At 35.7% G+C, this 576,716-nt stretch overlaps 4 protein-coding genes across 10 annotated transcripts in view; 3 read left to right on the top strand and 1 right to left on the bottom strand.

The window, feature by feature from the left end:
• The window catches only part of LOC145662179 (uncharacterized), a 369,228-nt gene extending 270,330 nt beyond the window's left edge, over window positions 1-98,898 (top strand). The window contains exons 2-3 of the mRNA XM_081727512.1: window positions 11,197-11,342; window positions 98,256-98,898. Coding sequence (XP_081583638.1) covers window positions 11,197-11,342; window positions 98,256-98,324 — 215 coding nt within the window. The 3' untranslated portion in view covers window positions 98,325-98,898. The remainder of the gene's footprint in view (window positions 1-11,196; window positions 11,343-98,255) is intronic.
• Window positions 98,899-118,458: 19,560 nt separating this feature from the next.
• Window positions 118,459-119,267, top strand: LOC145661785 (histone-lysine N-methyltransferase SETMAR-like). The gene has a single exon (XM_081727124.1). It carries the CDS (start codon window positions 118,575-118,577, stop codon window positions 119,265-119,267), a length of 693 nt encoding a protein of 230 aa, XP_081583250.1. The 5' UTR covers window positions 118,459-118,574.
• Window positions 119,268-205,347: 86,080 nt separating this feature from the next.
• Window positions 205,348-470,274, bottom strand: jar (Myosin heavy chain 95F jaguar). 4 transcript variants are annotated; one of them, XM_081729111.1, is made up of 25 exons: window positions 470,039-470,269; window positions 287,019-287,215; window positions 281,072-281,145; window positions 275,319-275,448; window positions 270,639-270,803; window positions 268,185-268,447; window positions 266,680-266,829; window positions 265,046-265,160; window positions 263,427-263,571; window positions 262,083-262,240; window positions 260,116-260,280; window positions 256,971-257,194; window positions 255,289-255,486; window positions 251,816-252,040; window positions 247,396-247,603; window positions 245,198-245,322; window positions 240,000-240,116; window positions 235,273-235,493; window positions 233,414-233,504; window positions 231,432-231,571; window positions 226,579-226,623; window positions 215,276-215,396; window positions 210,702-210,819; window positions 208,163-208,381; window positions 205,348-206,322 (listed from the first exon to the last, which is right to left on the bottom strand). In XM_081729111.1, the coding sequence occupies exons 2-25, from the start codon at window positions 287,200-287,202 to the stop codon at window positions 206,171-206,173; spliced, it is 3,753 nt and encodes a 1,250-aa protein (XP_081585237.1). In that variant the 5' UTR covers window positions 287,203-287,215; window positions 470,039-470,269; the 3' UTR covers window positions 205,348-206,170. The 4 variants fall into 4 exon arrangements, with proteins under 4 accessions (XP_081585237.1, XP_081585236.1, XP_081585238.1 ...); XM_081729110.1 differs by having other exon boundaries at window positions 226,579-226,626; window positions 470,039-470,268; XM_081729112.1 differs by lacking the exon at window positions 226,579-226,623.
• A 79,553-nt stretch (window positions 470,275-549,827) lies between these two features.
• The window catches only part of LOC145662999 (2-acylglycerol O-acyltransferase 2-A-like), a 46,039-nt gene continuing 19,150 nt past the window's right edge, over window positions 549,828-576,716 (top strand). Inside the window, exons 1-3 of one of the 4 annotated variants that reach the window (XM_081729114.1) lie at window positions 549,828-550,422; window positions 565,501-565,757; window positions 573,050-573,315. In XM_081729114.1, the coding sequence (XP_081585240.1) occupies window positions 565,507-565,757; window positions 573,050-573,315 (517 nt within the window). In that variant the 5' untranslated portion in view covers window positions 549,828-550,422; window positions 565,501-565,506. The other 3 variants (XM_081729116.1, XM_081729115.1, XM_081729117.1) reach the window with 3 other exon arrangements.

A 576,716-nucleotide genomic window follows, 5' to 3' on the forward strand; every position in this document is an offset into this window, starting at 1 on the left:
TTTACCGGAAGTTCGGTTTTTGACCACCTCGTTCGGTGTCCGGTACGACCTCAAACCCGGACGTTAAATGTCCGGTATTTTTCCTCTTCCAGGTCCTATTCTCTTGTTCTATTCAAACTGTTTTGGAATAAAGAAAGAAATCGTCTGTCGATGAACATGGTTAAAGCAAAGCATTACCGTGTCGTCGGGAAGGCGAGCGGAGCGACGGTCCCGGACGCCGAAGTAAGGGACGCACAAAATTTGGGGAAAAATGAAAGTTTTGAGTTTTACGTCCCAAGTTTATGCTAAAGGAAACGGTGATTATGAGAAATAAATGAAATGGTGGAATGAAGAAAGTGGAGAACCCCGAGAAAACCCACGAGCACCGTGTTTGTCTACACGGCGCGAGCTGAGATCTAACCAGGTCCCCAAGCACCGGAGGCGAGCGCTCTACCACTGAGCCACGGCGCTCCCCGGAAAATTCGGGAGAAAAAAAGGAAAGAAAAGAGGAAAAATTACTTGGAATATATGTATGAGTGCGCCGTCGTATATTCTCGCCCCGGGCGCTGATTTTCCGCGTCACGATACTGAAGCAGAGCTTACAATTCGCTTTGATACCGACCTGTCGAGCACGGAATTTGCTGAAGAGTTGAAGGCAGGAAAATTTACTGAACTTATCAAAGCTGCTAAAGGTCAACAAAAGTACATTTTCAAGAGCACTGCTAGCACTGCTTCTTTCAATTAAACAATGTTTCCAGATCCAGTAAAAGTATGTAGACATTATGAGACATTACTACCAGCCCCAGCAAAGCTGGTAAGACATTTTTCAAGTATAGTTTGTGCATCTCATAATTAGGACCTATATTGCCATTTATATTTATTTTTCTGCTTTAAATACGATGTATTATTGATGGCAGAGTACAAAAATTACATATGCCGACTCAACCAAAACTGGAATAAGCAAGTTCAATAAATGCTTGAAAAGTAACTAAAGTTATTAAATTCGAACTCCGAATCGTTGAATTTTATGTGAAATAACCATTTTTGGGTACTTCACTTTTTTGACGAGTGATGATGGCACAATCTTAAGAGTATATGTACTCCAGGAGGGTGACCGGTATTTCCTTTTTCAAAAGTTGGCAACCCCAGTTTCGCCTCGAAAGACTCAAGACAAGAAATACATTTTCAAACTCGAGACGAGAACGGAATCAACAATTGTCATATATTTTTGTGCGACGAGAATCGAAACAAGACTAGAAATTTCTCAAAAAAAAAAAAAAAAAAAAAAAATTAAATGATACAAGGATAGTATAAATAGAGGATCTGCCCATATGTATCTTCATCCTATTAAATCGATGAAGCCAAAAAACAACCGAGCATCGGCACGTTTGATTGGCTACTCTCGTTTCGGCCATCGTCTGATTGACTACTTTCATTTCCGCCATGATAGTTGGCTCAAAACATTGCGATCCTATTGGGCGGAGTGGGCAGAGTAGGAGTGGCGAAACTGTGACGTATGGCTTGAAGATTTTGTTGTAAGGGCAGATCCTCTATTTTATAAGATCCTTGGTACTAGTTGCTTTTCTTTCTTGTTTGAAGCGTCCATATTTACAGTTACAAATTTAGCCTTGATTAACTCTTCACGAAGTTCATCAACCGGTGCACTGGCATTTAAAACCAAAGATTCACACTTAGTTTTCCCCAGAGTGAGCTTGGAATCAAAGAATTTTAATATCAATTTAGACGAGTACCCGTTTGAGTGAAAGCTTAAATTATGATTTGCGGTATAGTAAGCAAATGTCGCTTCTTTGCTGCTAAATCCAACTTCTTGCTAACAAGATCAGCATTTCTGAAAGACGATGTTACTTTTCAGGAACTATAGTGATCGCGACGAATCGTGAAGCTGAACCTAGATTTACCAACTTCACCATCCAATAGAACGCGAGAGTGTGTTCCGCTCGTGAACCCTTAATCATGAAATTTTGCTAGTGACGTCTGTCGTGCCAGACGGAGAACATTTCCTGAGTATGGAGTATTGTCGGATTGCTGCAAAGTTTTGTTTTGTTGTTATTGTGGTTGTAGTTATTTTATATTTTTGGTACTATTTTATAAGATCCATGAAATGAAATATTTCATTTCAACGTTCCATGATTGGGCCCCTTTAGGCTGAGAGAGACGATGATTAAGGTTCTTCACTACAGCGAAAATAACCTACCGCTAATTTTAGAGTCTTTCTGTAATATCTTCAAAACAAATAAAAATATTCGAAAAGCAGAAACGTAGTGAACTAGACAATACGAGTTTGCATGTGATACCTTTACCACAATTCACCTATCTGCTTTTGGATGCTGCTATTTACAGAACTCCCCCCCCCAAAAAAAAAACAGTTGTAAATCAAAAGCAGATGGATAAGTTGTAATAACGGTATCACATGCAAAAAATCGTATTGTCTAGTTCACTACGTTTCTGGTGTTCGAATATGTTTATTTGTTTTGAAGATATTGCAGAAAAATTCTAAAATTAGCGGTAGTTCAATTTTGCTGTAGTGAAGACCCTTAAGGCAATTTAATAATGATGGAATAATTGGTGGAATGGGGAAGTGGGAGGAAACGGGAGTATCCAGAGAAAACCCACAGACACATTTTTGTCTATTACAAACTTACTTGACCAGGAGTCGAACCAGGGACATCACGCACCAGAGGTAAGCACTGTACCACTAAGCCACCTTGAAATTCACGTCTTACCTACAGTCTAGGTTACAAAAAGAACATTTACTCGTATACAACATTTTAAGGCTCTATGCCTCATTGGATTAGAGTTCAACGTCCCTTTCAGTGCAGAGGCTATATGAGACTTGTATCTATAGTGTAGACTCCAAACAACCGTAAAACGTTCAAATTTCAATGTTCTTCCACCGGAAATAAAACCCGGGAACGTATACACCAAACGCGCAGGCGCTATCTCCTAAACCAATACGAGGACCCAGTCGGGTGTTTACGATTTTGTTTCGGGGGAGGGGTTTTGCATGAAAATTTGAAAATTCTGCAAGATATTTCATATACTTTACTATAGTAAGTAAGATTTCGGGTGGGGGCTTAAGCCCGGAAGCACCCTAAATACGCCACTCAGAGGACCTAATAGTTTTCGAGTCCTATTGATGAACGAATCAGTAAGTGAACCAGTGGATTTACTCTTTTGTGTTGTTTTTGTATTACTGTTTTTGATAACCATCTGTATAAGCATTATTCTAAAATTCTAAAATCTTTTCCGTTTTTTTTATTATCCGTGAAGCTGGAAACTTCTTTCTCTGACGTAAGCCGGGAAGTGTATTCTCCTTTCGTCTTATGAGTGTTTGAACTGAGTGTCAGTGGCTGTGGGCGTTGACACCGAACTTTTCTTTCATTGTGAAAGAATTTCATTGCTATCTTCCGCGACGGGAGTAGAATAGAATATCCTCTTCTTTTATGATTCAATGACTCAAAAAGAAAGGAGGGAAAGTGAGTTGAATATATATGTGTGTGTGATTGTTTTGGTTTTATTTTTCAACAGATCACAGTACTCACATGGGTGAGTGCTCTTTCTATAATCGCGTTGTTTGAGGACAACAAAATAGTAAACATACACAATAAAAGATAGAGCAAAGCTATTCTTAAAACCTTGACCGATCTCAACCTCAAGCAATGGATGGGTCAAGTAATTTCATTACTTCAACAACTGAGGACAATGAAACATTCCAAAAACTATATTTTCAGTTTCTGGAAACATGACTGTTAGGTATAGAACAGATGAGCCGGTTTACGTTATACTTTATTTTCATTAAGTCTCTTCATCCCGGCGAAATTAAAATACCGCTAATTTTACAGTAATTATGTGATATCTTCAAATAGATAAAATATAATTGAAATATGGAACAAGAGCGCCCTAGACAATATTATTTTGCGTGAGGTACCGTTATCACAAGTCACCTAGTGGCTTTCCGTTTTCAGCTGTTTAGAAACGCGAAAATAAATGTCGATTTTCAAAATGGCTCGAAATCGAAAGCAGATAAGTGAGTCATGATAACGGTTTCGCATGTAAAGTAATATTGTCTAAGGTGCTCTTGTTCCACGTTTCGATTATCTTTTAACTATTTGAAGACATCACATAATTACTGTAAAATTAGCGGTATTTTAATTTCGCCGGGTTCTTTCTTGCGGGCACGGTTGCTTACTGGTAGAGCACTTATCTCTGGTGCGTGAGGACAGTGGTTCGATCCTCTCCCAAGTAAGTTTGTGGTGGACAATAACGTAGCTGTAGGTTTTCTCGGAGTGCTCCCGTCTCCTCTCATATTCTCATTCCACCAAATCTTCCATCATCATTCACTTGCCTTAATTACCCATCTCTCTTTGCCTAACAGACATAATCGTGCAACGTTAAACTGAAAGATTTCATTTTTATTTATTTCTTATCTTTGATGTGATGTGATGTGATTTTAGTTTAGCGTCCCGTTCAGCAGCGAGGCTATATGAGACGTGGACCTACTGATTAACGTGGAATCCGAACCACATGAGCTCCCGCCGGGAATTGAACCCGGGTCTCCCACGCCAAAGGTGCGTACGTTTCTTATCTTTGAACAACTTATTATGGGAGAAAAACTAAAAGGAAATTTTTCAGTTTAACGTCACACGATTATACCTGTTAGGCTAAGAGAAATGTATAATTAAGGCAAGTGAATGATGATGGAAGAATCTATGGAATAATATGTGGGAGGAAACAGGAGTACCCCGAGAAAGCCCAGGGACACGATATTGTCCGCCACAAACCTACTTCGTCAGGAACCCCACGCACCAGAGGTAAGACCTCTACCACTAAGCTACCATGCTCCATCAAATTTATTAATGAGTTTGATATTCAAAACGACTTTATATAATTAATCTATCAGAACGTGTGTCCGTCCGTACGGGAGACAAAGAAGTCTCAAGAACTACTTGAAGAGTCACCATTAATTTTGACCAAGATGTAGGTGGTCAAAAGTTGGGAATCAACTTCGTGATAGAGTTGATCCGTTCACCGGAAGTGATATAAATCAGTCATATTCGGTTTTTATGTTGATCACTATAGAGCAAAGATGATAATAGCGAAAAGATGTTTTCTGAATTAGGTTAAGTGTTCCAAGAATATATTTCAACTCCACTCTAATCTCTTCACTAAAACCGGAAGTGGTAGAATACTACTTCTATTTTCGGTTTCAATATTAATTGGGAAAATTTCAGGTCATACAAACAAAATGTCTTCACGTGGTGTACATCTGACATGGTTGCCCCTTATTTAAAGGTAGTTGTATCGGATATTTAAACAGAAATTACAATTCTTTCGTTCACAGTAATATTTGAGTACATCATCATCATTATCATCATAGGTATTCTGCCATCATTGGCAGGCCGCAACTGAGAAGCTTCCATGCTCCACGGTCTTCCACTAACATCTTCGTCTTCACATATGGTTTCTCTATTTTAATCTCGTCCATCAATTGTAACCTCCTTCGCCCCCTCCCTCTCTTTCCTGCGACCATACCCTCTAGCACATCTCTCATAACACAGCTCCTTCTTAGCCAATGTCCTAACTCGTTTCTCTTCCATTTCTTAATAATATCTAAAACTATTTTCCCCACTATATCTAACTCTCTGATTCGTTATTTGCCTAACCTAATTCTCTCCATTCTTCTCCACACCCACATTTCGAATGCTTTCTGTCGTTTGTTATCATTTTTGTGTAATGTTCATGTTTCTACCAGTGGAGGGCACCAAAACAGTTTTTTCGGTTTTCGGTTTTTAGAAAAGTTGAAACCGATTTTTGAAAGTTTTCAATAAAACGGTTTCTGTTTTCTCCAATAACGTTCGGTTTTTCACCGAAACCGGTTTCGGTTTTCCACCGGGTCCGTTTTCGGTTTCCTTCAAAAACCGGTTTCGTTTTTTCCAAAATTTATTCTATTTCTTGCCAAATAGTGTTTTGTTGTTCTCCGGAAATCGATTCCGCTTCCACAGAAATAGTTTTGTGTGTTTCCCAAACGTTTCCACCGAAACCAGTTTCGGTGAAAACTGAACCGGTTTTGAAGAAAACCGAAATGTCGGTTTTTCGGGTTTCGGTTTTTCTAGAAATCTGTTTCCGAATTTTATAAAAAAAAAAAATGGTTTTGCCTATCCCTAGTTTCTACCCCGTACGGTACAATACTCAACACGAAGCATTTTATGGGTCTTATTCTTAACTCTTTAGCTATTTAAAGTCCCACAAAATAGACTTTTCTTCCTCCTAAAGGCTTCTTTCGCCATTCCTTCTCTTGCTTTTAATTCACGCACGTCGTATTATCACTAACAATACTATTCTGGTATCGAAAACTAGTCACCTATTTTATTTTCTTTCCTGCTATATTTGACACCGACCACTTAGTTCCAATCACTATGGCTTTTGTATTTATTTTCAACTCATATTTTTCACAGCTCTTCTCCAAGTATACTTGTGCAGCTTGCTATCAAAATAATGGAAACACCTGTAGTTTGCAGCACGAATGATGTGTGAGATGGTAATATTGAATATGTAATGTCCAGCGCCTTGCCGTTATTACTGGTGACTTCCGTGATTATCTGTAGTACGTGTCAGCGGGATAGAACGGAGATATGTTTAATCGGACAGACGATGATGATTTAAAATTAGATACCCTCTCTGAATTTTACAGAAACCAAATTGTGGGTGTGCGGTTAGTTGGTTCAAGTATACCTAAGGTGTCCAATGTTGCAGGTGTGTCGCAAGAAACACAGAGCCCATGGCCAAACAATATCGACATAGAGTAGTAGGTCTAATCAACTGAAGAGAAATCACTCTGACAGGGTCCGCCGAGCATTGAAGAGAATTGTCACCAAGAACCATAGTATAGAGAGAATGTGGGAAATGTGACTGCGGAGTGAACTGAAGAGAAATCACGGTGACAGCGTTCGCCAAGCATTGAAGAGAAATGAAATGAAATGAAATGAAATCTTTGAGTTTTACGTCCCACGGTTATGCCGGTTAGGCTAAAGGAGACGGTGATGATGAGTAATGAATGAAATGGTGGAATTAAGAAAGTGGGAGGAAACGGGAGAACCCCGAGAAAACCCATGCACACGGTGTTTGTCCACCATAAAGTTCACTTGGCGGGGGCTGGAATTGAACCCGGGACCCCAAGCACCAGAGGTGAACGCTCTACCACTGAGCCACCGCGGCCCCCAAGCATTGAAGGGAATTATCACCAACAACCATAGATAGAATGTGGGAAATGTGACTGCGGAGTGAACTGAGATCACGGTGACAGCGTTCGCCGAGCATTGAAGAGAATTGTCACCAACAACCATAGAGAGAATGTGGGAAATGTGACTGCGGAGTGAACTGAAGAGAAATCACGGTGACAGCGTTCGCCGAGCATTGAAGAGAATTGTCACCAACGATCGTAGATCGAATGTGGCAACTATAACTCCGAAAATCAATCAGCACCTGGTATAATCTATTGTGACAAACACTATCCGGCACGAGTTGCCTAACATAAATATTCACAAACGGGTTGCAATTAAACATTTACGAGACGAGACGAGAACTCTATTTCTTTTCTCGCCCCTCGTGGACAATAAATATTCACGTGTCCGATTCCCGACGTAAGGATCTACTGTATGTCTAAAACATTTCAAATATAAATTCATATTTGTTCATCTTTCCACTCTGAAAAATATTGCAATTGTTTAAAAGACAGATTGTACAAAACAAATTTAACAAAATGTTGTTTAGTCTCACATTCACCAGCGTGATTCACATTCTACGCAACAAGTTTTCTTTCAGTAATTTTAGACCCACTTCATTAGACGTTGACATCCCTAATAAGAAAATATAACTTTTATTTTCTGTAATTATCATGCTCTTATACTCTGATAGCTCTTGTAGTTTTCTTTTAGCGTAGTGCTTTGACACACACACACACACACAAGAAAGAAAATGGAATAGATTAGGATTAGGGATTAGATTTCTGGGCTTTTAGCATCCATGATCATGTTAGTCAGTCACATATGAAGGATGACGTCCCTCGGTGATTACACTATCAAAGGAAAGGGAAGGAAGAAAGGGTTGGGAAAGGAAGGAAGCTCCGTAGGACCTATGTCAAATACCATCCCAGGATTTGCCTGGTGTGAATGAGGTAAACCTCACTCAAGATAGCGGACCTGGAAAAGTTTTTACACGAATCGGATCGAATCTAGGACCGGAAAATTGAATAGAGAGAGTGAATCGAGTTCGTTAGAATTGTGTTAGCACAATTGATATTCGAGATGCGTATTATGAAGTTTCGTGGTTTCCCCGTCACTTTGGGACTCGGGTCAGTCTTGGTCTAGATTACCTGGTATGAGTTTTCCTGGTGATGAATCACTACACTGCAGTATATTTCGTGCTTTCCCACCGAAAACCGAACCTGAGACCTTGTACACCAGAGACACACGAGCTGGCAATCACACCATTGAGAAGTGCTCCCAAATTTAATAGGAAGTTCGAAACTTGGTTTTCCATTGATTCTTACACGTGTAGGCGTCTATCTGTAAATATTATGTTATATATATATTGATTTGTTAAGCCTTGTTTTAAGTGCAGTATTTCTCTCAATATTCTTTTCCTTCTTTGAAAGATTATCCACTTTTCTTTTTCCTTCTTTCTTTTTGTTGTATCACGGCCTCGACGCACAAAAGGTGTGGGTGAAGGACATATTTCTCAGCAAAGAATGTTCTTTCAAAACATTGATAGGATCAGAAATAAGAAAAAATATATTAAATCTGCCACATTACATTTACAAACGAAGAGAAACTTAAAAAGAGCAATCTCTTTGATGCGTATGTTTCGTTCCTTACAGGTATAGACGTTCAAAGTGTGTCACATAACGTTTTTCGTAAGTAAACTTTATTTTCAAGCGAATCTGCCATTTAAATCCTTACAGTATTCAATCTCTCAAATTTAATAAATTTTACTTAAATTTATAGAAGAAAAAAAATAAGTATGTGCATCACATGAAGAAGTTTACTTAATATGGTTTGATGTTTTATCAATTAATTTTGAAACTGGAAGTAGTAGATTTCTGCCAGTACCGGTTTAAGTAGAGGAATTGGAGTACAGTTGTTTCTATTCTTACAACTCTAAATTGATTCAAAAAAAAAACAGCTTCTCACTATCTATTACCGTTTTTACACTATAATAATCGAAATTAAAACCGGAAGTGGTTGGTTTTCTCTTCCGGTTTCAGTAAAGGGTTAATAGACAAAATGGTTCCTATTCTTAGAATGCTAAATCGATCTCCCCCCTCAAAAAAAAAAAAAACTTTTCTCACTATCTCTATCATTTTTGCTCTATGAAGATTAATATTAAAACCGGAAGTTATAGAGGATTTGTACCAGTTTTAGTAGAGCGTTAAGGATGGAGACGCAATGTGTTCTTGGAATGCTTAATGGATTGCAGGAACCGCTTGTCACTATATATAAAGAATGAATCGCTTTACACTTGTAATAAGTTTCCACTATGAAACACACTATCCCGTCGTGAAGCGTTTCATTTCTACCCGTACAGAAAACAGACGACGATCACGCGCTATTTAGCGCTACTTGATTACTAACCACAAAGACAGGTGAAAATCTTGCAACGTTCAGTGTTGTCAACTTACTAGAACAGAAATGGCGGACAATCCAAAAGTTGCATTCTATATGGAATATCCTTTAAAAGGACGAGGACAGGTATGGAACCTATTGTTTTGTTACTGAATCTATATCGGAAAACCATTGTCGCCATCTCTTATCGCTTTAGCTATGATACTAGTCGACAAGTGAATGCACTGAAGTTATACGATGCATCCTTACTGATAATAAAACAATACGTATGTCTGTGTATCTGTCTGTCTGTCATCAGCTTTTCGCATGAACAATGGCCTAGAGACATCAAATTTGGTACACGGACAGACCTTCAACCAATCTAATTATGTATGAATTCATTTTTTTTTAAATTTTGACACGGGGGTCATTATGGGACGACTTGAATGTACGGTACGCATAAACGAGATGATAAATTCCCCCGGACGCTAGATATTTGTGCCAAATTCATAATTTTCGGGATGAGATGAATAGTAACACTCCCGAAGTTGTTCAAGTCCAATTTTAGCCCACATCGTCTTGAGAGGTTCTGGGGGAAGGGGGAGTGAAAAATAACATTCCAAATGAACGATATTAGTGTCAAATTCATAGTCTTAAGGATCGCTGGGATCAATAGTAACACTTCCGATGCCGTTCAAGTCTAACTTTAGCTCCCATCCTCATGGGTGATTAGTAAGCGTGAAAAAAAGCATGTCCAAAATTTGCAATTAGTGTCAAATTCATCGTTCTCAGATTGCTGAGATGAATATGTAACACTTCCGATGCCGTTGAAGTATGACTTGAGGTTCGGGGGCATGGAAAAACAATATGTCCAAAATGACCGATATTAGTATGAAATTCATAGTTTTTGGGGTTGCTGAGATAGATAGTAACACTTCTGATGCCGCTGAAGTCGAATTTTAGTCTGATCGTCATAGGTTTACGGGAGTGTGAAAAAATAACACGTTCAAAGGAACTGATATTAGTGTCGAATCTATAGTTTTTAGGATCACGAAGTCGATTGCTGCCCCTCCCAATGACATTTGAGCCCAAGTTTAAGCAAGAAGTGTCATGGAAGTCGGTCTAGGAACTGACATGGTAACACCGAAGGCGTTACTTTTCGGTATCTATTTATTTCACTAATATTGAGAGGAGCAAGGGCGAAGGTGTTGCTATTCATTATTTATTTATTACACTCATATTGACAGGGGTGACACCAGAGGCGTTAGTTTTTTTTTGTTTGTTTGTTTTTTTTTTTTTCGTTTCACTGATATTAACACCTTATCTTCCATATTAATATATTAAACTGAAAAATATCGTTTATTTCTTCCTTCTTTATTTATTTCACTGATTTTCTTTACCTTTAAATGTGATATATATTGCATAAACCCTACCGTCCCCATACGAAGAACGTAATATATATATATATATATATATATATATATATATATATATATATATATATATATATATATATATATATATATATATATATATAACCAAGTAAGAAAATAAATAATAACTTTAAAATGTATCATGTTTTCATCTTGTTTTCCAGAATGTCCGCCTGAAGAATTTTACTGTCCGTCCCCTGACTCAACGGAAACTTGGTTGTGCATAAATGATTACCAGCTTTGTGATGGAATGAAACACTGCCCCAATGGAGAAGATGAAGACCTTACACAATGCCTCTTCTATCAAGTTGTAAGTATTATTCTTTAACTTTCCAAATAGTAGATGTTTTGGCAATATCAAAGGGCAGGCGTTAAAGGTTGCAATCTAAGGACCATGTATGAAATAATAGAGCATGGAAGTTTCTCCTTCGGAGGAAAATGCAAAATGGCAAGTAAAAACTGAGATAAGAAACTTTAAGCTTGTAATATTCAGAAACACCTGACTCGGTTCAGCATTTGAAATATAAAAAGAAAACGTAATCGAGTTTATTGAACACTATAAATGTAAGTAAATTATCCATAGTGTAACTGAGATTAGAACACTTTAATCGCTTTCTAGCACCGGAGAAAAAAGTAATTAATTCAGACTGTAGGATTAAAAAAATACACGTCTCCGGACCTGTAACCCTTAGAGACCGTCAAACTCCTTCTTGTATGATTATTGTAAGGTATATTTTATAAGATTTTCGAGAGTGTTCTGTTTGAGTTTTTCTAAAGTAGCTTTGTATAAGTATTCTAAAGTTACTGTTTGAGCCCCTTCAAAGTCTATCTGTATCAGTCTTCCAAAGTTGTCTTGAATGAGTCTTTCCACAGTCTTTCTGTATATGAGATTATCCAAAGTTGATCTATATGAGGTTTATGAATCTTTCCAAATTCTCTCTGTATGAGTATTCGAAAAGTGCTCTATATGCTTCTTCCAAAGGCGAAGAATATGAGGTTTTTTTTTTTTTTTGTTTTTTTTTTTAAGTGAGTGTATGATTCCCAGCGCATGAACGTTTCCAAAGTCTGTCTGCATAGGTATTCCCACAGTCGTTCTGTATAAGCTTATTTTGTTGGGGCTCTTCCAAGATAGCTCAGTATAAGTCTTCTAAAGTTGTTCTGAACGAACCTTTGATTTTTTTATGTGAATCTTTACAAAGTCCTTCTGTATGTCTTCCAAATGTGCTCTGTATGTCTCTTCCAAAGACGCTTAGTATGAGTCTTTTTTTTTTTTTTTTTTTGAGAGAGAGAGAGAGAGAGAGAGAGAGTCTACCTAAGCCATTGCGCATGAGCTTGTCCAAAGTCTGTCTGCAAGGGTATTTCCTCAGTCATCCTATATAAGCTTCCTAAAATCCTTTTGTAGGAGCCCTTCCAAGCTCGGTCAGTTTAGTCTTCCAAATATTGTTCTGAATAAACTATTAAAATGTTGTTTTGTGTGAGCCTTTTCAAAGTCCCTCTGTATGAGTCTTCTTCCAAAGTCGCTCTGTACTAGTCGTGTTAAAATTCGAACAATTCGATATTCAAATAGTCGATTTTTTCGATTATCCAAGCAAAATTCGTTATTCGAATAACGAATGATTGTTCGAATTTGAAAAAAAAATATTCGGATAACAGAAGAGAGATCATTCGAATACTTGTTTGAATAGAGAAAATTCGAATAATTTTAACAGCACTACTCTGTACGAACCTTTCGAAAGTCGTTCTGAATGAACTTTCCCAAAGTCTTCCAGACTTGTCCTATATGATCCTTTCCAAAGTTCTGTATTAACCTTTCCAAGCTCGTTCTGTATTAGCCCTTCCAAAGTCGTTCTCTGTGAATTATTCAAAGTCGCCTTCTATAGCTTTCCAAAGTCTTTAAAAAGGTACTCTGTGTAAGTCTTCCATAGTGGTTCGCAAATTAAATACGCGTTGAAATTAGCTATGGAAATAGGGAGTTTCCAAAAATCCCGTTTCTCCCACCCATACTTCCTTTGTGTTATTTATATTGGATTTCTGCGAGTGAATTGCCGATGTGCTAACGTGAAAAACCCCATGGTATACCAAATTTCGTGCCTTCACGTCCAGCGGTTCAAAAAAAGCCTAATTCCTACGCATAGTATTGCGTCAAAATGAAACAAGAAACCGAGTGCCTGTTATTTAGGATTTAAGGTAAAATATCTTTGTTAAGAGTCTTCATCCCGGCGAAATTAAAATACCGCTAATTTTACAGTAATTATGTGATATCTTCAAATAGATAAAAGATAATTGAAATATGGAACAAGAGCGCTCTAGACAATATTATTTTGCGTGAGGTACCGTTATCACAAGTCACGTAGTGGCTTTATGTTTTCAGCTGTTTAGAAACGCGAAAATAAATGCCGATTTTCAAAATGGCTCGAAATCGAAAGCAGATAAGTGAGTCGTGATAACGGTTTCTCATGTAAAATGATATTGTCTCGGGCTCTCTTGTTCCACTCTTTTATCTATTTGAAGATATCACATAATTAATGTAAAATTAGCGGTATTTTAATTTCGCTGGGATGAAGACTCTTAATTAGGTTGTTGCTTGAAATACATTTTCTGAACTAGAGCTATGAAAACGGGACTTGCAACTTCAAGTGGGAAAAGAAACACTAGTTACGTTTATGTCCGAGGCAAATACCTGAGAACAAGCGCACAAAAATCACTTGGGCTATGGTTGACAACCAGGTTTAAGAAGCTATGCAGAACTTCCAAAAGTATCTACTGCTTCATTTAATTTGAAAATTGTAACCGATAGTGATAGCTGTAGGACAAAAATAATGTATATAAGTAGAGGTAAACACTATTCGTGATTTTGATGTTCATCAGTTCAGATTCATTTAAAGTTTTTCCCATATGAGTGCGTTTCAGGGCAGGAAAAACCAGTGTTAAGATGTCAGTTTGATAAAGCTGTCAAATAATGTGTTTTTATTTAAGTAACTCTTCTATATGTGATAGATTATGCACCTATCATGATTTCATTCCTATATTAAAGTTTATAAACATGGCAGACAATTTGAGTGGAATGTACACTCTCAACATTTACACACTTTTGTATATGTAATGTCTACGTTATAATCATTTTCTAGCGCGTACTGTTTAAGCCAGTTCTGACTTTTGGAATACCCTGTTTGTCTTCGTACTTTGATTTAGCCGACTATAATTTGGCTATCTCAAGATTCTTAATACGGAATCTTCTATTTTCTGTTTTATTATGGTATCTCACTTCTAAATTACACCATATGTTATCAGCACAAGGTGACCTGTAAAAGTAGCGGTTGCGATTATCAGAGGCAGGTGTGCAAAGTAGGATGTATTTAATTTTAATTTCAATGTTTAGAAACACCTACTGTATACTGTTCCTTCCTCTCTATTTTCATACGCACATTTATGAATTTAAGTTTACATTTATTATTAGGGCCATGCAAGTGAAACTTATAAGATTTTTTTGTTAGTCGTCTATCCGCTAGTACACACAATAACTCTTCAACAAAAGCCAATTTTTGTATTCTGTTTTTCTTTCTTTTCTTTTCTTTTCTTTTCTTTCTTTTTTTCTTTTTTCTTTTCTTTTTTCTTTTCTTTTTTTTTGCAATAGGTAGCTGGAGTGATTACCTTGGCCGAGTTCGTGAATGCAATCAATCTATTAATATCTTCACGGGCAACGGCGGCTTTAACGGTAGCTATCCATAACCTACTTTCTCTATTGAAAGAAAGGTAATAGAAGTTACACATCACGCCGTAAGATAGCACCAACATCCTCCAATGGTTGACATCTACCGGATTAAATTGAAACTTATGGAGTTGATCCTTTTCATTGCCTATTAGAGTTTACTATTGCTATAATTTTCAATTACTGCTCACCTTCAAACATTACAAACAATTACTCGTACTAAACTTTTAAAAATTTATTAAAAGCACACTCGGAACTTTTTAAATGAAAATTCCTCAGCCCTCGTGAAAATATAATATAAAATATAACTCCAATTTAATTTTTGCACCACGTTTATTGGTTTGCTTCTGTGATGCATATTTATGTTTTGTCAACTATTTATTCTCCTGTTTCTCCCAAATTTTTGAGGCCCACCCTTCTATCACTTGTCCTCAAGGGAATAAGAGTCATTATAAAGCTTCAGTTCAAAACAATCTTAACCGATATTATACATGTAACTCGCTTGTTTAAAATATTATATAGTGATCCGAGACGTTGCATTGTAACCCCTGTACTGTTATGCAACCATATTCACGCTAAAGAATGTATGGTTGCCTATAAGCATGTTACTTTGCCCTAATTAACCCAGCAACCGTTTGAGATGTTTCAATATATATATATATATATATATATATATATATATATATATATATATATATATATATATATATATATATATAAGTGTGTTGAGTTAAAAACCTCCTCATTTCTCAGATCATTGCAGCAACTTCTCGACAATAAGAGAAGACAGGAGGTACGTAGGAACGTAGGCCAGCCCAGACTTACCAGCTCATAGTATTACAGATCTGGCAACAATAGCAATGTGAAATGGAGCACTGTCATGTAGTATGCAAACTCATTCCCCAGTGACTAATTCAAATGATTGGTAGGGCCGCGGTGGCTCAGTGGTAGAGCGTTCACCTCTGGTGCATGAGGTCCCGGGTTCAGTCCCAGCTCACATCAAGTGGGCTTTGTGGTGGACAAACGCCGTGAGCGCGGCTTTAATCAGGGTTCTCCCGTTTCCTCCCACTTTCTTCATTCCACCATTTCATTTATTGCTCATTATCACCGTCTCCTTTATCGTAGCCGGCTTAACCGTGGGACGTAAAACTCAAAAATTTCATTTCATTTTAAAATGATAGGCTCCAATGAAATGATCAGCTAGACAGTTGAAATTGATACATTACTTATTCCATATGACACTATGTGACACGAATGACTTATTATTTATTTCATAGATGATATTGTGTGACACAAACGACTTGTTACTTATTCCATAGATGATACTTTATGACACGAATGACATTACTAAAGCAACCCAAAAGCATAAAAAGCGTAAAAAGCATAACAGCAATTTACACATATGTTTGGTACCTTGAACATGGTTGTGGTTGTCTAAAGGTCCAGAAGAAACTAATTTTAAAAGCACAATAAAGCTTAGTTTTAGAAAATAAAGCATAATTTAAAATATATAGCACAATTCTTGGAAAATTCTGTTTAACTGCAATTCTGTTTAATTGATATTTTTTAAAACCAATATTCGCAATAGAAAATCATTGAGAACATAACAATGCAACAATGAAAAGCTTATTTTTATTTCTGTAAACTTTTTGTGTAATCCGTTGATGTGGAGAAAAGGAAAAAGGAGAAGAAGAAGAAAACTTAGGCCAACAATGAATAGTACACAAAAACTCCACACTATATTGTTAAGTGCACCTCTTGAACTTGAGCAGTTTCTGTACTTTTTGGTGGCATCTTTTACTTTCTCTTTCTGTATATATGCACCTCTAAGGCGCACAGAAGTTATAAAAAAAACTGACTCGAGTAAGCATCTCTCTTTACAGTGCATTAAATAGAAAGTTCATTAAATATGAGAGAAACTGGTTGCATAAAATATTAATAAATAGATCAAGATATTTAAAATATTTAATGTATAGTAAATATTATCTATTATACACGATCAGGCCCGTATCCACGGGGGGGGGAAGGGAGGCCGGCCCCCCCAAACTTTTTCTTGGCCCCCCTACAATTTTCATGTAAAGCTTGAAAAAAATCGATTAATTCTATTTGCAAACACTAAGAATAAAATGCAATATAAAAGAGATTATTCCAAAAAAAATTCCACTTTAACTATTTGACTAACACTTCTAAACATATTTTAAAGGAGTTAAAGTAAAGTTTATCAGCCTTCTCGAATATCGATATGAAATGACACAATACATATTGAAGCAAGTTTTTACGAAAAGAAGAAATATGTTCATACATAACACTTCATGCCATAGTTGTAATAGCGATCTGGGAGGTAGGAGACGAAGTGTGAAGTGCTTGCTGCAAGCCAAATCATAAAAACAGGAGCAGGAACAAAGCGTTCATTTTTGTCGATTGCAGTAACGGCCGTAGGTTATTGTTATTCTATTGTGTAGTAGTACATACATGCATTACAAAATCCTCGTCAACAGCAAACCTTAGATTAACTGTGGAACAATTAGTTGGAACAATTAGTTGTGAATTGAATTAAGAGCTCCGAGTTCCGTTAAAGGCGATTGATTCTAGTAGGGTCCAAATTACTGTGGGTGTGATATGTAAAAAAAAGAACTGTGGTGGAACATCAGCGAAAATGTAATGGTTGCATAGACTTTCATATGTTTGTTCTCGTAGAAGAATAAAGTTAAGCTAAATTACATTAATTAGATGAGTAACTGAGCAAGTAAACATATTTAACGTTTAAGTTTAAAGATTAAATTCCGGGTTGTGGAGCCAGGACTAGTAAAAATTTGCAAGATTTAGAGGAGAAATTAAGTAGAAAAATGTTTTGTATTGTACTTGGGGTGGGGGATCCCGTGGAAGTAGCTAGTTTTCATATAAAAACGTTGTAAATTGGAACTATTTCTTAGTCGCATACGCATAATGTAATTCAACATGAAAGAAGCAGTGATGATTTTACTCGATACTAGATGGATGTAACGTTTTAATTACATTGAGAAAAGTCCGTTCTCCGTACTTTGGTATATTGAGTTGAGTTGAGTTTGGGTTTAACGTCCCGTTCAGCAGCGAGGCTATATGAGACGTGGACCTACTGATTAACGTGGAATCCGAACCACAAGAGCTCCCGCCAGGAATCGAACCCGGATCTCCCACTCCAAAGGCGCGTACGCTAACCGCTTAGCCACGGAGGAGCTCACTTTGGTATATTGTACAAATATACGGAATCCTCTTGCTTACTACAAAAATCAGAACAAAGCATACGTTATCCGTATACTACATAGGCATTGCCCTTAGGTGTTACATCATGGCGTTGCAGGATGTCTGATGTCTAACAGTCTTCCTTATATTAAATACATATATGTATGTTACCTTTGTCAACTATATGTTATATACATCCATTTGTATGTGAGATCCTGACCGCCTATATTGTTTCATACGGAAAGTATGTATAGATGGAACACTTATTCAGAAAGTATTATAAAACATGAGTTTTCAGTTATACGCTTGCTGTACGTTAAATCCAAAAACTACAGGATTTACAAATGTAACATACGATATTGCGTATGCCGCATACATTTTTTTCTCAGTGTAGCTTTGAATAACATTATAGTTTTTTAAGCTGTGTTGGTATGTGTCTTCTTGGTATAGTGTGCAGGTGGTTCATTTATATAAAACGAGTTTAATTTAAGATTTTAAACAAGAACTTAGTATAAATATTAAATAAAAAATACAACTGTAATTGTAAACAAGGGAATTACTTCAAAGTTACCCGTCCACCTAATTTTCAACAAAAAAACATAATAAAATCTACAATCATGAATTTCTATTAAACTTTACTCATTTTATGTTCTGTTACTTGACCTTGAGGGTGTGAGTACGGGGGAGAAACCACAATTACATATGGAAATCCATTATTAACCTAAAGGGGAGACTGGCGGGCCGCGCAGAGTAGGTTTGCGGGTAGTTAATGGGGAATGTGGAGTTGAGAGAGAAGAACAAGCGAAGCGAGAAGCCGAAGTAAGGTGGCATAATGCACTACTAGGTTACTTAGGTTGGGTTTTGTCTACTTCGCACTTACCTTAGTACTACTTAGGTTTGTAGAGCTTTCCTATCTCAAGCAGAAACTCGTGAGCGATTGTTCGTGGTCTTTGTTCTTTCATTCATTAAGCAATGAATATTCAAAAGATTAACCTCATTATCAACATCATGTTTTACAAATGTTAGTACTGTCAATTCACATCCAGCGCAAAGACCCTGTACACTTGCAGGCATGTTTACTCGAAAATTATACACAATCCAACCGTCCTGAACCTAGAGCCAAGTAGTTCCCTCTACTTCCGCATTAGTCCCGTCTTTATAACCGCTAATCAAAATATATTACACATACATTACGCTTTACTTACATGTTATCAAGCACACAAGGAATCAATTTATCAATTTCTTCTAGGTAAATTTTCAAAATTTTGATAAAAACGGAAGGACAACTTCGCAACCCTAAACAAGAGCCTAAGTAAAGTTGAATTTCCTTATTTCACAGTAGATCATCTCTCGTTCTTGTCTTAATGTTAGTATTACATGTGGGACTATTAAAACGTTTATATTTTAATTCTAATTCGTGTAGTTAGTAATACCTAATTAATAAAATTCACTTTTTCTGCATGTAGATTACAGAATGTTAACTTAATGTGTGTGTGTAGAGGGGGATAATAGAATTAAGTAGAAGCAAAATACTTAAATATTCAAGAGCAGATATGATGAATTGCTGATGTTACTATTTGATGAACTATAATATGGTTGGCTCGGACCCCCCTAACATCTACCCTCTACATTTTTGGGCTGGCTACGGGCCTGTACACGATTAATATAAAACAATGATTGAAATTAATAATAAAGCATAATTTGAGAAAAATAAAGCATAATTAAACAAAAAATAAACCATAATGTGGATTGCTCTACTTATTACTTATTCCAGAGGTGATACTATATGACACGAACGACTTATTACTTATTCCATAAATGATACTTTGTGACACGAACGACTTATTACTTATTCCATAGATGATACTATGTGACACGAACGACTTATTACTTATTCCGTTGATGATACTTTATGACACGTACGATTTATTACTTATTCCATAGATGACACTTTGTGACACGAACGACTTATTACTTATTCCATATATGATACTATGTGACATGTACGACTTATTTCCAGTGGCGCAATAGTTTAGTGTCAGGCCAGAAACTTTTGGAAATACATTCTGTTACGATTAACGTGTCTCTATGACCAATAGTTTTTGTTTTAATACATCAATGAATTTTTCACTCCATCTCCTCTTTCCCTCCCGTAGAGGATGCATTTTGAATATCTTAGTTATATTGAAATTTACTGCAAGCAATGACCTGTCATCATACCAAAAATTATCAGAATAGGTAAAAGTATGAGCATTTGTGAAAGGATGCGGTTTGTACATAGATGTACGCTTTAATGTCATAGAAAAGGGAGAGATGGTTCTATAATATATATGTCAATGTCAAGAAAAGGAAGGGAGAAAAGAAAAATAAAATATAATTTGAACATTTTTCCACGAAGAGAAAGTACAAAAATATATATAAATTATACATAGTATACAAAGCACCAATGGCATAGGCAAAATTCCGTCAATGGAGGGAGTTCAAGCATTCAATTTAATTTGCTTTTAGGGCATGCATGATGTATGTATATACGTTGTATATAATAATGTAAATATTCGTTTTCCAACAAAGTTTTGCTCAAGTGGGGGAAATTAAACCCCGAAGTCACTTGTACACACTGCGGAGAACGTCTATAAATTGGGTTTCGTTTGCAATTTATGGCGCAGGTGGACTGTAACCACAAAAGTGCGAATGTAGGCCGAGAAGTCGGATCCGTTTGTGAGCCGAGATACGAGAGTTAGACAGAAATACAGACTCTTCGTAGAGACTTACAATAATGCGCAAGAAATTTTAAACATACGCCTACTGTAAATCACGCATAGTCACACAATTTTTGAGTGAATCTAATGCGTCAGCAACTGAAATTAATCGTCGAATTAGTGAAATGTACGGTGAAGAGATCATAGTAAGCGTTAATGGTACGGAATGGGGTGCGTCAATTTAACGAAACACGGAAGAATGTGCATGATGTGGAATCCTTACAGATTTTATCTCAGAAACATTTCCTCATCATGCAAATAACCAAACCCTCACGCAGTCTGACTAGTGAGTTTCGGGAATGTCGATATAGTCAAACAAGCTGGTTCAAACGTTATCAACACAGGCGGTATCGTATTATTCTATGTGTGAGTGCAATACTATGAGAAGTGTCTTAATAAGGATGCTAAATATGTTGAAACATAGTCCAAAGCCTATAATTTAGTGCAAGACAAAGTTTTTATATAACACTTAAAAAAAATTGGCCAATGGAATTTACTTTCAGGATGACCCTTGTATTTAAAGTATGGAGAAAAAGAGTCGACTCTGCATCCCCAGTTCCACAGACCTTCGTTTAAGCATTTCCTTTAGATTTTGTTCCAGCTCTACTGCACTGTCCGAATGCATCGTATACACTGTGTTTTTTCCTGTCATTACGTAGTGTGATCAGAACAAAACTAAATGTTCCTCCTCGTCTGCCAGAAAAAGATCTTGTATTTATGAAAATAAGTAACTATGTCATTGAATTTTCTTTTCCTGTAGAGCTTTGTGTACTCCATGTATAATTGAGAGTTAGGTACAAATAAGCTTAAATTTTATTTTCTAAAAAAAAAAAGAAAAAAAAGAAAAAGAAAAAAGAATATTTATATTGGTTTGCTTTTTCTCTGTCAAGGTCAGCTAAATATCATCTACATTTTCATCAAAGGATCTTTTTTTCTTTTTACATTCACTAGTTTGTTTGCGATTCCAAAGCCACTTTTAAAAATAGATGAATAAAATTTACAAAAAAAAAAAAAAAAAAAGACTATGGTTCTACTTTTATTTCTATGAAAAATCAGATTTGTTTGCATTCAAAACCGTCTTTTTCTCCTGTACTCTGTGAGATTTGTAGGATATAGAGCATTATGTTCTTTTGGTAGTTCTAATTAATCTTAAATTAACACACTACAAAGAGAGAAAGAAAAAGAATATTCTACAATATTATGTATGTTAGCCTTTAATTGGGGAAAAATGTTACCCCAAATGAGACATAAATCAATCAATAGAAATTATCAAGCTGAACATAGACAAGTGTAAACCCTCAGGCATAATTGTCGATCAGAGAAACGAATTTGTTTGTAAATCAAAATGTACGAGGACGTTATACTCCAGTCATTTTAGACAAAGTTGCGGTCAAACTGTGCAAAAAAATTGTCTAAAGCTGAAAATTGGAAGATTTGTTCTATTGAATGTCCTGAACAACATATCAAAAGTCCCCTAATCTCCCATGATCTTTTCCTGGAATTCCAGGCGGTTAAGGTCTGGAGTCCTGAAAAAGCAGAAGTTATCACTGGAATGACGGTTATATACAAACAGCTAAACGCACAAAGCTAAAATAGGTCAAAATAAAATATAAATAATCGGACTTCAGTTCAAGCTGTATATCATTTTAGTTACATACCATCCAGGTCCACACGAAACGACTGAACCCCTCAAAAGTCGAAATGAAACAAACTCGCCTTTTCTTTGCTTGGTTATGGACATTTTGTAAAACTACCCGAATGAAAAACGTTTCAGCAAACTTTCATCTTTCCATCGGAATGTTTGTAGTGCATGTACGACTAGTAGTTACGGAGCTACGTGCGTTTAAGTGATGACACGCGCTGCACTATTGCTCGCCATTCACGAGACCATTACGTGAGCACCTGTATGTAGGCCACATACTTTAAATACATACGTAATATTACAAATAATTTTATGAAGCTGATAATTGGTACATTTGCCCTATTTGATGTCCTGAACAACATTTCAAAAGTCTCCTAATCTCCCGTGATCGATTCATGGAATTCCAGGTGGGTGAAGTACTGGAACACTGGAGAAACGCAAGGAATCGCTCTTAAGTCCAAACGAATAGGCCTACGAAGTTCAAGTAGGGTTCGAATGAAAGATAAAAGAATAGGCTTTATTGTGAAGTGTTTATTTCACACCATGTACTATCACACAAAGAAATAAACTTTAAAAGCAACTAAAATAACCCCTCTGCTGGAAACCTTAGTATCGCAGATATTGCAAAAACTCGATATAATTCTTTTGAAGCAAACTCTTAGCTTTCCAATGATTTCCATATTGTTTATATAGGACTACTAGTTGCAGAACTACATTTTAGCGATGCACTGCACCTACACTGACCTGTGTCCAGCTTTACGTGATAGTGTTTCCGTTATTTGTCCACTGTGATTGTTGTTGCAGCGGAGAGGATTTGCGTTTGGGAGGATTTCATCTTCTTATGTTTTTATGGGAGCGATGGGATATATCATGGATGGCAGTGGCTTAGCTGATCTGTGGAACGAGGTATATGCTAAAGCTTCAGTATTTCATATGCTGACTGGACACGCATACGCGCAAGATTTAAGAGAACATTTTCTTACTCAAAAAGCCTTACTCCAGCTCCTGTTTTCTCGTCTAAAGGATCTTTGTCATGCTGATACGCGGAAGAGGTACAAACTATGCACGCAGAATTCATGAAAAATGAAGTTTCTTATAATGACGTCTGCAAATCCAACACTCTCGCGACACTTTCATCTCTTTTGAAAAACGCATGCAATGACCTATCATCTGACAGCCGCACTTCAGCAATTTGAATACAGTATGTTAGGCAGGTGGATTTGATTCTTCAGTTTATTAGAGCAGAAAGAATTGAAGATTGGGAATTGCACCTTCACAGCGTAAAAAATATGTTGCCTCATCTACGTGCTGCAGATAACCTAAATTATGCTAAATATGAGCATTTGTACGTTCAGGAGATGCGAACTTTGGAGTCCAAAATATCTGTAGAAAAATATGAGAAGTTCGCCATTCAAGGTTATTTCACGATAACAAATATCTAATTCTGAAGTGGAGTATGGGGTGATATAATTGTAGAACAACAATTAACGCAAGCAATTAAAAACTCTAGAGGACTCACGAAAGGCCGAGGTATAACGGACAGTGTCTTGGTTCAGTGGGTGCTTTCCCTGCCTGGAATTTTGTGGATGTGTGAAGCCTTCGAAAACTTCATTAGCATCTCCTCATCGTCGTCCGAACAACATCTCGATCTCCGAGAGTATCAGCAACAACGCGACTACAAGGATCTTGAGAAGTTTGTTCTGTGGCTCAATGACCATAGTCCATTTGACGTGGACACTAACAATTTAATCTCTATCGCGACCAGAGTTGTTTCTGATCCTTCACTTAACTGCGATTCCGCGGAAACTTTGGAGAAAGCCTGTGTAGAGAGAATGGTTGGGAAGGATTTTGGAAATTTAAAATTGAAGAGATCTGACCAAGTAAAATCTATTATTTCGTATACAGGTATAATATTACGGTGCATGAAAATGTGGTCCCGGTAGATACGAATCAATTGTTTATGCGGATAGTATGTGTCATGAAAACAAAAGAAGATCTAAACAGGTATATAAAGTACGAGTTAGCCCCGTATCCACCGATGCTATTCTGAAGCACGTAATTAAGAAAAACAAACAAATCTTCAATCTGTGATCTTTTTTCAGCAGAGCACTTCTAGTGATGATGATATCAAAGAAATGTTGTCCCATAAATATGAAATGATAGTGGATGGAAGTATACTGCTTCGAAAATTGTTTGCCAAGTTCAGCTATAGGTCAGTTAATAAAGGATTATTTAGGGTTGAATAAGGAAAAATGGTGTGAAGCTGGAACAAATTTTATTTTCTTTATAAGTATCCGTAGCAACATACTAATTTTGCACCACTCTACCACCCCGAAAAATATCTTCTGAGTAATTTTCTTTCAGTTTAGTTCTTATTGTTTTTCAGTTGGCAGTATATCATTATAATCTTGAAAAATTTCAGTGAATGGAAACTGGTACTCTTCTTTGTGAGCTTCAAGGTAGTTGAAACCATAAGCCATGGCATCTGAAACAATATTATCTTTCGGACGACCATGTTTCATTCCAGAAGAAATCTTGTAGAACTTTTTCATGTATGAGGAATGGTATCTGGCTTCAGCAGCAACTAAATCATGAACATTGCCAATCCTAATACTAACTTCTTTGCCCCAGTCGTCATTTCTTCTGTCGGCTGCTTCTATAATAGAATCTTTAACTTGAATGGTTTCGACACGATGTACACTCTTACGCTCACTCACAATTTTTTTTATACTGTCCCTTTAAAAATTCATGTGATTAACATTGTCTACAAAACAGATAGGCTTCTTGAAAATTAAATCTTAGTACTTCTGACCTAAGGGTTATCGGCGTAGGTGATGAAGTACGTTGTGATAGCAATGCTTTGCTACTTCTTGTTTTTGTGTTAACCTTTCTACTCTTTTCATGAAGTATAACACTTCTCAATCCCTTAAGTTTACAGTCGTTTCCATCTTTCACTTTAATACTGCAGTGTACTAATGTTCTTTTACTATACATATAACATCATCATCGAGAAGATTCTCACAGATAAAACATTTTTTAGCTGACATCTTGAACATAGATGATCTAATAGACCTGATTACTTATCCTTAGTCACACCTGCAATGAATGAAAAATATATCAATTTATATTTTATATAAGAAAAATCATTAAAACAAAATAGTATCAGAAAATTTTTCGTTAAGGTTCTGCTATAAAGCGATGCTGAAAGAAAAATGCGTAATTTGCCACGCCTATAACATCTAAATGGTGCATCCTAGAGAAAAAATGAAGAGAACATTTCTTGTAGAGAATTTAATGTAGTTTTTGTAATAACATGTTTTGCTCTTAAATGCTTTCCATGCGAGATTAGGGATGGTACCGAGACCGAGACGGCCTTTTATCTACCGAGACGAGACCGAGACCAAGACGGCCTTTTATCTACCGAGACGAGACCGAGACCGAGACGGAGCTCTATAAATCGAGACGAGACCGAGACGAGACTTAGGTCAGTCTCGAAAGTCTCGGTCTCGTCTCGAATATTGATATAGACAACTATTAAGATTGACTTTTACTCAAAATTTCTTTCGTTGCTGTATTAGATAATATGGGAACAGTTGACTAATGTTCAGTGGCGTATTTAGGGGATGGCTATCGGACTGAACCTCCTCCCGAAATAGATTTGTGATCATTTTTTCGCATTGCACGTACAACACAAATATTTCTTACTCGTTCTCAAGCCTCTCCCGAAACAAAATCCACTGCAGATGTGTATAGTCATCTCTGTCTCTCTCTCCCTCTCTCAACATATATACCAGCGGATCCAGGATATGATCGAGGGAGGGGCTAAACCATAGTTTGACATTTTATCCAGTGTAAAGAAAGGAGTAGGATTGAAGCCCATTGTATACAGTGTATAGCTTAGCGTCAAGGGGAGGTATAACCCCTTTAACACTCCCCTTGGATCCTCGCCTATATATCATATCTAATATAAGTAAAAGGAAGAGTTTGTTTGTCTGTGTGTCAGCAAGCCTGTCTTTCTGATTGCTTGTGTGCGGCCTGGGGACCAGACGAGAGTCCAAGAGATACGAAATTTGGGTGACAAGTATCATGTCCCAGGCCTCAGACCAAGAAGAAGCGGTTTTTTTTTTTTAAATCAGGAGGGGCGTTTACCGGGACATGTAAAAGTAGTAGAAAATGACCGATATTAGTGCCGAATACATAGTTTTCGCAGTCGCTGAGATCATACTTCCATTAGCGATGACTTTCAAAGTCAGCTACCAGTGCATGTTGGCCCTGGTTCACTTGCGGGGGAGGGGAGTACCGAGACGTAAAAATAATACAAAATGACCGATATTTGTGTCAAATAGTTTTCGCGTTTTCTGAGATCAATGGTGAAACTCCGATCGCATTAACCTCCAAATTCACCCCATTCAGCTGCGGGCCGGAGTTCACAGGAGGGATACCGAGACATGTAAAAGTAATCCAAAATGGCCGATATTAGTGTCAAATGTATAGTTTTTGCGGTCGCTGAGATCAATGGTGTCACTTCCATTAGCGATGACTTTCAAATTCAGCTACCAGTGCATGCGGGCCGGGGTTCACCTGCTGGGAAGGGAGTACCGAAACATGTAAAAATAATGCAAAATGACCGATATTAGTGTCAAATACATAGTTTTTGCCGTTGCTGAGATAGTGATACTCCCACAGGCCTTGACTTCCAAATACTTTTCCCATGCGAAAAATTGGTATTTCATCTAGTTATATATAATAGTCATATATGTTAAAAATGCTGAATTTTTTTAACATGCTGTGTGAAATATGGAAGGGGAAATTCTTCTAGATACTCCGCAATACCATTAGATAAACAAGCAATGTTGCCAACGCAACACAAAGTTGTAATTTATCAAATTGCACTACGTTTGATATTACATATTTCTGTTCAGTTAATTTAGCTTAGTGCGTGGGTTTTCTCGGGGTTCTCCCGTTTCCTCCCACTTTCTTCATTCCACCATTTCATTCATCACAGTCTCCTTTAGCTTAACCGGCATAACCGTGGGACGTAAAACTCAAAAATTTCATTTCATTTTTAATTGAGTTTAACGCCTCTTTCAGCAGCGTGGTTATATGAGACTGAACCTACTGATTAACGTTGAATCTAAACCACATGAGCTCCCGCCGGGAATCTAACTCGGGTCCCTCACGCCATACGCTAACTGCTTAGCCACGAAAGAGTTCTACATATTTCTAATTTAGATATTAAATTAAACCACAAAAGCACATATATTATTCAGTGTAACAAAGGACAATACATATCACTAACATCAACATTTTGGAGATCCCTAATAACTCAAATGGCAGGAACATTATAACATTAGTGTTCAGTAGTTTTAATTACAACAAGTCGCAGTTACATTATTTCAAGCAGTGTTGCGAACTTAAATAAATTGCTAAATATTATTATAAATATAGTGCAAATAACGTAGCTAAAGTGCAAAATTATTTAAAATTACTCGTAATTTGTTTTATGGTGCAAGAATGTTTTCAAAACACGATGTTTTTCATAGTCTTTGGGCTACTTATAATGTTAATGTCAAAGTTTTCGTTGCAGCAATACATGTAAAAGCAAACTGTAACTGAAATTAAACGTAACTGCCAACTTTTCAGTAGCACTAGTTGTTCTCCCTAAGCCTTAGGCCTGGTGTATTATTTTTAGATTAAAACACTAACTGCATTTCATTTGTTATAGTTTGACCACCGACCACCTCAAACTCGATCCATACCATATAACTATATGCAATTATTCAAAGACTTACAGTTAGTAATACACATTGTGTTGATTTTTGGTGTGTTTTGTTTTAGTTTAACGTCTCACGATTATGCTAGGGCGGCTAAAGGAGACGTGGAATTACTGATCATAGTGAAATCCGAAAAACTTCGGTCGTTGAACATTACCGCCACCGGGAATCGAACTCGGGACCATGCGAACCAAAATCAAGCGTACAAGCCATTACAGCAAATGGGGGTTCTTACATTGTGTTGATTTAAATAATTGAGTCAGTGTTGCCAGATCCGAAGATCAAAAAGTAGCGTGTCTTTGCTCCAAAATTAGAGGATATGAACTATTTGTAGCCCACACTGAGAAAAAAAATGTAGGTGGCATACTTAAAAACGTAGGTTACATTCGTAATTCCTGTAATTTCTGGACTTAAAGTACAACCGTATATAACATCCTGCAGCAAACGTATAGCTGAAAAAGTGTGTATTATACGTACTGTCTGCATAAGTGCAATGACGTCATTCTTGTGACGTCATCTGCAGTAACAAGTATATACGGAGGTGATATCTAGCTTTGTGACGTCAGGACCGTATGTAGCATGTGGGTTAACAATGACGACACACACTGACTATCAGGACGGAGCATAATTTCAAGAAGTATGAAATATACGTTCTGTACGTATGTTTCCTGCGTTCAACCCCGAGATAGCATCTATATTGTACTTGTGCCCCGTACGTACGACTAGATACAGTATACGTATTGTATGTATGTATTATACAGATTTTCCTTATGTCGCACACAGCTTGTCCAAATACAGCATACAGAATATCCGTATGCACCATACAGAGTGCAAATATGTAGCTTACAGACTGTCTGCATGCAGCATATAGATTATACGTATGTCGCGTACAGGTTGGCCATATATAATGTATGGATTGGATGTATATAGCTAATAGGTTGTCCATATGAAATATACGGATTTTACCTGTATCGCATACGTATTGCCTTCTTGTTAAATATGGATTGGACATATGCAGGATCTAGATTGTACGTATAGTGCACCATTATTAAAGTGCTGCAACATACTGCAAAGTGTATGATACATTCTTACTGTAATGTTGTCAAATATTGTTTTACTCTGTATGAAAACAAAAATATAAATAGCTTAAAATATGGTTGATCTCCTTTGTGCCAATAATAATAAAATTAACAATACTACACTTTTCAAATCTTAGTTTGGAGCAGTGAAATTGTCCAAAGAAATGTATTTACCTGCAGGGTGTCCTATAAGTTTGGGCTTCCTGCTAATTCGTTGGAAAGCTACTGCAAAACCAAGTGTTGAAAAGTGACACAAGCGTTAATTTTAAAATTATGGGCACAAAGGAGGTTAACCATATGTTAATCTATTTTCGTTTTCATACAGAGTAAATCAATATGTGATATATTACTGTAAGAATTTATCATATGGTTTGCAGTTAGTTAGTTGCAGCACTTCAGTAATAATGCAAAATGCACAGCCGTATACAATCCTATATTCAAACTCAAACAAGATTTACGTACAATCATTTATTAAGCTGTTATCATCCATTGCTTGTACGATATAAAGATTATTTTACCTCATTCTTTTCCTTAATAGTATCTTCTTCTAAAGTGCAGTTGTTACCACAAGAGGCCCGAATAGAATTTTCCAGAAATATCTTCTCTGTACATTTTAATTAACAGGTATGTTTTTTTTTTTTTTTTTTTTTTTTTTTTAATGTCGCAACAATTAAAAGTATGGTGTCAGCCGAAAACGTGTTCGCTCACAAGATGATTCCTACTCAGTACCCGCCATTAAAAATGCAACACCAAGAAGGAGACTGGGTAGCTGCGCCAAAGTTCCCAGGCCGATACCTAATAGTAAGTGCAGAATACTCTTAAACGTCCGCCGTATTCGCTGTGTGACAACGTGGTGACAGCGGAGGCGTTGTGCAGCCATCGACTAAATATATTTATCCTTCCCTGCTTTAGACATTCTGCAAATTTGGATTTTCCTGGATGCATCCTTCTTAGTGCAACATTTTAAGCAACGAGCGGTTTAACAGTCTCATACATTGCTTAAAGAAAGAGCAACGATTCTCAGAATTACTCGGGATATATATATATATATATATATATATATATATATATATATATATATATATATATATATATATATATATATATATATAATTTAAAACGGTTATTTCAAACTTTGCAATTCAGAGCACGAAAAGAACTATAGCTAAAGGAACACTGATTTTAGCCAGATAGTAACTAGTAAACTCAATCACACTCAGTACCATTAGTTCATGGTGTTATCCGTAAGTCAGAGATCATGGTCTCATTTCGTGTAGATTTTTGCATTTGTTTAATGCTAAAAATGTATTTTATCGCTAATTGAACCCAGTACCATATATATATACCGACAGGACGTACCTTAGTCACAAGGTGACATGAGTGAAATACTAAACTATTCGATTGACACCTGCGGCCTTGTCAACACTAGAGAAAGTTACAAAGTGATTAAGTAAATACGGAACATAGTTCATACAAAGTATAGCGATGTATGAAGTCTCCGTTTCATACGACTTGGATAAAGGATACATCTGAAATTGCAACAAAAAATATATAATGATTTCTCTGGATAATTTGGATTAGTCCAGAATTCGAACACATATACGTTGGTAAGTCCAACTTTTTTTTTAACTTCTTTCTTCGGATTCCCAATAAAGTTGACTACTGAAAAGCTGAGTTATAGATTCTGTATTAAAACAACACCTTCGCTAGACATGTTTAGTATACACATTGTCTTACATACAGAACAATACATTAGTTATTAATGCATGTCTGAAATAATAGTGCTTCGTATAGAATTTTACTTCATACAATCGTAATAGCACAAAGATAAAAAATATTGCGAGGGATAATGTTCTTATTACAGAGAAAAAGAGTTGAAATGACTTAACACTAACAAACATTTTCTTTAAACAGAGACAATATTTTATTCTAATTTATAGAAGAAAGAAATAATTTGTAGTAAAGTATCTTTATTAGGGTTATATATTCGTTCAAAAGAATGTAAGTACAATTGGGTCTGTCTTCAGAAAGGACGTAGTTTTAGCCACAACCTACACTGCTTCTTTTGTCTGTCTTTCAAGCAGAATCCTGGTTTGATGCACGAAATACCTGCAACAAAAATCAGAAAATATTTAAAATGGTACATTCAGTGTGGTTAATTTGGTTGCACTTAACAATACAAGTATCTTAACATTTTTTAGATTAAATGGACAAAATCTGTTCGGTCAAGTATGGACTTCTGGGTGGCACGTAGAAAAACTATGAAGTGTTTATTGATGCTGAACAACAACTCAAAATTTATTACTATTCAAAAGTAAGTGGGTACCCCAATGGTGTTCGGGGTACCATGGGTATCTAATGTCTGTATTTTTTTTTTTTTTAGATATATGGAAATGTATGTCTCTAAAATGTAAGGAACTGACATCTGTTTACCGAAAACCTCAACTCGGTAAGCCTTATGGATATTGAGATATGGGAAAATAAAGAGCGACACCATAGAAGTGTGGGGTTTGCGTACTAGACGGTGCAGTTTCGGAAACGTAATATGGCTTACAACAACCTCAAAAGTATCTAATTTCAATTAAATACACTACACACACGCCCCTATGAGGCTTTTCGGGTACCATGATATTCGCAGAACTCTTATTTCTAAATATTCTAAAATATGTCTTAATAACGTTTTAAAGAACGTTAGAGGGTGTGTTTACCGAAACCGCAAGTCGGTACGCCTAACAGTTACCGAACTATAGTGAAATAAAAAGCGACACAATAGGTACGTGGAGCTTGCATATTAGACAGTACAATTTAGAAAATTAATTAAAATATGACTATCAAGATATTGTCAAATAAAGGGAGGATCCATACAGTTTTGAGGTTTTCGTGTTAGGTGGTAAAATTTCCGAAACCGGTCATGGAAAGTTAATAAGCATCAGTAGCAATTTCATCTTAAAGTAATTAGGTATTTCCATGGAGTTTAAGAACATCATGGGGTCTACCAAGATTAAATTTTAAAAGCTTTGGAAAATATATTTTGACATTTGTAAAGAGTATTAGAAATATGTATTTACCTAAAACTTCCAGCTAGTACATCTAGCAGCTAGAAAGACACCATACAATAAAAGCGTATTAGATCTTGAAATTTCAGAAAACAATTATTGATCCTAACAAACGTTAAATAAGATGGTACTTCTATGGGTTAAGTGAGTACCTCAGACTCGTCAGTACAATTTCGATCGAAAGATTAATTCAGCTCTAAATTTTCTTTGGACAATTCCAAGCGTTCATCGGGCTCTGAAATAAAGTAAACATTTTTTGTCAATATCTAATATAGCAAGCGAGATATAAGAAATTATTTTATGACGTCGTAAAAATAGAGACCCACATGGATTTGTACTTTTGAGTCTTTGCTGTAAGAAGAAGAAATTTCAGAACACAACCGTATATACCTTAATAGACAATTAAATGGGCGGGGGCACGGTGGCTTAGTGGTAGAGTGCTTATCTCTGGTGTATTGGGTTCTTGGTTCGATCCACGGCCAAGTCAGTTTGTAGTGGACATTGTATTCGTGGGTTTTCTAGGGGTACTACCTCTCCTCCCACCTTTGCATTCCATCAATTCTGTCAACAACATTCACTTGCTTTAATCATAATCTCCCTGAGACTAAAATGCATAATCGTGGTCGCTACACTGAAATATTTCCTTTTATTTAATTTTAAAATTAAATAGGGAGTTAAGTATGATCGTATCTCTATGGGATAAGTGAAAACTCCAATAGTTTCTGCAAAAAAAGACTAGTTAAACACCCTACCACTAAGCTACTGTGTCCCCGTCCATTGAATTGTCTATTAAGGTATATACAGTAGTTTCCTAAATTTTTTTCTTATAGGAAAGACCCAAAAGTACAAATCCATAAAGATCTATTTTTACGTCATAAAATATATAATTCCTTATATCTTGGTTACTATCTTAGATATTGACAGCGACTTTTCATTCTTTTGCACAGCTCGATGAACCTTTGGAATTGCCTGAAGAAAACCTAGGACTGAACTAAATTTTCGATCGAAATTGTACTGAGGTACTCATTTAACCCATAGAAGTACCCATCTGATTTAATTTTGTTGCGACCAATAATTGTTTCCGAAATTTCAAGATCTCATACGCTTTTATTTCACAGTGTTTCTCCAGATGTTAGATGTACTAGCTTGAAGTTTTGGGTAAACACATATTTCAAATACTGTTTACAAATGTCAGATTATATTTTCAAAATCTTTTAAAATTTAATTTTGGTAGACTCCATGATGTTCTAACACCCCATGAAGATATCTAATTACTTTAAGATGAAATTGCTACTGGTGTTTATTAACTTTCTATGACCGATTTCGGAAATTTTAGCATCTAACACGAAAACCCCTTAACTGTGTTGGTCCTCCCTTTATTTGACAACATCTAGATAGCCGTTAGTCATATATTAATTCAATTTCCGAATTATAGCGTCAAGTATGCAAGCCCCACATACCTATAATATCGCTCTTTATTTTCCCATATCTCGGTATCCATAAGGCTTACCGAGTTGCAGTTTTCAGTTAAAAAGAAACAGTTCTTTACTTTTTAGAGACATGTATTTCCATATATCTAAAATGCAGAAATTAGGTACCGCATTGGAACTCCATTGGAGTACTCACTTACTTTTGTATAGCAGGGTAAAAACGCCAATGGTTCTCACTTTAAGGTTTAAAACATACTATTTTGTCTCTTCTCTGAGCATCGTGAATCTGTCGGAGCTGTACCATAGTTGGAAAAACTCACTGATCCTTCCTATAATGACCATATAGTAAGAATTCAAAAAGGAGTAGCCGTTGAAGGAAAAACAATATTTTAAAATCCTTGCACCAGTAGTCGTCACCTTAAAATCAAAATGTTCCAGTAATAGTCAGGATTTTCTACCAGTATTCGTCACTCAAATAACTTGATATAATTTATTCAAAAACGCACTGTGTATCAGTTTAGGGTTAAGAATACAATATAAAGTAGTAAGCTTAATAACTTTGCGTCACTTTTAGCACTCAAGAAAGAAAATAGAAACGTTTTTACATACTTTTTAAAGCAATTTCAGAAAGAAAAATGTTAACTGAATTCAAAAGTTACCTGTATATCACTTTCACGTTAAGAGTACAATATTAAATACTATGTTTAATAACTATACATCACTTTAAACACTCAAGAATGAAAATAAATGTTTGTACATTCATTTTAAAAACAATCTGAGAAATAAAATAAGTTAACTGAATTCAAAACTTAATTATACATCACCTTAAGCTTAAGAATACACTATAAAATACTGAGATTAATAAAAAATGAAATCTTTAAGTTTAACGTCCCACGATTATGCCGGTTAGGCTAAAGGAGACGGTGATAATGAGAAATGACTGAAATGGTGGAATAAAGAAAGTGGCAGGAAACGGGAGAACCCCGAGAAAACCCACGAGCACGGTGTTTGTCCACCACAAAGTCCACACGGCGCGAGCTGGGATCAAACCAGGGACCCCATGCACCGGAGGTGAACGCTCTACCACTGAGCCACCGAAGAGTAGACGACTGAAGGCGCAAGTAGCATACAAATTTATGATGCTGAAGGCGTTATTTTTCACAGCTATGGAGGAAAGAGATAGAAAAAAAAAACAGGAAATGTTTGTTTTACGTCCTACGAATATGCTATGTAGATTGACGGTCAAAATTGAGTAATGAAAATTGATGATCTTGGAATACGATTTGGTCGAATAACGAGGGAGAAAATAATCATTGATTAAATATTAAATTGAAAAGAATTAAGAGCATGGCGCTCAAATACTTATCTATCCGGCACCCATCTTGATCCCCATAAAATATCATGAAGTGCTTGATTGATTCTAAACCCAATAATAGTAATAGTAATTTAACAATAAACACAGAATATATAATTTACGCACCTTGAAATGTAGAAATTAATGATTGTAATCCCCAGCTTTCCAATAGACCTTTGATTTCTTCAAATGAAGATTCGGATATCTTGTTTCTTCTCAAGCAATAATGGGTTACAATAATCAGTTGCAATCCAAAGCCAAGTTACTAAGTGAAGCATGAATATAAAAGAATTCATTAGTTAGATGCATACAAAATCCTACGCATGTAAATCCGAATCTACTTATATTAAATTGTAAATTTAAACAAACTAAATTATACTACAGCTATAGTGACATAAAACATACATTAAATAAGGTATACAGGGTGTCTCAAAAGCCCCTTACATAGGGTAACTCTGTTATTATCAGAGTTACAACAAAATGTAGGAGAGGAAAGCATCTCCAAATATGATGTTTTCAATCTAAAGTGAAGGAATTTTTTAAAATCGAACTAGCCGTTTGGGCTGTACACTCTTTATGTACCCAATGTTAAATGAAAATGCAACATTGCCATTTACCTGGACCTACAACATAAGTGAATGAAGTTACTGTCTTTTACGCTAACATTTCGATGGCCAGCCCCCGTGTCAAACAGTAACTTCATTCACTTATGTTGTGGGTCCATGTAAATGACAGCGTTGCATTTTCATTTAAATTTGGGTGCATAAAGAGTATACAGCACAAATATCTCGTCCGAATTTTTTTTTTTTTTTTTTTTGAAAAAAAGTGTTCACTTTAGATTGAAAACGTCATATTTCGATATGATTTTTCCTCTTACATTTTGCTGTAACTCTGATAATAACAGAGTTACCCTATGTCAGGGAACTTTTGAGACATACTGTATACATCATAAGAAGTTCCTTTCTAAATTCTACACGGATGTGGTTTCATTGAATGTGAGGTGGGTGATACACATTAGGTCTTTTGGGAGTACGTCACACGGACGATCGTAATTTTGTGTTCAAAATTTTTATTATGAACTGGTGGGATATGTGATACATATGGCCACGGGCTAGAATTTTCTCAGTATGTCAAAAATGCAATCAGATTTCATGCAGCTTAATTTGGTGAAAAGCTATTGCCAATTGAACGTTACATTTACCTCTTTCTTGCAGATGTTGAACCATGCCGTTAGCACGTGAGGAATGGATCATAATTATCAAACTGTGGGGCTGGAGGAGTATATGTGCAATGGTTGCCGATTGCAGAGTCATCCACAACGTGACTCTGTGTCACATGTTTCAGTGCTACAGTAATTAACTAAATTTGAGAAGACGGGCACATTCGTGAACGTACATCGTAACGGTTCAAACTCGCGGGCCCTTTTTCCTTCCCCATTTTGAACCGGTACATGAAAATGCAATTTTCTCTATGTTTGCCTGTGCCGATTTTGAAAATTCCTTCACTAATCGATTTCCTCCTCGAGTACTACAAGATTCAGTTAAAATCTCGCGGCCCTTTTTTCTTCCCCATTTTGAATCCGAACATGAAAATGATATTTTCTCCATGTTTGCCTGCGCCGATTTTGAAAATTTCTTCACTAGTCGATTTCTCTCATTGAGTAATACAAGAATTAGTTAAAATCTCGCGGCCCTTTTTCTTCCCCATTTTGAACCGGTACATGAAAATGCGTTATTATTCATGCTTGCCTGCGCCGATTTTGAAAATTTCTTCACTAGTCGATTTCTCTCGTTGAGTACTACAAGAATCAGTTAAAATCTCGCGGCCCTTTTTTTCTTCCCCATTTTGAACAGGTACATGAAAGTGCGATTTTCTTCATGCTTGCCTGCGCCGAGTTTGAAAATTCCTTCACTAGTCGATTTCTCTCGTCGAGCATTACACGAATCAGTTAGAATCTCGCGGCCCTTTTCTCTTCCCCATTTTGAACCGGAAAATGAAAATATTTTCTCCATGTTTGCCTGCGCCGATTTTGAAAATTTCTTCACTAATCGATTTCTCTTGACGAGTACTACAAGAATCAGTTAAAATTTCGCGTCCCTTTTTTCTTCCCCATTTTGATCCGGTACATGAAAATGCGATTTTCTTCATGCTTGCCTGCGGCGATTTTGAAAATTCTTTCAGTAATCGATTTCTCTCGTTGAGTACTACAAGAATAAGTTAAAATCTCGCGGCCCTTTTTTCTTCCCCATTTTGAATCCGAACATGAAAATGATATTTTCTCCATGTTTGCCTGCGCCGATTTTGAAAATTTCCTCACTAGTCGATTTCTCTCATTGAGTAATACAAGAATTAGTTAAAATCTCGCGGCCCTTTTTCTTCCCCATTTTGAACCGGTACATGAAAATGCGTTATTCTTCATGCTTGCCTGCGCCGATTTTGAAAATTTCTTCACTAGTCGATTTCTCTCTTTGAGTACTACAAGAATCAGTTAAAATCTCGCGGCCCTTTTTTTCTTCCCCATTTTGAACAGGTACACGAAAATGCGATTTTCTTCATGCTTGCCTGCGCCGATTTTGAAAATTTCTTCATTAGTCGATTTCCCTCGTTGAGTATTACCAGAATCAGTTAAAATCTCGCGGCCCTTTTTTCTTCCCCATTTTGAACCGGAAGATGAAAATGATATTTTCTCCATGTTTGCCTGCGCCGATTTTGAAAATTTCTTCACTAATCGATTTCTCTCATTGAGTAATACAAGAATTAGTTAAAATCTCGCGGCCCTTTTTTCTTCCCCATTTTGAACCGGAAAATGAAAATATTTTCTCCATGTTTGCCTGCGCCGATTTTGAAAATTTCTTCACTAATCGATTTCTCTTGACGAGTACTACAAGAATCAGTTAAAATCTCGCGTGCCCTTTTTTCTTTCCCATTTTGAACCGGTACATGAAAATGCGTTTTTCTTCATGCTTGCCTGCGCCGATTTTGAAAATTTCTTCACTAGTCGATTTCTCTCATTGAGTAATACAAGAATTAGTTAAAATCTCACGGCCCTTTTTTCTTCCCCATTTTGAACCGGTACATGAAGATGCGATTTTCTTCATGCTTGCCTGCGCCGATTTTGAAAATTCCTTCACTAATCGATTTCCCTCGTTGAGTACTACAAGAATCAGTTAAAATTTCGCGTCCCTTTTGTCTTTCCCATTTTGATCCGGTACATGAAAATGCGATTTTCTTCATGCTTGCCTGCGCCGATTTTGAAAATTCTTTCAGTAATCGATTTCTCTCGTTGAGTACTACAAGAATAAGTTAAAATCTCGCGACCCTTTTTTCTTCCCCATTTTGAACAGGTACATGAAAATATGATTTTCTCCATGTTTGCCTGTGCCGATTTTGAAAATTCTTTCAGTAATCGATTTCTGTCGTCGAGTACTAGAAGAATCAGTTAAAATCTCGCGGGCCCTTTTTTCTTCCCCCAACCCAATATTTTTGTATATTTTGAATGTATTCAAGTATGGAACAAAAGTAATTAATTCCCTTAGTAGGCTTCTCAACTTAATATTTTTCAACTTAAATTTTATTTATTTTGATCATTTATTTTCTTGTGACTCAATATTTAATTGCAATCGTTCATTGGGGAGAAGGGTGGCCATTCTCAAATATATAAATATAGTATTCTTAAAATTTATGTCTTCTCGTACTATTAGTTTCTTCCACTAGACCTGGAAATTGCAAAATTAATACCTGGAAAACCTGGAAAATTCAGGGAAATTGAGTTCCATATTTATGTTTGAACCCTGCTATTTACAATTTTTTTCGAATAGGGAGAACTATACAAAAGGGTGTTTTGGGAATGGTATAACAGTAGGTTTCTGGGGGTGTTCGAAATGAAATGAAATCTTTAAGTTTTACGTCCCACTATTATGCTTGCTAGGCTACAGATGACTTGGTGTTGTTCGGTGGGGGTCAATGTTGCCAATTTTGGGAAAAGTCGCTAAATCAGGGGAATTCGACCTCAACGATAGCGTAGGGTGACCATAAAATTTTCAGTTAAAAACGGGATAGGTTCTGGCAACCCTAGGCTTTTAGATCTACCTTTGTTCTTATCAGTGCCTTGATATCAGAGTTCCCCCCTCTCTCTCTTTGTTACTGAGCGGGTACTTATGAAAAAGGAAAGACACGTTGAAATTTGTTCAACACACAACCAACTGCTAAATCTCTGCTGTCTTTCGAGCAGTACTACGAACTATAGAGTATGTTTAATATAGGGAATTTCAGTTCAATTTTTGCCTCTTTGTTTTTATTAATTATTAATACTTTTAAAAGGAGTAAAGGTACTGGGTTTGTTATTTACTTCTTTCATTTACATAAAACGGGACGAATACTACTTTTTTTCCATCTACTGACGGGAAGGCCGGGAAACGCCCCTAAAACGGGACTGTCTTAGGGGCGTGTCCCGGTCAAAACGGGACGTATGGTCGCTCTACGATAGCGACAAAAAATAATTTTTCCGATTGGAGACTTTTATGGGTGATTTTTAAATGACGATTCAGCTACTTATACATTTAGCGACTTTTTGCTGCAAACAAAATTTTCATCTGTAGAGAAGCATTATTAGTTCAAAACAGTTTTTGAACTAATAATGCTTCTGTTTGTTCTTTTTTCTGTTTGTTTTAATCATCGCAAGTGATGAAGAGTTTGGAAATACAGCGTACCCACTGCCCCACAATCCTGCATTGTTATGTTGCCCTTGTCCTCTAACGAAGAAGAACTACAAACTTGATGTCCTTTAGTTCGCAGTTTCCGTTGAGAGACACACGTAATATATCTTTACCGATAGCAAAAAGATTAGCTATAGATGCGTGAATAAAGGCGAAGTGGGTGTTTGTTATATTTGTTCTTTGGGTCTTTTAATTATTCTGCACGTTTTCTTTTACAAAAAATTGCTTAACGTAAGTACTGTAGTGTTAATTATTTCGGAACTATTTTGACTCCACAATATGAACAAAAGTACCCGAAACAATCAGAAATGATTCCTGAATTAAAGGATTGGTTGCGCCCTGTTTACAAAGATGTGAGTAGAACCAGCGGCGCAAATCTGTCTTCAACATTGGGGGGGGGGGGGTAAGACCGTTACCATACTTTTTATTTTGCGATGTCCAAAATAGTTATGAAGTTGAAAAACAATGTTGTGGAGGATCAGAGTTGTCTTCAGCGTTGGGAAGCTGAAGATTTGAGGCTTATTCTGGGAGACGTCTATTTTATCTCACGTTCCTTTGTAGCAATCGGACAAAAATCATCAAATTTCTCCCAAAAAACACATTTCAAATCGGATTATTGGGGAGAACTCCCCCTCAGTTCCAAGATTGGAGGGGACATGTATCGGTCATCCCCCCCCCCGGATTTGCGCCAGTGAGTAGAACACATTGTTTAGTTTACATCTACAACTTTAAAACAATCCTTATAGACAATGAATTTCTCGATTATTTTTTATAGCGACTTTTCACCCAAAATTGGAGTCGCCACCTCTCGTTTCGCAAACTTATTGTCAACATTTTGGCAACACTGGTTGCGGGGAGAGCTACAATGGAAATGAAAATGAAATGAAATCTTTGAGTTTTATGTCTCACGGTTATGCCGGTTAGGCTAAAGGAGGCGGTGACGATGAGCAATGAATGAAATGGTGGAATGAAGAAAGTGGGAGGAAACGGGAGAACCCCGGGAAAACCCACGCACAGGGTGTTTGTCCACCACTAAGTTCACTTGGCGGGGCTGGGATTGAACCCGGGACCCCAAGCACCAGAGTTGAACGCTCTACCACTGAGCCACCGCGGCCTCGAGAGCTACAATGGATGAGTCAAGTTATTTCGTCACTTCCGCTGTGAACCTAAGTACAAGATTCCAAAAGTCACATTTTTTTGTTCCAAACAATATGTCTGCTGGGTGAAAGCATACACTGGAATGTGTTTCACTTCATTTGCATGAAAATGTGTTGCCTTTCCTACCTTATATTTAATCCCATAGTAGCTTCTTTCCGAAAGTTAAAAAAAAATGCAATTCTTCCTTTCTTAATAGTATTTATAAGTCAAAGTATTACGTAAGCATTGTATGTTGCTTATGTAGTTCACAGAGCCGCAGCTATGGACGAGCAAGCAAAGCACGTGCCCCGGGCGCGTGGTTGGAGGAACGCCTAAAAGAGAGGTTATATATTAGTGCTTTTCCTGGCGGTATTTAATACTTTTCATCAGAGTGCGAAATCATGAAATCAAAGTGAGAGAAGACTGGAGGAGTGAAGAAAGAAAGAAAGAAAGAAAGAAAAAAGAGAGAGAGAGAGAGAGAAGAAAATGCTCGCACTTTTACACTTCAAAGTAAATTAAGTCTTATTTATTTTTTCTGTCCCCTCCTCCCCCACCCCTAAGTTCTACTGTCAAAGGAAATAGTTAAAAACACTCCCAGGCCAGAACCGAATCTACGTTGGAAATTTGATCGAGATCGGGATCGGCCGTTCAAGAGATTAAGAAAAAATGAAATGAAACCTTAGAGTTTTACGTCCCACGGTTATACCGGTTACTCTAAAGGAAACGGTGATGATGAGCAATGAATGAAATGGTGAAATGAAGAAAGTGGGAGGAAACGGGAGAATCCCGAGGAAACCCACGCACGCGGTGTTTGTTCACCACAAAGTTCATTTGGTGGAGGCTGGGGTCGAACCCGGGACCCCAAGCACCAGAGGTGAACGCTCTACCATTGAGCCACCGCGGCCCTAAAAGATTGAGAGTCATAAACTTAGTCACTTTCAATTTTGTAATATATATATATACTGTATATATATTACAGTATATATTACTGTATATATATTACATCACTGACTGATAACTAAAATGCTTGGATTGTATATATAAAAGTCGCCCCCTGCCCGTAAAAAGCTTCATTCGAACTCGGAATCGAACAATTGCATCTGTAAAGCAGTGCTGAGTTGATTTTAACGTTCCTTTCAGCAGCAAGGCTGTATGAGACGTGGATCTACAGATTAACGTGGAATCCGAATCACATAAGCTCCGGCCGGGAATCGAACCCGGGTGGCCTACGCCAAAGGCGTGTACACTAACCACTTAGCCACGAGGGAACTCATCTGTAAGGCAGTGTAAACAACAACAACAAAAAAAAACGCACACTGGATGTTTGCGCAACTGAGGATCAAAATATTCTCAATGGAGTATGAGAAATCGTAAACGTCAATCAAAGTGTGTTTTTGCTTATTCATTACTTCGTTAATACTTAATTCCTTCTAGAAATAGTGAAACAATACTATGAAGAAACACTAATTAAACTAATTACTATTACGTTGTATTTCTTACCACACCACGAAAGTAATATACCGTTTTTACCAGCCATAGAATTTGAATTTAGTACTATACTGCATTAGTCACGCCGGAACGAAAGGTGAAATTCAAACGCCTGGCACTCGCAGCTGTCGAAGCTGTGTTGTAGTTATATCACGCGGCCTGCGTTGGTACTCCTCAACATAAATACGTCACTGCCCAAAACCAGGAAACATCACAGACAGAAGACAGGGGGCACAAGCAGTGCCTGACACTTCACGAACTCAAACCCGCCAAGACTCAACTCAATATGACCTTCAATTACGTTCTAGAAACCAAACCAATGCTAAGGCACAAACTTACCAACTTCCTATATGAAAACACAAGAAAAAAAATTCTAACTTTTTGGTTCCAAAGTGATGACATAACAATAATACTAAAAAGGTTTTAATTCTCAGTAACCCAAACATTAATTAACTAGGGAATATAACAAGCAAAAATAAATAAATAAAAATCAAATCAAATTAAATTTAAAAAATAAAAACCTGACAAGTAAGCTCTCCCTGACTCTTTTTTTTAAAAAAATTCAGTGAAGCTGTAAAATATATCAATATCTTCGTCAAATATATATATTTCAATGTAAACAAGTTATTTAAACAAAAGAAAGCTCTGTAGTAGAGCGCTTACCTCTGACCCGTTAGGTCCCTGGTTCGATTCCTGCTCCCGATAAATAGGCTTTTGGTGAACACTGTAGGTGGTGGTTATTCTTAAGACTTTCCAGTTTCCTTACATTTTCTTGATTCCACCATTATCATGTATCTCATCGTCACCTTCTCACATTTATGTACAATCATGGGGCGTTAAACTAAAAGCAAAAAAAAGAAAATCTTGCAAATATCCTAATAAAAATGAGTTTTCTAGACTACACAAGTGGCCCCGCGTAGCGTAGTTGCTAACGCTCTCGCCTTCGGTGCTAACGGTCCCGGGTTCGATCCCGTTGGGGATCGATTCCCTCAGTCGAAAAAGTATCAAAAGATTTTAAGTCCAGCCATCCTGAATGAGGTTTCCTTGGGTTTTCCTCATTCACAGCAGGAAAATGCCGGAGTGGTACCTAACATATAGGTCCCAGGCTGTTTTCTTCCTTCCCCAATCCTTTCTTCCCTTTCTTTCCCCAGATAGTGTGCTCACCGAGGGACGTCATCCCTCATAAGTGACGGGCTAACAAGGCCATTGATGCCGAAAGCCCAGAAATCTAAATCCTAAATCTTCACTACACAAGATAATTTTCGCGCTGAAAACGGTTTCTTAGCAATTATGTTAAGCAGTCCTGTAGTAACTCTGCACCAGGTAATAAATCGTCACGTATAAAACGGAATGAATAAACACATAACATTCATTTTGCTACCTTGTAACGTAAAATGTTTCAAAACATTAATATTCAAAGATTTCTCAAAATTCAGATTCACCCATTCCATTTTCCTCAATCATTAACGAGTTACAATAGTAAGAATTGTAATCATAAACTACATTACTTACTTAGTACTATATTAAAACAAGTTACACTAAAAGAATATATAGTTAATGGAATATTTAACTAAAGTAATAGTTAACTATTGTACTTACCCAGGCTTTTGTTTCCTTCCTCTCTTCTGTTCCGTTTGTAAACAATCTCGTTTCGCAAGCAAAAGACGGTAGTTCAATGACGTCAGCCATGGAGAAAGAAAGAGTGTCTATAGGCGGTCTGGATCTCACACACAGATGGACGTATATAGCATATAGCTGAAGTATTTAACATACGTATACGTATGTAAAATACAGAAGATTGTTAGATGTCAGACATCCTGCAGCGACATGATGTAATATCTAAGCGGGTAAAAGGTAGTACCTATGTAGTATATGGATAAAGTACGCTCCGTACAGATTTCCTTAGTAAACATAACGAATCCTTGTATTTGTACAATATACCGCTGTCCGGATAATGGATTTTTCTCAGTGCAAATATATAGAAATGAATTATTTGGCAACTAATGACTGGTACTAATGAAATAATGTTTAAAATAGACCGGAAAATATGATGGACATATTGCAAGACGAAATTATGATCGATAGACGAAAACAATTTTAGATTGGATACCACGTGACAAAAACAGCCTAGGAAATGTCCGCATACAAGAAATTGTGACAAAATCAGGGACCACTGGGGAGTAACCTGGAAAAGAATTACCTAAAATAGATAGTTGTAGAGAAAACTTGGGAAAACTTCATCCAGCAGTGGATTGATAATACTTGATTATGATGATGGTGATGATTTTATATCGAGACTTCAGAGGTAAAATAAACCAAGTCATAATTTCGTAATTTTACAGGAGAAGCGAAAAACCGGTTCCTTAACTAAGATCTATAATACTGTTTTTCAAACTATACTAAGTAGTTACAAAGTATAAGATGGCTTTAGACTTACTTTATTACACCACTCGAAAGAACATAGTCTATTAAAAAAAGTATTCTAACTCAATTTTACCAAAATGTGACTTAACATAGTCTACCAGTAATGTTCAGATATATATATATATATATATATATATATATATATATATATATATATATATATATATATATATATATATATATATATATATATATATATATATATATATATATATATATATATATAAAAGAGAACGTACAATTTTTTGTCCGCTCATCACGCTAATACGGCTGAACCAATTTCTTTCATTTTTGGGGGGTTATTAGGATTTGGACCCTAGATGGTTTTTATCATATCACTTTAATTTTTAATTACCAGTGTCTTGAGATAATTGACCATTCAGGTGTCCATAACGTACAAATCCTTTGTTATTAGTTCATCATAGGTAAAAATAAACGTATTTATATGCAACCCGCATGACCGTGTCACTCGGCGGGTTAACATAAATGACAGGCGATATACAGCGGAAAATAGCTTGAATCTTCTGTTTAAAATTTTTTAATTGATTTGCTTATTTTTACAGACACTTTTACAATATGCCAGCACCGGGATGACCGCAGCGAAGCGGGGCGGGTTAACATAAATGACAGGCGATATAATGTTAAGATTTACTGCAATCTTCTATGGTTTTTATCATATCACTTGAAAGCGAAAAAGTAAAAATTATCTAAGTAACAAAGTTTATTGCGTTCCGGGGTGACCGCAGCGAAGCGGGGTGAACGCTGCTAGTACTGTATAAATTTACTAGGTAAGGTAGGGTAAAATTGGATCCAAATTTAACGAAAGTCATACATCGGAATTTTTTTTTTTTTTTTTTTTTTTACTATTTAATACTTCATGTTTCTGCAAAACTACGAAAATGAATACAAAGAAAACTAGAAAGTTAAAAATCACATGTTTTGGCGAGAGAGAGAAAATAGATACAGCTAGTTCGAATTACCTATATATTTATATAATAAATATGTTCATGTTTCGCAAGTAATTTTCAATCATATAAAATTTCAACGTAATGAACGCACGATTGGTTTTCTCGAATAAAGATCACATGCACCGCTAAGAGCTCAGGAATAAGCTTAATCTATGTTACGGCAGTGGATATACGTATGCGTATGTAATGCATTACAACTTTAGGAACTTGTATAAGAAACAGAATGTACTTAAATTTAGACGCGAACTATGCGAAACATCTGACTTTGAATCTAACTTGTTTCGTGATGCAACCCGAGGCAAAACATAGCAAAGATGAGTGCCGTAGCTCCCACCACAAAGTTCAGGAATTTCGTGTTATAAGGTGTCAATTAAACACGTAGATGTGAAACGGTAATAAAGCATTTGATCAATTTGAAACAAAATATATTGTAGTAATAATTTACCCTATTTGTTCAGATAATGAACGTTATATTATGTTTTTAAAATGACAGTCAAAACAGAATGTATTGGATAATAAATGAGAAATTGTAAAATTTCAATTTTGGTACGATTAAATACATTCATGCTGCTATATGTTGCGTTATCCGTTAGAATGTATTGAACAATTCTTATTCTAATAAACTACTGTATAGTACTGAAGTTAATTTAATAGAGTTTAGTTGTATAGACAGTACTGAGGCCATATGAGAAAGTCTTTTGCTGAAAGTAAAATATGGGTTACCATTAGAATTTTATCCCAGATATGATATACCCACTGATGATTGAAACTCGAACACACGCATGTAAGGCATCAGCGCTAGCAAATTAGCTCTGAAGAAGTACAACATACTATAATTCTAAGTCAAGAATAAGGCCAAAAATATGACGCAGAAACGACACACTTTACAATAAAAATACTTTTACAATTTTAATTTCACCTATTTATTTCGAGACTTTCGAGACGAGACCGAGATTTGGCCCTCGAGACCGAGACCGAGATCGAGACAAGCATTTGTTGACCGAGACGAGACCGAGACCGAGACGGCGATTTTTGACTCGAGACGAGACCGAGACCGAGACAGCTATTTTTAAACCGAGACGAGACCGAGACTGTACAAAGTCTCGTCTCGTCTCGTCTCGATACCATCCCTATGCGAGATATTTACAAAAAATTAATTTTTGACGCCATTTTTCCAAGATGGCGGCCAAATCCGGGTTGGTAGAGTGGTGCAAAATTAGTATGTTGTTACGGACACTTATATAAAGAAAATAAAATTTGTTTTAGCTTTACACCATTTTTTTTACTTATTCGACCCTTCATTGACTGGCCTACTACGTACGAATAAGTTTTTGAATCCTATGAGAGCTATATGAAAACTCACTACACCAAATTATCAACTCTAGTTTTCGATGGTTTTTGTCAGTGGCAGATCTAGACCAGGGCCGGGATAGCTAGACCCCCCAGCTTTTTGAGTGACAAAAATAATTTAAGCTATTATTTATATATTTTCGAAAGTTTATAGTAAACATGATATACTTGTCATATTCTGGGTTCTGATCGGCTCCCCCAGTTTTTATTTTCTAGATCCGCCTCTGGTTTGGGTGGTGCTACCACAAAAGAGCAAGAACAAATCTGAAGGGCAAGAAAACACCAAATTCATATGTATTCTGGCGATATCTTAGATAGGCCTTCTTAACGACGGTCTGTTACGTGTCCAAAGTAGCCATTCTAAAGTATTAACTTTGCAAAGAGTTGCTTCTCTAATACAATGAAAAGTCCATTAATAGAGGTTCGAGTGTGTGTGTGTGTGTGTTGTGTGTGTGTGTTGTGTGTGTGTGTGTGTGTGTGTGTGTGTGTGTGTGTGTGTGTGTGTGTGTGTGTGTGTGTGTGTGTGTGTGTGTGTGTGTGTGTGTGTGGTTGGTTGGTTTTAGGTACGTTTTTTTTTTAAATCCCGTTGGTATCCACAAACGAGCATAGTTGTAGAAAAAAATACAATGAAAGACCATATGCCTTTAAAAAAAGTAGATTAAATAGATCATTTAACATTTTTGTATATCCAATAAACGAATATAATTAATGCGTAGCAGAGTAAGTGTTGCATTTCCAGCTTTTTTCAAAAATAAAATAAAATAACAGAAGAAAGCAAATTTTTCATTTTCGGAATGAAAGTATGAAGTGAAATTGACTAATTTTGTAATCAAGTGTTAGGTTAATTTTGCAATTATTCGGATATGGCTAAATGCATTATGCTAGTTAATAAAATAAGAAAACAACGACTAAACGAATAACAACATGAAAACTTTCTAAATTTAAATCCTGCTTTCATAGAATTACGTTACCCATGTTTTAGTAAGTCTTCTCGGACTATCAGCCAGGGGATGGTACTCAACTGAATTGACTAATAATAATAATAATAATAATAATAATAATAATAATAATAATAATAATAATAATAATAATAATAATAATAATAATAATAATTAGGGGCGTAAAATGAGGAGGATGCTTGAGTACGGAGTTCCCCTACTTCCAAAAATATCTATGCCGTCCCTCGACTTGCTAAGAATTTACAATGGGCAAAGATAGGCACGGGGCACGGCGTGACGTCATGCGTTTCAAAAACTTTTTCAGATTCACTTTTACCTCCGATAATAATAATAATTACAGGTTAATTGTGTTGGCGGTTTCTAGTTAAAACAACACTGAAAAAGAGGGAAAAAGATAGATAGAAAGAAAAAAAAGCTTAATAGACTAAGGAAAACATAGTCTCGAAAACAGTACGTGTAAAATCATATTAAAGGCACTATTGAACGGTCAGTGGAGGCGTATAATTAAGGTTAGTAATTTTGGGGATGCACATTATTCGTTAAGTTTCTATTTCTTGTTTTTATTTCAGTTTCATCTCGCATTTTGACCTAAAACCTTCTAATATGAACATTCCAGCGCCAGAGAGTCTAATAATGTTCTAATAGCATCAAAGAATCTAAGCGAGTATAATCATGTGTTATTAAAATCCAGGAAATGTTGTTACTCGATAACCTTCTACTTAGGTAGTCATTAATTTGTGAACTACTAATTAAATAGGAGGCCGACTTTCCATTGACATATTCTGTTAGTGTTTTCTAATTACATTGTTTCTGTAGGAAATTACTAACATAAGTATTGTTTGCATGTTACATAAAATTTCGGACAACCATCTTTCTTCATGTAAAGTACAGGGATATAAACATACTGGTAATCAAAACGCTGATTGTGTGTAAGTAGGACTAGTAGCTCCATATAAAGAAGATACGAGTGTTTTTGTCTTTTTAAGTTCCAGTTAACTTCTCTCTTATTAGACTTCTAAATTATACTATGACGTAAGTATGAGAAGTTTTCATAAAACGTCTATGTCTGTTCATCAGTCTGTCTATCTGTTGACTGATGTTAGAATAAAAACAGCGATAACGAATCCCTGGTCAGTGGTTGAACGCTCACTTCTGGTGGAAGGATTCCCCGATTGATGTATGGGGACAGAGCTTTTACTAGGTACTTTCTATTATTAGTAACCAGCGTCAATTACCCATTTCGTTGGGTTAAAGTTAGGGATGGGAAAACCGTTTTTTATGAAAACCGGAAACCGGTTTCTAGAAACGCCGAAACCCGAAAAACCGACATTTCGGTTTTCTCCAAAACCGGTTTCGTTTTTTTTCAAAATGTGTTATATTTCTGACCTCCGGAAAGCGAATCCGTTTCTACAGAAATAGTTTTATGTGTTTCCAGAAGTTTTCCCCGAAACTAATTTCGGTGAAAACCGAACCGGTTTTGAAGAAAACCAAAACCGGATCCGGTGAAAAACCGAACCGGTTTTATGAAAACTGGAAACCGGTTTCTAGAAATACCGAAACCCGAAAAACCGGCATTTCGGTTTTATCCAAAACCGGTTCGGCTTGTCACCAGATCCGGTTTTCTTCAAAACCAGTTCGGTTTTCACCGAAACTGGTTTCGGTGAAAACTTCTGGAAAACACATAAAACTATTTCTGTAGAAACGGATTCGGTTTCCGGACGTCAGAAATATAACAAATTTGGAAAAGAAAACCGGAACCGGTTTTTGAAGAAATCCGAAAACCGTTTCGGCGAAAAACCAAACCGCTTTTTGGAGAAAATCGAAAAAGGTTCTTTGAAAATTTTCAAAACCCGGTTTCGGTTTTCCTATAAACCGGTTTTTGTGCCCACCACTAATTAAAATAAAAAACAAGAATTTTAGGAATGATCAAGAAAATGGATCAAAAGATTGCGATCTTGGCCAATAATTAGTTTTTGGATCAGGGGCCACATAATTTCTAAACGGCCTCTAAATCGAGTTTTTTTTTTTTTTTTTTTTTTTTTTTTTACGGAAAAAGCATATCACACTGAATTAAGTGATAGTTTGTGTTTGGCTAAACTATATGTAGTTCTCCAGACATAAGGCGTACAAGAAAATTTTTGATTGAAATATATTGGGTGTTTTGATCCAAGAATTCGTAATATGTTCCGTTAGTCAATCACTTTTTACTATTACTGACATCGGTCATTTTCGATCATTTTTATGCATTTCCACCTCCTCCAAGTTGTGGGGCTGAATTTGGACTTAAACAGAGTCGGAAATGTCAATGTTCATCTCACGTCAGTGACCCCAAAAAGCTATGGATTCGACACTAATATCGGTCATTTTCGATCATTTTTATATACCTCCCCTGTCCCAAGTTGTGGGGCTGAATTTGGACTTAAAGACATCGGAAATATCACTGCTCATCTCAGCGACCCCGAAAAGTATGGATTCAGCACTAACACCCGTCATTTTCGATCTTATATATATATATATATATATATATATATATATATATATATATATATATATATATATATATATATATATATATATATATATATATATATATATATATATACCCTCCCCATCCCTAAGTTGCATCGTCAAAGTGAAATGATATAACTATCCCAGGCCCGCATCTCATCTATGTTGAAAATTTGATCAAGATCAGTCGGGTGATTCAAAGGGTATGAAGTCACAGACATAGTCACTTTTATTTTTATTTATATAGAAGAAAGATTTTTCTCGAATCGGTTCCTCCAAGTGCCACAAATTTCATACTATTCTGCTTTAAAAAATATTTTATCACATTTTCTATAGATTGTAAATCAGAGGAGTTTCATTTCTTTTATTTTATTTATTTATTTATTTTTGCATGAAAGAAAATTATAAGTAGGTAGTATTTGATAGAGAAATTACCTCCCTAAGTTAAAAATGTACACATATTTTATTTAAGTTATATCTTTAAACTTCCTTTTTAGATTTTCTGCACTATGGTATGCTCCAGATCAGTGTATTTTTCACACCACTCGATACAGATAAAGTTATTTGTTTCTATATATAGATTTACAGTAGATATAAATAAGATTTTATAAAACTATTATTGATAGTTATTTGAAATTTAATGGCAGCATGTTAGCCTACGGACCTCTTCTATTGTGAAGGGTCCCTGGTTCGATCCCAGGTCAGGTCTTATGAGTTCCTGGTAGACAACATCGTGTAAGTATAATTTTTCGAGATTTTCCCATTAACTACTTATTGCACTTTAACCCTTTTAGGATTTCCACTTTTTGAGGTAAATTTAAGACACACTCAAAAAACTACTGTTTCCCTACTACTTATCGTAGGATCATGGTTCATACGGTTTTTTTTTTTTTTTTTTTTTTTTTTTTCAGGGCAGATCATACTTTCCAATAGTACCACTCGCTTGTCCGTATTATACACCAAGAGCGAGAAAATCGAAAAAAAAAAAAAAAATTTCGAAAAAATCGAAACTTTTGTGTTCCTCTTGTTCGGACCTGGGTTCACGTAAAGATCTGAATTTTTAACAAAAAAAAAAGGTTGTTATCTACACTCATGTCCAAAATTATTGTCGCACGTCCATAAATATGTTGTTGCAGGAATATAATTTGATAACGAATTCGCCCGATATTTCTTATAATGTTAGTGTGTGTGTAATCGGCAAGGACATGTATGTGGCAAATTTCATGCCAAAAGAGCAGTAAATAAGAACAATAAAACGAAAATAAAACTTTCTTGTCCATTTAGCAACATTTTATTTTACTAAGTATAATTTTCGTATTTATAATTCTTTTCCTATGAAATTTACCACAAATATACATTTCCTGATTATACACATAGTAGCAGTATTAAAAGTACCCTGCAAAATCATTATCAAATTAGATTCTTACAAGAAGACAGTTATAGATATGCGACAATAATTTTGGACATGACTGTACATAATGCGTGTGCAAAATTTCATTTTTGTATCTTAAAAAACTGAGGTCGGGAGAAATTTTTGAAAGTCTAAAGGTGGCCCAAAATGCTAAATTTCAATAGTAAAGTGATCGAGGACTTACGGAAAGAGTTGGTACAAAGAAACAAGCAAATAAGTGATCTGCAGGAAAATATAGATGAGTCAGAACAATATCAGCGTAGAAACAGCTTAAGGATCTTCGGTGTACCTGAGAAGGTAAATGGAAACACAGACAACCTCGCACTGGAAATCTTTGAAGAGAGACTGGGCATGATTACAAGGGACATTTGCCGTTCTCATAGAGTAAGGCAGAAGAAGTCTGAAAGTAAACGGCCAATTATTGTTTTACTTGTTAGTTATCGCTCGCGGGCTGAAGTGTTGAAAATCAGAAAGGGAAGCTAAAGAACTCTGGAATCGTGATAAGAGAAGACTTGTGTAGCTCACGATTGCAACTACTGCAAAAAGCACTTAAGAATGTATATACAAGGGATGGAAAAATTGTTGTTGTCATCAATGGCAAAAAGAACTTAAGTTACGAACTCTTCTCAATTACAGGAGCTTGTAAAGTTTGCACTCTTCAGAGTGTGTGAATGATGACCTTGTGAGTAGTGCAAAAGTGTATTTATGTTACAGTTATCTGTTCTGTTCTGCGATAGGAATACATTTTTTTTTTTTTAACTTTAAAGGACAACTATGGTAAGTCGACATCAATTTTTGCTCTTTTGTTACCTGCATGCCATGAGTTGACAAATTTGTAATATAACAGTGAATACATATAGAAGTTAACTTGGGAAGTTATGACAGGGGTCCTTTGGACGCGGGGCAATTTTGACTCAGGCCTTCCTGCCTTTGCCCCTTTGTCCGATCCCTTCTGACGTGACACCCTATATATATATATATATATATATATATATATATATATATATATATATATATATATATATATAATAAAAATTACTGCATTATTACTATTTGGCCAAGAGTCATGGTTCAAACGTTATCCTAAAAACTAAAGGCGTGAAAATTTTTTGAAATTTGCCTTAAGAAAAAATAAAAATGTCACCCACACCCACTTGGCGCCACCAAGGTGACCATCCGGTTCCAAAACGCATTTGGGGTGTCCTTTGGTCCAGCCTTGACTTGACCAATAAAAATTCCGGCTTAAATACCTGTTATAGAACCTAAATAAGCGGTCAAAGAAGATACTACGCCATGGTAACAAAAGTTACCAAAAATCCCAAAAATTGTTAATCAAGTCTAACGTGTAACTCCCGTGTGACATCGAACTTAAGATTATTAACAGCAAGTTTTCACTTTGATCATTTCATTCAATGAATCGTTTAATAAATCGATTCGCAGGGAACTAGTTCCTAGGAATAATTCATTAAATATCACTAGGAACCAGTTCCTCACCTAACCTAATAGCCATCAACAGTAAGTCATCACGTGACTCGATATCGGTAACGAATCTAGAAGAACAGATACGTCTTCAAAACCGGAACCAAAAGATCCAATTCACTGAATCGAATAAAATGAATAAAATGATCAAAGTAAAAACTTGACTTATTAACTATTGTAAGTACAGACTTATTTTTTTATGAAAATTCTTGTTTTACGTCGCACGATTACATCCTTTAGGCTAAAGGAGACTGATTGTTAATGAACGTGAATAATAATTAAAAAGTTGTAGTATTAGAATGTGGAAGGAAAGGGAGAATCCCGAAAAAAATCATGAACAATGATATCCACCACAGTCACTTAGACTGGAATCGAACCAGGGACCCCGAGCATCAGAAGTGCCACTGAGCCACCGTACCTTCACACTTATTTTTATTTTTATTTTATTTATTTTTGACACACGAAGTACACACTGGGATCTGCCAGATCCCAGAATACTTGGACGAGTTTCTAAAGTAAGTTGGGTGACTGGAATGTCTTAATGTAGGAAAATAATAAGTAGTTTTAAAAAATAATAAGTCAATCCAATTTCAAGCATCAAGCATCGAGAAGTACGCCCATCATTGGTGCGCGATTCCAAATAAACCCAACTGTGCTGCAAAAAATCACAAACACTCCATTCCAAACATTAAAACATAGAGTTTGAAACGATTTAACCATACAGAAATTGTGAATAATATTTTCGGAAGCTGAGACTGCGAACTGAATTCGTATATTAAGTCTCGGTCCCTCATTCTGTTCGAGTTAATTCGCAATAGCTGTAAACGTAAAGTATGGTTGGAGTCCTACAAACTTTTCAGTGTATGCTTGTAGAGTTAATGATAGATCGACTTTAAGAAGTAAAAGTGTGAGTGAATGAGTGTGTGTGTGTCGAGGGGGGTGTAGGTGTGTATAAAGAAGGAGGTGGAACGGCGAAGTTGTTTCAGTGACGATCAGTATTCGAAGTGGAAAAAAAGCAGAGGCGGTATCTTTTATTATGATTTTGACTTGACATACCAGCTACCTAAATGTTGAAATGCAGTGAGGGTATGTTGTCTAAAAGATTGCATTTATATTTACATAATGATTCAAAACAATTGGAGAGCTTTTCTGTAGTAACATGGTAGGCATGGAGAGACTTTGATCCCCTCCAACTTTTACAAAATATATATATATATATATATATATATATATATATATATATATATATATATATATATATATATATATATATATATATATATATATATATATATATATATATATATATATATATCCCCTTTAGTTATATTATAGAGAATTATACACGAAAATGCTCAAAAACCGAATGAGGATATCAATAATTTCCTGCGGGAAAACTCACGGTCTCCCACTCGACTGTGGGATATTCCAAACACCCGGAAGGTCCGCTCCCACAGCAGACAAATAAACCCGCCCATGCTCAAAACACGGCATTTATATGCATTAAGGCAAGAGGACACACTCATACACACATACATACCAAAGAAACAATTCAGTATGGCACATCACATCTAATATACACTAGGTGAAATTCTTTGCAGACAACTTATTTTAAAAACGAAAGGTAGGAAAAAGATAAGAAAAATGCTGTTGTTGTCAACTTTGAAATTATTTCTACATAAGAAATAAAACCTTGTACGTGGAAAACTATTCGTCAATTACTGTGTATAAAAATGGATTTATTAAAGGTATTTAGCATCTACTTTCCAGTGACAGTATGTTTTAGCCATTGAAAAACTACAGACAATATGCCTTCATCACTAAAAACCCAGAGGCGGTATGGCATACCACCGCATACCGTCTCACTTCGACCACTGGTGACGGCTCTTGAAGAAATTTACATCAGTAAAAAATAAATTTTTATCGTTTCGTACTAAGGAAAGAAAGCTTTCCTAATGTTCTAATCTGATTCTTAGTATTACCGGTATTAAGTAGTTTTTTGCCTGTAGTTTGAAGCGAGAACTTTAATATTTACAGACGTGACTTTCCTCAAAAGCTACGACTGATGACAAAAGAAATTTATATTTCAAGATTCAAAAATTTGTAGCCACTATCTCCAATCCATATTTCCAACTCAGTTCATTACCATTTTTCTAAGAAGGCCCCTATTATAATATACTAAGGAAGGAAAACATGTATAAATTCTTCTTATGTTACAAAGTCCGCTAAAACCTTATGACCTTGTGATACAAATCTTGCGTTCTTAATTCACCGCCAGGAGGTGCTCTTCTTCGTTCCTACCGGAAATTGAGCAGTATCGATTCTCTGAGGGGAAGTCAAGGGGGGGAAGAGTTCCTTCAGTACCAACTTTAATAGACATACAAAGCTCACGATTAATTACAATCCGCTAACGTCATTTTCATGTGTCCAAGAGTCAACAGATTTTCTTTTAAAAAAAAGAAAAAGAAAAAGAAATACGCCAACGCACTTCAAACAGTTTTTTTTTTCTGGTTCTAAAATTTAGAAGAGAAAAATGTGTATATATAGTCTATCAAGAAGCATGTTTAGTAAGAAACGTAACTTATAAGTGCAATAAACAGGAAACTCTATAATTAAGTCTTTTGAGTTATGTTATCGGTCCTTCTTCCTGTAATAACGCGAAACAGACACTTAAATCTAGTAAACGTGAATCTTCGAGTGAAAAAGAGGCTGATTCAATCAGAGAAAAGTAATTAAAATGTTCTGTTTCCTTTTAAGATATACATTTTCATTGCGAAACCTTTTATCCTTACTATCTAAACTTAATTAGAGGTCTGTGACCGTATCACTTTATCACGTTACTGAATAAGATATATATAAAAATATACTGTATAAACACTTAGCGAAAGAGACAGAGATCTTTGTTCGAATCTAGATAAGAACTGTTATCGAAAATCCGGATTCTACATGGTGCGGTAATTAGAAAACAAAACTGGGTCTGTAACAAGCAATGTACTGCTTTTAATTTTTTGGGGGAAAAATAATCACAGGAGGACGGAACAGGTCTGGCCAGTACGCGGGGTGTAGTAATACACACATGAACAATCACTGCGTTGTGTGCCGGGACACGCTATGCGGCTTCCGTTTCTACGTATAAATCCTCCGTTATTATTTGGGAAACACTCTACTTATTTATCCCAACAAAGTCCTGTATCATCCTGAAACTTTCATTTCGGTCATTCAAAACGATAATCCAAACTTTGTTAATCATTTCAGTTGTTCTGACAGACCTGGTTTGACTTGTGGCTCGTCACCCTGTAACGAGATAATTCTATCCGTTACATTATGTTCGTTTTCTTCTCTTCAATTTTTCTATTTATTTTCCTATTCAATTTTTTTCATTCTTTGTTGTATTAGGCCCATTCAAAATGATATATTTATCTTAAAATAGTATTTTCTCAAATAATTTTATCATTTTATAATTTTACCATTAAAACCCTGAGAAGAATTTTTGGTGAATTTTACATTACAAGGAGTTAGCAACATTGGCTAGAAGCAGAAACAAAGGCAGGAGGCACGCGAACTGAGATGAAATCCGGCGAGGTGCTTCATTAAGACAGTGATGCCAACCTGTGGGAAAAATCTCATATCGTAGGAGTTTTGACCTTATTTTCTCGGAAAGGGATAATAAGCAGCATATATGGGTTTTCGAGAAGATCGAAACTTACGGCTTATTCATTTAGATATTATAAAAAGTGATTAACACAAAGAAATTTAATTTTTAATATTACAGCATACTTTTAATTAGTATAACGTGGTAAATTCTCACGTAAAATGGGACTTTTTTGCCTCTCGACATGGGAATTCATATTGTTTCAGGTTCGCATCACTGCATTAAGATGTTATTCTCTGTAGCTAATGAGTGAAATACATAGTTATATCGTATGAAATCTAGCAATAAAAATCAGATAAGGACTCCAAGAACCAGCGTTATTGATTTTGTTAAAAAAAAAAAAAAAAAAAAAGCCTCATTTCTAAAACTAATGGAAAGAAAGAAAGACAATTGACTTCGTTTCGTATGCATGTGTATTAATCTGGGGCAGCCATGTTTTTTTTTTTTTTTTTTTTTTTTATGTAACTAAAACATGACAGTTATTATGAGAGGTTGAAAATCACCAAAACTCCTTCTTCTTTAGGTTTCCAGTAAATGCCAAGATGTATACTAAATATTGATTGAAGTGTCATTTACTCTGTTATTTTTCTCCCTCAATTGTTTCGTTGTATCTTATTGATGCGTGATGAATTGAAGGTAATGAGATTGGTAATTGTTTAAGTGCGAGACGAGCTTAGTTGTTCCTCAAAGTGGTTCAGCTGTTCTCAATAACTTTTGAGCTATTTAGTTGTTTCTCTTTATAACATTTTTTTTTTTTGTATATTTGTCTATAATTTTAGTAGTTTATGCGATTTTGTATAATTATGCCTTTGCGTTTTGTTATCGCAAAACAATTGTTCCTCTTTCTTTAATCTAAAGGTTGCACGGACTATTTGAAATAGTCTGTAAAGGTGTAGAAACGAACGGGGTACAAGGAGTACCGTATTTCCGGTAGAGAAAGTTCTAGAACATTCTAGACTTTTATATTTCTTAATCGTTTATATTCTTTTCCCATTAAGATTTTCATTGTTAACAACAATCAGTTATTTAAATTGTTATAATACATAGTAATTATTCAATTAACATACAGTATATCAATATTTAGTTGAAACAATCTGAATGTTTAAGTAATGGAGCGAAAAAAGAATTTAGTTGTCGTTCTGGAAGGACGGAGGACAGCGCGCGAAGAGAATAGGTAGAAGAAGAAGATGATGATGAAGCAAAGTTGAAACACGAAGACACAACCTGAATAATTTCAACTATTCCCTTTATATCAATCGACGGTCTGAAAGAAATATGAATGGTGAACTTAACTCGCATTGTGTAAGTGTTGAAGTCAGTGTGAAGTGGTCTGACTTGGGAAAATGTGTAACCGCCGGAATACAACAGACACTGTCAAGTAGGATCCACAATTAACGACTCACGCCACGAAGAAATAGTAATTTGGCCATGAGTCGTACGATACGTACTGGATTTCTGATTTAGTGATAAATTAGCCACGACGTTTTTGTGGTGCAGATAAAGAATTGTTCAGTGTAAGATCATAGCACAATCCAGATAAAATATGAAATTTCCGTCGGCGTAACGATATTCAGGCCTGATCAGTAAGAATAATAGTAGGGTCTAGCATGTGTCTTTCCTACTTTTGTGTTTGCTCTGTACAGGGGCAGTCTGAAAACTTAAGAATGTGTAATCAGTAAAGCTTCACGTTTCCACACAAGCACGGCGATAGCTTGCTCGCTTTCTTTTCTCTCTCGCTCCACGTCGTTCCAATACTAATATAATTACTTATTTGTGTCCAACGTCTTATCTAGCATCATAACTACTTGGTTGACGTATTATAATCATTTTCTTGTGTCCTACGTCTTGTCTAGTATGACAATTATATGGTTGACGTAGTATAATTATTCTCTGGAAGGCATAAGTACATATGTTTTCGATGTTTCCTTTTCTCAAGTTGTCCGTATATACATACGTATTAAACCTCAATAATTTAAATTGCCAATCAATAACTTTACTAGGACCATTTATTCCTAGATTTATGGGTTTCGTTAGGCACTAGTTTGGGAAGGAGTTTCGTTGGTTCCTTACATAAGGTATTTATGTACCGCTTCCTCCGTAGCCAGGTCAGTGTTAGCAGTCTTAATATCCAAGGTAGCCTGGAATGCTCGTCTTGTTGTGGCATTTTAAAATGTTACGATGGTAAAGGTTAATATAAAAGGAGTTTAATGCGGGACTAGCTATCAAAGGTTGTTTAGATATGCTGGTCTAACTTGAAAGCCTACGATGTGAAATGATTATAGTTATATTTTTCCGTAGTGCTGTAATATAAGTAAATATATGAATCGAAGTATATGTAGTAATGGAAACAAGTATATAAATATAAGGTGTAAAGAAATCGCTTTTTATTATAATCCGTTCAGCACTTGAGTAGTCCTAAATTGTAAACTGACCCCTCACTGGTTGTATGCCACCTTCGACGCATTGTGATCAAGCCGCAACTAGTAGACCCCCTATAGTTTATTCTCATTGACTAATAAGGCCTGAAATGTGTAAGTTACGAATTATGGGATGAATGCGAAGGTAGAATTTCTAGTGGAATATCAGTGAGCGTTTTAGTATCAGTGTAACTACTACCATTTAAAGTGTTTACTCAACTTGTTTACCCTAACCTAATGCACGCCTAGAATCTAACTGTTCATATTTTGAAGTGTTACGATGTATGCGGCCATGTGAAAGAAATTTAGACAAAATATAACTACTCTTGGGAATTCTAACGTGTACGTCATTATCAATTTTGGTATTATTTCCTATTGTCTATATATGACAACTGTGATAGTCTTTCAACTTTCTTGAACTGGGACCTCATAATATCGACGTCAATATTTGCAGTTTATGGATACTTTGTTCTAGTCAACTGTTTACAACCATTACTACATTATAGAATTAGATAAAATGTTCTTAATATAACCAGTGGATTATTTTAGTCAATTTTACAAGTTGTTCGATAATGTTATTGCCAAGGACTTGGAAGCGTACATAGTTGTGGGTTTTCTTTTTTTTTTTAACTAGAGGTTATTGTTCAGTTGGTATTTCCGTTGCGGACTGGTTTAACAATTAATCACGTAATCAATTAATCAAGTATTAACGGGAGAGAAGCTCCCCTTCTCATTATTAAAGGAACTTTTTTTCTTCCTTTCCTTTTGTGTTTATTAGGTAATTAGATCGGGCCATCAGGCTCACCCTTGGTGGTCCGAAGTCAAGATTTAGTGGCACTGGAACTAAAGGTAAAGTCATTCAGTATAAGTCATCGTTCATAAAAGTAAGGTAACTCTCAGGCCACGCTAAGCCATGATTAGAGTGCAGCTCCTGACTTGTAGATAGTCAGGATGACCGTTACGAGTGTGCTGAGGCTTAGGAAATAAAAAGGTGTTTATATTCTGTAAATAGATGCCACAATTGTTTGTTTGTTTTGGTATAAAGGAGACGAAGATAAAATTATTATTTCGTGATCTAGTTCTTTAAATTTTTTTTTTTTTTTTTTTTTTTTTTTTTTTTAGGTAATAATATCGTATTCTTTGTTTCACAAAACATATTCTACGTCTTAATAATGGCAACAATTCGGTATCTTAATTGTAATATTAGATTTGTTGAACTAATGAGATGGCGCAATATCATAGATCGAAAATAGTTAATTCTGGTAGTGTAATTACTACATTTTAAATATCAGGATAGGTAGTTACAGATGTAAAGTTAGAATTTTTTAAAAAATGGTATTGTATCAAGTTTGTTACCGATACAAATATTGAAATTCTGATTAGTTATGGCATAGTATTGTTATTTCGGTGCACGTAAAATTTTGTCAGTTTACATGTTTACTTCAGGATACGGAATAGGTAAAAAAAAAAAAAAGGGGGTAGTTTAAATTATGAGGTTAAATATATTTACTAATTATTTTGCGATACGTGGTTTTCTACAGTAGTTATTAAATACAAAATCTTGGGTTGTTTACATTTTAGGCTCTTATTGAGTACAGCTTAATTGGTGACTAATTTAATTTATTAAAGTTAACGTGTGGACTTCGCTGGTGAACAAGAATAATTACTAAATTATATATTCTTTTCTTTCAACGTTGTAAAGTTTTCCTCTTTGAGTAAAGGTTGAAATAACGATGAACGAGATTGTGTGACTAACTGTCAACGAGAATACTAAATGTTTTGCACCTTGAAGTATTAAAAAAAAAAAAAGAAAAAAACTAGTGAACTGAATAATTTTGCCAGAACGTAATGCAACTAGCTTATATATTGACTCGTTTGTGCCAATAATCAGGAGTTTCTCACCGGGCCAGATCATTTTAGGGCCCAAATTTGTATTTGTGTTTTCTTATTAAAGAAATAAAGAAAGAAAAAAAACTTTTATTTGATGAATGTGTGAACGTGATATATATTTAAGATGTTTATTTTTTTTTTCTATAATGATGGTTATCACTATTATTTTATTTATTCAAGATTAATTTATTTTATTTTCTTGTTACAATATTTTTGTTGTTTTTGTTGTCCCCTTGTGAGAAATAAACCTTTAAAAAATCTCAACGGTGTACATATTTATCATTTTTTTAACAGTCTCAGCGCTTGATTTATGATAGGTTTTTGGAAAATATTATATTTTATCTAAGTTATTGTTAATGTGTGATTCTAAGCTAGATATATAAGTGAATATGGAGTTTTTTATTATTAAATGATTATTTTATTCGAAAGGGGCTCAGGTCTTGTTGAGGCAGGGATCTGCACTACTTAGCAAATGGATTTGTATGGTCTGGTAATGAGAATCGGATTGGAAATTTAATTTTTTTAATACTCTTATTTTCATATTTTTATTGAACAATATTTCGTTATCTTCTGCTTATCTTTACTGAGTCATTCTGTTTGTTTTGGGATTAAGGGTCTCGCTAGTATGGCTGTACACCTCCATTGCCTAAAATTCAAAAAAGAAATCCATTTTTTTTCTTCAATTCATTTTATATTATTATTATTATTATTGTAAAGATTTATTTATATATATTTTTGAGACAGCTAAGAAGGATATTTTAATCCGTCTGAGCCCTTCACAGACACCTATGCCAATCAAAACTATAGTGACGAGAAAGGTAATTGTCCCCATACATATTTTTCAACATCTCAGATGTTTTCGTTCAGTCTTCCCTAATCGCATGATCGGTCAACCTGAAATTTTTTGCATGTGTCCTTAAGGTCACATGCAGGATTCACCACTATGAAACACCAACATCGCAGAAAGAAAGCAATCTCGTTTCCCAGTTATCGCACTTTGTATATGCATTAAAATTCTAGGTAAGTTTAAGTAAAACTCCAGATGTAAGTTCACATTACAAAGAGTTCGGCCTTCTTACTGGAGAGGAAAGTGACATTCCTAATTTAAAATATCTTATATAAATATTTTTCCTTTGTGTTTCTTTAGTAACATTAAATAAAATATACTAACTCCCTAACAATAGCAAGGATATCCTCTTCAGTTCAGCAAATAATAATAATAAAAAAGAAAATAATTATGGCAGAATTAAACGAACAATACTTTGAAGATAGGTGAAGATACGCGTTTCGCTTTCGGTTTGTTGTTTGTTTGTTGCAGTTTAGTGGTCCTTTGCGGTACCAAATTTTGTCCAATGTGACATGAATCTATAGTTAAAGGTAGAATTGGAAGCAGAGGTGGCCATTTTTCATTCGTTGTTGCTTGGACTCACATCATCCCTCAATATGGGTTATCATTTGTGTTCTTGCTTACTAACTTCATTGGGATTCGCCCTTACTGGAGCTCACTCCCCTCAATGGATGAGTCGAGTAATTTCGTCAACGAAAGTGCAAGGTTCCAAATGTTACATTTTCGGTTCGAAACAGTATTACTGCAAGATTAAGAAAATATAGTTGTGTACGTAGAACATATTGAAATTTTATGTAATATGTTTCCTTCTCTTCATTTTCTCTGATCTACTTATAGTGCGGTCCGTAAATGCAATAATTTGTATGGATCGTGCATTTCCGGTTACCAGCACGAAATTTGGTCAGAGCGTTTAACGCGACATGTAAATGAGAAAAAAGCCGGGAGACAGCTTCTCAATATGTTTCGTGTGACTCTGGGCGCCATCTTGAAAAATGGCCTACTTTTCACAAGTTCCCCAAATTTTGTCCGATTTACACTGTCTTTGGGCTCATATTCACAGGGAAAACGACTATAGAAGACTGTGAACTGCTAGACAATAACGGCAAGAGCTTTAATTTCTTGAGGGGGCTAGTGAAAGGGCACAGGTATTCTGGGGGGCAGTTATTTTGTGTACACCAAAAATAAGACTATTGTGTTACTTGACCTATATATGAAGTCAACATCTCTGGGAAGCGGACTCAGCGGACTCAGAGGCCCGTATCCACGGGGGTCATGGGGGGTCACCCCCTAAATTTCTACTGCCCCCTAAAGTTTTCACGGTAGGCTTGCAAGAGCAGATATTACAGTTAATATCTGTTGTTACTGTTACAGCACTGTTGTTACTGTTTGTGAAAAGTGTGCGTGACGGTAATTTCATGCTTTATGTAGAAGTACTCCAGTCCATGTGTCCTTGGTACTTAGCTTTGGACCACGTACACTACGGGCGATGGTTACCAGTCTTTCTTCATACTCTGAAGCAACTTCCAGTTCGTCATCCTGATGTATTTAAGGAATTCACTAAGGGACATTTCATCAGTAGGAAATCTTACCGGCACTTTTCACCGGTCGTATGACAGACGACCAGCTTCACTAACAGAACAACAAACTGATGAAAGAAAGTGGTTCTCTACGGGGAGCTTCCGATAACCCACTTACTCTTTTGAAGAAAATAGTCAGTTGTCCCGAAGTCGCTCGTTTACTGGCTGAGTATGAAGATAGCTACTCTGCTGAGTTGCACGTATCGAGATCACACCACAACGACACGGATGCATTCCAAAGCAAGTACAGGACACATGTGAAGAACCTAACTGATGTACTTCGTGATATTGGTAATCCTTTTGAAGAAGAGCATATGTCTACAGTTGAGTTCACCAGACGTATAGCGCGAGAAGATTAGTGCCAATCTGTCCGCATCGCAGCTACCACAGAAGCCAAAATGTATGAGAACTTCGTTTGTAACCGTCTAATGACATGCAAGCAGTCCATATACGATGCTATAAAGAAAGTTAATATGCAGCTTTTCAACTGTAGCTTGTTGAAAGTTCATTGCAAAGATAAGATGAAACTTGCTAGTGCACACAAAGATTCTAACCTGTTCTGTATGATGTTCATATCATGTTAGGAAAGGGAAAGCGATATCAGAGAATTCTTTTCTCATGAGAACACAACTTATCCTCCATCAATATCTGAATTTGGAGATCTCAGACTTCCTACCTCTAAATCAGATATTTTGAAATATTTTGAAAAATTTGATGGGTGTACAAGTACTATCATCCCCCATTAATCTTGTCTTGTCGATGGAGCGATGCTGTACACCAACTGCAACCAGGAGCAGCGCAAACATTTGCAGAATATGCCGCAGTTGTTAGTAACTGCGTTTCTTTCACACTTCGAGACACTAAACGCTTAGACGTGGTCTTTGACCGCTACATTGAAAAGAGTTTGAAAACACAAACGCGTCAGAAGCGTGGGCAGGGCGACCGCTTTGTTGTCAAGTCGACGGGACCGCTTCCAAACAATTCCCGAAGTTCCTTACAAACGATGACAACACGGAAAGTCTATTTCATTACCTCGCCGAAATAATACCTGCAGCTGATATTTCAGAAAGAGAAATATTCTGCACAAGAGGAAATCAAGTCTTATCCTCTTCCTCAGACTTAGATATTACCGGTATCTCTCCCTCATCCCACATAGAAGCTGATGGAAGAAACCTTCTGCACGTCCGTCATGCCGCAGAGAAGGGACACAAAAGTACAGTTGACTCTCTTTGCGTTTCTGTATATGTCACCTACTCTGGAGAAACTATGGATTGATTTTGGTTCTGCAAAAATGCGACGTTTCATTCCTATACGCACCATGTGCACGAACTTACCTTCTGGAACGATAGATTTGCTGTCGTTTTTTCACAGTTTTAAGGGCTGTGACAGTGTAAGCCTTCCTTGGCGTTGGCAAGACAAGTGCATGGAATACGTGGATGGCGTTTAGAGAAGTGGATACAGCTTTCCGGGAACTGTCAGTCGTTCATTCTCACGATGTTGTAAGCTACCAATCTCGCATGCTAATCCAGCGATTTGTGACGCTCATGTACGACATATCAAGTACTAGCGAGGAAGTCAACGAAACCAGACGTATTCTATTCAGCAAGAAAAATCACACAATAGACAGAATACCTCCAACCGAAGACGCATTGAATCTCCATACAAGAAGATCAACTCTTCAGTGCAAGATCTGGCGACAGCGCCTCGAAAAAGATGTGCATGATGTTGAACCCCTGAACTGGGATTGGAAGGAAACAGATGACGGACTCAGTTACCAACCTGTGTGGATTACATTGAGGAGTATGCCTGATAATAGTCGACAATTAGTGACATGCCGTTGCAAACTGCGCTGTATTGGGAAATGTATTAAGAACGGCCTCGTCTGTACGTTGTTTTGCGAATGTGAAGGACAAAGCTCATAGTGATATCACTATGAACGCAGCAGCTGAACTTTTTTTAAAATGTTAAATGTATATGAGTTATGTAGATATGTAACATTGTAGCAAACGTATTAAAGTTGTAGAATTATTAATTGTATTAGATTGTACTTGATATACAATACCTCTACAATAAAAACTGACAGTGAGGTCGGGTAACCGGGGAGGCCATTCATGCAGTTAACCCTTATGGGACCTTGCCTTTTTAGGTAAATTTTAGAGTTTCAGTCAAGCAGCTATTGCAACGAGACTATTTATCGTAGGATGGTCCTGGTTCATACCTCGTTTTTTGTAATAAAGCTGCGTTTCCAACTGTACTAGTCAAATTTCCTTATTGTGTACCTAAGGCGGGAAATTCCCGCCCAAAGTGGGAAAAACGGAAATTACAAAACAAAAATTGGCACCAATATCTGCCCTTGAGCATGCAAGTGGTACATGACACGAACATGCAAGTGGTATCAAAAAACTTTGCTTTATAGTGAATGGAATGAGGTATGAAGAATTGTGCCCCCAAAATTAGAGTAGATGCTCTAGCCGATTTACCAATTTCCTCCAAGAATACATTGTCAGTCAATTGGTTTTCAATAAGCTTCAGCATAAAGACTATTCTTTGCAGGAACATGAATCTACCTTGTTGTCTTTGGAGTGAATCAACCTTTCGAGTGGTACCACTCGCATGTGGACACCATGTGCCTATGCACGGAAAATTACCTCCAGAGGGAAATTTTGTCAGAAAAAAATCACTCTTTTTCAAGTTTGGGTCCCTTCCCCCCTGTGTTAATGTTTGGTTCTCAAAATCGCCTAAAACATACTACATACTTACATGGTGTATGTAATATCTGTGGAAAATATCAATCTCATATCTTGAAAACTAAGGGCGGTAAAGAAAATTCTCCCACGTGGAAAGCATAACCAGTACTACTTTAAGGGAAAATTTAAAAAAATCCCTGACACGTCTCTATCTATCCGAGGATCATAATTCGCAAACGATTTCGTGTCAAATTAGGGTAGCTTTTAAATGGTACCACTCACGTCCTGAAAAAATCTCATTTAAAAAAATTGGACGCGATTTTCTCGCTTCTGATACACAATAGGGAAATTGTAATAGTACGTTGGAAACAGTACTTCAGTACGAACACAACGACGTACGAACCATGATAATAAATAGGAATGTGTTAAAAAATTCCAAAAAAAAGCTGTAAAATTTACCCAATTTTTTCTTCTTCAATGTTCGTGACGTCACCACCCATAGGCATCGCACGCGTGACTGGAAAATGCCCATGAAACACGTTCTTTCATGCTTCCACGCTTAAATAAATGCAAAAAATGGTGTGAAAAGCTTAACTAGAGACTTATAATGCAAATTCCAAAGGTCGACGCTATGGTAAACTAGGGTGCATCGGTGCACTAGGTTCCATCGATCCCTAAAGGGTTAAATGACTAAAATCGGAAAACTTTTGCTATTAACTGTTTCTTATTCCGTTTGGCAGCAGACTGGAGAAGAAGAGAAGTGTTTTCTAAAGTTTTCATGTAAATATTTAGATTGAGTTGCTAGAAGTTAGTCATTTTCCAATATGGCGTCCAGTGTCGACCATAATGATCCTACGAACTGTCTCCCGGTAATTTTCCAACCTTGATTGGACATGTAACAAGATGGCGAACTTTCATGCTGGTAACCGGAAATGCAGGGTACTTACGCTAAAATACCACACTATTACTCATTTTTTAAAGTTTTTTGCTTCAAAAATTTAGACAAAAGTATAATACTCTCTTTACCGTTGTAAGTTCCATATATAGCACATTACTTTGGAACAAATGATACCGGAAGTACTGTTGGAAGTACGTCAAGCTTAATCTGTCCATTGTAAGTTCCATATGTAGTGCATTACTTTGGAACCCTCGGAAATAAATGACACCGGAAGTACTTGTTGAACTACGTAATGCTTAACCCATCCATTATAAGTTGAGTATGTAGCACATTACTTTGGAACCCTCGGAAATAAATGATACCGGAAGTACTTGTAGAACTACGTAATGCTTAATCCATTCATTATAAGTTGAATATGTGGCACATTACTTTGGAACCCATCGGAAATAAGTGATGCCGAAAGTTTTGGCGGAACTATGTGATACTTAACTCATTCTTTGGAATTACGCTCACTAACTTCGTTGATGCTCACGGTCACTCTGCCGTACTAACTTTAATGAAGTTCGAGCTCATTAATAATTCCATTAAGATTTGAGCTCGCTCGGTCTAAACTTTTGAGTGTGAGCCCGGCGGGAGCACATGCATTAAAGGCATCCGCGTTAGCCACTAGTCCAGCGGCTAGGGCTAGCTACTTACTCGAGACAGTCCAATGTGCACATGAGTAGTATGAAAAGAAAATGTTGTATTTGCAATACTTCGGCACTTGAAGGAGGGAGTGGGATCTACACCCTGGCTTCTTTACTTCCTAAGTTTTCCGAGGTATCTGTTTTACAATAATCGTACCAATGCGAGAACATTAAAATTTGAACGCATTACGCTGGTTCATAGTCTATCTTAAACGATAAGTTCACGTTCCATATAACCTCAGTGCTACGAAGGGAAACTAAACTTCAACAAACAAACGAAGATGGCTAAACAAACATCTGAGAAGTATTTAGACGATACTAGAACAGGAACGATGTGTATATATCTCCATTGGGTATTGGAGGTCCTGTCTATATTAACCATAGTCTTACGTTGCATAGGCGAATAGTCTTTAGTGAAGCAAGAAAAGTTAAGAGAGAAAAAATTACGACTACTTGTGGATAGACTATGCTGGTAATATCCGACTAAAGAAGAAAGCTGATGATACTTTTGTATATACACTTAACACAGTTGAGGAAGTAAGACATCTGACATAGATACATGAGTGAAAGCCATAATTTGATACATTTAAATTATCAGAATGTTAGAGGTATACGTAGTAAACTTACAGAACTATATACAAATATTGCAGCTTCAAGCTTTGACATTATATTACTAACTGAAACTTGGCTGTGTAAGGGTATATGCAATGGTGAATTTATTGACCAAAGGTATAATGTTTATCGGTGTGGTAGGACTCACAAAAATGGCGGTGGTGTTCTCATAGCTATTTTAAGAGATTATTGTGTATCTGAGGTATCCATAACAGTGAATTGTATTGAAGTTCTTTGTCTAAAAGTTACAATTTCTAGAAGAAATTTTTATATAGTATTGGTATACTTTCCACCGAAGAGTCAAGTAAGAACCTATAATGATTTCTTTCAAAAATTAGAGGAAATTGATGACATACATGATCAAAGTTTGCTTGTTGGTGGTGATTTTAATATATCATCAATCACGGACGCTGATTTTGATCTATTGCAGGGTGGGTCTGTTTGTAATATATTGGCGAACTTCATTTCTTTACATAATTTAACATCGCATAATTTAATAAGAAATATGTACGGGAAAACTTTGGACTTGGTTTTGTCTAATTTTGGAGATGATATTAATCTAACTAGAAATGTATTTCCATTATTAACAGAAGATAATCATCATCCATCTCTTAATTTTAATATTAATCTTGGAAACTTCACACCAAGCATAAAACATAACTCAAGTACTTTGTTCAATTTTAGTAAGGCCAATTTTTATAACCTTTATAAACAACTTGACCTACAAGATTGGATGCATCTATATAATATAAATGATGTTGATAAAGCTATCAATTATTTTTACGATGTTCTGAATAGTATTATTGAAAGAAATGTGCCAAAAAAGAAAATATCTAAGAAAAATCAATATCCATGCTGGTTTACATCAGAAATTATTAACACATTGAAAGAAAAGTATTATTATAGGAAACACATAAAAACCTCCGACTATAATTTAAATAAATTTAAGGAATTGCGTAGAAAATCAAAAACTTTGATTAAGAGGGCGTATGCTTTATATATAAATCAGTCAGAAATGGCATTGAAGGATAATCCTAAAAATTTTTGGAATTATATCAAAAATAAGAAGAATCAAAATTTAGAAGTAAATCATAAGACTTTCAAAGGTAAAGTAATTACAACAGATGCGGACATAGCTTCCAACTTTGCCCAATATTTCAAAAGTGTTTATTCTCCTCATCCTTCTGATTACGATATTATCTCTCATACCAAGTCAATCATACCGTATTGTCTGACGGTGAATTCCATTTCTGAAAGTGAACTTAAAGAGGCTATTAAAAAGTTAAAATCTTCTAAATCAAGTGGGCCCGATCTATTGCCAACTTATTTATTAAAAGGATGTGGAGAACTTTTAATAAAACCATTACATTACATTTATAACCTGATATTAACAACTTCAATATTTCCAGACATCTGGAAGATTAGTAAAATTCGTCCAGTACTTAAGAAAGGAGATGCCAAGAGTATTGAAAATTATAGACCAATATCTCTAATTTCCACAGTAGCTAAAATATTTGAGCATATTCTTTATAATAGAATATTTCATCATGTCAAACCTTACATATCTAATTTTCAACATGGATTTTATCCACGGAGATCGACCGTTACCAATTTATTTCTATTTATACAGTCTATTGCGGATTCCCTTAACCCATTACTGCCCCTTGGCAACTTAAGTTGCCACGGCAATTTTTCGTTATAGTGCAGAAATTCATGAATTAACGTTGCAGATTTTAACCATGAAGTTACTTTGGAGTCTGTTTCGTCATAGCATCGTTGCATTTTCTTTGTATGATATATTGACGTAAGGTTAGCACTGTTTTTGGTTACAATGTGTTTTGAGGAGAAAGACTCAACTGGATTGATTTCAAAGACTCCAGAAGGAAGGATTGAAGGTCTGTAAAGGAAGGATTAACTCGATTTTAATAGTTATATTTTCGCAGTGTATTTTCTCCCTCAAAATTGTAACTTTCCAAAATGTTACCTTTTTTGAATATGTATGTGTCATTTGGCAACTTAATTTGCCGGCCTAAAAAACAAGAAAAAATAAATATTTTTCAAAAATATCCTAATGTCTATTTTAGAGTACTATTAAGACCAAATAGGCGAAAAGAAACTTTTCAAAATATCACTGGGGAATTCTGGGCACTAATGGGTTAATAATGGTTTCTCTGTGGATGTAATTTATACAGATTTTGCGAAGGCCTTTGATAAGCTAGATCATGCTGTATTACTTGCAAAATTATCTAATTGAGCTTTTCAAAGCAACTACTATCATTAATTTCTTCCTATTTAAATGGTCGAAAACAATATGTTGTGTATAATAATTACAGTTCTCCATTGTTTGATGTTAATTCGGGTATACCACAAGGCTCTAATCTTGGACCTCTCTTCTTTCTACTATTTGTTAATGATTTACCATCTGTACTTGAACATTCACACTGTTTATTATATGCGGATGACATGAAATTATACAAGGAAATAAGAGAACTTGACGATGTTCTAAAACTTCAGAGTGACTTGAATAACTGCTATTTATGGAGTGTTGAAAATAAGTTGCATTTTAATATAAATAAATGTAATGTAATCACATTTTCTAAAAATAGAAACCCTGTACATTACAATTATACCCTAACAAACACTATTCTTAATAGAGTTCAGTAAGTAAATGATTTGGGTGTGATTGTAAATACTAAATTGTGTTTTAGCGCTCATATAGAAAAGGTTGTCAATGAAGCTTTCAAGTCTCTAGGTTTTGTGATAAGAAGTACTAGAGATTTTAATAATCCATATGTCATCATTATGCTATTCAATTTTCTAGTACGAAACAAACTTGATTATGCAAGTATAGTTTGGACTCCGTATTATAAGCAGTACATTGCAAAAATTGAACGGATTCAGAATAAGTTTTTAAGGTACTTATATTACAAAACCTATAGAATAAACTCTTATGAAAATAAAATATCGTATGCAACTCTCCTAAGTTTATTTGATGTTGGAACATTATCTGCTAGACGAAGGTATTTTCAACTTATATTTCTTTTTAAGTTAGTAAATGGAATTGTTGATAGTCCTGAGTGTTTGCATTTATTAAATTTTAATGTTACACATAACTGTTTGAGGACAAGATTGCCATTTATTTGTAAAAGATCCAAAACCATTGCACATTTGAATACACCTTTGATAAGTATGTGTAGATTATTTAACAATTTAATACAAAATAACATTGAAATTGATTTTGCTATGCCATGTATTGCCTACATAAGATCGCTTATAAAAATTTTACCACGTTTAGATTATCTATAGTACTGATATTTCTATATCTACTTATGTAAGTCTTCAATATTTGAACAATTCTTCTATTGTTACTATTTTGAATTTGCTTAGTAACAATTTTGTATATATTAAAAATTGCTATGATAAGTTGGTTTATGGATTTTGGTACGCTCCTTCACTTAAAGATGGCTTTATAAATCTACTTTAGAAGTATCTCACTGATCCTGTGCTCATAAAAATTATTTTATCAGACTTCTAATGTATTTTCTATTGTTTTTGGTCGTATGTGATTTGATAGTTTGTGTATCTTCTCTTTCTGGTATTTTATTCACATCTTGCTCTCTCTATGCATTCAGCATTTTGCCATTATATGTTCCGATGTTTTCTTGTGGATATTTTTATTTATTTTTTTCTTCTTTTTATTTTTTCTTCTATTGTTCATTTGTAGATGTAATATTAGTTTTGTAAGCCTGTTGTAACTGGGATAAAATCCTGTAATAGGCAGCAATAATAAATAAATAAATAAATAAAATTGGGACGTTCGGTTGGTAGGTTAATGCCTTGCTGACTACATCACCACTATGAACTTCCAAGATATTATTAAGCATATTTCCAATACTCTTATGAACAATATCAAAGGCGCTTTCAGAATTGTGTGCACTCTGTTTGCACTTACCAAAGAAAAAAAAAAATAAAATGCGTCTGTCATGTCCTAGTAAACATTACATTGTTGCTTATAGAGTTTCGCACATTAGGCAAACATCAAAGTGTCCCACAAAGAAGTAAAGCCAAAATAAACAAAATAGGATTTTTTAAAGTCACAAAGATGTTTAAAACATTACTGATGATGCTCTAATGTGAAACATGTTCAAAATGTCCTCCATTTTCAGCCATACATCGTCGGCATTGCTATGGAACAGACCAACAAACTGTGATATGGTTTCCACTGGAATGGATTCACAGGCAGTCTCAATTGCCTCTCTCACGGCATCCAGAGTATGTTGTTTTGTGAAGTAGACAATGTTCTTTAGAGTTTCTCACAGAAAAAAGTCTGACTGCGTTAGATCAGAAGATTTGGGTGGATATTCGATATTTCCTCGTTTGCCTATACATTTGTCAACAAATGCTTCATTCAGAAAGTGCTTCACATCTTGATGGTAATGTGGTGGTGCGCCGTCTTGTTGAAAGAACAATCTTCATTCGGGTTCAGTTGATGAACAGGTGGCCCAATTTTTTCCAAAAATAATTGCAAATACCGGAGGTTCTGAAAGATGTATATTTGGATAGTTCACATATTAGTTTCTCAGTGATGTCTTTACCTGACTACGATCGATCCTATAGTAGTGGAACGATGGACCTTCAAATTTTTTATTATTATTGCGTTTTCGGCACCCTATAACTACGAAACTATGCACTTCCATACACAGATTCATATGAACGTTTTTTTTTTTTTTCATATTTTGATGTGAGAAATCTATTCCCAAATTATTGTGACAAATTTTTGTAACACCCTGTAGTTGTGACTAGTAATCTAATCCTCATATCCTTGCGTTTCTCATCGGAGGTGAATTTGAGTGACGATGTTATATTAACTACGTATAACGTGTATACATTTGCAAACGTCTTACACTGTACATATACATTGTAAGATACTTTAAATCTTATACTAATATTCGGAAAGATTACTCGCAGTTGTCTTAAGCAATACCATTTGTATAGTTAATTTACTGCAGTTCTTGTTGCTAAGTTGATTGATTAAATGAATTCCTTTGTTTCTTACTCTTGATAGATAATTATATATATGGGTTCGACACAAAAATCTAAAACGTTTGGAAAGTGTGAAAAGCATACCGAGTATGGTGTGGGGCCTCCTTTTGCGTCCAAAACAGCTTGGATTCGACGTCGAATGGACGTATACAGCTCCTAAATCGTGGTGTGTGGAATTTTGTACCATTGTTTCTTCGAAACATCCTCCAGTTCCTTACGGGGTGCTGGTGGAGAGTAATGAGACCGAACACGCCTTTCTAACTCAGACCTCAATGGCTCAATGATGTTCAGATCTGGTGATTGTGGGACCCAGGGGAGGTGTGATAGCTCCTGGTTGTGTTCCTCAAACCATGATTTCACCGTTTTTGCAGCGTCACACGGTGTCAAATCATCTTGGTAGATGCCATCACCATTACGGAACAGTATTTGGGCCATGGTTAGAACCTGGTCCCCCAAAATGGCCTCATACGCCTTAGCAGTCACCATTCCATGCAGGGCTATGATGGGACCTGCAGAAAACCACGATATCACTGCCCATACTGTAACAGAACCACCCCCATGCTTTACAGCTGGGAGCAGACAGTCTGTATCATAGGCCTGCGAAGGTGTTCTCCATACGTAAACACGACCGGTTGTTGGAAACAAGGTGAAGGTCGATTCATCGGACCACATTACGTGTTTCCACTGCTAGTCCACGCCTTGTGGTCCTTGCACCACTGGATACGCCTCTTCGCATTTACTGCTGTGAGCAGGGTTTGGCGATAGCAGCCCTGTCATGAATTTTCATTTTATGAAGTTCCCGTCGCACTGTTTTCGATGAAACCGGATTCTGTAGGCCGGAATTGAGTTCAGACGTAATTTTCATTGCAGTGGTCTTCTTTTTAGCTGCTACAATCCGTTTTAATGCCCTCCGGTCCCTATATGACAGGATTGTCTTTCGACCACTGTTTTGCTTTGCAGACGTCGTTTGCCCATGAATTGTGTATTCCCTCGTGACATTGGACACAATGCCTTTCGATACCCCACAATGTTCGCCACTGTTGTCACTGAAGCTCCAATCAGACGGACACCAACGATTATGCCTCTTTGGAAGTCTGTCAGGTCGCCCATTTTATCGCACCACTTTCACACCACGACACTCACAGGTGAAAGGGTTACTGCTGACGGAAGAGGAAGGTCCACATGACATATTGAAAACAAAACACGATCGGCAACCGCAACACGCGTTATACAGTGGAGGGCCAAACTTGCGTGTCGTTGCCCCTGTATATATATTGTGTGTTAGTGGGGGTGGGAAGAATTGTGTCATTATCTCATTTTGAATTACTACACCTTCAGTCTTTTGTGTCCTGTTGGGCCTCGTTTTATCCTCGCCGATATGAATGACACAACTTGCACACTGAATAGAACGCAGTTTCTCGTCGAAAAACTGACCGAATCAGACTCATTTGAATCACTTGAGTGAGACAACTAGAATGAGTCTACCATCATAATCTTCAGTTTTCATCGATATTTATGTATATCATCATTTTTAAAAAATATTATTGTAAATAATAATTGAGAATTTCGTTGTTATTCTGAATCGTCTTTACTTCAGAAGCAACCTTAACATTGAGGGTGGTCTGTCCGATGCTAATAAAATCCGCGGCCCCATCTGAAAGGGCTCTAAGACAAGACGTTTCTAGAACAGCAAAACTGAAAAATCATTCACTCTCGTGCCTTCAACACACAGAACAAGAAATCCGTTGAGAAAATGGCAGAGATGTTTTCCCCTCTATCAGTGTACACAGATTTTTCACGCTTTGGACTAAAGGATTTTGTTGGCTTATTTACAAATTGTTTTCTAGAAATTGCTTTCAATTCAATTAATCTCGTTTCTTTTTCTTTGCCAAAAGTACTCGTAAAGAAAGAGAATCATCTTCTCTCTTTCTGTATTGAACTCGAATCAAGATTGTTTCCTAAAAGCTCAATCAGGAACAGTCTCACTAACTTGTTTTCACTTTGCCCATAGATGGTAGTCAATATAACTACGCTTTACGTCTAATGTAAGCTTCATTGTGGTTTTTTTTTTTTTTTTTTTTTTTTTTTTTTTACTATAGATTAGTTGGGACTTGTTTCATAAACAGTTGAGGATTTTTTTCTTATCTGGAAAGTACTGATAAGAGCAACGAACAAGAGTGTTCGTTTTGTTTCTTTTTTTCTTTTTAAAATTAACTTCATGAATGAAAATTTACCTTTCTTAGGAATTTCCTTAAACAAAAATACCATTTTTGATTTTACGCTTCCAAACTATCCTACGCAAAACTATAGGAAAACGGCTACGCCTGTCTGTCTGTTCGTCTACCAGTGACGATGCTAAAAGGAAGCAAGGAGGCGGACGATGTCTCCAAGGGAGACACCAAGCCCACAGACTGCTCTCCAGAGATGTTGTGTTTTAATGTGGGTCAAGCGACCTAAAATTATTATTTTCGATATACCAAAAATAACTACCCCCTCAAAAAAAAAAGTCCGCCGTTCTATCTGCCAGTCCTCAAGAAATTCAAGCTAGCGTCGTCACTGCTGTATACCAACAAATGCCAGAGCAACCAATAGAGCAGTATGAGATAGCGCGAAGCGGTTATTTCGAATCAATTTATTAGTAGCGTCTCAATCAATTCAAGAATATATTTCATTTCCATCCTTATCTATTTATTAATTCCGGAAGTAGTTAATTTTACTACTATTTCCGGTCTCATTATTGGTCACGATAGAGGAAAAGCGTTCAGATATTCAGAGCAATGGCTTTTTCATGCAGATTCAGCGTCCCAAAAATATGTATTTCATCTTGACTGTTTTCTTCTCTACTCAAACCGGAAGTGGTAGAAATCTACTACCATTTCTGTGCCAATGCTAATTCCCATGCAACTAAAATGGTTATCGCATACGACATTTTATTATTATTATTATTATTATTATTATTATTATTATTATTATTATTATTATTATTATTATTATTATTATTATTATTATTATTATTTTATATATGAATCCAGGATCCCACAAATATATTTTATCTAATCTGTTATTCTTTTACTGAAACCGGAAATAGTAAAAATGATACAGCTTTGTACTTCAATATTTATTTCTATATAATAATAAACTCGAGGGTTAAGGTTTGCCATCGCCCCTGGTCTAGTAACCAGCACGTGCGCCTTTGGTCCCGGGTTCGATTCCCGAGAGGGAGAAGCCTTTGGAATTTTAACTGTCCTGGCTATGTATGTGTTCGTGTCCCTGTCGAATGTAGTAAAGGTCAAAGCGGCCTTCTATACAAGGAAGCTCGGGTTGCTCAGGAAACTCGGTTGTTCTTTTTTTTTTTTCTTTCTTCTTTTTTTCTTTCTTACTTCTTGCGCGCGGGATTGCTGGTTCAATTCCCGGCCAAGTAAGTTTGTGGTGGACAATCGTGTCCATGGATTGTCTCGTTATACTTCCTTTTCCTCCCACTTTCTCATTCCATGAATCCTTCTGTCTCCATTCACTTTCCTCAGTCATCTGTTTCCCTTGGCCTAACGAACATAATCGTGGGATGTTAAACTGAAAGATTTCATAATAATAAATGCCGATAGACAGTAAATAGGATCACGCAACTAGAAGTTTCAATTTCACCCGATAGATGTCACCGCTGGATGATGTTTGTTGTTATCTAACTGCGAGATATGTAATTTTAACTACCGTTGTTTCAATAGTAGTTAATAGAATTTGGATATCTACCGTTGAAGTAACTGTTATCTTTTAAAAAAAAATTAACGAATTAATTCCGTTAGCAAACTTAGCTATAGATAATCACTCTAGCTATCTATTGAAAACAAACAACAACTTTAAAAGAATTCGCTTTCGTTCAGGAGTTATCCTCTGGATTAACGGACGGACGTAAAGTACCCGTTATTCGTTAAGATGGTAACGGACAGTAACTCCACTAACGAATTCGGCCGAGATAATTGCAGACAGACGTACTAACGGATGGACAGACGTACTAACACTTCCGCTTTGTAGAAGGCCAATGCCCTTCTCCATCATCTGCATATCAAAATGCAGATGAGGGGCACATTTACATATCTATATGTAAATAAGATCATTTTTCGATACAATTAATTGCTTAAATATTAGCATATTTATTGAATATTATCTAGGTATTATGAGTAAATTGTGTAAAACACTGAGCGTAGTACGGAAATATTAATACAATATTGTATTATATTGTATTTATTCATTTATGTTTATTTCCTTTATAGGCTAATTATATTGTACTTTACCGCTTGCATCTAATTACTGGGTCATTGCTTAATGTATAGCATACATGGGGATGAAGGGAGAATGATATAAAATACTCTACGATGGACAAATTAATGGAAGAAATAAGCATATTCTATAGGAATCATGCATTGAGTTTTCGTACCATGGAAGACGGAGCTAGCGCTGACAGAGGATTTTTTTTTCTCTGTGTCTCTCACGACTTCTTGTCGCCTAGACTTCTATATGTGAGGTCCTCACGACTCACCACTTCAAGAAATCACTAGATGAGGAACTAAATAAGACTCATTATACACAGGAGGGATCCTACGCCCTTCCTTAGTGAATAGACACTGATTTGGAAACAGTGGGTATAGACGCACAACTGCTATTGTGTAAAAAGTTGTAAAATTTTTAGCGTCAACATGTGAGTTTTTGGATTTCTATAGGTGTGATTTTGTGTGCAGCAAGCTCTAGCGTCTCTTCCGCCCCCCTCTTTACCAAGGACCGGTAACGTCAGCGAACGGACCTAGTTTTTTTCCCAAGATGCATAGCCAGTTTAAAATGTTTTACTCTATTTTGACTTACTTTTCATGTAAAATATTAATATTAACGTATTACGCTCAATCGTTCTTGGAAATACCGTACAAAATTCCTGATTAATTTTATCAACGTGTATCTCATCCGCACAAGACATTTGGATCTTGTAATTGTCTAAATTAAATATTAACAAAGATGTTTCCTCACTCCCACTCCATACAAACATGGATGCCATTAGTAGCAGACAACTTGAAGGACAGCCGCAGGAAATTGGGCTTATTTCTGTTACTGGGGAGATGACAGTTTATGTCTAATATATCAATATATTCTATGTATATTTAACTTTATTTCAGTGTATTATAACATGTAATTTTCCTATTCATAGTGTTGTTATAAGTGTAGATAATTATATTGTTTTAAATAACTCTCATAGACTTCTGCTGGGAGCAGAAGGTTCCAAGTTGGCCGTCATTTTAAGTAAAGCAGCACCTGTCAAAGGGTGCAGGAACAATCTGCCACAAGAAGCGGCTGAACTGGTGGTATTTGCAGAAAGGGCCACCCGGAAGCTCGCCTCAGGCACAAAACCTTTTGTTACAGACTCGAAAGGAAGCGAGTTTCTTCCTTTCTTGGTTTTTGTGCGGGAGATATACTTGTTTTTTGGTGGTGAACAAGGAAAGTTCATTCTCTGATCTGGAAGTGGAAACACGTACAATCATAGTAAAGAAGTCATCTCTACTTCTTTGCTTAACGGTTAGTGATATCCCAGAAACGTGAGGACATTTTCGGTCCCCGTGGATATTCCTCTTGAAATACATCATTTGGTGTATTCGGAACTCGTGTGAGTGATAAACTTTGTCTATACTAATCACTATTGAGTGTGAATTAAAGAATGTGTTGAACAGTGCACTTACCTAAGAAGTGGAAACTTAGTCATACAAGTTAACTGCAATTTATAATGGAGAGTTACGTTTAATAATTATTATTTTTTTTAACTGAAAACTTGTAGGAGAAGAACTAAAAGTAGACATCGTGTCTAATACCCACCTATGGTATGGGAAAACATCTACACGTCCAGTATGACAGTGAAAACGTAAAAGTAATATCTCTCAGTTGAGATATTTTAAGGCCTGTAACGTCACAAACACAGTGCCTTCCTTGAACTTTCTGAACAAGGTTCCAAGCATTTGTAATGCTTGCTTTCATGGACATACCACCTGTCCGCATCCAGAGAATTCATCGTCCAGCCTATTAAACATTTAACAGGAACATTCACCCCCTACAGTGAAATGGGAATGTGGAAGGACATGGTGACTTTTTGCTAGAACTGTGTACGTGAACGATTAATCAGCTACAGGAACAGTGCAGTGAACATACAAAATATATGATCAATTTAATTTTTTTTTATCTTCATTTAACGTGTTGCCTAAATTGATATTTTTGTGTGATAATATTTTCTCCTCTCTGAGACTGACAGAGACAATGAACTCATCAACTGAGGAGTAAAGAAATTTGTATAAATGTTCTGTTAATTTTTCTAAGGTCAACCAGACCTTAAATAATAAGTTTTCGTCCTCCCTCCTTTTATTTTCTAATATAGTGAAACAAGTGTTTGTGTATATATATATCAAGATATATCATAGTGTCAGTGTGTTAGTAGTGCACTACATAAGAAGTTTTAGTATCAGTGTATTGGAGTGTTATCATCAACATCCATAATCATCTTGATGTTTCATTATCTTGGAAATAAACCGCCATCTCTAATCAGAATTTGTGTTGAAGTCAATTTGCTGCAGGGTGAGTACCTACTGCTAATGAAAATGTTCTGTTTCAGGAGTGTGAGACAAGGAAGCATTTTCCCTTGTGGTGTGTATGTCTGACCAGCTCTCTGAATGAGGCCCAGAGAGAATATTATGCCAAGAGAACCAAACTATCAGTCATGAGTATAGTGAGTTTTTAGTAACAGGCTGCTACCTGTTACTTAAAGTAAAAAAAAAATTTTAACCCATTTGGTATTTCTAAACAACTCACTATAGTAGCATCCTGGCCATGACTGTTGAGCAGATAACCCTGAGATCTGTTGTTCTCAATAACTAAAAATTTTATGCTCTACCGATTTACTTGTGGCAGTGGCGGCCTTCACAGGAGAGCACCCTCATCTCCAAGAAGGGAAGTACTTCTTCAGATGTTGGTAATTTGCATTTTATGTAAATTTTCTCTGTTATTTTGAATATTCCCAGCCACTCCACCTTTTTTACTTAAGTTATTTGTGTTGGTGTTCTTGGTAACCTTGGTTTCGGCTCTGGCTACCTGCACCTCACAATAATTTTTGGCGCCCCAGCTATCGGGCTGAACTTCACGTGCTGTGTTAGCCACTCACATACTTTGTGGCTACCCAGCTTCAGGGCTCGATTTTCACGCTCTTGCGCCAAGATACTTGGCGACAGCAGTGTTAAGGGCAATAGAGTATACTTCATATACTCTCTGGTCAGAGTACAATTTTAGTAACTTTTTCGGTATATGTTTTTGTTGTTTTCCCTGAAATTTCCAAGAACGACGGTGTCTTGTGTTTTGAATTTATGTTTGTGTTTAAATGTTCTATATTACAATTGTGTTAGAGAATTCAGGCTCTTGAATTTAGGGGGGAAGTAACCTTTTGTAACACTATTTTTTTTTTGTAAATGGTCGTAACAAGAGCACAGTCTCGAAAATTAGACAAAATGGACCAGCAGTTCGTTAATGAAGATTTCGCTCAGAGAGCTGACGAGTTCTCAGAAGAGAGTAGTGTTGTAGCACAGAGCGCTAATGAGCGCACGGACAGCGTAGTGGGAGACGCTGACGGGGTGGAAACAGTTCCGCCAGTCGCCGGTAGGGAACCGGAAGTGCCGTTGCGGGAGGAAAGGGACGAAACTACTGAAACTCCGGAACATATTGTTAGCCCCGCCGTAAATGAAGGTATAATTTTGGAAAACATTGGTAGCCTAAATTTAGCAGCCATCCTAAGCGAAGTTTTGGAGGGCCAGCGGAAACTAAAGGAAGATTTAGACTTAAAGCTTAAAGAAAATGCGACAAGTTTAGAGAATAAAATGGTAGAAAATTCAAATAGTTTAGAAAGAAAACTTGAAAGGAAATTTGAGGAAAGCTCTCATAGGCTAGAACAGACTATAGAGTCAAGCAACGCTCGTCTTGAACTCCAGTTGGAGTCCGTGAGTTCAAGACTTGAGCAGAGTGAGCGGCAGCTAACTGAGCGGTTGGAGCTCACCACCGCTGAGTTAAGGGGGGAGATTAATAGTACACGTGAAGAACTGTCCACTCGTGTAGCCGAAACATCAAGTAGGCTAGACGAGGTACAGGAAAATGCGACAAGTGTAGCCAGACAACTAGAGGAAAATTACACAGATCTTTCTGAAAGTATACAACAGGTCTCGTCTCGTGTCGAACAGACCACTATACAACTTAATAATCAGGTCAGGAGAGTGGAAGTGAATTTCGCTTCCCAACTAGCCAGGCTCAGGGGGGAAATCGAGCAGGAGACGCCACTTGAGGAAATTCGATCTGAGTGTAACGGTAGCATCCAGCAGATGCAAGATACCGTACAGGATGTATGCACACAACTAGAAAAGAAGATGGAGGAATGGAAGAACTCCATACAGAAGTAGACGAGCGAGGTGATCGAGGGGAGACTCGCGAACATCTCTGTCTCCGCTACCCAAGAACGTCCTCCATCACCGAACAACACCTCGAGTCGCGACTTGCTCGGTTCTCAACCTGGGAACCTCGCTACAGCCCACGAGACAGACCCTGTTCCATCAACGTCTCGCTCATGTAATCATGAGACGAGACAAAATATCGCTACTGCATTAGGTCTCATACACAGAGATGTGACTCTACCTGTGTATATGGGCAACGAGACGGAAACCGAGACCTATAATTTTCTTCAAGATCTCGACCGGTACTTCGAGGTCACTGGGGTACCGGACGAGATGAGACTAAGCTTCATTCCTCGAGCTGTCCGGAACACATGTTACCAATGGTTCCAGGTGAACCGAAGCAAAATTCAAACTTATGAAGATTTCGTGTGTGAATTTAGGAAATGCTACCTAAGTGAAGAGCGGTTGGCTAACTTAAGAGCTAACATTTTAACTTCCCACTTTGACAGTAGAGTGAACAAATCCCCTGCAGAATATCTGTTGGATTTGCTGCACAAAAACAGCATTTTGGAGCCACGCATGTCAGATGCGACGTTATTGAAGGTACTCCCACGGCATTTTCCCAATTGGCTATTTAGGGCAATAGTCTCGTCTCGCCCCAAAACCATTGCTGAACTTTTGAATTTGGTCCAAGAACTGCAGTCGTCGATGACTAATCGAGACCAGTTCTATCAACAGAACCCGAGGAAAGGGGTCAACATGCTCCAGGTGAGCATAGACGCAGAGGATAATAACCCCTCAGGCCTTAGCGGTAAGCACGTGGCTCGTAAGAAAAACAGAACACGAGATAACCAGCGTCCTCACCAGAGACGTAGACACAACAACGGTCGTGTAGCCCGCAGTAGGAGGGGCGGAATGCGCAGTGCGGATAGACAGCAAGGGAATTCCTTCCATCGAGAAGAGGAGGAAATACAACTTCTCGAACGCTATGACCGTGCGCCCCCTCCTCCCACTCAGAATACAAACAATACCAGGAGTAACCAATCCTCATCTCCTTCTTCAAGGGAATGAGGATTGGCCGCATATACTTGTGACAGCGATAGGAAGGACACGGTGAGAACTTGTCCAACCGAGTTGGCAAAATTACATTCCAAGTATGTGCGACATTTTGAAGATAACGTAGAAAATAAACATGATGATAACTCTTGCGAAACCGCAGTGAAAGAAATTTTTGTAAATGAAGAAGAAAAAGAAGAAGAAAATTGTAATTTATGTTTAGAGATAAAATCAAAGAAGCATTGCAATGAAGGCATGTTTGAAAATAAATTAACCTTACTTAGTAGGAACGGAGAACATATTGATCTAGATAGGGAAATCTATGAAGAAGTGAATGGCATATTTAAGAATTTGTTTGACTCATGTAATGATGCATTACCTGCTAATAACGTCATCTCACTACCAGAGATACAAGTGTGTTTGTTTGGAAAAGACGTAAATTGTTTATTGGACACTGGAGCTACTTGCTCTGCAATTTCAAAAGAAATTTGGGACACCGTCTCAAATAGCCACCCCCCACCCGCATTTCTGAGTGCGAAGAATATACGGGTAACGTCCGCTTTTGGTAGTAAATCAGCGACGATCATTGGCCAAACCCTGTTAGTCATTGAGATACAAGGGAAGGAATTTCATACTCTAGGTATTATAATTTCAGGTCTGAACAGATCTTTGATTTTAGGATCCAACTTTTTTACCGAATCTCGTGCCGTGTTAGACTATGACACCGGCCTTCTACATCTCAAACATCCTCATGATGTAGAAGTTGCATTTAGATCAGTAGATTGCGAGACTGAGGATCTAGTAGTTCGTTGTTTGGAGTTAAATGGAGAGTGCCAAAAACCATTTAGTATTATGGATGAGGTAGATAATTTTGAGTGTAATTTTTCCCCGTCAGACGAAAGACGGAAGGCCATACGGGTTAGTGCACAGAATGAGCCTAAGACCTGCAGAGATAAGGCAGCTCGTGCCCCAAACTTGGACGATGGAAGATTCCCAAGTGCCCAAGAAATGGCAGTTCACGTATTCCCACCAGAAGAGTGGATGAAAGTGAAAACTCGCGCCTCCATTTCAGAGATAGAGGAGTTTGTATCGAACTACTCAGATCTCTCAGCCTCCCAAAGAGAGAGTTTGAAAGCTGTGCTTCTCAAGCATGAAGCACTTTTTGATGTCAAGCCAGGTTGCATAGCTAACTACGAGCATGAGATTGGAGTAACGGACGAACGTCCAATCAAGACAAAACTCTATCCTTACCCTAAGAGATTTAGAAACTTAGTATCCAATGAAATTTCGAGATGGGAAGCATGGGGTGTGATTAAGAAACAGCCTACAGCGTATATTAATCCTCTGGTAGTGACACCGAAGAGTGACGGACGTATTCGAGTCTGTATCGATGGCCGATCTCTGGCCAAAATATCTGGTGATCTTTCTGACAGACCAATGCCACCCCTATCAGTTCTCCAGGACATTTGCGATAATTCTTGGTTTAGCTGCGTCGATGCAACCGAAATGTTTTTACAAATCAAAGTTAAGGAAAGCGACCAAAAATACTTAGGATTCCTACATGAAGGCATATCTTATGTCTTTCAGAAACTTCCGTTTGGGACGAAACAAAGCCTTGCTTCTTGCGTCAGAGCTTTAGATATGCTGATAGGATCTGAAGCTAGAGAGTACTGCGGCGCATATGTTGATGATCTAATTTTGGCCGACAGGAGCTTCAATGATCATATTGTACACCTCGACAGAGTGTTGGGTTTACTCACTGCGGGCGGCCTAACTCTCAGGCTGAAAAAATGCAATTTCGCAAGGAAAAGCTTAACCTACTTGGTTTTCATCTTTCTCAATCCGGTATCGGTAAAGATCCGGAGAAAGTGAAGTCGGTGTTGGTTTTCAGAACACCCCGGAACGTAAAGGAACTGCGTTCCTTCATTGGCTACTGCCAGTATTAAAGATGCTCCAGCATGAAAACTCAGAAGTTCTCCATCCGTTGTTCCACCTACCGAAGAAGAAGAAAAAATACCGATGCAATAGTATCACACATTGATGCATCGAACCCCGGACTTGACACATGTGTAAATAGTGTTAGTGCTATTGTGTATTTTAGTGAACTAGTGTATTAGTGTATTTGTATATGTAGGAGAATTTATGTTGATTCAGGTTTATGTAAAGTTAGGGAATCCTGAATTCTCTATATTTAGCTTTGTTTATTGGTATTGCTGTGTATTGTGTTTACTTTTAATTTACCTTGTATGTTTTGTTTTTTTCTTTTCACTGTTTGTGGGATTATTTTTTTTTCAAGAACAAAAAATGTGCCCTCTTTATGATCTACGTCCTGTACTAGCAAGTACAGCACCTAGAATCATAGGGGGGAAATACTGTAGAAGGCCAATGCCCTTCTCCATCATCTGCATATCAAAATGCAGATGAGGGGCACATTTACATATCTATATGTAAATAAGATCATTTTTCGATACAATTAATTGCTTAAATATTAGCATATTTATTGAATATTATCTAGGTATTATGAGTAAATTGTGTAAAACACTGAGCGTAGTACGGAAATATTAATACAATATTGTATTATATTGTATTTATTCATTTATGTTTATTTCCTTTATAGGCTAATTATATTGTACTTTACCGCTTGCATCTAATTACTGGGTCATTGCTTAATGTATAGCATACATGGGGATGAAGGGAGAATGATATAAAATACTCTACGATGGACAAATTAATGGAAGAAATAAGCATATTCTATAGGAATCATGCATTGAGTTTTCGTACCATGGAAGACGGAGCTAGCGCTGACAGAGGATTTTTTTTCTCTGTGTCTCTCACGACTTCTTGTCGCCTAGACTTCTATATGTGAGGTCCTCACGACTCACCACTTCAAGAAATCACTAGATGAGGAACTAAATAAGACTCATTATACACAGGAGGGATCCTACGCCCTTCCTTAGTGAATAGACACTGATTTGGAAACAGTGGGTATAGACGCACAACTGCTATTGTGTAAAAAGTTGTAAAATTTTTAGCGTCAACATGTGAGTTTTTGGATTTCTATAGGTGTGATTTTGTGTGCAGCAAGCTCTAGCGTCTCTTCCGCCCCCCTCTTTACCAAGGACCGATAACGTCAGCGAACGGACCTAGTTTTTTTCCCAAGATGCATAGCCAGTTTAAAATGTTTTACTCTATTTTGACTTACTTTTCATGTAAAATATTAATATTAACGTATTACGCTCAATCGTTCTTGGAAATACCGTACAAAATTCCTGATTAATTTTATCAACGTGTATCTCATCCGCACAAGACATTTGGATCTTGTAATTGTCTAAATTAAATACTAACAAAGATGTTTCCTCACTCCCACTCCATACAAACATGGATGCCATTAGTAGCAGACAACTTGAAGGACAGCCGCAGGAAATTGGGCTTATTTCTGTTACTGGGGAGATGACAGTTTATGTCTAATATATCAATATATTCTATGTATATTTAACTTTATTTCAGTGTATTATAACATGTAATTTTCCTATTCATAGTGTTGTTATAAGTGTAGATAATTATATTGTTTTAAATAACTCTCATAGACTTCTGCTGGGAGCAGAAGGTTCCAAGTTGGCCGTCATTTTAAGTAAAGCAGCACCTGTCAAAGGGTGCAGGAACAATCTGCCACAAGAAGCGGCTGAACTGGTGGTATTTGCAGAAAGGGCCACCCGGAAGCTCGCCTCAGGCACAAAACCTTTTGTTACAGACTCGAAAGGAAGCGAGTTTCTTCCTTTCTTGGTTTTTGTGCGGGAGATATACTTGTTTTTTGGTGGTGAACAAGGAAAGTTCATTCTCTGATCTGGAAGTGGAAACACGTACAATCATAGTAAAGAAGTCATCTCTACTTCTTTGCTTAACGGTTAGTGATATCCCAGGAACGTGAGAACATTTTCGGTCCCCGTGGATATTCCTGTTGAAATACATCATTTGGTGTATTCGGAACGCGTGTGAGTGATAAACTTTGTCTATACTAATCACTATTGAGTGTGAATTAAAGAATGTGTTGAACAGTGCACTTACCTAAGCAGTGGAAACTTAGTCATACAAGTTAACTGCAATTTATAATGGAGAGTTACGTTTAATAATTATTATTTTTTTTTAAACTGAAAACTTGTAGGAGAAGAACTAAAAGTAGACATCGTGTCTAATACCCACCTATAGTATGGGAAAACATTTACACGTCCAGTATGACAGTGAAAACGTAAAAGTAATATCTCTCAGTTGAGATATTTTAAGGCCTGTAACGTCACAAACACAGTGCCTTCCTTGGACTTTCTGAACAAGGTTCCAAGCATTTGTAATGCTTGCTTTCATGGACATACCACCTGTCCGCATCCAGAGAATTCATCGTCCAGCCTATTAAACATTTAACAGGAACATTCACCCCCTACAGTGAAATGGGAATGTGGAAGGACATGGTGACTTTTTGCTAGAACTGTGTACGTGAACGATTAATCAGCTACAGGAACAGTGCAGTGAACATACAAAATATATGATCAATTTAACTTTTTTTTATCTTCATTTAACGTGTTGCCTAAATTGATATTTTTGTGTGATAATATTTTCTCCTCTCTGAGACTGACAGAGACAATGAACTCATCAACTGAGGAGTAAAGAAATTTGTATAAATGTTCTTTTAATTTTTCTAAGGTCAACCAGACCTTAAATAATAAGTTTTCGTCCTCCCTCCTTTTATTTTCTAATATAGTGAAACAAGTGTTTGTGTATATATATATCAAGATATATCATAGTGTCAGTGTGTTAGTAGTGCACTACATAAGAAGTTTTAGTATCAGTGTATTGGAGTGTTATCATCAACATCCATAATCATCTTGATGTTTCATTATCTTGGAAATAAACCGCCATCTCTAATCAGAATTTGTGTTGAAGTCAATTTGCTGCAGGGTGAGTACCTACTGCTAATGAAAATGTTCTGTTTCAGGAGTGTGAGACAAGGAAGCATTTTCCCTTGTGGTGTGTATGTCTGACCAGCTCTCTGAATGAGGCCCAGAGAGAATATTATGCCAAGAGAACCAAACTATCAGTCATGAGTATAGTGAGTTTTTAGTAACAGGCTGCTACCTGTTACTTAAAGTAAAAAAAAAAAATTTAACCCATTTGGTATTTCTAAACAACTCACTATAGTAGCATCCTGGCCATGACTGTTGAGCAGATAACCCTGAGATCTGTTGTTCTCAATAACTAAAAATTTTATGCTCTACCGATTTACTTGTGGCAGTGGCGGCCTTCACAGGAGAGCACCCTCATCTCCAAGAAGGGAAGTACTTCTTCAGATGTTGGTAATTTGCATTTTATGTAAATTTTCTCTGTTATTTTGAATATTCCCAGCCACTCCACCTTTTTTACTTAAGTTATTTGTGTTGGTGTTCTTGGTAACCTTGGTTTCGGCTCTGGCTACCTGCACCTCACAGCTTCCGTGGTCCTAATAATTCGCATGATTTGGAACTCTACCTTAATTTCACGATCTGTAAATAAACTCACTTGTATTATTATTACATAATTGTTAGTCTTTAATCATTGAATGTATGAAGAAGAGCATTGCGTATGAAGTATTCATTATTTGAACGCTCTGGCTACATAAACAATACAAAGTAAAAGGCCCGGTATCTTCCAGGGAAAACGAACATACGAAACAATGACTTATGTGTCTCCAGAGTTAGACTCCATAGAATAATACACCGAATGTTTCTTTTCTTTGGCCAAAACACACTATTAAATCCTAAAAACAGTATAAAATGTGTTAACATAGTTAGAATTAGGAATTAGTTTTCTGGGCTATCAGCATCTAAGACCATGTTAGCCCATCACGTAAGGGCGGGGTGAAAAGTTCTCGGCCTGACAATGAAAGATTGCGAATTTTAGTTCAAAAATGATTGTATTTTTCGACATAATCTCCCTTAACTTCAATACACTTGATTCAGCGTTTCGCCAACATCAGTACTCCTTCCCAGAAATGAGAGTCTGGATGGTTGTGAATATAGTCATCCACGACCCTCTCAACTTCTTCATTCGATGTGAAGCGCTGCCCAGAAAGAAATTTCTTCAAGTTTTGGAACAGATAGAAGTCCGATGGTGCCAAATCAGAAGAATATGGGGGATGGTCGAGCAAATCGTACCCCAAATCCCGCAGTTTTCCCATCGCCAACGCACCCTTGTGCACAGGTGCGTTGTCCTCGTGAAAGATGTTTTTCTTCTCTTCAAGCCAGGCCTCTTCTCGCGAATTTTGGCATCCAGCTGGTCAAGAAAGGTGGAGTAATATTCGCCTGTAGTTGTTCTCCCTTTTGCAAGGTAATCAATTAACAGGATCCCTGTCGCATCCCAAAACTCACTGGCCATGACCTTTCCGGCCGATAGGATCATCTTCGCTTTCTTCGGCGCTGCACCACCGGCTTCCACCCACTGCTTCGACTGTTGTTTCATTTCTGGCGTGTAGTGGTGAACCCACGTCTCATCGATTGTCAAAAATCGGTGGGATCACATTTGAATCGGTCCAAAGATTGCTGCGAAAGTCACTTTCGCATTTGTTTTTGGTCGGCAGTCAGCAAATGCGGAATCCATCTTGCGCAGAGCTTTCGCATCCCTAGTTCTTTATGCAAAATGTTTCGCACCAGTTCCTCCGTTATCCCCACACTCTCAGCTATTTCACTCACCTTCACTCGCCTGTCGTCCAACACGATATCATGCACTTGTTCGATTGTTTTCGGTGTGGTTGCAGTTTTCGCTCTTCCTTCACGTGGGTCATCTTCGAGAGATGTGCGACCACGTTTAAATTCAGCTGCCCACTTTTTAACGGTTGACATAGAAGGAGCAGAGTCCCCGTAAACTTTTGTCTATTTCGGATGAATTTCCGTAGGGGTTAATCCATCGAAAACGAAAAAAAAAAAATGATTACCGCACGATATTCAAGTTTATCCATTTTCACGACTAACACGCAAGATGTCTACCTGCAACAATGCCTGAACACAAACTACTTAAGAGAACAAATTGACACTTGTTATACGAACAACCGAAAAGCGCCCCCAGGCAAGAACAATAAAGTTTTGCTTATTGGAGTGCCATCTCTGGGTCAGGCCGAGAACTTTTCACCCCACCCTCGTATGAGGGATGACGTCCCTCGGCGATCACACTACCCGAGGAAAGGGAAGGAAGAAAGGGTTGGGAAGGGAAAAAAAGCTTCCTGGAAACTGTATGTTAGTTATCATCCCGGCATTTGCCTGGTGTGAATGAGGAAAACCCACGAAAACGTTACTCATGATAGCTGGGCTGAAAAAGCTTTTGCACTTTTTTGACCGAGTGTAATGTTGTTAACATAGTGACAACGGCAATGCCATTCCATGTCAGACCAGATATAAGACCATCTCAGTGGCGTATTTAGGGGGGCTTCCGGGTTTAAGCCCTCCCCGAAATCTTACTTACTATAGTAAAGTATATGAAATATCTTGCAGAATTTTCACATTTTCAGGCAAAGCCCCCCTGAAAGTTAGTAAAGCCCCCCCCCCCGAAACAAAATCGTAAATACGCCGCTGGACCATCTGTATTCTTTCTCTTCTAAACATAATCTAGTACTACCAGATTTTCTAAGAATATAGGTGGCAGTAATTAACAAACTTACCGTCTTTTTGGGTGCAGAATAATACTACATAGACGAATTGGACCCCACCCCCAGAAAAGTAAAATTTGGGTAGCTTCCAAAAACAATCTGGGTGCCCGCTTCGACCCAAGTGACCCAGGCAACTCTTATCCCGTACAATCACTGTTTTAGACAGTTACAAGTAAATTGGAATCTATAGATTATGAAAATTTAGTATTGGAAAATATTTTTCTTTTCTTGATAAAAATATCGGTATATGACGTAAAATGCACATAATATCATGGAATACTTTGCTGCAAATTTCTATGTATAAACTAAGTACGTAGTCTTGTCATAGATGTTAATGACTAGCTTTTGTGAACGCAGCATTGAACATACGGATTCCACAGGCTATAGAGTTAGTTAGTTGGTTGGTCTTGTGATTTATTTCAACGAGATTGTGCAGCGTACAGTTCTTTCATTACAGACCAGAGTGAACATGCAATTTAAGTTCTCACTGCTGCCATCTGTTATCGGAGAATAGAACTCGGTGTTATTTCTTCTTTACCGAAGTCTACAAATAGGTGAAGAATTTGTCGAACACTCATGCGATATTATGTAAAATGAAATGAAATCTTTGAGTTTTACGTCCCACGGTTATGCCGGTTAGGTTAAAGGAGACGGTGATGATGAGAGATGAGTGAAATGGTGGAATGAATAAAGTGGGAGGAAACGGGAGTACCCCGAGAAAACCCACGAGCACGGTGTTTGTCCACCACAAAGTTCACTTGGCGGGGGCTGGGATCGAACCCGGGACCCCAAGCACCAGAGGTGAACGCTCTACCACTGAGCCACCGTGCCCCCGATAATATTATGTAATTAGAAGTCAGAGGAACCAGGATTCCATAGCAAATCAATGGACCACAGAATGAAACTGTGGTCGTTGACAGGTTCTTTCAATTTTCAGTACTAAGGGACCATTGCTTTCCTTAACAAAATATTCTAGTTACACCAATACTCGCGACAATAAAAGTTTGCAGGGTTGGGGAAACGTCTGATTTGTTTGGGATGGCTTTTGGAAGATAGTTAGTATCGACTTCAAGCTAGGTATTTTAATCACATCAATTTAATTAAAGATGTAGATAAATTGCTGTTCTGTTCAAGATCTCTTGTTGTCGCGAATTCTGTCGAAGAATTTGAAGCTCAAAATATACAAAACGATAATCATGCCTATTGTTCTGTATGGTTGCGAAACATGGTCACTTACTCTGAGGGAAGAACATAGACCGAAAGTATTTGAGAACAAGATCCTGAGACGAATATTCGGACCTAAGAGGAATGGGAATGGGGAATGGCGAAACTTCATAACGAGGAACTACATAATTTATATGGTTTACCCAACATTGTTATGGCCGTCAAGTCTAGGAGGCTTAGGTGGGAGGGTCATGTAGCTAGAATGGAAGAAAGTAGAAACGCTTTCAAAGTCTTGACTGGAAGACCAATCGGAAAACGACCATTAGGAAGACCTAGGCGCAGATGGGAGGACAATATTAACATAGATCTCGCAGAGATTGGAATACAAAGTAGAAACTGGATGCAGTTAGCTAAGGATAGAAGTCAGTGGAGAGCTTTTGTGAACGCGGCATTGAACCTCCGGGTTCCATAGGCCATAGAGTTAGTTAGTTAGATAAATTGCTGTGGAGGTGTGGAGGTAAATTGCTTTATTTTTTTAAAACCAAAAGTAGAGAATCTTCTGTATTTTTATTATTACACTTTCATTAGACAGACCCAAGTGTGACCACGGCAAACATCTTATCAGCTGACGGGAATGGAATCATAAGAACGCTGTGTGTTAATGAAATTCATTTACACGAAATTGAAACGACAGTTAAAAACTTTCAATACAGAACAGCTGTAGGACTTGTGTGGGTCATACTGATGGGACATTTTGAATACTGCGAGTAATAACAGTCATACATGTTTTTCAAATAGCTTCACAGAAGGTGTAATGATGGGAGTTAATGTTTCTTTCATTCTTGCAAGGAATCGTGATGTGGACGGCCGTTGAAATTTCGTACGTCGTGGAGACGTTCTTCAGTAGGAGAAACTTAATCATAACAGCACAACGGCGCGCCATTTCTATCATTTTAAGAAACAGGTACACTCATGTCCAAAATTATTGTCGCATGCCTATAAATATGTTATTGTAGGAATATAATTTAGTAACGAATTCTCCCGGTATTTCTTATAATGTTAGTATGTGCATAATCGGCAAAGACAGGTATATGGCATATTTCATGTCAAAAGAACAGTAAACAAGAACAATAAAACGAAAATAGAACTTTCTTGTCCATTTAGCAACATTTTGTTTTACTCTTTCTAATTTTCTTGTTTATAAATCTTTTAATTATAAAATATACTTTTCACATAGTATAATTTTGGACATGAGTGTACCATAGCACTATTCGAAAGGTCATACCACGTGCTGTTCACAACTTTCGTGAGACCACAAACGTGAACAAAAAACGGTCCCCTGGGAGACCTCGATTGTCGCGTAGTGCAAAAAACATTGAACGTGTGTCCAATGCCATGGACCAAAGTCCAAACAAGTTAACTTGGCCATTGTGTCGTGAAGTGCATATTGTGTCAACCAGTGTGTGGCGAATCCTTAAAAAGGACTTACAACTGTATCCATACAAGCTACAGGTGGTGCATAAATTGTTCGACCAAGACGACTAAGATAAGGTTTAACGAACACATTCTGTGATTGGCTAATCACTGAAGGTGATTACTTTGCGCAATCTTATCGGTCCCTCGATGCTCATTTCCACCTCAGTGCTTATGTAAATAAACAAAACTGTCAATTCTGGATTAAACAAAATGTACAACTGTTGCATGAAACGCCATTGCTTAGTGCCAAGATTACTGTATAGTGTGCAGTGAGTCATGCCTGTGTGATAGGTCCCTATTTTCTAGAACGAACATAATGACACCATCATAGTCACCGTTAAGTGGTACAACACAATATTATAAACATTTTTCATTCCCGAAATGGGACGGCTTGGCCTAAGAGGCATGTGGATCATCCAGGATGGTGCTACCAGTCATACTGCACTTATGTTAATGACAACTCTTCGACAGCATGTCCCGGGACATTTTATCTTAAGATTCAGTGATATCCATTAGCAGTTCAGATCCACCCGATCTAACTCCACCGAACTATTTCCTGTGGGGTTATCTAAAGGAGAAGCTGTATATCACAAAGCCCGCTACTATTAATGAACTGAAGGACAGCATCCAAAAGGTGATAGCAGCCATCCCTGCCAAAATTCTGAGCCAAACTATGCTAAACATGATTGTTAGAGCCAAAGATGACAAGTCATCAAAGAACACATCTATCAATCACTCAAGGCAATATTTATTTACGAAGAAATGAAGAGCAATGGAACAAATACCACCAACCTTACACCCCTTGTTTCTCTACACCACGAGGGCATGTTTAAAGGAACAAATATGGGCTGAAATCCTCGTGCCTGTCCAGCACATTCTAACCCCTTTTGAGTGAGGTTAGGAAACGTCACCTAAGGGCTGGAAGACAGTGTTGACCACACTACCTTTAATTTCGGAGTACGCTCAGCTCATCACATGCGTCTGCAAGAAAGGTCGTCTACGGCACAGCGAATATAAAAGAACAAAATCTTATGTATACTGGACTCTGAGCACGCAGTGGTAATTGTGTTTAGTAGCCATGAAAAAAATGTTTGTACTTCTACTGACGTATAGTTTGTTTAAAGAAATTCTTGAAGTAAGATAACAATGGTATATTAATGTGGTATGCATGATATGCGGAGCTCGGATTTTTTCAGTTTATAATATATTCTGAACGAAAAGGTAAGATTTCTCATGTAAGGATGATCCTACCAACCCTCTACAACTGCGTGGACGTGGGGTTATGGTAGTCAAGCCCATTTTGGAACCTAAGAGTGAAAGGAAAATACAAGGGCGAAAATGTAATCCCTCTCTCGGTTTACACTTTTACTCCTCTCCCTGGGAGAAAAGTATGTTTACGAACTTAGGGACCCAAGATTTAACCACCTGTCTCGGTACACTTGATACACTTCACCTATACCTGTTGAGTGAATTGCAACATAAATTTATGAAAGAACAACACAGATTCTAGATTTTTTTTAAAAAAAATCAATATAGTAAAAATTTAAAAACGCCTATACTCCCCTCCCGCTGCAGATCTGGAGCGGATGCCTCCACTTCTCAAAATGTTCCGGATGGTCCACAGGACCTATGTATCAAACGCCATCTTTTAATCACAAAGTTCATACTGTTTTCCCTTATGTACTGACAGGCAAGGAAGGTGTTTTCATGATATAGACCAGGAAGATAGTGCAGATGAGAATTTTCATATATCGTAATGACTTTTAGCCCTTTTGGTCTGTAATGTTCATCTTTTTTCACGAAATACTTTCCGAAGATCCCAAAACGCATTAATATTGTATTCAGAAATACCCTACTGTTCTTTGCATGTTTATCTGCATTGAGAAAAAATTGTACCTGGCGTACATAAAATCGTATGTTAAATTTGTACATCCTGTATTTTTTGGACGTAACGTACAGCAAACGTATAACTGAAAACGCATGTTTTATAATACTTTCTGTATAAGTGTTCCATCTATACGTACTTTCGTATGAAACAATACAGGCAGTCAGGATTCCATATACAAATGAACGTATATAACATATACACCATGTGATCAAAAGTATCCGGACACCCACAAAAACATACGTTTTTCATATTAGGTGCATTGTGCTGCCAGGTACTCATTATCAGCGACCTCAGTAGTCATTAGACATCGTGAGAAAGCAGAATGGGGCGCTCCGCGGAACTCACGGACTTCGAACGTGGTCAGGTGATTGGGTGTCACTTGTGTCAGAAGTCTGTATGCGAGATTTCCACACTCCTAAACATCTCTAGCTCCACTGTGTCTGATGTGATAGTGAAGTGGAAACGTGAAGGAACACGTACAGCACAAATGCGTACAGGCCGACCTCGTCTGTTGACTGACAGAGACCGCCGACAGTTGAAGAGGGTCGTAAAGTGTAATAGGCAGATATCTATCCAGACCATCACACAGGCATTTCAAACTGCATCAGGATCCACTCCAAGTACTATGAGTTAGGCGTAAGGTGAGAAAACTTGGATTTCATGGTAGAGCGGCTGCTCATAAGCCAACATCACGCAGGTAAATGCCAAACGACGCCACGATTGGTGTAAGGAGAGTAAACATTGGACGATTGAACAGTGGAAAAACATTGTGTGGAGTGACGAATCACGGTACACAATGTGGCGATCCGATGACAGGGTGTGGGTATGGTGAATGCCCGGTGAACGTCATCTGTTATAGTGTGTAGTACCAACAATAAAATTCGGAGGTGGTAGTGTAATGGTGTGGTCGTGTTTTTCTTGGAGGAGGCTTGCACCTCTTGTTGTTTTGCGTGGCACTCTCACAGCACAGGCCTACATTGATGTTCTAAGCACATTCTTTCTTCCTACTGTTGAAGAGCAATTCGGCGATGGCGATTGCATCTTTCAACACGATCGAGCACCTGTTCATACTGCACGGCCTGTGGTGGAGTGGTTACACGACCATAACATCCCTGTAATGGACTGGCCTGCACAGAGTCCTGACTTGATCCTATAGAACACCTTTGGGATGTTTTGAAACGCCGACTTCGTGCCAGGCCTCACTGACCTACATCGATACCTCTCGTCAGTTCAGCACTCCGTGAAGAATGGGCTACCATTTCCCAAGAAACCTTCCAGCATCAGATTGAAAGTATGCCTGCGAGAGTGGAAGCTGTCATCAAAGCTAGGAGTGGGCCAACACCATATTGAATTCCAGCAGTTCCGATGGTGGGCGTCACGAACTTGTAAGTCATTTTCAGCCAGGTGTCCGGATACTTTTGATCACATAGTGTAGGTGACGAATGTAACATGCATATATGTATGTAATATAAGGAAGACTGTTAGATATCAGACATCCTGCAACGGCATGATGTAAGATCTAAGGGCAGTGCCTATGTAGCATATGGATAATGTATGCTCCGTGCTGATTTCTGTAGTAAGCAAGAGGATTCCGTATATTTGTATATTTGTATTTCCTTATATTGATAGTAGCATTACCCAATCAAACAATGCGCAATCGATAGAGGAGTTAAGAAAAGTGAGAAATCCAAATTTTAACGGGCTGACACCCAGAAACACAGGAGATACAGAGGAAAGAAGGATCTAGAATCATGTGAAGATAGCAATGCAAAAGATAGTTGACACAGAAAGAACTTCAAAATGATTAAGATAATCAAAATGGCATTAACACAACAGTATAGTAAGCAAATATTGTACCCATAGACATTCTCAATAACATCATATGTAATGCAGTGTTGCCAACGGAGCACAAAATGAAGTTTTTTTTAATGGCATGGAATGCAAATTATAATATCTAGCAAATCTAATTATGAATAGAACCATACCTGTGAAGTCTTGTGTACAGTGTTGCCAACGTTTGAGGATAGGACTATATGAATCTTGGATGTAGAAGAGTACATACAGTACACGATTCGCACTAGTTAAAAACCAAAATGAGACCACAAACAAGAATATAATCACTGAAGTACGAAAATAAGGGATGAAGCACAGTGTCGAAGCAGTTTTGCCCAAGTTGAAAATCAGAATAGTATCAAACATAAAACACAAAACTGAAATGATGCATGCGCTAGGATTGACAATTGATTAATAGGCTCACTTTTCTGATGTACGTAATATTGTATCACCTCACACATTATTGGTTTTGTAATAATTTGTGTTCCATGCCATTTAACAAAGCTTTATTTTGTGCTCCGTTGGCAACACTGCATTACATATGATGTTATTGAGAATGTCTGTGGTACAGTGTTTGCTTAGTACACTGTTGTGTAAATGCCATTTTGATTACCTTAATCATTTTGAAGTTCTTTCTGTGTCCGTGTATATTTTGCATTGCTATCTTCACATGAATCTAGATCCTTCTCTCCTCTGTATCTCCTGTGTTTCTGGGTGTCGGCCCGTAAAACTGGATTTCTCACTTTTCTTCACTCCTCTATCGATTGCGCATTGTTTGATTGGGCAATGTTACTATCAATATAAGATGTTCCCTTGTCAGTATGTAAAGCTACATCTTTGTTTTTACTGTACTATACTACGAATGTTTCATTTTAGTTTCAAAAAAGTTGAATATAATTTCTTATTCTTTCCAGATTCGAAAACACATTGATCGACTTGCAAGAGGATTTCTCGAACACTGCAGAAACCGTCTTCCAGTATAGACATCGATTGTATGACTACACATCACTGTTACTAAGGATGTAAGAAGTGTGGTGGTGAATAAGGACAATGAACTGATTCTATAAACCAGGAACTGATTATGTGTGAAACTCTTGCAGAGGCAATAAAACATTTTCTTCGTTGGTTTGAAGATAAAGAAAAGAGTAGTGACCTAAAAGGTTGGTTAACTGTGTGATAAGCACTTGTCGCACTTTTCGTGTTACCATTTGAGACATTAAAGACATTGAATCAAAAGAAATAGTACGTGGTGATTGACTTTGGTGCTGGATATTTCGAATACGAACAAAATAACATTTTTTCAAAAGTTTTTGTTTGTTTATTTGTTTGAAATATATTCTAATATTCAAGTTCCTTAATGTATTGATATTATATATAGTTATGTATTGTTTTAACTGATAACTTCCCTTCAAAATCTTCGATGTTCTTCTGGATTTAATGTAGTACTTGATTTACTTCTTTTAAAAAAATGTTGTCTTATGATTTCTTGTCTTAGATGTTAGAGGTGCTTATTTTTCTGGAATTTTAAACTTAATATTACAAAATGTATTTAAAAAGTAATAAAGCGTATAATATTTTCAGTTGTGCTTCCGTTATTTGGTATGTTGTAATACAATAAATTCGCATTATCTGAATGCTATATTCACAGAGATGGACATTTTGATAAAATCTCACTCAAACTTTAACCTCACAAGATGTTTAAGGTAATGGGGAGTGTTGGGAGGTAGTTACATAAATAAGTATCTACTCAGGACAACTTAAAATACCAGATTAAAGAAGATAAAGAATTGTAAATAATGTGGATTATGATGTTTCATTTATATGTTGTTTCTCTTTTACTGCTTGTTATGTAATTCAATACTAAATACGATTTTTACAGAAAATGATGTCAATATATAAAATTTAGACAACATACACAAATACATACAATAAACATAAATAAAACATTATAGTTCACATTGTTCACAATTCTTGATCTTCTTTTATCATAAATTTTAAGTCTTATCTTAGCCTTATCCATGTAATTACCTCCCAACGGGAAGGAGAAAAAAGGGTATGAAAGGAAGCAAGGAAAATTAGATAATGTAAGTTCATTGTTACAAAATCCATCATCACTGATATTTCTTGCACCGAAGTCTCACTTATCGTTCAATCTTTGGTTTATCTTCAATCTCCCATTTGTCATCGACCCCATAACATTAGTGCTATATTTCATGAAAGTATAGGATGTGGATATTTGGCTTCAACCTCATTAGACTGTTAACCAATTATTTTCTATTTAGTTACTAGCACTTGAAGGAAGGCATGTTTGGACAGTGAGATTTGAGGATGTAATAAAATTTCTGAAAGCCATAATCTCCATACTCAGAACATGTCAAAATCCCAAGCAAATGGACAAATCCGCCAAATGCACGAACGGTCATAAACCCTACACTCATAAAAGATGAAAACGTTCACAGGATCGATCATACCCGCCATACAAATGGACAAATTCACCAAACACTCACAGTCATAACCCTTACATTCAGCAAATATCAAAATCTGCACACAATCAGTCATAATAGCTACTCAAAACGGACATAACTCTTACATGCAAAACGCCCACAACTCCCAATGGTCAAATCCCTGAGAACCCTCACAACTAACAACAGTCATATTTCCCTCATTTAATGAAAAAGAAACTGACACAAATGGACAAAAAAATCCACATGCAGAAAGATCACAACCCGCGTGTAGATGGACAAAACTTCACAAATAGACAAATATCGCACATTTGGAAACGGTTATAGTTCCACATGTCTGAAGCTCCATACTCTGAAAAGATAAAATCGGTCCAGAAAATGCTCATAACAAAAGTACGAAAATCCACCTATGAGATAAAAGTCACGAATTCGAAGGTCAAAATATCCAGTACCCATAAATCTTCATAAGTTCTACGCAAATTGTCGAAACCCTCACAGAAAAGGATTAAACATCAATACAAACTGTCATAACATCCATACAAATTGACCAAATAAACGCAAAATAGTCAAAACCCCAACACAAATGGACAAAATACCCACACGCCAAAATGGTCGTAATGCTCAAACAAATAATTGAATTTAGGTTATAACCACTACAGCCATAACCCTTACATTGTTGTGCAAGTGACAATAGACGACATAGTGATTTATACAAGTACCCTCGAATAGAAGTAAGAAAGAAGTTTCCCTAATGCATATTTTGTCCTATTGCAGGCAGGAAGTTGTTAGCTGAAACGAAGTTTAAACCTCGATTATCTGTAGCAGCAGAATCAAGTTTCAGTGCCTTACATGTTCTGAGCAAGACGAACACAATTTGGCTACTACATTATCTGTGTAGAAACTATGATCTATTGTTCTGTTTTTGTCTGCCAAGGTTAAAACTACCTCAAATTCATAAGGAATAGCAACAAATGTATGGCGTATATGTGATAGTTTAACATTTGCTTAAATGTCAGATTTTCAGTAGTGGTCGTGTGAGTGTGAAAGATGAACAAAGAAGCGAACATCCTCGTATGACAGCGGAGCTTCTCATTGTAATTGAAGAGGCTGTATGGGTGCATCACCGAGTTTCCCTGGGAGATTTAAAACTACAATTTAATCTGTCATATGGCACAACGTGAGGCATTGTCCACAAACGTTTAGAATATATAAAAGTGTGCAACTGATGGGTTTCCGACAACTGCTAGGCAACCATAAGAAAACCCGTATGGGTGCATTTCTTTCACACCTCCTCGCTTTAATGAGTTGTACCAGTACTGCTCTGAGTCAAAAGTACAATTAAGCATGGAAACATCCAAGATTTCCCACAGTCAAAATCTATAACAAATCACCTAGCACTGGCAAACTGATGATAACTGTCTTTTGGGATGTGCATGGTATACTACTGGTGGATTCTTGTACCCCTAATCACACAGTAAATGCTGCATGGATCAAGCAATGGAAAACTGAAGATATTTGTTCAACGGAAAAGACCTCAACTACTAGGCAAAATGGTGCACTTACTCCACGACAATACGTATCTGCATACAGCTCATAAGGCAGTGAAACTTTTGCGGTGATGGGGTTAGAAAATTCTTTCGCATCCACTGCACATTTTGTATCTGGCCCCATCCGATTTCCATCTTTTCCCCACAATAAAAGAACATCTATATTGGAAACAATTCACGTCACATGATGGTGAGACGCATGTGGGTCAAAACGTGACTTCATGGTTAGGCTTCCATCTTCCATAGTCAAGGGTTTGACAAATGTATTTTTCGCCTAGATACGTGCCTCAACAGAGAAGGCACTAACAAGTAAACCTTACGTTTGGGTGAATCGAGTTGCTGACTTAGACACATATGAGAAAGTAGTACTAAATGTGGTCAGTATTTCAGTGAAGTTGTAGGTGCGAAACTCCAGGGGTTTAGGAGATACAGCTACCAGAACATCACATGGGAAGTACAGAATAGTCTTAATACAGTTGGAGGTAAAAGCCCTGTAAGACCTCTTGTAACGACAAAAGGTGAATAACAAATATATGGGTACATATTAGGACCTGGGGAAAGTCACATAGTAAGGGTATACCTGACGGCGGCCATCTTGAAATCCGCCATTTTGAATTAAGGTTAAGTTTTTAAAATAGAAAGAGGGTCATGTGATACATGATTTAAGGCGCAAATTTAATCAGAAGAACAATGGTGACGTTAATTTTGATTTACGCGCAATTGCTAAAAAGTTACAGGGAAATTAAATATCGTTGCAGCATATGTATTAGTCCTTTACCCCACCTGGTAAATTTTGTGTTAGTGATAATAATTAAATAAAAAGCAGGTGGATAAATATTAGGTCTATGGTAAGAGTTGCCTTGATGGCGGCCATGTTTAAATCCGCCATTTTGAATCAGACAAAAGTTTTAAACAAAACGCATAACAGTGACACCTTATTAATAGCAAATAGCAAATTTTACCATAAATCCAACGGTATAACCATTTTTGCTCTATCAGTATCCAGCACAAAATTAAATGGGAATAGAGTAACGCAATAGATGACTTCGAGCTAGAAGCTAATCAGAAATACAATCAGGACTAATACATATGCTGCAACAATATTTAATTTCCCTGTAAACTTTTACCAATTGCGCGTAAATCAAAACTAACGTCACCATTGTTCTTCTGATTAAATTTGCGCCTTAAATCATGTATCACATGCCCCTATTCCTATTTTAAAAACTTAATTCAAAATGGCGGATTTCAAGATGGCCGCCGTCAGATATACCCTTACTATATGACTTCCCCCTAGTCCTAATATGTACCCATATATTTGTTATTCACCTTTTGTCGTTACAAGAGGTCTTACAGAGCTTTTACCTCCAACTGTATGAAGACTATTCTGTACTTCCCAGGGTTGAAAAAAAACATGATTTTTAAAAAAAAAAAACAAAAAGAACGTTTTTTATGTTTAAAACATGTTTCTTTTGTTTAAAACGTTTCTAACGTTTAAAACAAAGTACTTTGTTTTAAAAAAACATGTTTAAAATGTTTATTTTGTTTAAAACAATAATCTAAATAGGCATATATATTACATTTTTACACTCTTAGGTATTGTTTGCCATCTATATTCAACCGCTCGATCAAATTTCGGGAACTTCCCTAATTTCGATCCGCCCAAATGTTCAATTCCGAAGAAAGAAACCGGGAATTTCCCGATCTCCGTTCACACAATATGTAGTTTAGTTTCTTTGTGTTACGTTCTATCAGGGCTCTAAACCTCAATGGCTCAGTCTTAAACCTCAAATTAAGGCTGGAAGATGGTTTTGGTACCAATTTATTCCTGAAAGATGCAGCTTTGCTGATGTGCATTTTATGTATGTGGAAGGAGGGTAAATATTGTGTTTGTTTTTGTTTTTTCAACAGTTTTTTGGGGGCCATTCCCCCTCTTGGTGGATAGATTCATAAAAATTGTTACGTGAAGCAATGAAGTGGGCCACTACATGGTAATAACGTGTATTTGGACTTCCTACGTATATGGGGGAAGCAGGAAGGGGGCAAAGTTAGCCAATTTTTGGAGTTTTTTTTAACGTAAATTACATTTATTTTTACAACAAACATCAATAGCTCAGTCCTTAATTAAGCTAAACAGATGATTTGGTACCAAAGTATTTTTGAGGGATGAAGCTTTCCGTCAGTTGCATTTTATGTATATAGGGGGTACGTATGTACGGCCGAGAGAGGGAGGATGAAGTTTTTTTTCAACAGGTTTTGGCGGGTATATCTCCCCCCTTTGTGGTACATACCTAAAAATTGATATGTGAAGCAACGAAGTAGCCCCTACATGATAGTAACCTGTATGTGTACTTGTTGTTTATAGAGGAAGAGGAGGTCAAATTTGGTTAATTTACATTTATTTTCGGGACGGTCCCATATAACACAAGTTATATTTCACTGAAGTGGTCTAGAAGCATAATTCTTGTTCGTATACATGATGTGTGCAGCAAAAATGATTTGCATATGGACGTGGTACTATAGTGGGGGAGGGGAGAGAATGTCTAATTCAATGAAAGTTTTTCTGCGTATATTTTTTTTTAATATTTCCTACATAAAACGAATTCATACGCAATGGCAGCAATGGCTACCATTTCTTATATTATTGTCACAAGTATGTGGCCTACCCATTAGCATCATTTTGTCAGCGTAGGGAGACTGCAAGGGTTGTCAGGGCCCCGCAAAGTCAATATTTTCATATTTTTAATGATTTTTTATGTGTGTTCTTTTTCTATGAATACGGCGGGAATTTCACGAATGTTACCTCGTTGGAATTTGTGGTCCATAAGCTTTCCAATGGTGTATAACTCATGACTCTGTGATAATTAGGGGGTCACCAGAGCCCCGAACATGAGAGTCTACTGTTTTGTTAAAATCCCTGGCGGGTGTCTAAGAGTTAATTGTGTTGTTATGCCGTAGACACTAATCATTATTAGTTATCCATGTTGTAGATAGAGATATATCTTGAAAACTGTTTAGTTAAAATGCCATTTGCTTCTTGTAGGCTAGTCACTGCTCTTTTCTATGAGTTGTATTGTATTTGTCAGAGTATTTCTTCTAACTTATGATGTGAGAACTGTTCACTATTATGGAAATGATAGTGATCAAAAAATACCCAAGTTTAGAATTTGTGAATTTGGATCTTAGAATAGTGTATAGAGTGTTTAACCCCTATTATTCTTGGAAATTAAGAAATGTTCAAATACTTCACTTGAATTTCTGTTGGTTTATTTATACGCACATTGATGTGCAGAATTTCGTTCAGTAATTGCTGTTATAATAAGAATATAACTCTGCTTGTAATTTATTCCGTGCACAGATTCTGCGGAGGATGGGTTGTTTGTTAGAAAATTAAATTAGCTTCTTCAATCTGATATTTTAGTTGTTTTAAACATGTCCAACCAGCATCGAAAAAAAAACACGTTTAAAACAATTTGTTTAAAACGTTTAAAACAAACTGAATAAAACAACAGCCCTCGTTTTAAACATGTTTTAAACACTTGTTTTAAATATATCAACCCTGCTTCTATGTGATGTTCTGGTAGCTGTATCTCCTAAACCCCTGGAGCTTCGCACCTACAACTTCACTGAAATACTGACCACATTTAGTACTACTTTCTCATATGTGTCTCAGTCAGCAACTCGATTCACCCAAACGTAAGGTTTACTTGTAAGTCGGAAAGTAGTGAAAAGATGTATCTTCACTCCACATATAAACATTTCTCTCTATATCTAGTACCAATAATATAGGTGAGGTAGCAAACTTACTTTCAAACTTCCCCTCAGAGAGAGAGAGAGAGTAAGTTTTAGTGAGCGAATTTCAAAACGAATAAAAATTCACAGTGTAAAGGAAGAGAATAAAATATTCTTTCTACATAGACGGCATTTCACAAAGATAATACCAGAGAACTTTTGAAAAATGACAGGAACGCTGGAACACTTCCATTCGATTCAACGAATAGTACTTCGAGAAAGATAATAATTTATTTAATAATTAAGGAATGTATCTTTCTTGTTTTCACACTGCAAAGGAAGAGAGTAAAATATTCTTTCTACATAGACGGCATTTCACAAAGATAATACCAGAGAACTTTTGAAAAATATCAGGAACGCTGGAACACTTCCATTCGATTCAACGAATAGTACTTCGAGAAAGATAATAATTTATTTAATAATTAAGGAATGTATCTTTCTTGTTTTCACACTGCAAAGGAAGAGAGTAAAATATTCTTTCTACATAGACGGCATTTCACAAAGATAATACCAGAGAACTTTTGAAAAATATCAGGAACGCTGGAACACTTCCATTCGATTCAACGAATAGTACTTCGAGAAAGATAATAATTTATTTAATAATTAAGGAATGTATCTTTCTTGTTTTCACACTGCAAAGGAAGAGAGTAAAATATTCTTTCTACATAGACGGCATTTCACAAAGATAATACCAGAGAACTTTTGAAAAATGACAGGAACGCTGGAACACTTCCATTCGATTCAACGAATAGTACTTCGAGAAAGATAATAATTTATTTAATAATTAAGGAATGTATCTTTCTTGTTTTCACACTGCAAAGGAAGAGAGTAAAATATTCTTTCTACATAGACGGCATTTCACAAAGATAATACCAGAGAACTTTTGAAAAATGACAGGAACGCTGGAACACTTCCATTCGATTCAACGAATAGTACTTCGAGAAAGATAATAATTTATTTAATAATTAAGGAATGTATCTTTCTTGTTTTCACACTGCAAAGGAAGAGAGTAAAATATTCTTTCTACATAGACGGCATTTCACAAAGATAATACCAGAGAACTTTTGAAAAATATCAGGAACGCTGGAACACTTCCATTCGATTCAACGAATAGTACTTCGAGAAAGATAATAATTTATTTAATAATTAAGGAATGTATCTTTCTTGTTTTCACACTGCAAAGGAAGAGAGTAAAATATTCTTTCTACATAGACGGCATTTCACAAAGATAATACCAGAGAACTTTTGAAAAATATCAGGAACGCTGGAACACTTCCATTCGATTCAACGAATAGTACTTCGAGAAAGATAATAATTTATTTAATAATTAAGGAATGTATCTTTCTTGTTTTCACACTGCAAAGGAAGAGAGTAAAATATTCTTTCTACATAGACGGCATTTCACAAAGATAATACCAGAGAACTTTTGAAAAATGACAGGAACGCTGGAACACTTCCATTCGATTCAACGAATAGTACTTCGAGAAAGATAATAATTTATTTAATAATTAAGGAATGTATCTTTCTTGTTTTCACACTGCAAAGGAAGAGAGTAAAATATTCTTTCTACATAGACGGCATTTCACAAAGATAATACCAGAGAACTTTTGAAAAATGACAGGAACGCTGGAACACTTCCATTCGATTCAACGAATAGTACTTCGAGAAAGATAATAATTTATTTAATAATTAAGGAATGTATCTTTCTTGTTTTCACACTGCAAAGGAAGAGAGTAAAATATTCTTTCTACATAGACGGCATTTCACAAAGATAATACCAGAGAACTTTTGAAAAATGACAGGAACGCTGGAACACTTCCATTCGATTCAACGAATAGTACTTCGAGAAAGATAATAATTTATTTAATAATTAAGGAATGTATCTTTCTTGTTTTCACACTGCAAAGGAAGAGAGTAAAATATTCTTTCTACATAGACGGCATTTCGCAAAGATAATACCAGAGAACTTTTGAAAAATGACAGGAACGCTGGAACACTTCCATTCGATTCAACGAATAGTACTTCGAGAAAGATAATAATTTATTTAATAATTAAGGAATGTATCTTTCTTGTTTTAACACTTTGTCAGTTGTGTTGGAACACCCATTAGGTAATAATGCAAAAGTTTAAAATAGAAGAACTGAAAGTATGAATTGATTGATTGTTCTTTACTGTTCTCAACACCTATATGAAATGAAATCTTTCAGTTTAACGTCCCACGATTATGCCCTTTAGACTAAGGGAGACGATGATTAAGGCAAGTGAATGAGATGCATTAATTGGTGGAATGAGATTGTGGAAGGAAACGGGAGTACGCCGATAAAACCCACAGACACGTTGTTGTCCACCACAAACTTACTTAGCCGGGGATTGAACCAAGGACCCCATGCACCAGAGGTAAGCGCTCTACCACTGAGTCACCGTGCCTCGTAGCATCTACATGAGACGGGACTACTGGTTAAATCGGAATCTGAAGCCCATCACTGGATTTTATCTGACTCATGCATCCCCACGTGTGATCAAACCGGGGATAACGCGCGTTAGCTACTTCTGACTTCCTGTCTGGAAATGCACAAGAAATCACGTTAAAAAAAAAAAATGAATGAAAGAAATCTATAATAAGAGTCGTTTGTAATATTTATTCCTTTCAATTACGTGGTTTTGCAGAGATTCATCTCTTCATTTCGCGTAGGATATGTAGCAATATAATCTACTTCGAGGATTATGTTTTCCCCTTGTTTATTCAATACAAGTTTACAGTAATTCACCAATATTTTGGACGATATGTTGATAACTTTACACGAATTGTTAGAAGACACGTTATAATACAATTATTCAATAAATTTCATGTATATTTTCTAACAATTCGAAAGATATGCATGCAAATTTAGATGTAGCTTACATACAATGATGTAAAAGTCACAGCAAAAGATCGTACTTAGAATCATTTTAATGCTAATTTCAATGAAATGCATATCGATTCCATTTACATTAAAAAGATTTATTTTTTCTTTACAACGAATCACTATTCAAGCAATAGTAACAGAAGAATTGAAATATTTCAGTTTTACGTCCCTCGATTATGTACGCTAAAGCAGACGACGATGGTGAAAAATGAATGAAACGGTGGAATGAAGAAAGTGAGAGAAAATGACAGAAACTCCAAACTGGAAATGGCAGTAACTGTGTCAAAACTACAAGAGACACAAACTGATAGTCAGCAGTGTATGTTTTTATACACAAAATACATAAATAAGAAATCTGTTGCAGCAGAATGAATACTGAACAATTATTACTTCTAAGTAATACAACTTCTAACTGTAAATGCCAAGAACATTAGTTCTTTAACATTTTTTTTTACCCACTAGCATTTCAATTTGTTCACCTCGATATAATTTATTAATTGTAAATATCTTATCTTTGCGTATAAATAGTTAACGATAATTTTGGGCCATGAACTCCCGCAGAATTTTTTCCATCGGGCTAAAAGACTGATCGTCAATTCCATGGGTGACAGAAGACCGGAGGGCACAAAAGACCAACACCCATGGATAGTCGCGAATACACACACACTTTGATACATGCGTGCTCAAATTATATAAATCACCATACGCACATAGGCCTATCCCTATTAACCACAATACATAAACTATAGTATTTAATATAAATATGTTAAGTACTATAATACGTGAGAACAAATTAATATGTTTTGACATGCATTTCCACAAAAATCTTTTGAGAATCTCCGAGAAATCCGCAAATGCTTCCCGCTCCGAACAGCAGTGTTTTGGACCATACCTCATTGACCATTATGTGTTTTGTCACCTTCCTAATGACACAATGAAACGTTTGATGAGGGTAAACTTCCCGTATCTATAAAGGTATCACCGTATCTTCCACGGTAGCTCAGTGGTAGCCCTCCCGGCTGGTCTAGTGGCTAGCACGTGCGCCTTTGGTGTACGTGGTCCCGGGTTCGATTCCAAGTGGGAGAGCTTTTTGAGATTTTAACTGTCTTCGATGTATCTGTGTTCGTGTCCCTGTCGTTCTAGGTGATTGGGAAAAAGTCAAGTAAAATTAAGTAATAAGTAGTTCAAGTAAGTTAGGCCTACTGAGACACTTCGGTGAGTCAGTTAACTTTTTTTTTTAAAAAAAAGGGGTAAAGCGCTTACCTCTGGTGCATGGGGTCTCCGGTTCAATCCCCGGACAAGTAAGTTTGTGGTGAATACTGTGTCCCGGATTTTCTCAGTGTACTCCCGTTTCCTTCCACATTCTCAATCCACCCATCAGTATTCACTTGCCTTAATCATCCGTCTCCCTTAGCCTAAAGAGCATAAAAGTCGGCCGTTAAACTGAAAAGAAAAATCATTTCATTTTCATTTCACTAGTCATGTCTATTTGAAGTCATCTTAGTCAACCATTACAAACACGTAAAATGTTTGAAATACTGCATTTAAGACAGCTGGTTTCCAACCTTTTTTGAGTGACGATATATTTTACTGTGCGTCCATGACACCGCGACGCACTTTGTTTGATTTTTTTTTATTCAAATAATATAAACTATAATAGTGTCAGACTATAAGTTTCTATGAAGTAGTGACTGTACTACTGAGCTTTGTTGCTCCTGCTGTAGACGTTGACTGGTACAGTCTATCTCAAGATTAGGGATGAGCACGAATCGAGCTAAAACTCGATTCGACTCGAATTCGAGTCGAGTGCTGAGTCGAGTAAAATATAATTTTCTCGAGTCGAGTTCCGAGCCGAGTCACTGTTTTTGAGGTCGGGTTTCGAGTTGAGTCGAGTCTGATAAATGGTTCGCTCGTTCAGCTCGTTTTAACTCGTTTTGGAATCATGACCTGATTAGACTGGAATAGGGATGCGCACGAGACGAGTCGTAACAGGATTTTCTTGACAAAATTCGAGTCGAGACACGGCTCTTCCAATAGAAAAATATACATTTTTCGAGTCGAGACATCACTTTTGCAGCACATTTTCGAGACGAGACAGCCACAAATCTTGTCTCGTGCGCATGCCTAGACTGGAAAGCCAAAGTCATGAAAAGTGTAAGCAGTAATGTGGAATACTTTAAGTGTTGCTCAGTAGAAGGAACACTGCTCGCCTCTCGTCTTGTTTTGATAACGAGACGACAATATTTTTATAACAAAGCAGGCTCAAATGTTGTAAGCACCAATATAAGTATATTCTATAATTCTTACCAGCAAGGCTGAGACCTCCATGGTCGAATTTTTTAGCCCAAACAGAAGCCCAACTCAGGTAGTGATGTCAACCTGCTCGTCTCGGTTTAATTGAGCGAACAACTCGAGCTGGCATGGTTGGGATCATACAACGATATATTATTATTGTAACGGTATTATCAATCTGTACCTGTTTTTATCGACATGATCAGAGGCGTAATAACTGAGCAGATATATATTTAAAAGAAGAAAAATAGTTAATAGGTTGTCATGAAGAGTTGTTAATATGTAAAAAGTATGTATAGAAAAATAAACGAGTGGTATCTAGACACGATTCTTATAATAAAAAGGACAAAAGGAACAATTATGGTCAGTAATTATTAGTTAATACGGTAATAGTTAAGAACAGCTACTTCTCATCTCCCGTGCACGAGGATACATCTTACTTATGCACTACCTAAACACCCTAAGTGCAAGGGCAAGAACTCAGTCCATTACCTACTTTTTAACATCCTAGATAGTCAATGAATAATTCCTGAAAGTATGGCGTTTCTCGTCCTTCCCTAAATGGGAAGTACGGCTCCTTAACTATAACCGTTAATACGTTTAATATTATAGTTTATTGATCTAGAGTTACTATATATTGACGAACTAGGGCTAAAACCAGAACAAATTATCGTTTTAATCAGCCATCGATTCGACTCAATTGAGTCGATGGCTCGAGCCGCCTCGGATGAGGTGAACCATCAGTTCTGTTCGACTCGGTTGGGATGAACCATCGACTTAGGTCAGCTCACTCGGGCCGAGCATTTTGAACATGTTTGGCCGACGCCCTCTAACTTTTAACAGTTTTTGGCTCCAGCCCGAATACTTGCTCCGCCGGAACTCAAATCCAGATGAACGATGGCCTTGCCTCCTCCTAGACTTCACGACTACCGAGGTCGGAAGCCAAATAGTTTTTAGTATTTAGATAGAAAGCACCTACCTTTTATGTTTAAACACGGTGTTAATAATAATAATAATAATAATAATAATAATAATAATAATAATAATAATAATAATAATAATAATAATAATAATAATAATAATAATAATAAAGTTGTACCATTCATAATAACGATAATAACTATATTGTCCCTGTAGGGTACTTAAAGAGAATACTTGACAGTTGAAACTACACACAGTATTTGGCTCGTTTTGGCTCGACTCGACTCGAAACTCGGCCAACTTGGATATTGGGGTCGAGTTGGAGGAAATTTTTGGAGCCGAGTTTTCGAGTCGAGCTTAAGGATATCTGTTTCGAGTCGAGTCGAGTTTTAAAGAAACTTCGCTCGAACGCGCTCGTGCCCATCCCTAATAATAGCACGTGCGCATCCAGAAATTTTTGTTGAAAGGAGTCCAAACTTTGGGGGTGGTCCATGCTACGTCTGCCTATTCTACACTAACATTATTCTACACCTGAAAAGACGATCAGAAATTAAACAATTAAGTGCTGCCATCTACATTCTCAGAAGAAAAATATAGAACTAGATTCTTTCTTTCGAGGAAAGAAAGAGTAGAGATAAAGTGTAAAAAAAAATGAAATGAAACCTTTGAGTTTTACGTCCCACGGTTATGCCGGTTAGGCTAAAGGAGACGGTGATAATGAGTAATGGATGAAATGGTGGAATGAAGAAATGGGAGGAAACGGGAGAACCCCGTGAAAACCCACGCACACGGTGTTTGTCCACCACAAAGTTCACTTGGCGGGGGCTGGGATCGAACCCGGGACCCCAAGCACCAGAGGTGAACGCTCTACCACTGAGCCACCGCGGCCCCAGATAAAGTGTAAGATGAAATCATTATGCTTCATCGGTCATTTATCTGCTAAACAACTATAGTTATATCAAGTACTTGTACAAATGTAGCCTATGTCGAGTTACCAAGTTTTTGAGGAGTCCGAACTTGGTGGATCCCCCGCGTGGGTGTGTCCTGTATATCTATCTATCTATATACAGGGTGTTTCAAAACAACACCGACAAAGTTTTTCAAGTTATTCCTGATATCAAGATAAGGCAAAAATATAGACCAATCTGCGTACACAAATGCTTCCCTTCGGAGTTATAGGCTACCGAGAACATGAAAAATTGAACTTCAAAAGGTCCATAGCTCCAAAACTATGGGACCTAGCGTAATCGGGTCAAGACTTCACTTAGGAACTAATACATGCGCTATCCAAAAATACATGTTTCGTAATCCTAAGATATTCACACAACAATTTTTATAGAGGGAGTTTGGCTATGGTCATTAATTTGAAGTTAATCACCAACAGCTTCTATAAAAATTATTGCAGAAGTACCACAGGATTCCGAAACTTGGATATTTCGATAGGAAACATACTAGTTCCTAAGTGAAGTCTTTACCCGACTACGGAAGGTCCCACAGTTTTGGAGCTATGAACCTTTAAAGTTCATTTTTTCATGTTTTCGACAGCCTATAACTCCGAGGAAGCATATGTGCACCCAGGTTGGTCTATACTTTTTGTCTTATATTGGCGTCAGGAATCACCTCCCAAACGTTGTCGGTGTTGTTTTGAAACACCCTGTCTATATATTACTTATCAGTATTACGCTAGTGGCCCTTGTAAGGTTGTAATGTTAGTTTTACTTACTTTCCGTCAGTCTGTGTACCTACAGTCTTATAAAACTTTGGCCATCACCTTGCTTTATAAGACCATACTCTGACACTCGTACATTGATAATTCATACCTTTTCTCTAAGTAAGTTATGTTCTCAAGTGGCCAAAGAAAATCAACATTTATTTGATTTAATTCGAAATGTGGGTTAGAGCAGTAATTACCAACCTTTTTTTGACTGCCGACTTATCTTACTGGATACCTACGACAACGTAATACACTTATTTGAATTTAAAAAAAATCTATATAAATTAAAATGAATGTAACGACTAACGCCTAACGGTGACGACAACTGCTAGACCGCAGCACGAATTTTAATTATTTTTGATACATGAATTGAGCCTGGCCTTATTTATATTTCTAGTACATTTTCGACAAGAGGGAAAAGGGCTGGCGGACTGAGAAGTAAATAATAATAATAATAATAATAATAATAATAATAATAATAATAATAATAATAATAATAATAATAATAATAATAATAATAATAATAATAATTGAAAACGACCAATGTTAGTGCCCAATCCATAGTTTTCGGAGTTAATCAGATGTAGTGACACTTTCAATGTCGTTTAAATCCAAATTCATCCGCCATCGGCGTAGAAGTGAGGTATGGGTGGCATGTATCAACATGCACGGGGTGGCTCAGTGGTAGGGCGTTCACCACTGGTGCGTGGTTCCTGGTTCGATCCCAGCGCGCGTCAAGTGGACTTTTTTTATGGATAAACATCATATGGGGGGCTTTTTTCGGGGGGTTCTCACGTTTTCTCTCACATTATTCATTCCGCCATTGCCTTCAGTTCTCATCATAACAGTCTCCTTTAGCGTAGCCGGCATAATCGTGGGACGTAAAACTGAAAGATTTAACGTAAAAACAATATTGAAAAAAACTTATATTACTGCCCAACCTGTAGCTTTTAGAGTCGGTGAGACAAAACTGGCACTTATGATGCCGTGTAAATCGAAATTCTTCTCTCATGCATATCCTAAGAGAGAGAGAGGTTCTAATATTTTCCATAAACCTACATTCCCTCATGCGCAGAATAGGTATTTCAGCTAGTAATAATATAAATTATCATGGTGTAAGATTTTAAGTTTGTATTAAGTATGTTCCCGCCATTAGAGATGTTGGCTGACACGTTCCCTCTCAAAATTGATTTTAAATAATTATTAAATGCTTAACACCCTGCGTACTAGCGACATCCATGTGGATGTCATGAAAACGTATTCCTTATTAAGGGTCATATTAGTCCTGGAGAAGCTGAAATTTGTTAAGAGTCTTCATCCCAGCAAAATTAAAATACCGCTAATTTTACAGTAATTATGTGATATCTTCAAATAGATAAAAGACAATTGAAATATGGAACAAGAGCGCCCTAGACAATATTATTTTACATGAGAAACCGTTATCACGACTCACTTATCTGCTTTCGATTTCGAGCCATTTTGAAAATCTGCATTTATTTTCGCGTTTCTAAACAGCTGAAAAGGGAAAGCCACTAGGTGACTGGTGATAACGGTACCTCACGCAAAATAATATTGTCTAGGGCGCTCTTGTTCCATATTTCAATTATCTTTTATCTATTTGAAGATATTATATAATTACTGTAAAATTAGCGGTATTTTAATTTCGCCGGGATGAAGACTCTTAATGGATATAAGGAAGACTTAGTTCTATTATTTCTCCTTAGGTGACAGCACCTTACTAACAGCAAAGACAAAAAGAGTGTTGTCTCCAAGGATGTTATAAAATAGAGGATCTGCCCATACGTATCTTCATCATATGAACTCAATGAAGCCAAAAAAAAAAAACAACCCAGCATCATCTGAGCCGGCAAGTCTGATTGGCTACTCTCGTTTCCGCCATGATTGTTGGCTCGAAACATTGCGATATTAGTGGCGCGGAGTGGGCAGAGTAGGTGTGGCGAAGCTGTGACGTATGGCTTCACAATTTTGTTGTATTGGCAGATCCTCTATTTTATAACATCCTTGGTTGTCTCAGTATATGGCAGGCCTAAGAGTGCATTCAATTACAACACACACATGTTTGTTTTGACGATAAACAATGAGCAACTTCGAGATTTGTTTCGAGTTGGGAAAAGGAAAACCTTTGTCTTTGATCTCCGGTCAGTGTTACCAACCTGAAGCAGCATAAAATCTCTTCAGAACATCAGAATTTCCTTTTTCCAGTCCCAGTGTTCCATTGTTTTTATCAATAATGTGAATGCTCTCCTCACGCGTGCACAATAATTATTCCGTATACAACTTTCTAGACAGACTTTCAACAGTAAATGAAACCGATATTACAGCATGCACACAGGAAAGTGACACCTGCAACGCAAGGGGTTAATGATTTTTAAATCCTAAAATGTCGACCCCACATCCTATAGTACTGGGCAACATACAGTTGGAAACCACTGGGATACAATACAGGACTTTTCAAAGAGAGGTGGTTGGTCAATTCTTTTTTAACAAGATTATTTATACGTCCGTTACTTCACGCGGTATCACTAAAGCGAAACCTAATTTTTTAATTCATTTTTTTCTATAAGTAGCTAAAGCAATTATATCGGCTGAGTTCGTTTAATGGAGCCAATTCGTTAATATTTTCACGGATCATGATGAATTTCACAAATTCCACACAACGTCTCAAATTCCACACAACTAAGTTTGGCTTTTTTTTTCTTTTTTTGTCTAGCAGAATTTACTTTAAACGTAACTTCCCAATAATTTTTTTGTGAATTAAATTTAATTGAAACATAGTACAGTCTGCTTTTGCATTGTATTCTCTTAGATAGATTTATATATATATATATATATATATATATATATATATATATATATATATATATATATATATATATATATATATATATATATATCGGGTGTTGCAAAATAAGTGTTACAACTCTTGGGAGGTGACTCCTGCCACTGAGACAAGAAAAAAAGTTCTCTTCAACTTTCTGCTATCGGACATAGTTTCAGATCTACAAGGTGCCGAAAGCGTGGGAAAATGACCTTCGGACGCCAATAGTTCGGAAACTATCCAACATAAAGAAGGCGGGTAAAAAATTCACTTAAGAAGTCATACCTGCTCTATTGAATTTTGCATGTTTCACAATCCTACCGTGCACGCGCAAGGGATTCCCCAAAGGAACGTAGGGAGTCCCGGATAATCTGCCAAATGAAACTTGGTCTAAATGGATATGAATTGATAGGCTTTCTACCAGGTAACAATAATTCGTTTGTCTTAAGTCGATATCTGGAACAAATACAAAATGGCGGACACCTTTATGCCCGTTGTGTGTGGTTGCATAATCGCTAGATACGGATGCTGCCCAACAGTGAAGTTCTGAGTATTAATTGTAGCGAATTTGTACTCAAATGCTCTAGAAAGACATCTGGAGTGTCGGTAGAGCATAACAGATTGAGCAGGGTGATTCACATGTGTGGAAACACTTAACGAAAAATGCCCAGAAATGCACTCATACTCAGTAAACGTAAGTTCAAAGCGTCGGAAGTGTAAGGATTAGCGTCAAGAACATGAAAGGCATTGCCAATTCACCAATAATATTCCCTAAAAGCGATGCAAGATGATGTGCACGGTTGCATAACAATAAGGATGCAACAACCGAGTCTAAGTTCAAATTGTGCAATGGTCTCAGTAAGAAACTGGGTAAACTAAATGAATGTCACTAGTGGGATCGCATGATCGATATTGAAATGTTGCCAATGCGTGTGTTGATATCAACATGTAGCTAATAAACAAATGCCAACATGTCCCACTACTGCCGGGACATCGTCCCACGTGCGAAAAATAGCAAAATAACTACTCGGGTCCTTATTCTGAGGCCGTGGGCTCCCAGTAGGATTGGAAACTGCGACCACGCGAGCAAAAGCGAGCGCTTTAGCCCTGAGGTTCGAAGGAGCCTCACTTTCTCTGTATTCATTTCTTTGAGGAGTACCCACTTGTTTGGCAAGCCCTCTTGTACAGCCTTCCGCCATACTTGTGTGTTTCATTTTGTTACTCCTACTGCACAGTTGTAAACAATCAGAGCTTTAAGAAATTTCTTCCTATTTCTCATGTCGTTTTATTTTCCATATGTATGGTGTTCCAGCTATAGTGTTAAATGTGCCAAATAGGTTCATTTTTGTCTTTGTCTTGGCATCTGCACTGTGTGTAAGATACGAATTTCTGGAGGTATTTTCCTATATTTCGAGTACGTCATATGTCTCATGACGTGGGACATGATACAAGTTTGTTATTTTCACGCTCTATCAGAATTTGAACCATGCATTAAGAGATTTCTTTTCATATGTGTCGACTGTGGGACAATGTCCCAAACAAAGAGGGACATTGATACAATCGTGTTCTAGTTACGTTCTACCAAAAGGTGCATCAGATGTAATAGCAGAATGTACAACGTTATTTTCCTAGTTTTCGCACGTGAGATGGTGTCCCAGCAGTAGTGCGACATGTTGACATTTGTTTATTAACTACATGTTGATATCAACACACACATTGGCAACATTTCAATATCGATCATGCGATCCCACTAGTGACATTCCTTTAGTTTACCCAGTTTCTTTGTGAGTCCATTACACAATTTGAACTTGGCCTCAGTTGTTGCATCCTTGTTGGTATGCAACCGTGCACATCATATTGCATCGGTTTGAGGGAATATTATTGGTGAATTGGCAATGCCTTTCATGTTCTTGACGCTAATCCTTACACTTCCGATGCTTTGAACTTACGTTTACTGAGTATGAGTGCATTTCTGGGAATTTTTCGTTAAGTGTTTCCACACATGTGAATCACCCTGCTCAATCTGTTATGCTCTACCGACACTCCAGATGTCTTTCTAGAGCATTTGAGTACAAATTCGCTACAATTAATACTCAGAACTTCACTGTTGGGCAGCATCCGTATCTAGCGATTATGCAACCACACACAACGGGCATAAAGGTGTCCGCCATTTTGTATTTGTTCCAGATATCGACGTAAGACAAACGAATTATTGTTACCTGGTAGAAAGCCTATCAATTCATATCCATTTAGACCAAGTTTCATTTGGCAGATTATCCGGGACTCCCTACGTTCCTTTGGGGAATCCCTTGCGCGTGCACGGTAGGATTGTGAAACATGCAAAATTCAATAGAGCAGGTATGACTTCTTAAGTGAATTTTTTACCCGCCTTCTTTATGTTGGATAGTTTCCGAACTATTGGCGTCCGAAGGTCATTTTCCCACGCTTTCGGCACCTTGTAGATCTGAAACTATGTCCGATAGCAGAAAGTTGAAGAGAACTTTTTTTCTTGTCTCAGTGGCAGGAGTCACCTCCCAAGAGTTGTAACACTTATTTTGCAACACCCGATATATATATATATATATGAGGGTGGTTTGATAAGTCCGTTCAAAGTCCGAGAGAGGGCAACACTGATGCGTACCGAGGTGATTGTCAGTTAGTAACATCTCTTGGAAGAACATACACCAAGTGGAACCCAGATCTGTTTAGTGCTCTGTGTTTGGTGTGCGGTTAAATTGGGTAAGTCGAGTGGGTTTCACAAACATGGATGAAAGAGAATTTCGTGTGGTGATCAAACATTATTTTATGAAAGGTATTTCGCCTCAGAAGACTCTAGATAAACATTATGGTGAATCTGCACCTTCGATTAGAACAGTGTATAAGTGGTTTCAAAATTTTCGGAGTGGCCATATGAGCACAAGTGACGGTGAACGTTCTGGACGCCCTATCGAGATCACTACACCAAAAATCATTGAGAAAATCCATGATATGGTCATGGATGATAGACGAGTGAAGGTGCGTGAGATTGCTAGTGCTGTGGGCATCTCTAGTGAAAGGGTACATAATATTTTGCATCAACACTTGGGCATGAAAAAGTTATCCGCACGATGGGTGCCGCGATTGCTCACAGTGGATCAAAAACGAAATCGTGTGAGGTGTTCCCAGGACGGTTTGCGGCTGTTTCAACGGAATCCACAGGACTTTAAGTGTCGTTTCGTCACTGTGGACGAAACGTGGATACAACACTACACACCTGAAACCAAGGCACAGTCCAAACAATGGGTTGCCAGCGGGGAATCTCCACCAAAGAAGGCGAAGACCGTTCCTTCAGCCGGGAAAGTAATGGCGACTGTCTTTTGGGATTCTCAAGGCATAATCCTCATCGACTATTTAGCAAAGGGGAAAACTATTACAGCATTACAGGTGAATATTATTCTACGTTATTGGACCGTTTAAAAACTGAGCTGGAAGAAAAAGTCCACAAAAAAGTTATTTTCAATCACGACAATTCCCCAGTGCACTCCAGAGATGGAGTGGGTCAGTGGGTCAAGTGGGTCAAGTTTTCTGAGTGGGTCAGTGGGTCGTGGGTCAACAGCATGTGACCCACTGTGACCCACCACCCACCGTGACCCACTGCGACCCACCATGACCCACCTCGACCCACTGACTCAGTATGATCTTCCGACCCTCTCTGCTCACTGCATTGTAGACAGTATCTTCTGAAGACTGGTAAATTTGCCTCCGTTTTACTTTCAAGACCTTCATTTCCCTTCCTTTTCCACTTGTTTCTGTCTACTTACCTGAGGTGAGTATATCTAACCAAGTGAAAAAAGAACTTCAGGCACTTTTGGATATTGATATTTTTAATTGTAATAATAGCAATAGGACTTACACTACTACTTGGCTTTCGAGACCTGTGAGTTTTTAGAGCTAACTACTGGAAAAAATACATCTTTGAATCACTGTAATATATAAATTATTATATAAAAAATTGAATGTAACTATGTGTGCCTGATCATCACGGTCAAATTGCAAAGTCAAATAAAATTACTTTTGGTATATACTTAGGCCTTAATCCAAACTGGGATGTTATATTGCTTTCATTATAATGCATAATATCCTAAGGAGGTAGTGAGGATCCGAATTTTTGCGAAAAAAAAATTAGTATCTCGCAAGCCATTAAACTTACGGAGCTGAAATTCAGTGTATTAACTCTTTATTAAAAATAAACAGAATGTGTCCTAGCATTTTTTAAAATTCTCCTTTATGTGGGGGAAGGGCACTTTCTATATATGGAAAATTGGTAGTGAGTTGGTTTGTAAAAATGATCGAAAACGATCGATGTTATTTAAGAAAAAAATCAGAAACCAAAAATACAGTGCTTGGCTTCATATATCCATTGCTTTCTGCTATAATAATTACTGAAGCTTATGTTTATTATATGGAGCGCTTACAGCACAGGACAATCAACCCATAAAGTTGTGAGAAAAATAGGCATAATATTTGTACTGTAAGCTTAATTACACGGAAATTTGAAGTTTGGATTATACGCATAATTTGAATGGAAAATTTTACACTTTTTTCCCTTTACGTTGGTCTACTTTGATTTGGAACTTTCAAATTTCATCCTTTTTTCCACTGAAAAGTATTGATAATTCAATAAGGAAATAATTATACTATGATAATTTAGTTGAAATTCATCGTAATTTGGCACATGGCAAACAACAGTGTGGTAATTGAAGTTGAAGAAGGAGGGAAATTCCCATTCACCTTAACACTTTCCAGGAACCTCATTCCCTTTCGCTTTCTAGACGGGGGAGGGAACTTGGTAATGGTATCAAACCTTCATGTGTAAATACAAAAATTAAATTTATAAACAAATAAGAAATCATCAGTTTAATTGATAATTTATTCACAAGATTCCCTATCAAAGGCGTGGTATATGAAATTTCTGTTCTACATGGGTCGACATTGCCAACTGATATGGTCGATATCGAAAAGATGTTGTATGGTGATAGAGAGATGATACTTCTTGCTGAGTATTTCAAAACTGACCAAGAAAAATCGTTATCAGACTTAAGTCTAATAAGTAGATTGTTGATGTGAAGTTGCAGAAATCGGGTAGAAGTAATCAATTTCCACGACAGAGTGGGAATGGGGATTTCCGCTTATGAATTTACAGGTGACTGATATTAGAAATAGACTAAGTGCTCAAACATTGTCTAACTTGTTGCTCATTAATGTTAATGGCCCACCGCTAGACAAGCTCAAAGTAGACGAGCTAGTTATTTTTTGGCTGAAGGATGGACATCATTCCATTGCAAATGATTTACCGCCAAAAAGTTACCAACAGGAAATAAATCCGATTTCAGATTGGTTTTAAGGTGGAAAATTACGAGTTATGGAAAATGTATACTTGTATTACTAATGGCTTATTTGTGTTATTCAACTTTGTACCTAATTTTTAGTAAGTCTCTGCTTTAGGTAAACTACTTTGAATAAATATTCATAATAATTGCAATTGTGCATATTTGTAACTTAAATTTAACGTGGTGTTTTAGTGATTACACAAATTACAATTATGAGCATAGTTTATGGAGATGCTCTCACATAGGGTACCCAAGCACCTTTATACCCTATGAACAACTGATTTTTCAAGTCTTTTGTGAGAAAAATACTGTGAACTGAGAAACCATAACCTTTTCCACATTGTACAGGGGTATTTTCCTGCGAATAGAAGTTTCTCTTGGAATGCGTTCAGAAATTAACACTTGCAAGAATACTCTCTTAGTACAAGTATATTTTAGGCACACACTAATTTCCCCTTACCTCGAACTGTTTCAATTTCCTCACTGACAAATACTTTACCATTTTATATCGTAAAGGTCAGATCCACCGTTATTGTAACAGAGTGGTGCTTGAGCGATTGACTAGAAATTCAAACTCCGATTAATGATAATTTCACAGTCTTGTTTTATTACAAGTATAAACTCTCTAGTCAGTTCAGAAGAGGCCGTGGATCGTGTTCAGAGTTGATGAGGATGGATTTTGGTGAGTCAGAGTAGGTCAAAGTGGATGAGACTGGTTCATGGTGGGTGGTGGGTCACGGCGGGTGGTGGGTCAGAGTGGGTCATGGTGGGTGGTGGGTCAGAGTGGGTCATGGTGGGTGGTGGCTCAAGTTTTCATTGACCCACGCCAACTCTGCTCTAGACCAAATAGTAATGACGCAGAACATTTTTGAAGTATTTATATATATACGTATATATTTATATGAAAAAAGATCACCTGGAGACTTTCAATCATTTCATCCGACCTTAGTTTTCAAGATACAAGATTAAAGTTTTGCAAACGTATTATGTACATAGCAACGTATTCTTTAAAAAAAAAAATAGATCCCTACGTGAACGTAGGCCCGGGCTAGAGGCAACATTTTCGAAAAATCTCCCGGTTTTACCCGATTTTCCCGTTTCTGGTGTATAATACGGACAAGCGAGTGGTACCGTTGAAAGTTGCTCTATCCTGAAAAAAACGAGGTATGAACCATGATCCTAATAATAAGTTGTAAGGAAGCAGTAGCTGTTTGAGTGGAAGTCTAAAATTTACCTCAAAAAGTGGAAATCCTAAAAGGGTTAAGCGTAGATTATTGAAACCATGAAACTAATTTGTACATCATCCTACCACCATACAAAGATTCATTATTTTTTTTTTTTAATCTTGAACAAAGGTATGCATAAAAAAGGTTTAAAAAATATTTCCTATTGGGTTAAAATTTTGTACTCGGGATAAGGGGGAAAAGGGAACCTTGAACTTTTTCTCACCTTTCAGTTCTCAGAAATTGAGTGTAGGAACTTGAAAATTTTGCGAAGCTTTGCGAAATTCGAATCCTAAGAAAGAGTGGTAGGACGGAGTATTGATCATTTTTACCCGTCCACCTGATCTGCAGAACTCGTGGATGCATGAACTCTAAATTTTGTACATTTTTTTTTTTTTTTTTTCTAGAACTCTGGCCTGTAGGTGAGACGGATTTTGTGAAGAAGTGAAAAGAAGACTTGAAACTTTTCTCTCTGTTTGTCAGATCTTGGAAAGTCTGCATTTTGTGGAATTCGATTTCTAAGGTGGGGAAGGGGTAATCTTTCCCACTGTTCAACAAGTTTCCGAGGCTGTTGGACGTAGTGACTTGAAAATGTGCACAAATATTATCCTTTAAACCCTAGACCATATATAATATACTTCTACGAGGTTTAGTGAAATCCGTCATCTGGGAGAGTGGATAGTCGGGTTTAATATTTTCCTGCTCTTCGTCAGGTTTCTGAACTCGTTCGGCCTAGGATCTTTCACTTTTGTATAAATATTCAGCTTATACCCTAAACAGAAAATATAATAGAATATAAGGGAAGAATATATTGATTTGATACCATATATCTCTAGTTTTTTTTATTCACAGTGGTCAAATCGTAGAATGTACGTGTGTCTCGAAGGCAGGTTCCGTCTCTTTGCTAGCAAAGCAAGACGTATTCACCAACCTAGCGCTCGTTCATCGTCCAGTGATACGTAAGATAAGTAAGAAATATTTGCAACACATGACATAACAACGAAATGAATTCTGACTTAGGGGAGTCGTTAAACCCAAGTTCAAATTCATTTGAATCATAGACCACTACCGAAATGAATTTCCTGAATTACTAAACGTAGTTGTTCATTCCCATCCGAAAACTATAGATTCACTTCCAACATCTGTATTCAATACATTTACATAGTTCTCCCTGGAAAATAAGTTTCTCAGAGTGAATTCCCCCAAAGTTTCAACCAGGGCCGTGCCGTGGGGAGGGCGAGTTCCACACTCACCCTACACATCAGATTTAGCACTGTATCGTTGGCAGCAACAGCCGTGTGGACTGGAAGATGGTCATGCAGTGTGCAGGCTCAACTCACCGTGTCTGATTCAAATGACTGCCTCTAACGAACTAACTAATGCTGCTAGACATTTGAAACGGATACAATATTTCTTCCACCTTATGCCATGACTGGCTTATTACCAGGGGACACTTTTTCAGTGTAAATCCGATAACTTTTAGACATACTCTCGTATTTTAAAACTGAGTTTCCTTATAATAAGTATTTTCTAATTCTTAATTTGAAAGTATTGTCTCAATTTTGGTAGTTTATGTTCATAATTAAAACTTAAAGTCGTGATTAAAATAACTTTATTAATTTTCATTTGTTCCAATATACAATAAAAGATTTGCTTGTAATATAAAATAAATCTTAACCTAAACCTACATGAGAATAACATACATAGCTTTTTAATTTCTCTTACTACTGTTAGTATTCTACTAAGAAAACAAATATTGAAAAAGCTAAAAATGACCTTGTATAACAGCAATATCAATCTAAATTTTTAAAATTATTGTTACTGGTTTCAAATTAATAACGTTTATTGTTGATACTGACGTCTTGTTTTACGGAAATTCAGGATAAACGAACCAAATTAAGAAGAATAAGAAGAAATAGAAAAAAATATATACATCCCTTCATTAAAAGCAAGATGGGACTGGGACTGCTTACAGAGAGGGATATTGAATAGCACTGTGTACATTCTTAGCTACATAGCTATGTACTCCCACCACAGGACCAGTGCTTCGATGTTCCACGCAGCAAATTCTTGTGGTGAGGATCTAGACATCAGTCATTTATTTTCCTTTACGTGTTTGCATTAAGTCTCAGTTTGTACGTAAATCTCACCTAAGTGCAATAGGCTTACAACTCACTTGGAAAAACACAAATAGTTGCCGGTGCTGAAAGATTATAGCTTACGTGCGTCGTTTTGTTTGAAAGGATGCTGAAATAGGTAGCTTTCTCCTAGTAAACAGTCAACATCTTCACGAGGCAGATCATTGCACAATGTTACATTTAACAATGACATCTGATGAGACGAGGAAAGAGCCTTCGACATCTTTTTCCAATCCATCTTCTGCATCGAGGAAACCAACTTCGATGTGAAGGGAATTGTCTCTGGTGATAAATGGCAGTGGAGTCAGAGATGTTTCTCGAAGCTTCAGAGTTTTCTTCCGATGTCTCAAGCATGATCACAGACAAAACCCTCTTCCAGTTTCTGAACAACTTCTCTTTCCTTGCCATACCACATTTCACCAGTTTTCTTGTCCTCAAGTCCAGAACAACAATTAGTGCTGCATAATGGCAGATATCGTTGTCTTCTCTTGTTATTGGGTGTATTGTTATTGCCAACAAATAATTCAATAATGACCACGCAACAAAGGTAAACAGTTTCACTGGCCCATAGTTAATATGGCACAACTGACAGTCATTCCATTGTCTAAAGCAATAGGAAGAGCTACTGTTCCACTCCAGTCGCTTCCAGCAATAGTGATATCATTGCAAGATGAGTCGAACAAAACACAAATTCGATCGGCGGATACAAAAGGCAGTCCTTGGTCTTCAAACTGACTCCTAGAGAAAGATGCTAAGACAGATAGCTCCCCCATTGCGTTTAACAACGTATTTCCTTCAATGGTCATTAAGTGAGACATGGAAAATATGCTTCTATATGACAAGGACCATCTCATGCATTCTAAAATTCTTCGGAGTAATTTTCTCCTTTTTCTCATGGATACATGCAACACATAGGCTTCCACTGATCTGTTGTTTCTTCCATTATGCCTCGTTCGGGAAGTACAAAGTCTTCGAAACTTCTTCCTAATCCACCTACCACAACGAGGAAGAAGACGTCGTACAAAGAATCGACTTGGTTGTTTAGACTTAGTCGTGCAAAGAGAAAGTTCAGGCACATTTTCTTCTAATATCTGTAATTGCTTAATATGAAGCATACGTCTCCAGCCTCTGAACAGTTTCTTCTTCTTTGCCAAACGACATCTGAACAGCGCTCTTGTTTCCAAGTCAACAACAACAATTAGAGCTGCATAGTGGCAAATGTAGTCACCGTCTCTTGTAATTGGATGGAGCTTTATTCCCAGAAAATGATCCACTACCGTCCACTCAATAAAAGTGAACAATTGAACTGGTCCGTAGTTGAGAATAGCGCATCCAACCATCAACTCATAATCCTGAGCAGTCGGGAGGGTGGCTGTACCACACCAGTCTTTTCCACATACTGCAATGTTGTTTGAAGCAAAATCATGATAAATGTCCAACTGACTACAGAAGACGTATGGCAATCCTTGGTCGTCAAACTGGTCTGGCAAGAACGTTGGCAAAACAGACAGATTTCCCAATGCCTTCAGCATTGTCTCTTCATGGATACTCATGAGGCAACAGGTACAAGACAAATTTCTATATACGAACGACTACTTTAAAAATTCAATTATTCTCTTCCATAGTCTCCTTCGTTTTCTGGCTATCAGGATCTTATCCGGTAAAGGGCAACGCTGTGACGTATCTGACAACACTGTATTTACTTGCAAATTCATATGACCATCAAGATTTGCTACGTCCATTGATCTCTCAATTAGTGCTCTTCTTCTTTCAGCTGATCTAGACAAGGCCCTTTGAAATCGCATTCGGATTCAACTGGTACAAGCGATATTCCAGCGACGGCGAAAGATGTATTGTAATCTGCGCTCCGTTCTGTTGATGTTTCGCATGTGAGTGGTAGTTATAAAGTCATCCAACCTGAGCAGTGGCTGAGACGGAGGTAAATGCAAACACATAGAAACTGATGTAGGACGGACCAACAAGGTGTTAACAGGTCGCATCTCTGGTTGATGTTGTGCAAAGAGTCATAATTAGTTTCCGCTTTGTAAAAACACGTCTACTTTCAAAGACTCTCGTAGCTCATCTGTTGCTTAGAGATTTTTATGCCCAAAACGACAGCCATTCTTTATTGTTTTAATTATTGTTGGAATGTACGGTAAAGAAAAATTATAATACTTTAATTACGTTTTTTTAAAAGAGAAATTCCATTGTTATATTGAATTTTGTTATATTCAGACTGTATTATAATTTATACGAGATCGCTGTGGAATTTCTCGGAATTGATGTCCACTTCAATCGGTTCATGACATCACTATCATCATTCAGTAGCAGCAATAACGACTCTACAAATTCCAAGGTGCGCTGGACATACGGACCCCAGAAGACGATCTAGATCTATCATACTATAAATAAAAAATCTGAAATCTGACCAATTAGGAAATATGTTCTGAAAAAGGACGCTAAATTCCAATCAACCAAAATGTAACAGAAGTTATTACATAATATAAAGTTGCTGTGTTTGGTCAGGTTATGGAGATTAGCGCCCCTTTTAGCACCGTCGCTATATTAGACGTGCACCTACGGTTTAAGATGGAATCCGTAGTACCGTAAGGAGTTCAAATTTCAAGCATTTTCCACAGGGAATCGAACCAGGGACCCTATACACCAAAGGCGCTCGTACAAGCCGCTATACTAACCGGCAGAGTTGGTCAGATTTTGGTTGAGTTGAGTTGATTTTGAGTTTAACGTCCCGTTCAGCAGCGAGGCTATATGAGACGTGGACCTACTGATTAACGTGGAATCCAAACCACATGAGCTCCCGCCGGGAATCGAACCCGGGTCTCCCACGCCATAACCGCTTAGCCATGGAGGAGCTCGGTCAGATTTTGGATTTGTATTTACAATTATAGATTAGGTCTAAAATAGGTGGTATATCTATTACTGTATATCTAAATTCAAGAATGTCTGTTGAGTTTTGGCATGCCAAAACTACCGTACTCGAGATCATTTTTGATGTGAGGGCTGGTTATTGCTTCCGACATGCTACCAGATATAGATAATGGGTAGTACTGTTCCCGTTTCATGACAATTTCGTTCTTTTGGAAAACCAAATATCTGACCACTTATTTTCGATTTCAGTTTTGAAAACTGAAACTCGTTTTTCGGTTTCAAAAACTAAACCGATATTCGCTTATGAAAACCGAAACCTGGGCGCACATTGGGCGAAAACTTAATGAGGAAGACAAAAAAATTACAGAAGTTGTATAATAATAATAATAATAATAATAATAATAATAATAATAATAATAATAATAATAATAATAATAATAATAATAATAATAATAATAATAATAATAATGATAATGATAATAATAAACATGGTTGAAGTATGAGTAAAGTAATAATAATTCATCCAAGTAATGATTTCTTTAATGAGTTCATTGGTAATTTTTATTTGAGTGAAATTTCAAGGTTGTACTTTTATAAGACATTTATGTAAAGGCGGGCACGTAACAATGCTGTGTTGATGCGCGGTGTGTCCCCCCTCAGCACTCCCTGCTCATGTTCGCATCACATCATTCTATCACCATACAAAAGTTCTTTAAAATTTTTACAAGAATTTTGAAACACAGGTGTGCATAAAATAAGTTTACTTTACTTTGAAAAAAATCCTATTGTGTTAAAAGTTTGTATGTCGGGGTGAGTGGCAAACACCTTTTGGCCAAAGAGCGGCAAAACAAAATCCGGCCTTGTTTATGTATTTTGATAAACATTATCTGGGGTTGTATGGACACCGGAATGGGTCAGTGGGTCGATGGGTCAACAGCATGTGACCCACTGTGACCCACCACCCACCGTGACCCACTGCGACCCACCACCCACCATGACCCACCGACACAGTATGATCTACCGACCCACTCTGCTCACTGCATTGTAGACAGTATCTTCTGAAGACTGGAAAATTTGTCTTCGTTTTACTTTCAAGACCTTCATTTCCCATTTGTTTCTGTCTACTTACCTGAGGTGAGTATATCTAACCAAGTGAAAAAAGAACTTCAGGCACTTTTGGATATTGATATTTTTTATTGTAATAATAGCAAGCAATAGGACTTACACTACTACTTGGCTTTCGAGACCTGTGAGTTTTTAGAGGGGCTAATTACTGAAAAAAAAATTTGAATCACTGTAATATATAAATTAATATATAAAAAATTGAATGTAACTATGTGTGCTGATCATCACGGTCAAATTGCAAAGTCAAATAAAATTACTTTTGGTATATAGTTAGGCCTTAATCCAAACTGGGATGTTATATTGCTTTCATTATAATGCATAATATCCTAAGGAGATAGTGAGGATCCGAAGTTTTACGGAAAAAAAATAGTATCTCGCACGCCGTTAAACTTATGGAGCTGAAATTCAGTGTATTAACTCTTTATTGAAAATAAACAGAATGTGTCCTAGCATTTTTTAAATTCTCCTTTATGTGGGAGGGGGGCACTTTCTATATATGGAAAATTGGTAGTGAGTTGGTTTGTAAAAATGATCGAAAACGATCGATGTTATCGAAGAAAAAATCAGAAACAAAAAATACAATGCTTGGCTTCATATATCCATTGCTTTCTATTATAATAATTACTGAAGCTTACGTTTATTATATGGAGCGCTTACAGCACAGGGCAATCAACCCAAAAACTTGTGACTAAAATAGGCATAAAATTTGTACTGTAAGCTTAATTACACGGAAATTTGAAGTTTGGATTGTACGCATACTTATATGGAAAATTTTACACTTTTTTCCCTTTACGTTGGTCTACTTACCTTGAATTGGAACTTTCAAATTTCATCCTTTTTTCCACTGAAAAGTATCGATAATTCAGCAAGGAAATACTTATACTATGATAATTTAATTGAAATTCATCGTAATTTGGCACATAGCAAACATCGGTGTGGTAATTGACGGGGAAGAAGGACGGAAATTCTCATTCATCTGAACAATTTCCAGGAACCTCGTTCCCTTTCGCTTTCTAGACGGGGGAGGGAACTTGGTAATGGCATCAAACCTTCATGTGTAATTACAAAAAAATAAATTTATAAACAAACAAGAAATCATCAGTTTATCAGGCTTTAATTGATAATTATTTACAAGATTCCCTATCGAAGGCGTGGTAGATGAAGTTTCTGTTCTCCATGAGTCGACATTGCCAACTGACATGGTCAATATGGAAAAGATGTTGTATGATGATAGAGAGATGATACTTCTTGCTGAGTATTTCAAAACTGACCAAGAAAAATCGTTATCAGACTTAAGTCTAACAAGCAAATTGTCGATGAGAAGTTGCAGAAATCGGGTAGAAGTATTATCAATTTCCACGACAGAGTGGGAATGGGGATTTTCCCTTATGAATTTACAGATGACTGATATTAGAAATAGACTAAGTGCTCAAACATTGTCTAACTTGTTGCTCATCAATGTTAATGACCCACCGCTAGACATGCTCAAAGTAGACGAGCTAGTTATTTCTTGGCTGAAAGATGGACATCATTCCGTTGCGGATGATTTACCACGAAAAAGTTACCAACAGAAAAATAAATCCGATTTCAGATTTGTTTTAAGGTGGAAAATTACGAGTTATGGAAAATTTATACTTGTATTACTAATGGCTTATTTGTGTTATTCAACTTTGTACCTAATTTTTAGTAAGTCTCTTCTTTGCTTTAGGTAAACTACTTTAAATAAATATTCATAATAATTGCAATTGTGCATATTTGTAACTTAAATTTAACGTGGTGTTTTAGTGATTACACAAATTACAATTATGAGCATAGTTTATGGAGATGCTCTCACATAGGGTACCCGAGCACCTTTATACACTATGAAAAACTGATTTTTCAAGTCTTTTGTGAGAAAAATACTGTGAACTGAGAAACCATAACCTTTTCCACATTGTACAGGGGTATTTTCCTGCGAATAGAAGTTTCTTTTGGAATGCGTTCAGAAATTAACACTTGCAAGAATACTCTCTTACAGCAGATTTCAAATGATAAGCGGCATGGCCTTGAGTTGGCTTCACGCGGCGTCCAATTGGCTTTGAGCGGTGTTGACAATTCGCGACAAGCAGTCCTGCACGCTGACTTTTTGCGCTACTGCGAATCTTGACAATACCAGAGACGCTTATTAGAAATATTGTATTAGCACACCAACTGCTCACTTTACGAAGTAGAGACAAGAATTACGAACACATACGTGAAAACTACATCTTTTTATGTCAACTGGTTGTTATGATACACGCTTTTAAAGGTTTCCATATAAAACAATTAGTAAAACGAGCGATGATTCCCGCGTCTAATTTCCAGTGGATTTTTCTTCAATTTGGAAACAGAACTCAACTTTTATTACAGAATAATCATGGGTGTAATCAGCAGGTTGTTACAGGGGAACATTACTTTCAGGGGGAGGAAAGCTTTTCACACATTTAAAAGAGAACAAATGATCTCTTTCAGAATATGAAAGCATTTTAACTCACCATACATACTATACACATGTTATATTTTCACGATGCTACCTTATCAAAAGACGGATATTGACAGTACTGAGTTGAAAACCGGACTGTAGACGAATCAATAACCTATTCATAAGAAAACAAATGCTGTTTATAGCAGTCTGTTTATCTGACTTTGTATTTATATGGGTTAAAACAGTAAAGGAAAAAAAACTCGAAAAAATATCAACTCAGATATTATTATGCAATAATCTAATAGAGAGTTCATACGGTGTGCTCCCAGTTAGGGAAATGAAAATATAAAGCATATGGTTAATTTTAGTTGTTTTAATTAGGTACAGAAACCGTATTGATGAGTTTGATTTTTTTTTATTTTCATATTTTATTATAAACATCCCTCATTTGCATTAACTATTAAATAAGTTTATTCAACACATACCACGAACCTCATTTTGGAGTTGGAAATAGTTTGGAAAGACAGGGCCCCCTTTTCCCCCGTGCCTACACGCCTTTGGAATCTGATTCATTTATATATATGCCTAACATCGTAAGAACAAAGTATGGGAAGTTCGTAATATTGTTTTGAAATTTACTTCGGGATAAATTCTTCCTTCCTCGACAGTATGTTTTTTTTTTTCCTTCACGTTTCACTACTTTACGTATATGCGACCACTTATTCCCTCTTTCCTCCTCCAGCAGGGATTCAAAAGCACCAGGCGTCTGAATGGTGTCGTAAATTATCGTAACCCAAAACAAACTCGATCATATGGACTTGCTTAGGAATCAGACGGATTGTTTTTGTGTGACCTAGAGCAAGCCCAAGAATGTTATTTGTTATGAAAACTGAGAAGGAAACAAAGATGCTAGAAGTGTTGGAACGTAATTTCTCTTCTAGCATAAACAGAATTCATCAGGTCTGAGTTACTTTCTTTCGTGTTAGTTCGTTTCTTCTCCAAAATCATAGTTGACAATGTCTTTAAGCAAACCGAGTACAAGTGCGAAGCTTTCTTTTAAAAAAAATAAAAATAAAAAATAAAGTGCTACGAAATCAGGCTCGAAGATTTTTTTTTATTTTTATTTATTTATTTATTTATTTTTTTTTTTTTTAGCCCATGATAATAAATTTACAAGACTCAGATTCAGACAATGACGAAATGTTAACTGACATAGACGATAGTGAAAGTAGTAGTAGTGACGAAGACGAGTGTTTAGCATATCCACTGGAAAAGTTAATAGGTAAGTAATTTAATTGCTATATATACTTCTAGGATGCACAGTCAAAATTCTTGAGTTTGCTGGAATAGTATATTTACATTGCGAATAACGTTTCCAATGTATGTGTCATAATCTCAACTGGAGGAAGAGCGAGAAGGGAAAGGGGAGTCCATGATCCGGCAACACCGCGCGGAATATCGCGCACCATTGGCTATTGCCCGTGATACTTTACATCTGAAATACACAATAGTACAAGTATATTTTAGGCACACACTAATTTCCCCCCACCTCGGACTGTTTCAATTTCCTCACTGACAAACACTTTCCCAGGGGTGTAGCCAGCAGGTTTGTGTAGGGAGAGGCCGTCGTTTTTGAGGGGGGGCCAGCTACAATGTACAAAGCCAAAGAAAAATGTATTGCTGCTAGTGTTTTTGAGGATTGAAAGAAAGGAAAATTTTGGTTTCCTATTTTAGCTTCTTCTGCTTCTTCTTCTTCGTCTATTATTAATATTATTATTATTATTATTATTATTATTATTATTATTATTATTATTATTATTATTATTATTATTATTATTATTATTATTATCCATAAATTATATTCAATAGTTTTTATTATGCTTAATCAAGAACTACTGCCCGGGACCAAACGCTATACTTTTGTGCATAATTATAAAGGTAACCAAGAAAGTTCTGTCCCTTTTCGTGGAGGTCTGTCTTCAATTGGACCTCACACTGTGAGTTGAATGCGAGTGGAGATAAGGCGAACGTCAGTTGTTGGTGTGGGTATATCCAACATACTACCTGGTTGTGGCAATTCAGACACACCGTGAACTTGCGTAAAGACAGAGGGAACATGGGACATCCCCAGAGCGTCATAAGAGCATGTATGCGGAACGAGTTCAAATGGAGGTCAAACGCCGCTGTAGCGGAACAGAAGATGGTGTCGTGACGACGCGAACATTGCAGCGATGGTTTAACAAGTTTAAGAACGATGATGAAACACCCGAAAACACCACGTGCCAGAAGACCAACACATGTACAAAGAGCAACTGGGACTACAATTCAGTATGTGGTGAAACCATTCGGCAGCACATCCGTCAACTTGTGAAGCACTACTCAAGTTGGGTCGATGGGTCTCTCATATTTTGACTCCGGGCCAGAAGGCAACGCGGCAGTCGCCTGTGTTTATTTACTGTTTCGGAGCCATTTCTGGACAGGGCGTTAACATGTGATAAAAAGTGTGTCCTATACGAAGCTCCACGGCGCCGTCATCATTTTTTAGCATCCCATGAACCGATTTCAAAACAGCAGAAACCAGCACTGTACCAGAAGAAGGTCCTTCTGTGTGTTTGGTGCATCGTACATCGGGAACTGCTACCAGCTGGTCAGAGTATCAATGCAACTGTGTACTGTCAGCAGTTGAGCTGTGCTTGGAGCCATCACTTCTGAATTGCAAAAGGGTCCTCGTTTACGGGACAACGCTAAGTCCCACGTGAATAGGATGACTCAGGACACCATTTTCCGCCTTGGATGGGAAACAATATTGCAAGCACTAAATTCCCCGCGTATTGCACCGTCCGATTATCACCTGTTCCATTCTTTGGACAACCACCTTAGAGGACGCCAGTTCAAATCCCCAGTAAAAATCCAAAATGCACCTGATACAGTACTTTCTTCGTTTCACGGCCCACGAAGTTCTACCGCGATGGAGGGGTCGCGGTGGCTCAGTGGTAGAGCGTTCACCTCTGGTGCTTGGGGTCGCGGGTTCGATTCCAGCCCCCGCCAAGTGAGCTTTGTGGTGGACAAACATCGTGCGCGTGGGTTTTCTCGGGGTTCTCCCGTTTCCTCCCACTTTCTTCATTAAACCATTTCATTCATTACTCATCATCACCGTCTCCTTTAGCCTAACCGGGACGTAAAACTCAAAGATTTCATTTCATTTTTCTACCACGATGGATTGCATGGCCTTTCAAAACGTTTTCAGAAGGTCGTCGATGCTGATGGGGACTATTTTTGATCTTCCAGGTTAGGTGACATATCGACGTTCGAAGGTGGTGGGTGAAAACTCTTCTTGGTTACCTTTATATTTAAATTTAAGACCTTGTATACAGAACCTATCTACACAAGATTGATTTTCTTTGAAATTTCTTTATGATTTCCTGACAAAAATATTTATTTATTATTCGTGACTAAAAAAAAAAAAAAAATATTTTATTACACTGAGTAGAAATAAAAGAGACCGAATTAAATCCAAATTGAATAAAAGCATTGTTTCTCACCAAATTTTTCCATACTCTGTCTTTTAAAACACTTGATAAAGTATATAAAATATACTGTACTTACAAATCAGTTTAGTACCTTTGTTTTATGGCTGTATTTGTAGTACCTTGTTAAAACGTTTTTCAAACTGTCAAATATAAATCGCAGTAAATTGTGTAATCTGCTGTCACAAAAAGGTATTCCTATTTTTCGATCGGTATAAGGAAGAGATACTATATTATTTTTCGATCGGTATGGAAAAACAATATTTCTCCATACTATTTTACCATAAATTATTAATTGTCAATAAACTTTGTTACTTTTAAATGAATCAAGGGAGATAATTTTATTATGATGTTTTAAAAGCTGGTCATTTGGGGGGGGGGCAGGAAACCATTTGGGGGGTCTGGCCCCGATGGCTCCCCCTTGGCTACACCCCTGACTTTACCGTATTATATAGTAAAGGTCAGATCCACCGTTACTGTAAGAGAGTGGTGCTTGAGCGATTGACTAGAAATTCAAACTCCGATTAATGACAATTTCACAGTCTTGTTTTATTACAAGTGTAAACTCTTTAGTCAGCACAGAAGAGACCGTGGATCGTGTTCAGAATTGATGACGACGGATTTTAGTGAGTCAGAGTAAGTCACAGTGGATGAGAGTGGTTCATAGTGTGTTGTGGGTCACGGTGGGTCAGAGTGGGTGACGGTGGGTCAGAGTGGGTGACGGTGGGTGGTTTGTCATGGTGAGTCGTGGGTCAGAGTGGGTGGTGGGTTAGTTGGTCGTGGGTCACGTGGGTCGTGGGTCAGTGGGTCGTGGGTCAAGTTTTCATTAACCCACGCCAACTCTGGTGCACTCATCTGTCATTGTAGCCGCAAAATTGATGGAATTAAAATTCCAACTCCTTCCGCATCCCCCTTATTCGCCAGATTTGGCCCCCCTCGGATTCCTACTTGTTTCCCGATTTGAAGGAATGTTAGGCGGGACGCAGTTTTTCGTCAAACGATGGGGTGGTTGCAGCAACTAGTGCCTATTTTGCAGAGTTGGACCAATCATATTATTTAGAGGGGATCAACAAACTGGAGCAGCGTTGGACGAAGTGTATCAGCCTCAAAGGAGACTACGTTGAAAAATAAAATAATGTTATCCCTGAAAATGGAGTAGTTTTCAATTTTGCACGGACTTATCAAACCGCCCTCGTATATATATATATATATATATATATATATATATATATATATATATATAGAGAGAGAGAGAGAGAGAGAGAGAGAGAGAGAGGAGGGAGGGAGGGAGAGACCAACCGTCTAATATCAAATCATATATTTTGTCCAAGACTCTGTTTACCTCTCAATCATATACTATATAAAACACTACTTGAACACCTACGGAGAATGTCGTATCCAGCACTGAATCGTTGGAATAATGTCAACTTGTATATACACAAAATAAAATGATTAATTTTGTACTGTGCCAGTATTTTTTTTATACTTCTTATATGATTTGTAGAATATTATTAATCAACTGTATCTCTTAATCTACCAATTTGTCTGACAGCCAATCGCCGGAAACAACTGATTACATGTCCTAAGACTGTTCAATAAATAAAGCTGAGTTATTGATATGCAAAAGTTTATGCATAAAATATGAGAAGAAAACTTGGAACTCCATAACAGGAAAGAGTGAAATAATATTAATGATGTGGTATATCTACTCCTACGAGGTAAATTCAGGACTAATAGAGTCTATTTTGACTTTCATCCTACTAAGTACGAACATCAGCTACTTACTGTATATGGAAAATTGGCGATTTTAGTATCCACGAAGACAGTATTAAATATTACGAATATCGTATTAAGAGGGGAAGTATGTAAGTATTTAGTACATTTTTTTTTAATTCAAAAGTCATACAGTACTTACTGAAGTGTATTAGGATGAGCCCCCTAAAAAAATCGACATTTTAATTAATCAAATCTCTATATAGGGGAGAGTTGCCGACTTTGGACTTGCTTCTGTATTGAATCGCTTATATTAAAAAAAAAAAAAAAAAAAAAAAAAAAAAAAAAAAAAAGAGTTATTGGAAGTATTTAGTTACTGAAAGTTTTGAAAGTAAAATAGTTGAGTACCTTACTTGTAGAAGAGGAAAGAATTATTTCGAAAACAGTTTCTCGTGGTGTATCCACAGTACAGCTGAGAGCAGCGAATGTGTAGGTTGGTGATGTCTTTTGTTGTGGTCCTGCATGTGAGTTTGCATCGGTAACAGTCAATCAACAAAATTTAAAAGTATCGTCAAGTGCATTGTTTTAACAACAATGTAGTATGTGCGTGTGTTTGAAGATTGCAGTGTAACGTTAAGTTTAGAAATATATATTTCGGTCTCAATCTATCAGGATTAGGATTAGATTTCTGCGTTTTCGATATCTATGACCATGTTAATCCGTCATGTATAAGGGATGACGTCCCTCGGCGATCACACTGCCCGCAGAATTCGGGAGCAAGAAAGGCAGGGGCGGATCCAGGACGGACTTCTGGGGGGGGGGGTTGTCATACTGCTACTTAGAGCTACTTTTAAGAGCTCCAAACTCTGGGATGGGTTTTATTTATATATATAAAATAAGAAAGTTTCCTCTTCTGGGGAGTGATCGCCCCGATCGCCCCCCCCCCGGATCCGCCACTGGGAGTGAGCAAGGAAGTATGAGGCCTGTGAACATCGTTAGATACCATCTAGGCATTTGCGTGATGTGAATCAGGGAAACCTCACTCAGGATAGCTGGAATGATTTTTTTTTTTTTTTTAACACTTTTCGACCGAGTGTCTCTACTCAGTTTTACCTTGATGGTGAAACTAAGGCATATAGGTTGTTGAAATTTCCTCCTACGATGAGTAACGAAACCCAACAAGACAGTGCAGAGTGTGCCTTAAAGATGAAACAATCGTTGAAGCCTTGTGGTGCACCCAAAATATGTGGGGATTCTTTTACTGGAAGTGTAATACTAGATATCACACACTAAAATCATTAATACTAGACAGTGGCGTATTTAGGGGGAGGCTATCGGGTTCAAGTCCACCCCCACCCCCCGCGAAATAAATTTAATAGTTTTTCGCATTTAACGTACAACAATAATGATTATTACCATTTCTAAGAATGTCATTGACTTTCCATTTTCTTATGCTTTTTGTTCAGAAATAATACTGTATTTGTCAAATTTCATTCCGTGTAAAAACTGCGTTCTTTTTTCTTTCTTTCATCCATTCTACTCTTGTGTTTCTTTTTCTTAGTTGTTACTATCTTTCGTTTCTCCTATCATACTTTCGACCGTTGTTAGTTGTTATTCAAGTCCACCGTCGTTAGTACGGTGGCGTGTTGTTTGCCACGACTCAATTTTCGTATTCTTTGCAACGATTTTGCCACAGTATTTACATTCCGATCTTATCATATCTCATTATCGTGAAAATTCACACACTTGGAGTGAAAGAAAGGGTTGCCAGGCAGTTTTGCTTTTGAATCCCTGGGACCAGTGGTAAGTGTTCTCGCCTTTGGAACGAGAGAGTTCTCATTAGACTCGCTGCTGAAAGAGAAGATTAACCTCCAAACAAATGAATGCCAAACGTCATTAATATCACAATAGCTTAGTAAATTGATATAATTGCATTTTCTCTTTTAAAGCAGTTCTTAATATCATCCCCTGTTATATAATGTTCTCTTTTTCGTTATGCTACGCGACTGAAGAACTGAATTTTATATGCTTAAGAAAAATGAAACGAAATATTTCAATTTACGTCCCACATTTATGCTGTGTAAGCTAAAGAATATGATAATGAATGAAAAATAGTGCAATGAAGAAAGTGGGAGGAAACAGAAGAATCCCGAGAAAACTCCCCACGCACACGGTGTTGCCCACCACAAAACCCATTACACGCGAGGAAATTCTGAGTGCCTTGTAATGTTAAGGAAACACAAACATAACTTCAATTTATAAATTTCATTGTGAAGATCCGAGAAAGTAGCTGCACACAGACTGACTTATACACTTGCTTATCTTTCACAAAATTATAACTAAAGTCATCAGAATAGATTGTAATTAATTTCTTGATTGCGTCACTGTCATCCAAGGTGTTTACTCTGAGAATTGGTTGAAAAGTTAAGCAAATATTTCTTATTTCTGCACACCGAAAATCCATCTGAGATATGATCTTCTGTACGATTACATAAAAAAAACGGCCGCGGTGGCTCAGTGGTAGAGCGTTCACCTCTGGTGCATGGAATCCCTGATTTGATCCCAGCTCGCGCTAATTGAAGTTTGTGGTGGACAAACACCGCGTGCGTGGGTTTCCTCCGGGTTCTCCCGTTTCCTCCCACTTTCTTCCGCCATTTCATTCATTTCTCATCATCGCCGTTTCCTTTACCCTAGCGGGCATAACTGTGGGACGTAAAACTCAAAATCAACTCAATCAAACTCAGGTGAGCAATTGCTCCCCTGCTTCCCCGTGATGCGCAAAGTCACCCCGAAATAAAATTGCAAATACGCCACTGATACTAGACATCACACACTCACTGCGTAACTACATCATCATCTAAAGTTTTTAAAAAAAACTTAGATTTTTACGGTTTATAGTATAGGAATAAAATCAATTTCAATTGAGAGAGGTTTTAATTAAAAGTGATTGTCATAGATATTTAACAAATAGCAGTGGTACTCCCATGCGCAAAAAAAAATTGCGCGTATACTGTAACTCAAGATTTTTCGCATTTATTCCATTTTCCTTACGTTTATGGGTAAAATTCAGTTATTAGTATGTGGAGATAATAGAAAGCAATTCATCTAAGGAGATATTTCCAAAAAATATAATAAAATAATAAAAATATAAGCAAAAAACAAAATTATGCTCGGTTTTGTGTATACTGGCAACGATGATTTCTAGGGATTTTTTTCAGTATCAGATCACAATTGCGGAGGGAATTCAGTAGGGGAATCGAGAAGTTGGATCAAGGAACTGGATAGTGGACTAATATGTTGCATTTATTGGTTAAAACCTAGTGTGTAGATTGCCTGCCAAATATAAATTAGCTTCTGTAACTAAGATGTCGTACGAAAATATAGAATTAAACAGAAAAACTCTTATCTTAAGGTTCGAAGCGATACGCACCATGGTTATGAAGATTATTTCTTTAAAAAAAGAGCCAACACAACGTAGCCTCCGTGGTTAGGTGGATAGAGTGGCGGAGTCGTAGTTATTTTATTATTTTGACACCACTTCGAATCCCATCCCATCCCATCCCATTTTTTTTTTACAAAACATTATAGGAAGTGTATAATTTTGATGTTAATAAGAACCGAAACAATATAATAAGGAAATAATTTATTGGTAGTATCCTTTAAACGACGTATTTATTCAGTATTAGAATACGTGTACTATTGGAAACAGTTATTGTTTTCAGTTTATAGTCTTGCATGTTACTTCCCGTTCTTGAAGAGCAGACAACTCACTTCGGGTTTGTGTGTCAGGAAGAACATACGCGACCTTGAAAGACTGTCCAGTCTTACCCCTTGTTACATCGACCTGATGTTAAATGATCGTTTATGTGTGTGTGTGTGTGTGCTTGTGCTTGTTTTTTGCTTTTTAGAGTATTGACTCTCTCTCTCTCTCTTTTTTTTTCATATCCACAAGTGCAAGAATGCTTTCGTTGAACGTAACGAAATTATACAGATCTATGTATACGGAACACGAATATTTCCAAATATAGAATGAATATGAACGATAATCATACCATATTTCTACATTATATAGTAGCGTGAAAAACTGATATTAAAATGATATAACAAACAGGCATAAGTTTTTTTTTCTAACATGGCAACACATTAAACGTAACTCATTAAATTTTGGGAATTACAAATTATCACCTTACGTGTCGTTGTATTCCTATTCTTTTTCACGTTCAAGCGACGAAAGAAGAAATTGTAGTAATAGTGATAAAAATCGAATTCGAGATTTCAATGAATTCAAGTTTCACGCCCCCACATATCAAAAAAGTGATTTTGATGTCTGTCCATCTGTTCGTTTGTCGGTTCGTCATGCTTTTACATGCATTTAAATAGAGGCCATACTGTTCGACGTATCTGGACCTAAGTCTAGACATGAAGTTTTTATAACACTCTATCGTTTCGAATTCATAAAAATACGGGTAGTTTACTGAAGGATGAAAATTTAAAATAATTAAATTGTTTCAAAAATAGCTGTAAAGATTTTGCTTATTTTTTTACAAATATAGTTTGAATCATTGCTCTGAAAAAATACGTAAGGTGTAATTTACTGTATGGGATGCGTTTTTTCGAACAATTTTCTCAATCACATTTTATAAATAAATGTATCATTAATAACCTAATAATATGGCACAACTCGTTCGTCCTGTAAACATTCAGAAAGGTAGTTTAGCCTACTCTTCGACGATTTCCCCATTAGCGCCTGACCCAATTTTGTTCATATTTCATAAATAAATGTCACATAAATAACCTAACGATACGGCATAATTCCATCATCCTAAAAAGCTAGAAGTGGTATAATACTTTTCGGAGTAAGATTTACCCTACGATTTTGTGGAGAACGACTCAGGCAATTTTGTTCGTATTTCATAAATAGCATAACTCGTTTGTCCTGAAAAGATTCACAAGGGATATTTTATTCTTGGGGATGACTTTTTTGACGATTTCTCAGAAAGTACTCGGACGCTTTTGCTCATAGTTCACATACAATTATTTCCTTAATAATTCTAATATATGGCATAAGTTATTTCTAACAGAAATATGACCAATGGGTACTTTACTTTTGGACATAAGTTGCTTCGAACAAAGTTTTCCAAAAACACATTATTTTATTCGCATTTCCCAAATAAATGTTTCAGTAATAGCTGCAGCCTAACACGAGTCAGTTTAAGAAATTCGAGCGAGAAAATTCAGTGCGTTTCATCCGTACCCATTCTTAAATATATTTTTAAATGTTACACCTAATCACAATTTTCCTAACAAAATCGAAACTTCTATTTAAATGTGCCTTGTTGTTGCCAAATGGTTCAAGTCCATTGGTTCTGGATTTGATTCCCGGTGAGAGCTAGTGTATTTTTATCCAACGTTAAGGTATAGGTAATAAGTAGGTGCAAAGAGAAAAGTGTTGAAACAAGCCTAACCAACCTAATAAATAATACAAAGAAATAATACAATATTACGAAATTATAGAAGAAACGTTGTTAATATTAGATATTTGCGTGTGAGATTGTCCAACCGATGACTGTCAACTCCAAAGGTAAGAAAGTGAAACATCCAATACCAGGTTAATCAGTGGTCTCTAGGTAAACCTATCCTACTAGGAAGTGATTGAGATACCAAAAAATGTTGTAATCGCTGGGAGACATGTTAGGAGAATACATTGGGTGAGAGACTTTAATTCATGAATAGTCTGCACCTTCGTTAATCTTGTAAATAATAGGTAAAAGTTTGCGTCACACTGTTCATTTTGCTGGGCACGCCAGTGTGCCACGTTATCCTGTTGTGGCACACTGGAATATAGGGTATGGCTTTCTAATTTTTTCCCAACTATTTTAACTGCTTCAATTGAAATGAATTTATAATAATAAGAGAGTGAATTTAGTCTTCTTACCCTTCGATTTAGAAATAAGGTCCGCTAGAATTGTATATATAAAAAATAATAATACTCAGAATTTTATAGAGTGGTTTGTTTTATTCGAAATGACATACTTCCTGCAACTGTTTGGGTTGGAATTATTTGAAATCAAATCTTTAAGTTTTACGACCCACGGTTATACCGGCTAGGCTAAAGGACACGGTGATGATGAGAAATGAATGCAATGGTGGAATGAAAAAAGTGGGAGAAAACGGAAGAACTCCGAGAAAACCCATGCACATGGTGTTTCTCCACCACAAAATTCACTTGGTGCGAGCTGGGGTCGAACCAAGGATCCCATGCACCAAAGGTGAACGCTTTATCACTGAGCCACCGCGGCCCCTCTGAAATTATTTATAGGAGAGAGTGACTACTTTTATGAAAACTTGATATCGAACACATTTGTTTAAAAATACCAGCTTTTTGTGAAATATTGCTTAATATTCAGGAAAACCTAAGTCAATAATAATAAAATAATAATAATAATAATAATAATAATAATAATAATAATAATAATAATAATAATAACTATTATTATTATTATTATTATTATTATTATTATTATTATTATTATTATTATTATTATCTTAAATTAAAAACTCTCTGGACCTAGTGCATTGCCACAATTCCACGAATCAAAAAGAGTGTGTTTACTTATCATATAAGTGTAGAAGGACTTAATCCCTGTTGCTTTCAATATAAAAAGAAAGTGTCCAACTGTCAAATGATATGCTACATAAAATGCCCTATGCAACATAATGTAGTATAGAGTCATCATTCCAGGTTGTCTAAAGAACACTTTCGTTTTAGCAAGAAAGGAAGAAAATAGAAAATACTGAGTTTTAACCTAGTAGAAAGTTTGCAGATTTAAGGGAAAATGCACAGAGTTGTTGGATATAAAATGTAGTTCGGATTAATGGAGTAAGACACCGTAAATATTTTATTGTTTGAAATATACTGGGAGTGACCAAGCCATTACATATGGAAATATCGAAAGAGATACGTTAATGGTGTTAGTTGCAAACTTTTTTAGAAATGACAAAATTAAGGAAAGCTCTAAAACTCTGATATCACAGATCCAAATTGACTGACTGTTAAGTAAAACTGCTAAATCTGAGTAAAGCAAAAAAAAAAAAAAAAAAAAAAAAAAAAGTATTAATGACCTGTGTTAGTTTCAGACATATCATTCTCATATCAAAACTACGATAGAAGTAAATTATGAATAAAGGTGAATTCACAGTTCTGGAATACCAACAAATGATTTTGCTAGATGTAACTTTTCAGAAAACTTTTTTATAAGGCTTTAGATATTATTATTATTATTATTATTATTATTATTATTATTATTATTATTATTATTATTATTATTATTATTATTATTATTATTATTATTATTATTGTTGTTTGTTTATTAGCTTCCCCATGCCGTAAACGTCGCCAACTTCTAGTGGCTCACTTGCCGGTAAATGGCGATTGTCGATATAGCGATGCGTCGAAGGATTGCCGCTAGCGTGCCACTAGTGGCAGGGATTCGTCGAGTCGAAGCAGATATCTAGAATCGGGGGTATTGAAGTTACCACAACGTAAGAACGAGGACTTCATTTTGGTCCGCGCTCGTTTGATTTGTCACGGAGACTCGTAAAGGGACCAATATGAACTATCGCCAGTCATGTGCATGCGGTTATTATTATATATTATTTTTCCCTGACGAATTGTTATTATAAGGACAATATTTGAGCTCCGGGGGTCAAGAGTAACTCCTGCCTTTACATCATGAAGTGAAAAATCTTGAGGTGGGTGCGTATAATTGTATGAATTTAGTTGGAAACTGTCGCCGATCACTAGCAAGTGAATATGGGAGAACTATGAAAAAAATAAATAGACGCTTGCCATTTTGTTATAAAATTACATGACGAGTGCATTTGATTTGATTCCGAACAGTTGTCTTCAAATATACACGGTTAAAGAACCATTCTGATTAGAAATATTAAAAAGACTTCAACGATTTATCACTCTACAAGCTGTGTCTTCATAATCGCCTCCGTGACGAATTCCGAAGAACACGCAATTAGCAACCCTAAGGTTGATGGTTCACGCCCAGCTCAGGGCACTTTCGTTTTATTTTTTTAAAAATGTTTTTAGACTCATCTTGATGCCAAGCAATTACGCATATAGGCGATTTAACGTATTTTAGGGGAATAATTTTGTGGTTCGTTGGCGTTCCGTCGCTTCTCTGCCGGTGGTGGTATAATTTTCAAAACGAAAGTGGGACCAATTTTTGGCTGCGGGACCGCCAATTTTTGGGACATGTCACTAGTTGCCTATCGGTGGTCCACCGACGCTTACGGCATGGGATTGTTTCCTCACGAGTGAGGCAGATTGTAATCGACCAAGAGTGTTTTGCAAAATGGGAAACATCTTCCGACTTCGACTTCTGAATAATACGTTTAGGATCAAGTCGAATCAAGGCTGCGCCACGGGAAGGTAGAACAAGTGAGGCAATCGTTCCAAGCACTACGCTCGGCAGCTTCCGTCTCATTCACGACTTAGACTCTTCAGGAAAAGTAACAAGTTTATTACTTGTAATTTATTCTTTGAGTCAAAGTATTTTGCAATAAACCATCGTTTTGTAAGATATTTTTACGATTGTATACTATTAATTTCGAAAATTGTACTCATAATATAATTTCCCATCATGGATTTGAAAAAATTAAAGTTGGAACAAAGACAGATCTCCGATCCACATGTCTCTTCATGTTTGATATTGAAGTCTCATCTTCATTATTGACCCTTAATTTATTTTAGTCCTAGGCAACGCGAATCGATGGGATGGCTCTAAGTGAAAACATTCATTTAGATGGTTAAGTAATCAGGAAATTCCTGCTGTTATTTCACGAAACACAACAGAACTTGAGAAAAAAAAAAAAACAATTTTGCTTACCAGGGGGAGGGAGTAAATCATCTGCTTACGTTTGCTTAACTAGGAAGAAGGCAAGGGCGCCGATCCTGGGGGGCCGGGCCCGCTCAAAGCTCATGTAGGCCTCCTTTGTATTTATGAATATACAATATTTGGCATTATTTGAGTGTAATTTGTCTTAAAATTCTCATATATATATCTTCTGTATTTGAATGCCCCCCCCCCCCAAATTTAAAAAAAAATTGGCGTCCTTGGAAGATCTAGTGAAATGAATAAAAATGTGATAACGTAATACTTGAACAACTCTATCTAATGGAGGAAAGTAAATTAGTATTCAACACTTCTTTCAGTTTTAAGCATTTCAAAGATTCTCGTAATTTAGTAGCGTCCCGGATTTGCATTTTTGAAGTACGGGAACTTTATCTATACCTTAACGTGGGAATCGGTTTCGGACCATGCACTTAAGCCGCTTTGCCATAAGAGGCACTAGGAGTTTTTCTTTCGATTTCCTCAGGAATATTGCGAATGGTATAGCTTTTAAAACTATGTTTAAAAAAGAATACACATCGACATAATAAGATGATAATCTGATACCTAGGAAATATATTGAATAGTTTTTAATTTGTTCTCACGCTTCCAAATCAGTACTTATGCTTTTTTTATTCCAGCCTTTTAATATAAGCATTTCAGACTATTGTCTGTTCTAGGACGATACAATTCTAGTTCATGTATATGCTAGCTTTGGAAATACAGTAGAGTTTCGCTTATCCGACATAAACAGGCAGGCAGAACGCTGGATAATATGGATGTGTTAAGAAAAGACCTATTAAAATTAAAACTTATGATATAATTTTACATATTACGCATCTAATAATAATGTTTTATAACAAACTGCACTACACTGAATCAGGGACGTATCCAGCGTGAGAGCCTGAGAGCTGTCTCTCTCCGAAACTCAAGCACTTTTTAATAAACTTGCCTTTACCCTTTTGAGGTTCTTTTATATCAGTTTACTAGTAGTCAGTGTCCAAACTTTGGGCAATGTGCTGTTGTCTTGTTATAATTCTAAGAACATACCATAATGCCATTAAACCAGGTGCAGTGGTGTATTTAGGGGGTGGCTTCCGGGCTTAAGCCCCCCACGAAATCTTACTTAGTATAATAAAGTAAATGAAATATCTTGCAGAATTTTCACATTTCCAGGCAAAGCCCCTCCCGAAACAAAATCGTAAATACGCCACTGACCAGGTGGAATTAAAGAACAGTTTTAAATAGGATTAACATTTCGTTTCCGTTCTGTTTTTAACTTTAATATATTAGAACGATACACTCCATGTCTTCTTGCTATTTTTGTTATGTGATATACGTAGCAGACAGTTTTCTTTAGTTACATTTCTCTCGAAAATATGTTTCATTTTGTTTGTGCTATAATGCAGTTTCCAAAATAAACCGGTTTATAAATGAAAAGTAGGAAAAAGTTTAAGAGAGGTACAGAATTGTTGCATTATTACTATTATTATTATTATTATTATTATTATTATTATTATTATTATTATTATTATTATTATTATTATTATTATTATTATTATTATTATTGATATTTAAAAACATTAGAATTACGTGCTTACGAGGATTCGTGTTGGGCCCCCTCCGAATAGAAAACCTGGATACGTGTCTGCACTGAATGATAGACGTATGAGTCAAGGTGTAGACGGGCGCGCTAGGCGATAGACTAGACAGCATGAAAAATATATTAAGAACACAACTTGCAGATCTTCTTGCCGATTGGTGCTATTTGCAATGATATATCGGATCATATGGTATGTGGAACAAAGGATGGTCGGATAAGCGAGACCATGGTGTATTGGTGTTTCACGCACCTAAACCTGTAAAATGTTTGCATAAACAATTATCTTTCACTCCCTAGCTAAATTTGTTTGTATGATCACACACCTTGCCTCATAAAGTATAGTCTTATAAAGAAAATTTTTTTTTCTTTATAACTAAAACTTAAAGAAAAGCCAACTTCAATTTTTTTCTTTTTATTAATGGCAAACTAGTCCACTTCATCACGATAAATTAGGTTTGGTACTAAGATGTCTTTTTCTGTCCGTATATATCCTTCACACTTCGTTGGAGACAAAATTGTTTTTTCCCCAAGAAAACAGGATGAGAGAAATTATACAACAACATGAACAGAAAACAATAGCTATTAACAATAGTTCTCTAATCCTGGATAAATACGTCATTACAGCAAAATATCAGTAAGTTGTCCTTATTATATTGCTTCGGTTCTTATTAACATGAAAATTATAATGTTTTGTAAAAAAAAAAAAGGATGGGATGGGATTCGATGTGGTGTCAAAATCATAAATTAACTACGACTCCGCCACTCTATCCACCTAACCACGGAGGCTACGTTGTGTTGGCTCTTTTTTTAAAGAAATAATCTTCATAACCATGGTGCGTATCGCTTCGAACCTTAAGATAAGAGTTTTTCTGTTTAATTCTATATTTTCGTACGACATCTTAGTTACAGAAGCTAATTTATATTTGGCAGGCAATCTACACACTAGGTTTTAACCAATAAATGCAACATATTAGTCCACTATCCATTCCTTGATCCAACTTCTCGATTCCCCCTACTGAATTCCCTCCGCAATTGTGATCTGATACTGAAAAAATCCCTAGAAATCATCGTTGCCAGTATACACAAAACCGAGCATAATTTTGTTTTTTGCTTATATTTTTATTATTTTATTATATATTTTGGAAATATCTCCTTAGATGGATTGCATTCTATTATCTCCACATACTAATAACTGAATTTTACCCATAAATGTAAGGAAAATGGAATAAATGCGAAAAATCGTGAGTTACAGTATACGCGCAATTTTTTTTGCGCATGGGAGTTAATGTCAGGAAGAACATACGCGACCTTGAAAGACTGTCCAGTCTTACCCCTTGTTACATCGACCTGATGTTAAATGATCGTTTATGTGTGTGTGTGTGTGTGTGCTTGTGTTTGTTTTTTGCTTTTTAGAGTATTGACTCTCTCTCTCTCTCTCTTTTTTCATATCCACAAGTGCAAGAATGCTTTCGTTGAACGTAACGAAATTATACAGATCTATGTATACGGAACACGAATATTTCCAAATATAGAATGAATATGAACGATAATCATACCATATTTCTACATTATATAGTAGCGTGAAAAACTGATATTAAAATGATATAACAAACAGGCATAAGTTTTTTTTTCTAGCATGGCAACACATTAAACGTAACTCATTAAATTTTGGGAATTACAAATTATCACCTTACGTGTCGTTGTATTCCTATTCTTTTTCACGTTCAAGCGACGAAAGAAGAAATTGTAGTAATAGTGATAAAAATCGAATTCGAGATTTCAATGAATTCAAGTTTCACGCCCCCACATATCAAAAAAGTGATTTTGATGTCTGTCCATCTGTTCGTTTGTCGGTTCGTCATGCTTTTACATGCATTTAAATAGAGGCCATACTGTTCGACGTATCTGGACCTAAGTCTAGACATGAAGTTTTTATAACACTCTATCGTTTCGAATTCATAAAAATACGGGTAGTTTACTGAAGGATGAAAATTTAAAATAATTAAATTGTTTCAAAAATAGCTGTAAAGATTTTGCTTATTTTTTTACAAATATAGTTTGAATCATTGCTCTGAAAAAATACGTAAGGTGTAATTTACTGTATGGGATGCGTTTTTTCGAACAATTTTCTCAATCACATTTTATAAATAAATGTATCATTAATAACCTAATAATATGGCACAACTCGTTCGTCCTGTAAACATTCAGAAGGGTAGTTTAGCCTACTCTTCGACGATTTCCCCATTAGCGCCTGACCCAATTTTGTTCATATTTCATAAATAAATGTCACATAAATAACCTAACGATACGGCATAATTCCATCATCCTAAAAAGCTAGAAGTGGTATAATACTTTTCGGAGTAAGATTTACCCTACGATTTTGTGGAGAACGACTCAGGCAATTTTGTTCGTATTTCATAAATAGCATAACTCGTTTGTCCTGAAAAGATTCACAAGGGATATTTTATTCTTGGGGATGACTTTTTTGACGATTTCTCAGAAAGTACTCGGACGCTTTTGCTCATAGTTCACATACAATTATTTCCTTAATAATTCTAATATATGGCATAAGTTATTTCTAACAGAAATATGACCAATGGGTACTTTACTTTTGGACATAAGTTGCTTCGAACAAAGTTTTCCAAAAACACATTATTTTATTCGCATTTCCCAAATAAATGTTTCAGTAATAGCTGCAGCCTAACACGAGTCAGTTTAAGAAATTCGAGCGAGAAAATTCAGTGCGTTTCATCCGTACCCATTCTTAAATATATTTTTAAATGTTACACCTAATCACAATTTTCCTAACAAAATCGAAACTTCTATTTAAATGTGCCTTGTTGTTGCCAAATGGTTCAAGTCCATTGGTTCTGGATTTGATTCCCGGTGAGAGCTAGTGTATTTTTATCCAACGTTAAGGTATAGGTAATAAGTAGGTGCAAAGAGAAAAGTGTTGAAACAAGCCTAACCAACCTAATAAATAATACAAAGAAATAATACAATATTACGAAATTATAGAAGAAACGTTGTTAATATTAGATATTTGCGTGTGAGATTGTCCAACCGATGACTGTCAACTCCAAAGGTAAGAAAGTGAAACATCCAATACCAGGTTAATCAGTGGTCTCTAGGTAAACCTATCCTACTAGGAAGTGATTGAGATACCAAAAAATGTTGTAATCGCTGGGAGACATGTTAGGAGAATACATTGGGTGAGAGACTTTAATTCATGAATAGTCTGCACCTTCGTTAATCTTGTAAATAATAGGTAAAAGTTTGCGTCACACTGTTCATTTTGCTGGGCACGCCAGTGTGCCACGTTATCCTGTTGTGGCACACTGGAATATAGGGTATGGCTTTCTAATTTTTTCCCAACTATTTTAACTGCTTCAATTGAAATGAATTTATAATAATAAGAGAGTGAATTTAGTCTTCTTACCCTTCGATTTAGAAATAAGGTCCGCTAGAATTGTATATATAAAAAATAATAATACTCAGAATTTTATAGAGTGGTTTGTTTTATTCGAAATGACATACTTCCTGCAACTGTTTGGGTTGGAATTATTTGAAATCAAATCTTTAAGTTTTACGACCCACGGTTATACCGGCTAGGCTAAAGGACACGGTGATGATGAGAAATGAATGCAATGGTGGAATGAAAAAAGTGGGAGAAAACGGAAGAACTCCGAGAAAACCCATGCACATGGTGTTTCTCCACCACAAAATTCACTTGGTGCGAGCTGGGGTCGAACCAAGGATCCCATGCACCAAAGGTGAACGCTTTATCACTGAGCCACCGCGGCCCCTCTGAAATTATTTATAGGAGAGAGTGACTACTTTTATGAAAACTTGATATCGAACACATTTGTTTAAAAATACCAGCTTTTTGTGAAATATTGCTTAATATTCAGGAAAACCTAAGTCAATAATAAAATAATAATAATAATAATAATAATAATAATAATAATAATAATAATAATAATAATAATAATAATAATAATAATAATAATAATAATAATAATAATAATAACTATTATTATTATTATTATTATTATTATTATTATTATTATTATTATTATTATTATTATTATTATTATTATTATTATTATTATTATTATTATAATTATTATCTTAAATTAAAAACTCTCTGGACCTAGTGCATTGCCACAATTCCACGAATCAAAAAGAGTTTGTTTACTTATCATATAAGTGTAGAAGGACTTAATCCCTGTTGCTTTCAATATAAAAAGAAAGTGTCCAACTGTCAAATGATATGCTACATAAAATGCCCTATGCAACATAATGTAGTATAGAGTCATCATTCCAGGTTGTCTAAAGAACACTTTCGTTTTAGCAAGAAAGGAAGAAAATAGAAAATACTGAGTTTTAACCTAGTAGAAAGTTTGCAGATTTAAGGGAAAATGCACAGAGTTGTTGGATATAAAATGTAGTTCGGATTAATGGAGTAAGACACCGTAAATATTTTATTGTTTGAAATATACTGGGAGTGACCAAGCCATTACATATGGAAATATCGAAAGAGATACGTTAATGGTGTTAGTTGCAAACTTTTTTAGAAATGAAAAAATTAAGGAAAGCTCTAAAACTCTGATATCACAGATCCAAATTGACTGACTGTTAAGTAAAACTGCTAAATCTGAGTAAAGCAAAAAAAAAAAAAAAAAAAAAAAGTATTAATGACCTGTGTTAGTTTCAGACATATCATTCTCATATCAAAACTACGATAGAAGTAAATTATGAATAAAGGTGAATTCACAGTTCTGGAATACCAACAAATGATTTTGCTAGATGTAACTTTTCAGAAAACTTTTTTATAAGGCTTTAGATTTATTATTATTATTATTATTATTATTATTATTATTATTATTATTATTATTATTATTATTATTATTATTATTATTATTATTATTGTTTGTTTATTAGCTTCCCCATGCCGTAAACGTCGCCAACTTCTAGTGGCTCACTTGCCGGTAAATGGCGATTGTCGATATAGCGATGCGTCGAAGGATTGCCGCTAGCGTGCCACTAGTGGCAGGGATTCGTCGAGTCGAAGCAGATATCTAGAATCGGGGGTATTGAAGTTACCACAACGTAAGAACGAGGACTTCATTTTGGTCCGCGCTCGTTTGATTTGTCACGGAGAATCGTAAAGGGACCAACATGAACTATCGCCAGTCATGTGCATGCGGTTATTATTATATATTATTTTTCCCTGACGAATTGTTATTATAAGGACAATATTTGAGCTCCGGGGGTCAAGAGTAACTCCTGCCTTTACATCATGAAGTGAAAAATCTTGAGGTGGGTGCGTATAATTGTATGAATTTAGTTGGAAACTGTCGCCGATCACTAGCAAGTGAATATGGGAGAACTATGAAAAAAATAAATAGACGCTTGCCATTTTGTTATAAAATTACATGACGAGTGCATTTGATTTGATTCCGAACAGTTGTCTTCAAATATACACGGTTAAAGAACCATTCTGATTAGAAATATTAAAAAGACTTCAACGATTTATCACTCTACAAGCTGTGTCTTCATAATCGCCTCCGTGACGAATTCCGAAGAACACGCAATTAGCAACCCTAAGGTTGATGGTTCACGCCCAGCTCAGGGCACTTTCGTTTTATTTTTTTAAAAATGTTTTTAGACTCATCTTGATGCCAAGCAATTACGCATATAGGCGATTTAACGTATTTTAGGGGAATAATTTTGTGGTTCGTTGGCGTTCCGTCGCTTCTCTGCCGGTGGTGGTATAATTTTCAAAACGAAAGTGGGACCAATTTTTGGCTGCGGGACCGCCAATTTTTGGGACATGTCACTAGTTGCCTATCGGTGGTCCACCGACGCTTACGGCATGGGATTGTTTCCTCACGAGTGAGGCAGATTGTAATCGACCAAGAGTGTTTTGCAAAATGGGAAACATCTTCCGACTTCGACTTCTGAATAATACGTTTAGGATCAAGTCGAATCAAGGCTGCGCCACGGGAAGGTAGAACAAGTGAGGCAATCGTTCCAAGCACTACGCTCGGCAGCTTCCGTCTCATTCACGACTTAGACTCTTCAGGAAAAGTAACAAGTTTATTACTTGTAATTTATTCTTTGAGTCAAAGTATTTTGCAATAAACCATCGTTTTGTAAGATATTTTTACGATTGTATACTATTAATTTCGAAAATTGTACTCATAATATAATTTCCCATCATGGATTTGAAAAAATTAAAGTTGGAACAAAGACAGATCTCCGATCCACATGTCTCTTCATGTTTGATATTGAAGTCTCATCTTCATTATTGACCCTTAATTTATTTTAGTCCTAGGCAACGCGAATCGACGGGATGGCTCTAAGTGAAAACATTCATTTAGATGGTTAAGTAATCAGGAAATTCCTGCTGTTATTTCACGAAACACAACAGAACTTGAGAAAAAAAAAAAAACAATTTTGCTTACCAGGGGGAGGGAGTAAATCATCTGCTTACGTTTGCTTAACTAGGAAGAAGGCAAGGGCGCCGATCCTGGGGGGCCGGGCCCGCTCAAAGCTCATGTAGGCCTCCTTTGTATTTATGAATATACAATATTTGGCATTATTTGAGTGTAATTTGTCTTAAAATTCTCATATATATATCTTCTGTATTTGAATGCCCCCCCCCCAAATTTAAAAAAAAATTGGCGTCCTTGGAAGATCTAGTGAAATGAATAAAAATGTGATAACGTAATACTTGAACAACTCTATCTAATGGAGGAAAGTAAATTAGTATTCAACACTTCTTTCAGTTTTAAGCATTTCAAAGATTCTCGTAATTTAGTAGCGTCCCGGATTTGCATTTTTGAAGTACGGGAACTTTATCTATACCTTAACGTGGGAATCGGTTTCGGACCATGCACTTAAGCCGCTTTGCCATAAGAGGCACTAGGAGTTTTTCTTTCGATTTCCTCAGGAATATTGCGAATGGTATAGCTTTTAAAACTATGTTTAAAAAAGAATACACATCGACATAATAAGATGATAATCTGATACCTAGGAAATATATTGAATAGTTTTTAATTTGTTCTCACGCTTCCAAATCAGTACTTATGCTTTTTTTATTCCAGCCTTTTAATATAAGCATTTCAGACTATTGTCTGTTCTAGGACGATACAATTCTAGTTCATGTATATGCTAGCTTTGGAAATACAGTAGAGTTTCGCTTATCCGACATAAACAGGCAGGCAGAACGCTGGATAATATGGATGTGTTAAGAAAAGACCTATTAAAATTAAAACTTATGATATAATTTTACATATTACGCATCTAATAATAATGTTTTATAACAAACTGCACTACACTGAATCAGGGACGTATCCAGCGTGAGAGCCTGAGAGCTGTCTCTCTCCGAAACTCAAGCACTTTTTAATAAACTTGCCTTTACCCTTTTGAGGTTCTTTTATATCAGTTTACTAGTAGTCAGTGTCCAAACTTTGGGCAATGTGCTGTTGTCTTGTTATAATTCTAAGAACATACCATAATGCCATTAAACCAGGTGCAGTGGTGTATTTAGGGGGTGGCTTCCGGGCTTAAGCCCCCCACGAAATCTTACTTAGTATAATAAAGTAAATGAAATATCTTGCAGAATTTTCACATTTCCAGGCAAAGCCCCTCCCGAAACAAAATCGTAAATACGCCACTGACCAGGTGGAATTAAAGAACAATTTTAAATAGGATTAACATTTCGTTTCCGTTCTGTTTTTAACTTTAATATATTAGAACGATACACTCCATGTCTTCTTGCTATTTTTGTTATGTGATATACGTAGCAGACAGTTTTCTTTAGTTACATTTCTCTCGAAAATATGTTTCATTTTGTTTGTGCTATAATGCAGTTTCCAAAATAAACCGGTTTATAAATGAAAAGTAGGAAAAAGTTTAAGAGAGGTACAGAATTGTTGCATTATTACTATTATTATTATTATTATTATTATTATTATTATTATTATTATTATTATTATTATTATTATTATTGTTGATATTTAAAAACATTAGAATTACGTGCTTACGAGGATTCGTGTTGGGCCCCCTCCGAATAGAAAACCTGGATACGTGTCTGCACTGAATGATAGACGTATGAGTCAAGGTGTAGACGGGCGCGCTAGGCGATAGACTAGACAGCATGAAAAATATATTAAGAACACAACTTGCAGATCTTCTTGCCGATTGGTGCTATTTGCAATGATATATCGGATCATATGGTATGTGGAACAAAGGATGGTCGGATAAGCGAGACCATGGTGTATTGGTGTTTCACGCACCTAAACCTGTAAAATGTTTGCATAAACAATTATCTTTCACTCCCTAGCTAAATTTGTTTGTATGATCACACACCTTGCCTCATAAAGTATAGTCTTATAAAGAAATTTTTTTTTTCTTTATAGCTAAAACTTAAAGAAAAGCCAACTTCAATTTTTTTCTTTTTATTAATGGCAAACTAGTCCACTTCATCACGATAAATCAGGTTTGGTACTAAGATGTCTTTTTCTGTCCGTATATATCCTTCACACTTCGTTGGAGACAAAATTGTTTTTTCCCCAAGAAAACAGGATGAGAGAAATTATACAACAACATGAACAGAAAACAATAGCTATTAACAATAGTTCTCTAATCCTGGATAAATACGTCATTACAGCAAAATATCAGTAAGTTGTCCTTATTATATTGCTTCGGTTCTTATTAACATGAAAATTATAATGTTTTGTAAAAAAAAAAAAAAAAGGATGGGATGGGATTCGATGTGGTGTCAAAATCATAAATTAACTACGACTCCGCCACTCTATCCACCTAACCACGGAGGCTACGTTGTGTTGGCTCTTTTTTTAAAGAAATAATCTTCATAACCATGGTACGTATCGCTTCGAACCTTAAGATAAGAGTTTTTCTGTTTAATTCTATATTTTCGTACGACATCTTAGTTACAGAAGCTAATTTATATTTGGCAGGCAATCTACACACTAGGTTTTAACCAATAAATGCAACATATTAGTCCACTATCCATTCCTTGATCCAACTTCTCGATTCCCCTACTGAATTCCCTCCGCAATTGTGATCTGATACTGAAAAAATCCCTAGAAATCATCGTTGCCAGTATACACAAAACCGAGCATAATTTTGTTTTTTGCTTATATTTTTATTATTTTATTATATATTTTGGAAATATCTCCTTAGATGGATTGCATTCTATTATCTCCACATACTAATAACTGAATTTTACCCATAAATGTAAGGAAAATGGAATAAATGCGAAAAATCTTGAGTTACAGTATACGCGCAATTTTTTTTGCGCATGGGAGTACATGTACTCCCATGCGCAAAAAAAATTGCGCGTATACTGTAACTCAAGATTTTTCGTAATTATTTCATTTTCCTTATGTTTATAGGTAAAATTCAGTTATTAGTATGTGGAGATAATAGAAAGCAATCCATCTAAGGAGATATTTCCAAAAAATATAATAAAATAATAAAAATATAAGCAAAAACAAAATTATGTTCGGTTTTGTGTATACTGGCAATAATGTTTTCGAGGGAATTTTTGGAGTAGCACAGCACGATAGTAGAGGGAATTACAGAATTGGTAACAGAACAGGGGGAGAATTGAATCAAGGAACAGTGGAGTAAAATATTGCATATATTGGCTTAAATCTAGGGTGTAAATTGTCTTCCAAATATAAATTAGCTTTTGTAACCAAGATGTTGTACGGAAATATATAAACAAAGAGAAACACTGTTGTTTTAAGTTTGGAAGTGACATGCTCTATAGCCATGAGCATTTATTTCTTAAGAAAAAGGTAGGTAACAAAAGAAAGTCTGTGTGGTCAAGTGGGTAGAGTGACGGACTAGTAATACTTATACTGTTTTGACCCCAGATAGAATCTCATCCGATCCTGTTCAATTTTTTTTCTTACGAAACATTATAGAAGTGTATAATTTGTATGTTAATAAAAACTGAAACAATACAATAAAGAAATAACTTTTTGTTTCCTCTGATGACGTATTCATTTAGAATTAGTGTACTATTAGTAATAGCCATTGCTTTCAGTTTATGCTGTTATATAGCTTCTTTTATCATTCTCTTTTCTTGAAAAAAAAACAAAAAAATTTGTCTCCAATAAAGTATGAAAAATATATATAGACAGAAACAGACATCTTAGTATCAAACGTGATTTATCGTGATGAAATAAACAAGTTTCCCGTTATTAAAAAAGAAAACTATAGAAAATCATTGAATTTGGTCTTTAGGTTTTTAGCATGCTATATATATTCTTTATAAGACTATACTTTATAAGGCAAGATGTGCGATCATACCCACAAATTTAGCTAGTGGGTGAAAGATGTTTTCGGCACAAATATTTTACAGGTCTAGGTGCATGAAACACCAATACGCCATGGTCTTGACCTTCGTTTATTTCACATTATTATCCGACATATCATACCAGCTAAAAAGCAGCATCAAGCGGCAAGAAAAACTGCAAGTTGTGGTCTTAGTCTGTTTTTGATGCTCCGGACTCGATCGCCTAGCACGCCCGTCTATACCTTGAGTCATACGTCTATCATTCAGTGCAGGCACATATCCAGCGTTACTTTTCGGAGGGGGCCCGACACGAAAGCTCGTAAGCACGTAATTCTAATGTTTCAAAAATATCAATAGTAATAATAATAATAATAATAATAATAATAATAATAATAATAATAATAATAATAATAATAATGAGACAGTTCTGTATTTCTCTTAAACATTTCTTACTTTTCATTTATGAACCGGTCAAACTGCATTCTAACACAAACGAAATCAAAAAAATATTTTCTAGAGACATGTAAGGAAAACTGTCTGCTACGTATATCACATAACAAAAATAGCAAATGGCAATGAGTGTATCGTTCTAATACAGTAATGTTATAAACAGAACGGAAACGAAATTTAATCCCATTTAAAAGTGTTCTTTAATTCCACCTGGTATCAATGGCATTACGGTATATTCTTACAAGTAACACTTCCCAAGTGTAACACTCCGATTTTGATAAAATTTGACAGGCAGATACTACACATAAAATAAACGAATACATGTTTTTTTTTTAATTTTCTGCGGAAAAACGGTTTTAGGGGGCAAAAACTCCTCACCCAAAATTTTGAAAGTTAACGCCTGAAGGAGAAAAAAAGTGGACCAAAGTGAACGAAATTGTGCACAGATATGGCAGACGTAAAATGAAGGAATACGTGTTTTATATTTTCCTGGAAAAACGGTTAGGTGGGGCACAGACCCCTCCAAACCTTTTATCATGAAATATCAAAAGTGCTAGTAACAATATGTCTGATGTGTGTAAAGGACGAAGAATTCCAACGACACTTTGTGTATGAACAATACGCAAAAACTAAACGAATACCTGTTTCTTTATTTTCTGCGGAAAAATGGTTTTAGGGGACAAAAGCACCCATCCAAAATTTTCAACGTTGACGCCCGAAAGGCAAGAAGAAGTGAACCGAAATGAATGAAATTGTGCAAAGATATTGCAGACGAAAAATGAGGGAATACGGGTTCCGTATTTTCCTGAAAAAAAAAAAGAAAAACGTTTGGATGGGACACAGACCCCTCCAAAACTTTGATCGTGAAATATCAAAAGTGCTAATAATAGTATGTCAGAAGTGCTTAAAGGACATGAAGAATTTGAACGACACATTGTGTAGGGACAATACACAAAAAACAAACGAATACAGGTTTATTTTCTGCGAAAAAATGGTTTTAGGGGGCAGAATTCCCCACCCAAAATTTTGAAATCGTGCATAGATATTCTAGACGTAAATTGAGGTAATTGTGTTTCGTATTTTCCTGGAAAAGAAGCGGTTGAGTGGGGAACGGACCTTCTAAGCTGTTGATTATGAAATATTATGAAATATTAAAAGTGCAAATAAGTATACAACAGAAGTTCCCAAAGAGTATGGAGAATTGCAACGAAACTTCGTATAGGGACAATTTGCAAAACAATAAATGAAATGCGTTTTAATTTGTACGACAAAACAGTGTCTAGAGCCCCTCCAAAAAAAAAAAAAGGTAAATATTACCGTAAAAGTGCAGGAAGGAATGGACCGAAGCAAATGAAATTGTGTGTAGATATTGTATAGACTGTATGTAAAATAAGGACTTTCGTGTTTTTAAGATGTCCCTATCAATTTTGACACATCAACAACAAACAGGAAATTAATCGGCACGTGTTTTTGTTTATGTGGAAATACATTATAAGGGTTAAAGTTGCCTCGTGATATACTACAAAATACGCTAACTGTTGGTGCTTGTTGTTGATCTGCCAAATTTGAAGAAATCTGATGGAGACGCTTGTGAAACACGAGAGGCTTTATTTTTCATATCCAATATCTACAGACAATTTCATTCGCTTCGGTCCTCTCCTTCCGACACTCAACGCCTCGGTCCACTCAAGAGTTTTTTTTTTTTTTTTTTTCTTTTCAGGAAAATACGAAGCACGTATTCCCTCATCTTACCTCTACAACATTTGTGAACAATTTCATTCAGTTCGTTCCATTTCTTCTTCCCTTTCTTGCGTCCAATTTCAAAATTCTGGGTGGGACCTTTTGCCCCCTAAAACCGTTTTTTCGCAGGAAATAAAAAAGTCATATTTGTTTATTTTTTGCTTATTGTACTAACACAAAGTTTTGTTCCAATTCTTTGTGTAAATTTAGGCACTTCTGGCATACTGTTATTAGCACTTTTGATATTTCATGATCAAAGGTTTGGAGGGGTCTGTGCCCCACCTAAAAGTTTTTCCAGGAAAATACAAAACACGTATTTCCTAATTTTATGTCCGCAATATCTGTTCACAATTTCGTTCACTTTGGTCCACTTGTTTTTGCCTTTCGGGCGTCAACTTTCAAAATTTTGGGTGAGGGCTTTTGCCCCCTAAAACCGTTTTTCAGCAAAAAATAAAGAAGCACTTATTTGTTTATTTTATGTGTAGTATCTACCTGCCAAATTTTATCAAAATCGGGGTGTTACACTTGGGAAGTGTTACTTGTTAGAATTATAACAACAACGCATTGTCCACAGTTTGGACACTGACTCAAAGTAATCTGACATAAAAGAATCTCAAAAGGGAAAAAGTAGGTTTATTAAAAAGTGCTTGAGGTTTGGTAAGGGACAGCTTCCAGGACCTCACGCTGGATACGTCACTGAGTCAATGCATTGTATTTGTTTCTTGCAAAACATGATAATTAGATGCGTAATATGTAAAATTATATCATAGTTTGACTTTTAATAGGTCTTTCCTTAATACATTCATATTATCCGGCGTTCTGCCTGCCTGTTTCATGTCGGATAAGCGAAACTCGACTGTATTTTCAAAGATAGCATATACACAGGGGCTAGAGGTCTGCACGGACCGGAATTTTTAGAACGGACCCGGCCCATCCCCTTTAATTTATAATCTATAGGCATTAGCGGATTAAGGGCAGAGCCAATGGAGCCCAGGCTTCGGGGCCCCAAGCTCAGGGGGCCCTTTAAAATCCCTTTGTTTAATACTAAAATATAGTAATCAACTTATTATATTATAGGCTTCAGACCGATGCTATTTTTTTTTTCCGCTCGTTACGCTCGCGGTATCGCTAGATTTAAGTCTTTCTATCAGCAGCATTTACCTGTTAATAATGAATGCAATTATTTAATTGTTAATAATGAATTTAACTAAACTAATTATTCTAAACTTGGAGCACATTCAAATATTACAGCATAGTTCTCGGTAGTTCCATAAGCCTATGAGGCTGTGGAAGGCAGAAGAGAAAATTTATGCACTGGAACGATTCTTAACATAGGGCTCCTTTAAAACAGGCGGTTCTAGTTCCCCAAAAGCCTTAATCCGCCACTGTCTATAAGCAATATTTCACGAAAAGCTGGTATTTTTTAACAAACTTGTTCATCATCAAGTTTTCATAAAGTAGTCCCTTTCTCCTTTAAGTAATTTCAGAGCCCACGGTGTTTCAGTGGTAGAGCGTTCGCCTCTGGTGCATGGAGTCCTTGGTTGGATCTATGCTCGCGCCAAGTGAACCTTGTGCTGGACAAACACTGTGCGTGGGTTTTCTCGAGGTTCTCCCGTTTTATCCCACTTTCTTCACTCGATCATTTCATTCATTTCTTATCATCACTGTCTCCTTTAGCCTATCCGTCATAATCGTGGGACGTAAAACTTAAAGATTTCATTTCAAATCATTTCAATCAAAAAACAGTTGCAGGAAGTATGTAATTTCGAATAAAACAAACTACTACTGTATATACAATTCTGACTATATTATTCTTTTATGAAATTCTCGCCAACCTTATTTCTAAATCGAAGGGTAAAAAGACTAAATTCACTCTCTTATTATTATAGATCCATTTCAATTGAAGCAGTTGGAATAGTTGAAAAAAAAAAAACATACCCTATATTCCAGTGTGCCACAATCGGTATAACGCAGCACACTGGTGTGTCCAGCAAAGTGAACTGTGTGACGCAAACTTTTTCCTATTATTTGCAAGAATATTTGTCGAGCTTCTGTTATTTATTATTATTATTATTATTATTATTATTATTATTATTATTATTATTATTATTATTATTATTATTATTATTATTATTATTATTATTATTATCAACGATTCTTCCATGGATCAGCTGTCTGTATACGGTTAAGCAACCACAAGTATCACATTGAGGGAATGAGTATAATTATTTACTTTAATAATAATACAAAATCTATTTGCTTCTATATTCTACCGGGAATAACCGCATCCGTCTAGAAAGCTAGGACTAACAACAAAGGGATCCGAAGTTGTGACCACACACCGCCCCAAATCCTGAGTGCCACAAGTTCCCTTCTACGCCTTAGCACAATAAGGGCTGTTGCGTTCAGGGAGAGAGAGAAACAACTTAATTCCATTGCAGTTATATGCTTATTAAATGTTAACTTATATTTATAAATTATGTAAGTGATCGTATCGTTTTCTGTTTATTATTATTAATTCTTATTATTATACATTTCTTATTACGTTGATTGCCATGTGTATGGAATTCCATACACACGGCTCTCCTCTGCAGTAGAGCGTGATTATTTTCCATACGCAAACAATGTAGATATTCCAAGTTTGTTGTGTTCGTTCTATAGCTCTGTATGTAATTAGATACATATGGCGTAGAAATCAAAATATAATGTCCATGCCACGTATATGCAAAACCATACACAAAGACATTTATGAACAAAGACATTGAGTTTGAGTTTAACGTCTCGCTCAGCAACGAAGCTATATGAGACGTCGGCCTACTGATTAACGTGGACTCCGAAGCACGTGAGCTCTCGCCGGGAATCGAAGCCGGGTCTTCCACGCCAAAGGCGCGTACGCTAACCGCTTAGCCACTAAGGAGCTCATGAACAAAGACATTTAAAACAAAGGCGAAAACAAAGATGTGTGATGTGATTTTGAGTTTAACGTCCCTTTCAGCAGCGAGGCTATATGAGACGTGGACCTACTGATTAACGTAGAATCCGAACCACATGAGCTCCCGCCGGACGAAAACAAAGGCCTTTGGTATTGACAATAATCGTTTGGACATTTCAGTCGCACCTACCTAATATTAACAACATTTCTACGATAATTTCGTAACATTGTATTATTTCTTTTGTTGATTAGCTTGGTTAGGCTTATTTAAACACTTTTTTCTTTGCACAGACGTGTCACATCTTTTGGATGAAGATACACTAGCTCTCACTGGAAATCAAATCCAGAACCAATGCACTTGAACCATTTGACCACAACAAGGCACATTTAAAAAGAAGTTTCGATTTTGTACGGAAAATTGTGATTAGGTGTAACATTAAAACATATATTTAAGAAAGGGTACGGAGCAAACGCACTGTACTTTCTCGCTCGAATTTTTTACACTGACTTATGTTAGGCTGTAACTATTATTGAAACATTTATTTGGGAAATTGCGAATAAAATAATGTTTTGGAAAACTTTGCTAGAAGAAACTTCAGGCCCAAAAGTAAAGTACCCATTGGTCATATTTCCGTTAGAAATAACTTGGTCCATATATTAGAATTATTAAGGATATAATTGTATGTGAACTATAAGCAAAAGCGTCTGAGTAATTTCTGAGAAAATCATGAAAAAAGTCACCCCCAAGAATAAATTATCCCTTGTGAATCTTTTCAGGACAAACGAGCTATGCTATATTGTTAGTGTTTTCGTAAAACATTTATTTATGAAATACGAACACAATCGCCTGAGTCGTTCTTGAGAAAATCGCAGGGTAAAACTTACTCTCAAAAGTAATATACCATTTCTAGTTTTTCCGGATGAGGGAATTATACCATATAGCTAGGTTATTTATGTCACATGTATTTATAAAATATGAACAACAAACATCTCCTGAGTGTTTTTAGGAAGGTCATCGGGAAAAGCTTACCCCCAAAGGTAAACTCTTCTATCTGTAATTTTGGCAGTATATCGAGTAATTTTTAATCAAATCATCGGGAAAAAAATCACTGTCAAAGTATCTCTTTTGGATTTTTCTTTTCGGAACAAGCGAGGTATACCATATTGTAAGATTATTACAGAAAATATTTTACTGAAATTAGAACAAATTTGTCTCAGTTATTACTGAGAAAATTGTCCAAAAAAATTCAACCCTTGAGAAAACCATTTCTTCTGTATGTTATCGGAATAAACGATTTATGCTGTATGTTAGTTTATTAATGAAACATTTCTTTACGAAATATGAACAAAATTGCCTGAGGCGTTAATGGGAAAACTATCGGGGTAAAGCTCACCCTAAGATTAAGCTACTCCTTCGAACGAGTTGTTTGTTAGGTTATTAATGATACGTTTATTTATGAAATGTGATTGAGAAAATTCTGCAAAAAGAACTCCTACCATAAAGTAAATTACACCATATATATTTTTTCAGAAAAATTATTCATATGCGGTGGAGATTTGTTAATAAAATATATATTTATAAAAAGTAAATAAAATCGTCACAGCTTTTTTTACTTGAGAAAATTCAATTGTTTTAAATTTTAATCCTTCAGTAAATTACCCTTACTTTTAGATGTCGAAGGACATAAAATTCGAAAGATAGTATGTTATTAAAACGTTATGTCTAGAATTCGGTCCAGATACGTTGAACAGTATGGCCTCTATTTGAGTGCGTGTAAAAGCGTGACGAACTGAGAGACGAATAGATGGACAGACATCGAAAAATCATTTTTTCGATATGTAGGAGCCATGTAACTTGAATTCATTGAAATCTGGTATTCGGTTTTTATAACCATAACCACACTTTCTTCTTTCGTCGCTCGAACGTGAAAACGAATAGGCCTACACCGACACGTAATGTGATAATTTGTAATCCCAAAAATTTATTTTTTTATGTTTAATGTGTTGTCACGCTAGAAAAAGAAGCTTATGCATGTTAGATCATTTTATTATCAGTTTTTCACGCTACTGTATAATTCGTCGGAAGCATTCGTGTTATTCACAAAGAGAACTGTAAAATTTAGTTTTGTTTAAAGAAAGAATTCTTGATTTTTTTTTTACACAGACTTGCATTTGTTGCACTTGTTGATATGAAACAAAAGGAGAGAGAGAGAGTCAATACTCTAAAAAGGAGCACACACACACAGAAACACTAGAACAGACAACGAGCTATGGCTGTGAATGTGTTCGTTACGCTGTGTGTAAGCTGCAAGTCGCGCTTGTTTTGTTTTTTACAAACACACTCGCAGTGAGTTAAAGTTTGAAATTACTTCTGCGGTGCTGTGTTAAAAAAAAAACGGAGAGGGAATGATTAAGCATACCATACCATAAACTAAAAACAATCGCTATTAGTAATAAATAGTAAGCTAATTCTGAATAAATACGTCATCAGAAAAACAAAAAGTTATTTCATTATTATATTGTTTCGGTTCTTATTAACATAAAAATTATACACTTTCTACAATGTTTTTTAAAGAAAAAAATTGAACAGGATCGGATAGGATTCGATCTGGGGTCAAAACAGTCTAAGAATTAATAATCCGTCACTCTACCCACTTGACCACACAGACTTTCTTTAGTTGCCAATCTTTTTCTTAAGGAATAAATGCTCATGGCTATAGAGCATGTCACTTCTAAACTTAAGACAACAGTTTTTCTCTTTGTTTATATATTTCCTTACAACATCTTGGTTACAGAAGCTAATTTATATTTGGCAGACAATTTACACCCTAGATTTAAGCCAATAAATGCAATATTTTACTCCACTGTTCCTTGATTCAATTCTCCCCCTGTTCTGTTACCAATTCTGTAATTCCCTCTACAATCGTGCTGTGCTACTCCAAAAATTCCCTCGAAAACATTATTGCCAGTATACACAAAACCAAACATAATTTTGTTTTTTGCTTATATTTTTATTATTTTATTATATTTTTTGGAAATATCTCCTTAGATAGATTGCTTTCTATTATCTCCACATACTAATAACTGAATTTTACCCATAAACATAAGGAAAATGAAATAATTGCGAAAAATCGTGAGTTACAGTATACGCGCATTTTTTTTTTTTTTTTTTTTTTTTGCGCATGGGAGTACACCACGTGAATGAGTTTAGTTTGTATAGCGTGATATTTTCTCAATATTGAAACTGGAAGTGGTAGTAGATTTATATCAAAACCGATTTTAATAGAGAGATTAGAGTGGACCCTTCTGTCTCTCACTCGTTGTCTCATCCTCGCGCCTTTATTTTTTTCCATTCCTTTTTCCCACGGTATTGTAAACTATTAATACTCTGAAACGGCCATTTTTTTTTTCATGAAAAGACTGGCCTCTAACAACAAGATAATCCCAACAAATTTGTCTGTCGCTGAAGTTTAACTAAACTGAAAGCCAGTAAAAAAAATATATATATATCTGTTGGGACTCTACCTGAGCCTTTGCTCAGTTTTTATTTTAATGTATCCAATTAATTGTTTTTATTCATAGGAAGAGGATTAAGTGAAAATATCCCCTAGATTATATCGCAGAATTTATCCATTAATTTAGAGAGATTTGTAGAACATTTTGGTAGCATCAGGAGTAAAAGTGGATCTGAAAAGGTAGGGGGACGCATGACGTCAGGCCGTCCCCCGTGCTTATCTTTGCCCATTGTAACTTTTTCAGAAAGTGACCGGACGCCACGGATATTTTGTGGAAATAGAGGAACGGCGTACCCTTGCATTCCTCCTCACTTTTACCCCCCCCCCCCCTGGGAAGCATGATTAGTATTCTGAAGAACATTATGTGAACAATGTGCGGTCAGTGTTCGTAGATTTTCTTGAGAAAATTTCCCTGACTGACACAAAATTTTTCCTTTCCGTATCAAAATTTCCCTAGTTTGTTGATTGTCCAATTCCTGTGACAAAATCCATGTGATACGATTAATTTAACTACATTAAAGGAAGTGCCAACCATAACAGTAAAAAAGAAAAAAAGAAGAATGCTTCAACAGTAATGATTCCGTACAATTTGTAATGAACTTAAAAAGGAAACGCATATACTTACATAATTTTCTTCCGATGTCCGCTGTTGATTTGTGAAAAGGTAATGAGAAATGCAAATGTTATATAGTAAACAGAAATAGAAATAACTAAGTCTTCTGTTTTTATTATCTCATTTCAAACTTTATTTTTACACAATTTACATACTAATGCGTTTGTACACAAGGAATATCATGCTCCCTCATAAATGCCGATAAGAAAATTTCTGCTTCTTTTACCTTGTGTTTATTAGCCTTTTCTTATTCGTTTTCAAGAAAGGAAGAACTCATAGGGACTGAATTTTACATTGCTTTAAGATTTTGCAGATGCTTTTTTTGACTTGAGAATGTTTTTCTATTTCGCTTTTTTCCGTAACATAACTTCATTCTACATGAAAAACATCTACAGTTTTCACTATTATCCTACACTGGCTTAAGTCAAACTTTGAACCTTTCATCCTCCAACCATTATTTTGAGCTGTATTTTATAAAATTGTTTCTCGTCTTAAGGCAGTTCTAAAATCTTTCGTATCTTTTGTGGCATTGCGAGACGTTTTCCCCGTTTCCGATAGTTCTAAGATACACTGGAACCTACGTTCGTCTCCTTTAAAGAAAAATCGACTTACTAGTACATACCCTTAATAAATTAATAAAACACACAAAATTCTCAAAGATATCAAAGTACCGGTTGCACTAACGGTGATTGGAAAGCTTAATTTTTATTCAAATATTGCTGTCCGCTGTCCTCCTTCCCCAATTACGTACTTTAATTTTAATATGCATTATGTTCTGGTGTTTAATATGGGCATATATTTATAATTATCTTTTAAATCATCAACAATTTATGTCAGATGATTATTTACTAACACTACCATACTCCTAAATTTTAATTCTCAAAGTAATATTCATTTTAAGTTCATATATAGAGAAAGAGCACGTTTGGGTGAGATCAACAACAGCTTGTATATATATATATATATATATATATATATATATATATATATATATATATATATATATAATACTGTTTCATTTTTAACACCATTGTTTACTTAATTTGTTTTTGCTTCTATTTTTTCCTTCACTTTCTTCTACAAGAAATACACACAAAGTAGTTTGTTACAAACTACTCGACACTCATAAATATTCATGAGTGTCGATAATTTTGACATTTTAGCAGTTCCTAATGCACGTTTGAAAAAATGGATACACCCTTTTTTCCCGCATACTAATGACACATAATGTATGCAGGTGCGGCCGGAGGTTGTATAAAGAACATGACATATAATAAATGGTTTCCGGTCAAAAGAAATGTTAATTGGACAAGCAGAATACAGAAAAGACCTTTCGGAAATAAAATATGCAGATCACACACGTAGAACAAGGTAATTCATTAATATGCAGCACATGTAACGCGGCAGCTGCTGCTGGAGAATATGCTAGAAATTTGGATCGTTGGAATGGGATATCACGTGATGGACGAAGCATATTAAATACCCAGTGTTTTTTAGTGAAAAGTAGTTATAGATTGGTTTTAAAGCATGGATTTACCGAAACCTTTGAATTTTAGTACAAGAGGTGAAAGTGACCTCGCAGAATCGTCATCTTTGCCGGAGACAGAGGTTTTATCCCAACCGGTGGTGAGCCCGCATTTTCCGCCATTGGAAACAGAAGTTACTCCGGCCAACTTTGATGTATTACCGGGAACAGAATTTTCATCCCAACCGGTGGTGAGCCCGCAACCTCCGCCACTGGAAACAGAAGTTTTCCCATTACTTGATGTGGATCATGAAATAGAAGAATATCCCCCTACACCTTCACCAACAGTGACTATTTCCCCGGTGGAGAATTGGGAGTTGGAAGAATTTTTGAATTTGCCATGTGAGTGTACTGTGGAACGTACATCATTGGATTGTATAAAAGACTGTATAATATACTGGAAACCAGACGATATATGTATTTGTTTTGCTTGCGGGTTCGGAGACGGCAGTCAATGGACACACGATTGTTTGGTGTTGGATACGGAATCTCTTGAACGGAAAGCTATAGAAGCTGTAACGAAATTTGAAGTTCGTGAAGAATTATTATCAATTTACAGAAAAAAGCATGGACAGCCTTTTGTGATGATATGGAATTTCATTGAACGTTTCCGAGATCTTGTGTGGGACTTTGAATACAGACCCATTCTATTAAAAATTTTACTGGAAAAAGATTATGGGAAATACGTGGACATATGGTAAATTGTGTATTGTTTGATTTCCTTTTATTAGTAATCATGTATTGTGGTAGTGAGAATTGTGGACAAAACATTAGTGAAAATTGTGTGTTAGAAACGATAACTGTATACTTACGCTCAAATGGAATAAGTGGTATGCAGCATAATCCTGGAACTTTTCTTGAAAAGCACTTGTTGAATGATAAGACTTTAGTAGAACTCTTTGAAATTTTTCATGAACGGCATCGTGAAATTTCAATCACAAACTTTATGTTAAAAACTGGTGAATGTTTAAAAAATACTGAATTTATTGGACAACTTATTCCAGTTGTCATGGAACGTTCGTGTGAAATTTCAGTTTGCCATAAAATGTATATTGTAGACATACAGGGATTTAAGATTTCCCCGAATGAATTTGTGATACGTGAATTTTGTCTTACTGCGTGTGATGATACTTTAAATTTTCATTGTTTAGTAAAAGTACCATGTGAATTTAACGATTTACCAATAGGTTGCCAAAAACAAATCGATTGGCTTACAAACCACTTGCATGGCTTGTCATGGTCTAGTAAGACTGGCTATCTCGTATCACATATTCGGAATATTAAGTATGATTTTTGTGCACCAGATGCAACTTTCCTTTGTAAAGGTGGGGAAAAATCTATTTGGATAAAGAAAATCTTTGCTTTAGCAAACGTTGTGGATCTGGAAAGAAAAGGTTGTCCACCATTAACAGAATTACAAGGTACCGTTTGTAATGAAATTTGTTCATTTCATAAGCAAGTAGAATCAAAATCGGCATGTGCATATCGAAATGCACAACAATTGAATTATTGGTGGAAAAAATGAGCGATCCACAACCCTTACTAAGGGCATAGCAAGTTTAATGTTTTCATTGTAATCTTAAAACTATTGTAAGGAAGAGATATTTTATGGAGAAATAAAAATATAAAGGTTAAAAAAATTGGTATTTATTTATTTCTAAAAATCTACAAACATCTACTTTTTTTCTTTTTCATTATGTTTTCTACATGTTTTTTGACAAGCTTATCATTATTTTTTAATTTTTTATGATTAAACATTGCAATACATTTGTCAAATGAAACACCACGTATCATATAATACAGAAAATATAATACAAAATATCCACACATGATAGAATGATTATCTTGAACTTGTACAGTATTTACAAAATAGAGTTTACAATTCCTTTGTAGGAACTGTTGAATTAGTTTAGGCACACCCTGTGCCAGAGAATCAAAATAGTATCCATGTTTATTGTTATTGATATAGATCGCTACCCAATGACTACCAGGTAAATCAGACTTGTCCAAATTAATAATCAGTCCTACAGGGTGTTGAACAAGCATAGGTAAACGATCAATGGGATAAATTCCAGTCACATTTGCACCGGTAATACAGTCCTTTAGTAACACTTGTAATAATTGATCACTATACATGTTTATTAGTCTATTTCATCCTTACTTTCCTCCTCTTGTTTTATTTTGGATGGAACATACGTTGCACTATTTGGATTTACGTATAAAACATAACCATAGACTTTTAAGTATTCGGCATATAATAAAGCTTCACGCACACAACACTTAAATTGTCCAAATCTATGTTTTAAATAAGCACAAGAGTAAACATGAAATCCCAAGGAAGACGCTTTTGGGCACTGTAAATCTTCTAAATTCACAACAGTCCGTTCCAATAGTTGCTGCAGATAGTCCTGACGTGTTTTACCATAAGTATACAAGGTACAGGTATTAGCACAATATTGTTTCAATATAGTAGGTAACAATGAGTAATCTACATCGCCATTGTACCAGTCAATACCATAATCATGTTGTACTAGATGTTTATTCGAAAGTATGAGCGGCACACGTAATTCATGTAATGGATATGGTGGTTTAAAAATCCAGCTTTGTACAAAGGGGATATCAGGATTTACAATTGCAAGTTCCTTAATAATAATATGATCATCATTATCGTTGAACGCGGAGAAGTGAACAATAACCCTCATGGCACTCAAATGACGAAATTTTACATTGTATGATCAGTATATACATTCCTGTCTTTATCGATTTGAATGAGAGAGTCAAATTGAGCGTACACAATACATGTAATGGAATTTTGTAGAGGTTGAGAAAATGATAATTTTAAATTGACAGGGGAATCACGTATGACATCCCACGTAGAATCATCTAATGTTCCTGTTGGAGATAGAATGAACGGGTACAAAGTGTATCCATGTCGAAATTCTTCACGGGAAATCGTATGTGAATGATCTTGATAATATATACCGGTACCGGAAAACAGAGTGGAATATGTTTGAACATATAATCCATTTTCAAAATTAGGAGTGAGGGGTGTCGGTGGAAATGATTTTGAACCAACTTGTAATTGCAGTTTGTTAACGTTAAAATGTTGAAATTCAAAAGGACTTACATGTGGTTGACCATTAAATGCAGCGTTTGATACAAAACCTATCAAAACACCTTTTGGTACTTTACCCAAAAATAAATTATCGAGATTATATGAACTTACTTCTGCGGGAATGGTATAGGTACGAGTTTCAACACGAGTAAGAGGTATGCTGGCCGGAATATGTTCCATGCCAGCATTGATTTGCATAGCTTATAATGGGAGTGCCGGTTCTGGGTTCGATACTCGTTTGTTCCAGTGCGAGAAGACCGACTAATAATAGTATTGGGATTCGAACCTTGGATCTCTTTTGGAGTCTTCCCTAACATCATTCATTTGTCAAAGACTGATAGATCCAATAAGGAACTGGTAAGTAAACAAGTATCTTCACTCCTCCACGGTCCTAGGATTCGAGCGTAGCACTAACTAGAGGCATAGGCCGTTTACCCACCATCGTTGTTGCGTCAACTCCAAGTTACGCTGATCAACACCTGTAGAAAAGTGCAAGGTAGGATAGCCATGCGTGATTTACGCCAGATGGATAGTGGGAGGCGAAAGTAATATTTGCCCTTCACTGCTTATAGATACCTTACCTGTTGATAAACACTTTATGCCGCATACACTTTAACTTATACACATTTGAAGCGCTAAAAGAAAATACGACTTATTAAACACATTTAATTAGCACCTTCTCATTTATCGGAATAATAACAAGGATTTTAAACTAGCACTATATTATCTTTCACTGTACATATTACATATGATTTAAAAACAATAACATTTGCATATTATGAATAATATTCTACTTAAACGAAAATATGGCCCAATCACTACGATAAACGACACGTAACCGCGCACGACGGTTTCGACAACTATACGAAATAATACGCGAAATTTCGACCGAACGAAAATAATAAATCGGTTGGTGACTACGCGGTTTACTGCCAGCACTTCACTTCATCACTATATGAAGATAAGGTGATTTGATGTTTTCATGGTACGGCTCACAGTGACACTTTTCTCTGCGTTTGTTTATTCAAAAGTCAACCATGAATATGAGATGAAAATGCATCCCTCACACAACAGATTTACAAACTACTAATTTTGGTAGTGATGGCATTAGAAATATTCCATGAAACTTATAAAAGAACTTGAGATCACATGATTTGTAAACTATACTAAATGCTTCACTTTATGTCAGCGTTTCCCATGTTCGAGAGCTGGTGTTTTTGCGTTTGTTTTGCTTTGCAGGTGATGACGCTCTCTCTGATATTGCGACTTGTGAATTGGAGTAGTACGATTATGCGGCCTTTACCACTCACCAATACGTGAAAAGACACTAATATGTTTGTTCAAATTCGAACGTTGCGTTCCACAAAATATTTTACATTATTCCAGAAGTTAGACGCTGAAACCTTACACTCGTCTATACTTTAAGTGAAGACAGAAACTTGGTACCTTGTGCTTCACATGGTGGCTAGGAAAACACACATTTCTCTTCACGCCTCACATAGTTGCCAGATTACAGCGCAAGAATACACTGACTAAACTACAATATAGTTCGTAGAAAACATTAAGCTTTTACGTTATTATATTGCTAATAATAGATAATAAATGGTTTATAAGTTAATAGAAATTGCGCTAGAAACACTGATTGTTCCAATAAATGGTAAAATTCACGATTATTAATAATTTTCACATTGTCACGTAAAGATCTGTCATCGTCATGAGGGCTTGTGCGTGGGCGTTTCTTTCGAGGGTAGCAAAAATTTTTCTTCTTAATATGGACTGACGGGAGGAAATAAGACTGTCTGGAAAAGTGAGGTACCTTTTGGGTGAGAAATTCCTAAGCATTGTTCTCTTCCAACTGTTCGCTGGCTGCTTTCATTTCTAAGAATTGAGGCTGGGGAAATACGAGGGTTGATTTAAAAATTCACGCCAATCCATACTGTTATAAGCTAAGTCGGCAGCAATATCTAGAAGCCGCACGTGAAGTGTTACGTCTTCAAGTTTGACTTTATATGCTGTATTTTCAGCAGACATTAAACAAAACGTATCTTTTGTACGATGTAATTTTACACGTAAGCTTACTTTATTAGGAAGCATACATCCCACATCGGCAATATCAGCATGGATACGGCCATACATATCAAATGATGCACTATTTCTAACATACTGGGCACGATTTGTAAATCCAGTATTTGCATTACCTAATACATTAAATTGGTTTGCAGTATCTTTATACCATAATCCCCCAGTTAAATGGGTTCGAGCGGCATCACTACCATAATTTAATAATGTTTCGATATAAGCCCGGTACGGATATGAACCAGATGATGAACTAATTAATTTATCGTTTAATAAAACATCAACTTGACTAAATAACGAATGAAGAAAATTATTTACAGGTGCAACAATATCCGCCGCAACTAAATTTGTATTATCGTTTTTTTGTAATTTTACATTTTACATAGAGATACAAGTATGCAGTGTGAATAAAACCACCAGTTTCACCAGGTACAACAAATTCAATTGGTCCTTCTGACGATAAAGTAGAAACCGGACGATATTCAACAGTGGAAGATGACTCAATAGCAGTTTGAGTCATTGGAATAGTAAACAAATCAAGTTCACTTGTACAACATTCAGGACTACTTCCACTGAGTAAAGCCATGATTAACTAAATGTATCACCGGAATATTTTCGATTACGTTTGACCAGAGGACCGAATTGTACAATAGCAGGAGCCTTACGTTTTCGTGGACGTCTCTTACCACTACCGGTTAACAACTGACTAAGTTTATTTGCAGCTTTAGTTTTTAATGTTTCTCCAGCTTCTTCTACGCGAGCACGAACGGATTCTTTAAATGGACGGTCTTCTAGTACATCACCTGCAACTTGTATTCCTGTTTGTAACGCTTGCCGGCCTACAGCTTTGGCACCTTGTTTTAATAAAGGCAATGCAAAACGAAATAAACCTTTAAAGAAACTACCAATCCCATGACCCCGTTGATAAACTGGACCTGAAAAGAAGGGAAGGCCACGTCCCCGCTGATAATACGTATGTTGCTTTTTCATTTTCCAGGAGAACGTTTAAAATGAAGTGTCACTGTCAATGTCCCGGAACGAAATGGTAAATTTCGTCCTGCGTGGTCCTTTAGTAGTATTTCAACACTGTTAAAGCAAAATTTAGAGAGTGGTATATAGTGAATATCTTGATATCGTAACGTTTGAACTTTTCCATAAGTCATATTGCCAACAGATGCAATACGTAGTAAGGGAGCTTGCGTATCTCCCACCAATTGATATTCAATAAGATCAGTATACACAAAAATTTGAAAAGGATATCCAATATCTAAGTATGGTTGTTTAAATCCCTGTTTTTGAATAATGAGATCATTTTTTTCATGAAAACCTAGTTGTATAGCCAAAGTAGGTGAAAGTGTTATAAATTCAACGTTTGGTTCAGAAGTAACATGAATAATATTGGAAGCGTTAAATCGTATAAATTCTGAAACTATTTAATTCTTCCAGTATGTGTTCAATGTTTGCATAATATCCAGGAGTAATTTTACTTTTCATAATTTCATGACCTTCTAATTTGTACCAAACGATATTTTCATCTTCGGTGACATTATGACACGTTAAAGGAATATGTATTTCACTTAATCCGACACACCAATCCGTATCTGTTAAACGTACAGTATTTTTCAAATTATTAATGAAATGGGTTGGACTATTTTTAGGATAAACGTCTGTACTTGCATTTGAAACCAGTGTAATGTAGAAACTGTCTTCGATGCTTTCAGAAATCATTTTCGTTTAAAGTGAAGTGTCAAGTTCGAAGTTCCAAAACGAAATGGTAAGTTTATACCGAGTTCATCTTTTAAGTTTACTTCTATCGTATCAAAATATTTCTTTTCAACTTTCACGTACTGCGGGTTATGAAATAAAATATTTTTGATTCGTCCATACCGCTCGTAAAATATACTAATTTTACGAAGTAAAGGTCCAATTTCTTCTTGTTGTTTTACAATATCCACACATACGTTAACTTCTGTTGGCATATTATAATCAAGGTTACAGGGATATTTTCCCTAAGGAGCCAGAAATTGTTCCCTATGTTGATCTTTTATATACACCACTGAATTATAAAATTTTGAATTTTCATTCATAAAACCGAGTATATGTTGTAAACCTTTTGTTATGTCTAGAATACACCGATCACGTGACCGGAAGGAATGTTGAATATACACTTGATTCTTAAAATAATTATATTTTATTATGCGTACTTTCTCAGGAATTAGATTTAAGATGGCTTTAATGGATGCATAATATCCCTCCGTTACTTTAACAGGATATCGAATATATTCACCATCAATAAATGTATCAATTGTAATTTGTTCACCCGGACCAACATTATAAAAACTCCACGGTATATTAATTTGTGTTAAGCCCACAACCCACTCTCCGTCCGTTAAATCTATGGCCCTTGCAAGTTTTACTCGAAATGAGGATGTTGTATTATTAAAAAGTGTACTACTTGCATTGGAAGGTAACGTCACGTAAAAACCGTGTTTCAATGACGAATTCATTATGCAGACTGAATACTAGATACTCGAATCCACGAATTCATACTTTCTGGGTATCCTAACCATTTTACGAAAACCCACCCCTTCTTACGTTGAAGAACTTTTTCAATTAAATAGGTTTTGTTTGAGCTTAGAAATATTTTTTGTAATTCTTCAGCATAAAATATTCCTTTAATTTCATCACCATTCCAGTCTTTTAATTTATAAGTTACAGGATTTGATTTTATACATTTATCAACGAGAAATATTTCTCGAGACCAATTTGGCAAATATCCTTTTTCAAGCTTATGTTTATATTTAGTAATACGAACATAATCTCCTGCTTGAAATTTACAAGTTAATTTCTTCTTATGTACAGTCTTTCCGTACAGCGTATTCCACACTTGATTGATATTTGAATCATTTACTTCTGCGGGTGCCATTTTAATAGTTGAATGATAACTATGATTATAATTGTGTACAATTTGATCCAACACATCAATGTACCGATACGTATTTTCTGCAGTAAAATAACGATATATTTTACTTTTAATGGTACGAATTACTCTTTCTACTAACGCACATTTCATTTCCGAATGTACACTATAATGATTAATCCCAAAATCTTTAAACACTTTCTTTACATGGCGATTATAAAATTCTGACCCTAAATCAGTTTGAACGTGAACCAGTAATGGCACTTGGTTTAAAATTGAAGTTATTGCATTAGTCATTTCAGGCCCTTTCTTTGTTTTCACATGAATGCAATACAAGTACCGTGAAAAAATGTCAATTGCACATAAAATATAGCGATATCCGTCATTATACTTTGCAATATTTTGCATGTCCGCCAAATCGCATTGTAATGTTTCATTAGGACCACTAACATAATATTGTTTCCGTGGAAATGTTTTTCGTATTGGAGCGTGCATTGTATATGCATCTTGTGATGCTAACCATTTTTTAATTTTCTCTCGGGATAATTTTGTTTTACGTTCTAATGTACTAACACTGGATAAAGATGCAGGATCTGAATACTTGTAATAGATTTTTGATAATTTTGTCATTTCTTATTTACATTTTATATTCTTTCCAATACCGAAATACGTTAGCTGCAATTGCGGGAGATACTGCAGTCGAAGAAGAATGCCGTTTTCGAATTTTACTGCCAGTCACTTTTGGGGTTGTAAAAGCAGGTGAAGGCGGTCCTGGTGTACGTGAACTAATAAATTCCCGAGGAACATTAATATCATCCAATAACGTTTTAAATGGCTGTAATCCTACTGGTTGTGTTGAATATTTCCGAGTACGAACGACATCATTTACTAAATCGATAATATTGGAACCGGGAAAGATATTTCCATTGATAGCTACTGTACCTGTTTGATCCCACGAGATTTTCTGTGAATTAATGAGTTGTTTAAGTAATAAATCCGTTTTCCTTCGAAGTGTTTTTGGTACTGATTGTAATATGTCGGGTACAAAAGTTAAAATACCACTATCTGTACGACTACTTGCATTTTCTGAGTCAACAATGGGTAAGGTAATAGGATTTTCCGGTGTGGGACCCGATTTATAATGTAAATATTGATGTAATACTTGCTGATACAATTTCCATTTTTGTTCTCTACTCAAATCTGTACGATGTAAGATTTCGCTCATATCTTTATCTAGTCTTGATTGATGTGCTTCATGCATCTTTAAATTAGATTGTATTCTATGAAGTGCATTTTCTGGAACTAATAGCATTTTACGTAATTCCGACATGTTATCTTCCAAAAATTGTTGAGGCTAAGGCACCAATGAGTGGCCCGAGAATTAATGGAAGTAATGCACCACCTTTCTGTAGTAATAATTTCTTTTTCTTTTTAAGAGAAAGTTTTGAGGAGAGAGCACGTAAGATCTTGTTATGTCTACGGAGCCTTTGCTTCTGAATTAATGATATGGGGATATTTCCTTTTATAGTATTTTTTGCTACTTGTGATATGGTACGAATCAAATCACCCGGTGCGTTTTGAAGAATAACTTTCCGATCGGATGGCTTGCATTTCGCAAGCGTGCAGAGCGTATTATAATGATGTTTTACCTTCAACATCTTGATGCTAACTAAACATAAAACGGTGTGGCCGCGTTTTTAACACTACTGTACACATGCATTATTTCTCCGGGAAATATATTTGTTCTCAGTCGTAGGGCATCATGTGTATGTTGTGTAAGATCAAACAATAAATACGTGTGTGGTTTTTGTGTAATTTCCTCAAAGACATTTACGAGTTGTTTGCTTTCACGAGGCATAATTTGTCTTGCTAAATATTCAATTTGTAACTTATCACGTGGATTCTTAAATACCACTATATAATGTGCATTTAAACTAATATCTCGAGCATGCCGGTTTTTTGGAAATAAATTTTGAACAATAAATATTACGGTTAATTTCTTGTGGTGAGCGTACTTGGTAAATAATTTGGCCACATCGTCATTTGTTTCTGACATTAAATCATCTAATATGAGTAATGAATTTTCACTTATATCAAAAGTATTTATATCGGGGATTCCTTCCAGAAAACGTATTTTTGCATCAACGTCCAAGTTTGGTATAACTGCGCCATAACACCATACAATTTCTTTAAAGGAAACATTAAACATATCATTTCTTTCTTTGATTAATCGATTCACAAAGTGAGTTTTACCAGCACGGGAAGGACCAGCTATGAGAATAGTGCACGGATGTTTAAAACGTAACATCTTCGTTGCAAATGACACAATGTGATAGAAACTCTGCTTTTTATCCCCAAAAAACGAGTCTCTGGCCAATCATTTATGAGATCTATAGCCATACGGAACAGTAACACTTCTTGGCACGTCAGTCACAATGTCAGCGTCTATTCGTCTGCGTTTACTGGTCACCATTCGATGTGTCTTTAGTTCTCTTCGAGAAAAGATGCGCAAATCTGGTTTCCGAACAATTTTGGATGGCATTTCGATTACAGTTGCCTCCCGATTCCCCGTCACTAAATCATAAAAACTATCAAAATTAATCTTATCACTTGTTCTGTGATTTAATGTTATTCCACGTATTTTATAGACATATTTCATTTCCCACTAGCATTGCGTAAAGCGTAGGCGTAATTCTTTGCACCTAATGCTATTACTTTACGTATTTCCCAACCTTCGGGAACTTCATTTGTTAACCCACCCAAATACGAACTTAATTTTAATGGGAGTTGCTCATCTTTTCTTAGTATAAACATGATACTGTCCGTATCGCAATAGATTACATTCTGTTCTCCAACACTTGTTAGTAGATCATACAACCACAGTCGTGCCCATGAGGTTATAAATGCTGCCAGCACAACATTTGAAAATGCTAATGGGATATTTTCACTCTCACAGTCTTTATATTGAACAATTAAATGAGTTTCACCAACTGGTGTTACAGCTTGAATTTCATATTTAGGATCTGTTAAAATTTTTAAAAAATCCTCTGCTGTATCAACCATTGTGCACTGTGAAAGGTCTGTTCTTTGTCCCCATTTCCCGTACAGCGAATTCAAAAACAGTTTCGCTGTACTGCGCAGGCCTGGATTATATTCTATGTTCTCATAATTTAACTGTATTCCCTCATGCCTGAAATATTCTTGAATGTACTTTTCCTGCTCTTCTTTTGTACTGCATTCTGCAGGAAAGCCTGAAGCTTCTTGTTTCATTTGTAAAAAGGATTTCACATATGACCCAAATAATCCTTCACAAACATCTTTTTCCGGGACTAATAAATCAAACTCCCATATTTCATGAATTTCAATTAGCTCATACCCATTGTCTAATGCTTTGTGCAGTTCGGGGGTACAAAACGTACCGGTAATGATACGTTCAAGATCTATGTGCGTACATTCATCATCATTTTGTTCATCCATGCACGATTTACACAATCCAAAGATTAATCTTCCTCCCGTAACATAAGGGAGGATTGGAAAATATAAATCGGAGGGTGGAAGAACACTGCATTTTACAAGTCCATGAATGTTTCGCACATTGGGGAAATTGGGGCCATTGTGTACTTTAGGTACATTCACAGGCATGCCTCGTTTACACATTGTTGCGGGATAAAGCGAGGTGACATCTACGTAAACTACGTATTCGTCCTCTGCACAGTCTACATATAACTTAAAATTTTCTGTTCTACCTCCTTGATAGGCAGATTTCGGAATGAGAGGATCACGAATATGTTTGCACCGTTGTTCGAGGATCTTCTGTATATGTTTATCACGTTTTACCATTGCATCCCATTCACATTCCCAAATTTCTATTAAATTATAACCTAATTTTTTCAAATAGTTGCGGCAGTGCACTGTTTGTTCGTATCTCTTTTCAAAAGTGTTGTACGCACCATTTTCTTTGCATAAAATGCTGTTTCTATTATCTTTATAACAGCTTTTACAGGAATGCCAGTAACATCCCATGAACTGATATATAGTGTTTGTTTTAGCGTCAAAACCATCGACTTTATATCTGCCAAACCGTTCCTCCAACGCATTATTCGAAGTAACAATAGATCTCTTTGTTACATGTTCCATATACTTCAACCATTTTAATGCTTTAATACTCTGTTGTTGAGTAAGTTGGAACCCGTTTGGAGGAATAACTGGAATTGTGTTTTCAATCAGGTGATGACACCGGTACGTCAACATTGCTAGACTAGCGATCGTCGTGCTGGAAATAAAACATTGAATACCATTTGTTTTCTCTTCAATCATGGAGGTAAATTTAATTACTGCCTCCGCCAATATACGCACATCGTTCCGGCAGTACTCCATCAATTCTTTCTGAAAATCAAAAATATCACCATTCCGTACTCGCTCTTCATGCCACAGCATAAGTTCTGCCCGGTCTGCCGTACTACGTGAGTCTGGGTCATAATAATGCAATGCCGGCCATTCTCCAACATAATTTTGATGTTCCTCTGTATTAAAGAGATATGGAAAATCTCCTTTTCTCAATTCAACATTCAATCCTAAGGTTTTCGGTAATTTGGATAATTTTACACCAAGATAAAGAAAAGTGTCCCGAAAATAAAAACGATTACTAATACTAATTTGAAATATCTTTTGACCGTGCATAAGAATATATGGAGTTATTTTTTGTTTCTCAATAAGTGTGCGAACACAAAATAGACCATCATATCGCGAATTATTGTGAGCAAGTGCCACAATGATCTGATACTCTGGCCTTTCCATAAGCACATGTTCAATAAACGCCTCCATGGTTGTGAAAGAAAACATACGGTTCCCGGATATTTTATCTCCGCACTTGAAACATAAACTATCTACTCCTGTATTTATGCAGTGGAAACATACATTCAAACAACAACATAAATTTACGGCATGTTCCCGTTCACCTTTCTCATTTGGTGCTAATAGCATGGTTTCCACATCAAATATAATATACAAAAACCGTTCAGTGCGTTTTAGCTTACACTTTTGAACGAAACATCGATGGCCAACAGTTACGTGCACTTTACAAAGACTACAATAGTAGTCGCCGCATACATGAGCCGATTTTCTTTTTCTCACATCATAAATTACACCACATGCGTTACACAATTTTACGTAATCACATGTGGATTTCTTTACTTTATTTAGTGTTAAATGGTTATTAAAGCAAGTGCCTTCAGCAAAGTTTCTATTACATTGTGTACAATGTACCAATTTCGCGTTAGTTTCTTTACCATGAAAATGTTCACAGTACGAACATCTCATCTGACATTGGTGAGCCGCACGTATTTCATGAAATCCTTCCAAGCACGAAAAGCAGAAATTCCTCTTACCCATAAACGAAGTAATATTCTTAATGGGCTGGAAATGGCCCACAGTATCCCCTCTCTGATACTGAATAAATATCTTTTTCTCCGCATTTATTCCTGGGTAGCGTACCACAGGTGTTCTGGAATTTTCCGGTAATTCATATACTACAATTTGATAATTCTTTTTCACTAAATAATTTTGAAATGCAACTACATCTTCCAAATCAAATCCCTGTTTCCGTTCAACGTACATTTTTGCATCATTACACAATTGTTGTGCTTTATTTTCCCAGGTTTTGCGTGTAGGCAGGGTCATAACATATAGTGCATCCTTACTCTGTTCATGTTTCGTAATCCAATATACTATGGATTTTGGTAGACAAAGAAAATCACTAGCCTTTGTGGCCACCACATGATCCTTGAAAAACATACTCATTTCTGCATATTTTCTTACCGCTGCGCGTTTAGATATACCCTGCCCGTGTAATCCATCAACGATGTCAAACCGAAATTCTAATTGATTTCCTAAAAGAAATGATTCATTGCTATTTAGTACGTTCTCCACCGTTTTAAGAACCACATCGGTATTCAAATTTTGACGTTTTCGCCATGGAACAAACACTTCTTTATTCAGGAGATTTCTGTCGGAATTTATTCTTAAACCGACAAAATCGTGGGGACGTGTATCCCTCAGAACGGTAGAAAGCGCATAATCCATCATGGATGTAATATAATCCATGGGATTTGTAATTATATGTTGTACAGTTGGTTTTACAATAATTTCCACCCCTTTCATATTAAAACGCGGGTACTCTCTCACATTTCTCCCCACAATTTCAAACATATTACACTCTCTTTCATTTCCTCCATACCCTCGCAATGGAGGGTGCTGAGAAGTTGTGGGCCGCATATCTTCTGAATAATGTGCATTATTCAGACGATCAACAGGCGCATTTTCTTCCTCAATTTCTTGTAATTTTTGCCACAGCATCTCTGTAAAGTCAGTTTCGGAATTTTGAATTTCTACTGGTTCATCCAAATTAATTTCATTTAATAGTGCCCAATCAATATGTAATGAGTCATCATCATCATCATTATGTTCTGATTGAACATTTTCTCGATTTCCCGTAAATGAAAAGAACGCGGATACACTTTTGTCACTCACTCGCTCTAACTGCCCCTTCTCAGAGGCCATATAATTTAAATATGACATAAATGCCGCATCATACAGTCGATCTTCACGGAAAAATCCGTGGTCAAAAAGCTCTATAATGTCCGCTGCTGAGCGAACATTATTCAGTATGATATATTGATTATTTTTATAATATAGGTACAAAAGCGATAGTAGATCACTTACAATTTCAGACGATCCAATATACCCTGCTGCTTGCAGGTCCACTACTTGTTGCCACGTATGTAAAACACGTTCAGCAGTATCCAAGCCTCTCAGTCTTTCCTGGAAAATGGTTTCATCAATCACGTTAAATTCCTCAAAGTAAAACTCCATTTTTTTTTTGTAAAATAGAAGACAAAAAAAGTGCAATCAATATATGTATACAATGACTAAAAAACCTGAAAACACACAAAATTTTGAAAATAATAATAATAATAATAATAATAATAATAATAATAATAATAATAATAATAATAATAATACTTACCGAATATTAATTTATCTCTGTTTAAGTGATAATCCAATTGAAATCCACGTCGCTCTCTGCTTTTTTCTCGATTCTATCACTTTAGTATTTGCTTCAGCACCTAAAACAGAAAAGAAAAAAAAAATGCAATTAGTTACCTATTACGATTTCCAATTACAAAATATAAGTAATTTCCCTTTTAACTTCACTACTACATTTCATCCTGGGTAATATGTTCAAACAGTCTCGGGTCTCTCTTTTTATTGCCTTAGCTTTCAACATGAAAAACCCTTAAGTTCAATCTGCGGTAACGTTAAACGTTCTGTCGCCATATAACCTCATTGTTACACTAGCGTTTATGAAACAAAACACAACAGTTTACAATAATAATAATAATAATTCTTACCATATACTTTCTAAATACCAGTTATACTCTTACACAATTCATAGCTACATATAAGTAACAACATCTGCTAAGCAAAATGATTGTCGTACGGCTTTTCACGTGGAAGAGCCCTGGTTCAATTCCCGGGAGCGCATTCTGCTAACTTTCTGTACAATATAATTTATATATACCTGAATGTGTTTAAACACAATTCATAGCTACATATAAGTAATAAGTTCACACTGCAAGCATACAATTTAGCGTACGGTTCTCCACCTGGGAGAATACTCATTCGATTCCCGGTGCAATCATTAATGTTGATTCCCTACATATTACGTTATACTATATCTTAGTCAAGTTATAATTCCATAAAAGTACACCGAGTCATATCATTTTTCAATGCCGGAAAATCCGCAATCAATTCCCGATAAAACCAAACAGTTCCGTCCCCTTATACTCCTAACAATTACAATATGTCCCTTTCCCATATAAAAAATGAACAAGTATAATACAAGACAACTACAACGTTATTACTTACCAATCTTCAGTCTCTCCTAGTAGTAAAATATCTTCTTCGCAAAGTTAACACTTGTTCTTGGTGCCCTCTTCTTTCTAAATGTACACATCATGCAAATGCATCAGTATTTATATGCCCTTCAATCTTTCCAGAAGTTTCGAGTGTGTTCTTCCCCCTATTCCAACAATAATAAATTAAAAAAGACCTGGAAGTTTCTAGTGCTTTCTTTCACTCATTCCAACGATCCAAATTTCTAGCATATTCTCCAGCAACAGCTGCCGCGTTACATGTGCTGCATATTAATGAATTACCTTGTTCTACGTGTGTGATCTGCATATTTTATTTCCGAAAGGTCTTTTCTGTATTCTGCTTGTCCAATTAACATTTCTTTTGACCGGAAACCATTTATTATATGTCATGTTCTTTATACAACCTCCGGCCGCACCTGCATACATTATGTGTCATTAGTATGCGGGAAAAAAGGATGTATCCATTTTTTCAAACGTGCATTAGGAACTGCTAAAATGTCAAAATTATCGACACTCATGAATATTTATGAGTGTCGAGTAGTTTGTAACAAACTACTACACAAATACATCCAACAAACAATGGATGGAAATTATGCTACTTTGAGCACGCACAACATTGGTATTGTATTGGTTTGTTTAAGTAGAATAAAGAAAAGCTAAAGCATTTACATATATTGGTCAATCACTGCACGATATTTCCCTGGATTTTCATATTTTAATGTAAAAATTCCCTTTTCCCATTTTACTAAATCTAGGGATGGCCAGATCCGGTATCCGGATATCCAGACACTGGATCCGGATCCAAAAATTCGAATCTTGGATTCGGATCCGAAAAAACGGATCTTGGATCCGGGTTCGAAAAAAACGGATCTTGGATCCGGATCCGAAACTCCTTGTCAGAAAATTTGGGTGTTCCGAATCAGCTAAGTTTTCGTAATTATTGACAAAGTGATTTTCAATCCAATGCTTAAAATAGGATTTTTAGACACTTGTGGTATGTGATCGTGTGACAGCCTTGCGTTCTCTTCATTCTGTTGATATTTGGTTTTTGTGCCTTAATATGTCACAATTACACCAAATTTGATTGACTAAAGCTGTCGACTTTGGTGAGAGCAATATCACTGTCAGATTCGATTCTAGTGGAAATACTCGATCCAGAATGTAGTAAATCTTTTTTAAAGCGTACGTCCAGATGGAAATTTGTCCTTTGTTTTCTGTAACACTAGTCAAATGCTGGGATGAAACAGTCTCAAGCCCAAGCTTCTTCATTAAGCTCACTTTGCTTACTTTTCTAATTCTTTTTGTGTTATTGTGGTTAGTGAATAAGGCCATTTCCTGGTCGTGATGGGCTAGGCCATAGCTAATAGAACAGCCCATAAAATATAGATCAAATCAAATTAAGGAGCAACTTCCTTTCTTTCTCTTGATGAGATTTTTTTTTACTTTAATAATACGTTTCTCTGTAACCGTACCATCCCAGTTAGTATTAAGAATTGTAGTAGAGAAAAGTTCTAAATGTCAATTAATGTATCAAAATTAATATATTAATGTAGCTGTATGTGTATACAAAATACCATATGCAGCCTCGAGCAGAAACATGTATCTTTATATTTAGTAATCCACTACTATTAAGTATGTATAGGTTGTATAAGGAGCTATATCATTCATGCAAACAAACACATAGGCGGATCCAGGGGGAGGGCGAAAAGTCGTTCGCCCCTACCCAGCGGCACCATTAACAGTGTACTTTAGTAGTAATTTGTAGCAATTTCAAATCATCTAAGTAATTTTTCACTGCTAGCATCCCCAACCGCCCCTCCTAAGAATCCATCCGCCCCCTCCAGGATTCCCCTGCGCAAACCAGAGATGGAGTGGGTCAGTGGGTCAAGTTTTCTGGGTGGGTCAGTGGGTCGTGGGTCAACAGCATGTGACCCACTGCGACCCACCACCCACTGTGACCCACTGCGACCCACCACCCACAATGACCCACTGTGACCCACTGCGACCCACAACCCACCATGACCCACTGTGACCCACCACCCACCATGACCCACTGTGACCCACCACCCACCATGACCCACTGCGACCCACCACCCACTGTGACCCACTGCGACCCACCGACTCAGTATGATCTACCGACTCACTCTGCTCACTGCATTGTAGACAGTATCTTCTGAGGACTGATAAATTTGTCTCCGTTTTACTTTCAAGACCTTCATTTCCCTTTCTTTACCACTTATTTCTGTGTATTTACCTGAGGTGAGTATATCTAACCAAGTGAAAAAAGAACTTCAGGCACTTTTGGATATTGATATTTTTAATAGTAATAATAGAAATACACTACTTCTGTACTTGGCTTTCGAGATCTGTGAGTTTTTAGAGCTAACTACTGGAAAAAATACATTTTTGAATCACTGTAATATATAAATTATTATATAAAAAAATTGAATGTAACTATGTTTGCCTGATCATCATGGTCAAATTGCAAAGCCAAATGAAATTATTTTTGGTATATAGTTAGGCCTTAATCCAAATTGGGATGTTATATTGCTTTTATTATAATGCATAATATCCTAAGGAGGTAGTGAGGATCCGAATTTTTGCGAAAAAAAAAATGAGTATCTTCCAAGCCGTTAAACTTACGGAGATGAAATTCAGTATATTAACTCTTTACTGAAAATAAACAGAGTGTGTCCTAGCATTTTTTAAAATTCTCCTTTATGTGGGGGGGGGCACTTTCTATATATGGAAAATTGGTAGTGAGCTGGTTTGTAAAAATGATCGAAAACGATCGATGTTATTTAAGAAAAAAAAATTAGAAACAAAAAATACAGTGCTTGGCTTCATATATCCATTGCTTTCTGCTATAATAATTGCTGAAGCTTATGTTTATTATTTGGAGCGCTTACAGCACAGAGCAATCAACCCATAAAGTTGTGAGAAAAATAGGCATAGAATTTGTACTGTAAGCTTAATTACACGGTAATTTTAAGTTTGGATTGTACGCATAATTGTATGGAAAATTTTACACTTTTTCTCCCTTTACGTTGGTCTACTTACTTTGATTTGGAACTTTGAAATTTCATCTTTTTTTCCACTGAAAAGTATTGATAATTCAACAAGGAAATAATTGTACTATGATAATTTAATTGAAATTCATCGTAATTTGGCACATGGCAAACAGCAGTGTGGTAATTGAAGTTGAAGAAGGAGGGAAATTCCCATTCAACTCTGAACACTTTCCAGGAATCACGTTCCCTTTCGCTTTCTAGACGGGGGAGGGAACTTGGTAATGGTATCAAACCTTCATGTGTAATAACAAAAATTAAATTTATAAACAAATAAGAAATCATCAGTTTATCAGGCTTTAATTGATAATTTATTTACAAGATTCCCTATCAAAGTCGTGGTAGATGAAGTTTCTGTTCTACATGGGTCGACATTACCAACTAGCATTGTCGATATGGAAAAGATGTTGTATGGTGATAAAGACATGATACTTTTTGCTGAGTATTTCAAACCTAACCAAGAAAAATCGTTATCAGACTTAAGTCTAACAAGTACATTGTCGATGAGAAGTTGCAAAAATCGGGTAGAAATATTATCAATTTCCACGACAGAGTGCGAACGGGAATTTCCCCTTATGAATTTACAGATGACTAATATTAGAAATACACTAAGTGCTCAAACATTGACTAGCTTGTTGCTCATCAATGTTAATGGCCCACCGCTAGACAAGCTCAAAGTAGACGAGCTAGTTATTTCTTGGCTGAAGGATGGACATCATTCCACTGCGGATGATTTACCGCCAAAAAGTTACCAACAGGAAATAAATCTGATTTCAGATTTGTTTTAAGGTGGAAAATTACGTGTTACGGAAAATGTATACTTGTATTACTAATGGCTTATTTGTGTTATTCAACTTTGTACCTAATTTTTAGTAAGTCTCTTCTTTGCTTTAGGTAAACTACTTGGAATAAATATTCATAATAAATTGCAATTATGTAGTTGTAACTTAAATTTAACATGGTGTTTTAGTGATTACACAAATTACAATTATGAGCATACTTTATGGAGATGCTCTCACAGAGGGTAACCGAGCACCTTTGTACCCTATGAACAACTGATTTTTCAAGTCTTTCGTGAGAAAAATACTGTGAACTGAGAACACAGGTTTTCCATATTGTACAGGGGTGTTTTCCTGCGAATAGAAGTTTCTTGGAGAATGCGTTCAGAAATTAACACTTGAAAGAATACTCTCTTAATACGAGTATATTTTAGGCACACACTAATTTCCCCCCATCTCGAACTGTTTCAATTTCCTCACTGACAAACACTTTACCATTTTATATCGTAAAGGTCAGATCCACCGTTATTGTAACAGAGTGGTGCTTGAGCGATTGACTAGAAATTAAAACTCCAATTAGTGACAATTTCACAGTCTTGTTTTATTACAAGTGTAAACTCTTTAGTCAGTTTAGAAGAGGCCGTGGATCGATTTGATGACGATGGATTTTGGTGAGTCAGAGTAGGTCAAAGTGGATGAGAGTGGTTCATGGTGGGTGGTGGGTCAGAGTGGGTCACCGTGGGTGGTGGGTCACAGTGGGTCATGGTGGGTGGTGGGTCAGTGGGTCGTGGATCAAGTTCTCATTGACCCACGCCAACTCTGGCGCAAACATAATATACAACTCATTCAAGAGTACATTTTGTTGGCTTTTTAAAATTTTTATTTTAAAGGATTGTCATTTCTCGTGGCTACTTATGCAATTTTGTCCACAGGGATACATGCAATTTCCAGTCATCACGCAAATACATTTATATACTTACTAAACTGCGGCTAGTTGGGGCTCCGCCACTAGACCTCCGTTACTAGGGCCTCGCACCTCAAAAGCCTCTAATCATAATCAATTTAAAAAGAAATGTCTGGGGATTCGCTCTTAGACCCTCTGATATTTCATTTGATCGGCCTACGGCCTTGCACCTCGTAAACCTACAACCATACCGAATCTCAGTTCAAATATCAAGTTGTATGTAGCAACATTTCGGTATCCCGAGATATACCGAATTTCAGTGCGAGTACGTAAGGGCTGCCCACACATTTGCTCGGTCTACGGCCTCGCACATCATACGCCTGCAAACATAACGAATTTTTGTTCAAATAATAAGTTTCATTTCTCTAACATTCCAGGATTCCGAGATATAAAAATCTTTCCTTCCCGCCCCTTTTCTTCCCTTCTAAGACATACATCAAACAACGCTTAAGTACATATATAATTATTTCAAATGAAAAGTCCAAATACTAAATTCTATGCTCCTAATCTCAGAGGTTCTCAGATATCTACATGTTATTATAATAATTAAATCCCCACCCTCTTTCCTCTCCATCTCTTTTCTTTTCCTTTTTACTTAAATATCAAAAAACACTGAAACACATGTCAAATTATTTTCAATGAGAAATGCAAATACCAAATATCAAGTCTCTAACCTTAAAGGATTGAACGTATTAATACAATAATTGTAATCCCCACTTAATTTTCTCCCCGCCCTTTTTCTTCCCTTCTCGGCCACATATAAAAAAAAACGTTGAAATACGTATCTAATTATTTTAAGTGAGGAGTCCAAATACCAAATTCCATGTTTCTAACCCTTTAAGTTTCCGAGGTATAGGCATATTATTATACTAATTGCAATAATTGCAATTTCCACCCACTTTTTACTTTCTACATCTTCCCTGCCCCTTCTAATTTAAATATCAAAAAACACTTAAACAGGTATCAAATTATTTTCAATGAGAAAGCCAAATACCAAATTTGAAGTATCTAACGTCAAGAATCTCGGAGATATGGCCATTTTATTGAAATATTTTCCACCCCATTTCCCCCTTCCTCATCGAATTTCCCAAAGTCCTTCCTTAGTGGTATCCTACGTCACAGATCCTATATACTGTCAAAATTTCAAGTTTCTAGCTTAAGCGATTTGGCCTGTACGGTGATCTGTCACTCACTCACTCAGTTACTAGGACTTTGCCCTTTTTATATACAGAGATTTAAGATTTTATGGAAAAGCCATGGATTTTGTTCTAAGACCGCCAGTGTCTTACAGATGTAATAGCTTTGCTATAAACTTTAAGCAATCAACTGACTGATCTGCGTCTATATGTATTATGTAAAATACCACTTATGATATTTATTTTGCTCGTAATAATAAAAAAATAGAGATGATGACGAAAATTCAAAAACATTCATGATTTTAGCGTAATGCTGCAGGAGTTCAGATCATTGGATTAATCGTAATAAGATAGACTACATTAATTTCCAATATGGGACAAAGAAAATATGCAGCATTACTATGCAGTTTTTCAACGTTATAACTCAATCTGAAAATATTATCATAGGTCTCACAAACAATCGAATTTTAATCCTAACTCGATTAATATATAACAAAAGGTAGATCTATACAAACTACTGACTTGAGATGAAAGTGGCATACTTGTAGTGCGTTTAAAGATATACTAAAGACTAAATGATGGGGTGTGCACAACAGTGGTCTAAAAAATGTGAAAATGAGATTCTGATGTAATCTCTTGTCATTTAAATTGAATTGTCTTCCCACTGAGTTAGATAAAATTCACCTAGTAAATTTTATATATATTATATACATATGGATATTTAAGTCTGGATCTGAATCTAAGGCCTAAAATATTAAAAACAGGAGTCCGAATCTGAACTTCGAAATTTCGGATCTGGATCCAGGAACCGGATATCCGGATCCAAGATCCGAAATTCAAAATTAAGATGTAAGAATGAGACATTTTTAAAGCATTTTTATATCTTGTAAGTAAGAGTTTATAGTTACAAGACTGCAGTGATATGCTACTGGACATCATTATTATTATTATTATTATTATTATTATTATTATTATTATTATAACCTGAAAGATATGCAACCTTTTAACTATAATGAACCTGAGGTCCAGCGTTCCGGACCTTTATTTTATAGGGTGTTGTTTTGAAACACCCGATACATATATATATATATATATATATATATATATATATATATATATATATATATATATATATATATATATATATATATATATATATACTCTGAATGTTTAATTCAGTACAGAAAACCGTTTCTCGCTGTTACCGTTTTTACTCTATAACGAATAACGTTAAAACCGGAAATGGTTATTTCCTGCTATTTTCAGTTTTAGTAGAGAGATTAGAATGAAAGTACAAGATATTCTTGGGAAATTAATTGTTTACAGAAGTCCGCTTCTCGCTATCTATTTCGGTATTTATTTTATAACGACCAACGCTAAACCGGAAGTGCTTGATTTCTGCTACAGGGAGGAGACGATGCCTATTCTTAAAAACGCTAAATAGATTACAAAAAATTCTTCTCACTTGCTCTATTTTTAGAGGATTATTGAAACCGAAAATTATAGTTGATTTCTACCACTTCCGGTTTTTATTATAGAGTTAAGAACGGAAATGAAATGTATTCTTGGGACGCTTCAATCGATTGCAGAAAACTGCTTGTACCTATGACTGTTTTTATTCTATAACATTCACTGTTAAATTTGGAAATGGTTGATTTTCTGCCACTTCCCGTTTTAATAAAGAGATTAGAATGGAGGTGAAATATATTCTTGGATCCCTAAGTGATTGCAGAAAACTGCTTGTATCTATGACTGTTTTTATTCTATAACATTCACTGTTAAATTTGGAAATGGTTGATTTTCTGCCACTTCCCGTTTTAATAAAGAGATTAGAATGGAGGTGAAATATATTCTTGGATCCCTAAGTGATTGCAGAAAACTGCTTGTATCTATGACTGTTTTTATTCTATAACATTCACTGTTAAATTTGGAAATGGTTGATTTTCTGCCACTTCCCGTTTTAATAAAGAGATTAGAATGGAGGTGAAATATATTCTTGGATCCCTAAGTGATTACAGAAAATTACTTCTTGCTATTTGTTACTATTTTTACTCTGTAGCGATCAACGTCCAAGCCGAAATTAGTTTATTTCTGTCGCTTATAGTTTTAATAGAAAGATTAGATTGGAGATGGAACTCTTCTTGGGACTCTCAATTTGTTTCAGGAAACCACTTCTCGCTGTCTATTAAGGTTTCTATTCTATGGGGATCAATATTAAAACCGGAAGTTGGTCTCTGCCACTTCCAGTTTGAATACGAGGTTATGAAAGAAGATCGTACAGTGATTCTCTTTTTTTAAAAAAAAAACGCATCTACTGAAACTTCCACATTTTCATTAATAACTGGGTTTTCTTGATATATTATTGTTTCTTTGTGTTTTCTTAACAAAGCAGTGTAGTAATGAAAAATTATTTATGATTTTTGACAAAAAAATAAAGCAAAATTAGAAAATTAAAAGCAAGAAACCTTTATGGTTATGATACCTTAATTGAGCAAATCATTACGCGAAGAATATTCCGAGAAAAATTAGAGGGAAGACGACTCGACACACTGCACAGGTATTAGGAGCATTTACAAAGATGTGAAGTTTAAAGAAGAGAAAACTTCTACGATGAACATACAATTCACACTCCATTCACAGTTACAATATGCAAAATCAATCAATATCTTCAGTTGAAATTACTAAAAAAAGACAGAAGACTTCAGGTGTGAACCTGCGCTTGGAGCAATTCTAGTAGCAGTATTACAACGCAATCTCTCATAATATGCCTTCGTGGTCAAGCAGGTTTAGTAATCCTATGGACATTCTAGAAGCAAAGGGCGGCAGTTCGAGCTTGACTACAGAAGTTTTTTTTTTTTTTTTTCAATATAGGGAATTTTTCTTTAATATAAAGTTCTATTTTAAAGTGCTTGAAAAAACAAAATCAGATGAACTTTCACATTTCAAATCAGTCACATGTATTCCCCATGTTCACAATACATATATAATGAGAACACATTTCTAAGTTGAATACCAACCTGAAACCAAATGACCAAATTGAAAATTATACCTATTCCTATATACAAGTATCTATCTATCTATCTATCTATATATATATATATATATATATATATATATATATATATATATATATATATATATATATATATATATATATGTATGTATATATATATATGTATTAGGGTGGGCCGAAAAAATTTTTTTCAGATATTCAGGATTGAGTAGTTATCAAAAGTTGTGCATTGGTACGAAATGAAGCCATGCCAAATATGTTGATTTTAAAACAATATTTAACCGGGCCCCCGTGGCCCTAAAGTTCCCAATTTTTTGTTCAAATAAAATGGTTTTAGGTAATAATAACATTTTACCAGACAATACTATTAATACATAAAACATGACATACATGGTTTCAATATACGCAAATAACTATTAAGAGCTTAACTAACTTTCATAACTACCATATTAACACACGAAAAACCTTTGTGTTGAGCCCACCTCAGAACTCTCAAACTTTAAGAGAATATCACTTTTTCGCATCTGGATGCAAAATACATAACACTGACTTTCCGAAAGCGGCGCTTACATTGCTGAATTCAAATAAACTAGAAACAATATGGCTGCGAGCCTCTCTTCCTGTATTGCCTTGACTTCGAAATAAGCATATGATTTTGAATTACAACTCAAAATGCAAAACGATCATTAACCCCATTAAGAAATGAGATATACCCCAATAAGAGCCAAATTAAAGAAATTTAAGAACGGTGCTCAGAAGTTATGTGATATTTTCTCTTGCAAATGCTGCGATAGATTAACCTGTAAGTGTGGTAAATCAAATTATATACCGCTTTCGGAGTGGGAGCTCATATTAGATCAGAGAAATCAGAGACAAATGACGAGTTGCAATGTAGATGAAGCAGAAACCCATAGACTCAAAATAAAGCATGACACACAGATCGATTATGATGCTACGGTACCAATTACAAGAGGGTTACAATCGTTAGCCTCAATCCCGTACTTGGAACATACATTAAGCGCTTCCACCCCGAATTCAGACGATGAAGAGTTCGCATGGAGCTATCGTTTAGAGAATAAAATCTAAAGTAAACCTAAATAAACAATAGTGAGCCCTAAACAAATGAGTACCGCAAAAGATTTAACAGGTATGTCGAATAGGTCGGCTGCTAAAATTGTATCCGCTGTTTTAGAAGATATGAATTTACTGAACAAAACTAAGACAAGGTAGTAGATAAAAACAAAATCCGTAGCAAAATAGCAAAAGAGAAAAAGAAAAAGAAAAAAGAAACCGTCTACAGTGTAAAGCTACTAATTTTAAGGGTCTCTATTTTGATGGCCGAAAATACCAAACTATAGTTCTAATTGACAATTGAAATAGGCAAAGCACTGAAGAATATGCGGATTATATCGATTTGACCGATTGGTCAGAAGTAATAGTAACGAAACCTCCAATTTCGGCTAACGCATAAACAGAAGAACTAAACGAAATGATTGTGGAAAAGAGGAGGTTTCACAGTTTGTCACGTTCCCTTTCCAGACACAGGATTTGGAGAAGTGTCTAAGGGTAGTAACAGAAACTTCTTCAGAAGTATGCGGTAGTGTTGCACGATACGGTTATATACGCGCAAAACTGGAAGCACGAAAGTATCTACCAAGCTTCGGACATAAATCTCAATATTTTGTTCCAAGATTCCGCTCAGGAGCTTTAAGTAAGAGGAGGGTGGGTGGGAGGAACTCGCTGTGTAGCCATCTCCACGTGGTGAGTTCTGCGCTGGTTTGGTGTTTGTTGGTCAATTTTTCAACCTTACCTTATGTATTTGTGTCCGTACTATTATATCTACTAAACACCAATCAGGCGAAGAGCTGCACATCAGATCAGAACATTTAAAATCCTGGGGTCAAGTTAAAGTATTAGGAATCTTAACCAATTTTCTATACATACTTAAAATAATGGTATACATATTATAATAATAATAACACTTTTCGGACCCGCAGAGCCTGGTGAAATATTTTTATCTGCCTCTGTTTTGAGGAAGAAACATAGCATTATACAACTTTTGCACGGTAATCAAACTTAATTTTCCGAAAACAAATATTTCAATAATATTTTCACTACTCACAACCATATTTTTTCAGCATTACGTTTTTTTGGGCTCCCGGGGCGCGGTTAAATATCTTTTTATCCGGCTCTGTTTTGGTAAGGAAACATCACATAATAAAAAAAATTGCACGGTACTCAAACTTAACTTTCTAAAAAAAATATTTCAATAATATTTTCACTATTCACAACTATTTTTTTTTTTCAAAATTAACGTTCTTTGGGGCCCCCGGGGCCCGGTTAAATATCTTTTAATCCGGCTGTTTTGGTGAGGAAACATAATATAACATTAAACAACTTTTGCACGGTAATGAAACTTAACTTTCTAAAAATATATTTTAATAATATTTTCATTGCTGGCTACTTTTGTTTTCAAAATTACCGTTCTTTCGGGCCCCCGGGGCCCGGTTAAATATCTTTTTATTCGGCTCTATTTTAGTGAAGAAACATAATATTATACAACTTTTCCATGGTACTCAAAAAACTTTCTAAAAAATATTTCAATATTTTCACTACTCGCAAATATTTTTTTTTTCAAAATTAACGTTCTTTGGGGCCTCCGGGGCCCGGTTAAATATCTTTTAATCCGGCTCTGTTTTGGTGAGGAAACATAATATAACATTATACAACTTTTGCACGGTACTGAAACTTAACTCTCTAAAAATATATTTTAATAATATTTTCATTGCTGGCTACTTATTTTTTTTTTCAAAATTAGCATTCTTTCGGCCCCCCGGGGCCCGGTTAAATATATTTTTATCCGGCTCTATTTTGGTGAAGAAACATAAAGTAATATTATACAACTTTTGCATGGTACTCAAACTTAACTTTCTAAAAAATATATTTTAATAATGTTTTCATTGCTGGCTACTTTTTTTTAAAAAAATTAACGTTCTTTGGGGCCCCCGGGGCCCGGTTAAATATCTTTTAATCCGGCTCTGTTTTGGTGAGGAAACATAATATAACATTATACAACTTTTGCACGGTACTCAATCTTAATTTTCTAAAAAAAAATTTTTTCGGCCTTTTTCGGCCCACCCTAATATGTATGTATGTATATATAGCCGCGGATCCAGCATATGATCAAGGGAGGAGCTTTACCATAGTTTGCCGCTTTATCTAGTGTAAAGTAGGCCCATTTTATCCAGTGTATACCTGAGCTTCAAAGGGGGCTATATAGCCTATAAGCCCTTGCTGAGGATGAAGTATTTCTGTGTTTAAAAAAGACCAAAGTATACATTGACCTTTCTTCAATCTACTAAAAATAATGTATATTAGGGCCAAAGTGAACATTGATCTTTTTTGATCCAATATTGTTAGTTTTTTTGACGCGACCAGTAAGAATTGGTCTTTTTTGATCCAGTATTTTGGAAACTCTGTTGAGGCCAATGTTTAAACTTTGTACTTATTTGTTTAACTTGAAAGGCGGCGTCTTTTGTGTGACACCTAAAGGAAAATAAGGCAATAATGTTGTGCTTTTGTGTTTGTGAGTGTAAATCTGACAACAATCTGGTTCATAGTGACTAATCATGGTTTAAAGTGTATATTTTGTCAACACTGCATAGGATTGCCAATTCAGCCACTTTGTGGCTAGATCTGGTCATTTTGAAAACCTGGCTAGCCATTTAAATTTTTTTAAAAGCCACTAGTAGCTTTTCTAGCCATGTGCGTTTTGCTTTTAGCCATTTTTCTGAGTTCAAGCACATTTTGATATAGGCTATTTATCGTTAACAAGTGTGTAGCATTGTTTTGGGATTTGTAATACAATAAGAAAACACCTGTTAAAATTTCACTTATATGCTTAATGTTTCACTTCAAGGAGAAGATTAGCTTACATAATTTTCATGGTAATTGCATATTATCTTAATTAATATCTTGCGTTTCTTACTTGCTGAAGTGCTGGAACTTTCTTGTTGATGTAGACATACTAAAATATTTCTTAGTTTTGCGAGGACGTGGTATTCGGACCTATCTTTATTTTTATTTTTTTTTATTTTTTATTTTTTATTTATTTATTTTTTTTATTTTTATTTATTTATTATTATTTTTTTTTGCACGAAATGATCCACTTAGTTTTCACTTTCCAATCAAAATTATACTAGTTTAATTTACTACATTGGTTGCTACTACTATAATATTATATACTTCTTTTTTATGCTTATTTATTCTTTACAGGATATGCATATTCAGGATAATTACTCTTACCTCTATGTTTACCACCACGAATAATTCATATTTAAAACAACACATTGAGAATATTACGATGTGTTATGAGAAATCAACTCTGGTGGCTTTTATCAACAATATATATGCCAATAGTTTCCTGGACCTCAGTACTACAATATTTCTTTCCGAAGACGATGACTTCACAGATATAATGAACTCAGTACTGGTGAACATTGTTTCCAAGCACCAATCTCCAATCATCTACGAAAACGTTGGAAAGACAGAAGAGATCGTAATACACGAAGCAGAATTGTTCATAATATTTATGAAAAACAATTTAGAATCTTCAAGTGACATGGCTTACTTACGTGAGTCAGCATATTTTAACGCAAGAGCTAAATTTTTAATTTTTCTAGAAACAGCAATAAATGCTACACAGGAATATATTCTCTTGGATAATTTTCGGATCATGAAAATATTTAATGTAGTGCTTATTTTTATGGACGACTGTTGCAAAGACAACTCTCCATTGTTCCAGTACAAGGTATTTGATCCATTTACCATAAACAATGGTTATAATAAACTAGGAAGCATACGTAAAGTAATCTCGAATAACGTAACAAACATATTTTCTTGCAAACTAGATGACTTACAAGGGTACACCATATCAACAACTGGAATGAATATGTTACCGTATATAAAATTGGAAAGCGTTGAACATGGTAATACTCAAGTACCGAAGTACTCAGGTTTCGCTGGAAAAATGTTGGAAGTTTTAGCTGAAAAAATGAATTTTACATTTGACCACAATATTCACTATGATGTCCCTGATTTTGGTCACAAACTCCCCAACGGTACATGGCAAGGTGTTGTAGGAGACGTAATTTATGAGCGAGTAGATATTAGTAGAAGTCCTCTCTTTCTAACGAAATACACATACGATGCTGTCGGTTTCACGGAGTTATTGTTAACCGAAAAAGTTGTGTTTATTGTGCCAAAGGCTTCACGAATTCCAAAATGGATGATTTTGTTGCTACCTTTTGACATTTATATTTGGTTGTATATCGTAGCTTCTCATCTAGCAGTCACTGCAATGTTACGGGCAACACAGCTTATCTACCCAATTAAGCTTACGTCTAAAAGTGTCACTGATATTGCTATAGACCTTATATCTCTCTTTGTACAAGTATCTATTCCAGGAAGACCCACACTTCATTCTGCCAGATTGATCATGGCATTCTGGTTAGTATTCAGCTTAGTGTTAAGTAGCGGATATCAAGGATCATATTTTAGTTTGATAATAATGCCGCACTATTCTAAAGACATAGACACATATTTAGATATTTTGCAATCTGGCCTAAAAGTGGCAGCACTTCCTTCTGGAAAATTTATATTAACTGACTCGACAAATCCAATTCTTCAGCGCTTAGGAAGCAAAATTTATGATTACCTTGGCGATGTAGAAGCTATTGTAGAGCACATAGCCATTTCACGTGATGCAGTGTTCTACACTTCAGATAAACTCTTGGAATACGTTATCAGTACGAAAAACGATTCAATAGGAGCTTCTGTTCACTTCGCAGAACAAACATTGGGAAATTATTACCTTGGATTCCTTATACGTAGGTCTTCAGCATTTTTACCCGGAATCAACCAAGTCATTATTCGTTCTCGAGAAGCTGGTTTGATTGAGAAATGGTCAGCAGACATGTTCATGTATAATTTTGATGACATAGACGCTAATATTAAACCTGTGCACATTTTAAAATTGGAAGACTTCTTGGGAGCTTTTTCTTTACTAAGTGTTGGAGTATTTCTTAGTAGTTTGATACTTTTAGTGGAAAAATTACATTATATTAACATCACTATATAGCTTTAAGTTACCAGTCATAAAACTATTATTGTTAAGTAAGGGAGTTTTTTTTATAAAAAAGTATTACATTACTTACTGCATAACTCTCATTACAGAATATTTTATTTTGAAGTAAAACATTTATTTCTGAACTTTGACACAATGTTTCTGGTCACAGACTATTACTGGTGTTGCCAAATATATAAATGATATGTGAAACGTTAGTAAACATAAACTAAACACGTCATTTGTCCCTATCTACTACATTTTTGTTAATTAAATATTTTATGAAGCGTCCTTCGATACCATTATCTTTTGATTTTGAATTTTTAAAACTTTTTGCCATACTAATTGCTCCTCAACTATCCATTGGTAGTTTTGTTTTTCTTCTTGTTTTAAACGTTCTCTGACTCTTTTTAAATTAACTAATTCCTAAGTTGTTTTACTTTTCTTTTGTTTTTTTTTTCTTTTTAGTTTAACGTCCCGGTTTTTTTTTTTTTTTTTTACTCCGAGGCTAAGATAGAGGGTCGTGATAAGATGGATGGTAATAGTGTAATGGAAAAAAGTTGGGGGGAAAACAGGAAAATCGAGGAAAACCCATACACGCGGTGTTTGTCCACCACAAAACCCACTGATCTAGGACTGAACCGGAGACCCCACGCACCAGAATTGAGTGCTCTACCACTGTGCCACCACGATTCCTCTTGAATTATTGATTAAGCTGCTATGTATTCGGATTCAGGTGAAGACAATGCTATACAATTTCGATTCGTCGAATACTAATTCTTTTCATAAAATCCAGAACTATAGCTCCACTACTACAGGTTCTGTCAGCTCGTCTTCTATTCAATCTAAATCTAAATACGTATAGAAATTGAAATCAATACTTTTCTTAAATATACAGTACAATAAATTATAATGTTGGTCAATGTAATGTTTTCATATACAAAATTGTTTATATTTTTATTACCTTAGTAACAATACCTTTCACATATTAGTACCGCGGTGGCTCAGTGGTAGAGCGTTCACCTCTGGTGCTTGGGGTCCCGGGTTCGATCCCAGCCCCCACCAAGTGAACTTTGTGGTGGACAAACACCGTGTGCATGGGTTTTTTCGGGGTTCTCCCGTTTCCTCCCACTTTCTTCATTGCACCATATCATTCATTACTCATCATCACCGTCTCCTTTAGCCTCACCGGCATAACCGTGGGACGTAAAACTCAAAGATTTCATTTCATTTTTTACGTATTAGTAATATATGTTATCTTTATAAAAAGGAAATGTTTCAGTCTGTGAATAAAGCATCCGTGCACTCACAGTTTTACTGCGCAGTCCAACTGTGCTAAAAACTGCGTAAACAACTGAACGATGAATTGAAGAGAGAATGTGTGGTGTAGATCAAATTTTCTTGTAGTTATCGCTTCAGATTTTCCATACAGTGTATTTCTCAAAGCACTAGACAGCACGACAGTAATTATTCCGTGTAGTGTACTTCCTAGCAAGTACATAATGTTATTACAGTATAATGAGTAACAAAAGAAAAGCAGCTATTGGCTGTTTAATTGCAACCTCATTAAAAACTCCAGAGAAAAGGAAGAATTGGGGAATGGTACGTTCAGAAAAACATTTCATCATCAACCGATTACTATATGTCATGCGCTGCATCGGGTTCAATAACTTTTAACTTTATGATTAATACATCGTATGCTCCTGTCTTTTTTTATTATTATTATTATTTGTATTGGAATACTGTGAGTTTTGACGTCCCATAGTACTGGGGTAAATAGTACGCTTCAATAAGTCAGAAAAGTTTACTAGAACCCATGATGACAAAAGTAGGATGTCAACTGAGAGAACTATACGTTTACCTCAGTTAATTACGCGGTTTATCATTGCAAAGACGGCCCCGTTGCTCAGTCCAAATAACTGCGTGAAATCCTGCCTAAATTGAGCAGTTCTCATGGTTTATCGTTCAGTTATGACGTCTCACAGGATAAACTACGCAATAACACTGAAGTGTTTCGGGCCCTTAACGCTAGTTCTTAACAGTTAACAGTCGCCGATCCACCACGTTTGCTGCATTTGAAAATAGATAATAATAAACCTGAACACGAATGTGCTTTGCTATTTATGTTATTAAGACAATGGCCGCATTAAATGCAAATAAGATTGTATTTCTTATTTGCATTGATTACAATCCACAAGTATTTAATTCCGTGTCAAACACAATTTAATTTAGTAACTAACCAATATAAACATAGTATATAAGCTAGAACCAGTTGTTGCCGTTTACATTTAGGACAGTGCAATATTCAACAAGCTCACCGCCAATATAAAATCTACAAGTATTTATGTCATGTCACAATGTAATTTCGTAAAGTTAGACTTATCTTTAGTGAGTACGTTAGCTGCCAACGTTCTATTTGTCATCGTCAGAAATTACGGAGAATTGGTGTCTTGAGTTATTACTAATTGGATAGGTGTATGGTTGTTACAAATTTTAAAATAATGTGAACGTATGGTTACTTTTAAACAAAATATAACCTATATTAATGAAATGTGAAAACAAACTGATTTCAACTTATTTTTACACACCAGATCCTCTGTAAATGCGAATGCAATAACACACCAAGAGTGAAAAAGTGAATGACTGGACTGGGACTCAAACCCAGGATAAGCCATATGGTCTGAGTGGAGAGTACAGACTTCAGGGGTGAGGGAGTGTGTGGCCGTCCTGAGAAGCGGACTAGCTGGCGTAGTGGTTAACGCATTGGCACGCTATCGGGTTCGTGCTGCGGTTCAGTCATTCACTTTTCACTCTTTGTGTGTTAAAGCATAACCTAGTATCTTACTATTAAAATGGGGCTACGCAATGAATTACTACTCTAGATTTTAATGTGTCCCGAACTCTCTAAATGTGTCACGAACTGGTAATGAATTTTAGTCTAGAAATCCTTCATGCGACAGTACCGTACAACGCACAACTAGTGATATTTTTTTCGATTTATGAGCTTAATCTAATGACTGACTGAAATCTGATAGGTAGGGTTGCAACATAAAAATGTTTTAGTAAGTTCTTTTATTTGTCATAGATTATTTCATATAGTTCTGTATGCTTTAATAACGTATTAATTCAGTGTTTAACTTGTTTCAATGAATACTTTTATTTAGTGTTAATTTTCATTTATTTCTGTTTCTGATAGTAAAACTACTGACACATTAGCATGACATCAATTCCTTGTCATTGTCATTATTAATCACTCGGAATGGACATACGATTATTTTAAATCACTTTAACCTAATACTAACCTTTTCTTGTTGTTAAACTGTATGAGTACCTGTAAAAACTTTCTGGTTGCTTTGTCGTTTTACTACGATTTTGTGCTATTATCGTAAACTATTCTTATATTATCTACTATTTATAAAATCTTTCATATTGTAATTAAGATTTTGACTGACAACTAAATATATATTCTTGGCCAATATCTTATTGTCTTTATGGCTTCCTATCTGTAATAGTGAAGAAATTAAGTATGTATGTTCTGTGAACGTAATTACAGTTAGTAGCTAACTTACTAATTTATTTTCTCCATTCATTGAATATTTTGTATAAAATATGGAATTTTATACTTGTATATTTGGCTTCATATTAGTATTCTGAAGAAATAAAAGAATAAAAAACTATATTAATAATAAAAACACGACGCATATATTAATACTGATTATATAAATAATAAAAAACTTAAATGGTATGTAAAATCTATTTATAAATAATATATAGTCAGATACACTGTACGTAAATATATATATGTATTTCATATATATTTATATAATAAATTGTGATAATAATTATACGAGATTTAGTTAATATATTACAAGTTAGTAATTTAAATATTATGCAGGGTATTCCAAACTTTATATAGTCCAGGATTATTTATAAAAAGTATCTTGAAACATGTAAAAATATTTCTTTATAATTTCCCATATTTGGGAGCTAATATACTATGATAATTAGTTTGGTTGGCTATGAACGCATCATGTAGTAAAACAAGAAAGAAAAAAATATGTAATGGCTACTAAGTATCACCTTTTCGTTTCCAAGTGTTTCTTCATCACCTCAATACACCTGTTACTTTATTTATCAATCATCTTGGTAATTACAGTACAACACAGTTGGCATCACTAATACAACGTAATATTACTTTTTCTTATCCGGTAATACATATTATATATATTAAATATATATATATTGGAGATGTTCTAAGAGACTGTTCTTGTAAAGAATACTGGGCCTATGGAACTTAAATCCCTGTTGATATTATTGTATTTTCTTGCTCTAATATACATACGAAATACATTTATGAACAGTATGTACGCTGATATACAACGATAAGATTATTTGATTGACAATTAATTACTAAAAATATATATGCCGTGTAATTTTTCTGATATCGTTATTATGGATACATACACTTACTATGTAATTATTTATAGTCAGGTTCCGTCATTCATAAAATGTTATTCTTCCGATCAGGAATCTGGCAAGTTAGTAATAACAGTGAAAAAGTCTATAATTATTATTATAATAATTAGTTGACCAGGGCTCGAACCTGCATATTCCTAAATCTTAGAGAAGCATTTGATACGTTTTTTTTCATAGAATGTTATTTCTTTTAAAAATACAGGTTTACTGGATTAGGGGAAATGGCTATAAATGGTTTGAATCTGACACAGTATATGAAACGGGAGTCCAACTGTTTCAGTTAAACTTGTAACACACAAGAAGTAAGCATGTGTTATTCCAATATCAATCAGTTAAGTTTACAGTTGCTCAAGGTTCTATAAGGCCCTTTTCTATCCTTAATATTGCAAGGTTCTGAAGGTAAAGTCTAAAAAATGTACATGGGAAATTAACCCTTCACCTTTTTATTATAAAATGTCTAATGAAATTTTACTAAGTTTTTGTAAATTGCTAAGTTTCTTTAAATGTTTCCAGTTTATAGTAACAGCAAAGCCCCTCGTTACACGATATGGCCTCGGGAAATAAAGGATATAGGTTTTAGCCCAGAGCGGCCTCAGACAGGATGTTATACTCCGTAGCTCATAGCAGCCCCAGCAATAAATATTAAAGGATATCGCCATAGCCCATGGCGGCCTCAGAAGGGTATTGTAGGTGAGCGATCAGTATTGGCACTGATAAATTCCTAGTTCTATTGTCTTCTTTTATAGCCATCTTCTTGGGGATGACCCATGGACGGGTAGTCGGCTTTCTTCGTAATTTTCCGAATCCTATTCGTTTCTTCCTGGAGGTGCAGTCTTCTTCTGTCATCTGCCACAGTTTGTTTATAATTGTAAAATCATGTGTTCGTAATGAAAGCATGTGGTTTGCAGTACGTGAGAGTATACGGATCCTTGTAATACTGCTGACATCGAAACAAGCAAAAAAGTCCTGTGGAACTTTAGTCAGTGAGGGATAGTTTTAGCAATATATGGTGCCGAAAGCGCAGGAAAAATGAACTTCAGAGGGATGTAATTCAAAAACAACGCAACGTAGAGAGTGCGATTTAGAACATGACACTCGAAATCATACCTGCTCGATTGAAAAATGTATGCTTCAAACCTCCGCAAGATGTGTGTGAGGGATTCTCCAAAGGTACGTAAAGGTTACTTGCCAGGTTATAGGGGATCACTACGTTCCTTTGGGAAATCCCTCACACACATCTTGCAGAGGTTTGAAACACATTTTTCAATCGAGCAGGTATGACTTCGAGTGTCATGTTCTAAACCGCACTCTCTACGTATCGTTTTAGAATTACAGCCCTCTAAAGTTTATTTTCCCACGCTTTCAGCTCCTTATATCGCCGAAACTATCCCTCACTGACCAAAGTTCCACAGGATCTTTTTGTTTGTTTCGGTGTCAGCAATAAGCTCCCGAAGTTTGTTCAAATAATTTCTTACCACCCTGTATTATATAATTTTCAATCCTATGCTTAACATATATAAATGATCTTCCCTGATATTTAGACTTATCCAAACTTGTTCTACATACTGACAATACGAATATACTACTGAAAGGAAAAGTTTAATGATAAGCTAGGTATTGCATTAGATTTCACCATTGCTTTTAAGTATTTTCTATCGAAATTATAAAAATGAAAAATAAAGTTTCTATTTATTACGCTATGTGCCTAATAGTATATGTAAGATTTAAATTTATTGTATGCAAATGTATTGGACGTTTCCAATTCACGAGTTCACTCTGCGAACAATATGTATGATAAAGCATGAAAATAAATGCAATAGAATAAAATTATTCTAATACATATAAAATTATTTTCGAGGTTGAAAAAAATTAAATCAACGGATGTAAAATATATGTGCATTCTTTTTATTGAAACAAAAATTATTACAATTAAGGAACTTAATATCCCTATATCGGATTGGGGAAGGGGCAATGAAAAAAAAAGCACAAAAAATATTTTATTGGTATTAAATACATTCAACAAGCGTCAACTTTCAACAAGTTTTGCCTTTTTCTTTCTTTCCATACAATAAACAAATATATAAATACATCTGAATGATAAATTACACCTCTTCAATGAGAATAGAATATATTTCAACATTTTATTGTAAAAACATATATTCGATTAGTACTGAAAATATTAAGTGTTTTGTCAAGATGATTTCTAATATTTTACATTTCATTTTCTGCACAGCAACAAGATAAAAATATATATAAGGCACTACGTTATTTAATCTAATATATTTCAAGAATCAAGGTGTGATTAAAATCTACATATATGTAAAAGAGAGGAAAACTTGAAAAAAAAAAAAAAAATCAGAATATACACAAAATGGTGAGGTCGAAAATATACTGTATGTATATTAAATCATATAATACTTTTAGTTTCAACTGGAAACTTTCTAGATAAAATCTATCTTAACCTGTCAATAGATTCTTTATAACAAATTTGAAATGCGCAATTAGTAACAATGCATGACTAGGCCATATCTTTTTTATTAACTCATTAATAATCTGAATTTTATAATACTCTTTAAATAACTCACTTTCTAGTCGCTGTTAAATTATAGGTTCATAATTTTATGATGTACAATGCATTTTATTATGCTTAACATAAACACAGTTGGTTTCATTAACACATGAAATGCAATACTGTTTTGAACAAGTACTACTTCTTCCTGTTAGCAGGATGTACATAGGGTTTTCCACCATGCTTTTCCCATTCGCGGTTGAATTCATGTTCCAGAATCTCAGCTCCACGTTTCCTGGTTAAGCCAGTTTCATCCAGACTCAGTTCACACATCTGCATATCATCAGTGCCTTCAAGGAAAGAGACATATAAAAATCAAATCAGTCTCAGATTTACAATTAAATAATTATTTCATATGCATTAAGTACTAATAAATAAAGATCACTTCTAATACTTCTTAAGTCATAAGTCATATAAATACAGCGTATCTATAAAAATACTATCATATTTTAGAGTGGTATTAGGTTGCAGTGGATAATCGTATTTAAATGAAATTGGTCACATTTGAAAGAAAAACTCAAGTATTTTTTACTATACCCCATAGACATTGAATATGGGTCCCACAAGTGGCAACGCTAACACCAAGACAATTTCCATTCACGCCGCATACGCTCCAACATATCTGATGAAATGGACTGGATGGCAGCACTGATACGAACCTGCACTGGTACCACTTCAAAATTGACCGTGTGTGTAGGAGACTGATGTTGAAACCTTCGCCTAAAAACACGCTGCACCTGCACCAGACTCCATGCTGTGATATTCCAAAACACACCAATTTGATTCTTGTGGTATGTTTTGGAATATCAAAACACAACGAAAGGGAATAAATTTACGTTAGCGCATTAACGGCATAACAGTACAGAAACTCAAAAAATTCCCAAGTGACCTCCAGCAGAAACAGCAACTGCCTGCTAAATATCCAACAATGAACACATATCGATTAATCACCAAGTAAACATGAATAAATTTACTTTTTCTGCGTATGATCTCCTCCATTATTGACATTGTTGTCCATTGTTGACATGCACAAGAATATTTTGAGTTTTTTTCTTTCAAATGTGACCAATTTCATTTAAATACGATTATCCAAAGCCATGTAATACAACTTTAAATTATGATAATTATCATTATCACTTACGAAGTTACTTTATGTTGTTTAATTTATTGAGTAAAGTAGTGAATAACTAATTAGAAAATAGTGAATTATTGCAATACATAATAGTAACATTATTCGAATCAAGAATAGACTATCTCCGATACAATAATATAAAGTTTCACCATAAACAAAAATTTGTAAACGGTTTTTAATTAGGTATCAAACTTTGGATTGCTATTTTACAACACTATTTAAGGATACTAACCCGAGGATTTAATGTGAGAAAGTTTTTTTCAAATTCTGCTAATTTCCATTAAGATGTTAATTGTTAATACCTTTAACACCCTTAAGATATGTATACGGATATCGTAAAAAGTTATTTAATATTTTAGAATCAAACTGTTTTCGTACTTTATATAATCCATGTACGAAATTGCATCGTGTTGCAGTGGAAGTGTAAGTAGGGTTGCTAGATCGTGTAAGAGAAAAACCGGAACACCAATCTCAGGCTATATACAAGATCACGGTTCCTTCTCATTTGATCAGAATCAATTAACTACCTGTCCTTTCCAGGTCAGTAGTCACAATTTTCCAGTTCATTCTATATACAGTTAACACAAATGAAGCCCCCACGAAGGATGTATAAAAAATGTGAAAAAATAACGCAAGGAGAGCTGCCCGGTGTCCCTTATTCCGAATTCAAAATTTTGTGTTTAACAGGCCCTAAATATTGCGCCAATTACAACACATTCTCCCATTTATGATTGAAGAGATACTTTTTTTTTTCTTTGTTACGTCATCATTTGAGTCAGAAATACTACTTCCATTTTTAGGCATGACATGCTAGTTCTTGCAGATTGAATTTTTTTCAATCCGAAGAACGGAAATCGGGACAAACAGGCGTCCCGAAAGACGTTTTCGGGACAGTTAATTCTTTCATTGAAAACCGGGACGTCTGGCAACCTTAAGTATAAGTCTTGTAATGTTAAGATGTGCCTATTTATATTTATCTTGATAAACTTAATAATTACCTGCAACTAGCAATATAGGTGGTTTGTCAGGATGCAGCTCCATCTGTCGTGCAACGTATTGTCCATCAAAATGCGCATACCACCAGCCTCGCTGTGTGGTTCCTCCTTCAGTCTGGATCTCCTTGTTGTTAGGTCGAATGAAGGGAATGCGGAAATACCGTTGACTATTGTTAGATATTGGACTTTTCATCTGAATAGCACGTCGCTGTGGAGAATTCACTAGAAAAAAAGGAAATACATTGCATCTCATTCATTGATATACATTATTATTGGAAACTATTAAAATGGAAAGAAAATTGTTATTTCAGCACCACATATGAAGAGAAAGCTTTCCAACACATCCTTACATATTATTCTATTTTAACAATTTTCTTTTACCTTGACTATGTCGTACGCTGCCAGATGAAATATTATGTGTTTGTTATTGATTCTTTTAAAAAATACGTTGAGAAAAGTTTATGTATATTTTTTCATTTGATTTTCAATTGGCTTCTCCATTAAAATCCCCCCCCCCCCCTCCTCTAAAAGTAAGTAAAATGGAAGTATTAACCCTATGAATTATTCCAAGCTAGTTTAGGGTTTCTTATTTCAGTTTTACATAAAACAATTTGAATGCATTAATACATGTGTGTTCTGAATTACGGATCAATATGCATGGCGACAACACTATTTATATTGCTTTTTAAAAAATGCATTCTTTTATTGTTAGTGCATTCATTGTTTAAAAGACACTATTACTCTCAGTAAGGCTTAAGAAAATTATATCGGTATGAAAATTAGATTTCTAAATAAAAGATCTGGGTCTGTTTCCCAGAATTCCAAAGTTCAAGAAAAGTCTCCAAATATTTGTCTTTCGTACTGCGATTTTGAGAGACTTATAATCAGGAAGTAATGTAAAACCGATGCAACACTCTAGTAGTACCTATGTTAAAATACGCCTTCCGCTAGTTAAGCAGCAAGCAACTGGCTGCAGCGACAACTAGCGACACAGAGCGGAAAGCTCGCGCACTTCACCACAAGCACTGCCAAGGTCACTCAATTACGAGTATCTCACGAAGCTATTGCTATTTTAAAACGGAGATTTTATTAACAAACGTTTTACATATTTTTATTTTTCGACTAAACGCAACAATTCCCACCCGTATAGAAAACAGAAGACGATCATGCGCTATTCGGCGCTCCGTGATTAATAACCACAAAGGCAACAGATGAAAATCGTGTAACATTCAGTGCTGCCAACTTACTAGAACAGAAATGGTGGGTATTTCAGAAGTTACGTTCTTTCCATTCTAAAAATCATTTATTTATTGATATATATACATTTAATATTTATAACTCACACTTGTTATATTAAATACAGTACTAAATACGTATACGAAAGAAATGACGCTTTTGAAAATAAAGTTAATTTAAATATCCACAGAGCATAAAAGCAAATATATGAAGGTATTAATAACCTTTGGAATCCCTATATATTTATAGTTCTCTTATTTATTTTTACTAACAACTCATTAAATACTTTATTTTAGCGAAATATGTTATAATTAAGGCTCGCATTTCTGACATGTCATATTTTTACCCCGGCATTCTTACGTATATCGAATTAAATATGAACAAATATTTGACTATTGTGAACAATAGAGTACTTTTTTATAGGTCATATAAATACATATTTTCATAATTCAGCTTTACATTCAGATTTAGATTTGGGCTCAAAGTGATAAAAAAAAATATTTTTAGTTATATTTTAGATTAGTTTCATTTATATTTAAGAAAAATATTTGTCAATATTGGCAACGCGAAGGTGATCATTCAGCTTTTTTTTTTTTTTTTTTTTCTTATCGGGTCAGCAATATGCGGTGGTCTATGCTTTGAGCTTAAAGATATTTGTTCAGGGCAACATAACTTTGTAAACTTCCCTTAACTTCTACTCGTAGAAATTTATTTATTAAAAATTTAAAGTCCTCCTCCCCTAACGCATGTGCTTTGGTGCGCATAGTCCCAGTGGAAAAATACAAAAAATTAAATTCACACTTTTATTAATCATCTGCCTCAAAGCGACAAAACCGTCAAATGTTAAACTTACATACACACAATTATATATATATATATATATATATATATATATATATATATATATATATATATATATATATATATATATATTCTGTCATTTTAAGGGCATAAATATTTCCGAGTTTTTCAATCACAGAAATCCGAGCCCCAAGTATGACTAATTTGTTTATTCCAATACACACATCGAAGTAAATAAAACTTTCAGTTAACGTCTCTTTATATTGACTTTTATGCAAAAGAAGACGTGATAAGTGCAAGTGAATAAGGTAAGAGCTGATGAAATGAAGATAGTGAGTGAAGAGGGTCCAACAACATAAGAAACCTTACTGATCACATGTTTGATGTTCTAAAACTACGAGCTTAGGCTCAAGCTAAGGAACTTTTGCACCAAACAAACAAACTCGAAGCAAACTCTATGCTACAGAGCTTCGTAGCAACTAGTCCACACATGGGAAATACGTACCAGCATCCATGACTGATTTAGGCGCCCTCTGGTTTTCTTCCATAGTAGTTCGTCTTTTGTTCTTGGCTTTCCATGCGTGATAGACTTTTAATCGTCGATGGAATTCTATTCTGCAAGCCTGGAAAAAGATGTATTAGTTATACGTATAACAATTAGACTTTTCTTTATTTTTGGCTTAAGAAGAAAAGACAATTCGAAAGATTAAATTTATTATTTTTCTAATTTTTTACATTCCGAAAAGATTTCAAATATTTGTTTGGCGTATATGTTATATCCTCCAAAATGTAGATTCATTTTTGGAACAGTATATCTAGGGAAACAAAGGTAAATCACTCAAAATCCAACCATAACTTTAATATTGAAATCTAATGTTTATAAAATCATTCTTTTGTCCATCCGATAAGCCTATACTATAATATACCTAATTAAAAATTATGATAGAAATAAACAAGCTTATTCCAACGAGAACAAACCTATAATTATTTTTGCTAATTAAAAATATACATTAAAGAATATATTAAATTGAAAATTCAAATTTACCAATCATTTAACATATATATTTAATTACGAAGCAACTAAGCTAACACTTATAGTTATCATTAATTGTTTCACATGTTGCCATGGGAACACCTCAAAAATTACTATTGAATATCATTTTTTTAAAGAACCAATCGTTTTGGAGCATCTATACAGATTAGGACCAGACGAACTGATTAACTAATTTAAAGAAACTTACATAACTAGAACCCGAAATATTTCAATGCAAACAGAACTGTGAAAGAACAATAAACTGAACAAATAGAACCGTACACTGTAAAAAATGAGGTGTTGAAACAACACAAAGTGACTACCACTTTAGCGTGTTACTTGTGTGTTAATTCAGCACCAAGCACATCGTCTTCTGAGCATATCAGAAGACTACCTGAGAGAATTTGCACTGGTATTTATCGTTTAATATAAGCAAAGCTTTGCGAAATATGTTTGGCACTTATGCCAAATAACGAATAATGTTCTATGTTTTCTGTAATCGGTGACAATAATATTGATGGAAACCTGTGAATCGTCTGACAACAGTTACATAAGCAACAGTTCTGCCATCTTCTGTTCATACTTGCTAAGACACAAGAATAACAGATAAAGAAAATAAATGGAAGCAGTGCTATCTGTGTAACTGTTGTCAGATGATTCACAGGTTTACAACAATATTATTGTGACCCATTGCAGAAAACATAGAATTATTAGTTACTTGCCATAAATGCGAAATATATTTCGCAAAGTTTTGCTCATATCAAACAATAAAAAAACAATGCAAATACTCACAGCCAGTAACGAGGTATTTCTGATATGCTCTGAAGGCGATGTGGTTGGTGTTGAATTGACACACAAGTAACACGCTAAAGTGGTAGTCATTTTGTATTATTTCAACACCTCATTTTTTGCTGTGTATGTCCCATAAATTATAATACTTGTTTTTTTTTTAATCTGATGCAGAGATTTGGAGAGACCATACGTGAGAGCTTTTTTTCTTCTCTATGACTGTAATAATAAATTTGTAAATATCTACAATATCATTAATCATTATGTTATTATGTTCAATCATATTTCCGAGAACCTGAGAACAACAGCGATTTAACGTTCTTGAACCCAGTCGTTCTCTTGACAACTATTTGATTTTGAATTTCACTTCTCATAGACAATTGATATTACTACATAATTATTGAATACTAAAATTACTTTTAGAAAAATAACTATACATATGCTTACCCTTAATATAGAAAAATATGATTAGAAAAACAAAATATCTTAATAAGCAATAGGAGTGATTACACATCAAAATAAGTTTCTATTTTGTTACCATAGAGATTTAATTGTTGTAACAAAATAATGGGAAAGTACAATTAATTAATATTATTTACTAATAATGGAAAATGTACAACTCATAGCTCGTTCAATGTTGATAATAACTACATTAGGCAACACCATTATTTAATTATGTCATCTTACCCCTATCGTCAAATTAATAGTTTACGCAAATTCATTCAATTCTAATGTATGAAAACTACATATATACAACGTAAAATTACATAAAATCAATACGAACAACAGTATTAACAGACAATAATAATAATTTCCTTTCTAAGCATAACAGTTCCTTTTCTTTTAAGCGTAAAGTATATAACTGAAAATCACTTTGATCCCAAACAGTTCTGGTACAACAAGTATACAACTTTTACCTAAATCAGAAATTTATTCTATCTAAACCAGAAATTGTTCCATTATACATTTTAGAAAAAAATACATTATTTTCTTCCTTATCTTGGAAGCCAAACGGATATTTAATAACAGCGTTTAAACTTTAAATAAAAATTATCATATTTTAAAACATCCAGAAGACATAAAATCTATGTGTACTTTCGAAGCACTCTCCTCCTCCTTGATACATCTAAAGAAAAGTTGCTGCTCCAGTTGCACCGAGAAAAATGTGAGAAATATCTCGAAATGTTCCGGATGTTTTAAGGTACGGGATTTTTTTTTTTTTTAATTTTATTTACAGCTAGTAAATATGTATCCCATTGAATCACTTAATAGAGTTGAAAGCTTAATAATAATAATTCTTTTTATATATATAACTAGTTACATATAACTAAATATATACGAAAGTAAGTATCATTTTCCATTTTCTTCAGGGTTTTATTTTGAAATATTGCTTCTTACATTACGCTAAATCGTTTTCAGTATATTTCAATAGCTGAAATAGCAGTTTTAATTTTTTGTGGTTAATATTGATTTCGTTGAATAGGTTCATTTAAAAATAATCTTAACTGCTTTAACAAAAGAGACACTGACCAAAGCTTAAAACCCACTTGATTTTAAATTATAATTTGTAACTGTTTCGGATATCTAGCATATCCTTCTTCAGACACTATCGAAAATAAATGAAAATACAGACATATACAGTGTCTCTTTTGTTAAAACAATCAATCCAAAGCCATGAATAGTCTTATTAACTGCTTTAATCTATTTTTACCCCTATTCTATCTTCACAGTCGTAAGACATAGCTTAAGAAGTAATAAGAAAAAAAAATACTTTTACATTGATAGCGTAGGAAACCAAACTTCATAGAGAGTATCTTAATTTGATATTATCGTACTCATAAATATTCTGCCTTTACGGCAATTTGAGAACCTTACACGTTATATGGTCATCAGCTAACATTTTTATCCTGATGTAGGTATAAGATGGGACTACAATACGGTTTAACATTACAAACTTTAATAACTCTGTACATGAAATACTTACAGTTGGGAACTGTTTTAATGCTATTATGCTATTTAAAATGATCTATATGTAGAAAAAAGTCTTAATTCATTCTTAAAATGAAGTAAGTTATTGCGTGTAATTCATGTATAACTGCAGAATAGTAGTAGAAGAAGAAGATGATAATGAAGATTAAGAAGATGATGATGATGATGAAGATTAAGAAGAAGATGATGATTAGAAGATGAAGAAGATTTTTAGAACATATGAACGTTACCCTTGTTATACAAGGTGTGATCAAAAAATACTTTTTTTTTTTTTTTTTTGCCTGATCCGTTGAGACAGGCAGCATCAAGCTGGAACACGTCATGACCTGTCAGTCAGCGTCCAGAGCCGCTAAAGTGAGGTTGTGATTACCGTGTCTGTCGTGAATCATGGATTTCGAACATGTGAACATTAAGTTCTGTTTCAAGTTGAAAAAAAAAAGTGCCAAAGAAACTCATGAAATGTTGAAAGTGGTGTATGGCGATAATGTAATTCTCAAGACTGTTCACAAGTGGTATGAGCGACTTAAAAGCGGAAATGAGCCGGTACAAGACAAGCCACGTTCGGGACGTCCATTAACCTCAAAAACAGAAGAAAACGTGCAAAAAGTTGCAAAAATTGTTCGTGCAAATAGGAGAATAACTATTCGAAAGCTCACCAAAGAACTTAGCATCTCGTATGTATTTGTGTAAAGCATTTTAACCGCCGATCTGCAAATGAGAAGAGAGCGTGAAATTCGTTCCCCGAACTTTTGATGACGAACAAGAGTTTTTAGCAGAAAAAAATACTCCTATCTGCCCGTGTCCGCGGTACTCTCCGGATATAGCACTACATGATTTCTGGCTCTTCCCAAAAATTGCAACCGTGCTTAAAAGAAAACGTTTTGACACCGTTCCCGACATTGAGGGGGCCACGATAAAACAGCTAAACGCCCTTCCAAAAGAAGCCTTGCAGAAATGCTTCTAGTCATGGATTCAACGTTAAGATAAGTGCACTGCTAGTCAAAGACAGTATTTTGAAGGCGATTAAATCAAATTCCATGTAAGCTTCTTACTTTGTATCTAATAAAATTATTCACCGTATTCTTTTGATCACGCTTCGCATATATTTGTTCACACGATACATGGAGCAGAATTTTTTTTTTCCAAAAATGGAACATTCAAATAAAAAATGATGCAAAACAATAATATTTTGTTATTTGCCTTACCAATACAAATAAAGTGTAAATTTATCAATTTATATGTTCTGCGGTATGTTAAAAAATACTAACCTCCAAAAGTTCGAGATCACATGATGTGTTGATGGTATCACGTAATTCAGAGTATTTCCATTTCGACAAATCGTACTTCTTATTTCCTTGTGCCGCCTGCTGCGACCTCACTAACTCTGACCTAGATAGTGTTAAAAATTAATTGAGATACATAATTCACATAATACTACGCTATTACTTCTCTTTAGTTCATTACATCAAAACACACAGTCTTCGAGAGATAAATGGTCCTTACAGCTAACTTTGTATACTGTACACAATTCCCTTTATATATATATAAATGTTTTAAAGAAAATTAGGACTAGTTTGAAAATTAAGAAAGACTCTAGTTTACTGTTTCGCTAAAACTTGACTGGAATTACTTTTAATTTCGAGCAGTGTAAAGTACCTGGTGATAAAATACATGTTATTTGTAGTTATATATTTAGTAAGTTTCTAAACTAAACGTATTCTGTTCTCTGGCCTTCTTTAAGTAATCCTTGACAAGTATACTAATGCGATTATGATGTATGGACGTGCTTGCCTTAAGATCAACCTTAGATTTTTATTGATGTAATTTTAACAGCTTATGATAAAGATAACAGCTTATGATAATCCCCATTTTTTTCCTTAGGTTTTAAACAGGTTTAGGCTTTAGTTTTTTTAAACTATTTTATTGAATAGATAATGAAAAATATTACATTCTTCCATTTCTTTGGACTTCACTCCTTATAATATAAATCTGTTTATCAAAGGAACAAACACTAATGTACTAGAATATTTTCTATACGTCAGTTTAAGATTGTTACTTTTTCTTTTAATTTGCACAAATCTATTAAGCAAAGTGCATAAAATGTGTAAAATAAACTTGAGTCTTTCTTTTCAACAGAGACGACTTGTAAGGGAATTCACTATATATATATATTTCTTGTATGTAAGAGAATAGAAACTATATAACACACTAATTCTTGTTTAAAACAAGTAGTACATTAAGAAAAGTTTTTGTTCTTTTAATTTCAGCCGGTATGACTTCCCTCACGAGCCACCTCTCCTTTTCATTGAAAAGCTAAACAAATTTGATCACATATTTCATTAATATTTGATCAATATGGTAAATGATTGTAAACGAAATTTATGTGAAATTTTCATAAATGCCTTAGCTAAGCGCGTGCAATCCTTATAATGAAGCTAACGAACGTGATTAAAGCTAACAAACGTTGGTTAAACCACTGATAATCTCAGAAAAGTAACGGTTATTTGGATTGTGATATTTGATAGAAATACTGTTCAGATGGTACTAGTGTTCAAGTAACTACATAATAATAAATATTGACACGTCAGCAATTGGAGGGAGGGGGAAGAGCTTGGAAATTTCCCTCTTTTTTTCCCAAGTTACATTAATTTATTATTTCCTGTTTTCTCATTGTTGTGGCAATTTCTTTTGTATCACAAATATAGAAGCAAGAAATACCGATGTAACAAGTAAGGGTATCAACCATATCATTCAATATACTTGTTATTTCCTTGTTTCCTATATTCAGTTAATTTTTGTTTGCTTAGTTTCTGTACTTGAAAATTCAAAAATTTTCTTTTCACCGGAATTACTAAGATCTCGAACTGTTCACAATGCTTTCCGAGAGAGAAAATAAAAACTATCGTCCTGTTCTAGAAAACGAAACCTTCCACTAAATTTGGACTCTCACCAATACGACAATAGAACCACTAATCCAGAGCTGACTCTACCGTATGTGCAACACGTGCATATGCACGGGGCGGCAGCAAAATCTGTCGTAATTATATTATTTAAAATAAATATTTCTTGGTGGAAATAGACTTCATGATGATGGTAGTTAAATCTATTTAGTTGACATTCTATCTGAACACCACACCTGCAAATCATGTTTATGTCGCACTAGTTTAAGGTCACATGAGTGGTGCTAAAGCAAAAGGTCAAACAAATCCCAGAATGAATTGTTTGATTGTTGTCAAATACAAGAACTTAATTGTCGAACAGTCGTGAACACCTGTTCCATTTAGTTACTTACCACAGTTTTGATATGAAAACTAGTCTTTTGTCTTTGTCACAAAAGTTGCTTTTCAGTGAAGGTGAAGACAAGTTAGTTTTTTCAACTTTTTAACAGATGTACAAGGAAAATCAAGAAATCAAGATAAAAGAGTTAGTTGCACTGGAATTGCAAACTGATATATTGAGATTGAAGCTCGATATTTAATTCTATAAAAAAGGAGTACCATGTTTTCTCTGCAGGTGTGTTTGCTTTATCTTTCACTAACATAATACATTATTATTTAAAGAAAAAACAGACACGACGAGATTATGATTGCAGTGTTTAGGCCTTTCTGAGTGCGAGTGCCTTTTCCCTCCCTTTCACTGTTCAAGATGGGGTACAGTATACTTAAAATTGTGGCTTTTAAGACATTTTTTTTTTTTTTTTTTGTTTTTGGAGAAAGGGAGAGCGGCAAATGATACCATTGCACGGGGCGGCAAATTGCCTAGGACCAGCCCTACACCAATCATATTCATATAGACAACTTGAGGTTTCCTACACCAATCATATTCATATTAACAAACACAAAAAAATTGTTATACCACCTACAAACTCAACTACTGTATATAACCTGGAAATTCTGACAAATGCCGAATCTGCATTTAAAAAATTAAATTATTGTTACAGAACCACATGTCATGTTCTATAACATAGAAGAATAGCTTCAATCAAATCTTTCTATGTAGAACTAGATTAAAAATTATTTTACTATCTCGTTATGTCATAAATGGGAATTAAATGTTCCAAATTACATGCATTATTGCAGTGGTGCCCCCCCCCCTTATGTCCATGACGCACCCCCCCAATTGTCTTTCCATAGGTGTTCTTCCATGAAAAAAAAAAATCTTTTCGATTAATTTTTACACCCCTCAAACATATTTATATAGATTTTTAACCCCTCAAATATTTCAATGACGCAGTTTGCGTCATAGCCCCCCCTTGTGGGCACCTCTGATTATTGTAAATTACATTTAGAGGTCATGTTATATTTTCATTTTATTGTTACGTTAATCCATCATTTGAATGTATATCTGTAAACTGCTGTTTTTAAAACATTTTGTGTATATTGACAAAGCCACAAACTCAGTTCCTAAGGCGGAAAATTAATTATAATATATATTCCTAAGAAAAATTGCAATTTTGCTTTTCAAAACATTGAAATAACTGATGTTTCAGAATAAACAATAACCATAACCCCAAAATGACTAACTGAAACAAGTCACTATTCTGCACTTGCTGCAACACTAGTACCACCTATTGGATCATTCTGTAAAATACCTACAGATGCCATATCATTATCCAAATAACTGTTATTCTGGATTACCTGTGATATAACTCACTTTTGTTTTGAAACCCTACCTAAACACTACATATATAAACGGATGAAACAGATGGTCAATCTCATAGATAAGGTAACCTTTCCCTTTCATTTGAAGAAATAAGACTATCTTCATGATATAGATACTCTAATAATTAAAATTTTAAAGAATACTCAAACAAAAATGAGTGATCACATTACAATGACCAGCGTTAAATAAATATCAGTGAAGTGATGAGTTTTCTTAATACGAAACATTAAATAGTATTTAAGGAAAAATTAATTTTGATGATCGTTGAAGAACCCGAGTCAACCCTACCCCCGTGTGTTTTTTTCAAGCATATGTATTTGTACTGGGCTGATTAATCTTTTGGTGTAGTTCAAGATTCCTTTTCACCCTTGAATTTATACGAGATGTGGACATTTAGTTTAATACAGATTTGAACGAATCCAGGTCTCCTGGCACCAAAGTGACAAAGCTGAACATTTAGCCCTAAGTAAGCTCTTTGTTTATATTTCATTCTCCACATATGTTACTACGAGTTCACAAGTACAAATTGTTACCAAGCTTGTATTTGATATGAGTTCGATTTCTCTTAGAAGCTCTTGATGTTTAGTAGCTTAATAGTTTTTGCGGGCCGTAGAAAATAAAAATTAACCCTTATTTCAATTTCCAGTCATGTTCCCTATTTTTTTAAATTAACTAATTTATTTATTTATTTTAACGATAAGGGGGAAAGAACTGAACACACTACTCTCACTGTGATAGCTTTGTGACCCTACTTAAAGGTAGAATGAGTGAGTTAAAACTGCTTTCGGACTCAGCACTTACAAATGACATGACATAACACGATTTAAAAGACTCTTTTATTCCATTACTAGCAGAATACCTATCTTCATACGGGAAGAATACGTTTCATTTTGGACACAAAGGACTGAATTTGGATTTTACCGGCATCGAAGAGTCACTGTTCTTCTCAGCGACCCCGAAAACTATGGATTCGACACTAATATCGGTCATTTTCGATCATTTTTAAATATCTCTTTCTCCTTTTCCCCTAAGTTACACCGTCAAAGTGATATTACTTTTTAAAAAAAAAATCCAGGCCTGAACTTCATCTGGTTCAAAAGTTGATTGAGATTGGTCGTGTGGTTCAAGAGGTATCAAGTCACAAACATAGTGTTTCATTTATATATATATATATATATTATTGTTTGTTAACTGTAAATTAAATGTTACTTTCTAAACTAAAAAAATATATATATCAAGATATCTGTTGAGAAAACACTAGTAGTAAACGAAATGAGTCCTATTTGAACAGTTACTCATCCGAATCTTAATATGGCATTAGGAAAACCTGTTTCACTAATTTAAAATTAGTACACCAGTTAGACCAATGTATTGATTTGAATTCTCCTAGTAAATCACTATATGCTTCACTAAAAGTACATAAACAAGACACTTAAAAATATTTCTATCTTTTCCATACTTATGAAAACTTTATGCTTAATAGCGAATTTTTTTTAGTTCAGCACATTCCATAAGACATGCCCAGTGTTAATTTATTATCTAATATTATTAGAATTACTATATGCTATGTTAAATTCAGCTCTTATATAAGAAATATTACTAGAATATTATAAATTTTCTGCAAAGACTAGATGTATCATTTTGATTAAGATTTGCTACAACTATTTAATTTTAGTGTAAGTGGGAAAATTATACCAAGCACATTAAAGTATTTGGCAAGTTGCCAGAATTCTATAGTCTACATATAATTACCACAGAAACTTTTTTAATACGACAATAACATACTAGTAGTGTTCAATACTAGTTGTAAATCAAGTCCAAAAATAAACTATCTTTCCTACTCTAATATCAAATGAAAAGGAACAGTATTTTACCTAATGTTAAAAACGTAAGTAAAAAAAGAAACCTAATTTATTTTTAAAAACGTTGCCATGTAATATGTGAAATAAAGATATATGAAACAAAAACAAAATTTATCTTTTAAAAAATTAGTAAAAAAAGTTATGCATTCAAATTAAAAGAGAATACTTCATTCCACAAACTCCTTACTTAATTATGACCACATTATGTACGATGTGTAAGCATTCACGCCCTGTACGTTCCTATTTCCGACATGTTGAAGTAACACATGCACCTGAACATCACTATTAACACTCAGGCGAATACACATACACACATAACACAACGTATGGACAGAAACCTACATTCATTTAAAAAGGACTGACGAACAACAGGTTATCGGGAAAAGGATAATTTCCTTATAAATTAATTATCGTAACCTATATTACAGAAAATGAAGTTCTGACCAGCTGTCCTTCCCAGACAAGCCGTTCTTACTGTTATTTGAAATTTAGAGTCCCTTTTCAGCTTTAAGGCTATATAAGACGTGGACCTACAGTTTAAAGTAGAATCAGAACTACCGCAAAGCGTTTAAACTTTAATCTTCTCCCACCAGGAATTGAACCCGAAACCAGACATTAGTCACTGGATCACCAGGAAATGCTCAGACAAGCCGTATATACGGGAATGTTACACACTAAATACGAATATTTCTGATTGAGTCGACCATAATATTTGTGCAATGTTAAGAAATACAAAAAACAGTCCTTCACTGACTCAATCTTACTAATTACGATCAGAAACTACACGGCAGAAACTCATATATTGGTTAAAGAAAATAAAAACAGATTAAGAGAAAGACTGATTGCTTAAAAAAGAAAACAAGAAAATTAGGAAAACCAAAAATGGATCAAAAGATTGCAATCTTGGCCAATAATTTATTTTTGCATCAGGGGCCACAAAATTTTTGAACGCAACCTAAATAGTTTTCGTGTTTTCTACACTGAGTTAAGTTATAGTTTGTGTTTGGCTACGTTGTATATAGTTCTCCAGTGATTGAAATATATTGGATCTTTTGATCTAAAGACAGATTTACAGAAAGGCGATAAATAATTATTTTACTACAAGGTCCAGTAGAAAGATCTGACTGATAAGAGAAAAAAAAAATAGACAGTTGTGTGCATTGTTACAACATGCTTTATTATATACTTGTATAAAGGTATCTGTACCAATTCACAAAATTGAAAGATGTCACCTAACATTTACGTCCTAAAATTAACGTTGTACAAGTGATTACCACTTTTATATATCCATAACTGGAGTCTATTGCAAACCTCTGCGTATGTCAATAAATAGCTGCTAGAGGCTTTGGTTTGTGAGGAATAGCTTCTTCAGATCAATAACTGTTCGTGGTTTTTTAATGTACATTTTGCTTTTAAGATGTGCTAAAAGAAAAAGGTTGCAGATGAAAATCTGATGATAACAATGGCAATGAATGTCACTATCGAAAAATTACATGTGCTAGAAAAATGCTACTGACTGCGATACAAATAGAATAAAAGGAGTAGTTATAAAAAATAACCACATATCTATATTCATTAATCAAGGATGCTGTGCTATGTAATGAGATAAAAGGTAGCTTGTGTAGAAGTTAGATTATTCTTATGTACCTCTTTTTATTAAATAACACAAAATACATTCAGCTTTAAGATGTAGTAAAGTTGAGTCTAATATTTTGTTGCGTTTCAGTTGAGTAGCTTCTTCGGATTTTTTTTTTTTTGAAAGCCAAAAGCAGTGAACATAAGTTCATTGCACAGAGAAGAGTGTGATAATTTGTTAATTTCGGAGGGGTAAATATATATCCACATTCATCAGACAGTGGTGTGATTAGTGACGTCTGCTCAAAAATGTTATGGAAAGTGATCATTTAAAAAATAAAAGTGCTAAAAGCACAAGAACAGCAAAGGTTTTGAGAATGAGGCTCAAATCAGAAGAAAATAAAATTATCATAAACATTAAGTGCTTGGAAGGCACAGATAGTTATCAATTTTATGTAATGTCAGTAAATATGTATTATTTTCTGTGTTTCGAAGATCTACTTCCTTTTCAAGTGTAATTTATCTCATGTATTATTTTTTCATGCAGTACTTTGTGCAGTAACATATTTTTGAGGTATTTGTTAACTGAAAATAGAATTCACTAAAAGCTGATGTTGGACGCTAATTGGGTATGGTAGAAAGCCAGATTAAGACCAATATCTCTATCAGGAAAATGGTAGAAAGCCACATTAAGACCAATATCTCTGTCAGAGAAATGGTAGAAGGCTATATTTAGATCAATATCTCTGTCAGGAAAATGGTAGAAAGCCACATTAAGACCAATATCTCTGTCAGGGAAATGGTAGAAAGCCACATTAAGACCAATATCTCTGTCAGGGAAATGGCAGAAAGCAATATTAAGACTAATATTTCTGACAAGGAAATAGCTAGACCTTTGTGAGGAAAATCTTTTCGCTTCTTCTCCCTTTTTTTTTTTTCATTTTTTAAAAATATTATTTGAATTGCATTGTATAATCCTTTGACTTATTTTGTACACTTGGAAAGTCAATGAATTATTATCGTATTTTTTTCTTTTGTATTTTATATTTTGAAACTTAAAAAAAGAAAAAAGTTTGTACAAATTTGTGGGAACCTTGCTGCATGTTTGAGAAATCATTCTATATGTTGCAATTCTTTTCCACAGTTCTAAGGTATTGCGTGGTGTAATGTAAAGTAGTTTTTGAAAGTTCGATATCAAATTTTTAACGACTAACATTTCATACGAAAAGTATTTCTGTAATAACTTTCAACTAAATAATCCGATTTTAGTCTAGTTTTTCATAATTTACTAATGCAGCACGTTAAATTTTTTGAGTTAGGAACTAAAATGTGCTTTCACTAAATAAATCAATGAATAAATGAATCAATAAATGAATAGATCAATTCATTTATTTACAAAAGCACACACAATTGAACTGGCACAGCAGTACAAATTTTGTTGCTCCTGAAATAATTATTCACGATACACGGTGAGAAAAAAAAAAAAAAAAAAAAAAAAAAAGTTGCAAGCTAAATTAAAAAGCAAATAATTACGGTTAAATTAAGATACTAGAGGCAGCATTAGCCATAAAATCAGGTGGTGAAATATAAATCAAACACTAGTAACTACGAAGTACAGGGCATAACCGTAATGGACACAGTCTTGAATCCGGGTCAACATATTTAAATAAAAAGAAGATTACTAGGAGATGAACCAGGTAATGGCATTTGAATTGTATGACTGTCCTGAGCAAACTGACTACTCATCCGTTGGCAATGTATGGGAATGTTCCAATAACGGTTGACATTTCAGTTTAGGAGTTGTGCCTTGGTGACGGGATGCTTTCTGTATCCTTTACTGCTCCTAATTGTTTTTCCGAAGTTAAGATCCTGCTAAATTGATTTCTTGCATCCAAATTCGAGGAATGTATGTAATTAAAAGTGAATAAAATGTAAATATATTATTTTGAGAATAAGGGGTCTAAATTTTCACTCTTTGCATATGCTTTTAATGAATTTAAATTCTTACCTAAAATCAACGAGTTATTCAAGTTATTTTATTGTATGTAAATTCCTAAATTTTAATGTTACATGGTTACCTTATTGTTCATCAAATGAAAGTTGTGAGTCAGTATTTTTCAAAGATATGAATGATCATTTTTCATAAACTTTCGTCAACAATATCCAATAGTACTGTGACAAATTTCGATTTTTGTCATCTTTCTGTTTTTGAGTTATAGACGAAAAACAAAGTGAAAGTGACCAAGGATTTAAATTCATTGATATTGTTCTTTTCGTAAGTCACATCACAATACTCTTTTATTTATTTATTTTAAGTAACATTCTAATGAAATTAATATTAGTCAATGGTTACTGGAAAGGAAGGTCTTAAGCAATCATGACCATCATCTTAAAAGTGAGTTTTTTTTTTTCCTTGAATATTTTGACAGAACAAAGATTATATTATGTTTAACAGTGAAATTTTAAATGAATCCTTACACATTTAAGAATTATGACTGTAAAAAAATAACAAGTGTTACTCAAATCATAGTTTCCACATGATTAAATATAAACTTAGAAGTATTTCACCATAGCATTTATGACGTTATTTTCTTTATTTTCTCAAGTTAGGAAAGAAAATCTATCTCGATTTAAAACAGCGATCATGATCATTATATACTTCAATAGTAACGCATACTTTCTAATTTCAATAATGAACAGTCATGTTTATAAGGTCGCTACCTGTGCTATTGCATATTAAACTGTACAAGCCATTTGTCGATTTAAAACTACTATTCCTAATGATAATAACAAACTCTTAGTCTGCGTCACGCTAATTCCTAATAAATACTCACTTTAATACATGTCGGTATCTGCGCTATCGGGTATTAAACTGTGCAGACAATCTGCCGGTTCACAACTATTATGACGATTCAACTCAAACTTAAACTACATAGTTTCACTTTAGTTATTTCAATAAATAAACAAATAAATAAATGTTAAATACAACCAATTAGGGCTTTTAATTAAGCACGATTTTAACCTATGGTTTATCGTGGGCCGAAGGCTAGGATGGAATAACTAGTGATATTAATTTTATAAACTTTTCACCAATTGTTTTTAGAATTTAAAAAAAAAAAAAAAAAAAAAGTATTTGGTGGAGTATTGCTATATTGATTTGAAATTGCCTATGAATATCTTCCGAAGCAATTTAGGATATTTAAAATTAGAAATGCATATGAAACCTGTCGAAATTTGGCTTATTCAAAGCACACGAATGTAATTTCACGTGAATTTGTTGTATTTATTTTTGCTTCCTTTATTATAATTGTAGAAATGAAAGGAAAAATAACATATTTGTTAGTTTATTCATTTAACAAACTTACGTAACATATAGTCTACAAGGTCAATTTCACTAACATCAATAATAATAATAATCAACATCATCACGAACAAAGAAAAAAGAAAGTGGAAGAAAGCCAGCCAGGGTCCATATTTAAAAGGTACAATTCCTGTATTATCCAAGTGGAACTGAGGAAATATCGGAAAAAACTAGCCAGGATGGCCGACCACCGAATTCAAACACAGAACATCTCGACTGCAAAGTAAATAGCGAATCACTACGCTGCGTTTGCCTTTATCGAAAGACAAAAAGCATTGTAGGCTTTGGGAAGAGAGAGGACAAAGGTAGACATGCTATTCGCAGCTACAGACATGCGTTAAATGTCACAACGAAATCATGACATTTTACCCCTGTAAAGAGTATCATTGTTACTGGACACGATGCTCTCCAAATTTTAGTTTTCCTCTTCTTTCAACAGTTACTTAATAATACATATTATATATATACATCTATAGCGCGAAGTTTGCAAGAAATAAGGCATACTCTTTCATTATATGTTGACCTAGAATCAAAACGATTGTTCTCTTAACATACTCGGGACTCAATAGATCCGTTTGATTCCTTAATTAATAAATTTTCCAGTTCTGCCTCATCATGACAATGGGGCATATCTTAGCAAGTATACAATTTTCCACTACCATTTTAATCATTATCACCCAGCTTTTAAGCAAGAGTTAGTAATCTAACAATGCAAAAATCTACAGAATAATATTAAAGAGTTAAGTATAGAAAAGAGAAAGATACTTAGATAAACCCAAAATCTGATAAATCTACTTACTATTCTCAAACACCAAACTAATTACAATATAAATTTATGTACAATATACTGTATATGTACATTTATCAGAATTGCATTGTCATATAAAAAGAATCCTGATTTTATTTTTTTTTTTTTTTATTTATTTTTTTTAAATTTCTCTTCTGTAAAACATTCTAAATGACACACTCACTCACAGTTGTGCACTATGTAGCTAAAAACCAACCCCTTTAATATGAGCAGCAGACTATTTGAAGACTAACTACAAAGGGTGTTGCAGCCAAAGTGCAGTGTAGAATCACAGTCTGCAGTTGGCAGGAGAGCTGGAAATACCTGTTCAATTTAGGCGCTGCATTCTTCACCTCTGGCACCATTGACCTACTGGAGAGATACAGGGAAAGATTGCATGGAAACTATAGAGGAAGAGATTCTTTGCCCTTACAGTGCTTGTAGTAGAAAAAATAAGATTCCAGATTAAACCTGTGCTATAAAGGTTTTGGGTTGGAAGGAAAGGAAACCCAAAAGGTAAAAATTAAGCAATATATAACTTACCTCACATCAAAGTAACGAAAGTCTATGAAAACCGATAGACTCTTTCTCTCTAAGAGCTCTATTAGACTTTTAATAAGTTTTGTTTGTACACAGAGCGGAAAGTTTCAAAAGGGCAAGAGGAGTTTTTTTTAAAGTATCATTTTCAAATAGTAAGTATACTTTTCGGAACGATTTTATTGTTACATGAAAAGCCTGTACCTTAATCTACTTTTCTACATGGGTTTTAACAATATTAAGGTACTTATTGTGTCGTACAATAAGCTTTTGAATACTATCCTCACAGAAGTCTACCGCGTGATTTGACAACCACTGCTACACGACCGTTTTGACCGTTTTGACCTCGTGGTGCTGACAATCCAGATGCCTCTTGAAACTCGAGGAAACGACGACGAAATCGTAAAATATCTATTCTTTGTTACTTTTTCAACTTTCTGCACGAAGTCTTCAGTGATAACAGAAGGTCGCTCACTTCGTTTCTCATCATAAACAATTAGTAGTGAGGCTATCTTTAAAAGTTTTAACCCATTTCCGTAACATTTCACCGCTCATAGTGTTTTCTCCGTACATTATTAATCTAGCGATGAATTTCAGCCACGTTCACGCCTTTACCCCTAAGAAAACAAATCACAGCGCGTATTTCGCAGTCAACGAGCTTCTCAATCGGCGGATGCTTTTCAATTACTCACAAATAAACGTAAACACGGTCGAATATTTCCGTAACGGCGTCTATGGTTTGCCAACAGATATAGGTACACAGCGTGCATGCGCGGAATGCCGACTGCCGCGGCCGAATTTCAAAACAGTCCGTACTTTAAAAAAGCATGTCTTACTTTTAAAAAAATACGTATATAGACAGGTAATTATTAAAGTACAGGAAACATCCATGTATGCAATATGTAACCTTTGTGAGCTAGTACTACGGAACATTTGTGCATTGCCATTGTCTTGTGGTGGTTGTGTGATATGCGAGATGGCGGTACAAATTCGTGTTTGTGTTCTTGTTCCCTTATGCAATTACCAACGCTATGAAGGACGGGATCTACTATTAATGTGGTCAAACAATTTGAATATTTTGTACGGATATATTTTGTCAAACTTGGCACCATATTTCTGAATGGCAGAATAGTGGAAACTATTTTGTAGTGAAAAGTAATGTGTTGAACTAAATAAGAACTGATATTAACCAATATAGGGTTGACCATTTATCTTCAAATGACCTTACACTAACAATTAATAAACGCTAAAATTTTGTACGATGGAAATTTCAACAGGGAGGTATTGTTTGACATATTCTGCAATACCATCAGAATAACAGTGTTGTCTATCCAATACAAAGTTTATTTTTTTCACATGACACTATGTCAGACTATTATATAAACTAAGGATGCTACAGTATTACAGACATCTTTCCACAAATAAATTTTGGAGTCTCTGCAATAATAATGACACGTGAGACGGACGGTGTAATGCGTATTCGAAGTACCTTAGAGTCAAATATGATAATCACATGTCGCATTTTGAATAAATATTAACAGTTATGAAAATTTGACATTTTTCAAAAAGTTCTATTTCAAGACAGTTTAGATAAGTACCACAGCAATATCATTTATGAAGTCTAAAAGTGGAATTCATTAGAAAATTTTGGTTCCTAATGACCTCAAAAAAGGGACCAACTTCAGTTCAGTTTTCATTATCTCAGAGGTAATTTAATCTCACCTAATATCACGATAAAATCTCTACTCTAGAATTGCCTAGTTGATTCTAAAATAACTTAGAAAGTAATTATTTTCAGAAATCATCAACCAACCGCATTCAATCCTTTGAATTAGCAATCACTTTCACATCCAAGCAATACAACATCAATTACTGTGACAAAGTGTATCACGTAAGGACAGAGACGTTGCGGTAAGACATTTTTCTTTTTAAGTTATACATTGCTTAATTAAGGAAGGGATGAAAGGGTAAGGAGAGGAACACCTTACTTTGTGCAAATATATTTATAACCAATTTAAAGAAAATAGCGAAATTAACTATTTATTTTTTTTAAAGTATACGTAAGTAAGCGAAAAACTAATTGATGTAATATGTAAAATATTTGCACAAGATACAAAAGCAAATATTTATACACAATGCAAACTTTCATACATAGTAAACAATTAACATATCATATATATATATATTTAGTATACATTTCATATCAGACAAAACAACTTTTGAAAAAATACATATTTAACAACAATAATAACACATTATATAATTCCAATACAATTCATACACAAACATGCATAGTTGACGCGTCAACACTAGCGCACAGTTATTGATTCAAATAGGAAACGAGCGTTAGGTCATAACTTTCTAACAACCCAACTCTGAATTTATAACGTTCGACAACAACGAAGAATTTTGGAATAATTATAATTTCATGATATTTAAACTGATCGAACCGAATCAAACCTTCAATATTTATTCTTTAATCAAAACTATTAATTAACAAGGATTAGGGTATATTTTCATTAATTTGTATATATTCCACCACTTACTTGAAGCACAAAAGATAATTGCGTACACGATATTTTCAATACAAAAAATGTGTGGACAAATCACGAATGACAATTATCACGTAAAACAATATCTTTACATATTAACCCACAAGCATAGACATAAACACAGGAACATCCCGCTTTCTTTTCAAATAAAGCAACTAAAACCCGAATTTACTACCTGTATATATATCTCTTCTGTTTATTAATGTAAAAATCAGTAGTTTTCGCGCATCTTCCGAAAGGAAGGAAAATTAACTTTGAAAAACGGACCAAATATGTATTTATTCTCCTTTAAGAGCATTTGAGTTTTAAACATGTAATGATTTTTATGTACCACAGATATTAACTGGCAGATGGCGAAATAATGGAAATTATACCTAGAAAATGAAATTATTATTATAACATCTACGTTCTTTAACAGGAAAATCAACTTTGTTTAATTATTGTTTTAGACCTTTACTACTATATACACATTTGTTTCATTATTCTATTTCGCGTGATTGTTTTCCTAATCAATGTACAAAAATTTGACATACATTAAAGCGTGTTAAAAGAAAACGAATTATCCTTTTCTCCCAATCAAACTGTACATTTGAATTAAACAGAGTACTTGTGCTCTTAGACCTGAGTCGAAAAATTCTTCTGTCGTTCAGTGAAATATAACTGTTCCCTATATGAGAGATTAACTAAACTCTTGGTGTTACTACCTAAAAAGAAGTACGACCGCCGCAGAGTTTCAAGCTAACTGATGAATATTAAACATATGAACTGTTATCACATTACTACTATTATGTGGCTCTATAGATCAAGCTACTATCTTTTTAATTTATTCTCAATTGCCTCACGGTTCTGGAACAACTTCAAAAAGTCTGTAGCACCACTGGAAAGCGAAATCCGAGATCATGCACGCTAAACATGACTAAATAATAAATCACTGCAATTTGATTATATCACAGTTCTATTTTACGATTGAATACAAACTTATTTTAGTTTCTTTTCGTACTTGATAAGAACCGGAAACTACAATTAAGAGCCTGACATACTAAGAATAATACAAAATTTACTATTTTTCTTTTGCTTGTTTTTTTATAAGTGAAACGAGATAATGAAATGCAACTTACCACAATCATATATAATGTTATTCTACAACAGAAAATATGAACCTAGTGATTTTTCAGTGTTGCCATCCATAGAAATTACAGTGTTGCCAGAATAACTTTTCCTCAAAAATCTAAGTTAAGGCGACTAAGGGAATGAACTCAACTGCATTTCATTACGTATCATGTTGTTTTGGTATAATGCGAACTGTGTTTTAAATAACATTATTATTTAATTTTAATAACTATGTTAAAACTATTTTGTTTATTACAAACTAAATATAACTTATTTAAAAAGTAGTTCACAGGATTTCAAGACAACATGATACGTAATCAAATGCAGTTGAGTTCGTTCCTTTAGTCGCTGCCTTAACTTAGATTTTGGGGGAAATGTTATTCTGGCAACACTGAAAATTCTTCAGGTTTATATTTTCTGTTGTAAAATAAATTATTGTGGTACGTTGTATTTCATTATTTCCTTTCCCTTATGAAAAACAAGCAAAAGAAAAATGTTAAATTTTGAATTATTTTTAGTATGTTAAGCTCTTAAGCTACGGGAACTAAAATATCAAACATGCTTTCAAGCAATTTGAAAATGCTGTATTAACCGCTCGCAGATATTCGATTTGGAAGTTATACTTGTATAGACAAAATCACGTGAGGTTTTGTAAATGAAAATGAATTTTCCGACAAGGATAAAAGAGAACGGTGATGATGAGAAATGAATGAAATGATGAAATGAAGAAAGTGGGAGGAAACTGGAGATCGCCGAGGAAACCCACGCACACGGCGTTTATCCACCACAAAGTTTACTTGGCGGGAGCAGGGTCTGAACCCAGAACCCCATGTACCACAAGTGAACGCTCTACCACTGAGCCACCGCGGCCCGGTTTTGTAACTGATACTTACAAGTGATTAGACCTTTATTTGTGTGCCATACGTTGGATGTTTTAAAAAATAATAAAAGCAATATGCAATATTGTTGAGCACTTACCTTCTAGTTGGTGGGGACATTTCTTCTAATTGACTATTTGTCTCCTGCGCGAGTCGTAGAGCCAGTTCGTGATCTCGCCTTTCTTGCTCTAGTTGCTCGCGATAGCGAGCGTCTTCTTGCAAGTCTTTCTCTAGTTGCGCCTATTAGAAGTAGTCAAATTTAACAATTAATTTCGCGCTCAGAAAATAAACAAACAAACTAAAGAGAGAATATATATATCGAAGTATCGGTGTATGAATGTGAAAAGAAATATCAGGATTCCCGCTGATCTGAAATCTATTTCTTCTGACTTCTCCCCGACTTTCCATCACCTTTGGCAGGAAATTCCCTGACTTTCATGACAGGCATCGGATGAATTTGTATATGGGAACATTTATTCTATACAGACAAATAGTAATCAATTTCTCATACATACATTCCGCTTACCTCAAATAAAAATCTGAGATACGTCCCATACTGTGGTTGGCTAAACTGAAATTGGTATACAATTAATGTTAGAAAAAACATATTTTATAAAATTTCCCTGACTTTCCCTGATTTCCAGTCTTTTTCCCTAAGCTTTCCTGCCTGCACCATTTTCCCTGTTTTCCCTAACTTCCCTGCTCAGTAGGAACCCTGAATATAATTAAATCTTACAACGATAACTAATAATTTAATGGATATGAGTGACTAATCATAAGTGCCACATATTTACATAAAAAGCGAAATATTAAATGCATAGAGTAATGATATAGTATAAGAGGTTTCAACTGCACTTCCCGCTGAAACTGTGGAGATTGTTGCGCCGCCACTCAAGGGAGTTGGGTACTACGAACTACTAAAAGCAAGAACGAATCAAATCATTCAGAGCGCGTAAGTCTGATAGAATTAGCCAATGATACACTTAGCTACTGCCAGTAGCAGACGATGCAGTTAGTTGCAACTCTGGCCGGTAGTGTCGCCAGAGTTGCGCCAGAATCACTTTCGTTGCATTGTGGGAACGATTTGAATTTCCATTAAAAATATAGGGAGTGGTTCTTCAGGGTAATCAGTGATTAAATGTGTGTTATGTGCTTGGTCATTGTTGTGATTGCTGTTAGTAGTAACTCTTACTTACTAAGAAAAATATAAATAATATACAACATACATAAAAGTGGCATACTATCCACTGTTTATAATTAACTGGTGACTGAAGATTTGGAAATAAGTAAACTTGTACTTCCGACACAAGATTATAGGAATACGATTAATTTACAGTTTTTCACGAATTGAGGAAATATAATAAAAAAGATATTGTAATCGTTGTAATCTTGACGTGTGTTTATAATAGCAATGGTAATTCAAGCAGAATGTACAGAAATTTGGAAATAATAATAATAATAATAATAATAATAATAATAATAATAATAATAATAATAATAATAATAATAATAATAATAATAATAATAATAATAACTGATTCACAATCAAAATCAATGCTTTAAACTGCGTTCATTTTCACGTAAACGTACACAGCAAAGATCAAGCAAAATTTGTATTTTTCAGAATAGCTTATTATATCTTACGTATAGCCTAATAATACAAAAACTTCAATTTACTCAATTTATAACTACTTAAAAAAAGCAGCTATTGCATGAACATGGGGTGTCAGTAGAACATGGGGTTGCTTTTTCACTGTATGTAATCTGAATGTTCCTACGAGATACTATCCTTAAGGTCATGTTACTCATGTTAAATTATAAGAAAAATAACTTCTTTTGTGGATTGTTCCCTTGGCCATGAATGCACGAACAATAGTGTAGTGTTGCGATGTTCAAGATAAGATTTAATTTATTTTGCCTCGCAGAGTGGCCTATAGAGGTAATGGAGAGTGTGCAACGCAACTAACGAATTGATTTCGTTTTACAAGGATGTAACTAAAATCTAGCAGTTGGATTACTTATTGACAGCTAAGATAGAAATTTTTTGTTTGTTTAAGTTGTATACATAAAAGCTAGATGTACCTGTAAAAGAGCTGCTGTTTTTCTGTCTTCTTCTTCTTGTTTCCTTCTCTCCTCCTCTTCGGCTTTTCTTCTGGCTTCCATTTCAGCTTTTCTATAAATTAAAGTAATAACAGTAGGGTCTTAGTAATTAAATCGCAATACGCCACAGTTACCAATCCAAAATATATCTTCAAATAATCTTCGTATAATATACCAGACTGTTCATAAGCAACATCACTACACTTCGGCAAATAAGTTCTTATAACAAATAAGGGAGGAAAGTTATTTATTTTTTTTTTATTATTCGGTAAGTAATTCACTTAGAAACCTAAAATGTGTTCATATCTTAGTGATGCTTTCTATTCAGAGAGACTTGGTAAACAGCATTCCAGAGTTCAATCAAAAGGTAATAGAAAAGTTTGCAACTCGAAAAGAACGAAGAATTTATTTCAATTTTAAATAACGTATAGTTTATTTAATTAAATATTTTCGTTTAACTTTGTGCATGAGTACATGCAATTTTCTTTTCTTTTTTTTTTTTTCCTTCTTTTCCGTAACGCCCTCACTCATTTCTTATAGAGATATTCTATTTATCACTTGGTCAATAACATCAGTATAGAAGTTTCGTATACAAATAGTGTATAAACATACATTGACAGTGATCGTTCATTTTGTTTCGAAAACAAAAGAAAGAAAATAGCCTACATATTTAATCAATATTAGCGAATGTGCTTAAATCAATAAATATAAGAATAGAGCATGAAGGACCCAAGACGAGCGAGAATGGGGAATGGCGGAAGCTTCATAACGAGGAACTACATAGTTTATACGGTTTACCCAACATTGTTAGGGTCGTCAAGTCTAGGAGGCTTAGGTGGACAGGTCATGTAGCTAGAATGGAAGAAAGTAGAAACGCTTTCAAAGTCTTGACTGGTAGACCCATAGGAAAACGACCATTAGGAAGACCTAGGCGCAGATGGGAGGATAATATTGAGATGGATCTCGCAGAGATTGGAATACAAAGTGGAAACTGGATGCAATTGGCTAAGGATAGAAGTCAGTGGAGAGCTTTTGTGAACGCGGCACTGAACTTCCGGGTTCCATAGGCCATAGAGTTAGTTAGTTAGTTAGTTATAGAGCATGAAGGAACTTCCCTCTTCATATTTCCTGAATATTTTTTGGATAAGACTCAGTAACACTGGGGAAGGAGAACATTCGGACGTATCTTTGTATTACAACCGCTGCTCCTGCAAAACACGTACCGCTACTGGTTTATATATATATATATATATATGTTTTTTTTTCTGAAAAGGCGAGTAATTTTGCAGAATAACAAGTAAATTATTAACATATCACGTACTGTACTTATAGACATTAATGTTTTCTATAAATAAGTGTTCATTACTTAAAGTAAACAAGATATTTTATATAAGTACACACAAGAAACATGTAAAATTTTTGTTTTAGAAAGATAGGTTTGCAAGAAGTAGACACTGGGTTGTCCAAGTTCAACAGGAGCTATGTGGTCTGAGTAGTTGACCACTGATTTCAAGAGTGATAGATTGTATGACTGTCTACGCAGCGGACTGGGTAGCGTAGCGGTTAACAGCGTGTCGGCACGGTAAGCCGCAGACACAGGTTCGAATCTCAGTCAAGTCGTCTATTTTTTCACTCTTTGTATATCAATGAATTCTCACCTATAGAGAATGTGTGATATAAAATAGGTTATTTCCGCCACTTATCATGCCATCTTAAAAATTTATTTTATAATTGAAGAAAATAAGTAGGATTGTCAATATCAACAGTTTCCCGCCAAATATAATGTTATTATAAAATTATGATCTTACGATTTTATTGTTTGGTGCTACTATTGTACTTACTTTCTTCGGTTCTCCTCCTCTTCTCTCTTTCGTCTTTCCTCTTCCTCTTTGCGTTTCCTCTCCCTTTCCATTTCTTCCTGGATCTTTCTTAGCCTCTCTTGTTCGTCTGCTATCTTTTGCTGCTCTAGCTTCTTTTGTAATAAGTCCATTTGGTTGTTGGCCTTGTTCATTAGCTGCGTATACAAGTCGTTCACCTCTTGGGGTCTGATCTTTGGATTTGTCTATGATACAACAAGATAGAGATTATTGAATTATTATCGGTCAGATTCAAAATTAGACAACGCATTTAACTAAACTTCCAATACTTATGTTCTCCACTCTAATGGGAGTGGTATAAAGTACAAATTAATATTACAAAGGCTGAATAGGATTACTTCATGAATGTCGTACGTCACAATGAACATCACCTTCACACCACTACCTTAAGCAGAATGTACCATCTTTGGACAAGAAGATCAAGGATATTTCCATGCATTGGGATGACACTTCCAGAGTGGTTTATACGACTGTCAGGTTTCTTCCTTGTGACGATTCGTTAAAGGAATGTTACTTTCCGTTTCGTAGTAGTGTCCTGTGCAATTGCAATTAAAGCACTTTGATGATTCGATGGAAGTATCCACCGCATTCCAATTTTACGGAACTCAAAGATGCTATGCAGGATGTGAGGCACGGCTTCGCAACGTACAATTATTTACAAGGATAACTCACATGCAGACCATAGGTGATCCACTTCAAGCAAAGAAGAAAGGAATTGTATTGTGCGATTGTTACAGTTTTGGAGACATCCTGAACGATAGCTGTCCTGAACGGTTCCATGCTTTCCCAAAACACTCACACCCATCGCGTATTGTACGATACAACAATGCGTAATCACATGCTCCATGCAGTCCATAAAGACAAATCGGTCCACTCTGACAACGTGCCACTTCAATTTTGATCCTCGCTGTTTCAATTTTGTAAACATCTTGTTAGAACTCGAACTCTCATTTGGGTGAATGAAATTGCTTCTATTTAACAAAGACAAGACCACAGTTCCACTCACCACATTTGTTCATCTAACATTCTGTATCACATTCGAACACATAGCGCTGGATAACTGACTCACGCTTCTCACGTGACAACAGTGTTGCCATTATTTTTTATTCAGCCTATGTATTGCAATATTGTAAAACAACATGTTGCAAAACTCAATTTCTTTTTTTGAAACTATTTAGAAATTTAATCACACACCACTAAAGAAAGTATAATATATGCACTTTCGCTAACCTTCATCAGACAAGAAGAGGAAGGTTGCAGGAAGGGGAAACAAAAAAATTATGAGTAATAATAGAAGATATATAAAAAGATAAAAATTAAAAGAAAGGATTAATTTGCATAATTAATTACTTTTACTTTACAAAAATAATAAATAAATTATCAAGTAATAAAGTAATGACAATAATTAGAGAGAATATAAATTGAGAAGTATATAGGAAAAAAATAACAGTAAACAATAAAAAAGAAGTACAGAAGATAGTAAGTGAATGCGAATGAATAACTGTAATGAAGTGAAGGTACTACAGAAAGTTACCATCAGGGAAGCAATTTGAGGATAGGATAAAATGACTCTTCCATCTTTTCCTACGGGAAGGATTTTGAGAACAGTTACGCAGAATGTGTGATCGGTCGAATACATTGTTATGATGATTGTGTGCTCTAGAACAGCTGCATCTGAATCTGAGCACTGAAGGAGTATCATTGATTGTTGATGCAGACCGAAGAAGAAATTAGGGATTCTCTGACATATGAGACTGGAAAAATAGCAACTACCAGAAAGGTAATATGTTATTTGTATGGTGGGATGTTAGAAAGTCCGTAGAGCCAAACCCTTTTCGGTTTCAAGGGAGTGGTATGTATGGAATAAACAACATCCGTGAGTCTCTATAGAGAATGAAAGCTGGGATAGTACTACGTAAAGAAATTAGGAAGAGAGGATTCTATAGTAAAGTTCTTTTTTTTATTATTATTATTATTTTTTTTTTTTTTTTTTTTACTTATTTTATTATATTTACTGATTGAATTGTTGAAGGATAAAGTTGAGTATTCCCGGTCGAAGAGTGGCGACAAAATGTTCGTGAAGTAATAACAGGGTAAAGGACTTAATAGAAAAGGTTCATGAACGTCCAAGAGAAACAAAAGAAAATGTTTGATGTTTTTGGGTTAAGAGCACTTGAATTGGGAGCTACTGCATACTGTTGTTAGATTTGGCATGTACGTCAATCTAAAATGTGACGTCCAGATCACGAAAGGTGACAGTATGTTAGAAGAACGACCAGATGAATTTGACTGGACACTTCCTTTGACTTTAATTTTCTTAACCTAATTGTAACACATTAATAGTTTACTAAATATTCAACTCACTTGTAAATAAATTCCGACGCCATATCCTCTGATGATGTACTGTACTTCTCTTAAATGGAAACTTTCTATAAGCATTAACTATTTTATTATATTTCGCACGAAGTACAAATCTAATCAATGTCTATAAAGGAGTGAATTCATCGACAGGTTTACTATCGTATCCTATTATGTCTTGCAGTTGAAAATTTTGTATAAATAATTTTCTTTAAACCCTTTCTAAAATGGAGTTTGTGAAATTCAACTCCAAATTAAAAGGAAGACAGGAAGAACAGAAGATAAAAGTTTTTCCATACTTCATCAAATCTCTGAAACTGATAGAGCTAGGGACACTACATTTCCTACAAACGTTCTACTTAGATCATAAATAGTGGAAAAGACGGAGGTTCTGCAAAATTTGACTCATAATTGGCAGGTTTTATTTTTATTTTTTTATTTTATTTTATTTTATTTATTTATTTATTATTTAAGCATTTCGGTGGTGTACTTTGAATCAATGGACTCTAGATTTAACAGACAGAGTTTGACTGATGTATCATATATAATGGGAGACAGAAATTGTTAATGCAAACATTTTGATCAGATTTTTAGAAGACGCAGCGACAGATGCAATTGTAATATAGCAGTAGTTCGTGATTGTTGAGTACAGACGGTAATGATGATTATTAAGGAACAACATTCGACGAAGAAGTAACTGAATCTTGACGGTTTTATCTTTCTTTTCTTTTTCACCCTTCTCATACGCAGTTGTAAGGTGGTATTATTATTATTATTATTATTATTATTATTATTATGGAATGCACAATAAATATTTTACTATATGCACTGAGAGAATAACAAATAAAGATGTTTTAAAACATATGTGAGAGAAATTGAGTTGACTTTGAGTTTAACGTCCCGTTCAGCAGCGAGGCTATATGATACATGGACCTACTGATTAACGTGGAATCCGAACCACATGAGCTCCCGCCGGGAATCGAACCCGGACCTCCCAAGCCAAAGGCGCGTATGCTAACCGCTTAGCCACGGAGGAGTTCAGATGGGAGAGAAGAGAACGCCTTTAGCCAGCATGCTTCGTAGGAAGGTCAATTGAATTGGACACACATCTTGCGAAGAAATTGTATTCTTTATACCGCCGTAGAAGAAAAGATGGAAGGAAAGTGAGGAACAGGAAGAAGAATGCAACTAATCGATGACTTGAAAAACAGAAGAAAATACTGGAAGTTAAAAGAGGAAGTTAAAGATCGAGAAACGTGGAAGAAACATTTCCAGCCCCAAATCTAAAATTTGAAATAACCCTGATTAGTTCTAGGATTTACCAAAAGGCAAGAATAAATAAACAAACAAGCAAATAAATAATAATATTGATAAATATTTTACATTAACATTAACAGCACAATTTCAAGTGCAACATCCTATTTTGAAGTAGTTCATAACACAAGTCCATAACTCGTGATTTAACGGATTTCCGATTTTACAGACACCTTTCTGTTCCAATTAGTTTGTTAAATGAAGAGTTTCTTGAATGTCATTCATTTGCCGAAATTCAAGATGGCTTACAGACATAGGGAGTGAAGCTTGCTTTGAACTACTAAACATAAAAAGCACAAAAGGTCTCAGAGCATAAGGTACAGATGCCACAGAATAACGGATTGCTGCTGAGGCGCAGATAAAAGTTTTTTCTAAATTTTCTTTTTAATTAAAAATTGGGAGTAAAATCCTGTAAATACTCTTAGAAGTACGGTAATATAATAAGACACTAAGTTTGAAACTTTTAGTTTTGAAAACAAAAACGTGACACACGAATTCTGTTAACAAAATGTACAGAAAATAGTTATCGTGATCTGAGTGACTTTGCACCAAGGGCGCCGACCCTGGGAGGCCCGTGTTCCACCTAGGCCCCCTGCACTGTATTTATGAATATACAATGTTTGGCATAATTTGAATGCAATTTGCATTAAAATCCTCATGTATGCCTTCTGTATCTGGATGACCCCCTTCCGAATTTACAGAGAAATTGACGCCCTTGCTTTGCACAACATAATTCAATCACGAATGAAAAGTGAAGCCGTGTCCACAATATAAACCTTCATCTATAAAAGTCTGACAGTCTATTCACCTTGTATTGCACAGAGAATATCCCCTAAGCGTTCAAATCACGCTTCTTTATTCTCTTTCTTCAGAACTTGTCCCATAATGACTTCCTGATTCTACCGAAAATGTCTAATGAGAATCACAAAGATTAATTCCTTTTGCTATTGACTAGATACCTAAGTTTCAGCTTAGTCTGCGGGACTAATGAATAGAAAACAATATAATGAAAAGATTACCTTAATTTTACGTATAGCAGACTTCATATCATCCTGTAATTTCTTCACGTCTGATGCACTGGATTCTTTGTCCCTCTTCAACTGACTTATTATCTTTTGCATGCGAGCCAACATTGACTGAAAATAGTAATAAAAATAATATAAAAGCAATTAAAATATGTGAACATACTTTTTCTTTTTTATTTACTATGTCTAAATGTACTATTAACAGTACTGTTTCGGTATTCCCCGACATCTTCCTCAGAAGATTGGCAATTTACTAGCATATTGGAAGGTTGCTCGATCTACTGAGGAAGATGTCAGGTAACATCGAAACATTACAGTTGATAGAAAATTACATATTAAACGCAGTAAATACAAAAGTATTACAAATTATTATTATAAACATGTATTAATACGTACTCTTTAAATAAAATCCATTAATTATAAAGAAGCAACATAACAATTTAATTATACTTTCTGCATGACTTGACCGTTTTGATCATCTTTACTCTGCGTATATATAGGTTACAAAAATACACAAGATATATCAGAAGAGTTCTTATATCTTATAATATGAACGCACAAAATGAAAATTATATTACACCTTAAGCTATTGAAAAGTTTCAAGGAAAAAAAAACTGTCACATTATTTATCAACGAAATGAGAAAATTCGCCCTTAAGCATCCTCTAATTGGAAGTAAAATACAAGTTTCGATTATCCTCGTAATCATTCTCGATTTAATGTGTAAAAAACTTACTGTGCTCAACTAATTACATTATAAATAGGGTTGCCAGATTTGTATATTGCAGTTCTCGGTGGAGCTCATGTGCGTCCTCATCTCACAGCTTTGGTGCTGAAAGGATCACTAAACTCAAATAAAACCAACCAACTATATTACATAAATCTTTGTATTTTAATGAAGACTGTCTCTTAATTCCACATTCTTTTTAGACCCTAAAAAATCTGGAGTTTGCTAATAGTAATCGAAATTTACAACCACTTAGGTCTTCTGTTCCTTACATCAGTACAATAAGCTCTGCATTTGTTAGTTAACAGTAGCTTCTGTTCCTTACATCAGTGTAAGGAACTCTGCTTTTATTAGGTCACAGTAGCTTCTGTTCTTTCATCAGTACAACGAAGACTAAGATGCTAAAGACCAATTACTCTTAAATTTAAGGTTGGGGTGCCAGTTATATGAAACAAAAATGCAACCTGTTGAATTTTCTTTCTGAATACTAAATTACATCGTTGGGTTGCATTGTTAACAGCGTGTGAAAAATCAGTTCATATAATTTATATTATATCAGGTGTTGCAAAATAAGTGTTACAACTTTTGGGAGGTGACTCCTGCCACTGAGACAAGAAAAAAAGTTCTCTCGAACTTTCGGCTATCGAACATAGTTTCGGATCTACAAAGAGCCGAAAGCGTGGGAAAATGACTTTCGGACGCCAATAGTTCGGAAACTATCCAACGTAAAGAGGGCGGGTAAAATATTCACTCAAGAAGTCATACCTGTTGTATTGAATTTTGCATGTTTCACAATCCTACCATGCACGCGCAAGGGATTTCGCAAAGTAACGTAGGGAGTCCTGGATAATCTCCCAAATGAAAATTGGTCTAAATGGAAAAGGAATGATAGGCTTTCCACCAGGTAGCAATAATTATTTTGTATTAAGTCGATATCTGAAAAAAAAAGTACAAAATGGCGGACACCTTCATGCCCGTTATGTGTGGTTGCATAATCGACAGATACGAATGCTAGCCAACAGTGACGTTCTGAGTATTAAGTGTAGCGAATTTGTAGTCAAATGCTCTAGAAAGGCATCTGGAGTGTCGGTAGAGCACAACAGATGAAACAGGGTGATTCACATCTGCGGAAACACGTAACGAAAAATGCCGAGAAAAAATGCACTCTTACTAAGCAAACGTGAGTTCAAAGCGTCGGAAATGTAAGGAATAGCATCAGGAACATGAAAGTCATTGCCAATTCACCAATAATATTCCATCAATCCGATGCAATATGATCTGCACGGTTGCATACCAATAAGGATGTAGCAACTGAGGCCAAGTTGAAATTGTGCAAGGGGACTCACAAAGAAACTGGATAAACTAAAGAACCTCACTAGGGGATCGCATGATCGATATTGTAATGTGGCCAATGTGTGTGTTGATATCAACATGTAGCTAATGGACAAATGTCAACATGTCCCACTACTGCTGGCACACAGTCTCACGTGCGAAAACTAGGAAAATAACGTTGTAGATTCTGCTATTACATCTGGTGCACTTTTTGGTAGAACGTAACTAGAACACGATTGTATCAATGTCCCTCTTTGTTTGGGACACTGTCCCACAGTCGACACATATGAAAAGAAGTCTCAATCCTTGGTTCAAATTCTGATAGAGCGTGAAACTAACAAACTTGTATCATGTCCCACGTCTCCTAAGGCATATGACGTACTCGAAATATAGGAAAATACCTCCAGAAATCGTATCTTACACACAGTGCACATGCCAAGACAAAGACAAGAATCTACCAATTTCGCACATGTAACACTACAGCTGGAACACCATACATATGGAAAATAAAACGACATTAGAAATAGGAAGAAACATCTTAAAGCTCTGATTGTTTACAACTGTGCAATAGGAGTAACAAAATGAAACACACAAGTATGTCGGGAGGCTGTACAAGAGCGCTTGCCAAACAAAGTGGATACTCCTTAATGAAATGAATACAGACAAAGTGAGGATCCCTCGAGCCTCATGCCTAGAGTGCTCGCTTTCGCTCGCGTTGTCGCAGTTTCCAATCCTACTGGGAGTCCACTGCATCAGATTCAAGACCCGAGTAGTTGTTTTCCTATTTTTCACGCGTGGGACGGTGTCCCAGCAGTAGTAGGACATGTTGACCCCACTAGTGACATACCTTTAGTTTATCCAGTTTCTTTCTGAGTCTCCTTGCACAATTTCAACTTGGCCTCAGTTGTTGCATCCTTATTGGTATGCAACCGTGCAGATCATATTGCATCGGATTGATGGAATGTTATTGGTGAATTGGCAATGGCTTTCATGTTCTTGATGCTATTCCTTACATTTCCGACGTTTTGAACTCAAGTTCACTCAGTATGAGTGCATTTTTCTCGGCATTTTTCGTTACGTGTTTCCACACATGTGAATCACCCTGTTTCATCTGTTGTGCTCTACCGACACTCCAGATGCCTTTCTAGAGCATTTGACTACAAATTCTCTACGCTTAACACTGAGAACGTCACTGTTGGCCAGCATCCGTATCCGGCGATTATGCAACCACAAACAACGGGCATGAAGGTGTCCGCCATTTTGTACTTTTTTTTTCAGATATCGACTTAATACAAAATAATTATTGCTACCTGGTGGAAAGCCTATCATTCCTTTTCCATTTAGACCAATTTTCATTTGGCAGATTATCCGGGACTCCCTACGTTCCTTTGGGGAATCCCTTGCGCGTGCATGGTAGGATTGTGAAACATGCAAAATTCAATACAGCAGGTATGACTTCTTGAGTGAATATTTTACCCGCCCTCTTTACGTTGGATAGTTTCCAAACTATTGGAGTCCGAAAGTCATTTTCCCACGCTTTCGGCACGTTGTAGATCCGAAACTATGTCCAATAGCCGAAAGTTCAAGAGAACTTTTTTTCTTGTCTCAGTGGCAGGAGTCACCTCCCAAGAGTTGTAACACTTATTTTGCAACACCCGATATATATTCGCATTAAGTTATGAAAACATTTTAAAAGTGTCCAGGATATCACTTCTTACAAAAAACATTTTAAAAGTGTGTCCAGGACTATCATTTCTTACACAAACATTTTAAAAGTGTCTAGTGCTGTCATTTCTTATATAAATATTTTAAAAAAGTGTCTAGGACTATCACTTCTTTTATTTGTTTAAAAAAATGGAAGAAATAATTTTACGAGGAAAATAGAAATTTATAAAAGTGCCAGAAGACCTGGCTACCCTAATTCTGAAGTGTTCTGATTTGTATAAAACAGATGACTACAAACCAGGGGCGGATCCAGGGGGGGAGGGGCGATCGGGGTGATTGCCCTCAGAAGAGTAAACTTTCTTATTATATATATATATAAATAAAATCCCAAAGTTTGGAACCCTTAAAAGTAGCAGTATGACAACCCCCCCCCCCAGAAGTCGGTCCTGGATCCGCCCCTGCTACGTACAAATAAAAACAATGGAATCCTTGGAAATACTATGTACCGTAGAAAAGTATGGCAACTCCGACTTTCCAACTTTAGTGAGTACTCCTTGTACTAGTGCAAGTTTTCATCGTTAATATAACGTTTTTCTACAACCCTAGTTCTACTGCTTTGGCGATTTCTACACGCCCAAGGTGTCGCAGTCATTGACCTTGCTTTAAGGAATCTAGAAGCCGTATTTTTCTACATGCATAGTGTTTCCAAGGACACAATTGCTTTTGTCCATTTTACATATTTATGCATTTTATACAATTCAGAAGATACTTTATATTGTAATTAGTAAGGAACCGTTAAGTTTTCTTCATACCGAATTGAGGATAAAGACGGTACATTATCGAAACTGTGTTCAATTTATCTTCACTTAAAGATCAGATTTTTCATCTGGTTAATCAACAACCTTATGTACACTTGTCCAAAATGATTGTCGCATATCTATAACTGTCTTCTTGTAAGCATATAATTTGATAATGATTTTGCAGGATACTTTTAGTACTGATACTGTGTGTATAATCGGGAAATGTATATTTGTGGTAAATTTCATAGTTAAAGAATTATAAATACGAAAATTAGAATGAGTAAAACAAAATGTTGCTAAATGAACAAAAAAGTTTTATTTTCGTTTTATTGTTCTTATTTACTGCTCTTTTGACATGAAATTTGCCACATACAGGTCTTTGCCGATTATACACATACTAACATTATAAGAAAGAGCAGGCGAATTCGTTACCAAATTATATCACTACAACAACATATTTATAGACATGCAACAATAATTTTGGACATGAGTGTACATCACTTAGAAAAAAACTTTCCAGTAACTATCCAAAAATTCTTCAATAAGCGCTGTTCCTAAAAGTTTTCTTAAGACCATGAAGCTACAAATTAAGAAAAGCTTTGTCGCGTGTCGACCAGTTACATTATTCAAAAGTGAAGTACGCTTTAATTATCCTTGTAAAGGACCTACCTCCAGACTGTTTATTTTCATAATTCCTCTGTACCTTGGCTGGTGTTGTTTCTTGGCCAGGTACATACGAACACTTTTCTGAATGGTGATAAGACATTTCCTGCGATATAAGATCTTCTTTTGCACTGCAAGTACATTAAATGTCATTATACATCAATCCTGCTAACGAAACTAAGATGAATCAAAAATGCCTCAAACTTTGTGGTGAAATTTAAAGAAATATTAAACGCTACATAAGAAAGTAATTTTGTATTTTGAGTAGAGTATAATATCGAGAAGAAAGAAAAAAAAAAACAATTCACTTTAGATATTAAAAAATTAAATAATCATATTTACAACCACAGAGTTAATTTTAATAATGTGAAATATTTAGAAAGTTAAATATAGTATTGCTATATCATCTTCTATGTACTTCGTTCATATATACACTTTAATTTCTCTCTTAAAATATAGATACAATTCTACAAATATATGGGAATATTAATTTTCTTTATATGTATACATCTTTCTTTCTTATGTCTCAAGTGACCCCAAAAAATGTGGCTATTTTTCCAACATACTGAATGAGCTCACACACAGATCGAAATATTTCTTAATATTTATATCTTCAACATCAATTCAAGATATATTTGAACATGCAACAGAATAGAACTATGGTAATTTTTAATCAAACATCTTCTTATGATATCAGGGGAATTAATATTCATTTTAATTAAACTTTAAACGCCTACTCAATACAAAATCCAAGTAAGTAATCAAGTAAGAAAACAGACGTACAAAATAAAAAAAATATTGTAAAATATTGTTAGCTAAGGAAATCTCAGCAACTGAGGTGAAGTGCAAAATAAATTAATCTGAACGAAACATGGCGTTTAACCACAAACATTAAAATGTATAATAATAATAATAATAATAATAATAATAATAATAATAATAATAAATATAGGTATTATTTTTCTGCTTTTATCAAAATAGTGTCTGGATATGCGAGCTGCTTCGAGTAAACTTGCATACACAAAATTTGTGTTTACAATTACGTCTGTGTAATTTAAAATATAAACAATTGATGGATAACAAATTTTGATACGAGCTAAAGATTCCTGGCGGCGCCAACTGAAAAGAATGCCTTGTAGTAATCAACTAATCATGACCTGGATTCTTGAACCAACCAGACAGAATTAAACGCTGAGATCAAATATAGGGTATATAATATACTAGAGTCTTTCTGTTGTCCTAGACTGTAGCAATACTTACACAATACAGACAGTAAACTGAGAATGGTAAACAAGTTCCTTCTGCATAGTATCCATTTTTATCTGGTTTAAAAAACGAAAAGTCTTTTCTATTACTGCGTCTTCTTTCATACTTCGATTTGTGGTTACCGTCCTATAGATATAACTATCACAAGTTACACTGTAGATTTGTGCTTTCATAATCGCACTCGTCACATGGTTTAAGGTTAGTGTGTGATTTCTATTCTATTACTGTGCACAATTTTCACTTCTTTTTGAAATTATTTTCTCTATATAAACCTTTGAAATGGAAGTGTTTTCCAAACGCTGTAGTTTCTTTAGAGGTAACTTAGTTGAATATATTATGGTAATTTTCGAATCTTAAGATTTCTTTTTTTTTTTTCAAAAAAATTTCTTAAATAAAAAGTTTTGTTCGTTGCAGTAACAAAATCCTTTCACAGTTTTAATGTCTCTGATGTTATATATACTTATTACATCATATTTTTAAATGTCAATGTGCATGTGAAAGTTGCATACTTAAGTTAAAAAGCTGTCACACAATAAATAATAATAATAATAATAATAATAATAATAATAATAATAATAATAATAATAATAATAATAATAATAATAATAAAAGATACCAGCATACAAAGTAAAGGAGAAAGGAAACATTACATGCTTATACCCACACCTGAAAAATATTTAAAAAGTTTGAAGACAGACATTAGAAAAAAATAGAATGCAACTTCGTGAAAATAGGTTACTACTAGGTGCAGATGCAGAAAAAGAGTTACTACAAGTAACATTGAATTAAACATGAAAATAAATACAGTATGATTAGAGTGGAAAGCACAAATAGGTTAGAAAGTTCAAAGAATGCTGAAAGTACACATGCTGTTGGGCAAGCAAAAGGGAATATTAAGCTTCTTTTTCGAGACTTTGCTGTGCAACTACCAAACTTACACTTGATAACAGAAAGTGCACACCATTGCACTTTCTTCCATCTAGAAGCCAACAGCCATTTCTGTACTTTCCCAATCATAACTGCTAAATTCTCTGGATCAGATTTCATAATCTGATCGAATTCAGCGAACTTTCCTGGTCTAAAAAATACTTTCGTCATTCCAAATTTAAAGTCTGATTCATTCAGTCCAAGCGCGTGAAATAGGGCCTGAAAACAAAATTATTTTCAACTTTCACAATATAAATATGCAATTTTTCATACCATTGTAGGAAAAAAAAATTGGCGAAATACAATGTTTTGTGGCAAAAGGAAGAGTAAAGCAGTATTTTGAAGGCAGCAAAAAATCATTAGTAAGGTTATTACAAATTTTATAAACTGAATATTATAAAAGCCATGCGATCAAATACATATATGTTCATGGATTTTTTTATAATATCTGCATAAAGAACCGTGAATAATTGAAAGGCCGAAGAATACATTTTCGGAAACTTTGATCTCAAGAATTTAAAAAGTCTACGTTTCTTCTCTTTTTAAAATCGTTTTATTATTAAACTATCTAAAGCTTCAACTTACTTTAAGTCTGGAAAATAAATTTGATCCGATCGTACGCAGAATTTTATATATTTTAGAATTATGGGTACTATTTACCTATCTTCATGTTCTTCCTAAAAGGTTACCTATCTGATTTAAGAATACTTTTCTCACAATAATATGTTAAATGCTTTATTATACGAACTTTTTATAAACACTATAAAGACAGTAACAAGAAAACTGGAGAGGTACATTTACGGTAACAATAAGCCTCTCCATCGTACTAACGAGGTTACAGCTTGTGCATATGTTGTAAAAGTCAGAGAGCTGTGCTCGAGATGGATAGTCGCGCGAGATAGATAAGCAATAAAACATTTTGTATACCAGAATCCATTGTGTTATATGAATGGCGACCGTCATAGGATCATTTTCTCACAATTCTTATTACGGAAGTTGATCAACTCATGTAATATAAATTCTCAATTACAGAGCAGTTTGTTTTTCGCAAACATGAACAAAATTATTTTCCTCATCAAAGTTATTTTAAGAAAGAAATGATGATAACGAAGAATGGGAAACTCATGTTATAAAGTAATGTTTTACCGATGAATAAGATTATGGATATCTGTGAGTACAATGAGTAGTCATTAACTACTACCGCTCAAAATTTAAGACTTATTTCTTGAATTAAAGTTGAAACATGGTATTCTCTAATTATTTCGATCAAAAACTCACTTCATTAATGCTTTGAACCAACAGAACTAATCGAAATTTTCATAGGGTCAAATAAAAATGAAATATTCTACTAAGTTTTAAAAACCAGTCTTGTAATTTTAAGGCGATAGATATTTGAATCCTTTGCTTTGTCTTCCTTGATAGGATATGATGCTGATCGATACACATTCAATACACCGTTCTAATTGAATTGTTTACTGAGTCCGGAATAATTTGTTGAACACCTCAATTCTGAACTCTGTGTTAACAAGATTATATTCGACTTCCTAACTACCGGACTGAGAAGTGCACCTATCCCAGCTTTGATGAATAATGAGCTTCCAGCGAAACTGTGCTGAACGTGCAACTATTCCATTGATAGGTGGAAAAGTTTACATTGTTTTTCGAATTTACGTTATTTAGCTGGGATTCAATCTACATCGTCCTGATGTTTACGATTGTCGTAACAGATTTTCATCAACAATGACAATCCGACGTAGGAAATTTTTCCCGTTATTTCTTAACAAAAAAAAAAAAAAAAAAAAAAAAAGCGCACTTCCAGATGTCTATTCTTGTCGGCCGATCGGTCGATGTCAAGTCATGTGATTCCACTTTACCGATTACTCGGAGTCGCTGAAGGATAGTAGCATGGTGTATTCCTAGCTCGTCTACAACGGCATAAATATCTTCTGAGAGTTTGCTTCCACGGTACTGCTGAGGGAGTTCATCTGAACATGATGATAGTCGGTGTCCACGTGGCTCATTTTGCAATGCTGTTACTGGAACGAATTTTCCCAAACTAGCAGTAAAGAATGTGTTCGTTCATCCTTTCTCGTTTAAGTGTCCTTTTTCTTCAGTCGTAAAGAAAATCAGTCGCGATTGTGTGTTCTAAATGACGCACTTTTATACGACCCTGTTCAACAACGCACTGCCTCCTGACTGAGTACCCCAGCCCGTTTGCTGGATGTGTACAAAGTTTATGACATTAGAGTTTGAGATCTTAGTCCATCTTTGTGTTGTGTAGCTCAGGTGAATTTCTCACCAGACCTGAAAGCGGACATTTAATTTGCACCAATCTAAAACATTTTATTGAGTATTGTTGACTGTTTGGTCAAATTTAATAGTACGATAATCTTATGTCACAGTTTGCATTTGTAAAGAAAATCACTCGCAATTGTATGTTCTCAATGACGCACTTTTATACAACCCTGTTCAACAACGCACTGTCTCCTGACTATCAGTACCCCAGCCCGTTTGCTGGTTGTGAATGTTTGTGACGTTAGACGCGTGATCTTATTCCATCCATATATTGCGTAGCTGAGGTTAGTTTTCTACAAGACAAAATGGACATTCCATTTGCATCAACATAATATTATTTCTCAGGAAAATGTAAGTGATTTGTATCCTCAAAATTAACTTTTAATTATTAACTTTAAATTATATTAACAAGGGCTGATTATTTATGATAGCGATTTTGGTGTGAGACCCGTGTTTGAGTTTTGATGGAAGCTATGAGACCTGGATCTTAGCTTAAACACAAGGACCAGGTACACTCTCATATAGTCATACTACTCAAAAGAAACACAAAGTTTAAACCTGACTATTAACGGACACATGTATTTGATCGATGTTAACTGCTTACTTCTAAACATTTGATTCCAATGTTTGCCTTGTGATACGAAGAGCATCTGGAACAAGCTTGAGCAAGAATTGAAGTTTTAGTGACAAAGCAGGCAAATTAAGAATTTTCACTGAACATCAACTCGATGACCAAGCATATCAAGGGAAAGTGTTAATCATTCGGCTGCTCAGAAGCCTATAGTTAGATTGATCCTCTAATGTATACATATTTACGTAAATAAGAAAAAAACACGATTCAATTATATTCAATGCTTATAAGATTCTACACTTAATACTAATTTAAAAAATAACAAAATAAAAATCAAATACTTCCTTGTGCCACAGAAATATAAATATTTCGAAAATTATACCGTTTTCAAGTTCCAATTATAACATGATGGAGAACACTTGTCACTAAACATGGGATAAAATCTCATTTAATTATACATCTTTAGTAAAGTTTAAACTTTTTCTCTTACGTTCTATAAACTTTTCTGAGCTTGAAGACTTAAAAAATATCATGGTTTTTCCAAACTCATAATCTGAGTCATCAAATTCAAAACTATTTAGAAGGACCTGTAGATAGAAAAAACAAAATTTAAGAAAGAAATGTTGCAACACATCCCAAATTCTAGGGATTTTCATTGAATTCTTAAATGTCCAAAATCGTTGAAAGAGACAGTTCATCTGCTAAATACTGTCTAGCATTAGTATTTAGAAATTCAGAAAACAATATTTACTACTAGTTTTGAAGAAAACAATATTTACTACGTTCGATGTCAGAATTAATAATTGATACTTACTCATTACTTTAATTGTTTATTAAGTAACAGCAAAGAAAAGTGCACGGATACAATAGTAACTGATGTAGCAAAGGCACTTTCATCAAATCTAATAATTCATAATATCCAAATAAATTGATCGAAGTTAAAGAGTGAGAAAATGTGTATTCAGAAAATAGTTGCTATATGATTTTGTGCCAAGACGATTCAGAAATTTCAATCAATTACAATAAAAAAAAGTTCTTACACGAAAATGAGAAAAGTGTGCATTAAGTAACTTACGAGGTAGACTCAAATTGCTTAAATAATTTAAATTGCAATTTTCGAACACACAAAGAAATCTAAATATATCGAAGACATAATGAAAAAATCATTCTAGTGAAAAAAATATAAGATCCCAAAATTATAATATACAAATTATTTTCTTAATTTATCCTTTTCTAACTTACAAAACCTCGGGAACATGTGTTTCTTTATTTATTAGGTATTATTTCTGCTCCAATATTCAAATTTTAAATTTCTTCATTCACTTCGACAACAAAAATCTTCCAGAGTAATGATAATTCTTTGAAGATGACAAGAGTTTCTTTCTAGATAAATGGTTAGTGCTACAGTCTTCGATACGGGAGACTTCGATTTAATTCCCGGTGGGAGCTCATGTGGTTTGAATTTCACGTAAAGCCATTGATCATTGTCTCATACAGTCTTGTTACTGAAATGAAACGTTAAAAAGTTCGAAACAACTTCCAAGATGATAATGCTTGCAACATACCTTGCAGAAAAGACGAGGATCTAATCGCGCTAACTTTGGAGGGAGATAGCTTTTGTACATGTTGTAAAGATCAGAGAACTGTGCTCGAGATGGGTAGCCTTGATGCATAAGTTCCAGAACACTTGTCATCCCGGAACACTGGAGCTGCGATAAGATGGAACCTCCTTCGAATTGATGATCAACCATCTTCACATTTGGTTTAATGCAACGAATGAAGTTCGTGCCCTGTTCAGAGAAAACAAACATGAAATATACATGAAAACTTCTACGTTTAGTACCAAAAATAATACGTACATATATATTGAGTATTAAATTTTAATATAGTGATTACAATATTCTATCCTCTGTATTATCCTACTTAACATGTTTCCGAAACTAATCCTTGTCGAGGATAGATTTTTATCAGTTTTCCGTTCTTTGGCTCTTACTAAATAATGGAAATTACATCCACAAAGAAATAAATGTCCTTCAAATATTCTTCAGATATTACGGGAAACTAGATTTTAAAAATACACAAAGTATAATGTAAATTTATAAGAAATCAAAGAAATAAGTGTTTTTAACAATTTTGTGTTTCTTACTATTGAAGTTGTCCATATTCCAAACTATACGTTCTACAAGAGGCATTCTCTATATAACAGTGTTATCTGTTCCCAACAATAATGTTCTGTATTTATCGGCATATAAGATATACCCTATTTTCTGTATTCAGTTTTGAGGAAAAACATTTTCAGATCATAAAAAGATTTTATTTTTTAAGTATAAAATAATACTTTTAGCAAGAAACATATGGAGTTATCAATGCTTAACTAAATGCAGAATAGCATGCCTATTTAGGAATATTTCAAAGGGTGTGACTTGGAAGGAGTGACATGTAAAAATAATGCAAAACGACTGATATTAGTGGGTAATCCATAGTTTTTGGGGTCACTAAAGTGAATAGTGAATTTCCCAATGCTGTTTAAGTCCAAGTTCATCTCCATCGGCAGAGGGTGGAGGGAAGTGAAAAATAAAATGTCAAAATTTACTGAGATTTGTATCGAATTCATAGTTTTCGGGATCGGGAAAACCTTTAGCACGTTTGAAATGACTTTTGGTAGATAGAGAGTACCCACTTTAAGCTGGGTTTTCTAATCACATCAATTTGATTAAAGGTGTATTCCTTGGGGATAGGGTGTTTCAATATTTATGTCAAAAGTAGAGTATCTTCTGTGTTTTTATCGTTATATTTACATTGAAATAAATATTCTAAGAGGGAAGACGATTCAAATATTTCACGTAAACTTATTCTCCCCGTGAGAAGAATGTGCATTTCAGCTAGTACGAATACAAAATTAAAGGAATGTCAATTAATACTATTTTTAAAATACGAGGGGAAGTCAAAACGTTCCTGGAATGTTGTTATAATTTTGGTATGGGCGATACAATCACAATGAAACTTGCAGTGCACAATTCTTATGTTACCTAGTTATGAATTTCACAAGAAAAAACAGGTCACAACAGGGCAGTATACGAGTAGTGTAGCTGAACGGAGGAGTGTGATTTGCTTCAGAGACATTGATAGGCTTAAAAACAAACAAACTCAATTTTGCACATGAACTTGATGTTTGTACGGTTGCTCGATCTGTGAAATTGCTCCAACTAATCACCACACTCCTCCGTTCAGCTATACTATTTGTACACTGACTGTTACGACCTGTTCATTCTTGTGAAACTCATAATTAGGTAACCTAAGGATTGTACTCTACATGCTTCCAGGGGCGGATCCAGGGAGGAAGCAATCGGGGCGATCGCTTACCCCCAGAAGAGGAAACTTTCTTATTTTATATATATATAAATAAAACCCATCCCAAAGTTTGGAGTCCTTAACAGTAGCAGTATGACAACCCCCCCCGCCGCCCCCCAGAAGTCGGTCCTGGATCCGCCCCTACATGCTTCATTGTGATTGCATCACACATGCCGAAACTATAACATTTAGAAAACTTTTGGACTTTACCTCTTATAAGTATACTCGAATATGCTGAAAACATAAAAAGTAGGATAAAGAACTAACAATCATGCCTCTAGTAAAAAAGTGCCCATGCGTGGATAAAGTTCTAATTGCTCATTTTACACTAATTTGAGAATGTTGAATACAATTAAACTATTCTTAATTAAACATATCCATTCACGGAGTCACGAGAAAAATGACCTCAAAGTTCGGATCTTTTGAAGTGCCGCTTGTGCTAATAGGTTATCCAAGTTTGAATATATTTTTAATTGCTCATTTTATACTAATTTGAGATTAATGAACATAATGGAACTATTTTCAAACATATCCGTACATGAGGTCACGAGAGCAATTAACTCAAAGTTGGGATATTTTATATTTATTTCCCACACTTGAGATTACTTATCTAATAACCCCATAGACGCGTATGTTTAAAAATTATTCCATTGAATTCAACGCCCTCCGATTAGTATAAAAAGTGCTATTAGAAATTCATCCAAGCGTAGCAATGTTACTATTGGCATAAGCCGTACTTCGAAGATTCCAACTTTAAGGTAATTTTCCTCTTTGCCTCATGGATGGATGTGTTTTAAAATAAGTTTAATTTGAAAATTAAATGAAATGAAATCTTTGAGTTTTACGTCCCACTTTTATGCCAGTTAGGCTAAAGGAGACGGTGATGATGAGTAATGAATGAAATGGTGGAATGAAGAAAGTGGGAGGAAACGGGAGAACGCCGAGGAAACCCACGCACACGGTGTTTGTCCACCACAAAGTTCACTTGGCGGGGGCTGGGATGGAACCCGGGACCACAAGCACCAGAGGTGAACGCTCTACCACTGAGCCACCGCGACCCTAAGTTTAATTTGATTCAGCGTTCTCAAATTAGTATAAAAAGACAATTAGAAATGTATTCAAGCAGGGATGCTTTTACCATTACCATAAGTGGCACTTCAAAAATTCTTACTTTGAGGTCATTTTCTCATGATCTCATGGACGGATACGTTTTAAAATAGGATTCATGAAAATCTGCATCTTTAAATTAGTAATATTACAAGCGCAATCAGAAATTTATCCAAGACTGAGCCCTTTTTGCTAGTGGCATGATCATTTGTTCCTTGCTTATGAAAGGATCCAGATTAGGATGGTTTCGTAGAATACTGATAAAAGAGCTCCATATTTGAAGAAAGTGAGAAACGCTAGACTAACACATTGTTTAATGTTTTCTATCGTGTTCACGCTTTGTTCTTTTTCAGTTTACTCAAGACACCACGTGAAATAGGAATATCTTTTATTTTGTTCAGATATAAGAGGATTAGAAACAAGAACCCCAGTGCGGTCATTAAAAATTAAAATGTGTTATATTTATTTATCTTCAGAAGCGTATAAACTTTGCAAGCAATAGCCAATACACTTTAGCTTTCGATGTAATATGGTTCGTCATCTAAACCCAATTCAAGGGATTTCTAATTTGAATACTTACAGTGCTTTTGAGTTTGTCCATAAGTGCTCCTAGTTGTGTTTTAAACTTTGATCCCACGCTGATGAATGTTAATTTGCCCTTTTGTTGAGTTGCATTCTTTGATGCAAACAGTCCTCGAAGGAATGGATTCTTGCTTTCCTGGACTAAGCCTTCCAATGAAGCATGCAATGCATCATTATTTTTCTCGATGAACTGAGCCTAATTATGGGAAACAAAGAAATTTTGTGAAACATACTTATTTTAGTGCATTTTATAAATAAATTCAAGATCTTTAATTTGAATTGTTTAATTTTCTAGAAGTTTTCTAATTTTTTGAATCAAAAGATGCAATATATTTCAATCAAAAAGTTTCTTTTAGGCCTCATATCTGGAGAACTTCATATAGTGTAGCCACCCCAAAGTATCACTTAACTCAGTATGATGTGCTTATTCCGTAGAAAATACGAAAACTTGATTTAGAGTTCGTTCAAAAATTTTGTGGTCCGCAATCTTTTGTTCCTTTTTTATTTTTTTATTTTATTTTATTTTATTTTTCTGTGGACGAGAAAATGTGAATATTCACAAGTAATGGTACACCTTTTGTCAGTTCAAAAAAAAAAAAAAAAAAAAAAAAAACTTTAAAAAATCTCAAAGAATTTTTACTGTTTTCCATACACTATACATTTAAATTTTCTCTAACATTTGTCGAAGATATATCATGGATAAATCTTTATTAGAATGCGAACCAAATTCAAAATTTTATGAACTTACTTAACCAACTACAACACGAGGCCAAATTATTTGAACTAAAGCTGTACAAAATTAACAAACAATTGGCTACTTACCAATGAATCCTCCCTTGAAAAATTTAAAGATTTTGACGTTTCGGAACTCTCAGCTGGTTCCTTCCTCAGTGGCAAGGTAAAAAGGATTAAAACGGAAAGGAGATAAAAAGAGTAAAAAGTCAATGTTCGTTCGTTCTTTATTCATAAATACAAACCTGCATTGAACCTTGATACTGGCAACATTGATCGAACTTGGGTACCTACCTTTGATGCATACTTTGGATCTGGCAATAGTGGCCTAACATAGACACCGCGTTCTTTTTTATTCAGTTCATTTTTCTTTTCTTTTCACTCTGCTCTGTTCATCTCAGGATCTTTTTTGTACGTTACTTTTATATAGTGGTATGTATTCCTGTTTTTACTTCTTTTATCTCCTTTCCGTTTTAATCCTTTTTACCTTGCCACTGAGGAAGGAACCAGCTGAGAGTTCCGAAACGTCAAAATCTTTAAATTTTTCAAGGGAGGATTCATTGGTAAGTAGCCAATTTTTTGTTAATTTTGAATATTACCCCATGCGCCCATGTAATTATAAAAGCTGTACTAATTTATGACCGTATCATTTGAGAGGAAAAGTGTATGACAAACTATTTTCAAACTGAATCATAGTTGAGATGAGGAAATTACAGTCATGTTTCCTCTTCGTAACTGAGTTATGATACTCGATATTCGTTAATACAATTCTGACTAGATTTCTTAAGGTTTACCTGTCATATCAAGCATGGAAGTTCAATACACGCGTAGTTCTTGGAGATCCCATAAACATAATTATGAAAAAAAAAAAAAAAAAAAAAAACTTCATTATTTCTAATGTACAAAGTGTATTAAATATGTTATATTATGCAGAGAACTGTTACTTACTGTTTGATAACAGACCGCTCCTGCAAAATGCCTCACAAGAAATCCCTCATCATCTCGGATTTCCCTGTGATCTCGAAGGCGAGACGTTCGAGGCAAAGCCAAACGGAAATGACCCTTTAACTGACTGTGAACTTCCGTTGTGAAGTGCGCTGCACTTGGTTTAGGAAGTTTGGATTCTTCATCCAACAAACTAAAGATGCCTGGATTTTTTGCTTCTATTAAGTCTGCAATAAATAATACATTTTTTGCTAATTTATACATATTCACAAATCATTAGGAAAATTTATCCTAGTACTAATTTTCGAAATTTATTTGGGAAAGGTAGTATTTGTGTCCAAAGTTAAATAAAGAAATATTTTGCATAACGGGATTTAAAAAGAAGAAAAAAAAAAGGTTTTGCTCTAACACGGTTTTTATTATTATACATATTTACGAACTATAAATAAATGAAATATTTTGGTTTAACGTCCCACGATTATGCCCGTTGTGCTGAGGGACACGATAATTAAGGCAACTCAATGATGATGAAAGACTTGGTGGAATGAGAATATAGGAGGAAACGAGAGTACCTGGAGAAAAATCACGGACATGATGATGTCCACCACAAACTTACTTGGCCGGGATCAAACCAGAGACCACACGCACCAGAGGTAAGCGCTCTACCACTGAGCCACCGTGACCCCTGAATTGTAAATTTGCAAATTTTTAAACGTAGTCACGTAAAAATAGAAAATAGCATGTATACTTGTATATTATATATATATATATATATATATATATATATATATATATATATATATATATATATATATATATATATATGTGTGTGTGTGTGTGTGTGTGTGTGTGTGTGTGTATACGTTGAGTCAATAGGATTGTTATATGACGGTATTAGCTACAATGAAGAATGGGAATACGCAGTGGCGTAACTAAAAGCTTGGGGGCCCTCTCGCAGACAGCGTGGGATGGGGCCCCTTCTCTACGTCCCATTTCATGATTTTGGGGCCCCTGATGGCTTGAGGACCTCCCGCAATACGGGGTCTGCGGGGCCCTTATTTACGCCCCTGGGAATACGATAACCCAGTAGAAGAAAGCACACTTCTAGTGGTAGGGGGAACGCTGGTTCGATATCAGGTCATGTAAGTTTGTGATGGATAAGATCCGTGAGTTTTCTCGTTTCCTTTCATATTCACACTCAATTAATTGCTACCATAATCATTCACTTTCATTACTCATGCGTCTCATTTTTACTGCAGGGCATAACTCTGTAACATTAAACTGCAAGTTCCTTTTTAATTTACACTTTATTTTCCAACAACTTTCAAATGTTTATAAAGATCTTCTGTACTATTCAGTTTATAACAATATTTTTCTTTCACGTTTAAACTTGCTTATTATCCTAAATTTTTGTTAATTTATTAAATCCAACTTAACCCTATAGTAAATGGACCTCAAACAACGAAGTTCTACACAGCGCGAATGTTTCTTATAACCAATTAACCGCGTTATGTAAGGTACTTCTGTAGTTGCATTCCTCGCTTCACATTTACTTTAGGACGGCTTATGAGTTACGATTATAAATATAACGTTTGCATGGAATTGTAGTGGGAAAAAAAACTGTAGTGGAAAGAATACTAATTAATGGCTACTAAAAGCTAGAGTGCAAACTAACTCACTTGGAGCAGGAGAGCAGCAGGGGAGCCTGTGCGGTAGCGCATATTCAGTCAATGATAGATATTTATCTACCTATGCACAGGCATTGAAATCGAAAATAATGTTACCACTTATTGTTAGGCAAACAGAGTCAAATTTTAATACTAGTACTATTTGAACTCTTTATTATAATAGAAAAGAATGTCTCAGTCTTTGTATATACAACTCAAGGGCTTTATTCTGGACGAAAAGCTTTCAAATCCACAATACAATATTATGCCAGAAATAGATATGCCAGATTTTTATTTTAATTCTGTAGTTGTTAAGGGGGATCTGTAGTCCAGTGGTTAGAGCGTTTGACTCATATCCGCGTGGTCCCGGGTTCGATTTCCGGCCGGTGCATTACAATTTTCTGTGTCCACCCAGCATCGTGACACAAACTGGAAAGTCCTCAAAAAAAAAAAAAAAAAAAAAAAAAGTTACGACCACTAGGTTTAGAAGGTTCCTGATACACCTGTTAGAGCGACACAACGCACCGAGCATGTGTTCGTTGTTGGGCTGGACATTGTTCAACCGAACGCTAACAGATGGCGCTAGAGGCTCAGGCCCAGAAAGGGCTGTCACACCAGTGGTTTAGTTGCTAAAAAATGAATTGTTAAACTTAGATGGGTTGAATCAGCCACGAGAAATGTTACTAATTAACAACTACGTAGATTTCGCACTGTACAAGGTAGTGAAGTAACTGTTCTAACTAAAATCGATTCAGAACTCATCTAATATCTTGCCAAAGTCAACTACATTCCAGACTTTAGGTACCTATCTCCAGTAATTCATCTATCTATCCATAATTGTAGAAAGTAATGCACTTTTTATTATGTACAGACATTTTTTTATGTTGAAATCGATAGACACTACTAACACAGCAAATGTCACTATTTAAAAAGAACTTCACATGCAGAAAAATTACATTCTTTATTTTTATTATTTTTTTCGCACAATATTAGGAGGAATAATAAAGAGATGCACGAAGTAGTAACATATTTCCTACATTTAATGATTTGAATTCATTTGTATACGTTATTTCCACATCCATTTACTCATTTCCTCCATATTTTTGATAATGGCAATTGTGTTTCTGTGGATATGGTCGCGGATTGCTACCATACATTGCGTTTTATATTTACATTTACTTCCACGCAGGTTTTCATACATTTTTTTAAAAGAAGAATATTTGTCTTTTTATGGACGTTACTTCTACGTCCATTTACTAATCATTCCATCATTCTTGACAATGGTAACTGTTTTTGTGAATATGGTCAAGGATTGTTATCATACGTACATTACGTTTTATTATTTACATTTACTTCCAAGCAGATTTTCATCCTCCCCCCCCCCCTTTTTTTTAGAAGAAGAAGAACCAACAGCATAACTGAAAAAATCAATTATTGCTAATTCTACCTTTTCCAGTTACAAATAATATGTTGTTCCTTACCTATACAATCCTGATTGTCCACAAATTCAATCTTTTTCACTTTCAATCCTTCTCTTTCGTACAGGGCCTGTTCTTCCTTCAATATTCTCTCATTGAAAAACTGCTGAAGTTTTTCATTACAGTAATTGATGCAGAATTGCTCAAAGCTATTGACTGTGAAGTATTCTATACGAGAAAACAAAAACAAATATAAACATATTTTGAATACATTTATATCATATATGCATTTCATCATATTTATTATTCGATCTTATTATATATATGGTTTCTAATCCTTATGCATTCAAAGGATTTAGTCACATAATGTCTCATCACAACGAAGTTCACTAATATCAAGCGAAAATACACGCAACACTAGTTATGTATTTATCACAGTAACATAAAACTATTACAAGCATACTGGTTTTCTTTTTTCGGAAGGGGCTGTCGCTGATGACAAATAATAATTTCATAGAAATAAGAACAAGAATAATAAATTGAGCTAGCTAATTTGGCAAAACTCCTCCAACCCACAAAAAACAACGGTACTAAAGAAAAGCAAATTAACTATGCAGTACTACAATTGTTTTAGTATGTGATATCTAAAGCAGTCCAGCTTAAACTATATGTCCATGTATCCTACATCCTCGATGATGAAAGGGACTGCAATTTCTAATAGATGGCTAAAACAGAAATTGTACTGTCTTTTAAAAAGTAGATTTGACATTGCTATCCGAATGAGGGGTCCACTTACAAGTTGAAGTAAGTTTAATACCCACAATTACTTCTTACATATTAAAGACAACACTGAAAAATGCAAACAATGTTAACGCAATATTAAGTGGTACGGGGTTAAATGAAAACACAGCATCTCACAAAAAAACAATCACACAAACTTGCAATTTCCGGTTGAAATGCATGATTTCCAGCTCACGTTGAACTGCAGGTCCAAGTCTCACAGCCTTGTGCTGGAAGAGGCATTAAACACCACACTAACAATAAACTCAATATATACTTATCTAAAATATTGTGAATTGTTCAAAACTCATGTTAAGACGTTGAATTTTAGCTGACAGCTATAACTTTGAAGTATGGTAATATTATAATGAACCAAACGAACAACTTCATCTTGAAGATTTAATGTTGTAATTTCAACTTCCTATATAAAATTGTAACCAATATATTTATTTAGTATATTCAGGGTGACACTATAGCCCACAGTTTGAATAAATATAATCTAGTCTTCTAGCTTTTTCTGAAATTCACTTGAACACACCATCTTGATATTACCTTTTCATTATAACACGTAATGAATTAAACATTTACACCTTTCAAATATCATACATGTTGATTCTACAAGATGGATCTTCTGTTATATATTATGCTCCTCGTTTCTATGACGACCAATAACTCATATCGTCAGATTACCATGTTAACAAAATATCAATAATAATAATAATATCAGAAAATAATCAATAATATTTTAATATTATGAACATATATACTAATTAATGTCTGATGAAGATGACATTTCTTTATTGAAAAAAAAATTAAATTTATAATATGTAACAATATTATATAATTACATTGTTAGTACATGTTAATTGTAAATTATTTTAAAAAAAATTACAATGTATTGTATAATATTGGCACTTTAAATTGAAATAAAATATTAACAATTCGTTTATTGTAAAAAAAAAAATAATACTTCTAATTAAATTAATAATTAATTTTTTTCTTTCTTTTCATATTTTCTTCTTCTTCTTCTAACTAGCTTGTGCATATTTCAATAGCACATATTGCCCGTAAATACACGAAATGATATTTAAGATTACATGTAAAATACAAGTCGTTATAAAATATCCTAACCGTATTTGGTATTATTCATCTGAAACATTAACAATAAAAATTTCAAAATTGCTAAATGCGTTTAGTCTAAACAGTTCGTTTTTTTCTATAACATGCATGAACGACTGAAAACTACTTACCAAATCCTGCAATGTCTAAAACGCCAATGTAGTGACTAGAAGCTTTGAAAGGAATACTTTGGTTTATCCTATGTACAATGTAGTCGAATAATTTGTTGTACATGGCTTTCGCTAGGGCATCTCTCGCGTTGTTAGCCTCGTAGACTTTTAAAGGTACCCTATGAGAAATGTGAAAAGGGAAATGATTATAGATTTTGTTTCCATTTTCTTTTTCCATTTCTTCCTCAAGTGCTTCACAAAATTAAATCAAGTTGTACAGAAGAAAAAAAGCAGCGATTAATACTTTAATTATAGAAATAGATGACAGAATGGAATAAAACTGATATAATGGATATTAGATGACGGTTCCCCCTGAGGAATGCGCCTGTCATGGACAGCATGTTTAACAGAGTTTAAAATTTTTAAGTAAAAAGAGGCCTCAAGGATATACCAAACAAGATTAGAATTTTTAGCAGAAATTAACTGATATTTTATTTTTCGAACATCTAACTGATATTTTATTTTTTAAACATCTGAATTCTGTTTGGAGATATTTATAATTAATTTGAGATAAGTATAATGGTGCAAAATATCTTACGACAGCTATTTATATTAAAGCTAATTAGTGTAACATATATTAACGAAATGAGGAAACAACCGATTTAAACTTATCTTTACACACCAGATCCTCTGTAAATGCGAATGCAATAACACACAAAGAGTGAAAAAGTGAATGACTGGACCGCGACTCAAACTCTGAATCTCCGGCATGCCTTGCCGATGCGTTAATCATTACGCCACCCAGTCCACTTCCCAGAACAACCACACACCTTCTCACTCCTGAAGTCGGTGCTCTTCACTCAGACCACAAGACTTATACCACAGCCTAGCTGTTGTGCTTGGACAATCCACTGTCCGTAGATTAAGAATATATTTTGACGGTTGTAATTTCATATGAACATCCTATACATGTGTGTATATATTCTATACTTTTATATTTATAGGTACAACAATAAGGTACATTCCTAATATAAATATATGCCACTTGAGTACTGCTACGTGGTAAATATTAGTTAGTTGTCCAAATGAGATAATTTAGAGAGAATGAAATGAAATCAGTGATAATAATTGTCACTGACAAACTTACACAAATGGCTAACCTATGAAGTACAGACAAATGAGCAATTTAACAAACTTAAGTATCGTTAATAAAAACTACGAAAATCAACAGTACGTACTTGATCTTTTTCACAAGTTTATAAAGTTAAAGTTATACTCTCATTTGTATATTTTCTGTACATACAACTTTATGCTCAAAAAATGTTTTAACTTTTTTTTTTTTTTTAAGTGAGAAGGAGTATTTACATGATCACGGTCCCTTTTAGTCCTCCTCGACTGGTTTGCATTACTTTAGACACCAACGCCTGTCGCAATTCTTCTCTGTCGACACCCATAAGGCCAGCTGCTATAGCCAACGATCTTTCTGAACTGTTACATACTTGACATCCACCTTGAAAATAAATAAATAAATAAATATAAATATATATAAATATACTAGTATTATACTAGTATTAATTTTGTAAATAATAGACCCAATTTATCGACAAACATTATTTAACTCTTTTACACCCTTAGTTTTTGACTTTAGGCGTCCGTAATTCCCACTATTTATTGTGTGTTGAAAATACGGGTACAGAGAATTAAAAAGCAAACTCAGCAAACCTAAAAATCACATAAGGTGAAAAATCTAGAATTCAACAAATACACTCAGATCTATTTTATTATCTGTATTCCACATTTCTAAACTAACTTTCCTTCATCCTTAAGATGACAAGTCTCATTTAGCTGCTTAAATTTCAAGAGGTTTTTGTCCTTTTGTACGGCATTATAAGTATCATTCAGGCACGTAGCCAAGGGGGGGGGGGTCCAGGGGGGTGACCCCCCCCTTCGAGACCAGAAATGAAAAAAAAATAAGGAAGGATTAAACAAAATAAAATGAGAAAAAGAAGGATCAACTTTAAAAATAATAAAAAAAAAATTAAACGAAGCCTTTGGTTACTCTTTTTTATGAGGAGATTTGTATTATTTGCAACACATGGTGGCAAGCTAAGCGAGATATCCTGGAAGAGTCAGGGAATTTCAAATTTCTAGAAAAGTTACGGAATTCTCACAATTTCTGCTACTATTCACGGAGATTTCAAGCTTCCGAAAGCATAGTGTCGTTGTGTAACAGTGTGGACATTTTTTATCATAATTTTTCGTCATCGCATCCTTGCAGTATCAAACATGCTATTTCAAGAAAAAAATTTCTACTGCTCATTTAATCTGTCATTTGGAACCGGCAGTAGTTGGCGGAATAATAAAAACAAAATTTTTTGTGTGGAATGTTCTGTTAGCATTTGATTCAACAGAGAAAGGAACACAGATATTGTAAAATAGTTTACAAGACATTATTGGGTATGTAGTTTTTATAATAGTGAATATGTACTTTTTATAATAGTTGGGGTCATACTGAAAGGAAAATTGTTATATTTGAATAAACTGAGGAAGAACGTAAATATTGTAAAATCTTCAATAATTTTTTTTTATTATTATTATTTTACTCGAGATTTCTTTATAGTTTTTTATTAAAATACTTGCCAACATATCTTCATTTTATTGTCCTAGCAAACCAATATATGTTGATAGTAAAGTAGTTTAGATTGATCAAGCTCCTGGGCCTTCAGAATTTTTTCACCCCCCCCCCCCCCCCCGCCGTTACGAAATCCTGGCTAAACGAACCAATATATGTTTCAGTAAAATAGTTTAGAATGATCGAGCCCCTGGTGTGATGACCACAGTATTTCATGTCACGGACCCCCCCCCCTTCACGAAATCCTGGCCACGTGCCTGTATTATTTCTTACTTCAAGCACAGTATATATTCCCTTTGTACTTTTCCTTACAATTACATCGACTAATTTTCTAGAAATCTTAAGTAATTACCTTTGCAATCATCTGGATCATCTTCAAAAGCTACATTACCCAGATGTAATACTGATGCAACGAGTGTGTAAATCGCCAATCTTTCTGTATCATTCAATCCAAGCCGAGCCAAAGCCTGGAAAATGTTTAAAGAGTGTATTAGAACTTCATACAGCCACCTCTCGTACTTTCACATTTATTCTTTCCGCGGAGTAATTTATCTTAAGAAATAGATAAGGTATATAAGTAAAAATAAAACACAAAAATGAACATTATACATCGAAGTGAGTACATTCACAAAATACAAGATCGAAACTTAACTTCCCTATATCTACCACAAATTTATTACATATTTTAATCATTTGAACCTTAAGTTATGTAATATATATTCATTAAAAAAAAGAGCTCTTAATATTGCAAGGTTCGGTACTCCCACACACATTATGAACATGTGCTTTCACAATTTGTAAATAAATAGTAGCAGACGACAGAAGAAAAGCACAGATGCTGGAAGAGACGAAGAGGCCTCCGACAACCCCTCCACAGGTTCTTCTCCAAAGGATGGTTATAAAGGAACACGTCAAGAACAAGAAATCATCAGGGCCTGTACTGATTATAACCTACGATACCTATTCCCGAGGCTACTTTGAGCTAAAGAGACACCGATCTTGACTGAGGCTGCTTCAGGCTAGGACACCATCCTATCAACCCGGAGCAACATAGTATGTTGAGGAAACCCTCTTTATTCATACAGGAAACATTTATTTTAAAGTAGTTACAGACTTAGAGAAAATTTTAACTTCAGGAGTGTATTTACAAAACATGCTAAATCCGTTTGGTAGAATTCTTCAGAAAGGGCAATAAACTACTGTATATCTTTTTTTATATATTGAAACACTATTGCAAGTGATATTTCAAACAGAATTTACCACAAAAAAACATGTGTTTTGACAAAATAATAATAATAATAATAATAATAATAATAATAATAATAATAATAATAATAATAATAATAATAATAATAATAAGAAGAAGAAGAAGAAGAAGAAGAAGAAGAAGAAGAAGAAGAAGAAAATTTAAGGTAAGAGGTTCCATACTCATATATTTATTGAAAATCGCACATATTTGAATTTAGCATATTTTGGAAATACATTCCTCAATTGAGACTTTGTATAATAATTATATACGATATTTTGTAATAAAAGGTGCAGCTAAAATCCCATGTATTTTATTAACTCTACCTAGAGAATATTACAAGATATATTGCAAGAACTTTCACAATAAATTAGAAGTACTAAAAGACAGTTAAAATTAACTGAAAAAAAATAAACATGTTATCCTGAATGTTCAAATACAAAAAGATGAAGAAAAGTAAAATAAAAACTAGTAAAAAAAAGTTATTTGGGAAAGTAAGGAAGAAACGGAAAAGAGAAGTAAATAAGATATACAAATATTTAATTAGCACACCAGCACACTTTATTTGCTGATTAGATTCAAACTAGCAATGAATCATTTTTCTTCCAAGGTACATAAATGTATATGTAAAAAAAATGTGTACGAGAAAGTAAGAGCTTCCCAACGAAAACTAAATACAAAAAAAAACTAACAGCATTACTTTATGAATTAACAGAATTAAAGAAAGAAATAAAACTCACATTGTCCATATTGGAGAAATCCTGTACATCATCAAGAAGCGGATCTCTCAGTCCTCCTTTGGCTAAATGAGCTTTGCTTTTCTGGTTGTTGTTGAGTTTTTTCTCTGTTGTATTGGAAGTAAAATACTGCGTGCAGCCTCCGTTTAAATACTGTATTTAAAATTACAACAATGTTAACATTAAACAAGCACATTAATAGTTTTAGAGAAACAAAGTTTTCATTCTACTGAACAATTTTTGTTGTAAACTATCAATTAAAAGAGATGACAACTGGCGCGTTTATGAGAATACAGAAGGAAAAAAAATAAAAGGTAAGCCATTAAGGTAAACATTGCATAGCGAATTGGCAGCAAATTGAGAGTTAAAAGAATAAACGGTATAATGTTTTAGATATCAAATCAAAGTATAACAGGAATAACTCATAAAATACATCTTTGTCAAACCCTTCTTCACCACGCCCAAATATATAATTTAGATTTTGTTAACAAACTTTTAATGGCCTAGAACGAATTTTGAATAATCTATAAACTGGATTTCTGACGTGCCCTACCTTCGTTATGATATATAAGAATATAGTTAATTATGAAATTAAAATAAATATAATATTGATATTGATATAAAAATAAATATGATGTATAAGAATTATGATATGAAATATAATTTATATATATACGAGGGGCGTCTGAAAATGTGAATAACTAACATGTAAAAGTTAACGGACCAGGATTCTTTTTCTTTTAATTGATACCCAAATAAAAGAAAAGTCCGTATGTTCAAAGCGCCATTATACAACGATATGTTGTATCATTTCTTGTAATTTTAAGCTTATAATTTTGGGCGATACTTGATTTTTTTATATGCACTAGTCAGTTATCTCAATAGAAGAAGAAGAAGACAATTTTTTTTTTTATTTTGAATTAATGTTACTTTTTTAATGTATGTAATGGAATGTTTTGTAACCATAACGACGGATTGCTCGTTGATATAGTAATAAGGAAAACAAAGAAGAAGATATATACTGTTACGGTTGCTGATCTAAAAATTTGAATAAACGACATATTGTGCTATAGTGAGTGAATTATTTTGGTTTATTCATATGGCTCAATAATATTTTAAGGATCACGAGTGATGTTATATTTTCATTCCACCAATTATTTTAATCATCTTATTTCGTTAATCATTTTACTCTCCAGCCTGAGAAGAACGCCGATGGAACATTCAATGTACAGCGGGGGACACTTCTAAATGGTACAGGCATATGGAGATTTACGGCTAAGGTGTACCATTTAGAAGTGTCCCCCGCTGTACAACATTTTTATGAAGGTTGAGTAAGCTAATAATCTGTTCCCAATTAGGAACATTAGAAGTAATATCTCCTATTTCCGCCACCACGTAAATAGTGAAGCCTTACCATTCTATCAGCGCTCTATGTCATACGATAGTATTCTATGTGGTAACTTTATTTTTGTTAGTTATTATAACATAAAAAAATTACAAGAACTTACATGAAAATCATCGGGTTTCGTAAGGTGCAACTGTTGCCTAAGTTTGTCTGGGGTACCGGCAAAGAGATGATAGAAAACGTGGTAATTTCTCTCCTCTGGTCCCTGAGTGCATATTCTCGATTTTTCTAGTAGGTAGTGAGAGATGTAGCCCCCAACAACCTGGCAACGATTGTCAAAATGGACTTCTATAAACTTTCCAAATCGGCTACTGTTGTTATTACGAGTTGTCTTCGCGTTACCAAATGCTTCAAGCACAGGATTAGCTGCAAAATTGTCAAGAAATTAGTACACCATTTGGACACGGTGCACTACGGAGATAGAAAGAAAACAAAAAAGAACAACCACCTTAACTGTTTCTAATATTACGCTTGTTTTCTTTGAGTGTAAGAAATATGAATGAATGAAATTGAGGAGCTTGTTTCCCCAAATCGTTAAAAAACCAAAAATCGTGTAAAAAAAAAAAAAAAAAAAGGACCTAAGTGGTTTTTGAAAACAAGCTCCTCAATTGTAAAAGACATCTCACTCCAAGTGTCCACGGTTCCTTGTAGACTATTTCATGAGAAACCACTTATTTCGTATTATAAGGTTATTAATGGAACATTTATTTAAGAATGTGAACAAAATCGTCTGGATCCTTTTTGAGAAATTGTTCCAAAAACAACTCACTCCCAGGAGTAAATTATTACTTGTGTATTTTTTCAAGAAAAATGAGTTACGCCATATTCTCAGGCAATTAATAAAACATTTATTTGTGCTGTATGAACAAAATCAAGTAATTCATGTGAGAAAATAGTCCAGAAAGAATTCGCCCCCTATAAGTAAACCACCCTTTTCGTATTTCCCAAGAGAAATGACTTATGCCACAGTACAGGATTGTGACATATCGGTGTATTAAATTATTAGAGCAGTTTCTAAGAAAATTGCCCATTTTTATTTCCACCTTTTGTGCCTTTTTTAAAGGCAAGAAAAAAATTCAAAAATCTCCCCTGGGAAATTTTACATAAAACTTAAAAGTTTAGAATTTTATCTTCTATCATTTGTTCGAAAGTAAAGAAAATGACTCGATATTGAGTTCGCTCTTACTACCCGGAACGCCTCATATTCAGCGCCATAATTTGGACCTTCTCGTAGGGGCGGGGACAAGCATTAATACTTGGGTCCTCTACAATAATATGAATCCCCTCCCGGAAAATACAGGGTTAGTCAAAATTATATTAACACTGAATGAAAAAAAAAAAAAAACAAAAAAAAACAATGTATTCAAACTGTACATACATCTATACACGAAAGAATGTCTCTGATATGATATACTGCAAGTGAATGTCTCCGATATGATATACCTACTGCAAGTGCTAAATATACCTGCGAACTCACTCTGAAGTCGCCTCAAACTATTCATTATTACGTTCAACACACAAAAACCAACAACAAATAGTTTTATTTAAAGCATGTGCACACATTTCAGGGGGAATGGATGGTATCACATCCCGTGTACGGCCCTTTAGGTCATTAATGTCGCGAACTAGCGTACTGTAAACGCGCTCCTTTACCATGCCCAATACATTTTAATAGAATACAGTATTTTTGCCTCCACGTGGTATGTCCATTCAGTGTTAACATAATTTTGATAATTTGGGACCCACAGAATTTAAAATTTCTAGGGGTCCCAGTTACTGGGGCCAGATTACATTTGTGCTTTACCATAGGAAATGTATTTTGTTCAAATGATGGGGCAGTAACTGCACCATTTATTATTTTGAGTTCTTTTGAAAATGATATTGTCACAAATCGCATTGAGGGGACACCCTATGATACAACTTAAAGGCTTAAGAAATATATATTCTGGGGAGTGGGTAGGGACAAAAAATCGACTACCGTGTTGATGTCTACAGAGTGGAAAGATTTCTCATTTCGATAATGTATAAACTGTTGTACATAACTTGGAAAGTCTTCCTATAAAATAAAAATATACATTTCACGTGTACTTACTTGTGACATGTTTTATAAATTCCAACGATAATTGATAATAGCCTGGTACATAGGACTTGACCGCTATCATATCAAGAAGTTTTTTATCTTTCATTCAGACTATTCTTCACACAGTCTACATCAACTGTTGTAGTACAAGTTTATTTCTATGAAAACTTCACAATTTTTACTAAGTTTATAAATATCTTTTCAGAAACCAACAGAAGTTTACATAATTACTCAAGTAATGTTAATTTCCTTCAATACATTAAAGTGACTGTTTCCGGAAATATATTAGACCATGCGTAATATAATACATTGCATTGGTTAACGAGATTCCAGAAAGTGATTTTATCTAAGCGACTACCAGCTATACCTGACGCTTGCTGAGAATCAAAGTAATTACAGTAGAGATGTATTCTTGCACTAATTTAACAAAATATTTTTATTTTATTTTTTTTAAACCATAATTGTCGTGATACCTACCGTCAAGAATCTTCTGCTCGATAGGTCCCGCAGCAGATCCCCATAGATCGCAAAGGTAACGAAGAATGTACTTTGTAGATTCGGTTTTCCCTGCTCCTGACTCTCCTGATACGATGATGGACTGCGACTGTTTCATTACTTTCATATCCCTGAAAGCCTTGTCAGCTGTTGGAAAAGAATAAGATAGGATTATAACTATTTCATATCATCCCCATTTATACCATTACATAGTTCAAAAGAAGTGTGTACTCATCGCGTTTTTTTCTAGATATAAACCACTATTTAATACAGTTTTAAAAAATAATATATATATATATATATAAACTGTCGTCTCATTCAGTACATTCAAACTCCACTGGATGATTTACATGCAGGCTAACTAAATTAGCTGGAAAATTCACCAATTTACATATCATGTTCAATAATGATGTAGTTCCGCGGAAGCAATTGTTGGTTAGTTTCTTTCCCCAAATCAACCGTCCTCTCCCAAGTTAGTAGACAATCTTCGTAGAAAGTACGAAGGTCGTTCCAAAATTAATGCCTCCTATTTTTTGTGTTCACTTTGTAATGCTTGAACCTTCCTCTTTTAGTTGCACCTGGTCCCGTTGTTCTGCGGTAGTTGGCACCAGCATAGGAGTGTTCCAAAATGGAGCCTGATATGGACGTGTGTATAAAACAACGATGTGTGATCGAATTCCTCACTGCTGAAGGAATTGCGCTGATTGATATCCATCGACGCTTGGTAAAGGTTTATGGAGACGATACAATAGACGTGAGCAATGTGAGGCGATGGGTACGGCATTTTCAAGGTGGTGAAAAGGGTATTAGTGACAAGCCACGGCCAGATCGACCCTACACAGCTGTCATCCCTCGCAATGAAGAGAATCTTGATCAACTCATCCGTGCTGATCGCCGAATAACGACCAGAGAATTGTGTACAAAGCTGAATGTCGGCTGTAATACCTTGGAAAAAATGCTGGAACATCAAAGATGTAAGGAAGTGGTTAGCCTCAACTGGTTCCGATATTTGTAAGCACGGCATGCAGACTCAGGTTCATCGTTGGCAAAAGTGCATAACGAATGGTGGGAACTATGTGGAAAAATAACAGTCTGTAGCCAAAATATTGCTCTGTTTAGCTGTGCTGTTGTTATTTATGTATTTCCATTAGTTTCCATTAAAAAAAGGAGGCATTACTTTCGGAATGACCATCGTATTTCGTCTGCCGACAAAAGAACAAATCTCGTAAACTTCTTAAATAATGTTGACCAATTTAAGCTAATGATACTTATACGAACATATTTTCATATAAATCTAATGTAAATTTCAAATATTAATGTGTGTAGCCTTCTTGAAATAGTGCTGAAAAATCCATTTGCGTTTTAAGTTACTCTTTGCTGAAATACTGTGGTCCCTTACTAAAACTTACTGACTACAATCTACGTTACATTGTGTTTGTATGCCGCCATATTAATGCAAACCATGAAAGCAGTCTTATACTCACTAGAAGTTGCGGAGTAATGTTAAAAGAGGTTATACTCCTGCCGACAAAAGAACAAACCTCGTAAAACTCGTACTTTGTTTCTGGTACACTACTCTCAGTTAACAGAAAGTATACAACATTTCGGCAATCTCTGCTCTTCTTATCGTGTCAGTGTTCATTGAATTAAAATCCTACTGTTTAAAACAGAAATGTGGTCTCAGAAATATTTCGAAATGAGATTTTCCGATATATATACAGTATGTGTGTTTTGATGTTTGCGGTCTAAAAAGAAAAGTTGGGAACATTATGTTACATCTTTAATTTCTGAATGCATTCTGAAAAATACTTATTTCCTGTTGTGACCAATAGCTTAGGGTTTTTCTTTCTTTGTCGTTAACAAGAATAGCACAATGTTAGAAAAAGTTTCTATTGTTGAGGTTTACATTAGCAACGAAAAAAAAAAAAAAAGTTTAAGCAAATGTTTAAAAGAAACACCCCGAGTTCACGGCAAAATGGTGTAGGTATAAGAAGAACTGTCTTGAACTTCAGTTGAGTACAATCTTCACTTTTATATAAATGTTGTTTTGTAGTAGTATCGCATAATATGATACAAATTCTAATGAGTGTGGACACTTTTGATATGATTAATATTCATATTTAAAATAATTTAGCTGTATAACAAATAGTTTAACACGGGCGATTTCGGGCAATATGCCCGCGCCATTTTGGTTTGCAACTTCGGTTGTGACCATATCAATTATAATGTATATCAATTTTGTTTAATACAATTTGATCCTTTTTATCAATTTATAGTGTAATAGTCGACATGACTAATGGCTGCGGCATCAAACTATACATAAACCACAAATGTGGTTCTAGAACAAGAACAACAAGAAATACCATGTCTTTTGATTTAGCAAAGTAATGAAAAATAAGTAATATTTTATCTCTCTTAATATGTTATAATATTATACATCACAGATTATTATTATACATCCTGTTACAGTTTATATATTAGCTTGATTGATAACCTAGTTGTTGCCTTATTTTTCGTTTCAGTTTTCTACTCAGCTATGGATGATGAAGAGGGGACTTTTGGAAGTCAATAACTCAAATGAAAGACAGAAAAAGCTGAAAAGTAAGAAGAAAAAACAAGAAAATCTCTTTCTTAAATCTTCTATCAACAAAAGAACCAAATATTAAGAACAAAAAAAAAAAAATGAATGTCTTCTTGCTGAAACACATGGGGATAACTGAATGTGATGCTGATATCAAAATCTTATACACAGCAATACTTGGTAAAAGTAATTAAGATTGTGGTTATAAATTTTATCCACAGAACTACAGATTTCCAAATTAAGCTTTTCAGAAATTTAGTTCGGACCATATTAAAAACAAGAATCCGAGAATTTATGTAAAATATTTTTGTAACGGTAGTAGACCATTTCTATTTCAAGTGTGCCCCTGCTGGTGCTGCTGTCAATGTGTGTTCTCCCGTACCTCCCTCGTAGGAGGAGGGCCAAGTTGCCTTTGTCAAGATCTTTCAGTAGTTTGATGCGGACAAGGTTGCCACATTGAGTTATTTCACGGGCTTCGCTGTACACTGTCTTCTTAGCCATTCTAGGTAGAATATGATCTTCACTCGCCAAGACCAAACGACTTAATGACAAATTGGCAACATAGTCGAAGTCACTCACTTCTTTTTCCAAAGCAAAGGGAGGGTTTCCTCCGTAAGGAGGCGGGGGTGGCGCCGAAATATGTTTGTTTAACATATTTTCCGAGGGCACAGTTGGAATAGAAAGGCTCTTGTAAAATTTATTACTATGACCTTAATTGTCTAAGCAAATAATAGACTGAAAAGTGCTAACGCATACTTTCTCCTGGAAAAGATATGCGCTTGATTTACTAACCGTCCTGTTACAAGTTGTTTATGTTCCTCAGTGTTTAAGTATGGATGTAATTTATCTTGTAATTAAAAATAAATGCTTTACAGTTTCACATTTTCTGTGCTTCATTCATTTTCAACAAGGAATCTGTTTCTAGACAACTCAATTCTATTTGCATAAGTAGTTTACCATGCTTCGAGAGAGAAATATAGTCTGGTGAAAGGCAGGCCCGCAACTAGAGGGATGGCTGGGGGGCCTTCCCCCCATAAACTTTTCATGGCTCCTCCAGACCTCAATACAAAATGCTATTGTTAATACAAAGAATACACTTTAGACATTTGTAAGAGAATTTTTAAACACCTGCCCCCCCCCCCCAACCTCTGTGGCTGGTTGCGGGCCTGGTGAAAGGTTGGTTATACTATACTAGGAGTATTAATATTATTCGAACGCTTACTAATATATTCGTAATTTCAGTTCTTATGTAAGCAATTTCCCTATTAGAATAAAGCGTTCATACTATTAATCTAGTAGCCATTCTGCTTATAGAATTCGCATTACTTGTGGTCATCTTATTAAAACTACAGTTTTCTTTTTCCCCTTTAGAAGTAATTACGAATGACAGCTTAACGAGATAAATGGATGCATATTTTGCCAAAAAAAAAAAAAAAAAAAACTTACTTAAATTAACTGTCACTAATATAAGGCATCTAATAAAAGCATTTATTACTCATAGTACTTTCACTTTTCATCCACATCAACAGTATACTTCTAGTGAAAAAAGAATGAAGGTAACTACGCTTAAGTTTCTATCTCTCCACTGAAGGTGATGGAAGTCTGCCGTTGAAACTGTGGGTCTTTATATTACCTGTTGCGCTTAATTAGGTTTTATATATATATAAAGTTATATGTGTCAAGTTTTTGTAATTTTATTTTATTTCTTTTATTTTTTTATTCATGTATTACATTCCGATTTTAGAATCACCGTGTAGTTTACTACTGTCTTGTACACGAATTCCTCTCAAGTTATCTTCACAACGCTGCACAATTTAATTTTATCCTTTTCAGCTCTGCTGATCTTTCCTTATGGTAACAATTATCATCACAAAAATTTGTGTTATCTTCTGAAGCCTCTTCAAAATTAATCCACCATTGACAAAATAGATACATATCTTTTTTACTTTACAGATAACAGATGATATTTTTGTCTCGTACTTATCTATACATTACGTAAGAAGACAGATTCAAAAGTAGTATTATGCAGTGATTTCACAATCAACTTAACATTATGTATTAAAAAAAAAAAAAATTCTTACCTATCGCAAACACATGAGGTGGCATTGTTCCTAGAGATTTTCCCTGGTATTGCTTGATTGTTGATGATGAATACAGATGCTTTATTTCAAAATATGGATTTACTGCTATTAAAATATTTGCTACGTAAGTCTGAAAAAGAAAGAAAGAAAAAAAAAAAAAAAGAAACGACGTGTAATTAAGAGAATTTTGAATTTAATCATTATACAAATGTGGAGATAGATGCAGTAATGGTCTAACCAATTTTTCCTTGATTTCTGAGATATTTCCAGGTTTTAAATCCCAAAGCATCTTTCTGTCTTACGTACCAATGATTGTTTTAAATTTTAAATATAATACAAGAGTTTAAAGTTTGTTGACAATACAAATACTTTCTTTCTTGTGTAATTGTGATCTACTTGTCGGTATGTGCTACCTTCTACGAGGAAAAGCAGAAAATAATCACCAAACAAATAAGAATATAACATACTGCTCTTATCACGTTATTCAAGTATGATTGCTGCGATTTGTTTCATCTTCGTAGCACTATCGTGTGATTTAACGATATTTAAACTGCTTTTAAAGACCTTACTCTTTTCAAAATCTATTGGCAATAAATAACTGGAATCTAATTCAAGCAATTATAGAATTCTTACAACTCAATGAAATTCAATTTAAAACAACAACTGATAAAGTATCTAGCGAAAGACTCATGGTAATGGGCAATATAACTTCAATGACCATAATCTTACATAAAAATAAATAATTTGCTTTGACTAGTTCGTAAATTAAATATGACAATAAGAAAACCAGTAGTAATTAACCAACAATATAATTATTACGACAATCATTAACAATATCATTACTACGACAATCATTTAGTGATATCAAATAATGCAGGTGCTTCTCAATCAACTTATTCCAAGGATTTAACTGGATACAACAGAAATAATAATAAAAAAATGAATGGATCATCGTTTAACAGTATATAATATTTATATCAACTTAAAATAAAGTGTAATAGGGAACTTAGCTTACGACTGACTCATCATAAATATTAAAAACCCACGGCTGGGTTAAAGATCAAGGTATAAAATGTCATTAATTGACAGTGATAGTGATTTTGATGTTATTGTGAGTGAATATGACGCTTTGGGTTACTTCAGGGTTTTCAGGATGCATCAAATGAAGTTAACATAAATACATGTTGGAGTTTCTTGCTCATCATGACAAGTCTTCCTGTAACGATACCTAAATGGCTTATCCAGAATCCTGAGAACTGGGCACGAAACCAAATGAGGAAAAAGAGGAATGCAGGATTTGGTTATGTAGATGAGATCGGAAGAAAGGAAAAGAAAAGGAAACATGTAAAACAAATTGTTTATGCAAATTAAAAAAGTAGAATGAGCAAAAATTGTATCATCATTTTGGGCATTATAAATCTATTCATTGCAACACAATGTTTTAGAGTCGGGTCACTGATTTATGTCATGTGACCGTGATTTTAGACTTAGAAAAACTCAAATTGTAAGAAAAAGTTCTTTTTTTTTTTTTTTTTTTTTTTAACCTCATGAATAGGTTAATGTATAAAGATATATTCGAAACTCTAACACTTATAGAATAAAACAGAATGATTTTCTAGAATTTTCTTCTTAAAAAAAAAAGAAAAAAAGAAAACCGCACATTGACAGATGATGGAAGGAAAGTGGATTTTTATAACTCTAAGATGAACTACATTCAGCAAAGGCTTCAAGAAAGTTTTTCAAGTGGTCTCACAATGACACTGAGTTGTTTAAAAGTACAGACAATAATAAAATGACAAGAGACCAACCTTCGAATTTGGCTCAACAAAGCTTGCTATTAATGTTGAACCTTCAAAAAAATACTTTAGACAAAAGGCAATTCAGGCTCTAAAGTTCGAAGATATGCAGTCTCCTTCAGTTTGTTCATTCAGCAGATATGTATCATATCATTTTTACAATGGTTCTAACGAAGAAACTTCCCCAACTGCAGATGATGATATTCTAGATTATAAGAACTAACAGTACGCACATGTTGACAATGAATTACAGTTTTGCTCAACGCCGTAACTTAGATTTTTTTTTTCTGGGGAGAGAGGTAAGCATTAATATTTGAGTCCCCTAGAAAAAGTGGTTTTGGGCCCTCTCGCAAAATTCGAAAATCGGTCCTTTCTTTCCATCTTACTCTTACTCTTTGTGGGCCTCCCGGAGCCTATTGGCCCTCTTGCACGCCCCTGAGAAAATTTCATAAATGACAAATTAATTAAGGCGACAATTTTGACAAATCCCAAAACCATAACAACTAACATTATTTCTAGGGCCAATAATAGTCCATTTTTACTGAAATGGGCCCACGACTCATTTTAGTTTTATTTACCTTTTGCGTGCTGTTTTGTTTACGTAATGTAGTGAACCTGTTTGATACTTCATTTATAATTTCATGTTCGTATCGTATATGCAGTAAGAAAATTTTGTCTTAAAGTAAGCTTCCTCTCGAACGGCGAGGAGCTTCCCTGGGGAGGCAGCTGCCCCCTGCCCCCATAAGTTACGGCCCTGGTTTTGCTCTATGTAAATCAATATAGAAACCGGAAGTGTAGTAGATTGCTACCACTTCCGGTTTTACTAGAGAGGTAAGGGTGGAGACAAATCTATGTCGGGACGTTGAATCTATTCCAAATAATCTTTAATATTCTCAAAACTATGAGGAAAACTTATCTACCACTATCAATGATTAATATAATAGATTAGATTGTCTATTTTTTCTTTTACAATATTTCATTACGTTAATTTTGTTGATAATAAATTAACTTTCTATGTGTTGATCATTCAAGGCTATCCATCTGATTGTAGTTGGAAGTGCTTTTCTGTATTTCTTACGTGGAACAAACAAAAAGTCAGTCTATCATAGTGTCAGAGTTTAAAAAAATTATTATCTAAGACCTACGATCAGCAATCAATAACTTTGGAACTGATTACACATTCATGGTCCGTAAAAATGCAAACAGAAAGCTTATATAAGAAGATAATGAAATTATACCAGGAAACACTTGAAGAGCTAGCTAATAGTAAATTTCACTCCAAAAATACCAACATATTCAGTAATCATTACAGTCAGTAACAATGTGGTAATTATTTTAACTTTCTTCAAATAACGACACATCGTTTACTTCAGTGACGATCCATCGTATGTTTACAAATTTGCACTGCAGCTATTAAAATTACAGCTCGTATATTTGATTTCTTCTTCAATACAAAAATCTCCATTGTATATTCTTTATCACTTGTCACTTGTGCCAATCACTCTTACTTCCATTACATTTATTCATTTCCAGAGGACTGTATGTAGACTGGCTGAGGCAGACAATTATTGTCACCCGTACCGGCAGAGAGCTCAGCCTCCCAAGTGGCAATGTATGCTTCTCAGACAGACTACATCACCCTAGAGTCGGCAATGTACGATGTATCTCTACCGTAATTAGAGGAAATCAAGAATTCCTTGTACAACCCTGTCGCTCGCATTGGAGAAAGAGGCTTCAGCTTTTCTTCCAAATGGAGATTAACACATACTATTGGGCCGGGAAAGGTACTGAGTCCCTAATGTTCGTAGTACCTCAGCACATAGACTTGAGGTAATCGGGACTGTCCAAGTATTTATTGGGTGTATTTGGACGCTTTGGCCGATTCCAAAATGAGAGAATAACGTATGTCATTGGGTCTGGAAGGTGGAGGTGATGGGTATGTTGTACCTCAGCATGAAGATTGAACAATAGGAAGTGCTAGGAATTGGCAATCTCCCTCGGAATTACCGAGGATCTCGAGTTTGGGTTGGTCTCTGTTATAGGCTGTGGTCACACCGTGGGGTTCTGTAATTTGAGTTTTGTTCCGAGGAGGAAGTGAACTTCTTATAGCATTCTGCTTATGCTGGTAGATGCTTACTAGCTAGGGAGCTTCCTCGACGAGTAGGTATTACTAGTGAATCCTCGGAAGAATACGGTCAGTTGAGCTTGATGGACCTAACCCATTCTTCTCTGAAGGTTCTGAATACTGCTTTGTCGATTAGAAGAAAGAAGCAATTACCGCAAAACCATTGCACTTACAGACCAGCCATAACCTATAAGGCAGGCATTATAAGATAGTGTACATATCCATCCCACACCGGGAGAAGTCATGAAGTGCTGTAGATCTACAAAGTATACATGTCTATTCTTTATTACGTTATCATTTGTCACTCTTGTGCCAATCACATTTGCTTCTATTACCTTTGTTCATTTCCAGAGAATAGATATTTTCTGCTTGTTATTTAATGGATTTTCAATTTTAGCTTCATCGATATTAGCGACTACGATGATTGCTTTCGTACGAAGTAGTTTTTTGCACTTCACGCCAGCACTACTTTTGATTCTTCCATTTTCGTTATCACTCTACTTTTGACTCTTCCATTTCCGTTATCACTCTACTTTTGATTCTTCCATTTCCGTTATCACTCTACTTTTGATTCTTTCATTTCCGAAATCACTCTACTTTTGATTTTTTCATTTCCGAAATCACTCTACTTTTGATTCGTTCATTTCCGAAATCACTCTACTTTTGATTTTTTCATTCGTTTCATTCTTATGTTACAGGGACACTTAAATATTAAAATTGGTTCACTTTTTCAGTTTGTAGTACTTTTCCCATGAATATCTGGTGGGATGGGTATAGTAACTAGATTTTGACGTTAATAGTGGTAATGGTCAGGGGCGTCATTTCAAATTTTGCTTGAGGGAGGCAAGAGCACGATCGACATAAGACTTTCACGTTTTGTACTATTATAATAGTAGACAATCGATTAAAGTATATGTATTCATAAACTCTTGGTGGCAGTGGTCGAAGTGAGACGGTATGCGGTGGAACGCCATACCGCCTCTGTTTTCTGTAATGAGGACATACCGGCTCTGGTTTTTCAGTGATCAAGACAATATCTAAATAGCCGGTATGTTGAGTCAAAATCTTAATAAAACCATTTCCCATGAATATTACCGATCATAACCCTCTGCTTTTTTTCCACTTCGAACACTGCTTGGTGGAAAGCAATTGCCCCCTCCTGCCCCCTAAATGATGCCTCTGTTAATGGTTTCAAAGCAAGAGGGTTATATGCGGTAATATTCGGTAATATTCATGGGAAATGGTTACCCCAAAGTACGACAGATTATAACTCAGACTATCTGAATCACATTAAGCAAATTTACGATGTTGATACTAATTATTATTAAAGAGCGGATTTTAAAGTCCAGCATCTTTCCAAAAGTGTAGCTGTTTTCATACTCAGAGTTCAAGATGTATTTCGGGGCATGAAATAAAAAGAAATGGACACAATGTCCCACCTTTTTGTGAGATCAACACCTTTTCCCCTTTCTTCACCTCCTTGATTCTACAGCACTTTTATTCTCCTCTTTTCCCAAAGCCAAACTGGAATTAAATTTGAGAAACAATCCGAACGTAGAAAACGTCGCAACTTAAGTGGACTCCCTTTCCATATGTTTACAATATATGCTCTATTGCTTTCCGCTGATGTTCGGAGGAGTTAAAAGAAAGAAAAGCAGCAAATCATACATTTTTCCATTTTTATTCACCGACCGGATGAAACATACTCCAGCCCCACGACTCGCCATTACTATGCTAGATTAACAAATAAACAAACAAACAAACAAATAAATAAATAAGAAGTTTGAGAAATAGTAAAAGAGAGAGTAAGATTCATTTATTCCGTTACTTACATATATTTTATCTTTGTAGTATCTCAGTCGTATATTATTTAGTAAAGTTGCTTCATTCAGGTACATCAAGGCACCTAAAATAAAATTATAAAGCTTCATTACTAAAAAATAGAAATTACATTTCACAACAGGTGTCACACAGAAAAATTAAACGCAACGGAAACCAAAATATAACATCAACTGGTATAACTACATCTTTTACACATTAACTGAACACAATAGATATTCATGTAATCTTTACTCAGTGATAGAGCGTTCACCTCTGGTGCTTGGGGTCCCGGGTTCAAACCCTGCTTCCGTCAAGTGAACTTTGTGGTGGACAAACACCGTGTGCGTGGGTTTTCTCGGGGTTCTCCCGTTTCCTCCCACATTCTACATTCCACCATTTCATTCATATCTCATAATCACCGTCTCCTTTAGCCTAGCCGGTATAACCGTGGGACGTAAAACTCAAAGATTTCATTTCATGTGATCTTTAATAATATAATAATAAAATGTGTGTATGTTTATCTGTGGGTGTGTCAGCTTTTCACACAGAAAGAGGCCCTCTAGAGCCACCTAACTTGGTACACTTCTGGTCACAGAAACCTAGACTGCCTTTCAGGGAATAAGTCCGAAAAAATGACCCTAGATCCTTACGAATTCCCCTTTATATCTAGATCATTTCGCCGGATGTTTCCCCACACTCAGAGGTGGAAATCGCACGATAATATTGCAGTATGCACATGAAAATTTCGTTGTAGATAAACAAAACAAGAATTTTAGGAATGATCTCCCAAAAAAAAAAAAATGGATCAAAAGATTGTAATCTTGGCCAATAATTAGTTTTGGATCAGGGGAGAGAATATTTTTGAACGACCCCTAAATCGAGTTTTCGTATTTTCTATGGAATAAGCACACCATACTGAGTTAACTCATGGCTTGGGTTTGGCTAGACTACATGTAGTTCTCCAGATATATAGCCTACAAGAAAATTTTTGATTGAAATATATTGGATCTTTTTGATCCAATAACTACAATACAAAAAATTTCAATAATTTTAAGTCGTAAATTTGATACACTGTTTATACTTTTAACCTAGAACGATTTAAAAAGCGATGGAAACAATGAAAACATGTAACTACAAACGGATTACAATGATTAACCATCTGCTTTACGCGATTTGTTAATTTGTTCACACCCAATTAATTTGAGAGTCCGGTTACCTTCCTTGGAATGGAAACTATGGAGTAATTTATGAAAAACTCATCAAAATCAACAAAGTAAAAGAAAGAATATTTGAAAATATTCAACATTTTTCTGGTATAACTTGTGATTCATCCGTCTTTTACATAGGAGGTTGAGAGGAAACTGGTTTTTGTTTATTTCCAACTCCAACTCCCTTAGAAACAAAGTAAAATCACATATTCTTGTAATGTTAGTGTTACAAATTAGCAGACAATAAACCAACACCTGAATAAATTTTGCTGCACATAAAGCGAGTTTTTTTTTTTTTTTTTTTTTTTTCAACCTCATTCCTAGGATTTTGCACCCTGTTTGTGGAACAGAATCAAAATGTCAGCCAAGATTGAAATTTTGAACTTTAATCAAAGTGTGGGACATTTTGTTATCAACAACATTTTACCTCAAAGGATAGAACAATGTTCTAACATGTTCGATCATAAATATATGTATTATCTCTTGAGGCTTTTACACCTATAAGCACACAATCAGTCCCAATATTATTATGTAATTTACCGATTCAAGTGATTTTTCAAAGCTATTTGTATTGAATAGGATCATGGATGTCCATATTGCATGCAGTTTTGGTAAATGTGGAGCAATTATGGCAGGTAAATATAAACATTAGCTTTAACTGCTTAATGGTATATCCCAAAATAATATATTTTGTTTTAATTTTTGACAAATATCATAATAATTCTATATTACTTCTATTTTATTAGCATGAATTAAGAAGAAAAAATTCAAACATGTGCAAAAGAGAGAGATTTGTTTTTGAATTCCAAATGAAAGAATTATCCCAATCCTGAGAGAATTATAGCAAAGTCTCCCGGCTTCTATCGTACTTAAATTGCTCTGATTGCATAGGTCTGTATAGTCATTTAAAATTGAGGGATTTCCGAAGAAAGAAAAAGAAAAAAAAAACATAACGAATAAAATGACAATGTTGGGAAAGTGAAAAAAAAATCTTCATCTCATAAGTACCGAATTTTGTGATTTTTGCGTCTAAATAATCTGTAGGCATCAAGAATGCGGTATCATTCAGTGCGGTCTTGTTTACCCCCACGCTAGATGGAGCTTCAGCTCGCTATTCTCAAAAAGACTCGACGCTAGCTCGATCTCGCGCTTACTGATTTGGGCTCTGGTTTGCCATCCACTTATGGTTTGGGCTCATGTGAGCACGAGCTTTCTTGTATTGAGCCAGGCTGATTGAGATTGGGTGCTAGGTTCGTGGTTTTGGACAGTGCCGGTCTGGCTAGGTCGGCTGCTCGGCGATCGCCGAGGGCCCGAAGAGCCCGAGAGCCTTTGGGAGGGCCCGGACGCATAGGAACATAAATATTTAAAACTTAAAAAATAACTTAATTATCAGATGTTTAGAATACAAAAACAGAATTAACTACTGATAATTTTAAAACACAACAACAAAGTTTAATGTAATGCTTGAAAACACTTTAAAAATCAGCCAGTACCAGATTTACACATAACAAGCTATAGCTTAAGGCACCACTCTTATAGGGGCCCCCAAAATATTAAAAAAGTAAGTTGGATATAATGACATTTTTTCCTGTCTAACTTTAATTTTTAGTTCATAGTTCATACGGTATCTTCTCTAATAACATTACCTAGATATAGTACCGAAAACTATTTATCTGTTATACTATTTCCCTTCGGACTTTATAGTTGCCACACTTTCCTTTGTGACAGTTTTCATAGATTTATTGTTCCTTTCTTTTCGTATTTTTCACAGGTTTTCCTAAAATTCTCTAACATTGTATTAATTCCCGACAAAAACGAGTGAAATAGTTTACTAAACATTTTTTTTAATACAACGTCTTATAGATATTACACTTTTTATTGGTAGACAAGGGCTTGCTTACAGGGGCAATGAAGAAGCGTCATTCTCTCTCTGAAACGAGGGAAATCATGGCAATTTTCTCGAATTAGTCTTACTTATTGCGGAATATGATGTCATATTGCGAACCCATGTAAATCTGTGTATTGAGAATAGTAAGAAAAAAAGAGCTGCTGATTTGAAAAGAAAAAAAGAAGGGAAAAAGAGATTGACACAAGTTGGAAGAGGATCTCTAATTACTTTCCTGTCTAAAACTTTCATAAATAAGATTATAAGAGTAATAGGATCCTTGGCGCAAAATATGATTATTAAAGATTTAAAAGACAGCATAATATATAGTGTCATGATAGATACTACTCAAGATATAGCAGTGATGGACCAAGTAGCCGTTTGTGTTCGTTATGTTGTACAGGGTAAAATCTATGAAAGACTTCTTGATTTAACTATAGCGGAAGGTACCTCTGGCGAAGCACTATTTGAACAATTACAATCATCACTTGAAAAGTTAAATATACCTCTTTCAAATATGGTTGCATGCTCTTTTGATGGAGCCAGTAATATAAAAGGGTGCTACAGAAAGAAGGTAAACCCAGAAATCATATAGCCTACACTCATTGCATGGGACACGTTCTCAATTTAGTTATAGCAGATTCTACTGTAAAGTGCCTTCAAGCAGAACATTTACTTCGGGCTTGTGAAAGAATCCGCTTGCTTTTTAAGCAATTCATACAAGAGAATGATCGTGTGGGGGAAATTTACAAAGAAACATCATTCTGGGTGGGCAAAGCTACATCGATTATAAAAAAAAAAAAAAAAAAAAAAGGTGTTACTAGGTGGTCGAGCAAACACAAAGCTCTATCATCCATAATAGATTTACATTATGATGATGTTGAATCTTCTAAATTCGTTACATTTTTGTCAGTATTGTTAGATAAGTATGTCAACAGGCAATTTCGATTGCAAAACAAAATTTATAGTGCGTTCCCTTCTAGAACAGTGGTGCAAATTCGAAAATTTGTTTCTAGCTGTAGTCATGCTAGACATATTTTGAGTTACTTCTGCTGTGTCCATCTTTCTCGAAAGCAAGTCTTTAGACTATGCAAAGGCCTGGCAGTCGGTAGATGCATTATTAGACGAAATTAGAAGAAAAAGAAGTGAAAAAATTTTAAAAGATTGCATGACAAATGTAAATCTCTGGTTAAAGACATCAAAGCTTATTTTAGGAATGGGGAAATTGATATAGAAGGTGATTTTCCAGGAAAAAGAATTCCCAAGGTGAAGAAAATGCCTTGTGAACAAGTTTCTGAGAGGTTAGAAATTTGTCACATGACCAGAAATACAAAGCACTATACTTTAACAATCTCGATTATGCGAGTAAAAGTATAGAAGAACGATTTCTACCCAACAAGACTCTAATGCTTCATTGTTCCTGGTCAGACCCAAAAAGGTACGAGGATGTAGTTGCAATGGAGGTAGAAGATTTTCCAGATGATTGCTTGCAAACTGTTTCTCAATTAGCAAACGTGAATATGAGTTGTTAGAACTGAAACAGTTTGCAAGCCAGTATTGTAATTTGAGTGTAGATTTTAGTGACAAGTCTGAAGAACCAGAAGAGAAAGAAGTATGTAAATTTGTGAGAATTACAAGTAATGATGGTGATTCAGATGAAAGCGTGACATCTGAAGAAGAATCTGAAGATAAAAAGAAAAAGTCTGAAACTCAATGTGGTACTAAAAGGAAATGTTTCAGATGTCTCTCAAGTGCATTTCCCATTCTCTATGAACTATCATCACAGTCTGGATTATTTAGTAATTTATATACTGTGTTTAAGTATATAATGACCATTCCATCCACTCAGGTGACTTGTGAACGAGTTTTTTCGAAATTGAAAATTGTAAAATACAAACTCAGATATTCTTTAAGCGAGAACTTACTATCTCCTTTAATGTTGATGAATGTTTAGAGACTTGTTTATAAATTTGGACAAAAATAAAGTCATTGATGAAATTGCGGTGACAAGCGAAGTTTTGAAAAAAAAATAATGTATTGATATGTTCCTGATACAGTACTTTGTAATTCCTGTGTGTGTCTGAGTCATTTTCAATTTTACAATTATGTACTTTATGATATTGTAAAAATCATTTATTAGTAGTAATCAATAAATATACTAATATAAATTAATATAAATCTAGAATAAGCTTCACTTTGTTAGTGCATACCAATATTTTCGTCTTTTTACAGTTATGTGGTCATATAAATGTTGTAATTCACGTTAAATATTTGTCATTAGTTCTCATAGAATAAAAAAAATGTTTATTACTATATGGGTTTCACATAATTTTGCCATATCAACACATTTCTCTTTATTTCACTCATAACCTCATTACATCATATAGTACGATTCTAAACTGACGCCGAACGTATATCATGATTTATATCTACGTTATATTATTGCTTAAGTACCGTATGTTTTACCATGTCATTTATTGTAACATAGATAGATTTAAAATACTTCAGAAACTTTTTTTTTTCATAAACAAACCTTTAATCATTGTTGTAAGTACCGAAGATACGCTGTGAAAAGTTTCTCGATCAGGGGGCCCACAACCAACTTTAGCCGAGGGCCCGTAATTGCTCCAGACCGGCACTGGTTTTGGATTATGACTGTAAAAATTTCACACTACACATCGCAAGTGTTTCCAAACTATAAGTCTTAACCGTACAACAAAAATATACGTAAAGCTTATCATGCATAGTGAAACGCAACATGTAAATTTAAAATACGTCCACATTTCAAACAATGGAATAGACTAATATAAAAAAAGAAAAAAATGAGTTTCCGATGCTTTTTCATAACTTATCTATCGTACTTACAATTGTCATCGACTTCCTTGTTGTCATCGTCTTCTGCTGGGTAGACTCGCTCCAGGGAACAAGTGACCTGTTTATGTTTTTTGTCATATGGCACCACGGTCACTTCATCCAGGCCGATGTCGACGATTCTCCCGAGGATGAAGCCCTCTGTCGGACTCGAAACCCATACCTTCTGCCTCTCCATCTTCTACAGACACCTGCAATAAATAAATAACCACATACTTTAGTCTTTAAGTATTTGTAAGCTACATTACTTTCATCAAATTGTTTCTATACTATCAACGACACTTCTAACATGCTCTTTGGATTTTTCATTCTTTTTTCTTTTAATCTTATTACAAATAAGATGATGTTTTAGCTTGTTTTCTTCTGTTAATACATCAAGGCCGGCTCTAGAGTTTTTGAAACCTTTGGCGAGAAATATTTCGGCGGCTCCTGTTCCCCCCTCAAATTTTCACTCTATCATCCCATTGTTACATTTTTTAAAGCATACGTTACGTTCGATATCTCTTACTATGGTATTGATAATTAATCAGCAAGTCAATTAATTTTTGAATTCCTAAAGCATATTGAATGAATTTTTAATAATAATAATAATAATAATAATAATAATAATAATAATAATAATAATAATAATAATAATAATAATAATAATAATAATAATAATAATAATAATAATGAATTTAAGAAGCTTCGAATTGAACATAATCAAGATATTCAACTAACACACACGAAAGATGAACGTATAAATTTGCTCACTCAAAACTAACCCAACTCTGACAACCAGATAGATTGTCCTAGACCTAGAAGAGGAGGAAAGAGGATAAGGGTGGATTATAATTAATATAAAAAGAGGTCCACATTCTCGGTTCTCTTAAGGTTAGAGACATTAAATTTGTTATTTACATTTTTTACTTAAAATAATAAAATATGGTATGTGTTACATCATATATTTTTTTTAAAAGTTTGACCTAGAATGGAAGAACAAGGAGTGAGGGTAGCTGACTCAGATGTCCATATGAGGGATTCGAATCCCGTGCAAGACTTCGAATTCAGATCAATTCTATATTTTAAAAAAAAATGCAGAAGGAAGGATGCAAAATATCGTCCACAATACCATGTTAGGGCATTTACTATAGGGGAGCCAAAAGAGAAGGTCTCTAACAGCGGCGCTGTCACTATTCACATGTCAAGACTTCTTCGGCATATCTATAATGGCAGTTTTCTTAATGGTACAAAACAGAATGACCATGGTTGGTAACACTAGCACCCAAGTAACGGCTGCATTTACTCTCTGCACCAGGGACCATCTCATGATGGCTCCTCTTATAGTAAGTAAGTGACAGAGGCGGATCCAGGACGGACTTCTTGGGGGGCGGGTTGTAATACTGCCACTTAGAGCTACTTTTAAGAGCTCTAAACTTTGGGATGGGTTTCATTTATATACAAAATAAGAAAGTTTCCTCTTCTGGGAGGAAGCGATCGCCCCGATCGCTCCCCTCCCTGGATCCGCCCCTGGTAAGTGAATAAATAAAGTTGCTTCGTTTAATACTAGTGTCCTACCAACAGAACCACAAACTGAAAATTCTGTTTTAAAAACGAATTAATTACTGAAACCTCGTACAATGCAATTTCTTCTTGATGATAATGTTAGTTGCAGATATGTTAGAAGTCGAATACTTATTAACATAGCAATACAACAGAGAAAAAATAAAGACAGCACGCTATCCTTTCATGCTTACACTGTCAAGGACTTCTTATATAAACAATTGTACGTACATCTCTCAAAGTGCAGAACAGAAACCGTTACAGCGTTTGCACACGTCCCCGGCAATGCCGGATCCGGTTCCGACGATGCCGGCGATGGAGTCGGCGGCAATGTAATCAAATGGTAGCTGGCACACGCTTTCCGACCCGGCAAAAAAGCCGGTGGTACTCCCGGCTCCGGCAAATGCAGCCGGACTAGCCGCCGACATGTCGGTGCCGGCTCCGGCTCCGGTTTTGTCGGCGGCAATGTTTTATTATGCGTGGATGCACACGCAGCCGGTAAAGACGGAGCCGGCTTGTTGATAGGTTTCTTCAATCTAGCTACAGTGAGTGAGTGGCAAGGCGTTGTGTATTCTTGTTTCTTTTCCTGTATTTGGATTTTTTGTTTACTTCAGGTTTATTGTTATTTTCTTTTTTTCACATCATATGAATATATAATGAAGAATGAAATAATCAAAATGGCTGTGAGGTAGCACAAATATAGTGGCTTGCTATTCACATAAATTCTCAGCAAGGGAAATTCGGATCTTGTTTGAATTATCCAACTACGGCAACGCGGAAAGTGAGTTTCACACATGTATGTATGTATATTAATTTGTTATCTTCTACAGCTGAAACGTACTTAAACGATTTAAACAAAGGGGTCGCTGGATTCGTTTTGATAGAAAATATGTCTTAGCATATATGAAGTCATAATTTTTAAAAAATCAACATGACGGAAATGAACAAAATGGAGATACGAAGAAATTATGAATCTAGGATAGTTGTCCAGTGCTTATCCTGTTAATTATGCAACCCAGTATGTATGGTATAAATATCCATCATAATCGTAGAAGTAGGCATTCCCAAACATAACAAAGGTTGTAAATAAAATTAAAGTAAATAAAAACTACAACACAACTACAGAAAGAAATGAAAATGCACAAACAGAACAAGAAAATTTCTATTCTTGTGGTTGCATACTGTTTTACCTTATATATCATTATAAAAATATGTACTCTGTCTTGTCTGGTATTTGTTCCATAGAACGATTGTATACTGAGTAAATAGGCAGCCGCAATGTTGCCTTTCCAGCCCGAAACGGCTCGGACGTAAGAACTATCATCTTTATTATTATTATTATTATTATTATTATTATTACTTTAAATAGTTTGATCTCAGCCTGTTTCAATTTTGGGAAATTTAAATAGATGTTAAAATTATGGCAACAAAAGTGGAAAAAAGAGAAAGAAACCAAAAGAAGGCCATATACCTCGTGCGCACACATCCACACACACACAAAGAGCAAATAACCTCGTTTTTTCGATCTTCTGTTAAGTCTCCCCCGGGGGGAAAGTATAGAAAAATAATAGTTTGCAAGACTCCTTTTATCAATCATTGATAGCGATTAGGCTTCTCCTAAGCATTTTCCTTTTGTGTGGATTGTCTTACTTGGCTCCTGCAAGATCATAGTACGTAATTTGGAAGGGGGGGGGTGTTTGTTGAAAGAGGGAAAGGAATGCATAAAGAAGAATATCTTGTATAACAGTATGATTTGATTTAATCAACACAACAGGCTACAGCCGAAATTGCCTATGTTTTTGTTTTACAAGATCCAAGATGCATTGCAAAACGTTATCTATGAATGTTATATCGGACATACTACATATGTAGGCCTATCTAGAACAAAATCTCCCCTGGAAAAAATCCTCCTATGCTGAAGAAAATTATAATTTAGTTCCGTTTCCTCCGTTCGATTCCAGGAATGTACTCGATTCGTCTATCTGTATGCAACTATGCAAGCACACAGGGGATCAAGGACAGAAGTAGGTCAATTTGACAGGGGGTGGAATAAACTGACGTTTATCATTTATATAAAATTATTCTGGAGTGCCATACTTTCTGCGTGAGTGTCGCTATATGTTACTTATTTCCGCTTGAAGTAGCTTTTTGATTTAGTGGATTGTTTTCTGCAGTGCACTGAAGTTTTGCTTCAGTGACAATTCATTTCATCGTTCATCGAGTGACAATGACTAAAGTGTTTCAGTACGATGTTTTGAATTTCATTGAATTAGTGGAAATGAGACCTTGTCTATGGGACAAGACTACAGATTCATATAAAGACAAGGTCGAAAAGCAGAAAGCCTGGAAAGAAGTATATACAAACCTTGCACAAGACTTCGACACTATGGACAAAAAGAAATGAGAAGCGACAGGTATGTATAGGATAATATAAAACAATAGTGATTCAAACGCTTTCTGTTTACTTACAGTTGATACATAAAATGTAGATTATATGTAAATGAAAATAAAATGTACACTCATGTCCAAAATGATTGTCGCATATCTATAACTGTCTTCTTGTAAGAATATACTTTGATAATGATTTTGCAGAGTACTGTTAATACTGATACTGTGTGTATAATCGGGAAATGTATATTTGTGGTAAATTTCATAGGAAAACAATTATAAATACGAAAATTAGAATGAGTAAAACAAAATGTTGCTAAATGGACAAGAAAGTTTTATTTTCGTTCTATTGTTCTTATTTACTGCTCTTTTGACATGAAATTTACCACATACATGTCTTTGCCGATTATACACATACTAACATTATAAGAAATACCGGGCGAAATCGTTATCAAATTATATTCCTAGAACAACATATTTATAAACATGCGACAATAATTTTGGACATGAGTGTACAATCGAAGACATAAAAATGGGCCACTTCGATGTTCGGGGTACGGACAATTTACCAGCTGTCAATTTGCCACCAAAATTCGACAAAGCGGACAATTTGCCACCAGTTTTCGCAAATTCTTGACAATTTGACACTATTGGATTGTGGGTTTAAGTATAGGGTTACTACCTATTGTAACTTGTCAAAATTATTAATTTAGCCATGTTTTTCTGCGAATGCTTTTGATTAGGAGTATATACGGACCAATTTACAACATACCTTTGTGTACTAAAGAAAAGATATTTGGGGATTTAGACGTTAATGCTCCTACGTCACTTGATTGACGTAATACAATTAACCTTGTTCTTTGCATTGAGCTATTTCTCAGATATTGAACGACCCTTCCATTTATTCAAGTCAGTCTGTAATATTATACGGCTCTTGCAAAAAAAAAAAAAAAAAAAAAAATGAACAGCGCTGAATATGATTACTAATTCGTTGTACTAAGAAATCGAACGTTTGTTTAGACATGCGAAAGTAATTAATTTAAAAATTCCGAATCATATGTACACAGCTTTTCATATAATGTATAAAACGGACTCATGTTCTCTCCTTCACGTTCAAACTCAAACTACCTTTCGGCACCGGCATTACCGGGATGTGTGTGCAAAGCAGCGCCGGCACCGACATTGCCGGAGCCGGCTCCCTCCGGTTTTGCCGGCTGCGTGTGCAAAGCAGCCCCGGTTCCGGTTCCGGCATTGTCGGTGCCGGATCCGGCATTGCCGGGGACGTGTGCAAATGCTCTTAGTGTGTGTGTGTTCAACAACAGAGACAACGTAAAGGAAATAAAAACTTTAAATGACTTAATTTGTTCCCAGAAATAAATACGCCAACAGCTTCAATAAATATTGTTCAACATATTTGCTTTCTGGACAACACATTCAACATTTTTTACAGACATATATAAACAAATTATCCTGTCTATATTCACGACCATTGGAAACGTCCGTGAGAATCAAAACATGCTTTATTTTATTTTAATTTTGATCAATACTGAGCAAATTCGTGTTAAAATTATAATTATAATTAGTATTAAAAAATAAAATTATTTTGTAAAATTGAAAACAATTTTTCACAATATTCTAGAAGCAATGAAAACCCAGTAAAGAATAAGAACAATGCATTTCAAGAGAGTGGTCCTTGATCTGATCTCGAGCTATGACAGCTTGTGATGAACAATATCCAGCTCAAATATAAGCAGGTTTCTTTGTACTCAAAATCAAACAAAAATTTGCTTATTTATTTACACCATTTATTAAAAAAATAAATCATTTAAAACCAGGTATGAACAAAACAGAAACAGAACAAAGAGTGAAAAAAAAATACGAACGTCATCTAGCCCTCTTCACAAATGTGAAGAAGTTTGTTCTACAAGAGTTCATCAGAATTTCTGAAGAAATGAAATTTATATCCTGCCACTGCCTATATAATAAGTAATTCTTTTAACACAAATTGCATATAGTCCAGTCAATTTAGGTGAAAAAAGGGCTTAACATCAAACTAATTGTAAAAGAAATAAAGTAAGTTTTTTTAGACTTGGAATAATATCCCCAACAACATATCAAAAGTCTACAGAAATCCGAGCATGGGAAAGCAGCCATATTGGGCGCCATCTTGGATTTACTCTTAAAATCTATAAAATGCAATTATTCCTCCAATGAACTTCAAATCTGTATCGAAAAGAAAGTTTTTGGAAATATGAACGTTATTTTAAGCCATTTACAAACATTTTAACCAGTAACAAGCTTGAAAAAGGCATTTGATATGTTTGTTGAGGTATTTTTCTTGATTATAATACCATGCAGTTTCTTTCTATTTCTTACCGCTGTTAAAATTTATTCGTTTTCGTTTTGCTTCAGATGTTGATTATTTTAAGCTCTTTATTTATCGTGGATGAAAATGTAATTATGAAATGTGCCTTTGTGACAAAAAGTTATTTGAGGAGCCAATAGTGACGTGTCGAGCAAAGAAAGTGAGTGAATCAACAAAGCAAGTGAATGAAGAGGAAGTGATATACGAACTCAAAAACAGTGTTATTTTAAACCACAAAAAACTTTACCAATAATAAACTTGAGAAAGGCTTTTGATATACTTGTTGAACTCTTTTCCTTCATCATAATCCCATGCAGTTTCTTCTCAATAATATTGTTAACGATTTTTTTCACCTGTTGTTTTTTATAAGCTGATGTAATTATCGTGGATAAAATGTAGATGTGAAATGTGTCGTTTGTGACAAGAACTTATCGGATGAACAAACTGTGACATTACGAAGCAAAGGAAGTGAAGGAATAAACAAACCAAGCGAATCAAGAGGAGATGATATACGAACTCAAGAAGGACAACCCGTTCATGTGAAAAGTAGGAAAACATGGTGCAATTCAAAGAACATTAAGGCTTTGAAAAGGAGAAAACCAGTTGTTAGTACTAGTAATGAACCTGTGCATGGATCATAAGTGGGTAAGTTTTAATTCAATAAGCATTGTCTGTTTCGTGGGCAGAAAGCCAAATTCGATGGTAGAAAGAGAGGATATGATGTTTTCCCAGTTCGAACTTATGCATTGCATGCTACCATAATGAATGTATGCACCAGTAGGGACGATGAATGGAGTAAACAAGTGTCTGCAAGACTTCTGTTTGCTAAGCATCTTCCAGCAGTAGATGCAGTTTACAACAATCAATGTAACGTAAGCTTCAGTAATGGAAAAGCAATTTCAACGAGTTATGTGCCAAAGAGTGAATCAACAAATGATAAGCTGCAACTGACAGGTCGACTCCAGGAGGATGAAAGAACGAAAACTTTTCTTGCTGCCAATCAAGACCTCAAAGTTAATGATGAAGACCAAAGGGCCATATGCGACTTAGTGAAAAAAATCGGAAGCAAATCTGGAGTCTTCTGGTTCCGAATATCACGCATATTCTGAACAGTATATGAAACAGAAAGTTAAAGAGTTATTTGGGAATGATGTAATATTTACAAATATGAAAGGACGAGTAAATCTTGTAACACTTCGAGCAAGTGCTTCTTCAATTCTTCAGCAATACTACAATACTCCAAAAGATGAGAATAAAGAGGAAGAAAATCATAGGATAATTGAAACAGCTCCAAAATTAATAGAAACATCTAATGATTATTATCCACTGACTGAAGATGTGGCTTCTGTAGACAAAGCAATGAATCTGTTGCCTGACAGTCTTCAAGTGTTTATGAAAACAGTAATTGGAGTAAAAAATGATAAAAAGTCGGCTTTTATAGGTCAAGCAATAATACAAGCAATAAAACCAAGATTCTTTGTAGCGCCTCTCCAATTGGGACTGGCAGTCCAAATACACCATCATTTTGGTTCAAGGTTTTTGATAGATTCTTTACACTAGCATGGTTTCTGCTCTTCCTATAGCGAAGTACAGAAATATGAGAGAAGTGCAGCAACAACGTCAAACCTTGATACATTGATTGATTCGCATTAGTTTGTTCAGTATTTTGTAGACAACATAAACCACAACATTAACACACTAGATGGTTATTGCACCTTCCATGGTATGGGCCCCATAGCACTAGTAACTCCTGGAAAGATAGTAAGTATAGCAGTTCCCAAGAGGTAATCACAACACACGATCTTTTCCATTAGTAGAAGCTTTGCTTTGTATATACTTAAACACAAACAAAACTATTTGCTGAGCAAAACAGTATATTCACATAAAAAAACTACATACGTGTTAGTTGGCGAAACTGTAGCAAGAATAAAACTTATACAGTACCAGACACCCAAATCACTTGCAGAGCTTAAGTTCAAAGAGTCTTTAGAAGAGCCTATGAAACTACAGACTGATATCCTTTGGAAACTATCACCATTTGCAGCATATCCAAGACCAGGCTGGTCTGGTTTTATGCACATGATTCATAAAGATCACCAGCACCCAGGAAAGTGATTTATTGTATTCTTGTCTATTATTGATCTAGAACCATCAAATATGTCGTGTATATACTCTACTCTTCTCTTTCTGAATGACCAAGCAAATAAGAACAGTTGCACACCAATCGTAAAATTCGATCAACCGTTGTGGTGGAAGGCTTTAAGCATTTTTGAAAATGAAGCTGAAGGAAGTAAGTTGAAAGAAGTAATCCTTCTACTTGGGAGTTTACATACGGAGATGAGCTTTCTGGGATGTATAGGTCACCTAATGATTAACTCTGGGTTAAAATATATTGTGGAGCAGATATATGGCAGTAACGTAGTAATTCGTATGCTTAGTTGGAAGGCTGTATCAAGAGCAAGAGCAGGACACATGTTAGTAGACGCTGCTTTGAACATATCAATATCAGAGGCTTTGAAAATACCTTTGCTACATCAGTGGATAACTCCTACCAGTCAGGAACAGAATGACATAAATCGGGAGCTGCCAGTAGAAGATGACACTGAATCTGCAAGGGATGAGATGAATGGTCTTATTGTCAGTGTTGGAGAAATATATAATAAAGAAATGCCTGGTGATGGTGAAGATCAATATTTGGAAGATGGGTCAAGTACCTTATTACTAGATATAAATAGTAAGCTAGAAAGTAGCAAGGACAAGTACAAGGTGGAAAGCAGAACCGGTAGATTATGGGTACAGTACATGAAAATGGTCGACATTTTAAAGACATTTCCTTCGGGCAGAGCACACCGGCGACTGGAATCTACATTTGTTAACTCTAGAGGATATGCTACCATACTTTGCTGCAGCAGGGCACAATTTGTACACAAGCACAGCCTGTGTACACCTTCAAAAAATGCAAGAAATTAAGGAGTCTCACCCGCTTTACTTGTGTTTTGTTGGTATTTTAAAAGAGTGTATAGTAATTTAAACGAGTCTGTACAAGTTTAACCATCTCTTACAAACATTGATAATGTATCCTTATAATATTCATAACTTTACTACTTATGGGCCTATTTTTATCATTTTGTAATAAATGGAAAATGAATAGAAACACGATCGGATGATTCCTGGTTTAAAAAACTATCCATTTGATGTATATTTCACGTAAATTGGAACAAAATTGGAAATTTCTAGATTTTGAGAGGAAATTCAATATGGCGGCCAATATGGCTGCTTTCCCATGCTTGGATTTCAGTAGACTTTTGATATGTTGTTGCGGATATTATTCCAAATCTAAGAAAGCTTACTTTATTTCTTTTACAATTAGTTTGATGTTTTCATCTAAAATGACTGGACTAATATTGCAATATTGTAATTAAAATTAATCACAGCAGAAGCGAAACGGAAATTTTAAAAAATAGTTAATATATCTTTATTAAAAGTCTTTCTGGACCAGTAAACAATTAAAATATGTATCTGCTTTATTTGTACACACTGAGGAATATTGTGTACATTGCAGAAAGTGGGTTCTTTATTAACTATCCTTCCATCTCGCCTAACGACTTCTCCAAGATAATATTTTCCACCATTTTAGGAAAGATAGGAGTTCCCATTTCGCCTAAAATTGTGGCAAGATGCTTAGAGAGAATTTCTGTATTGAAGCTATCACAAAACCGGCATGAAATGGAACTGTATTAGATTATTAACCATAATCTCCAAGAAATTGTAAAATCATAATTCTTCGTCGTCCTCTCCTGATTTCACAACTTGTTGGAATAACTAAAAGACGATATACTATTGCAAATAGATCATAAATAAATACCCAAACAAGGGCGTAACCGGTTGGAGGAGATTGTTTTTCCGTTAGCATTATTCTATAATAAATAAATAAATACTTACAACCTAGGTAAACACATTTTGATATAATTAGGTTAAACTAATTTAAATCACCGTTTTAAGAGTAATTACAGCTGCGTATGCTCGTATAAATAAAAGTTTTTAGTCGTAGTGTAATTTAAACTTACACTATTGGAAGCTTTAACTGATTTTTCACGACATTTTATTTGCCAAACACAAATGTAACTACGGGTGTTAAAATATGAAACTATCAGAAAACCGTCATGAAATGAACTGTACAGAAATTCGCTGTTCAGAAAAAAAAAAAAAAACTCTTTTATCTTGTCATTTTATCCGAAATGGGAATTTAGATCTCACTTAAAATGGTTGAAAATATTATCATGGAAAAATCAAGTGGCTGATAAGTCGTTAGGTAAGATCGGATTTAATCATTTATTATGAAGTTTTCCGCTTGAGGACACGTGAAATCGACGGCAAATCATGTATAGCAACTTAGGTCTTATAGTACGGCTATATCCGTCCGTTTGTGTGTTGATAGGAATTAGAGCAAACCCAGTAGGCTAAGTCATATCGAGATTTTTTTTTTTTTTTTTTTTTTTTTTTTTTTTTTTTTAGGGATTCATTGTGCTATGAATCAGTTTCTTCTTCTCTCTTAATCATGTATTCAGAATCGAAAGCGATAGAAATCAACCACTTCCAGTTCCAACGTGCGTGAGAAATGCGGGTTCGATTCCCGGCGGAAGCTCATGTGGTTCAGATCCCACGTTAAGCTGTAGGTCCACGTCTCATATAACCTGTAATTTCAAAAAGTATATCCTGGACCGAAACAGGTAATAATAGGAAGGGACAAGGTCAGGATTATATGACGGATGCGGCATCTGTTCGATACCACCAAGTTCCTTCATTGTGTATTGCGTTGCAAATTGTTTGATACTATTCTTTGACACAAACGGTACCACTAAAAAAAATTCCGGCTTGATACTGGAAAATGGCGTCACTGGTAGCAATCTGTTCATGGCATATAGTGTCCCCTATATCGGAAGAAATAGACTACTGCGTCAGTTTCAAGTGTCTACTTGAGTCACTTCATTGGAGGCAATAATTTGAATCAGTCATTCTGCATTCAGCTTCCACTACTGCATGACAATACATCACTCCGCACAGTTGTTGCTGCCGGCAGCTGTGTTAGATCTGGGCTGTAAGTTGGGTGCTGTATCTCCTCGAAGCCAGTGTTTCACTACAGCCTTGGCAACAACAACTGTGTGTTATTGATTTATATATCGAAATCTAAGGCTTCCCGATATGAGAGCATATAATTATTATATATATATATATATATATATATATATATATATATATATATATATATATATATATATATATATATATATATATATATATAAATTACATTGTAGTGGTCGAACTTCACCTTAAACTATACGTCTATATCCCATAGCCTCGCAACTGCGAGAAGAGAAGCTAAACTTCAAGTAAATAATCAAGGACCTCAAAATTTACTGTAACTTATAATTAAAGGCGTCATAGAAAAAAAATGTCGCATATAGTTTAGACTTAAAATGTGTCATCTATAGAGTATGTCCTAAAAGTGTCAGGAGTACATTCGCGATAATAATGTCCAGTATTAGAATCCAAGTATTGACGCTCTTTCTTTCTTAATGACGAACTTTTCTGTTTTACACAACACTTCAGCGCATATCGCTGTCCACTCATGCGCTGAATCTTGATTCCTGACGAAAGTGCAATATAACTGCTCACTTCGAGTGTGATCCACACTCTGCAAGAACTCAAACTCGACTGAGCGGGTCCTGTTGTATACCTGTTTATTCAACACCAACATTCCAAAAGAAACCGAACGTTTTAAAAAAACAAAAAAGCAATGTACATTTTGGAACAAATCATTTTTATTAATCAATGTATTCCCCTTCTGCATCGATACACATATTTGCACGCTCCAACAAGTTGTCAAACGACTTCTCCATGTCCTTTATTGGAATGGTCTTTAGGACGGCGGTCGTCGCCTTCTCAATGGCATCAATCGATGCGTGCCACTTTCATCACCAAATGCAGTTTCGGGAACAGATAGAAATCGCACGGAGCGAGATCTGGTGAATAGGGCGGATGATGCAACCGAATAATATGATTTTTGACCAAAAATTCAGTTACAAGTCGCGAACGATGTGATGGTGCATTATCGTCCAAAAGAGTCCAACTGCCGATTTCGCGATATTCGGGCCGAATACGACGAATTCCTGCCAGCAAACGCTTCATGACGCCCAAGTAAAACTCTCCAGTGACTGTCTGGCCGGGATGAACAAATTCTTTGTGGATAATTCCTTTTGAATCGTAAAAACAAATCAGCATCACCTTAACTTTTGACTTCACCAAGCGACTTTTTTTTGGGTGTTCCTTCATCCGGCGCTCTCCATTCAGCACTTTGCCGCTTTGTTTCGGGCTCATATTCAAAACACCACGTCTCGTCACCAGTTACAATCGATTTCAAGAAGTTTCGATCCTGCCGAGCACTTTTAACGATGTCTTTGCAATGCGCAATTCGATCAACTTTTTGGTCTTCGGTGAGTTTGTGTGGTACAAACCGCGAATTAACCTTCTTAAGGCCCAAAACTTCGGTCAAAATGCGGTATGCGGTTGTTTGAGGAATGCCTAATTCCATTTCAATAACTTTCACCGACGATTTTTTGTTATGTTTGATGAATTCACGCACTTTTTCGATGTTTTCTTCCGATAATCCGGTTCTGGGACGGCCTGATCTTTCATCATCATCCAGCATCTCTCTACCCGATTTGAATCGCCTGAACCACTTGTAAACTTGCGTACGGGATAGACACTCATCACCATATGCATTTTGTAGCATTTGGTGCGTTTCACTAAAAGTTTTACCCAGTTTAACACAAAACTCAATTGCAGCTCGTTGTTTGAAACTCATTTTCCGACCGATGTACACAACACACTGACAGTTGAAACGCAATAACTTTGTTGCCGTGCATCCAAATGTCATGACATTTATACTAGTTGTCAATGAGGGACTACGCCATCTACCGGTAAAATATTACAACAGATGGCACTAGCGATACTATTTGTTTTCAAAAGTTCGGTTTCTTTTGGAATGGAGGGTGTATGCTCAATGCATACCATCCTCCACCGTTTCTCCTTTGCTAGAAACAATTAATCCTTTTTTTGCTTTTTTTTTTTTTTTGGATACACCTTGTACTTACAGTCCTGTACGGCATAAAATTTATTTTTACATTCTAAAATTTCGTGACATATCCCATGGGGTTGTGCGAGACACCTGTTGGGGATCTCTGCATTAATTCTTGTATATAAAAAAGGTACGTTCTCTTGTCTCCTATAAGTGCTTGCTGTATGAATGCAAATACTGTAAAACCTTGTGTCCCTATCTAGTTAATCGAACCTGGGACAACATAAACCAAAGGCAAGCGTGCTAGCTGTAAAGAAGTACAGACCATTATATTTCTTCCCTGCCATTTCAACTTCAGCAGTTATTCTCTTCTTGTGATCAACGTATAGCAAAAGACGCGATGGAAGTCATGCTCTATTACATCGACAAGTCATGCAAAATAATCAAGTCACGATCAGATTGAAAGAAATAACGTTTCTCTATTGATATTCTGTGGAGTCTATACGTATTGTTTCACACCTTGTAATTTTATTTTGTTTGGTGTTATTTTCTACGTTATGTTTCCTGATATTAATAGTTAAGAGTGAGTGTAAGTGTCTCTAAAGTCTGCCTGTTCAGGAAAGGTATACGTAGTTATTCTAACGACAGATTATGGACTAGCTTTAAAAAAAAAAAAAAAAAAATGGAATGGCTTCTCTATCATTGTTTCTAATTCGGTTTCTTTACAGGATATTTTTAAATATCACACCGGGTATGAAAGCACCATGAATTTACTTATTTATTAGCATTTGTCGATTATAGAACAATAATTTTCCAAAGAGTGTTATTTTTTGCTACCCCTGTTTTAATTTATTATTATTATTAATATTATTCTTTTAATTTGTAGATTTTCATTTACATTTTTCTTTTAAGTTTTATTACGAATTTTAATGTGAAGCTTGCGTTGACCATTGATCTTGTCGTAATGAAATTCAAATAGCCTCACCTCTGATGCCCCCATTAAACATTCACCAATGAATCCATAATCATTCAATTGTTCGAATAGATATTTGAATATACGTGGGTGATTCAGAAAGTAATGCCTCCAAGCCCACTACTTGGCCAATAGTACTGTAAACATTCTGAACTGTTTATCATTATAATTAAGCTTTAGAATGTCACCTATTTCATTTTCCTATCTCTTCTCGTTCCAGAGTAATAGAGCAATCCATGGCATCCAGTGGTGACGTCTGATTGAAACAATGGGTTGTCATTGAATTTCTGACTGCAGAAGGTTGTGCGCCCAGGAACATTCATCCCCGGCGACGAGTCATGAATACACCATTACGACCCAGAAACGAAGCGTTAGTCGATGAAATACCGCCACAAGTACTCTTCTCCATCAAAAACAAAAATCAACAATGAAATGAAAATGAAATCTGAGTTTTACGTCCCACGGTTATGCCGGTTAGGCTAAAGGAGACGGTGATTATGAGAAATGAATGAAATGGTGGAATGAAGACAGTGGGAGGAAACGGGAGAACCCCGAGAAAACCCATGCACACGGTGTTTGTCCACCACAAAGTTCACTTGGCGGGGGAACAAAAATCAAAGTTGTCCCATCTGCTGACAAAGTGTTGTTGACATTCTGCTTCATCCTGGCTATAGTTTGGATCTTTGCGCTCCGCGACTTTTGGCTCTTCCCCAAATCAAAGGATCACTTTAAAACCCAACGTTCCAGTTGTGACCAGTGTTGTTAGATGGCGGGAAATTTCCTCCAAAACGGGAAATTCTTAGCATGAGCGGGAAATTCTAGTTGAAAATGGGAAATTCTGTCAAAACTTCTTCCTGTTCATGTCTTCTGTTTCTCACTTCTTGTCTTCGTCTCTGGGGTACATGGAATAATACATGTATTACAACCGTCTTTGAAGGTTAAAAAACAGCAAGAGAGGTTAATAAACCGAACCAAATAGAACTGATTGTTAATCGGGCCAATATCCATTTTATGCGAGAAGAAAGAAGCGAGAGCCCTTTACTTACTGTAGTTGTTACTGGCAGTCATTCACAGAATGTTAGGGAGACGAGAGGAGAAGGAGGGAAGGATATAATGCTTGGAAGTAGCACACACACACATACACAAAATGTATATTTTTCTCTATACCAAATAAACTACAGTTAGAAAATAGAAGGATGGCCCTGTAATAGATTTCTCCCCCACAGGAAAAGATGTACTTCGATTGATTGTTCATTGTTATTGAATTTTAATTTGAAATCATTCATACTGTATAATAATTAATTAATTAATCATTAATGATTAATTATTTAGTTAATGACTGATATTCTTTTTGGCGGGAAATTTTGCAACCGATCGGGAAATTTCAGGGCTTTGGGCGGGAAGTCTATTGTTCTGGATATGACAACACTGGTTATGACGCGGAGGTGGAAGCAGCAGTTCGGTAATGGTGTTGCCAGCAGCCTCAACAATTCTTCGCCGACGGCATGAAAAACCTTGTTTCGCGTTGGCGCAAGTGTGTTGCCCCTAATGGGGACTATGTTGGAAAATGATGCCACCATTTGTAACTGACACTGCAAGTTTTACACTGATACCTGTATCGGTGCTACACTGTCACACACAAATAAAGATATCACCTTGGAGGCATTACTTTCTGAATCGCCCTCATATAATAATTATTCAAATACTTATTTGAACGGCTAATCATTGTTTCAATAACCAATTGAATAAAGAGTGATTAATTTATTTTTTTTTTTTTTTAAAAAAAAAGCTAATACTCGAATTATTTTGATAATATTCGTTCTGATCTCGTTTCAAACTACATTACGTCTCGTGTATACTCAGTGTTAAAGGAAATATAACCGCCAAACAAGTCCACTTATTATTATAGTTTCACTGTAAATAGTGGAATTCTGTATACACTTTTACTTTTATACACACGTGTAACTGTGATAAATATTTATCATACATTTTACAGAAGAAGGAATGCTTTTGTTTTCTTCGCTCTCTTTGATCATCTTATAATTACTGTATAGTTACAAATTGCTTCCGCTCAAGTGTCATTTTACAACTTTGTTAATTATTTTTTGTTCGTAGTCGTGACGCTTTTACATCTTCAGTGCATTAAACATTTATGTTTCCTTGTTGTAAAACGAACAGTTACCACAAAATATTCACCTTAACAAACAAAACAAAACAAAACAAAACAAAAAGGATTTCTATAATTACTACTAGGTATTTGCACTGGTTTTTTTTTCTCTGTGGAAGTTGTTTAAAACTTCCTTTGCCGACCAAGCTAAAAGTTATCATGCAATAATCCTGAGCGTTCAGATTATGCATTACTCATAGGAAAGTGATAGATTACATATTTTCGAACTGAAATAGTCATTTTGTTCTGGTGCTTCGATACTTAGGTATACACACAAGCCAAGAGTTGAGACTGCCTCGTCTCGAAATTGTGTCATCTCATCTCGAAAAAATCCATCTGTTCCTACTGAAAGAGGTCTGTATAGTCTTAAAAAATGTGTGTCTATTGGAAGTGCTCTGCATCTTTAAAAAAAAAAACATATGCGTCTATTGGAAGGGTTCTGTCTCGTCTCGAAAAATCTGTGTTTCTATTGGAAGAGTTATATATTGTCTCAAAAATGTACCATGAGGAACATGCAAGAATACATGGTGGCAGGAAGAAAAGGAAGGAGACGAAGGATGCTACAGTTAATGGACCATACTAAAACAGAAAATTCATACGTGAAAACAAGGAGCATGGATGTTTCTCAGTTTGCGGAAAGCGACGCGACAATTAAAACAAAATACCTATAATGCTTTTGACTCAGGAAGCTTCCGCGTGCCACTAATGACACGCGGGTACTAGATTAACCATTCCTGACATTTACTTTTAATATGAATCATGTGTCAAAGTTTGTTGGAGGCTATCAAACATAACTGAAGACCATGCCATACATCTCTGGTGGTTTAGAAAAGGTGAACTAGTCCCATATTGCCAATTTTCGGTTATCCACAGTTCCTTATGAATTGGTTACTCTTTCGTATGGAAGTACAGGAATACGTCCATCATGAATATTCTGACTGCTACTGGGGTTGCTCAAAAGGGTACAAGTTCAGATGCACGCTGTGAATACTGTGAAACTGTTGATAATTGAAAATTGGCAATTTGGGACTTGTTCCCGTTTTTCAAAATAATAATAATAATAATAATAATAATAATAATAATAATAATAATAATAATAATAATAATAATAATAATAATAATGGATTATATTTTTAGATCCATATTAAACGCATAAAGCTTTAACTATTGCTATACTACTGATTGTGGTATGAGATGTACCAAAAAAAAAATAAAAAAAGGACAGGTTATATTTATTTAAAATACGCTTGACGTCTTATTCTGCCTGTAGTCAAGTACCAACAATTACACTAACCCGGTCATTACACTCAATTGTGTATATAACGGTAGTGTCTTGTCCTGGTCTGACTGTAACAATTTGGGTATTCTTCACTTTAACGTTGGGATACAAATTAATCAAACACTTCCACAATAAAAATTCGATATTATGTAGATACAGTAATTTATAAAATCCACTGAAAGTTTACAAGAGGTTTTATAGACGCACACATTTTCTAGATCTCTTTGAGTTTCTGAGCTTTGATTCTTCCCTTTTTTTTGTAAATTTTGATTAATCGTGAGAAGAGCTTTATAAAGATATTTCATCAGATATCAATTATGATGGCAAAGTAAGTTTAAAAAAAAAAGCAGTGGCGTAGTCTGGAAGCTCGTGGACCGTCCAATACATTGTGTGTATATGAAGAGCCTTCACTCCGCTCTCTACGACGTAATATTTTGTAAATAACTCGATAACAAAAACAATTTTAAAATTTTGGAATATCATTTTTGTAAAAATAAATAAATAAATAAAATTTTGAATTTCATTTTTTAAAGAATATAATAACAATAAATAATACGTAAATAATGGAATCTTATTTTTGTACAGAACTCGATAACAAACCATATACAAAACTTGGAAAGTAGGCCATTTCATACTAAACAAAATGTTCTTAAATGAAGGGTACGTCATACTTACCACACGTTATTAAAATGAACTGATCTTTCAAATAGCGCAAATAATTGAGTATCCGACAATTGTAATACAATACCTAGATAGATTATGTATTCTTTTATTTTTAATATTTTTAATTGTCTAAATTACTCACTAAAACTTCAAAATAATCATGAGAGCTTAGAGAACATCCTTTTTAAAAAAATGAGATATTAGAATATTATCTCTTCTCAGTAACCTTCTCTTATTGGTGTTTCCTTTCTCCAAAACATAAAAGCCCAAATTATTGTTGAAAATAATATCAGTGGAAAGAGTTCTTCACAATAATTACGACAGGTTTCAGCTAAATTCTAGTGGAAGAATAGTTGTTTCACATCCCATGTTAAATTACAGATATCTCCGCTGTTTTCACCAGCAACCGCTAAAACTAATCTAACATTAAACATCACTTCGAAGAAATTTGATCTTTACCACAATGTGTTATCGCTAACTATAATCACTGGCGCAAATCCCGGGGGAATGAGGGGGACATGTCCCCCTCCAATGTTAACACTGGGGGGACTGTATCCCCAAAAAATCCTATCTCAAATGTTTTGTTTTTTTTTTTTTGGTAGGGGAGAAATGTGATGATTTGTGCCTGATTGTCAAAATTGGAAAAAGGAAAGTGAGATGAAATTGATGTCCCTCCAGAATAAGCTTCAAATCTGCCCGCCTCCCAATGTTGAAGACACCTCTGTTCCCCTGATCCTCCACAGCATTGTTTGCAAGTTCGTAAATATTTTGAACGTCCCTAAAAAAATATAGGAACAGTCTTACCCGTTTCCCCCAATGTTTACGACCGATTTGCGCCGCTGATTATAATGGTATAGTTTATTTCTCTGCAGGTGATATACATTATAACTTATGTTAAGAATAAAAACATTTTTTATAAAATTTGCTACTAATGAATAGATTAGAACAGGAAGAATTGAAGGAAATGCAATTAAATTTGGTGTAGACAAGGATATCAACGTTTTGCACTAAAGGCTCTTACCTTTCACTATAGATATATTTATTTAACACAAAGGCTGACTAACGAAGATTGAGCTTTGGAAGGATATAGAAGAATGAAGTGTGTTTCTTTTTAAAGGTGATATACTTCTTCCAAAATTAATGCGTTGAAAAAGTTAAGGAAAAGTGGAGAAAATAGGATACACACAAAATACAGCTTAAAAAGACAAAAGTACCGGTGTTTGGAACGAATTGAGTAGCAATAGGTTATAGAAGTTGGGAAAGAAAATGTGAAACAGAGATTACTAGTTTTTGGTGGTAGTCAAAAAGTAGCACGAAGAAGGAAGAGGGGAAGACATGGATGGAAAGACAAAATGGAAAGATGATATACAAGATTATCTGAGGAAGAGGGGATGGAAAATAGAGGACCTCCAAGATAAAAGAGAATGGACGAAAATAATTAAAGATAGGAATACCGACCCTAAATCAACATGGAAAAAAGGTCGGAGACAATGACTAATTTTCGATCTTCAGGTAATATTGTTAGCAGTTCTGAAATATTAATGGGGAGAATAACGATAGAAATATCGAAACAGGCTTTTAGGGAAAAGAAAAACGCGTATTTGAATAAAAATATTACCAAAAAAGTCCAATGTTTGTATGAAGTACTGACCTGTACAAAAGAGGAGTAAACATGGCTGGAACGGTTCGAAATGAGACAGTAGGTAAAAGGAGAAATAATTGAGTGAAATGACAACCAACAAAGTAGTGTTGGCAGTGGTAAAGAAGAAAAGAATGATATACGTAGGTGTTTATTTAAAAAAAATGTTTAAGATAATGTTCAAAAAGAGGTTGTGATCTGATAGACATTATAGAACATATGGTAGAAGGAAATGGGGAAAAAATTACAGGTAAATGACAGTATTAAAACAAATAATCTCCAACTCAGGATCACGTGATTAACTTAAGGTTGTAGCGTAAGGAAATTACACAGAAGCACACACTCAAAAACTTATTTATATTTCTGCAATCATTTAGGAATGAATAGAAAAAATTCAAATGAATATTCATGGATATATATTAAAAAGTATCCTTTCCTACAAGTTATGCAACCCAAAAAGGACCATTGTATGATGGGTAACATTGTTCAGGCGTACATTCATTAACATACTTTAATACTATAAGAATTTGAATAGTATCAAACCCGATGAGGACATATGCCAACGCTCAAATTCCTATTTGAGCTTTTCTCAGCAAACTCGGGAACAGATCAATAGTTTTAGAGATGATGATATGCCCCAAACTTTCCTTGAAATATTCACAACAACTTCGTAAAATATTCATTATAACAGTTTAATGGTTTTGGAGAAAAGTACATGTTCAAAACCCTTCTCCGGATTGCCTTGAATTTTTGTCAAAGAGGTTTAATCGTTCCAGAGATACAATTGCATACCCAAAATTTTCTCTCGGTTATTCTCAACAACTTAACTTTATGAGAGCTAGTCCAGTGGTATCAGAGACAATTATGGACATTGTCATATATAAAGTATAAAGGAGTTTAACAAAGAACCTACATTTTTATAGTTAGTAAAAAAATTAACCATACGTTGAGAATCTTCATATATTAATTGGACGTCCCATGGTTATTACTTTTAGGCTACAGGAGACTGTTGATTATTAAAAAAAAAAAAAAAAAAGAATCGTTACGAAATAATTGGTGGGGAAATGGGTGAAAACGGAACGCCTCACAAGAAAATTGATGGAAACATGTTCTGATATCAAACCAGGGACTCGTCGTACCAGAGATGAGCGCTTCACCAGTGAATTACTGTGACATTAAATATAACAGAAATCAACGAAAATTTTATAAGGAAGACTGACAACAATGCTACTATAAAATAAGCGTCAAATTATAAGTTAAACTTCGTAGTAAGCTGATACTAAGCCACGTAAACAGATCGGAAGAGCTATCGTAAGCTCTTTATTATATTATCAGTTCTGTTGTTATCATAGTAATATGCTATGTAAACATCTGAAGATCTACTACATTATCTTATGATAACTTATAGGCCTATAATAACTCAACTCGTCCTCCACAAGTTAATTGCCAGTTAGTTGTTCTTGGTCTTTAAACTTCACCTAAAGGTTTATAGTCAGCGAATTCCTCCAGGAAATGATTTACAGAAGAAAAAAATCATTTGTGCTGATTGCATCTTTTTTCTCTCTCTCTCTCTCTCTCTAAATTTAAGATATTAACATTACCAAAGCAGTTAAACCACTGCTTCGTGCGCAAGGCGGAAGTAGTTATACATAAATGTGCCGCAATAACCACCTTGTAAATTCATGGCAGACTCTTATAGCCAGATTAGTTATTCTTGAGTAGGTTACGGTTCCCATATGTTTTTTTGCATCCGCTGGAGATTGCCGCAGGGATCAGTGTCATGCATACATACATGCCCGAATTTCCAAGACATGCAATATTATAAATGGCTACCAAATCTGCGTTAAGTGTGGCCAGGAGTCAGCTGTATTACCAAAGAACCAAAAAGGCCCTTTTCCTTCAGCCAACGGGGCAATGACTTCCTCTTGTGACCTGTTACTAAGGCGCTAAAGCTTAGATAGATATGCATGGTCAGACTCCCAGTCAGACAGCCTGTTGCAGCAGCTATACAACGCCAATGCTTGCTTGCTTGGTCGTGCAGTTCATCGGACTCTCAAAGCACGATGGATGTGGAGCGTTGCGACCTTCAAACACGGATGGTAATATAGGGAGGTAACCATGGAATGCTTATTTAAATACGCAGCGTCGCGATTTTCCATGTAATAGGAAGAGATAACAGTGTTTTCCTTGGGATTTTATGATTCTAACGCAGATCATATACAAATAAATAAATAAGGGGAGTTGTAAACATAGAACAGGCTTTAGTTCGATTCCCAATAGATGCTCACTTAGCCTGGATCTATTGCTAAGGAATAGATCTTTGCCTTACATAAAGAATCTACACACAACATTCATATTATCCACAGAATGAAGTTTCACTCTGATTGATTGATTTGCATTTCTGGAACGAGGCTGGCGTATGCAAGGAAAATTTCCGAGTTTTAACCGACATTAAGCAAGATATTATACAAAAATAAACTGCTAAAGACAGTAAAGAGGATTATGCAAGGACAGTCTATGCCGGCAGTTGAAGTGATCAGTATTCCATGTATTGGGATATGGATAGCCCACCGTTATAGTCGTCACCATGGGCACCCGAAGGTGGGGGCAGGGTAGGGCCCGGGCCCCTCAATAGCTCACAAAAATTACGTAATACAGCAAACCATGTATATTAAATACCAGACATAATATAGCAACCATGGAGATGCTCCCCTTCTAGAAAATTTTCTTCGACCTCCCCTGGTCACCATTACCCGTTAATTTGTTAACAGATTGACTCTATTAACGAATTCGACCGAAATAATCACTCAACTGTCTATTGCAAAAAATAAAAAATAAAATCAAAAACTCGCTTTCGTTCAAAAATAAGGCCCGCTAGCATGATCTTAATAAACATTCACCATATTCACCACATTCGGAAATTTCACTTTCGGGATTTCAGACGGAATTTCTCCGATATCCGTAATTTTTTCAAATTCAAGAATTTGTCCGAAATTCGGAATTCTTCCAAATTCAGGCATTTTTCCGAAATCCGGAACTTTCTAAATTCCGGATTTTTTCGAATTCTGGATTTTTTTTAAGAAATCCAGAATTTTTCCGACTTTCGGAATGTTTCGATTTTAGTTTCCGGATTCCTGAAAGTAAAAATTCCGGAATTGGCCAACCCTAGTATACGAACACCTGAAATGATATGCATAGGAGTTTGACCCTCCCCCCGCTAATGAAATTCTGCATATACCATTGAACAAGACCTACAGTTTAAAGTAGGATCCGGATCATGTGATCTGGAGAACACGTTCCAATGCACTCTCACAGAGAATCCTGGCTATTGACAAAGGATGTAAAACACAAATCTATCCAATTAATACTAATATATATCACTAGATACTGAGATTTATGGACATAATCAGAACATCAGAACAACCATCTCCTCTATTGCTTGTTCAGTCAACTGTTTAAGCCAAAACCAAACTGACGGATAACAATTAAAAAAAGGTATATTTTGATCATTTAAATTATTCTTATTGAAGTTTAATATCCCTTTTTCAGCATCGAATTTATATGATACGAGACCCTAATCAGTACCATAAGACGGGGTACTGATTACCGGGGTACGGGGTACTCTTTGCACAAAACGTGAAAAGAGTTGCACAATCCCCTGTCGATAAAACAATGAATTGTAATGCAAAAGTTTCAACTGCTATCGTAAGATAGAACATCTAACTGTATTTTGGTTATAATGTTGGCGGTTAATATCAGTTCTAATTACCCGGAGGGATTGTTGTTGCAGAGATGTGGAAAGCAGTCACTGTAAAGGTCGACAAAATTTGAAAGATATCACCTACAAGAATTTCCGTCGAAGTTAAGTCAGTTTCGTAGAATACTACTGTATATAATGGGACTTTGATGCAATACTCGAAATTGAAGTGTGAAACGTTTTAATGTCATAAAAAAAATAAAACTGGGAGAAGGCGGTTTCAGCTTCTAATCAGAGTTACTTTGCACTAGTCCAAACTAACCCCTTAGATAAGAAATAATTAGTACTAACATCTCCAGCCTTCTAATTTTAGGCAAATTTCCTATTAAAAATGAAATGGAATCTTTGAGTTTTACGTCCCATGGTTATGCCGGTTAGGCTAAAGGAGACGGTGATGATCAGTAATGAATGAAATGGTGGAATGAAGAAAGTGGAAGGAAGCGGGAGAATCCCGAGAAAACCCACGAGCACGGTTTGTCCACCACAAAGTTCACTTGGCGTGGGCTGGGATCGAACCCGGGACCCCAAGCACCAGAGGTGAACGCTCTACCACTGAGCCACCGCGCCCCCTTTCCTATTTAAGTAGACGCTGGAATGGATTTCTTATTGGAAAATAAAATTACCAACAGTGGCGGATCCAGAAAATAGTTTGAGAGAAGCTTTACTCAGAAAGTTTTTTTTTTCACTAGAGTTTTTTTTTGGGGGGGGAGGGAGGCTTGAAGTTTATATGCATAGGAATTACTAACATTAGATCTTTAAAAAAAAGAAAAGAAAAGAAATCCTGCAATTTGGATGGGGTTCAGCCTGAAAGCTCCAAACTCTGTAAATCTTCCACTAATTATGGTTGGGATAATATTCTTGGACATAAAGAGCAACCAAGGCAAATCAGTCACGGGTATATTTTCTGTTCCTGAGTTGGCAATTTTGTGTGGCATATGCTAAACTATCAGAATGTGGTTCCTGTGCCGGTATCAGAAAATGCATAATTTTCTTTACAAATATCGATACCAGTACCACCATTTTAATATCAATATTTGTAGGTTGTATGCAGTTTTGTGTAAGAAGTGAAATGTATAAATACTAGAGGGAAAACATGGATAGGTGCTGATTGCCACGGGTGCTCACTGCCACAGCCAATTATTGGTGCTGACTGCCACGACTGTCACTGATTGCAAATATGAAGGTGCTGACTGCCACGACGGCGTGCTGACTGCCACGAGCCTGGGAGAAACTGTATTTGGAAAGAGAGGAATTAATCCCTCATACCAAATTTATGATTATTAATTAATTTAGTAGGGATTAATTTAGTAATCATCACAGCAAATCTATGTGGCATCCTATAAGTTACAAAGTTGCTCACTAAGTTGAACGACATACACTTGGATGTCTATAAAGGACTGTCTTTTCTGTTATATGTACAATTTGCACATTTCATTGTTTATATTAATTGTTTTATTGTATTATTTAATGGATATGATGGTCTGAAGCCAGCTGACAAGGGAAGTTTGGGAGAAGCACGCCTGCAGAGAAATAAGCATGTCATTTGAAGGACCAATTCATGCTGATTACAACAGGTAATAAAACTCCTGTACGTTGAAAACTGTTCGAGATATTCAGCTTGGAAATTTATATGAGAAAATGATGGAGGCACGTTTCAATGCGTTAAGTATTCTCACCCATAGCGAAGCCTGATGGTTTGAACTTGCTATTGCTTGATCACTGGGGTCCATTCACAGACAAATTGTCCATTACAAGTTGCATGACGGATGGCAAAGACCTAATGGTTGAAAAGATACCAAAGAATTGCATACGATTTGTGCAACCATTTGATGTGTTTTGATTCCGATCAATCAAAGATTATGGCAGGAGATTTGTACATAGTATGAATCTTCTTCATCTGGACGTTATAATGTACCAACGAAACAATCAAATAAAGTTCGTGTCCATACGAATCACTTCCGGTCACCGTGATACATTGGATTGTTTCAGTTTGCGTTCTGCAAGGCAGGTTACGAACAAATTATAGGCCTATAACTTTTGAATCACTTGTCGAATTTGCTTTCTGCTTTGGTTCTGCGAACTGTTCTCTTGACGGATGCAACACAATTGCACATATAAAATGTTCATGGTGCAAGGGAGTATTTTGCCTGCGTCATTTCTTCATAAAACAGAAGAACAACAGTGATCATTTTTCATCTCTAACCGATGATTATTGTGAACAATGTAATGACTAATTGTATCGAACAAACCCGTTAGTTATTGCGAAACACTCTTTTTCTGTACTTCTGATAGCTTTCAATTCGTATGTCAATTATTCGTTACTAATTATGTTGTACTTAACGCGTATAAATGCGTATATCCTCATTTTCTCATATAAACTTCCAAGTTGAATATCTCGAACCGTTCTCAACAGTACAGAAATTTTATTAGTTTGTTATAATCAGCATGAATTGGGACTTCAAATGGCATGCTTAGTTTCTCGGCAAGCGAGTGTTTTCTCCTGAACTTCCCTTGTGAGGTACAGCCAGCAGTGCTTTTTTTGATGGAACTTTCAAGAGCTGCTCGAAACAATTTGCACAGCTGTACACATTTCATGCTAACATAGGGAGTTCAAGTGAGAATACATAAATCGTACCAATTTTGTACGCACCGCTCCCTGACAAAACTGAAAGTACACTCATGTCCAAAATTATTGTCGCATATCTATAACTGTCTTCTTGTTAGAATATAATTTGATAATTTTGCAGAGTACTTTTAATACTTATATTATGTGTATAATCAGGGAATTTATATCTGTGATAAATTTCATAGGAAAAGAATTATAAATACGAAAATCATAATGAGTAAAATAAAATGTAACTAAATGGACAAGAAAATTTTATTTTCATTTTATTGTTCTTATATACTGCTCTTTTGACATGAAATTTACCACATACTTGTCTTTGCCGATTATACACATACTTACATTATAAGAAATACCGGGCGAATTCGTTATCAAATTATATTACTAGAACAACATATTTATAATCATGTGACAATAATTTTGGACATGAGTGTACATTCAGAGACCTGTTTACCTTTGTTAGGTGTTGGTCTGAACAACACTATCCTAAGGATCATCTAGTTTCTTTCATGCTTCTTGGCGTCCGGTAATGTTACGTCTAGCAACTTTCTCTCAGACTCGTGGCAGTCAGCACCTTGCTATTGGCAATCTGCGCCAGTCGTGGCAATCAGCACCAATAATTGGCTGTGGCAGTCAGCACCCCACCGAAAGCATTGCTTAGAAACATTGCTCTTCGTATGTTGAACACACTTTCTTGTATGTGGTGAAAAGTATCCTCACCTATGGAATAACTTTGCACCATCTATTTCAATAGCCAAGGTTATAGGGTTTGTAATTCCGAGACAAGTATCCGGAAATTGAACCCGAGATCATGGAGATACAAAGTAGGCGCGTTAATTACTCGGCCATAAATGGGACAATTAGAATTCATAATAAATAACAGTAAACAGTTGTGCAAGAAAGCTTTTCTATTATAGGTTTCTCATACACTTCTGTTTTCCGAATGTAATCGCAATACAATGCACAAAATTGTTTGAAAAGTAATATAATGGCAAAGAATGTTCGATGAAAATGATACATGAATAAATAGTAAAGTCTGTCGTTAAGCGGCTAATGTCTGTGTTTATTGAATTGGATACTCGAGTTTGAGTAGAAGCTCGGTTCGAGGCTTCAAAGATGGTGTAAAGAGTTATGTGGATTTTTTTTTACTTTTGCGTCCCACGGTTATGCCGGCTAGGCTAAAGGAGACCGTGATGATGAGCAATGAATGAAATGATGGAATAAAGAAAGTGGGAGGAAACGGGAGAACCCCGAGAAAACCCCCACACACGGTGTTTGTCCACCACAAAGTTCACTTGGCGGAAACGGATTTTTGATTATTTATTCATACAATTATTCCATAATTTATCATATTATAGATCGTCTTTAGTATAAAAATAATTATAAATAATCAAAATTCATCCCAAAACAAGGAAACATACCGCTGTAACACACACACACACACACACAAAAGGAAGAATTGTCTAGAAGACAATATTATCTACTTCTAACATATATAACTAGACTAGATAACATATAAACAATTATCAACATATATCAATACAGTAATTTGATTCTAATTAATATTAGAAAAGTTTTTTTAAAAACTGTCTGTATATGGCTACCAGATACTCAACTATGATCTTATGCAATTTAAAACATTGTAAAAATAACAATAAATCAAACTGTACTAATGACACAATTAGATAATAATCGATGAACAGTTTGTTTACTTTAGTAAGGACAAATTTAGTACCATAAGAAGGTAATATATCATAATTTAATACAATTAATACACTTCTGTAGTGGAAATAGATTATATTCGTGACCTTAAAATACAGTACCTTTGTAGGTGTTAAATGAAATGATTAGAAGCCAGGGGCGTCGGAACCGAGGGGCAAGGGAGCAGCTGCCACCTGAAATTTTCATGGGTGGCCAAGATACTCGTTTTGCCCCCTCACTTTCAGAATGTAAAAACGTCCCACAACAGTGATTATATGAACTAAATTTTATTTTTTGATGGCAACGTGAAAAAAAAAATCTCTGTTCCAGATTCATCTTTCTCTTTGAGACACGGGACAGGGCGCTTTTTCTGACCCCATGTTAGACAGAAAGATTTAGGAAAAAAGAATTGAAGATTCTCTTTATTTCCATTGGTATACACTCTCAAAACACTGTGAATTCTTTAGGAATTGTTGTTTAAGTAATCATAGGTCTGAATATGAAACTAGTAGTCGAATCCGATTTACAAGTTTAAAAAAGATACTAGTTTAAATGCGTTAACAAGATTTAAATATATTTTCTATAAATTTAAATTAGTGTTCATACAAACAATATGCAGAGTGCAGTAGTTTCATAATAAGGAGGAAAAACATATCCCTTGTTGGGTGTGTTAGAAAGAAATCTCTAATGAGATTTCAATCTAATTATAAACGAATTCAAATTACGTTGGAAGAAATCATCAATAATAGAAGTGCCACTGGTCTAAATGACGATCGAAAAGTAGTACGGAAAGGGTACTTCAAAAAAAAAAAAAAAAAAAAAATGAACCAATTCGAAATGATGTTTTCTCTGATAGTCAGTATATATGCCTACATGCTTTTGAACCTTGCGAAAAACTGGTGAAAGTGCTTCAAAATTCTAAAGCTTCTGCTTCTGGAGCTAAAAGAGCAGCAGCGATTCTAGAGGATACTCTAAGAAATCTACGTCAGATAGTGTATTTGAAAACATATATAAGAAAGTAAAGGAAAATGCAAACAGACTGCACTTAAAATTGCCTACTTCATCAAGAACAAAGAGAACACCTGTTAGTTTGGAACAGACTGATAATCCTTCTAAAGCAGCTACCCTAGAACTTGTATCAGATCTTCGGAAAAAGTACTTCGAAATCATTGACTATTTGTTGAACGAAGTACAGCGTCGTTTCAATCATCCAGGCCTCAAACAACTCATAAAACTCGAGAAAATACTTTGTGAAGGAGCTATATATGGTGGTGAGTCTCTCTCAAGAGATTATTTGAAGCAGGAATTTGAGTTTATGCGTAAGATTTTAACCTGGATAAACTATGCGCTCAGCTACTTTGATGACCACCAGCATATTAAAAACTATTAGTGCTGAAGCTTCACCTGTTCGCAGCCTTCTCGACCAAGTTCGTCTAGGGACTCTCGTCCTCACTGTACGAGCTTCTTCACCATCTTGCAAAAGATCATTCAGCTCTTTGCGTCGTCTAAAGACATATTTGAGGACGTCCATGGCGCAGAAAAGAACATCTTATCTGCTGTTGTTGTATGTGCATAACGACCAGGATTTAAACATCATTGTAAGAGAATTTATATCAAAGGCAAGCGACAGGAAAGTCACTTTTGGTCAATTTTGAAAAGAAATAAATCTAGAATCAAGTAAGTGAAAATGTTAAGCGTTATATAAACAATTCTTTATATTACGAAATAGCACTTAAAATTCAATATATATTTGAATTATTCCTTATTAATTGTGTCGTACTTTATTAGTGTGAAGTGAAGTGAATATAATGACATTAGGAAGAGAGGTGAATGTAATAACAAACTGGACATACTGAAGTGAGTGTAGTAATATAAAGTACATATAACTCTGGATAATTAGTGTAATTGAATTTTCTACATAAGTTCTATGAACTCTTTGGTGAAAATTCTATCTTTCCATTTCTGGCACGAAGTCAAGTAGAAAAAATATATTTTCTTATTTTTTTTTTTTTACTTTATTATGTAGCCTGTTTTATAATAATGTTTACGTTACTTTCTACTACAAAATACTACAAAGTTTGTAGTTATAATAGTAATTTCATATTACAATGTACTGCAACACCAAAACTGGATTTTCAAAAATATAATTTCAATTTCCTCGTTTCCAAGTGATTTAAGTAGCTTCAAGATTCTTGAATAGTGTCCCTATGATCATTTCCAACACAGTTAAAAATAATGTATAAAAAATGGTAAACAATTTTGCTTACAAACAGTTATTGTAAGTACTACAATTTTTACCATTTTATTCGTTTTTAACTGTAATTTAAGTGGTTAAAAATTTCTGCACCATACCGAATCCCAGCATAAAGCTGGCATTGAGTTAATTAATCTTATAGATGTAAAGCAAGATGCTTCTCGTAGATGGAAATTTTACTCTCACGAAAATGTTTACAGTTGCATTATATTATTATTTTGTTCAACCAAATCCAATTATTGTTACATTACGAACATACAGTATATTCATATTATCTTACCTACGTTACATTACTACGTTTATTTTGAAGACAGCAGTTGAAAACCAGTTTGCCACCCCCCCCCAAGTTGAAAAATACTTTCGACGCCACTGTTGAAGCAATGAGTTTTCTTTAATTGTTCAAATAAAGAGAAAGAATGTAGTTTTGAGCTAGTGGACCCTGCTCTTTCATTGTGATTATATTAAGTAGGACAGAAAAGTTATCATTGAATGTATTATTTCTGGAGTAGCTGAGTGATTACTACTATAGAGGATTGAAGCTACGTGACTAAGGCATAAATAAGGCTTTTGTAAGTCAACTCCAATGGTGGATCCAGAAGGGTCATTTGGAAGGGCCGGATTGCCTTCTGGACGATTAATGTAGGCTTGAAATACGTGGTTTTTACGTTAAATCAAAATAAAGTAATGCAATATCTCATATAGAACCCCCCAAAAATTCTTGAGATATTTTACCTACCGGACACTAACTGACTTAATTTTTCTCTTTCGACTTGTGCATAATAAAATTGACTGTCCAGCGCTGTTACAAAATCTATTTATTCAAGCCCCGTCCCTCAAAACGCGTGCAAAAAATAATAACATATTCTTTGGCCGGAAACCAAGGAAATGAAATGAAATCTGTAAGTTTAACGTCCCACGTTATGCCGGTTAGGCTAAAGGAGACGGTGATAATGAGAAATGAGTGAAATAGTGGAATCAAGAAAGTGGGAGGAAACGGGAGAACCCCGAGAAAACCCACGACTACGGTGTTTGTCCACCACAAGGTCCACACGGTGCGAGCTGGGATCGAACCACGGACCCCAAGCACCGGAGGTGAACACTCTACCACTGAGCCACCGCCCCCCCCCCCTGGAAAGCAAGGACAAACATACTGTATATGTCACCTACTTGGAGAATTAGTGCTGCTTACAATGCAATAAGTAAAGAGAATGTATTTTTGGATATATTCAGTAACAAAGAGTGTCACTTCAGGAACCAAGTTTTGGAAATCCTATGATTCATGGCTTATTTGTACACTTAATGCATTTTATTTGTCGTGTCTTGTTATTATGTACTTATTTATGTATGTATTTAAACTTATTTATCATCATTACTCTTACTGGTTAACTGGACATAAACACTAATGTTAACCTTCTGTAACTGGAGTTTTATACTCTGTTGAGGGTACAAATACAAACAAACAAAGTAGGTAGCCTTTAGGAGGGGCAATCGCCCTCGGCGCCCTCCCCGTGGATCCACAAGTGGATTCCTCGCTTAGATTGAATTGTTCATTGATACAGTATATACAAGAAATAATAAATACATATAACAAAAACAAGATGTTTGATATGAAATAAAATCTTTGTTTAACGTCCCATGTTTACAGATGTAAGCTAAGGAGACGGATGATTTTTTTTTAAGTGAATGAATATGAAAGAGTTGGTGAATGAGAATACGAGGGAAAACTTATGGAATACAATGTTATCCACCACAAATTCACCTGGTCTGGATCGAACCAAGGACTCCTCGCACCAGAAATGAAGACTATCACTGTTTTATTATTATTATTATTATTATTATTATTATTATTATTATTATTATTATTATTATTATTATTATTATTATTATTATTATTATTATTATTATTAATCCAAACTGGAATTCGGTTCAGTTGTCTGGAACAGTTTATCTAACACACTTGTTAACAAAATATAAGCTGTACATAAATGTTTTATAAGGCTACTATGTTATAAAATGAAAAAGAAATGCACATGAATATGAATATGGTAAACATTTTGGGGACTTCAATCTCTATCGAAAAGGAGGAAAGTTATTGATAAATTATTTATTCAAATGCTGTTGAATAACAAATATACTAGCAAATCTTGCTTAGAAAATATAGGAATAAGAGTGCCAATTTATAATGTTAGGAATCGATCGACATTGGTAGCATTAAATTCAAAACGCGAAATACTGAGGATAATAATATTTTACAATTGAGAAGCTTGATGTAATAAGGGCGTAACCGAGTTTACGCCCTTTTTGAATCAAACGCATTTGTGGCTTTTGTCAAGCTTGTTTAGCCTCCTAATAACATTTCAGTTCAATATCGGAATAAAATGCTGCATATTACATTGTTTTATGTATTTTTTTAAAAAACTAAAATTTTCAACATCGTTTTTCTCCAACTGCATGTTTCTGACTTCGCCCTTATTGCATCAAACTCTTCAATTTAAAATGAACAAATGTTAAGAGAAATAACAGAGCGATTACAAAAATTGAACTGTACGCGCCTTTGGCGTGAGAGACCCGGGTTCGATTCCCGGCGGGAGCTCATGTGGTTCAGATTCCACGTTAATCAGTAGGTCCACGTCTCATATAGCCTCGGTGCTGAACGGGACGTTACTCTCAAAATCAACTCAACTCAAAAATTGAACTGTTTAAACTCTGTGACAAGGGTTCTAGCTGCCAATATTGATTTTATTGTTATTGCGTATTCTCAGTGTATTTTTATGTTACAATCTTTCATTCAAAGAACCAGTCTTTTATGTTAAAATATGACAAATGACAAAGATTTTTGCATGCTGGATGTGCTATTTTAAGCAACGTTGATTTATTATTTTAAATGGTAGTTAAATGAGACTTTAATTTGCATACTTCTGTTAATTTTATATTATAAAATTGACTTTTTTTTCAGAATTTTGTTTTATATATCAGTTGAACCTTATAAATTTAATATATTAACCTTCTGACAAAGGCCTTAACCTGTTCTAATATTCATTCTATACTATAACATTTCTGGTCTGTTTAAAATGATTATATAATGGTTTTAACATTATGCTGTATTTTCACCTATGAGTTGTTCATAGCACTTAAAATAAATTTATTATTATTATTATTATTATTATTATTATTATTATTATTATTATTATTATTATTATTATTATTAGACTGCCTATATATTTACAATATACACGTGTGAAATCTCTCGTGTGTAAAGCAGAAATAATTAAGTCACTGTAAGAGGTAAGATGCAAATTTAGTATTTTTTAAAAATATTTTAGATATAACAAATACCACCTGTTTCTCATGTACTGTATATGCCAATACATCTCTTTTTGTTTCGTACCAGACGTACAGTACGTTTAATTAAACAATTAATACACATCCTGCTCTACGTAGAAAATAATACTTATCGGCTCTACCGTTATGAGGAAGTGGCTCCTTGTTTATGATGTAGTATCATCTATACAAGATTGCATGTTCAAGATCTTTCTAATGTAACGGTGCCAAGAAGTGTGCCAGTCATGATATTCTGAAACTGTTGATATAAATTGATATAATGAAGTATCAAGTTGTAGAAAGTACAGTACATGATGTTACTGGATTCTGATAACCATAGAACTATATCAAATTCTACCGTACATAAGCTATAAATACATGAAATCTCGCCATGGAATAATATTAAATATTTTTTCCTGAACCTACTTTATGTTAAAAGACTCAAAAAGACACTCTCTCGTCTATGTAACTTTCGTCATGATTGTTGGGCAATACATAGAACAGATATAATTAGTTGGTTGATAATGTTGCCCTGAGACGAGACAAGAAATAAGACTTGTCTTGTCTCGTCTGTGGCGTGGGAGATCCGGTTTTGATTCCCGGTGGAAGCTCATACGGTTCGGATTCCACGTTATGCTGTAGGTCCACGGCTCATATACTCTCGCTGCTGAAAGGGATGCTAAACTAAAAATAAAATCGTCTGATCTCGTCTCGTGAAGAATTCATCCTAGTCTCGTCTCGAAATTGTTCTCTATCGTTTTGTGAACTTATGTACTAAATTTATGACCTTTTTTCGGGGGGTCAATTTCGTCTTTGAATGTCACGAAAGGTCACGAAGTGTGTGATGTAATTACATTTAAACCATATTTATCATTGGAGTATATTCCATAATGACCTGCGTCTCTTAGATTGATAAATTATCTTCATTATGTTTCTTCAGTCACTTCATTAATTTATAGTTTTTACACTAATCATGTAATACCAAAACATAGATCTAAGACTTGAGTAAACTAGTGTTGTTCACGAAACGAGATTTCTATTCTTGTCTCGAGACGATAATTCTAAGGTTTCTCGTCTTGTCTTGAACTTAAACACTCGTCCTTCTCGTATAGGCTCTCTCGGGCCTATAATGCGTATAGTCTAAGTAGGTTGGAGCCAGGAGCGGCATATTTGGTCCTCCCCTCTTTCCCTGCTCGTATATTACAGAATAAGTTTATTTATTCTGCTGGAAATATCAAATGTGAGTCTTTCTGCATTATAGATAATACACTTTTCCCATTTTCGAATGATCCTGCGTATAAACATGTATCAAACAATTAAATTTTGTGTAGTTGCGACTAAATCCCGTAACCATTATCGACAATTTCGGCGCTGTAACTTACAATAGTCCAAAAGCTCCATCAGAACATAACAATTTATTCGTGTATTAAAACAAAATGAGCAACACCACCATCAAATGCGGTACGTACAAATACATCTGAAGTTATTTGGGGGGAGAATGCAGTTCCAGAAATACAGTTTAAAGCTCAAGTGTGCCAATCTGACTCTGTTCGCTGTTATTTGTAAGTCTAGTATGAATCAATAGAGGTAATATACTTGCATTGCATGTGAATGTAGGACACAGTGGATCAGTGTTAGGTCGGTCACCTCTCGTGTTAATAGTTTCTGCTACGTTTCCAGGTGATGAGAATTTGTGGGCACCCTGTCCGTGAGTTTTCTCGAGGTACTCCCGTTTCCTACCACATTTTCATTCCACCAATTCTTTCACAATCATACACTTGCATCCATCTCCTTTAGCCTAACGCGTGTAATAATGGAACATTAAACTGAAAGAATTTCTGAGACGGGGACAAATAGTCTCGTTGTTGACGTTCCTATTAAAATTCAATCAATCAATGAAAATTCTTCCTGTAAGGAAGATTAAACAAAGTACAGTATTTACTCGCGTAATTTTCGCACTTTCTTAAACGAAAAAAAGTTGTTTTGAAAGAAGGGTGCGTAAATTATGCGGGAAAAAACTTAGCCACATCAGTGAAGATCATCTAACTTTTTTCCTCAGTCAAAATGTAGCAAGAATTCACAACAAACAACTAATTCTAAATTTGTAGAAAAATAACATTAAAAAATTGATTAAGAAGTTTCTTACCTTAGAAATCACTGTCAAATCCTCGCGTGCGCAAAATTACGCGATGAAAATAAAATATACAGAAAATGCCCTTCAAAATTGGGATGCAAAAATAATGCGAGTGCGAAAATTACGCGCGTATTTACGGTATGTATCTGATATGCTTTTTAGAATAGTTTTGTCCTATTTTTTTTAATATACCAAGTACGTGTTGCAGATGTATTTTTTATAATTATTTGTTTAAAAATAAGGGAGTCGTCTTGGATTCAGAAATATACGGTTAATAACTGTTTTTATTGACCTAAATCGCTTGTGTTTAAAAAAAAAAAAAAAAAAAAAAAAAAGTCAATTTAAATCAATTTTGCACTAAATCTCAAACACGCGGTTTCGAATACCGCAGACATTTCTTGGTACATATAAACCGCTTTATGCAAGGTGTTCCTATATTTCTCATTATTAGACCACTAAAAACCTCATTAAAAAATTAAATTAATTTCTAAATTCTAAAAGAATGTATGTCGAATTCACATAACTTTCCCTTAAATTAATATCGATGTGCTTCAGTTAAGTTTACTAGCATCCATATTTTATTATTATTATTATTATTATTATTATTATTATTATTATTATTATTATTATTATTATTATTATTATTATTATTATTATTTTAAATTGCTGTATCCATTACGTACAGGCTACGGAATGATAAAAATAACACAAAAGAAACGACATTACACAACTTTTTACTCACTTTTGCAATGTTAGTTCATGTTGCTTTATCAACTAAACATAATCCTTGTTGACAGCATTCTGTACTCCAGGTTATCAGGCGTTTCAGGAACTAAACTTGTTTTTTCTGACATTGACACGTGGGATTTCAAGAGGTAAGTAAAATATCAGCATGAGGGAGCGGCAAAGGTGTCAGGTGTGGTAAACGGCAAATTCGGAACACTAAATCTTAGAAAAAAAATGTTATTGTTTTCGAGACAAGCTAACTTTTTTTTTTTAGAGACGAGAAGCATGACAATTCTCGTCTCGATCTCAAGACTAGAATCGAGACGAGAAATTTCTAGAGTATTGTGAATAACACTATAGATATGCTACATTGACTTGATCCCTAGTCTTCCGTTGCAAGCGCTGCTATCGGCTGGAGGAATTCCACTCCCTTTCTCTCGTTTAGCAACAGCTGAACCATTATTGGCTCAACGCGTGGGTGTGTGAGGGTGTGAGCGTTAGTTCGCATTTTTGCCACGGCTCAAGACATTTTGGCAGCACAATAGTTCACTCAAGTCTTAGAGCTAAATGTTGTTTTAATGTCACCTGATTCATAGTATAAAAACTGTCAATTGAATAAATAACTGTACGAACAGAATGAAGAACATTTATCAATTTAAAGACATCTAAGTCATTATACAATATGCTCCAATAATAAATATGGTTTAAATGTTGTTATACCGTATGGTTTAAAGGTTGTACCACATCCATTTTGGACTTCTCGTGACGCGTAAGGATTCTGATAACTTTTAAACAGAATTAACATTATTATTATTATTATTATTATTATTATTATTATTATTATTATTATTATTATTATTGTTATTAATAATAATAATAAACACGGCTAGTAATTTAACAATCGACCATCAGACGTGATAATCAAACAATACTGAAAGACAGAGAATCCTAAAATGTTCAATAGAAATAGACTACAGAATTTGATGTACCTCCACCAAGTAGACTAAGAAGTTACAGATTACGCAATAAATCTGATGAAACTGGCTCCATCTGTAATGCGCCGAAGATTGGTCGACTGGTCAGTGTTACAACCCAGGTCAATGAAATGTTTATTCAAAGCTCAAAGAAATTAAAGAGAGTTAGCTTTTCCTGAGTTAAGACATTTCCTGCATATCTTCGGGACGTCTGATGCAACGTTTAGGTTTGAAAATATATCGACCAAGATTACGTCATGAATTACTGAAGAATGATCCAGATCACCGATTGCAATTCTGCGACATAATATTGAATGCAAAAAGACAAGGTGATGGCATCATTCGAAAAATGTGTTGGTTAGACGAAGAGAATTTTAAGTTTCAGGCGCAGTTAATAGGCATAACTATCTATTATGCAACAGAAAACACCTATGTAACACTTGATCAACAACTGAATCAATATGGGGTTACGATTTAATCGTGTCTTTCATATAAAGGGATCATTGAGCTTTTCTATTTCAAAGGACTTTTACCCACGCCTGTATCTTATGCTACGGGAGACTGTTATTCCAAAATTATGGCGACAAGATAATGACCACTTTTATTTACAGCAAGATGGAGCTCCTTCCCACTATATTGTAACAGTGCGCGAGTTTCTTGACAACGAATTATCCAATCGTTGGAGGTCGACGAGAACCAGTTGAATGGTCACCACGATCACCAGACTTCACACCAATTAACTTTTTTTTCTTTGGAGTGTTGTCAAAGATGAAGTATTTTCAAATAAAACAATGCACTATTGACGGGATGACTAATTCCATAAGATAAGCGTGTCGAGAAATTAATAACAATAAAATTCCTGTGCTAAAGTGTGCTTGAGCGTAGAAACTAGACTGCAGGAATGTATAAATGTTGAAGCTCGACACTAAGAACTTCAGAGATTGTACTTCATTGTAATTCCAATAGCATCCTGATTGTGACCTCAAAGTTTATATATATATATATATATATATATATATATATATATATATATATATATATATATATATATATATATATATATATATATATATATATATATATATAATCAAGAACTCGTTCTATAATACGTAACTACTAAAAGAGAAAGCAATAACTATTTTATAACTATATACCTACTTCTGCACTTCCCTTGTATACATTTTGAAATGCAAATTTAGTTACTTAGTTACAAATCAACAGGAGAGTAGTTCTGCCACAGCCACTAGGACAAAGAAATCAAGCTTTTCAGAATATCTTTGCCTCCAGTATAATATTCTTTACATTAAATATAGTAGTACGTTATGGAAATGTTTGAAAACCCCTGACTTGTAGCATTTGTTTATTATAATAATAGAAATTTTGTGGAGCCGTATCCTAATCTAACATCCAGTTTATAAATTAACTAGCCTTCGAGCTTCGCCCTCAGACCCTTACATTTACTCGGACTACAGCGTTGCCGCCTCATATAACTAACATGTTTCTATTCTTAAGGGGTTTCGAGATATGGCCATCTTATTATAACAATTGCAAATCCCCGCCCTTTTTTCTTTCCACCCTCTTCTTTCCTTCTAGGGCAAGTAACCAAAAAATAAAAAATAAAAAAATAAAGACTATCTATTATTTTAAATAAGAAATCCATATACCAAATGTCATGTCTCTAACATTCAGAGATTCCGAGATATGGCCACTCTTCTTTCCCCCCTTCTCTGTCGAATTTCCGAAAATCCTTCATTAGTGGGACCTTACGTCACAAATCCCATCTCCTATCCAAATTTCAAGTTTCTAGCTTAAGTGGTTTGGTCTCAGCGTTGACTGACCAATCAGTCAGGACTACTGAAATACTTGAAATATTTATCTAAGTATATTTGGAGAAATTAACAATAACTATTATGCAGCAAAACTTGGTAAATCAGCTCCTCATGTTTTCTTCGCGGCGACACTTATAATCCGAACCAATTAGTAAATACATGATAAATATTTGGTGGTTACCCTACTACTATAGATGTTTATATAAGAAATCTGCCAAGGTTTCAATCTGCGTTGATAGTGATATATACAGTATATGAGCTACCTTGCTCCCATAGAATCAACTATCCTCTTTATTCGTTCATCAAGCCTTTCCTGTTGGAAACTGCGCTGCATTACTTCCCCCTGTTTAAATTCGCCCTCAGCATGACGTCACAAAAAAAATCCAAGGACAAACCGAAGTCTTTGCAATGGAAATTTAAAACGAATAATTAAGTGAAACAAGTAGGCTATTTTTCCATCGCACGAAACAAAGATGGAAACATCGAAAAAGCGGTGAAGTAGGATTCCCCGTATAAATTTAGTAGTCATCGCCTAAAGAAGTATCCTTACTTAAAGGGAGGATTTGATAGGCCGTTGTGTACGGTTCTCCAAACCGACAAATTAGACAAAAATATTTTCATTCCATTTAAGCCAAAATTCTCTATATAAAAATCATCGGTTCTCCATCTTTAATAGAAGAGCCTAACTGTCAAGTCTTCACAAGCTGGCCTTCACTACCAAAATCTGACCACTTTTTTTCCTTCCATCTTCTATCATATTCTTTGATTACTACACATTCAATATGGGAATGTGATAGTGGCTTCCCATCTTAATTGTAAAATTCGTTTCTTCAAGTACCGTCATTACTATTTCATATAGGACACAGAAGGTTCATAGGAAACTCGAAATTTGTACACTGTCAACTTCGACCAGGGACTATAAATTACATAACATACTGTAGGAAGGAAAAAATCCATGAAATAAATTTACGTTCAAACGCACAAATAAAGACAATGAGTCCATTCTTTGATCAAAGATATTTATTAAAGATCCGGATATTACCAGTATGAGGCCATTTTAAACTAAAAGTACATAGAAAAGAATCTTCTAAAGAATCACGTTGGTCAAACTGATACTAGAACTCTAATATTCCCCTGGAAAACATCAGTTAAAATGACCCGCAGGGAGATTGGAACTCGAGACTGTAATTACGAAACAAGAATATTAACTACTTATACATCCCCGGTTGATCCCATGATTGATAACACGAATCTCATTAAGTTACAGATAGGTCAATAATAAAAGTATGCTTTCGAATAGGCTAAAAGAGAAAAATGAGGGAGCGAATAAAGGTAGTTAAATTAACTTCAAAAACGATAAATATACATGAATCAAGTGAGACTTGGAATTGGATTTCTGGGTTTGCGGCACCTATCGCAATGTTAGTGCGTTATATATGAGAAATAATTTCCCTCGGCAATCACATTATCCGAGGAATGGAAAGGAAGAGGCCTTGGACCTGTATCTTAGGAACAACCCCGGCATTTTCCTGGTGTGAATGAGAAAAACCCAGGAAAATCTCACGCAGGACGACCGGCCTGAAAAAGCTTTTCCACTTTTTCGACCAGTGTCCCCACCGAGAATCGAACCCAGTCAAGCGAGATTTGAACCAAAGGCTGCATACGAGACAAGAATCACGTGAAACCCCGACCCGTATTGAAACGAGAAAAATTTTCGGCTCCAACGGAGATCGAACCCGCGCCGTCCCAAAGATGCCTTACAGACTGCTGTGCGATGGTTCAGTAGTAGAGCGCTAACCTCTGGTACGTGGGGTTTGTGGTTTGATACCGGCCCGTGCCAAAGTTCACTTTGTGGTGGGTAAACACTATGTGCGTGGAATTTATCGGACTTTCTCCGTCTCCTACCACTTTGTTCACTCCACTATTATCATTCATTCCATCATCACCATCTCCATTACGCTCAGTGCATAATCGTTGGATCTCAAGAAAAGAAAAGAAAACACGGCAGCTCTTACAACAACAGAATATTGCGGAATGGAAACAGGCTTCTGCTTATGACTACGTATCTAGGATATTACATACGTTCGTTGAACGATTGATTTCTAACTATGTTTTTATACAACAATTTAGGACAAGACCTAATGTTTTGCCTATACCCGAACCAGGAATCTCGGTTGAACTTGAATTCCGTGTAATTGGCGAGTGCAAAGACCACTACATAAGATCACCTCTCACAAAATAGGTCATTTTCTATCATCTTATTATTATTTTAAACGAGCTGGGTTACAGGACCATAAGTTCTGGATAGTCACATAATGTTTAACCCACATTGATTGAAGTTCAACTTCCTTTTTTAGTACCACGATTGTATAAGACAGGACTTACTGTTTAAGGTTGAATCTGAACCACTACTCGGAGGCAAGTAACCTCTACCCCCACAAATTGAACCAACCACACATACAGAAAATAACTTATGCTGTAACATTAAAACACACTAACTTTTTTTCTCGACTGTGCCAATTTCTTGATATCCTTCGAAAGTCTTCAGGCATTCCTTATCTCTCCATACAGGGTGGCCCAAAAGTAGGTATACAGACCAGCATCGATCAAGTATAACATTTTAATTTATTAATATAATGAATTTATTTGCTTTGGTTTGTTCCGAGCTCAGGCATAAGTGAAAATATATTAAGAACAAATAAGGAAGAAACTAAATGAAATGAAATGAAATCTTTGAGTTTTACGTCCCACGTTATGCCGGTTAGGCTAAAGGAGACGGTGATTATGAGAAATGAATGAAATGGTGGAATTAAGAAAGTGGATGGAAACGGGAGAACCCCGAGAAAACCCACGCACACGGTGTTTGTCCACCACAAAGTTCACTTGGCGGGAGCAGGGTTTGAACCCGGGACCCCATGCATCAGAGGTGAACGCTCTACCACTGAGCCACCGCGGCCCCCTAGGAAGAAACTAAGTCAATACCTGTATAAATAACGATAAGTAAATTATATAAAATGTCATGATCGATCAGTACGGGACTGTATACCTACTTTTGGGCCACCCTGTATGACAGAAGTCCTGACAGACTGATTAACACCCTGGCCAAACTGGTTAAGCTAGAAACTTGACATCTGAACAATTTATAAGATTTTAGACATACGGTACGGTAGAGACGTACGGTACTAAGGAAATTCGACGTGGAAAGGGAAAGGGGAAGGTAGCAATTATTATAATAAGATGTCCATATCTCAGAATCTCTTCTCATTTTATCCACATCATTTTTAACCATACGTGTATTATATAGCAAGACTGTACTTTATCGTTGAAATGTTCTACATATGTAATGGTGTTACTTAGTATATGTATTGATTTTTAAGACTAGGTAAAAGTGATTTAGAGGGTTTAAGGCGGATCCTTAGATTGGTAAACTTTTACAAGAGTCCGTTTGGGCCTATACTAAATTAGATATGAAATTAAAGTATTTGGACTTTTGGTTTAAAATAATTAACCCTGCGTTCCAGCGTTTTTTGATACCGGACCTGGAAGGGAAGAAAAAAAGAGTTGGGAGTGGTTCAACTAAGGCGCCCGTACAAAGTGTTCGAATTCCGTGCGATACTTTCGAGTTCAGACAAATTCAACATACGCAAACGGAGGAACGCAAAATATTGCTCGTAGTGGCACATGGAGGTATGGCTGCGCGCAGTGGGAGGGCACCCTAGATTTTCAAAGCAGTCTCTGTTCTTTGAAATGTACGTCAAAATATATTGCATAAGCTTACTCACACACTATAGTATTTAATATATTCATAATAAATAGATACTATTAGCATCATACATTTACTATAGTTAATAAAGTTATGTAATGTGAGAAATAATTTTTATTTTATACGAAGTATTAGCTGAAATGCCCGTTCTCTACACGGGAAGAATACGGGAGACATATTTTAATCCCCTTCCTCCTCAGAATATTAATTTCAATCTAAGTATAATGATAAAAATGCAGAAGACACTATACTTTTAGGATAAATATTAACACACTCTATTCTCACCCATATCAAAACTGATATGATTTAAAAACTCAGCTTGAAATGGGTATCTTCCAAAAGTCATTTCAAATGAGTCAGACTTTTTCCATACTCTGAAAATTATGCACTTGACACAAATTACAGACAATTTTGACATTTTTCACTTCCGCACCCCACCCTATGGAGACGGCGATGAACTTAAACTTAAATGACATCGGAAGTGTCACTATTTATCTACGCGACCCCAAAAACTATGAATTCGACATAAATACCTGTATTTGTCGTTTTCGATCATTTTATGACTTCTTCTTCCCTCTCCCTAGGAGTGCTACTGAGTCTTACCCCAACTGGGAACTGATATTGGCCTTAAAGGACACCAAAACTGTCACCAATCAATTTAGGGTCCCTAAAACTATGGACTCAACACTAATATCGGTCATCTCCAATTATTTTTACGTCACCGTCAACTCTCAGGAGTACTAATAGGAACTGAATGTGGATCAAAACGGCAGCAGAAGTGCCATTGTTCATCTCAGTGACCATGAAAACTATGGATTCGACACTTAATATCGGTCGATTTCGATTATTTTTATGTGTACCGGTAACCCTTCTGCTGCCCCTAGATGTGCTAGGGGTCTTACCCTCACTGAAGGACTCAATTTGGACTTAAAGGGCACTGAGATTGTCACCAAACAGCTCATGAATCCAAAAAACTATAAATTCGACAGTAATATCAGTGATTTTCGATCAATTTTATATGCTGCCTTGTCCCACCACTCCTCCTGTGCTAGGAGAGTCTTTGCCCTACATTATAGCCCCCTTGGATCCGCCCCTATTATATATTATTTCCATGTGAACACCAAGGAATGTGTATATTGACGACAGGGCTTGTGTGGTGGTCTTTGCCCGTCTTGAAAAAAATCCTGCTGGCTTGCCTACGTGGAGACATTTACTACTTCTGTACTATAATAAAATAACGCTCCTTGACGTAAGTTCACATCTATAAAGAATTCCCTTCTCTGAATATGTTATAGAGGTTAACCCTATTAACCAAATATATGATTCAAATATTACCGTAAGTCGTGTCTGCCATCTAAAACAAAAGAACGATAGAAAGAAGATGAAAAAAGGCAAAGAATAGTCTCTTCAAGTAGCCATTAACAATGGAATAAGTGAAGTTAAAATGGCTTGTTAGTGGTCGTACAGCAGTGGACATTTTCTTGGTGAATCACTTGTCGTGTCATGAATAGCAAATGAAACTGTCTTATTCTCTTCTGATGAGATCGTGCATATACTTCGCATTGGACGTTAAGATCCAGGTAAGCGGGAAGAGTTACAAACGTGGAAGAGCGTAGGGGAACCAGAATTGTTTCATTATACGACACACTCTTCTTCCAATTTCCAAATTGGGTCACTAAGCACGGAAAACTCGCTAGCCTTCATTTCCGCCTAACACCTCTTGTTACCAAACGATCGATACGTCAGGTCATTTTGTTTCCTCATTTTCTTATCTCCATTCACACGTTGATACACTCAGATTTGAATGAGGATCATTTCTACAATGATCATTGTTATATATTATTTCTTATTCAATTCTTAAAATATGTCGTATAGATAAAGACACAATGTATTATTCGACTATATCTATTATAGAAGGTCTTAGAAGCCACCTTATCACTTCTGGTTTCATTTGGGACCCACAGTGTGTCCATGGATATATCTGACAATAAATGGATGTCCGGTGGATACTGTTAAGTATTTCTTGCTGTTAATTCAAGTGAATCCATTCGTTGTACTTTGATGTTTTAAAATCAAGAACTCTTCTATTTTAGCTCTTACAGTAAATGTTTCTACCTGCTTTCGACCCCTGATTTTAGGTTGTAAAAATCAAATTATTGGTCATAATATAATGAAATTTGCTACAAACACACCTTGGTGTATAAGCATAGTTAGTGAATTCACAGCAAGTGTTGAGAGTGGTCGTTATTACCAAAGACGCACATAGAGGGTGGGTCCTGAGCAGGTACCCAGAAATTTTTGTTGAGGAGGTCCAACTCTATTACAATCCACTTCATCTATATAGTGTTGAACAGGTATTATTCTGCACTCGAAAAAACGATAAAATAACTGTGAAATACTTACACCTATATTTTCAGAAAAAATGATAGAACTGGAATGTTTTTATAAAAGAAAGAGTACACATGAAGTGTAAGATCTTATTTTCGTGCGACATCAAAGTATAGTTTTGTTGAGAAAATTTACAAATACATGTTGAGTTAGAAGTTTTGCAGGATGTCCGGACTCGGTGGGACACCCCGTAGGCGCGTCCCTGGTCCTCGGATCCGGATCCCCCGAAATCCTGACTTTTCTCTAATGTTAGGGGTAATTTCTACAAATTTTAATATAATTTACCCTCATAGTGAATTTGGATCACACTCCGAAAAGCTTTAGACCACCCTCTCTAAATAAATCCCTGCGTACATGTCTAGTCCTTACCATTAAAAATCTGTCTGCACACGCCTCTCCATGCTACAGAAGGTATCCACCAATACATTAATATCAGAAATCAACGTGACCCCCCCCTCATCGTGATAAGAAGCAAATTAGAAGTGGAATATACTTAGGCAGCTTAGGCAGCATTCATCATTCTTTGAACTGAGAATAGAAACATTACAACAGAATTCAAACCTAAGGGAAGTCTTGAATTTAGAACAGTAGTTTCTGTTGATTCATCTTACTCTGAAATAAAATGAATCAGTGTTTAATTAACACAAATTTCAAAAGGATGGTTCACGAGGTCCCGCGTTCGATTCCTGGTGAGAAAGCCTTGACATTTGGACGCATTACGGTGGTTCGTATTCCACGTTAAATTGTAGGCGCACGTCTTATGTAAGCTAGGTGCTGAAAAGGACGTTAATACCCCTATTCAATCAACCAATACTTCAGAAGGGCTAGCTATTTCCCTTACTTGTTGGTTAGCCACCACAGAAAATGAAAAATTAACATATTTTTGAAACGACACTACATAGTCCAAATCAAAGGCATCTTTGTCTCAGCAACCTGACTAGCCACGAATTGTCTGGCAATCACATTTTCAAAGCTATAGGGTTACCTATAGCAGAGGTTAGCAAATTCGAATCCAGGTTGTACCAAGTAAATTCTCCTCTAAACCAACTACACAAGCAGTATTCATCCATTTTTCTGACGTTTCATATTTGAATGTATGCATCATTGACTCGAGCGTATTACAACACACGTCGCACGCCTTTCCAGGCAGTACATTCAATGCATGTCCTTGGGAGCACACATGTAATATTTATTGGTATTCCGAAAGGAAATAAGCCTGAAGAAGAAATTAACTTATTAGTTTCTATGCCTGAATATAACATCAAAAGATAGTTATTACGACCGGAGTGGAGAATAATTCGGCATACAAAAACATCAATAGTTCAGGTGACAACGTTCGTTCTATGAGTCTTCTTGGGACTTCATAACACTTATTTTTACATTGATTTGTATAGCTCTGTTAGAGGTTTTCACCATCACTTAGTATCAGCTTCAAGATTATAGGTATGCAGAATTCATGGAAAATTGGGGCAAGAAACCTCGGCAGAAAGTTGTGTTGTATTTTCCTATTCACTTTTCTCTCTCTGATGTTTATTATTGCTGCTTTCTCTCACACGTTTATTTCATTTTCTATTATTCTATTACGCACTTTCTTTGCACTAAGTTTTCCGTCACTGGACCCAAACCACTGTTCTTCGGAATGAAATGAAATGTAATCTTTCAGTTTAACGTTCCACGATTATGCCTGTTAGGCCAAGAGAGACGGATGATTAAAGCAAGTGAATGATGGTGAAAGAATTGGAGGAATTCTGATCTGGGAGGAAACGGAAGTACCCCGAGAAAATCGAAGGACACAATATTGTTCACCACAAACTTACTTAAGGGCGCGGTGGCTCAGTGGTAGAGCGTTCACCTCCGGTGATTGGGGTCCCTGGTTCGATCCATGCTCGCACCATGCGGACTGTGATGGACAAACACCGTGCCCGTGGGTTTTCTCAGAGTTCTCCCGTTTCCACCCACTTTCTTCATTCCACCATTTCACTCATCTCTCATTACCACCGTCTTCTTTAGCATAACCGTGGGACGTAAAACAAAGATTTCACTTCATGTTTTTCACAAACTCACTTGGCCTGAAATCGAACCTTAGGCCCCACGCATAAGAGGTAAGCGCTCTACAGCTGAGCCACTGTGCCACCAACAGTTCTTCAAGTCATTCCATCATTGCTACTTGCAATTCAATATGAAAGTATTCTATAAAAAGAGAAAGAAAAAAAACATTACGGTGAGTTTCCGACAGCTAAGAACGTTAAATTTCCACAAAAATTCTTTTAGAAAACTCCTTTATGTTTTATATAAAACTTCTAATAATTATTTAGGTATAGTACTTGATTCCATTTTAAAGTTTATTCGATAAAATCATTACAGAATCTTATATCTTAAATGTATAGTTAAATTTGTACCAAGAAATAACAAATATCACACAAACACAGAGTATTGATCCTACTTGCACAAAAGTTAAGTGATTTCTATGTAATGAAATGGTACGGCGACGATACAGAAAGAACTCTACTAAATTAATAGCGTAAAAATTCACCTTATCTTTTGTAGTTATTGGAAGTTCTGATACAAGACATAAAACATTTTATTTTATTTATTTTCTTTAGAAAATATTTTAATTTATGGTGAAACTATGGCATCCTCTATTGTCAGAGATTTCACCGTAAAATTTACCTGAATCCTGTATGTCGAGTGAAACGCAACTTTGAAAAAAAAAATCTGTTATTTAATGTTCCAATGTTACACGATCTTTAAGCTTAAAGAGACAGATGATTAATGAAATTGAATAAATATAAAAGTCTTACTGAAATAAAAAATATGGGAGAAAAAGGGTGAACTCCAAGAAAACCCACGGATTCGATATTATCCTCCACAAACTCGCGTGCCCTAGGATCGAACCAATAACTCTTCGGACCAGAGATGAGTGTTGTATCACTCAGCTACTGTGTCTAACTTTAAAATGAGATAGACGCAAAAAAAATAAAAACTGCGAATTTTTAAAGAAGACCTTGCTTGAATATCTATTCACGTTCTGATAAAACCTTAGGCATTATTATATGTACAGTCTCAACCATTAAGAAGACCTAGTGTAAGAGTATTCACTGTAGAACAAGGAGAGATTAAAAAGTGTACAATGAAGACTTCAACCGAAAGCGAGATTTTCTTCTTCTATGTGTGAAATTTATTTCAACTGACGAGTATATATATTTCCATATATCATATTTTAATTGTTACTGATTTATGACTCAAGGAACATAACTTCAGTCACTTTTTTATATAATAATTTGCATATTATAGAACATTCAAATGTTGTAGAAGCAACAGCTACGCAGAATAGTCACATTCAGTAAAAATTACAATTTTTATCGTTACAAAATAAATGTACTAATTCTTACACAATGGATACGCAAATTAAGATTTTAGCTAATGGTCTATCCGGTTGTAATGATGTAAACAGACTTTGGGGGGAGATGGCTGAAATTCAGCTCAACTGTAAAAGAGACTATGTAAATTCTATATTTCAAACGTAAGTTCTCCTAAAATGGATGGAACATAGTCAAAAAGCACAAAATATTAATGTCAATGGAAAAATCAATGAAAAACAAATAATTCTTCCACTTATTTCAAAAACCAAACGACGGAGATGACTGAAATTCAGCTCAAATAGAGAAAGGGTTACGTGCTTGAAATATCTCACATCTGGATTTACAATTTCCAGATTCGATTTTACTACGCAACGTGACTTTTGGCCTGATCACGGACAAAGTCCGGTTCTTATGGCAAATCGGATTAGACCCTTTCTTTCTTTTAGCTTGTAACAATAGAAAAGTAACTTTTCCCAATGTGACTTCCCTCAAGACTCCCCATTGGAACATTTTACATTCTTCCTGACAAAATAAAAAGTTGTAATAAGTGGTCACATATATATTTAAGTATTAAGAAAAATCTAAATCTCAAAAGTGTGGACACTTTATAACCCGCTCCTCCACCAATGACGGATCAATATGACAGGTATATGATGAGTTTACCATAACTTTCAAAAATATACAAATAACAGCTTCAATTATTTTTGTCACTCAAAAGCTTGGGGAGCCTAGGTCCCCCCCCCCCAGCCTCGACCTAGATCCGCCACTGTCATCTTCTTCTAGTAGGATTAAGTATGTGCTTATCGTTATCGTCATTTTATTGTAAACTACAATAAATAGAATCAAACCTAAAAGTAAATGTAATTCTTCTAAGAAAAAATATAGTATAATGTGAGAAAAAGGCGTCACGGCAGTTAATAAAAGCCGATAAGCTATTACACTCACAGGGAAAAGTGATTTGTTCCATCTAATCATCTAAAAGCACTAATTAATCGTTATCTTGGTAAGAAGAAACATTCCTTCCTGTCTATCGACTTTTTTTTTTAACATACGTATTAGAAAGAAGAAAAAAGAAAAGAAGGTAAATAATTGAGGAGTGAATTCAGTGACGTTACGATTACAGATAACGTCTTCGTTTATTAGCGTAACAAAAATATTTTCACTTTCCTGTGAAACTCCCCCCCTCCCCTCTCTCCCTCGACTAAAAAACAACAAAATAAATAGAAAGAACTCACAATTAAGTAATTAAGCAATAAAGCTTGCTTGAACTTGTAACGATGGCTGCCAGCAATGTTAAACAAAAATAAAGAAATGAAAAGAAAGTTATCTTAAAGACTAATATTTTGCTGATGATTATTCATTGCATTCAGTATAGGCAATAATTCTGCACAGATCAAATCATGTTTCATAAAAGAATAGAGTTGCCAACCGTCCGGTATTTTACCGGACAGTCGGTTTTTGACCTCTTTTTTTTTCGGTGTCCTGTACGACCTCAAAACCGGACGTTGATGTCCAGTAACTTTTCTCCTTACTAGTTCTATTCTCTGTTCTATTGAGATTACTTTTCGTGGAAAATAGATTTAGTTGAATCTCGATTCTGAAATGAACCGCATTTGATAACCGGTTGATCACGGCTATAGCGCAATTCCATTCCACAACGAATTTGTCGTTCTGTCGCAGTGAGGTTACCGTTTGCAAGGTGGCAGTGATGTCAATTTGGAGTTTTTTTTTTTTTTTTTTTTTTGGGCTAAATCTAGCATATTTGGAGGGGCATTTTCCCAAACAAATATACGAAGTGCTTATAGCCTGAAATATTACTTATTTTATGAGTTCCTTATGCAGGCATTATGATACATTACCAGCCGCAGTGAAACTGGTGAAACTTACTTTTCAAGTACAGTGGAACCTGGATAATTCGAACTTCTGTAATTCGAAAACTTCTTTATTTCGAATTTTTCTCTTGGTCCCTAGAATTTTATATATAAACAATGCTTTAAAAAATCATGGTTAATTCGAATTATAATCTGGATAATTCGAGGTTTTTCCCGTGTAAATCTAAAAGGAGGTCAAGTCAAAGGAGGCAAAAATGAAGTAAGTGATGAACTATTCCGTTCCTGGAATTTGATAATTTGTTTGTAATAACCGGGAGACTAAATTCTAGGAAACAAGCAAAGATCTCAGCATTTTTTGAAAAATGTTGATTTTTTTGGGTCTCATGACAGTTATTTGTCTATTAATACAGTAATATTCTTTTCTGTTTTTATGATTTTTTCAATGTTCATGCATAATATAGTGCTAGTGTATGTACGTACGTATTACAGTACAGTATTTTACTTCATATTGTATTAACCTACGTTTTTTCTAGTTTTACAATAAGTGTATGGTACTTAAAACACTTATTATTAGCTCCAATAATGGTCTTTATGTTAAAACCTGAAGTTTGTTTATTTCAACCATTTACAAAAAGTTTTCCAATTCGAATTTTCCCTTGAGGTTCGAATTATCCAGGTTCCACTGTATATTTTGCGCATGCCATAATTATATTTGCTTTTCTGTTTTAAATATGATGTATTATTCATAGTATATTACAAAAAATTACATGTGCACACACAACCAAAACTGGAATAATTAAGTTTAATGAATGTTTCAAAAGTAATTAAAGTTATTAAATTCGAACTCCAAATCGCTCAATTGTATGTGAAATAACCATTTTTGGGTACTTCACATTTTTGACGAGTGATGATGGAACAATCTTAAGAGTATATGTACTCCAGGAGGGTGTCCGGTATTTCAATTCTCAAAAGTTGGCTACCCTATAAATAAACAGAAAGAAACATTCTTTTCAGATTAGAAATGGTAATCAATGAAAAAAGATATTTAGAGTCGTTTATACGGGTGGAAATCGATGTATATCTAAGCACTTTTTCGAAATGAAGTCTTGAAAAATAAAATTTTAATTCCTTGTAACTTTGTTCTTTTTATTCGACATGCGTCACATTATGACCACAATATCAGACATTAAATTAATTTGAATATTCATTGCCATGTCTGTAAAATTTAGATGTTTGTGATACTGTAGCGTCCTTAATTTCCAACACGGAATAATAAATGTATTATTGTATACAGATTTGAAATGCGTACGGTAATGAAGCGGTTTCCAACCTTCCTTGACTGACTGCATACTTGTATAATAATATTGTATTATTTTATTATTATTATTATTATTATTATTATTATTATTATTATTAGACTTAAAAAATGAAATGAAATGAAATCTTTGAGTTTTACGTCCCACGGTTGTGCCGGTTAGGCTAAAGGAGACGGTGATGATGAATAATGAATGGAATGGTGGAATGAAGAAAGTGGGAGGAAACGGGAGAACGCCGAGAAAACCCACGCACATGGTGTTTGTCCACCACAAAGTTCACTTGGCGGGTGCTGGGATCGAACCCGGGACCCCAAGCACCAGAGGTGAACGCTCTACCACTGAGCCACCGTGGCCCCATTTATAGACTTAATACTAATGCAGTGACTACGTAGTGCTGAGCATTGATGCTACCGCTGGAGCGGTAAGATGGTTCATTGTATCTTAGAATTTATTTAACTAATTATCAAATGCTTAATGATTTTTAAATTCTCAAATTTCGCGACATACCCTATGGAACTACTTGACACATCAATGTGTCGCGACACATCGGTTGGGAAACACTGTTGTAATAGTCTGGCCTAGTACCATTTGAAACAATACAACTTTATGTTTAGCTAGCAATAACTCCTAATCTGAAGATATTGCACAGTATATCAACCGACTTTCCCTTGTTGATATATGTTCAGGCCCGTATCCACGGGGGGCTAGGGGGCCGGGCCCCCTAAACTTTGGCTGGCCCCCTAAAAGTTTCACAGTAGGCTTGCAAATTAACTATAATATGGTGATGAAGTATAATATGATTGAGTAGGGCCCCCCTAACTTCTACCGTCCCCCTCTAAATTTTTGGGCTGGCTACGGGCCTGTATATGTTTTGTACAAAATTAAAGCGTTCCTTATCAATTAGTTTAGAAGTTACAAGGCTGTGCCAAGTTAAATGGTCCATCCTATACAGAGTGGCCCAAAAGTAGGCATACAGTTCTGTATGTTTTATATATATAGCTATAGGTCTGTATACCTACTTTTGGGTCACTCTGTATAATAATACAGGGTGACCCTGTAAAATTTTCCATACTTCACATGCTAATGAAATAAAAAGTACTCCGGGTATAAAGTTGTTTGTTACAAAATATAAAAAGGTATTGAAAACAACTTGTAATTACTGAACTACTTCTTGTAAAATTGTTCTTATACTCTTCCTAGGAAGCTCAACAGCTGCAGCTTGCAGAACGTTTTGGGGTTGAAAAACAGACTTACAGCCTCAATATTCTCACGCCTTTTAGTTTGGACATATTGGGCCTTATGCAGAGTCTTTCTGATGCATGATTAGGGCCATACTAAAGGGTTCGACTATCATATGTTTCCTGCAGTAGTCAGGCCTTTAGTATGATGCTAATCATACGTCAAAACGACTCTGCATAAGGCCCATTATTATTTTGTTTTTTCAACGTTGAACCTGTTATTCGGAAATTCTAGATTCACTGCAAGATTGTGTTCCGATCAGAAAGATTTTCATTATTTAGGAACTAGAATGTGTCCTATCCAAAAATCCATGTTCAAGAATCCTGCGGTACTTTCGCAACAATTTTTATAGAAGTAGTTGATGAGTACTTCAAATTATATGCCCGTAGCCAAATTTCCTCTATAAAAATTGAAGAATGCATTTTTGGATAGCGCATATATTAATTGCTAAGTGAGGTCTTGACCCGACTACGGTAGGTCCTATAGTATTGGAACTATGGACCTTTAAAGTTTAATTCTTCATGTTTTCGACAGCCTATAATTCCGAAAGGAAGCATTTGTGCACCCAGGTTGGTCTATACTTTTTGTGTTATCTCGGTGTCAGGAATCACCTCCCAAACGTTGTCGGTGTTGTTTTGAAACACACTATGTATATAAATGAAAAACGCCAAACTCTGCTCTTATTTGTGCCCCCCCCCCCCTCCCAAGCAAAACCAGAAACGATGCTCCTAAGTTTTAATGTCTCCTTTCAGTGCTTACATAAAACGAAAACCTATAGCTTAATATGAGATACAAACCACGCAGGTCTTTCGCACCGAACGCGCGTATATTAACTGTACATATAGCTCCGATGGAACTCAAAATGTTCAATATATTAAATTTTCAGATGGGTTTTCCTATGACTTGTAGAATTTTGCTTTTTTAAAATCAATATTGAAAGAACACTGAAATATGAGTTTCATTTCAGTATTAGCTTCAGCCTAATGTGACCCTTCTGCTAGACCGGAAGTACCAATACAGAGGATCTACCGGAAACTCGTCATGCAAAAGCGACATACAAACAGCTGACCTCTTCCACTGACAAATACTTCCGTTGGAGTTGCTCCACCCGTTGTCCTTTCATGTTCTGCACAACAAATGAAAGATCAGAAGTTTTATATCTCCATCTGCAGTAGACACGCAATGATCAGGTTACGCAAACCACCACTGAAGACGACAATTTGAGCTAGTCCTTTAATCCAGCACAAAATTTAAAGATTAGGATAAAAATGATACTTAGTATAATTATAAAAGGCATCTCCAGCAAAAGCAATGGTTTCTTGACACTATAGAAAGTCAGACTCCTCTATATCGGAGGACTATTAACTGGCGTTAATTTAGACACAAATACACAGTTCTTGTATTTACATTATATCCCTAATCTGAATTCTTAACCTACTCTTTTGCTTCAGCTCTTAATTTCCAGCTTCCCATGAACTGTCCATCCTAGCCCATACAGTCTTTATAGCCAGGTCTACGTTAGGGTTAGTGGGTTAGAGCCTGTCTTTGGGCGAAACGCTTAGACTTAATATAAAAATAATAAAATTATCAGAGAGAGACAAGGTATTTGAATCAAAAATAAGAAAATCAAAACTACAAAATACGAAACTCACATTTATGTCTCGCATTCATTACCCTTTCTAAAACATTAGGATTACACCATTTTTTCACTAATAAAAGCTTACGATTAACAGTTGCCGTTGTTAATAATAACTATTAAGTATTCTGCCTTTTGGCAAGTCTTGGCCTTTTTTTTTTTATTATTTTTTTTTTTAAGTTTGAGCCTAAAAATGTCTCTTCCATGATTCTCGATCTTCAGCTTCCTCTTTTAACTCCCAATATTTTCTTCTATTTTTCAAATCATTCATCAGCTATGTGTTTTTCCTATTCCCCACTTTCCTTCCGTCTTTCCTTCTATGGCGGAATGAAGAAAATTTCTTCGCAATATGTATTCAACCCAACTGGCTTTCCTACAAACGTTGCTGGCTAAAAGCGTCCTCTTCTCACCTATGCGTTTTAAAACATCTTCATTTGTTACTTCCTCTGTCCATTTTATCCTCTCCATCTTCCCTCCAACGCCACATTTCGAAGTTTCTGAATATTTCTTCTTGAATTTTTGTATTGTCCAAGTCTCCGAACTATACAGTCCAACATTCCATTAATTTCATCTAAGGAATGAAAAATGAAATGAAATATTTGAGTTTTACGTTCCACGGTTATGCCGGTTAGGCTAAAGGAGACGGTGATGATGAGTAATGAATGAAATGGTGAAATGAAGAAAGTGGGAGGAAACTGGAGAACCCCGAGAAAACCCACGCACACGGTGTTTGTCCACCACAAAGTTTACTTGGCGGGGGCTGGGATCGAACCCGGGACCCCAAGCATCAGAGGTGAACGCTCTACCACTGAGCCACCGCGGCCCCAAATTTTATCTAAGAGTTTCCATTTTTTTTAAAGTACTTTCTAAGTACTAGATCGCTATGAAGTTCCAATTATGATACGATCCTTTTCTCCGTTACTTATAAAAATATATTTGTAAGTCAAATGCGCTGAAACGACTCTTAGAATCAAAAATCATAATAAATCTAATAAAAATTGTTGAACACATCACGAATCTGTTTTGCAGTCTAAGCACAGCGTTGTCAGGGGTAAGGAATATTGTCACATGTCACTTAAAGAGTTTCAGTGTGATTGGTTATTTTGGGAATTATTCGTGCAACCCCCCTCCCTCACACAATCCTGGATCCGGACCTGTCTGCAGAGATTATATATGATTTGGATTCGAGACACCCATATTACGATTTTATTTATATAAGTCGTCTTCTTTCTTTCATTACTTTTTTTCTTCTCTTACAGGGTAACATTAGAATAGAATCAAACTAAGAGTCTTCTTAAGATCACGCTAATGGGTCTTGTAAGATTGTAGTACGTACGTTACTCCACACAATAAGTCATGAACGAAAGTCAATTTTGAATCTTTTTTTTTTTTTTTAAATAGATAGCTATAGTAGTTACCTTGGTCGAGTTTGTTAATTGAGTCAATTGGTTAACATCTTATAGACTGATGATGATGACTTTAACAGTAACTATTCATATCCCATTCATTCATGAAAATGTATATATTTCGCGTAACGCTAATATGCAACCCTTAAAATAGGCATGAGTAGTGGGTTGTATAAGCACCCAGGCGGAAATATTTAGATATTCTTAATGTTATAAATGCTAGTCCATTTATTCATAAATTACGTTTCGTGTGATCCCCTTTACTGTTTTAACAGAGTTTATTTTGTTTGGTTGGTTGATGGGAGTTAATACTTTCAGCATTTAGGCTGTATGAGAAGGGATCTAGTGTTCAAAGTGGGACTCGACAAACTACTCACTTACTCCAACTAGGAATTCAACCCAGGCTACTCGGTTCGAAATACGTAGCAGTAGATACCTAACTGTTCTACAAAGATTAAAGTTAGTCACAGAAAAATAACTGTTACTGCATTCATATTTTTTGCTGCTGAAATCATTCAAATATTCGTTATTCGAATGTTTTTTTTTTTCGCTGATATTTGATGATCCTAATATTCGTTTTCAATTTTTGAATAAATATCCATTATTTGAATGTATAATTACAATATTTTTTCTGATGTTATCCTAATATTCAAATATTAGTTTTTACTATTCTAATAATTATTCCAAATTCGAATAAATATTAATTATCCGAAATTATTCGGGCAATTGTTCGAATAATGGACTTTATTCAAATACTCGAGGACTCCATTATTAGAATTTTAATAGCGTTTATTCATATTTTAGAACTGAATTCGAAGTTTGGCAACGGTTTCCTTTCTCTCCTCTTTCTTTTATTTAATGTCCTACGAATAGGCTCCAATGTTAAGAAAGACATGTGATGATGATGATGATGATGATTCGAATTGGTGGAATGAAGAAAGTGTGAGAAAACGGCAGAACGTGACAAGAAAACCGACGCATACGTGGTATCTATAACACAAAGCCCACTTGGCGGGAGCTGAGATTGAACAAGAAACCCCCAGAGACAATAGACGACCGCTCTATCACTGAGTGGCAACAAAATTATAAGTTAGTTTATAGTGCACAATTTTTACACTGTGATTCTCCGTGTTTTAGTATATTATAATTTTATTTAAAATGTACACTGTTGTGGTATACATTTAAAATTCATTATGTGGAACAACTTGATGCAAGAGTTCGAGCAACGACTCGTTTTGATTACCCCAAAAGCTGTCTATGTTTTTAGTAAACTAAATCTAAACTTCTTTACAACTCAAGAAGTTCTATGACTCAAGAAAACATTTGGCTGATGGGTGATTAGCTTCCATCATAGATACTTCTTGCACTCTAGAGGTAGGAATTTGCTAACTCACGCTTCCTCAATTGCCTCACAATGCTGAAGGTCAATATCCTCCAAATGGTGCGCTGACTGGGAACTGATTGCGATACCATGCATAGGCAATTTTAGGACCAATAAAGCAGGACCGTCATTAGAGGAGGGCAGGAGGAAATTCCTCTCCTGAGTTTCAGATTCGTACATTTTAAATGGGATAATATATCAATAGAAAACGTGAAAATCTGATTACATTGGGGGTCTTCCCCCTCCCCAACAAAATCTGAAACGATGCTGCTGTGATCAAGATAGAATAGGAAGTTCTAAAAAAGCCCACTCACACGTCTGATCAACCACAACGCCAAGGTGAGCGCTGTTACTGGAGATATATATTGCAACCAGCGCAAAGACGAATTTTAAAATTTAAAAATCCTGTGAGCAGCTGAATGATAGAAACATTTTTTTTTTATTATTTTAAAAGAAGAAAAAAAAGGAGTATGCATTGCATATACAGCTGCCATTGCTTCATGTAAGTGAATACATAAAAAGGAACATAATTGTACATTCAGGCGTGGCTACTAAATGGACTTATCCGGGATAAACAACGCATATGCGCTGTGATCTTTGCTGATGTGGAAAATTTAAAAAGCTCTGGCTTCATTGTTCTGTTGTAAGCACTTTTACTAAGGCGGAAGTAAGCTCCAGTATACGTTACACTCACTTGTTATGAATTTAAACTTCCGGTATACTAAGCAAAAGGGGTTCAGAACCCTCCTTCCTCAATATTAGTTGAGCTATTACACTTCTGGTCAATTTCTGTAATTATTAAAATAATAGTAATAACAATAATATGTTAGAGGAGTATATTTCCTCATATCATTATAAGCGAAGAATTCTACGGCTTATGCTATTACTACTTATTTACGAAAACTTGCTTTAATTCAGTTTAGTTTATTTAATATTGAGTTTTGCGCCTCCTTGATTGTGCCCTTTAGACTTAAAGGAGACGAGAATGTATGATAAACGAATGAATAATGAAGTACAATACAGATAATCCATGTCGTAAGCGGGAATCGAATGCACGACACAGAAGTCTTGCAATCGCCAAACTATTGCCTTACGCGATAGTTTGACTATGTTAGCTGGCGATAAAATGCTTCTCTAATTATAAAATGAAATCTTTAAGTTTTACGTCTCATGGTTACACCGTGTAGGCTACAGGAGACGGATGAAAATCAATGGAATAGTCGACTGGAGAAACTGGGAGGAAAGGGGAGAACTTCGAGAAACCCACACATACGGTGTTTGACACCACAAAGCTCACTTGGGATCGAACCAAGAATTCCATACACCAGAGGTAAACGTTCTACCACTGAGTCGCCGCGGCCCTTAAGAGATTGGAAGAGGTGTCAGGCAAGGATGTAGTATGTCGCTCCAATTATTCAGCATTTACAATGAATATTTAATGAAAGAAGTATTAACGGGAACTGCAGATGACACTTGTTACAGCTGGAACCGAAGGAGGCCTACAGAAGATGATGAATAGTTGACACTGCAAAACAATATGGAATGGAAGTGAATATACATAAATCAAAAGTCATGAAAATATCCCGTGGAAACGCACCGTTAAGGGTAGAAATGAAAACTTGAAGAAATCGATCGTTTTACATATCTAGGAAGTATTTTGACGAAAGGCGCTTACTGCATCAAAGAGATCATGTCAAAAATTGTCATAAACAAAAAGTCATTCAACAATAAAAGATCACTCTTAACTAGTAGGCTTAATATGGGACTAAGGAAGAAGTTGGTATATATATGGAGTATTGGGTTGAGGGGAAGAGATGGCCTTTTTCGAAAAATATGTTTTTCGATTTTCGGAAATTTCATTTTTCGTTTTTCGCTTTTCGAAAAATTTTTAGTTTTTCCTTTTTTCGAAAAAAAATTAGTTTTTCGTTTTTTCGAAAAAAATTAGTTTTTCGTTTTTTCGAAAAAAAATTTTCGTTTTTCGTTTTCGAAAAAGTATTTTTCGAAAAAATGTGGCCATCGCTACTGCACGGACGTACGCAGGAATTTATTTCGGGAGGGGTCTAAAGCGATTCGGGGGGTCCAAGTACAATTTGAGGCTAAATTATATGAAAATTTCTAAAATAACCCCTAAAAGTAGACTACATTTCAAGAAAGTCGGGATTTCGGGGGGGGGGGTCCGGACTCCCAGGACTCACCAGTAGTATAGCACGTAGATATCACGAACTTGTTCCGAAAATCTCACGAAAAACGCCCTAAAATCCGCCATTTTGTACCAAAATTTACCCATGTTCCGAAAATCTCACGAAAAACGCCCTAAAATCCGCCATTTTCTACCAAAATTTATCCATGTTCCCAAAATCTCACGAAAATGAGGTTAAAATCCGCCATTTTGTACCAAAAAATTTACCCATGTTCGCAAAATCTCACGAAAATGGATGCAAATTTCCTCTTGAGTGTTTTATTATATATTTTAATACAATTTTATATTAATTTATACAATTTATGCTGATTACTTACTGTTTTTCCCCAAGCCTTTAAGAAACGTGTTTTTCCTTCCTTATTTCTTGGTCAAGTGACCAGAAATAGCTAAAGGAACTTCAGAACATGTCCACACAAGTCTTTTTTGTTAATCTTGAACGCAGTTGGTCTTGGTATTCAAGAAATTAATTCTAAAGAAAGAAGGGGATGTCGTAAGGTGAGGTAACCACAGGGGAAAGGGCACAGGAGGAGGGAAAATGGAGTAGGGATATCGAAGTTTGTCCACATACTTTCGCAGCATGGTTTCTTTGTTCAATGAATAGCAACGAATTAAATGTATACCAGATGGTCTTATGTAGCTGTCAATTAAGGAAGTAAGAAAATTGTCAATTTAATGTGACATATGGATGTTGCACAATACTTGAACCGTAGGAGGTGAGACAGACATGTGAAATGAGTTTTAGAAAAACATGGGAAACTCTGGATAAAGAACAAATGTTAAAATATATTGACTGTCTAAGATGGAAGGCGTAGGAGGGAGGGAGCCCTTTGACGGAATAACGAACGTAACATAGACACAGGTGTACTGTAATTTTGGGTGGTCCAGTTTTTGCAGGTGGAGGGCGAAGTGTACTGCCCACGGAATAAAAGACCATGTTTAAGGGGAGTGTGACTTCTATCGCATGGAAACTGAAAAATATGTGAAAAAAGAAAGAAATAGGAATCATTATTCTAACGACAGAGAATTTAAGAATGAGATAGGTACGTGTCGCTTTTTAAAAGTTAATGTATTGCTTCCCCATACGGAAAGACCACACATAAGATGGAGGGGGTGAAGTGTGTTTTTTGTTTTGTGAGCAAAGGATCACTTTAAACCGGCGTGCGACTTGTTACGCATTTTGTTAAGACCTTGCCACATACGTAGAGGGGGAAAAAAAGAGTGAGCGTTTCTACCTGACTTGCAAAGAGGAAAAAAACTGAATGAATGTGTACGCAAGACAACTTTCACTATTGTGCTTTTGGAAGAAGTCTTCAAACAAGATTTCTTTTAGGTATTTCCGCATAAATGATTTTATCCTTTTAAAAACTAGAGTAATGAATTAATTATTTATGAATATTAATGAAATGATAATGAATATTAATGAGATGCTAAAGAAAGGATTACAAAGAACGGATTTTACTGTTTTTCATATATTTAGAGGCATTTTGCGGATATATGTAATATACAACACTGCGTATTGTACATAAATGTATGAGATAATGTGGAAGGAAATGCGCGCAACTCTAAGAAACATATTTTATGTAATGATATTGTATTTTCAGTAGCTGATATGTGATTTTATTATAGAATATCATCTTTTGGATATTGTATAGGTCTAATGGTGTACGAAGCTTAGACGAATGACAAATTGCATGTATTTGTGATTAGTTTGTAAGGGGGGGTACATCTATGTGTAGGTGATATGGTATTTTATCATAGAATATCATCTTTTGGATACTGCATGGGTCTAATGGAGTACGAAGCTTAGACGAATAAGAAATTGCATGTATATATGAATAGTTTGTAAGTGGGGGGTACATGTATGTGTAGCTGATATGTGATTTTATCATAGAATATCATCTTTTGGATACTGTATGGGTCTAATGGTGTACGAAGCTTAGACGAATGACAAATTGCATGTATTTGTGATTAGTTTGTAAGTGGGTACCTGTATGTGTAGCTGATATGTGATTTTAACATAGAATATCATCTTTTGGATACTGTATGGGTCTAATGGTGTACGAAGCTTAGACGAATGACAAATTGCATGTATATATGAATAGTTTGTATGTGGGTAGATGTATGTATGTATGTATATTGGTTTTTGATATCAGGACAGGAATATATGTATCATATTGTAGATATATTATCTTTCGTTTGCATGTAAGTGTTTTAATCATGTGTTGTTGGTTGCGTAGCTTTAGGGGCTATACTAGACTGGATGCAAACACCTGAAGTGTTTCTATTGTATTAATTTTGGATTGTAACCTTATTTTATCGTATTGTAGAGATGTATATTTTGTTTGGTGATATGCTAGATGAATGCAAACACATGAACTGATTCCTTATGTATATAGATTACCTTGAATACCATGTTAGAATGTATATATTGTGATTTTTACGCATGTAGATGGTTGTTAGACATGTTGTACGGATATTTGAAGCACAAAGGATATCACTGTGGTATAACCCATTTACATATAGATATCTTTTCACTACAGTATTCTAATGTCTTATATTGATACCTTTACTTACTTCTAAGATGCTTGTTCATCGTATAGTAGACATTATGACAACAATATGGTTTTCAACTTAGAGTCATTTATTGTAAGAACATAAAATACGAATAAATAACCTTATATGAAGCATAGGTATTCTTCCTTTATCTTATATAGAATACAGATACTTCGTATGATATCAATATTTCTTTCGAGAAATAAAACATATTATTATAAATTGTAACGCTTTATTGTATTTATATACTCTACAATATTCTATTTTGGCATATTGATATACATATATAGATATATTTAAATAAGATATTTACATGATATATACGTACAAGTACCAACACATAGGAAAACTTATGAACATATTTGATGATATTATGACCATGTTATGACATTATAGTACCTTTAGACAGTCTACTATTTACATATACACAGAATACCAATCATTTCACGCACTTAATACTTTGATAACCATATGGCAATGTTCTATAGTCAGTAATACTGTTATGATTTAATCGTCGTCTTTTATTTTGAACTTTCTGATGTGTTTTAGTTTCAGACTTGGATACAATGACAAACCCAGGCTTACGAACAATTCTTCCTGGATTGTGTAACTGTTTTTTCTCAGCTTTATCCCGAACTAGTTGATAAAAATGATCAAAGTTAATTTCTTGTCGTGTACGATGATTTAAAGTAATTCCTCTAATTTTAAATACATAATCTACTTTCCCTGTTTGAACTTCTTTCATTCTATAGGCATAATTTTTTGGCCCTAAGCCTATAAACGCATCAATTTCCCACCCATCAGGAACTTCATTAGTTAACTCACCTAAATAGGAACCCAAAGAAAGTGGAGGCTTTTCATTACGTTGCTGCACAAACATAATACTATCAGTGTCGCAGTACAATACACGCTCAGGATCTATAGCTGTTAGTAACTCGTAAAGTTTTAGACGCGCCCAAGAGGTGATGAAGGCTGCAAGGACTACATTGGAAAATTTCCATGGCTTGTTTTTGTTTTCAATGTTTTTATATGATACAATGAGATGCCGCTCTCCAATAGGCAATACAGTTTGTACCTCATATTGGGGTGCCCATAGATAACTTAAAAATTTTTCTGGAGTATCTACAATTACAGATTGAGATAAATCTGTTCTTTGTCCCCATTTCCCATACAATGAATTGAGAAATATTTTGGAAATATATCTTAGACCAGGATTTGATTGAATGTTATTTTCCGTTAACTGAATGCATTCATGTTCATAATAGTCTGCAATATATTTTTCTTGATCTTGTTTAGTTTTGCACCAGCTAGGAAATCCTGAAGACTCCTGTTTCATTTTTAAGAAGGAATTGACATAATCTTTAAACAGATTATTTTCTGAATCGGATAATTTGAATTCCCAAATTTCAATAATTTGTAGAATTTTGTATCCGAGATCTAAAGCCACATGAAGTTCAGGAGTACAGTATGTACCAGTAAGGACACGCTCGGCATCATTATGGATGCAATTGTTGTCACTTTGTTCCATGCACGTACGGCATAACCCAAACAAAAGGCGATCATTACATGTATATGGTAAAATTGGAAAATATAAGTCTTTGGGAGGCAAGATACTACATTTCACTAATCCATGAATACTTTGCACTTGTGGAAAGTCAGGCCCCTTGTATATTATAGGTTTTCCTATAGGCAATGGCTTACGTGCCATCACCCAGGGGTAAAGACTGGTAACATCATAATATGACACAGACTCTTCACTGGTACACTCATATAAGGCATTAAAACATTCTGTACGTCCCCCATGAAAACTATCTTTAGGTACCAGATGGTCGACAAGATCATGACACTGTGTTTGAATAAACTGTTGTAATTTTTTATCATTTTTTACCATATGATCCCATTCACATTCCCACATTTCAATGACATTAAGATTTAATTTTTTAAGAAATGCTATTTTTGTGGTGGTGTTTTCATACCGATCTTGTAGTGATGTACCTTGCTTAGAGGTTGAATCTAGGGACACGTGTCGTAGTGTAGGATAACAGTTTAAACACCCGTGATAGTAGCATCCATGAAATTCGTAAACTGTATTTGTTTCAGTTTCAAATCCATCAACCTTATACCTCCCAAATCGTTTTTCCAAACCATTTCCAGAATGAAGAATTTTATTACCAGTAGTACGTTCTAAGTACCGTAGCCAGTACATTGCCTTCAGACTTTGACGATCACGATGGTCAAATCCATAAGGTGGAATAATTGGAATAATTTCTTTGGGTAAATATAAGGTACGATATGTTAGTATTGCCAAACTAGCAATAGTTGGTGCAGCGATAAAACATTGGATACCATTTGTTTTGTCTTCAATTAAGTTTGAAAATTTAATGACAGCCTCTGCTAAAATTTTAACATCATTTTGACAATATTTAATCATTTCCTTTTGGAGATTATACTCCTCATTACTTGCAACACGTTCTTTGTGCCATATGATAAGTTGCTGTCGATCTTCAGTGCTCCTTGAATCAGGATCAAAATATTTTAGATCAGGAATTTTGCCTATATAATTTTGGTTCTCTACTGTATTAAACAAGTACGGAAAATCTCCCTTTCGTAAATTTGCAGAAAGACCTAACGTCTTAGGTAATTTAGATAATTTAACTCCCATATACAAATATGTGTCACGAAAGTAAATCTTTTGTCCTAAACGCATTTCAATAATTTTTTGCCCTGACATTATTACTTCAGGTGTAAAATGATGGTTTATGATCAAAGTTTTAGCACAGAATTGCATATCATAATTACTGCCATTATGGGAAAGCACAATGATTTTTTTAAACATTGGTCGAGTTATTAATACATGATTAACAAATTCTTCAATGTTGTGAAAATCAAACGAACGGAATCCATTTTTATCGCCGCATACAAAGCATGTATCATCAAGTTTCATATCCTTACACTTGTAACAAGCATGAATACAATTTACGAAATTTACGCGATGTTCTTGTTCTCCCTGTTCATTTTTAGGAAGTAACATTGTTTCTACATCAAAGATAATGTACAAAAAGGTATCTACATGTTGCATCATAGCCGTTTGAACAAAACAAATATGGTCATCGCTTACATATGTGTAACATGTTTTACAATAACGTTCACCACATTCATGTTGAGACCTGCGTGAACGCATGTCAATCATATCACCACATAGGACACAAATTTTCTTTGTTTCGCATAAACTTTTTCCGGAAACATTTATTGTTTTATGATTAGCAAAACATTCTTCTGAAGGAAACAGTCTATGACAATTAATGCATTCGCGTTTAATATTATTATCATTATTACAAACATTGTGATACTTTTCACACATTGGACATTTGAAGTTACACTTATGATTTTCTGTACGATGATAACCTTCCAAACAATACTGGCAATAATTTTTCTTATTTAATAGTGTTGTAATACTAGTAATTAATTCATAGTGTCCCTCAGTATACAAAATTAAAATTTTCTTTGATGCATATATTCCAGGATAAATTACATTGTAGTTTCGAGTTAAACGATTTTTTTCGTAAACAACAATTTGATAATGAGGTGATAGCTTATTTTGAAACTTTTTTACATCATCAATAGTACATCCATCATGGATTTCAATGTCAACTTTAGCACTGACACACAAATCCTTTGCTTGTTTCATCAATCGTTCAGAATGATTTTTCAATTCATATACGTAATTATAACGATGATCAGCCCTACCCATTCCAAGAATAATACTCTTGGGAAGACAATACACATCCTTTTGTACAGGAATAGTACATTGATGCATGTGTGTTACAAGATCAACATATTTTGATGAACCCATAGTTCGTCCCCTACCTTTACGTAAATCAACAATATGAATTTTGAAATTTACTTTATCACCTAATAAATAATTTTCATTACTATTTAAAACATTTTCAATTTTACGAAATAGAATGTCGGAGCTTAAATTTGACTTTTGACGCCACGAAATGTATATTGGTTTATTAATTGTGGAAGCAGAACTTTCTATTGTTATACCAACATACATATCATCATCGGCATCATTTAAAACATGATCCTTTACAAATTCAAATAACAACTGAATATATTTTTCAGGATCATCTATTCCGCTAGTTTGCATACGCTCAATTGTAACTTCCTTTCCTGTAAGTCCAAAATAAGTATAATGTTTGGTTCTATTATTAACAATACGAAAATATTCATTTGTTTTACCACTCCCATACATGACAGGTTGTGATACATTATTAGTATTAGGACTTGGAAAGTTTATAAAATTTTCCATGAAAACGTTAAAGTCATGTGTAGTTAAACTATTAGCTTTTCCTTCAGACACAAGTTCCATAAACTTTTCACGAGCTAAATTCTTTATATTATCTTGACGAAAGAAGCCTATATGATATAAATCAATAATATCTTTTGCAGACTTACACTTTTTCAAAACAACATGAGGATCAGAACCAAAATGCATAAACAATGCCTGCAATAACTTGGAATAAGCTTCATTGCTTACCATGGCACCCGCAGCATGACATTGTGTTATCACTTCCCATGTAAATAAAACTTCGTTTGGATTTTCATATCCACGTGCTTCTTGTGCCGACAACATGGTACAGATGACAGACTGTCCTTCCATTGTATGATTGACACACTAAATATGTAATTGCAATTTGAATTTTTGTCTTATACAGTAAATATTTTACACAATAATGTACACAGAACTTTGATATTTCTTTTCACAGTATTTTAAATGACAAGGTTTCGTAAGTAGACTTTTATGAAATAATTCACAATGTGTTGACCAAAGATACACTTTTTAAGAATTTTTACACTTAGCAGTAAATATAATAATAAAACTTTCCCGAACTTGTTTTAGTTCACAACAGATTTAGTTGTAAGTTTACCGACACTACACTTGAAAGGTTGTCGGGAATTGCACTAACATTGCCCGTTAACTACAATGATAAAACTTCCCGTAACTTTTTCAGTTTAGTATCGATGCACTACCACTTGCCACTCACTAACTATATTTTAGTTCACCGAAGATATACTTTTAAGTTTATCGGTTAATCTTTTAGCACTTTCCGATAATTGTAATTTACAAATTGCCGTAATGAAATTGTTTTAGACTAATTACAGCACACAAAGTACAAACAGGAACTGTGTTTACTTTTTATTGATTGTTTATTATCAACACTAATAAATGGAAATTCCAAGAACTCCACACGAAGATTCCCGAAGATTGCCGAAGGTTCCCGAAGTTTCCCGAAGTTTTCCGAACATTACCGAACCTAACCGAAGATGAACATGAGAGTTTATCCGCAATTCCTGTACATGGTGGTTAATGTACCACACGAATGGTTCCGAAAATTGTCGAACTTAACCGAAGATGGACATAAGAATGTATCAACAATTCGTGTACACGTTTAGTAAATGGAACTTGTAAAAGTCTTGTAACTTTAAAGATCAGCAAAGATATATTTCAAAGTTTATTATTAGATGTAACTTTGTAACAAATTTGGTATTTTAAAATAAATGATTTAACAACAGAGAGTATACCAATGATTGGCTTTACTTTAACAGTAGTAATTTTATAGTGCGCGGCGCGGCTTGCTGCGCGGGATTTATAGTTTTAAAATTTAATTTCGTACCCAAACGCATTTGGTTTTGTAATCTCGTACCCAAACGCATTTCGTTTGTAGTCTCGTACGCAGGTGCTTTAACATATTTTAAATTAGTAACAGTAATATTACATAATGTGATATAATTTGTAAATGCATTATTAAAGTTTGCAACACTTGAAATAATTATAGCTACTTGCTTTGTATGCTTTTCCACTGTGTTATGGGTCTAAAAAATTCCTTTCTTAGTAGCGCTAAGAATTTGTTTTGTCTGCTAAACTGGTTTAAACCGGTTTAAACTAGTTTATTGTTTTTCTTATACAATTATTCAGTTCTGCAACAACTTCGTTGTTAATTTTTTTATTTGTTCGCTTCCAGCGTAAGCTCTGTTTATTTGTTGGTTCGTTTGCTCTGCAAACTCGTTGTTAAATTTGATTGTGAAAATATAAAAATTGCTGTGCAAACTCCTTATTTATTTAACATCTCGTAATAAATTACTCGAACACTACGTGTGAGCATACAAAAGATAAAAATTGCTGTGCAAACTCCTTATTTATTTAACCTTTCGTAATATTCATTGGATCGTTTGTTACTCAAACTCTTTATTTATTTAACCTCTCGTAATAAATTACTCGAACACTACGTGTGAGCATACCAAAGATAATTTGAAAATATTAAAAGTTGTGTCAACCTATAAATAATTCCGATAGAAACACAAAGTAACATAGTTACAAATATTTTATTCGTTCGCTTCATTAGCAGCCCAGAGGAATTACATTCCGAAAATATTAAAATTATCAAAACAACTTAAACATAAGAAAGTTATTTTAGAATGACACAAGATGATTAAACTTAAAATTTATTACATGAAGCTCTTTGAATGTTAAATGGTGAAGTAAAATTTAAGTCAGTGTTGCAATTGAATACAGAAACTATCAGTAAAAGTACAAGTTCCCAAAAGTAAAATGTAGAAACAAAACTTAAAACACAATGTTGCAATCTAAGTTGGAAAGAAAATTAAAAATACAACTTACAAACAAAATGTAGAAACCGAAAATAAAATTGCAGAAGCAAAATTAATACTGCAAGTTTAAAAAAATTGAAACTGACATGAAAATACATAAACAAAATTAAAACAACGCTACAATCTAAATTTAAAGTACAAGTTCCCAAAAGTAAAGTGCAGAAACAAAACTTAAAACACAATGTTGCAATCCAAATTTGTAAAAGAAAAAATTAAAAGTACAAGTTTAAAAAATTGAAACATGCAAACTAAAAAATAAAAATACAGAAACAAAACTTAAAACACAATGTTGCAATCCAAATTACAAAAGAAAATTAAAAGTACAACTTTAAACACAATGTTACATTACAAATTCCGAAACAAAATAAAAATTACAACTGAAGAAATAAAAAATGCAAACTGAAAAACTAAAAATGCAGGAATAAAAAATTTTAAAGTACACAATGTTGCAATCTAAATTGCAAAATGAAAATAACAAGGAGGAAAATTTAAAAAAAATGCAAAACTGAAAACAAAAAATACAAAATAAGATTAAAACAATGTTGCAATCGAAAATACAGAAAGAAAATAAAAATACAAACATAAAACATATACGAAACATTATGTAGTAGTATAGCACGTCATTATTTTAATAACATGAGTTGGCACCAGCTTTGGTGAGATTTGCGGACAAAGTTGGTGAGATCTACGTGCTATACTACTACATAATGTTTCGTATATGTTTTATGTTTGTATTTTTATTTTCTTTCTGTATTTTCGATTGCAACATTGTTTTAATCTTATTTTGTATTTTTTGTTTTCAGTTTTGCATTTTTTTTAAATTTTCCTCCTTGTTATTTTCATTTTGCAATTTAGATTGCAACATTGTGTACTTTAAAATTTTTTATTCCTGCATTTTTAGTTTTTCAGTTTGCATTTTTTATTTCTTCAGTTGTAATTTTTATTTTGTTTCGGAATTTGTAATGTAACATTGTGTTTAAAGTTGTACTTTTAATTTTCTTTTGCAATTTGGATTGCAACATTGTGTTTTAAGTTTTGTTTCTGTATTTTTATTTTTTAGTTTGCATGTTTCAATTTTTTAAACTTGTACTTTTAATTTTTTCTTTTACAAATTTGGATTGCAACATTGTGTTTTAAGTTTTGTTTCTGCACTTTACTTTTGGGAACTTGTACTTTAAATTTAGATTGTAGCGTTGTTTTAATTTTGTTTATGTATTTTCATGTCAGTTTCAATTTTTTTAAACTTGCAGTATTAATTTTGCTTCTGCAATTTTATTTTCGGTTTCTACATTTTGTTTGTAAGTTGTATTTTTAATTTTCTTTCCGACTTAGATTGCAACATTGTGTTTTAAGTTTTGTTTCTACATTTTACTTTTGGGAACTTGTACTTTTACTGATAGTTTCTGTATTCAATTGCAACACTGACTTAAATTTTACTTCACCATTTAACATTCAAAGAGCTTCATGTAATAAATTTTAAGTTTAATCATCTTGTGTCATTCTAAAATAACTTTCTTATGTTTAAGTTGTTTTGATAATTTTAATATTTTCGGAATGTAATTCCTCTGGGCTGCTAATGAAGCGAACGAATAAAATATTTGTAACTATGTTACTTTATGTTTCTATCGGAATTATTTATAGGTTGACACAACTTTTAATATTTTCAAATTATCTTTGGTATGCTCACACGTAGTGTTCGAGTAATTTATTACGAGAGGTTAAATAAATAAAGAGTTTGAGTAACAAACGATCCAATGAATATTACGAAAGGTTAAATAAATAAGGAGTTTGCACAGCAATTTTTATCTTTTGTATGCTCACACGTAGTGTTCGAGTAATTTATTACGAGATGTTAAATAAATAAGGAGTTTGCACAGCAATTTTTATATTTTCACAATCAAATTTAACAACGAGTTTGCAGAGCAAACGAACCAACAAATAAACAGAGCTTACGCTGGAAGCGAACAAATAAAAAAATTAACAACGAAGTTGTTGCAGAACTGAATAATTGTATAAGAAAAACAATAAACTAGTTTAAACCGGTTTAAACCAGTTTAGCAGACAAAACAAATTCTTAGCGCTACTAAGAAAGGAATTTTTTAGACCCATAACACAGTGGAAAAGCATACAAAGCAAGTAGCTATAATTATTTCAAGTGTTGCAAACTTTAATAATGCATTTACAAATTATATCACATTATGTAATATTACTGTTACTAATTTAAAATATGTTAAAGCACCTGCGTACGAGACTACAAACGAAATGCGTTTGGGTACGAGATTACAAAACCAAATGCGTTTGGGTACGAAATTAAATTTTAAAACTATAAATCCCGCGCAGCAAGCCGCGCCGCGCACTATAAAATTACTACTGTTAAAGTAAAGCCAATCATTGGTATACTCTCTGTTGTTAAATCATTTATTTTAAAATACCAAATTTGTTACAAAGTTACATCTAATAATAAACTTTGAAATATATCTTTGCTGATCTTTAAAGTTACAAGACTTTTACAAGTTCCATTTACTAAACGTGTACACGAATTGTTGATACATTCTTATGTCCATCTTCGGTTAAGTTCGACAATTTTCGGAACCATTCGTGTGGTACATTAACCACCATGTACAGGAATTGCGGATAAACTCTCATGTTCATCTTCGGTTAGGTTCGGTAATGTTCGGAAAACTTCGGGAAACTTCGGGAACCTTCGGCAATCTTCGGGAATCTTCGTGTGGAGTTCTTGGAATTTCCATTTATTAGTGTTGATAATAAACAATCAATAAAAAGTAAACACAGTTCCTGTTTGTACTTTGTGTGCTGTAATTAGTCTAAAACAATTTCATTACGGCAATTTGTAAATTACAATTATCGGAAAGTGCTAAAAGATTAACCGATAAACTTAAAAGTATATCTTCGGTGAACTAAAATATAGTTAGTGAGTGGCAAGTGGTAGTGCATCGATACTAAACTGAAAAAGTTACGGGAAGTTTTATCATTGTAGTTAACGGGCAATGTTAGTGCAATTCCCGACAACCTTTCAAGTGTAGTGTCGGTAAACTTACAACTAAATCTGTTGTGAACTAAAACAAGTTCGGGAAAGTTTTATTATTATATTTACTGCTAAGTGTAAAAATTCTTAAAAAGTGTATCTTTGGTCAACACATTGTGAATTATTTCATAAAAGTCTACTTACGAAACCTTGTCATTTAAAATACTGTGAAAAGAAATATCAAAGTTCTGTGTACATTATTGTGTAAAATATTTACTGTATAAGACAAAAATTCAAATTGCAATTACATATTTAGTGTGTCAATCATACAATGGAAGGACAGTCTGTCATCTGTACCATGTTGTCGGCACAAGAAGCACGTGGATATGAAAATCCAAACGAAGTTTTATTTACATGGGAAGTGATAACACAATGTCATGCTGCGGGTGCCATGGTAAGCAATGAAGCTTATTCCAAGTTATTGCAGGCATTGTTTATGCATTTTGGTTCTGATCCTCATGTTGTTTTGAAAAAGTGTAAGTCTGCAAAAGATATTATTGATTTATATCATATAGGCTTCTTTCGTCAAGATAATATAAAGAATTTAGCTCGTGAAAAGTTTATGGAACTTGTGTCTGAAGGAAAAGCTAATAGTTTAACTACACATGACTTTAACGTTTTCATGGAAAATTTTATAAACTTTCCAAGTCCTAATACTAATAATGTATCACAACCTGTCATGTATGGGAGTGGTAAAACAAATGAATATTTTCGTATTGTTAATAATAGAACCAAACATTATACTTATTTTGGACTTACAGGAAAGGAAGTTACAATTGAGCGTATGCAAACTAGCGGAATAGATGATCCTGAAAAATATATTCAGTTGTTATTTGAATTTGTAAAGGATCATGTTTTAAATGATGCCGATGATGATATGTATGTTGGTATAACAATAGAAAGTTCTGCTTCCACAATTAATAAACCAATATACATTTCGTGGCGTCAAAAGTCAAATTTAAGCTCCGACATTCTATTTCGTAAAATTGAAAATGTTTTAAATAGTAATGAAAATTATTTATTAGGTGATAAAGTAAATTTCAAAATTCATATTGTTGATTTACGTAAAGGTAGGGGACGAACTATGGGTTCATCAAAATATGTTGATCTTGTAACACACATGCATCAATGTACTATTCCTGTACAAAAGGATGTGTATTGTCTTCCCAAGAGTATTATTCTTGGAATGGGTAGGGCTGATCATCGTTATAATTACGTATATGAATTGAAAAATCATTCTGAACGATTGATGAAACAAGCAAAGGATTTGTGTGTCAGTGCTAAAGTTGACATTGAAATCCATGATGGATGTACTATTGATGATGTAAAAAAGTTTCAAAATAAGCTATCACCTCATTATCAAATTGTTGTTTACGAAAAAAATCGTTTAACTCGAAACTACAATGTAATTTATCCTGGAATATATGCATCAAAGAAAATTTTAATTTTGTATACTGAGGGACACTATGAATTAATTACTAGTATTACAACACTATTAAATAAGAAAAATTATTGCCAGTATTGTTTGGAAGGTTATCATCGTACAGAAAATCATAAGTGTAACTTCAAATGTCCAATGTGTGAAAAGTATCACAATGTTTGTAATAATGATAATAATATTAAACGCGAATGCATTAATTGTCATAGACTGTTTCCTTCAGAAGAATGTTTTGCTAATCATAAAACAATAAATGTTTCCGGAAAAAGTTTATGCGAAACAAAGAAAATTTGTGTCCTATGTGGTGATATGATTGACATGCGTTCACGCAGGTCTCAACATGAATGTGGTGAACGTTATTGTAAAACATGTTACACATATGTAAGCGATGACCATATTTGTTTTGTTCAAACGGCTATGATGCAACATGTAGATACCTTTTTGTACATTATCTTTGATGTAGAAACAATGTTACTTCCTAAAAATGAACAGGGAGAACAAGAACATCGCGTAAATTTCGTAAATTGTATTCATGCTTGTTACAAGTGTAAGGATATGAAACTTGATGATACATGCTTTGTATGCGGCGATAAAAATGGATTCCGTTCGTTTGATTTTCACAACATTGAAGAATTTGTTAATCATGTATTAATAACTCGACCAATGTTTAAAAAAATCATTGTGCTTTCCCATAATGGCAGTAATTATGATATGCAATTCTGTGCTAAAACTTTGATCATAAACCATCATTTTACACCTGAAGTAATAATGTCAGGGCAAAAAATTATTGAAATGCGTTTAGGACAAAAGATTTACTTTCGTGACACATATTTGTATATGGGAGTTAAATTATCTAAATTACCTAAGACGTTAGGTCTTTCTGCAAATTTACGAAAGGGAGATTTTCCGTACTTGTTTAATACAGTAGAGAACCAAAATTATATAGGCAAAATTCCTGATCTAAAATATTTTGATCCTGATTCAAGGAGCACTGAAGATCGACAGCAACTTATCATATGGCACAAAGAACGTGTTGCAAGTAATGAGGAGTATAATCTCCAAAAGGAAATGATTAAATATTGTCAAAATGATGTTAAAATTTTAGCAGAGGCTGTCATTAAATTTTCAAACTTAATTGAAGACAAAACAAATGGTATCCAATGTTTTATCGCTGCACCAACTATTGCTAGTTTGGCAATACTAACATATCGTACCTTATATTTACCCAAAGAAATTATTCCAATTATTCCACCTTATGGATTTGACCATCGTGATCGTCAAAGTCTGAAGGCAATGTACTGGCTACGGTACTTAGAACGTACTACTGGTAATAAAATTCTTCATTCTGGAAATGGTTTGGAAAAACGATTTGGGAGGTATAAGGTTGATGGATTTGAAACTGAAACAAATACAGTTTACGAATTTCATGGATGCTACTATCACGGGTGTTTAAACTGTTATCCTACACTACGACACGTGTCCCTAGATTCAACCTCTAAGCAAGGTACATCACTACAAGATCGGTATGAAAACACCACCACAAAAATAGCATTTCTTAAAAAATTAAATCTTAATGTCATTGAAATGTGGGAATGTGAATGGGATCATATGGTAAAAAATGATAAAAAATTACAACAGTTTATTCAAACACAGTGTCATGATCTTGTCGACCATCTGGTACCTAAAGATAGTTTTCATGGGGGACGTACAGAATGTTTTAATGCCTTATATGAGTGTACCAGTGAAGAGTCTGTGTCATATTATGATGTTACCAGTCTTTACCCCTGGGTGATGGCACGTAAGCCATTGCCTATAGGAAAACCTATAATATACAAGGGGCCTGACTTTCCACAAGTGCAAAGTATTCATGGATTAGTGAAATGTAGTATCTTGCCTCCCAAAGACTTATATTTTCCAATTTTACCATATACATGTAATGATCGCCTTTTGTTTGGGTTATGCCGTACGTGCATGGAACAAAGTGACAACAATTGCATCCATAATGATGCCGAGCGTGTCCTTACTGGTACATACTGTACTCCTGAACTTCATGTGGCTTTAGATCTCGGATACAAAATTCTACAAATTATTGAAATTTGGGAATTCAAATTATCCGATTCAGAAAATAATCTGTTTAAAGATTATGTCAATTCCTTCTTAAAAATGAAACAGGAGTCTTCAGGATTTCCTAGCTGGTGCAAAACTAAACAAGATCAAGAAAAATATATTGCAGACTATTATGAACATGAATGCATTCAGTTAACGGAAAATAACATTCAATCAAATCCTGGTCTAAGATATATTTCCAAAATATTTCTCAATTCATTGTATGGGAAATGGGGACAAAGAACAGATTTATCTCAATCTGTAATTGTAGATACTCCAGAAAAATTTTTAAGTTATCTATGGGCACCCCAATATGAGGTACAAACTGTATTGCCTATTGGAGAGCGGCATCTCATTGTATCATATAAAAACATTGAAAACAAAAACAAGCCATGGAAATTTTCCAATGTAGTCCTTGCAGCCTTCATCACCTCTTGGGCGCGTCTAAAACTTTACGAGTTACTAACAGCTATAGATCCTGAGCGTGTATTGTACTGCGACACTGATAGTATTATGTTTGTGCAGCAACGTAATGAAAAGCCTCCACTTTCTTTGGGTTCCTATTTAGGTGAGTTAACTAATGAAGTTCCTGATGGGTGGGAAATTGATGCGTTTATAGGCTTAGGGCCAAAAAATTATGCCTATAGAATGAAAGAAGTTCAAACAGGGAAAGTAGATTATGTATTTAAAATTAGAGGAATTACTTTAAATCATCGTACACGACAAGAAATTAACTTTGATCATTTTTATCAACTAGTTCGGGATAAAGCTGAGAAAAAACAGTTACACAATCCAGGAAGAATTGTTCGTAAGCCTGGGTTTGTCATTGTATCCAAGTCTGAAACTAAAACACATCAGAAAGTTCAAAATAAAAGACGACGATTAAATCATAACAGTATTACTGACTATAGAACATTGCCATATGGTTATCAAAGTATTAAGTGCGTGAAATGATTGGTATTCTGTGTATATGTAAATAGTAGACTGTCTAAAGGTACTATAATGTCATAACATGGTCATAATATCATCAAATATGTTCATAAGTTTTCCTATGTGTTGGTACTTGTACGTATATATCATGTAAATATCTTATTTAAATATATCTATATATGTATATCAATATGCCAAAATAGAATATTGTAGAGTATATAAATACAATAAAGCGTTACAATTTATAATAATATGTTTTATTTCTCGAAAGAAATATTGATATCATACGAAGTATCTGTATTCTATATAAGATAAAGGAAGAATACCTATGCTTCATATAAGGTTATTTATTCGTATTTTATGTTCTTACAATAAATGACTCTAAGTTGAAAACCATATTGTTGTCATAATGTCTACTATACGATGAACAAGCATCTTAGAAGTAAGTAAAGGTATCAATATAAGACATTAGAATACTGTAGTGAAAAGATATCTATATGTAAATGGGTTATACCACAGTGATATCCTTTGTGCTTCAAATATCCGTACAACATGTCTAACAACCATCTACATGCGTAAAAATCACAATATATACATTCTAACATGGTATTCAAGGTAATCTATATACATAAGGAATCAGTTCATGTGTTTGCATTCATCTAGCATATCACCAAACAAAATATACATCTCTACAATACGATAAAATAAGGTTACAATCCAAAATTAATACAATAGAAACACTTCAGGTGTTTGCATCCAGTCTAGTATAGCCCCTAAAGCTACGCAACCAACAACACATGATTAAAACACTTACATGCAAACGAAAGATAATATATCTACAATATGATACATATATTCCTGTCCTGATATCAAAAACCAATATACATACATACATACATCTACCCACATACAAACTATTCATATATACATGCAATTTGTCATTCGTCTAAGCTTCGTACACCATTAGACCCATACAGTATCCAAAAGATGATATTCTATGTTAAAATCACATATCAGCTACACATACAGGTACCCACTTACAAACTAATCACAAATACATGCAATTTGTCATTCGTCTAAGCTTCGTACACCATTAGACCCATACAGTATCCAAAAGATGATATTCTATGATAAAATCACATATCAGCTACACATACATGTACCCCCCACTTACAAACTATTCATATATACATGCAATTTCTTATTCGTCTAAGCTTCGTACTCCATTAGACCCATGCAGTATCCAAAAGATGATATTCTATGATAAAATACCATATCACCTACACATAGATGTACCCCCCCCCTTACAAACTAATCACAAATACATGCAATTTGTCATTCGTCTAAGCTTCGTACACCATTAGACCTATACAATATCCAAAAGATGATATTCTATAATAAAATCACATATCAGCTACTGAAAATACAATATCATTACATAAAATATGTTTCTTAGAGTTGCGCGCATTTCCTTCCACATTATCTCATACATTTATGTACAATACGCAGTGTTGTATATTACATATATCCGCAAAATGCCTCTAAATATATGAAAAACAGTAAAATCCGTTCTTTGTAATCCTTTCTTTAGCATCTCATTAATATTCATTATCATTTCATTAATATTCATAAATAATTAATTCATTACTCTAGTTTTTAAAAGGATAAAATCATTTATGCGGAAATACCTAAAAGAAATCTTGTTTGAAGACTTCTTCCAAAAGCACAATAGTGAAAGTTGTCTTGCGTACACATTCATTCAGTTTTTTTCCTCTTTGCAAGTCAGGTAGAAACGCTCACTCTTTTTTTCCCCCTCTACGTATGTGGCAAGGTCTTAACAAAATGCGTAACAAGTCGCACGCCGGTTTAAAGTGATCCTTTGCTCACAAAACAAAAAACACACTTCACCCCCTCCATCTTATGTGTGGTCTTTCCGTATGGGGAAGCAATACATTAACTTTTAAAAAGCGACACGTACCTATCTCATTCTTAAATTCTCTGTCGTTAGAATAATGATTCCTATTTCTTTCTTTTTTCACATATTTTTCAGTTTCCATGCGATAGAAGTCACACTCCCCTTAAACATGGTCTTTTATTCCGTGGGCAGTACACTTCGCCCTCCACCTGCAAAAACTGGACCACCCAAAATTACAGTACACCTGTGTCTATGTTACGTTCGTTATTCCGTCAAAGGGCTCCCTCCCTCCTACGCCTTCCATCTTAGACAGTCAATATATTTTAACATTTGTTCTTTATCCAGAGTTTCCCATGTTTTTCTAAAACTCATTTCACATGTCTGTCTCACCTCCTACGGTTCAAGTATTGTGCAACATCCATATGTCACATTAAATTGACAATTTTCTTACTTCCTTAATTGACAGCTACATAAGACCATCTGGTATACATTTAATTCGTTGCTATTCATTGAACAAAGAAACCATGCTGCGAAAGTATGTGGACAAACTTCGATATCCCTACTCCATTTTCCCTCCTCCTGTGCCCTTTCCCCTGTGGTTACCTCACCTTACGACATCCCCTTCTTTCTTTAGAATTAATTTCTTGAATACCAAGACCAACTGCGTTCAAGATTAACAAAAAAGACTTGTGTGGACATGTTCTGAAGTTCCTTTAGCTATTTCTGGTCACTTGACCAAGAAATAAGGAAGGAAAAACACGTTTCTTAAAGGCTTGGGGAAAAACAGTAAGTAATCAGCATAAATTGTATAAATTAATATAAAATTGTATTAAAATATATAATAAAACACTCAAGAGGAAATTTGCATCCATTTTCGTGAGATTTTGCGAACATGGGTAAATTTTTTGGTACAAAATGGCGGATTTTAACCTCATTTTCGTGAGATTTTGGGAACATGGATAAATTTTGGTAGAAAATGGCGGATTTTAGGGCGTTTTTCGTGAGATTTTCGGAACATGGGTAAATTTTGGTACAAAATGGCGGATTTTAGGGCGTTTTTCGTGAGATTTTCGGAAAATTATTATTATTATTATTATTATTATTATTATTATTATTATTATTATTATTATTATTATTAAATAGCTGATATGGGATGCGTGTTTCTAAAGACTTTCGTCTCAAAAGACACGTCACATGATACAGTTTCCATTTAAAAAAAAAAAAGAATCAATTGGATTCAAGATGGCCACAATGATGTTCATTTACCCTCGTAGGTAGAGTACAACATTTAATTGCCATAGCGCAGATTTCATCACAACTTCTGCAGTCATTTCCAACTTTTATATCCAGACTTTTGAATCATTGCGTATATATGCGTATGCTTTCTCTCATTTTCTTTCTTTCTTTTTTTATTTTTTAACCTAATCATTATTTCGTTTTGCTCGCATTCTGTAGTTTCCATACTGCACACCAGAGACGTGGGATGAAAAATTACAATATTCATTCCTTTAATTGATTTAAAGATGTCATTGCGTTTTAATTTAATCGCTTTTTATATCCAATTGTAATTCAAGCTCACCACCAAGTCATTTAAATTCTGTGTAGTGTCGCTATATAGTAATTATTTGAAATTCTACTGAAGTACAACTGATACATCCTTCAGACAGTTTTAAAGAAACAAAAACTTAAAACAACAACCATTGTTTGGAAAGGAAGCATGAAACAAGAATTAAAATGAATGTTAAGAAGAAAAAAAAGCTTTTCCATGATAAGCACAAAAGCAGTTATTGTGGATAGAGACTTAGGAAGTTACACGTCCATGTCTGATTTTCTTTCTTTTTCTTTTTCTTTTTTTTTCTTTTTTTTTTTTTGTTGGTGTTAAAGATTTAGATTTCGTCATTCACTTGTTTCAAGTAAAATAAGAAAAGAAAAATGGCTGACTATCACAAGACTGCACACAGCATGTATAAACCAACCAGCCAACTATGTGACCGCACAGAATTCTTCCCCCTTCTCACAGAAACATGAATCGGCAAAATCTTGGCAGTTTTTTTTTTTTTTTTTTTTTTTGAAACAGTCTGTTATCTTTCTACGTTGCATTTATTTTTGCTTTCTTTCTTCCCAGAGTCAGTCATCTGTATGTAGTTCAAGTGTCCATTTGACAGAGACAGGATTTACTCTATCTGTAACCATGACTAGTTTTCCATTATCATCATCATTATCACCATCACCTGCAGAGCGATGAACTCTTTCTCCCCTGGATTTTCGAAGCCTTTCACAAAAATTATGTTACACACAAAAAAGAACACAATTAGCTTCGTGCACGGAATTTCTCTTCCGTCATAGCTAATGCCTAATGAAAATAATGATTGTGCTTGATTTGTACGAATTAATAGAACACATTTCTTTAAAGTGAGCGCAACAGTTCAACTGTCACAAATAGATGGCAACACGTTCTACTTGCCTTTCGAATGCACTTTGCAAGGAGCGATAATATCAAAAAAAAAATCAATCAATTTCAAAAGATCAGCATTCAAATTTTTGACTGGTACTTATATAGGAAGTTACAATAATGTATTACTATATTTTGGGAACAGATTTCCCATATCAAAATAAGGGAAAATGTTCATATGGACCTGGGCTCAAAAGTGGATAGTTTCGGAGTTACACGGAGCCGAAACCGTGAAACAAGTGAACTTTAAAAAGTTCATAGCTCCACTACTATGGGACCTATCGTAGTCGGATCAAGACATTATTGAGGAACTGATATATGAACTATCCAAATATCCATGTTTAAGAATGCTTCAGTACTTGCATACCAATTTTTAGAGACGTAGGTGGAGAGTGATTAAGTACTCCCAAACAGCCTCTCTAAAAATGATCGTGCAAGTAATGGAGGTTCTGAAAGATAGACAATTAGACAATTCACATACTAGCTCCTCAGTGATGTCTTCACCTGACTACAATCGGTCCTATAGTAGTGGAACTATGAACCTTTCATTTATTCACGTTTTAGGCATCCGAAACTATGGTCTTCCACCACACGCCCATATGAACTCTTCTTATTTTAGTGTGAGAAATCTATTCCCAAAATATTCTGATAAATTTTTGTAACACCTAGTATATTGTAACTTTTCTTTGTTAGGAGAGTGGAGGCACGGTGGCTCAATGGTAAAGCGTTTAGCTCGGGTGCGTAGACCTTGGTTTGATCCCAAACGAAGTAAAGTTATTGAAGAGCATCGTATCCGTGGATTTTTTTTCCCGTGGACTCCCCCATTCTCATTCTACAGATTTTCCCATTATTATTCATTTGGCTTAGTCATCAGTCTCTCTTTACCCTAAAAGGAATAATCACATGATGTTAAATATTTAATTTCTTTGTTGAGAGAGTCGTTATTGGACGCATGTTTCCGAAAAATAAAATTAAGTGCTCTCAACAATGACTAAGACACAATAATTAAAAACTGCACGGGATATTCCCTTACTAATGATTCCATTTGCTTTTGTCAAAATTTAAATATCGATTTCTTGAATTTGATTGAACTATTTTGAATGCTGACGATCCCTAGAAAATACAGACGAAATAGAGAACATGTGCTACCAGTTTATTGGTGAGTAGCGCACCTTTTAAACTCAACCTCCTCAACCTAAGTGTAAAAGTATCACCTGCTTTCAATTATTATTCACCTAGGCTTCATTCCAAAGGTACCATTTCAGGTTTTACTTTAGCTACGAGCAAGATTCTCAACAAATATGCTTAATTTCGAATTTGCCTTTAGTACGAGTAGTAATTAAAATATATACGTCAAATCCAGGGGAATAATTACCACACTACACTTCTAAATGACGCCCCTGCATAATTCCCGGTGAAGATAACAGGTTACGATCCCACGTGTAAAGATATAGACTCTTGCCGAAATGGAACGTTAAAATCGTATTTTCCATTAGCCCGACTAGACCCGTATATAGAGTTCAAACATTTTTAAGGGCGCAAAATATAAAAAAAAAAAAAAAATTTAAATTATAATTTTAACAAAAAAATAATTGCAATAGCAAAATAAAGGATCTTTTACGTTTTATAGAAGGGTCATGCACTTTGAATCGGCCATATTTGTAGCGTCTAGTAAATAATATTTAACTGCAGTAAATAGTTAAGTTTCATTTACTTAACTTTTATTTTTAATTTAGGGACGAAGGGATTAAGAAGGAATTGTTGAGGAATGCCTAAGGCAAAAGGATTTAAGGCGCCGATCTCCTTAACGCGGCTCTGATGAATGGCCCAAGCACGCAAACGAAGAAGCATTATATATATATATATATATATATATATATATATATATATATATATATATATATATATATATATATATATATATATATATATATATATATATATATATATATATACAGTAGAGCGTCGATTATCCGAACGTCGGTCAACCGAACGACCGCTTAACCGAACTGTGTACTCGCTCGCACCTGTTACTCTCCCACCCTACCGTCCATCATCCCCCTCACTCACAAACCAAGTTTCCCACAGTAGTCGCCGCACCAGTGTTGCCAGGTCTCCTGATTTTCCAGGAGATTTCCTGGTTTTTCAAGTTATCTCCTGGTCTACTGATTTTTCTTTAAAAAATGTTAAAAACTCCTGGTTTTCCGCACCCAAAAGCTCTTAGAAAATGTAGACTTTAGAAACCAAAAGGAGTGCTTATCTACAGATGAAATGTACTTTGCAACAAGAGTTTCCCTATCCATGGCATCAAGAAATCTCCCAAATGATTGACTGCAAGATTTTAAACTCAGATGACTTGAATTATATATTGAAGCAGTACAGCAAATTCGAGATAGATATGAGCTCCTCCGTGGCTAAGCGGTTAGCGTACAGGACTTTGGCGTGGAAGGCCCGGGTTCGATTCCCGGTGGGAACTAATGTGGTTCAGATTCCACGTTAATCAGTAGGTCCACATCTCATATAGCCTCGCTGTTGAACGGGATGTTAAATTTAACTAAACTCAACTCGAGAGAGATATACGCTCTATGATCCCGCTATAAAACATTTAGAGATGATTAACAAATCAAATGAGATAAAGAAATCGACACAATCAATTGCTCCTCTTTAGCTGACTTTCCTAATGTTATAGAATAGAGTAAATTGCAACAAGTAGACACAGAAGGCGGTTATTGTGAAACACAGATTTGAATTAGGTTTCTGTTCAAGATTTTTGGATGCTTGTCAGAAGCGTCATTTCAGATTTTGCTTAGGGGGGTAAGACCCTTTGATATAAGTAAAATTTTGTGCTTTTCATTGATTCACTACTATTCTATTGATAAAATCAATATAAATCTCCAACTCAGGGAGAACAATTGCCCCTCCCTGTCCTCCCTAAATGACGCCTCTAAAGCTTGTTAGTAAAAAAAAAAAAGAAAAAAGAAAGAAAGAAGATAGCCTAAAAAGTTAATGTTTCCGAATTTATCCACATTTGTAATGTCTGTACTCTGCTTTCCTCAAGTGTCACTGTAGAAAAAATGTTTTCAACCGTAAATTTGATGAAAACGGAACAGACAGACTTGACACCCAAACTTTACAAGGATTGCTACACACAAAAAGGCTCACTTTTAACAATTCATGCTAGGATTTCCTGTGAATCTCTGACAGCGGATGTACGCAGATGAAGATGATTAGCGCTTTATTCTTAGGTATAATAATTGATGGGTTCACTGTTTGCCTTGTAAAAAAAAATAATCATCCTAATTAACATCATTAGATAGTAAGTTGTATCTCCTGGATTTTTCCTGGATTTTGGATAAACATTTTCCTGATTTTTCGAAAAATTGGTTGGCAACACTGCGCCGCACTGAGCCACCGCTGGCGGAACATTGCTTCTAATGCGGCCTTCATAAGGCGCTGCTGACCGGCCAAGCCGCCAGTCGCTGTGTTTCAACAATCAACACACTTCTGTCGGTTTGGCACTGGCTGTAGAAGTACAGTACAGTACAGTTCGATTATCCGAACAAATCAGTTTTCCGAACACCCATGTCCCCCAATTACTTCGGATAATCGACGCTCTACTGTATTATATATATATATATATATATATATATATATATATATATATATATATATATATATATATATGGAAAGATGAAGCTCTCTATTTATTTATATTGGTAAAATGCAGACTCTTGTGCCCCCTCCTTCTCCAAACAAACCCTATAATGACAGTCATCGCGTTTTCGCGACTTGCTTTTTTAAAACGTTAGGGCGGTTAGGCTAAATATTTCCGAAATATTTCGCAGAAAGAGAAGATTGTTATTCTTCCGAGGAAAAAAATCTATTTGTGTTCTCAATTTTTGAAAGGTGTACTTTTAAAAACATAATTGCATGACAGTAACACTTGAATGAAATTATTAGTTTCCAATGATACGTCATTAACTCGAAATGCGTCAACATAACTAAAGTCGGACAATAACAAGGCGATGCGTTAGAATAGAACATGAAAAATCTATTATTGGACGGAATCTCCAAATAACTAACTTAAATTAAAAATTACGAAAATAAATTTTTGAAACATGGTTTGCTGGTCCTCGTAAACTAAACCTGGGCACTTATTTCAACACAATAAATTTGTATTTTAATAATTAACTTATTTAGTAATACAAATTTCCTTTCATTCATAAAGTAGTAATGCTTTTACTCTTTTTATAGTAATAAAGCTTGCATGAATCATCATCCTCTGATTCGATTTATCTTTGGATAAAGATTCATCTTCCTCCTAAATTTTTGACTGATTATGATGTATTCTTGTTGCTTCATTAAAAATACATTGAAAAGATAAGGGAATCTACTGTCAGCCATTGAGGTTGGCACCCCTTTTTACCTTAAGTGTCAATTTTAAAAGAAAAGTAATATTTTTAGGAAAAAAATAGTAATTTTCAATAGAAATAAAACTAATGCAAGAAGTAACTTTAAAAAAAAAAAAAAAGATATTCAGCGAAACATGCAACCACGAAAAAATGCTTAATCATTGCTGTTAAAATCTCTGAGAAGCCAAAGAACAGAACAGAAAAAAAAAAAAAACATTGGGAAGAAATATCTGGCTACACTGCCGATTGCTAAGACTGTGCACATGTTACTACTACTACTACTATTACTACTACTGCTGCTGCTGCTGCTGCTGACTGCATGCCGTCTATCCTAATCTGCAAAACCAATCTGTTAGCTTTTCATGAACGGAAGTGACTAGCAGTCAAAGGAGCTCTGCCTTGTATATACATCAAAGTTTCCAAAGGAGAAAACTCAAAATATATTCCATGATATTCTTTTACAACAATTAATTCTACTGGTATTTCTTTCTTCTATTTCCAATAAAATACATGTTTCGTCTATTAGTCCCCATTCTCCGTCTAATCGTCAATTTGCAAGACTATTCTACAATATTGTTAGCGTATAGGGAAGAAAGAATGTCCAAAGAAAATATTAATCGATGCATCTCATCAAGCTGAGCAAAATTGTAAAAGTATAAATACGCGTACTAATGCGTAGATTTTGAGAAAATTAGAAAAAAAACGAGGTTTCATAAACCTAAAAATTGATGTTGTTCGATAACTACGCCATCTATCAAGAAATTGATACTGAAGTAGATCTTCCTCAAACTTTTTATAATATTACTAACAAGATACATAACAATACAGTATTTGGTTAATGAGTTATAGTCTAAAATTATGAATAACTATTTTAATTAAGTTTCATATTGTTCAAAGACGGGACATCTCAACTGGTACATCATATGGGGCTCAACAAAGTGAGATACGTGAAAATACATTCTCATGAGTAGTTTTCGAGAAAATTTCGGAGGGGGGAAGAAGGATTAAGCCACTAAAAACTATGTCCTTAATTGCCAATAATACTTGATATTTTTTTTATTTTACTGGACCAAATTATTCATTTATGTACTGTATACGTAAAAAGTTCCTATGTATTGTTATTTCCTTCTAACACACACACACACACACACATTATATATATATATATATATATACTCCTTACATGGACAAAGAGACCATATAAGTGACAGACGAGTTTCCAACAGTGACAGATACTCGTAACAGTGACAAGTGCACTTCCAACAGCGACACGTGCTTATAGCAGTGACATAGATACTCTTAACAATGAGAGGTACTCATAGTGAAGCAGACAATATCAATGACAAACTAACACACACACGTCTTGTGGTTTTGAGAAAACTCTGGAAGATAAGAAAATTACTCATTTTTTCTTTCTGTCAATTAGTAGCATGAAATCATCAGCATAAGTACGTCACTGGCTGACAAACTTAATTAGTCTTCAGCCAACCTTTTCATGTAGATGTACGAGTTATTCGATTTTTTTTTAAATGTAAATAAAAATAATCAATTTATTTTTCCTCATAGGTATTCTAATGGCAGGTAACACACTAAGGTACTATTATATACTAATTATTACATCCACTAACAGTGTGGCGTTTTATTAGGGATTTTGAGGAAGGGGGTCGGAACTCGCAAGACCCACACTCTGGCCGTTGGTACTGGGCCAATATTTAGAAGAATACAGATTTCATAGGACTACTTTCAAATTCGAAGCTCAAACTAAAGTCTTAACTGGTTTAAACTAGTGGTCCCCTGTCTTTTCTGACTGAACGTCCACAATATAACAGCACACTTATATAGGATTCTTATTATTATTAATAATAATAATAATAATAAGAAGAAGAAGAAGAATACGAATCCTAATATAAATTATAGTAGTGTAAGACTATAAATTATAATGAAATAATGATTTTTTTTATATATATATAATACTGAGTATAGTTGCTGCCGCCGAAGACACTGACTGACACACTATCTCAAAAATGACTTAATTATTAAATGGTTCATGATTTTTAAATATTATAATTTCGCGACATACCTTAACTGACTGCGGGTCGCGGGAACCACTGATCTAGACGTATGAAACAAGAACCAGATCACACAGAACAGAACAAAGATACAGAAAATATATGGCTTACGTACATTCAGCCTCAGAAGAAGTTGCAAGAAAATCTCTCCCCCCCCCCCCGCAAGTATTGTTCTTATTTTGCCCTGGCCCACAATGCATAAGAAACTTGCCAATCACTACTTTAAAGTAACAGTTAACACAGCTTCTGGCACCTATTCCCTGTTCGGCCTAAGCTCTAAACTGCGATAAACAAAGCCACGTGAAACTAAATCTAGCTGATTTGCTGTTGGCCTACCGACGCTTGTACTCCTCCGCAAAATAGTTCATATGATTTGATTATTACTTTCACTATGAAGCTCCACATAAAACTACTAAATTATTATAAATGACAAAAATATAATGCAGATTATCTAATAATACTGCAATCGAGTGTGGTTAATGAAACAATAGAAATAAACACTAAGCATGCGCAGTAATTATGGCGCCAATTCAACTGTGAAGGCGTGTTCTGCTTTTAAAGTCTGAAAGATGGCTGGCATGAATCCCGGTTCCGCGAGTGTTGTGCTGAAATACCAAGAAGGTGAACCTTTACTCACTAAGCAACAATTGTTTACCAGCGAAATTCAATTTGATTTAATCTTTCGACTTTTTTTCTTTCTTTTCTGCTGCTGTTCTGGACAACACGAGACAGTATTGTCAAAATGCACGTGTATAATTTCCTCCTCCAGTGGGGAGTGGGAGTGATACATTACTAGCCAATCGTAATTGTGACAAGCGGAAGGATACAAATATTTTGTTTATCGGAGTTTAGAGCTCACGCTGAACAGGGAATAGCTATTTTGCCATTTTGAATGCTTTGTCGTTTTCTTTTTAAATGTAAAAGCCCACATAACACTAAGCAACCGAATTTTCCAAAACCTCCAAACTATTCCAAACTATTTCTACATTTGTGCCCTACATGAATAAATATCCGAGGCACCCGTTTATAGAACAGTTAGTTGTTTGGGAGAAGCAGCACTGAACATCTACTGAGAGTTTATATGATGTTCAGTGAGTCTTAGATATTTAGGATGAAAAAATATGTCCAATTATGATAATTAATTAATATAAATCGAGCATAACAATAGATCTAATAGCTCTATGTCGGACATCCATGAGCAGTGTAATAGAGTCGCCAGGGCGTTACAGCATTCACGCAATATGCGAGAAATTTCAAAGTTTAATAACTCGAAAAGGAAACTACTGTTAAGCATGGCTTCCTTAAACAGAAAAAGTACAAAGAAACATTTGCTGTTCTATTACTCGTGTTGTTATTATTTTGCAAGAACACACATGCTGTGGGAACATTTTACTCACGTTTTTAGTTTTTTCATGGTGCAGAAAGGGAATCATTCCACATCCATTGTCTGAAACATACCTATAAAAAAGAAAAGAAAATGTAATCCAATAAATTAAAACATGGGTAACATATATATGAAAATCAATAAATTTAATTATCTAGAAAATACGATTTCGATGGAATCCTTTCTCACTGTCACGGTGTGTTTCATTCAAGATTCAAGGACGTCAGTTTATTCGTGCTATAAGTTCTCATTTATCTATATATATAAAAGAGAACGTACAATTTTTTGTCCGCTCATCACGCTAATACGGCTGAACCAATTTCTTTCATTTTTGGGGGGTTATTAGGATTTGGACCCTAGATGGTTTTTATCATATCACTTTAATTTTTAATTACCAGTGTCTTGAGATAATTGACCATTCAGGTGTCCATAACGTACAAATCCTTTGTTATTAGTTCATCATAGGTAAAAATAAACGTATTTATATGCAACCCGCATGACCGTGTCACTCGGCGGGTTAACATAAATGACAGGCGATATACAGCGGAAAATAGCTTGAATCTTCTGTTTAAAATTTTTTAATTGATTTGCTTATTTTTACAGACACTTTTACAATATGCCAGCACCGGGATGACCGCAGCGAAGCGGGGCGGGTTAACATAAATGACAGGCGATATAATGTTAAGATTTACTGCAATCTTCTATGGTTTTTATCATATCACTTGAAAGCGAAAAAGTAAAAATTATCTAAGTAACAAAGTTTATTGCGTTCCGGGGTGACCGCAGCGAAGCGGGGTGAACGCTGCTAGTAAGCAATATTCGATTGATAAGAATTACGTAAAAATGTGTGTTTTAATTCCATGTTCTTGAACAGAGAACAATGGATGAATTGAAAGAGGTACGATGTTTGAGGGTTGGAGGCATGCATGAACAGATCCTTATTATTCAAGTGGGTTACGTTTGGGCATTTATTCCGAGTTAGTTGCCCGTCTGGTTCTTCTCCGAAAAATTTTAAAAAGCTAGAAAAAATTAATTTTTTTCAATTTTTACTTTGTTTACTGACTTTCTGTTCGCTTTCTTCACCTCGCGAGATGGGAGAGGTTAGGTTCCGTTTGGTTAGGTTGGGAAGGTTCTAGAACACAGGTCCCTCCATAAGTTATAGGTTGTTAGCTAATTGCCGAGTGAGCGTTAGAGAGTGAAGGTGGGTTAGAGAAACGCAGGGCACACTGTCTTTATTACAGCAAAATGGGAAGAGAGACCATTACATTGAAACTTATACCTTTCCCCATGTTTCTTCGCACTTACTTCCTTACCACACTTCCTGCAATTTGTTTTTAGATTCATTAATCCACGATTTTCACAAAATTGTAAAAGGTTTTTCTCATTATCAACGCATTCTTTTACAAATTCTATCGGTGTTAATTCACATCCACTGCAACGTCTTTGTATATTTGCAGCCATGTTGACAATTCAAATGCTCGTTACTTTCCCACAATGCAACCGTTCGGTAACCTTGCGCGAAGTATTTCCTTCCGCTTGCCAAATAATTCCATGTTTACAACCCCTTATATATAACAAATAAACAAAAATTTCGATCCCCTTATATATTATCAAGCACACAAACGAGCAAATTATCCATTTCTTCTTGGTGAATTGTCCAAATTTTGCTAGAAACGAACGACCAACTTTAGAACTTAACCCTAAGTTTGCATTAGCATCAGGAGTTAATATGTTTACGCAGAGACGAAATGTGGCATTAAGAATACAGCGTAATATTAAAAGATATAGAAAACAATGAACCACAAATCTTCCACTATCGGCTAAGATATCTGCTCTCTCCAGTTTTGCTCTGCTCTGATACGGATTAGATGTAATATCAGGTTGCAGGCCGGTAGCCAGCCCAAAAATTTAGGGGGGGGGGACGGTAGAAGTTACGGGGGACCGATCAAACCATATTATAGTTCATTTCTAAGCCTATCGTGAAAATTTTAGGGGGGCAGCCCCCATGGATATGGGCCTGCCAGGTTGTACAGATCCAGATTAAGGCTGGACGCATGTTGAGAAGAGGAGTGCCAGCCAAGATAAATTAGAGGGAGACAGGAGAGTATGCGAAGAGGCCTGAGCGCATTGACTGGGTATCTGAGTCCCAATATCGGAGTAGCCTTTGTCTACTACGTACTTAAGTAAATATGCAGTGCTATGCTTTGTGGTATAGCACTGCAGTACTGAAAGTTCACAGTAGCAGTATGTTCACAGTACTGAACCCCGGATCGCCTGCCCTGTTCTTGGTTAATATAAGGCTGGTCTAACGTCTAGGCTGACTAGGGCAGAGCATAGGGAGACATATTTGACTCTCTACACCTCTTTGCATATTACATAATAAATTAATTTATTGCACAAGAAATTTCTCATGTAGGATTTTCTGAATTACAGATTATAGTATATGTTAATCTTTTTAAGTGATTCTGCCGCCTAAACGTGTACTAAATAATGAGACTTGTTGAAGACGTGTTCTATTATCAACTTAGTGTTGTGGATTCAGAGTTGGGTAATTATACGTTATAAAAGCTTTTCTAACTCGTAAACAACACGTAATATGTACGCAAAAAATAGGAACAAATCTACAAAAAAATAAAACGTTTTTCCACGCTGGTTACTGTTTGCCTTGGCACAAAGAAAAAGGATGTAAAAGATTTCTTCCAAATTCGTATAGGCCTTCGCTTGATTTTGACTTCTATAAACTGCTATATTGACTTCGTAAAGGGATCGGACTATACGAGCAAAACCGTTCAGAAGAACTACAATGCTTAAGCATGACGCCAATGATGGCTCGAACATACATGGACTGCTGGTGACTGAAAATGTGCGATATGGCCGGATCAGCCATCCTTCACCTTATTTCAAACCATGGTGCGTGTTATGTGTAGCAGATGCCCAAGGAAGAATATGACTCGTAGTATGTCCGTCTAAGCGTGAAACATGGCGGTGGTTCTGTGACACTACGCAAAATTCTAGTTGCCAGTCGGCCCAGTACTGACGCTTACCACTTACGTCACTGCCCATGATTATGTCGCTATTTAGGAGACCCTGTACGTCCTGTGCATCCATATATTTCGGGGCTAATGAAGCCGTATTCCAGGATGATAGTGTACCAATTCAAACAGTTGGAGCTGTTGTGCGGCATGCTTTGAAGTACATTAGGATGAAGTTGAAACCCTCCCCTCCTCTCGCCTGCCCACCCCGCGACCTGAATATAATCAAGCATTTGTGATTGTTTTGGAGACACGAAACCTGCGCACATTTATCTCAAGAAACAGTGATACATGTGGAATGATGTAATATTCAACTTACTACCATCCACGACCTCTATGACCATTCCACCTCGCATTAGCCCTGTTCTGAGGGAGAAAGATGGTCCATCGCCATAATTTAGAAAGTTCCACTTCTTTGAGTAGTTCCATTCAACTAATAAGGATTTACAAGCCATAAAAATCTGGGCTCTAACTGCAAGTCATCTGGTATCACTGGCAGGTAATTTGAAGATTTAGGATCTTTGATGGATGTGATCCTTAACTAATTCATATATTCCCTCTTTCAATATCGTCCATCAGTTTGCAATTTATCTCTTTTTCCCATCTCTCTTTGACTTTATACTAAACTCTATCAAGATAATTTTTATCAAGACAATCTACCAAGATCAAGATAATTTCTTCTGCAAATCATATCGTAAGTTTATTTCGTTTCTTTTAAGATTAACTATATTTTGTGAGGGCTCGTGAGAGAAGCCAAATCGGTGAAAAAAAGAATTATATAGTAGGGATGGGCAAAATTTTCTGGAATCCGGATTCCGGAAAATTTATTTTCCAGAATCGGAAATTTCAGATTCCGGACTTAGGAAAAATTCCGATTTCGGAAAAATTACGGAATTTAGAAAATTCTGATTTCGGAAAAATTCCAGAATTTTTCTTAATTTCGGAATTTTCTAAATTCCGAATTTTTCCCAACATCGAGATTTTTTTTCCGATTTTACTTTCCGAATTCCGGAAAGTACAAATTCCGGAACTGTCCATCCTTATTTTATATCTACAAATGAAAGAAAGAGAACTTAGCTAATGTACTCATTCTTGTGCCTTCTATCTCGAACTTTGGCTGACACTTCAGTTTTTTTTTTTTTTTTTTTTTTTTTTTTTTTGTTTCAATCTCGCAAGTTTTCTCCATTTTTCTCTACATCCAATTTGAATGAACACCTCCAGGGAGGAAAAGTGATTCAATAGTAGAACACTCGCCTTTAGTATGAGAGATCCCTTGTTCGATTCCTGACTACGTGAATGTGTAATATTTCACGGTCTATAGTTTCCTTCAACATTCTTATTCCGCCAATTCTATTACAAACGTTTACTTTAATTGATCATGAGTCTTCTTTAACCTACAGGACTTAACTGTGGGACGTAACCATGGGCGGAGTTAGGAATTGTCTCCTGGGGGGGCAGACCTTTTATCTGCTAGGAGGCACGGTAAATACAAATGAAAATTGAAGAATCTTATAAGTGGCATTTTTAATTTTGTCAAAAAGTTGGGAGAGCAATGTCCCTTATGCCCCCCATAGCTCCGCCTATGGACGTATCATCAAGATTTCATTTCATTTTCATTTCTGATACCTTTTTCAGTCATTTTATCCTTCTTTCGTAATGTTCACTTTAATGTGTGTATAATGCCCTTTATTTATGACAGCATTGTACTTTTTAAAAAAGAAAAACAAGGTTATTGACTGTATGTGATAGCTCTCTTCTCTGCAGGTAATAAATACTAATCTTATCTAAAAGTAAATATTTTTTATATACAGTACACATATTAGAAATGTCTCAGGAAGTTTCATTCCCCTATGTACTAACATGAACGCAAGTTAAACACTCGTACATTTGTTTTTCTCTTTAGTTTAGATTAGTTCTGTCTCTTGTAACTTACGCCTTCACAACGCTCCCCATAGCGTTTTTTGGATGTCAGTAAATCAAGAAAGAAAGATTAACACTAAAACGTTAGAATTTCACAAAATGTTAATAAATAACGATTTCTCACGAACCAAAAATATGTTTGCGTGGGTGGAATTTTGGTGCATGGTTTTCCTAGCTCGATCTCAGCTCCCGCCAAGTTGGCTTTGTGGTGTACAAGCACAGTCAGTGTGGGTTTTCCCGAGATTCACTCTTTTCTTCCCATTTTCTTCATTCCAACATTATAATCTACCTCATTATCACTGATTTCCTTAGCCTCGAAGCATAATCGGGGGCCATAAAACTAAAGAAAAAAGAAACTCAGTGTGTGCAGTTATAATGGCAACACTAGTTCGCACCCCAAAGGGTATTTTATATATAGGTTGTATCAAAAGTCCGAGGCCAGGCCAACTCCATTATGAATAAATATACGAAAAACTGAAAACTAAGTAAAGTTGTTGAAAATTCATGGTTTTGAATGTAAAATGGTGGAATTTTCACAATCGCATCAGTCATTTAGGCTCCACACAGGTAAGGCGCCAGAGCTCCCTCGTAGCCATGTGTATAGCATACGTGCCTTTGGCGCGTGAAACCCGGGTTCGATTCCTGGTGGGAGCTCACGTGTTTCACATACCACGTTAAGCTGTAGGTCCACATCTCATACAGCCTCACTGCTGAAAGGGACTTTTAACACAAATCCAATCCAGGTAAGGTGCCCTATGTTAAATGAAAAAAAAAAAAAGATACCAGTTCAACAGGTTGTATTGGGAAATTGATTCAAGATATTTTAGTTCCCTCACGTAACAATGTGCACGTCATCCATGTCATTTTTGCGTGCCCCTTACGAGATCCGTTCGAAAAGGTTCCTGAACTGGAAAACCTTGCGTGTTCATTTAACATAGGGCACCTGACTTGTGTAGGTCGCAAACGGCTGGTGCGATGGCAAAATTCCATCATTTTAGATTCAAAACCACATATTTTTCAACAATTTTTCTCTCCATTTTTATTTTCAAGTGATGATAGGAGATAAGAAAGTATTGTGTTCGCGAAAAAAATATATATACAGGGTGTTTCAGATAAAACGTCCAGTGCTTATAAATCCGAAATGGCTGAGAATAAAAAGATGAAACAAAAACTGAGATAGGAAAATGTTATAGGGCGCATCACATGGTGTTGTTGTGGTGACCCACAGGGCCCTCCTTCAAGGGGGCCCAGGGGCCAACTTCAAATTTTCAAATAGGAACATGTATTGAATCATACCTCATTCAATAGTACTTGAAAAACGAAACAACTTTTGTAGGAAACAATTTTCGATTTGGGCCACCGTTTTTAAATGGCCGCAAAAAGTGGGTCCTATATCAGATAAAACGCCCAGTGCTTATAAATCCGAAATGGCTGAGAATAAAAAGATGAAACAAAAACTGAGATAGGAAAATGTCATAGGGCGCATCACATGGTGTTGTCATGGTGACCCACAGGGCCCTCCTACAAGGGGGCCCAGGGGCCAACTTCAAATTTTCAAATGGCAACACGTATTGAATCATACCTCATTCAATAGTACTTGAAAAACGAAACAACTTTTGTAGGAAACAATTTTCGATCTGGGCCACCGTTTTCAAAATGGCCGCAAAAAGTGTCCTGTATCAGATAAAACGTCCAGTGCTTATAGGCCTAAATCAGAAACGGCTGAGAATAGATAGATGAAACAAAAACTGAGATAGAAACGATGCTAAAGCATATCAAGTGGTGTTGTTGTGGTGACCCTCAGGAAACTTCGTGAAGGGGGCCCAGGTGTCAACTTCAAACTGATACAGGACTTTTTGCAGCCATTTTGAAAACGGTGCCCCAAATCGAAAATGGTTTTCTACAAAAGTTGTTTCGTATTTCAAGGACTATTGAATGAGGTATGATTCAATACATGTTCCCATTTGAAAATTTGAAGTTGGCCCCTGGGCCCCCTTGAAGGAGGGCCCTGTGGGTCACCATGACAACACCATGTGATGCGCCCTATGACATTTTCCTATCTCAGTTTTTGATTCATCTTTTTATTCTCAGCCATTTCGGATTTATAAGCACTGGACGTTTTATCTGATATAGGACCCACTTTTGCGGCCATTTAAAAACGGTGGCCCAAATCGAAAATTGTTTCCTACAAAAGTTGTTTCGTTTTTCAAGTACTATTGAATGAGGTATGATTCAATACATGTTCCTATTTGAAAATTTGAAGTTGGCCCCTGGGCCCCCTTGAAGGAGGGCCCTATGGGTTACCACAACAACACCATGTGATGCGCCCTATGACATTTTCCTATCTCAGTTTTTGATTCATCTTTTTATTCTCACCCGTTTCGGATTTATAAGCACTGGACGTTTTATCTGAAACACCCTGTATATAATTTGAGATTTCAACGGATTTACACGTTTCATTGGCCACTACAAGCCGAAAAACTTATTTTTGGATGTCTGTTCGTCTGTGCCGATGTGAATGTGTTCACTCGCCTAGGGGCCGTAGCGTTCAAAGTATCCGCACCAAAATTTAAACTTAAGGTTTCTAAAGAATTCTCCAGATTTTATTATTATTATTATTATTATTTGAATTTTCTACCTATCCCCCCCCGAAATAGGGGTAATTTACTTAAAAGATGAAAACAAAAAATTCTATTTCCTCTATAACAGCCCTAATATTTCTTGTTAATATTTCATAGGTCAATATTTCATTAACAACCCTATTATGTGGTATACGTCGTTCCTTGGGGAAAAATCTTCGAGAGCTGGTTTACTCTTCGGGATGTTTTTTTCGGACGACTGTCTCAAAAACGATTACGGCAATTTTGTTCATATTTCATAAATAATTATTTCATTAATAACCGGACAATATGGTATTTGAACTGAAAAAATATACGAGGGGTAGTTTATTCTTGGTGATGAATATTTTCTCGAACGATTTTATCAAAAACTACTCAGACGACGATGTTTATATTTCATAAATATACATTCCACTAATAATTTTATAATGCTGCATAAATTACCTATGAAAATATCCGCAGGACACTCTTGAGATGAATTTTCTTCGGACGAAGTATTCCGAAAAAGCCATATAATTTTATTCGTACTTTACAAGAAAATGTTTCATTAATAACTCCAGCATAACATGACATAATTTAAGGTATTGGAGCGAGAAAGTTCAGTGCGGTGGCCGTACCTCTTAATCTGTATCTTTTCCACAACGAAATTGGCCTATCCAACAGGACTTTTGATATACCTGGTATATAAGTCGTACTACCATTTACATAATTCTCTTTTCTTTTTTATTTTTCACTTTTCCATGGTTTGAGATATAATAATTATTTTCTGTAATTTTACATACGATTACTACAAAGAGCAAAAGTAAGTTTCGCATGCTGTTATTCCCAAGTGGCAAAGACCGATGAAACTTACACAATACATAGAAACCAGTGCTATGGTATGATACAGGAAATAATACGAAGAAACATGTAATTAGAAGAAAAAAACGACAATTTTCTACAAAGACAATAACTTACACTGAAGACTCTGTGACACATTATAGCGCCTCTGACATTCCACGAGTGACATTGCTCTTAGAATTGTGTATGATCTTAGAACGGTGATACGGAGAGTGATGCATGCTCTGTAACTTGCCCCCATGTTGCTCACAAGGTTAGTATTGAGTAATTGTGGTACGGGATTCCGTTCTTTCATTGGCGCTGTTGACAAATGATGGATAGTTCTATTAACTGTTCAGCGTAAGCTCTAAACTCAGATAAACAAAATATTTGTATCCTTCTGCTTGTCAAAAATACGATTGGCTGGTAATGTATCACTACTACTCCCCACGGGAGGAGCAAATTATACCTAGGTACACATGCATTTTGACAATACTGTCTCGTTTTGTCCAGATACTTACAGCACTAGCAGAAAAGAAAGAAAAAACTCGAAAGATTAAATCAAATTGAATTTCGCTGGTAAACAATTGTTGCTTAGTGAGTAAATGTTTACCTTGTTGGTGTTTCAGCTCAACACTCGCGGAACTGGGATTCATGCCAGCCATCTTTCAGACTTTAAAAGCAGAACACGCCTTCACAGTTGAATTGGCGCCATAACTACTGCGCATGCTTAGTGTTTATTTCTATTGTTTCATTAACTACACTCGATTGCAGTATTATTAGATAATCTGCATTATGTTTTTGTCATTTATAATAATGTAGTAGTTTTATATGGAGCTTCATAGTGAAAGTAATAATCAAATCATATGAACTGTTTTGCGGAGGGAGTACAAGCGTCGGTAGGCCAACAGCAAATCAGCTAGATTTAATTTCACGTGGCTTTGTTTAACGCAGTTTAGAGCTTAGGCCGAACAGGGAATAGGTGCATCCACATGTTCTACAAGACCTTCAGACCTCATAGCATTCCACACGTGATTAATGAGGTTCAAATCGAGGGAACGGGCAGGGCAGTTCATTCGCCGAATATCCTCTTGTTCCAAGAAATATGACACCTTCGCTGTTCGATGCGGTCGCGCATTACCATCCATAAAGATGAAGTGGAGGGTCAACTTCATCTCAGCCACAGATGGGAAAGGAGCACAGGGTACCAACAACGCTGACAGGTGAGTGTACTGCATTCAAAAATTTGGAGGGCCGTATGCCCATGAAACATTATGTCCCCTACTCAGGAACACTTGAACCACCAATACTATCATGTTCGATAATGTTCCTGGTTCACTGCGTACTTCCATCTCTCACCAGATGGGTGAGACGACAATGTGACTATTCCTCTTCGAATTATTCCCGATGTTCTTGGTATCACCGGAAACGGTGCCGTCAATGTGAGAGTGACAACGAAACATAGCATAATAGGTGTCGAAGAGACCACTTCCATGCAGTTAACGTGTCACTGTGTAGCGTGAGATTTAGACGCCTTGCAGTCCACTTAAATGTGCTTGCAAATCCACCCGTTGTTTGAGCTAAGTTACAACTTGCCTGTTGCAGGATGTAGCGGTCTTCCGCTGCTGCAGTTAATCGTGGTTGATCACCACCTCAATTTCGCACAAGATTCGCTCCCCATACAAGTGAAATAATACTGAACTCCTTGGCCACACTTCGTTCTACTTCCAGTTTCCCCACGATTCTTCTCGTGTAAAGTGACATCCATGTCAATGGTACCATAAAAATGCTCCTTAACAGCTCTGATACACACGGCTCTTTTATTTAAATGTTTCGTGTTGGAGAGTAGACTCATTCGGCGCTATGGTTATACGCTGATGCAACGCCTTCTTACCTGCCTTTCATTTCCAGCGACTATGCAATATTTTATATTGCCTTATCTACCTCGCTCTTAAGTTTTGAACACTAGTGTATTACACATCACACTTTAATTATAACTGTATTTAGCTTGGCTATCATTAAATTGCATCAGTGCCGTACCGTGGAGGGGGATGGCAAGCGGGGCGACGGCCCCGGGCGCCGAAGCAAGGAAAAAAGAAAGGAAGGAAAGAAAGAAAAAGAGGAAAAATGTTATTGATGTTAGGTAAAAGCATGTGCACATTTATAAAATGGAAGGAAAGAACTAATAAAAAGTGCTCAAAATCAAGAAAAAGCAGGGTTTCGTTTCCAAAATTTTCTTACTCCATGCGCCAGCAACTATGGCGCTTCGCAGCTGGCCTGTCGACCTCATTTCATATACACAAGAGTGCTGTCGTATACTCTCGCCCCGGGGGCTGATTTTCAACGGCACGACACTGTATTGTACCCACTACCTCGATTGTTAGGGTCTACCATGTATTGAACTCTTTCCAGAATGTTTGTAAATTTTTTGTCTGTTCACAAACCGCCGATTTATAACGATGTAAAAATTCTGTGAGAGATACGAAAAAAAAAAATCCAGAAGAAATAAATATTTCAGCGTCATATTAAAATCCTCCATACTGGATTTGAATTTTTATATCATCCAGTTTGATTCAATAGAAAAATTGTCCCCCCAGTAATCTCACTGGCGCAAATTTAGAGCCTGACGTACTAAAAATAATTTAATACAATATTTACCATTTTTCTTTTACTTGCATTTCATAAGTGAAAGGAGATAATGAAATACACCCTACCACAGTCATAGATAATGTTATTCTACAACAAAAAATATATGAACCTGAAGAATTTTCAGTGTTGCCATCCATAGAAGTTATAGTGTTGCCAAATAACATTACCCCAAAAATCGAAGTTAAGGCAGAGATTGGAGAAACGAACTCAACTGCATTTGATTACGTATCATGTTGTCTAGAAATCCTGTGAACTACATTTTTAATAACAATTACTTAATTTTAATAACTGTATGTTAAAACTATTTTGTTTATTACAAACTAAATACAACCATTATTTAAAAAGTGGTTCACGGAATACCAAAACAACATGATTCGTAATCAAATGCAGTTGAGTTCGTTCCTCTAGTCGCTGCCTCAACTTCGATTTTGCGGGAAATGTTATTCTGGTAACACTAATTTCTACGGCTGGCAACACTGAAAATTCTTCAGGTTCATATTTTCTGTTGTAGAACAACATTGTTTATTATTGTGGTAAGTTACATTTCATTATCTCCTCTCACTCATAAAAAACAAGCAAAAGAAAAATGTTATAAATTTATTATTTTTAGAAAGTCAGGCTTTTAACATTCCCTAATAAGGCCCCTGAGGGAGGAAATGGAAGAACATCGAGAAAATACACGTACCCGATGTTGTCTACAGCAAAATCACATGGCTTGGGGTAGAACTAGGGACCTCTTCCATCAAAGGTGAACGATCTACCACTAAATCACCGTTCTTCCAGACACGTAGGCCTACGTACTCACACTCGCATTTTTTTTTTTTTTTTTTTTTTTTAATTTTTAAAGTAATAAGTTACGTGCAACGTATACTCATTGAGCTTGTAAAATGTGACTGGATCTCAACTAAAATGCATGCATTGTAATCGGTGGGCGTGTCCGTAATACAAGAAATAAGCATGTCTTTTTCACTCCCACCGTAGAAATGAAATGCCAACGAACACCGGGATGACATTCACGCTTCTTTCCTTAATGAGAATTGGAAATATTCCAGGGCGCTATCATTTTATACTACACCGCACGCTAACCTTTCCAACAGAACCTTGAATAATTGATTTCTCTGCTTCGGAATTTCAGAAATGCATGACAAATCTCGTTCATATCCCATTAAATGCAACTACACACGAAGAAATTAGTAAGATACTGTTCTTCCTTGACTATAATATTTAATTTTTCATTATTCTTATTCTTCTTACTCTCGGTATTTGTTTATTATTTGTCTTTGTTATTATTTTGTCTAATGATAAAATAATGACAATATAATCTCAGCTAACGATTTCGCCAACATTTTGTTTTGAACTGACAGAGGTGGTATCAGAGGCACACCCATTTTCTTGAGAGAGGTCCAATATTACAAACCAGCACGTATATGTAGTATTGAACGGGTATCATTATGCACCTGAAAAGACGTTAAGTAATTGTAAAATACTACCATTTATATTTCCAGAAAAAAGAAACAGAATTACATTGTTTTTATAAGAGAAAGAGTACAAATGTAGAGAAGAGGAGGGCAAAGTGGATATATGAGGCAAAGCGAATAACGCAATTTACAGTCAACTGAAAACAGAGGGCAGGAAGTGTTTGCCCCAGTTTATGACGTCAGTAGTGAAAGAAGAGAAGGACGTTAGTGTTTTGTGTGTACGTGTTGTTGTTTCGACGACAGAGGAGAAGAAAATAAAATACGCATTTTGCTAAAAAATTCAAGAGGAAAGGATTTTGAAATCTTTTCTTCCTATTCCGTAGAATGTTTGCGAACACACTATGCATGGATAGGGTGGGATCTTACCTTTGTTATCATGTTTGAGAATTATCGTAAATACGTCGTCCATATGCTGTAGACAGTCTTTTGTCTCATGTGGTAGTGTGGGGCAAAGAGAATAATTTTAGAAGGGGCAAAGCGAATAGCGATTCACTTTGCCCCAAACATAATGCAGTACTGTTTTAGAACATCTGTTTGGCACTAAATCTGGTATTGACGGTACGTATACATTGCAACACAGCTAATTTGAATATTGAAATTCATATTGAATTTGTTCCGTTAACACTCGCCGAACAAAAACATAGCAGTAGTAATAGTAGTAGTACTGGTAGTCGTAGTAGAGTAACATCAGTAGTTGTTGTAGTAGTAAGTTGGGTTAGGATAGGAGTTCAGTTAAATAATCGCAGCGGCTATTAACGCAACTTATCCTATATTAAACTATGTAATTCTATACCACTGTTAAGAAACTATTAATTTGATTTTACATCTTTTAAAATGATTTTAACTAACTTCAGTTCTTTGTTTGTTTCTTTGTTTCTCTACTTTTTGCCTCGAATCAATTTACGTAAAATGTTCCATGCATGTTCAGTACTAATGACTACAGTGGCGTACGGTGAAATTTTGTTCGGGGAGGGGGAAAGCTCGAGGTCTCTACGTGTAGAGGAACTAACGAGTACCCCTATCAAGGAATGTTTAAAACAGGAGAGTGCGAAGAAGTATAGCAAGTCTACTATGTCTACCGAACCAAGTACTAGTGCAACTTCCGTAAATGAACTACCAGAGAAAAAAAGGAAATCTACCATTCAAGGTTCCCCTGCAAGAAGAAATGTTTTGCTGCGGCTATAGCTCTACCAAGTACATCTGGAATTACAAAGAAAAAACCTTCAAAATCACCAGAAGGAGACGGTAGTTACCAATGCAAGTTCTGTCATGAATATTGTTCAGATCCACTTAATGAAGACTAGATTCAGTGTTCTATTTGTCTGTCATGATTTCACGAAAACTGTACCGATTATTATAAGGGACAAGACATTTACATTTGTGATCTGTGCAAACCAAGCGTGTGATGTGATATTATTTTCTGCCCTAAGCCTTATTAATGTTTTTTTTTTTTTTTCAAACTGTTTGCTACTACGTAGATTGTACTCACTAGGGTTACTATAGATTAAAAGAAACTAGATACTAGATGCCTAGTTCATAAGAAAAAAGACTTCTATGGACTTGAGCTTTTTAAACATATTTAGGGATCATGTATATGCAAGCTTTGTCTAGACTTAATTCTATATTTATATGTGTTAGGCTAATACTAACAAAATATTAAAAATTTTAATCTTTTGGTAGGTAAAGCAGTTCATCTAGATGTCATTCTTTTATTATCTTAGACTGTGTACACATATATTGTTCTATACAATTTCTATTTTGCATATCTGTATTAAACCCTGACTTTTAATGTATGAGTTTTTGCTTATTCACTTGCCCCACTATCATGATCCGCTTTGCCCGACCGGTGGGGCAAAGTGAATAAATTGCAGTAGTTCAGTAATTATACAACATTATTTATGTATATGCAATTCTCGTTAATATTGTATTGTTATTTGAAAGTTTAATAATCATAAAATATTTCCTCAAAACTTTGGTTTCCTAGTCTTAATTTTAGTTGCCATTTGAAGCCCTTGAAGTTAAGTGATCCGCTTTGCCCTCCTTTCCTATAGTCTAAGATCAAATTTTTGTACTACAGTTTAGTGCACATTTTTGTGCAATCATTTTCCTGTTAAATAGTTTTATTGAGAAAGTGTACAAATCTTATGTTGAGTTATGAAGTTGGGGGCGGGGGGTCCGGACCCAGTGAACCCTCCAATGAATGCGTCCCTGGGTGACATCAGACAAGCCGTCCCCAAGGTTGGTTTGTGGGGATTGCAGCGATAGTAAATTTCTGGGCTAATATTATTACTGGGTTGACTGGTTAAAGTTTAGGAGTATCTTTCAGACCCGAGGCCATTTGAGATGTAGACACTTCAGTTTAGAATCAGAGGCTCCTAGAGTAGGCCTTGGAGACGAATGGTCCACCCAAAATTAGACAACTATTACATATGAAGATAACAAGAAATTTCACGAACACCACTACTCAAACGAGATTCTTTTGCTAATTATTATGCAAATATAACACTTCATATTATTATATGCTACATGTTATTTTCCTTAACTACGTACTTACATACTCACGACGTATACACATTCACACGCATGAACCTGTCCACATGTGCGTACGCTCATGTAAACCTCCTAAGATCATGGAATCTTGAGAAAACGGAACGGAGTTAACGGGAGGTATTCAGAAGCTAGTTACCACGGCCATGACATTGTAGTACGGATATAATTATGATCTTCGTTATTCCGGAAGGTTAAAGGCAGTGATATTGCGTGCATGAGAAGAGACGCCCAAGACAGTAAAATGAAGCGCCAGTTACTTTCGTGCTTTGTGATGAGAAATACGCGCAAAGATCAAGTGCAGTAGTAGTCTTGTTATTTTTTTTCCCTCAGAAAATCTACGTAGAACATAAAACCAATGATGAAGAACATGTATATGACATCAAATATCCGATTTACAATATCCAATGTCTTTTCATGAATGGAAACTTGGTAGATCAGTGGCAATGAAGACGAAAGAAATTTATGATCCTGAAAAAATAATTCGTGGCCAATAGTAACAAGATCGATAACATGCCAACTATTAAAATGGAACTGCTACCGTAATAAAATAGGGTTACATGCACAGGACCGACACGGCGTAGGATCGACACGGCATAGGATCGACACGGCGTAGGATCGACACGGCATAGGATCGACACGGCACAGAACCGAAACGGCACAGGATCGACACGGCATAGGATCGACAGCAGAACTTTCATACGATCGAAATAATAAAAAATACATTATTTTATAATTACGCAATATTAAGTAACAATTATTTTCTCAAGGATATATAGGAGAGAACCGTCATACGATCGAAACGGCATAGGAACGAAACGGCGTAGGATCGACACGGCATAGGACCGAAACGGCACAGGGCCGACACGGCATAGGACCGAAACGGCACAGGATCGACACGGCACAGGACCGAAACGGCATAGGATCGACACGGCACAGGATCGACACGGCACAGGATGTAGGGTGGTCAACACTTTCTGAAAATATCAATATCGCATATCCCTCACCTTGAATTTGTGGATATAAAAAATTGTAAGGATAAATAATTCTAAATGGTCTATTTTTTAAAAAAAATTATATATATATATATATATATATATATATATATACAAATTGTATAAAAATATTGTGCGTAATATATCCATGCCGTAATAAATACACCTTTAATTTTGTGATATTAAAAAAAAAAATACGCTAAATAACTCCAATAGTTGATTCGAGGTTTTCAATACCGAATAAATTATATTATTTTTCTGATATTTGTCTGATATAATGCTGTAATTTTTTATGTATACTAAGTTGAAGTATGTACATGTAACTGCAATTTTAAAACTGTAGGCTTAGAATTTGCGTTTGGATTTTTTTTTTTTTTTTTTTTAAAGCGAAGCAATGCACCTATGTTAAGTTGCCTCCTTTCAAATTTCGAATTGAAATCGGAAGCCAATCGTTTGTTTTTCGTTTGTTATTGACTTTTTTGAAGAAAAATATTAAAAATCGTATCTTTCTTAAAACACAAAGAGATGTTTACAAAATAAAGTTGGTATATGGCCAAATTTACCCTTGTTCCTCCACTTAAAATTTTGATTGAAAATCAATTGTTTGATATGCGTATGCTATTAATTATTTTGAAAAAGAATGGTCTGTTTCGAAAAACATAAAGAGTCTTTTCAAGAGAAATGGGTGATGGAATTTCATATTGGCTCCACTTTAAAGTCTCGAATCAAAACCGAAGCCAAGCGTTTCTTATTGGTTGTTTTTAAGAGCAAATCGCTTGTTTCGAAAAAATAGAGAAAGAGATTTACAAAATAAATTTAGAATGTGATCAAATTCAATCTGATTCCTTTACTTACAAATTTCGATTCAAGACCAAAATCAATCGTTTGATATGGATTTGTTGTTGCTTGTTTGGAAGAAAAGTAATTTGATTCGAAAAACATAAGAATATAATTAAGAAATAATGTTGATGAAGGTGATTTGTTTCGGGGCAGTTTGCTTATTTTGAAGAAAAAATCACTTGTTTCAAAACAACCAGTAAAATATATCTATTTCCAGGATACATTTGGTGGTCAACTTCATACTGTTTTTTTTCTGCTTTTAAATATCGATTCAATACTCAAGCTAATAACATGTTTTCCTTTCTTATTGATTGGTTTGAAGAGGAAATAGTTTGTTTTGAAAATTATTAAGAGTCATTTACAAAATAAGGTTGGGTGGGCCAACTTTTTGGTGGTATTTCAAATTTCGATTTAAAATCAAACTCAATCATTTATTTTTCGTTCGTTATTGATTGTTTTGAAGAAAAACTAAGAACCATTAAAGAAATTTTTATAGTAAAGGTGGTCACCTTCACAGGGTTCCTGCACTTCAAATTTCGTTCAAAGCATAAAACGGTTAAAATAATAAGAGAAACACAATCAGTACTCTACGCAAATGCTTAGGGGGTTCAGGGGCTTTAGGAACACAAGTTTATATAATATCAAGTGTTTATATATATAAACGTGCTAATATGATAAACGTGCTTAATTTTGCATAATACCTTGCTCAAGGGGAGTTTCAAAGTCCTTAATCCCTTTACTTCAGTACGCCACTAAACATCAATTATAAGTCATTCGTTATCCAAATTGTACTTCTTGTACTGATTCAATCCTTAATTTTAAAGTTCAAAATTATATGAGCCTTATTATGCTATTGGAAAAGAGCACATATTTTATGAGAGTGCAAGGTAGTTTCTTGTTTTAACAATTGAAAGAATGGAAAACACCAATAAAAGTAATAATAATACCTGACACGAATTCCGATAGTAAATCATATTTTATTATCTTATTTGAAACTTTGAGAAAATTGAAGCTCTACACCGAATACAAATTGGATAATAAGCAATGCTTTATAATTGCTTGATAAATTTCAAATTAAGAACAAAGAGAGTGATACTGTTTAAAAGAAAGATTGGATAAAAACAAGAATTTTAGGAATGATCTAAAAAATGGATCAAAGTATTATGATCTTGGCTAATATTAATTTTTGGATCAGTTACCATAAAATATTCGAACGGTCTCTAAATCGAGTTTTCTCCAGATATGTAGTTCTCCAGGTATAAGGAGTACAAGAAAAATTTCGATTAATTAAATATTTTGGATTTTTTTATAACGGGCCACAAAATTTTTGGACGGTCCCTAAATCGACTTTTCATATTTTTTACGCAATAAGCATATCACACTGAGTTAAGTGATATCTTGGGTTGGGTTACACTATATGTAGTTCTCCATATATAAGACATACAATAAAATTATTGATTGAATGAAATATATTGGACTTTTTGGATCAGGGGCTACAAACGTTTGGACGGTCCCTAAATCAAGGTTTCGTATTACTTTCGGAATAAGCACATCATGCTGAGTTAAGTGATAGTTTTGGTTTGGCTGCACTATATGTAGTTCTTCAGATATAAGACGTACAAGATTTTTTTTTATTGAATGAAATATATTAGATTTTTTGGATCAAGGGCAACAGAATTTTTGAATGGCCCCTAAATCGAGCTTTCGTTTTATTCAGGCACTAAGCACATCATACTGAGTTCAGTCATAGTTTAGGTTTGGGTACACTATATGTTGTTCTCCAGATATAAAGCCTACAAGAAATTTATTGTCTGAAATATATTGGATCTTTTGATCCAATAATAGTCCTTCATCCTCCATTTATACATTAAGCAAGTAACAGTATAACGTGTACATTACGTGATACACTTTGTATTTTACGGTGTGATGTTTAATAATAAATTATTAACAGAACACCCGTTCTTCGCACGGGGAGAATAGTTTCATTTTGAGCATAAAGGGCAATGGAATCTGAGTATGGATTTAAACTGCATCGGGAGTGTTACTGTTCGTCTGAGTGACTCCAAATACTATTTCATCGACACTAATATCGGTATTATTTTTTATCATTATATATATAGTGTGTAACTTCATTAATGTAATGAACGTCTGGAGGTGATTCCTGGACTCGGAAGAAGAATTTAAATGAAACGAAGTCTTTAGCTTATCATAATTATAACTTCTATGCCAATGGTAACGGATGATCAATCAACGGCTTCCTGTTCAACTTAAGAGTGTGTAAAAATGAGAAAAAAATAACTTTGATCCAGAGTAGGTTTATAACGACTGTGCATAAGACAGTCAGGGGCAAAAGATCATGTACGATGAACTAGAGTATAAGGGATTCTTCACATAACAACAGTGATTCCCACAAATTATGTGAATATAATTTGAGCCAAAGTAAGCTAGATTAAAAGATTTCCTCCCCGTAATGCGTAAATCCGTGGAAGATAATAACTACGAGTACAGAAGGAATGAAATTCGACGATACTCAAGGTGTTGCGCGTGTTGCACAAGGAAAGAAAGAAATACAATTTCAAATTATCGATTTATTCTGTTTCGTACAAGGTAGGATAACTGTGAAATACTCAGAGGTACCTTGTACAGTATTTGCGCAATGCAGTATGTGTACACGAGACAGCTATGAAGAATAACAGTTCACAGTCTGATATTGTCGACCGTTGACCGCATTGCAAAGATGACATCGGCGAAGCAAATTTTTCCGCCTGTGATCAAGCACATCTGAAATTTCGTAGATGATTGCCGCAGCTCAGTGTTGGGTAAGTTACTTGTAAAAATGTAACGCGTTACAAGTTACTTTACTTTCTCTTAAAATGCAACGCGTTGGTAACGCGTTACTTGCCCCAAAAAAGTAACTGTTACTTTACTTCGAAAGTAACGCGTTACTACCGCGTTACTTTTAGGTCCGAAACTTTAAAAATGTGAAAAAAATTATGACTTCAATTTCGCGTACTAATATTACTACCGCTACTACTACTACTATTATTATTATTATTATTATTATTATTATTATTATTATTATTATTATTATTATTATTATTATTATTATTGCACGTTATGAATCGCTTTATGTAAACGCACGGACAAATTTTTACTTGATATATGAACATTTTCATATAATGTAACATTGATAAAATGCCATTCTGCGTTACTCGTAGGGATAGACACGAGTGAGTTCGAGCGAGTTTTCTTTGACACTCGATTCGACTAGAAACAGACATCTCTGAGCTCGACCCGAGAACTCGACTCGGAAAATTTCCTCCAACTCAACTCGAATTGGGGTCGAGTTTCGAGTCGATTCGAGCCAAATCCGGTGTGTAGTTTCGAGTACATTCTTCAAGTATATTACATAGACAGTATAATTATTATCAATGACACTACTACTACTACAACTTATATTATTATTATCATTATTAATTATAACAACACTGTATATAAAAATGAAAGATAGGCGGTTTGTATTTGAATACTAAAAAACTAGTTGATTACCATCCTCGGTAGTCGTAAAGTCTAGGAGTCAAGGACATTGTTCACGAACTTCTGAATTTGGTTTGAGGGTCTAGGTTGAGTATTCGGGCTCGAGCCAAGCAATGTTAAAAGTTATAGGTCACTGGCCAAGTATCTTCAAAACTGCTAGGCCCCGGTTTAGAATTGTCAAGGACTCGAGCAGCTCGGCTCACAGCTCATTCACTATCGACCCGAACCGAGAAGTGAGCCGAGCCAACAGCTCACCCATCCGACTCGGCTACAGCCCTCGGCTCAGTTGAGCCGAACCGAGAAAATGGCTCATCCCTACCAAGCCAGCTCGAGCCGACGGTTCACCCCAAGTGAGCCGGCTCAAGCCATTTTCTCAGTTGAGCCGAGCCGAGCTGAGCTTGTTATAAAAAAATCTCTTGTGGTCTCGCTATCGAGACGAGACGAGATGCGAGCAGTGTCCCCTCTCGTGAGCAACACTAGAAGTATTCCATATTACTGTTTAGCTTACATTTCTCATGGCTTTCGTTTTCCAATGTAATCAGGATACGATTTCAAGACGACTTAAAACGAACGAGCCATTTATCAAACTCAACTGGACTCGAAACTCGACGCGAAAAACTGAATCGGCTCGGAACTCGACTCGAGGATATTACCCTTGATTTGACTCGAAACTCGAGTTGAATTCGAGTCGAGTCGAGTTTTAGCTTGACTCGTGCTTATCCCTATGCGTTAGAAAAAATAGTTGCTTATTAATATTTCTACTAAACTAATTATATAATAATAACAATGTTGTTATGTAAAATTAAAAATAAAGAATATAGAGAAACATTACACTACTCTATAATCAACTGGACTGTAGGGTAAGCAAACTGATCTGAAAGAACTCCAATATTATATACCGTCAGCAAACTATTTTCTAGTAATAAAGTAGACCTGCTCATCAGAACACAGTTTATTCATATTAACCCCTTATTGTAAATCGTTAATTATGGCACCCTAGTTGTTGATAAATATTTTCTGCCGGGACACTTCAGACAATTTACTTTTAAATTCTGTCCACCATCATCCTCAGCTTTTAAGAAAAAAGTGTTCTTTCAAATGTTCGAACGGTAAAATATTTTCGTTCTCCATCTTTATGAAAACAACACCAATCAAAGTAAAATAGACTACCGGTATCATTTCACTCCTAGTTCACTCACCGAATGTATTGATTTGGAGCTGTCAAAATCTACGACAAAAACTTCCAGGTGCTTGCAATCAGTACACGTGATTTTCCTAAGGCTGTCCTCATCTTCAAAAAACATCAAGTGGCACTACGAACTTATCTATTTCTCTGTGTGTCTGTAACTGTCGGTCACTGACATACGTAGTTCATGCTCGATTGTTTCATTCTGAGAAATTCACTTACAGGAAAGAAACATGTTTCCGAAAAAAAAATATACATATATTATAGTTACTCATCCGAAATGTAACGCGAAAAAAGTAACGCAAACTAGGTACATTACTTAAAAATTTGTAACGCGTTACCGTTACAGTTACTTTGGGAAAAATGTAACGCGTTACTAGGAAACGTTACTTAAAAAGTAACGCGTTACAAGTAACGCGTTACTTGCGTTACGTTACTTCCCAACAATATGTATAAATTTATTGTCTTATTGAAGCTTTTGTAATCTGAAAATAAACTTTTGATTTGCTTTTAATATATAAAAATCAAGCTCCCCTAGAAAAAATTGCAGGCTACACCCCTAAATGACTATGTAGTAATTTCTGCAAAAATGGCACAGGACCTAAAATTTAGGTCTAGTGCCTATATTTTTAGGACTTGTGCCGTTTAGAACTTATGAATGTCACCCAATGTATTGCATAGTAAATGTTCTTTGTTCAATTTTAAATCTACTGCGTTCTTTATGTATACCGTTGGTATTTAATGTTCACTCGTGAAATGTCTAGTGAGCTTTTGTCTTAATTAAGTAAACTTTGGTGGATTTTTGTCTTACTCTTAATAAAATTCGCTCCACACAGTATATATTGAAATTCTGAATGTTTTCTTGCTTTCAGAAGTCTGGTAAAATATGTTTTTTAAACATTTTTTCAATTTTTTATTTATTTATTTTTGTTTTAGGAATTTGTCTTGGGATTCTCGTATCTCCATTCGAAAGAAACGAATTTCTTAACTAATTATGTAATTAATTCTTAGAATGAAATAAGTTGTATTATGTAATTCACGTATAAGTGCAGAACAGATAGTGATAATAATAATCTTAGTAGTGCAAATATAGTTGTTATTGTTGGAATTAGCTACGTTCGTGACATTATTGCCAACTAGTTGCTGCATCGTCGCAATTTCGTGGGGTGGTGGCGAATTTCAGAACTAAAGCAAGTGAATGAAAAAGGCACAAGACCTAAACGGCACAAGTCCTAAAAGGCAGAAGTCCTAAACGCCAGAAGTCCTAAAAATCATATCGCGGCACAAGTCCTAAACGGCAGAAATCCTAAAAATCATACCGTGCCACAAGTCCTAAACTGCAGAAGTACTAAAATTCAGGTCTAGTGCCTATATTTTTAGGAGTTCTGCCGTTTAGGACTTCTGGATGACACCCAACACATCATGCTGCCTCAGTGATGGTTTGGTGGGGAGTGAGCTACTCAAGCACAACCCAGCTGTATTTTTGCGAGCAAGGTGTTAAAACATCTGCCAAGGTATACCAGAACACAGTGCTAACACCTATAGTGTAACCACTATCTGCTACCATGTTCCCTGGAGAAAGGTGGACCTTCCAACAGGATTCCGCTCCAGGCCACACAGCGAAACCAACTTAGGACTGGCTGGCGCGGAACGTCCCTCACTTCATTTCTACCATTGATTGGCCTTCTAGCAGCCCGGATCTTAACCCGTTGGACTACAAACTTTGGGCAGTACTTCAGGCAAAGGTCTGCCATAAACGGCATCCATCTGTCGACAGTCAGAAACAATCTTGGCCCGAGCAGTGAACAATTTTCCCATGGACAGTTTTGGGTAAGTTACATGTAAAAATGTAACGCGTTACAAGTTACTTTACTTTTTCCTAAAATGTAACGCGTTACTTGCCCACAAAAGTAACTGTTACTTTACTTCGAAAGTAACGCGTTACTTTTAGGTCTGAAACTTAGAATATGTGAACAAATGTTATAACTTCAATTTTCCGTACTACTATTACTATCGCATTATTATTATTATTATTATTATTATTATTATTATTATTATTATTATTATTATTATTATTATTATTATTATTATTATTGCCCTTTCTGAATTGCTTTATGTAAATGCAAGGACACATTTTTACTTGACAGCTATAAGTTATGAATATTTTCATATAAGGTAACATTGGCTAAAATGCCATACTGCGTTACTCGTACGGATGGGCTAGGGTAACCAGACGTACTGATTTTCGCAGTACAGTACTGTTTTTCAAAGAGCTGTCCTGCGTGTTGCGAAGATGTCTAGGAAATCGAGAAATATCCTTCTTTAAAATGTCCTGCGAAATGTCCAGAGTTAATTTATTTGCAATATCTTAATGTTTCATTCTTTATTCACAATATTTTGAATCAAACACACTCTTTTCCTGAATGATTAACACTCCTCAGAAGACTAGGGATGGAGAACAATCAACAAAACATTTTTTACAATACATCGCTTTTACTGAGAAGGCCTTGTTGAGATATCGGTAAAGTAGGAAAGGTTTCTTATTGAACTTATGACAGTGATGCTAACCAAGTTAAATAGAAGTTCCTTTGTGCCGGTCTAAATTTTCTTTCATTTCTTAAAATAATACCACGCTTCGAAATTTATTATTATTATTATTATTATTATTATTATTATTATTATTATTATTATTATTATTATTATTTAGCCCAACACGAACTTTGACTGTACGTTCATAAAATAAACCAATTTGTTATTCATCAAAGCATTTGGAGTTGTATTTAATTCCTTTAATAATTTTGTTCAGTGCTTCTTCTTAACAAAAATGTTCATTAACTTAAGGTTAACATTAATTGAAATAATGATATGCGTATTGCCGACGCAGTAAGATATCATATACAGTACTATTATACTTGTGTCCTACTTTTCGATTGTTAGAATGTGGTCATCCTACGATGGGCACGAGTGAGTACGAGCGAGTATTCTTTGAAACTCGATTCGACTAAAAATAGACATCTTTGAACGCGATTCGAAAAATTTCCTCCAACTCGACTCGAATTCGGGTCGAGTCGAAACAAATCTGGTTTGTAGTTTCGAGTATTCTCTTCAAGTATCTTGCATAGACAATATAGGTTATCAATGATACTAGTACTACTACTAGTACAACTTTTATTATTATTATTAATAATAATAAATAATAATTATAATTATAATTATAACAACACTGTGTTTAAACATGAAAGAAACGCGGTCTGTGTTTGAATACTAAAAAACTAGTTGATTGCTAACCTCGGTAGTCGTGAATTCTAGGAGTCAAGGATATTGTTCACGAGCTTGTGAATTTGGGTTGAGGGTTTAGGTTGAGTATTCGGGCTCGAGCCAAACATTGTTAAAAGTTATAGGGCACTGGCCAAATATCTTCAAAACTGTGGCCCGGGTTTACAATTGTAAACAACTTGAGCAGCTGTGCTCACAGCTCACTCACTATGGACCCGAACCGAGAAGTGAGCCGAGCCAACAGCTCACCGAACCGTGTCAGCAAGAGCCTTCGGCCCAGATGAGCCGAACCGAGCAGATGGTTCATCCAACCAAGCCAGCTCGAGCCGATGGTTCACCCCAAGCGAACCGGCTCGAGCCATCGGCTCAGTTATTACTTCCCAACTGAGCTTCTTATTAAAAAAGTCTCTTGTGGTCTCGATATCGAGACGAGAAGACATGCGAGCATGTTTCCTCTAGTGAGCAACATTAAAAGTATTCCATATTACTACTTAGCTTACATTTCTCATGGCTTTCGCTTTCTAGTGGAATCAGGCCATGATTTCAAAACGAGTTAAAACGTATAATAATAATAATAATAATAATAATAATAATAATAATAATAATAATAATAATAATAATAATAATAATAATAATAATAATAATAATAATAAATATAAGTATTCCATACATATAGAAATGCTTTTGACCAAGCACACAAGAAATTATATTTTGTCCATTTAGCACTATCATTCTTTTGTCACTCACAATTATTAATATTCATATAGTAAATATCTTATAATTCTTATATTTTAAAATCAATTGACAGGTCTCTGATTGCTTTTATGAGAAATAAATATTTGGTTTTATAGATACTACGCAGTGGGGATGATCGTGCGTCGTTTCGGTCCTATGACGTTTCGGTCCTGCGCCGTGTCGATCCTGTGCGTGTCGATCCTGTGCCGTGTCGATCCTGTGCCGTTTCGTTCCTATGCCGTGTCGATCCTGTGCCGTGTCGGCTCTATGCCGTTTCGATCGTACGTATTCTATGCATATAACTTGCACAGGCATAGAATCGACAGGAGTTTATAATTTGTAAGAGCAAAGATTAAACAGATAATACAAATATTATTTTTTTAGGCACATGATTAAAAGTTAAATTATTTCAGAGCAGCGGCGTGAGAGCAAAACGGCACAGGATCGACACGGCATAGGATCGACACGGCATAGGACCGAAACGGCACAGGATCGACACGGCACAGAACCGAAATAGGTTTCTGAGCTGAATTGTCGGTCGTATGCCGTGTCGATCCTGTGCCGTGTCGATCCTGTGCCGCATCCCCATAAAATATATACTTCATAAAATCTTTTTATTATAACACTAATATAATTACACTGATACAGTCTGGCCAATAAGAGAACCTATTTTTAAGTCTGAAACTTTATAATTTTAAATATAGGGCAAGTGACCTCAAAAATTTATTCTGTGCAATCTAGTAAAACATGCGCTTCGAAAAGTTGAATTTCAAAGTGTAGTTTGCATGCAGTGTTGCCATTAACACTACGAGCAGTTAAGGAAAATGGCGTTGACTGGAGAATATGCTATGAAAGGGTTGCCAGGAGATTGAGTACCGGCTTGTGTGTTGGTGTTACGCGAGATGCTCACATGATAGTTTACCTAGTGCTCACATGTCTCACAATAATATATGCTTATTAGATTTCACAAAATAAATTTCTAAAAACGGGTCCATCAGTTTGACTTGTCCTGTATATTTCAATTAATGCCACCCCATGAAACGGGAAATAACATTTTATCGTCTTGTCTCATAAATTTCGTCTTAATTTTCGAAAAAAAAAAAATTCGTCTCGTCTCGTTTTGTCATCATTTTTTTTTCTCAATTTCATCTAAAAGTAATTAGAATCCTTCTGTGTTACGAGAAATCCACAAACCGTTTAAATTTGTGAGATTTAACATTTAAACCATACTTTTTTAAATGTTCATAAATGCTCTTCGTTATGGTCCCACTATCACTTTATCAGTTTATAGGCCTAGGTATGTACTATGAATCATATAACACAGTGTTTCAGGACTAAGACTTGAATGAACTAGTCTTACCCACGAGACTCGTGAAATTTGCTGTCTAATTTCGAAAAGAAAAAGGAAAGTATTATGTTTCTCATGTTGCATCGTATTTAAAAAGTACTTCACGTCTCGACTCCCGTCTAGTTTTCGAGACGAGACGAGACATTTCTCGTTTCGTGAGCAACATTGTTTTTAGCTAATTGGTTGGGTTGGAATTTTCCGTTCCTTTTTGGATACCGAGGCTATATGAGACGTGGATCTGGATATAGGTTCAAATTTTAAGGCTTTCTCGCAGGGAATTGAATCCAGGACACCGTGCACGCTAGTATCTAGACCAGTGGTTCTCAACCGATGTGTCGCGACACAGTGGTGTGTCACGTAGGCCCCTAAAATATGTCGCGAAATTTTGGAATTTAAAAAATCAAGAACTTAATAATAGAGATGCAAAAAAGCCGGCTTTTTTGGGAAAAAACGAAAATTTTGGGAATTTTGGCTTTTTTTCATTTTCATGATTTTTCTATCTAAATAGCTTTCTTATAGTATATTCTATAGTTAGATAAGAATTCCATGACCTAAATCCCATATTTCGCTCTAAAATTCACCATCAAGATGGATGGAGCACATGTTTTACGAATTAAAGCTAACGTGAAGAATGTAGTATTTGAGGACAATTTTAGAGGCTATTTAACTTTAACTTCTGAGTTATCGACATTTTCTTCTTCTCTAGATCATTTTAGTTTGTCATCCGTGTTTCATTTCTAAGAGCTTAGTACTCTAGCTTCTAGCGCAAAAGTTAAACTTACGTTTTTCTATATATCCGTCAAAGCGTACGTTTTTCAATATATCCGTCAAACCGTACTTCCACATTTCTGTTATACTGTAGCTGTGCAACGATTTAGCAATAATTTTCCGGATACAACCTTGAATACTAATTTATACAAATAATCAGTAGCGGATTTAGAAAAGTACTTTGGGAAGGATTTCTCTGATTGTTTCGTTTCCTAAAATGTCCTAATTTTATTTGAGAGGGGCTTGAAGTTTATGAATACAAGCATAACTAATATTTCGTTTCGTTTATATATTTAGCGATAATCTTCTGGATACAAGTTCATTGAAGATCATTTTATACTGAGAATCAGTGGCGGATTTAGAAAAGTATTTTGGGAGGTTTTTTCTTACTAATGTTTAGTTTTTCTAAACATTCGTAATTTTTATTTGACAGGAGCTTAAAGTTTATGAGTAAAGGCATAACTAATAGATATTTCGTTTGTTATAGACGTTAAGTAATTTTGGGAAACAGGCTTCAGTCCCAAAGACCGTCCCCCTTACCTTCGCAAAACCGTCACTGCTGGTAATTAGTAATAATAACGATTTAAAAACAATAAGAAAGGAAGTCGGCCAACTCACAGTACACGCACTATTTCTACTTCACAGATGGAATGAAGAAAAGCTTTGTTAGAATGGTCGAATGCTGAGTTGAATCCCGGACTTCCCGATAGAAGCGCAAAAGCTCCACTCAGTCATGTTTGTTGTGCAGTTGTATTTATCTTAAGTTAAATATATTCCGTAGTCCTTTTTTTGGGTGGTGGTGGGGTGAGGAGAGTTCCATAATGATATGAAGGGTGTGAGCCAAGAATATGATAACAAATTTTCAATTGCTGAATTATGCAGCACCAGATAGACAGCAACGCATACCGCTTCGTTTAATCCTTCATGTATAGTCTTCCGTGAAAAATTAGCTTTCCGACTTTCAAAATGGATTGTGCAGCAGAAAATCTCTAATTTCTTTAAATAGTAAAATTGTGGGTTACCATGTTCTTGCTTCATACTCTTCATATGTTTAATCCCTCTTGTTAAAAATTCAGAAAACTTGAGGACTGAGTAAACCGTCTGAGGACTGGCGGTTATATAAAACTGTAGAATTTCAAGAATACAGAACCAAAAGCTCTAGATGTGCAGCCTTTAAGTGTATCATATAAATCTAAGTATTTTTCTTATGTTTTAATTTTATTTTGTTCCAAAAAGAGGGTATGGAATATTTTGAAAAATAATACATAGAATTTTGCTAGTTATTTGTGTATTTTTTTTAAAAATGAGTATTTACTTTTAGGGTTGGCTGGTTTACACCAGCTAGTTTTTTTTTTCTTTTTTTAAAATAAACAACTAGTTTAAACCAAAAAAAAAAAAAATAAATAAATAAAAAGAACGAAAAATGCGAATCGTGTGAACTTCATGGTGACGTTTCCCCACATCAAACCATCTGCATTAATTTTATTTCCTTTTCACCTTTTAATCAAGGTGTCCCATGTTAAATTCTCGGTCGAACCACAACCCTTTTTTCATGCGTAAACAAAGTAGCGGTTCGGATGTCACTTTAAGCGAAAGTCTTCTTCTTGATAATCTCGGTATTACGTAAGGATGTTAAGCCTGAACATACGAAACGAAACCAAATTGTATATTTCTGCATGCCTGAATGCCTGTTGTTTTATAAAAAAGCCAAGGTTACTTAAATATATTGATAGAAATTGGCAAAATTTATCGATTGCCTACGTAGCTTCCAACATTTGCTTAAATTGGACTTTCAATGATATGTACGTACTAAATTTGTAATTTAATACCTCAGTTTTAGCGTACTGATTATGATATGTTGACCTTTAAATTTTACATGCAAAGCAATAACAGGATTTTTCCGTTATTGTTTTACATTTGGAGTAATGACGGGATTTTCCCGATGGCTAGGGCGGGAGTTTCCCAATTTAAGAAATTTACTGACCGGACTTCTTTAAGCTTATGTGACCTCTTCCAGCATAACCCCATTGTTGCATAATAACACCAAGGCGAAACAAACTTATTTCTGTCAATATGTAATATAAATACATAAAGCAAAATATCTAAACCCAAAAAAACCTGGTTTAAACAAAAAAAACTAGTTTAAACTCCCCCCCCCCAAAAAAACGGGGTTTTGGCATTTTCAAAAACAACCACGGTTCTTGCCAACCCTGCTTACTTTTGTATGTAGGAGGTTAAAAAAATCTTATTATATACATTGGTTAATCCTTTGGAATTCATAATGTAAATATGTTGAGAAATAAACCTGTTTGAAATATCTTTTCGAAATTCATGGTTTATTTTCGAGGTTTTATATTATTATCGACATCAACCACTAATTAAATAACTTTTTGTGTTATAGAGAAGCGAAACAAAATCTGGTTTATCAATTTAAAGCAGAATTTTGAAAAAGCCCAAAATTTCCCAAGCAAAAAAGCGAAGTAGAAAAGCGAAGCCGGTTTTTTCCGAGCCCTTGCATCTCTACTTAATAATAATTACTTAAAATAGAGACAGACTGTATCAGTCAACACCTCCAGCAGTAGCAGTAATACTCAGTGCTATATAGAGTCATTATAAAAACTAATTGGTTTTGCTATTTTAATTGTAAAAAACGTCAAACACGTATGTTGCAATATACTGGACCTTCTGTAAAGTGTCGTCAGTCAAAAAAAAAAAAAAAAAAAAGTTGAGGACCACAGATCTAGACAAGCAAGAAGGACTCGTGTATCGTTCAATTAATATTTTCTCAGTAGTTGTGTGTATTTCTTCTAAGCTAGATGTGAATTTTTTTTTTGCATTGAATATACAACACTTACTTTATTATTTGAATAAATTATACAAACAAAAAGCGAAAGGAGGGAAAATTACGTCATATATTCCCTTAACAAGCTGTAGCGAAAAATGCTCTGTGTTGTTGAAACTTACAATGGTATTATAGTATCTTTTAAATATAATTACAAAGGATTTTTACGTAGTTTTTTTTTTACATGGTTTTAAATTTTTGCAATGCTTTTTTTATGTCCTTCGCTTCTAGAGACTACTACCTTCCTTGTCACAAAATACATAAATAAAATGTCTTAATTGCGTGAAGCGAGTCGGGGTAATTTTGTAACTAAATAAAACAAAAGACGGAAGTAACGGAGGAATGGTCCCGTCCTTTACGTCTAGTGTCGCATTGCTTCCTCTTTCCTTCAGCCGATTGCCATCATCAACAATTCTTAAAATTCATATATATATTCCTTTAAAAGAAACTTTCATAATGCATTAATTAATTAATCAGCTGATAAGAGTTTTTCAGGGAAATACAGTACTGAAGTCAAATGCAGAGAAGTATCTTTTATAAAAAAAAGTTTTTATTACTACACATATTCACTTATTCTCAATTTAAAGTTTTAAATGAGTAGTAATGATACCCGTACACCAACGTGAAAAAGTTTGGTTTATATGGCGTAATATTTTTGCAATTAATATTAGAACCGGAAGTGGCACTAACTTTCTACCACTTCCATATTTAGTAGAAAGATTAGAAGGAAGGTGGGGCACACTCTTGGAACGTTTATTTGATTGCAGAAAATAAGTTTCCCGCTATTATTATCGCTTCTCGCTATTATTATCGCTTTGACAAACGTTCAAACCGGAAGTGGTTGATTTATTCTCCTTCCGGTTTGAGCAGAGGGTTAAGAAGAAAATTATACCTATTCTTAGAACGCTAAATCGATTCCACAAAAAAAAAAAAAATCGCTATTTCTTACTGTTTTCGCTCGATATAGATCAATGTTGAATAGCAGCACTCTCGTATGGATTTCTACCACTTCCGGTTTTAGTACAAAGTAAAGGATAGAGCTTAAATGTATTCTTGGGATACTAAATTGATTGCAGGAAACAGTTTCTCACTATTACCTCTTCTAGTAATGAAACTTAAAAACCGGAAATGGTTGATTTTCTATCACTACCGATGGATGGATCCCCTGCATCAACGAACTCTGTTCCTAATTTTTGCCCTCTATATTCTGGCCAAACTTGATGCTGATCTATAAAGTACTCCTTGGAGATGTTTTGTCTTCTGGGCGAAAGAACAACACAGACAGATATGATTTTCTCTTAGACGGATGGACGGACAACACGGACATATTCTATATAGTTTTGTCTCTCGGATGGATGGATCAACAACACAGATATGGTTTTGTCTCTCGGACAGATGGACGAATAACACGGACAGATATGCTTGTCTCTCGGACGGATGGAAGGACAACACGGATATTTATGTAGTTTGTCTCTTCGAATGGATGGACCGACAACACGGACAGATATGGTTTTATCTCAAGGACGGATGGACTGACAACACGAACGGATATAATTTTGTCTCTTGGATGGATGGGCCGACAACACGGACAAATATGGTTTTGTCTCTCGGATGGATGGACGGACACACAGGTAGATAGGGTAAATACAGAAGTTTTGGTATATAAAGAAGTTTTGGTTGATTATCGAAAATCCTTAAAAGTAATCAAATAAAAAACAACAGCGCATCTGCATGTACAGATGAAAGTACTGTCAAATCAAGTAACGGGTTGTTATATGATATTAACTATAATTGAAGAATGAGGACACGGTCGTTCAGTGGTAGAGCGCGCACCTCTCGTATGAAGTCAGTGTTTCGATCCCTGGCCATGTAAGAGTGGTAAATAACATCGTGTCCGTGGGTCTTTTCGAAGCTCTTCCACATCGTAATTCAATCAGCCATTTTTATAAATTACCCATCATCTTTAGAATACAGTACATACACTTGGGACGTAAAATTGAAGGATTTGATTCTTCATTTGCAATTCAAGAAATGTATTTCTTAAAAAGAATTATTAAGTGTTTAGACGGATTTTATGCACTACTTAATTTAGAAAAATAAATAGTTTTATTTTTAAACTTGCTCAACATCGTAAATTTTTGTGGTACACAAATTCAATTTAAAGCCAGTGTAAATAAACCTCAAGTAACTTCGAATTAAATAGCGCGGACCATTCTTGAAAATATAACTCCACTATGCAAAGCTACTCCAATCAACAGTCCACAATGAAAAATTAAATTTGGTGTGGGAGACCCGGCTTCGATTTCCGGTAGAATTTCATGTGGTTCGGATCCCACGTTAAGTTGCAGGTCTACTTCTCATAAAGCTTCACTGCTGACAGAGACGTTAAAATTTAAATCAAGTGAAGAGCAAGAATGAACTCAATTACTAAAGAATCAATTTAAAATTATTACAATTACTTTGTGGTTATTTTGTTGATTAATTAGGCCTAATTATTCGAAGTTTCAAGTTCCTTTTTAAGTCCAATAGGTGGGTGGTAGTAGTAGTAGTAGTAGTAGTAGTAGTTGTTGTTGTTGTTGTTGCTGTTGTTTTAGTTGTAGTAGTAGTAGTGGTAGTAGTAGTAGTAGTTGTTGTTGTTCACAACACACGTTTGCGTCCTGCCCCGCTGGTCTGGTGGCTAGTACGCGCGATTTTAGTGCACGAATTGGGATCGATTCGCGATATGAGAGCATTGAACTTTATAATGTTTCAAATTCCACCTCAAACTCTAGGTCCACGTCTTGCATAACCTTCGTGCTGAAAAGGAACGCTGAAATTCAACAACAACAACAACAACAACAACAACAACAAAATACACAGAGCTATGAAAAAAAAATAAATGAAATCTTTTAATTTAACGTCACACGTTATGTCCTTGTTGCTAAAGGAAACGATGATTAAAACAAGTGAACAGTGGAAAAAGTTGATAGAATGAAAATGTGGGAGGAAACGGAAGTATCCGAGAAAACCCACGGATCCAATGTTGTCCGCCACAAACTTACATGGCTGGATATCGAATCAGGTACCCTACGCACAAGAGGTAAGGGCTCTACCACTGAGCCACCGTGCCCCTATGAAAGAGCCACTTCCATACTATATGAGGTGTGGCTGTAAAGTAAAGTTACAACTCCAGTAAGTGAAGAAGTAATATTTTTGTCCACAATTTCGGTATACCTGGCTTTCATTGTCAGCCTTCCGCTTTCCTCTCGCGCGTGTTTCATATTAATACGTGAAGCCTGCTAGTAATAGGTCGGTGTTCACGATAGCTGCATCGATTCAGAATCTCCCAAATGTGAAGTGCCTTCTGCTATACGATTCCACCAAGCACAATACAAGCGTGCAGAGATATTCACAATATATTTATTCCCGTTTAAGGATTATGAGTCGACATGTAACGCAGTAGTCAAGAACTTTAATGAAGAGATCCAGAACGAAGTTGAAATTTGTTTCAGTAGCAGGCGCTAGAATTCTATGACTGTGATACAGAAGCTGGTTACACAGCTGGACAATTGCCTTCACAATGACAGCAATTACGTCGATAAAAAACCCTTGCATCACTAAATACGTTGTAGTAAATCAAATACACATTTTTGAATGAACACTAACAGTTGGAATCTTACTTTCCGGACCTCCCTCGCATTTTATACTTGAAAATAAACCTATTCACTATATATATTAATAAACCTAACAACCATGTTAAAAATTGACATTCTTCAGTATGCAAGTATATTTTTAAAAGAAAACGAAAAGGGAAACCAAGGTAGTGAGAACAGCCTTGACTTTTACCGAAGTTATCGTTATTGGTGCTTATCATAACAATTAAAGACAAAAATTTCAACTATTTTTATTACGTCATATTATTTCCACTAGTAATATTATCGTACTAACACCTTTATGCTACAAATAGAAACAGTTACGACTTCAGAAAATATCCAAACGTTTTGACATTTAATGCCGTTTGGAATTTAACATTTATTTGGTATAATCATTGATAAACACAGTATTTAAAAAGGGAAAACAAACCGAGGACGGGAAAGAAGGGAAAGGTAAAACAGGGATTTGATTTGTACAGAAGATGGTTGGAATTATTTCCTTAACTTAAATTTGTGTGATTTGTCCCATTAACCAACACTGTGGTTATAAAGGATGGGAATTACTATTAGACTAGCTGCATATTGACCAGAGGACAGTTCAACCAAACTGGGACAGTGGGTGGCTGGAAAGGATGCGTAGAGAGAGGGCTGAGTGCACTGACCTAAGGTGCCCGCTTTGGGCTAACTTCACTCAAACTCACGCTCACATCATCATTTCGACCTCACGCTCACTCGACCTCACACTCCGTCAACCTGATATCATGCTCACTCGACCTCGCACTTGCATAATCATCTCGATATCACGCTCATTCGACTTCACACTCAATCGGCAACTCGATATCGTGCATACTCGATCTCACCCTCACAACACGCATTCAACATCATTTCGACATCAAGCTCACTTGACATCACGCTCACTCGAACTATACATTCACATCATCATTCCGACATAACGCTCACATCATGATTTGAAAGGGTGTCGAGTAAGCGCGAGTTCCGAACTCATCAGCACCAACCTCATGAGTTTGGGCACCTTTGACACTGACTGTGTGTCTCAATCACAATGTTGGAAAGGCACTTGTCTAGCACGTGCTCGGGTAAGTATGTGGTAGTTTTTTCAATGCACTGTGCTTCGACTTGGCTGACCTGTCCTTCGGTCAATATGTGGCTACCCTTAAAGTGACCTATGAATCAGAACCTGGGTTTGAATCTGGTACAGTTGACGGGTGCATATATTATGCAAAATCAAACTGGAAAGATTGTTATTTTGCTTGTGGTCTAAGGCTCGCTCCTCTCAATAGGGCTCGCGCTTACTAATCTCAGTGATGTTCACGCTATCTTAGATTCGCACTCGCTCGAGCTCGGGCTCGCTATTCTCAATGACGCTCGTATTGGCTCGATCTCCCGTTCACTAACCTCAGTAGAACTAGTGTTTACTTGCACTTGGCCTTGACTCCTTATCCACTTATATGGCTCATGCTCACGCAGGCACGCGCTCAATTATTGATTTCGAAAACCAGGCTCGCACGTTGGACACCTCTGACAGACCCTCTCCCACCACATAACTTCGCCTACAACATCAACACCAGCTACCCCAGATGTTTTCTCTTAGCAAATACAGTTTTCTACCGTTGTCCTTTGATCCTTCTGAAATATGGCTACGAAAAACATCTTAGACTAAGCTTTTGTTGAGAATAGTGAGGCATCTTCGTATTATAGATATACCGCATTCATTTGACACTTAGTCTCGTATTCCAAGCGCTGCTATCGGCTGAAGGAATTCCACTCCGTTTCGCTAAGGCTCTCTCGCTTAGCAACAGCTGAACCCTTATTGGCTCAACGCATGGGTGTGTAGCGGGTGTGAGCTTGAGTTCACATTTTTGCCATGGCTCAAGACATTTTAGCAGCAATATAGTGTTGCTCACGAGACGAGAAGTACATTTTTAAATTCCAGACGAGACGAGACGATTTCACGAATCTCGTGGACAACTGCTATACTTGTTAGAGGTCAGAAGTGTAGTCAGTGAACTTAGTATTTCATATATATTCTGAAAATATGCCTTGCTATGCTTAATGGTTCTGTACTTTAAACAGCTTTTACGTTACTTTTACAACTTTGGGTATGAACACTGGTTACGGAACCTTCTTTTTAATTATTCAAGTTATTCCTATATAGAATTTGAAAGCCTTACTATTAAGTGCGAAATTCTACGAAGATTAGTGTTCAAAATACCTAAATGTATGAAATGAGACGAGACGAGAATCGACACGAGATGATACTTCGTTATGTCTCGTCTCATCTCAGAGACAACATTATTGCGTAAGGATACGTCAAAAGTTGGACTCTGAATGTATAACTGACATATGAGTTCAATTCAAGAGATAAGATGCGACAAAGTATCTCTGTAACACCCGATCTACCCATGGGCATCTATCAAGAAGGCAGGAAGGAAAACTATCTTCGCCGCCTCCCTGCTTATTACTGTACATTGGGTTAAGAAAGTCGTTCCATATTTCTCATTGTTGATTGTGATTTTAACGTTTGGGCCTCCCCTCTAAACCTTAAAGGAAAATGTCTTTGGAACCATTGAACCAATTTGATCAAATGGGAGTGGTTATCGGATCAAAGAAAACAAACCACTGGTGGCAAATAATTTGATCAAATTTACATTAGCAATAGAGAGGGATGGATTCCTTAAGCATCAGACAAGAAAAATAACATTGCTTTTAACCATGCAAACAAACCGATGAAACAAGTAAATCTTCCTTTACCTACCACGCATACTTACCGAGCCATCACTAACACGTCTTCTCCGAACGGACGTACCCCTGCGCTGCTGAGCGGGTCCTCAAGCTTCGCAATGCCCTGGCGCCAGCTAAATGCAATATTTTAGAGGAACCATCAAGAGATGGTAAGTTTCTTACCAATTGCGGACGAAAAATCCAGCCCCTGCTTGATGCTAGTGTTACCAACCACGGTCACTCTGTTTTACAATTAAGAAAGCTGCCTTATTTAGATGCACCGAAAAAGCCTTCACACGTTAGTAGTAGCAAAGCTGATGCGAGCTTCCAGAGCTTGCGAGCTTGCGCTGATGCGAGCTTGCTGGCTCCTCTATAGCTTGTAGCATGGAGTGACCAGCACAGCTTGGTGCGTGTTTTTTTCGTTCTTGTAGATACAATTGCACGGCTGTAGTACTTGCTATAGCGGAATAACACCAATCCTCCATGCTAATGCAAACTTAAGCCAATAATTTTCTGAAAAACTACTATTCTTTCTGGATTTCTCCGAACTAAATGAACACTAAATTACAGTATTCGAGGACATTCTGATCAACGTTAAACTCTGTCACTACAGACCCAAGAAACGCTCAGGAAAATCTTATTTCGATTAGACCAAACGGATAGTCTGGGACATTCAGAACAAGGATAAGCTATTTCTTTACGTAGCAATAGGTTAGTGAAACAAAATCTGGAATTCCAGTTCATTCCTCACCAATCAAATGGTTTACTGAAAAACGGCAAAATTTATGAAAACCAGCACAGCAGGAAATGATATAAAAAAGATTTGACAATTATCATATTATTATTTGGTTTTTCTTTCTTCATTTCCAGTACCTTTCTTCTTTTAATTTTCAAAGAAAGTTCCAGCTCCAGCTTCGCTTCATGAGTTGGAAATTGATAATTATGAAGAAAACAATGGTTTGATACGGATTTGTCAGAAGAAAATTAAATAATTCCACGTGTGAAACTGGATTATGCTTAACGAACAAAATTAAGAGAGATGAAAACGAAAGACGAAGTTAAAAGCTCCTGTCCATATGTGGTGCTGCTTGACACGACCATTGTGAAATGAATAAGATTAAAATGTACGATTATGATTCACAGTACAAAGGAAAGATTGAAAAAACATGCAGATTATTCCCATCATAAATCTGTCATGATTATATTTTTAACAGCTCTTACTCTCTTGAAAAAAAAAAAAGTTCATAAAATAACGACAGTTCCAAGGTTATTTTCTTCAAGTCAAGTAATTCAAAGGTCAGTGAAGTTCTTTTGGTCTAATACTCTTACCAATGCTAAATTGACCTTTAACATAGTGTTAAAATGTAATGGGTTGATTCAGCACGAAGGTCAAGTTCTACCACTTGTTTCCGATTTAACGGGAACTCTAGATCAACAAATAGCCTCAAGAAATAATAATAAATTAGCTTAAACATTCTGACTCTTGTTATTATCAAAGTTATGCCTTTGGCTACCTCTTTAATGTACAGATTCAGATGTAAATAATGATCCAACAACGCAACGTCAGTAAAGTTCATTGGATTGGAGTTGAACGTCCCTTTCAGCACCGAGGCTATATGAGACATGGACCAATAGCTTAATGTGGGATCCGAACTACATCAGTTTCCATTGGGAATCGACCCGGATTATCTGCCAGTGGCATAACTGAGGGGCCCGAAGGGTTTGGGGGCCCACCGCAAAGCAAATGCCAAGAATTATAGGCTGCAAAAATTTAGCTGAATACGGAATATCCATTTCCCTGAACAACATTAGCTACTTTAGAAAAGAAAAATATTTTCTGGGTGAAAATTCAGTCATTCTAGCAACATCAGTTAAAAAATAATCTTAGCACTCGAAGGTTAAGGGAAAATATTTTTTACCTTTTTCGATGAGTATTAACTTTAATTGTAATTTTATTATATTCCATGGATTTATTAACCATTGTCTTCTACAGGGACATGATATAGTAGGAAGTTAATGGGCATGGAAAGGGGGGCCCAAAAATAATCCTGCGGGGAATGACATTTTTGCGTTACGCTACTGTTTCCTGCGCCCCAGGCACATTCGAAATGTCAGTAAAGTAACAATGATTATGGTATTAACAAAAGAATAATGGTGATTGCTCAGTGGTAGAGGGCTCACTTCTGGTGTGTGGGATCCTTGGCTTGATTTCAGTTCACACCAAGCGGGAGAATAAGTACCGTGTGCGTGAGTTCTTCCGTTTCCTTCCGCTTCGTTCATTGTCATTACTGTCTCCCTTAGCATTGGAGCATAATCACGGGACATTAAACTAAAAAAAAAATCGAACATTCCGGTTCAAGCAGTATACAGATAATGAATTTCGGTTAAAACACAATTCGAATGACGAGCTCCTTCGTGGCTAAGCGGTTAGCGTACGCGCCTATGGCGTGGGAGACCCGGGTTCGATTTCCGCCGGGAGCTCATGTGGTTCGGATTCTACGTTAATTCAGTAGGTCCACGTTTCATATAGCCTCGCCGCTGAACGGGACGTTAAACACAAAATCAAATCAAACAATTCGAATGACAACCCTACCAGCTTGCCTAGTAGGGCCTAGCTTGCTCACGTGCCTTCGCTTCAGGTGGTTCCGGGCTCAATTTCTAGTAGAAGAGCATTAGTGGTGGTTTACATTCCGCCTTAAACTGTAGGCAGTAATGTAATGGGAAGTATATGGTGTATATTCACCTGCAGTAATGTTTGGCTTTTTAAGTCCTACATCTGCTCACATTAAATTTACAAAAGAACGCGTGTATCCTAGGAAGTGTAGATAGCCCTTATGTATATGCTATATTTCTGAAAGCAGTCGAAAATTCTATATCTACCAAAAATTTTAGAAATAAATCACTGGCTGTAGATCTATGTTCATATAGACTCAGGACTTAAAAAAAAGGACGCTTAACTTTAATAAACATAAAGAAATATTGTTAATCTATTTCATAGTATAAGGGAAAATCTTTTACACACTGCAAAATATGTAATACTCCTGATGGGCAAGACACACATCACTCGTCTTTATGCTGTTAAGTGAGAGCAGCTATTGTTTGATATGCTGAAGTGAGTCAAAAACACAATGAGTAGAACACTATTGTCTGCGAGTGGGATGTTCTTCCTTCCTCGACGTTTCACTGTAAAGTGTGTTGCACCGGTCAACTGGTTTTATGATCCAAACATTCAAAACATTACATAGAAACAACGTTCTGTTTGTCGTGTGTGTGGTAATTTCCTGGGTGTAAGTTTTTGTATTGAATTAAAATGCTTTACGGTATATTACTTCCCCTGTGGAAGAAATAAAAAAAAAATAATGACTTCCATAAAACTGATTTTAAATTGTAAATATTGCTGTTATACATATACACAGCCACCAGTTCTATAATTCATATTCTGAAGTTGGTTAAGGTCACAATATTCATGATTAGAATTGTTTTGGAATAAGCAACTGCAATTCTATATACTTTCTTCACTCTTTGCTTTAAACCAATTATGAAATCAGGTAACATGTTTTAACATTACACAACACAACTGAAACTGACGTTTGAAATAGCAAATGAAAAAAGTACGTTTATTGCCACATACTGTACAGATAGTGTTGACAGCATGTAGTTTTTTTTTTTTTTTTCCTTTCTTCATAGTTTTACACCTATTGTTTTAACACCAGTTAAAATCAAACAGCAGATTCTCATAACGAGCGTAATTTCAGGTTTTGATTTGGGTGATGAGAAAGCGGAAAGATATTCCACCGATACACACAAGGCTTCACATTTTACATTAGCATATTACTTGTTGTCATTTTAAATTTAGTGGGAGTTTACACTCCACCCTCACTCCCTAAGTTAGGGTTGCCATTTGTGCCGGAAAATCCGGGACCGTCACCCGATGTGCGCCCCGGCGCCCCGAAAATATATCTCAGGACGCTTAGATGTCCCGGATTTCAGCGAAGAAGAAAGGAAGGAAATATTATATAGTTTGCTTTCTCCACAGGATTAGGTATATATTTATTCTCCTAACAGATATAAAGTAAAAAATTCAACGACACAAGTTCTTTGAAGATAACAAACGCCACCAGAACATATTGCCAATGGATTAACAGTTAAAAAAAAAAAAAAAAAAAAAAAAACGAACAGACAAAACGTATGAAAGGAAACATCATACCTTGAACGAGTTAAAGCAAAATCTGAAAGCCACGAAACATAACAGATCCTGAGGAATAGATCGTGGCTATAGGCATATAATTTGAAGTACTCAACAACTACTTCTATAAAAATTGTTGCGGTAGCACCGTAGTATTCTGAAACATGGGTATTTGGAAAGGGCACATAATAATTCCTAAGTGAAGTGTTGACCCGACTACGGTAGGTCTCGTAGTTTTGGAACTCTAAACCTTTAAAGTTCATCTTTTCATGTTTTCGGCAGCCTATAACTCGGAAAGGAAGGATTTGTGCACCCAGGTTGATCTATAGTTTTTATCTTATCTTGGTGTAAGGAATCACCTTGCAAACGTTGTCGATGTTGTTTTGAAAAACCTTGTATAGTTAACACACGTGTCCGGCTGGGAGACTCAGGTTTGGTTCTCAAGGGAAGTTCATGTGGTTCGGATTCTGCGTTAAGCTTCCATCGCCTCCCATTTATTCATCTTTCCGGAGGAAGAAAGGGTCTATCCATAGACCATTTCGTTTATAGTTTTTCTTTATGGATTCGGTTGCGTAGAAGTAAAGAACCACAAATGACTGGTTCGCAACTGGAAAGCTACTTCAGACGGTTGAGCTCAGGCAATAGAGTTTCCTTTTACTAGTTGCTCCCTTTTATATACTGATGAGTTCCTGACGGTCATGCTTCTGCTGCCAAAGGATGATGGTCGAGCAGTATTTCTTCTCGTCCTAACATAATTTCTTTCCTCTCTTTCAAATTCTACATTTCGTGTTCTATATTTCATCTAGCCGTATTATTATTATTATTATTATTATTATTATTATTATTATTATTATTATTATTATTATTATTATTATTATTATTATTATTATTATAGTAGACGCATATTCCAGTAAGCTCTTTTAGGGTAGCGTGAGGGCCGCGACTTGCATAACTGTCTACGCACCCACCAACTGCAAACGACGCAAGTCAAGGTTCAGAGTCCGCATAAATGGTTAAGTTCACTGTCAAAATCTCTGTACCGCATAACAATGTAAAATCAATTACTCAAGAGTAAAATCCCCTCCTACTTCACATACTTCAAAATAAACGTTAGAAAGAAAAGCAAAATTCAAAGTCGGAGAATATAGGATCCTAAAAAGTTTTACAAACACAACAAAACATGCTTTATGGTCATTATAGCGTCAGAATATGATTGTAGAAATAACACGTTCATAAATCTTACTTTATTTTATAGTACTAAATCGCACATTCCAAAACCTTGTAACTATTTCACAGTAGATTAGTGTACTGTAGGTTTCAAAACCATCACTATTCTACAATGGACTGGTAACCACCATGTTTCAGAATCTTATCACTATTTATAGTAGACTAGTAAACATGTTCTAAAATGTTATTTTCTCAGGTCACTATTTCATAGTACGTTTTCGAAAACCCGGACATTCAACTTAATTGGCAGGTATAACTGTTGTACATTAAAGAGAATAACTTTAGAGGAAAATTCTACAATATTAAAATTTTCTCTTCTCGTTTCGTGAATTTTATGGAAGTCTCGTCTCGATTTTCGAAAACGTTTTCTCGTCTCATCTTGTAAGTTTATGCACAAAATTTGTGCAATGTATTTTCTTAATTTCACTTAGAAGTTATCAGAATCCTGTGTCACGAGAAGTCCACGAAGGTTTTATTTAAACCATATTTATTATTGCATAATGACTACCGTGGCCTTAAACGTTGATAAATGCTCTTCGTTATGTTTGTATACACGACTCCAAAAGTGCATTACCACCTGCAATTCTCCTTTTCCTGCAATAGCAGGCAACCCAAAAAGCTCGGGGCTTCGGTTGGTTGCGAATTCGAAAGGCGTTGGACCAAACCTCAATTTTGTAAAAAATATATTAGTGTGGCAAACTGCAAATAAGAGAATAAAACAAATTGTTAAAAATGACAACTTTATTACTGTGACGGAGTTGGATGACATCAAAAGTTACAAAATGATCTTACTTAAGCAGTTCAAACAAGATGAATGGCAAGAAACAGATATAAGAGGAAACCATTTCTCTCCTTCCATCCCGGGAGAAGAATTTCATAAAAAAGAAACAATACATAATGTAAAGGTTTAATATAAAAGCCAATCCCAAAATTTTCAAAGCTGCCACACGAAAGGCAAGAACAACTGAACCAAAGTGAATGAAACTGTGCAGAGATATTGCAGACGTAAAATTAGGGAGTTCGGGTTTCGAATTTTAACGGGGAAAACGGTTGGATGGGGCACGGACCCCTCGAGACATTTGATCACGAAATATCAAACGTGTTAGTAACAGTATGTCAGATTGTGTAAAGGACATGAAGAATTGCAACGAAACTTAATGTATGGACAATACGCAAAAAATAAACGAATGCGTTTTTTTTATTTTCTCCGGAAAAACAGTTTTAGGGCCAAAAGGCCCAACCAAAAATTTTGAAAGTTGACGCCCGAAAGGCGAATAAAAGTGAATCGAAGACAATGAAATTGCGCACAGATATTGTCGACGTAAAATGAGGCAATACGGGTTTCATATATTCCTGAAAAAAAAAAACGGTTGGGTGGGGAAAGGACCCGTCCAAAATTTTGATCACGAAATATCAAAAGTGCTAGTAACAGTATATCAGATGCGTGTAAAGGACAAAGATTGCAACATGACTTTGTGTATGGACAATACGTATAAAAGAAAAGAAAACGGGTTTCTTATGTTCTGCGGAAGCACGGTTTTAGGAGGCAAAAGCCCCAACCCAAAGTTTTGAAAGTTGACGATCGAAAGGCAAGAAGTGAACCGAAGTAATGAAATTGTGCACAGATATTGTAGACATAAAATAAGGATACGGTTTTCGTATTTTCCTGAAAAAGGGTTGGGTGGGGCACGAACCCCTCCAAACCTTTTATCAAGGAATATCAAAAGTGCTAGTAACATTATGTCATGTGTGTAAAGGACATGAAGAGTTGCAACATAGCTTTATGTATGGACAATACGCCAAAAATAAACGAATACTGTTTTTTTATGTTCTGCGGAAAAACTGTTTTAGGGGACAAAATCCCACTCCGAAAATATTGAAAATTGGTGACCGAAAGGCAAAAAGAAATGAACCGAAGTGAATGAAATTGTGCACAGATACTGTAGACATAAAATGAGGGAATGCGGGTTTCGTATTTTAATGTAAAAACGGTTAGGTGGTGCACCGATCCCTCAAAACCTTTGATTACGAAAAATCAAAAGTGCTGGTAACAGTATGTCACATGTGTGTAAAGGACATGGAGAATTGCAACTATACTTTGTGTATGGACAATACGCAAAAAATTAACTAATACTTTTTTTTTTATTTTCTGCGTAAAAAACGGTTTAGGGGCAAAATCTCCTACCCAAAATTTTGAAAATTGACGCCGGAAAGGCAAAATGAAGTGAACCGAAGTGAATAAAATTCAGGGCAGATATTGTAGAGATAAAATGAGGGAATACGGGTTTCGTATTTTCCTGGAAAAAAGGGTTGGGTGGGCCTCGGACAGTCCAAAGCTTTCATCAAGGAATATCAAAAGTGTTAGTAACATTATGTCAGATGTGTGTAAAGCACATGAAGAATTGCAACATAACTTTGTGTATGGACAATACGCAAAAAAATAAACGAATACGGGATTTTTGTTCTACGGAGAAACGGTTTTAGGGGGAAAAGGCCCGCACCCGAAATTTTGAATGTTGACGTCCGAAAGGCAAGAAGTGAACCGGAGTGAATGAAAGTGTGCACAGATATTGACGACGTAAAAGGAGGATACGGTTTTCCTATGTTTCTGGAAAAGCGGTTCGGTGGGGACCGGACCCCTCCAAACATTTGATCACGAAAAACCTAAAGTGCTAGTAACAGGACGTCAGATTTGTGTGAAGGACATGAAGAATTGCAACATAACTTTGTGTATGGACAATACGCAAAAAGGAAACGGATACGTTTTTTTTTTTTATTTTCTACAGAAAAACGGTTTAGGGGTCAAAAGCTTCCACACAAAATTCTGAAAGTTCACGCTCGAAAGGCAAATTAAAGTGAACCGAATTGAATGAAATTCTGCACAGATATTGTATAACATCAAATGAGGGAATAAGTCTTTCGTATTTTCGTCGAAAAATGGTTGGGTGGGCACGGATCCCTCCAAACATTTGTTCACGAAATATCAAAAGTGCTAGTAACAGTTGTCAGATGGTGTGAAGGACATGAAGAATTGCAACATAACTTTGCGTATGGGCAATACGAAAAGAAATAAACGAATACGGGTTTTTTTATGTTCTGTATAAGAACGGTTTTAGGTTTCAAAGGCCCTCCCAAAATTTTGAAATTTGACGCCCGAAAGGCAAAAAGAAATGAACCCAAGTGAATGAACTTGTCCACAGATACTGCAGACTTAAAATGAGGATACCGGTTTGATGTTTTCCTGGAGAAAACGGTTGGGTGAGGCACCGACCCCTCCAAACCTTTGATCACGAAAAATTAAAAGTGCAAGTAACAGTATATCAGATGTGTGTAAAGGACATGTAGAATTGCAACATAACTTTGTGTATGAACAATAGGCAAAAAATAAACGAATACGCGTTTTTTTTATTTTCGGGGGAAAAACGATTTTTAGGGCAAAAGTCCCCGTCCAACATTTTGGAATTTGACCCCGAAAGGCAAAAAGAAGTGGACCGAAGTGAATGAAATGTGCACAAATATTGTAGAGGTAAAATGAGGGAATATGTGTTTCGTATTTTCCTCAAAGAAAAAAACTTTTGAGTGGACCGAGGCGTTGAGTGGCGAGGAGTAAACTGAAGCGAATTAAGTTGTATGTAGATGTTGGATATGTAAAATATTGCCTTTCGTGTTTCACAAGTGTCGTGTCTTCACCCGATTTCTTCAAATTTGGCAGATCAACTACACGCACAAACATTATAGTGTATTTTATACTATTTCAGGAGGCACGTTTAACCCTTAGAATGTTTATGCGCATAAACAAAAAGACGTGTCGATTTATTTCCAGTTTGCTCTTGTCTGCCAAATTTGAGGCAAAACTGATAGGGTTACTTCAGAAAGGCGAAAGGGCTTATTTTACATAGGGTCTATATAATATCTACACAAAATCATTTCCTTCGGTTCACTCCTTCCTTCGCTATTACGGTATTATTAATTCTTTTTTCGGATGGGGCATAGGCTCCAACACTGTTTGTCCGCAAAAAAATAAAACACGATTCATTTATTGTTTTGCAAATAGTCCCAATACAAAGTTTCGTTGCAATTTTCCATATTTTTAGGGACTTCTGACGTATGCGTATTTTTATCCTCGTCACCAAAAGTACCGTTACATCGCCGTGACGGGTATGTGACCGCGCGGTACTCCAAGAAAGGGATAGTTGTATAAGAATTTGTGATTAATTTTGAAGAGTTTTTATTTTGACTAGGGAATTAACATAGGTATAGGGAGTAAATACACAGATTTGTAGCATCAGTGCACTGTCATCTCTGTAAAGATTCGTATTCTCAGCTTTTCTATTTATTGTTTGATATGTTATGTTAAACACAACATGTGTCACTGATATCGTAGATCGTATTTTTTTTTTTTTTTTTGTAAATCGTGTCTGTAACGTGTTGTCAAAACATTTTTCTCCAGACATGATGTAGAGAGAAGAGAAAGAGATACATCTGCAATATATGTATATCTGATTTATGAAATAAGTGTAGGAATTACGTAGTTAAAGGACACGTAAGAGAGCGAAAAGGAGATATAGAAGTATGTACTTTCAGAAACGTCCTAGATAGGTGAAAATATAGTTAAAAATTGCAAAAGATATCACGTAATTTATCTTTCTTTTCTTATATTCTAGTATAATTTCTCACATCCAAAATTCTAGTATAATTACGAGATAAAAGTGAATAGAGAAACGTTTCCATCTGAAGGATTAAATCAGAAAAAAATCTTTTGACTCGGACTAGTTTCGAACTCACAACCCTTGAATCCATGAGTCAGCACTCTACCGATTGAGCTAACAACTCCTTTTGTAAAGGACTCATTTCTTCAACTACCCGTTGATGAATGGTGTGTATTAACCAAGTTGGCCGAAATGAAATCTTCGAGTTTTACGTCCCGCGGTATGCCGGTTAGGCTAAAGGAGACGGTGATGATGAGTAATGAATGAAATGGTGGAATGAAGAAAGTGGGAGGAAACGGGAGAACCCCGAGAAAACCCACGCACACGGTGTTTGTCCACCACAAAGTTCACTTGGCGGGGGCTGGGATCAAACCCGCAACCCCAAGCACCAGAGGTGATCGCTCTACCACTGAGCCGCCGCGGTCCGACCAAGTTGGCCGAGATAATTGCTCCATATAGCTATTGCTATAATAATAATAATAATAAGAAGAAGAAGAAGAAGAAGAAGAAGAAAAAGAACATAATTTTAAAAGGCGCATTTGCTAAAAGTTTGTATTGCGGAGTAATTCCTAATATGAGTTTTTAATAAATATAAATGTAAGCGTGGTTTATCCGTGCGTATTGCTCAAACTACGCAACTCACTACCATAGTTCCATAGGGGTTGTGCGCGTATGGTACAGTAGCCTTGCATATTTCTCCATTTGGAGGGAAAATTATTGCTATCTGAGAGCATCACTTAGAGAAACAACCACGAGATAAATCTGCGGAAAATAGCTCCCTTGTGGCTAAGCGGTTAGCGTACGCGCCTTTGGCGTGGGAGACCCGGGTTTGGTTCCCGGCGGGAGCTCATGTGGTTTGGATTCCACGTTAATCAGTAGGTCCACGTCTCATATAGCCTCGCTGCTGAACGGGACGTAAAACTCAAAATCAACTCAAAATCTGCGGAAATTCCATTCACGTTAAATTCTAAGAGAGAGATATTAATGCAAAGAACGAAAATAATAATACGCATCTTGCAGAGACCGAAAAAGTATAGAAAGCTAAACAATATGGGAAAAAAGGAAAGAGGGAAAGGAAAGAGCAAAAGACATGGGAATAAATTAAATTTTAACATGCAGTCTGCGTCTTTCCCCCTGCTCCCAGTACCTGTCATAGTCTTTCTTCTTTCATAGGATAAATCTATAGTGTTTAATTCCTTGAAAGAAAATGTAATTCAGTCTGGGGTGCGACTCGAATACAGAATTTTTAGAACAACTGTTACACACGCTACCCACTTATCTACAGGTATACACGCTATATCAACTATGCTTATATATCAGCTCTCACACGCGCTGTTATCAAACGTGTTAAATCAGTCATTGTCAGTGAGTCAGTGAGCTATGACACACGCTGTTTGTCCACCACAAGTTTATTTCAAGGACGCTAGGATCGAACCCGGGACCCCAAGCACCAGAAGTGAACTTTTTGAAAGAATCACAATTCATTTCAGCGACCGTGAAAACTAGGGATTTAACACAAATATAGGTCATTTTGGATTATTTTTACGTGTTTCGGTACCCCCACCCCCCGGTGACCCCTGCCCGCATACAATGGTAGCCGATTTTGAGTCATTGCTAATGGAAGTGTTACCATTGATTTCAGCGACCGTGAAAACTATGAATTTGACACAAATATCGGTCATTTTCTAATATCATTACATGTCCCGGTAATTGCACCCCTCCCCTGAGAACCCTGGTTCGAATTTGAAAAAAAAAAGCTTCGTCCTAGTCTGGGGCCTGGACAGAAGTATCCGTGATCAAAATTTAGTAACTTTATGTCAACTCGTCTGATCCCCAGGACGCATACAGACGTACACACAAGCAAACTCGTGCTTCATACACACAACAGATAGAACAAACAGCGTTCTTTCGCATAGAACGTTGCTATGTTGCTTCCACCCAGTTAAGCCTTCTACTAAGTGCCGGAGGGCATCAGTCTTTTATACGTAAACACGTCTGTTTTAATTTGCCTCTTCTATCGAAGTAATGGGTCGCGTGTACTCTTAGCTATTTTGTTGTTATTGACCTTGAAGAACCAACAAATGTTTTTTCATGAACTCACAAGTCGCTTTGGTCCGTGAAATTGATATACAGTTGAAATGACCTATGCTTTACTCACCCGTTGTGAAATAGAAAGATTATGTTGGTTTTATCTAAACACCCACAAATCTGTTATAGCAAGAGGCCCTTCCACAACTACTTCCAATCTGGATTAAATTTCACGGCTAACTTTTTGAATTATACACAAGAGTATCATTGATATGTTAGTGTTAATAATATTTATGGGACCAAGAACAGGTTTTAAGATTCCAAACTATGCTGTGCATAAAAGTAGGAAAAGTTCCAGAGCCCTGCAAACCCAGGCCCAAAGACCGGCCCGGCCCGGCCCGGATGGATCTGTATTCAGTGCCTGGCTCGACCCGATCCGGCCCGTCCCGAATCTCGAGCCGGGTACAAACGGGCCGGACACTAAACTGGCCGGGCACGAACGAGCCGGGCTCTAAACGGACCGGGCGTAACCGGCCTGGGAACAACCAAGTTGATAAGTCCAGTCAATCCTTCGATATGCAATGGGAAATGAGAAAGGTGTCGTCATAATATTACAATGTATATTTGTCCTTCTCGAATAGGAAAATCGTGTGAAAGGTTATCCAAGGTTTTCTTTCTATGTCCCTATTCTGTCTGTCTATTTGTTATCTGTGCTTGCTCTGTCCAGCAATGTTTATTATACAATAATACAGTTCATGGACGTAAAAGTCTTATACTACGCTCATTAGTGCATTACGAGTAACAGAGAAGATATGTAAAACTGCTACACCGTATGTGATACTAATACTACAACTACTACAGCTGATACTACTATTACTATTAGATTACGAATGCTAGTGTTAATTCCATTATTGCTGCCACTGCTACTACTATTACTACTATCACTACTGCTACTACTCATTACTATACTAATGCGACAGCGAATACCACTACTGCTATTACTAGTAATACAAAAACAAAACAATGAAAATGAAATCTTTGAGTTTTACGTCCCACAGTTATGCCGGCTAGGCTAAAGGAGGCGGTGATGATGAGAAATAAATGAAATGGTGGAATGAATAAAGTAGGAGGAAACGGGAGAATGCCGAGAAAAACCCACACACGGTGCTTGTCCACCACAAAGTTCACTTGGCGAGAGCTGGCATCGAACCAGGTACCCCATCCACTAGAGATGAACGTTCAACCACTGAGCCACCATTCCAGCAATATCTAATCGACCCTGGCATCTTGGTGATTTTTTTGATCATTATATTTTGTTATATTTGTAGTATCATACTATAAACAATACAGAAAGATGTAACACTATTTGGTATTTGCTTTGCTAATTGAACATTACTACAAATTGTACTGATCTTATGAGCACGCCAGTTTACGGTTTTGGCCTCCGTGGTCATATTGTAGCGTACCAAATTCTACTTAGTAGGTCAAGTCTTGACTTTATCATACGTTCTTTAGGTAACTACGGCTCAGGCCGTATGGATGATGGTGGGATAAATTGGTGGAATGAAAACAGTGGGAGGAAGCGGGACCACCCCGGAAACTGCCAAGCACACGGTGTTTGTCCACCACAAAGCTCACATAGCACAAGCAGTGATTGGTCCGACTACCTCTAGCACCTGATGTGAGCGTTTTTCCTACTGAACCAGCGTTGTCCCTCGTAGATCAAGCATCGGTTCACATTCTATGCAGACCGGCCATAATAACTAGCATTGCTCCGTTTTTTTCTCTATTTAGAAGGTAAATTTGGTACCACCGGACATGTCAACTCTGACGCGAAGTCGTAGCAATTATAGTAGTATTAGCAGTGGTCCTAGTAGTAATAGTAGAAGTAGTAGTAGTAGAAGTAGTAATAGTGGTAGTATTACTGTACTTTGCAGTTTTGAATAAAGAGTCAGCTTCCCAAACACATTACGATTAGTATAGGCTGACAGTAAGACCGTACGATCACGGCAAAGGCAGGGAAGGGGAGGACCTTTAAAAAAAGGCTGACAAGATTAGTTTCCGATCCGTCTTTCAGAGTGGCCGGGTCCGGTTCGGCCCTATAGCATTTGTGCTCGGCCCGGAATACGCCTGGCCCGGTTCGGCCCGGTTAGGGTCCGGTCCAGTTTGATATTATTTGAAACGGGCAGGGCAGGGCCGGGACGGGCATATTCCGGGCCGAACCGGGCGCTCCCGGCCCGTGCAGGGCTCTGCTGTCGACAGATATCTGAGCAAAGACTGTGATATAGAGAAATGGTTTTGTGCTATTGATTCTGCATCCAACGAATAGGTTCCATCTTATTCGTTTACTCTATATTCAAGCCAGAAGTGGTTCCAATTAACAATTTGCGATTCTAACATTTAACGGCAACACACAGGGAGAAGACTTTTTTGTAAACGATTGCGCGTGTATAGGGAACATATCATGGTCACTCACAAAATTGAAAAGGGTTTAAATTTATTATTACTTCCGGTTTCAACAACAGTTTCAACTTTTATCGTCATAGCATGAAACGGTAACATAGCGAGAACTGATTTTTGAAAACGAGTTACCATCTAGAGCCAATATTAAGAGTATCCAATATATTCTACCGAAACCACAAATGGTTGAAATTTACTATTACTTCCGGTTTCAATTTCTAATTTTCGCCTAATAGAAATAGTAAATGCTTCAAAATGTGGTCTTTTGCAACTAATTCAGTGCCCAAAGAATAGATTTTATTTCTTTCGTTAACCTTCTACTCAAACCGGAATTGGTTCAAATTAGTCATTTCCGGTTTGAACGTTTGTTGATATATAAAGAAAACGATACCGGATATTGAGAAGTGGTTTCTGCAAATGATTTTGAGTCTAAAGACGACATATCATGACTATCTACAATACAATGAATTCGGCTGTAGTTAGAATTTACTATAACTCTGGTTTCAATAACGGTTTCAACGTTTATCGCTATAGAACGAAAACGGCAGCAGATAGCGAGAAGCAGTTTGAAGCAAACAATTCAGCCTCTCAACAAACATATCGTTACTATCCATATAACTCTACCAAAGCTGGTAATTGTTCAAATTCACTAGTACTTTCGGTCCCAATACTGATTTCCGTAGAGCAAAAATGTTAAAAGATATTAAAAAGTAGCTTTTTGCAATCGATTCATCGTCTCAAGAATAACTTCCTCCTTCTCCATGGCAACTTTGATCAAAGCAGAATTTGTTAAAATTAGCCATATTCTGTTTGAACGTTCCTCGCCATAGAACGAAAACAGTAACAGATAGCGAGAACATCTTTGTCCAAATGAATTAGCGTCTCAAGGCAATATACCATAATTATTGTTAACACCCTACCGGAACAGGAAGTGGTTCAAATTGACTATTACTTCCTATTTCAATTCTTTTTTCCATAGATCAAAACAATAGGATATACCAGGATACGGCTTTTTTTTTTTTACGATCAACAGGAAGTGTTTCAAATTAACTATTATTTCCTATTTCAATTCTTGTTTCCAGGAATCAAAATAATAGGAGATATCAAGATACGGCTCTTTTAAAATCAATTCAGGGTCGTAGGAAAGTGTTCCTCCAAGAATTCAGCATCACAAGAATATTTTCCACCAATTCCTATTCAAACCAGAAGTGGCTGAAGTTGGCCAAGTACGGTTTGAACGTGTATTGCTACAAATTTCTAATCTATGACAAAGAGTGTCAACTTGTTGCATATATTAGACGAGTTACCAGTACCAATACCAAACTAAAAGAAGTGAGTATCGTTTCACAGTGTGAAACGAAGATTTCCGAACTATATGAATTCAATAGTCAAACTTGAAGTAGTATTCTCATCTGTCACAAAAGAAAATGCATGTTTTTCGAGGGATAGTATCTTTATATCACCTCTCGAAATAATTAAATGTTTTAAAGGACCAATCCCTAACCATAAATCGATAAATGTATTATCTTTCGTTTTGCAACTCAGACAAGATACGATATAAATATCGTAAACCTTAATAGAAAGACAAAACAGCTACGTTCTTTGGCAAGCTTGAAACTTACGAATATTAGCAATATATATTTACAGAGTATGGAGTTTCTACTACGTTATTCCGTAGTTCATTGGATCCGTACAGAACTACCACCCAGATGACCCGTGTTCGAAACTTCGTGCTTTGCTTGTGTTAAAAGAAAAAAGATGATTACAATTGTAATTGAACTCAAAATCAAGTGAAGTTAGAGATGCGCACGAGACGAGTCGAGACAGAATTTTCCTGACAAAATTCGAGTCGAGAAACAGCTTTTCCAATAGAGAAATATACATTTTTCGAGTCGAGATATTCCTTTTACAGCACATTTTCGAGACGAGACAGCCTCAAATTTTGTCTCGTGCGCATCCCTAAGTCAAGTCTATGATGGAGCTCATTAAATCAGCACTTATAATTACTTTACTGTTAGGATACAGCTGAGTAGATTCACTATGTTCTATGCTATCAAATGAAGTATAAATATTACATTGAAGTTTTCCAGACAAGATTATTGGCGTGGACAGCAAACTGTATAGCGAAAAGAAAGATAGAAAGTAAAGGGTTAACTTTAAACGGCCCGCTCCAGTTGAAGTGCTTATACAGACACAGACAGATAATGAATGGCACGGAGAATCAGTCGTATTAGCAAATGCTAAAACAAATCTTATGCTCTTGCTCACTTTCACTAACGTGTCTGCTCACTACGGACGCATCGTAAGTATATACACTAACATATAGCCACGAGAGAATATATAGGCCGAACTCAGATTTTGAATACAGTTTCAAAAGTTCATTTCCGTAAACTGTAAAAGGCAGTGATGCTCAAGCAATAATAGTTCACTTATGTTCTATTAAATCCACTTGTTCTATTTATTGGATATTACAAATATTATGCAAACTTGCAAACTAAAATGAAATATAACAAAAATTAAAACAAGATGGTAATCGATACAAATGTAGAGAATGAATATGACATGCCCGACTATGATGGAGGAAGCTATTTGTTTACTTCTTGGCCAACCACTAAGAGCATTTATAAATCCATATCCTACTTTGTTATGCGCAATTAGTACATTCAATATTCACGAACGACGACGAACTGAAGGGTATGAGGATACCGTTGCAAGTAAAAACTGTAGTTATAATATTATAGTTAAACTAAGCAACGGTGAAAATAGTGAAGAAATTAGAATGACCAATACTGAACAGTTTACATCGCTCATTTTGAAATACGGCTAGCAGATTAAACTTACAAGAAATGACAAAAATCAGTGAAATTTGGCGTTATACTAAGCATGGTTTTGGGGGAAAAAGCGAGGATCTCCGGTGGGGAAACTTCAGTTGATATCTTGGGGGGAACAAAATGTGATTGAGGGGGACAAATCCCCCTCATCCCCCGGTAATTCGCACTCTGAAAACAAGGATACCATAATTAACGATATACAGTAAGGGGTTAATATGAATAAACTGTGTTCTGATGAGCAGGCCTACTGTACTACTAGAAAATAGTTTGTTGATGGAATGTAATATTGGAGTTCTTTCAGATCAGTTTGCATATCCTACGCTTCTCTATATTCTGTATTTTTAATTTTACATAACAACATTGTTATTATTAAATAATTATTTTAGCAGAATAATAATAAGCTGCCATTTTTTCTAATGCCTTGGGATGGGCACGAGTCGAGCTAAAACACGACTCGAATTCAAGTCGACGGTTAGCGTACGCGCCTTTTGCGTGGGAGGCCCGGGTTCGATTCCCGGCGGGAGCTCATGTGGTTCGGATTCCACGTTAATCAGTAGGTCCACGTCTCATATAGCCTCGCTGCTGAAAGGGACGCTAAACTGAAATCAACTCAACTCAACTCGAATTCAAGTCGAGTTTTGAGTCGAATCAAAGGTAATTTTCTCGAATCCAGTTCCGAGACGAGTCAGTTTTTGACGTCAAGTTTCGAGTCGAGCCGTTTGATAAATGGCTCGCTCGTTCCGCTCCGTTTTAGAATGACTTCCAGCATTTATACACAGCATAGGTTGGAAGGTCATTTCTATATCAACTTCATGAATTAGAGGGAACTTGTATTCCTCGAAAGGCATTTGTTTTGTCCTTCAAGGTCAATAGAAGAATGAAAACGCTGATACTAGGAGTATTTTAACACGCGACTCACTACAACGATATAACAGAATGCTGCCTCCGGCTGTTAATAAAAGGCTTAACTAGCTGGAAGTCGCTAGTATAGTAGCAACGTTCTGTGCCGAACAACCATGTGCTGTGTAAGAAATGCTAGGGGTTGTTCTGTCCATGCGAGCCGACCACGTGGGTGCTCCCTGGCTCTAACACTCACACAAATTATCTTCTCTGGACGCTGCAGGCAAGGTTTTTAGGTTCATCGAAACATAATAAAATAAATATTTCTCACTTGCCACTATCAACAAATAAACAATTAAAACATCGAGATGGAAGTTAAAATTTCTAACCTCTAAAGCATAATTGTTTGTTTCAAGTTTGTTTGTGCAAAGGCAATCAAGGAACACACTAAGTTAGTCACTTTATACTTTATGTCCACAACAAAATCCTTGCAATTTCTTTCTGCAATAACATTAAAAGTATTTTCTTTTATGATGATTTTTTTTCATTTTAATTTGTATGAATGTAGTATTTTCTTTTAGTAACGTATTGATAATATCACTGCTTCTTGCACACATTGTGCATCACGTAAGTTGTTGAAAATATACACTAAATATCACGATTGTATATGTTAGGAATATGCATTACAATAATTAAAGAGCTCCTCCGTGGCTAAGCGGATAGCGTACGCGCCTTTGGCGTGGGAGACCCGGGTTTGATTCCCGGAGGGAGCTCATGTGGTTCGGATTCCACGTTAATCAGTAGGTCCACGTCTCATATAGCCTCGCTGCTGAACGGGACGTTAAACTCAAACTCAACTCAACTCAACTCAACTCAACTCAACTCAACTCAACTCAACTCAACTACAGTAATTAAATTTGATCACGGTTTTAAACCTGTTTCTTTACGTTTAAGTCAGCCGTGTTACCGACTGAGCTAGGACAGCCCCAATTTATCCTTATATTACCGGTATATTTTACTTTATCACAGCACAGCCCTTTATGACAGCGTTCATAAAAGATTTTAACTGGGAAGAAATCAATAAAAAAAATCAAGACTACCCTGAAAACATATAACACGCCCCGCCATTGATATGCACCCACATACATTTTGGAAGGTCAGCGCCGTTGGTTCTATCTGTTGTGTTTGAAATCAGTGTTTCTTTCAGAAACTATGTTCCCGGGGGGCACATTTGGTATTCCGGGGGACACTGTTGATGTTATTCTATTTATTATTATATTATAGACGTAATATTTTGGTCTCTTCCGGGGGTACTCTCACAGCTCCGGGCGAGCAGTGCCCCCTAAAAACACTTCTGGAAGAAACACTGTTTGAAATATACCTAATCTAATATAAATAAAATAAAAAGTTTGTTTATGTGTCTGTCTGTCTGTTTGTATGTATCTAGGGATGCGCACAAGACAAGATTTGTGACTGTCTGGTCTCGAAAGTGTGATATAAAAGTGATGTCTTGACTCGAAAAATGTATATTTCACTATTGGAAGAGCCGTGTCTCGAGTCGAATTTGGTCAGGAAAATCCTGTCTCCACTCGTCTCGTGCGCATCCCTTTATGTATCTGTGTGCTGCCTGGAGACCAGACGAGAGGACCGAGAGTTACCAAATTTTGATCTTGGGTACCTTGGTCCAGGCCCCAGATCAAGATGAAGCGTTCTTTTTTTTTTAATCGAACCAGGGGTTTCAGGAGACATTTACAGGAACATGTAAATGTAGTAGAAAATGACCCATATTAGTGTCGAATTCATAGTTTTCGCACTCGCTGAAATCAACGGTGATACTACTACAGGCGTTGACTTCCAAATACAGCCACCATGCGAATAATGGGTTTTTCAGATAGTTATTAATAAATGCAAGAAATAAATTATTAATAATAAATGGGAATAGATAGGAACACATTTTGAAAGAAAGAAACGAAATCGTAAACATACATAACCATATCTGACTTTGCATAATCTATCCTAAACAACAATCACTAATCTAACAAGAAGAAAGTAGACTTTGGTAAATTAACTTCGGTGTCATTTTTCGCGACGTAGTATTGCACATTTAAAATATGAATATTTAGGGATGCGGACGAATCGACATGTCTCGAATCGCGACTGGAATTCGAGTCGAGACACAATTTGTAAAATTCGAGACGTGTCGAGACAAACGTATTTCTCGACTTTAATTTTCGAGTCGAGACACGAGTCGAGTCGAGACTGTTCGTAAAAATCTCGACTCGACTCGAATGTCTCGGAAATCTTTCTATAATTTTTAATATTATTTTGAAGAAAGTATTCAATCACAAACAACCATAAAATCAATTCCAGCATTTATTACTTTAGAAAGGTACAGAACGGATAAACTTAATAGTTAATCTTTCGAAATCAAGATTTAGTTTTCAGCTCAATTCACTTAATTAAAAGTAATAATTAATGTCGTGATATTTGATTTTAATAATAATAATAATAATAATAATAATAATAATAATAATAATAATAATAATAATAATAATAATGCTCTGGGGAACATTCACGTGAGCATCCATGTGTCTAGTGGAGCTCGAGCAAGGCACAATGACGGCCAAGGCGTATCGCACACTGCTTGCAGACTACGTACACCCCTTCATGACAACCATGTTTCCCAACGGAAGTGGTATTTTTCAACAAGAAAATGCACCATGTCACAAGGCCAGGAGTGTGATGAACTGGTTCGAGAAATGTTCAACAATGTTCTATATCTGTTGACGGTGTGCAAATTACAAGGGGGATGAGGGAAATCCCCATTGGTAATACTGGATGTTGCTATAAGCAAAGATTTCAATCTATGTCAAAGAACTATGTGCTGTGTAATTAAAATGCTATGAGTAGTTCTATCTGTAGTGTGTATGAAAAAAAAATATTAAGAAATGCAACCTATGTGGCTTTCCGATTCCAAAAATGGCTTTGGTTTGAATAACATCATAAAACAATAAAAAGAAATTAAATTTTATTGTCAAACAAGCATCCTTTCAAACTCAGGCAGAAAAAGACTGACATGCTTGTGTCTTTGTTCGGAACGAGAAAACTCATGAAACACTGGTTAGTCACTGATGAAACTGGCATTAAGAGAACTTGAATTTTTATAAAGGATTTTTATACATACATATAACCACCAGCCCTCGGAATGAAATCTTCTGAAACACTGATCTCGATGCATGGTTTAACATTTTACTTGAATCTGGAACACTATCACAAAATATTTAAACTTGAATCGATTGGAAAATGGAAATGAAAGCTGTTTGTAAGAATCATTAAAAAAAAAAAAAACTTTAGGTATTCCTTGTTTTTAGGATAGTCCTCATTTGAAATAATAAACGCTAGTATACTTTAGAAGGCAATAATTTATTCTGAGTTAATAAATTTTTAAACACTTTCAAAAACTGTGTTTACATTTTTTAGACATGAGACGAGACGAGGCATTTCAAGAGACGTCTCGTCTCATCTCGGAAACCTAGCCGCCGAACCAGGATATGATCAAGGTAGAGACTAATGCATAGTTGTCAACTTTATCCAGTGTAAATAAAGTAGCATTGAAACCAATTTTATCCAGTGTATACCAAAGCGTCATGGGAAGGGCGATAATTATTTCATAAGTTCACACACGGCACGATCAAGCACTGAATCTATTGAAATCTTACTACGTAATAATTATCGAGTATCTGCACTTTTTCTATTAAAATTCATAGTATATTCTATCATAATATAAATTGTCACTCATGTAGTGTATGCTAATGTAACTCATGATAAAAGTGTTTTGTTTTAAAACAAAATGAAACGGTTGAGGTGGACTCTGGCGAGTAGAAGACATGCAATTTATTAAATCGCCCCGCAACCTTTTTGGCCACACACTTAGGATACACTCTTCAACTTTTTTCCATGTTATCTAAAGCATCGACTAATCTTAAATTCGCATTGCCAATTTGGATTTTCTAACAATTAATCTGTTGCAACTTAATTTGGATGCAAAATCCTGACTTAATTAGCATTTAAGAACTTTACAGTGTGCATTAAAATGATGACAAATATAGTGAAATCTCAGTTTCAAATTTCATGTCTACCTTGAATCTAAATACCATTGCCGTCATTTCCTTCAATGTTGAAAGGAGCCGAAACTTGCAATAGATCTCATTTTTTCCCTTATATAATCTTTAATTCCCACTATGTGTTCATAAAATTTTAAAGAAAAAAATCAAATGAAATCTTTAAGTTTTACATCCCACGTTTATGGCGGTTAGGTTAAAGGAGACGGTGATGATGAGAGATGAGGGAAATGGTGGAATTAAAAATGTGAGAGGAAACGGGAGAACCCGAGAAAACACACGAGCACGGTGTTTGTCCACCACAAAGTCCACACAGCGCGAGTTGGGATCGAACATGGAACCCCAAGCACCGGAGGTGAACGCTCTACCACTGAGCCACCGCGCCTCCAAATTTTAAAGAAATATTACTTACTAACAAGTAACACTTCCGATGTGTAACACTTTGATTTTGATAAAATTTGGCAGGTAGATATTACACATGAAATAAACGAATACGTATCCTCTATTTTCTGCGGAAAAATAGTTTTAGGGGGCAAAAGCCCCCACGTAAAATTTTGAAAGTTGACGGCCCGCAAGGCAAAAAAAAATGAACAGAAGTAAACGAAATTTTACACACATATTGCAGACAAAATTATGGAATACGTGCTTCGTATTTTCCTTAAAAAAACGGTTAAGTGGGGCACGGAACCCTCCAAAACTTTCATCACGAAATATTGAAAGTGCTAGTAACAGTATGTCAGATGTGTGTAAAGAACATGAAGAATTGCAACGAAACTTTGTATAAGAACAATACGCAAAAAATAAAGGAATACGTTTTTTTATATATTCTGCGGAAAAACGGTTTTAGGGGAAAAAAGCCCCACCCATTTTTTTTTAATTGAGGCCCGAAAGGCCAGAGGAAGTTAACCGAAGTCAATGAAATTGTGCACAGATATCGTAGATATAAAATGAGGGAGTACGGGTTCTTTATTTTCTTGAAAAAAAGAAAACCCTTTAGGTGGGCCACAGCCCCCTCCAAAACTTTGATCGTGAAATATCAAAAGTGCTAATAACAGTGTCAGAAGTGCTTGAAGGACATGAAAAATTGGAACAACACATTGTGTAGGGACAATATGGATAAAGTATACGAATACGGGTTTTCTATTTTCTGCGGAAAAAAGGTTTTCGGGGCAAAAGCTCCCACTCAAAATTTTGAAAATTGAGGCCGAATGGCCAGAGGATGTGAACTGAAGTGAATGAAATTTTGCATAGATACTGTAGACATAAAATTAGGGAATGCATATTTCTTATTGTCCTGAAAAAAAAAGAAACCAGTTTAGATTATCCACAGACCCCTCCAAAATTTTGATCGTAAAATATCAAAAGTGTTAGTAACAGTATGTCACAAGTGCTTGAAGAACATGAGGAATTGAAAAAACACATTGAGTAGGGACAATACGCAAAAAAAAAAAGAATACCATTTCTTATTCTGCTGGAAAATGGTTTTCAAGGGGCAAAAGCCACACCCAAAATTTTTAAATTTGAGGCCCAAAAGGCAAGAAGAACTCAGTCGAATTGAATTTAATTGTGCACAGATATTGTAGACGTAAGATGAGATAATTAGGTTTCGTATTATCCTGGAAAAAACGGTTGAGTGAGGCACGGACCTTACAAATCGATGATTATTAAATATCCAAATTGCAAATAAGCATATGTCGGACTTTCCTAAAGAATATTTCAAATTACAACGAAACTTCGTATATTCCAAAACAATAAATGAACCGTTTTAATTTTTGCGGGAAAACACTTTTGGGACCTAAGCCCCATCCGAAAAAAATAATTATTTCCTTAATAGCGCAGGAAGGAGTGGACCGAAGCAAATGAAATTGTGTGTAGATTTTATATACACCCTATGTGAAATAAGCCTTTCGTGTTTCTCAAGTTTTCCTATCCGTTGCTTCAAATTTGGCAGATCAAGAGCAAACTGCAAATAAATCGACACGTATTTTTGTTTATACGCAAAACATTATAAGGGTTAAAAGTACCTCCTGAAATACTATAAAAAACGCTATACTGTTTGTGTTTGTAGTTGATCTGAAAAATTTAAAGAAATCGAATGGAGACACGACACATGTGAAACACGAAGGGCCGTAGTTCACACACCCAATATCTACATACAATTTCATTCGCTTTGGTCCACCCCTCTCGCCCCTCAAAGCCTCGGTCCACTCAACAGTTTTTTGTTTCAGGAAGAATACGAAACATATATTCCCTCATCTTACGTCTGCAATACTTGTGCACCTATCATTCATTCATTTCGGTCCATTTCTTCTTGTCTTTCTTGCGTCAACTTTAAATTTTTTGCGTGGGAGCCTTTGCCCCTAAAACCATTTATCCACAGAAAATTTAAAAAAACGCGTATTCGTTTATTTTTTGCCTATTGTTCATACAAAAAGTTTCGTTCAAATTTTTCATGTCCTTTACAAACATCTGATACTGTTACTAGCACTTTTGATATTTCATGATCAAAGGTTTCGAGGGGTCCGTGCCCCACCTAACCGTTTCTTACAGGAAGATACGAAACTCGTATTCCCTTAGTTTATATCTGCAATATCTGTGCAAAATTTCATTCACTTTAGTTCACTTCTTCTTATCTTTCAGGAGTCAACTTTAGAAATTTTGGGGTGGGCTCTTTAGCCCCTTAAAACCTTTTTTCCGCAGAAAATAAAAACAACAGTATTCGTTTATTTTTACCGTATTGTCCATACACAAAGTTATGTTGCAATTCTTCATGTCCTTTACACGCATCTGACATACTGTTACTAGCACATTCGATATTTCGTGATCAAAGGTTCGGTGCCCCAAACAACCCTTTTTCCAGGAATATACTTAACCCGTATTCCCTCATTTTATGTCTACAAAATCTGTGCACAACTTCATTTACTTTGGTTCATTCTTTTTGCCTTTCGGGTGTCAACTTTCAAAATTTTTGGTGGGGGACTTTGCCCCCTTAAACCGATTTTCCGCAGAAAATAATAAACAGTATATGTTTATTTTTTGCGTATTGTCCATACAAAAAGTTATGTTGAAATTCTTCATGTCTTCAACACACATCTGAAATACTGTTAATGGCACTTTTGATTTTTCGTGATCAAAGGTTTGGATGGTTCGGTGCCGCACACAACAGATTTCTGAAGGAAAATAAGAAACCCGTATAATCATTTCACGTCTACAATGTCTGTGCAAAATTACATTCACTTTGGTTCACTTCCTCTTAGCATTCAGCATCAACTTTCAAAATTTTCTGGTGAGTTTTTTTTTTTTTTTTTTTTTTTTTTTGCAACCTAAAAACCGTTTCTCCGCAGAAAATAAAATAACTATGCGTTTGTATTTGACGTTTTGTCCATACAAAAAGTTATGCTGCAATTCTTCATGTCCTTTACACAAATTTGACATGCTGTTACTAGTACTTTCGATATTTCGTGATCAAAGGTTTGTAGGGGTGGGTGCACCAAACAACCTTTTTTTTTCAGGAATATACTAAACCCCTATTCCCTAATTTTATGTATACAATCTGAGCACAACTTCTTCACTTTGGTTCATTTCTTCCTGCCTTTAGGGCGTCAATACTCAAAATTTTGGGTAGGGGCTTTTGCCCCTAATAAACGTCTTTTTTTTCAGAAAATAAAACACAGTATATGTTTATTTTTTGCGTATTGTTCATACACAAAGTTTTGTTGCAAGTCTTGATGTCCTTAGACAGATCTGACATACTGTTACTAGCACTTTCGATATTTCGTGATTAAAGGTTTGGAGGGGTCTTTTCCCTACCCAACCCTTTATTGCAGGAGTATACGGAACCCGCTTTTTGTCATTTTACATCTACAATATCTGTGCACAATTTAATTCACTTTGGTTCACTTGTTTTTGCCTTTCACGTGTCAAATTTAAAATTTTGTGTTGGGGATTTTGCCCCCTAAAATGTTTTTTCGCAGAACATAAAAAGCCCGTATTCGTTTGTTTTTTCGCATTGTCCAAACGTAAATTTTCGCTGCAATTTTTTATGTTCTTTACACACATCTGACATACTGTTACCAACACTTTTGATGTTTCGTGATCAAATATTTTGAGGGGCCCATGCCCCACCCAACCGTTTTTTTAAATAAAATACGAAACCCGTATTCCTTCATTTTACGTCTGCAATATCTGTGCACAATTGCACTCATTTCGTTTCAGTTGTTCTTGCCTTTCGGGTGTCAACTTTTTAAATTTTGATTTGGGCTTTTATAGTAAACCTTTGCATTATATATATTTTTTTTAGATTCTTTTTTGGGGGCGAATGAGAGCAATGGTTTCCTCTGATATCTGTTTCTTGCCATTCATCTTGTTTGAACTGCTTAAGTAAGAACATTTTGTAACTTTTGATGTCACCCAACTCCGTCACGACAATAAAATTGTCATTCTTAACAATTTATTTTATTCTCTTATTTGCAGTTTGCCACACTGATATATTTGTTACAAAATTGAGGTTTGGTCCAACGCCTTTCGAATTCGCAACCAACCGAAGCGCCGAGCATTTTGGGTTGCCTGCTATTGCAGGAAAAGGAGAATTGCAGGTGGTAATGCACTTTTGGAGTCGTGTATACAATCACTTTATCAGTCTATAGTTGTTATACTATGAATCTTGTAATACTAATATAGTGTTTAAGATCTAAGACGTGGATGAACTAGTCTTGCCGACGAAATTCGTGAAATTTCTCATCTCGTCTCGATTCTAGTCTCGAAAACGAGTCGAGAATTATTTTTTCTCACCTCGTCTCGAGGACAACACTGGTCTAGATATTGTTGGAACAGTATCTCTAGGTCTAAATAGCTATTTTGTTTTTAGTGCTGACAGATGACAAATAAGAGAAAACAAACTCACAAGACGAAAATGAGTTTTTTCCAACGGTTTCCTTCATCACTCTTTTTAGTATTGTTTAACAATGGTGGTACCATACTTTCTAAAACTTCCACTTTTCCCCTATCAGAAAAAAAAAACATTCAAAAAAGCATCATACGACTCGACTGGACCAATTCTCACACCTAAACAACCATAGACAGAAAAGAAACAGTATGGCTAAATAAGAGAAGATGCTCGTGGATTCTCTCATTGGTGAGAATACATCTTGGCTATCCTCCCAAGCACAACAGAAGACGGAAGAAGCCTGAGCCACATCGCCTGTTTCCACTCACGCACCAGCAGCAGAACTAACTGTTCCAACAATACTCGCTATAGCAGTGAACCACATCCTCTCAAAAGAAGAGTCGGGAAAGATTATAATCATTCCACCGAGAAACCACAAAGTCTGAAAAGTACCAGCGTTTTCAAGTTTTTCCTCTTCCTCTCTCCGAAAGGACAACTTCATCAGCAAATGATGCTACAACAACAACCTTCCCTAAGTTACAAAACAACAATTATTACAAATGTTTATGACTCCCAACAACAGTTTTCACCATTGTCTTCATCCTTTGTGAAGAGGTGAATAATATGTGATCACCATTGTAATGCTATATACATAAAAACAGCCTGTCCATATACATAAAATACTCTTGACTGAGTTGTGTGTATCATCCAAGTTCGTAGGATCACTGAGAAGTTTCTTGAGTGAGTCGATTGTGTAAATGGTTGGAGCTTTTAACTCAAAATATTACATTCTAAAATCGTGGTAATCGTTCGAGTTCCTTATGAGACAACAGTTGAGAGTGTCTCGTCTCGAAAACTGATGTCTCATCTTGGGAAACGTCTCATCTCGTTATCTCTTCACAAAATTCTGTGTCGTCTCGTAAGCAAACTCTAGTTATCACTAAAAATCTGATTATGTTGGGTAAGCCTAGGTGGCAGTTGAGACCAGGAGGCATTTGTGTAATTTGGATACAATTACAAATCACCAGGGGCGCACGCACTGAGTAGAGGTTCACAGAGTCCAGATCTTTTCCCCAAAACTTTATACTTCAACATACATTTCTACACTTTCTCAATAAAACTATACTTGTTAAACAGAGAAATAAATGATTGACGTAGCATGAAAATTTGATCTTATAATTCATCTGTACAGCTCACAGACGACGAGAAGAACTCTAAAACAGGGGAAGCGGGAAAAGGTCAACGACACGGTCAAGTCCATTTTCGGTTTTTGAGGTGTGGTCTATACTTAGATGTCGTCTGCTACTCCGGGTAAAATTATATGTGCGCTATTCGAGGAATTTGAAGCTTAAAATATACAAAACGATAATCATGCCTGTTGTTCTGTATGGTTGCGAAACATGGTCACTTACTCTGAGGGAAGAACATAGACTGAAAGTATTTGAGAACAAGATCCTGAGACGAATATTCGGACCCAAGAGGAACAGGAATGGGGAATGGCGGAAACTTCATAACGAGGAACTACATAATTTATACGGTCTACCCAACATTGTTAGGGTCGTCAAGTCTAGGAGGCTTAGGTGGGCGGGTCATGTAGCTGGAATGGAAGAAAGTGGAAACTCTTTCAAAGTCTTGACTGGAAGACCGATCGGTAAACGACCATTAGGAAGACCTAGGCGCAGATGGGAGGACAATATTAAGATAGATCTCGCAGAGATTGGAATACAAAGTAGAAACTGGATGCAGTTAGCTAAGGATAGAAGTCAGTGGAGAGCTTTTGTGAACGCGGCATTGAACCTCCGGGTTCCATAGGCTATAGAGTTAGTTAGTTTGCTATTCCGTGGTGTCATCTGAAACACCCGTGCGAAAAGTGGGCGAGCCCATCACTACGTCACACTAATTCTGCTACGGTTCTTCTCGTCATTTGTGAGCTGTACTCTTTGTCTTGTAATAACAATCTAGTTCTATCATTTTTTTCCACCTGAAAATATAGGTGGAAGTATTTTACAATTACTTACCGTCTTTTCGGGTGCATAATAATACCAATTCAATACTACACAGACGTAGTGACTTGTAGTAATGGGCTTCCCCCCCCCCCCAAACATTGTATCCCTCTCAACAAAAATTTCTGGGTGTGCGCCTGCTTATCACAATTACTATTAGCATTACAATTGCTTATAATCAAACATATACTAAACCAAACTAAATGAAACTAACACAGAACATTAGTGATTATATAAGTAGATGCCTGGCTTATTATTAATTTTTTAAAGCTCTTCTCTGCTGAAGAGTCTATCTTCTAGAACACTTTTGTGGGAAAACTTGTAGGTCATTTTAAAGTTCTTCTGAACACAAATTTCGACTATCACGAGTTCTGCTGACATTGTTTTTATCATCTGATTATTAAAGCTTTCATTACGCTACACACTGGTTCGACATACGCATTACTGACTGGTATAGCGAGAATATACTGAATTCTTATGAACAAGTTTGGAGTATCTGCTTTCTGAAGAAACTCACTCTATATTTTTTATAATTACTATTAACCTTATTATCAAGTGCTGACACTACATATTTCAAAACAGTGCACTTATTGTACTGTTAATTTCCATACAAACTAATTTTAAGTTGCATCTTCGTCTCTGTAAAATCAGTAAATGAAATTAATGCTATTGCCACGCGACAATATACGCATAACAATGAAAAGAATTTAAATATCGAGAATACAATCCTTGTAAATAACTAACAATTACGTACAGAATATACACGGGTGTGCAAAACATACGGACGAGATAAATAAAATACCATACAATACTGCGTAGTCAATGGAAATGAATGAAACGCCGGCAGCATGTTGGTTGGGGTCTTCCACACGTGCACAGGAAGAAAAACGTTGAATAACGTGCTGTCAACATGACTGTATCACTGAATGCGTCTACTTTCCAAACACGAAGTAATTGAATGAAAGGGACAGTTACTGTGTGTGTCAGTCAGATAACTCTTTAGGTGTACTGTGAGGGTGTTATTGATATGACCCGGAGTCATTCGGATGACTTCATAGAGGGAGAATAGATGGGAATCTGGAAGAACGAAGTGTGAAGAGTGAGGTCCAAGAGTTTTGTACTTCCCACAGCATTGTTCCACGTGCGTAATAAGCATTCCGAACCACAGTTACTGCTATGCGATGGAGAGGTGGTGGTGGACTACGGTCAACTACAGCAGAGGAAGATCGCTACATTGTGTAACATGCAAGAAGGGCCCGACGTCAAACAGCGCGTAGATTTGCAGAGGACTGCAAGTTATCCAATCACACGTTCCACAGTAGCACGTCGACTGCATGCAGGTAGTCTGCACGGCGGACATTATGTTGTATTCCGTTGGCACCAGTACATCAATGGAATACATAAGCATCAACTACATCGTTTGTAGTGCTGGCAAGAAAGTCGGCATTGGACTGACGAGGAGTGGGGTGGCGTTCTCTTCTCCGATGAAAGTAGATTCAGTTTGTGTAGTAATTGAGGACGTAATACTCATCTGGGAAGAGATGGGAACGCCCCATAAACTCAGGAACATTGTTGGCCACAATCATTTCGGTGCTCCGGTGTTCTTGTGTGAGGAGAAATAATGTTAAATAAGCATAACCAACCTTCCAATTTTCGAATGCAGTACACTCACCTGTCAACGTTACTATGACTGTTCCCCTCCAAATGCGTATTTTTACAAGTGCAATCTGCCCTAACTTCTTTATGAATGATAATGCAAGACCGCATCGAACAGGGAAGGTGGCGGAGCTCTTAGAACGAGAGCATATTCGGTGAATGGACTGACCTCCCTGTTCCCCCGACTTGAAACCCCACCGATCACGTTTGGGATGATACAGGGTCTGGAAGTCTTGCAGCACGTCCAGATATACCAAGGACCATCCAGCATTTGTCAACAGCAGTGGTAGCAGAACAGAACTCCATGCCACAAAAGTCATTTCTGATGTAAGCAGCATGGAAGCACGCTACAAAGCATGCATCGATTTTAATGGTGAACAGCCATTCTTTTAAGGACCATTTCACTCCTTCTAGGGCATTAATGTGTCGTAGTGTTTCCAGTGTAAGCTATTGTCTCTGTATAAAAGTGCAATTTTTGTTCTTCTAATCAGTTGTTTCTTTCTATTGTTTCCTGTATCATATTGTAGAACTACTTTCTCTATAGTTTTTAATTTATTTTATTAATTTATACAGATTTCTGGGTATTACTGGAAGTTACGGCCTTAAGCCCGTCACGCATAACAGATGATGTTCCTAGGCGAGCACACTATCTGGGCAAGAGGGCCGAAAGAAAGAAATGAATGGAAGGGAGGAAGCGGTCTTGAACCGTGTGTCAGGTACAGTCTTTGCATTTCCCTGATGTAAATGAGGAAAATCCAGTAAAAACAAAACTCAGGATGGCTAGCATGAAAAATCTGCTACACCTTTCCGACTGGGTGTCCTCACCAGGAATAGAACCCGGGATTGTGTATGGTTCAAGTTTCACCAATCTATGCTACTTGGGAGTTACATAGCATTCGAAACTTACTTTTGTCTTAACAAAAGAGACACTGACCAAAGCTTAAAACTTTATTTTAAATTATAATTTGTAACTGTTTCGGATATCTAGCATATCCTTCTTCAGACACGATCGAAATTAATGAAAATACAGACATATATATATATATAAATGATGTTATAACAGAGTTTAAATTCTTTAACCGTCATATATATGTCGGTATTTTCATTAATTTCGATCGTGTCTGAAGGAGGATATGCTAGATATCCGAAGCAGTTACAAATTATAATTTAAAATAAAGTAAAGTTTTAAGCTTTGGTCAGTGTCTGTTTTGTTAAAACAATTAATCCAAAGCCATGAATAGTCTTATTACTTTTGTCGTAAAGTTTTACACACCAAGTGGGTTATGTGGTATAAATGGGATATTTAAACCCGTAGATTTAATTCGTTAACCTGTAAAATGTACTTCGAAACATGAGTGGCGCCCGATCTTGTAACCTTATGTTAGACCAATTTGGAGGAAATTTTGTTTCAGAGAAACTTAACAAATTTTCATTAAAACCGTTACACAGTCACAAAATTTTGAACAGTGACAAATTCAACAGCTTTAGAAATGCCTTCGTTTTCAATTTAGATAAAATAGTTAATCTGACAGTTTATTGATTTCAACATTAAAATTGAAAAGATATGTTCACTTTTGTGTTCACTGTTTACTTTGGTAAATATTCTAGACTTCACACTTCTTGTTACTAAGAGGAGACTTCAACTGTGTTTAGGAAGATTTAAGTCTGAAGATGTTATAGGGCCACCTTTATTGCCACTGAAAACGTAAATCGTTCGAACGAGGTACTGAAATTTATTTATACATATTTTTGAGCAATGACAGCATCTATGGCCTTAAGGACGTCCCTCGCCGAGTACACTATTCGGGGAAGGTGGAATGAAGAAAGGAATATGAAAAGAACAAAGCGGCCTGGGACTTGTGTGTTACGTATCATCCCTGCAATTAGCTGGTGGGAATGAGGGGGGGAAATCACTCACGAGGAAGGTCCATAAACTGTGAGAGTTGAATTTTGACGAAAATTAGTGACAAGAATCAGTTCGAGTTGCTAAGCAACGTAGTAATAGTCACTCGATGCGCAAATGCTTCGTTGAGCTGCTACACCAACGCCATCTTGAAATCCAGTAGGCAATGTCCAAGAATATCCTTTTGGCACAAAAATTAATCAGCTTTTGTTAGATCTCTGTTTAGACCCCCTAGAAGTTAAAAATATTCACTTTTGGCAAATTTCCTTTGGGTTTGTCCCGGAAAGCTACAATCATGCCAAATTTCATCAATGTAGCCCTGCAGGAAGTGCTCAATAATTTGGGGGTGTAAAAGGTGTTCCATATAAATAACATGGGGAAGATTTTTCAGTTCTCCATAAAACCACTCTAAAGTTAGATTTTTTTATTTTTACTGATTTACTTAGGTAATGCTAACGAAAACATACAAGCATACCGAATTTCAAGTTTTTATTCCAATTCTAAGTACCTCAAACATGAAATTATATGTCCAAAAAAAAAAAAAAAAGGCCCATTTAAATAACATGGGAAATTTTTTCATCCTCTCTTTAGACCGCCTAAAAATTAAAAATATTCACTTTTGGTAATTTTCCTGTGGGTTAGTTCCGGAAAGTCAAATTTAATCATTGCTGCCCTACAGGAAGTGCTCAATAATTTATGTCAGTTCATGTAGTTTTATTTCAAGATGGCGTCGATGTAGCAGCTCAACGAAACATTTGCGCATCGAGTGACTATTATTACGTTGCTGAGCTACTCGAACTGAATCTTGTCACTAATTTTTGTCAAAATTCAACTCTCACGGTTTATGGACCTTCCTCGTCAGCAGGGCTGGCCTGAAAACGCTGATACACCTTTCCACCGCCGAAAATCAAACACAGGACAGCTCGCGCCAAAGGAGACAGCTTTATCAACTACGCTACGCGGGACAACAAGCATTGAAACAAAATATATAAAAATCCTCTCTATTGTAAGGATGCGTACAACAGAAGTGAGACTGTCTCGTATCGAAAATGCTGATCGTGAAAGTTGGTGAAACATAATTACACGCGCTGTTTATTTATTTAATTGTATGTCAACATTACAACAATAATTATGCATACATTTCCTGAAACTTTAAGTTTCGACTGCTTGATGTGAATCATTTAGTTTGCTTAGGTTGCTGTTCGCACACGCTGCTATTATTACGAATTCATAAGTAACATTGAGCAATTGATCTTCATGACACATTTTTTTAATGCAAAAACGTAAATAAATATATAAATGAGAATTATAATAGGCAATTAGCTTATTATTTTAATAGAATTTTGTTTAAGCGGAAGGCTTTTGTAGAAGGACAGAGGAAATTATGACTCAAGAGCTCCAAACCAATTTATCGCCATTAGCATATAATCCAATATGGCGACCTTCATTGTTGTATTTTTCCGTTTCCTATTACACCTTGCGTTGTTTACTGTTTTCGTTTAGTGTACATGTCTGAAAGAAAAATCTTTTTAACACTAAAACGAGATGTATGCTCTCTGCCCACATACAGCAAGAGTACGGATGCGCAGGATGTCCCCCTTAAACGCTTCTGTAACCTTGTCGAACTTGACCCCGCTCCGAGAGAGAGAGAGAGAGAGAGAGAGAGAGAGAGAGAGGAAAATGCACACAAGCGAAATCATGTGGCCGTAGCTCCTGTCATACTCTGTACAATTCCATCCAACATGTATGAGCATTAAGCATCTCGCCTACATAGCGAGGAAGAGTTCTTCCACTGTTTGATAATAATTGGACAATTAAATTAATTATACAAAAATAGAAAAAAAGAAGTGGGAAGACTGGTGGCTTATTTTCCCATACACGAGAATCCAAATACAAAGAAACAGATCCCGAATGGAACTTGCATTTAGGGAGGAAACTTCTTTACAGTATATATATATATATATATATATATATATATGTACTGTATATGTCAATGGCAACAAGGTTAGTGGATTAAATAAGAATTTGCTTGAAGTTGAATCTTATCCGATGCTAGACAATATTGATTTTCACCAAGCTTGATCTTGAGAAATTTTGGCTATGTATTGAAAACTCAGACATTTATCTAACTCATTCACTCTATGGCGCGCGTTCACAAAGGCTCTCCCCATTGACTTCTGTTCTTATCCAACTGGATCCAGTTTCTACTTTGTATTCCTATTTTCCGAGATCCGTCTTAATATTATCAATGGTCGTTTCCCGATTGGATTTCTAGTTGAAACTTTGAAAGCGTTCCTACTTTCTTCCATCCTGGCTACATGACCTGCCCACCTGAGCCTCCTAGACTTAATGATCCTGACAATGTTTGGTAAACGGTATAAATTATCAAGTTCCTCGTTATGAAGTTTCCGCCATTCTCCATTTCTGTTCCTCTTGGGTCCGAACATTTGTCTCAAATTTTATTCACAAATACTTTCAGTTTGCGTCCTTCCCTCAGAGTAAGGGACAATGTTTCACAACTATACTACACAACAAACATGATTATCTTCTTATACATTTAAAGTTGCAAATCCCTCGCGACGACAAAATATTCTGAACTGAATAATAACACGAAGTTCCTGCTTTTAATCGACATCTAATTTCTTCATGGATATGGTTTTGATCTGTTAACACTGACCCTAGACATTTGAAAGTATCTACTTTGTCGAAAGTATTATTTGATATTTTGACTCAGACATTATTCGTAAATTTTTAACTTTCTGCATAAAGTTCACAAAGAAGGCAGCAAAAGGTTAGCAAATTGCATCTGCACAATCAACGTCCGTCTGTATACAATAATCACTAGACAAATACTTGGAGGCACGGTGGCTCAGGTGATAAGAGTTATCTCGTTTCCTCCCACATTCTAATGCCACTAATTCCTTCAATAATCATTCACTTTCATTAATCATCTGCTTCCTTTAACATAATGGCATAACTGTCAGATGTAAAACTAGAATCCTGCTTTGATGTTGGTTGATGGTTAATTTGGAGTGTTACATCTCTTTCAGCACCGAGGCAGATAATAGACCTGTAACTTAATGAAAGATTCGAACCACAAAGTTTTCATCGACAATGGAATACTAACCATATAGCTACTAAGTAGTTTTTTTTCATATGATGTTTTATACTTGCCTACATATAAAACTACATAATTTTGCCTGTTTTGATTGCAGAGACACCATTGATCCGGACACAATTCAGAAAAATATGAACTGAAATTAGTTTATGTTAAATTATCTCCGAGTAATAATCAATGAAATAAAACACCTCCACTACAAAAAACCTTTGAACAAGAAACATAATGGTAAAGTTAGTGGTAGAAATTTCACTTCTAGTACAATGGATTTCTGTTTCAACTCTAATTTAGGTGTAGTTATGATGGATTACATTCTGAGGAAAATTGTGATTTTGTGAATCATATGAATCAAACTTTCTCAGTCGAACATATAGATGTAGTTCAAGAAATGACAATTTTTAGTTTTACTTCCCACGATTATTCCTTATATGGTAAAGAATACGGATGTTTGATAAAAAGAAAATGACTGTGAAATTAAAAGTTTGTACTTTCTCTCCGGGAATTGAACCCAGGACTACGTGTAATACAGACACACACGGTAGCCATTAAAACCAGCAAAGAGGGCTTGTATAAGATCGAGACACGTGCAAATAAAATCTTCCATAGATTACAATGTTTGCTTTAGATCCGTCTAATTCCCACACCCTTTTCTCAGATTTCGTACTTTTACGTATCTAGGTCAGTACTTTACGAATATATATAGGCTATACCATATCTTGATCCCCGATTGTTGGATGAGAACGTTTACCTGTGAGACTTTGTGTGAACCTTCTCGGCTACCATGCCTCTTAAACTTTTTTTTTTTTTTAAACACACTGCAACGCCTGTTTGAATATTTAGAATAAATAACCATTCCTAATAGAAGTAGGAGTATATTTATAATTTTTATGTCTCGAAAGTTTGGCATTATTGAGATATGAGCTAAGAATATAGTTCGCCAATTAGAATTCTCCGTAGATAAGTGGTTAACATAATATCTTTGAGTTTTACGTCCCACGGTTATGCCGGTTAGGCTAAAGGAGACGGTGATGATGAGAGATGAGTGAAATGGTGGAATGAAGAAAGTGGGAGGAAACGGGAAAACCTCGAGAAAACCCACGAGCATGGTATTTGTTCACCACAAAGTTCACTTGGCGGGGGCTGGGATCGAACCCGGGACCCCAAGCACCAGAGGTGAACGCTCTACCACTGAGCCACCGCGCCCCCCAAGTGGTTAACGTAGTGGGTAGATAGATCAACTATCGGATAGACCCACTATCTCCGTAGATAATGAGTTTTACAACCCAAGGGTTCTTGGTTTGAAACCAGTTTCCGAAAGTTTTTTTTTTTTTTTTTTTTTTTTTTTTTTTTTTTTTTACAAAACTCCCATATGTTACGATCTTACTCTCACTACGGAATCTTCAAAAAAAAAAAAAAAGTTCTCCACTTTAATTCGACAACTGTGTATGTGTTCCTCTCAGGTTCGACTGAGAAACTGGTTCTCATGCTTCAGAAAATCACAATTTTTCTCAGAATAAGGATGCTGCCTGATCATTTGTTTTTCCAATTCTGAACTTGCATATTTGAATATAACCCTCTCTGTTCCCATATTTGAATCTCTCTCTCTCAATATTGTCAGTCACGAATTCACATAGCCTGGGATCAAACCTTCTAGTCTTGAAACTAGACGTAAGCTCTTTACGAATAGATAATCGTTATTTCCTATAGCTTCGCTGTTATTAGGCTGCGTATATTTAGTCACTTCAAACACGAAACATCGACATAAAAGTCAGTAAAACAGTTGCTTTCATTCTGGAAATTTAGATCTCCAAGATGCTTTTTGCAGTGGGCGATCAATCACAGAAAAAGTGCAGGATATTCTGGCTCAAGTTGAGCAAGACCGACATGTAAACAGCCATAACATCGCTAATGACAAACATCCATTACCAGTGTCAACTCATTCATTAAAAAAAGTTAGCTGAAAACTGTTCTTACCCCTTGGTTGCATGCAACCCGCCTTGTTTTATTGGATTTCTGATTGTAGTATATTTTAGGATAGGTTTCTGCCAGACTGCAGGAATTTATTTTTTTGTTAAATAAATAAATTAATTAATTATTACTTTTTTCATTTCTTTTATATGTATAAACCTTCGTTGGTAATAGCTTATTCTATTACTGAAAACCGCATCGAAATATGGCCAACCGTTGTCGAGATACTTGCGTACAACCATACATATATACATACACACACACACACACACGACAAACACAGAAACTTCTCTTTTATTTTATTTTATTTAATTTATTGAAATCGGTTTTTAAAAGCTTCGGAAGAAGGCTTTTTACAATCAGGGGGTATAATAACAGCAGGTCTTCTCATGTTTGCAACGCCTTCAAGAAAGGAAAGTAACGCAATATTTTAATAACTGCACGACTATTTTACATAATATGATAACTGCAATTGACAATTAATGCTCAGACATACCTGTACATGAGTATTTATATATTTCATACGTCTATTGTTTTTAATTTTCAGTTTTGACATATAAAATCTTTATGTATCTTCAGTATGAACGGAAATTAGCATTACAAAAGTATATCCAGAAGTGATTGTTCTCTGAGAGTTAGGTAGATGGAGGAACGCTCTTGTAATCAAATGTCATTAAAAACAAGGGAGAATTACAAAGCATAAAGCATGATAAGGAAGAGAAGAGATACAGAAGCACAGAAGCGGAAACTTTCCTCTTTTTTGCCTTCTGTCTGTGTGTAAGTTTCTTTTCACTTTTAGTCGCAACCAACTTTAACATGTACAAGGTAAGTTTATAGGCAAAGCCTTGGACTATTTCCTTTCGCAATCGCCAGCAATAGCGTTCCCGACGAGATGAGACGAGACGGCACATAGGTTTTCTCATGTAGTCTTGTAAATTTTGAAGAAATCTCGTGTCCATTGTTGGAGAACTCTTTCTCCTCTCGCTTTCTTTCTCGGTAAGCTTGTAAATTTATGTAGCGCCCGTTTCCCCCCAGGAACAAATATCTCCTGTAGATTTTGGCACAGTTTAAGCATTATTATTTCCTGAAAGGGCTCAGAAACATTATTTGGCGCTGAGTCTTTCAGATGTTTTACATGTAGTGACGTGTAAAATGCTAATAAACTCCCTGATTACAGATGATTCGCTAATTGCACATGGACTGGTTTCACTAATGCAAAGTCACCGGGAACTAAGGAAAACAGATTCTACATTAATGCTACAGATCAGTGTGTCCACTAAGATGTGACGCATATACATTTTACACTGAAATACTATATCACACTGAAATACAAATTTGTTGGGAATGAAAAGCACTGTTCACTGAGATAAAAGAAAGAAATAGTGGACGGAAATGTAAGTTAAAAAGAAAAATAGAATCAAAAGCATTAATAGAATCAAACATCTTATACGTACTAACACAAAGTCTTCTGAAATAAAATAAATTGGCACTGTTCTTTTCTGAAGTGCAATGTTAGGTTTATCTTCTAGAGCGTCCTGGTTGACGCCAGGTCCATATTTACGCACGAGCTCAGGGCAGCAAATTTCCAGCGGGGGAAGGGGGGCATATTAACAATTCAAGATTGAAATATGGTAAGCTGAAAGAGGAGACTGTTCACGAGAGAAAATTTTAAGGATTATCTATATTGAAAACAAAGGTGATACCACATCACAAGTAAGCTTTCTCATTACGACTAGGGATGCGCACGACACAAGATTTGTGGCTGTCTCGTCTCGAAAATGTACTGTAAAAGTGATGTCTCGACTCGAAAAATGTATATTTCTCTATTGGAAGAGCCGTGTCTCGACTCGAATATTGTCAGGAAAATCCTGTCTCGACTCGTCTCGTGCGCATCCCTAATTACGACGCCATTGGCGATAGAAGGAGCTGACGCTATTTTTCACTGACTGCTAATATAAAAGTTATAATGCGTGTCTTTAACCTGCAAACAACTGAAATGAAATATTTCAGTTTAACGTCCCATGTTTTTGCCTGTTAAGCTAAGGAAGACGGATAATTAAGAAAACTGATGATGGAAGAATTGGTGGAATGAGAATGTGGGGAAATGGCATCACCCGGAGAAAACCTACGAGCACGATGTTGTCCACCACACTTACTTGGCCGGGAATCAAAACAGGGATCCCTCGCACTAGAGGTAAGCGTTCTACTACTGAGCCACTGTGCCCCCTAGCACTTGACTAGATACGAACAAATACATAGAGGATTTTTTGGGCCCGCAAAGACATAGGGGCGGCATTTTTAATGAACTGGGGCGAAAAAAAAAAGTTAAATACGTCCCTGGTTAAGACTCTTCGCTAAGCTCATCAACATTATTTAAATTAAAAAATAATTGAAAATAATGAAGAATATCGAAAATATAAGAAGTCAAGTAGTATGTACAAAATGCTATCAACTAATAACAGTTACCCAACCATTTTTTATAAACCAATATGAAGATATAATGGTTGGGTACCCTAAATGATGTTAAAAACTATCATTAGTTCATATAGCAGCATTTTTGAAGATATGATCTAACTCATTTCTTTTTTTTTTTTTATCTAGCTCACTTTTTATATTATCTAGCCCACTTTCTACATTATCTAACCCACTTTCTACATTATCTAACCCACTTTCTACATTATCTAGCCCACTTTCTACATTATCTAGCCCACTTTCTACATTATCTAGCCCACTTTCTACATTATCTAACCCACTTTCTACATTATCTAGCCCACTTTCTACATTATCTAGTTCACTTTCTACATTATCTAGCCCACTTTCTACATTATCTAGCTCTTTCTATATTTCTAGCTCACTTTCTATATTATTGATGTTCTTCATTGTCTTTCTTAATTACTATTTAAAAGAAAGTAGGACTGAAGGTAGCGAATACCCCTACCTCCATGCTATGCCATGTGATTTTGAAGGCGTACAACTGTATTGCTTTTCTTATCACGGATAGCTTCACTTTATGTTTTCTGTGAGAATTCTCTAGGTCGGGGGTTGATTCAGCAAAGTGTCCGACTGCCACAAAATTGTGAACATTTTTAGATGAGTAATTTAACATAGCTCTCTCACTAGGATTATACAAGAGGGAATCAACCATCACTAAGTTTTTCAGGAGGGAAAAATTGCCTGAGAATGGGTCTGTTATGGATTTGAAACGAAGAATATCGCCTTTTTGTTTTCAATTATAACCTTACATGTATTTTTAAGCCTTCACACAGCGAGAGACCCATTCTTTTTCTTATCAATATCACCTGTTAATCCTTGTCAAGCTATGTCATTTTTACTAGATATTTTTTTCTTCCTAAGAACTCTCAACACCGCTCAGATGTGAACTATCTATATTTAACCTTTTTGTATTTGGTAAATTGCCGAAATAAAACTTACGGGAAACAATAATCATATACAGGCCTATTTAATGAAGCAAACTGAAGTTAAGAAACGTTGATTTTATCAGGAAGTGACAATTTTCAACGCTTCATTATGTATTCTTAATATTTTACTCCGGGATCCGTAGCTTGATCCTCTAATTCAACTAGTTTGAAGACAAAGACAGTTAATGAAGAATGGGCTGTTCTGTGCGAATTGATTCTGCATAATATCTGTTCATTTGCAACTGCACCAGATTTAAGTACCGCCATGGTCCGCAGAGCCCGTAAATAAAAGGTAGGTATCGTTTTTCTAACGTTGTTGTTGCATAAAGACGTAAAATAAAAATTATTTCCCTCAAAACGCACATCATTTTCACCAAACTTCAGCTTCTATGGTTGACTACACGATAAAGGGATTGAGTGTCTTGCTTCGGGAAGTATACCTATTTCTATTAGAAGTAACTTCTCTTTTAAAAAAATGTTTGTTCGGGTGGGACGGGACGGGGAGAATCAAAATGTAAAAGGGAGGCTGTACTGGGACATTATTTACAAAAGAGAGTGCTGTGAACAGGACTAGCAATTTATTCCACCATTAATCTTACCTATGAAAGCTTCACTTCCCCAGCAACAGATATGGAACACCTATATCTCGTCTCGTATATCGTCTCGAAAATTTTGCCTCTGTCTCGTCTCGTATATCTTGAAATTTTCCCTGTGCAGTATCGTAAATCATCTCGAAAATTCTGCTTGTCTCGTTTCGTATATCGTCTCAAAAATTCTACCTGTCTCGTCTCGTATATCGTCTCGAAAACTTGGCCTCTGTCTCGTCCCGTTTGCAACCCTACTAGTTTCCAATCTCCCCTGCTTTGAACACAGCCTTTGTCAAAAGATGTTGCTGTCATACACGTGCATAAATAATATATTCTTTTATACACTATTTTTTCCACTTGCTATTTAAGATGTCTTATTTTTTTCTCGTCGCCTAGAATTTTAATGGCGCACTGTGTCAAGACACCCCTCTCTGTGGGTACCCCTGATATTATGCGAAAGTTAGAAAAGATTCTATGAGTATGGATTAGGTGGAAAAGACCTTTCCAAGGTGGGAAGGTTGAATTAAACGTATGGTAGGGAAAAAAGATAATTCCTAACATCCTCCTTACAAATGTCTCTGTCCGTAGTTTTCCCGCTTTGTCACCACATTATTTATGTATGTCGTTCAACAAGACTTTACTTCGGGACGCTAGCAACACGCACACCAGCACAATCCTATCGCTGTAAATTGCGTATATTCCTAACTAAAAATCTTGAAAATCTTCCTTTATTCCCTAAAAATCGAGAAAATCTTTTCTCAAAAGATCATGAAAATCTTACTTTTCCCTAAAAATCGTGAAAAATTTTGTTCTTTTCCTAAAAATCGTGCAAATATTCCTTTTTTCTCTTTCTGAAGACTCTGGCAACCTTAATACCAACAAACAACTGAAAGAGTGCGAAGACGAAGAGAATTTAAATTATACAATTTGAAATATAGGAAAACATTGCATCTTTATTAAGAAATAATTTCTCATCGAGAATCGAAATCATATTTGTCGTGAATATTCGAGCTCGAGCAATCGACATAATCAATCCACTACAAGATTTTGCAATAATGACGTAAAGCTTGTATGATTTCGGCTGTTTTCGATTCACGACGTCTGAGATTCGAGACCCAGATTCGACTCAGCCGAGCTTACAATTGTGACGCAAATGACCTGGCGACTGTGAAGTTATTACTCGTAGTAACCATACATAATTCTGCAACACTATAGCTCTTCATGGACTGTGGCAGACTACAGCTCTTCATGAGGATTTAGTCTGGGAACCACATGTGGAAAAGGGGAGGAGACCAATCAGCACTGTCTCGATTTTTTTTATTTTTTTATTTTTATTTTTATTTTTTTTTTTTAGGAAAATTGCTTGGAAAAAAATTTCTTCTCGATATTGATATTCTATTGTATTGTTGAGTTTAGCCACAGCAGCGAGGGTAGGGCCTATATCAGACGTGGATTTACAGCATAACGTAAAATCCAAACCAAATGAGTTCTCACGGCAATATTAATCATTATAACTACAAATGTTCTATTTCAATTGAAAAAATTAAATGAAATCTCTGAGTTTTACGTCCCACGGTTATGCCGGTTAGGCTAAAGGAGACGGTGATGATGAGAGATGAGTGAAATGGTGGAATGAAGAAAGTGGGAGGAAACGGGAGAACCCCGAGAAAACCCACGAGCACGGTGTTTGTCCACCACAAAGTTCACTTGGCGGGGGCTGGGATCGAACCCGGGACCCCAAGCACCAGAGGTGAACACTCTTACCACTGAGCCACCGCACACCCCTCTCTATTTCAATTGAGCTTTTGCATTTGGCATGGAAGACTGGGGTCAATTCCTGGCACGAACTCACGTGGTTTGGATCCCACGTTAAGTTGTTCGAGTCCATGTCTCAATACAGCCTCGCAGTTGAGCGGGATGGTAAACTTAAATACAAGCCAATTCAATAAATCGTACTTTTGTTACATTTATATAGCTACATACATTTTTGTGTACTTTTGCAGAAACGAAACTAACCAAAATTTTGCAGCTATTCTGCTTTACAAATAATAGCGAAACATAATATATACATGGTATTTTGTTGCCTGAGTGGATCGCACTGCTTTTCACAACAAACACTACACTGCTACAGATATAAGCACTGACTTCCGTACTGTAAAAGCATAAAATTCGCATCATTTAAAAGAAACTTCCCCCGACTGTTTATAATTTCACTTTCTGTACGTACGTTGACTTGAAAGCGCACCACTTTCCTTCTTGACATATTCACACATAAATACCGCAAGCGTGATCTCACAATACGGATCTTAACTAGCACAACGGAGAAAGAAACATTGCAAAAGCAAGAATTTCCACGAACTTCAACATTTATGCACACATGCACGTTCTAGTGATTAAAAAGAGATTTAGAAAAGCTTCTGCAAACGATCGGAAATCTGTTATAAATGCTTTCAATGTTCAGCAAATTATTATCAATTAACATTTCTCACTCAATTAAAATGCTTTTCACAACAAAGAACGTACTTAAAAAGAAAATCTGCGCAAAAGATTAGAATGTTCAATGTAAAACTTTTTTTTTTTTTTTCATTTCCAGGATATACGAAAGTGCACGCAAACAGAGTTCTACGTTTACAAAATTACCAGAGCTAACAGGGGCACATGAGATATTACTGGGCTGAATAAAATGTCATAGGTATTGTGCTATTATTGGCAGGTCACCTGCCGCAACTAAGAAACTTCCAAGCCCCAAGTTTTCAGCTACTCTCTTCGTCTTCACATACGATTTTTCTCTTCTGATACCGTCCATCAATTCTAGCCTCCTTCGCCTCCTCCCTCTCTTTCCTGCCGCCATACCCTCTAGCACAGCGTTTCCCAACCTTTTTCAACTTGCGGCACACTGCGGGTATTACTTGGATTCTCGCGGCACACTTATAGATATTATTATTTGTAAATATAAAACACTGGTATTTTTTCTGCGATTATTGATCTTCTTCTCACAGAGATGAAAGCTCTATCACTGGTTTTCCACAATGATAAATCATTATATTTATTTTTCACCCTAATTTAAAAATTAAAAAAAAAAAAAAAAACAATGAAAAATTGGACTCAGGTTTTTAAAAATACGCTTTCTTTTTAAAAACAGTATCCAACCTTTTACTAAGAAGGAGATCACTAAATAACGAACGAACAAACAAATCTCTCTTACATTTAAAACACAAATGTAGGTAATTTGTCGAAAGGATTGAATGATATTTTCAATTTTCAAGTTATGAAATAGTCTGCAACAATAAAGAAGCAATAATGATCATAAAAATGTTAACAATTTTTTTTTTCAACTTTAGAAATGTATAGAACAGTAACTTAAAATTGTAGATTCATAGTAGAGGTTCATAGTAATCTGAAATACAAATATACATTTTTCCCTATGTTTTGCAATTTGATTGCTATAAAGTTATTAATTTTGTTTCGATTCCTCGCGGCACACCAGCGGCCCATTCACAGCACACCAGTGTGCCGCGGCACACTGGTTGGGAAACGCTGCTCTAGCAAGTCCTTCATGATACAGTTCATTTTAAGCCAATGTCCCAACCACTTTATCTTCTTCTTAACTAAATTGTCCTTTTCTCCCCCACCATTTCCAATGCCATCTCATTTGTTTTCTGCTCGACCCAGATAATTCTCTCAATTCTTCTCCACATCCACATTTCGAAGGTTTCCAAAAGTTTTTCGTCACTTTTGCGTAATATCCATGTTTTCGCCCTATACAGTACAATACTCCACACGAAGCATTTTATCAGACTTTTTCTGAACTCTTTATAAAATGACACAAAATAGGCGTTTCTTCCTCTCAAAGGCTTTTTTTCACCATTCCTATCCTTGCTATTATTTCACGTACGCACTCCATATCATTACTAATAATACCATCCAGATATCCAAACCTAGTCATATGTTTTTTCTCCCCGCCTACTTCTATATATGACACCGACCGCTTCGTTCCAATCATCATGGCTTTTGTCTTTCTAACATTTATTTTCATCCCCTATTTTTCCACGGCCCTTCCTTAAGTTTTCTAACACCTTATTGATTTTCTTTTAAGATTCTGCAATAAGCGCGATATCTGTAGATCGTATACATCTAATAATATTACCTTCTACCGAAATATCGTCTTCGTTACGAACACTCATTTTCACAATCTCTTCTAGTGAGTGAATAAATCTACATGCGTAGTTTTCGAGAAAATCGAAGAGAATCAATTTTAACGACTCGTAAGAAGTATATTGCTCGTTGCCAATAACTGATAGTTTTTTTTATTATTATTATTATTCTGGGGGAGACAAGACAATATTACTTGTACCTACTGATGAGAACAAGTGTATTAGAAATATGGCCAAAATTTAAAAAGAAAAGAAAGAAAACTGCTTTTCAACATCTTACACAATGCGATAAACCAAAACACGAGCAAAACACAATGCGTATATTTATGAACGACATAATAACAAAAGCACACACACACACACACACACATTGTGCAACGTTTACCAAGCACGTTACGCACGAGAAAATTTCATGATATACTCTCCGTTTCGAAATCTTTCAACACAAAGAATGCCTTGACTTGACATTTTACCTTACATCAAATTTTACAGCGTTAGGTCGTAAGCTATAGCGGACGATTTAAGCTTAATTTCTGAAACCAGCAGCATAGCTAGGTGGTTCTTATATTTAAGGGTAAAGGATGAAGGCAAGTCAAAAGAGAACTTTCTTTAGATCTACCAAAATTTAGTTTATTAAGTACAAACTGTAGAATCATATCCCTTAGGCGTGAGGATCAAGCCCTCTCACCCTTCCTGATTACACATAGCGCTGACCACGAGAAGAGAAATAAGATTTTCTCCTGTTGTCTCGTCTCGGAAAATTCCTTTCTCGTCTCGTTTTGAACAGCCTTGTTTGGCCAACCACCTTGCCCATAGTTTGGCAACCATACGCAGAAATCTTAATATTTTGGCTTTAAATTTAGATCTCAATTAGCCAAATAAAATCCATCTTTGATTTAATTCCAACTTAACTAAGAGTATAGAGCTTTCCAAAAAGATGTCAGCGATCAGCTTTTTTATTTTTCTTTTTAACAAGACTGTACATTGGTGTATAAAATTTATACCCTGATTTCTCTTTTTTTCTTTCTTTTACGTAATTTCATCTATCGGAATCGTTCTCGGTCAGTGGTTCTCAAACTTGTTGTTACTGCGACCCACATTAAATAATAAAAAGTATTTTCTCGTCCACCTACTTTTATTCAAATACACATTGACATTCTACTTAATGGTGGTGTATTTCAAAGCAATTAAATTTTGTAAATCATTAAACTTCTCGCGACCCACCAAAGAACGTCCCGCCACCCAGTAATGGGTCGCGACCCACACTTTGAGAAACACTGTTCAAGGTTGTTTGAAGTCCATGAAGGGAATGATACAACATTTAAACCATATTCATTATTCGAGTATGTTTTATAATAATCTGCGTATCTTTATGCGTTGATAAATGATCTTAAATGTGTTCCTACAATCACGTTATCAATTTACACAGTTTTATACTATTGAATCATGAAACACTAAAAGAGTTTGAGAACTACGCTTTTGGTGAACCTGTGCTGTCCATCAAATTCTTGGAATTTCTCGTCTTATTCGAATTTTAAAAAGGTACTTCTCATCTCGACTCATTTTCGAGACGAGACTATTTTGGAACATTTTTTTAGAAAAAGAAATTGTCAGCACTTTCAGTGTCAGGAAAATAAGTTTCTTTTATGATTATATTATTATTACATTAATAATAATAATAATAATAATAATAATAATAATAATATTGAAATTTAGATTATGATTTCGCAAGACCCCCCCCCATGCCATCACTCTCTGATGGTCTCTACACAAACACTCTCAGACAAGACTTGCATAAGATTTAAATTCATAATTTGTACTCTTATTAGGCGCGGCTGCTAGGATAGGTTTCATTGCTGCGTAACTCCCTCTTTTTACATTACTAAAAATGCTTGGAAATCTCAAAAGTAATGTTTCTCGAAAATAGTACCTTTGTTCTTCAGAGCAAATATTGTTGATATGTTTCAAGAACTAATATCTAAAGACGAAAACATAGATATAAAGAAAGCGGTGTAAGTCTACGTTTGCACGTGCGCTGAAAGCAGACCTAGTAATATTGAATATGTGGCTTCTACTTCCTACATTGTTTCTATCCTTTTGAATTGTCGAAAAGTAGTTGGCAGGAAAGCTGGGCATTTTATAATCGAGGCTCCCTCCCCCGGGCTTAGACTAACTATCCTGAATGGGTTCAACTTCACTAAACTCAATGGGCCATATGCAGAGTCCTTCTGACATGTGATTAGTGCCATACTAAAGCGTTCGACTTACATATGCTTCCTGCAGAAATTGGACGTTTAGCATGACGCTAATCATTTGTCAAAACGACTCTGCATAAGGCGGTATGAGACTAACTCAGATTTGCACTTCCTTGATCTCGGGCTCGCTATCTTCAAGTAGACTCGTGCTAATTAAATTAATTGGGTTCGCGCAAACTGAAGGGTCGGGCTCGCTTTCTCAATCTCGCTCGAACATCCACTCATTAGTCTCGTTGAAACTCGCGCTCGATCGAACTCAGACTCGGGCCTCACTATCCACTTATAAAACCAGTCCTCAGAGGGACTTGCTCTCATTTATCGAATGCAAGACCGATAGAATCCAGGAGCTGGGTTCAGTCTCGCTACTTTCGGTTACAGTCACTCGACACCCGAAAGTATATTTCTGTAATAGCTACGAATCCTTCCACTTAGCAGCACTTAACTCAATCGTTCCTCGCAGCTTTGGTGGAAATGACACAAGGTGATGGGTGCCAAAAATATTCTAAGAATGAGGAGAATAATTAACAAAGACACAAACACAAATCACTAACAAAAATAAAAGAAAATAAAATAAATTGATGATTGATAGAATTGAATTCGAGTTACTTTTACGAAGACAGAGGAAATGATATGTAGAACAGTTCATTTATTTTAAATTTAATCCTGCTTAAAAAAAAAAAAAAAAAAAAAGAGGTTATTTTATTACAGATGCACATGGAAAACGTTCCGGTATTTTTTTTTTTCCTTTTAATCCTGTAAATGAGATTCAACACGGGAGACAATCATTATAATATCCCTCATATCTACAGTATATGTTCTAATTCACTGAACTAATGTTAAACCATATCGGTGAATAAATCCTGTATGAAGCAAAACTTTAAACTTACCTTAACCAATAACTGTTCACTACATTTAATAGCACCGACTACAAACACCCGAGTTTTCTTCGAGTATTTCCTAAATCTTTTAGGTCAAAACTGAAGAGCAGGAAAGCATGTCAGGGTATGTTCACATACCTTTGGTAATGCAATCTCTGCTTCTACAGACCCCTTACCGCTACTGACTGGTAATCAATTAAATTAAACCAAGCTTAAGACTAATGCAGATTAAGTAATACAATTTAAATATAATGATCCACGCGTTGTCTCCCATATCCAATATTGCTCCCTACACAATATTATGATGTTATACATTAATTTGCATGAATTCTGAACCCAGTGACTGTCATTCAGTCGGCTTTTATGGTGAAACTGAATATTATGTAAACAGACAAAAAAAAAAAAAAAAAAAAAAAAATCAACGTCGCTTTCATTACTGTAGGGTATGTAACAAAGTAAATAAAATATCCATTGCAGAAAAGGTTATCAGTTGTAGGTTTCGTATGATAAGATACACACTCATTGTTCTCAGTATCTAGTACGTGTTGCCAGTGTTCGTACGTATGATGTAAAATTCATCCCACAATTTTATTCCGTAAATACACTGTACATAATTATAATTTAGGAAATACGATTTTCCGATTTCTAATTTCGTATTCAAGCGAGGACATGTGTGCCAACAGTTATAGTATGATACTTATTATAGATTACACAAAACATTTCACTTATAACTTAACCAACTCTCTAATCGTGTAACCCAAAAGGATTTCACCCCCCTCTGTCAATGGTCTAATGACTAGAGTAGGTGCCTCTGATGCATGAGGTTCCCAGTTGGATTCCTCACGGGAGAGCATGGAACGCACTGCCAGAAGCTGTAGTTCTCGCCCTTTACAGCTTCTCTGTCGGCACAGGATGTCAAATGCAAATCAATCAACCCAATAAGATTTCCTATCGGGAATTGCGCAAAAGGATCCTCTTCCGTGATTGAAAAAAAATCCTCTACTGAGTTCAAATAATCCCAATATTGTAACAATAGGATTTATTGCTTACAAACAAGTAAACTACATTGCAACAGAAATACCTTCTGCCACCAGGAGACTATTTAATAAAATTACTAGTTTTATTAGCATTAGCATTTAGAAATGACTTTCACCAGTATTCTACAATTTCTGCTTTATATTTTACAACTTGTAAAATACACATTACAAGACTTACTGCTTTCAGAAATAGCCGATAAGAAAGTTGCTCACGAGATGAGAAGTATCTTTTTTAAACTCGGGACGAGATTAGAAATTTTGCGTGTCTTGTCTGCGATACTAGTTCATCTAACGTCTTAGATTTCAAACTCATGATACACCTATCATAATCTGGGATCTGCTGCCCCTACCCCAAGTTTATACCTTTCAGATCCGCCACTGATGAAATGTCTCAAATTCATCCCTTTGTTAGCAAGGAATCGTCAAAGTAAATAAGAACACAAACCTTTACTGAAACAGACTGGTTTAGTTTGTGCTCTGTATTCTGTCCCACAGCCAAATCGGAACTCTTTCTTTTTTACAACTAAATAAGCTACAAGAATTTGTTGACTGATTATTTCTTGAATATATATCATGTATTTATCTATAAAAAATACAGCTTCGGAAGGCTGAAAGTAGTCGCAGAAGAGACTAAGATGCCCTAACCACCACGTAGTTACGGGCCTCAATAGATCACGTATCAGAAAATATAATTTTTAAAACAATTCCAGTTTAGATAAAGTAGTTTACGAATTCAACATTATTTTACGGCATATCTTGCAAACGGAAAATACTAGTCACGAAGGCGAACCCTCCCACAAGATTATTCCTTCCCGTCGACCGTAATCGAATTCTGTATGTCACATTCACATTACATTAAAAAAAAATCGTCAAGAGAAAAAGATCAACGTTGCATGCGACAGGATGCTTTGTTATCGGGGCGTTTCCTTCAAAGCAAATCGCGATTTGCAAGGTAGGCAGACAGAATACTCTAACTAATCACATCTTTTTAGCTTTTTCATGACTGCTTCAAATGGCGGAAGAGCAAAAATACATGGAAAGAAACGATTTTATCAAATTCCATAAAGAGATGTATCGCAATTGGCAAAATATTATAGAAACGAGTCCGAACAGTTGAATGGCAAGGTTTGTATTGGAGATTATTAAGTGGAAAAGGTTGGAGCTCGTGATTCCATCTAATGTATCAGCTATTTTAACCACTAATTGACCTATAATAACCATACTACCTTTCTTTTAATACTTTCGCACATTATTATTATTATTATTATTATTATTATTATTATTATTATTACCAACATACTGAAATTAAATTTGCCAAAGACCAGTCTTCCTAATTGAATGCTCTGTGACGTCACACTTTCCTGCTCTTTGTCTCGGTAAATCACATGGAGAGGTGAAGGAGCAGGTAGGAAACATGAAGAGACAGTACTGACAACCAAACAAAAACCTTGACAGCGTCATTGATGGTTTCGCAGACATACCACTCGCGAATGCATGACTATTCGTACACAGCCACTTTGTTTTTTATTACGTTCTTCTACGTCACCCCTCTCTTGTTCCTCACTGTGGTTCTCTTTGCTTTTCTGAAACTGTAAGAGCGTGCTCCTGTCATAAAAATAGAAGATGCGGTGTCGCGAAATGCACTGTCGTAGACAGAATTTGATATACAGTATAGATATGATATATATATAAGACATTCCAATATATACATAAGACTACCTTGATATATATATATATATATATATATATATATATATATATATATATATATATATATATATATATATATATATATATATCAAGGTAGTCTAAAAAAGTATTGAGCCTATTGCGCGCGAGATGGTGCGAGTGTGGTGTACCAAATCTCGTGGTATATGAGTCATAATGGGTCACGCCTAACGCCTTTTGGCCTTTTGACAGCTGAAGCTAGCAGAAGTGCAAGAAGTGTTTGAATCCTTACAATCATGCCCCATGAAGATAAGTGAGCTCTCCGTAAAACTGAGTTTCATTTTACAAATTCATTTCGATAAACACGCAAATGCTGCGCGGGCTCGTGAGAAAAGTTGTGCTATTTATGGGCAAGACATGTTATACAATGCAACAGCCAATAGATAGTTCAGTTCCTTTTGTTTCTGGAAATTTAATATCCAATATACTCCTCACAGTAGGCGACCAATCACAGAGAAAAAGTGGATGATATTCTGCCAAAAGTCGTGTAATACGGGCTCATAAGCAGTCATGACATCGCCAATAACATCCATCACCAGTGTTATACCATTTGGAGAAAGCTGGCTACAAAAAGAAGCTTAACGATTAGGTGCCAGATTATCTGACAAAAACATTTACTCGATCATGCGAACCTCTACTGAAGTATAACGAACTCTAGTAATTTCTGAAGAGACCTTTCACGAGTAATGAAAAGCGGATAACGTACGGCAACAATGTGCAAATAAATCGTGGTCGAAGCGAAAAGCTCCACAGTCTGGGAAGATCTAGAAGGTAATAGAGATCACTACCTTGTAAAGTAAACTAGACCGTTGTCTTCGGTTCGACTTCCGTTGGAAACTCAAATGTTGATGTTGACACAGCAAGAGATAGCGGACTTCGGTGCACAAAGGACAGAATGAATCGCGTTGGGATCGACGCACGGACAACACATGACGCATCAAACAGCTGAGCGTCCACCATCTGGCCGGCCGGCCATAGCTTTTTATGGACTGTAGCGTCACAGATTAGTGCTGTTAAAATTCGAGTAATTTATTATTCGAATATAGAAAACGAATATACAGATATTCGAACAGCACAAAATTATTCGAATCGCTAATTAAGAAGATAAAAAAGTAACCAGAAGAAAGAAGAGGAGTAAACCCAATATGAGATGGATGGAGCCCCATAGAATATAGATGCGCTCCTCCCTAGAATATCCATACACATGCATTGAAATATTTGCTTTTTTCTGTTTATTTTCTCGGAAATAAAAGTTTAAAATGAAAAGATTTTTGCTTTTTTTTAAAAGAAAGTTAGTTTCTTCTTTTGCCAAAACCAATTTTTCTAATTAACAAACCGTGTTCTCCTATTAAGTCGAAGTTAAATATAAAACTTTACAACAAAAACGCTTTACAACGTTAATTAGGGAAAAATAGCAAATATGTCTGTTATTGCAACCTACCAGACAATAGCAAGCCGCGAGTTTTGTTGCGATAGATTCCTGCAATCTAGAACAAAGCCCCGCCCCCCTTAAATTGTTATTACCCCTCTTGAAGTCTGAAATCAGATAATTGCGATAACGATTTGGTCGAATAACTCATCTATTCCAGGGGCGAAAATCTGTCTTCAACATTTGAAAGACAAGACCTTTTTTTTGTTTTTTTAACGATGCTGAAAAAATTTGTGAAGTTGAAAAACAATCCTGTGGAGGATCAGGGAGCAGAATTGTCTTCAACATTGGAAGGCAGGCAGGTTTGAGGCTTATTCTGAGGAGACATGAATTTCATCTTTCCTTTGTGGCAATCGGACACAAATCATAACATTCCCCCCCCCGGATAATTTGGGGGTACAAACCTCCCAGTTCCAAGATTGACGGGAATATGTCCCCCTCATCCCCCCAGGATTTGCGCCAGTGATCTATTCGAATATTAAAACTAACATTCGGATCGAATAATTTTAACAACACAAGCACAAATTATAACTTAGTTTGTACGTACAAAAGAAATTACTTTTTATGTCTTATTCATTCCCCCCTCTCCTCCTTCAAAAAAGGTGTTAAAGTATCTGCCTGTGTCTTAGCATGACACGAGAAAAATAAATCTACATCAATCTCGAAGCAAGCACGAAGTAAACTCCTTGTAAATTGACAATTTTGTGTCTGCAGTATCTTGGGACAACGAACAACATAATTTCATTTCACAACTAAGCAATACCAGCAGGATCATTGTATGGGAGTATTCGCTTTCCTCATTTATCTTACGTAACAGAAGAAAGGAAAATCAGTTTTGGTGTGTTGAAACTGAAGAAAACCAACTCTCCACACTTACAACTCTCCACAAAATTTAAGATCCTTATGCTACCAATATAAGTATTTAAATAAATAAGGAACATGGAAAAACTCATCCCGACTTTTAAAAAAAAAATTACTTTAGATTTATATATATATATATATATATATATATATATATATATATATATATATATATATATATATATATATATATATATATATATATATATATATATATATATATATATATATATATATATATATATATATATATATATATATATATATATATATATATATATATATATATATATATATATATATATATATATATAAGGTCAATGTTAAATCTTACTTGCACAGAAGTGGAAAGCATAAATGAGCTTTTCAGTTTTATCATTTCTGCTTCTACTGTATTGTGTTATTTGTGACTACCGTATAACGCTAACTTTAAACAATCAAAACAGATGCAAGCTATTCTTAAAACATGAAAATAGAACATCCAGCGAATTGTTCATTTCGAGAAAACGCTATATTGTATTCAACTTTTAAATCAAGTTCAAAACCTGAATTCGATGGCATTGAAGGGCACACCCAGGGTGAAATATTTGAGATGTCACTGTCGAGACGTTTACAAATGGATAAAACTGCATTCTAAGCTTCTCTCATAAAGTTCTTATTTCCCACATTTATTTATACTTATTATTATTATTATTATTATTATTATTATTATTATTATTATTATAACAGAACCCAATAAAAACCTTAAAAGAACCCTTGCTATCCACCCAGAAAATAGATCTCTTATTTGACAAAGGTTATCATTTTGGGGAAAAGACTACTATTGCTCACGAGACGAGATGAGAAAACAAGTTCTCTAGTTTCCTCTTGTAAATTTTGAAAATTGTCTTTTATCTTGAAGGAAAAAAAAATGAAATCTTTGAATTTTACGTTCCACAGTTATGCCGGCTAAGCTAAAGGAGATACTGATGATTAGAAATGAATGAAATGCTGAAATGAAGAAGGTGGAGGGAAACGGGAGAACCCCGAGGAAACCCACGCACACGGTGCTTGTCCACCACAAGGTTTATATGGCGCGAGCTGGGATCGAACCAGGGACTCCACACACCAGAGGTGAGCAGCCTGCGACTGAGCCACTTTTAGCTGCTCCGTGGTACAGTGGTCACTTCTGGTATGAAGGATCCTTGATTCGATATAATGTAATATTCCACGTCCAAAGAAAACTTTTCTTAAATATTTTCCAATATCCAATAATCGATATACTTCTTATTCCATTTTACCTTTTTATTTCCCAATAGCATTTCACACCTTCACTATTATTATCTCAGTGTGACTTGATCTGCTTTCAAGGAGCGTAGTGGCTCAATGGTAAACTGCTCGCCTCTAATGCAAGGGGTTGATCGTTCAATTCTATGTCATGCGTTTGCGAAGACATCGCATCTGAAAGGGTTTTCTTGCCTTATCCCATTTCCTTTCACGTTCTCATATCATTTCTGGACTCCTTTCATTAAGTCCAGGCTTTCATCCAACCAAAAAAGAAGTACGGAGTGGGGGAATGTAAAGCAGCTGCACTTGGACACTACCAACGTACATACTTGGCACATGAAGATATGTGACTGCGATTTATGTCAAATCTGAGGAGGAACCCCACCAAAATATAACTGGAAGAAATATTGCATCCAGGGGCGTAACCAGCTATGAGCTCAGGGGGCTCAGGCTCCTACCGAAACTAACCTATGTTATACAGCAACGTTGCAGGCAAATTTTTGTGAAATTAAAAATATAATATTGATTACAATCAAACAGACCAAAATACGCGTCAAATTTTAGGAATTACTAGTTATTCAAATATTTATCTTGATATACAAAATTATAAATACTAGCGTTCATTATCTGCTTCTCTGGGTTGAAATAAAAATGACAAGCAATATATATTATATATTGCTTGTCATTTTTATTTCAACCCAGAGAAGCAGATAATGAACGCTAGTATTTCCTAGTAATTCCTAAAATTTGACGCGTATTTTGGTCTGTTTGATTGTAATCAAAACGTTATTTATTTACTTTTTAACATTACGTGGGAATGACACAATTTAAAACCTTATAACATGTAGTCAACACCATGGGTGCCCAAAGGGGAAGCAGCAGGGCCACCCCATGGCTCACGAAAATTTTCTGAATACAAATAAAAAAAAAATACCAACGTGGATGGCATTTAGTATCTCCCCCAACTCGTTTTATGGTTCCAGAACCGAGAACCTTGTTTTTGTCTAAATTGTGATCTAGTTGTCCCTAACTCAGCTATATTTTGTAAAGTAAGTAACACACTGTAAATCTTACATGTCCAAGATTGGGGGAGATACTAAATATCAGCCCCAAACGTAATATAGCAACCAGGGAGATGCTCCCCTCCTAGAAAGTTTTCTTCGGGCGTCCAATTTGTTTTCGGTTTTGGACTCCAGTTGAGGTATATAAGATTCTCCTACTTCTTTTCTCCTTCCTCTTCTTTGGTCCTGTCCTTCAGAAGTACACGAAACTGTCATTTTTTAAAAATAGCTTTCTTGTTATATTTCTTCACGTCTCAAATTAAATTGTCTTACTGTAATGATTTGCTGAAATGAACAACTTATTACAAAACACTAGCTTCTGATGACAGAAGGAACACGCACACTGACTGCTTAAAATAGAAATTCGTGTTTCCTTTTTTTCTTTCACTTTTTGTTAATACCTTTGCTATTATCTCGCCGTTTTTCCCTTGAAAGGCTTCACAACATACCACAAAAGACTCATAAAAATAAGAAGACATAAGAAGTGAAAACCTCAAACTTGACTAACAATGCAATTCACTTACCTTTATCACTGCGATTTAAACCACAATCCTATTGGAAAATCCCTGTGTTCTTGGTCCACTGTCCATACACTTTATCATCAAAAATTTTCTGTTTGTCTTTCACACCGGCACAAAACGCGCCACGTCCGTACTCTTGCAGAGTCACTGACTGTATCGCCTGCTCGTTGTCTGGAAACGAGTGGCACTGCGATGCGCGCTGTGGAAAGAATACCGGTACTCAGGGGTGTCCACACAGACAAACGTTGCAGCGTTGACAGCAGACAATTTATTACTGTGTACTGTACATTGACAATTCGCTTTTCTTCTGTTTTCCTCTCAGAGGTGTCCCTGGACCGGACATTCTCCTATGTGAAGGTCATCCTCAGTTTGTAAAACAAAAGGGGTAATTTGCAGTGTTAACAATAAACAGAAGATCGTGAGGGGCAGGAAATACAAACTTGAGCTTTCCTAATGGTATTCACAGATAGTGCCGTTCTCCCCTGAACAAAAGGTTGGGATATGTATTTTTTTTATTTTATTTTATTTTATTTATTTAATGAAAGAAATACATATAAGAAAGCACAAAAGAATATTTTGGTAAAAGGCTCTGAAATATATGTAATAGTATCAGGCCCCTAGGCAGAAGAACGCCAGAAGGAGGACAGAATATTTTATTGGGGAGCTGAAGGTGGTCACAGAGAGGCTGAATCTACCTGGTCATCCTCTAGCTCTACCTACGGGCTTGAATAGTATTCAAACCAACTGCTTTTCCATCTTGAATTGTTGTTCCCAGATTGAACTTGAAACTAAATATTTACATGTTTACTGTATTATCATCATCGTTGTCATTAATGTTAGGATGAAGCTCTCTAGTGTATGCTGTTAGGCGACAATATTGTATTATGCAATACAAGTAGAGAAGAAGTTGAAAGGACGCTAGAGAATTGGAGGAATTTTGTGGACGATAGAAGCCTTAAAACTAGTAGAAAAAAAAAAAAGAAATTATTGAGTTAAATAGAGTTATGGAGAAGTAAGACTACAAAAATAGCAATTGAATTAACTGAAAACTTAAACTCATCTGTTGCCAAGAATGGTGATTTGATCACGGAAATAGCACACAAAATGCAAGCAGAATGGCGAAATTGGAACAAAGTATGTGGCATTCAGTGACAGACAGAATCACAGTAAAAATAAAAGGATTATTTACAAAACATTGATTACGGCAGCAATGATATAGGGAGCACAGACTTGGCCAATAAATAAAGCAATATGAAAAAGATCGAATGTTACCGAAATTAGAATGCTGCGCTAGTATAGGCATCTAACAATAAGAAGAACATGTGGTCAGAAGAGAGTTGGCAATTAATATTGATGGGAAGAGAGGTAGCGGGAGACCAAGAAAGAAATTGATGGACATGGTTAAGATTGATTTCAGGGAGAAATGTGTAAATGGTGGAAGAATTCCAGGACAGGGCTTTATAGAGAAGACTCATCAGAAATGTTTATTCACATAAGTGGGAAAAGACGAAGAAAAAGAAGACTGTATTACCACCATTTACGTCTAACCTTATAAACACTACCGCTAATAACACTACCGTTACCTACTGACAAAACCTATACTGAACCGAACTAAATGAAAATAAGTTAGTAATTATAGACACCTAGTTTATTATTCTTTTTTTTTTTTTTTTATCTCGTCGCTGAATTAAGAACAGTCCTATTTTCCAGAACCATTTTCTAGAAATATTGCCATATCATCTCCAAATTCATCTGAACAGAGACTTCAATCACCTTAAGTTCTATTCACATTCTGTTTCTATCGTGTAGGCATAAATCTTTCATTGCACAAATCACTCGTTCAATATGTGAATTATTGACTGATATAGCAAGATTTCCCAGCACTACAGGGTGGTCAAAAAGTATAGAAACACTCAAACAAAATTCACACCGTTCAGAATTGAGGAGGGGAGGAAAAAATGACGATAATAGACGAGGGAGGAAATCTTTTGAGACATATTGCACCATCGACTGCCGTCTTGAAATAGCGAGAACGTTTTTAAGTGGGACTGAAATTTTCCAAGGAATCCAGTCGTGAAATGTTTTTGGCTCTACGACCAACCATTGCAAAGTTTTAACCGATTTTCTTTTGTTTCAAGGTGGTGTAACACGGAATGACACTAACAACGGATGAGCGGATAGAGATCTGTTGATCTTAGGAGAGACAGATCGCAGCAGCAGGCAGATCGCAGAAGAATTCAACGCTCGTCACTCAGAACAGGAACCCATTTCCCATAGTGCAGTGTGGAAAGTTATACAGAAATTTAAGGAAACTGGGTCGGTGGAAAACAAACCAAAATCAGGCAGGCCTCGCACAGCGACGGACGAAGCGACATCAACTGCCGTGCTGGCATCATTCGCGAAAAGTTCCACCTGCAGTACTCGTCCAGTCTGAGAATGTGATGTATCTTGCACTCCATTCTGCGAATCGTATCTGTGCATAAATGGAAACCATACAAGATACAGCTACTCTAACATCTAACCGAGGACGATCCAGACAGAAGAAGAGTCGAATTCTGTGAGTGGGCCACGGAACAAATCAGACAGAATCCTCGCTTCGCATATGACGTGCCGTTCTCGGACGAGGCCAACTTTTTCTTCGGGCGAGATGAACAAGCAAAATCACCAAAATAACCGATATTGGTGCCACAACAATCCACACTGGTACGATGATTCTCGGGTAATTGGCTCTGACAAAGTGATGGTGTAATGCGGTGTGTGGGGTACCCATGTGTTGGGCCCATTCTTCATCGAGGGCAATTTAAACATGCTTGTGGAGGAAATACTGCTGTCCGTCACATTACAAGATGGCTCTTTTCCTTTGTTCTATCAACATGACGGGGCATAACCTCATTTCGGATTATGTGCTTGTGAGTACCTTGATGAGCAACTCTCACATTGATGGATAGGCTAGCGAGGGCCTGTGGAATATCTACCGCGATTTGAATTTTATCATCATTTTTTATTTTTTTCTCAATTCTGAACGGTTTGCATTTTATTTGCGTTTTTCAACACTTTGGAACCACCCTGTATTTTGTATTATGAATAGGCTTGGTGTAGCTGCTTTCTTGAATATTAAGTACACTCCATAATTTTAAATTATTGTCATCTTTCCCATCAAGTAGTCATATTACGCATTTCAGAACTTTCTCTCTCTTTTCTAACACTTCAGGTTTTAAAATTTTGAATTCGCAGCACTAAGGCCTAGTCGAATTTATTATAAGTAGAAATTGTTTTAATTATTAAATAGTTACAAGAGTCACATTATGTTCTGTAACCAATACTGCATAGCACCGATATTCCGGAATTGCAAGTAATAAGTTGACAGTTTTTAAATTATAAAATGTTTTAAACTTTAATACTAGCGCCGTATGCCTTCAAATTAAATTTGACTTAATAGATTTTTTTTTTAAAGGGTGTAAACTTACAACTTTGTAACTTCATAGAAATACTAATATACATCTTAACATCAAAAGATTCTAGCTGAGTGTCTAATATCCCGCTGCACATGAGCAATAAGAATCAACTAATGCAGTTTCAGTTTTAATATATATATATATATATATATATATATATATATATATATATATATATATATATATATATATATATATATATATATATATATATTGTAGTCTACCTAATTTTTTTCCAACATATGTTACGTACTTAAAAAAATAAATAAATTCATAGAATATATATGAATTTATTTATTTTTTTAAGTACGTAACATATGTTGGAAAAAAATTAGGTAGACTACAATATATATATATATATATATATATATATATATATATATATATATATATATATATATATATATATATATATATATATATATATATATTAAAACTGAAACTGCATTAGTTGATTCTTATTGCTCATGTGCAGCGGGATATTAGACACTCAGCTAGAATCTTTTGATGTTAAGATGTATATTAGTATTTCTATGAAGTTACAAAGTTGTAAGTTTACACCCTTTAAAAAAAAAAAATCTATTAAGTCAAATTTAACTCTAAAATAAAGGTAACTAAATTTATGTAACAAAAAGTGAAATATAATAGAAATTGTGTAAATTCACATCACAGGAAAACATAACATTGCACTTCGTTAGTATGATATCAACATTATAAGTAAATAATAGCATCCTATGAAACCTTAGTAGTAATAATAGAATACACTGCGACATTTTTCTCTGCTCTGTTCCTCTTCTGCGTAGTGACCATAGTCTCTTGGCCAATGAACAAGTTCCAAACAAAATTTATGGTTTTTATGAGAAATGTAACCTGCATCAAATCCTAAAATCTTCATTTATTTGATAGGGGCCTCTCCAGTTAGGTAAGCAGATGATGAGGATTATGCTGGAAACGCAGGTCTCACTGCCTTGGAAAACGTGTGACTAACCAAATTGTTGAATGTTGGTCGTGGAATAGCATTTGAGGTAACTTTGTTCTATTATAACTGCGAATAAAATGATAAAATATACTAATTGAAAAGTTTTGTCTTTCATTTCTAAGCTTGTATTTTGTCTCTTCAAAAGTTGCATTACCGTACCAAAGGGGGGGACCGCGAGGCGATGGCCTCGGGCGGCGAGGTAAGGGGGCGCAAAATTCAGGAAATAAAAAGGAAAAAAGAACAGAAAAATTACTTGGAATGTACGTATGAGAACGCCGTCGTATACCCTCGCCCCGAGCGCTGATTTTCCACGGCACGGCACAGAAGTTGCATATATTTCGTAATACTGCGGTCACCACGTTCTGCAGTTAAGAATATCAGAATTTACCAGAAACACCACTCTATGTAATGTGGGCAGTTATTTCGGAACTGTAAAGATTTGCAATTGATTCTGTAAAAATCATTTGGTTACATACCCATTAACATACATAATTATTAACAATGCAATTTGAAATGGATACAAAATAACTAAGTAATGATGAAAAAATCACTAGTCTTCTTTTAAATATATTTAAAGTATTTATTAAGTTTTAAAAACGCAATAATATTTTCATGATGCACTGAAGTTGAAGGTTTCATTGGATCATTCACTTTTAGCATCGAGATGTAGATCTTTAACACTGAATCTGAATCACACATGCTTTCCTAATCAAACCTTATCCCACGGTTAAGATGTACTTGCTAACTCTAGCTATATGCATGAGAAAGATCCAAAATTTTCGTAAAATTTCTCTAGTCAAGCTGGGACCGAATTTACAGAAACTTCCGTGTTCTCCGCCTTAAACCTACCCTACATGATTTAATAATGACTTCCCAAGCTTGATTTCAGAATCAAATTTTATAAGTAAGTGAAATTCAAATATAGTTTGAGAATTTATTTGTGTCTAAATTCTTGCAAAAAGATAACATATATCACGCATCTGAAATCCGAAAGTGCATTAAGACAGTGTTTTATTTTTCTTCAAAATGATTCATACATGAGTGTCGTAAAGAAAACACAACCTTGCGTCGAAAACCTACTTGGGAAGCTATGTCTCCCTTGAAACGATATGAGCCATTCTTTCTCCCGAAACTATAGTGACCGCGACGACTCGTGAAGCCTAGACTCTAAACCAATCATAGAACTGCTTCACTCCCATGTGATGCATTCGAAGGATTCGGTACGATTCATGGAGCTGTCTTCCGATCGCACGCTTGCGAAAAAGTGAAAGAGCAGAAATGCACCAACAATGCTGCCAAACTTAGAAGGCGTTGCGAACGAGCGACAAATGTCCAGCACTTAAAGAACTATAACACCAACACTAACAATTATTCCAATTAAATGATAACAATAATAGTGAAAACAAAACAACGACAAGAACAGTAACAACAAAACGAAACGTAGGCGCAATCCAACAACACTGCAACTTCAGGACATTTTTCCCGTATAGCTTGAGAGGCGAGACTGGCAACATTTCATGGATAGGGTTGACGATTGGGACACAACTTCGCGTTCTATTGGGCGATGAAATTAGTAAATCTTGGTCAAGTTTCACGAATTCTCGCGACAACTATAGCAGGTTTTTCTTACCTCTTACGCCTATTTTTATTGTATGAACAGTGGAACGAGCAAAACCAGCACAAAGCTGAAGGGTAAAACCCTTCCGCCGACCATCTCTCCTCTCCATTACTCTTTCCACCATACTACTGAAAAGGACGCTCGAAGTCAAATCAAATCTTTTCCATATTTCCAATGTGGCCTTTGAAACAAAAAGGGGGGGGGGGGTTGCACTGTTGGGCTAGGCAGATTTGCAAAAGTCACTGAAACAATGGCGAAACCCATCAGAAAACCTATGAACATTGCTTATACGTAATTGTCATTGTTGCTAATGTGTACTGTAATTATGTTTTACTCATGTCTAGACATCAAAGCCCTCTCACCCCTTCCAAAACAAGATATGTATACTATTTTAATTTTACTAGTCATTTTATTTAATTTAAGCCACTTTCATAACTTCGAGTTCTACAAGTTGGACGAATACAACTTTGAGTTAGAGATTATATATTCACTTATTTTAATTAAGAACGCGGAATCTCGATATCTCGAGTTTTTGTTGTGGACACCTTCATAACACGAACGTTGATTACTCAAAAAATTCGATAACTCAAATTTTTGTCTGTTTCCTTCAGTTCAAGTTATCGTGGTCCCACTGTAATATCAGCAAAATATATTATTAAAGCCACATCAAAGCCTTTAGACTGCTCTGGTGCCTATTATACTTCTCTCACGACGGAGAACAGGAGGCTCGTGAGCAGTACTGTAGTCCTAAAATTTTCAGAGGGTATACGCTGTTTTGTGATCATGTATGATTATCTTAAAAGACATAGAAGGCATTTTTTTTTTCTTTTTATGAAAACGCATGTATTAATTCAATTAACTAGGTATAAAGGATACATTACTGTTTTATAGTCTAAAAACATTCCATGCCACCTTCTTGATGACACTTCTTACTTAAATCACCACTTCCAAAAACTACCACCAACCATTTATGGCATCATTTGATCCATTCCATGCGGTTCACTTCTCCATCCCATGGCTCCGGGTCCACGCGTCTTAAAATCACAAATCCATTATCGTGGCCATAGGAAAGTTGGCATCCAAAAAGAGCCGAGGTTTTATATGCCGGGTGATCTGCCCAGCACAACCCCTAACCTGGAGGATCAGGCTGATTGCAGTTCCGAAGAATTGGGCAATGGAGGCGTCACATCCCGACACCGGGTTATCATTGGGTCATGGCCCAATTAAATAAATAAATAAATAAATATAAACGAAACAAAAGTAGATAGTATGATACGTTTTGAAGCAGAAGATACACTCTAATGACTGCGATTAAGCAGAGGGTATATGGCGTTTACCGCCGTGTACCCTCGACTACAGCTCTGCTCTTAAGGGGAATCACGGCGCTAACATTATAAAGTTCTAAATATCATTTGAAACTAAAAGAATAAAGGTTATCTAATGTATTAATTGTTATGTACAACGTCAAGTTTTCTTCTTTTAGTTTTCATCAAAACAACTTTTAATTTTTACTGGTGTGACTTCCCTCAAGAGCCACCTTTGCGATGGAGGCAAAGGGTGAAAACTGATGTTTGGAAAACTTGCCTCCAAGGAGTAGATAAAAGAAAGAAAAGGAAACTTGATTTCGCAAGATACTAAAGTTAGAGACGTAAGGTGCTAAAGATAAAGACATAAAATTTAACAGATGAAATTTTCACCAAACACGTTTCAATACCTCCGAGATCCAACACCCAAAAGAGGAAAGGACTTTTTTTTGAAAGATTTGCAATTTATTATTATTATTATTATTATTCATTACGTCGTGCTAGAAATAGTTTGCTGTGAGTTTATTAGATACAGAAGGGTTTCTCCTGCACTACCCATGACTCAAATATTGCCATCGTTACGAAAGGTTAGCCACTTGCCGTATCCGCCTGGTCTTTCCCTTTTTTAAAAGAAAAAAGTCACTCATTAACCTTGACAATCAATCAAAAGTATCGGTTTTGTTTGTGTACAAACTATAACTGTGCAATTGAATAACGATATATGTAGACTATATGTATTCAGCAAAGTGAAACAAGTAAAACATTTCGTTTCACTGCATGTAAATAATTCACAACTGTGTGCTGGCTACCCTGATAATAGTGAAATTGCAGAGTGCAGCGCAGTCCGTATGTATTTTTCTACCTAACGTTAAGTTCCACTTGGTTTAATGTCTGAGCAAACTTGCACAACGTGCGGAACAACGTTGTCTCATCTTATTAAAATATCTTTCTCTTCTTGTAATAAATTTATAGTAGGTGGGTTCTTCGCATTTCTGAAAGAAGGAAAATTTGATAATATCTGCAACTATGAAATTATTGTTGGGCGTAGCGTCTATATTTTGTCTTTCGATTAATAATTATTATTATTTGTTTTAGCTTTCTTGGAGTTCAACTTTCCTTTTGAGCACCGTGAATATATGTATGAGAGGTAGACCTACAGTTTAATGTGTGATCCGAACCACATAAGATCCAACAGGAAATCGAACTCTGGTCTTCAGCGTCGAAGATGCATACGCTAACTTAGAGAGTGTTCGGAAACAATAGCTAAATATTTTGGAAAATAACCCCTCTGACGAAAACATGATAACAAAACATAGTATTTATAGACCAACATGAGTGCAGAAATACATTATCTATGCATCTAGTAGTATTGTGGTGTCGTAACTAGAGATGCAAAACTACGGAGGAAAATTACTTTTTGAAAGAAGAGACGAAACCAAGTTTTTTTTTCACAGCATTTTTTCTGTAGAAATTTTAGATTTTTAAAAAAATATTTCAAGGTTAATAAAGTACACTTTACCTCCCCCCCGGAGGAAAAATGCTTTTTTGAAAGAAGAGACAAAACCAAGTTTTTTCCACAGCATTTTTTTCTGTAGAAATTTTAGATTTTTAAAAAATATTTCAACATTAATAAAGAAGTAACAGTACATTTCACCTCCCCCCATTATAATACACACATACACACAGAAATCATTTAAATATTACATTCTTAACTTGATCTGATTTGATTAGAGTATAGTGTCCTTTCCAGCAGCGAGTCTATATAAGACGAGTACCTACAGCTTAACGTGGGATGCGATCCACATTAGCTTTCTCCAGGAACCGAACTCGGGTCTCCCACGTACACTAATCACTTAGCCATGAGGAAGGTCACTGTATTCACAAAAAAAAAAAAAAAAAAAAGTGGTACTTGAGTAAGAAAATCCTAAAGAAAATCAAAAAAGTGAAATTTTCCGCTTTTCCCTCCCACCCCGCAAAAAAGATTTTGGTGGGAAAAATCCCCAAGAAGAACGGCTTTTTTGCATCTCTAGTTCCAACCAAATTAAGATGGTCACCAAGTTACAGAAATAGTTAATTCAATTAACAGGTTTTACTGTAATATTTTGAAGACCATATGTGTAGTTTTATATTTAGAAAGAAAAAAGAAATAATTCCTCTCAATCTTCTTGTTGGTCATTCCAATGCGTAAGAGACAACGTCATTGAAGTAATAATATGTTATCTGTTATCGAACGATTATCTCTTACACTCAAAAGATAAAATATCTTCTTTGATACTGAATCTTTTGAAGCATAATATAAACATCAAGGCTACCAACTGTTGAATTTTGCCAAATAAAAAATAAGACAATTTATTGTTACTGTAAACGTCTCGTCTCGTCTCGTCTCGTTTCTCAAAAAGTCTTCTCGTCTCATTTTGTAAATTTATGTACAAAATGTGTGCCCTGACATTTTCTCTTAATTTCATCTAAATCTAGGAGTTATCAGAATCTTTCTGTGTCACAAGAGGTCCACGAAGGGTGTTATATAACATCATGTAAACTGCATTTATTATTGAGTTATATTGAGTAATGACTTCTGTATCTTTAAATGTTGATAATTACTCTTTATTGTGTTTGTACAATCACTTTATCAATTTATAACTTTATATCATGGAATATGTAACACTAAAACAGTGTTTGAGAACCAACATTTGAATGAACTAGTGATGTCAACTAGAACCGTGAAATTTTTCGTCTCGACTCACGTCTCGCTTTCGAGACGAGAATAGAAATGTTAGGAGAAACCTATAAAATATTTATATTTTCACATAAAAACAAGTGTTTGAATTAGAACTTGGAAAAGAGAGATGGATACACTAGAATGCTTGTACTGTACATGGACAGTATAAATGTATACTTTACACTTTAATTCTTCCTTTGTATATACATGAAAAGTTACTTTAAGTAAATAATTGATAAGACATAACAATGTCTTTCCGAAACTGGGGAATTTTGGTATCCGATAAACTCTGAAGTAATATGAAAGACAAGGACAATCCTGGTAAGACCGGAACGTCTAGGCCCTAATACCGAGTATTTGAAACTTTTGTTTGAAAGACGGAAAAAAGGAACTTCCTACTATCCAACCGTAAGAAGATAGTTTCTTCGCTAAGATAGGATCTTATCATGCTGTCATGCTGACAACATTGCTTCGGTGTGATAAAATGAGTGCGGTATTTGTTAAAGAAGCATCAGGATCAATAAATTTTATTAACTTTCTTGTCATAAAATATATATCCACGTATTAGGCAGTATTATTGTTATTATATTTATGTTTCATCATAAGAATTTACAAAATTTCACCATTCATAGTTCAAAAATTACACATTTTGTATATAATAATTTTTCGTTCAAGAAAATGTTTAAATTCAAGAGAAGAAGGTAGCATTGAAAAAAGAGAAAAGAATGTTCTTTTTACAAATTACAACGAAGTTAGTTGTGTTGTTATTTGACAGAGGGAGACACAGTTACTCAGTGTTAGAGCGTTTACCTCTGGTGTGTGAGGTCATTGGTTCGATTTCCTACCAAGCAAGTTAGTGGTGAACATGGACCAAAATCGTATCCGTGGGTTTTCTCAGAGGTACTCTCGTTTCCTCCCACTTTCTTATTCCACCAATTCTTCCATTATCGTTCACTTGCCTTAAGAGTCTTCATCCCGGCGAAATTAAAATACCGCTAATTTTACAGTAATTATGTGATATCTTCAAATAGATAAAAGATAATTGAAATATGGAACAAGAGCGCCCTAGACAATATTATTTTGCGTGAGGTACCGTTATCACAAGTCACCTAATGGCTTTCCGTTTTCAGCTGCTTAGAAACGCGAAAATAAATGCCGATTTTTAAAATGGTTCGAAACCGAAAACAGATAAGTGAATCGTGATAACGGTTTCTCATGTAAAATAATATTGTCTAGGGCGCTCTTGTTCCACATTTCGATTATCTTTTATCTATTTGAAGATATCACATAATTACTGTAAACTTAGCGGTATTTTAATTTCGCTGGGATGAAGACTCTTAATCATCCGTTTGCCTCAGCCTAATGGGCATTCTAATTGTTGGACGTTAAACTGAAAAATTTTGTTTCTCTGCAGTGAATATACCGTATTTTGCATTTTCACATGTAGGGTCACCCATATACAGAGTGGTAGGTAACTCCACCGACAAACTTTGAGAGGTGATTCCTTACACGAAATGAAAGAAAAAAGTTCTTATAAACATAGGTCGAAAAACGTCTCATTTCAGAGTTATGAACCGCCGAAAATTCGAAAAATCATGTGTCGAAACGCCCTGCCTTAGAAACTATAGGGCCTATAACAAGCGGTTTAAGGAATTGCACAGGAACTAGTATGCGAACTATCGAATATCCATGTTTCACCGTCCTCCGTTATCGGCGAAACGAACGCGTTATTAGTACTTAAAGGAGTATCCCTATACCTCAATTTCCTTTTTACAGTTCGTTTCGACTAAACGAACGCGTTATTAGTACTTAAAGGAGTATCCCTATACCTCAATTTCCTTTTTACAGTTCGTTTCGCCGATAACGGAGGATGGTAAAACATGGATATTTAGATGGTTCGCATACTAGTTCCTTTGTAATTCCTTAAACCGCTTGGGATCGGTCCTGTAGTTTCTAAGGCAGAGCGTTTCGAAACGTGAATTTTCGAATTTTTGGCGGTTCATAACTCTGAAAGGAGACGTTTTCGTCCCATGTTTATTAGAATTTTTTTTCTTTCATTTCATATAAGAAATCACCTCCCAAAGTTTGTCGGTGGAGTTACCTACCACCATGTATATGTAATGTTCGTTCAATTCAAAATTCCTCAGTTTGAAATTTTCAACTTTAAGGGTCTCATAGAAAATTTGTCGGGTTCCTACGAAATCTAGAGGCAGCCCCATGCACACATTCTTTCTTTAGACGGTGATTCTTCCTTATAAGACCGAAATAAACAATGTAGCTATCACCCTGGGTAAAAAGTGTTGTTGTTGGTTGGAGTTATCATCTTTTTCCAAAACCGAAACTTTGCCGTACATAGATCTTGAGTTTTAGTTGAAATTAAAAATAAATAAATAAATCAGACTCCCTTCCTCCTGCTTTGGCCAAGTTCTTTTGGTCTTGGCAGACGCAACCGCCTCTTTAAAATTCTCTCTCTCTATTACTTCTGTTACTTGTATTATTTTTCTCCTTGTTTCTTTATGATTTAAGTTCAGCAGAATGAGGCGAGGCTAACTTCTTTTTGGTATGATACCTTATTTTAAATCATGCCTTATTTTTTTATTTACCTTTTCTTTATCTTTATTTAATTATTTATTTTACATTACTGAAAAACCCCAAAATTTTGAATCTTCTACTGGCCTAAAAAGTTCAGTAGTTCATTTAAAGTGGAATCCGGATCACGGCAATGTATTCAAATTTCAATGCTTTCCCACCGGATACCGAACCAAGAACCCCACGCAACAAAGAGGCGCGGGCGTGCTACGCAATAAGGATCCCTACAGACAGATGAAGAATCTTCACATGCATTTCTTATCTGTAGAGATCTCTGCACCTCAGCAAACGGTCTGCTCGCATCTATAGGTCGTTTTATTTATCGGGTGCTACTTTCTACGTAATCTTTTAACCTAGCAGTGATATCTTTCCGCATTCGTGAGATATTCGGCATTATATTAGCGCTTTCGCTGCTTTTTGAACACCTCTCACGGTAAAACGATGCCGCTTGTGACCTTTTTTTTTTAATCGGACGAGCGATTTGGGCTGTACACTCTTTTTTTTTAATATTTTTTTTGTTTTTAGTTTAGCGTCCCTTTCACAGCGAGGCTATATGAGACGTGGACCTACTGATCAACGTGGAATCCGAACCACATGAGCTCCCACCGGGAATCGAACCCGGGTCTCCCACGCCCTGTACACTCTTTATGCGCCCAATGTTAAATGAAAATGTACCGTTGCCATTTACCGGTAGGTGAATAAATTTGGTAAGAGTATGATGGATGGGGGCATGTTTGAAATGGGGACTGGCCATCGACACGTTAGCGTAAAAAAAAAAAAAAAAGTAACTTCATTCACTTATGCTCTGGGTCAAGGTAACTGCCAACGTTGCACTTTCATTTACCATTGGGGGTATTAAGAGTGTAAAGCCCAAATGACTCGTCCGATTAAAGAAAAATCCTTCACTTTAGATTGAAAACATCATATTTAGAGACGATTCCCCATCTTACATTTTGTTGTAACTCTGATAATAGAATTACTCTATGTCAAGGGACTTTTGAGATACCCTGTATATAGTGTCCCAGGCAACTTGTTACGCAGCTTATGGGTAAATTCGTTGAACCAAACTGATTAATTTGGTATAACTGTAAGGTGAGGTGATTTTAGTTTAGCGCCCCGTTCAGCAGCGAGGCTATATGAGACGTGGACCTACTGATTAACGTGGAATCCGAACCACATGAGCTCCCGCCGTGAATCGAATCTTGGTCTCCCACGCCAAAGGCGCGTACACTAACCGCTTAGCCACGAGGGAGCTCTGGTATAACTGTAGGACGTTGAACTAAAAATAATAATATCATTTCATACCTCTATTGAAAATTCGATATTGGATTCCACTTCAACTTATAATATTAGAGCAGAAGCAATGAGACATAGCAAAATTTAAAGAAAATAAGTGTCACCTATACTCTACGTAAAGGAGTTTGGTTTGTATGGTGTGATATTTTCTCAATGATTATTGAAAATTTCAGTCACTTCCCGTTTTAGTAGACACATTAGAGTGGACATGGAATATATTCTTCAGAAGCATATTTCATTACAGGAAACCGCTCCTAACTACCTATTACGGTTTTCTCTATATGGCAACCACCGTTAAAATCGGAAACGATTGATTTTCGTTTTTCTGGTTTAATAGAATTATTAGAGTGGCGATGGAATATATTCTTGAGACGCATAATTGATTAGAGAAAACCGCTTCTCGCTATCTATTATGTTTTTTGTTGATGGATGTTAAAATCGGATAAATGTTAAAACCGGAAGCTATTGATTTCTTCCACTTCCAGTTCGCATAGAGGTTTAAGCGAGAAAATAGTATTTGTTCGTGGAACGAAAATTCGATTTTAAAAAACGCTTCTCACTTTTGTTATCGTTTTTGCCCTATGTTGGTCAATATTGAAAGCGGAAGTTGCAGTTAATTTCTATCACTTCCGGTTTTAGTAGATAGTTAAGGATGAAGATGAAATGTAATCTTGAGATGCTTAATCAATTGTAGAAAACACCTGCTCGCTAGCAGTTACCTTTTTTCTCTATAGTGATCATTGTGAAAACCGGAAATTGTTGATTTATACTACTTCCGGTTTTAATATTCCCTTTATCAACGAATTCGATTTCTAACTTTTCATTATCTACATCTTAATCATTAAGTAGTTTTTGAGATTTTGTGCCTTTCGGATACACACACACGGACAGCCAGAGTTAACATATAATGAAGTTTTAAGGATAATTATTCACACATAATATACCGTGCTCATGCCATTTCCCTGCTATGATCCTTGCCGTGACACTGCTGCTATCTATACCATTTCCCTTGGTTCTCGTCAACTTCGTGTCGTTTCGTGTACTCCAAAGAAAGCCGAGGTATCGTGGCCGACGAGCCACGACCAGGCTGGTTTCTCTTCGAGGCGACCTGTCGGGGCACGGTCCGGGCATGTCATGTCATGTGTGAATTAAAAATGAACCCAATGAATGTCAAAGTCTAAAAATAAAGTTTGTAGAACTGCATGGAATACTGCATGGGAATGACACACTATGTGTAAACTAACTTTTACTGAAGCTAACTCCTTAAAAATATGTAGATTTTGGGTGTCAACAGTAGTTTCTACTTTCGCCTTATTCCTTTATGGAAACCGGAAGTGACAGATCTTCCGGTTTCAAAATATAAAGGTAACCTAGAAAGTTCTGTCGCTTTTTGTGGAGGTCTGTGTTCAACTGGCCCTCACACCGTGAGTTGAATGAGAATGGAGATAAGGCGAAAGTCAGTTGTTGGTGTGGGTATGTCCAACATACTACCTGTTTTTTTTTTTGTTTGTTTGTTTTTTTTTTTTTTTTTTTGATGTTCAGTTACACCGGAAAAAGTGGGTGGAAAAAAACATTCGGCAGCACCTTCATCAACTTGGGAAGCACCACACGTTGGATCGATGGATCCCACATGGTTTAACTGCGAGCCAGAAGGCGATGCGAGCAAACACCTGTGTTTCTTTGCTGTTTTGTCTGAGGAAGGAGCTATTTCTGGACAGAATGTTGACATGTGATGAGAGGTGGGTTCTCTACGAAACTCCATGGCGCCGTCATCATTGGTTAGCATCCCATGAATCAGTTCTAAAACAGCTGAAACCAGCACTGCACCAGAAGAAGGTTCTCCTGTGTGTTTGGTGGACTCCTCGCGGCATCGTGCATCGGGAACTCCTACTACCTGGTCAGAGCATCAATGCAACTGTGTACTGTCAGTAATTGAGCCGTGTTCAAGAAAAAAACTCAAAACTCTGGAGCCAGCACTTCTGAGTCAGAAAGGGGTCCTCCTGTTACAGGACAACGCTAGTCCTACGCGACTAGGATGAACAGGGACACCATTCTACGTCTTGGATGGGAAACACTATTGCATCCGCCATACTTTCCGGACATTGCACCGTCCGATTATCACCTGTTCCATTCCTGGACAATCACGTTAGAGAACGCCAGTTCAAATCCCTAGTTGAGGTACAAAATGTGCTTGATGCTTCTTCGCTTCACGGATCACCAATTTCTACCGCGATGGAATCTATGGCCTTCTAGAATGTTGGCAGAAGGTCATCGATGCTGATGGGGACTATTTTTGATCTTCCAGATACGTCTTAGGTGACACATCGATGTTCGAAGGTGGTGGGTGAAAAAGTGACAGAACTTTCTTGGTTATCTTTATAGGAATCTCCTCCGCTTCCAATATTATAGCAAAATCGGTAATGAGATAGCAAGAAATGTTGAGTTGATATGGATTCCACCTTCCAAGGATAAGTAGGCCTACCATCTCCACTTTATCCATCTATTAAAATCGGAAGCGATATAAATTTTCCGTATTTAATATTAGATCCCACTTTCAGCTTGCAGTATTGGATCCCCATAGTTTGGAACACTAAAATAGTTTCACAATATGGAAACGAAATTAAGTTGTTTAAGTTATATAAATTTAGTTGTATAAAAGAAAAAAACTTTCATTTTCCGTGCTTAAACCAGAAACACCAGAAAAAGAGGATTTTACTTGGAATAACCCGTAGTATTATCTTCGTTTTTATGTCAGAGATATATTAATGCCACCCACTGAGTAGTACTATCTATTATTAGGGAAAGTATTTATCATACGTAAGGTGAGAGTGAATTACAGAGACGAAGACTGATGATATCTTACCTGTCAAAGATAAGTTTTATTAATTGTCACATCATCTCAAGACTTAAGTTTTAAATGTTATAAAGTTTCCTTCGGTTGACAGTGTCAACTGTAAAATTGCAGAGAATCCATGACAAATATAATTCCTTTTCAACTTTGTAAAAATATAACGGTGAGTAATATGCAGAATAAATACTGTTCATGTCAAAATTGTATAATTGTTGATATTGCATAATGGAGATCACCATTTATGTTAATATCAATCGTATTCTCTGGGTTAGTAGCACTATAACTTTCAACAGTGCAATGCCAACAATTTGATTTTAAAATCTTGTAGGGACTTTAAAATCTTTAACCCCTTCAGTGTGGGTGGCGAGTTAACTCGTGTCTTCAAAACGCACCTGCTGTGCGGATGGCGTATATATACGCTTTCATTTTGCTTTGGCTATTTTGTATTTCGTATGGCGAATATACTTGCCCATAGTATGAGTACTGTTAACCCAACAATATTTAGCGACTTTGCGCTCAGCTGGTTTCAATTGTTGCTTAATTAAAAGAAGAGGAAAAAGAAAGAAATTAAATTAGAGTTTGTGCTTCGTCAAATACAGTTTTCATTCTATGTTTTGTTTGAGAGCAGGCAGCACAGTAATGGCGTCAAAACGATATTTCAACGATGCTGACATCGAGGAATAAATATTAATTAGTGATTCTGATGTAAGAGATTTTGACAGATTTAGAGTCAACAGGTTTGGAGTCGGAGGAAAGTGATGATGGCGCTTTAAGTGATAATGACAAAAAACTTACACTTTTTACAGCGGTTCGCATCTGAAAATTACGCACTGAAGGGGTTAAATGAAAAAAAAAAAATCTGAGCCCGAGGACTAGCTCGGGAAAGTAATGCTCCCGGAAGCAGAAACGAGAAACACAGTTCTGATTGGTTGGCGTTATCCACTTCTTGCCACGTTGAATTAAAATAGCAGAAATCAAACGCTTGCTACTGTCGGCCTTTGTAGCCGAGTGAGCTAGCGCTATATGCTACCAATAAAATTCTCTTTTGGCGTAAGTTCAAACCCGGCCCGAGGAAAGTTTTTTTTAATATTTTATAACACTTATTAAATTAAAATAATATGAAAATAATACTTAAAAAAGTAATTTATTTACTTTTGTGCAGATAAGTAGATGTAGTACTTATGCCCTTGTACTCCATGATATAGGGCTCGTTTTGTTCCTCTTGTATTTCATGATATAAATTTTGTGACCAACTTAAAACAACTTGCTAGAATAGCGCGTAAAACAGCTGGCTAGAGTAGCGCGCGGAAAAACGTACTTCCGGGAGTATTACTCTCCCGAGCGGGTCGTCTGAGCCCGTCTGTGGTGTTGTGAAAGCGGACTATAGTATTCGCGCCGAGTCGTGAAGCTTGACCTAGATCTATCGATTTCACCACCCAATAGAACGCGAGGGTGTGTTCCATTCGTCAACCTCCACCTATCAGATTTTGTCAGTGTCGTCTCTCGCGTTACACGGAAAACATCTCCCGAGAGTACAGTGCTGTCGGATTGGCGTCAAGTTCCGTTTCGTTAATTCTTTTTTGTTGCGTTATATTTTCGTTGTTACTATTTGTGCTATTGTTACCATTTTAGAATAGTTGTTACAGTAGTTATTGTTGTGCAGTGTTATTATTGGCAATTTTCAAATGCCTTTTTTATATACTCGTTTACTATGTCCTCAAAGTTTGGCAACATTGTTGGTGCATTTCAGCTGTTCGACGTTTCCCCAAGTGTGCGCTCGGGAAGCGGTTCCACGAATTGTACCGAAGTTTTCCGATGTGTTGGATACACAAACAAAATATTTCTATGATTGGTTTAGAACCCAAGCTTCACGATTCGGCGCGAGTACTATAGTATTTTTAAGAAACACCATTGCCTATTATAACATACGAGAGTAAATCAAAATTTATCCGTAATGTGGCTATAAGTTTTCTCACATTGTTCACACTGACTTCTATCCTAATTTATTTTATTGTTATGCTGTTGTGGTCATGCTATGAAAGTTTGATCCTTATCTTCATTTGTCTTCCTTTTGTTACAGATAGATTATGGCCGCTCCATTAGAAGATTGCACCAAAAAGAGGATCAACGAGCAATGAATGTGACATGGTTCCGTTAGACAGACAATTGACTGCTGATGAAGTGGCACATTGTGTGGAAATTAACTTAATCATAATTCTGCGTACAAAATCATCCATAAGAGACTTGCGTTTCATAAAGTCAACTCGTTCGGCTCCTTCCTCGTGCGTAATACTTGTGCGATCAGTTTTGAATTTTTCAACCCATTCGTAGACTCTCCGTTGAAGTAAGATACTGTTCCCGTATTGTGCCGAAAATCTTTGATGGATTGCAGCCTCTGGTACACATTCCGACAACAAAAGCCGGATCACTGGTCGTTGTTCCTCTTTGGTACCAACTTCTAATGAAGCGGCCATGATCTATCTGCAACAAAAGGAAGACAAATGGAAGAATTATGATCAAACTTTCATAGCATGACCGAAACAGCATAACAATAAAATAAACGAGGACAAGATCAGTATGAATAATATAAGAAAAATTATAGCTAAATTGCGGATAATCTTTGACTCACCCTCGTATATATGCACAACAGGATCAAATTTTAAGAATTGATGGTGGGTCAATAGGATCAGTGATAGATCGTTCATCCCTGATGCAAGGGATCCCGGTTCAATCAAAGGCAATCCGAGTTTGTAGTGGACAATATCGCATCATTAGGTTTTCTCAGTGTTCTCCCTTTCCTCCCATATTCTCATTCCATGAATTCTAAGTGTCTGTATACCATAACACACTTTCTCCTCATACCTATTCTTTCTATCAATACAAAACTTGATGCACACATTTCTTATCCCCTATAGTATTTTTCGAGATACATTTGGATTGTATGCTTTTACCTGGGGCCAGTAGCGTAGCCAGGATGTGTGTTTGGGGGGAGGCAAGTGCTGTTATAGGTACATATAGAAAAATTACAAACAAAAAAATATATAAACATAAAAATATATGGCCTATGTTTAGCAGAAGGGGTCCAGCTCTTTTTTCTAAAAAATGTTACAATTTTGGTGATTTCTGTTCACATTCGATTAGTTTAGGGTAGGGTTGGTTAGTTTAAGTTAGGTTAGGCTAGTTTAGGTTACGTTAGGTTAGTTTAGTTTATGTTATATTAGTGTAGGAGTCCCTCATAATTTTCCAAAAAATGATAGAATTTCGCTTATTGCTACTAATATTACGTTAGTTTAGGTTAGTTCAGGTTAACTTACGTTAGTTTATGTTAGGTTAGATTAGATTTCGTTACGTTATGTTACGTCTAAGTACTTGCATCACTCATTTCTCTTGTAAATTTTGTGATTCATACGTGCTTCTGGACCCCTTGTACTAAACATACCCCAAATATATAAAAAAATTACAAACATCAAAGTACCGAAGTACATTGTCGGACCTCTTTGGGGGGGGGGGGGTCTCTGGGCTCCCCTTCCCTACGCCACTGCCTGGGGCCACTCCAGAGGGGGTCCAAAGTTGATGGGAGGGATTTCTTGAGGGAATTCTTCCGGCATTCTCCCAATTTTCTTTGTTCAATTACGTTATGGATTCCAATACAAAGCACCTCTGGAAAGCTTGTTTCACGCTGAAGAGAATGAACTATAAACCATGATTTTCCAATGAACAGCGTTGATGAAATAGGTATTTTACTGCGAGTCTATTATTTTTTTTTTATACTAACAGGGTTAATCCTCCTCAAGGACTTACTCCGTTGACCATCACACCTATTTTTTTGTGTATGAACATATTTTTGTTATGTTTATCGAATGGACTAGATTTGATTCGGATGTCTGGATGACACGTTCATGTCCGTTCCTTGTGAGAAAGGAGGAAAGATATTACACAGTGGATGACGTTGGTGAGCTCATTAAAAATTACTCGACCATCTCCAACATGTTTTCCATTGTTCACATGAAAGCGACTGATTTCATTGACTAGAGTTCCTGGTGGCCTGAATTTGACAAAATAGCATGTCTGAGCGAAGATTTTTGTGGCAAAAAAAAAAAAAAAAAAGTCGCTAAACACCTAAAAGCGACTTTCAGCATTTCAAAATACCATAAGATGTACTTCTCACCTCCAACTCTATATAATGTTGAGTCTAACATGAATATTGGTGGCATGATAGTGGATACATTTAGACTGAGGAACTCTTCTAAACACTCTGTCCTGTCCATAAACAATAAGAAAATGGATGACATAAAAAAGAAAAAACGTTGGTCTACATACCTCAAGAGAAGATGCTATTTTGGAGTTCAATAGCATCCTGGCCTATCACAACATAAACACGTTCTGATGATAAAGATGACTGATTAATTTGTAGTTACACAACTCAAATATTTTTCAGAAATGTTTAACAGCCATGTTTTCTTCCAGTAAAGGAAATCAGTAATTTCATAATCGTTCACTTTAATCAATTCAATCCACAATTCATTTGAACAATGCATTTACCGTATAAAGCAAACGTCCAAAACACAAAACAGTCCCCCCCTCTATTCCCTAATGTGATACACAAATTTTGCATGTGAATTTTAATCACGTATACTTCTATCATTCAAGGAAAAGTACATGTTATGGTGGACATGTCGTAATTATAGTTTTATTTTCTTATTTTTATTTATTTATTTATTTATTTATTGCATCTTCTGTAAAATTACGAAACGTGAAAATGTTTTTGCTTTCTGCAGTAAGGAGGTTCATTTGTAAAACGGTTTTCGTCCCCCTAGTACTTCAAGCATCTTAGGTCCAGGAGCGTCATTTAAGATTTTGCTTGGGGGGGGGGCAAAACCCCTCGATATAAGTAAAATTTCGCGTTTTTCACTCATTTACTACTACTCTATTGATAAAATCTATATAAATCTCAAACTCAGGGGGGGGGGGCAAATGCCGCACCCTGCTCCCCTAAATGACGCCCCTGCTTAGGTCAACTATAAAGCTAAAAAGGTTCAACCATATAGAAGTTTGCTACGTTCACAAAACGGTGTTAGGCAACATGGATATAAAGAAAGTAGCACAAAAGTTTGTATCCAATTGTGAAAAAAGGCAGGCAGTTTTGGCCCTATGAAGGTAAAGATGGAGTAAACTGTAAAGTAACAAACTCTCTTTGTTTAGATAAGGAACAGCAAAGCAAGTTTACTTTAGCTTTTTTTTTTTAAAAGAAAAAACAACTAATTTTTTAAACTATACATTGTTGAGTCATTTACTGCAGGCTACTAGGCCTAAAACCTGTTTTCAAAACTTTATCGTTTATGAGTATTCACTTCACACTATCTTTTATCATTATTTTGTTCTTGACATACACTTGATATCATTTAAATTTAACTAAAACTGTAAAACAAGGTTGAATTTTACTGTTTGAATGATAAACAAACTGTCAAGTGTGTGTGTGTGTGTGTTTTAAAACTACATTTCAAAAACGAACGTACGAAAGAAAGAAAGAAAAGAAAAGAAAAGGAAAAGGAAAGAAAAAGAAAAACTAGGAAAGATAAAAATAAAACAAAATGTTTAAGTATTTGTTTGCTTTTGAAGTTAAAAACACTTTAAAATGCAATGTATATACAAAGAGTTTATTTCTATTTTCTGGGGGAGGACCCTCGAGCCCCTGCTTTTCTGGGATATTCCATACACCCTAGGAGACGGTGATGATGAGAAATGAATGAAATGGTGGAATGAAGAAAGAAGGAAACGAGAGAACACCGAGGAAACCCACGCACACGGTGTTTGTTCACTACAAAATTCACTTGGCGCGAACAGGGATCGAATCAGGGACGCCAAACACCAGAGGTGAATGTTCTATCACTTAAAAAAAAAAAAAAAAACTTCGTGAGTTATTTTCTACTTCAACCACTTTTTAGGACTGCTAGACACGACAGGGACAAGAACACAGAAACATCACAGAACACAGTTAAAATTCCACCTTTGCTACTCTATGTTAGACTCGAACCCCCAATGGGCCACTGAACCACCGCGGCCCCGTCAATGCTTTACTGGAACCGTTACACCCGTTACGATTTCCCAGTCTCACGTCAGTGCAATACCGGTATGACTTTATCGTTTTCAAGTACTGGATTTCTCTGATATTTGAAATATGGTTTGGTATTTTAAGTTCATTTATTATTATTATTATTATTATTATTATTATTATTATTATTATTATTATTATTATTATTATTATTATTATTATTATTATTATTATTATTATTATTTAAAATATCAGCGATTTGAACTTAGGACATTGAAAGCTTTTGTAATATAATTTTGTGTACACCACTGGTTCAGATTCATGTGTCATTCAGTTCAAATGTATGAGATCGAGCTGTTCAAAGTTGCAAAAGCATTAGGTATAAATTATACGCATGGAGTAAAAGGTAAGATATCCGAAACGTGTGTGTGAGTCATTACGGAAAAAAATTTCACAGTTGTTCAGTACTTACAGTGTAATCTATAATTAGCAACTTGCAGAACTTTAATAAACATGTATGCTATATGTTTCAAAATATACAAGCATAACCGGAAATTTATCGTACCATCTCGTTCTCAGCACTCAGGACAAGTTTATTTTTACTCGTATGTGCAATGTAGTCTACACAGCATAGTGAAATGATATGCTACGCAGTAAAAAACAAAAGTGTAACGAAAATATATTATGTAAGAACAATCGTAAAATAAGAGCAACATGAACACGAAACATACGTTTGTAGAGAGTACTTACTGTACATTGCATGCTATATCATTTGCATGTTTTAAGAGAAATGCAAACTGAAAAACAAAAAAGTATCTTACTCGTAACTTGGTATTATTGAAAAAAACAAAACAACTGAAATTATTAATTTAATTTCTATTATTTCACTTGGCTTGTGGATAGCCTGCTCCCCCCAGTTCTTTGTCACCGGAACTGGAAGAGTCACTACTACTACTACTACTACTACTACTACTACTACTACTACTGCTACCAATACTACTACTCTATTACTGCTATTACTACTACCGGTACTACTACTATACTGCTACTACTACTACTACTACATCTACTTATATCGAGAACAGAACCCAACCAACCTCTGCGGGACTTCCTGCTACTACTGCTACTAGTATTACTACTACTATTGCTACTAACTACTACTACTTCTACTGCTACTAATACTACTACTACCACCACTACTACTACTGCTACTACTACTAATACTACTTATACTAAAACTACCTTACCACAAGATTTACATCTTAAATCTTTATAACATGTGATTCCGATTCATTATCAACTAATATGAATCGTTAGAATCACTAAAAATCACTGGGGAGAGCGGGCTATACTCAATCCTTCACTTTTAATAAATGACATTAATTTCAGTAACTATCTCCGTATAAATTATTGGATTGTGTCAAAAATATAAAGAAACAAATATAAATAAACATTTGTACCATAGCATGATGTTTTCTCTTATTTTGGGTCAGGGGCGTCATTTAGGGGGGGCAGGGAGGGGCAATTGCCCCCTAAGTTTGAGATTTATATAGATTTTATCAAAAGAATAATGGTAAATCAGTGAAAAACGAGAAATTTTACTTAAATCAAGGGGTCTTGCCCCCCCCCAAACAAAATCTGAAATGACGCTCCTGTTTTGGGTAAATTATCATTATCATCGTAGGTATTCTGGCATTATTAGCAGTTCACTTCCCGCCAACTGAGAAGTATCCATTCGTTTCCCTAAATTCTACATCATTAAAGGTGGTGCAGACATTAGCTCTAGTGAGAAATGATCTAGAAATTGAAGTATTTAATTATTTCAAAGTAAATTTTATAAAGAAAAAAGTTACAATAGACAATGATGGCACAGGTATTGCTGAATTGCCTGTTCATGTTATAGTTGTCGTGAGTGAACTCTTTACATATAAAAAAATATGTATGTATGTATGTGATTGTGTGTGTTCCAGTGTTAACTCTATAACGCTTGAAACAGGGGCGGTTCTAGCCCGGATCCGGGGGGCATAGTTCCCTCAGTTTTTGAGTGTCAAAATTAATTTAAACTATTATTTATATAGTTTTGAATGTTTATAGTAAACTCATGATATACGTATCATAAACTGGGTACTGTCTGCCCCCTACAGTTCTTACCTTCTAGATCCACCATTGATTTGAGGCAGTTTTAACCAAACTTGGTACACACATATTTCTTACAGTCTGGAAAAGAGTACTTTCGAGGAAGACCTATCCTAGCACACCTAAGGAGAGTGCGAGGGGCATAGGGTCTACACATAAAAATTATCAAAACGACCCATATTAATGTCGAATCCATAGTTTTCGGAGTCCATGAGCTGCTTGGCTACAGTTCTGACGCCTTTTAAGTTCAAACGGCCGATATTAATGTCGAATCAATAGTTTTTGGGGTTACTCAGATGAACAGTGACACTTCTGATGCCGTTTAAATCCAAGTTCAGCTCGCATTAGTACTCCTAAAGGAGGGGTAAATTGTGGTATGTATGTAAAAATAACTGAAAATGACCGACATTAGTGTCAAATTCATAGTTTTCGGGGTTCCTAAGTTGATTGGTGATAGTTTTGGTGTGCTTTAAGTTCAAGGTCAGTTCCCAGTTGGAGTAAGACCCTCTAGCACTCCTTGGGTGGTAGAAAGGGGTTCAAATGTAAAAAAAAAAAAAAAAAAAAAAAAAAAAAAAATCGAAAACGACCGATATTGGAGTCTTATCCATAGTTCTTGATGTCGCTGAGATTAATAATTACACTCCCGACTCTCGTTCAGTCCCCACCGGCATAGAGGGTAAGAAGGGCTGAAAAATAAAATATCTCACATGACTAAGATTAGTATCGAATTCATAGTTTGGGTTCGTCAAGCTATTAGGTTGCAATCGCTATTTCTGTTAATTCTAAGTATAGGCATGGACGGGCATGCCAGCTTGATTGGAAATAGGGATGGCCAGACGGATCCGGATCTCGGATATCCGGATCCTACAAGATCCGGATCCGGATCCTATAAGATCCGGATCTCGGATCCGGATCCGAAATTTCGGATCTTGGATCCCGTTCCGGAATTTCGGATCTTGGATCCGGATCCGGAATTCGGATCTTGGACCCGGATCCGAAGTTTTGTATCTTGGATCCGGATCCGAAGTTTTGAATATTGGATCCGGATCCGGATATCCGGTTCCTGGATCCACACCCGAAATTTCGAAGTTCAGATTCGTACTCCTGTTTTGAATATTTTAGGCCTTAGATTGAGACCCAGAACTAAAATATCCATATGTATAAAATTTACTAGGTGAATTTTATCTAACTCATTGGGAAGACAATTCAATTTAAATGACAAAAGATTTCATCAAAATCTCATTTTCACATTTTTCGGGGTTAGACCATTGTTCCGCACACCCCATCATTTAGTCTTTAGTATATCTTTAAACGTACTACAAGTATGCCACTTTCATCTGAAGTCAGTAGTTGTATAGATCTGCCTTTTTTATATATTAATCGAGTTAGGATTAAAATTCGATTGTTTGTGAGACCTATGATAATATTTTCAGAATGAGTTATAACGTTGGAAAACTGCATAGTAATGCTGCATATTTTCTTTTGCCACATTGGAATTTAATGTAGTCTATCTTATACAATCGGCTCTTATGATTAATTCAATGATCTGAACTCCTGCAGCATTACGCTAAAATCATCGATGTCTTTGAATTTTCGTCATCATTTCTATTTTTTTTTATTACGAGCAAAATAAATATCATAAGCGGTATTTTACATAATACATATAGACGCAGATCAGTCAGTTGATTGCTTAAAGTTTATAGCAAAGCTATTACATTTCTAAGACACTGGCGGCCTTAGGACAAAATCCATGGCTTTCCCTTAAAATCTTAAATATCTCTATATAAAAAGGGCAAAGTCCTGAGTGAGTGAGTGACAGATCACCGTACAGACCAAATCGCTTAAGCTACAAACTTGAAATTTGGACAGTTTATAGGGTTTGTGACGTAGGATACCACTAAGGAAGGACTTTGGGAAATTCGACGAGGAAGGGGGGAAATGGGGTGGAAAATATTGATGATTCTTGACGTTAGATACTTCAAATTTGGTATTTGGGTTTCTCATTGAAAATAATTTGATACTTGTTTAAGTGCTTTTTGATATTTAAATTAGAAGGGGCAGGGAAGATGTAGAAAGTAAAAGAGCGGGTGGTAATTGCAATTTTGCAATTAGTATAATAATATGCCTATATCTCGGAAACTTAAAGGGTTAGAAACATGGAATTTGGTATTTGGACTTCTCACTTAAAATAATTAGATACGTATTTCAACGTTTTTTTATGTGTGGCCCAGAAGGGAAGAAAAGGGGCGAGAAAAAATTAAGTGGGGATTACAATTATTGTATTAATATGTTATATCCTTTAAGGTTAGAGACTTGAAATTTGGTATTTGCACTTCTCATTGAAAATAATTTGACATGTGTTTCAGTGTTTTTTGACGTTTTAGTAAAAAGGAAAAGAAAAGAGATGGAAAGGAAAGAGGGTGGGGATTGTAATTATTATAATAACATGTCGATATCTGGGAACCTCTGAAGGTTAGGAGCATAGAATTTGGTATTTGGACTTTACATTTGAAATAATTAGGTATGTACTTAAGCGTTTTTTGATGTATGTCTTAGAGGGGAAGTAAAGGGGCGGGGAGAAAAGACTTTTATATCTCGGAATCCTGGAATGTTAGAGAAATGAAACTTGTTATTTGAACAAAAATTCGTTATCTTGTGAAATGAAATGCTTCTGTTTTACATCCCACGTTTATGCCGGTTAGGCTAAAGGAGACGGTGATTATGAGAAATAAATGAAATGAAGAAAGTAGGAGGAAACGGGAAAACCCCGAGAAAACCCACGAGTACGGTGTTTGTCCACCACAAAGTCCACACGGTGCAAGCTGGGATCGAAACAGGGACCCCAAGCACCGGAGGTGAACGCTCTACCACTGAGCCACCGCGGCCCCTTAAAAATTCGTTATGTTTGCAGGCGTATGATGTGCGAGGCCGTAGACCGAGCAAATGTGTGGGCTGGGGGGAAAGCCCCCATGTACTCGCACTGAAATTCGGTATGTCTCGGGATACCGGAATGTTATTACATACAATTTGATATTTGAACTGAGATTCGGTATGGTTGTAGGTTTACGAGGTACGAGGTCATAGGCCGATCAAATGAGATATCAGAGGGTCTAAGGGCAAATCCCCAGACATTTCTTTTTAAATTGATTATGATTAGAGGCTTTTGTGGTGCGAGGCCCTAGTAACGGGGGTCTAGTGGCGAAGCCCCCAACTAGCCGAGGTCTATTAAGTATATAAATGTATTTGCGTAATGACTGGAAATTGCATGTATGCCTGTGGACAAAATTGCATAAGTAGCCACGAGAAATGACAATCCTTTAAGATAAAAATTTTAAAAAGCTACCAAAATGTACTCTTGAATGAGTTGTATAAAATTATGTTTGTGCAGGGGCGAATCCAGAACGGACTCTTGGAGGGGGCGGATGGATTCTTAGGGGGCGGTTGGGGATGCTAGCAGTGAAAAATTACTTAGATGATCTGAAATTGCCACAAGTTACTACTAAAGTACACTGTTAATGGTGGTGCTGGGTAGGGGCGAACAACTTTTCGCCCTCCCCTGCATCCGCCTATGTGTTTACATGAATGATATAGCTCCTTATACAACCTATGCAGAGTTAATAGTAGTGGATTACTAATTGCAAAGATACGTGTTACTGCTCGAGGCTCCATATGGTATTTTGTATACACATACAGTACATTAATACATTGATTTTGATACATTAATTGCCATTTAGAACTTCATCTCTACTACAATTCTTAATTCTAACTGGAGTGGTAGGGTCACAGAGAAACGTATTTTTAAAGAAAGAAAAAAATGCTCATCAAGAGCAAGAAAAGGAAGTTGCTCCTTAATTTGATTTGATCTATATTTTATGGGCTGTTCTATTAGCAATGGCCTAGCCCATCACGACTAGGAAATGGCCTCATTCAGTGACCACAATAACTCAGAAAGAATTAGAAAAGTAAGCAGCCAGAGTCTAATGAAGAAGCTTGGGCTTGAGACTAAGGTTTCATCCCAGCATTTGACTAATGTTACAGAAAACAAAGGACAAATTTTCATCAGGACGACAGCTTTAAAAAAGATTTACTACCTTTTCGGTCAAGTATTTCCACTAGAATCGAATCTGACAATGAGATTGCTCTCACCTAAGTCGACAGTTTTACTCAATCAAATTTGGAGTAATTGTGACATATTAAGGCACGAAAACCAAATATCAACAGAATGAAGGGAACGCAAGGCTGTCACACGATCAGATACCAAAAGTGTCTTAAAATCTTATTTTAAGCATAGGAATGAAAATCACTTTGTCAATAATTTCGAAAATTTTGCTGATTCGGAACACCCGAATTTTCTGACACGGAGTTTCGAATCCGGATCCAAGATCCGAAATTTCGGATCCGGATCCAAGATCCGGTTTTTCGGATCCGGATCTAAGATCCGAAATTTCGGATCCGGATCCAAGATCCGTTTTTTCGGATCCGGATCTAAGATCCGAAATTTCGGATCCGGATCCAAGATCCGTTTTTTCGGATCCGGATCCAAGATCCGTTTTTTCGGATCCGGATCCAAGATCCGGTTTTTCGGATCCGGATCCGGATCTAAGATCCGAAATTTCGGATCCGGATCCAAGATCCGAAATCTCGGATCCGGAACCAGTGTCCGGATATCCGGATACCGGATATCCGGACCCAAGTGGATCCGGATATCCGGATCCAAAAATATCCGGATCTGGCCATCCCTAATTGGAAACTTACAGGGGCGTTGTTCGTACATCTATATATGTTTGGATGTATGTGTATGAATGTATATTCCAGCGTAAATCTGGAACATCTGGAGCAATTTTAACCAAACTTAGTAAACATATGACTTTCAATCTGAAAATAGAAAAAAAATACTGTGGGAGTAAGGTACTTAAAGTTGGAAGGGTTGACATGTAAAAATTATGGATAATGACTAATTTTATTGTGCAATTCATAATTCTCGGGGTTGCTGAAATGAATAGTGACATTTGCAATGCCATTTAAGCAGTGGTCGAAGGGAGACGGTATGCGACTGTATACCATACTGTCTCTGGTTTTTCAGTGATGAAAGCATACCGTGTCTGATGTTTTAATGTTTAATACAGACCGTCACTAGAAAGTAGATGCTAAATATCTTACCCAATAACTGACTAATAGCTTTGTATGTAAAAAGATTTTATTTCTTGTGTAGAAATAATTTCTACGTTGACAACACCGACATATTTGTTAGCTTTTTCTTACCTTATGTTTTCAAAATGAGGTATTTTTAAAGAACTTCACTTAGTTAATATTTTGATGTGCCATATTGAATTGTTGGTTTTGTCTTCTTTCCTTCATGTATATAAATGCCTTTTTTTGAGCATGGGCGGATTTAGGGGTTGTCTGCAGATGGAGCGGACCTTCGGAGATTTGGAATACCCCACAGTCGAGTGGGTGGACCAGCAGTTTTTCCGCAGGAAATTGTTAGTATCCTCATTCAGATCTTGAGCATGTTCGTGTATAATTCTCTATAATAAATCATAACGGGACTTTTTTCAGAAAGTTGTTGGCAGGGGATGAAAGTCTCTCCATACCCCCCCCCCCCTCGGTAATTACAGAGAAGCTCTCTAATGGTTTTCAGTCATTATGTAAAAAGAAATGCAATCTTTTAGGCAACATTCCATCACTGTATTTCAACATTTAGATAGCCGGTATGTCGAGTCAAAATCGTAATAAAACATACCGCCTCTGATTTTTTTTTTTCCACTTCGAACACTACATTTAAGTACAAGTTCATGCCGATCGGCAGAGCGTGGGATGAGATGATAAATAAAATGTTAAAAATGGCTGAGATTTCTGTGGAATTCGTAGTTTTTTGGGGTCAGGAAATTGTCTGACCCGTCTGACTTCTGGAAGTTACTTAGTACAAATTTCTGGCTGGGTTTTAAAATCAGATCAATTTCATTAAAGGCAGTGGCGGATCCAGGGGAGGGGACGATGCCCCCCCCCCAGAAGAGGAAACTTTCTTACTTTATATATAAATAAAACAGAGTGTGAAGCTCTTAGAAGTAGCTCTAAGTAGCAGTATTACAACCCATCGTCCCTCAGAAGTCCATATTGGATCCGCCCCTTATTAAAGGCGTTTTCTATGGGGGTTAGGTATTTCAATATTTATGCCAAAAGTAGATTCTGTATTTTAGCCAAAAGTATATTCTGTATTTTTATCATTACACGTTCACTGAAATAAATATTCTAAGAGGGAAGGAAGGAGATTCAAATATTTCCCATAAGCCTATTCTCCCCGTGCGAAAAACGCGCATTTCAGTAGCCGTTTACTATAAATATCAGAAATGTGATTGTATACTTCTCACATTGTATCAAAACACTTAATGTAAAAATCTTTAAAGAATAAAAACAATTATTAAAAATGTTTTAATATTTTGGATTATACACTCTTGAATAATGTTGGGCACCATGATGGTGCTCGAAGGGTGAAGCTACCGTAGTTCCATTCACCATAGTCCTTAGCTACCCTCTTCGTAATCACATATGATTTTCTTGTTTTGATATCGTCCATTAACTGTAGCCGCTATCGCTCACTTTTTCATCTTTTTCCTGCGACCGTACCTTCTATAACGTCCTTCATAGAATTCCTTCTGAGTTAATGTTTCTAATTAGTTCGTCTTCTTCTTTTTAATTTCATATAAAATTGTCCTTTCTCTCCTATTATTTGTTATTCTTCTTTATTCACTTTCTGTTCGACAACCCTTTTTCCATTCTTCTGCAGAGCGTTGCTGGAACAGAGTTCCAATTTAAACATTTTATATACGGACGATTGAAAATGAAATGAAATGAGATATTTCAATTTAACGCACCAGAATAAACGGAATGAGAAAGTGAAAGGAAACGGGAGCACCCCGAGAAAACCCACCGATACGATGTTGTCCACCACAAACTTACTTGGTCGGGAATAAACAATAATTTATCATCGATTGAGACTTAAAATAAGCTAGATATTCTCTCGTACAGAAGTTATGCGATGTTTCCTACTGCAGATTTGCTCCTTTTCTGCGAAAGGAAAAGATCAAAAAAGGAAACATGACACGTGAAGGCTGAAAGGTATGTTTTTAGGGATCAACGGAAACGATCCGTTACCTTGGCTTCCAAACAAGAACTACCTATACAAAGGATGTTGATCAATTACAAAACGGGGCCACTTTTCGGTAATATGTCCAGCCAGATTACTGAAGTGAAGCACTTACCTAATTCCAAAGTTAATAGCCACATTCTGCTACGTAATATGTGGGTACTAACGTTCTTTGGACATCTGCGTGTTCAAACCATTATTAGTTCCCAGATATAACTATTTTTTCTCTTTCCGTTTTCGTTGTTATCATTATTAACTGGAAAAAAAAATTGACGAAGGAAGGGAGTTAATTCTTAGCTGTTCTGCTGTCATTGCTGTAAATTTAGAAGTTTCATCCAATGTGTCCGTCCACAAATCCAGGCGCGCAAGCATTTTTGTTGTTGTTGTTGTTGTTGTTGGGAGTGTCCAATCTAAAAGAAAAAAAAAATCTAGATATCGTATAACTGTTTTTGCTCTGATACATGTAGCCTATCAGAGCAAAAACAGTTAAGAGATATCCAGAAATGTCTTTTGGACGTGGATTCAGTATGTCCGCTCTTTTCTTTCTATTGAAACTTAAAGCGGTAAAGCCTATCATTTTCGGTTTCAATCTTGATCGAATTAGATGAAAAATAGCACTAGATAGCAAGACATAACATTTTAATATGGATTCATCGTCCCAAAAATAAACTCAATATCCGTCCTTATCCTTCAATCAGATGAATCGACCCTCCAGTAGCCCAGATTGTAGGTCCAACTATGGGAAATGATAGACTTTCCAGTTGCCAACGTTGGCCCTATGTTGTAGTTGACAGCTTTGCCGAATATTTGCCAACCAAATCGATTATCAACACAACCTCTAGGAAATAAGTACAATTGTGATTGCGAATGCAAGGTCGAAACTGTTAGACAAATGTCGGTAAATTGTTGGTTGGCCAACACACACTTCAAACTATGTTGAACCAACGTATTTTTAAATTTATTTTTGCAATTACTAATTTCCAACTATATGCCGACCATTATCCAACATAGGGCCTACCAAGTATCCTGCTAGGGTCTCAACGGAATCCCCACGAAAGAAGTAAAATTATAATTGGAAATGCGAGGTTGAAACAGTTGCTTAAAAGACACTAAGTAGTTGGTTGGGCAACATACACTTTAAACTACTTTAGGGCAACGTACATTTCAACTTAATTGTTATCAATTCCCAACGATGCCGATTATTACTGTAAGGGAAACAGTGCAGGATAATATTGGAACAGATTGTAGTGTATAAATATCTCCAAATAGATAAATCACCTGAGTTTAATAGTAATGTAAAATGGAATGTTATTTATATAATAAGAATTACAATACCTTTTGTAACAATTTTTCCACTCCAATTCTACTGGGGCCACAGATTATCATGAGGGAGTGTCAAGGGTGCTCATAAACGGGTTTTAGGGCGCAGGTTGCCCTGATAAGATTATAACATTTTTTTTTTTTTTTTAGTACAATTAAACTGGAGAATGTAAATATTGGCGGGACTGCGCCCAAGATCTTGGGGGATGAGCATCCCTGGGAGTGGATTCATTGAATTATCGTTTTAATGAGCCTCTAACGGAATTACTGACTTATATACCAAGCATATTAGAGTATTTCAACACCAGTTAGTTCTTCATAGGGCATCCTGTGTGTATTCACTGAATCAACGTGAAACGCAAATTATTTGCTCATTAGCTGATTGCGGTTCTTTGGTCATCCCTGCTTCAATTACCTTTTTTCTTCCGTCAGTCAGGTGGTACTGATAACGCGCTGTCGGTAGTTTAGCAAGGAGAGGGAACGAGAGAAAGCATTATTACGAAGAGGCATTGTGAACTAAAACACAAAAGTTCACATCTGCAACTTCACGTAACAGAGGAAGTGATGCTCTGTACCAGGATAATACATTACAATAATGAAGCATTCTATTGGCTGTAGTTGGTTTACCCCTGAATTGCCCCCTCACCTGGGCAGGTGAACCATCTGTTCCACTACTTCATAAGTGGACAGGTCTACGGTAGTGTTAAAAACGGGCTTCAGGGACATCTATCGGTGAATTCACAAGTTCATAAAAGTAGTACTGAAGCTTTCGCCATCTGATGAGTTCGTTTAGTACTATGTTGACGTTATTATTAGTTTTTCTTCGTTTCCTTTTTATAAAAATTGAGTATGTGCTTTTGTAGATAGGTCAAAGTCAATGTTGACTCATATCTTAGCCACTCCATGCAGGCTATCTGAGATTTTCTTGAATAAACAAGTAAAATAAATAGTGTAACTTTCGTTGCTAGTAATTGGAGGAGCTTAGAGTTCAATATGCCGCAGCCTCGCTACCGTAAGTTTTTTTTTTTTTAAATCAATTTTCTTTCAAGAGTACATTTTTATACAATCCAGTTAAAAACTCTTTCAGAGATATAGGCTAAATCAAATTTAAATTTTGATTTCGGGTTTGCCAAGATTAGTAATTCTTTCGTATGAAATTAAGTTTGCATAATTATTATTCATTAAGAGTAGTTAAAGGATGTCACGTAACCGATTGCCTGAGTTAATCGACTTAGCCCTTGAGGCCTGAATTCGAGGCTTATACTATGAAAGAGCTGCCCTGACTTTTACTCTAGCAAGCAAATCAATTTCAACAAGAAAGTAATTTGATTACGGAAAAAAATAAAAATTAGGCCGCGGTGGCTCAGTGGTAGTGTTCACTTCTGGTGCTTGGGGTCCCCGGTTCGATCCCAACCCCCGCCAAGTGAACTGTGTGGTGGACAAACACCGTGTGCTTGGTTTTCTCGGGGTTCTCCCGTTTCCTCTCACTTTCTTCATTTCACCATTTCATTCCTTTCTGATCATCATGGGTATAACCGTGGGACATGTAACTCAAAGATTTCATTTCATCAGGACCAATGTAGCTGAGCTCGATAGATGATTTAGATGTCTGTCTCTTCAGGAAGGATGAAACTTCTCAACGGTGTGCATTTCATCCACATCAGTGGAAGGGTAGGGAGATGTTCCCTCAGAAACTCTGCCCCCAAAGGAGCTACAAACATAGAAAGTGGTATCAGGAAGGTTAAATAAACATACTAACTAGTGATACCTGTGTATATGTGACAACATTTTTCTTGCGTACGACAAATAACAGTGCTGCTAACTTCGAAAAAATATTTTTCTGAATTTTTTTGATTTTCTTCTTCTTGTATGGGCTGGGCATGGGGGGCACAAAAATGACCTCGTTGAAATATGTGTTCCATAAGATTTCCAACGAAGTATGACTTATATCTCTGTGGTGACAATTAGGGGCGTCGCTGCTTCCAACGTCAGGGTAGACCAAAATATTTCTAAAAATATGTACAGGATGATTCTCATAGGAAACGAGTTAGGGATTTTTTCTCACTTTGTATTGAACTTCATTTTTTTACATGATTATACCCCACATGATTTTTCTTCCTGCGTACGACAAATAAAAGTGTTGCCAGCCTCTCACAAATTTCCAAAAATATAAAAAATCTCATTTTAAAAAATCTTTTTCTTCTTCTTGAGGTTTGGCATGGGGGCACAAAAGTAAGCTCGTTGAAATCTGTGTTCCATAGCTTTACACAGGAATGTTGCCATGGGGAACCATAGGGTCCAGGTCCCCCAAATGACCAGGTTTTAAAACATCATCGTAAAATTATCTCGCTTCAGTCATTTTAAAACAACAAAGTTTACATACAATTAATAATTTACGGTAAAATAGTATGGAAAAACACTGTTTTACCATACCGATCAAAAAATAGTATGGTATCTCTTCCTTATACCGATCGAAAAATAGGATACATTTTTGTGGCAGCAGATTACACAATTTACTGCAGGGAGTTTATATTTGACAATTTGAAGACGAACATTTTAACAAGGTACTATCAATACAGCCATAAAAAAATGGTACTAAACTTATTTGTAAGTACATTATATTTTTTATATACTTTAACTAGTGTTTTAAAAATCCTATTTTTTATCAGATGGAAAATTTGGTGAGAAACAATGTTTTTATTCAGTTTTTCAGTTTGGATTTCATTCGCTTTCTTTTATTTCTACTCGTTGTAAAACAGGAAGTAAGATATAACTATCAATAAAATAATTGTTTTTTAGTCACGAATAATAAATAGGCCTAAATACTTTTGTGAGGAAATCTTAAAGAAATTAGCATAAGTGAAATTTCAAAGAAAATCAGTCTTGTGTAGATAGGTTCTGTGTACAAGGTCTTAAATTGAAATATAAAGGTAACCAAAAAAGTTCTGTTGCTTTTCCACCAATCACCTTCGAACACCGATATGTCACCTAAGACGTACCTGGAAGATCAAAAATAGTCCCCAACAGCATCGACGACCTTTTGCGAACGTTCTGGAAAACCATTGATTCCATCGCGGTAGAACTTGGTGGGCCGTGAAAAGAAGAAGGTATCAGGTGCATTTTGCACCTCTACTAGTAATTTGAACTGGCGTCCTCTAAGGTGATTGTCCAAGGAATGGAACAGGTGATAATAGGACGGTGCAATACGGTGCAATATGTGGGGAGTATAGCGGATGCAATAATGTTTCCCAAACAAGGCGTAGAATGGGTCCTCGGTCATCCTAGCCACGCGGGACTTAGCGTTGTAAACGCGAGGACTGTTTGCGATTCAGAAGTGCTGGCTCCATAGTTTTGAGTTTTTCTTGAACACGGTTCAACTGCTGACAGTACACAGCTGCATTAATTCTCTGACCAGCTGGCAGCAGTTTCCGATGCACGATGCCGTGAGCAGTCACAACCACACAGAAGGACCTTGTTCTGGTGCAGTGCTGGTTTCAGCTGTTTCGGAAGCGGTTCATGGGATGTTAACCAATGATGACGGCGCCGTGGAGCTTCGTAGAGAACCCACGTCTTATCACGTGTCAACACCCTGTCCAGAAATGGCTCCGAGACAGTAAAGAAACACAAGCGTCTGCTCGTGTTGCCTTCTGGCCCGGAGCCAAAACATGTGGGACCCATCGACCCAACTTGTAGTGCTTCCCAAGTTGATAGAGGTGCTGCCAAATGGTTTATCCATTCACACTGAATTCTAGTCTCAGTTCCTTACATGTCTGGCCACTGTTCGCCTTAATTGCTGCCTGAATATCTTCATTTTGTACATGTGTTGGTCTTCCGGCACGTGGTGTGTCTTCGAGTGTTTTGTCACTGTCCTTAAACTTGTTAAATTACCGTTGCCCTGTCCGCGTCGTCACGACACCTCATCTTCCGCGCCGCTGCTGAAATCGTACAGCATTCATGCCCTTATGACTTTCTGTGGAGGTCCCATGTTCACCTTGTCCTTACGGAAGTTCACGGTGTAACTGAATTGCCAGAACCAAGTAGTATGATGGATATACCCATACCAACAACTGATCTTCATCTTTCGCATTCAACTCACGGTGTGAGGACAATTGAACACAGACATCGACGAAAAGCAACAAAACTTTCTTGGTTACCTTTATAGTTATGGGCAAAGGTATAAGTAGTTCTTGGTTAAGCATAATAAAAACTACCTGGAATATAATTTGTGAAGAAAAAGCAAAATAATAATAATAATAATAATAATAATAATAATAATAATAATAATAATAATAATAATAATAATAATAATAATAATAATAATAATAATAAGCTAAAATAGTGTTTTTAGTTTTCCTGAAGGAAACCAAAATTTTCCGGTTTTTTCAGGCCTCAAAAACACTAGCTGCAACGCATCGTTTGGCTTTGTACATTGTAGCTGCCCCCCTCAAAAACGACGGCCCCTCGTACATAAGCCTGCTGGCTATATCCCTGGCTTTACAACGAGATATCGTTCATGTTCCTGTGACAATACTAGGGCGGCCACGTAAAGGTTTAACACGTAAGATTTTCTTGAAATCCCTGTCGGTCCTGAAGAGGCTTGATTAGCTTCCGTATAGTAACATGTAAGTGAAGTTAACGATTTAGTATATCGAAAAAGGCCAACCTCGACATTTTCACAGGATTGTCCAAATACTCTAGAAGAAATCAAGTTAACAGAGTCCTATTATCTCTTATATTATGATTTCTCCTTTGGACAACCCTATGGAAAAGCGTGATTGGCCTTCTTCGATATAATACTTTGTTAACTTCACGAACGTGTTTCTAAGTAAGGAAGTTAGCATCACGTGTTAGTCAAGCTCTTAATACAACGTTAGAAACGACTCTGCATATGGCTCAATATATTTGATCCGTATCCTTAATATAAGTCTCTATATATATAATAAAGATATATTACCTCTTTGACATCTTAAACACAAAATCTATAAAGACATACAATCTAACTAAATATAACTAAGAAATAATACACAATAAAACACAAGAGTCTTTTTCATTGATTCAGGTTCGCATTACGTCTTTCCATCATACGTATACTCATGTCCAAAATGATTGTCGCATGCCTATAGATATGTTGTTGTAGGAATATAATTTAATAACGATTTCGCCCGGTATTGTTTATAATGTTATAATCGGCAATGACACGTATGTGGTAAATTTCATGTCAAAAGAGCAGTAAATAAGAACAGTAACAAAAAAAAAAAAAAAAAAAAAATTCTCCTTGTCCATTTGGCAACCGTATTTATATTTCTTTTCCTGTGAAATTTACCACAAAAATACATTTTCCGATTATACACATAGTAACAGTATTAAAAGTACCCTGTAAAATCATAATCAAATGATATTCTTACAAGAAGACAGTTATAGATATGCGACAATCATTTTGGACAGGAGTGTACAGTAATCCATCTCCTCGAGCACAGCTCATTGTGTCTCTCATCATAATCCTGAGTAGACCCAGGATCGGAAGATAACATGCATTTGTCTCACTAACCCTTACCTGTGTACTGTATTATGGCGTCAAGTGCATCTCATTCTCAACTCTATTGAGAAGCACTCCATCCTAATGATTATGGCTAAAAGCTATAATGTCTATTGTCGCACTTTTACAGCAATCCATAGCAATACAGTTTAATAAAACCTCAATAAAGTTATATTATTAAAAAAAAATCATTTAGACTCAGGGACGGCGCCAGGAACGCTTGATGGGGTGGGCGGAAAGAGGCGGACCTAGTTGCTGGGTGGGCGGACAACGAAAATGAGAACTGGGCAATGTAGACATTTTTTGACAATAATTAAATTTCAATTTTTATACTCTTTAGTTAGCTAAGGCTCAGACCGAAATAGGGGAGAAACAAGGATATGGAAAACAGCTGTGTTGGCCTTATAGAAGGTGCCATTCCAGCATTCACCTGGTAAGACTGAAGAAATGCAGGACTTAGGATGGGCTGCGGGAGTTCGTGGTAATATGCTCGACCTACCGAATTCCGCGTGGCACACACACTACCTCTACTTTCAGCTTTTTAAACAATAATAACGGTGTGTTCTTTGTAGTCGAAGAAGTTCAAGACTGTTTTACCTCCTCTCCCTCCAAGAATGCACATGAATGCATAGAAATAAGAGAAGCTTCAAACAACACAGACTAACAGATAATACTCTACTTTTCGTTAATAACATAAAATACACAATAAGTAGGTAAAGTAAAACAAGGATAAAATAGGCTGCTGCAAACATTTTTATGAAGTATTTATTACAAGAAAGCAAAAGACAAAAAATATAAATGAGTTACTTCAGAAGCAATGCTGTTGTCTTCGCTCTCTCCAACATCTAGTTCATTTTCACTTTCCTCGAAATCGAACACTTCAAATTGCGAATCCTGGTTGTCACATGTATTTGTATTTTTTGTCTTTTTCCCCATTGAAGAAGAAGGATTATCACTAACATCAACGGATTGAAAATCGCGCTTCTTTGAACACGAGAAAGACACCGAGCCTGAGAAGAAATCGCTAAATTTTTTCGACATATTAGCTGAACAAGCACCGACCGCCAAGACTTCTGAACGCAACAGGGATCAACTCAACAATGCTATAATAAGGGTTTTTACAAATCTGTTTAATGCCACAAGGGTAAGACATGTGGTACATTGTTGTAAACAATTGCAAGTTGGAACCCTCTTATAAGAAGCTATCGCGCCAACACAAAGCAAGGGCGCCGATTTCTCTGTAAATTTGGGGGGGTATTCAGATGCAGAAGGCATGTATGAGGATTTTAAGACAAATTGAATTCAAATTATGCCAAATATTGTATATTCATAAATAAAATGCGGGGGCGCACATGGGCTTTGGGGGAGCCCGGGCCCCCTTGGGCCCCCAATATCGGCGCCCTTAACACAAAGCACTACTCTCCTCCCTCTCTTTCTCAAAATGAGGCAATAGATACTGACCAGCTCTGACCATTATTTAGCAGGGTGGATTGATTTAAATCAGTCTGATTTAAATCACGATTTTAATCAAGATTTAAATCACTTGATTTTTTAAATAAAAATCGTTGATTTAAATCAAATTCCGAAATGAATTAATTTAAAGTGAAAGTAAGTAAAATCCCGTTTCTGTTCTGTTATTTCGAGTATGGAAGATAATAATCATAATACAATAAGACTCAAATGTATGTAAGCACAGTATGAAAACGAGTATCATGTAGAGAACGATCAGGGAAAATCCCGTTTGAACGGGTAACGGGTGAACCCTGCTTTCTTCTCTTTGTAACACAGGGTTTTAAAATTTCTATTCCAACGGGGAAAGCACCATGGACATTTAAGATGAAAACTCTTTTGTGTCCACGTCTATTTGTTTGTTTCCAGTTATTTTAGAGGGGCCCGATCCCCTCCAAAACAATAATAATAATAATAATAATAATAATAATAATAATAATAATAATAATAATAATAATAATAATAATAATAATAATAATAATAATAATAATAATAATAATAATAATAATAAAATTTTGGGCGAAATTTATGTACTAAATACATAGAAGTTCCTCGGAATCGTAATACGACAAATTTTGGATGCGTTAAAATATCGAATAACACTTTTGATAAAGCGCATACCTGACCCCATTGCAGAACACGCCGCGATCTGCGATGTGATCGCAGAAAATTTGCCGTGCCTGTGCAGGAAAAATTGTCAGAGGAAATAAAATAGCCAATAGAAAAGTATAAAAACGTGCCTGCTATGTATAGATGTCTTAAATGCACGGACAACTCGCATTTGAACTGTTTTTCACGTCACATAAAGCATATTTTTAACAATCACAAGTGTTTCTTCTCCTGGAACTGATCATCTTGATTTTTTTTTTTTTTTTTTTAATTCCTGCAGAAAATTTTTGACTTACAAAAGCTCATCGCATAAAGACAAAGAAAGTTCTGCCATCGGCTAATATATAGGATCAGAATACGACATTCACGAAGAAATTAAATATCGACTAAAAGCAGGGAATTCGTGTTATTATTCAGTTCAAAAATCTCTTATCGTCGTGAATTCTGTCGAGGAATTTGAAGCTTTAAAATATATATGAAACGATAATTATGCCTGTTGTGCTGTATGGTTGTGAAACATGGTCGCTTACACTGAGGGAAGAACGCAGAGTGAAAGTACTTGAGAATACAATCCTGAAACGAATATTCGGAACCAAAAGGAACGGCAATGAGAAATGGCTAAAACTTCATGATGATGAACTGCATAATTTATACCGTTCAGCAAACATTGCTAGGGTCATTAAATCTTGGAGGCTCAGGTGGACAGGACATGTAGTTAGAATGGAAGAAAGTAAGAACGCTTTCAAAGTTTTAACTGGAAGTCCAATCGGAAAATGACCATTAGGAAGGCCTAGGCGCAGATGGGAGGACAATATTAAGATGGATCTCGCAGAAATAAGAATACAAAATAGAAATTGGATTCAGTTGACTAAGAATAGAAGCCAGGAGAGCTTTAGTGAACATGGCATTGGACCTTCGTGTTCCATAGGTCATAGAGTTAGTTAATTTTAGGCGAAATGTACTTTATATGTATTTCGTGCCGCTAGCTAGTTCCAATTGTTTAAAAATATGCCTCTGCCAAATATCAGTAACTTTCGTGAAAAGAAAAGTGTCATGTTGATATACATTGCTGTACTTTTTCCTTAATGCTTAAGAAACATTGTTTGGGATTGAAATAGGTTAACAATTGGGAATTAATTCAAAATTAAAACACAATACTTTCACTTAAATGGCATAATTAACATTTAATATTAATTCCTAATGTTTTTTCTTCAGTTCACGACTCGTATTATACGAAGAAAAATATTTGATTTAAATAAAAAAAATCGATTTAAATCAAAAAAATCAACAAAAATTATTTTTTTGAAAAAATCATGATTTTTTTCCACAGTGTTATTTAGTTGGCTTTTTAAAAAGCACTTTTTTTTTCAGTGCAGCACATACAAACACTGGCGTTTCAATAGCACGATTGTGCGTGTGTGTTAAACTTCAATTCATTAATCACGACTTTTGGCATCATTATATTACTACAAGTATCTGTCTTAAAATCATTGTCCATTGCAGAGTTAAAGAGAGTCATAGAACCTATTACATTACAATCGAAAGTAATACCTATTGCTTGTGAAGTACAGGATGTCACCTTCAGTGCCGGATTTGCGTATAAGCTAAACAAGCTATAGCTCTCTTGGGGGCCCCAAAAATTTTAAAGAAAAAGTGGCTGTAATGTCATTTCCAAATAATAAGAAAAAGCAAATAAGATAAAACGCACATACAACAACGGTGTTTTGTACTGTTATGTATTAAGCTTTCATGAAGCAAGTAATAGGGCCCTGTTTTCCAACCCGCCTCCAATGGGATTTCTGTTGCCCAGCCCCGCTTATAATGGAACCCTCGTTTTCCAGCTCCGCTTGTAATGGGGATTTTGTTTCAGAGCCCCATTTGTAATCGGGACCCTGTTTTCCAGCCATTACACTTAGCTACTTTAATAAGACTTCACAGCATAAGTGATACAGTATCTTGTATGCGGATAGAACTCTAGTGTTACCCTTTCTTGTACTATTTGGAATTCGACAAGAAATTGAGTCTGGTAACAGTGGATGCTTAAGAAGAAGGCATGAAACGACAAGCTCGCGAAATAATAGTAAAATATAAAGGAATTACAGCCCTAAGCGGCAATAATCTTTACATCGCGAAATTATAGCTATTTTATTTCGCTGTACGTAAGTATGAAAAGTAGTTTGCAGAAGTATTTTCATAACTTTCAGAACTTGGCACTGATTTTCATAGTGATCTATAGAGTTGAGTTGATTTTGAGTTTAACGTCCCTTTCAGCAGCGAGGCTACATGAGACGGGTCCTACTGATTAACGTGGAATCCGAACCACATGAGCTCCCACCGGGAATCGAACCCGGGTCTCCCACGCCAAAGGTGCGTACGCTAACCGCTTAGCCACGGAGGAGCTCATATAGTGATCTATAGAGTGCAATAATGGATCACTAAAGGCAGGGGCGGATCCAGGGTAGTGTTGCCACGAGACGAGACGAGACGAGACTTCAGGCTGTCTCGTCTCGTCTCGTGCAAAAGCATGTCTCGTCTCGTGTCTCGTCTCGAAAAAATGCGCTCGTCCCGTCTCGTGTCTCGTCTCGAGAGGTTCTGTCCCGTCTCGTCTCGTCTCGTCTCGTTTGTCTCGTTTTGTCTCGTCTTGTCTCGTAAAAAATATAGCAGCATACCATGGGAACGAAAGTTAAATGTAGCAGGCTGCACCATGCTAATCAAGATACAACTAAGTTACAAGTATTAACCAGAACACAAAGACAAGAAATGTCACGGTAACTACACCGTGAAGCCTTCACCTCTGGTGTATGTGGTAGTCGGTTCGATCTCGGTTAGTGCCATGTGAGCTTTGTGGTGGACAAACATCGAATGTGTGTGGGGGCCGCGGTAGCTCAGTGGTAGAGCGTTCACCTCTGGCGCTTGGGGTCTCGGGTTCGATCCCAGCCCCTGCCAAGTGAAATTCGTTGTGGACAAACACCGTGTGCGTGGGTTTTCTCGGGGTTCTCCCGTTTCCTCCCACTTTCTTCATTCCACTATTTCATTCATCACTCATCATCACCGTCTCCTTTAGCCTAACCGGCATTACCGTGGGACGTAAAACTCAAAGATTTCATTTCATTTCATTTCATTTTTCGAATGTGTGTGTTTTCTCGAAGTTGTCTAGTATCCTACCATTTTCTTCATTCCACTAATTTTCCCATCATCATCCATTCGGGGTGGGCCAAAGTTGCCTAAAGGTCTTAAAAATAAATTCAAATAAGCTCACAAGGCAAGGACAAATAATTTACAAGATAATATATCTCTGCTGTTAGTTGTCTGAGGCTTCTCGACCCTGGCTTTTTTTTTTTTTTTTTTTTTTTTTTTTTTACATTCTGAAACATTGAAATTTGTTTCACCAGTTTCAATACACGAATATACAGTAAAATGCTCATAGGTACGTTGAAGATGAAGACAGTAATGTCAAATAATGTTTACACGACAAGCAAAGTTCGATGTAAAGGTGATTCAAACATCCACGACACACACACACACACACACACATATATATATATATATATATATATATATATATATATATATATATATATATATATATATATATATATATATATATATAGAGAGAGAGAGAGAGAGAGAGAGAGAGAGAGAGAGAGAGAGACAGACAGACAGACAGAGAGACAGAGAGATGGAAAGATATATAGATAAATAGAGAGATAGATATGTGTGTACACTTTGATTTCATATATTCCAGCCTTTAGGTTTCCATACCAATCCAAAATCTACTTTTCATTTTAGCATGTTTAGATTTGTTGCAATTATTTTTTTTTTTTTTAAAAAAAAGCTCGGAACCAAATAATTTTATTGAGTAATGGAAAGTATTTGATTGAAATTTTATATGTTACTGCACAGTAAGCTCTACTTAAAGTGCCATAGTAATGGGAGCTGAACGACACATCGGACCAAAGAATGCTTGGGGCCAGTCTTCACCTCTATTGTACAAATCTGTTCCCATAACCGCGGGGTGTGTGCCACTATATGGTGGTTACCCCGTTTGTGTAACAAACTCATGACAGTACACCCAGATTAGCTAGTGGTCTAAAAAAAAGTTGATTTTTGGGTGGCCATTTTGGATTAAAGTTTCTTATATTGTCGTGATCTATTCGCAATCATACAACGTCGAAATGTTGACACATTGGGTACGGGGATTCGAACTTGTAACCGCAGATGATTGTATAATTTATCAATGAGGCATGTTGTGTTAATGCACGAATGATATCTTAATCAATCCATCTTAGTTTTTTCTTGCCATTCATTAGCATATTTACTTGGCCCTGTATAAAACTTTTTCGTAATATATCCACCACCGTTTATTAACCACTTTATTGAAACGATCACAATATTATATTTTAGAACTGGCCTTTGAAATTAATTCTTTATTATATTTGCTTTCCAATTCTTTTAACTTCGTTTGTAAACATATTATTTTGGCTTTGTACAATCCGCGGCAAAAAACCTGCAACATGAAGATGTAAGTTTTTTGTTAAACTACGCCTAAAAGCACAGGGATTGAACATAATGTCTAAGTGGAACGAATCACGCCAGGATAAACCTCGGCCTCCTCCCGTGCACACTTATTTTGGAGCAAAAGACTTCGTCATTTCAAAATAAACTTATATGCTCATGTTGCAGGTTTTTTGCCGCGAATTGTACATACTGTTAGACTTCAGTTTTTCGTTCTTTTTACGCAAAAAGGAGAGCTCTTCCTTTGGTTTATGCCCCTCACTCTCCACAAAACAAACGAAAAATAACATAAACAAAGAGTTATTTTTTATTTCAGTCACAATAGTTATTTCATCTGGCTGCACCCCAATGTCTGATTTGTTTTTTCTTTAAACACCTAACTTCCGTACATTTAATTCTTTCATTATTTACATCAACACGTTTCCGTATAGTAAAGGTAAGTTTAGTGAAGGCACGTCTTGTTTAAACTTTTTATTGGGTAGAATATTTAGAAGCTCACATTTTAAATTATGTCCATAAGCTTCGGGAATAAAATGATCGGAATAGACGCTGGCGTTTTCAACTTTAAAGATATCTTTCCGACAGCATTTCTTTCCCCAAACTTTCCGCAAAGGAACCGAGGGAAATATATGATAAATAACTTTGGAACCCGTAGTATTTCTACTGTAATTGCGACAAATACTTAGTGTAGAATTCGACATGCTTATAGGCCAACACGAGCACTACAGTAATTAATGTTTTCTTAATACAGAAAAGCAAGAATCACTCACTTTCCTGCAAAAATCAAAGAAACAAACAAGGGTGAATGACAAGGACCTTGGGCGAAAGCTGTTTCTGCTCCCGACGTGACGTCACAATTTTACTGTATCTTCGGTTTTCAAAGAAGGGTAGTTATGACGCGACCTTAAAAGAGGAAAGGAACAGTAGGGTCGGCGAACCTTGGAAGCAGAGGGCAATTTCGCACACTGGTCAGATCAAACATTTCCGCGTAACAAAACGAAGGTCCCCCTGTAAAACCTCTTCATTTAAAGTGTTATTGTTAGTATCATAAATTTGCTGAAAGCAAACAATTTGAAGGGTTCGTCGATAATATCTGCTTTTTTTGTCCTGCGCCCGCCTTCCAAACGAAGAGGTGAATTTTACAACATGACTGCTGTATAATAAGCGAGTGATTGGTAAAATGGTAAAAGTGTATTTTTATGTGTATGTGTGTGTGTGTGAGAGAGAGAGAAGACAAAATTAGTTGCAAGATGACATACTTCAATTGCCGTTTTCGGTTAATTTCGGTTCATATAGCAAAAAGAATACCGCCACCAGAGAATCCGCCATCTCAACCAGAACTTTCAACTACAGCCTGCAATGAGTGTAAACCTTATCCAGTTTTCAAATTGAATAGATGGGGTGGTAGTTCGGTTTCTTGACCTTGTAAAAATCTTCCCTGTCTTTGATTTTGTTTGTCATCATTCCAGCCAGAAATGGAAAAAAAAAGAAAGAAATGAGAATTCCTCAGTTTACAGCAAGGGGAATTGGGGACAAGACATTAAGGATGATATTCCTGGAAGCTCATGTATCACGATTGATTCATTTAATAGACAGAGGACACTTTTCTATGAAGGCTTTTCAACATGTTTTCTCACAAAGGGGATTTTCCTTTTGCAATCTATATGACCACTGGCAATTTCAATCTTGGCCATTCCCGCCAGCGTTTGCATTTTCGAGACACGAGACGGGACGAGACATTTCACGAGACGTCCCGTCTCGTCTCGTGTCTCGTCTCGTTTTCGAGACGGGTCAAGTAGTCTGTCCCGTCTCGTGTCTCGTCTAAAAGGGTTCCGTCTCGTCTCGTGTCTCGTCTCGTTTACGAGACGAGACGAGACGGGACACGAGAAATGTCTCGTCTCGTGGCAACACTAATCCAGGGGGCGATCGCCCCCCAAAATTGAATATTTTTTTATTTTAAAAATAAAACCTATCCTAAGAATTTTCATCTTTGTATTATAAACGTAAAATAAAACCTATTGACTTCGAACGACTGCCCCCCCCTAAACATTCAGAATGGATCCTCCCCTGACTAAAGGAAAGAATAGGAGCACGAATCGTAGTGATTTCATCCATTCGTTCTAGGCATATGAGTCGTTCGTTTGTATATATTAACAGTATTTTATGTATTGTTACGTTCAGAACTGCCCGAATTTACCTTGTGTAAGTTAGTATGCAACAGGCTGAATCCATTACTACCAGTGGCGTATTTACGATTTTGTTTCGGGAGTGGCTTTGCTAACTTTCGGGGGGGGGCTTTGCCTGGCAATGTGAACATTCTGCAAGATATTTCATTTACTTTACTATACTAAGTGATTTCTGGGGGGCTTAAGCCCGGAAGCCACCCCCCCTAAATACGCCACTGGTTACTACATAGCAAGGCAAGGTACCAACATCTTTTCACGTCGCAGTAAAAAGATACTACCTACATTTATAGGTCTTATAATAATTTAAGTGCAACAGTTAGGTTTTTTGACGATGTTTTTATGATTTTCAGCCAGAGACGTATCTAGCCAGGGGCCGGAGAGGTCTACGATCCCAGTTTTTTGAGTGACAAAAATAATTGAAGCCATTACTTACATATTTTTGAAAGTTTAGAGTAAACTCACGATATATCTATCATAATCTGGGTTTTAGTTGCCCATTCTCCAGTTTTAACCTTCTAAGTTCGCCTCTGGTTCCAGCGAATTTGTGTCGTATTACACCTTGTGTAATCTTCGAGGGTTGCATTCCATTTTGAGTTACTCCAGTAACTTGACGTGGAAAAAGCTCACACGATTAGTTGAGCTTCAGGCAGTAATTACCAACCTGTGTGTTGCAGGTAGCCTGAGCCGAAACTAAGGTTACTACAACACCAACACAAATAAAATAAAATAAATAAGGTGGAGTGACTGGGAATATTCAAATTAAAACATGAAATTTACATGAAATGCAAATTACCAACATCTGCATAATCTATTCCCTCTTGGAGATGAGAGTGTTCTCCTGCAAGAGCCGCCACTTCCACTGGTAAATCGGTAGAGCTTGAAATTAAATTTCAGTTACTACGAACCACAGATCTCAGGGTTATCTGGTCTACAGTCATGGTCGAAAGCTACTATAGTGGGTTGTTTGTTAAGTATCAAAAAGGTTAAAAAAAAATTATTTAGAAATAACAGGTAGCAGCCTGTTTTCTAACCCACTATACTCATGACTGTTTATTGGTTCTCTGGGCAATTATACTCTCTGAGCCCCATACAGAGAGCCGGTCAGACATACCTATGGCAAGGGAAAATGCCTCCTGATATCACACTCCTGAAAACAAACATTTGATTAGTATCAGGTACTCACCCTGCAGCAAATTGAGTAGACCAAGAATTCTGGTTAGAGATGGTAGTTTTATTCTCATAGAACAGGACATAAGGATGAGAGCGGTGATAAATAGCTTACACTTCAATACACTTGTTACTTTCACTCCTTCTGTAGTGCACTACCACACACACTTAAGCTTTTTCATAGATATATATATATATATTTACACCACGGTTGCCTTTTATAAATAACAAAAGGAGAGGGAATTAAATGTGAGTATAAAGGTCTGTCTGACCTTTGAAGAAAAAAAAACAACAATTTATATACAACTTCTCTTATCTCCTCATTTTGGTGAGTTTATGGTCTCTAAACAGTTTAGAGAGGAGAGAATAATTTCACGGTAAATATCATATTTAAATGAACACGTTGATAAATAAACACAACAAATTTTAAACTGATATTATATCGTTAATCTGTAGACGCTCAGTTTCTGTAGTAGACGAGGTTGTCACACACACAGTTCTAGATGAACATCACAAGTCCTTCCGCATTACCATTTCACTGTGAAGGGAAATGTTCCTTACGAGCTTAGTTATGCTGGATTCTGAAGTTTCATAGGGCGGACATGTAGTATGTCCTTCAAACAAGCAACTTAAAATGCTTGAACTCCTTGTTCAAATGTCCAAGGACAGGCACTGTGTAAAAACGTTACAGGCCGTTTTCAATATCACTACTTGAGATATTGCACATTGTGTTTCACTTCCATACTGGAAAGTATTTGTTTCCCCAATATTTACGGTGGGGTGTTTGACAAATGTCAAAGTTAGTAATCTCTTTTGAGTGACGATTTAGCACTCAGAGAACGAAAAGAAAAATAAATGAATCTGATGGTTAATTATCATTGTCACTTGTTGTTGCTTAGCACACCTTATTATCAAACACTGTCGATATTTGCCCTGCTTAAGACAATCTTCATGTCACTTGACGGTGATATACAAAAGTAGAGTTCACTACACACTCGCGTAGTACTGTTGTTCACGGGAATATCCACGGGGACCGGTACTATGTCCTCACGTTTTCCCGGGTTATCAGCAACTATGTAAGCGAAGTCAGATAACTTCCTTACGACGAAAAGTATGTGTTCTTACCTCCAGATACTAAATTGAACTCCCCTTTGTTTCTCTGCAGAAACAAGTATATCAATAGCACAAAACCAGGAAAGGAAGAAACTCGCTCCCTTTCGAGTCCTTTGACAAAAGGTTGTGTGCCTTCTGGCTATATTCCGGGTGGTCCTATCTGCAAATACACTTGTTCAGCTACCTTCCGTTGCCAATTTTCACCTTCACCCTTTTGACAGGTGCTGCCCTTACTCCAAGGACGGTCAACACGGAAGCTTTTGCTCCCAGCAGAAGTCTATGAGAGTTTTTAACACAATTATGTTTATCTTCACTTGTTACACACGTATTAATATGAGAAACATATGTTATTATACATAAAAATAAAGGAAAATATACAAAGAATACATAGTTATGAAATACATGAACTGTCATCTCTATCAGAAGCAGCAGTAAGCCCAATTTCCTGTGGCTGTCCTTCAAAACTGTCTGCTACTAATGCATCCATGTTTGTTTGGAGAGGGATAGAGGAAACATCTTTGTTAATATTTACTTTTTGCAATTACAAGATCCAAGTGTCTTGTTCGATAAGGGATACACGATGATAAATAAATCAGGAATTTTATACGGTATTTCCAAGAACGTTTTGAGCGTAATACGATAATATTAATATTTAACATAGAAAAATAAGTCAAAATAGAGTAAAACTTTCAAACTGCTGTTGCATCTTGGGAAAGGAGTCTAGGTCCGCTGGCAGACCCGTACTGGTCATTGGGGAAGTGGGGGCGGAAGAGAAGCTTGAGCCTAGCGTCGCACAAACTCACACCTATAGAAATCTAAAAACTCACATGTAGAAGCTAAAAATTTTATGACTTTTTACACAATAGAAGCTGTGTGTCTCTACCCACTGTTTCCAAACCAGAGTGGTACCACTAAGGAAGTTTGTAGAATCCTTCCTGTGTATTGTGAGCTTTATTTATTCCCAAAACTAGTGATTTCTTTCCATGGTGAGTTGTGAGGACCCCACATCTCGAAGTCTAAGGCGACGAGAAGTCGGGAAGAAAAAAAAAATTCTCTGTGAGCGCTTGCTCTGTCTTCCAGCCAAAAATCCAATGTATGATTCTCATCGAATATGCTTATTTCTTCAATTATTTATCCATTCTATGCATATTGATATCATTCTTCTTTCATCCCCATGTATGCTATGCATTGTCCAATACCCAGTAATTAGATGCAAACATTTTATTACAATTTAACAAGCCTATAAACGAAAATAACACAAATAAATATAATACAATATGATACAATATTGTATTAATATTCCCGTACTACGCTCCAGTGTTTTACACAATTTAATCATAATACCTTGATATATGTAAAAAGTATGCTAATATTCAAGCAATTAATTTTATCACAATATACTCTATTTACATATTGATAGGTAAATGTGCCCCTCATCTGCATTTTAATATGCAGATGATGGAGAAGGACATTGGCCTTCTACAGTATTTTCCCCCCTATGATTCTAGGTGCTGCACTTGCTAGTACAGGACGTAGATCATAAAGAGGGCACATTTTTCGTTCCTGAAAATCTAATTCACACAAAATATATAAGGATAAAAAAACAAAGTAAATACATAGTAATCATAATGACACAAATCTCAAATAAACAAAAGCTAAATATAGAGAATTCAGTGTTCCCTAACTTTACATAAACTTGAATCACATAAATTCCCATACATACACAATTACACTATAACACTTACACTATTTACACTGATGTCAAATCCGGGGTTTGATGCTTCACTGTGTGATCCTATTGCATCTCTATTGCACCAGTACCACTGTGATTCTCTTCTTCTCTTGCAACATATGGCTTTAAAAGAAAAGCATTTCTGGTCATCTTGACCTCTTTTGTCGCTGGGTCCGCTAGTGTGTACATGTTCCGGCCAGTAGTAGCGACTATCTGCCATGGCCCCGAGTATAAGAGTAAGAGCTTTTTCGACACACCTGCTAGAGCATCCGACTTGGGGAAAACTCTAGATAGGACAAGGTCACCCACATTGTACTCTACAGTACGGTGTGACTTGTCAAAATTGCGTTTTCGTGCAGCAGCATTCCTTTTGTTGTTCTTACGAGCAATCTCAACGTAATATTGCACGTCATGGCGTTTTTCCACTTCCGGGATCTCAAACAGCCTGGCTATGTCTCTAGACATAGATTGTCCAAAGTGACACTCAAAGGCTGAAACGCCAGTGGTCAGGTGCTTTGCCGAATTTAAACACTTCTCAATCTTGTCCAAGTATTTGGGCCACAATCTCTGGTTATCATGGCACAATTTACGTAGTAAACGTACTGTTGCCTTGACAGCCTCCTCGGCCATCTCACCCTGGGGATAATATGGCGTGGAAGTGATGTGCCTGATACCAAGATCTGCTAACTCATTTTTCCAGCGGTTAGACTGGAAAGGTGACCCTCTGTCTGTCAAGACTAGTTCCACACTAGGGTTAACTTTTAAGTAATCCTTCAGTTTCCTTATTGCAGTGGTCGTGTTTGCTTTCTTACACGCATACAATCCAATCGGTTTTGAAAATGCGTCGTAGAATACTAGGATATAGTGGACTCCCCCAATTCCCTTGGTTAGAGGTCCTAACCAATCGGCGCAGGCCAAGTAGCCTGGCTTCTCAACAACAACGGGATTCAGTGGTCCCGGACGATAACATTGGGGAGGGTTGCTTTTCTGGCATAATTCGCAGGAAGCACAAAATTTCCTCACACTTGCTCTCATCTTTGGCCATACGAAAAATTCTGATAGAAGTGGGAGTAGTTTGCTGGCCGACATGTGCCCTCGATCTGTATGGTAGAAATCGAGCAGTGGAACTACTAGCACTTCTGGGATGCATATTCGGACTCCTTCCCGGTCACGCTTGCATAAGCGCCCGTTCAATACTTCAAAACGGTGACAAGCACCATTCACCTTTGGTGAGTCCGTCTTCTCTTCTACATCTCTCTTGATCTTGCCGTAGACAGGATCTGAAGACTGCATCTCCGGTAGTATGGCAATCATCTTCCTCAACTCACAAGGAATTTCTGTCAGGATGGACATCAGCGACTCCTGGAGGATAGGCTTCCGTGCAACACTGAGGTCTTCTTCTGTGTGAGGAGGGTACCTAGAGTGATAATCACTCAAATTCTCGTTCGACTTAACAAACTGGAATTCAAAATTGAAATTGGAGAGCAACATCGCCCACCGGGTGATGCGCTGGTTTGTAAGCCTACAGTATAGAATAAACTTAAACGCAAGGTGGTCGCTGCGAATTATGAATTTAGTTCCTACTAAATATTGTTTAAACTTAACAACACCATCAATCAGTCCAAAAAATTCCTTCTCCGTTACAGAATAGTTCTTCTGTGCCGCATTAAACACACGTGATGTAAATGCTATAACTCTAATGTCATCATTATCATCACGCTGGTACAATAGAGATGAACACGCAATATCACACGCATCACACTCTAAAATCAGCTGTTTGTCAGGCAGGACGGTTTTCAACACTACTTCTTCCTGGAAGATCTGCTTGATCTTCTCCATTGCTGCCTGATGTTCTGGTTCCCACTTGAACCTCACATTCTTTTTCAGTAGTTGGAACAACGGATGGAGAACTTCCGAGTATTTCCTACTTAAACATGCAGATGATAATATGCAGATGATGGAGAAGGACATTGGCCTTCTACAAACCCTGGATGATATTTAGACTGTATTTACTTACACGGATCCCTGGAAACGTTTCAAACTTTACCCAACTGAATAGGAATAACTTGAAATGAGAAATGATGCGGTCTCCACATATTGTAGAAGCATGGCGTGGAGCGTTGATTATAGTTGGTACAAAAAGATCGGCAAGGGACTTTATTGGTACCAAATTAAACTACCGCTAATTTTACAAATTTTACAAAAGTTAACGAAATATACACGAAAACGTATTTACTTAATAGATATGTATTAGGTCCATAAATTACCATATAGCATATATTCAAACAGAAAAGGCGAAATTTTGTCGCTGAAAAAGAATGTTAGAAATAAATTGGCCCCATTATCTTCAATAGCTTAGGGCCCCATCAAACCTAAATCCGGCACTGGTCACCTTCATTATTCTACTTCTGTTGCAGGGGTGTCATTTCAGACTTCGCTTGAGGGGGCAAGAACACCAACAACATAATACTTTCACAGTTTGCACTAGTATATTAGTAGACAATCGATAAAGTATATGTATTCCTCAAAATCTTGCGGTGGGCAATTGCCCCCTCCTGTCCCCCCTTAATGACACCCCTGTTCTGTTGGGGTGGGCGGATGGGTGGGCGAGGCCATCCATCGGGTGGGCGGTTGCCCACCCCCGCCCACCCTTAGCGCCGTCCCTGTTTAGACTACCCCTGCTACCTTCATCTCAGATTTATGCAATTTCTTTCCCGAGAAAAAGGGCGCAACCCTACCACGGGTAATATTTTTTAAAAATGCACTCACGCGTGGGGATGCGCACGAGACAAGATTTGTGGCTGTCTCGTCTCGAAAATGTGCTGTAAAAGTGATGTCTCGACTCGAAAAGTGTATATTTTACTATTGGAAGAGCCGTGTCTCGAGTCGAATTTTATCAGGAAAATCCTGTCTCGACTCGTCTCGTGCGCATCCCTGCTCACGCACAATATATATATATATACATATAGTTAAGAATACATGGTGTATGAAAACAAACGTTAATTATACAGTGGCTTTCGGTTACTTTGCCTTCAGCCATGCAATTTGGAATCGAAAATGCTACTTTTGGAACCTTGTATTTGCATTGTTACCGGAATTGAAGAAAGTATTTGACTCATCCATGCTTTAGATCAGTGATGGACATACTTTTTTAGGAGAGGGCCAAAGAAGAAGAAGAAGAAGAAGAAAGCTTTAGGCATGCTAATATAATTTATTAAATCAACAATGGTACTATACATTTGAAAAAACGATATTTAAATTATAATTCGTATTGATTGAAGTTTCTAACTGGTTCGAACTGAAAGCGCTGATTCTCAGAAGAGAAGTTAAATACTCATCTGATACTGTGTTTCTAATGTCGGTTCTTCGAAGTAAGCCTATTCTTGTTTTCATTCGTTAGATTACGAATCATGTCGTGTGCCGGATAAAAGCTTTCAGGGGGCTACATCTGACCCGCAGGCCGTAGTTTTCGTATTACTGCTAAAGGCCACTCTATCACGACACCCGGATCGATATGAGTTGTCAGCCAAAATTCATACACTATACTAAATGCACTATTTTTAAATATGAAAGAAGTTTGTTGACGTGGTATAAAGGACGTAATTTTTTTATAATCTCAATTGGGGTTTGGGACTACTGCTTTAGGTTGCACAATTGTGCATCTGGTCGTTTTCAATCTCAGAAAATGTTTTTTTGTAGTCTTAGAGTAGTGTTTGAGAAGAAAAATAAAATATCGCTCTTCAGTAAGAGACAATAGTGCTGCAACTCTCAAAAATGAATATAAAAGAAAAACTGAAATAAAGAAAGTGGTTTATGTTCATAGTTGCATGAGTGCTGCATCTACATCGGGGAAGACTTTCGAAAATACAACTCCTTATGGAGAAGTACGATCTGAGTGTACAGCACGATGGAGCACAATGTGTTCGTCACTGACATGACTGTCAGTACAAAACAAACCGAAGGGTACGGGAACTTCTCGAGTGGACTCGCATTACGTTTGCGTAGTCGCTAACGCTCTCGTCTCCGGGTTCGGTTCCCAGTGGAGACACTTGGTCCAAAAAGAGTAAAAGTTTTTTCAGACCAGGCATCCTGAGTGCAGTTTTCCTAGTTTTTCCTCATTCACACCAGACAAATGCCGGGATGGTATCTAATATATAGGTCCAAGGCTGCTTCCTTCCTTCCCTTTCCTCGGATAGTGTGATCGCCAAGGGACGTCGTCCCTCACGTGACACATGGCCATAGATGCTGAAAACCCATAAATCTAATTCCTAGTTTCTAACGGGAACTTCTTAGACACCCTGTATAACTATTTTGATATATCTGCTTATATATATATTTTTTTCTTCTTCAATGTTTAAAACACAATTCTTACCTTCTATTTTTTAAAACTCTGTTGTCTTCTAAATTAAATTATATATATATATATATATATATATATATATATATATATATATATATATATATATATATATATATATATTGGTGAAATAAGCGAGATACTCATATTTCCTTTGAAGTGGTCCATTGACCACTTTGTACGTAAGATGTTTAGTTATATAGAAGCTTAAAGTCCACTTGCATAACTCACTGTCACGTTCCAAAGTTTAACAAGCTATTTGTGGTTATCTGACTCTTCAATTACCTAATCTTTGTCCTTTTAAAGCTTCTTTTTTAAAAAGAAAAAAAATCTGCTTACTCATATCAAATTACACAATACTTTACGCCAACTCCGGATATAATTTAAAAATTAATTTTTGTACTGAAACCGGAAGTTCAAAGATAGAAAATGACTAGTATTAGATATTGATTTTTAAAAAAAATCACAATTTTAAACAAAAGAAAGCTGTCCAAACTAATGTAAAACGGTACTAGGTTCAAACCAGTCCAAAGCTCAGAATTCGGATGGGACATGGTCTTTCAAACAAAATTTTAAGAAATGTTACCTGAGCTGTAAGATTAATTTCATCCAGTCCCTCCGCCGGAGTTACGCTCCTCGCTTACCGGAGCTAATAAATTATATTGCGATTATGTCACTTGTGCAGGACACATTGTTTAATACTTTTTTTAAAGAGAGAAGAACAAGAATTGGTTCCCACCATAATGCTGAAAGTGGTCCCTTAATAATAATAATAATAATAATAATAATAATAATAATAATAATAATAATAATAATTATAATAATAATAATAATAATAATAATAATAATAATAATATGTCGAATATTGAATATATTGTACACTCATGTCCAAAGTTATTGTCGCATGTCTATAAATATGTTGTTGTAGAAATAAAATTTGATAACGAATTCTCCCGGTATTTCTTATAGTGTTAGTATGTGTATAATCGGCAAAGACATGTATGTGGCAAATTTCATGTCAAAAAGAGTAGTAAATAAGAACAATAAAATTTTCGTGTCCATTTAGCAACATTTTGTTTTACTCATTCTAATTTTCGTATTTATAATTCTTTTCCTATGAAATTTAAAATACAAATATACAAATATACATTTTCCGATTGTACACATAGTATCAGTATTAAAACTATCCGCAAAATCATTATCAAATTATATTCTTACAAGAAGACAATTATAGATATGCTACAATCATTTTGAACATGAGTGTACATACAGTATAAAGGTATGTCAAAGCTCTATGGTAATCTCAAGGATATCTTCATATATTTCACAAATGAGATTCACTCAAAAACTATCTGATTTTTATTCATAAAATTTTTGTATATTCAGATACTACCATCTTAAATTAATCTTTTTCAAAGTAGTTTCCTGGGGCTGCCACATACTTCTCCCACTATTGGAAACAGCATTGGAACGCCTCTTTTGAGATTGCGCGCAGCTGATTCGTCGAAATCTAAATACTCCTTTGGACTGAAATCTGGTTCCTTTTAGAGGCATTTTCTCAGCGGTTTCCCATTGCTTCGTCCGTGGAGGCTTGTCAACTTGTGCGCATCCTTCCCAATTGCGATTCTCCAAACTTGACACAAAATTGAATGCAATAGCCAAGGATCTTATAAAATAGAGGATCTGCCCTTACAACAAAATCTTGAAGCATACGTCACAGTTTCGCCACCCCTACTCTGCCCACTCCGCCCAATAGGATTGCAATGTTTTGAGCCAACAATCATGTCGGAAACGAAAGTATCCAATCAAACAATGGCAGAAACGAGAGTAGCCAATCAGACGTGCCGATGCTCGGTTGTTTTTTGGCTTCATCGATTTAATAGGATGAAGATACATATGAACAGATCCTGTATTTGTAACATCCTTGGCAATAACGCTGTTCAATTCTTCCATCATTTTGTTAAAAACAAAATTCCGACACCGCTCACTTCTACACTTCCACATCCTCACTCATTTGCGGTCTGCCGCCGAGTGACCGCTTCTGAAAGGTAAACAAAATAATAATAATAATAATAATAATAATAATAATAATAATAATAATAATAAATGAATGTTAAGATCACTTACATACGTGCATCAAACAACGCCTCCCTATCTACAGGGTAGCACAAAACTAGGTATACAATACTGTACTGAATTTTATATGATTTCTTATTGTTATCCATGAGGTAGACTTAGTTTCTTTATTATTTGTTCTTAATGTGTTTTTATTTACATCTTAAGCTCGGAAGAGCAGGAGCAAATAAACCCATAAACTAGAATGTTATATTTGATCAATGCAGGGGTGTATACCTACTTTTGGTCTACCCTGTATATTTGTTCACGCGAAAAAAAATCTGACATTTTTTGAACAAACTTCTCATTAACATTTTCATAGTTTTTCATATAGATCTGTATCATATTTAAAAGAAAGTACTCATCCTTTTTATTTCAAGTGTGCCCTCGGAAAATATGTGAAACATACTTCGGCCCCACCTCCGCTGTCCTCTTATTGAGGAAATCTTCCCTTCACTTTGGGGAAAGAACTGACTGACCGACTGTGTTGCCAATTTGTCATTCAGTTGTTTTATCTTGGCAAGTAAAGATCGTAGAATATTTAGAATGACTAACAAGACAGTACACAGCGAAGCCCGTGAAATAATTGAATGTGTCAACCCTGTCCGCATCAAACTATTGAAGAGTCTAGGCCATAGCAACTTGTCCCTCCTCTTTTGAAGGAGATACGGGAGGACACCTATCGACAGCAACACCAGCAGAGTCATGCTTGAAACAGAAAGGCTCTAATTTAGTGAAACGTTCCAATATATACGTTGGTTTCTAAGATTTCGAGAGGGTTAGTACAGCAGCAGATGCATGCCTAAAGATTCAAGACAAAATTCTAATAAAGCACGCACAGTGGCTCAATGACTACGAAACACAATCCTTTGGGTATTTAAGTCCTTTTTAAGAATACGGACTTCTTAAAATGTCCTCCATGATTCTGTGTGCGAGTGTCTGTCGAGTCTAACCACATTGACTTGACATATAGTCTCCCATTTTAAGAGCAGCTATCGGCTGAAGGAATTCCACTCTCATTCGTCATCCGCTCTCTCGCTTAGCAACAGCTGAACCCTTATTGGCTCAACGCATGGGTGTGAGCTTTAGTTCGCATTTTTTGCCACGGATCAAGACAATTTGGCAGCACAATAGTTACGTGAAGAGTCAGATAGTGAAAGTAAGAGTGAGAAAAAAAAATAATAAAAAAAAATGATAGAGTGTTCATCTCTGGTGCTAGGGGTCCCTGGTTCGAATCCAGGATATGTGAATTTGTGGCGAACAAGATTATGTCCTTGAGTTTGCTCGAGATTCTCCCGTTTCCTCTCATTTTCTCATTCGACCAATTCTTTCATAAACATTCACTTTCATTAATCATCTGTCTTTTCAGCCTAAAGGGCAAGGGTAAAAGTGGATCTGAAAAGGTAGGGAGACGCATGGATCACGCCGTCCCCTGTGCATATCTTTGCCCATTGTAATTTTTTAGAAAGTGGAGGGATGCCATATATATTTTTGAAAGTAGGGGAATGGTACTTCACCACGTTCCCCTTCACTTTCATCCCTGCTAAACGGTATACCCGTAAGAAGTTAAACTACAAATTTCATTTTATTTCGAAAAGCGTAAATAAAATTGCATGTTATTTCAATTATTTGTATATCAATATGTACTTACAAGTAGGCCTAGTATGTGCGTAAAGATGCAATGTGCATGTTTCGCTGTTAGAAAAGGGCAAACAACAGTAGATACAATCTGCTAATTATTAGTAGAACTTTGTTTTGTTATACCGGTACATAATTACATGAAATATTTAAATTTAACGTTCCATGTTTATGCCCTTTTACGTTAAGAGAGAGACTTTGTTTAGGGCAAACGAATCATGATGGAACAATTGATGGAATGAGGATGTGCAAGGACACAGGACTACCCCGAGAAAACCTACGGATACGCAAACTTTTGTCCGAGTCAACCAGGTTTTGGGTGTCGCTTTACAGACCTGATGACCTGGAAACAGTCAAAATGTCTGGGTTACGTACCACGGGTTACCTGGTCACGACTTTTGTCCGGATCAGGTTCACTTACCACCGGTTTACCTGGGTCAATACTTTTGTCCGGGTCACCTAGATTTTGGATGTCGCTTCACAGACCTGGTGGCCTGGAAGCCTAAAAGATGTTAGGGTCACGTACCAGTAGGTTACCTGGGTCACGACTTTTGTCCGGATCACTCAGGTATTAGATCTTGCTTCACAGACCCAGCGCCCTGAGGCAGCCAAAATGTCTCGGACCACTGGGTTATCTGGACTGCAGAATTTTGTAGTTAATGATGTTCACTACTCGAGCTCGAAGACTCTTTTGTGTGACATTTCTTGATCTCATGTCTTGGCTATTTCAAATACAATTTCATGTTCATTCATCTTCCTGTACTGAAAAATAATTCAATGGTTCTGAACACAGACTATACAAACAAGGTTTGACAGATTCAACATGATAAAGTTCGAGAGGGAAACAAGAGAGGGAAGGTAACTTTCGTTTTTGTTACCTTCACACTAACAACCTCGTACATACTCCCTATGTGTACAACAGTGTTTCGTCGTTTCCAGGTCACACCCGATCTGTCCGGGTGCACATGGTTTTGTCCGGATCACCGGGTTTGATGGTTCATGAATCTGACTGCTTCTGGGTCATGAACTTCATGACCTGTTCCATTACTCTTGCTGAATCCTAAAAGCGGGACTCGAATCACTACTTGGATTTAGATATATCCAAGGCATTTAACTCCATCGGAATCGAAACCAGCCCCAACTTTTTCATTCTACCGAATTCTATCATCATCGCTCAGTTGCTTTAATCATCGTCTCCCTTAGCCTGAAGGGCATAATAGTGGGACGTTAAACTGAATGATTTCATTTCATTTATGAACGATTTTCGACAGGGACACAAAAACACAAACACAGAAACATCGATTACAGTTAAAAATGTTCATTGTCTTCAGTGGGACTCGAACTCTTGTTTATTACGCCTTGACCACTAGGCTACGAGGGGCACAACGAAATTATCTATAACCTGTGTACAAGCTATATATACTTTCTATTTGCAGTACAATTGGTACCATCACTATATAACTAAACCATAAAACATGTTAATTTACAAGACATATTTTATGTTTCTTTTATTTTAATACGGTATCGTAATAAAAGATTTATAGCTGCCTTATAGTAAAGCTTCAATCATTGCGGAAAGCCACATCGGAACTAACAAGGTTCTTCCGCCCAGATGACTTTTAGGATTGTAATAATTTTGAAGTTCAAGAACACGGCTTCTGTTGCCAACAGCCAGCTAGATTCGCAAAATCATTGTAAAGAAGGACAAGTGGGCGTTCTACAAGTGAAGAGCAAACATGGAGAAAAGATTGGAAATTCATGAAATAGCTCTTTGCCTGGAAACGATGGCTGCTCAAAGTACTGAATACTTTCAATAAGTTTATTCTAACATCACACCGAACAAAGAATTGCGTGTGTGAGGTAAAGGAAGAAAATTGGCGCTAAAACAGTTTTCAATCAGAGGACATTGGTCAAGCACATTGTAAGTATCTTCATTCATTGTTCCACGAACTATTCTATACTGTGATAAACAAGCCTAGTAAGACATGATCATAGTTTTCTATCATATATTATATCATTTTTTTTTTTTTTTACTTGTATGGAAGTTTGAAGTGTGGCCCCGCGTAGCATAGTCGCAAACGCTCTCGCCTTTGGAGCGAACGGTCCCGGGTTCGATTCCCGGTGGGGACACTCGGTCGGAAGTGTGTAAAAGCTTTTCCAGATCAGCCATTCTGAATGAGGTTTCCCTGGGTTTTCCTCATTCACACCAGACAAATGCTGGGATATTATCTAACATACAGGTTCCAGGCAGCTTCCTTCCTTTCGCAATTATATCTTCCTCCCCCTTTTGTCGGACAGTGTGATTGCGGAGGAACGACATCCCTCATACATGACGGGCTAACATGCCATAGATGCTGAAAGCCCAGAAATCTAAATCCTTATTCCTAATGGGAGTTTGAAGTGGCAAGTTCAGTAGTTTATTCAGACACGTTAGAGGAAGATAAATGTGCTGCTCAAAAAAGTTGAAGGTATAAGTGAAGCAAATAGATTATGAATATAGTCTCCGCCTTAGAGCTTTAGATTACCTTGCGAAATCCAGAACGTCAGATAAAATAACGGGCAAATTGGATTAAAAATTCATGTCTTCTTTGCCAACTCTGAAAAATAGTTAGCGGCACCCGCTCATAATCCTTAAAACAGATGTTGAATAATTGTATTTTAGAAATTAAATTATAATAATTGAGTCTGACGGTGAAATACTGACCAATTGGTAGTCCTACCTTGTACACGATCAAAGGGTGGACTATTTATGTAGAAAAGTTCTTGTAACTAGTGCTGTTAAAATTATTCGAATATATTTTCTTCTGTTATTCGAATATTCATTTTCAATATTCGAACAATTGCTCGAATAATTATTCGTTATCCGGATAATCGTTCGAATATTCGATATTCGAATATTTTTCTTCTGTTATTCGAATATTTATTTTCTATATTCGTACTGTTATTCGTTATTCGATCAATTGTTTTAATAATTACTCGTTATCAGGATAAATATTAAAAGAATTATTCAAATAACGAATTTTGTTAGAATATTCTAAGAATTTATTTTCCGAATTTTAATACCAACACTTGTAAATTTTAAATTAACACATAAAAGGCTCTAAAATTTATGTATGATACAAATATCGACAGAGTGAAATATGGTATCCTTTGCAATAACACTAGTTTAACTGTGTTCTCATATTTCAAATTTGCATATTAAACGTAAACTTACAATAACTGCATTTATTATTCAGTGTTACAAAACTATGAACTTTACAGTATCATAAATATCGAAAAATTGGAGGCCTCTACAACAGTATTGATGCAAGTAAGACTAACGGGACAGTGTATATCAAAAGTACTTTACATTAGTGTTGAATAATATGGCTAGTTTTAATTTAGCTTCTGTTTTTTAGCATCGAGTCTGTATGAGACGTGGACTTCGAATCCGAAGTCCAGTATTCAAAGACTTCGAATCGAATCTGAATCATTAGAACATGTTCAAAGTTTAGGACTCTCCCACCGGCCATCGAACCCGAGACCATGTGTACCAAAGACAAGTGGAGAGGGCTCAAGAACTATAGTCATGCTATGACGTATTTCGAATAAAGACGAACAAGGTTACAAGTGATTGAAATTTTGATTAAAAAAAAAAAAAAAGAATTTATTTCGAAAAGCTGTTTAGGCCAGAAATACATCCAATTACATAGATTGTTTTCAAAAAACATAAAGATCGTAGTGCCATTTACAGCAATTTGATTTTTCAAACCGTTCCCGATGATGTGACAAACATTGGTAACGTTTGAAATCTTCTTCCTTCTCTCCGCTTCGTCGTTTTCCACTTATGTGAGGTCTACGTTTTCTATTAGTTTTCTCTACATATCTCGTCTCGGAATTCTTTCCCCTTTAGACCTTTCTCCCTGCAGTCATTCTTAACCATTTTTTTCTTGCTCTCCCTGTATCATTGTTCCCATCTACTTCCATTGCCATCACTCTTCTGACCGCATAGTCGTTTGTTCTCTAGGGATGGGTACGAGTCGAGTTTTAGCTCAATCGAAACTCGAGTTGAACTCGAGTCGAGTCAAAGGTAATTTCTCGAATCGAGTTCCGACCCGAGTCGAGTCGAGTTTGGGTAAATGGCTTGCTCGTTTAGCTCATTTTAACTCTTTTCGTAATCATGACCTGATTAGACTGGAAAGGGAAAGCCACGAGAAATGTAAACAGTAGGGCCTAATGTGGAATACTTCTAGTGTTGGTCACGAGAGGGGTGCGTATCCTCTCGTACTTTTAGTGCATCTCGCGGAGTACATTCAGTATATCTCGTCTCGTCTCGACGACAATAGATTTTTATAACGAGACAGCATAAATGTCATGAGCACCAATATATTGTAGTTCTTACCACCAAGGTTGAGACCTGCATGGTCGATTTTTTTAACCCAAGCAGAAGCCTACCCCAGGCAGTGATGTCAACCGGCTCAGCTCGGTTCAACTGAGCGAACAGCTCGAGCCGGCTCGGTTGGGATGAGCCACAGACTTGGCTCATGTGAGCCATATGCTCGAGCCAGCTCCGTTGAAAGAGTCCATTGGCTCGATTCAACTCAGCTCAACTGAGCCGATGGCTCGAACCGGCTCGGTTGGGGTGAACAATCAGCTCGGTTCGGTTCAGGCCGGGTAAGCCATCGGCCCGAGCCGGCATGGTTGGGTGAGCTGTTAGCTTGGCTCACTTCTCGGTTCGGCTCGATAGTGAATGAACTGTGAGCCAAGACGCTCGAGCCGTTGACAACTCTAAACCCGGGTGGAGCAGTTTTGAACATGTTTGGCCGGTGCCCTATAACTTTTAACAGTTTTTGGCTCGAGTCCGAATACTTGCTCCTCCGGAACTCAAACCCAGAACCTCGCGACCGATGTTCTTATCTCCTGAAGACTTTTCGACGACCAAGATCTACAGTCAGCTGGTTTTTAATATTGAGATACAAAAGCCTATCTTTCATGATTATACACGGTGTTGTTATAATAATAATAATAGTAATAATAATAATAAATAGTAATAATAATAATACGGAATAATAATAATAATTAGTAATAGCAGCAGCAGTAGTAATATCATTGATAATTTTATTGTCTAGGTAGAATACTTGAAGAGAGTACTTGGAACTACACACAGGATTTAGCTCGAATTGGATCGACTCAACTCGAAACTCGGCTTGAATTCAAGTCGAGTTGGATGAAATTTTTCGAGTCGAGCTCAAAGATGTCTGTTTCGAGTCGAGTCGAGTTTTAAAGAAAACTCGCTCGTGCCCGTCCCTATTCTTCTCAGTAGATGGCCATACCACTGCAATCTTCTATATTGGATCTTCATAGATACTCTACAACTTTGGTTGTTCCCCTTAGTCTCTCATTCCTCACCAAATCTCTTCTTATTATCCCACACATTTAATGTAGTATTCTCATTTCGGTAAGATTCAATCTTTCCCTGTGCTTTCTTTATAGGCTACGCTTCTGCTCCGTAAATTATTGCTGACCTAACCATTGCTTTGTAAATCATTGTTTGATTCTTTACCGTGCTCCTGCAATCACACAGAACGCCACAGTCAGACACTTCCTTCCAATTCTGCTATCCCTCTTGCATTCTGTGTGTTATTTCCACGTCCATATCACTATTCTCGGCTACAGATGAGACTAAATATTTATAATTTTTAATTTCATTCAATGTTTCTTCTTGTAGCCTTACTTCTCATCTTAAATTCAATGGGCCTTATGCAGAGTCGTTTTGATGCTTGATTAGTGGCATACTAAAGAGTTCGACTAACATATGTCCCCTGCAGTAGTCAGGCTTTTAGTATGACGCTAATCATAACGTCAAAACGACTGTGCATAAGGCGGAATATATTTAGTTGTCTTTCTGTTATTTTTTTTTTTTTTATGCGTCTTTATCTTCCAAAGATTTTCTCCGACTCTACTTCCCTTTCAACTTCTTTCCCGTTTGTACTGCATAGTACAATATCATCGGAAAACATCGTACAACACGGAACTTCATTCCTCACATCTTAAATTATAATATTCATGATAGTGTTGAAGGCTGAGACCTAGTATGATCTGATCCGAACAGGGATTTGGAGTGTTGCTTCGGTCATTGCTTAAAATTGTGTAATTGCAATTGTGTATGCAAAGTGTCACTCATAAATGAAAGGAGTCAAACAGTAAATGTGACTTCTAAGGTGGAAGAGCTTCGCAATCTTCGAAGTTTACATGTTCCAACTTATCCGGAAATTGATTTTGAACTTGTTTCTCTAAATAAAGCAGGACTCCTTCTAGTTCTTCTGTAGTAAGGATTCTTTGGTGCCTCTGAAGAGATTTCTGTACAGGGTAGTCAGAAAGTTCCTTTACAGCTGCACTTATTTCATCCCTATATATGAGTGTACTCATAGGGGGGGAGGGGGAGGGGAATGGACTCTCAAACGACTTCCTGGCCTGTCGTCCAAATTGAGTTCAACTACTAGGTGCTTACTCAAACATGTCTACTAAAGCAAATTATGAATGTTTTAATAGAACAAAGAGAAATGCCTATTCTTTACAAGTGAAGAATAAAGTTTAATGAATTCAAAACCGTAAATTAGAATATTATAAAAATTGCCTCTATTTTTTAGAAGTGGAAGTGGATCGAAACATATACTTCCTTATGCGGAGTCCTTTTGAAGTATGATTAGCGTCATACTAAAGGGCTGACTACAGCAGGAAACTTTGTTAGTCGAAGTCTTTAGTATGGCAGTAATCACGCGTCAAAACGACCCTGCATAAGGCCCCTATTCTCTTATTTTTAATTAAGAGTTTAAATTCCCGATTCCACACTTCTAACTTGAGTGAATCCTTACATTCGGTAGTTTCATTTTTCCTGCATTGCGTCCTCTGAGCCGAGGGATAGACCTATAGCTATGGTGAATTGGGCTAATACCCCTTGAGGTACAGTCAACTGGATTCTGAAACTGTCCAAATGATTCAATTGTACTTAGGGGACGATTCTTTGTATTTCCGCTATACGATTTGCAGCGAATGTCTTCCACTTATCAGGAGAGAAAGCTAACCCAGCCATCTCAATGATCGAATCAGAAAATGGCCTCATTTCTTGCAGCTCAAACATGTCGGTACGGAACTATCAATTCTTTCTAGCAACTTGGCTTAAAGCACTGCAACACATAGATCCAGGCGAGGGAGGGACACGGTAGAGGTCTGCACGGACCGGAATTTTTAGCCTGACACCGGCCCGACCCATGAATTTATAATGTGAGGCCCGACCCGAGTCCGAAATATGTTTTAGCATTTAGGCCGAGTCCGGCTTGAGCTCGTGTGATCAACGGCGCCGACTTTCCAAAATTTATGTGGGTGCATATCAATGGCCGGTCGTGTTAGTCTATATGTTTTCAGGGAAGTGTCGATATTTGATTGGATTTTTAGATAAAATCTTTTACGGGCACTGTCATAAAGGGCTGTGTTGTGATAAAGTAAGATATGCCGGTATTATAAGGATAGGTTGGGGTTGCCCTAGTTCAGTCGGTGACACAGCTGACTTAGATGCAAGCGAAAAGATTCAAACCCGGGTCCAAACTAAAAATCTTGTGGGTGCGCCGCACTCACAAGATTATTTGTGTGGGTGACGGAGCCCCGGAGCACCAACGTAGTCGGTGCACATGTGTGTGATAATCAAATGAGCCCGAAATAAGCCCGAATTATAGAAACTTAATTAATGCAAAATTATATTTTTATTTACAGCAATTAGAGGTTTAATTTTCAGTTGTGCTTTAAAATTTCTCCAAAAAGAATGGTCCAATAAATATCATTGTACAGTTTATTTACAAAGTTAGGCCCGAAGAGGCCCGAGAAATATGGTTGTATATTTAAAAATTTACAGCCCGAGCCAGAGCCGGGCCCGAAGTGCTATATACTTTGTAGGCCCTAGCCCGTGCAGACCTCTAGGACACGGTTTTGATTGAGCTGTGCGTGTCAAACGGGAAGAATACGAATGATAAGAGATACAACCTGAAGCACTTCCGGTTCACTAGACAACCGTTTCCGGAGCTCAAATCCTCATTTTCATAATAACTGGATTATAGCTGATATTGAAAACTCTATTGGGTCACTTACCCCATCACAATTATCAAGGTAGTCATGCATGAAAAGTCCCTTAATACAGTCTCGGACTGGCCAGGGCAGTAGAGCAGGGATCTCTGCCAGGGCCCTCTCTCACTATATATAATGAATATTGAATAACATGGAAAGTAAGATAAAGCATTTCTGTTGTGTTGGAGCATAGTTACTCATTGTACTTTGTTCCGTTGCTAGAGTTCGGTGGCTCCCAGCGTTGAATGTAATCTTGGGGTCCCATTATTGGAATGAACCTAACATATTTTAAAATACCTGTTTGGGGCCCTTTGTGGTCTAGTAAGAATATATTTCAACAGTATGAAAATTAGGGCCCGAACATCATATTGACTAAATATGCATTGGGGCCCCATGAATGCTGAAATGAGACTGTCTTTTATGAAGTCTTGCTGGGGCCCTCTGTTAGTCGTTTGACAAGTTATTGCAACACCATAAAGAAACAGAACAGGTCCTCATCCTGGGACCCCATTACCACAAATAAATGAAACTGGCAGCTTTATAAAGGAAAGCACCCCACCCTCATAGCAGCAAACAGTGTGGAAGAGAGGTTTGAACCTCCTTCTGAATTACTTAATGATTTGCGGTTGCTAGATCCTAAATGTTTCAACGAAATAAAAGAACGGCTTCCAGGGAACGCATTCGCAGTACCTGCAACACAGTTAAACCTCGACAACGCTCAACTATAGAAAGAACTTATAAAATTCACAAACATGCATGAAGCTTTAATCTGTTGGTGTCGTTAAAAGAAAGAAAAAAAAAAAAAAAAACTACCAAATAGAGATGCATTGAAAGAGATTTCAATGTTGAAGACTCCGAAGAAAAGGAAGGGCAAGAACGTGTGGAAACTGATAGAGCTTGTGGAACTACTTGTGCAGTAATTATTCTTTTTTACTTTATGCAATAGACGAGTTCATTATGCACTCTATGTCATCTATAAATATGTCTTAACATTACCATGTACGTACACACGTGGTGTGCTGCTACCGAGTATTCTGAAAACTGAAATTAATTAAAACAAAATTGTGCTTTCTCCTGTCTCAGGATATATTGGAAACGTTTATGTTAAGCAGGGGTGTAGCCATGGGGGGCCCATCGGGGCAAGCCCCCCCCCCAATGACCAGCTTTTAAAACATCATTGTAAGATTTATATGCTGAACTAGTATTAAAAAAAAAACATTTATATCAGATGAAAAATTTGGTGAAAAATAACATTCTTCAGTATGGATTTCAATTAATCGGCAATTTTCAATTATTTTTACATGTCACCATCCCCCTTAGGAGTACTAATAGGGACTGAATTTGGATTTAAAAGGTATCGGAAGTGGCGCTGTTCATATCAGCCATTCCGAAAACTATGATTCAACATTAATATTGGTTATTTTCGATCATTTTTGTATATCTTCCCCTTCTCTTCAAAGTGCACCTTCAAAGTGAAGCTATAAAAAACATTCCAGGCCCGAACCTCATCTATGTTGAAAATTTAAACGAAATCAGTCGGGTGGCTCAAGAGTTGTTACAAATGTAGTCATGTATATATGTGTGTGTATGTATGTATGTATGTATGTATAGGTATATATACAGGGAAAACGGTAACTACGTGGACAAATTTGGGTGGGTGATAGTACATCTAACAAGAAGCAAAAAAAAAAAAAAAAAAGTCGTAGTGAACATGGGGGAAATTCCGTCCCGTTTAGGAGTGACAGAGTGTCGAAAGCGTGAGAGCATGAACTTCAGAGCCAACAGCTTAAAAACAATACATCATAGAGAGTGCGGTTAAAAACGTCACTTAGAAAGTCATACCTACTCTGTTGAAAAATGCATGTTTGGAAACGCAGCTATGCGTGCGCATGGGATTCCCCAAAGGAACGGAGGGATTCCCGGACATGCTGTAAAGGGAAGAAGTGTCACACGTTGTTAATCCCGTGCGCACATGTAACTGCGTTTTCAAATATGCATTTTTCAATAGAGTAGATATGACTTTCTAAGTAAAGATTTTAACCGCACTCTCTATGATGTATTGTTTTTAAGCTGTTGGCCTCTGAAGTTAATGTTTCCACGCTTTCAACACTCTGTCACTCCTAAACGGGACGGAATTTCTCCCATTTTCACTAGGACTTTTTTGCTTTTTTTGAAGATGTACTATCACCCGTCCAAGTTCGTCCACGTAGTTACCGTTCACCCTGTATATATGTAGATATATAGATGGATAAATAAATAATTACATATTTCGGAAAGTTGCGAACTATAGCCTATATAAATTGAATCATACACAAGTTATTCGAAGACGCACTACACACCAGCATGACTGGTGAATAACCCTGTGTGTATTGCAATAAAATAAAACTCCGTTTTGCGGCTATCGCAGCATTGCATTTACATCAAATGTTTTTCTGGAGTTAGTTGTTAGTGATCGTAACCACCGCTTTAAAATTCCTTCGCGTTCCCACTTGTATCGCTATTTCTGAGAATATTATTTAAAACTTCTGACTCAAATCATTACCCACTCTTTTCTTCGAAGAAGTTTCGCATGTGAAAGAGAAGGAACTTTTTTTCGTGAAATATTTTCCGCGACGGAATAATGCGCGATTTCCAGACCTAAAGATATTAAAAACCTAATTTGTCCGATATTAATGTCATATTACTTTATTATTATTATTTTTAGATTTGAATATTTCTGAAGAAATCGAGTTTATTCGCATTCTCGCACTAATTTAGGAAAAAAAGAATTTGTAAAGTGGTAAACTGAAGTCCGAAGTCCAAAGAAGATGCTCGAAAGCTTGTTTACAAACGAGATGTTCCTGCTCCTTCACGTGTGCAGCCACTTCGAATCTGTGGTCGAGGAGGAACAGAACTCTGCATCGTTAACACTGGCGAACTTCAAATGCACGAAGCATCATGGATCTCGGAAAATGAGGTCGATGTTATTTCTTTAAATCCTGTTTTAACTGCATCTTCTGCAGTACTTTCTCCTTGCCAATCACCAGTGACCTAAAATGATGGGTGCGATCTCCTTGGGGAAACGACAGTAGTTTTGAAGAAGTAGGATTGGTTAATTAAACAACCTTACTGGGATTAAAGATTATTACCAGTCTACAATTTTCTAATACCTTGGTTTGTTGGCGAAAAACGCTACAAATATATTCACAATAATATAAGCATTTTGTAATAAAAAAGTGCTACCATTAAAAACTAGTTGTTTTTATTGTAATAACAACTAAAATAATCAAAATAATGAAAAAACAAAGATCAAAAGTGTTACGTAACAAAGCAGAGGTGTTCGGCCTTGCGTTACGAAGTGTGACAAGCAGGAGGGAGGGGGGTAAAAATTGGTCAAAAATAGGATTACGTAATATGTGGACGGCCCCTAGAACAGGAAATGAGACATAGATGTTAATAAAATAATTATGTTTTTTAGTCATGAATAATAAATAATTATTTTTGTCAGGAAATCTTAAAGAAAATAAGTGAAATTCCAAAGAAAATCAACCTTATATAGATTGGTTCTGTGTACAAGGGTTTAAACTAGCCTATAACGTTTGGTCTGGGACAGTAATTATTGGTTAAATATAATAAAAACTACCTGGAATATAATTTATGGGCAAAAAGCCAATAATAATAATAATAATAATAATAATAATAATAATAATAATAATAATAATAATAATAATAATAATAATAATAATAATAATAATAATAATAAGCTAGAAACCAGTGTTTGGAAACCAAAATTTGCCGGTTTTTTCAGGCCTCAAAAACACTAGCTGCAACATAGTTTCTTTTGGCTTAGTAGCTGCCCCCCCCTCAAAAACGACGGGCCCCTCCTACATAAACCTGCTGGCTACACCCCTGATGTTAAGGAACATGGAATATGATGTCTCTAGTATTATCGATGTTGAAAAGCTTTTAGAAGAGATCTGTGAATCTTCCGTAGAACTGAAGAAGTTGTTACACTGTTAACAAAAATAGTTAGCTTCTTGATTTCCCTTTAACTTTGAATCTACCAGCAGTGCCATAATATGATTCAGTAATATGTCTTATACACTTTAATACTTACCTATAATAAACTATATGCCTGGGTGTTTATAACAGCTTTTAGTTTCCTAGAGACATATAGTTTAAGTAAAATTTGATACCTATATGCGTTAGCAAACAAGATAAAATCGTGTAATTGAAGGCTTTGGTTTGTGCCCCTCGCCACAAATTTGTGAAGCAACCACTTCATCTTTACGTTATAACTATTCATAATACTCGATCTGTGAATATTAACTCTAATTTTAGATTAAATAGACAATGTTTCAGATAGTATTTTATCAAACCCCATTGGAAATAGGGTCGTTACAATAAGCAGAATAAAAAAAAAAAAAAAAAAAAAAAAGAAATTTACTGTAGTATACTTTGTGAAGCTCGTATATGCTACATGGGAAAGGAAGATGGGGCTCCTGCCGGGGCCCTATATCCCCCAGTCCGAGACTGCCTTAGTATAACATTGGCTGCTAACGGATAGTTTGCAACGCTAACAGCTGGAGTCACTTACTGTTAGTAGCCAGAAAGCTGACAGAAGCAGTCTTACATGTTACTGTTTCTAGCCGGTAGTTTATCATAGGGAAACTCAAGGAATAAAGTCACGCAATCCTTTGATAGTTGACTTTCTCATTGATCACCGATACCTCCCGATACTTTTTACAAAAATCTCCGCGCATGACAATATGTATAACACTTATTGTACTGCTGCGAGTTATATTTTGTTTGTTATTTTGTACTGGTTTCTTCTGTTCATTGCATTATGTTCTAAAAAGTGCCGGCATTTTCGGTGACAGATTTATTTAGATGCTAGATGCTAATATTTTTGTGACGATATTACCGGTGACAAAATTACCGATGATAACATTTCCAGTGAAGCTCCTTTGTGGCGAAGTGGTTAGCGTGCTCGCCTTTGGCGTGGGAGACTCGGGTTCGATTCCCAGCGGGAGTTCATGTGGTTCGGATTCCACGTTAATTGGCAAGTCCCGTCTCATATTGCCTCCCTACTGAAAGAGATGTTAAACTCAAAATCAACTCAACTCAACATTTCCAGTGACAAAATTACCACAATTCACCTCCCTCTGTTCTCCCTCTGCTTACGGGGCTGAGCCCATGACATAAGAAGAACCAATTTATATCCTTTAGTTTAATATTTTTAATTTGTTCATGGGACTCAAAATATTCAGAGATGAAGAACTATCATTTGTAAGACATTTTTACGACTGTGCACTAGTAACGTCGCGAAATGTGTGTGGGATAGCACTGTGAAAATTTCAAAGTTGGAGCAAAATAATTTATTCATACTGGATATTTAATTCTCAGTATATCACTGGTATTGCAATTTACTTTCGGTCCAGGCCCCGTTTATCGACGGGACGTAGGGGTGGAAATACCGGGATAACATCCTCTTAATTACAATTCTATATATTTCTGAATTTTAAGAGAAAAGCTTTCATTGGACAGTACTTCCGATGGTCTTCTCAAAACTTTGCGGACCGCAACGCAACGCAAAAAACTGAACAAGAAATAAAGGCGGATTTTCATGTGTCCTTTACCTCCGTGAGTTGCGAGCGATTGTGCTAAACAGCCAATGAAATCACACATCGGAGATGGCGCGCTACACTCGCGTCAGAGTAGAAATTTGTTCAATTCTGACGGAAGTAGCGCGCGCACACTATTGTATTCACTGACTAACATGGCGGAGGTAAGAACAACGTTTGAAGAACTGCTCGTAGAACAAGTAAGAGAAAACAAAATTTGGACAACCTTAAGTATCCGAAATACAAGGATTCAGTATTAAGGACAAAAACATGCCATCAAATTGCTGAAAATTTTGGTATCGATGGTTAGTACTTTTATATTTGTGTAATTAATTAGTTGTATTACCGGGAACAATAGATAGTTCATACAATAACTGGTATGTACAAATTATCAATCCCTATATAAAATAAAAGCAATGTAATTTGAAACATGCTTTAGAATGATTTATAAATATTTTTATTTGTTTTATAAAATTTATCCGGATCGGATTTTAATTCAAAGAAAAGGTTCCTGTATATTCCGTATTCTCGTCGAAGCTGGAAAATGGGGTGAACCCACCACATTTTCCTAACATACTTCTGACGGCGGCGTTTTGAAATATAATATATTCCAGCTAAAACGATAGCTCTCCTTCGGGAATCCATTATCACAAACTAAAGTCGCAAACTTTCTATTTTACGCATGCGCATTAGCTAGCGAGTAGTAATTTGGCGCAATACACGCACGGATGTATGAAAACGAAAATCATTTACGATGAATACGCTACATGTGATGCTTCCGTTCTAACGCGGGCATGAAAATCCGCCTTAATGCTATAACATTGAGATTATCTCGATGTGCTATAACGATTTTATCGAAACTATAACGCATGTTTTGCATTGCGTTGAGGTAAATCCCTAAGGAAAGACCCCTCATTCCACCGAATAGTACCCGCCATTTTTGTAAATTTCATTTTGAAAAATGATGTAAACCTGGAGGTTCAAACTCGGTAATTCCCCTTTAGAACAAACTAATGGACTAGCTCGAGAACGGAATAGATCTATTCTACATAAAAAATAATAGTTTATTTTCACAAATTATTATTATTATTATTATTATTATTAATATTATTTTTATTTATTAAGTAGCTTGCCAGGACTAGCTCGGGAGAGTAATGCTCCCGGAAGTAGAAACGAGAAACACAGTTCTGATTGGTTGGCGTTATCCACTTCTTGCCACGTTGCATTAAAATAGCAAAAATCAAACACTTCTTGTTGTCGGCCTTCGTGGCCGCGTGGGCTAGCGCTATATGCTAGTAATAGATGTCTCTTTTAGCGCGAGTTCAAACCCGGCCCGAGAAGTTTTTTTTTTACATTTTTATAACATTAAGATAATATGAAAATAATACTTAAGAAAGTTATTTATTTATTTTTGTGCAGATAAGTAGTTGTAGTACTTATGCCCTTGTACTCCATGATATAGGGCTCGTTTTGTTCCCCTTGTACTTCATGATATAAATTTGTGACTAACTTAAAACAATTGGCTAGGATAGCGCGTAAAAAAAGCTGGCTAGAGTAGGGCGCGGAAAAGTACTTCCGGGAGCATTACTCTCCCGAGCGGGTCGTGTCAGGTCCTGGTACTAATTAATTTTTTAAATTATTATTTTAATTTTAGATTTGGGGCTTTAAATATTTCTTCCACGTTTCTCGATCTTCAGTTTCCTCTTTTAACTCCCAATATAGTCTTCTATTTTTCAAATCATCGATCAGTTGTGGTCTTTTTCTTCCTACTCCTCGCTTTCCTTCCATCTTTCCTCAGTGATTTATCTACACCCTCCTAACACTCTACCAGGATCCCCTAAAATTTTCGGACACCACCAGGAAATAAATTTCTTACACCCGCCAACAAGAGGGGTGCAATATTAAAAAGATTCAGTCTCGTTTTGCCTAAAAGTCCTCCAGGACTTTGTAGAAAATATTTTAAATTATCTTATCTTTAGGCAGAACGAAAATTCCCGTTCTGCCTAATCCTTGCATATAGCAGTCATTTATTTTGAGTAATGTATAAATATTTATCTTAATTCTGAAATATTGATCAAGATTTTTTAAAGCAAAGATCAAAATGTGAAATATATACTTACTATAACAGTCTTTTATTAGGTTTTCAGCATTTCTTAAAAAAAAAAAAATGTTATTTCCGTAAAGTGAAGAATTTCAGGTAACATTTTAGATGCATAACAGGTGAAGAAAAAAAAAATAATTATTTCATTAATCTACGCTTATGATTCTGTCGCTTGAATTTAGTCTGTTTTGTTTGTGTTTTTCTTGGGATTTGTCCTCCTGAATTTTATCCTGCATTCGAAATAATCTATTTGGTAATTCTAACACAGGCTGTAAGAAGAATAACTATTTCTTCAAGTTTCATCATCAATTTTAGATGTTATTCTTCTTGTTCTTTTTGGAAAAATGACGAGGATACAATTCTTTATCAGCAGTGTTATTCACATCCACTTTGATAAAGATAAGTGTAATTAAAAAAAAAAAAAAATAGATAATTGTGGGCAAATGGAAAGTTGATTGATTCAGTTGCAAGAAAGCCATTTGACATTGTAACTGAAACGAACATAAAACAAACTTAACTCGGCATAATATCAAATTATTTCACAAGATTTTATTCGTTTTTTCAGCAGTTCATCTCTAATATGCTAAGAGTCGCAGTACGTAAAAGGTGCCACAATTCACATCCTCAAGACATGTTTGGCCACATATAAAGTAAACAATGCAAGAAGATGCATAAGGCGACTCTTAAGAAAGAATGTTAGTGTTATACGTCACAACTCCTTTTTCTGCGTCACCTTATCAGCTGATTTGTCTTATATACATAATTCTATACTATATGCAATAGTATCATACAGTATATACTTCTATTTTCATATTTATATTGTCAATATAAACAGCAGCAATACAAAATATCAATATCAATATTGAAATACCTGTATTTTTTGTAGTTTCAATCCAATCAAAAGGTAAGATAATCGGGGGTAAGGGCCGTCGTATGCATCCTTTTGCATTGTTGCTTAATATATGGTCAAACATGTCTTGAGGATGTGAACTGTCGCACCTTGTACGTACTGCCAGCAGTGGCGGTTTTAGCGAGTAGTCCGGGTAGACACGGCCTACCCAAAATATTTGAAAAAATATATAAACACTAAAAGATACAATAAAGAGTAAATATATGTTCCATTTTTTATATTAATGGTAAATAATTATTTAATAAACAGCAACAAGCACCAAGGGCGCCGATCCTGGGGGGACGAGGGGGCCTGGGCCCCCTAAAGCTCATGTAGGCCTCGCTATTGTATTTGTGAATATACAATATTTGGTATAATTTGAGTGCAATGTCTTAAAATCTTCATATATATACCTGCTGCATCTGAATGCCCCCCCCCCCCAATTTACAGAGAAATCGGCGTCCTTGCCAACCACTACTGTAAAAGTAATTTCCTATTGTCATTAATCAATCAAATGTGCATATGTATCCATACGCGAGGGAGCGAGCCTACCCAAAATTAAAATCCTAAAGCCGCCCCTGACTACGAGCCTTAGCATGCTGGAAGTGAACTACCGCTACTTGAAAACTGAATACACATTTGTTGAAATGACTTGATACTAGAGACCTGCACGGGCCGAATTTTTCGGCCCGAGCCCAATCCAGCCCGAATGTGCCTAGGCCCGGCCCAGCCCGGGCCCGAAAAGTTTTGAAGATTTTCGGCCCGAGCCCGGCCCGGCCCGATAAGTTTTTTAAAATTCTTGCCCCAAGCCCGGCCCGGGCCCAATAAATTTTAAAAGTTTCATTTTGTAACATTTTTCACGGGAACACTTCTTCAACGTTTGCCTTTATTCTAATTATCGTTTAACGAAAGTCAATAATTATTGCAATTAATCGGCCCTAGCCCGGCCCGACCTGAAGAGAAATCAGTGTCTGCCCGCCCAAAGAAATAACAGAGTCGGCCCGCCCAAGCCCGACCCGTGCAGGTCTCTACTTGATACTAGACCGAAGTAAGTTTGTTTTATCTTCGTTTCAGCTACAATGATAAACGGATTTCTTGCAACTGAGTCAATCAATTTCCCATTTCTCTGCACGTAGATTTTTAAAAATCACATTCATTTTTAGTGAAATAGATGTTAATAACAGAGCTGTATCTAGTTATTTTCCCGAGAAGAGCAAGTAGAATAACATCTAAAATTTATGATAAAACTTAAAGAAATAGTTATTCTTTTTAGAGAATCTGTTAGATTTACTAAAGAAAAATTCTCTTGAAGAAATCCCTCCCTGGACAGAATTCTTCGTCTCGAAAGGGAGGGCCTCTAGGCAGAACGGGAATACACTATTAAAAATCTTGTTATTTTGGTTTTTAACAGATTTTGAATTCTTGTTTAAACAACTTACGTTCGACAAGAAAAATTTTCAAGCAAAGCACGCAACGCAAGATTGAATGGTAATCAAGCTTTACACGGCTGTGATCGTCACAACAACGTTTGATCAAACTATTGCCAACGATTTCATCTCTACGTCACACTAAACATGAGATAGTCGACGCTAATGGGCTCTGGCTGGGGAAGGAAATCCAATGCAATCGTTTGTTGCATCAACGAATTTTAAAGTTTGTAAAAAAAAAAAAAAAAAAAAAAAAAAAAAAAAAAAAAAAAAAAAAGCTAATTAAAAAGACGATAATAGTATATGACCTTATGGAGAAGACAATTTCTTCGGAAGATGTGTCCAGTCCACTTGGTCTTCCGATAAAGGATGCTGGCTAAAAGCAGCGTTGCCAACCTGATCACAACATATCGTACGCATCTCTAAATTATCGTTTTTGTTGTAAAAATTATCCTACCTTTTATTTTCAGTCTCAATATCAAGCATTATTATTATTATTATTATTATTATTATTATTATTATTATTATTATTATTATTATTATTATTATTATTATTATTATTATTATTATTATTAAGATATATTATTATGAAGTTTTACAGCTAAACTATATTTAACAATCTGCATAGGAAACAAGTTTAAAGCTTCATTCTTTACCAGTCTAAAAAATCGAATTTTCCTTCAACACTTTATTGTTTACTTCTGAAAATTTATCTACTCAGGTAGCTATTAATTATCCCTTCTTGATCGGTTTCCTGTGTGCGTGATCCAGGGGCGTCATTTCAGACTTCACTTGAGGGGGGCAAGAGCACCACCGATATAAGACTTTCCTGTTTTGTACTAGTATATTAGTAGACAATCCAGTAAAGTATATGTATTCCTCAAACTCTTGGGGGGGGGGCAATTGCCCCTCCTGCCCTCCCTAAATGACGCCCCTGGCGTGGTCGTGGTCCCCGGTTTGATGATGACAGGTGAAATCAAGTGATTGCAGTACAAATACTAGTAGTAGTTTGGATCAATATTACAGTATCAATTTTGGGTCAATTTTACATCAATTTCTCACATAGTATTGGTGTTTAAAATGTATTTTAAATTGCAATGATCTAATTAACCTAGTAATAATGAACATATGTAAGCTGGTAAATTGATTTTATGATTTTAAAGTTAGATAAACGTAAAATGTAGCAAAGTGTAACAAAAAATATTTAAATTACTACCCAATTAACTTTAACTTGCCTGTACTATTTACCTTCTCGAGATGTTGGTTGGCTTGGTAATGTAATTTTATCACATACTCATGTGTTGTAAAATTCATATTCTTTTTCATGTAATCAATGAAATTTCTTTCAAATTTCAAACACCTCCAGAATTATCTTTAGTTCTTACCAGGATTTGTTAAATTATCTTATACATTCCTATGATTGTACAGCAGCTATCGTACATCGTATAGGGATTATAATTATCATATGATTCGATAAGAATTGTAGCGTACGCGCCTTTGGCGTGGGAGACCCGGGTTCGGTTCCCGACGGGAGCTCATGTGGTTCGGATTCCACGTTAATCAGTAGGTCCATGTCTCATATAGCCTCGCTGCTGAAAAGGGACGCTAAACTAAAATCGCCTCACCTCACCTCGATAAGAATTGTACATGTTTGCAACGCTGACAAAAAGTCTTTTCTCCTATCCGTTTTAAAATATCTTCATTTGAGCTGGCAACATTGTTCCTTCCAATCAGCTGATGTTCAAAGTGGGAGGAAGTTGTAATTCTCAGCTGATAAATAGTAAACAATGTTAGCAAGATCGAGTTCTCATGCCAGAGCATTATAACTTAACATAGTATGGGAACAGTATTTCATAACTTGAACAGGACTTTACGTGCAGCTAATCATGCTTAATCATAACCGGCGTCATATCCCAGAGCTCATATTATTTGGGTGTGTAATCTCTGGTTCAGGGGAAGATGGACTGTGATCCTCACAGACAAGGGTCAAAGTACGTCTAGTCCGTTGCAGACTGAATAGAAGTGTCAGTTTGTCTGAAGTATTTGTTGTTGACTCAATCTAATTGTCAGACAAGAATTGTTTGTCATGGGTCAAATGTTACTAAGGTTATGTTGCACGTTTGTCATACAGAAAGGAACCAGTATCTCTTGATAAGAGAGAGTAAACGAGTATAAGAACAGACAAGGAGTCATGTGATCGCGAGTTATCTTACGAGACCTACTCGGTACATTCATGTGTGTTTAGAAATCTGACAGTGAATTAAAACGTGCGTGGTTACTGAACGTATTCAAGGAAATTGTTCATTATATTTGGAACTATTCAATAGGTTTGTAGTTTCTTAGTTTATACTGCCAGGGGTATCATTTCGGAAATTATTCCAAGCTCCAGTAGCCTTTCGATATGAGAATAATAACTTACGAAGGTATTAGATTAGTTTGGGTTAGGTAAGTTTTGTTCTCTTACCTTACCGGTAGTACAATTGTTTCCCGCGGCGGGGCTTATTGGAACCTTTTCTTTATATAGGTGTTGCACAAATATATCTTATAAGCGGCAATTAATGTTTAAGAATTACGTTACTATTTTAGTATTACCGTAAGATACTTTGCACATGATTTAAGGAATTTTGAAGAAAATCGCACGTAACGGCAAGTCTTTACTTTAGGCAAGGCAGTGACAATAACCAAATCATCTGAACCGGTTCCCACAGTTACAGTTCCTAAGAAGGAAAGACAGAAAACAACGTGCCCTGCGGGGCTCTAACCCGCCTTCACTCGCTGACGCTCGCTCGGCAATACTATTTACTGAAAGGATATCACTGCCTTGCCCAAAGTAAAAAAGTTACCCACGTAACTTACAAACGTAATGAGTTAGAACACTGTATTTTAAACATATAATAGCTAGGTACATGTGAAAAACATTTGTGCAAGTTCATTAGTAAATATTCAGTATGACTATAGTTATTGAAATATAAACTTTAGTGCATGGCTCAAGTAACTTTGGAGAACATACAAAAAAAAAAAAAAAAAAAAAAAAAAAAGAACATACGAATATAACGATCTCCCCCAACTCGTTTCATGATTCCAGAACCGAGTATCTTGTTTTTGTCTAAATTGTGATAAAGGTAGAAGTACAAGGGCTGTGGGGGGCTTCCAACTCCCTTCGCTAGCTGTCCCTAGCTCAGGTGTATTTTGTAAAGTAAGTAGCACAATGTAAATCTTACATGTGCAAGATTGGGGGAGATACTAAATTTCAGCCGATCCTGTGCAATGTTTTCCCTTCTGTATTTATATATTTTACTTTCTACATAAAACTACATACACTTTACAAAATTGACATTAGGATGAGGGTACTCGTATCGATACTTATATGAATTACCAATATTTGTAAAGAAAATCATTTTTTTTCTGGTACCGTCACAGGAACCACATTCTAATAGTTTAGCGTATGTCCCACAAAAATACCAACTCAGGAAAAAAAAAAAATCCCCGTGATCTGATTTCCCTTCCTTATTGCTTATGTCCAAGAATATCATCCCAACCGTAATTAGTGAACGATTTACTGGGTTTGGGACTTTTAGGCCGAAACCGATCCAAATTGCATGATTTCTTTTTTCTTTTCTTTTTCTTTCTTTTTTTTTAAAATCGAATGTTAGTCATTCCTATGCGGATAAGTTCAAGTCCCCCCAAAGTCTACTTATTTCTAAATAAATAAATAAAAACGAAGCCTTTGTGAGTGAAGCTCCTCTAGAACTATTTTCTGGATCCGCCAATGTTTATAACTTATTTTCCAACAAGAAATTGATTCCGGCACCTACCTAAATAGGAAATTTACCTAAATTTAGAACGCAGGAGTTTCCAGTTGTAATAATTTCCTATCTAAGATGTATTTTGGACCTGTGCAAAGTAACCCTGATTAGAGGCTAAAACCGCTTTCTTCCAGTTTTACTTTTTTGTTTTTAAAACGTTTTACATTTCAATTTCAACTATTGCACCAAAGTCCCATTATACACAGCAGTATTCTACGAAACTGGCTTAGCTTTGACGGAAATTCTTGTAGGTGATATCTTTAAAATTTTGGCGGTCTTCACAGTGACTGCTTTCCATACCTCAACAACAACAAACCCTCCGGGTAATTAGAACTGAGGTTAACCCCCAACTTTGTAGCCAAAATACAGTTAGATGTTCTATCTTACCGTGGCAGTTGAAACTTCCTCTTTACAGTTCATGGTTTTACCGACAGAGGCCTGTGAAACTCTTTTCATATTATGAGCAAAGTACCGGTACCGAGTCTTACAGTACCTATTGTTACTGTCTCTTTATTTTAATGCGAAGTATCTGTTACGTGTTCTTTTTAAACATTGTGTTTTTCCTGGTTAAGCCGCCAAGCCAGAGTTCTACGGCGGAAGATAAATAAATAAACATACTGGTGGATAAAATTGAGGGTAGTTGGTCCTATCTCATTGTAGATTGGTACTCTTAGACTTAATTTGTGCATAGTATTGTCTGTCTGTATTTTAGGAGATCCATGTCTTCATCAGCTCAATATTGCGAAATAGCGTAAAAGAAAGTTCGCATACCAACTTAGTTCGTAAGACGTTTCCCTTAGTTTACAGTGCCTAAACGTGGGACGTTGAACTTCTAAGTTTTCGTTTATCATTTTCTTCCATATATATATATTAGTTCAGTGTTTTTTTCAAAATTAAAAACACACACAAAAACTGGCAATTCGGCTAACGCTCAAGTTTTAAGAAAAAGTTAAGGAAAAGATTAATTACTTATACGTGTTTCAAGTTTTTTTTTTTTTTTTAATCATTTTTGATCGATTCCCTTTCCTTCTTTTTTTAATAAACAAAGGTAGACTTCTATAAACAGCTAACCTTACTATTGTGTTGAGGATGTTGAAGCTGTAGTGTGTACACGAACACACTAGCAGTTATCCGTTGTCCTTATTTCTGACAAGAAATGCATTATATTCGGTTTAAGTTTAGAGGTCCCCCTCCAGTTTCAAACCTACAAAAAAGCAGTGAAAACATTAAAAATTGTTGGCTTAGGTTGGTTACCCGATAATACTTCTGTTACAGGAATCGGTTCTCATAGAAGCTTCAATTATCACGTAAATTCAGTAATCCGTGTTTCCCACAAATATTCATTACATTCTCTTCATTATTCTTACATAATTTTGTACAACTCAATATGGAAATATCACACCCAACGCACCGATTCGCCATCCTATACGACTACCATACTGCTGAATCATAGAAACCTTCCGCGTCTTCCAAATAGTACCTACTTCTACATATCATTTCTCGTATTAAACGTTGCTTTAGGCCAAACTTACACACCTAAATACCACATAAAAACTCCAAATCATCATTTCTTATCTCATTTCTCCTGTAAATTTTTGTAATTTTTATAAAAAAAAAAATGAAGGGGCAATTCTAAACTTAACTCTTGTATTCTTGCAACAAATATTTCGGTATAAACCATGTGTACTATTTATACCATTTAAACCATCATATTCTTCTACAGTGGTGGGTATTAATATGCAATTTCTTTTCATTTGTTCATTGAGCGTTTATTAGGGAAAACACTTTTCAAATCTCTGCTTAGAATTGCAAAATACAATTCATATTGAATTCATTCATTCATTCTTTTATTCATCCATGTTGTTCATTATTGGTCAGAGACCAGTACATAGGACTTGTCAAATAATAAGACATTTCAATATAATTGATATTACATTATTTTACAAACTATCACCCAAGTATTCATTAATATCATAATACATTTTGTTACACAAAAAATTAAATAGTTCATTTTTGAAATTCCGTATGTTTTTGATATCCTTCAAATAACTTGGGAGCTTATTAAACAACTTAGCGGACATAGGAAGAACACTTCTTTTGGTGTAGGCATAGTTTTGGTATGCTGTGAATATGTTATTCTTTTGTCGTGTGTTGTATGAATGTATATCGTCAACATGAAGAAAACTACTTTCATTTCTCTTTACATATATGATACTTTTGTATATGTACAGACAAGGCACAGTTAAAATTTTATTTGACTGAAAGACCCTTTTGCATGAGGATCTTGGTGATAGATTAAAAATAGATCTTATTGCCTTTTTCTGTAGAAACACTGAAATAGGAGGCTCCCCAGAAAATTATTCCATAATTTAACAAGGATTGAAACTTACCATAGTACAATAACAGCAAAGTTTCTTTTGACACTGAACCACGTAGTCTATAAATGACAAAACAGATACGGCTTAATTTGCTGTTTAGCTCAGTAATATGTGCATCCCATGTAAGCCTATTGCTTATTGTTACACCTAAAAATTTAGTGGATTTTGAATAGACTACATCAGTTGAATTTATCACAATGGGAGGTACTGTTCGAGGTGTACATGAGTAATGAAAATTTAGTGCTTTTGTTTTCTGTGCATTTATCAGCAGTTGATTCTGAGATGTCCATTTTATCAAACGCTCCACAGTTTGTTTTAATTTACTTTCTAGTTCAATTGTATTGTCCGCTCTTACAAGGACTTTTATATCATCAGCATATAGTACAATATGTTGGGGATACATATATTGAACAAGATCATTTATGTAAAATAAAAAAAGAATTGGCCCAAGAATTGAGCCTTGAGGAACACCAGCAGAGATAGTAGCAGTTTTGGATGAAAATGTGACTTGCTTATTGTTAATTATTTTTTGTATTGTTACTACTTGTTTTCTGTTTGTCAGATACGAGCGAAACCATTTATGTACTACACCTCTAATACCGTATTTCTGGAGTTTTGCCAGTAGAAGAGAATGTTGAACACTGTCGAATGCCTTGGAGAAATCAACAAATACACCTACTGCTTATTTTCCCTTATCAAGTACTGTAGAAACCTCTTGAATAAAGTTAAACAAGGCTGTATCAATTCATTTGTTTTTTTGGAATCCACGTTGAGAAGACGAGTGCTGCTGTTACATCTGAAAAGTTCACACCACTGCTCGTTAAAGAGTTAACCTTTTATGCATCTGTGGCGTGGGAGACCCGAGGTTGATTCCCGGCGGGAGCTCATGTGGTTCGGATTCCACGTTAATCAGTAGATCCACGTCTCATATAGCCTAGCTGCTGAACAGGACGTTAAACTCACAATCAACATTAAGAGTTACTTTGATCTATGCAGTATGGGCACTGGTGCAAATCCCGGGGGAATTAGGGTGACATGTCCCCTCCAATCTTGGAGCTGGGTGGACTGTTCCCCAATAATACGATTTGAAATGTGTTTTTTTTTCGGGGGGAGGAGAAATGTGATGATCTGTGTCTGCTACAAAGGAAAGTAAGATGTAATTGACGACCCCCAGAATAAGCCTCAAATCTGGCCGCCTCCCTGCTCCCCTGATCCTTCACAGCATTGTTTTTCAACTTCATATATATTTTGAACATCAAAAAAAAAAAAAAAAAAAAAGTCTTACGTGCCCCCCACCACCACCAATGTTGAAGACAGATTTGCGCTGCTAAGTATGGGTCAAGTCATCAATGTATATGTTTAATTACTCACATGGTGAAAACGATTTGAAAATTTCCATAATTTTTTGTAATTTTTAAAGGACAATCTCTACAATAGACACTCCAGTTGCGCATCGATAAGTAGAACAGTTTTAAAGGGTATATATTAGAGTGGAGATGGTAGTTATAAGTAGGGTAGGATAAAGAGTTAGCTGAGAATTAAGGAAGTTTGGTCCCGTTTTGTTCAAATTGAGTGTAATTTCTTGTGTCTGCGTAAGGATAGCAACTAGGGCGGGCATTAGTAAGTTGATCCATTTTTTTTATATATATATAAAGACAAAATACAAAACTAATATAAATTTAATTAAATACCTTAAATGCCATACAGTTAAAAAAATAATTTAAACGCCTACCAGACTTGGTGAAATTGACCTCAACAATGTGAGTGTAAAAGCTCATGCGTAGTTTTCGAGAAAATGGAGAACCAATTAATTCATAAACCTAATAAAACAATCGATGTTGTACGAGGACCATGTCACATAATGAAATGAAACTGATACTGAAAAAAAAAACAACTTATTCTTGATTATGATACTAGCAAGATGACAGTGCATAGTATGGTTAATCAGATATAGCCTAAACTATTATTAACTCTTAAATTTTATTTTTTTTGGGTGGCATTTAGTATCTCCCTCAAATCCAACAATGGCTTCGGAACTTTTAATATGACAGAGAGAGACGTTCTAAACAATCTCGTTTATACGTATACCCACCATCACTGACGCGCCTGCTCCCTACGGACACAACCCCTTGCATGCGCTCGCCCCCGCCATCCCTGCTGCGCTTCTGCTCTAACTCGGTTAGATAGCACCCGTACTTTCTAGTGGCCATGTAGCACAAGTTGGTTCGTGTTTTATTCACTGTAGTTTCTTTATGCTATACGTTCACACTGTATTTATACTCATCACAATTACAAATAACAAACTGTAATCACTACTGCTACATACCCGCTAGGAAGGAAGAATCAAAAATTGTCATCTAAGTGATAAAAACATTTTAAGATAACAGAAGACTCTAAAATATATTTATTACTTCACTCTCCGAAGGCTGCGTATAAAGAAAACATTAAATGGTAATAAACGGAAAGCAACAGAGCTGAACTAAACCAAAAATGACGAGCCAAATCATGACCCCGCATGCTAACACTCAGTCTTCAAGTAGATAACTATTAAAGTAAAATTGAACACTGGAGATAAAATTGAACTTTTGAGTTAAACTTTCAAGTAAAAAAAGGTGGGTGGAAGCAGCGGGGATCATTGCATCATCTTCCAAGCAACCAAGAATTCAATTGCCGAGCAACTGCGCTTCTTCTGGAAGAAAATAGGAATGGAGGTGGCATTCACTGTGTAAGTCATTTTCCCTTCTCTAGCTTTCCACTTGAGCTGTGGATAGGGTAGCAGAAATTGGTATCCCGTGAGAGAATAATTTTATAATGACTATACTAATTACTTGTTAAATCCTTTTTAAAAAGAAAGCAGTAACTGTTAATAAATCTTTCTGTTTAGATTGAATTTTATAATTCAAGAGCAGACCTTTCGGTTTTAATTATCAAGACTAAAGTTAACAGTTAAAATATTGAATCTCTGGAAGATTAAAATCTTTATCATTATTATTATTATTATTATTATTATTATTATTATTATTAAAGATTGAACATAGTCTTCATAATTAAATCTTGGCTGCGTGGAAGATGATGCTATAATCTCCGCTGCCTCCACCTACCTTTTTTTATTTTAAAGTTTATCTCAAAGTTCAGTTTTATTTCCAGTGTTCAGTTTTACTTTAATAGTTATTTACTTGAAGGTTGGGTGTTATCATGCGGGGTCATGATTTGGCTCGTCGTTTTTGGTTTAGTTCAGTTCAGTTCTGCTTTTCGTTTATTATCATTTAATGTCTTCTTTAAATGTAGTCATTGGGGAGCGGAATCATAAACGTATTTTAGAGTCGTCTGCTATCTTAAAATGTTTTTATCACTTAAATGACAATTTTTTCATCTTCCTTCCTGCCAGGTTTGTGACACTACTAAGTGAGCCTTAGTCACTAACAAGTGATTTAGGGGAGTAACTAAATAATACCCATTTTTTATCTAACTAAGATATTGTCCAGATATAAGACATAAATCAGTAGATAGTTTGCATCAAGTTAAACAACATAAAAATGGGTAAATTCTCGTGCGTAGTTTTCGAAAAAATCGCAAACAAAAAATTTTGGGGCGCTAAAAATTACGTCATTCGTTGCCAATAATAATTGGCTTTTTTTGCTGGGAGAAATCATTATTTATTGATGTGCAGCACCTGTTTGTATCAAAATACACTCTCTTAACTGGTAAATTGTTGTTTGCGTTCGCCTTTCAGTTATACATATTCTGTTTACGCATATACTACTTATCACATAAAAATCACACAAAGTTACCTTAGCCAATGCTATACCCTATTGGGTTTTTGGTTTAATCTTTACTTATCAACGTATATTTTTGTAATGGGTGGATAGTTTCACTTAAAGGTCGTAGCTCAATCGTAAGTTCCGAAAAACATGCCAGAGATAAGTTTATTTAAAATGTATACTTAAATTTAAACGGGAAGAAGACAATGTAGGCATTTTATATTCGTAGTGTAACTTTTCAGCAAGGAATTAACATGTATCATAGTTAACCCAGTAAATACGTATGTAAATTGGTATTTGTAAAAGTTTTTCGGAAGTAGTATGATGTTCCATTGTTTCATTTCATTTATTTGCCTGCTTCATTAGCCTACAAAGCATGAGAAATTCTCATGTAAGCATTACAGTTGTCAGCAAAAAAAAAAAAAAAAAAAAAAATGTCAAGTACCAGAGGTATACATCATACCAGAGGTTTTGTATCTTTCTAAAATACAAAACCACATAATAGGATATAGGATATATTAAGTATAAAAACATGACAATTTAGATTAGGGATGGCCAATTCCGGAATTTTTACTTTCCGGAATCCGGAAAGTAAAATCGGAAAATTCCGGATTTCGGAAAAATTCCGGAATTCGGAAAAATTCCGGATTTCGGAAAAAATCCGGATTTCGGAAAAATTCCGGAATTCGGAAAAAATCCGTATTTCGGAAAAATTCCGGAATTCGGAAAAATTCCGGAATTCGGAAAAATTCCGGAATTCGGAAAAATTCCGGAATTCGGAAAAATTCCGGAATTCGGAAAAATTCCGGAATTCGGAGAAATTCCGGAATTCGGAAAAATTCCGGAATTCGGAAAAATTCCGGAATTCAGAAAAAATCCGGAATTCGGAAAAATTCCGGAATTCGGAAAAAATCCGGATTTCGGAAAAATTCCGGAATTCGGAAAAAATCCGTATTTCGGAAAAATTCCGGAATTCGGAAAAATTCCGGATTTCGGAAAAAATCCGGAATTCGGAAAAATTCCGGATTTCGGAAAAAATCCGGATTTCGGAAAAATTCCGGAATTCGGAAAAATTATTTTTTCTTTTTGTAATCCTAAGAATTTTGTTCAAATGCAAACGAACAAATTTCCTTTTTGTAATCCTAAGAATGTATGATGCAAGTTAAGCTGAAACTTATATCTTAAAGTATACACTACTCAATCTTCCCATGGTTAATGAGATGTAGTCCAAAAGTACGATGTACTCCTAATATTTAATTTTTGTTTTACTGTGATATTGTCCAGAGGTAAGACATATATTACACTGAGATAAACAACTTGACATAATGAAGATGTTATCATACGTAGTTTTCCAGAAAATCGTGAGAAACGATTTTTTATGAAGTTAAAATATGCGTCGCTTGTTGCCAGTGTAATGCAATTGATAACTTTTATGCTGGAATAGTCTTCTTCTTCTTCTTCTTCTTCTTCTTCTTCTTATTATTATTATTATTATTATTATTATTATTATTATTATTATTATTATTATTATTATTAATCGTTTATGTACTGTAAAAGAAAAATATGAACCGTTAAGTAGTATATTTTATCTTGTTTTTTGATATCTTCTAACAGTAATAACAAATTGCTTGTAAATACGCAATGATTATCAAGGACAATGGCATATTAATGTAAGGACTACTCTGCAGACTAGCAATAAACAATAAACAATAACATAAACAATAGTCCCAAAAAAAAAGTAACTAACTTGGGCACGTCAGAATATTCGCGAGAATATAGGGACGCATTGAGACTAGCAAAAAACGTGGTGTTATTATTACTCAAAGGGCCGTACGATGGAGGCTTTAACGTTAATGTTAATGGCACCAATGAGCACTTACTTGCTCTAATGGTTAACCTCACTTTTGAGATGATTCTTAGAAGTGGGCGTGTTGGCATGCAGTTGGAGTACTAACGATTTGCGTCACTATCGAACACTAACGTAGCACTAGCGACGTTTAAAGTCGAAATTGGAGTCTGACATAAGTGGCTTGTCAACTTCACGGACATTATATTTTCCTTGAATGCGAGAATTTTGCGCCCTACCACAAAAATAGGAAAAAATGCACTCGCAATATATTTGCACTGGAATGTTTGCGCCCTACCCCAAAAAGAGGGGAAAATGCGCCGGCTATATATTTGCACTGGGATGTTAGCGCCCTACAATTCAACTTATTATTGTATTGTGTAAAGTAACTTCCACTCGCACTTGAACTAGGCTTGCCTCTCATCGTCTCAGTGAGTTACTCCATCCGTTATAATATTCCGAACAAATGAAAAAAAAAATACAATTTTAGTTCACTAAAGGGCAATCCATACAAATACAATTTTTCATTATACTGCAAAATTTACAATAAACGTATAAATGACTGATATATAATTATTTATTAATATAATCAAAGAGTATAATTTAATCTACAAAAGGCTGTTTGGCTCTACCCAGATATCTCTGTTCACAATCCTTGAGAGTTGTTTGGCTTTTCAGGACACAAAATATAGAAAAGAAAATGTAAAGTGAATGTAAAATCAGTTCAGTAATATTATCAAGAAAACTATGTACAGTGTGTTTACTTGCTGGAATTACACTTCAAACACACAATTGCGTTCAGTCGTTCTTTCAGGAAAAATGTTCCGGGGGGCACATTTAGTATTCCGGAGGGGGGTCACTGCTGGTACTATTCTATTTATTATTATATTATAGACGTATTATTTTGGTCTCCTCCGAGGGGGCACTCTGAGAGCTCTGGGGAGGCCAGTGTTCCCCCAAAATCATCTCTGGAAGAAGCAGTGATTGCGTTGATCCGTTGTGTTCTTTTGGCTTATATTGAAGTTTATTCTCCCCTTATATAGCCACAATGAAAATAAATCACAAATGGCATGGTTGTGGGGGGAGGATTGTTTATGCTGTAATGTCAGCCCCTCCGAGGAAATGCGTAAGCTCCAATAGGTTCTTTTATTTCGCAGGTCTCAAACTTCCCGGTGGAGGTACATCGCAGGCGCAATTTTCCCTGTTCTTGAGGTAGGGCGCAAATTTCCCAGACGCAAAATTCTCGACACCGTTCGAATGACCTCGGAAGACTATATCTTTTTCAATACTTTTTTATAATTTTTTACTCGAGATTTCTTCATAGCTTCTTATTAAAATACTTACTAATATATCCTCATTTTATTGTCCTAACCAATCAATATGGGTATGTTGTCAGTAAAATATTTAGATTGATCGAGCCTCTGGTGTGTAACCACAGTATCATGCCCCCATTAGAAATCTTGGCTAAACGAATCAATATATGTTGCCAATAAAATAGTTTAGAATGATTGAGCCCCTGGTAAATAACCATAGTATTTCGTGACAGACCCCCCCCCTTCCTATTACCATATTCTAGCTACGTGCCTGACTCAGCTAAATCTCTACATTCTTTACCAAGCACACATTTTCTAAAGCGGAAAATGCTCTCTAAATACCTAAGCTCATTATTTTCAGCAGATGCACAAACTGGGTAACATGCTATCTACATGAATGTTATATATGTCGATTACTGGAAACCGCTTCTCGCTATCTATTACCATATTTACTATATAATGATTAACGTTAAAACCGGAAATGGTTGATTTGTACCGCTTCCGGTTTGAATATTACATTCATCAGGGAACTCGATTCTTAACTATTGACTCTGTACATCATGGCCAAAATTGATTGGTAATCCATCAGATAGTTCTTGAGACTGTTTGTTTCACTGACGGACAGAATGAATATATGGCTATAGAGTTTTGATAAACTAAATTCGTTAATGAGTGATGATGGAACAAATATAAGAAAGGGAACCAAGAGTACCACCGGGAAAATTTTCGAACACAAAATTAGCCATCGAAAACCCACATGTCCTGGGTTAGAATACCATAGATGAAAACTCTACCACTGAGTCATCAATCACCCGCTTATTAGTTTTGTTAACTATTATATTAATATAAATTAATGAATGCCTGCTTATGTTAATTATTGAACAATTACATTGTATACTTCGTAAAGTCAATTTGTATTTACTGTACATACAGTGAGCGCAGAAAGTGTTCGTACACCTATGCTATTGAAACGAGAATGCCTGCGAAAAAGAAACAGAAAATTTAAGAAGTGTAATAACACACACAATATGAATAATGAAAACTAAGCTTTATGAATATATCAATAAAGAACCACAAAGACAAGTTTAATGGTCAGAAAGTAAATAAATTCCGTAGAAAATATATAGAGTAGACGCAAAAAGTGATCGTACACCTGACGTACGAATACGAAACAAAGATACCACAACTGGGGTTCACTAGTATTCACCTGAGTATACACCTCTGTATAGCATGACGAGTAACAGAATGAGTTTAGTTGTGAATAGGAGTGAAAAAACTGCACGGTGGGCTGTCGAAATGGGAAGCAACCGAACAGAAACAAATGAGGAGACAAGAAAAGTAATTATTAAAGTGCATAAGAAGGGTAAGTCTTTGAGAAAGATAGCAAACCTCAGGGGCAGATCCAGAGGGGGGCGATCGGGGCCATCGCCCCCCCCCCACATGAGGAAACTTTCTTATTTTATATATAAATAAACCCATCCATAACAAGTTTGGAGCTCTTAAAAGTAGCAGTATTACTGCCGACCGCCCCTTCCCCAGAAGTCCGTCCTGGATCCGCCCCTGTATAGAGTAGCCACAATCGAGTATTTTCCGCTGTATGTTTGGAGTCGTTGTCTTGCTGAACAATAAATTGTTTTCAAGAACCATCTTCTGCCCACTAGTATGGAGATATTCCTTTAATATGTTAATATACACTTTGTAGATCATCACTCCATCGATAAGGTGGAGACGACCCACTCCTGAGGCACTCATACAACCCCAGACGAGCACGGACCCTCCTCCGTGTCTTACTTTAGAGACGAGATTTTGAGGATTCATCTCTGTATTCACCTTGCGCCATACCATACGCCTCCCATTGGACTCGATAAAATTAAATTTATTTTCGTCCGAAAATATGACCCTATTCCAGAAAGAAGCCTGATCCCTTATCTTTATACTCTTTTTCAAACTTTAGTCTCTTTATACGATTTGTCTTGTTCACCCAGAACATTTTCCTGGCTATCCGACCATGATACCCTGCAAATATTCCGCACTGTACTGGCTGATACTTCCACCGCGTGTTTCCAGATCCGTTGCCAATTGCACAGCACTACTTTTTGGAACCTTTTTTCTTTCCCTAATAATGTAACGTTTAACTTGTTCACTCAACACTCTTGGTCTTCGAGTTCTTTTTTTATTATTTTTTTTATGGTTTCGCACAGTGATAGAAACATTATACATCGCAATTATTGTTTGTACTGTTGAACAAGGCCTGTCTGCAAGGTTTGCCAGGGGCGGATCCAGGACGGACTTCTGGGGGGGGCGGTCGGCGGTAATACTGCTACTTTTAAGAGCTCCAAACTTGTTATGGATGGGTTTATTTATGTATAAAATAAGAGTTTCCTCTTGTGGGGGGGGGGCGATTGCCCCCTCTGGACCCGCCCCTGACTCTATAATACCTTGAAACAGCTTCGCACACCTCCCCAATCCCCAGACATGAACCCCATAGAACATCTATGATCTGTTCTGGAGACAAGAATCAGAAGGCACAGCTTGTCTACTAAAGAAGGCCTAAGAAAAGCTATTCAAGAAGAATGGGACATAATCAGTCCCGAAGCTACAGAACTACGAACTACTACAGGTGAAATCAATGCCACGAAGATTACAGACAATCATTAACGCACAGGGTAATCCCACAAAATATTAAATAACGTAATATACTTTATAAGCATTAATTCAAGCATAAGTGTACGGTGACTTTTTGCGTTTACAAAAAAGGAATTCTCTCTCTTCTTCTGAACAAAACAGTGATTGTGTTTGTTTGGCCTTTCTCTTGTATATAGAAATAAAATGTATGAATGTGTAGTCTTAATTCTGGTTATATATATATTTTTCCACCTCCCGTTCTCATGCTAGCTGTTTTCAATATAAACTATGCACGGTGTACGAACACTTTCTGCGCTCACTGTAGGTATGTTGACAATAAGCGAATGTTATTAGAATATTTGTTGAGATTTATTTTCCTTCACTGCCTTTCGCCTGATTAAAAAGTAGTTTGCAGTGCTTTGGAGCAGCTGCAGGTGGGAACGCGATAATGTTTGAGACATACCGGCGACTTTTTTGTGTGTGAAAATAAGATCTTTCTCATAAAGTAGTAAATAACTGCAGTAGCAATTGTCTACGTAAATGATAAAGACATATCCAACTACAAGAAATTAATACAGTATATATAGCCTATTCATTATTGTGTTTCTCTTTTAACAACTACTAGCTAAGGATGGCCAATTCCAGAATTTTTACTTTCCGGAATCCGGAAAGTAAAATCGGAAAAATTCCGGATCTCGGAAAAATTCCGGATTTTTTCTGAATTCCGGAATTTTTCCGAATTCCGGAATTTTTCTAAATTCCGGATTTTTTCCGAATGTCGGAATTTTTCCGAAATCCGGAATTTTTCCGAATGTCGGAATTTTTCCGAAATCCGGAATTTTTCCGAATTCCGGAATTTTTCCGAAATCCGGAATTTTTCTGAATTCCGGAATTTTTCCGAATTCCGGAATTTTTCTAAATTCCGGATTTTTTCCGAATGTCGGAATTTTTCCGAAATCCGGAATTTTTCCGAATTCCGGAATTTTTCCGAATTCCGGAATTTTTCCGAAATCCGGAATTTTTCCGAAATCCGGAATTTTTCCGAATTCCGGAATTTTTCCGAATTCCGGAATTTTTCCGAATTCCGGAAAGTAAATTTTCCGATTCCGGAAAACAAAATTTCCGGAATCCGGATTCCGGAAAATTTTGGCCATCCCTAATTTAGATCGTAATTAGGTAACTGTTTGTACTACCCAGGCATGTACTCACGAGTATCTGTTATCAACTCTTCACTTAATGAATCATTTAAATATTCTTTAATGGTGTAATAGCACTTTTCAGCGAGTAGATTATATAACGTCTTACTAAGAATGGAAACATTGGTCATATTTTTCAAGTACAGAGGAAGTTTATTATACAATCTGACACAATTCATGTACACGGTTTTGCTTATATTAGCATATTTTTGATGCATTACAAATATGTCACTACCTTGCCTTGTATTATGGCAATGAACATTTTTGTTAAAGGTAAAAAGATGCTTGTTTTTAGGTAAGATGGAAAAAATACTTAATTTCCATGTATTTCCAAAAAGATAGTCATATTTACTTTAATTCTATTTTTGACCTAAGTTACATGTATATTTCCCTTTTTAAGTTACATGTATATTTCCCTTTCTAAGTTACATGCATATTTCCCTTTCTAAGTTACATGTATATTTCCCTTTCTATTTTCAGGGCAAAATGAAGCTGTTTTCAATTGAATTTGCACCGCTACACATTCCACTTGAACGAAGACTGCAGACCCTTGCAGCAGGAGCTTGGATTGTAACTTTTGTTAGTTTGGGCTTTGTTGCAATGGGAGTATTATTATTTATGTTAATTTATACAACTCTGTACATTCCATCGCATCTGATTGCTATTCACTTTTTCCCATTATTGTACGTATTATGGTTGTGGTACGACAGAAACACATGTAATGTAGGAGGTAGAAGGTGAGTTATAAAAGATAATTCCTCTTTTTCTTTTTCATATTCTAAATTTTAAGAAGTCTATATTTAAATTCTTACTTGATTTAACAAGATGCATGTTCAATATACTTAAAAAGTACTTACTCGAAAAGCACCCAAGATTATCAACTGTATATGTTTCGGCAAGAAGTTAATTCTTCCTCAGCATAAATTCTTTCAAAAGCCTAACATTGTCTGTGGAACTGTATCCTGTCGATTATCTTCATTTAGACTTCCAAACTGTGCTATGCATAAGTGTCGAAGGTCTTATAGAACTGCTTTGTCCGTCCGTTTGTCGATAGGTATCAGAGCAAAAACGGTAAGAGATATCGAGATGCTTTTTTTTTTTTTTTCAATCGATTCAGCGTCCAAAGACTAGGCGTCATCTCCTCCGTTATCATTCTATTTAGACCGGAAGTGGTTCAGATTAGTCATTTCCAGTTCTAACGTTTATTGTCATAGAACAGAAATAGTAACAGATATTGAGAAGCGGTGTTTTTTAAACACACGGTTCAGCGTCTGAAGGCAACATACTATGACTTTCTCGAATACTCTACCAAAACCGAAAGTTTTCCAAATTTAATATTACTTCCAGTTTCAGTACTGATTTCCACAGAGATGTCAAGATGCAATTTTTTGCAATTGATTCAGTCTTCTAAGAATAGGTTTGTCTTCTTTATGAATCTTTTATTCAAACTGAAGTGGTCAGATTAACCATTTCCGGCTTTAACATTTATCGCCATATAACAAAAATGATAATAGCGGCAAGTGGTTTTCAACAGTCGATTCATTGTCTCAAAAGAGCATATCGTCACAACCCGTAACTCTTTACCAAAACCAAAAGTGATTGGCCTTTACTACTACTTTCCGTGTCAATACTGATTTTCATAAAACAAACACGGTAAGATATCGAGATGTGGTTTTTTGCAATTCATTCATCGTCCCAAGAATATATTCCATTTCCTTCATCAGCCTTCTATTCAAACAGGAAATGGTTCAAATTAAGAAGAAGTACGTTATTAAGATCTTCCGGTGTTGGCAAAACTTTCACAAGATTAAATAAAATTGAGGCGTTCTGGGTAGTCAGGGTGAATTCAACAAAGGCTTCTATCCAAAGAGCACACTTTGAACGTTCGGTTAAAATAGTCGCATTTATTTTGAAACTGTATTTCCTAACGGAAAGAACAACTTTTATAAACTATTCATGTAAGCACAAGAACTGGCTGCCACTGACTGTTCAGTATTGCTACTTGAACTCATCAAATGTAATCTTCTAGCGTTTAGATTGGATTGCTTTTAACTTTTGTTGAGTTCACCCTTACTGCTCACAACTCTCCAATTGTTCAAACGTTTAGCTTTAAAGCGTCTTCAAAACCTTCAATTAACACTGAAAAAACATCTTACATAATAATAATAATAATAATAATAATAATAATAATAATAATAATAATAATAATAATAATAACAATAATGGCAACATTGGTAGATAGTACTGGCAAAACAGTTGCAGATCAGACGTATGTTTTTAAAGTTATGAAAGAAAATATTTGTACATCGTATAACATCTCCAAGAAAAAGTCCGTATGATATCTAAGAAATGTGCACTTCAAATTTAAACTCTAAAGTAGCAAAGAAAAAGAAAGTTTTTTTTTTTTCCGAATGTAATATTCATTAATGTTGGGTTAATTTTATACGACAATTTATTTGTATGTAAAGTATCAGATCAGTATGGGTAGCCTATTGTTACATGATACACTCAATATTAAAGAAATTGTTGCACTATCTGCATGAAATAACATATAAAATGAAGAATTACATATGCTTGAAACTAACATCATAGGATGTTTGATAGTTGAAGTTCAGCATCTCTTTTCAGCAACGAGGCAATGTGAAACGTGGACCTACAGTTTAAGGTGGAATCTGAACTCCGTAATGCGTTCAGTGCTCTATCGTTTGGAATCGAACCCGGAACCACGTGCTTGCGTTACTCACTACACAAGCGGAGAGGGCTAGCGTCATTTGTCCTCCATTTCATGGCTACCGCATTGAAACTCTTTATATAATAGGCCAACAATGAATGTAACAAAGTCGAATTGAAACTTGCAACAATGCATTGTAACGTAAGAAATCATAAATTCGAATAAAATTACTAATGAATTAGAAATTCAATTTGGATCGAAGGATTATTAAAAAAAAAAAAAAAAAAAAAAAAAAAAAAAAAAAAAAAAAAAAACTTTATAAACAAATAAATTCGCAAACAGATGTATGCACATGACCACATACTTCTAAAGTTAACAATTGTGTTTCGCCATAGATCCTAAAGACAGGAAGAAGAAAATATCAAATCGTCATAGAACAAGCTTCAAATCAGAATGAAGGCAATTTAAATCATTTGTCTGTGCCTATGAAGAAGGTTCCTCAAGAAAGACTGAAATGAACTGAATTCAACTTGTACACGAATCTAATGCATTACAATTTCTACTACATCTGGACAACAAAGGCGTGCATTAGATTCGCGTAAATATAAAATTTTTCGAAGAATTCCTTCTAGCACTGAGTCGAGTAGGACTGAACTTTGACGAATGCTCTCTGCAGATCATTTCCATTAGTTTTAGAGGTGTCTGCATAACAGGAGATGGACATAGACTAACACAGATGATGACCAGATAATACAAGGTGCGAACTGTGTGCATAATGGTGCAGCAACTCAACTGCTTTATCTCCTAGAAATTTCTTTTTTGTTTTTAGCAAGTAGGAGTAGTCTTTTCCTGCTATAGCAGATGTGGCTTCGGTTGTTCATAGCGGAGTAGTGATGCATTTATTATAGTTGTTTCAAGTAGCCATTGGCGACCATCTGAAACAAATTTGTAGTGACTTGAAACTTCGTAGTTCTATCAAATGTACATCATCATCTTGTATTCCAATCTGCCTCGTGCATGGGGTCCCTGGTTCGGTCCCAACTCGCGCCAAGTGAACTTTGTGGTAGACAAACACCGTGTGTGTGGGTTTTCTCGGGGTTCTCCCGTTTCCTCTCACTTTCTTCATTTTACCATTTCATTCATTTCTCATGGTTACCGTCTCCTTTAGCCTAGCCGGCATAAGCGTGGGTGTAAAAAAAAAAATTTTTTTTTTCGATCTGCCTCTTTTAGCAATTGGTTCTGCATTTGCACTGGGTCAGACCACTATTTTCATATGAGACGGGTGCGATAAAATATCACTTTGCATCGTATGTTTTTTGCAAGATACACTCTTCCTGAGAATGGCTAACGGTTCGCGGCACGAGGATATCTATTTTGCATGTGCAGCTGTCAATTCATAGGTTACCGCTCGTAGATCGCGTTCCGTATGGTCATTTTAAAAATTTTCGGTGCACTATTGATTTTGAAGTACCAAGCTCATTCGACAGTCTGTTTTTGTGGTGATGTTGGAATTCGCTTCCACACTGCGGCGTACATCTACATAACTCACAGTCACGGTCTTTAATAATGAGGCTGGTATAGCCACCTGTAAAATCCGTTAATTAAAACTGGACTTTCTTTAGTTGACTCCATCTTCTACAGCGACAGATTGCTAAGTGCTAAGCCCTTTTCCTTCAAAAGTCCGAGAAGTATTCCAATAGTATTAACTAATACGCACCTAGAAATGTTCTGGGAATCCTAAAAGTTGTGTTATATTTACCTTTTAACTGCTAGATAATAATTAAGAGTTTCGGCTTCACATATTGTTTTATATTTTATTCGATTTAGTTCGTTTTCCACACAAAATACTGAAGCAATAAGTTGTTGATGTGTTAGAGATCCCTACACACATTAACTCACAGCTGAGAGGTACCAACATTAAAGCAAATTACGATGATATTCTTTACACACGGTTCATTCAATTTATATGTAAAGAGTAAAATCGTTCTTTGATTTAGCAGTAGCTTCGTAGTAGTATAGGTAGGTGTTCGTGATTCTTAACAAAATGCCAGATTGTGTCTGTGTTAAAGTAACTCGAATAGATTTTTTGTTTCATCTTCTAAAGATCTGGAAAAGAATAGGAATTGGTTAACGGTAAACAAATAGATCGAAGCTTTCTAATGTACAGAGACCAATAAAGACAAAGCTGACAGTTGAACCAGTAGTTCTGGAACATTGTTTGTGTTACATTAACACTACAATTCAACCAGATAATTTTCTTTGATTTCTTTCTTCTCAGGGCCGGATTAAGGGGGGGAGGGTTAGAGGGCTATAGCTCCGGGCCTCCAGGTAGATAGAGGCCTCCATACTGATCAAAATATCAACTGACAATTTAAAAAGAATTATGAAGATACAGTGATGATCATAAAATAAAATATGACCAAAAATATGAAACATTTCCCTTAACTTTCCTACTGTACTTTCACAGAAATGTATTAGGTGAAGTCAGCAGGGGCCACATATTTTTTCTAGCCCCAGGCCTCCATATGAGCTAATCCAGTCCTCTTTCTTCCGTCTACAGGAGATTCATATAGATATTAATTATATGTTTAATTTTCATGATAAGCCAACACTCAGTATTTAATTTATTTTTTCTCGCTTTGAACTATGAGGTCATAACTTTGTTTGAACATAAAGATCATTCTTGATGATCACAATTGAAAATGAATAATCATGATAGCAGTACTGTGTAACAGTAACACTAAAGTAGTAATATATTGCTTCTTACGATATTTTGTCATGATACAAAACATATTTTCAGTCCTATACTGTATTCTTAGTTTTCTACAGGAATCGCTGAGTGATGATAATCGTCTGTGCCAGCGTTTCTCGAATTGTAGTCTTCGAGTCCTTTTAGATTGAATATTCGTCCAAAAAATACAGAAAAAATAAAATTTAAGTGAATTGTGTATCACTATAGTTGAAAATGCCAAGTAGGTATAGGTTGTATAAATAGTGGGTTATATGATTTAATAAGTAAATTATTATGCGGGAAATTGATTATATAGATATATTATTATAAATATTCTTGATAGCCTTGAACAAATGTACATTGTAGTCTAGTGGTTACAGCGTTGGATTCATGTCTGCATGGTTCCGGGTTCGATTCACGGCCGATGCTTCCCAAATTTTGCCGTCCATCCAGCATCGTGATGCAAACTGGGGAGTCACGTGAATAAAAGACGTGACGGTCACTAGGTCTAGAAAGCTTCTGATGTGCCTGTTAGAGACAGCGCACTTACCACGTGCTCGTCGCAGATCGGTTGGACCGGCTCAAGTGCACAAAGGTCTGTAACGCCAACTAGTTTTGTTTAGTTTCATAGCCTTGAACTATTGAAAAACACTAATATGGTTTTATTAATATCAATATAAGATGAAGCTCTCTTGTGGTCATATGTAGTAGTTCCCAATCATTGCAGAGTTCCATATTCCTTTTTATTTTAAGGCAAACTACAAACCCCCCATATCTTCAAATTTTGGTATCTGCTTAATAGTAGTACTAGTAGTAGTTGAGAGGTAGAAAGCAGTATTAACAAAATTAAGTTACAAACCTTTATTATGTTATAAGCATACAACATACAGTAGATACATACAGGGAGTCCATGGTATTGTTATTTACATCTTTTATAAATTACGAGATGTAAATAATGCCATGAATCTCGTAAATTTTGTTCTATAGACCTTTAGGAGTTCACGGAGTACTTGTTGGGAAAAGTACATGGTTAGCGTGTGCGCTTTTAGTGCGAGAGATCCGGATTCGATTTCCGCTGGGAGCTCATATGGTTCGAATCTCACATTAACCGCTTCCCGATCTACATTTTTGCAGAAAAACGTCCCAAAAAAAAGTTCATATTTTTTATTTCATATTTTAAATCTATCATAAATGCAACCTCTCATGATCTATGTTAATTGTCATTTGGAACTAAATTTAGAAAGTTAAAGCCTCTCAAAAACTCCTGGATTATTCCGAGTTATTTCGGGCACCGTTCAAAATGCAAGAACTGTAAGAATAGAATGAATTTGCGCTCTAAAAATCATGCTGTATTTAGAAACATCTTTATCTGCTTATTACTGAACAGAAATCAAGGAAAAGTTCCATGTAATAATAGTATGGAGCTATTTTAAAAAGTAACGACATTCTTTCTAGATTATCCCGAATTATTTCGGGCACTGAAAAAATAGAATAAAACTGTAAGAATGAAATAAAATATATGCTGAAAATATGCTATATATAATCACACACTTTTCCATATGTCATAATACAATGATTATATTGTTATAATATATGCTATTTTCATATAATAGAAGCAAATCCAATGTCAGAGTTAGTAATAATACGAATGCAAATAAAGAAGTAAAGATAATTTATAAATTACGCTGTAACTAGACCAGAGATCTGTTAACATTACCTCATGTTGACTTTCAATATGATGCATTTTGCCAGTTCCTCTGCGTTTCGTTCTCAGCGTAATTTATAAATTGAGTTTACATTTTTATTTACCTTCGTAGAAATTAAAAATGTTCAAATTAAAAAAAAAAAAAAAAAAAAAAAAAAAAAAAAAAATTGTCTGTAGCCAATTCACTGTCACTATTACTACTCCTTGTATTTACACTAACAACACAGAAATTTTCTTCTTTGTCATTGCTCATTGTTTGGAAAATGCACTCAACAATGCAGCCGTAAACACAAAACTTCTTCAAAAGGAAAGAAAAGAAACTAACGCTCTCTCGTAGTGATAATATTGAAAAAAGATCACGGGACTATTATGGGAGTAATGCACTGCCCATGGTGATAAATCAAGAAATCAAAACAAAAGATGGTTGAATCGTGTGTGAATATTTGTCCGTGCACTTTACTTTATCTTGACGCAATATTTCGGGTTAATTCACACAAGAACGCAAAAAAAAATATAATAATCATAATAACTCGGGTTAATCCAGTTGTACATACTATCCCTAAACGTAAATATTCGGGTTAATCCGGGAAGGGGTTAAGCTGGAGATCTGCGTTTCATATAATCTCATAGCTAAAAGGGATATTGAAGTTCAATTACACAAATCAATCAATATTAATTGAAAGGAATATTAACTTACACTATTTAAAATATATAAGTATACTGGTATATGCTCCGAACGTAAAAGACAAATTTGCTTTCCAAGGGGACAAGAGTATGTTGGTCTATAGAACATTCTGAGTAATAATTGTAGTCCTCTCTTGAAAAATGTTTGAGAAACGCCGGCCTATGCCATAAGCTAGACAATTTCAAATTAATCATTGTTTTACATTGAAAAGCTAATGTTTCCTTTTAAATTTTCCAGAATTGAATGGACAAGGAGCTGGGCATGGTGGAACTATTTCCGAGATTATTTTCCTCTGAAACTTGTCAAAACAAGTGACTTAAATCCTGAGAAGAATTATATGTTTTGCACATACCCACATGGTATTCTTTGTGCTGGTGCTTTCGGAAGTTTTGCTACAGATGCTTTGAATTTTAAAGGACTTTTTCCAGGCATTACTCCCTATGTTCTTACGTTAGAAAGCAATTTCAGATTTCCTTTCCTCAGAGATTTAATACTTAGTTTAGGTAAGTAAACTATAGAAATTCTTCCAAATTTCTAATAGTAAATAAGTTTATTGGTAGAAATAAGTGAAATTTAATGCCTTTTATTAAGAAAAGTAATTCGAAAGGAATTAGAAATAGTAATAAACTATAAATACATCTTTCAGTTGTATCCCAGTTTCTGTGCCTAGGAAATTTTCGAAGTATGGAATAAGGGACGAAATTTAAAATAAAACATTGTTTGTTAAACACTTATCTAGATTCCTAGCGAATGGCCGTCATAAAACAGTACGTATTCTTTACCTCAGATCTCCTACTAAAACTGAAAAGCTGATCATGATAGCACTGCTGTTCGCTGGTGTTTTTTTTTCTAATCTACTTAAGAAGTAATGTGCTGTCTACTCGTCCCCTGAATTTCAAATTAGCTTCTTCAGGGCTCCATGCTTTTATTTTTAGTCCTTAATTTGATGCTTTTAATTATAATTATATTTGATGCTGTTATTTTTAATCCTTAATTTGATGCTTTTAATTGTAGTTAAATTTGATGCTTTTATTTTTAAATTTGATAGTTCTATTTTTTTAATCCTTAATTTGATGTTTTAATTGTCATTAAATTTGGCACTTTTATTTTTAGTCCTTAATTTGTTGATTTTATTTGTAGTTAAATTTGATGCTTGTATTTTTAGTCCTTAAATTGATTTTGCTCTTAAAAATATCGATCACGTCCAATCTCGTCCAATCTTGGCATTGAGATAGAACTTAACTTGCTGAGTTTGCTTCACATGGAATATTTTTCTCTGCAGACATTCTGTCTCCAACTTATAGGGTGTCAAAGTCGGGATTTAAACTTCCTCAAATTGGTATTTAAAACAAGTAACAGTGTCACATGTATACCATCTGAAGAGTTTGGTTTATATGGCGTGATATTTTCTCAATTAATATTGAAACCAGAAGTGGCAGTAGATTTCCACCACTTTCGACTTAATTAGAGAAATTAGAGTAGGGATGGAATATATTCTTGGGACGCTTAATTGATTCCAGAAAACAGCTTCTCGCTATCTGTTACCATTTTTACTCTATGACAATCAACATGGAAACCACGGAAGTGGTTGCATTTTTTCATTTTCAGGTTTAGTAGCAGGGTTGGCTGGTTTAAACCAAGGTGGTTTAAACCATGGTTTGTACCTTGGTTTAAACCAGCTGGTTAAAAAAAAAAGACGAAAAATACTTTAAATCTTGTGAACTTAATGGTGACATTTCCACATATCAAACCATCCGTAACACGTTTATCTACTTTTTACCTTTTAATCAAGCGGTCCCGTGTTCAATTCTCGGTCGAACCACAACCCATCTTTCATGTGTAAACCAAGTAGCGATTCGAGGTGTGCCTTTAAGCGAAAGTCTTCTCCGTGATAACCTTGGTATTTCATAAGATGTTAAGCCTAAACATACGAAATGGAACCAAATTATATATTTCTACTTGAATGAGTGCCTATTGTTTTATAAAGAAGCCAAGCTTGCCTCTTATTGATAGAAATTGGCAAAATTTATCAACTGCCTACGTAGCTTCCAACATCAACTTGGATTTGACTTTGTTTTAATTTTATTGAATAATTTCTACACACCAAATTTATAATTTAATACCCCAGTTTTAGCGTAGTGATTATGATATGTTGACCTGAAAATTTTACATACAAACACATTTAAAGTAATAACAGGATTCCAATGGCTAAGGCGGGAGTTTCCCGATTTATATATAATTCTACTTGTGTAACTGTTTATCTTTTTGCCCTTTTGAAATGACTCTTGACAATTAAATTAACAAGTACGCCTATGTAAAGATCAGTACAACGTATTTTTTATCAGGAGTCCTTCGTGATTGAGTCGGCAATCGCATTTGTGACCAATTAGTCCCGGTTTTGTGTCCAAATGGACAATTTCTCTTGGATGTAAGTCGAGAAGCAGTTTGGATTCCGCTTTAAGCTTATGTGACCCCTTCCAGCATAACCTTGTTGTTGCATAATAACATTAAGGCGAAACAAACTAATTTCTGTCCGTATCTAATATAAATACATAGAGTAAATTATTTAAATAAAAAAAAACTGTTTTTTTGGTTTTTTCAATAAAAACCATGGTTTTTGCCAACCCTGTTTAGTAGAGAGATTAGAGTGGAGATGAAATACATTCTTGGGAAGCTTAATTGCTTACTGAAAACCCATCTCGCTGTCTATAGCGGTTATTATTCTATAACGATCATCTGGAAGTGATTGATTTCTACCAGTTCTGGTTTGAATAGAGGGCTAAGAGAGATGGTACATATTCTTAGAACGCTAAATCGATTCCAAAAAACCTCTTATCGCTGTCTTCTATCGTTTATATTTGGTGTAGATCAATATTGAAACCTAAGTTGTAGTGGGCTTCTATTACTTCCGGTTTTAGTAGAGAGTTAAGGATGGAGATGAAATGTAATCTTGGGGTAGGCTTAATCGATTGCAACAAACAGCTGCTCGCTCTTGCTGTTTTTGCTCTATAATAACGTAAAAACCGGAAATTGTTTATTTCTATTGCTTCTGATTTGAGTATCGTCTTTATCATCAAACTCTATTCTGAACTTTTGATCCTGTTCATCTTCACCAAATTTCATGGTGATCCATTAAGTAGATTGTTAACTTTTTGTCGAGGGCACACATACATACACACACAGACAAGGTAAATATATAAAAGAGTTTTGATAAACCAAACTCCTTAAAAATTTACTAATTGAAAATTAAATGAATCTTTATGCCGGCTAGTCACACGGTTATGCTGGCTAGGTTAAAGGAGGCGGTGATGATGAGAAACTAATGAAATGGTGAAATGAAGAAAGTGTGAGGAAACGGGAGAACCCCGAGAAAACCCAATCACTTGGTGTTTGTCCATCACAAAGCTCACTTGGCGCGAATGGAATCGAATTGAGAACCCCATGCACCAGTGGTGAACGCTCTACCACTAAGCCACCGGAGCCCTAAATTCACTAATTGCCATCATGTACTTATAATAAAGCTTCATTTACTCATTAATGAGAACATTTTTTTCTGCAATCTGAAAAGTATTAGCCATGACGAAGCCTTCAGGTTAGCGACGTAATTCAGTATATGTGGTTCGTATGAAGAATTACAACAAAGGCACAATTAAAGTAACTTTACATTTGGTTCATAGTATTAGATTGTTATTTCAATTTTATATTGCATCCTTCGTTAATAGCGAGTGTAAACATTTTTTTTTTTTTTTTTTGTATATTTTGAAATGTCGGCCAAAAAATAAAATCTGTAAAGAGATTTCACGGTGTTCGTATCTCTAGAACGGTCAGAATAGATTAAACTGTTTATTTCTGTTGAAAAGCTTCTATCATCCCAATAGATCGACTAGAGAACTATATTTCCATC

This window comes from Thermobia domestica, chromosome 10 (genome assembly GCF_964235325.1).
Source record: "Thermobia domestica chromosome 10, izTheDome1.hap1.1, whole genome shotgun sequence".
NCBI classification, from domain to species: Eukaryota; Metazoa; Arthropoda; class Insecta; order Zygentoma; family Lepismatidae; genus Thermobia; species Thermobia domestica.

Excerpts from the sequence above, each read along its gene's own strand:
- LOC145661785 (XM_081727124.1), top strand. The coding sequence starts at position 118,575 with ATGGATGAAAGAGAATTTCGTGTGGTGATCAAACATTATTTTATGAAA.
- jar (XM_081729110.1), bottom strand. The coding sequence starts at position 287,202 with ATGGAGAGGCAGAAGGTATGGGTTTCGAGTCCGACAGAGGGCTTCATC. Across the intron at positions 240,117-245,197 it reads TGAAAATAAACAGTCTGGAG|TCAATGTTGGCTCGCATGCA; the intron begins GTAGGTCCTTTA and ends TACTATTTTCAG. Across the intron at positions 210,820-215,275 it reads GTGATCTCGAACTTTTGGAG|GCTTGCAGAATAGAATTCCA; the intron begins GTTAGTATTTTT and ends ATCTTTTTCCAG.